This window comes from Siphateles boraxobius, unplaced genomic scaffold (assembly GCF_051911475.1).
Source record: "Siphateles boraxobius isolate OS27281-9 unplaced genomic scaffold, OSU_SipBor_1 6, whole genome shotgun sequence".
Classification (NCBI taxonomy): Eukaryota; Metazoa; Chordata; class Actinopteri; order Cypriniformes; family Leuciscidae; genus Siphateles; species Siphateles boraxobius.
In genome coordinates this window covers 20,932,314-21,381,741 of record NW_027509186.1, presented here as the reverse complement: position 1 = coordinate 21,381,741, position 449,428 = coordinate 20,932,314, and the positions used below count along the sequence as shown (strand labels likewise).

General features: G+C 38.4%; 7 protein-coding genes across 33 annotated transcripts; 3 read left to right on the top strand and 4 right to left on the bottom strand.

The window, feature by feature from the left end:
• Positions 1–17,619: 17,619 nt before the first annotated feature.
• Positions 17,620–286,838, bottom strand: msi2b (musashi RNA-binding protein 2b). Of its 19 annotated transcripts, none has more exons than XR_013195935.1 (16): positions 286,597–286,790; positions 286,285–286,325; positions 285,975–286,056; positions 284,551–284,635; positions 279,733–279,774; positions 212,559–212,651; positions 141,044–141,092; positions 90,432–90,514; positions 72,834–72,948; positions 64,425–64,499; positions 48,106–48,228; positions 32,411–32,590; positions 27,614–27,768; positions 24,441–24,507; positions 24,250–24,326; positions 21,349–21,395 (listed from the first exon to the last, which is right to left on the bottom strand). XR_013195935.1 is itself a non-coding variant. In XM_077208146.1 (15 exons), the coding sequence occupies exons 1-14, from the start codon at positions 286,656–286,658 to the stop codon at positions 24,285–24,287; spliced, it is 1,227 nt and encodes a 408-aa protein (XP_077064261.1). In that variant the 5' UTR covers positions 286,659–286,790; the 3' UTR covers positions 19,411–21,395; positions 24,250–24,284. The 19 variants fall into 19 exon arrangements, 15 of the variants coding, with proteins under 15 accessions (XP_077064273.1, XP_077064261.1, XP_077064265.1 ...); XR_013195936.1 differs by having other exon boundaries at positions 21,351–21,395; positions 48,163–48,228; XM_077208146.1 differs by lacking the exon at positions 24,441–24,507 and having other exon boundaries at positions 19,411–21,395.
• Positions 286,839–299,493: 12,655 nt separating this feature from the next.
• akap1b (A kinase (PRKA) anchor protein 1b) lies at positions 299,494–317,936 on the bottom strand. Of its 6 annotated transcripts, none has more exons than XM_077208103.1 (11): positions 317,767–317,936; positions 312,250–313,778; positions 309,926–310,059; positions 309,524–309,650; positions 309,312–309,439; positions 308,826–309,003; positions 308,595–308,745; positions 302,872–302,939; positions 302,711–302,784; positions 302,556–302,621; positions 299,494–302,156 (listed from the first exon to the last, which is right to left on the bottom strand). In XM_077208103.1, the coding sequence occupies exons 2-11, from the start codon at positions 313,751–313,753 to the stop codon at positions 302,094–302,096; spliced, it is 2,493 nt and encodes an 830-aa protein (XP_077064218.1). In that variant the 5' UTR covers positions 313,754–313,778; positions 317,767–317,936; the 3' UTR covers positions 299,494–302,093. The 6 variants fall into 6 exon arrangements, with proteins under 6 accessions (XP_077064218.1, XP_077064219.1, XP_077064221.1 ...); XM_077208104.1 differs by having other exon boundaries at positions 316,875–317,929; XM_077208106.1 differs by having other exon boundaries at positions 317,883–317,900.
• A 2,439-nt stretch (positions 317,937–320,375) lies between these two features.
• nf1a (neurofibromin 1a) lies at positions 320,376–420,604 on the bottom strand. Of its 3 annotated transcripts, XM_077208125.1 has the most exons (59): positions 420,299–420,604; positions 409,639–409,782; positions 403,325–403,408; positions 400,903–401,093; positions 400,550–400,656; positions 400,283–400,350; positions 400,083–400,158; positions 399,817–399,974; positions 399,460–399,633; positions 399,218–399,346; positions 397,732–397,806; positions 397,020–397,151; positions 396,812–396,940; positions 396,201–396,314; positions 391,190–391,269; positions 390,983–391,106; positions 390,394–390,640; positions 390,153–390,226; positions 389,951–390,034; positions 389,530–389,874; positions 387,531–387,670; positions 387,310–387,432; positions 386,982–387,065; positions 386,749–386,865; positions 386,384–386,565; positions 386,083–386,294; positions 385,336–385,497; positions 383,885–383,988; positions 383,592–383,727; positions 381,276–381,338; positions 376,863–377,021; positions 376,601–376,698; positions 376,001–376,147; positions 375,646–375,792; positions 374,898–375,008; positions 347,876–348,308; positions 347,361–347,701; positions 346,785–346,987; positions 346,387–346,580; positions 346,018–346,158; positions 344,294–344,573; positions 343,460–343,674; positions 342,523–342,584; positions 342,253–342,394; positions 340,863–340,964; positions 340,512–340,652; positions 340,082–340,208; positions 339,234–339,365; positions 339,004–339,139; positions 338,722–338,885; positions 338,503–338,625; positions 338,279–338,397; positions 336,510–336,610; positions 335,570–335,712; positions 334,158–334,204; positions 326,592–326,808; positions 326,076–326,153; positions 325,517–325,570; positions 320,376–323,019 (listed from the first exon to the last, which is right to left on the bottom strand). In XM_077208125.1, the coding sequence occupies exons 1-59, from the start codon at positions 420,356–420,358 to the stop codon at positions 322,877–322,879; spliced, it is 8,418 nt and encodes a 2,805-aa protein (XP_077064240.1). In that variant the 5' UTR covers positions 420,359–420,604; the 3' UTR covers positions 320,376–322,876. The 3 variants fall into 3 exon arrangements, with proteins under 3 accessions (XP_077064240.1, XP_077064241.1, XP_077064242.1); XM_077208126.1 differs by lacking the exon at positions 381,276–381,338 and having other exon boundaries at positions 420,299–420,597; XM_077208127.1 differs by lacking the exons at positions 325,517–325,570; positions 326,076–326,153.
• On the top strand, positions 345,249–354,104 carry evi2b (ecotropic viral integration site 2B). 2 transcript variants are annotated; one of them, XM_077208143.1, is made up of 4 exons: positions 345,249–345,453; positions 348,631–348,797; positions 349,818–351,577; positions 351,958–353,666. In XM_077208143.1, the coding sequence occupies exons 3-4, from the start codon at positions 351,558–351,560 to the stop codon at positions 353,525–353,527; spliced, it is 1,590 nt and encodes a 529-aa protein (XP_077064258.1). In that variant the 5' UTR covers positions 345,249–345,453; positions 348,631–348,797; positions 349,818–351,557; the 3' UTR covers positions 353,528–353,666. The 2 variants fall into 2 exon arrangements, with proteins under 2 accessions (XP_077064258.1, XP_077064259.1); XM_077208144.1 differs by lacking the exons at positions 345,249–345,453; positions 348,631–348,797 and having other exon boundaries at positions 351,527–351,577; positions 351,958–354,104.
• On the top strand, positions 357,149–360,312 carry omg (oligodendrocyte myelin glycoprotein). Its single transcript, XM_077208102.1, has 2 exons — positions 357,149–357,527; positions 358,725–360,312. The coding sequence occupies exons 1-2, from the start codon at positions 357,514–357,516 to the stop codon at positions 359,902–359,904; spliced, it is 1,194 nt and encodes a 397-aa protein (XP_077064217.1). The 5' UTR covers positions 357,149–357,513; the 3' UTR covers positions 359,905–360,312.
• On the top strand, positions 373,334–374,509 carry omgb (oligodendrocyte myelin glycoprotein b). The gene is made up of 4 exons (XM_077207405.1): positions 373,334–373,406; positions 373,575–373,788; positions 373,900–374,055; positions 374,260–374,509. Exons 1-4 carry the CDS (start codon positions 373,397–373,399, stop codon positions 374,396–374,398), a joined length of 519 nt encoding a protein of 172 aa, XP_077063520.1. The 5' UTR covers positions 373,334–373,396; the 3' UTR covers positions 374,399–374,509.
• A 3,123-nt stretch (positions 420,605–423,727) lies between the features above and the next one.
• LOC143716500 (galectin-9-like) lies at positions 423,728–434,589 on the bottom strand. Its single transcript, XM_077209058.1, has 7 exons — positions 434,554–434,589; positions 434,244–434,332; positions 433,929–434,133; positions 425,689–425,808; positions 425,467–425,555; positions 425,171–425,327; positions 423,728–423,874 (listed from the first exon to the last, which is right to left on the bottom strand). The coding sequence occupies exons 1-7, from the start codon at positions 434,587–434,589 to the stop codon at positions 423,728–423,730; spliced, it is 843 nt and encodes a 280-aa protein (XP_077065173.1).
• Positions 434,590–449,428: the final 14,839 nt, after the last annotated feature.

Sequence of the window (449,428 nt, the reverse complement as noted above, 5' to 3'; positions counted from 1 at the left end):
TATATGCAAATTACACACATTATAGGTTGCACTTCATTCACAATCTCAAATTGACCTTGCACTGCCAGCGCAAAGCAGGTAAACTGAATTTGGTTTCAAAAAGATGTTTATGTAAATTTTTTAGCAATCATGTCATCACTAATTGACCAAATGATCATATATCAACACGCAGTACAGATGAGCACAAGTTTTGTATCCAGTGCTTCCCAGACTGCATTCAGTACAGTTGTTACTTGATGATTTGCATAATTCCTTTAGTGAAACGCGCACTAAAACAAATAATGCAGATAAACAATGCTATTATTCATTCATAGGGAATACCTTGCTGGATGATCTCTCATGCTATGCAGTACATAACATCAGTATTGATTGAATGTTGTTTTTAAATAATCACATAATGACTTGGGTGTGATACAGAGAATTTGACAGTAAGTAATGATGTGGTACATTGATTCCTGGCACTACTGACCTGAACACAACCCGTGTGTTCCCAAAGTTAACATCTGCCAATTAATTGGAAATTGTCTTGATTACACAATTATTTCAAGCTATGTAGTTTTTTTCGTTACTGTTTAGTGATGTGATAACCCATGAGGATGAATAATTGTGTATGAAACATCATTTTTCTTCCCATAAGGGCATAGATATACACACTAGATGTCGCCTTGGCTACGGCAGTTTATTGGAACTAATGCGTCAATAGAGCCGCCATCATGGAACGGGAGCCCCTCGTCTTCAGTGCATCAGCGTCAATGTAGGAAAAGAAAAATAAAACGGAAATAAAATCACCATAAATCGTCATGAATGTGATTTTCTAGTTGTTTTGGTTGGTTCCAACTATCAGACACGCATTTATCACTGAGTCAGAGAATTTTTTTTAAATTTACAAAATTTCACATTCTTGATACAGAAGCTGCGAATGTAATCCCTTGCTGTCTGGTTTTTAGATTTTGTTCGTGTGAACATCCATACGCAGCACAAAAGTCCAGCATCATCCATGAATTCAGTGTTACCTAGCTACTTCCTATGACAAGACCCCTGTTCCAAGATGGCGGCTGTTTTGACGCATGCTTAGAAACCCAAGGCGACATCTAGTGTATATATCTATGCCATAAGGGGAGGAATTTATTTTCTCTTGTCAGGAAATTACATTCAGATGATTGCGAAGGGTCGAGGTTTGGCTGGTACATGCTGTAACTACAACATCTGGCTGCAAAAAACATTTGTATCCATTCAAAAGTAGCCATACTCTGGTGAAACGCAATTTTTGCAAGCAACATATAATTTGAAAATGACATTTATTGGCTCTAAAACTGTGCAAAGACATCAAATTACAAATCAAGTCCTTTGAGCAACTGCTATTGAAAAGAATGGGAAAATAATGCTAACGGATTGTGCTTACCGCTGATCTTATAATTGCTCATCTACAAAAGATTACTGTTATTTTATTCAAGAGATGCTGTGCAATTCTGAACGTCCTTTAGAAACATGCTGAGTTAATACAAAGTGTCACGAACACACCATTGACTGACATGAGAACTAAATGCATATGTAAATGACAAGTCTTCAGTCAGCGATTTTTCTCAACATCACACAGTCTAGGAAAGTCCAAAAATATCTCTCTTCTGTATCAAGCAGATCTAAATGTGTTTTAACTTACAAATGAAGTTTGCCAGCGCATCAGCATACTATTTCACAGGCGCTAATGAGAGCTGAAGAGAGGCTAGAGGGGCTTTGTGGGGTCTAACATGCCAACTGTGGAATATGCAAACTAACCCCGAGTCAGGAGCGCATCAGATTGGCCACGCACAGCAAATTTGCATGCGAGGCTCGAGCAACGCTGCTCTCGGGTTGCTGCGACGTCGCCCACCGTGCCACTGCAGTCCCCAAGAGTCAATGTAGCTTGATTACACTTCACACTCACCAAATTATAATGCAAATAACGTTCCAGCCATTAACCATGCAAACCGCTTGAAATGTGCACGTGTCCCTACGGTGTGTGATGTAAATTGCTATGTCACATTAAAAGTGACACCGGTAATTCTGCACATTGTGAAGTTATTGGGTGCCAGATCTTATGAGCCGTTGTGACAGCTATGCAGATGAGTGCATTTTGCCGTACAGAGTCAATTTGACACAGTCACAGGAGAGAGATTGCTTTTTTTAACCATAATGAAACCACACAAATTAAGAAATTACCTTTGAGCAAACCCATCCCTCCTCCCCATCTTACCGGAAACCCTACAATTTCCAGCGAGTCGGAGTAGCTTCAGAATTAGTCCGACTAAGAATTACTTTACATTCAGGTTCATTCGTTTTCTCATTTAACCAGAACCGAATGATTCGAATATGGCCAGCTGAGAGGGTTTATTAGAGGTTAGGAGAGATGATACATTTACTTCAATTAATTTGATGTATAGATTTTTATTGTTTTAGACCCAGCTATTCTAAAACTATTACAATCCATCAAATGAAAATATGAATGATTATACACAATACAATAAAATACAAAACAATTCATTTTTCCAGTAATTATTTCCATCACAGGAACAATTTCGCCACTAATCAAGTTAGTGTACTGTTACCAAGGAGACAACATTCATGTCAGTGAAGAGCTTGAGGCTGACAAATCAACGTCAATATCACTTTAAATATCAGGGTTTTTATTGTATTATATTTTTCCAATCAGGCTTTAATTTTGCAGCATGCATATACACTGTTGGACAAATTAAACCAGAGAGAGCTGGACATGAGCGTTTTAAAAGTTTTCCGCAAGAGCACATGAAACCCCTCCTGGGTGTTGAAGAATGCAAACAGGCTATGAAAGTAGATGTTAATGCAAAAAGCACAGTAACAAGTTGCGTTTTGACTTTGAACAAATCAAATCGTTTTCATAGTCCATATGTCTCGCTCACTCAACATGTTAGAAATCTTTTTTTGCTGACATATGGCTCTCACAGCTGATTCAGTGACATGCATAATGCCAGTCCTCTCTCTTTGGTGCTAAGACGCGGACGACTGTGCGACTCTAAAAAGTGTCAGGAGCGATTTGATTTCCCTCCATCTGTCTGAGTGCTAGTACACTAGGTGGGTAAGCACACTGTTCTCCCCTCCAACATCACACCTCGCCTGCAATCTGAGCTCATCGCGTGCTCCTGCTTTAAACACACATCATTCAGAAGAGGGCTCCTGAGAGGGCTGATTGGCTCCCAATTAGAGAGTTTTGTTAATGATAGGTAGTGTCAGATGCTAATGAGGCCCTGATTGGAGTATTGGGGGAGTGGAGATGATTGGGATGTCTAGCAGTTAGAAGTCAAATACTCATCAGCAAAGACAAGGGGCTGAACAGGTTTCTAATCCCGAAAAACTGTCAGGGCTCATTCAGAACGGGACGGTCTCCATCTCCCTGATCGCACTTGATGTTAATGCGTGATCACATCCGAACCCTCACGGCGCTCCTGACACCTTAAACGATTGCGGATATCCATTCTGTAAAAGCCGCAGGACTCTTTCGGTCATCGATCGCTTAGCTGAGAGCACCGAATGATGAGCCTGCCATTATGTTTTTCATCAACAACCCTCTCATAAAGTGTCATCTGCTAAAAATGCTGTTTCCCGTGTGGATATGAAGAGGCATAGTGGGTGGACAAACTCTAGTGAAAACGATACGATTTTGTCAACTTTGGCCTGCACATTTACAGTGACACTGCAATAAGATCATTTATCAAGCACTGTACACCTGCCAGCAATTAGAGGCCCGGCTGTTAATTACAGTTTGATCATGCATTGAAATTCAATCAGGAAAGGTCTAAATAATGGACCACAACCAGTATATAATACTGGTCATTATCACAAAATAAACCCTGACAGCGTGAACAGGTCTTGTATCTCCCTGAAAGAATAATGATACAGAATAATGATCAGCTGACAACTTACTGGAGCCTACATTATACTCCTTATTAAATACATGGAAATGAAATATTAAGCGATTGAGTTGAAATAACTCCATATGAGAATCGAAAAGAGCCATGTAGGAAACGATACCATTTAATCTTAATTATATTAAATGTAACGCAAAAGCACTGTTTGTCGCATTGTATATAAGATATATAACATGGTATCGTTTTTATAGTTTAATAGCGAGTACCTTACATTTCAGCAACAATATTGTGTCCATTATTGACACCATTTTTTAACCTTTCAAAGCAAACAGTCCCAAACGATGTTGCGTTCCTGAATGAATCGTGTCTTGGAACAAATCAGTTGAGTAATGACTTATTGATTCACCCATGGACAACTGCTGCATCCCAATTTGCATATACTACCTTTCCTAAATGGTAGGCCTATTTGAAATTAGAATGAGTGTCTCCCATATCGTAATATAATTAAATTAATATTCCAAAGGTACGTGGACTGTTCACCATTTCCAGTGGAAATTTGAAGTTCTGATACATGTACACTCCAATGGTTAGTTTACCCACAACCCACTGAGCGTTAGATGAGGATTCAAAGCTTGCCTTCTATTCTGCTACACACTCAAAAGTTTGTAGGCTACTTTTTCTTAGCAAAACAGTACATAGCCTACCCAGACAGCAGGTGACTGAGGAGACAGCCACAGTCGGTACTCGTCGGTATCCTACCTCACTTCACACTTCACCAAGGTAAGTCACACAGTGTGGTCGAAATGTTTTATTAATGAATGAATTTCTTATTGATTATATTGTGTACTCGTTAGCTTAAATTATTACCTTAAAGGAGTAGTTCACTTTTTAAAAAACTTTTGATGATAATTTACTCAGCCCCATGTCATCCAAGATGTCCATGTCTTTCTTTCTTCAGTCGAAAAGAAATTAAGGCTTTTGATGAAAACATTCTAAGATTTTTCGCCATATAATGGACTTCATGGGGTACCAAACGGTTCGAGGTCCAAATGACAGTTTCAGTGCAGCTTCAAATGGCTTTAAACGACACCAGACGATGAATAAGGGTCTTATCTTGCGAAACGATCGGTCATTTCAAAAATAAATAAAAAAGTTTAAGTTTTGTAAGCACAAATGCTCGCCTTGCTCTGTTCTGTGATGCACGTTCGTGACTCTCCTGTTCAGAGAAAAATTCAAAAACCTTAATTTCTTTTCGACTGAAGAAAGAAAGACATGGACATCTTGGATGACATGGGGGTGAGTAAATTATCAGCAAAAGTTTTTTAAAAAGTGAACTACTTAAAATTTTGTAGTTTTTATTGCTCCTTAGATCGGTATTGAATCATAATGTTAACTCTTATGTCATCAAAGGGCATGCTAACACGAAGACGATCCAGAGGATTGTAATTATATATAATAGACAAATTTTAACTGCTTTAATTTGTACTGTTGTTGTTAAAGTTTTAACTGCGCCAATGTAAGTGATAGGCTAGCGTTAGCTTAAACTAGCTAAGGCCTCCTGCAGACCATCACTTAATAAGGTTTCCTGTGGTTTCATTTGATTGGAGTATATTTTGAATTTGGGTCATATGGGGTTTCGAAGTATAAATGACGGTATCGTCTGCGTAGAGAAGAACTGAACAGTGTGAAAGAACTAAGGGAAGATCATTAATGAATAAGGTTTTATTTGTTAACATTAGTTATTATTAATTACCATGAACTAACCATGAACAATACATTTGTTACTGTATTTGTTAATGTTAGTTAATATAAATACAGTTGTTCATTGTTTGGTCATGTTACTTCACAGTGCATTAACTAATGTTAACAAATACAACATTTTATTTTAATAATGAATTAGTAAATGTTGAAATTAACATTAAAAAAATATGTAAATGATGTAGAAGTTCAGTTAATTTTTAGCTTGTCAACTAATGCTAACTACTTACCCTATTATCTTCTGCTCACCAAGACTGCGGTTATTTAATCAAAAATACAGTAATATAATTACATTCTATAGTAAAATGTAATTTATTCCTGTGATCAAAGCTATAAATTTCAGCATCATTACTCCAGTCTTCAGTGTCACATGATCCTCCAGAAATCATTCTAATATGATGATTTGATGCTCAAGAAACATTTTTGATTATTATCAATGTTGAAAACAGTTGTACTGCTTCATATTTTTGTGGAAACAACTATACCATTCAAACATTTGTGGTAAGATTAAAAAAGAGAGAAATTAATACTTTTATTCATCAAGGATGTCTTAAATCAATCGAAATTAACAGTCAATGACATTTATAATGTTACAAAAGATTTATATTTAGTAAATGCTTTAATAATCTTAATTATTAATAAATGCAAACATTGAACTTTCTATTTATCAAAGAAACAAAAATGTCAAGCAGCACAACCATTTTCAACATTGATAATAATAAGAAAGGTTACCTGAGCACCAAATCAGCATATTAGAATGATTTCTGAAGGATCATGTGATATCTGATTCTGATCAATTTAAATTAATATTTAAATAATTGATAAATGATTATTCACACATCGGCCTTGCTAGATAGTACTTTTACCTTTACTAAAATAACACCTACAGAAGTTCTAAAGGTTATTGATCAGCTTAGTGCTTATAGTAGTGCTGGACCTGATGGAATTGAGCCCAGATATATTAAACTTGCCTCTCATATTCTCATATTCAGCATTAGATAGTGGTGACCTTACAGGGGCGATCTTAATCTAGTTGATCATTATTTATTATTAGACAAGCTGCATGCAGTTGGTCTTTCTCGAAACTCTTTATTGTGGTTTAATTCTTATTTACATAACAGAAAACAATGTGTTGTTATTCAAGGGAAACAATCTGATTTATTTATTCAAGAAAGAGGTGTACCACAGGGCTCAACATTGGGTACTCTTCTTTTTTCTATTTTCATTAATGATCTTCCCTTAGTTCTTTCACACTGTTCACTTCTTCTCTACGCAGACGATACCGTCATTTATACTTCAAAACCCCATTTGACCCACATTCAAAATATATTCCAATCAGATTTTAATGCATTGCAAGATTGGCTCTATTCTAATAATTTATTACTTAAGCTAAATCTCATACCATGGTTTTTGGTACAAAGCATATATCTAAATTCAAATCTAATAATCTAACTTGTAATGACGGTAAATACCTGCACAGAGTAGACCAAATTAAATATCTGGGATTATGGCTGGATCCTTAAAGGGGTCATATAATGCCATTTTCATACAAGTTAATTTGATTCTTTAGGGTCTAAATGAAAAGTTTGTAATATACTTTAATTAAAAATTTTCGTTAGTATTGTAAGAAAACACTAATTTTACCTGGTCAAAAACAGCTCTGTTTTCAACACGCCATTTCAGTGCATATGCCTTTAAATGATAATGAGCTTCGCTCACTCCGCCCCTCTGTTCTGCGGGCGTTCATAATAGCGTTATGACCACACCGCACGTGGAGTGTTTCCTTGACAACAGTTGAGGATATAGGGAAAAACAATGGCAGCGGGAGTCTCTGAGGAGGACACAAGATGACGGCCCGAAGAAGTTCGACAATTAAGGCTCGAACATGACGTTTCTGAATGGTTGGTTATTATATTGTCACTTTGATCTATCTTTGTGTACTGGCAGGGTAGAGTAACTTAGTGAGATGTACGAACGCTATGTGTTTACTGATGTAAGTTATACTAGTTCATTATAAACGTGGGATTATGAATTATATTGAGAACGTCGTACATAGAAAACATGCCGTATGTACCCTGAGTGTAAACCTTAGCCGCATTCATCGTGAAGCGATTTGCAAAGATTAATATAAAGGTTAATAACATTTTACACTTACTTTTTCTGGAGGTTCAGCAGGGAGACATGAATAGTTAACGATTCTTTTTTCAGGAGCAGCTTCTTATCAAAATCAGCTTTATAAGTTACTTCCTTTGTTAATAAAGCAGTCTGGTGAGAAAAGATTTGCGAATCGCGCAAACATGAAAGCATTGACGTTGCTCGTGGGGAATATTCCCTTCGAAAACAAAACTCAGCCACTGTGTCTTCAGCGGTTCAGATTTAGGAACATCAAAATTACTGCTGTGTTCGTTATTACACCCAAGAACAGAACACCACAATCGCTTAGACGCCATTCTGCTCCAGCAATCAACAATGATGGACTATGATGACTGACAGCTCGCTCAGGGCAGGGATCTGTTGAAACGCTGCTGTCAATCAACAATCTTGGGCGGGGCGTCCGATTTAGTGACGTCACAAAATCGAACGGCTCAATTTGAGGCAGGGGAAAACATATTGAGATTGAGGAGTCACGTGCCGATGTGGGCGGGGTATGAGCCGGTCCGCCATGATGGTAGGAGACGCTATCGGTTGCCAGGGGCAACGCCATCAGAACTTCACAGAAGCGCGACTAAACATTCAAGAGCTCTTTCATTTTTGCGCATTTATTATTTTCGCGCATTTATTATTTCGGCGGGACAGAGACGGATCTACGAATACGAGAAAAAAAGGAAGAACGTAAAGAAATGCAAAAAGATAAGGCGAAAGAAAAGGGACCTTACAGGAACAAGCTCACACCAAGCGCAAAACAGCGGTATTTGGAGAAGCAGCATCAAGATATTTGTTCTTTTGCACTAAGAACAGTATTGTTATTTTATTATTATTACTTATATTGTCCATGAAACTTATGTTGTCCGAAAAAAATACATATATATTCAGTTCTCGATAAATATTGTTAAGCCATATCAAGTTGTTTCAAGCATTTATTTCAAGAAATAAAAAAGTAATGAACAAGGCACTCAAACAACACTTTTGCACATGTTCGTTAAGGCACAGCAAACAGTGTCAACTTATCAAAGGCATCAGCCAACCAAGCAATCCGGCGTCTCCTCGTCAGGTCAGAGTCTTGCTCTCCCTGATGCTGTGTCCATTTCGGTAACCTAAAAAACTGTATTCCATTCTTCCTATGTTTTCCAAATGTATCGTGTGAGGTACTGGATTAGTTTTTAACGCAGCATTGACTTCCAGGCATGGTAAAACAGTGTGGAATTGCGAGAACCTCCTCTACTACCGAGTTAACAACACACGTAAACAATCTTGTTTTGCCGCCGGAATCCTGCCAACATGGCGGAGAGGGTGAGAATCCCGCGAGATCCCGTGATATCGAGGGGAGGGGCTCTGTACCATGACGACAACTCCTCACTCTCAATAAGGAGATTAAAACAAAAACACTGGATAGATTTTTATCATTATATGATGGTTGTGTACAGGCACTGCCAACACACATTTCAGTACAATCAACTTGAAAAAGTGCATGTACCATGTTATGACCCCTTTAACACTTGATACACAACTTATATTACCCTTCTTTGATTATGCAGATGTAGTTTATCAGAATGCATCTAAAACTTAACTTTTGCCTCTATCTACCGCTTATAATAAATTGTGTAGATTTGTTATTGGATGCAAATTTTTTACGCACCATTGTATTATGTACGACTTACTCAAATGGACACAAATGGTCTCCACTCAATATTAAAAGGGATTTTCACTGGATGCAATTTATTTTAAAATGTGTATATTTTAATTACCCTAATTATTTGAGACAGATTTTGATATATTCTTCATCCTATCATTTAAGACATTCACATTATTTTTTTCTTACTCCTTTAGTTAATGTAAGGGGTATACAGTTAAAGACCCAGAACCAGATATGAAGAATGAAGACCCAGAGTCAGAATTATAAAAAATTTAAGAAAATATTTACTGAAGATAGTTTGCAGTTTCATCAGCAGAAGTCAAGCTTCAATACTCGCACAGGAGTTCGTAGGCCGCCCCGCTTACAGTTACAAAGATCACAGCAGTTATACCATTTCCAAGGTCTAAGCTACGTCATTGCTAACAGGTTGAATGATTCTCATTGGCTAAGAAACATTAAGAGCCTAAACAATTTAACACATGTGAGGAGATAGGGGTGCCTATCGCCATTCGTCAAGATAGTTGTCGTCCACTCATTAGATTTAGGTCTGTGGTGGCCTCGCAGGTTAGAGAAGGGCGCCGGGGTGTCTGGTCCGAACGTCCAGAACCTACATAGAATGTCATACGCACACACACACACACATAACAGACACTAGCAAATAACAGCTCCCATCAAGGCTGAAGAGAGTCTGAGCTCCTTATTATCAGTTAAGTATACCAAAACATAATGCTAAAACATTCACTCATTTGGGAGAAAAACAGATCACTGGCATTTACTCCGAAGGAAGGAAATATACTGGAAAGAATACATTTTAATACAACAATTAAAGTTCGATATAGTAACGCTCAATATAGCTTGACCATATGTCCAGCGAAGAATCATATGTGTCCACGCTGCCTTTAGGACCCTCTACTGATACCAGAGAAAGAGACAAACGGCCTTGTGGGTTACGTGGCCTTCGTGTCCTGCGTGTACTGCGTGCAATCTCAAAGTAAGATTGGAATGCACCTAAAAGAAACTGGTTACTTACATCACATGCATTTAAGACAATATAATTTCACAAGCACAAAGAATATAAAAATTATTATGTGATAATGAATATATTTGATTATTGATTTTTATAAAGGAAGTATATACATTTAAAAGGATATGATTATAGATGTATTTGAAGAGGCAAGGGATTTTGACCAACCCTTCATTAAGAATGTTTCTGGGAAGAAAGCATTTAGGTTTAAGGCTCCTGCAGATTGGAATAATTTACGCTTAAATGTATGATCTTTGACTTCATTTTATATGTTTAAAAATGGGTTGTTTCATTGTTTTGAAACATGTTGTAATTGCTTTAGATTATATATCTATGATTATATTTAATAATACTAGGCAAAAAAAGTAATTGTTGTAGTGGTGTGTTTGTTGTTTTGAATTAGGTGACGGTTGTTTTTGTTTTGTCTTGTGTATATTGTTTTGTGTTATTTAACTTTTGTGTATTAGGACCCCCTTGAAAAAACGAGATGATGCATCTCAAGGGGCTTATCCTAAAGAATTAAATTAGTTACATAATAGAAGAACTATCAATCAGGACTCAGGAGCTTATTAGTTGAAGGTTGATGTTTTTTGCTCATATTTTTTTTTCTCAACAGGAGCTGTAAGGAAAAAACAGTCTTCTACCAGTGGAGCAGATAGTGGAAAAGATTCTTGTGGCATCCGTTTATTTAACCTTTGATCCGTGATGGCAGCCGGAAGGAACGTTCAAGAGCCAAAGAGGCCTTAACTGAGGTAAATTTCAGATAGAAGAAAACCAGTATAACATCCGTCAGATTCTTTATTTAGTTCGACAATAACATGAATATCTAAAATCTTTCTTCTTGGTCTTTTTCTTTTCTTTTTCCGATGCCTTGTGGGAATTAAACGGCACATACAAAGAGGTTTGTAATACCATGGCTTTCCGACCTGTCCTGGGGTGCGTTTCCCAAAGCCAACTATGGTAGCAAGTTCCGTCGTTACCAATAGAGTTCAATGGAAATTGCGATCATAGTTGGTCAACGATGCTTTTGGGAAACACACCCCTGGTTGGTTCTTAATGTGTTTACGGTTCATTATATAAAATTATTTTGGTAACACTTTACAATAAGGTTCTTTGGTTAACATTAGTTAACTACCTTAGTTCACGTGAACTAAGAATGAACTGCACTTCTTCAGCATTTATTAGTCTTAGTTAATATTAATTTCAACATTTACTAAAATCAAAGGTTGTATTTGTTAACATTAGTTAATGCACTGTGAACTAACATGAACAAACAATGAACAGCTGTATTTTTATTAACTAACATTAACAAAAAGGAATACTGTGACAAATGTTTTGCTCATTGTTAGTTCATACATTTGTTAACTAACTAACCTTATTGTAAAGTGTAACCATTATTTTTTGTATGTTTTTCCCCCTTTTCTTTGCAGCTTTTCGCTGCCTCTTTGATCAATGCCACATTTTTTGGGATAAATAATAAATTCATGAGGCTTATATCACCAAACATCAATACCCATCAAAAACATTCTTTCTAATATACGTTGAGAAAGGTTCTGAGATTGTTTAACTATTTGTGTATCACTGTTTTAAAAGGGAAGTTCACTGAAAAATGAAAATTTCAGTTGAACAGTAAAGAAGATTTTTAGCAGAAACCGTGGTCTTTGGTGATTCATAATGCAATTCAATGTCTACTGTCACCTTGTAAAAAAAAAAAACTTATTACAGGCAAAACAAGACTGCCGTGAACGCATTCAGGACTGTTTGCAGAGGCTGTGGATTACAGGTAATAATGTTGTAAATAATGTTCCGTTTCTTGGACAGACCAATTGTTTTGCTTCCTACGACCTCAATGAATTGTCAGGAGCCACAGGTATTAATTTTGTTTTGCCTGTAATATGTTTTTTTGACTCTCAAACTGACTGTAGCCATTGACTTGCATTATACGAATCATCAAGGACCACGTTTTCAGCTAAAAATCTTCTTTAATGTTCAACTGGTAGTCGCGTAGCTGTCAGTGGAGGGACAGAAATCTCTCAGATTTCATTAAAATGATCTCTAACTAATTTGTGTTCAGAAGATGAATGAAAGTCTTACTGGTTTGGAATGACATGACAGTGAGTAGCCTAATTAATGACAGAATTAAAATTTTTGTGTGAACTATCCCTTTAACGGCAAGTACAGACTTCAGTGTTTTATATAAACTTTGAGTACTTGTGCAAAAAAATAAATATCAAAAGAAAACTGTTTGGCATATTTGTTTTAATATGCTAAATAAATAGACAATGGATCAAAAGATAAAGCCCTCGAATATGTCAAATTTACTGTTCAATTTTTTTTTTTATTGCATGTTTACTGTGAAGTAGTGGCTGTGAGTTAGAGCTAACACTAGATTATCAGGTGGTATTTTAGTGTAAAAAAGTACTTTCAACTTTTTATTGCCTAAGCATTTCGAGTTAAAAACAGAAAAATATCAGTGGCATAAGACCATAAGATATTAGATCATATAAATGAGAAGATTCTTGAAATTCTAGATATGTATACTACTTAAAAAGAGTATGTGGGTGTGCTGTCAACAAAATGAGCTGGCCCTGATCCAGAATGATTCTGGACCAGATCTGGCCCACACTTGGGCCAAATCGCCATAAAGGAATCCGGAGCTAGCCCAGTTCTGGTCCAGATGAGAAAAAAACGGATCCACAGGGGTGAACTTGATCTCACAAAGTACTTGCTACTGGATTAATATCTTTGTTGATTCTAGAAAAAGATTTTGATCAACCAATCAGATTTGAGTGACAAGTTAACAGTTTATGTCAACTTTTGGCTTACCACCATGGCTAGGCGCTTCTACATCAGTGTTATTTAGCTATCATTTCCCTCTGATTTTAGGTAATGGGTAGGATTAGGTTTAGGTGTAGGGTTAGGACTTTTTTTTGGGCAGGAATATTGTTCCAACATGTCTTTCTTGGCAAAATCCCAGTGACCATGTACAGGTCGGAGCTCTCCGAAAAGAGTTCTAAGAAAACGTGAACGCTTTTTACAAGTTGGAGTCTCAAAAAAAAAAAAAAAAAAAATAGTTCTTTCTTGTGTAGATATAAAATATCTAAAGATATAAAAGCAAAGTAAGTTACTAAAACACTTCTCTGGGAGGCTTTGGGAGTGAGCAAAGGGGAGCCTGTGATATTTTTCAGCCCGTATAAACACACCGGCAGACCTTAAAGGTAGGGCAGCTCTGTCTTAAATATACACTAGAGAACCCAGAACTCACCAAATGAGTTCTCTGGAGATCGCTCCCGACACCTGCAGTCATTTTTCAAACGCTTTAATTGGTGTACTTAAGTCAGCTGATACCTATGGCAGTGCTTTGTTGCTAGGCATCATGACACAAAGGTCTCCAGGTACAATTAACTCCATTGTGGCATCGCGATGTACACACAGTGTTTTTCGAAAGGACCTACTTGTGTATACGTAAATCGGGTGGGGGTAATATTAATTCACGAACGCCATCACTTGCACTTTAGGGTAATGACCGGGTTCTTTTCCATACTACCACTACAAGTAGCAAACACCTGCTCGCAAGAACATATACGACACAAAGAGATTCCCCCTTCCTTACTATGAGATACACGCACGCTTTCAGAGGACCTGTTTGACAGAACCGCGGGTTTCTTTCTGCGATTGAACAGGTAAGGATGCAGTGGTGCAGCTCTCCTGTCTAAGTGGTCTCCTGATAAGAGGGAAGCTGAGATTTCTCTCAGTATTTCTCTCCTGGCAAACAGTGAACACAATGAGTCATGACACTATCCAAGGGCTCTAGTGAAGTATGTGGGTGGACAGCTACAGTGATAGTGACTGTATGAAGAGAGCTTGCTCTTCCAGGGCGAGAGAGAGAGAGAGAGAGAGAGAGAGAGAGAGAGGAGGCAGGGTGGAAGATGGATTTCCACACATTTATAATAGCTGTCACACCTTACATTCAGCAAGGCAATTTCACATTTAAGAATGGGACAGCGACTCAAATTAAAAATGACATTAATTTCTGCCAGCCTGTACACATTGCATTTTTCATCCTGGTTGAAACACCTCTTGATTAGGCTCTGGAAAGACACAAACGTTCCACACAACAAAAGGACTGTCTGATTGGATTCTGTGTACAGTATGTCTTGGGAAAGATATTTGAAAGGGTTTTGTTTCTGGAATCATAACCCCCCCCCCCTCTCCCTCCCTCCCTAACATTCATATATTTGTTCCCTTAAATCTTTTTAAATCCTGCTTTCTAAAACATTTCTAATTAGGAATGCAAAGACAAAAACAGTCCAAATCGAGATGTAGCTATTCAAAACCAACTCGACGACCAAAACATTTAGCACTTTAATTTCATTGGCAAAGTGGCAAATCTTTTCAAAGACTATTTTCTAAGACTTAAAGGCACACTATGCAAGATTTACGTTTTTGTCAAACAGTGACCCCTAGAGTCGCTGTGGAGTGCTTGTATTTGACGTTACTGTCGTAAATACCACTCATGCAGAGCGGTCTCTTCACTCACTTTCTTCGTTTTCTTGGTCGACTCTGCCATTATTCACTTCTAAAATGCGTGCTAGTGTCTTCCATAGAGCCTGCTTCATATGTTGTTGACGTAAAGCAAGCCGTGATTCTCGCAAGATTTGGCACAAATCTGTTCACATCCCCCTCCCCTGCTTTGCTATCGGGATGAATCACCCTACTACGACTTCGTTTACCAACGAAATGACTTCGAAGCCGTTATATTAAGGTACAAACCTTGCATAGTGTGCCTTTAACCCCAAAGATATACTTACAAGTGCAACAGCAAGAACGGCAGGCCAGCTTCGGATTTGCAGGCTTCTGTTTGTCTCAGTTCTCGCCATTCTGAAAACGCTCCTTCTTCGGTCAGTCTGCCGAAAAAAGTCCAATAACTCCGAAGCTGTTCAGTTAAGCTAAAAAAAACTGCATAGTTCCCCTTTAAACGTGACTTCTTGAGCTTTATTTAAACTAATTATACCACACGTTGTCCTTTGTTGGCCTATGGCGTTACATAAAAGACTAAAAAAAGAATTTCCGGAAAAAAAAAAGCAGCAATTTTTACATCTCATTATTAATTTCAAAACATCTCATGAATATCAGTATGACAATCAATTAATTTAATTAAACAAATCTTTATATTTTTACCTCATGGGTTTATAAAGCAGATTTTACATTGGACATCAAGTGGAGAGCCAACACGGTACCAGAGTTTTTAAATAGTTTTTAATGTTAAAAAAAGTTCTTAAAATCAGAAGTGCACAGGCCCTACAATATGCAACATGACTAACATAAAAAGAGCAGAATTTCTAAACCGCCAATTTTGTATATTCATAAACAGCAGCAGAAATGTGATTTATAATCATTACAGTTGGACGGTTTGCTTTCTAAATGTCAACTGGATTTGGTTTCATGCTCTTCACAGTTATTAATTCACAACACATAACACAATGTGTTGTTTATCCTCTTGGCAAGTAAATGTGTATTTAACGTTTGGGTTGAATTATCTTGCATAGTTTTGTTTATGGTTATCAAGGATGAGGGCATGTCAAGCACCCTGTCTGTGTTGGCATCTGTCTAATCTAACGGCTTCTACCAAGTAAAAGATGAATTTGTGCCAAAAATACAGAAAATAGAGTTTGAATGGGCACAGACTTTGAAACCAACAACAAGACACTTGTCCCTTTTAAGCCTATTATGTTTTTTTCTATATACACAATAATTTAGCTGAATTGTATTATTTGTATTAAGTATTGTTTTTTTATGACCCTTTAAGAAAAGATTTGCAGGCTCCCCAGTGAAAAAATATTGCTTTTATGAAGTATTTCTACAATTCTATATCTATATATATATATATATATATATATATATATATACACACACAGTGTAAAAAGTGATCAGTTGACTTAACTTAAAAAAGTGAAGAAACCCATTGCCTTAAAACTATTAAGTAAATAAACTTCATGCGTAATCGAAAAAATTAAGTTATGTGAACTTGACTATTCCAATTTTTTTCAACTACACATGAAGTTTATTTACTCAATTTTAAGGCTACGGGTTTCCTTTAAGTCGCTTTTTACAGTGTGTGTGTGTGTGTATATATATCTTATGTGTGAGCCTATAACAAGTCATAATCCAATTTAAAGATGTAAACAAATGTGAGAATGAAAACAAACTTACACAAGAGCTTTTGGGCTCTGTATTCAACTTTGTGCATTTTAATCGTTGTGCATGTTCTGGCATACAATCTTTTGCAGGGATATTCATTTCCTTTGAAATCACAAATCAATTGCTTGAAAAAAGTTGAAAATAAAAACCATGAGTGAAATGGTTCAAAACTCTTTTATTTATTTTATTTTTTTAATCTTTTCCAGACAAACACATTGATTTCTGGACCACAGTAGAGGATGGAAACCTTTCACAAACATTTTTTATTATTATTATCATTATTATTTGAAAATACAAATATAAAATTATACTTTCCACATCTGAGATGTGAGAGACCCCCATCCACTTTAGTTTATTTTACAACAGGGCTTGAGCAAGCCATACAAGAAGACCTGAAAGATGCTTTCAGACGTCAGTCCGTTCAGTCAGTTCTCACGGTAAAAAGTCCGTTAACATTAAAAAATGGGCAAGTGTTAGGAATGGGCAAGGCAATCAGCGAGGCCTAAACCTCAGGAGAAAATGGGAGACAAGAGTTCCCAAAGGACGTGACAAAAATAAAACCCTCCACCTAATGACACCGTATTGACCGTACCATCCCCATTGAGCTACACGTCCTCGTCAGGTTTACGCGACACATTCTGCAGCTAAACTACTAGTGCTGCAGCTCTTACACAACACACAGCCAGTGAAACAAACAGTGTGAACTAGCGTCAGTTCGCCTACGATGATGATGATTCAACAATTTAACAAAGAGATATATACACTATACATATATATCTTGTATATGTATACAAGTATACTGTACATCAGACATTATTACAGTGTAGGACGTTTTGCTGCTTTATTAGTGGGATGATCGTTTTGGCCATTGCCTAGCACTTGCCGCAAAATTCAAGTTTAAATGGATACGGTAGTTCACTCCCAAAATCACTCGACACCTTCCAGGTCATTTTCTTTTTTCATTTTCTTTTTTTTTTTTAAACCAACAATTTTCCAATGATTTAACTAGTCTAGCAAGATGTGTAACATTCATCCGCTGTAAACTGCTGTCCATGGAAAACAAAATGGTGGCAACAGAGCCATGCTACCTTAAAGTCCAAGCTACGAGATCAAATTACGGGGAAAAAATAGGCTAAGCTAACCGACGCAAATGGAAAAGATTGCCAGCCTTCATTTTAATCAGCCTTCAATTCAGTCACACTCTTATTTGACAGCAGAAGGGAAATGTGCTTCATCTGCTGTTAAACATTTGCCTTCAGCTGTTTAATCGAGAATCATCCAAATCTATACGAGTATCAAGACCTAAATGGATGCTGGATACTCAACTTTTTAAGAGACATCCAACTAAGAACAACTTATGTTACAGTTTAAAAAGATGTCATCAGTAAGAAAATGCTGTGCATGATTCATCCCGACAGCACCTTTAAATTTAGCTCAAATGTATTGAATAACTTCAATTAGACACCTTTCATTAAAAGTTGTGCTATTTACTGATCATGACCCGCTAGAGTTACAAAAATCTCCTTTGCGAAGGTGCTACATTGGCTCATGTTTGATATCCCTGAGAAGAGATGTGATTCAGGAATACAGATTTAGTGTGACACTGGATTCACACTCAAGTCAAGCTAATAAGTATGACATCAGAACAATGACGCTGTCTGCTATCGAATGTAGATGTTGAATTAAAATGAAAAGCTGGCAATGCAATTAAAACGCACAAAACAATCATGTCATATGTTCCACATGACTCAAAACTAAAGTATGTATTCATCTAAGTAGACACGATAAAAAAAAATAAAAAAAAAAAAGTAGCGCCATATGCCACAGGGATATTTTTTGAAGAGTATAAACATCAAAACCTATTAGTTTGATCTATAATGATTAGGCTATATCATCATCATTACTTTATTTGAACTTACTAAAAAAACATTTATGAACTTCTCCATAATTATAGCTTGCATCCCCCTTAAAAAAGAATGAAAGTGAAAACGGTTTTGCATATCTAGCGTTAGCATTTAAGGTAGTATGGCACACACCCCTTTTAAAACATTCAAGGGTGGGGATCCAATTAATCGTACAGCAATTTCTTTCTCCTAGATTTCATCAGTGAGAGCTTTGGTTAGTTGAAACCATGTGAGACCAGCAAAACAGTGGAACAAAAAAAGGAGAACAAAAAAGAAAGGAAAAAGAAAAAGAAAGAAAAATTACTATGAAAAGAACGCTCAGCATTTTTTGTCTTTTGTCTTTAAATGATTATAAAGAGAAAGTTCTATCCTTACTGGTCCTACAATTGCTAATGAATACGTCTACATCTTAACATTAAATACATAACACCTACGACTACTCACTAAAGAGAGAGTGTGAGATATAGAGAAAGGGGAAAACGACAAAAGGAGAGTGATAGGGGAGGGGAAATGTGAAAAATACCAACCAAGAAGTGTATAGACCACTACACTGGCATCAAGACAGCACTCTTTTACAAGGTAAAGTCATATTCCTGTTTTTTTTCGTAATTTTTTTTCCTGTTTTTTTTTTACACACTACTAAAATACAATGATCAAAATAAGATTACTGAATGAGGTGACAGGGAATGAAGAGAAACAATTGATAAATACAGTACATAATATCTGTATTATTGTCATTGTTATATTTAGTATAATCATTAACATCCACAAAAATATTGATAAAAATCCATCCCTATTTAAATTGAAAAGAAGTTCGGGATAATTTTCTTTCTTTCTTTTTTTTGTACGACGTTTGTCTTTTTTTGAAACAGCTCAAACAGTTAGCACAAAGTTCTCCTTGTCTTTTTAAAATCATATGACTTTATCATGTCTTTCTTGAGACAGAATCCAGCATATTCCGCCTCGCCTGTTATTTTAGTGAAATGAACAAACAGAAAAACTAAAAACAAAAAAAGAAAAGCAAAACCCCCAAAAATAAATAAAGAAAAATAAAACATTTTCAACAAGATCGAAAAACAGCATACATCAGTCAATTCATATTTGCAAATATCATTCATATTTCTAAATGCCATTTGTGTCTCATCAAATCCAGTCCCCACATGTACAACAAATGTGTGTAGCAGCTACTGGTTTCAATCAGTTTCAGTGTTTCTGAGGAAATGAACTATTGCTACCAATAAACTCATCTGTCATCTCTGATATTCTAGAATAAAATCCCTGGAAAGAGATCATTTAAAAGTACAGTCTTCAAATCAACGCAAGCCAAGACTCGAGATTTGTAAGTGTTATCCTGTGCGGAAGGAAAGAAAGAAATGGCTTCCACAGCGGTCCTTCACATGACCCATGTTAGAGACTGTCAGTTGACATGTGCAAATAGAAAATGATAAATTCTCTCTCACAGTGCAATGATTTACTTAATTTCAAAACAACACTTTAATATCTGTTTCAATATCTGTCTCAGGCTAAAATAAATTAATTTGTAATCTCCTTTAAAGTAATTCTCACAGGACTGAGGTAATGGTATAAAAGAATTGGTTTTCCTAATCGTAGAGCAATTTCAAAACATTTTGAAATATTGCCTTTGTAATATTCGAATCGTTCGGCGTAAAAACCTCCACGCGCACGGGAAAAATAAGCCCCACACTAGAACACCAAATGAAACGTTAACATGAAATTGAAATGTCTCGACACGGTTTGAAATCATAACTCTGATGTGTGCTTTGGATTTTGTGGTGATTTCTGTATATTGTCTTTGTAAGCTGTGCACATCTTAACGTACTATCGAATCCGTATGCTGGTATGACACCTGCACAATTGTAAAGTATTTACAAAGCGAGCTAACAGTGTTGGATTGAGTTTCGTCCGTACTGGGGGAAATCACGGCCTTTGTGCTACAGATGGACCTCGGTTACTGCATTGAGCCTCGAAGATATTTTTGCACTGACATATTGCGTCTTGCGCCCGATACAACCTCTATGACACCGTCACAAAAATATGGTTCTCTCTCAGAAACAGTTTGATGCAGTGAACAGAATAATATTTACAGTTTCAGAATTCTTTTCTTTTTAAATTTCATTTCACAAAGTATTAAAAGGAAAGCTTTTTCTTCTTTTTTTCTTTTTTTTTTCTCATCGACAACAAAAATGACATTTATAAAAAAGGACTGTGAAAATATTGTAGTCCTCTTATTGCCCAAAATAGGTAATCATGGTTAACAAGACATCACAATAAACATAGAACAGAGCTACTAAGATTTTTTTTGAGTTACCCACTCATTGCGGTTTAGGCTTGAATTAAATGTCTGAGTCATCTCGATCCGTTTTCTTGTTCGAATGAAATGAAACCTGAAAACGCGATAGACGAGGATTGTGAAATGAAACTGCTATTGAAAAAAAAAAAAAGACATTAGTTTATGTTTACATAGTCGCTCTCATCAGAGAACTTTCAAGAACAATGAAGAACATCTAGAAACTCAAATAAACGTGTATACAATTAAAGATGACTAAAAGGAAAGACAAAGGAAAAGTTAAGGTCAGGGCTACACTAGGATAAAATATTCAAAAGCCAGGTTTTCAGTATAGTACAGCAGATTTGTTTTTTGTTTTTTTCTTCTTGCTGAGATGATTTTGACGTTTGGATTTGTTCTTCGTGTGGCGCCATCTCAGCTTTAGATTCCCGTTCAGCGCTGTAGTGCTTGAAGTTTAATGGCCTTTACCTGTACACAGAACCAATTAGAAACTCCGGCCAGTCTTCCCCGGGCCTCCTGATAAACTCTGCTGGAGCAAACAGACAAGTGTATCAGATTTCACACATATACTTCAGGTAAAATGGTGGGTGTGTGTAAAATGTGCTGCATCTGAGCCTTACTGGTGACAATCATTTTATGTCTGTGAATTGAACTCCATGAACCTTGTCACGGACACATTTGACAGCGGCATGTATGTTTCTCATCATAAAAGCAGATTTGTAGACGACTGTTCAAAAAATGTGGGGTCAATAAGATTACTTTTAATACTTTTATCCTGCAAGAACCCATTCAATTAAACAAAAGTGACAGTCAAGACATTTACGTTACAACAGATTTCTACTGAGCACAACTGTTTTCAACATTAAGCAGCTGTTTTCGTCATTTGAGCAGCAAATCAGCATATTAGAATGATTTCTGAACGATCATGTGACACTTAAGACTGGAGTAATGATGCTGAAAATTCAGCTTTGCCTTCACAGGAATAAATAGGGATGCACCAATATGAAATTTTTATCCGATACCGATAACATTTTATATATGAAAGCCGATAACTGATATATTGGCCGATAAATCTAAATCCAAATTTCTGTATAACTGTATAAAAAGCCTGATTACAAAAACAAGTCTCACCATTAAAAGCCATGTCCCAAGCACACAATTATAATGATGTTTTCATTATAATTTTATGTAGCCTATATGACAGACTTGCGCTGCACATGTTGCACTGAACTGTATTTACCTTTTTTGAAGTGATTCCAATCATATTTCAAGCAATTCATCATGGCATCAGCTGTAGGAAATAATCCATTATTTATCCGCTTTAATGTATCAGACAAATTTTTCTGATCGTACCGAGAACGATAAAATTAAAAACGAACATATTTCGGCCGATACCTATATGGTGGCCGATATATTGTGCATCCCTAGTGAAAATACATAACAATGAAAAAACAGTTCATTTAAAAAAAACATTTTTACTATTACTACATTTACAAATAAATATCAGCTTTGGTGAGATTTTAAAAACAAACAAAAAAATATTACTGGCCCCAAACATTTGAACAGTAGTGTACACTGTGTCTGTGTATAAATGTCTTTTCAATACCTGGTTTTATTATTTATTTAATATTAATGCTATTTATTTAATAGGTGAGTTGGGTTGGATAGTGAAACAAAAGCAGCCCACAAGTGTCAAGCATAGAATTAAAGTCCTTCAATACTATTTAAACTGCATGGACACATCTGCTAATTCTTGATTACTATTTTTCATGTTTTAGAATAATACTAAATCAAACTTTCAACTGGCAATGCACTAACATTTCGAACAATTCAAATACAATTCCACTTCAGGCAAACATTTTTTAGTTTTTTTCCCAATAAAACTGAGCTTTTAAAAATCACACATTGTCTTTGGAAGTGCAGTGTGTTTGATAAACTGATGCTTCTGATTGTACACAGTAAATCTAGTTTAAACATAAAGTGTGTATCGATTCAGTCCGGGAGAAAGTTTGCTGCTGACAGCTTTAAATTGAAGTAGAGATGTTATATCGTTCACTATCAGAATCACTCTACAGTCAGCATCTTTTCATTATAAGCTCGGGTCGTGTAGGCTCAGATACGGAACACATCAGCACTTTTATGCAAACACATCCTATCTACATGGAGTTCAGACACATATGTTAGTGTTTCAAGCATGCAGAAACTCTTCGGATGTCCATCCAACAAATGACAAGTTAAGAACCTGCTTGTCCGCTGCTGTTGCTTTCTCTGACTGCTGATGTGTACTTCAATCAAACGTTTGGAGAATCCATATACAGATGGAGCGATTCTACCTACTCATTAAATCAATCATCCGTTTTGCCTCGAGGACAAAATGAGAAGCTCTTTAGGAAGATTATGGGCAACAAACCGCAGTCCGCAGGCCTCTTATCCAGACGACAGGTCACAGGTAAATGCCACGGAGCCACAGAGTCTGGCGTAATCGCAACTGAAGCATCACCGTAGGAGATCGAAAAAAGTCTGGGTGCAAATATTAACTAAATATAGGGGAGGGATTCTGACCAAATAAATGTGCATCCACTTATCCACAGTCATCGTCGATTTAGCTTTATCTGGCATCTCAGCATATACTCAAAATCACCTTTAAGTCCTTAAGACCTAGCTATACAAGAGAAGTGATTACGGAAACAGGGCCTTATCCGAAAAACCTGATGAATTACATCAGATGGCACCTAAGTCAACAGATTCTCAGCAAAGAGTGCTCGCTTCCAGGTGCACACTAATCAAAGCCGCAACACCTGTGCATAATATCCAAATACAGCACTTAGAGGATACGAGTCGACGCGCGGCGCAAAAGAACTCTGGCAGTGAAAGAAAGCAACTGCGCAGTTTTGAGTAGATCCGCTCGCAGACATCATGCATGAAAGATCAGTCGAATGACAGACAGGCAGGCGGAGGATAAAGGAGGAACTAGTGACAAAGAGTAACGGGGAAAATGTGTAGCCTCCGCGCTTACGATGTTTGTGAAGCGGGAGACACTTTTAAAGGCTTTTAAAAGGCTTTAAAATGACGATTTAATAACATAGATGTTCAATGAGAGATAAGACTTTTGAAATCCAGATTGTTGCATATGAAGTTTAAATTCCCTTGTCTGGGACGTAAAAGCCCTTTAAAAGCCTTAAGGTGTTGATGAAATAAAAAAAATGAGAGCACTACACGGATTCAACGTAAACTCATCTGAGATCAAAAGGAGAGGGAATTAAAATGAATAGGCAGATGGAACAGGTAGATAGTATGGTGAATAGATGCATAATTATGATGCACAAGTAAAAAATAAATAAATATATATTTATATTTCATAAATGGTACGGGATATCTACCTCAAATGAGATGGCAACCAACCACCTGTTAGGTTTCAATGGTATCCATTTGTAAAAGCTGTCGCAATCAAAGGACCCTAAAAGTGTAGAGTTAGTAATGGTGTCAGTATGCATTCTGAGTGAAGTGATCACTCGTAAGTCATTTCAATCATTGCATGTGTTGCTAGCATGAATGAATGTTATCTATCAACCTTAAAGATCAGTCCACATCATTCCCTCAGTCTGATCTAGGTGAACAGCAGGAGAGTGCAGGAATAACTGTAACACATAGTAAATGTAATTGGTCATAACTTAATGCAGAATACACACCGTCGCCATAAAGATATTTTAACACCTGAGTGGTGGGTGCATCAAACCCTATTTGAAAGAACAAAATCCTGTCCACTGCCGTAGCTTGCAATAGGAATCAGTAATACTACAACGTTTTAGTCATGTGACATCCATCAGACTTTTAAAGGCTGCACGTCTGAAACGTAACGACGCAATAAATATTGATTGTTTTCGCAAGCTACAGTAGTGTGGAAGCAAGTTCAGCAAGAAAGTTGTTGTAAACATAAATGTAGTCGTAATTATACTAACAATAAACCAAATAATACAACCTTTTAAACAATGCTCTCTTTTAAAAAAATATATATATATTAATTTTTTTTTAATAAAAACTATAAAACTTACAGACTAACAGTAGACTAACAATTACAAACTATAATTATTCACATCATATACATTTTTGAGCAAATTGTTTGATGTCTGAATTAAGATATGGGCTGGTATTAAAGATATTTTAGGTTAATTTAGGCTAATATGTTGAGGATAAACTAGCAAAAAGTATTACATTTATTCCTGCTCTCCCCTTTTAAATATTTTTGTGCCAAACAATGAAGCAAAATGGAAAGAGATATGTACATTTCAAAGAACAAGAGAGAATGTAAAGTAAGAGAACATATTTGATTTTTTTTTAAACAAAGATCAAGTAATTGAATATAATCATTTACATTCATGCCAACAATAACAACATTAATGAATTCATCTGAAATCACAATTCATGCAGCAAGATACAAACGCTGTCAGAAATCACATATAAGCCTCAATCTGAGCAGCAAAACTGTGAACTTCACCAGTGTCAGGCGCCCGTCCAAACACTGGGGAACAAGAAGACTGGCGAGATGTATACATTTATAGAAAGAAATCTTTTCTAAAAAAAATCTTTTCTTTTCAGTTTGTGAGGATGCTACAGAGGCTAAGAGAAACAGCAGTTCATGTCAGGCAGCGCAAAGAAAAGAAAAGAAAAGAAAAACTCTTTCTGCCTCCAGAACACTGTCAATCACAAGCGAGATGTTCTGAGGGTTTGAGGCCAACCTAAATTTGACTCTATTTAGGTTAGAAAAACTCAATCTGAAAGTCAAGCGCAAGGTGACATTGTTATTCTGAAAATCCCGTTTGGATTTAATGAGTGCCCGGTCTGTTTGGCAAACTGTACTTAAGGGCGGGCAGGAGGGAGGGAGGGAGAGAGAGGGAGAGAGAGAGAGAGAGAGAGAGAGAGAGAGAGAGAGAGAGAGAGAGAGAGAGAGAGAGAGAGAGAGAGAGAGAGAAAACTTATTTCCTTTTCCTCCCAAACAAGATATTGGAGGGGCACTGAAAGCAGAATGAATCAGAGGTGTGTACAGATAGGCAATAAACAGTGTCCTCACATACAAAAGCTCTTATTCATTTCTCCAGCAGATCTGGACGGCGGTGGAAAAAAACGTCTGGAGCCGGTAATTCCCTCGGCAGCCTGTGATTTAGAGCGGCCTCCCTCATCAACCCCCCTGTGAGTCGGCTCCGGCTCCTTTTCTCTTACGCCCAAATCCTGCTCCATCTCTCCGCTCCGTTAAAGGTTAAAAACGAATGCACGGAAGGAATAATGAATGCCTATGGCTTCAAAGGGCAAGACAACATATTCTTATGACAGGGTTTCTCACAAGAGTTTATTATCGCCTTATTGATTTACATATGCACTTTGTGTGGGGGACCTTTCAAAGGCTGCCTCTGGTATGCCCATCATCTGCTGGAAAAATAAAAAAGCCATTGTGTGCAGGGAAACAAAATACCGGGTTGAAAATGAGAGAAGAACTAATTGTGAGATTTCTGTCCTCCGGGCTGGCACATGAACAAAAGCACACTGACACATCACACTGCTGCTGACAGCCGGTACAAGTTCACAGTTTGTTATCCTGAAGTTGACAGAAAGAGAGAGAGAGAGAGAGAGAGAGAGAGAGAGAGAGAGAGAGAGAGAGAGAGAGAGAGAGAGAGAGAGAGAGAGAGAGGAATGCTGGTGGGAATGCAGAAATGTTAGCAATGCTAAACCAACGCTATCTAACTTTAGCTATTTGCCAGGGCACCTGCTTTGCACTAATGAGACCGTGATTTCACATTTTTCAGCTTTGAAAAGAGAGATGTTTTTATAGCCTTGTTCCTGATAATTAGTATCAGTAAAACATGCACATCTATCACACCTTTGGACCCACCGCAACCTATTACATCTGAGGTGATTTATTAAGCACATAACTTCATGTATTTGCTTCTTTTGATTTCACATGCTTGCATATCACACATTCTTTTAGTCGTATTAGTTGTGATAGAAATATTCATTCCTTCAGAACAAATTCAATTTTGAAACTTTATTAGCTAATTAATTTATTAGCTCACTAACATTATGTAGGGAATTCATTAAAAATATGCACCACAGTTGTAGAAGGTATTTTAGTGCAAAATTCTTCATTCTTTCAGTACGAACACACCTCCTTTCTATGAACAGAATTTTATTTTGTGGGCATTTTATAATAGATGGAGAACATAATTGTAACCAGGTTTCTACATGTTACCGAGCCAATTTAGGTGCCTGGATCAAGTTAAGTTTATCAAATTGTGGTAGTCTGCTGCATTTGGGACTGTAAGACGGCGAATTGTGCCATGCAAATTGTGCTCAGCACATATTTTGCGGGGTATTTGGACTTTTACCCAATTAGGTGAACTCGAGGCTAAAACAAAGCTGACAGCTAGTGCAAATGCGGCATAATACAAATATAAATACGCTACTATGCTACAATTCAGCAATTCATTTTTAGTGAATTCCCTCTTGATGTTTAAATGTATCCAACTAGTTTATATGTCAATGCAACTTCATTCTTCTTCCGGTGAGCCAGTTGCTCGCTCTCCAAATGAACTTTCGATCTGGTCTTTTTTTTTAAAGCATGGCAAAGAAAATGCACTCTAAAAACTAAGATGGCAGCTGCTGGAGTCTAAAAGCGCTAACTCGGGCAGGGTGGAGTTAGCATTAGGTGGCAGAGAACAGAGAAACAGTGACGGTGGTGAGCAGGGTACTTACAGCAATGCTGTGTCCGAAGCCGGAGCCGGGCTGGGGACTAGCAGCGCTAATGTAGTTGCCCACGCCGGAGTCCTGGCTGGTGGGGCCGTACAGGTCAGCCACTGGCCCGGGGCTGCTGGCTCCAGGAAAGGCTCCAGGCCGGGGCGGGTTGGTGCCTGCCGGAGAAGTGGCCGTGCCAACAGTGATGTGAGCAGCGTTGCTAGTCAGGACTGCTGGTGTGTAGTTTGACTAACAAGCTTTAGCAAAAGCATGCACTATAAGCATATGTCATATGAAAGGAAGTCTTATGTGTGTATGTCTATACAGCCTGGGGTGTTTTAGGAATAGCGGCCTAATGTGTTCTCATCCAAAAGGTACGTCACAAACTCTGCACATAGACAGACACACACATCGCACAAAGCAAACTAGTCAGCCCTATTTGAAGCTAGCGACTGCTGCAATATATCTCATCATTCATGCAGATGAAAGAGCGTGCCGGACGCAAATATCGCCTGCATTCACATGGCATGCGTGCTACTCAAGTAGGTTTTAGGCAAGCATAGAGAGCTGGACTGCTGTGTGATGGAAATCTATCAGATTTTTTTCCCCTCTGAGGGCATCTGTGATGTTTAAAGATGTGAGTCGCTTCCTTGCAGGTTCCTTTCATTATCATAACCTCACCCCTCTCATACATTCCCTTTCCCCCAATCTCATATCAAGTGCTCTACGCCCATTCTCCTTCAAATTTGACTGCCGGTTCTCCAGTCCCTTTCTGAAAATTGCATGGGGGACTTTGCCACAACACCCCCTATCTAATCAACACCTGTCATTGAGAAAGTGGTCTCTTTTTATTTATTTATTTTTTAAATATATACAGCAGTGATTATCTGGCAGTTAGCGTCAGGGGGCTATCAGGCCTAGCAGCTGCCTGGAAACCAGGAAATTGCTGAGGGTGTCTTGTGTAAAAAGGATGAAGACTGAATCATGGACTTTCCTCTCCACTGCAAGTGCACCTCCACTTTTGCTAAAACTACAGGTTCAAAAACACAAATCTATCGGAAATTATGTGTCGTCATTTTTTTAATGTCAGATGCAGTTTCAACAAGAAACTGATAAAATGTCACCGACAAATATGAAAGAACAAACAACTGTTTATTCAACTGTCAAAAGGATTAATACAAAAAAAAGCAACATAGTTTCATGGTTGGTAAGAAATATTTAGGGTGGTCTGGCAGCAGAGTTATTAACATTAACTAAAACTACTGAAAATAGAGCTGAACAACTACTGAAAACAAGCTAAAATAAAATAAAATAAAGATGAAGCACTAAAATTACTAACTGGAAACAAATAAAAACTACACCTGAACAATTTAAGGCTGAAATAAATTTAAATAAAAAGCTTTTTTATCTAAATTAATGAAAAACAAAAATTAAAATAAACTGCTCATAAAAAAATAAAATATAATAATTCAAAATAATATATAAATAGTATATGAATAATACTGAAATAACACTGAATGGCAGACTCTGGAAGCAAAGTTTGTTTGCCGAAGTTAGAACCTCTAAACAAATTTGGAGCAGAAATACTGACAAATGTGTGAAAGGAGCAAGGAGGAGCTGGAAGGGGTTTTGGGGGGGAAATTGCAATTAGACTATAATTATATCAAGACCACTTGAGCCATGGTGGCTGTCATTCGCAGATGACCCCTCCATTTCATTGCTGTTGAGAGGCGAATTAAGGAAAATAAAAACAAATGCATGAATTAAATTAAATGAACGCGCTCAGAAACTTTGAGGCCCCTTGCTGTGCCACGGTCATTTTTCTCCTACGCACAGCCCTCTATGACACTTCCATTAATAAGCGAATATTAAATCAAGTTCCTCCACAGGCGGAGGCCTTCAGATCAGCGCCCATTGAAGAGAGAGTCTATTACTGCAGCAGCCTCCAAAAAACTCAGGAGGGTGAAAGATATCTGTATGAATGGAATATTAGCCCGGAGGGATCGGGTAGGAGAGCAAATATGTTAGATAGGGGGCAATATGCCGCCGTGGGTAAACTGAACGAGGCAGACTCACACAATCTGTCTGCTTTTCACATAAATGAGGACACAGACAACAGGAGAGGTGAGCGGCTCTACAGTCAGAGCTCTCACTTCTAAATGTCAGCGTATCAAAATAGCGTCAGCTACTTCTAGGGATGATGGGAAAGTGTGTATTATCCGCTACTTGATTTGAGTGGAAGGGAAGATGGCTGTCACTAGTGTACCACCTGTCTGCAACTAGACCACTGTAATTGTGAAATATGATGCACAATTACGCAAGGGAGAACAAAGTGACCAAATAACTACACCAGTCTCGGAAAAGACATGGGTGAAAAAAGTGCACCAATAATTTGAGTAAATCAGTATTTTTGTCTTGTTTTAAATTTAAATTAATAAAAGAATCTTTAAAAGAAACAATATTTACTTTAGAAGCAAAACTTATTTAAAAAAATAGGATTATTTTAATAATAAAAAAAAAATTTGATTAAATATAAGATTATTTTCAGAGAGAATATCCTGAATTTATTACGAATATATTAAGCATAAACCTTTTCAAGTAAGATTTATGCTTGACGATAATACTACTACTAGTAAACAATTGGCCACAAATACTTTTATTTAAATTATTATTATTGGAGAACAAAACAAAAATACTGATAAAGGTGATTTTGGTGATCAATATGTCAGGAATTCAGCAAAGTATCGAAGCCTCTTCAAACAGCAGGGAGTCAGAGAAACTACATAGATCACAGGTTCTCCTAAATGTTAACGCATCTTGAAATTGTTCTCGGAAAGATCTGGATCACAAATTCAGATCACCAAATCACAAATAAACCCTTCTAATATAAGAGGGGTGAAACCAGCACACTATGACTGGCTTCTGTATTCCCAATAGGCCTCCACTAATAAGACACAGTGATTCGCTGTCTTTTATAGCCATCAATGGGGATGTGCTCATTAACAGAACAAGAAATTGTTTTTGTAGCTTAATACTGCTGTGAAACCAATTAATACACATTAGCAACTATTATGGATTTATTTCAAAACCCCCCAGTATGTGCAATGTGTGAGTGCCTATCTAAAAGCATGCGATCATTAAAAGACCAACTTTCGTTTGAAGAAATGGAAAGCGTTGTTATAGGTCATAAGACATCTCAGAGGTTAAGTATATTGCTCACAAGGTTGAAAGAAATGCAGAACATTACAATCAACAACCGCCAATACGGTCAACATTCCTTGGGATTCCATAACTGGGATCTGAACCATAAACAGTCTGGTTGCTGGCGTTGAAGTCTAATCCACACATGCCTCAATGTCTGCAAGACAGTTTACTAGTCATTACCATGGCTCTTGACAGCACTTATTTTTATTTTTTATTTTTTGTCTTGTTTACTGCCAAGAGCTCAAGATCACCTTCCTTTGAACTACAGGCTACTGAATATAAAGTGGAGCACTACTGTTTTTAAGAGGACCGGACGTCAGTTCAGTGCACTACCATAAAGCATTACAAAATATGCCAAGAGTTTGGGAATAGCAAAACTCTTTCCCTTTAAATATGCTGGCAAAACAAGACAGGTTTTTTTTTCGACCATGCTACACACCCGTCTCATTTTCACTCATTAGTTTACATAATTCTACATACAGTGGCCAAAAAAAGTATTTGAACACTTAAGCCACATTTAAAATGTCAGAACTTTTTTTCATGAGAAAAAATAGCAAACCAAGTGTCCTCTGCAATCAAATTATCCTGCATATTTTTTTCTTGCTATATCTGTAATTTCTATGGATATATTCCAATAGCATTTGACAACCAGAATGGGACCAGAATTTAAAACCTCACAAACTTATTTTTTATGCGATATTTTGCTTAGAAAGTGTGCCAGTGTTATCCTTTACAGTAAATGACACTTGGTTTGGTATTTTGTATGCATTGCAATGACATTGGTTTATTTTAAAGTGTGACTTAAAGGGATAGTTTACACATAAATGAACATCTGTCGTCATTTACTCATCCTCGAGCAGCTCCAAACCTGCATGACATTTTCTTTGACAGAACACAAAACGAAGATCCATACAATAAAAAAGGATCTAAAATGACACCAAAAAACACTGATTTTGTGTTCTACAGAAGAAAGAAAGTCACACTGGTTTTGGAACGACATGATGGTGAATAAATGATGACAGAATTAACTATCTTTTCAAGTGTCTAAATACATTTCGGAGCCACTGTACTGTAAATGTCAACAAACAGAATAAAAAGTATGCAAATAAAGGGAGGCATTAACAATTTATGTGATAAAATATGTGATACTGTGTCCAAGTGCAGCAACTAAGCGATTAAATCAACTTCCAACAAATGGCTTGTCATTTTATTCTCAAGTACATGAAGTCGGATGTTTAGATATCATTTATCACATGCCAGCAGGCTGACAGTTGAGCGGCATGGAGCCAATGGGTGTGTAATACATATATACGTGCCTGAGTATGTACTGCACAAGATATGAACGCATTAATTGCACAGGGACTGTGACCGCAGCCAAATCCCGCTTTCCCGGATATATCTCCACAGTACATACGCATGTGTACGTGCTCATGTATATACACTCCCTCAAATCCACAGGCAAAATGACAATATTACGACACTTCAAGCAAACTGCAAGGATGCACAAATCCCTTCTCATCTGTCCACCCCTCTTTCGTTTTAATGAATGGTTGGGTGATGAATAAACGGCATGAATCAAATCAATCATTGAATGAAGGAGAGGCGGGTACACACCTGGGCTCTTATATTGATCCGGGCTGGCCAGGTGCTGGAGAGGGGAGTTGCAGGCTGATGTGGCATGCTCGCTTTGCAGCAGCTGAGCCGCCTGGGGCCCCAGGGAGCCATAGTCCGCAAAGGAGAAGGGGGGCCCCCGTTGGTCGCTTGGCGAGGAATAGAAACCGTAATCGGGGAAGCCTGGGAGATACAGTACAGGGGAGGAGGAGGAAGGGAGGAGGATGAGGGGTGGGACTCCATCATTGGGGGAAATAGGACTTTGCATAGTAATGTTATGAAGCAATGTTTACTATCTGACTTGCAAGTTGTGTTTGCTGCAGACGGAGGTACTGACACATAAGCATACGGAAGTCATGGTTTTAACAACTTTTGATTGGTGATTACATAAAAACTGACTGACCTTAATAGTTCTTCTGAGAAAGGAACGCTCTTTATTTGAAATGCTAATTTGCATTGCAGCATCCACAAAAACAAGCAGGAAAATAACACTGTCTTGTAACTAAACCACAAATCATGTGTCGCGTAAAGTCATCCTCTTTAAAAACATCAGATTTATGAATGTGAATAACTTTTCTTTAATATGTGAAAGTATATGCAAATCATTGTTAACAAAATCTAAGGGTATACTATTTGTTTTATTTGATTGTGCTCGAGTGCATGTGTGTGTCAATTTATTATGCAAACTATTACGAGTGAAAATACGCTTTTACATATTACATTGGAAAGTTTTTGGAGAGTCACATAAAAAATGTATGAATGTCATTGCATTAAATATCACAATATCAACTCAAACTGCATTCATTTTAACCTAAAAACAACTCAAATGTTTCCCAAAAGATATTGTGAGGTTTTAATTATAACGTTTAATAAAAACAAATATTTGGAAACATTCAAGTGAATAAAACAAAATTGTCCATATTGTCAAAAATTGTGTCCATATCATGCCACTTTGTATCTAATGATGCAATGGGAGATTTGAAAGTTTGACTTCAGTGTCAAAATATTATTACAATTTAAAATAATGGTTTTCTATTTCAATATACTTTCAAATATAATTAATTTCTGTGATGCAAAGCTGAATTTTCAGCATCATTATTTCAGTCTTCAGTGTCGCATGATCCTTAAGAAATCAATCTAATATGCTGATTTATTACCAATATTGGAAACAGTTTGCTGCTTAATATTTTTTTATAACCTGTGATACTTTTAATGATTATAAAAAATAAAAAAAAGATCAGCATTTATTTAAAATAGAAATCTTTTTTTTAACAATATACACTACCATTAAAAAGTTTGGGGTCAGTAATTGTTTTCTTTCTTTCCTTAAAGAAATTAATACTCTTACTAAGCTAGGATGTGTTAAATCAATAAAAAGTGATAGTAAAGATTTATGTTGCTAGAAAGATTTCTATGTTGAATAAATGCTATTCTTTTTAGCTTTTTATTCATCAATGAATCCTGGAAAAAAGTATCCTAGGTTCCAAACATTGTTTAAGCAGCACAACTGTTTCCAACATCGATAATAACTGAGCATTAAATCAACATAAAATGATTTCTGAAAGATTATGTGACACTGAAGACTGGAGTAATGATGATGTAAAATTCAGCTTTGCATCACATATATTTTAAAGTATATTAACATAGAAATTATTTTATTATTTACAGTGCCATTATTTTAAATTGTAATAATATTTCACAATATTATCGTTTTTTCTGTTGTTTTGATCAAATAAAAAGGCTTGATGAGCATAAGAGATTTCTTTCAAAAACAATAAAAATAGTCAAGTTTCCAAACATTACACACACACACACACCAACACACACACACCAACACACACACACAGACACACACACACACACACACACACACACACACACACACACACACACACACACACACACACACACACACACGTTTCTTGTTTACAAGATATGATACAAAAACAAACAACTATTAAATAATCAAACTCAAGGCTGTCACAATCTCCGTGTGAAAAACAGACAAATATGAGAAGATGTAAACTATTAGCAGAGTAGACCATCTGAAAATTGTCCACAGCGGATGGTGTGTAATTAAGCTGACCCCATCCTGCACTGCCTACTGTTGTTACAGACGTGGAGCTGTGAACTTGAGGGAAGGTGTTAAAGAGAGGAAACTCACAAAACTTCAGTGTACCTGTGCTAACTGTTTACAAATAGTCAATATAGCTCCTCTGCTAGGGTTTTATATCAAACAACCTATCAGCCCAGATAACGCCTCATTAGATCAGCCTTGGTGAGGCACTATATTCGATTCTTCTTCCTTTTCCTCTGCCTTAATTAGTTTCAGAGGATCCCAGATATACCCAGCAGAACAAATGAGGTCTATGCCAGCCTACTTTTAAGAAGAGTATAGGGAGTGATAAAGAAATATAAATAAAAGAAATGAGAAAACAAAAGGAACGTTGATTCTCTGACAGGCGGTAGCTGTGTTGCTGTGACCTTCTCCAATCACTCATTAATTATCCACATCTAGTCTGCTGACTGCTCACTTCAGCCCAAACCTTGAGTCTGCTCTAATGCCTGCGTTTTTGGTCGCCAAACACATTTATTAAAGACCCAGAGATTTGTTGGTATCGCTTATACTACATGGCCTATACTGAATGTGAATACCAGTGTTAATCTTGAACAAAGGGTTTTTAAATTTCATCAACATTAACAAAGAATGTTTGTCACACTGTGAATACGCTTTTTTTGTGTGTATCAACTCACTAAACCACTTATTATAATGCAATTTTTTGATCTTCACAACCAGGACTGTTTTCAAAAGTTGATTTTGTTAAATGTTGATACATTTTTAACTATTTCCCAGCAATATTTTGCAATATATCAAAAGAAAGAACAGAGCCTCTGCTTTAAAAAAACAAAAAACTGTTTTATTCTAGCTGAATATGAATTCTTTCATCATTAACACCTGAATGTGGGTAAATTTAATTAAAAAAAGCAACATTTTGAAACAAATATAGTCATGTTATCTCATTCCATAAACATATAAAGTAGAATGAGGTGCACCAAAGCAAAGTCCATAAAGATATGGCGTGGAAAAACTTGACTGGCTTGCAAAAAAACCCAAACCTGAACCTCTATTGAAGACATTTGAGAGGAATCAAATCCCTGCAACCCGAAGAGCGGAAGCTGTCAGGAAGGATTAACTCCCCATTAACGCCAATGGTTTTGAAATAAAATTTTCAACAAGCACATACAGGTGTGGAGTTTGCGGTCCACACATTTTTGGCTAAGTAATGTACCTTTCTCAGGCGTCTTTCCAAAGAAAAGACCAAATGAAATATGTGTTAAAAATTCCTGTTTTTCTATTCTGTTTCAGGGACTGCCAAAAGAGAACAGTGAAATTCACAGGCACAACTACTGAAAAAAATGCTTACGATCAGTAAACAGAAACGAGCATGAAAATCCCCATCCTGCCAGTACCTACACTCCCAAACGCGAATAAATCACATATGCATCCAGACGTTCAAGCTCTCTCCCGCTAACTGCGCAAAAGCGAAGGAAATGCCTGAGGTATGCTCAGAATCTTCAAGTGTTTCAGCTTCTCGGAGAGGAGGGGAAAGCCCACTCCAGCGCGCACATCTTTAATCATTTAAGGAAAGCAACCAAAAATGCACTTAGGCTGAATCCATTTTTGATAGGCCTCTCTAATAGATGGGCGTCCTTGAGGTTCAAAGGGAACCCTGGACGCGCCTCTTAATTAGACAAGCTGCCATTCCGTCCTGTTTCCCCTCATCCTCCTAATTAGATCTTTAACAACAAACAAATGAAGACCTTTTACAGGCGCGTGCAGCAAGGCCCGTCTCGTCCCGCCAAAAGGGCTGGGGGGGTTTGGGGTTTCAGAGACGTCCTTTTTGTCTAACACTCCCCGGCCCCAGCGTGTGCAACAATGGCTCAGTCCTGCCGCAATCTGCATAAATATTCCGCCTAATTTCCGTGGAGCGGGAACGGCGGGAAGCAAAATACGACATTACCGCACATACAACAAACACACCTGGTTTCTTTGTTAGCATTGACATAGAAAATTAGACCTGAAAAGCTGTTCGTTTTAATGCTGTGGCAGGAAAGGTCTTATCTAATAATGGCCTGCAGAAATTATGTTTATTATCCAGGTAGATCACGTCCAATGACAGTGCTATCTGAAGCAGAAACACGGAATAAAACGCAGTTAAAAACTGCCCATTTACTGTCTATAGAGAAAGCCATCTGGCGGAATAGGGCTGCTTGATTACCTTCGCCGGATAATTCTCTCTCTGAGCGCATGCAAATGATTCACTTTGACCAAGTGGAAGTGATGGAAGAAAAGAAAAAAAGAAAAAAGAAAAAGTGGAGCTAAATTAAACACTGCCTTTTTTAAACATCAAAAGTTGCCACAATAATGGCTCCTCTGTGATGTTCCACGGTATTGTGTGCTGCCAGTCAGACAGAGAATAGCACTCGGAATGTTTTATGCCTCTGTGAATAACTCCGGGATGAACGAGGACGTAGGGTGTGATTTTTGTGTGCGTCTATGTGTGTTCTTCCATTAATAGGCACTGTGAACGCCTTCCTTTAACTGCAGCCCCACAGTTAAACTAAACAGCAAGCTTAATATCTTCTCTTCTGGTTCCACAAAAACAAATACCGAACTGTGTTGTGTACCACGGGCCTCTCCCCTTCACTCAAAGAGAAATCTAATTACTCTATAATGGCAGGTTTGGGGGGAGTGTGTGCATCGTTGACAGGTGATAGATGTGTAAACTCACTTCCCCCGACTTGATGAATAGTGGTATAGAAATGTGAAGCGCTCGTTCACGGTGGGTGTACGACAGCACCTCGTCTATTCATCATTTCGCCTCTACGAGCCGCACGGAGGCCTGCAAACACACTCTGAGGTCGTGTCTGAACAGCTGGGAGTAGGTCATCCAGATGTGCCTTTGTGTGGGCAACATCTGTACTGAGCCCAGACCCCCCAGCAAGGGGAGGGAAGGGAGCGAGCTCAGAATGGATGCACTCTGGAAGGTTGTCAACCGCACCATTACGAAGCCCATCTGGGTGCTTCAGAGCTGTTGCTGAGATGAAAGCACTGGTTGCTTTTTACTCCCCCCCCCCCCCCCCCTACCATTGCAGCTTTGTGTTGTTATACATAATATCTGTCAGAGCAGCATCAAGAAACAGATACATAAACACATGAATACATAAATAAGAGGCCCTTTTATCAGCTGTTTAATGAACAGAGAGTGGCAATTTGTCACTGCTACAGGCACCAACACAGCACTGGATAGTCTTTTTTCTAGTGGCATTAAAGTAAGAGGCCGCATCGAGTGACAGCCAGTGCAAGATTAAGACACAAGCAAGATAATGAGTGGTCAATATGATGCTCCAGTTAAAAATAATATTTAACAGCTGTTTTATTAATTATATGATCTGTTTAACACTAACAATGAGGGAGTCATAAGCAAGGAATAAAAGTGTGACAGCAATAAAAGGTAAGGTGGCTCATTTACACATGCCGCTCGGTTCGTATCAAACTGAGACTTTCTGTCCTGAATTACTCCTTATTTGTCAAAATGGACAGTAACTGTGAATGCTAGCCCTCAGGATGGTACTACTGTGCCTCAGGCAGTCATTTTCCCTTGTACACGAACATCTACTTGCCTAACATGTTTTTCTGGGGTAAATCATGCATAGGCCTGCTTGTATTTATCTGTAAGGTTATGGTGAATGTGAAGTGCTAAAGCTCTAGATAGGCATAAGATACATTTCTGTTTGAAATGTTATTCACAGAAAAGCTGAAATCTGTCAACATCTTACGTCATCACATACAGTAAAATCAAGTATCATAAAAAATACACCAACACAAATCAAAACAAAATTACACCAATACCCCAAACAAAAACTAAACAAAAATGAAAAGCAAATAAAAAGCAAAGCAATAATATGAATGGTGAAACACGTCAAAAAAGCAACAAAATGCAAAACAAAAACAAAACAAAATCTAAAAGCAACAAAATACACAAAAAAAAAATTAAAAACAACAAACTATAAAAAAAACACTAAACAAAAAGCAAAATAAAAAGCAAAAAAAACCAAAAAATCCTCTATTCAGCAGTGTTCACCTGTTTGTTTTTGTCTGCCAGCATTGCTTTCTGCTTGATCTAGATCTCGAGAGTAAGTCAAATCAACATCATCTTTAACTAACTGACTCCTAACTTCCACATCAGACCACCTTCATTGAAGACTTTTGGTCAAAACAAACGATTCAAGGACATTCTTGAGATGAGCTCTGTGTTTCACGGAGACACTGAAATTCTGTTCATCCAGCAGAAAAGTCTTAGTAAAACTTAAATGTGTTTGCAATGCAATTTAACATTGTTGCTCCGCTACTGAAGAAGGTGAAGAAAACTCAGCGTGGATCAGTCTCAGTGCAGTCAGTACAGCTCACACCTGGCCTGTCAGCAGTCTATTACCACAATTAGCCTGCTGATGTTAGCGAAATACTGCCATTTACAGAGTCTTTTCATGGGGGGACGATGGAAAAGCTGACATTTCGCAATGTGACTTTCAAACACTTCTTTAAAAAAAGCTCAAGGACTGCGGCCTGCATTGGAAATAGCATTTCACACAATCATCTACTCCAGGCAGAAATGTCAGTCGCAGAGAGGGAATCCGTACACTCGAACAAAAACACAGACTGTCGTTCTATAAAAAGCACTGACCCTGCAATTCCATACTCAGAGACATTATGTTTTATCTCTCGGTCTCTCAACCTCTCTCCACTCGAATAAAGCCGGTAGCACTCTTCCTCTCAAACAAATCATCTCTGCTAGGTGTCAATAAACTTGTAAAATGTGCCTCCAAATTAGCTTTCGAAATTTCCGAACATCCACAATTAGCTACCTCATTTCCACCTATGTCATTTTTAAAGAATTACAAGTGCCCTTTGCCGCCTCCACAGACAATCACTCTCCATTCAGACATGGTCTTTTCTAGTCATATATTTGAGTAATTATCATTACAACATGTCCCTTTTAGCTAGAGAAGGCATGGCATAATTTATCTGCAGATAATGTTTCAACGTTAAGCCTTGAAAATAATGAAAAACCCTGTTTTGCGACTAGCGCTCACACCCCTAGCGCTCGCATAGGGGTGGACATAGGTAGAGTTGTTGGAACGCGGACAGCTAACCGCAAGATGGTGAAAACATACATCTATCTTCATCAGGAGCGTGACAGACAAGTATGAAGTGCGTTTCATATTTTCAGCATGGGCGGCTGGCACCGTAGAGACGGGCTGGCCTAGATTGCACCTGTGGACACCACAGCGAGCGAGGCAGACACAGCTGTAGTTCCAGGGCCTGTCTGTCAGGATACCACAGCTAATGGAGAGTGACACAGGTTTTCTGTGGCTCCCGCCTCTCTAACTCACACGCGAGTGCACACTTTCACCTCGCTGAAGAAAGAAGAACAGATGGAGGGAGGGAAAAAGGATGGAGAAACCTAAAAGAAGTTGGAGGGACAAGTCTCGCCCCAGGGACCCTGGTGGCCCAGGTGAGCCGAGGTGCGGAGGTTGTCAGGTCTCCAGTTCTAGGATGTGCTTTTGCGAGATGTGCAGTGTCAGATAACTTCTGTGAGTCATCTCTCTCCGTGTGCCAAAGAGCTAAGAGGAAGTGGGGCGGCGCTGCCAGAATGTCATTCGATAAACACCCGGTTCACTCTGACGCATGCTGCAGGAGGTCTCAATAAGTCAGATATTGTTTTACACACCTCCTCTGACAAGTATCTTCAAGCCGAGGGAATATAAATGAGAAAAAGTACTTGCGATCCAAAACACTAAATGTAAAAGCAGAAGATCCAAAGAGAGGAGACGGTAGACATAATGCATTATTTCCAAGTACAAGCTAACAGACATGTACTCAAATCTAGAGCTACGGTTTCTCTCAGGACCACTAGAGAGGCATGCAGTCAACTAACAGACACGTATAGGTCCAAGAAAATGAAGCAGAGAGAATTGGCAAAGATTGAGGGGGGAAAAAAAGCGCAAACAAAAAATAATACTTGAGGTGGGTGGAATAAAGAATGAAATATTGATGAGTGTTAAAGGATTAGTTCATCCAAAACGACAATTCTTCGTCATTTACCTGCCCTCATGCTGTTTCCAGACTGTTAATGGAGAATGGAGGGTTTAAGCTTTAAAAAGGATGGAAAAGCACCATAAAAGTATCAAAAATGTGGACCGTAAATGAACCTTTCTGTGAAATGGATCAACTAATTCATTGGAGGTTCAAAAACACAATTTGTTCACAAAACCAGGGTTACTTTTTATATTTATTTATTTATTTTTAATTTGTATAATTTATTTTAAATTGAAATAAAACTGAATTAAAATAAAATAGAAATATAAGATGAAAAAAAAACCCAAAGGAAAATTAGAAATGTTGGCTTCGCAACAAACAAATTTTAGTTTAAGAATGTTTTTATACAGCACATCATTGACGACAAGCCTAGTGGCACTAGTTTAAGGCATTAAAATGACTAAATGGCAATTTAAAAAAAAACTAAAACTGAAAAAAAAACCCACTAAAATGTATGTATTTTTTTAATGATAAAGATGATAAAAGAACATAAAATGTACTAAATATTAAACTAAAATGAAAATCAAAATATGAATTAAAAAATGTTTTACTATTAATAATAGTACATAAAAAATACTGCACAAAACTCACATTTCTACTAATCTCAGTACCTCTAATGAATGCACCAAGGGCTGATGTCAAGATTTTCAGTAAGCAGAAACTGAAATTTCAGTCTATGTTTTACATATGCATCACTTTTAAGTCGCCATACATTGTAATGGAAAAGAGTGAATTTCTCCTTTTCTCCTATTCATCTGTAAAAAGAGTTAGATTTTAAATAACACGAGGGTGAGTAATTAATCTGAGTGAGTCTATTTTTCTGAACTATCCCTTTAAGCACTGCAGGTTGCACTATATAAGAAGGATGGAATGAAAATAATACTGAAACCCAAGATAGAGAAATACATAAATAAGAAGACACAGGATGAAGGAGAAAGAACAAGGGAGAGGGGGAAGTACAGGAGCAGGGACAAACCTTCCGCTGGAGTGTGACCAGAGGAGACTGTGAAGAGAGGAAGGCAACTGGTGCAGTCTTTGACTTACACACACTGGCTTTCAAGCCCGACCAAACCAAACAAAAGAGAAACAACAGAAACATGACCATCGGCCCAGCGACCTACTACACACCAACAGGGTTGGTTTGAGGGTGTTTTTATGATCGTTGAAATGCAAACGTTAGCATGCCACTTTCAAGTGCTAGATGAACTCTGGGGTGCGGATACATGCTATTTCAGCAGTATGTACTGGCTTTAACAAACATGCTGTTATAAAATTAATTTTAAGTAAATGAATGGCATGTACTTTTAACCATCATAATCAGTTTAAAACGCTATGCCAATCTGAAAAGAAGCTCGTAATGAACATGTTCCAAGACTCTAAAATAATATCTGCTGATCAGTCCTTACTAACTGAAGCGAAATGCTCTATCGCTACCAACTATGAACTGTTGACACAGAGAGGCCAGGACAGCCCTGTCTATAAATAATGAATAACATTCGAATCACACACACCGTTTAGCCTAGCTAAAGTATGCGTCTCATTTATTTTATTACCTAACTGCCTTAAAGTAAATTAAGGTAACCTTATTTTATTATCTTATCTTATGATTAAAAATAATCATAAGATAGAAGCTGCTCTGGTTCTCAATCTTCTTCATTCAAAAGTTTGAGGTCAAGATGTTTTTTTGAAAGAAATTCGTATTTTCACACTTTGGAGAATGTGAAATGTTTCTATTTACAACGTGATTTGGCAGCGTTGAGCAATGTAGCCAATCACAGATTTTTTTTTTTTTTTTTGAACACGCAATGGCCAATCAGGGGTGTATAATTTAGTCAGAATCCACTTACCGGTGAAAAATGAAGGGTTTATGTTCAGTGCTGAGTGATGCTGAGTCGCAAAACCTCTCACTAAAAAAGTGTAGATACGATGTAAGCAAAAAATTCGTAGTGCAGTGCAGACGGCTTCATTGATTAGAACGGACGTTTGTGAGATTGCAATGACCTAACATGAGTGACAGTTCTTAATGATTATAAAGGTTTGTAAAATTATTATCTTTGAATGCTTTCTAGGCTTTATAATTAATTTAGAATTTGAATTAAAGTTTTGTTTTTCATGCTGCTATCATGGAAACTACCACGGAAATGACTACCACATATAAATGCGGGATTCACTTTCAATTTTTTTAAATTCTATTCTAATCATTTGTAAAAGTAATGACTTGTAAATAATCTTAAATGTCTCACTGCACAATGCTATTCTTGTAATGGTAGAGCCATTTCTTACTCATTACTTCTGCACTCTCACTAATTTTAGAAGCAGTGATTTGATTCTGGAACCGGCCTGTCTAGGTTGAGAAGAGAACCTCTGTTTTAAATATAATATTGCATCAAGCAGGTGGAGGAAGAGCAACAGCCCTCGGATGATTGACGGAGATTATGCAGCGATGAAGATGATCTGCAAGGGCCGCCTGCAACATCACCATTTTGCCAGAGAACTACGCAGAATAAAGTGCGACAGCTCGTCTGTCAGAGTGGAGCCTCTGACTTTCACCGTACCCTTGCCGGCAGGTTTGCGCAGGAGTTAACTGACTGACAGTCAGCACGCAAACACATCTCATCCTCCGCCTAGCAGCAAATGTATGCACAGCAGGGGTGTATAAATTGTGCTGCGCAATGGAGATCAGTCGGGTAATAGATGATGAGGTTCTCGGAAAAGGTCATCCTTAAATGTCAGTGCTCTGTCTCAATGGCTTTCTCACTTCTGTCACAACGCAACCATGGAGCGACTCCATCAGTCACAAAAGAGTGCAACTGTGCCATCAGCTGAAGACGCTAGCCATGGGGGGTGGGAGGGTGGTAAAATAACTACACTGGCCTAATAAACTTGGTCCAGTGGGCCACGTCCTTACCTAATCACATTCCTCTCCAAAACATACAGTACAACCCAAGCTTTCAATGTTTCAATGAAAATTAAGCTCACTGGTTCTGAATTTCACAATGCGAGCCTCATGTGTGACTTCTTCAAACTATGATCACCAACTGTTTAAAAGTCTGTAGATGCCATCAGCTGAGAGTTATTTCTCATGTAGCTCTCATTTTAAACTCAGAGCTCGCTCCAAACAAGCCTGGTATAATTCACACACATTAAACAGCAACGAGATGCAGAGAGCTGTGTTTTTTCAGGCTACAGTAAGTTGGTTTCTTTAGCCGAGTGCTAATCAGAATCAAACACGTCTGATTGGGTGGAGAGGCATGACTGATTGGCTCACGCTCTGTCGACTGCGCTCCTTCAAACTGTGCGCTGAGCCACTTTTACGCCTGTCTGCCAATTACACCGGGGTGGATAGCTGTCTGCCGTAGAGCAGGTGTCAATGGAGTAAACTCGAGTGTGTGCACGAGTCAAAATATGCAGAGAACGCATGCGCATCAGCAAAAAGGTGTGCACACACTATGTCAGTGCACTGTAAAATAATCTTCCAATAACTTTTATTTTGTCAGATAAACTCGGTTTTAAAGGTTGAATTAATTATTAAATGCAGTTAATGCACCAAAAAATTTTAGTACATTTTTACTGTATTTAGTATAAGCAACTTAATTCGAATATTAAACTTACCCTGTCAGGTTTGGTGGTGAGGCTGCAACTAACAGATTTCTAAACATGCTCAGTTTGAACACTGATGATACACTTGAATATATATATATATATATATATATATATATATATATATAATTATTATTATTATTATTATTATTTTTTTTTTTTTTTTTTTTTTTTACAGAGCATGGGAAGTAATTTGTAGGAGGAAAAAAAAAAAACAAGACCCGCAAATCCGTGGTCACAGTTTTGCAATTTAGTTTATAAACCGTACTCACAGATTCCTAAATTGTTCCCTCGGTTTATCAAATTGTGCCCAATGATTAATAAACTGTACCCATGAATTTCCAACTTGTGCACTCAGATTTGTAATCTGTTGTTCAATCTGTATCAACAAATTCATAATCCATGCCCACGCTCGCGCAATCCGTTTTTACAGTTTTGCAAACTGTTCTCACGGATTTGTGGCCCATCCCTCATTTTAGAAATCTGCTTCAACTATGGCAACACCTATCGATTAAATTAACTGCTTTTGCTGTAGGTTTACATAGTAATGTATTAAAATAATAATGGAGGGAATGCATTAACGTCACTTTCCCGCCGGAACACGCCCCCCTCAGCCGGACTGAGTGGCAGAAGAGCTGCTGCGTGACTGGATTTAATAGGGGAAATTGTGAAAACGCAAGTAAAACAAACGATTATCAGTTTAAACTAAAGATTGGACTCAATATAGTGTTCCTTACAACTTACTAGATCCAGTGATCCATGGATGTTGACATGCAGCCAGGAATCCTGTTTCCTGACATTTATATGTGCCTGATTTTGACACCGGGGAAATAGATACAGCAAATTTGCCTGTGAACGCTTTATATAAATACAATATAGGCAGGTCTAAATCCAGGTGATCACTTATATCAATGTTATATATATATACCATCATATCGTCTAGACTTAAAACTTGTATAGTTTTATGTCAGTGTTTATTTAAAAATGTCAAATTATACAGAATATACAGTGGTAAATATTTGATTGATGAGTTGTCACTGCAATATATAACAATATATAGAGAATGATTTTGCCACTAAATTCAGCATATTGACACAAAAATGATAACTGCAAATCCACGCTTCGCTGCCTGCAGTCAAGTTGTTTCTATGAATTGTAGCGATCTATTTGCTTCTCTGTTCTGTAGCTTTTGGCAGTCTGTAAAAATATACCTCAGATTTATTGTCAAATGTAGTTGTACAGTCAATCTCGTCAGTTTAAGCTCGTTCCCGTTTTAGATGTGTTTTTTGTGTTTTTCACGGCATTCACGCTGAAAACCAATGCTGCCGCTCAGTCTTTTTTCCACTCAGTGTGGCGTGGCCTCAATCACTCCAGCTGACGGTGACGTCACACGCATTCCCTCTATTCATGATTTTTCATGGGTCAAAAATGGTGGTGGACGAACACGGTCTCTCTCTCTCTCTCACACACACACACACACACACACACACACACACACACACACACCCCCCCCCCCCACACACACACACACCCCCCCCCCCCCCCACACACACACACACACACCCCACACACACACACACACACACACACACACACACACCCTACCCATGTGAACTACGAGCCCAGTACTGACAATAAATCCAAAATACATGCAAAGATACAGTTTATAATATTAACTTATCATATTTATGCATGAAATAAAAATAATCACCGCCAGGACAGGTTATAAAATAAAGCACTTAGAACTGTTTTATATATTACAATCTGTACATTTAAATGTACAAAGTCACAGAGTGAATGATTTCAAAAGTGAATATCAAAGTAACACATTACATAGAAAAAGTGCCAGGTCTATTATTTTGCATTTACACTTCAGGACTTAATGCACAGATCATCTGACAGAGTATCAGAATGATTTGTTCCATCCATTGCTGCGGTTGTCTATCGGATTCAATCGCGTATTTAAATATGGTTGTCAATCCAGAAACTTGTGTAGTTATCCACCCCGTCCCCACTATAGCCAAGAATTTAAGCATGCAGTTAAGACAGCTGTGTTCAATTTAATAATACACAATAAAACGATATACAAAAAGATTCATTAACAGAAGAGTTAACAAATCAGGAGCTTGTTCTGTTCTTGTGTCGGTAGACTACAGATTCCAAAAATGAGGGACGGAAAAATCCATGCAAAACTATGGGAACGGATTGCGAAAGCATGGGCACGGATTTTTAATTTGTGGGTATGGATTGAAAAAACAAAAAATACGGTTTACAAATCTAAATGCACGGTTTGGAAATTCATGGGTACGCTTTATTAATCCGTCAGTGTGATTTGTTAAACTGAGTGAACAATTTAAAAATGTGTAAGTACGGATTATAAACTGAGGGGAAAAATTGCAAAACTATGACCATGAATTTGCTTTTTTTTTTTTCTCCCACAGGTGACTTGCCGGGCTCTGTAGTTTTCGGTCAAAGCATGGGGACTTAACTTAATGCTCAGCTTAATGTAAAATGCTAGCTTATTGAACTTGGATCCACAAGTAAAAAACATTATTATTTTTGAGTTTAACTTCTTACATGTGACCCTAGATGACACAACCAGTCATATGGGTCATTTTTTTGAAATTGAGATTTATACATCACATGAAATCTGAATAAATAAGATTTCCATTGATGTATGGTTTGTTAGGATAGGACAATATTTGGCCGAGATACAACTATTTGAAAATCTGGAATCTGAGGGTGCAAAAAATTTAAACATTGAGAAAATTGCCTTTAAAATTGTCCATTTATGTTCGCGATTGTGCTGCATTCACTCACAAAAATAAATGTTTTATATATTTACGGTAGGACATTTACAAAATATCTTCATGGAACATGATCTTTACTTAATATCCTAATGAGTTTTGGCATAAAAGAAAAATTGATCATTTTGACCCATACAATGTATTGTTGGCTATTCCCACAAATATTCCCGTGCTACTTAAGACTGGTTTTGTGATCCAGGGTCACACATTAAGTTTGACCAACTCTAATTAAGTTGGTACAAAACATTTCCATAAATTGAGTATACTCAAAGTCAAGCTGGTTGCCTAACGTTTGAGTTTTCTCAATTTCTGATTTTTTACATTGTGAATGTGTGTAAATAAACTTTGCACCTGCTATGGAATCACTTTCTGATGGCCAATTAGCCAAGGCCATCATTTCCCATTGTTCCAAAGGCCAGACGTCAGAGCGAAGGCCGAGGGCTGTTCCTCCCTGCTGTTTATTTATTTAAGTATCCTTGCATCTTACAGACAAAGTCAGATTGATAGATTAAGCTATCCAGCCTCCGGATCAATAGTCACAGAGGAACGAAGAAGCGACTGGGAACTGTTTAATGTGCACACTGAGTTTTCTAGTCAAAGGCGAACAAAATTTGTCCGAATGACGGAAGAAGGCATTAACGACCAAGAGCACCAACGATTAAATGTGAAAACCCGACAAACCATGAGAAATGAAAAGGCTCCCACGTGTAAGTCTGTTTGTAATGGTGTTTTGTGGGGTGGGTGGGTGTGGAGGGGGGGTTAGCGAAACAAATACAGCAGCTACGGTAAAGTACAAATGGCAGCGCGAGCAGAAGCCGGCCCCTGCGCCCTGATCTGTTACCAGTTTCACCGACCATAATCCTGACATTAACTAAATTAAGAAAACGGGGGGAATAAATGGTCTCGGACCAATGGGTAGTGGGCCAACTTCTGCCAGCGCCATAAATCACATCTACAACAGGAAAGGAGGGGAAGAAAGCAGGAGCCTTGAGTCCTGTCGTTTCCTTCTAACTAAAGACTGTGTGTATTTGTGAGTGCACATGTGTGTGAGAGAGAGGACAGAGGCGGCTAGAGTTAAGAGCAGCATGAAGAGAGCAGCAGTCACACAGATCTACGGCCAGAGTGTTTACCTGGCCCTGTGCTCTGAGGGTATGCTGCGTAGCCGCCTCTTCCACGGGCCCCCCTACCTGAGCCACGCGCTGCCGCCACTGCTGCCGCCGCCGCTACGGGACCGTACGCTGTTGCCGGAAAGCCTGTGCGAGGGGTGGGGGTGGGGTTGAGGAAAGAGGATAGGGGATAGTGGAGGAGAAGGCAGAGGGATTGAGAAACAGGACAGAAAATGAGGAGGAATGATGAAATTAAAAGTGGGGAACAGGGTGGAAAGGGGAGTAGTGAAGGAATGAGAGGAATAGAGAGTAAACAAAGATGGAAAATGGTGTAAAATGAGTAATAGTGAAAGAATAAGAGGAGAGTGGATAGTGGAAGAGAAGGCAGAGGGAATGAGAGTACAAAAAGAAGGAAAGAGGACAGGAAATGAGGAGGAATAATGAAATTAGAGGTGAGGAACAGGGTGGAAAAAGGGAGTAGTGAAGGAATGAGTTGAATACAGTAAAAAAAGAGGGAAAATTTAGTAAAATGAGTAATAGTGAAAGAAAAAGAGGGGAGTGGATAGTGGAAGAGAAGGCAGAGGGAATGAGAGTACAAAAAGAAGGAAACATGACAGAAAATGAGGAGGAATGATGAAATTAGAGGCGAGAAACAGGGTGGAAAAAGGGAGTAGTGAAGGAATGAGAGGAATAGAGAGTAAACAAAGAGGGAAAATGGTGTGAAATGAGTAATAGTGAAAGAATAAGAGGAGAGTGGATAGTGGAGGAGAAGGCAGGGGAATGAGAGTATAAAAAGAAGGAAAGAGGACAGAAAATGAGGAGGAATAGTGAAAGAGGCGAGGAACAGGGTGGAAAAAGGGACTCGTGAGGGAATGAGAGGAATAGAGAGTAAAAAGGAGGGAATAGGGTGTAAAATAGTGAAAGAATAAGAGTGGAGAGGAAACAGGGTGGAAAAAGGGAAACGTAAAGGAACGAGAGGAGATGGGATTAAAAATGAGGAATAGTAATAGAATAAGAGGAAAGGAGAAAAACAAGGAACAGGGCAGAAAGTGAGGGAAGAGAGGAATGAGAAACAAAAAAATGTAAAAGGAGAGTTGAGAACAAAAATGGGGAACAGGGTGGAAAATGGGCATTAGTGAAGGAATGAAAAGAGAGGAGAGAAGAAAGGAAAGTAAAACAGGGAACAGGGTTAACAAAGTGTAATAGCGAAGGTATGAGAGGAGAAGATAAGAGTGGTAAACAGGAGTAGGTAAGGAACAAGAGGACAGCAGAAGAGGAAAGAGAAGGAACAGGGAGGAAAATGGGGAGTAGTGAAGGGAGGAGAGGGCAAAAAAGGAGAGGGAAAATGAGAGGAGAGGATAAATTAGAAAAAAAAGCAGGATCAAGCCACCTCACAACATTACCGACTCAAAGTTGCTACAGTGTCTGTGCAGGTTCTGCAGGCTACTGTAATACACCGTTTACTGTGGGCGTCTTCCAAATGCGGAGGAGACTGCAGTGGCCCTAATGCACTCTGGGTATTTCTGCATGGGTGACCACGCTGCTCCTTAGCTTATCTGTTTGGAGCACACTGCAGGAGGGCCATGGCCGAGCATCAGACTTTAGGATATGCTACTGAGCTTGTGTGGTCAAGTTACCGTGATAAACTAATTAGATTTCGGTTATAATACAAATTTAAAAGGACTAGAATGCTTTAATTGTGGAAACAGAACACTGCAGTACAGCGTTATTCAAGAACCTAACATTTGCCTGAAGAAAAGAAAAAAAAACTTTAGAACGAAATACAACAATAATGAAAATGAATCCTTTTATTTGTTGGAATGAATTCAATGTGGGACTGTAAGCTAAATATGTCAGATTATATTAACATCCTGTTGATATGTTTTGACATCAGTGGCATATGAAATGTCTAGTCAGTAACACTTTTATGCACTCAGAAATGTATTAAATGGTCTTGTAAATAATTTAAATAAAAACATGCTTAAGGTAAAGTGTAAAAAAAAATCATACAAAAATACTTAAATTTTTATAAAAATATGTGACTGATGAAAAGTATTTTTTAGGCCTAAAAAAGAAAAGAAAAAAAAGTGAGCCAACATTTTAAATTTCCATATAGTTTACCTTGGCCTAATTTCATAACATTTAGTCATTTAGCATCACAACACACACTAGACATTCATTCATCAAGCTAATGAGAATTTTCTACTCATGCAGCTTTATCTTCCATAACACCTCGTACAAATCACAAATTTACGGTCTTTAAAAAGCTGAAAAGAGACACGAGACCAGGGGCGAGTCAAAAACCACAGCTCGACTTCCATAAAGGCAGAGAGGAATGCAATCCGGCAAGAGCCAAAAAGATGATCCAGCGCAACACTATAGGGTTAACTCCAACCGTGACCGGCATCTGCAGCACAAAGGCGATATGGAAATGGCTCCACGCTCCCAACACTTTGTAGTCCACTTAAGTCACTTATCTCTGCGCTGCCGCTCATGTTTGGGCGGGAAAACGAGGGAGCGAGACAGAGACGGAGAGTCGTAAAGCCGAGCAAGCGAATCGTCCTCCGGTTTATGCCTTGAAACTCAATCAATCAGGAGTATAATTTGGTCTCCAGGCAGTGTGAACTGATGCTACAGCCACACCGGGCCCCTGATGCTGCACGGGCACCGTGATTTGTGAGCAGGGCTGGATGAAAGAGTCTTCATCTCCTTCCCGGTTTAGTGGCTCTTTATAGTGTTATTACGAGATTAGGCATCAGGGATTAATTGCTCGCTTCCAAGTGCCCTTTAATTCACTTTGAGTGTGTTACACAGGGGAAAGTAACAGGTATTGTATGGCATGGCGGCAAGGGAGAGGACGTGATGCATGTGTGAAAGTAAACCGACTAGGTGAATGCACTGCAAAGTCCAAGTTTCATGTCTACAAGACTTACAACTAACAACAATAGCTCTGTTCCAAAGCCTAGAGAGCTGCCTCATTGCTCAAATAGCAAGCTGCATTCTGAGGCAGCATTCTAATCATCATGGAAACTCATAAGTGACTGTTTTGGAACACTCTACATAGGCAAATATGTATCATCACTACGACACACTCTACGGCATTGGCCCTACCTTTTGTTCACACAAGGTATGTTCTGGGACTGATCCCAGCAATGCTACTAAGTCCCCTTCCCGTAATCGATCCTGGGATCAATCCTGGGATGTGTTTGCGGTCACATAGAAGGCACTTTAGCAAATCTAGGGCAATTTTTTGGATCAATGCTCTGTGTGAAAGGGCTACAATAGAGTCTGATGTTAGCATGTTGCTAAGCTAATGTCACGAATACCAGGTAAAACAGCTTGTTTTAATTTCCCTAAACTATTTTTTATCAATATTGAAACAAGTTATTTCTTAGAATTTGAGGAAAGAAGGCAACATTTTAAAGAGGTAGTTCACCCAAAACTGAAAATGATATCTTTTGTTCACCCTCATATCGTTGGGAAGCTGTATTTCTTCTGCAGATCACAAATTTTGAAGAATGCTTCAAGTATTTTGCCCCTACAATAAAAACCAGCGGGGTCCAAAAATAACATTTGAGCCCACTGACTATAGTGTATGGAAAAACAAAAAGCAAAACAACAAAACAACAAAACAAAACATGTGACACATTCTTTTGTATTCCACAGAGGAAAGTAAGTCATACAGCTTTGGAATGATGACAATTCTTTGGTAAACTGTTCCTTTAAGGCTCATAATGCCTTAAGCAAACAGCTCACTAGGTCTTCAAACTGAGCAAATGAGCACTTTGGCACTATTGTACACGGCGGTAACATGTCTTGTCTTCTTTATTTGTGTGTGCTTGGAAAAGAGAGCTAGAACGTGAGAGCATGAGTGTATGCCCATGTGTGCGTGTCAAAGAGACAGAGAACCACTCAGCTTGCTCAAATCTGCAGTGTTCAAACATCATAATTAAATATTATCATTTTAGTGAACAATGAAGGACATCCACTCAAACGCTTCGTCAAAGTCATTATTATAATATAAATATAATTATAGAGCAGCTCTCTAATTAAAACACACATCTTTGGCTGCAGCAGTCCGTTCATGATTGAAAGCCAATAGACAATAAGTGGGTGACACTGGCAGATGGTTGGGTTCACATAGAAGGATGGATGGTAATTAGCCCTGTCTCTTACGGGTTCCCTCCTATTCTTCAGCACAGACGCCCTCCAAACCCTCATATTAGTGGCCTTAATAACCTTTCATGTGCTGCTAATGCCTAATCAAATAGGAGTCTTTAGGACAAGATTAGCTGTAAAACTGAACAATGGGACCGAGTGCTTAACATCCAGATAAATTAAAGTAAAGCCTATATAGTAGCTAGTGTTAAATATTTCAGCCAACAATTCAATTTCTAGCGCATGTCGATTGATGATTCTTATTCAAATGAAACAGTTGCTTCCAGTTAAGAGCATCACCGTCGACTTTGACAATGTGTTTTCACAGCATTTCTGAAAAAATAAGCAGAAACCCTGAATATGCTGCATATATGAGACAACCTGACAATCAAAAAGCAAAAAGATTAAGACAGATGTGTATGTGTGAAAACATATCACTTATATACAGCGTTGGGGGTAACATGGTAGAATTGATGCACATTAATTTACTTATGTTGTCCACAGCCAACAACACTGCTTCAAAACGGAACAAAAAATAAACTTTATATTATATATATTAGCATTACTTTATATATAACGTTTTATATACAGGAGAGACTCAATAAATTAAAAATTACATCTCTTCATTCAGGAAACAAACATGTTAACATGTCGCTAAATTAACACAATACTCTAACAATTAATTTTAATCTAATTATTTATGATCAAAACTTTTCAGGTAATAATGATTAATGAGTTACTAAAAGTGAATTACTTAAAGCTCCAGTCGGCAAGTCTGGCAGATTGAGTGGACTTAGGCAAAATTTGTAATGTTTACAACTCTCATGCCCCTCCCCCACTATCATCAAATACCCTTCCACCGAGTTCGTGCTGGTCAGTGCCTGTGCACCAGATTTTCTGTGAACGCGCCCGTCTCATCAGCATCCATCAACACCATGAAGTATTTAGTTATTGTTGTTTTGTTATTTTGGAGTAGATTGTTACGAAATGGATTACCCACCAACTAAACGTAAATAAACACAATCGTCTGTCTGAAACGCTATTATTACTGTATGGTATATGCGGCAGACATGGTCATTGTACTTTGTTCTATTGCTTATATAACAGAGCTAACGTTAGTCAGATAGCACATACAATAACAGCAGCTTTACTACTGTTCTTACTCTCGTAAGAAAGATAGAGTAGCATTGATTCTTCCAAAAAGCCTAACTTTATCGCTTCATCTGGACATGTTCATCCACCTAACGTTACGTTCACATGGATTTCAGTGCAAACAAAGCTAAAGAACCTGCCCAACAAGTGCTAACGTTAGCTATCCATACCAACACATTTGGGCAAACATACTTAGATTACTAACATAACACTAAGAAATAAAATAACTGGTTGATAAAGCACAAATACCTGTCGAGAAGAAATGTTTCAAGCTCTGCATCCAGCTTGAACCCAATTAAATCACGTAAATCTCTCCACCTTTCAAATGCCGATCCGATGTTGATCATGGTTTTATTACGGGCACGATCGCTTTCTTTTTTTACTTATTTCTTTTCAGCAGGTGTTCTCTTTTCCTGTGTTGTTTTTGACCTCCTAACTCTTGAGGTTAACCGAGGAATTGGAATCTTTTTCGCCATCACTCTTCATTACTGCGTGAACTTCAGGCGTGTGCATGTGATTGTAACGTGCACGAAGGATGGTGTGTGCACGACCTGTGATTGACAGTCCGATCTCACACCCCCCAGCGCTGATTGGACCTGATGATCCAGGACGGGTGGATTTTTGCAAAACAAATAACACGCTCCAGGTGGAGTTAGAAGCTCGGGCTTTTTTCTAAAACCACTTTATTTATGTTGTTCTGTCGGATTATAGTGTCGATTTCACTGAATATGATCAAAAAATGTTGCCGGCGGCAGCTTTAAGTGGATAGTTTGCCCTAAACTAATTTTCTCCCCTTCATATTGTTTGGACTTTTTATGTTCCACACAAGAAAGCAAGTCATACTGGTTTAGAATGACATGAGTAAATGATGAGAGAAGTGTTTAATTTTTTAGGTGAACTACCCTTTTAAGCATAAAATTAAGTTAATTCCGCAACATCAAACTGAGAGTATTCTGCATCATCATCTGAAAGGCTGCATTTCATGTACTGTAAATATTAGTTTTAGTCCACCTTATCAGTCTCGTCAGAAAAGAACCGGCTCTTGACACGAGTAAAACATCTCTCAGACAATGGTAAACATGCACCCTGCTGTGTCCCGTCAATACCAGCGTTAATTGCGGAGCTGTTGAATTCTATTTTTTTTTTTTTTTTGAGCGGGTACCTCTCCACCCCATAATCATTTGTTTGATGTCAATATTATATGCGGATGCCTGTGTGCTAGAGATCTAGAAAGTTCTGGAAACAAATTACCTACTCAGAAAGCGCAAATTAAGAAGGTTAATTCACACATCTCGTCAGTGCTTGGTTTCTGAAGAGGGTCAGCGGGGCGAGAGAGGGGGACGTGGGGTGGAGGGGTGAGTGTTATCCCCCAGGAACAACTTGGCAGAATCAAATCAATTTCATGGCCTCTCTATTACCGAGGACATAACGCCAATATTTAGCTTTCCACTTTTACCCATTTTTCCAGCCTGTTTGCTCTGTCAGTGGCCGTGCTCGGCTGGGCCGGATTGGCCTGGAGTAGGGACAAGGACACATCTGTTCCACCCTGGAGCCCTGAAGGAGATGCTGTCCTCACTCGTCCCCCCTCTCTCTCTCTATCTCTCTCTCTTCCACGCTATTTCATCCTGCTGCCCCCGCACTTCTTTTTCTCTGCCTCCTGAAGTCTTCTCGGTACATTTTATGAATCTGCAATTTTTATTTTACGATCGCTAATGCCTGTTTGTTCTTGCCAGCAGTCCTCTGGAGACATTCCAGTTTGGACTGCGCACCGTTTGTTTTCTTTGCTGAATCTGTGAGTCATAGACATTAAATAATTAGACATGGTCGATCGTGATTTTAAGTCATAATGGCCATTAAATGAGATTAGTGGGGCTGCTAACATTAAAACAGAAATGGCAATACATCTGATGAATTTGATATTGAATGCATCAGAACATTATTTAAACCACTAATGAAACTGAATCAAAGAACAGGAACAGTGCCCTTGCTTTTGAACTACACTCAAAAAGCACTATTAGTTGACGTAGGCATTATAAAAGACATTCAAGAAAGAAATGAATTGTGCAAAAAAATGCGAGTGCTAAAAAGGAGGATAAAAGAAAAGAGCAATCTCGCCAACCATCTTTTCATCTGGCAAACGAGAGGTGAGTCATACTTCTCTAGTAGAAGCCCTTGACTTGTATTACTTTCAAAAGGGCCTTTCTGCAGAGCTTTCAAAGACTGCCGGGAGCTTGGGCAATGAGGCTTCCAAATGCACAAGCCTGAGTGGCGTTCGGCAGCAGAGAACTCCTCCGTATTACGCCCTCCTGCTCACATTTACCACTAATGAGGGTGCTGACGGCGAAGGAGACACGAGATATGTCGTCGCTCCGGAGTGTGTGGCTTCGGGAATTACAGGTGTGAGAATCGTGGGTCAACGCTGGCTGTAGGGGTTCAGTTGCTTGTGGCGTAAAGGTGTGAATTCAACAGTGATTATTTAGATGAGGCGAGCGTTTACCACATTCAGTTATGGTTACAGAACAAATAAACTTGTTTACTCCAGGACCATAAACAAATGATGATTTCAACACCATTTATGTTATAGACATGAATGATACCTTAAATCGTGTACTTTGTTTACGCTTTGCGTGTACATATTTGGGTTTTTTCACAGAGTGAAGAATAAAATAAGGTAAATATATATATATACGTATATCATTGACTAATAATGAAAGAGGGGCAGATCTACATCTAGGGACAAAAATATAATACTAGGCAGAATATTCACCCAGAATATTCTAGCAACTGCACAGCAAACACCCAGAACAGCCTAAAAAACTATAGGGGAACCAATTAGGTCAAATTGGGAATGCACTTTTGTAATGAAACACTCAACAGTAATTTATTTACGGTTTATTTAAGTTTTTTTAGACAATCGGAGAGATCATAACACATTGCTATGGGTTCCGTCTTGTTTTGGACTTAACTGAAAGATTGGCATTCTGGCACTCTGAAGCTTCATGCTTTCTAAAAAATAAATCAATTTTTTTCTTTTTGTTGCAATTATTCTGCTTAATTGTAAATATAATATAAGTTTATACCAGTAGTCCCATATTCATAATTGTGACCACACAGTCGGTTTACAATGTCTACCATTTTAACAAATGTTTAATTCAACCAAATTATAGAGAGTATCTTATTAGAATTATATACTATATGTACAGTATAATTACCGTAGTAATAGTTTGGAATTACTCCGTAGTGATATATGTCCCTTTTTTTCATGTGAGCCCCTGAGCACTCTCTGCATATCCCTGTATACATTGGATTGATTTTAATAACTTTAATGTACTTGCAGTGTGAACCATTCACTAGTATTGGATCGAGATTCGCGGTATTGGCAGATACTCAATATTCAATGACTCGGATCAGATCAGGGACACAAATAACTTGATCGGGAGTCAGGAAATCCCTATAAAAAAACTTTATACTCGGCACCCTGGCAACTATCTAAAACACCACCTAACAACCACACAGAAAACTCTTGAAACACCTAAAATATTTTAGCAATCCCTACAAACCACATAAACATCCTGCAACTTATTAGTAACCACCTAGAACACCATTTAAAGTAGGGCTGTGCAATTAATACCTTTTTAGTTTTGATTCCGATTTTGGCTTCCAACGATAATGAAAAAAAAAGACAATACTCAATATAAAAATGGTAATTGGCCAGCATTCAGTTCCTTAACGGTGATGCGCTTTCGCTCCTCCATAAAAGGCCAAACTTAATGTACAAATCAGTCGAATCATGTAACGTGACTTTCATACAGCGAATTCTATTGCTGGACTGTGTGCGAGATCCGAGAGGAACGGAACACGGACAACCAAAGTATACTTTGAGCTTTGGGTGCATGGCTACACTGACAAATTTACACAAAAAAATGTCAAAATACCATGTTTGGAGAATATTCACGTAAACAGTCGCTTATGTCCTAATTGAATGTGTATCAGTATATTGAACCCATGCATTAGGTCTTAAAGTGACAGCAGCCTAATAAACCTGCTGATGTCTGTGCAAAGTCCCTTTAAGACAAGTCATTTCACTTGGTGGCCATCTTTGAAACGGGCAAATATTTCAGTCACGCAAGCGCAGCTCCGATCTCTTTGAATGGGAAAACATCAAGTTTACCAAAGCTGTTCACCAAGCTTACAAATAAATTTCATATTTGAAATTAATGAAATCTGACAACAACTGTCTCATAAATGTGGTTTCTTGTGTTAAAATAGTGTCAAAAAGATAATTAGTTAATTTCAGGCCCGAATTTAATTATTCAATTTCTGTAGAAGGCCTAAGCTATTAACTGAATAGTGATATAGACTTGCATGAAAAACATAAATTACAGTTTATTTCATTTGTAATTTTTATTTTTGTCCTATTGTTAGTAATTAGCTTTTTAACTAAATTACTTTTGATCATATCGCCCACACATAATCGATTATAATATTGACCTAGATAACCATGATTATATTTTTGTCATAATCGAGCCGCCCTAATAGAAAGCACAAAAACACACAGAAGACCCTAGCAACCACCTAGCAACCACATAGAACACCTAAATCCACAGTGAGTATAATAAAATATAATACAAAACAATGTGATACAATTCAATAAAATACTACATGTTATAGAGAAAAGTAAGTTTACAAGAATTATGATTACCTTTATATCCACTCTTAAAAGTGTGAGAATGTACTATGGTCCACTCATGATCAGAGGTTAAATAAACAAGCAATGTTTTCATTGATCTAAGAAGCACATTAAGGGGAAAAACACCGGAATATATGAACGGCCACAGGGAGCATCACATACAAGCTGTGAAGCTGTGTCTGACTAATAGTGCATCTTATAGAGCAATTTCTGAAGGCAGAAGGCATGACCAGATTTCTCTAGTACATCCATCATCTCAGGCCTGTATAAAATAGGCCAGGAGGGCTTTCTGAATATCATCACAAAACAGCCACATGGCTGGGTACTATACATTACAAAAGATGTGACATTAGCAAAGGATGTATAACAAAAGCTAAGTGTATATCAACCTTACAAGCAAGGCTAGTTATTAAACATTTGCATACAACAGCCATTTCACCTGGTTTACATATGCTTAAACTCTGAGTGGGAAATTGGGGGATGGAGGGGTTGGAGGAAGACGTATGTAACTGTACCCAGGGGAAGAAGCTGTGCAAGGGGAGGCAGTTCAGAGAAGACGCCACTTTACACGCGGCAATAAAACCTACAACCACTCAAAAAGAGAGAAATTTTTCAAAGCGGTAATGAGCAGCAAAGAAAATACATTTCCATTCTGTTGCACAGAACAAATAAAGTAAAAGAACAGCCTGACACCGCTGCATAAATATTACTGATAAAGCTTTAGCTAAGAAAATGCAAGTCAATGCCTAAGAATACAACGGGAATGCAAAGGGCTAAGTCACCGCTTCTGAATGTCATATTGATATATGTCCAGTAATGTAACCAGCTCATTAGTTAAATACAGACATGTGTAATGCCATGTGCTCGGCAAACAGGATCTTAATTCAGGATCTAAAGTTCAACTCCAATCGAGAAAGCAAGATCAAAAGGGTGAACAATGCAAGAGCTGTGAACTTTGTCACTCTGCTGAAGATCACGGCATCAGGGATTTGAAAGATCCGGATCTGGTCGGTCTGCTAATGTCAGAACCTGCCTAGACATCAGTGAGACCTCATATGGCTAGAGCAAACCAGCCCACCTCCCCCACGGCTTCCTGGCCCCCTGGATTCAGGTCCAATCACTACCATCAGCATGAGCACATATAATGAGACTGAGGCACAGGGACAGGTCTCCTCCACTGGCCGCCTCCTTGATGAGGGCAATTACTGGCCAGACAAATACTATATCTCTGGTAGAGGGGCATAGGGATTATTCCAGGGGGGAAGGCAAAGTCACCCACTCATCAGACCAGATTCTTTAAGAAGCTTATATGAGGGCACTGGACTTCTTATTGATGAGCAAGTGAGATGGGGGAGATCTGTGGTTAGTACGACAGACAGAAGTGACAGGGGGCTAATGCTAATCTAATTGTATTGTAGTGTAGTGTCTATCCATACATTTTCTAGGCTGTGCTGCAAAGAATTCACATTTCTTTAGGGATATAGTGCTTGTAAGGCTGCATAGGTGCAGTGCTAAAGTTTCGCAAAAAATGATCTGGCCAGAGGAATGGGAGACAGTGAGAAGTGGCCCCAGCTGACATGTCAGAAAGTGGCTATTAGCTGAAGCTGACAGGCCAGGAAAAGCATCATCGCTGACAATTATTTTATTTTAAGTACTTTTTCATTCTATTATAAGTCAGTGGGATACTATCAAACTTTAATCTTTTTTTTTTTAAGATATAAAGTTTTTTAAAAATGTTTGAGAAAGCAAAGTTTGAACACTTCTAAGTATATTACGCACCAAGTATATTACAAATAATTTGCGCAAAATCAATGCGAAAATTCTACATGACAAAATAAAAAAATATAATACATAAAAAACACACAATACAATGTAACATAAAATTAAAAAATAATATGTATATATATATATATATATATATATAAAAAAGCTTAATATAATGTAACAATACTAACAAAATACAATAATGTGATAAAATAAAAATGTTGTATTTTGGTATAAATTTTATTATCTCTGTACAGCAAATTGGGCAACTATGGTTGTGTTAAATTGTGCTTTATAAATACAAATAAAAATAAAATAAAAAACACTAAAATAATATAACAGAATAAATAAATAAAAATACAATAAAATCATAGAAGCATTAAATAAATACATTATACAACTAAAACAAAATGAATATACAAAATAAAAAAAATAAAAAATTTTTTTACGTATGTTAAAGGAAAAATGCGCTTTGATGGACTGTGATTGTGCAGTGTCATGTGACATTTTGCAGAGCTTCCCTAAAGGCAAAAGGCGGCACTCCATTCAGAGTTCCATGTCTGATTTGTGGATCTGATACAAGCTGATAATTAAACCCGTACTGGTTAAACCGCCTCTGCAGTGCAGAGTGGGATATGACAGGGATTCAGCCTGACTGTGGGGAACAGCGGATGAGTCATCAGTGTGATTATAGCAGGCAGGGCGCATGAGACAGGCTGTCTAATCTATCGCTACGAGGCCACCTCCAAAATGACCTCTGCCACCATGAACGCAGTTTACTCCGTAAACACACACAACATCTGCCCGCCGCAGCCCACGTCAGTCAAGAATTAACCCTAAATGAAGCGGCGGGATGCGTTTATAAGAGCCATTTGTGTGTGGCGAGTGTGTGTCCGGCTCAGCGGTCCCCATTATGAGCATGTAACATGGTGAATGTGTTTGCCTCGTGCCTACTGAGTTAATAAGCAGCCTTTTCAATTAGAGCTAATTTGGGTAAAGAGCTGAATGGGGTAGCACAGCTGCAGGAGACTTCAATGTTGCCTATTCATCCACTTTCTCTCTTTCTCTTCTCCTTTTATGATCCTCTCCTTACAATGGGTCAGAGAGAAGAAATTGTGCCACTCTCCTAAAGTCTGTTGGTGCTGCCAAGCTCAGCAGGACTCATATCATACTTTCCCCTCAGCAAGTGCCGCTCGCTCCTTTCTGTCATCTCCCAATTTCCTCTTCTTCTCCGCCGTCTCCCTCGCCTTCCACACAAAGAGTGTCTGTGGTCAGCCAAAGCAGCATCTTTATTTATTTGTTTGCACTCCAATATCCTGCAAGCCTGGTCGTGTTATCTGTATGACGGGGCCGGCGGAGAATAGAGAAGGGCCCCATCCCTGACAGCCTCTGTGTTTGCATAACTGATTGGGCCCTAATCAAAAGTGAAGCATCAATTCCAGAACCTCTCTCTTCTTCCTCCTGAGGAGAACAGAGGCATAAATGGAGGAATGAGAGCTAAAGGATGGTATTTTAACACGTTGTTTGTTCCGACTGGGCCGAGAGGGGCGGCGACCTTGATGTTTGAACATCCTTCAGTTCTCATCAGTGCCAGCCGCTTCAAACGCCAGAAATCGCCACGGAACAGAGATGAGGAGAGATGATTCGCCGCTTGGAAAACCAAAAGCGGTTGATGCCTAGCGCGGGGCGAGATCAAACAGAAATAAACAAAACACAAAACGACAACAAAGTCGTACTTAACAATTATCTTTGATAAGACCACCTCTGCTTGCACTCCTCTGGATCAATGCAACCTTAATCTACAGATTTACGGCGAAATGAGAAGATCTTCTCTCACATTTTGGGGAAAGTCCGATGGATCCACAGGCTTGCAGGATAGACACTGAGCTTTGGATGAGCTTCTCGTGGATTTATAGCCTCTGAAACCCCCTTTTTAGTCTCATAAAATGAGAAGAACAACGTGTGTGCGTGTGTCCTGGTGAATGGGGAGATAACAGTGAAGGTGGCCTGATGCTGTCAGCTGTTTCTTATCTTATCTACCAGAGGATGTTAGTATGAAAATGACAATAGCAGCAACACTTGCTCAGGAGCACTGCCATAGCACCATTGGTTGTTTATACCTGTATGTCTTTGGGGCAAAGAAAACACTAAATCCACCCGTGATCAAAATTGTTCCTGGAGGGAGACTAGAAAGGTACATACGCTGTTTATCGATCATACGCACATACTGTAGCATTACAGGGCTTTATTTTTACCTGAGTGCCATTGATAAGCAATTTATGGTTCTTGTTTTCATTAAAAATCAACACAGCAACACGGTAACTTGCATACATGCACAGACTGAGAAAAATGTGCACCATCCCCTGTGACCTGTTACAAATCCAGTTACCTGCACGGATTACAAGAAGTGCCTTGAAAAAAATTACCTTTTCTCTTTTCAACAGTCAATTTTTAACCTTCAATGCAACCGAGCTTATAGCAAATCCCAAGTGCTACAAGCAGTCTGGAAAGAAAAGCTTTTTCACCCTATATGTTCAACACCAAGGTCATTGACAACATCTGAAATGGAAGAGTGAAGGGACCCTTTTGGAGTGGCACTGGGCAGATCATTTTACAAGAAAAGCTGGGGGATTAAATGAGCGGAGGAAAAAAAGCACCTTTTTGCACTAGAACTGCAGTTTAAGTCAAGCGGTTTGCAGCCTATTTTCCAGTGAGTCATATGCCAGCAAGACCTTCAGCTCTATATCCAGGGTCAATATCACTAAAAATATGCATTCGATACACTCGATTGCTTTTCAGCTAGTGTTATGAGGCTTTTGGCATGGGCGGACCGGCATGTGTTTATCCGTTCAGTTATTTTTAGCGTCAGGTGGGAGTTTAGCGTTTAGATATAGGCCTACACATATATTTGTAAGGGTGACTTAGTTAGACGTTTGCTAGACTCTAGAACTGTTGCTAACATGGCACTAGGCTAAGACTTCTCGCCGAAAAGTATGAGCCCACAATGATGTTTTAATCCCCCTAACCAGGCTTAGTCACAGCAGCTCTTCCTCAAGCGCTTGCCAATTTACACTTCCTCATTATCCATTACCCTAGCCCATCACCCCCCCACCCCCATTTATTTATCTAAGTCACCACTGGAATATTCTGTCTGCACTTGGCGGTTAGTTTGGGACGCCTGTACAGATTGTTTGACGTTAATTTGCGCTGGCATCAAAGGAAAAGGCAGCTAAAGGTTCTCAATGCAACAAACAGCTACCTTTACGCTTAACAACCAAGTCAACAGAAGAATTTCATCGCCAGTGAGGGCCTTTGAGGGACTGACAAACATGATAAATTAATGTACATAAATAAGGTTGCAACCCCTCTTGAAGATCCTCTGATTACACGGAGATGAGAGAGGACACATATACAGCTACATGTACAGCTGAGGATCAATTGTGCAAACAAAATGTCGCTTTGAAATCCGTCAAGAGCCATGGTCTTGTGTTTATGAAGAACATTCATTTGAAGTTCCTATAATTCTATAATTATTCATGATTATTACATTAATGCAAAGCATCAAACAGCAGACACGTCAACATGGACTAGTGCTTTCCCTGCTGAAATGGACAATAAATCTGCTTGGACCAGTCTAAAATTGTTTGCTTGTTTTTGGGCATTTACCAGTTGCTCACATTGGAAAACCAGTGTGACAAACTAATGGGTCCAGCCACTAAATCATGTCTGCCTAAAAGTAATACATAAATATAATACAATAAAATAAATGTCTGGCTTTTAAACCCCTTCCTGGGGTTCTACACAGACTCAAATCTACTTGGCTGTGAGACCAGATAGACCAGCTTAAACCAGCTAACCAGACTTGCTTATTATCAGTAGGGATTGAAAAAATAAACATGTGTATCAGAAATATATAAGGTGTAATTAAAAGGAGATTCACTGGGAATTAGCAGTATTAGCTACAAGGTGTCAAATTAAGTACACTCAGTAGTACCAGATAAACCACTGAGCAGAACATGATAAGATATAATATGCACGTTTCAGACCATCAGGTTTCCAAAGGCCGGTTCTGAGAAGTGGGATATGAAATAATAGAGCTGCTTTGCCATATCACATTTATTCCAGACAAAAAAGACCTGTCTTTGTCAGGATGGCCTAAAACCCTGCTGAGTCAAGATTTTGGCGATTTGCTGAATTGTATTGTATAGTTGAACGTATGAATTATCTGTGAAAGGAGCGAAAATGAAGGCCATCGGCTCCTTTGTAGCTCCCACAGATTTTAAAAGCATCACGTATGGCAGTGTTATATGTAAAGCTACAAGCATGCGGATATGGGGCTTCAGCGGGGGGCCAAATGAGGCAATATGTGTGTCTTTGTACGAGATGCATACTGTTTGAGTATGTGAATGTGTATTTAAGTGTAAAGTGCCACAGTAAAGTTTTTCAGAATTGGGGTGTAGCCAGAGGCAGGGATGGGTGCGCATTAATGTTTGTGAGTTTGCCGGTCAGCAGGGAGGCCATTACCAGACAGCAGCAGGAGAGAGAAGCAACATACAGAGCTTAACAAGATGGAACTTACCAGGGAATTGGTAGCTGTAGCTTGGGGCGAAACCAGTGTATCCACGGCCATACGTTGCTACAATGTTTGGATAACCTGTAGGGAGAGAAGAAAATCCAAGGATGTGATAAACCGCTCAGAACGCCCAGAGCTTCCCTATCACACCAATAAATCAGTATGCCATTTAAAATACACATACACACAAGCAGCAAGTGAAAACAGCTCCTCTTTCACCATATAACCGCAGCCCTCCCCGTAAGGCCGCAATGTAACAGATTAGCTGGCTTGCAAACTTCAGTTTGCAGTGATGAACAGCATAAACATCACAAGACACAATCTCGCTTCATTCCCTGGGGCTCATCCCTCTTTTTCCCCTTGCTGAAGGAACGGACATGTCTGCGGCTGTCATCTCGCTCTCCCTCCCTCCTTTTTTCTCACCTCTCCACTGTCATTGATCGATAACCCTTCTTTTATAGCCCGGGCTAATCGATCATGAAGGACACGACAGTGCAAGACAATGGCAGGCTGATAGTTGTGGCAGGACATCACGGATTAAAGTACCTACGTGCCGTGCAGCCTCAGCCTCCTGCGCGCTAATACTGACAGGATGGCACGAATATGATTGAGCGATTGCAGAAGTCATTCGAAAGTGGAGCGAAACGCTGCAAAAGCATGCTAAGGCCGCAATTTGTTTTTTTGGCCCACCTCTTGTCGTCTTTGCTGAGGCAGAACTTTTTAATGATGACGCTCGGGCGAGTGAGTTGGCTTCCCCTTGACTATTTTATTATCTGAAATACATCTTGTTTGAGAGTGAGGCGAAAACACGCCATCAGCAGCGTTTACAACACTGGAACGCATCCTGCTCGTGCTGTTAAGAAAAAGTGGGATGCGACCCAATGCACATGCTAAAGTTGTCTCGCTGCCAGCATTTACCGGCAGCCCGCCGTGTGTCCAGGCTAGAGCCCAAAGACCCATTGTTCTTATTCTGTCACAATGGCTTATTACAGTGTGAGCCTAGACACTAATTATCTGGCCGGCCGGTTTCCAACGCAATCGAACATATCAGCCATATTGTTGCAGCGAACGCCTGAGGGAGCAGGATGCTATAATCGCGTGAAAACAATATATATAGACTCTATTGTGCCGTCACCTTCTTTAGGACTCTACAGAAAGTTTGTTATTTGCCATCAGCCCCATTTCTTCCCTCCCAAACACACCTGAAAGATCTTGCTAATAGTTATTGGCTGCGCACAGAGCGAGCTTGCACCAAATGATTGCTAGTGGCTTATCCTTGGCTCTCGGCCACAAATGTGAGTTGGTGAAGAGAATAAATATACTCCACCGCAAGTTAGGCTAGACATAACACAAATCAATTCAGTTTGACATTGCAGAGGCAGACTGGTGGGAAGTAGTCTATGTGAAGCTATTGATCCTGTCAAAGTTTCTTTGGTGAGGGTCAGCGCTATAGTAGAGGCTTAAAAGAAATAACTTGCTTTTATGAAGTTTTCTGTCGTTATTGACTGCTTCTGAAAGGAGGCTTTTTGTGCCGTTTGCTGTAAATGCTATGTAAACCACAGAGTCAGTTTTAAAATCAAAGACTATTCTTGAGGAAAGTTCATCTCTGAAGGAATCAGAGCAAGGAGGAGGAATGGATAAAAGTATTAAATGCACTACTGCCGAAAGTACAGAGGAAAAATGTTGCAGAACCCATCTTCCTTAAAGGGACAGTTCACCCAAAAAATAAAATTTGGTCATCATTTACTCAAATTCATGCCATTCCAAACCTATATGAAGATAATCTGAACAATGACTCAGCCAAAATGTTTAAAAGATATTTAAAAAATAAGTTTCAACTATTTTTGTCCCTACAAAGAAAGTCAGTGTGGTCCAAAACAACACCGAAACCCACTGACAAGAACAGTTTTTTCTTTTGTGTTCTGCAGAACAAAGTCATAAAGGTTTGAATGACATTTATTGGGAGTAAATGATGACAGAATTGGCATTTTTGGGTGAAACATTGAAACTCAATGACAATTTTTCTGGATATGCCAATCTCCATCTTTTCTGCTTCATAAAAAAAAAAAACCTTCACCTAACAATCTTGCCTCTGAAATACATGCTTGTATGTTCTGCAGCAATTTGGCCATCTTTAACTTTGCTCCTTCCAAGTGCTGTATCATATGTTTACAAAGCCTTAATATCTGAACTCCTCCGTCTCTCTCGAGACTACAGTGGCTCTGTGTACTCTACTCTTACAGAGGAGCAAATGCCAGACGCCCAGACTAAATAAACATGACATAGGCTTTTCCTGTGACATTTAAAGAGATTACTTTAAATGTAGAGGGATGGGGTTCTGTTGACAGTAGGGGATTAACATACTGGTAGGGCCAACACCTATGGGAACACAACGCAGAAGAGAGAAATCAGCAGTGGTTCAAGGCCGTATGCAGAAAAGAAACTCAGGTGCAAATAATACATAGAAAAACAAACAGTTCACAGGAAATAAACCATATACTGTATATCCAACCAAATAATCCTCCTCAAGTTTTTCCCAAAGTTGAGCTTCATTTGAAGACCTGCATTACTTATCACAAATCAATTTTATAATTTCCCAAAGGTTTTCAATAGATTTAAGGTCAAGTGAATGAGGAGGTTACTTGATGACTTGAAAATGCTGAGCATGAACACTTTTATTACGTGCACCTTTGTTGCATTTGTGGTGTGTTTGGCATTATCATGATGGAAAAAAACACAATTGATCTCCAAATACATCGTCCATTCGTGACTACATTGTGTTCAGCAGGATTCCCAAGCATTGGTCAATTTTCAAGGTGCCAGCAACTGTGTAGATCCTTCCAACAGTTGCTGAAGACTTGCAACCCCAATACCATTATGTTTCCCATGCCGTGCTTAATGGTGCTATGCATGCATTTGGCATTAAAACACTCCAGTCTTCTCCTTGAAGACTGGAACATACCTGACACCATCCAATGCTAGGTTGTTACATTTTGACTTGATGCCACTTATCTTCCATACTCAATAATCCTAATGTTCTTTGGCAAATGCAATGTGTTTTTTGCAGTTGATAAAACTAATAAATGGATTCTTTACTGGTACACAACCTCTCAATCCAGTCTCTTGTAGCAACTGGCTTTCAGTTCAAAATTAAATTGGGGGTTCCTCAAATATTGCATGTCTATTTTGCTCATCAAGGCTGCATTTATTTGTTCAAAAATACAGTGAAACAGTGTAATATATAATTCTTCTATTTTAATATATTTTAAATTGTAATCTAAGTAAATAAGTGTAAAAATAGCCGTAAAGCAAATAGCCACATCTGCAACTCCAATCAAGAATAATGGTCTGCTGTGAAGAGTGAACAGTCTATGCACAAAAAAGCTCACAATAATGCTTTATTTGTGAGAATACCAGAAAAAAAAACTTTGAAAAAAAATGTTTTATGCCACTTTTAGCCCAGCTAAACAAAAAACAATATAGTAAGGTACCAATTTTTCCCAGACACATTCATCCACCACCTCGTCAAAACTATTTAGCTCAATTTTCAGACCTACTGTAAATGGCTCTCCACTGCGTTTAATGGCCGAGATGAGCCTCAGTGTCGAGCTGTGGGCTCAAGAAAGAGGCACACCATGAGACCAGCACCAGAAGCAACAGACCGCCATACCTTTGACGTTCATTAAGTGGCAAGACTGCATGTCGCAGTCATGGCCCCTCGCGGGAGACTGAGCCATACAAAATGCAAGGAGGAGAAAGACAAGTACCTGAGCCCGGGGAGAAGACTCATTAGGCCATGACGTCACCACGGTAGACACCTTCCTTCTCCCGGCAACGCTGTAAATAAAGACTGTCACTTAATCTGGCCTAGTGCCGTTGGCCTCGCCCTCTTATTTGCGTTATTAATATGCATGCTAATGTGCCCATTTTATGGCTCAACAGTTTCGATTCACTGTAAAATCAATTATCCATCTGGTAAAGCTGCACTTTGCGCTGGCTGAGATGTGTATTAATTTTAGCAAACATACATGAGGCCCAGCACAATAAAGATAAATAGCTCGATTAGGTGTGGTAAACACCGTTGCTCAGAGCGGGGCTCTAATGAGATTTAGGCACATAAGGAATTGAGGTTCCTTAAATAATGAGCCTTGTTGATTTTTGTATGCAAATTACCAATAGGAATGTTTTGCTGTCCTGCTTTCCAATTTCATTTAGATAAGACGGTGTTGCGATCGAGTGAGCACGACCCCCTTTAACCGGCTCTCTGCTCCCACTGTCTCAGACTTCCTCCCTTTCGGTTTGTTCAACACTGATCAGCTTTAAACCCTAATAAGCTCATGACACCCACTTGCGGCGTTATTTCATCAACCTCAACTCAAGTCAACTTGAGTTGACATCACGCTGTTGGCACTGTGAAGCCAAATGATATCATAGACTACTAAAATGCCTGGGGGCACCAGATGTTGGTGCAAGGTCTTGACGAGCTCTTGCATACTCCGAATAACTGATGAATTCACCCTCCTTTTAGGTCAGATTGTTGAAATCATAGGTTCATAACTCAACATTACTTACATTTTCCTCTTCATTTAGCACCATAACGCGGAGCCCTGCTCTGGTGAGGGTCGGTTAGGGATTTGGTGGAGCTGGAAGCGGATCTGGCTGAATATCAATAGCATATATCATGCGGCCCAGCGAGGATGCTTCATGAAGTCAAATTATGGGCAGGACGACCTCTCCTGCAGCTTCACCCATTAGCTGCCATTCGCATTCTGCACCAGGCATCAAACGATTTATTTGCTTCAGTTACTTTCAGCAGACGATCAATCTCACAGTAATTATGTCTTGTCAGTGGAGCTGGTTGGGGGGGGGAGATGGGTGTGTGTGAAGTTTGAGATGGGGGGGGGGTTGTTTGGGTGGTCTGATAGGTGGGTATTCTTGTCTGGTTCTACATTTCCTGTCCTCTTGACACACATCATATCTACAGAAAAACATCAAGACAAGCTCTTTCCGGTGTCGGGATGACGTCTCTGGTGTTTGACGGGTTCCAGTGCTTGTCTCTCTGATAGCACGCACGTGTCGTATCCATGAAGACTCTGAAGCGGGGCTCCCAGCAGAAATAGAGAGGAGTTTCAACTGCCATGGCAGTCGTAGAGCCGCAAGCAGAGCGTGGCGACGTTAACGCGAGCACCGTGCCAACATCGGAGCTCCGGTCCCAGTGCTCTCTTCGAGGAGCTCTTTCAATGGGCTGTTGCCTCTCCCTGTCTGCCTGTTCCAACATTATGAGTTGCCATTTGCTCTCTGAGTTTACAGTGATGCATTTGTTCCACGCCATCAAGCTCAGCATCTATGCTTATAGCCTGAACAGACACATTTACAAGTATCATTCTGAAGTGACCATTTGTCTCTGAGGTCAGCATGAGACAACATTTGCTTTAAAATCACACCCAGAGGATAACTAGATCTAGATTCACATGAACACCGAATTTCCTAACAGCAGAACTCAGTACTAAATGTGTTTTCACCAATAACATGTATAAATATATATATAATATTGTATAATAATGTAGAACCAATTCAGGCATGCACAAAAAGGTGTCCTTTAAAAAACCAGTTATACAAATATTTAAAAACGAATAGTAATTTAATACATAATATTCATATCGCTCTAACGATTTAATCAGTAAAATCTACATGAATTTCTCTCTAGCAAGGTAATAACGGCCCTGTTCTTGGAGCATATAAACTTACAGTTTCGCTATTAGTAGAGACGCTGCTGCCGAACACTGCTGAGAGACACACAAACTCAGGTAATTCAAATACGCTTAATCAATCTCTCTCTATATATAGCTGCATTATTAGACTGCTATCAGTGGCTCAAGTCTCCCTTTACTAGCTCTAAAATGACGTTTTGGAATTAGCAACAGAGGCTTGGGATGAGATGCGTAAGAAATTAGTCCTACATACAATAGCGTTTAAAGAACAAAAACCTAACAAATGTCAAGAAATAAACTTGAAATAAAGTTTTGAGGTGTGCTAACCGTAGTATAAGCGGAATAATTGACTCCCTGCTGTTGAATTATTAGAAAAATAATGCACACCACGAGGTGTAAACGCTACGCGTCGTGGCCACATTACCACCTCGGGTGTGTATTATTTTTCTAATAATTCAACGGCCAGATGTCAAGTATTCCATATATATATATATATATATATATATATATATATATATATTAGTGCTGTGCGTTAAACGCCTTATTAACGGCGTTAACGCAAACACATTTTAACGGCGTCAATTTTTTTATCGCGAGATTAACGCTCTTTTTGGCCTAGCAAACTTTGTATTTTTTTCACATGCTGTTGCAACAACTAGTAACGTTAGAAAAACGAAAACATCACACCGGATAGCTAGACCGGAAACAAAACAATAGGCACGCCGCACGTACTTGTTTGGGCTTGGTCGCCGGCCAAAGAGTAGTAGGCTAACGTTACGTTTTGAGTGGATGGCGCGAGCGCGAGACGCCGATCTAGAGACGTGCACTCTCAACGCAATAGAGTGCGGCGCGGGACTAGATTTGATGGCCGAGTGCGAAGGCGGGCACGAGCGGTAATGCACTCACTCTGTGTGCGGATACGGGAGAAAAAAACGATTCGCGGGACTCCCGCAAACTAGAAATATCTATGAATAAAACATAAAAACTAATACATTTTTATTCATATGTTGCAGAAAAGCAACACGAACAACTAAAACAAAATAGAAACGATTTACAGGCCAGAGTTTCTTTTTATAACATGTTTGCAGCGTTGAGGGATGTAGCCAATCACAGACATATGTGTTGTTTTCTTGAACGCAATGGCCAATCCGAAGCATTTAAAATAGACTCCCCTCACCGCTCAAAACAGACTTTTTGTTCAGTGCTGAATTCTGTATGCTGGCAAATCCTCAAATTATAACAAACAAAGTGTATATATTATGAAAGATGCATTGTGCTGTCAGCTTCACTGATAATAACAGATGTGTGAGATTGCGATGAACTGATGTCAGCTTTTTAGGAATTATTAAGGGAGCGCATTTTGCGCGCATTCAGTCATGCCAAACCATGCACTCAGTAGCCTGCTTGCTTTTATGTTATAACAGTGGTTTGTGTGTTAATGCTTTAATAACAAATAATTTATCAGGAGCATTTATGCTGATGTGTATGGTGGCGACACGTAGGCGAAAGTATTTGGAGGTAGCCTACAAAAAAAGAGTCTATTTGCGGGCGGGAGCGGGACAAACATTTTGCGGGCGGGAGAAAGTAACATAGAAGGTAGTTGAGAACGTCAGTTATAACGACCCACGTATTAAAAAAATGGACGGGTTTAAATCGGGCTCGGGCTCATAATTACAGTTTATGTGTCGGGCCGGGCTCGGACACAATGCGCACGGGCTCGTGTTGGGCTTGATTTTTTGGGCCCGATCTAAGCTCTACAATGGATGACTTCAGACAGAAGCACATGGATACCACAGCTAAGAACAAACTTACTGCCGATCCACTTTTCCATGTTGATAAGAGCATTAAAATTAGAAAAAATAATGAGACAAATAGAAATCAAGGGACATTTAGAATAGATAAAAATGTGCGATTAATCGCGAGTTAACTATGGCATTAATGCGATTAATCGCGATTAAATATTTTAATCGTTTGACAGCACTAATATATATATATATATATATATATATATAGTTATATATATATATATATATATATATATATAGTCAATATAAATTTTCATTTTTTATTTTTAATAATATTTTAGAAATAAAATATTTTTCAGGATAGCTTTTTGTGTTATGTAGTTTGAGTTGGTCATTTTACCCTACCTTTATAAAAAAAGCATTGTGAACTTGTTGATGAATAAATAAAAGTTTTCTGCAGTACACATGGTTAGAGAAACAAGAAACAATTATAAGGTATTGTAAAAGTCAACATGAAATAAAATTTGACCCCCTATTTACTTTTGTAAAAGACGTTCCTGGTTGTTTCTTGCATGATTCATTAGTGAGCATTATTCAAAGAATAAAAAGTTTGTCTTTTTATGAAAATGTAGTAACTTCTTATCCTCTAGTACCCTCTTATTTTCAACCCTTCCTCTTTAATCACCAGTCATATAAAGACCGTAAATATGCCAGTCCATATGTACAGCAATTCCCACCTTCAATCCAATCAAATTCCGATGGATAAAACAAAATAAAAATTCTTTACGGCTGCTTATCCACTTTCTCCAAAGAACACATCAAATTAAACAAGTAAAATGGGCTAAATGCAGTTTCATGCTGATTTCAAATCAGCATCCCAGTTAATAATCAGATTACAGCAGTGATTGACAGTGTTAATGTATGAATAATTGTAAGCAGGAAATTGAGATGACACTTACTCAGCATGCCCATTCCCAGCATAAAGGCGTCCATGGTGTAGGGCAGACCTCTAGCTCTCCCCCGCGTCCCTGGAGGAAACATCACTTCCTTTGGCTGGGCCTTCTTACATTCTACCTGTGGATGGAGCACAAAAGATGTTGTCTCAGTTGTCTAGCTACTAATAAGACCATTTATTGTATCAAGGAACTGTCCAACTCTTACAAATGTCCAGCCCACAGGACATCAGAAAAATGTTGTTCATATTTGGCTTGTGTCACCTTGCAGAAATAAACTATGAGAGCTCTCATAAGGATAATACATCACTTGTTAGAAAAATGAACGGGAATAAAACAAACACTCTGTGAAATCATGGTGTTTATGTATCTCAGTTGGTAATGTACTGCCTTAATGTCACTGTGGTTTTTTGAGAGAGCGCTTTTTGATGTTTGTGTGTTTGCGAAAGCATGCCGTGTTCTGTCTTTGAGAAAAAAAAAGTTTTCTAAAAAAAAAAAAAGTATATATATTTTAAGTTTTATTTTTTTAATTCCTCATCATTCCCCTAGCGTCTTGCCACTCCAATCTGGTCCTCATCATTGAACAGTTTCTACCCGGGGCACTTCCCCTGATCACCCCCCCGCACCCCCAACCAGCTCCCTGACGCCTTCTACTGATCATTTTCCTGCTGTGCTGACTGACATTTCACACTCCTCCACAATGCACGGTTAAGAGTCTGCTCATGACAGAACACACAGAGTGTGCGTCAAGAGTGACAGACCAACTACAAACACCAGCATCAAAATTAAGTACATCTCCGGAATGAAGGATCCGTGGGTTTGTGGTAGTGACACGGTAAGAAATACCAACCCTAAAATTGTGCACGGCATCGTGCACACGATGTGTCAACAAAACCTCAACCACCTGAGAGATGCAACCGTGCTTTCTTTAAGACCAAGGAAAGCACAGATGACCGGCAGGGTATGTAGTGTTTGACAGACTGATTACTGGTGCATGTATACACACTCCACCGTGCACACAGCGTGTAAAGTATAGTGGTAAATGCACACGAAAGGCTTACAGGAGCTTCAGTTCAACTGACAAAAAGCAAACGTTCATGTTTAAAGTATGAGATTTAAACTGCGTGTGTGTGAATGTCAGGGAAGAGAATGACACAGGGGTTTTCAAACTGCCGACCCCCAAAGGGACTGCATATACTTTCGTAAATTAAAATAAATTGAAATAAAAAAAGCCCATTGAAAATGTTTAATTAAGTTGAAGTTGAAGTACTAAAACTACTAAAAATAAAACTGAAATAAACAAAAAGTACAAAAAATTACAGAAGCACAAAAAAAAAATACTGAAACTAAAATTACAATTGAAAATAAAAAAGCTAATAAAAGCTTATTGAAATATTAATATTTACTATAATCTTATGTAAATAATACCGAAATTACACGGTTTCTCTCAGAGTATAAATGGATCTGTAAGCATGTAAATATATAGCAGCCTTTATACTTTTAAGGGGGTCCCCTTGAAATCAAATTTGGGGGTCATTGACATCAAAGAGTACGTTGTATGACAGTACATAGACATTGATGTTAACTGCGAGGGAAAATAACCTTGAATTTCATCAACGAAAGATAAGGGAAATCCAGATATCTGTTAAAGATAATGCTTCCATTCTTTCAAATGACCTTACATGTCAACCAAAGCACTAAAAGGAAGCTTTATTTTCACGCTTTGAGCGGGCTAACAAACTTCAGACACTGCAGCGCAATGTCTCTTTTCCAAAAAATGAACACATAAAACCAACAAGCACTGGTAATCAGTATTCAAGTCCTCAGGACTTCTCCAAATACAACATGCCTTCATTAGGCACTGGCACTAAAGAGAGAGCGAGTGTGTGTGAGTGTGATGCGTGTAATTATGTCAGTGTGTGGTTTCAGTGATGAGGCCTGCAATCTCTGTGTGTTGCTAATAGGCGAGGAAAGCCTGGCTTCCGATCTGACTGTCATCAATGGGCATTTAAGAGCCATGACTACGGCTCCACATTATTACTTAACTAATTACCCTCGTCAGTCGAGGTAGGCCAATGATGAGCTCCCTTCCCTCGTTAATGAAACTACGAAGGCCCGTGGCTAATGACCTGAGAGCACGGGGCAGCAACGTTATCCCTCCTGCACAGAGGAAGAAAAGGCCAGAGGAGGAAAGAACTGTTGATAGATGAACGTTTGCACTTTAGGACCAAATCGGAGCATTGACTTTGAAACAAAGCCCAAATGTGTAACTCGCTACATAATGCGGGCTTATTTGTGTGTTATATCTAGACTTAATGAACTTCTAAGTGTAACTAAATAAAACAAAATGTGACAGGAAATCAACAAGGTCAAAGTTGTGGTGTAGTGGTGCTAATGTTGGGGAAAAGGTGTTTGAATCTGCCATTTCCTGTGCCTATTCCTTCTTTCAACTCTCTTCTCAACTCTAAAAAGTTAAATAAATGAAACATTAAGATACATTTCAGATTAATTGATTAAAAATATATTTAAAAGGCCATAAAACAAAACAAAAAACTTAATCACTTTCATTAGTGTAAAAGAATATAAGAATATTCAACAGATCATCTGCAAAAGTTTAATAAAAGTTTCAAAGGTAATTTATATACATATTTAAATGCATATGAACTTCTGATTTGATGACACTGAAATGTGCTTAAGAAAATACAGTTTTATGTCAATTTGTGTTCTTAGTATTTTGTAGTATTATAGTACTCTCTTCAAAACAGCAATAAGACACTAGTGGATATGTTATATTGTGAATATTGCAAGTTTTAGGCAAAAAATCATAATAAAGCTTGTATTTTTTAATTATATCATGTTTCGAATTATTTATATAATGGCATATTAATGAAGGCTAAGTGTTACTGAACATTTTATTTGTCCATTTAGTCTTGCCACCTGTCTAATAACCGGACTGCCACTCGGAGCCCAACAGGGACACACAAGGTGTAGGTGTGTGTGTGTGTGTGTGTGTGTGTGTGTGTGTGTGTGTGTGTGTGTGTGTGTGTGTGTGTGTGTGTGTGTGTGTGTGTGTGTGTGTGTGTGTGTGTGTGTGTGAATGCAATCAAAATCCCATAACATCTCTCATCTACCGTTCACCCCAGAGAGCAGGTTAAGTGGAAGTCCAGGGTGGAAAGGATGACAGCAGAGATGAGAACAGGGTGCGTCCACTCGCCTCGCTAATTGTCGGGAAATCATGAGCGGGAACACTGTACCGGTGGGCTGGAGCAAATGTGGCCATTAGTCTCCATGTCCCTGGCAGAGCCAGTGTGAGCGGGCGAGAGGTGTAAGACAGGATCGATCAGCTCCAGAGAACACACACGCCGCTTATTAGCTGGCTGGTTAGGGATAGATTAGATCCAATCTGCTAATCTGCTGCCCTGACCTTGTGACAAGAAATGTCACTCACATTAAAACTTCAGCCACCTGTTTTGACTTTGAAAAGGGAGTTGTTTCACAAAGGTTAATTTCTCAGAGACCACAGGCATGATAAGGCCATCTTTCATGACTGTATATCAGAAGCATTGCACGCACATTTTGGCTTTTTGAGCAAAGCCAAATACATCTTTCAAAACAAAACTATACTTGCATTACTGATTGCATTCTTATAGGGGAAAAAAAGTTTTTTTGTGAAAAATATATTAAGAAGCATTTTTATTAAATCTATTATATATTACATAATATACCAAAAAAATACTAAGTTGTTTTAAAAAGTTTAAAATAAAAAATAACAATATATATAACAAAAAAACACGTAATTCTTGTGGGGAAAAAATGTTTTGTGTTTTGTTAAAAAAAATGCATTAGGTTTCTTATCAATAGAAAATAAAAGAAAAGAAAAAATTCATGATGTTCCAGATTAAAGGCCATTGCACACCGAGGCAGAAATTTTCGTATGCATTTTTTCGTATTCGTGATTCGGTGGCTCTGAATTGTCAAAACTCCATTCAAACTGCTTGCTACGGATGCGAAAAACGCAGAATCAAACCCGATCCGATTTTTTTTATGACGGATGAAAGTTTCGTAGACAGTGTGCAAGCGTGATTGACATAACGTGAGGTCGAATTTTTTTTTTAACGTGCAGAAATTTCGCATGCGAATTTCGGACTCTGTGTGCACTGGCCTTAACTCTTGAAAATTCACTTCCTCTGATATTTAAATGAATCAGAAATATCAATCATATTCCAATAATAGACTAGAATGTGTGGGAAACAAAGACAATCAATAATCTGAAAAATCACTTTGAAAAATCCATTGTGAAAAGAAAACCTCAAGAGTATCTGCAGATTTGCTTCTCTTTCAGCTAGAGTGAGAGAAAAAAAGCATTCTCCTCTGACAAGGAGGATAAAGAAGGATGAATCAGAACGCTGATTCATTCACTCTAACTGCAAAACACCAGGCGGCCCGCCTCACTCCCGTGAGTTCGGGATCACATAATGCCTGATATGAAAGGCACTTAGCCAAACTCGACAAATAAATATGCATTTTAAACAGGCAGGAACCCAAGAAACAGGGCCACCTTTATGAGCCCTGGTGTGCTGAGATTGTCACAATGATAGAGTTAGAATTCCATGCGCTTACTGTATATCCGAGGTGGGCTGCCTGAGGAATCAGTCTTATTTCCGCCATCCGTACCGCTGTAGATTGTTCATAAAGCCACAGAGAGGCAAATCGACTGGATCATTTTTTTTTGCAATAACAACTTTTTTTATATATATATTTTAAAGACTATAATGTTCAATAATATTGTGCATATGTTCTTGTTTTTATGTTTGCTGGCCCTGTAAGGATGGGAATGTGTGATTTTTGCAGCATACGGCATGCACAGGGGAAGCAAACTCATATTTAAATTTAATGTGGAAGCAACTGTTTTCAAGTATGTAGATTTATACGCATCCAAAAACTCAAGCTGTCTTTTACAGGCCCACACTACACTACGTGTGTGTGTCTGTGGTCTCCCATCAAATATAGCATATTTAAATGTTATCACAGCTCTGCCAGTGAACTCCTGTTACATCACTGCACAAGAGGTCATGTCATACGCTGCTGCATCTTGTTTGTACAGTTCCCAGAGATAAAACAGACATGAGAGGAAAGGGGGAGAGAAAAAAAGAAAACAACCCCCTGCTCTTTTGCCTAGAGGCATCAGAATTCTCGGCTTAACACCGAGGCATAATTCATCGCAACTTGAATTAAATTACATTGGAGACTTGGGGCTCCCGTACATTATTGATACACTTACAGCTATTCCATCTGACACAGAAATCTATATTCACCAACAAAAAAGAAAGGCTGTCAGAGGCTATTTATGCCTCCCAAACAGAATGTCTGTTTCAACAGTGTCTTACAGTGGGAACTCTGGTAAGCACATACAGATACAATAAAAATAACTAAAAAAAAAAATCAACAGACTGAAACAACTTCACATTTAATCATGACTTTGCTATGGTGTAATTTAAACAGTAAAACATCCTTACACACAGGCTCGTTCTTCATCTTTATCACACGTTTACCTTCTCATTGATATCAATGTGTTCGCACTTCCTATTTTGCCCTACCTAGATGTAAATATTTGACAAGGTCAGTTAAGCAGTGGTGCATTCCAAAAAATAGTGTGTATTTATTTCAAATTACCACTTAAAAGTTTGGGTTTAGTAAAATTTTATGTTTTTGAAAAAAGACTTTTATTCTCACTAAGGTTGTGTTTATTTGATTAAAAAAATGTAAAAAAAAAAATAATATTGTGAAATATTATTACAATTTAAAATAACGGTTTTCTAATTTAATAAATGTAAAATGTAATCTATTCCTGTGATGGCAAAGCCGAATTTTAAGCATCATTACTCCAGTCTTCAGTGATCATTCTAATATGCTGATGTGGTGCTCAAGAAACATTTATTATTATTATCAATGTTGAAAACAGTTGCTTAATATTTTTGTGGAAACTGATATACAAATTTGGGATTATTATTATTATTTTAATTTTTTTTAATTACCTCAACTTTTTGTACTGTAGTGAATACATGTCTAATGGCAATCAATCAATCAACCAATTGGGGGGGGTTGGGGGGGTGGATGGGGGGTTGGGGGGATGAAAGCTTCTGGATTTTTGATTTTGTGTTTACAAAAATGCCTATAACAACACATATGTATTGTCACTTATTTTTTGACATTTATTACATATTATTTATATAGTCACTGTTTACACATTTTAAATAGGACCTATTATGCCCCTTTTTACAAGATGTAAAATAAGTCTCTGATGTCCCCAGAGTGTGAATGTGAAGTTTCAGCTCAAAATACCCCACAGACCAATTTTTTGGAGGCTGAGCAAAAACGCACCCTTTTTGTGTGTGCCTTTAAATGCTCAAGACGAGGGCGGAGCTTCAAGAGCTCATGTAACAACAAAACAGGACAATCTCACGCACTGAAAATGTCAGAAATTGTCAGAGTTTTATGAAGTTTATTGTACATCTCACAAAAGATGAAGCGTCCATTTTCACTTCAGAAAATCACTGTAAGAGCTGAATAAAACACCGTGCTCAAAGTCTTATCCATAAACTCTCTCTCTCCATAGTATTATCATCAAAATACACCGTGAATTATACAAAAACACTCGTTACAACCAACAGTAAACAAATATAATCACACCATATGTTTTTTTCCGGGGGTGCTTAATAAACTGGTAAACTTTACATCTGTAAATCAACTCTGATGAACTGTAATAAAGTGTACACTCTCCTTTTCATTACTGCCGTGACCAGTATCACTCCAGAGACTATTAGCTGTATCTCGAACAGTTGGTACTGATCCATCCTTGAGTAACAACTTTGTAGCAAAACCTGCTTTGTTTTGACCCTCGTTCACAAAGCAGTCTGGTGCAAAATGATTTGCGCAGACAAAAACAAATGTAGGTATATGGGGGGGGGGATTCCCTTCAGTAAAAGTAAAGTAATCCACTTCATCTTCAGTGGCTCTGATGTCGGGAGTACATGAAGACTATGTTCACTCTTACATCCAGCAACAAAACACCTCAATCTCTTACGAGACATTCTTGTCGCTACAGCTGCTCCAGCGTGGAGAAAATGGCAGACAGTGTACAACTCGCTCAGGCCGGAAACTAGTCCATCAGCAGTCGTGGACGGGGACTTAGCAATGTGACATCAAATTGCTCAGAAAATGAAACCGGCTTGTTCTATGAGACTGTTGAGGATTTATGGGGATTCAAAAAAAATATTTTTTTATAATTTTAGTGTGGTTGTGTACACACACTGCCAACATAAATGTACCCTTTAATGAGGAAACAAAAAGACAGAATTTATGTGGAATGACCCAGCTTTCTTTTTCTTATATATATTCTTATTATATATTTTATGCGCACGCACAGTTATTCACACTCTTTTTCCACCCTTCTATTTAAGTTGTGAATGTGCTGAATCTCCTCCTTTCTTTGTTGTGACATTTCCAGATCTCGGAGAGCTCTCCGGAAACAGCCTGCTCCATTACAACCGGCTGAATTACTGTAATCTTTTCAAATATCACAATCCCCTTCCATTAGCCCAACCTACTCTTAAGATACTGTGACAGGAGTGTGTAAATACATCTAGTCACCACACACAAAGCGAAAATAAACATCTATTAGATAAAAAGGGCTAAACAGATCTGGTTGATTAGAGAGGGACAAATAAACAGACATACTTTCAAATGTGCTAAGCTGCTATTTAGAAAAAAGAAAAAAGGAGCAAGTCCTATAAAGGGTTTTCACACATGCTTTGGTCAGTTTACTTAATTTCTTTACTTTTAAACTCATTAATAAAGACATTGCCCTATAATGCTTGCGTCTTGCAAAATATTTTGTTCAAAGAAATCTGCAATGACTTTCTTCTGTGGAACATAAAAAAAAATGTTGTGGCCCAACTGTGGGCGGTGCTTAGACTAGTTTCCCATATTAGTAATTTAACACTGGTCACTGGTCAAAGTAGACTGGTTTAATTTGAACCTGAAAAGTAAGACTGATCCCCTCTTGGCTAACTTAAGGACTGAACTCCATACAATGAAAGTCAATGAGGTACAAACAACATTGGTTTCCAATATATGTGACCCGTGCTGGGAAAATGAGTCGAAATGCGGACGGGCTAATTACGAGCTACAGGCAAAACAAGTGAAAAATGTCAATTTTTGTCGAATTTGAGGTTTTCCCAAAAATGATTTCGTTAAGCCCTCGTCTAGCGATCACAATGCTCCAAATAGCTATTAAACATCTATTTGTACGTTTTCTGAGAGGAGTACCTTTCCTTTGTCCATGAAAAATGCAGGAATTCTTGATGGCATGAGTCTGAACCAATGAAATGTGATTTTCAAACTCATGCTGATATAAGCGAAATGATCTTACTCGTGCTGACTGACAGAGACGAAGCGTGTGATCCCGATATACATACATACACAGAATTACAGTAGGCTAATTTAAATTATCTGTCTTGGTGAGAATTCACACAAACATTATCTGTTATGTCTTATGTGGACGTTTGGTACCTGTGAGGAAAAATATCTGATGTGTAATTACATCCGTGTAGTACAGTAGGTGTTACTAGGGTGTCTGTTTCATTAATTTTAATCAAACAATTGTGGTATCATGGAAAAAAAGGTTGAATATATATTTTTCCTTCAGATATTTGTTTTTAACTTGGTTTGAGCCAAATTTGGTGTTATTACCAGTTATTTTAAAGTATGGTTGCTAGGTGAATTTGTTTTGGAACCTTCAGAAAACTTTAACTCGATTTATCTCCAAATTAACTTTGCTTCCTCTGTTGACTTCAAATAGGTGTAGCTCAGTAATTTTTTTGTCTTATTCCAACAAGTCATGCATCATATTTTAAAGGATTTTTAATAGAGAATGTGAAAATAACATTAACTCATTTTAGAAAATTTGCTCTTTGCGACTCATTTTGCCGGCACGGGTCTCAAACACACACACACACACACACACACACACACACACACACACACACACACACACACACACACACACACACACACACACACACAGTATATATATATATATATATATATAGAAGAAAGAGGGGCTGCACAATATATCGTTTTAGCATCGATATCGCCGTGTGCGCATCTGCGATTTTCACATTGCAGGATGTGCGAGGTCAAGTATAGGGAATGTACTTGATCCGTACGGGCCAGCTGCCTCGCGGTTCGGAACGCATGTGATTCGCAGATTAATTGCAAAGTTTAACAATCATAGAGTGAGTTTATCATTTGCATTTGCAAGTCATGTCAGTTTAAACATCAAGTGCAAGAAGACTGGAACTCGCGCTGTGTTTTGTGTGCGCGCACAGCACGCGAAGTTCGTGAACACCAAATTCCCTTCCTTATCTATTTGTGCTTGAACGGATGTGCACGGACAATTAAGTCAAAATGCTCTCTACGAGTTCCCTAGTAAACGCAGTTGGTTATGAGTTGTAAACAGAGAAAGAAAATGAATGCTTGTCATTACTGCCATTGGATCGGCCTATGTGGATTCATCTTAAAATGACAGCATCCCAATATACCCACAGCTATTTGTGTCACCACAGATAATCTAGTGGTCGACCGATATATCGCCCGATATTTGGCATTTTTAAAATATTGGCATCGGCCGATTCGTTTTTCTGATTGGACCGATGTGTTGGAAGCGGGACTTTTATTTTGATGGCGGTCCAGACTTTTATTTTGACGGGCGGCAGTGAAAACACCAGCACCTGAGAAGAGAACGGCAGCGTCTGATCACACAGCGCACTCACATTCTCCGTCTTCACTAGTTTACGATCTCTGTAAGTCATATCTAATACATTGTTAGACAGAAATATATTTTTAAACAATTACTTTATTTGTGAAAAATAGTGTTATAGGATTGCAGATTCAAGAAGTTGCCATCTAAAGTAGAAGCATGTTTATTTTAAAGATTTGATTTCTAATTTATTAAATATTGATTCAAATACATATAAAGTATACATATATATATATAAAGTATACATATATATATATATATATACATATATATATATATATATATATATATATACATATATATATATATATATATATATATATATATATATATATATATATATATATATATATATATATATATACAAACTAGGGATGCACCGAATCCAGGATTCGGATTCGGCCGAATATTGGGCTTTTCGACTAGGGTCCGGTTACTGCCGAACCTTCAAATATTTTTCCACCGAACCGAACCCTAGGCTTGCACTAGGCGTGCAACGCTGGTCGACGTCACACAGTCGTTGATTACGGGAAGATGTTTACGTAGGTTCGAGTGCAGTAGAGCTGAGAATTTGAAAATGGAACTTGTGAGCAGGAAAAGTGTTTGTTTGGCAGTACTTTCAGTTAAAAGAAGGCGTTTCAAGTCGAGCTACATGTTCTATTTGCAATGGCGATTTGTCTCGGGGTGTCAAGGACTTTAATTCATTAATGTTTAATTCATTAATGTGTTTACTGAGTTAATGGACTGAGGATGGGAGTGGGATTCGGTATTCGGATTCGGCAGAATCTTAACCAGTGGATTTGGATTCGGTGCATCCCTAATATAAACATCAACTTTATATCGGCCACCCTGCACTCTAAGATATCGGTATCGGCCATCAAAAAAAAAAAAAACAGTATCGGTCGACCACTACAAACAACAATAAAGGAAAATCACTTTTGTAGCTTAAGCAAAGATAAACTATTAATTATAAGAATCATATTTAACCCTCTACTGCACGCATTATTATGCAATCATGGGAAAAAGTTTTACAGTGTTTTTTTATATATAAAATAGACTCAAATTAACATTTCTTTTTTTTTTTTTTTTGGGGGGGGGGGGGGGGGGGTACTTTTGGGTGCGTCGCCATATGGCAACATTGTGCGACAATGGAACAGCCTTATGCGTTTTCTCCCAAAATGACATGAAATTCATAGATGATTACAGACCTGTCTTTTAGAAATGAAATTGTTTTTATTATTTAAAATGTTTTCAAGAGCTTTGTGTACAAAATATGAAACTAATTTTAAAGGAATTATTTCAACAACATTTACAAAACATCTGACGCAAACTCATAAGAACTGTTCAAGTGAAACTACTCGATGTGAAATGCCTTAAAGCAGTTGTTCTCTCTGTTAAAGGTGGGGTATGTGATTTACTTTTTTGACCATTTTTTCAAAATCACTTGAAATCCTATTCCTAACCCACTTACAGCCACTGAGTTAGAAGCACTGACATGAAAATTAAAAAATGTAATCATCTGTGGAACGAGCAGGACTCGAAAAACTCGAAAAAACCCGAAAAACAGCCAATCATTTCCAAGACCACCTAGAATCATTGGACAGTAAGTGCGTCAATCAAACGGTCGTACCATACCCCCTCCCCCATGCCCCTCTTCGAGTGGGTGGAGTCAGGGCCAGCGTTGGAGGAAAGAAGGTAGGACCTTTTGAGTTGTGTATTTTCAAAATCTGCCGGCCGTTTTGCAAATCACATACCCCACCTTTTAAGCAGAGGTGCACCTTGCACTTAGAGCAAACCCCTCTGACGATGCCCTTGCAGCCAGGATTCTTGCACCTTCCTTTTGGTGCACCCATCTCGGGCCAGTGATCAAAGCGGTCAAGACGGATATATATTTTACTTTTATACTTTACTTTTACTTTACTTTATAAATATATAAAAATATATATAAATATATGAGTAGAATACAACCATCTAACTATATCAGTGCATCCATACATTGTCATTCTTACAAAGCTACTCTGCATTAGAATGGGCACAATATTGTTCCATTACCGCACAATGTTGCCATATGGCAACATACCTATTTTATTAAATAAAAAGGTAATATAAGTATCAAAACAATGTGACAATGATTGAAATTAGATTAGAACTTACCCCAGATGCTTGATGTATTTTTTTATTCCGAAGAAATATGAAAAAAATTAGGAAAATCTTCACATATACACAAGCACTTTTTCAGCAGCTGGAGTCATCAAAAGTGTGTGAAAAGAATGACGTTGCAAGGGTGTGTGTAGTGTCGTGATGTCATCAAAGCATATCATTGGTTACCACCAGGTTCTACCATGAATTTAAGATTAATCAGAGCTCATATTTATTTTCAAATTTCAAGAAATGTCCAAAGAAAGGGTATGTTGCCATATGGCAACACCGTGCAGTAGAGGGTTAATTTATACAGTGAAGACTATGTAGTGTTACTTTACATTTGATTATTCAATGTCTGTACCTGAATACAGTTAATTTACCTGAAAAACACAAAGCACTGCTTATTTCATCTGTGTCTTTGTTCTATTGTATTCATCTATGCTTGTAATTTGTTTATTATTTTCAATGCAGATGCACTACACTACAAAATCACCCCAATCATCCTAGAATGATTAAATCTTTACTAATACAGCTATTCAAATCATCAGGTGAAATTGTTTTCATATCGCAATATATATAGCAGAAAAACAAAATATCGCAATGCCATTGTTTTCCAATATCGTGCAGCCCTAGAAGAAAGTAAGGTTTAGAATGATACAATGGTGAGTAAATGACAGAATTAAAAAAATATCTTATAAATCGAAATATTTGTTACTATTTTCACCTCAGTATTTGCAGCTGTATGCAAAAACACTCCAGCTAAGCTAAAAATTATTTGTGCTTTGAGCCACATACTGTATATATTTTTAAATTCATCATTTCTCAGCAAATCCGAATTCAAATATTTAACCAGACTCAGTTTCGGTGTGCGCCTGCTAAATGAAGCAGGCATGAAAGCACACTAACTCTGCACTGTCATCGCTGTTTGCACCACATCTTGAAGATAGATTCAGAGAGCCACTAGCCGCAAGTCTGCAAGCCCCCCCCCCCCAAAAAGGGCGGGGAAAATAGGAGTCATTCTCTCCCTTCTAGAACTGACACTTTTCCCCTCTTCTCTCCTCACAGCGGTAGATTATCTTCCAATGATAGCGCAGGCCGGGGCATCAGCGCGGCAAGGCAGACTAAATTGGCCTGCCGACACACTCTGCACTTATCATACATGCTAATGGCCCGGCTCGCTGTGGGCAGGCAGCAATCCTGGCTGGGCGGCCGGGGCACACTGAGACAGAAGGGCGGGAGCGGAAACCAAAATGAGAGCGACAACCTCCACACTGCCTGCAGGAGGCAAGGGCACCGCCAAGGAGGACATGAGCACAGAATTCACATCATTCTGCTGCAGGCACGCATGGGTATGGTGGGGCATTGCTCTTTACGCGTTAGGGGCGAGGAGGGTATTGACCAAGTACTTGATCGCTTAATAACAGCTGGATAAAGGAAAGGATGTGTTCCTGAATATGATGTGACGAGAGATAACTTATGCAGTCTATACTGTTCCAAGGTTGGAGAGGTGATGATTTCCGAGAGAGAGAGAGAGAGAGAGAGAGAGAGAGAGAGAGAGAGAGAGAGAGAGAGAGAGAGAGAGAGAGAGACGCAGCGACAGAGAATCAAAAAAAGAGAGGGAGAGACCATGTGCAGTCATATGTCCATGAGAACTCCCAGAGAGAGGGTTTACATGGGGTCAGGATACAGTCACTTCTTCCATGGCTTCAAACAGCCACCAGTCTATAAATAACACTTCCTGGTACCTAAAATTAGCCTGCTATTGAATTCTCGCTCACTTAGCTGTGGGTCAAAGTGGTCCAACAGCCCACTTGATGATTAGTGAGACTAAGTATTTATTTTTAGTTTTAGTGTTTTCATTGGGACAGCTTTAATTAGCACACTGTACTTAAACTGTTAGCATTTTGCATATTAGGGTCATTCCCACTATGCACTTTCATATCCCTATTGTTAAAATATTATTTTTTCAAATCTATAAAAACATGTATATAATATCTATCGCTCTCTCTCTCTCTCTCTCTCTCTCTCTCTGTATATATATATATATATATATATATATACACACACACACACACACACACACACACACACACACACACACACACACACACACACACACACACACACACACACACACACACACACACACACACACACACACATATATATATATATATATATATATATATACACATATAGCCTACATATATATATACATTCATACATACATACATACATATATATATATAAAAGTTTGGAATAATTAAATTCTATGTATACATATACTTTTGACCAGTAATATACAGGTGCTGGTCATATAATTGAATATATATATATTCATTTTCCAGCAGGATTTGCACCTGCCCACACTGCCAAAAGAACCAAAACCTGGTTCAATGACCATGGTATTCCTGTGTAATTACTGTGTGATTACCATAATCATCAAAATTATAACAAATAAAGTCTTGAAATATCTCACTTTGCATGTAATGAGTCAATATAATATATTAGTTTCACCTGTTAAGTTGAATTCTTGAAATGAATCAACTTTTTGATGAAATTCTAATTATATGACCAGCACCTGTACTGTATATGATGATATTATAAAATATATATATGAATATCAAAACATAAAAAATATCCTGTTAGGATAATATGTACATAATATGAACTCACATTTCATACAGATAGAACTCAGATTAATTTTAATAACAGCATAAAAAAATATTATGGCAAAAAAATTCTAATATAAAATAATTATATAAAAATGGTACAAATGCATATCAAAATAAACAATTTAGTATGAATTATTAAAATATATGATTTCCATCTATAAAATATGCATATAACAAATTCATATTAATTATTTTTTATCACAATATAACAATTCAGTGATGTTTGAAGTTGAAAAGGTAAAACATAACAGGAATGACACAAAAAAATCCTCTTACTGCAGTGGAAACTATGTTCAGGAAACTATGCTCTATAGCCGTCCAGGTGATTTCAACCACTTATCCATTTCACACAGTATTCCTCATGACACACAGCACTGGGCCAGATAAAAGTCCCTGGAATGCCTGATAAAATACAAAATGTTCGGAATGGAACTTAAAAAAAAAAAAGCTCCCACACAGACGTAACAGGATATTATGGCTCTGAATGTGCTGTTCGAATTCAAAAGGGATGGAAAATAGTCAAAACAACCATTAGGGTCGGTCTATTAGTAGTGACCCCCTTCCATATCTGTGCAATCTGGAACTAATCGTGCTGTGCTATCGTTTAATTGTTTTCATTAATAAAATAATGAAGACATAAAATGTGTTTGCTCCCTAAATCATTTACCTCTAAAGTGGACTTACATTTCAAATTAATCTCTAAAGAGAGTTCACTTCAAGGTAATCTCCATCCATGGGATCTAACCTGCCTGCTGGATGCAGCGTTCCTGTCTCCAAGCCTGTGGATCAAGGAAATGTCTTCTGAATGTTTCATTCATGGCTATATTTCCAGGCCAGATATCAAATGAGCTGATCAGGAAGCCTGACGTCTGTAGAGACGTTCACCGGTCCAGCTTTCCAGATCCTGGAACCATTTAGGGTCATTTATGGATATCCAGGGCCCTGGCAGCTCGAGAGTGGCCTTACTGGGTCAACAGAGCCTCTCTATAAACAGCTACTGAGCCTGGCTTGTTCTCTGCTCCACAGCCTGGGGTCGAGGGTCACAGATGGTGCCTCTGAAGATGGCGGCTCACCAAGCAGGCATTCGACGTACAAAGCTGGCATTTCCACAAGCAGAGGGAGATCATTACGGCCGCTGTACAAAATATTCATGATAATAACAATATTACCATGGTCGAATTAGCAAGTCAAATATGCACACAGGCCTGCTAGCAGACGAGGCTTCAGAGACCACTTTGATCTTGTTGGCAAAAGCAACTTGATGATGGCAATTGAAATCAGTAAGAAGAGCAAAAGGAAGGATGCGTTCTGCCCAACACGTCATACCCTTTTTCTTGTTTTGTTTTTTTAAGGCTTTCGTTCCCAACGTATCATCTGAGAAATGATCTGAACTGAGAGACCATGACAAAGCTGTCATTTTAAGTAAATGTTTTCCATTCGCCACGTTTACCTTTTTCTTAAACATTCCTGACTGATATTAGCTATGCAAGTAATTCTCCAATGGCCCAATTTAAGCCAGCCAGTCGATCAACAGCGAGGTTCCTGCTATGAGACGCTGGGGGAAACGTGTAAAAAAAAAAGAGAAGAAATTCAGGCTTTTTTCTAGATGCTTGTTGAATAATGAGAACATCTGATGCAATATCATATAAAAATCAATGAAGAGACAGGGGAGAGGCTGGTCACACTGAGTTGTCATGTTTAGAATAAAATACTGGGATAACATTATGTCATCAGCAGGGTTTGAGAAGCTACTTTAAACTAAGTTTAAACAGTAGACAGCTATTTTGCAAAACACTCTCAAACAGGGGCACATCAATAAACGTGAGCATCAACATGTACCAATAAACACCCTATTTGAAAACAAAAACGTAACCAGTGTAGCCTGGTTCTTATAAGTCTGTTCTTTAAATTAATATTTTTTGAACACTACCATTCTTTCAAGAAAAGCAAAAGGGAAAAACAACTGAAATGTACCTAAATAAATCATAATCAAATGGCTTTCTAATCAGAATCAAATTGATTCGAGAATCAATACTGCATAAATGAAATCTCAAAAATGCAGGGAAAAATGTAGAAACCTGAATCAGTGAACCAGTTTCATATGAATCAACTGAATGAATGAAAAAAAAAACAGCTGAGCTACTGTCATGCTGAAGAATCAATGTAGTTAAATTTAGCTGGTTAACTCCCCAACACTGGTCACCTATGCCACAAATCTACTTCAGCTCGATCTCATGGAACTCCAAGAGGCTCTGTGGTTCTCTGTGATTTGTAAGTTTAAGTAATTGAACTTTACTGACAGCACTGACCTTCATTAAAACTCCTGCTAACTGGCTGTCATGTAGAATGACACTGGGGTTTGTCCTCATTTGGTGATTCGTCGCGAGTACTGCAAGCTGCATCTGTGGCTCGCCTGCAGATGCCTCAAGGTCAGGAACCGTGTCCCTCTGCTGTCTTTCATTCTCAAAAGCTTGGCAAGACACGGGGAAATCTAATACGAACCGTAGCAGCTAACAGAAAATCATGGGACAGGGCATCAGGTGCCAACATGGAAGCACCACCCAGGCTTTGATTTTTTAAATCTTCTTTCAATCTTTTGCACCACACACTTTTAACAAGCCCCCAGAGTGACTGCCAGATCCTTTCCCAGTCTTCCCTGGCTGAGGGAATTGTGACGGTGGGGAAGAGACAGGCCTTTACTCCAAGCCTGGCAGACAGGGATCCAAGACACAATTTCATGGTTTGTGGCTGGTGCACCCCAGTGACTTCTCATCCCCTTGAAAGCAGGTTGGTCGGGGATAGGGATGACATCCCCCCCACCCCCCACCCCCCATGTGCGCACGCACCCAGCAGCCCTGTCACCCTTACTGTACGCTACCCATTATAAGCACCCATTCTGCTTCTAAGATCAAATATTAATCCTGGCCCCCGAATTGAAAAATTGCAAAGAGGTTGAAACCAACTCACCATTTTATTATTGATTTCGTGAAAATGAATCTCGCAGACCTTTTCCACCACATCCTCGTTCTCGAAAGTTACAAAGCCGAATCCTGTAAAGAAGGAGAGGATGGGAGAAGGGGAAGAGAGAAAACAGGGGAAGAAAGGAGGGAAAAAAACAGCTCATGATTGAAGTGAACCAACACAGAAGCAGTTAAATGAACAGGAAAAAAGCAACAAATATCTGTTGATTGCTATTATTGTATGGAGCAGGCATAAATGAGCCATTGAATCATGCAGCAATCTTCGTTTTATCTGGTCCTAATGCCATGCAAATTATGTATCTAGTACAGAGCAGGAACTCTTTTGCTGTTAAAATGATGAAGTCCTGGGCACTATTAAAATAGCTCTGAGTCTGCTCCTCAGAGATGGAGGAAGCTCAAAGCTGTTTTAATGGGATTTGTAGAGCTAGCCGGCATGTGAATTCCATTACCAAATATTTGATGTTTCTTTGCGAGTTTTTCAATACGTGACGCACTATTTTTCCTCATTCCTAAGTGAGTGCCTCTACCGAGGATCCATTTTCACCTCACAAAGCATAACAGAGCCACACAATCCATAAGGAATGGGGAACATCCTGTGATTAACACCAACAACAACAAAAAAATGCTCAAACCCATCAAACTCGACCTGATCAACATTTAATACAGAAATTAAGAGATGCTCATAATGTGCATGTAGGGCTGAAACGATCGTTCGAGTTACTCGATTACAAAAATTCCTTGAGGCAAAAACTCTGCCTCGAAGCCTCGTTAAATACCTATGACGCGCACTACACTCGTGGCGCAGGGATTTGATTGTTTCACACGGACCATTTATTCAAACGGACCTGTTCAGGAAGCATATATTTTGAATTTAGTTGGCGCGATGGCGGAAAAAAAATATGTAAATAAACGGCAGAAATTGTCTTAAGTGTGGGATCATTACACACTTAATTCACTTAATACACTTAACTCGCTGAAACAAGGTAACGTAGTCTAAGCCTATTGATGTTCGCTGATTTTAATCCCATACTGTATTTGTAGCGATGTCGTGATGCGGTTTGACTAGATATGATTTTTAGCTTTGATGACATTTTTAAGTAGTAAACGTAACTATCACGTTCAATTGCAAGAGAGTATAGCCTAAAAAAAGAACCAGTCAGACCAATTGCAGCAATGCATCACATATGCTTAAACTTTTATGTAGCCACGCAACAATAATTTCAGCATGCATTCACTGTACACACCGGGACGTGATGGAGGAAGTCTTTGCGAGACCTTGTTTGTATTTCACATCTGCCAAATAGTTACAGACAACAACAAAAAATTAAAGTCCCCAGCCTGTTGGTTTTTAATAAAGATTCGGAGTACTCATTTTTCAGTTAAAACGCACGGAACAAAAAGTGCGTCAGCTTTTACTGCGTGTTCAACAACAAGTCACGTTACAGCTCTTCTTCAGCGTTAAACTACCAGAATACACAAATATGCTTAGATGCCTAGTGGTTATATTATAACATTTTAAAGGAAAATACACATATGAGATAGCTTTATAACTTGCATACTATATAACTTATAGAATATAACTTATAACAGCTTTAACTGAAATAGACACAAGTTTAATATAATTATTCTGTTAATAAAACACACACACAAAAAAATATCCGATTACTCGATAAATCGATCGATTAAGTGCTAGATTAATCAATTACAAAAAGAATCGATAGCTGCAGCCCTATGTGCATGGAAGTCATTCTATGTATGAATCACATTCTTTATATAATTTTGAATAGCTTGGGATATGATAATTGCAACCAGATGGCAGAGACTTTTATTTCTTCATAACAAAAAAAAAAGTGTTGTTAGGGAGAAAAGATTATCTATAAAAAACATTTTTGTGAATAATTACAACAAATATTTTGAAGTTGTGGGAGCTACGCCTCCTCACACAAACAAACTCTCACACTTAAGTGTGCTGTGATCTACAAGCCTTCAAGTAACAGCAACAAGAAAAGCCAAGATAGAGCACTTGCCCTGCTGCTTTTAGACAAGGCGTTTGGCTTTAAGAAACTGAGAGATAAGTCCCAGGGTCAACAGGTCAAAGGGGTTGACAGCAAACCCAAAACAGGAAGCCGTGGAACCCCTCTCAACACCGGCCGTGATAAGAGCAGATGAAGAGGCGGGAGGGATGATAAGAGGTCTTAGGATAAACAAGCCGGTGGCCTCTGGTCCAGCGCCGCGTGACCTCTCAGTTATTATACGAACAGTTTGTTTTGTTTGGGGAAGAAAACACCAGCTGAATTATCTGCTCCCTGACTCCATGACAGTAGAATCCACTCCTCGCCCTGCTGGGGTAAGCATAGAGGTGGATTGCATGCAGTTTAAAATCGACAGAACGCCGTAGCTGTGCTGACTGATGGAATATTAGCTACACTACAGCCGCATGAGGGCTTTGTATTGGGGCAAGAGATAATTAAGGGCAATTATTGTATGTACAGACTGTAGGGGTGATCTACGGTCATTGCCGCATTGTCATATTCTTCAAAGTTGGATGACGGCCAGTACCCCCTCATCGACCCTTCAGCCCGGACTTAGGCGGCCTCGAGGGTTGACATCATTGACAGGAAGTGAGTTATAGAAGCAGCCGCCCCATGGGAGGATGCTGGAACATGATTCACAGCCAATTACCCAGTGACCTCTTCTCTCGCAATGGCTTCCTGTACAAGCCTATTAGAGCTTCCTGTGACTGATCAGACCTGATGATTCGATGCAGGCTGGACCAGGTCCTCCCATTGCTCCGTTGCCCTGTCTAGTTTGCTCCACCTTTCCTAGCAAGGATCTAGGGGGGTGAATAAGGATGTTGTAGTGTAAAAAAGTTCCTTTTTTCTTTACTTAATTCATGTCATTAAATACTCCCAAGAGATAGATAGATAGATAGATAGATAGATAGATAGATAGATAGATAGATAGATAGATAGATAGATAGATAGATAGATAGATAGATAGATAGATAGATAGATAGATAGATAGATAGATAGATAGGTGACATTTGCAGTGCTTTCTTTCGTGGCCAGACGCTGCATGCAAAGCACAGACTAACTCTTTAAAGAGCACCAATGCACATGGAAGAAACATCCCTGGTGATTTCAGCCCAGAGACATTTACATGTGTCTGCAGGCCCCAGGCTGATGGGGCTGCCTTTGAAATCATGAGAGGCAGTTAGTTTTCCATCTCGGGCCTCTGCGCCCTTATCAGCCGCACAGCGACCAGTTCTGACAACCAACAAATCAGCTGTCAGGAGCAATTTCTCAGCAGCCGGGAGGGAGCTGGCACGCATTGGGTGGTTCGGGGAGGCCGTCGGCTGCGGAGGGGAGGGGCGGGGGGTACAGTACCTGCACCCCAGCAGGAAGCATCTGAAACTGACATTCCCTTGCCAATTGACAGATCTACTATCAATCCCATAATTCACACTGACCAAAAGTGTACAAATACGTAAAGGTGAGTCTAAGGATATATTTAAAGGAACTTACAGAAAAAATCTAGTTATAATATCGGGTTATGTAGGTTAAATGACAGGACTGGTTCCATTTGATTCCATTTTATATAATTTCATATATATATATATATATATATATATATATATATATATATATATATATATATATATGTCAACAGAACTTCTGCAGTTGTAACAATACGTTCACCATTTATTTATACTGGGCCCACAAAGGTTATGGAACCTAGCAAAAACAATTTCCTATTTTACAGAAAAGTCCCATTTCTTAATTATTTTAACTGAAATTAAATGTGAATTTAATTTTCAAATTTTCATGGATTATTAAAACAAAGGAAGGATTTAGGAAGGTACACCTCAAACAAATATACAAATAAAGATCATTTTAGATGTTGAATTACTATTTGGAGCATTGAGGTCACTAGACGAGGGCTTAATGAACACATTTTTGTGAAACTTTGTGACTTTTCAGAGTTTTCAGATCAGCAAAGAACCAACACTGCCAAACACAATCTCTAAATGCATCAAGTATTGCAGGAAAGATCAGGCAACGATCCCTCAGGCTGTCTTTGTCAGAGTTCAGGGTGCTATCGGCAGGGTGAGCTCTCGACCGGGCATTGGAAATGGCAGCAAATCAAAAACCTTCAGTGCTCCTAATGACAAGACCAGCACCGCTAACAGGATCTCTTAATGAAAGAGTGCCAATATCGTGGGCCCTTCTCCACATCCCCTGCAAAGTCAGGCGAAGGAGAGGACGGGAACAATGCAAAACAACAGCTGCCTCGGCTCTGGCGGAGGAGACGTCGCATTTTTCCGCCTCAAACACCCCGAGGCATTATCTCGCTCAGTTAGTGACTTAACCACTCTGAACAGGCCATTTCCTTACATTGGAAACCACTTCTGCCTTACAGCCCACCTACACCAACACAACGCTCCTACAACACGACACGCACATCTGTTTTGAAGCGGTACGCTTGAGGGAAAAAAAAAAACATTTTTTTTTCCCCCGCTTAACTTGTCTTGAGATCCCTCAATGACAACACATGGATTTCCAATCTCGGGGAGGATAATAAGTGTTAGTGGCTATTACGGAGGCGTCTGGCTGCCATCTCACACTTATTAGCCAGAGCGAAGCAGGCTGGGTCTCAACAGACACCCAGACATTCACAGCCTCTTACAAAACAAAGAGCCACTGCCACGCTGAATGCCAGTCCCCCTCGGAGCCCAGCACAAATAAAATTAAAATGCTAAATCAATGAGCCTTCCTCTGACCTTTGCTTAAAAAGCTGAGGGTGCCTGGAGCAGTTCGATGTATTTAAAGGGAAGAAGTACACAACCGAATCAGATATTATTACGGCCACCTCGTATCCTTTCCAGAGACCAGAGATGGTAAATAGATTGTGTGGTGCATATTAAATGGCGGGGGGAAATGGCATGCCTATGGAACATCTCATGAATGCACGGACACGCTCGCAAGCGCGCGCACGCAAAATGGCCCGGATGGAGAATCACATGAATCTGTGATTCATACAATTGTATGCGAGATCAGATACTGAATAATATATGACCACAAGATGAGCTCAGGAGGGGGGATGCTAAAACAAGCACAACAGTCACAAAAAGGACAAAAAGTCCAGTATGATACAAAAGTTTGGAACCTCAAAACCTTCATTTGCACTGTACTGAACTGAACAGTGCCACTTACACGGATGCAAATTCCATTCCTTTCTGTATAATTTCCAGATTTTATTCCCCAAAAAATTTTTACCTGTTAAATTTCCATTATTTATTCCATTATTCCATTATAAGTGAAATCTCCAGGCGAAAAAAAAGTGTTTAGAGCTGAGAAATATCCATATATATCCACGGTTATATAAATGTCAATGACTTTACCAGGCAACTTTTAAGATTTCCTGACATTTCAAGGTCTTTCATGATAATGGGAACCCTGTATTGGTTTAGTTTTAGTCTTAGGTACCCCATGTCGATACCAAACCAGAAATGTGTTTCTTTAAAAACGTGTAATACTACTACATACATCTCATTCAATTTAAAATAATTAGAATGGCAACAATATAAATGTTATTGGTCATTATTGTACAGATTAATTAAAAAAAAAAATCAATCATTACTGAGGCTGAAAAACAGGCTCAAGTGGATTCTTTCCAGTGCCATCTACACACACTGACAATGTTACCAATAAATAAATAAAAAGTAAAAATAAAATCAATTTCAGCTACATTTAGGTCCCTCACAGCAGTAAGAGAGGAAAGTTATGACACAGCTGCACAGCATGCTTTCTGCACCTCACCCTGTAATAAACGCTAAGCTGCTTTTTAAACACTGTTTGCTGATTCTGAGGCATAAAGACCAGGCCAGTGACATAAGCACCTCGGTCTGTAGCGGGTGCTGCCACAGTGGGGAAGTGACAGGGCAACAATCCGCTACATAAATTATCTTATGTCTGGGGGTGTGAGTCGGCAAGCATATGTCTCTTTGTACGTGTCAGGGAGAGAATGCACAAAAAAGCTTTTTTTGGGGGTGCCTGTGCTTTCAAACACTTTGCCCTGGAAGCAAAAAAAGAAAAACAATTGTGATGCATCCAGACAACGAGTTACAGCAATAAAATCAAAGCCAGTGTCAATTAATTTCTCTCCACTCTGATAAATGGGGCCCTTTTCTCATCTATTAATAATGAGAGCAGAAAGCACCACAAGAACATCTGTCAATGAGTTTCATTTTTTCTCCCGGCAGACAGTTGGCTGTCTCCGGCGCTCACATGTGCTGGGAGGAGCTCAATTCTTTCGGCCTGAAGACACCCATGGGGAGTGGAGAGAATGATCCTTAGGAGTCAATAAATAGATTGGCATGCATCGATGGGAGTTTGCGGCCTTATTTACACATCCGCTTAATCAAAAAGAAGACGGGCAGGGAGAAAAGTAGCCTCTCGGTAAGCTCTCTGGAACTTGGAACTCTTGTAAACTAAATGAGACTAGACAGCGTAATCGATTGTAGCTCCAGCCACCCCACTACATTATAATGACTTGGGAGAGAGGTATTGCTCTTGGAGAAACCGAAGGGAGAACCTAAAAAAGAATTTGGGGTGGGAGGGGAGAGAAGTGTATAAAACAAAAACTTCTTGAAGCTGAGCGCCATCACTGACACTTTATTAATCTTTTACTCCAGCAGTGGTAAATAGATCTCAAGGGTGTGGAGATAAACTAAGCTACAATGCTAGAAAACTAGCGGGGCACATTAATGCACCTGCCATTGGCATGTTAAGGAACAAGTTATATTAGCACGAGTAAATAAACACGCGGCGTTTAATGTGTAGTCTATAACAGTGATTCAGGGCTAGGTGTACGCCGGGGGAACTTGAGCAGGTGCAAAGATTTAGATTTTCCTTTGTTAGATAAAAAAAAAAACATTTAATATATATATATTTTCATTATCGAAAGTCTCGCGATAATTATGCGATATATTTTTTTTATGCTTCCCGTCGAAGTGTGCCGCACAAGTCCTGAAAAGTAAAGCCAAAGCGTCTCGATAGCCCCCTGGTGACTGATCCTAGTATAGGTCATAAACCCCGCCTCCCCGTGTTATTCAACAGGAGGTGAGACCAACTAAACAAATAAATTACACATCAAATATATTTTTTCCAAAAGAAGTTTCTGTCATTTGCTGTCGTTTTTATCACACTGATGTAAGTTCAAGTGTCTGTTGTAAAATACATTTATTTTTAGTTAGTTATGTGATGCTATAAAAACGGTGCTGTGACGTCATGATTGACAGGTTCTCTGAGCGAAGTAGTCACTGAATTTTAACAAGCCTCTTGTTGTACTGCAATCAACAGACATCAAAATTGGAGCAGAACGGAGAAACGGAGAAGACATAAGCAACTTAAAAAAAAGTGCAGGGACTGGGAGCATGTATTCGACGAGACTGAGGGCGGGGCATTGATTTTGCGGCTTTACTTCTTGCTCACTACTGTGCAGGTCTGGTCCCGAGATCGCAACTCCCCAGATTCAAGTCCCAAGATGTCAGCGCCATATCGGGAAACTGGCGGCTTCACTTCTCACCAATGGAAGAGAGCGAAGGGGAGCCTTCCGACATGCAGACAGAGTACTGAAGGAAAATGAAAATTGAGCGGAAGTACGTAGGAGGGCGGAGCCAAGTTAGCGTGGAGCCTCCGCGGGAACATAAATCAGTGAAGAAATAGACAGAGTCAACAAAACAAAGCGAAAGAAAAGAAAGGAACCTAAAGAGATCTAAAAAGGGAACAAAAGTAAGAAAATGAGTGTTGCTCAAGGAGAAGACGAAATAACAGAGATTGAAGAGGAAACTTTAGTTCCAGATGAAACTGGACAAGTGTAAATGCATCTGGTTGTTGAAACCACATATGTAAATTTTAGGGTGTACTCACACTAGCCAGTTTGAACCGTGCCCGAGTGCATTTGACCACCAAAAATATACTGTACAACCAGTAAAACATGTCCTGTTCTGTAGTAGACATGGTTATTATTTATTCATGTTGTACCAGTCCAATATGACTGTCTGTTGAAAATAAACCTTGTGTTGTAAGAATTTGTTTTAATTGTTATGAATCTATTTTGATGTGTTTTCCCATAACTTTTGTAAATGTACATATGTTTAAAAATATCGTTTATAAATATATATATACACTCACCTAAAGGATTATTAGGAACACCTGTTAAATTTCTCATTAATGCAGTTATCTAATCAACCAATCACATGGCAGTTGATTCAATGCATCTAGGGGTGTGGTCCTGGTCAAGACAATCTCCTGAACTCCAAACTGAATGTCAGAATGGAAAAGAAAGGTGATTTAAGCAATTTTGAGCGTGGCATGGTTGTTGGTGCCAGACGGGCCGGTCTGAGTATTTCACAATCTGCTCAGTTACTGGGATTTTCACGCACAACCATTTCTAGGGTTTACAAAGAATGGTGTGAAAAGGGAAAAACATCCAGTATGCGGCAGTCCTGTGGGCGAAAAAGCCTTGTTGATACTAGAGGTCAGAGGAGAATGGGCCGACTGATTCAAGCTGATAGAAGAGCAACTTTGACTGAAATAACCACTAGTTACAACCGAGGTATGCAGCAAAGCATTAGTGAAGCCACAACACGCACAACCTTGAGGCGGATGGGCTACAACAGCAGAAGACCCCACCGGGTACCACTCATCTCCACTACAAATAGGAAAAAGAGGCTACAATTTGCAAGAGCTCACCAAAATTGGACAGTTGAAGACTGGAAAGATGTTGCCTGGTCTGATGAGTCTCGATTTCTGTTGAGACATTCAGATGGTAGAGTCAGAATTTGGCGTAAACAGAATGAGAACATGGATCCATCATGCCTTGTTACCACTGTGCAGGCTGGTGGTGGTGGCGTAATGGTGTGGGGGATGTTTTCTTGGCACACTTTAGGCCCCTTAGTGCCAATCGGGCATCGTTTAAATGCCACGGCCTACCTGAGCATTGTTTCTGACCATATCCATCCCTTTATGGCCACAATGTACCCATACTCTGATGGCTACTTCCAGCAGGATAATGCACTATGTCACAAAGCTTGAATCATTTCAAATTGGTTTCTTGAACATGACAATGAGTTCACTGTACTAAATGGCCCCCACAGTCACCAGATCTCAACCCAATAGAGCATCTTTGGGATGTGGTGGAACGGGAGCTTTGTGCCCTGGATGTGCATCCCACAAATCTCCATCAATATGGGCCAACTATCCTATCAATATGGGCCAACATTTCTAAAGAATGCTTTCAGCACCTTGTTGAATCAATGCCACGTAGAATCAAGGCAGTTGTGTATACACACACACACACACACACACACACACACACACACACACACACACACATATATATATATATATATATATATATACATACATACATACATACATATATAAATAAAAAGTTTTTTATTTGAAATCATTTTAGAATAAAATTTATGTATATTAATATAAAAAAATAATAATAATAATAATATTGAATCAATAATAATAATAATAATATATATTTTTTAAATGTATATCATATATGAACATATACAGTTTTGTTTTTATAAAATAAAATAGGTCTTGGCAGTTTGTGTGGATGAAATTGTAGGGCATCATATGGCCCAAAATGTATTTGGACATTTAAGCAAAAAATTTAACTGTGAATATCTTTTTATTTTTAAATAAAGACGGCTGATAAATGATAAAACAATAGATATACTGTTCAAAGTAAAGGAACACATTACTGATTAGGTGTCAGTGAACTACTTGAGACTTCCTGATGGGGCTGTTGAGTACATAGACAAAACGGTTGGAAAACACAGATGTAAAAGAAGGGTTTGCAATCACATCTAGGGAAAGTGTGTGAAAGATCTGAGGTGGGAAAGATCCCCATCTTATGATGGGGTGCCCTATCTTTGGGAGGGGAAAAAAACCATTAAGGTCACTGCCGTACCCTCGCAAGTGGCACTGAAGATTAATTTCAACATTAGGCCCTCCAAAAGCCACCTAACTAAAATACCAGCCACTTCAGAAGCAGCCATTCCTCCCTAATGGCTAATGATCTGAGTCCTTCCTCCCTCATTACAGAAGACGGATGAACGGAGAGGTGCGATATGTGCACAGTCAGCAGGGTACATCTGCAGGAATTGTGGAGCACAGATAGAGGGAGAGAGACAGACTTTTTCATCAAGCCAAACCTTTTATTCAATTATTTCTATTAAATCAATGGAGTAAAATCATATCACAAGTTGAAAGTAAACGATAACCTACCAAATTATCCTAAGTTAGAACTAAACTTTTCATGTGTGAGTACCTTTTTGACCCCTGTATCTTCTAAAGAAGCACTGATAATCAGCAGTCCTTTATCTGCGCAAATGTTTCATAACCAACACATTTTGTAGGAAAAGACTGAAAACTTGTCGGACAGACAGACAGGCAGATAGATAGACAGACAGATAGATAGACAGACAAGGGTTTAACAGCTGATTCAGCTTTATCAACTTAATAAAAGCTGCTCTGCTCTCTATGTAATTGAAGATGAAAACATCATAATAAATGTCTACGGATGATAAGATCAAAAGGTAAATAAAAGGATGGGTAAAAAAAAAGGTACATACCTCGTACGGTCGCTTCTTTACAATTACAAGCAAAGTAAGGATTAAAGGATGTAAGATTTTAACAATGTTATAACTTATTGTGAATATTACTTGAAAAATCTGTCTGAACTCCAAAGACCTCCTACACCATCTGGTCTTTCACTCGACTCTGCATGATTATCTGAATCATTACAATTCAACATATTGCTATCTTTGATACATTTTTCTGTGACTAATATAAATTAAGCCAACTGTAATTTCAGTGCTAGTTACATTTTATCGTCAACACGCCAAACGGCATAACAAAACAGGGGGAGTAAAAAAAAGCAAAAACAAATATCTCTAAAAACTAAAGCAAAAAATCTACTCCCTCACAAATGATTGAGCCATCTTTTCGCAATCATCTCCTAACATTTATCCCATTCTCATCTTTAACTATGCGAATTAGGCTTTCATTGTGTTTGTGGCGGTTCGACTGGCTCTGACAGGGCCGGTAATGAAGAGCCATATGGGACGCCGCTTTGAGCTCGATGCTTTCTGACAGTTCTTTCTTTCATAATCCATAAACTGCACGCAGTCTGCTGCCTTTTTCACAGGCGCTGGAGCAACAAGTCCAATTTCACCCCTCTCCCCTGCAAACAGGCTAATGTGATTACACTTGCATCAAAACAATTTGAGCCTTAATTACAGCAGACACATCAAGGCGAGGGCCATGATAGGAATTTCTCAAAGGAAGCAATTGGCATGACGAATTAAGGAGAGAGAGATGATATAAAAAAATAAAAAATAAATTGATAATGCGGTGTTCACTAGTGCAAATGCCAGTGGCGGAGCCGGACCCCGGTGTTCACCCTTCAAAGTGAAATAAAATGGATCCATCTCACCGGAAAACGATTGCATCAGGGTGCCTAATTATACACTCTACAACAGGTGGTCTTTATGACGGTATTGAGCGCTATTGAGGTTTCTCTCTGGGTTATAGTGTGAGCCAAAGAGATTCGGTAACATTGTTAATCCGATGGTTTAAATCATGATTGATACGAAACAAAAGAATGCACGTGTCTGTTCTCAGGTGTGAGAGGTCACAGGTTAGGACGTGGATGTGTAGGAGTCGAGCGAGAAAGAGCTCTTCCTCTATCTGCCGTTGAATAATGCATTCAGCACATTTCACCTTATCTATCTCCTCCCTCACACGGGCCTCCGGATCTCAATCATTTTGACTAATTAGCTGTTCCAAACTCTCCTCCAAACAAGCACCAACTCCGTAACAATTAAACCGATGGATCTCATTACTGCACTCCTCTATTGGGTATTTAGAATCATGGCACTAAAAGTCATTGTCCTTGAGCCGGGCACCTGAGTGAACGCTGCATCAGGATATTACATGGAGAGAAGAGATACAGGAGTGAAGGTGAAAGAGAGAACGGAGTGAAGCTGATGAGCAATAAAGGTTGTTGACTGCTCTAAAGAGATATGCTGTTGATGGTTAAATTGTCCCTGACACAAAATGGCACCTTGACACAACCAAAAAATAAATAAACCTACTGATGTTGGTTGTATATGCAGACTAGGAATGTGTCGGTAATTAGTTGTCTTCTAGACGGCCAGCAGATACTTAGTCAACCCTTGTGACCCATCTCTACTTCACTATCACGGTTAAATTAGAATAGCAATATGCACATGGTTCCAGGTTGCATTATGATGGTACTGGACATCATATACACAATATTTCTCCTTATTTGCATATGTGTGTCAATGTGAACACATCAGCATCTGTGAGGATGTGAGTTCGGTGAGGCTCTGCTGACTTCTGCATCCCCTGCTTTGTATGCGTATGTGTGTACAGGAGTCTATTTTGTCCAAGCCAGTGTATGTAGGTCACCTAGCAGCACTGGGCCATCAATTTCACTGTCCTACTTAAAAAGACACAGACTGGAGAAACTGGGATTTTTTCACTATTAGACTACATACCAACTGCTTTTCAACCTGCATCTGTGCTGGCTGATTTAGGAAAGACTCTCCACAACAGCAAACAAAATCCGAATTCAGAACACAATAAAAAATGGAAATGAAACAATAATAGTCTGCTCAAACACACACACACACACACACACACACACACACACACACACACACACACACACACACACACACACACACACACACAAACCATGAATAGTTGAGATAAGAGAGGCCACGCATTCACAAATCCAATTTAGAGCATTGGCACAACGAAAAGCACAAGAAAAAAAAAGGCAGGCTCTGATGTTATCGACAGGGAACCCTTAAAAATTAGTTTTTCCTGGTTCTGGTTAGTTGAAAGTTCTATTTCAATAGATTACAAAGCTTGTGAGCTTACATCTGGCCGAACTGATACAGTCCAGTTCTTAGGAAAAGGAACATTAAAGAACTGTCGAAAAAACGCTCTGAAAGACTTCTCCGCTGTCAACAAACTGAGCCGCGAGGAGGACTCCGCTACAGCAGTGTAAAATTTAAATCTTTTCTCTGGGGTCATGCCTTCATGCTTTATCCTTCAGTTTAACAAAACAAGTAATAATAACATTTCTTTCCACAGAGAGTAAAATACAGCTGTCGTAAAATAAATGATAATTGAAGGTCAAATTAGTTTGCATCTATTAGCCATCAAATCATTTGGGAATGCTAGGGTTATAACTCACACCAGTGACCTTGGACTTTTTTAAATATTTGAGAAGAAAATCATTTTGAGAAATCATACATGACATTAACTGCATTATAATAAGTGGAAATATTCACACTTGGCTGAAATAGTATGACAGATTAAAGGCAAGCGTGTTTTTCAGAGGAGAAGAGTGAGCGAGGGAGAGAGAGAGCTCTCTAACAGCACCTTTAGGAAATAAATAACACTGATAGTATGTAATTAGGCCACTCGCTACGACACTGGCCAGACTGTTTATGTTTACACACATATGGTACGATCAGAAAGATGGACTATAAAGCCATTCCTCATCAACAACACTTCTGTTGCAAGAGCCGACAGCTTCACTAAGTCATAATGCCACCTCCGCCGTCTCACAGGGCTTCAGCAGCTCATGTTTTTTTGGGGGATATTCATATCTCGCTTATATGCGGAGCTGCTACAGTTTATCAGAGTGTTGTAAACTCACCAACAGCCTGGAGGAATAACAGACGTTTGACACGGTTACGGTCCAAATCTCAAGCGTCAACGATGGGAGGTGCATAATTTATTAACCGTAAAGTTGGACTCTCCCAAGAATCTCTTAAAATAGAGGGAAGACGTGGCCTTGTTTAAAGCACTACGGAGAGACCAATTCTTTGTTAGTTGCTTTAAATGTTAGCATCTCAATTGCTTAAAAAAATTTCACAAGCACAATGAAGCACTTAATCGGTTCACAGAGGAAAAACTTTAAAGCATAGACCAACAAAAAAAAATGTATCAATGATTTACTCAATTTCATGTGGATTACTGTTTTTTCAGTGGAAAACAAAGAGATTATTTCTATAAAACTTTTCTATAAAATACTACAAAAAGTCCATATGACATTCTATATGTCATACTTATGAAGTTATACAGCAAATTTGTGAAGAACAGAACAAAAACTTTTTTTAGTGATAAATGTTGTTAATAATAATAATAATATTAAAATGTTACATCCAGCTGTTGCACATTCGTTGACTTTTGAAAAACAAGTTCATTTTATTTCAAGTTAGTGGTTTTTGATGAACAAAAGTTTTATTCTCCTATAACAAAAATATTTGTCTGAACCCATGAAAATGCAGATCCTATTTTTAATCCACTTTTTAAAACTCGTTTAATTACGTCAAAGGGATGTAAAAAAATAAGATGTTAATTTCTGACTTTTATTCGTATTTACTGTTTAAAGGGTTAAAAATATTTAAGAAAATAAAAAATTATTTTGTTTACACAGATGAAAATGTAGATCTTGTAAATCAGGAAAAATCTTGTAACGTGTTAAAAATATGAAACGCAACAAACGTCTGTTTTTTTCTTCCATTTTCGCAGGATTCTTTAATTAATGGAAATTTCAAAAGAACAGCCTTTATTTCGGATAGAAATCTTCGCAACATTATAAATGTCTTCGCTGTCACTTTTGATCATCCTTGCTGAAATAAAGTAATTAGAAAATAATTACTGACCTCATTAAATGCATGCATATGGGTTTTGAACGACACAAGGGTGAGCTATTTTGGATTTAAAAGCAAAGGATTCCACAACAAACCAGGGAGTGATGTGGAGCTGAAGGAGGTCAGGTAGGGTGTGCTGCATTTACACGTTGCACATGTGGACCGTTCTGCCGACAGCCTCCTGAGCACATTTGAAATTTCATTAAGTGCAACATAATTGCTTGTATAATCAAATGTGAAAATGTATATTATAGAGCCATTCCAGCACATGGGCTCTATTTTAATCACCATGCCTGGGACGGCGCCAAGGTGAATTAGCAGAAATTAAAAGCTCTGCTGTGTGGCGTGTCTCCTGCTTCTCGCAGGCCGTCTTTGTGTCTCATTCAGACGCTTGGCGCAACTGCTGTCTTTTTGAGGATTTCTTCCCTTAGATACCACCAAATTCATGTCCATCAAAAATTTAACAGTGCTTATGTAGGAGCAGCCGCCAAAGGGCAATTTCAGACGTCAATCATTAAATGCATACAGCAGAGATGCTTTTCAGGACTGTTCTGAGAGAGATTACAGCACAACAGAGACGGAATGACGATGAACATAGGACAAATACAGTACCTGATAGGGATGTTACAGTATTGGATGCCTTGTTTGGTATTGTCCTTCCATGTCAGTGTTCAGATATCGAGTTGCCAGGACGCAGTCAATAAATCTTACATCGGATGATCGTGTGCATGTGTTTTTATGGTCTTTTTATGCCCAGTAGTGTATTGCGTGTTGTTGAACAATAAAAAAAATGGGTTAAGTTAAAATGGGAAAGAAAAGCATTTTTTTATTTATTTTTTTGCAAAACACTTTTATGAATCCAACTGTCATGGAGTTAAATTATGAGCAGGGGTGTAACGGTACATGTATTCGTCCTGAACCGTACGGTACGGATGTCACAGTTCGGTGCATGCAGTCGTACGACGAATACATTCAGTCACAGGCGATCCACACTCCAATCCAGAAGTGCGGCAATGCAACGATGTTTGCTACCAGTAAAAGGAGAAAAAGAAGAAGGAGAAGAAGAAGAGAAGATCGATTGATATGTTTACATCTCTCAAACAGTGTTTCACCTGTGGAAAGATCTCAATAAAACAGCTTGGGAATAATATCTCGCGTATCATTACATTTACCTCAGGCATTTAGAGTCGAAAGCATGTTAGTTTGCTAGAGAAATGAACTCTAGAGAGAAGCACTATAATGTCTTGATTATTTAATGTACGTGTAAATAAATTTGTCGTGAAAACAAGTTATGACAGCCCCTGTGTAAATGATTATATTTAAAAAATGAATTGGAGTAGAAAATTAACTTTATGATTAGTCACTTTATGACTTTATGAATAATTTGGACTTCTAATTGTAACCTTTAATATTATAGTAATATGTTATTAAGGGCTCCCCTTATAGTTTACAGCATTAGCTAAAACAGTTTTAAAAAATGTGTGTTTAATTTTCTCCCTCCTGCTGTACCGAACCGGTACCAAACCGTGACTTCAATACCGAGGTACGCACCGAACCATCATGTTTGTGTACCGTTACACCCCTAATTTTAAGTGTATAATTTCAACCTATTAATGCAAATAAAATTATTATTATATTATTATCTTTTTATCAGTACTTTTTTTGTTTTATGTGTAAAAATGTGTAAAACATCTTGCATGTGTAGGGTTCATGACCACCAATGTCATCATGCATTCCCTTGTCAAAACCCCTGCACTCCGGTGTTGTAGTTGAGAGTAACCCTTTGCTTCATTTGGAATTCCGATATGCTTTGAGGTCAGCACAGAGAAATTCAGAAGATCTAAAACGAATGGAGTTAATCCTCCACCCCAGGGCATTTAAAAAATAAGAAAACTCAGAGGCTGAGAGAGTGTATTTGTCCTGGAGACACTATCTCAGTGAAGAAACGCCAAGGGATAAGCTCAAGTCAATCAAATTTCTGCAATGTCATGCCTCATTACTTGTTGATATTGATTTGTTGGCTTCAACATAAGCAGCATTACCATTAGTCCGCTTCAAAAAGAGAATAAATGGGCCAAACTGAGTTAAAACCACATTAAATGTGCATCGCAATTGATTTTCTGGCATTGAGCAATAGGCAAAAATGGAAACCGTAAATAACAGTAAACACCAAAATACAGTTAAAAATAAACTATGTTTTATAAATAATGGCTGTTACTGTATGTCCGTCCCAAAACGTTCAGTATTCTGAGCTGGTCTGAACTAAAGGAACCTAAGTGCTTTGTGTGTTTTTTATTCCTCCAGACCATTTTTCGGCCTGAGGCATTTTATCCCTCTTTAATTGCCCTTTGAGATAGGCCTGATCAATCCGATGGCCTGGATTCCAGCAGCGTGCTACTATTAGCTGGGCTTTGAAGATGCGCTCTGAAGGGGGCCTCACATTCATCATTTAATTCATCTAAAGGTTATTCAGATAGACTGGACAGTGGATGGCATCCAAGAACTGACTTTTATTTTGTTGTTGTTGCTGGAGATGATTTTCGTTGTGCCAATGCTCAGGGCTTATTAAAGAGCCAATGAGATGGGCCTAAGATACCTGAGGAGTTAGCCGTAGCATTAATGCTAGTGTCTGCGAACAGAAGCAGATGTTATCGCAGGACTGAGGTACTTTCCAGAGGTCAGAACCCAGATCCCAGGAAGGAAAAACTCTGGCATTTCTCTTTCCCTCATGCAAACACACACACAAATCACCATGCAGATAAACAACCTAAAAACATAAAATATTGAGCTGCTTGTTCATCTTTGTCACAATCTCCATCAGATACCTGTCATGCATTCTGAAGAGCACTCAGTGAAATTGGCCCACAATCACTCTTCATCCAACAGAGCTAAATGCTTTACTGAAAAGAGGGAAATATGCTTTCATATTAGACAAAGTGAATGTCCACGGTCAATATCCATAATAAACTGCCAATGACCTAAATATATAACAACAGATTGTAGCCTTTATGACCACAGTAACCACAGATAAAATTGAGGATGTCTCTTCAGTTAGATCAATTTATCTATGGCTTCTATAAAACAAACTCTGGTATGTCGTGAAAAATATCAGCTTAAGCATGAACACTTTGCACACAATATTTCAGTGCAAAAACCTGCATCTAATCACTGTCAAGCTCAGTGCTATTAATATTGCAGATTGCAGAAGTGTAGCCTACACAAGGCAGCACTCAAAACTGACTTGCAATATGCTAATTGCACAGTGCAAAAAGTGTTCAGCACTAATTTTGTGGCTATGTTTGTGCCTTTACTTCATTTACATTATTTTAGGGAACTGAGCAATAAAACGTATGAATACAAAAACATGCCATTATCAGCATACACAATTCACTCTTGCTAAATTCTTCGCAAACTGAATCTATATAACTGCCAAATTAAATAAACTAATAGAAAATATAATTAATAAAGAATCTACAGTAATACATTTTAAATTAAAATTAAGCTGATTACCTCTATATATACCTATATACAGTGTGTGTAACTGAAATTATATTTTAGAAATAATACATATATAAATAATTTATAAAATAAAAGAACGCTGTTGACAACCACCACCGACTAAGACCGGTATAAAAAGTATAAAACAAACACTGTAAAGTGCTCTATAATCATACTTAGTTCATTTAAAAAACAACTTCACATGGCAGATTTACCAACATGTTTAAGACAGCAAGAGGATTGATCGAGAATCCTGACCAATAGAGAGAAAGAGAGCAAAAGAAATAGATACAAAGCCCAGAATCATAGAGAGCGAGAGAGAACAACAAGAACAAAGCCTCGGAGAGGTGGGGGCATGCTTCACATTTTGATGGCATGCAAGTGGACACGCATTAGCAGCATCTCTGGGTATTTGTAAGGGCATAAGAGCCTCTCCACACAGCCCATGGGAAGCTCTCACAGCAGAGCTCTGCCCTCTCCACTTCCACCCCACGTTCCCTTCACAGTATATCCTGAAGGGGGTCTGGAGAGAGCAGGGAGCAAATTACTCCTTCATTAAGAGATAGCCCTCCCTGTTATCATGTCCTTGTAATCCTTCGCCATGAAGCTGCTTTTAACAAGGTTTAATGTAGCTGAAAGCTGATGCTAAATAATCTATCGCAGATACCATGGCGCTGGCTGAAATAGAGGATCCAGTGGACATAATCCTGAGGGTCGTGCTCTAATGCAGTGTGGCTGAAGGAGAAATTGGCCGTCTGGCTGTACACAGCCGGGGCGGGCGGGCTAATGATGCATCAGCGTCCATCATAACATGTCTACGCTTTCATACTTTTGCCCTTCCTCTCCATCTCTCTCTCTCTTTCCATCTCTGTCTCCATTTCTGAGGCTACACTCTGGAAAAGGCATGAGGTCACTGGAGGAATTAATGAGCATATGCTTGCTCGAAATGCACTTGTTATGAGTCAATGAATGTATAAACGAGTACACAAAGAAATATTACTCTAATATGTCATGAATTAAAGCAAAAAATAAATAAAAAAGTATCATACATTTCTTAGCCCTTAGGTGAAAGGAACACATAAATAAATAAATAAATCTGCAGTACAGAAAAGAATGTGCTTCAATCATCTGTGGTAATTAAATGAATGTATGAACTAGTAAACGAATGCATATTTCACTCATTTGTTGCACATTAGTTAAAACAAACAAATGAACAAGCACATGAATAAATGTATATTTCACTCATTTGTTATGGTCTATGAATAAAGTTGTGCATATGTGCATGTGTTATTTGAATAAATCAATTAAAGACTGAAAACACGTGGACAAACAAATGTGTTTCATCCTTTTGCAATCAGTGAATGAATGAGCAAATAAACTGCAACTAAAGGTCTCATAGCTTCAATCCAGCGTCTAGACTGATCTAATTCACAAAGCTGAAGTATTGCTCATCCTCTCTGCGCTATCAGATGCTGGACAATAAGGCAGATCTCATTGGCATGTGGCCTGCCAATCCTCTCTTTGTTTTTCTGGCCCCACAGCCCAGACTGATAAAGAAATAAGGCGTTCCTGAAAGATATTCCTCTGTCTGTCTGTCCCTCTGCCTCTCCCTCTCTCTCTCTCTCTCTCTCTCTCTCTCTCTCTCTCTCTCTCTCTCTCGCATGCGTGAAGGGATCGCTCACAGGAAAATGTCACTGGCTGTCATTTTTATAATTTGATTTATACCTTGTCAGAAATCTACTTACGCCTCACAAGCTGGCGGAGTCAAGAAACCGTCCAAGAGCTGCTGGAGGTTAAACAGATCATTGTACATATTCTCCATACAATTTCCTTTAATACCCCTTTAGAAGTACAAGCAGGAAGGAATTGGAATTTTAATATTGGTCATCCTCCCACCAAACATATTCGTAAAAGTACATACAGTGGAGTCCAAGTATCCACACTGACCATTTTTCTTTTTTTCAAAGAGGTCAGTGTGGATGATTGGAATATATACATATATCTATTTCATGTTGCTATACATACTTCATGGATTTGTGGTTTCTTAAGTGGGTGTTTGGTATAAAAGGTGTAAAAAAAAAAGCTGTCAAATGATGTTAGGATGATCTCAATATTTCTTTCTATACAATTTCACATGTTCCCCCTCATTTTGTGTTGCCAAGATTTTTTATTTATTTATGAAGAAGCAGCAGCTCACCATGATCTCTTCCTGTGAGCATCTCTCTCTCTCTCTCTCTCTCTCTCTCTCTCTCTCTCTCTCTCTATCTCTCTCTCTCTCTCTCTGAGCACTTTGATTACTAAAGTACTCTAGAGCTACTCTTTTCAGCTGCTGTCTCACATGATCATATCTGTTCACATTCCCATTAAAGTGTGTGGGCCTCCTTTAATTCTGCTTATCATTCATTAACTGACATCTCAAATGCTGATAGCATATGAGCATCAATAATCCCTACTGATAGTAGCTAAAAGTGATCTTGTGTAACGTTTAGTGGCTAGGTTTACCATGACTATGAGAATAATCATGTTAACTGTGGAGGGGGAAACGTGAATCAATGATCCAGCACTGATTAGAAAAAAGAGGAACAAAAGATCATGTCAAAATACGAGGCCCTTCATTAACAAATATCATTTTTATCAAAATTATGAAATCAGCCAAAAAGACAACTATTGAAAATATTCAAATCAAGAACGTCAGAATCAGAATGTGTAGTTTGTGCATAAAAAATGTCAATCGAATCCAACACCCGTTGAGTGATGTTCACTAACCCGGCGAAGTTTTTTTAATTGGACTGGCGTTTATACTCTTTAGCATGCAGTGTGAAGTATTTCACTCAGTTCTCTGATCAGTCATCTATTACATCAAATCAATTTCAGCGAGTGAAGAACAAATGAATACTTGTGTGTGTGTGTTATATATTACGCACGTTATTGTCTCTGACAGACAGCATGTTGAAGCCGCTCAGGCCACCATTTTCACCCTCTTCTCGAAAAGACTCGTTCAAAACATTCGGTAGTGTGGGTTATCCAGGAAATGTGTGCAGTCCCTGAATCTCTGCTTCTCGTAAATACTACAGTGGATCGTGCATGTTATTTTTTGACAGACATAGATGTTGTGTTATTCAAATGTGGATTTTAAAACAGATGGATCTAAAGGTAATAATTTATTTCTTAAGCCAGCAATTATTCAGTGAAGACATTGATGCCCATGAGTGTGTTTATGTCAATATTTTTAGTTTTAATAGTCCAAAATACAGCCAGGCTATGTTTTTGACGGACGTGATAACGTGTGTGAGAGGTGAACCATGTTTGATTTTTGGGTAATTATAAAACATACTAGAAATGTTCGAAATGCTTTTTGCGTAGTTCATTACAGCTATTTTACAGAATGAAGTTTATTTTTGTGGCTTAAATAAATTACATGCTACTCAGAGACTTGTTTGCCTAGTCAAAAATGTTACATTCGGCTGTCGCAAGTACATTTACTTTTGAAAATCAAGTTCCCACCAGGAAAGGAGTGGTTTTGACACAAAATTATGTTTTTATTTTCTCTTATAACCTGTTGTAAATAGTGACAAATTACATTTTTAAACTCGATACTCTTAACCTTTTTAAAATATTTTCAGGCTTATATATATATATATATATATATATATATATATATATATATATATATATATATATATATACACATATACATATAGATAGTCAAAATCTTTACATTTTCTAAATCTATATATATCTATACATCTATATATATACATCTCTCTCTCTATATATATATATATATATATGTATATATATATATATATATATATATATATATATATATATATATATATATAGCCTGAGCATTGAAATCAGCTCGTCTTGGAAATTATTTTTTTAGATGCAACTCTCCAATTAAAACTGAATCAAATCATGAGGTGCCTAAAGAGTCCCATTCCTAATTCTGACAGAGAAGTGACTCCACACGATTATTCTGATTTACAATCTCAAAGCTTCCCCACATGACAAGAAACCTGGACACAACTGTTCCAGCAAACAGCATAGCAGGATGGAAACACAACATTTATTCTTCCTAATATATCTCAGACAAGACTCTCCTCCTTAATCCTGAAGTACCCTAATCGACTACAAAGTCAAAGCGCATTGCCTGGATTTTCAAGAACAAAGCTGAAACAGGTAGTCTGTCCAGAGGAGCTCAGTGTGGTGAAGTGGGAAACCAAGTGACCAGTTTTTTGGCCTGTTACTAATTTTACACAATAATCATGTGTGTATGCATTTTTTATGCCTATTAGAATATCACACCATTAGCTTAAGAAGATGCTAACATAAAACTTTATTGAAATCAATTGCAAGTTGCAGCCTATTTTCCAAAATGCTAATTTAAAAGAGTTCACTTCAGCTAGGACACTATGCATCACTCGATTAGTGAAACGATCAATATTAGCCAGTCGGACACAGCATCTAAGTCATGAGATGTCAAATGTAAACAATGCTGGTAGTTATGGAGGCAAAACAATACCATTTCTCTTCCTTTCGGTAATCGTGATTGTTCCTCTCCATCACCCTCCACCACCCGCAGCTCTCTCCCTCTGATTGTTTCAGGATTGTTTTAGAGCTAAAGGAGCTCTTATCTGCATGCCTGTTAACGAGGCCCTTCATTAGCAGCGGTTGCTGCCTTTCCGCATGCCTTTGTCGTCATGGTAACCACAAACCATTGTCACTCAGCGCATGGACATCTTCATCAGCGTAAGAGCGCATGTCTTAAAGCCAACGTGTTCAAAAACATCTCAGAGCAGGAACACAGTGCTGCATTCTGGGATGTTCTCTTACTCAGGCTTTTCTAACACAAGCACATGAAAGAACAAATAAACAGCATCCCCCCCCCCCTCCCCCCTAATAAGCGTGTTTATTACACACAACACCATTCATTTTGGTTTCCACATATCTCCGAGATTTCCAATACATGTCAGACATGTGGCGTCCTGGCTGGCCTCGCCTAGCTAATAACGGTTGGTGTGCTTTGAATATGGGCTATCCATTCAAGTGTCATTACTGCCTTAAACCAGCATCAAAAAAGCTGAATGTGTTTATCTTATTCATTCTCAGACTGAATTCTCACCTCAGAAGCTCACCTCCCATTAATCTTCCTCAAAGCGGCAGCAGCAGGCTGTTTCTCCGGCCACTCGGTGCGGATGCCAGGGGTATCTCGGAGCATAATACTATATTCTTCTCTTTATTGAAAGTGACACTTCACGAATAAAGGCCTGGTGAACACCATAAAGACTATTTCATATACAGATATGGTGATTATTTACCTGCTAATCGAGATTATTTACCTGCTTTATGCTTAAGCCTGTCGCTGGTGCGAAATGTTCCTGCCGCTGAGGAAATTACCCACTGGGGCTTTCTGTGTGACTTTAAGGGAAAACTGAGAAGTGCTCAACTCTATGTGTGTGTTAGAGCTGCAGTTTTGGATCAGACACACTCAAAGACGCACAAACACACATTTTCCACATAGCTCAGAAAAAAAGATCATATAAGAAGAAATATTTGATCTAAAAATATAAACTCTAGCATTATTTTCTCACCCTCATGTTCTGTATATATAAAACACTCTATACATTACAATATATTAATACATAAAAAGTGGTTTTATATGCATATGTTGAAATAATAATGTTTTTTTACATATTTGTATATAATTTAAACTATAATTCATATATATATATATATGTGTATATATATATATATATATATATATATATATAAAATAAGAATAATACAGGCCGTTTCTATAACATGACAGTTCATAGTTCAAAAGAACAAACTATTTGCTCTACTCTAAGTGTCCTGAAGTAATATAATAGCTTTTATCAATATTTAAATCAATTTATTTATTTTATCAATATATTAAATATTACATGAATACGGAAAATACTAGCTAAACTCAATTTAACGAGTTAAACAAATGTATCGATTTGATCTATAAAGAAATTACACTTTGAATAAATTCAGTTTGTGAACGAATCCATCCAAATGTGAGGATAACTCAATTGAAATCATCAACAAATCAGTCTAATTTGTGAAAGTAAAAAATTCAATGGTTCTGGAGTCAACCGCTCACTGAAGGAGATTTTTTGTTCTGTTTGTCACACAAAGCTTTTGTAAAATTGGAATATAGTGCATTTCACAGAAGAAATAACAACTTACAGGTTTGGAATGACATGAGGTTGAGAAATATTGATAAAATTAAATGTTTTTGGCTGAACCATAACTTTTGGTAAATAAAGGGAAGTTTCGCAAACAAGAAAAACGAAACAGGCCGCAATAAGGCCCCGCCACTGGCTTTGTCAATGATAATAAACACACAGGAAAAGGAATCGCACTGCTCGGAACAATACTATACACTCCTTTCCATCTCCGTACCACGGCGAGGTTGCGGGCCCCCATTACGGCCGTGCAAAATAATGCAACCGCCAAAAGTAAATACTCTTAACAGGCCATGTCAGAGCACGCAAATAAAAGGTGTGTGTGTCTATACGTACGTGTTTGTATGTGTGTGGTGATCAGCGCACATTACTCTGGGGCCTTTGTGCTTCAGACCGCTCCTGATAAGCTTTTCCATTGGCATTGTTCTGCAGAGATAAAGCCTACTGAAATGAAATCTAAAGGCTGAAAGAGCCCATTTTCCTCTCTCTCCTTCTCTTATTCATTCTCTCACTCTCTATCTCTCTCTGTGTGAGCTTATCTGTCAGAAAAGCTGAAGAAAATGGACAAGCTGTGAGAAAAGTCCAGGTCGACCACCTCCCTCTCTTGCTCAGCCTTTTTCAAGCTGACCACCGCCAGACGCTCCTGTATCTCCGGCACACATGACTCAAAGCCCTCGCCTCGCCATAATCCCACCAAACTACCCGCCGAATGGCTCGACGTGGCCGGCGCAGAACCAATTATGCCCCCACAGACTGAAGGACCAGCGTGTAGCAGTCTGCAGCTGTCAAATGCGCAATAAAATAGCATCAGGCATTTCCCAGATACCCTCACCCCCGAGTCTGGCACCTCTCAAACAGAATTTAGCAAAAACTCTCTCAACTGCTCATTTCTAGCTGTGACAGTGCAGACTCAATCTCTCATTCTCTCTCATATTGTGTTGCTTCCCTCTGGCGAGTGCCACCCGGGAGAGTTGTTCTCATTAACCTTGTGCACCTGTACTAGGCAGCTTTTAAAAGCAGAAAAATACCCTGCCCGAGTCAGTCAGATTCATTTTGTGAGCCTGTGTTGCTTACTGCTTGATTTGAGTCTGATGAAAGTCTTTTTTTCTTCTTCTCTGCTGGTCTCCTGTTTAACCTAAAGGTACGTTTGAGCTAATTTCTCCCCTTAGTATTGACATTTTCAGCACATTTCCAAAGGCCTCTTTCAACAGGTCCTCCCTCTCCCTGCGCTGTTATGAAGATGGCTGTTTAAACATGGCGACTTGCTGAGTTGCCTTCAGGCAAATGTGATGCGATTACGCAAACCCCTCCACACGAACACATACATACTGTTTGAAGTGGTCCCAGGACATACACAGACTAGTGACAAGTGCATAGACTGGAAAGAGAGAAAGAAAATAATGGGTATAATAAATATACTGTTTTTGAACAATCTGATTTGAGCGTTACACTATTAAGACGGTATGTCAAGTTGGAAATAGTCCATAAATGCATCCAATCAGAGTGAGGTTAACCTGAAATCAGACTAATTAAACAGGGATTCAGGCAACCCACCAACCAACCGACTTTGAAAATATGTAGCAGTCTATTCACTTTCTCTCTCTCTCACTCACACACACACACACAGTCAAATCTGTCGACCACTTAATAAGACAGACCACATCTCCAAGGAACGCTGCGGACAGGAGCATCACTCCCACTTGACGGACATCCCGACAGGAAGAAATAACCGGAGAGGCTATTAATTGCCCTTTCTATGCCACCCAGCAGAGCATGGACCTCTGATACGTCTGCAGACACTGAAATGTCTTTCTCTCTCATGACCCCTACGAAGATTCATGGAAAAGGTTCAGCCCGCGGCTATACTTAGACGCCTCGCAGAAAAGAAAACACATATCAATAGCCCAACAAGTACGGGTGGCCATTGTTTCCTAGCAGACAGACATCATCAAGGGAATTGCTTCCTGTTTCAAGCTTAGGGTCAAAATGGATTGCTTTAAGGTCATTTAGCAGCAAAAAAGAAAATATTATTTTGCTTTATTATAGTATATAGTGAATATAGCGTTTATGAGTGTATGAGTATAATCACTATAAATTATAACATTTGTAGTAACTAAATAGTGGCAAACATGTCTTATCCACTCAGAATGTCTTATCCGTTGTTAATTTAACTAAAAAGAAAAAAATAATTACTTCCCAATTAGTTAGGGGTACAACATTAAAATAGTCTAAAAGCGGACTCAATAAATATTTTGGAATTTTCCATAGGATCTCAACGTTGAACAGGAGTGTGGTATGGAATAAATAATGCATAAAATGACTAAATAATGTATAGTGTTTACTACACAAAGGGGAGCAACGGCAAACTGTTTGTTGGTTGCATCAATTTGTTCCCTTTCATTTGTGTAATTGTAATTAAAACAGAGTGTCTGAGCAGCGGGTATGCGGCAGCATAGACCGGCAACACGGGGCCCTTCCATCTTCCTTCTCTTATCAATTAGTGGAACAATAATATCGTTCCCTCGTCGCAAGAGCCATTAGCATTTTGATTGAACATCTCAAACACAAAGTGCCGAGGCTGTGGAACGCCAGAGGACTGTCTTGTGCCGCGCTTTTTCCCGGCTTTCTCCGTCGGGACCTGTCACTTTCATCTGACAAAAGCCATGGAGAAAAGGGGTGGGGGGTGCGGGTACTGGGGGAAACAGAGTGACGAGACACAGAGGGAGAGATGGTGTGGGATGGAGGGAGACAGGTACAACACATCTGAGGAGGGAAAGAGAGGGTTGGGAGGTTAAAGTGGAAATGTGTGTGTGTGAGAGAAAGAGGTGGGCTTTTTTTTGCCTTAGTTGGTCTCTCGGTTTTGGGAGATTGCAGTGGTGCACTAGGAACTCACAACAGCCTCTTTAAACAGAGATGTCCTCCAGAACAAGCCAGCACGTTCTTCTGCACACACACACACACACACACACACACACACATTCGGGAATCACAAGAGAAAGCCTCCACTCAACAGAGAATTCCCATAAACCACTCACATTTGTTCAATATAATTTTGGATGCACGGTATTAGTGCTGCATAAAAAAGTATGAAAAAGTTTAAATGTAACATTAACATCCATAAACATTTCACATTCTTCACAGATTCAAACAAATTTGAATCTTGAAACATGTCAAATTTTAGATTGGAGCTTTATCATCAAAAAATGGTATTTTAAAACACCACATATGATACTGTCCATAATTTATAATCATCAGCCATAACATTATCTGCAATCTCTACAAGTTCTCGATTCTCAACCTTATGCACCGCTAGAAAATCTTTTACAATCTCTTTCAATCAGTGTATATTAATGTAATTTTCACTAGGTTTCACGTTGGCTCTTTAGACATGAGTTGACGTGAACAACATCATGTCGGGCACACTAACCATCTATTCATCAGTGTGGTTTCACACCATGCTTTTTCTTAAAAGGTTTACATAAATGACTTCGGACAGAACATGTTTTCTGTACACAAACCTCAGATAATCTCAGAGAATTCCACCACTGAAAGGAAAGCAGATGCAGTCTGCAGTCACTTTCTGTCATACTCGATTTGAATGAACAGCTAACACTAACTATTATACTTTGCTGTGTAACCCATCTCACAACCCTTACCACATATTGTTGAGGGAGAGGTGTGCTATTACTTCTCTAAGAAAATTGGCTTATTTTTGTCTGGCGGACAATAAAAACTGCTGAATAAATAAAATAGATTTTTATTGAAGGAGCGGAGCAATATCTAGAGACCAAAAAATTATAAATAGAATAAAATCATTAAGCAACTACCCAAAAAACCCTAGCAACCATCCAGAATCACATACATTAACTGTACACAAGTTTGGGCTAAAATTTTCTTTTTAGTAAGAAATTAATACTTGTACTTGTTGTACTGTTTTACTGTATTTTTGACTAAATAAATGCAGCCTTGTTGAACATATAAAAGAGAAAATCTTACCGACCCAAAACGTATGAACCACCGAGCCCTCAGAATGCTTCAGCACCCTGAGCACTGTAGCATCAAGCTTTACATCACAATCACAATTTCAGTAGAGATTTACAAAGGAAATCATTTGGGCGAATAGAGAGTTTAAATCGAACAAGGTTGGGTTTAAACCTACATCGCATGTAACCCACGTGAGCACTAAGGCTCAATATGACTGGAGCATGTGCACCAATCTCTAAGCCAAGGCACAAGGCACAATTCTGAACATCAGCACATCAATCCAAACCAAGCTTTTCACAGAGTTCACAGGCAGAAATCGAGATCTTTTGCTGCATGGTTATGTGCGGTCTGTCCGTGAAGGGAGAATGACTACGTAGGTGCTGAGCTTTGTTCCTTTATTCTTTCTATTGTCAGTGTAAAGTCATCTACTACACACATAGAGAGATAGTGAGGACAAAAAGATCGATGTGGAGAAGTGGTGAGTATGAACTGCCACAGCAGAATCCATACTGCGCAGTCACACTAAGCGTCAATGGATCATATTGGAAGTAAGCATCCAGGGAAGAGTCAATATACACACACACACACACACACACACACACACACACACACACACACACACACAACCACAAGCTCATTAGCCACACAAAAAAATCATGATAGCACACAGTCCGAGGGAAGCTTCCTCCGGTGGATACAATAACCAGCCCTTTATTTCCACAGGGGAATTGAGGGCCATGCCAAGTGAGAGATGGGATTAAAAAAGAAAGCATAAAAGCAAATGAAAGAGGATGATATTAGAACAGCCATGTGAGGACACCTGTGGCGCCATTAGCAGGTGGAGTTAGCCGAGGGGGGTTGGGCTTAATAATGCATGAACCAATCAGGTTGTCGTAAAGTCATTATTTGCATGGCGGTTGTGGCGGAAGGTCACGTGCCCTTAAAAGCAGCTGGTTATTACCACTGTTTTATTATTTATCAAAACCATTTTCACATCCAAGAGACCAGCCCGCCTCTGCAGCTGCTCCCCGACCCCCCATGCGCCGCCAGCCGGAGACCCCCCGCCAATCACGCTGCCTGCCAATCAGCTAAGGCAATCACAAACATGCCAGCCAATCACCAGGGGAATGGGCTGTTTTTGCTCTGCAAACGCCTGGAACGAAAGGTCAGAGGTGTCAATCAGGGGGATATTCTGGGGAGATTGAGAAGTTTATTGCAGGTTAGTAAAAGTATAAGTGCTTAGACTGAAAGGCTCATGGGGGATAACATGGTGTGGCTACTAAAAAAATATTCCCCACTTTCTGTCATTTTCATAAACACTGTTGCTTCACTTGTTTGCGCTAATGGAAACAATTTAGCCCGTAGTCGAGAACACCCACATAATCTTAATTTCTCTGATGACTTCTCAACATGGAGGCTCGGAAAGCAACCATTTTCAGTGGCGCCATTTGTCGACGTAGGGCGCATCGCAGATCCTACTTGTATACGCATCTGAGTTGCGTTCCTCAGTTAATGATAATTAATGATAATTGCACATTATACTTGACAGTCCCTGCATGTGAAAGACCCTCTGAGGCGTTACAGGGACATTTCATTGTCTAATGTTTGTATCTTTTCTGCTATCTGGGTAGTCTTCTTTTTGGGGGTTTTCGCCCATGTAATTTCTATATTCATACATTTCTCTGTTGTGTTCAGTCCTTTTGTTTTATTATGCAAAAGTTAATGGCTTAACATTGCTCATGAAACACTGTATATCATATAGTTCTATTGTAAGATCATAATTTGTTTTATTTAAAAAAAGAACTGAGGCACAAGTCAAAATAATTAGTCCTAATCAACATTGTACCACATATACTGTCAACACAGCTTCAATATCTCCATAATACAGAATGTTACCTTATTTTTTTAAGAAATAATCTGTACAAAAACAGCCCACAAGTGTATTACTATAATAACCAAGGTTTTTTGAGGGGTGGATTGACACAAACACAATGTCTTAACATTTAAATAGATTACATTTCTAAGTGATCTGACTAATGATAATTTGTATGATACAATGAGCAAACAAAATTCCATACACTTACACTGAGGCCCTGTTTACTGTAGTGCATTTTCGTTTTAAAATGCATTACATTTGCTACGGTTACGCTTGGCATCTACACTACTCCAGAGTTTTCGACCCTCGAAAACTGAGAATTTTGGAAAATGCTGCAAACCCCGTTTTAGGTTGAAAACTCCTGGGTTGCGTTTCAGTGAAAACGGACCAAAATGGAGCCTTTTGAAAACGAAGGCATGGCTTCCGGTGTGGTGAAGTGCTGAGTCCCAGCTTAGGAACCCAGAAGTATGACTGATCTAAAGCTGTTCTCATGATTCTTAATGTAATGAATCAAACTTGAAATGTAATAATCTTTTATTTTTATCCTGATTATATAGTTTAAGTGAAAGAAACTGCATTTTGAGGTATGTTTAGTGACATTATTAATTGTATAAAAGGCATATACATTTTTTAAAATTACAACCATGTCGTGTCATAATTAATTCTTAAACAGAATTATGCTTGTATCATATTTGTTATCAAAGTTTTTTTTATAAACAAATATCGTAGATGGTGAAAAAAACGATATCTTTAATCATTTCGGATAGCTGTGTGCTATGCTAATATCTCAGCTAACTAAACAAACACTAAGAATGCGAAATTTTTAATATCAAAATCTATAGCTTCGGTTATATACTAGTATATGAAACATATAAGTTAAAAGACATTAATGGCCATTATAACGTAGTTCAAACTAATTATATTAAAAAGTGATATATGATTTGTAACCAGGCACTAAAGTTATTACCCATAAAACGTGCTTTGAACCAATCGGATTGCTTGGGTCCTAAGCATGGGTGTGAAGTAACGAATTACAAATACTCACGTTACTGTAATTAAGTAGTTTTTTTCAGAAATTGTACTTTTTTGAGTAGTTTAAAAATTGTGTAATTTTCTGTTTATGGTCGTTACTCATTACATGCTTGTTTTAATTTTATTTTATTTTTATCCATCAACGTGATTGGATCGAGTAATCGGCCTCGTGACTGTCATCAAATCAAATTAATCATAGAAAACTTTAACCGCCTATTCCTGCTGTTACTCGTGACTGCTGTGGAAGTGCATTCTTCACGCATCAATTCAATCCAGATATCAGCGTCTTCCTCTAATATGCTAAGGTACATTTCACATTCTGCTTAATATGATATTTATATAGGCTGGCCTGTCTACAGGGCCTTTACATTTGGTCTGAGGTTGGGGGTATAGCACGACGAGTTCATAATGCGGTGAATTCCTGCTCCCATTTACTTCACAATCACATTATAAAAGAGACACGCGTCACGATCTGTGCCGCGTCTCGCACTCGCCATGCTGCCAGATTCAGAATCAGTGCACTCTATGAACCATGGCGTTAACTTGAACTGCATTTCTGTCAGTGCGTGACTACAGGTCGTTAATAAACAACGATTTTGGATTGATCCATTATACAATCCGTCTTCATTTGGCAAGTGCACAAGTTTTAGCTTGTGGGGTAAAACGCCCCCTACGCTGAGGGGTAAAACGCCCCCCAGGGGGCATAGTTTATCTCTATCATAATTACTATAATAACATATTTTTGTCTATCAAATCCTTTGTTTTACACTAAATGCAGTATAACTAGGTGGTAAAATCAAAATATTTGAACAAAACATGAAAAAATTACCTCAAGTGAGCATAGCTAGCTTGCTTGCTAGCACAGTTAGTTAACTGGAAGGTAGTTAAACTTGGCTATTTTGGACATTCCTGAAATAAATATTAACATATATACATGTTGATACATTACTTGCCTTTTACTTTTAGAGATTAAAAACTTTTTCCTGTTAATTTTGCTGTTGATCTGAAGCAAACTGGTTGGTTAAGAAATGGGGCATTTTACCCCACCTTGGGGGGCGTTTTACCCCACCGCTGGGGCAAAACGCCCCTTTGTACAAAAATATTTTCAGTCAAAATACTAATTAATTATGAAGGCTGAGCAATTTTAATATTTGGTGAATAACTCCTGCCATAGTCACTCAAAACCGGGATGGCAATTCTAGTCACATCTATGTTTTGTTTCACTGTAATGTCACATTTTCCTTAAGGGGGGCGTTTTCCCCCACTCTACCCCTATGTCCCGACCTCTGAAACGCGAGAGTCTAGAGTCGCCGCCTGCAGTGCAGCGCGATTGACTTGCCTTGTGCAACACATTTTGAGAGACAGAGAAGACGCGGCATTGGCAGAATCACTCACGCTGTTTGTGAAATTGCGTCTCGCAGAAAGTTTTAAAATGACTGATTTGATCTTATAATCTGTTAGGTTACATTCACTCATATGCCTACATGCTAGATTGAATGAATGTTTGCGGGAATTTCCCGCATTATAAACACAAGACCTGCGGGAATGATTAAAATGATGCGCAATACCCGCACCGAAATTCGAGCCCAGATATTGATATTTTATGTGCAACAATAGCATGCTCAGGCCCAGTAGCTTTTCACCTAATTTTAAATGCTTTTTCCCCCCAAATAATATGATTTAAATGGTGATGAGTGTACTGATTTGATGCATTTTAAAAAGATGGATGAGAGATATTCTTCAATCTTTCTGACAAAGAACAAAATATAATGTGAATTACAGTATGTGCAATTTTTTTAATTTATAAATTGTAGTGCACAGTGTTTATTATAAGGGGTAGAATCTGCAGCTCAGTACTCACTACTCATGAGTACTTCTAAATAAGCTACTTTTTTACTCTTGCTCAAGTAGTTTTTTGGACAAGTACTTTTTACTCTACTCACACTACATTTTTTGGAATGTAATGGTAATTTTACTTGAGTATGTTTTTTCAGTACTCTTTCCACCACTGGTCCTAAGCTGGGACTCATCACTTCGCTGGGACTCATCTCTTCACCACATCGGAACACGACAATAACAGACCAGAGCTGTCTCTCTCAACGGCTCTGTAACAGACCAGCCTCGACGACCGTATAAACAATAACATGGAGACGGAATTGCAAGGTTTACTCACTTTGTTGTCCTTTTTAGCAGCCATTGTGTAGTAAACTCTGCATTTTATAATACTGCAGCTGCCTGCGCAAGAGGCAAGCTATGATTAGAGCAATCTGCAACTACTATGTGCATGGTCATGTGACATGCGTTTTTTGGTCGTGTAGGGTGAACGGAGATCTTTTCTGAAACACCATTATGGACAAGGATGGTTTTCATTTTAAAAAGCTGTGTTAAAACGAAAACGTACACTAGTGCAAACAGGGCCTGAAGGAAGAACCAGAATTACGCCACATGTGCCACTGAAAGCTTAGCCTCAAAAGCTGAAACATATCTCCTCAACCATGACTAAAAAGGTGTTTAGCTTACAGGCTGCAATCTACACACATCTAATTTCCAATCAAACTAAGGGTGGCACTTCACAGCAATTGTGATAATTTCTTACAACAGGTCATTCAAATAATTCATTAAATGATTCCTTTCATGCACGTTGTTTTGAAAATTGCTATTTTCGCTTCTAAGCTGATGAATTGCCCAAACACAGTGAGTTCTGCACAACGTAAGGCAAGTTATATTGCACACAGTTAAGTTATTGATCCTAAATGAGAAAGAACCACTTGAGCAGGTTAACAATACAGCAACTATTAATCCACTAATGCCACCTGGTGATTTATGAGGGCTTTTAACAAAAGGGAAGAAGAAAGCAAGACACCATTTTTATGATAAGAAACACAAAATACATGAAATAAAACATAACTATATGTCTTGCACAGGCGGGCCCTGCATAATATTGCTGACATTATCCGAGTGATGCATATAAAACAATAGCACACACACACTCACTAAAACACTCTCCAGTGTTAGAGATGTCGTGTTTCCTGTTTCTCCTTTCCGAGCACGCTTGCCAATCCCCCTGCAGTGCTTAACCTCTGGAAAAGAATGTGTTCAGGACTCTATGAATGCTGATATGGTGCGCTGTGTGTTCGCCATACGCCGGACTCGTACTGGGGTGGCTGTTTCTGAGAGCTGTGTTTGAAGAGGTCATAAATTGAGGAGCCAGCAGCATTAAAAGGTCAGCGGTTGCGTAATTCTATACACAATGACATATAACTCAGAGCCAGCCGCTGTCGTGTCCAACGTGGAATCTAATTCCAGAGAGTCGTGGCAGGCTGTTTGCCACTGGCGTATTTTCTTTATATAAAAAATATTATAGGGATGTGCAAAGCTAGATGTCAGAACAATTAAGTCACCTAGTAGGGCTTCTAAGGTATAGTTCATGCAAAAATGTAACTTCTGTCATCATTTACTCACCCTCATGTTGTTCCAAACCTCTTTGACCGGGAAACATTTTTTTTTTGTTTTCTCGGCCCCACTTTATATTAAGTGGCTTTAAGTGCTATGTACTTACATTGCAAATAATAATTTGATACAATGGACTTATTGTGTACATACATGTTTTTACATTGTACTTATATTTTAAAAATACCTGCATGTAATTACAGCTGTAATTAATGTATGTAATTACATTTGTAATTACACTGTTGACCCTTCCGACCCATACCACCACACCTGACCCTATCCTTACCCGTATCATACCTCAATAGCAGCACAAGTGTTTTACAATACAACATGAAGACAATAAGTACATTGTACTTATTTTTCAATGTAAGTACATAATACCTAAAGCCACTTAATATAAAGTGGGACCGTTTTTTTCAATTGCACAATGAATGTCAAAGAGGGTCCAGTGTTTTTTTTGGAAAGCAATACTGAAAATGATTGAATTTTCATATTTTTGCTGAACGAATTCTTTAAGGAAGCCTTGTATAATTAGCCAGATTTGGGATCATGTCTGATCATTTAATTGGTTGCTCACATAGAATGAGTTAGTCTCGAAGTGAATTTTTAAAAGCTGAGCTGTTAACACGCCATGCTAAATGTAACATGTAGGAACCAAGATGCTGTAAAAAACAGACCAAAGATGACTGTCTGAATGTATAGACTAACAGTACAAAAAATAGTGCAGGCTAAATTCAAAAATGTGCCGAAAATGCAGTCAACAAATAGCATTTTATGGCACTAAACTATAAAGTCCTTACTCAAAAACTGAGGGCGCCAGATTTTGCATAATAACAGGAACATTGCTCACAGCAGGCAAATTGAAGTCCATGGATAAATAAAGGCTGACAGTCTTGAAAGTTACTGTTGAATGTGGTGAATCCACAAGCGGTGCATTGATGGCTGTGACAGAGGTGATTTAAAAGGGATGAATCGGAAGATGCAACTTCTCTGAGAGAGTTTCCACTAAAGTCCTATTGGACACATTGTAGCTTTTACCGCATAAGAATACATAGATCAATTTATAAAGGAAAATGAAACCAAATGACAAATATGAAAACCTGTATCTTAGGCTAATTGTATGGCTTTTTTTGTATGCTAAATAGAATTATGTATTTATTTATTTCATGCTTTTTACAAGTTGACAATTACTAATCAACGATCAGTAGCTGAATAACTAGCTATCCATCCTGACTATTCTCTAATCGGTAGCTGGTTTTAAATAATCCAATATATCTCTGCACATCTTGGATAAATCTAAGTGATAAGAGCGATGGAGGAAAAATGGAAATGCTACATTTTCTGTTTCTCTCATTTTATAGATGACTGTAAATTTCTCTAGAGAAAGCTAGCAGATCGCTGCTTCTCAATGAGTTATGTTCTTCCTTATATAAGAGCCTGAAATAATCTTGACTGATATTCAGCTCTCAAATTGATATGATATTAGGCACAGCATAATAATACCCATGTACAAATTGAAGAATCGCCTTCCAAAGGGACTTCTGGCATGATGTCTTTGCTCATAATGGAGGTGCTGAAGGTTAGAATACCTCTCATTCAAAAAGTCACTCCTTCATTCTTTCTTTTTTTTCTTTCTGTTTAATCTCTTTCTCTCAAACAAGGCTCCGTGAATTTGGCGCCATGAATGCTGCCACATCGGTCCACTCTGTCAGCGGTGTGCCTGCTTATGCAGACATTCTCTCGGCTTCCAGGGAGTCCGACACTGGGCTGCTAAAGGTCAACTCATGAACTTCAGCCGCTTCAAAGGGCCTTTCTTCATCCCCTTTGAACCCCCCAGCACACCTGCAGCAAACCCTGTGCCAGTCACAATACCACGGAGGCTTTATCAACCTTTCAGCATTTTCAGAAGAGAAAGTCTATCGGAGGACAAATGACCTGAAATAGTTTGTCTGTGAGTTGTGACTGACAATGGTGAGAATGGAACCAGTTCAGGTTGGTCAAGGAGTTTCCATTGCGTATATTTTCTAGAATAAAACCACTTCGCTGCACTGATAACATACAACGTTGGGTGTTTCTTCAACTATGAACACTTTTGGCAGTTTTCAAACTCAGTTTATGTAGCATGTCTATTTTGTCAAGAATGTTTCAACAATACTCTCATATTAAGTATTTTGTTGCAAACATTCTGTAGTGAAAATGACGGATGGAAACGTAATAATTTTTGTAATAAAATGGCAGACTCTCTGTCTTGCTAAGGCGAATTTCATAGCTATTTATGTATCCTACACTTTTTGAATAATATGACAATTACTTTAGTGAAAAATATATATATACTCCACAAAATATTTATCCACTTTTATAATCCATTTACTGTTGTGGTTGTCTTGGTAAATAAAATGTTATTGGTTGTTATGTAAATGATGTTCTCAATTTTTGAAAATTGTTACACAATAAATCTAGAAATAGTTTGTTCATTTCATTTGTTCATGTTTTAAAAATAAAAATATTATAAATAAAAAATAAATTAATGAAAACAATTTGTATTTTTAAAAAGTTTTATAATGTTAAAGTTGGGTACACATAAAAAAAGTTGCCAAAATAAATGATGAAGGCACAGTCAAACGGTTTCATTGTGATCTTCAAATAAAAAATATTATTTATTTTTTTATTTAAAGTTAGTCTGTTAGCAGATCATTAAAGTACCTACAACTGAAGAAACACCCTATTACATCTTCCTAATGCATCTCTGAAGCTTCAGGCCTCCGTCATTCCCTTGAAAACTGAACATATAATTTCCTCCTCAAGGTGATTAGAGCAGCTCCAATTAAACATGGTGCTGAGAAAATGTGTATGATTAACTATGATATTTCGATGACATTCTGCGCTAAACACTAATATCGCGCAAAGATATCTACAAGGAGAAAGGATATTAATCGCTAATGGAAGAGATTGGTGCTGCCCCTTTTTGAAATCACGCCAGCAGGAAAGGTGAAGGTATATCTAATTAGGTTTACTCAGGGATCTCTGATGGGAAGCTGTGCCGTACGTGAAGCCGGTGGAAATTGCTGCCATTACGTCGCAAAAGGCCAAAGCAAACTCAGCTAACCTTTGTGGGCTTTAAAGGACCTTCTGCGGATCAACAGTACTTACATTGTTTACACACTCGGCGCTACATTATTGCCACACTTCCGAAGCACAGTCAGCAGAAAGCAGACGCGATCGGGAGAGATTAAGTACAGCTGATTCACAGGATGTCCCTGATCGGTTTAGAGAACGTCCTTCTATAGTGCCTTCCACAAACAGCAAACACAGTAGTTCTGTCCAATCAAACCATATTGATTGGAGCAGAAAACACAGATTCAGGGCGACAATGGGGATAAATCAGTGGTATGAAAGTGTATAATATGTATCATTCCTCACTAAGCTTCTAAAAGAGAGAATGAAGAGATTCAGACTGCAGCATAATGTAAAGGTGTAAATAAACCTGGCAAATAAACCGTTTATCTGATAAAATAACGTAGTTTAAGGTGTTTACATTTATTCAGCATAACTGATGCAAGATTGTGCATGTAAACACTTTAAACTCTCAAATGATACTAGATGCTTTTAAGTCTGTCAAGATTATGCGGAACGCTTGACAACCATCTTCTCACCACCTGTTAAAACGTTTCACCATGATGTGGCGAATCAAGCCCTGACTGTTCCGAGGCAACCAGAGACTGAAGGGTGTTGTGTTCTCTGTCTGTCAGACTGACTGAATATATAAATGGAGAACTATATACTTCCTAGTCTTCTACCAATCACCATCCAGCTGATCTGAGCCTGCCAGCCCTCTTCAGGCTCAATCAGGGATGCAGCTAATAATCACTCAGACGTTCAAGTAAACAGAGAAGTAACTGCACTTAAGACTTTGCATCTGAATATTGGAGTTAAGCATCCTCAACTGCTGTGTGCAAATGGACCGTGATTGATGAGTTCTTCAGGGTTTGTATCTTTTTGTCATCCTGAAAAATTGAAAAAGTGGACAAATAAATGAGGGCTGGTGTCATGATCGTGCAAATGTTCCTAATGTTGTAACTAACTATACCTAAAGAAAGGTTCTGGATTAACTTCAGCATATATATATATATATATATATATATATATATATATATGTGACCCGTCACAGAAACCAGGGACACAAGTCGGCAGCACAACTTTCGAGCAAAATGAGAAAGAAGAGTTTTTTTTCAAAATTGGTGATTTTCAATTTTTTGGAGAATCTGTTAATTGAAATCACGAAGAAGCCTCTCCATGTTTGAGATAGCAGTATTGGTATATTTAAAAGCTTACATTTTGAGGTTGAAATCGGCTTGTTTTCGGAGATTCTAGCATGCAGTAGGGGCGTGGCGTGTCATTGTCTGTGTGTATTTCCATACTGAATAACCCGGCGCTTTTGCCCCCGCCCTCCAAGTCAACCACATGGCTACTTATTATGCTGTGCTCTGGCCAGCTCTCTCTGATATCAAAATTCAATGAAGATGGATGCCGCAAAGATTGTCGCAGACGAGATGAACCGTCTGGCAGTTACACCGAAAATGTTTTCGCCGCACTTCGTGGGCTCGGGAAACTGAACCGGAGGTATGGGCGCAGCGCGCGCGCCCTCAGTGCTTCAATACGGCGGCTCGGCTCGCTGACAGCGGTGGCTGGCTGTTTCATATGTGACGGAGAATCGAAATAGAGGATGCAGTTAAGACCTTTGCTGCTGCGATGAAGGCCTGCCGTGCGCGTTTCTGAAATGTAAGTTAAGCTTCATTTGCTCTTTAGTCGTTATTTAAGATGCTGAACCTGCTGATGATATAATGTGCTTGCGGACATTTCATTTGTGTGTGTATACGCACATAAGAAAGTGGTGTAAAGAGATTTGCAACAGTAATTTGAGGAGGTGAAATGTGATTATTTGGAAAATTGCAGAAATGACTGCTTAAAGAAAAATGCCAGCAGGCATTTGCCTCCTACATAAACTTTAATATTGTTGACATTTTGGGCACACGAGCGTTGCGCACTATTTGCGCTATATGTAGGCCTATGGCTTATTGGTCTTTGTTTGTTGTTGTTGGTTTTGCGTTATATGTATATGGCATATTGGTCTTTGTGTGTTGTTGCTGGTTTTGCGTTATACTGTATGTATATGGCATATTGGCCTTTGTGTGTTGTTGCTGGTTTTGCGTTATATGCAGGCTATATGGCATATTGGTCTTTGTGTGTTGTTGCTGGTTTTGCGTTATATGTATATGGCATATTGGTCTTTATGTGTTGTTGCTGGTTTCGCGTTATATGCAGGCTATATGGCATTATTGGTCTTTGTGTGTTGTTGCTGGTACGTTGCAAATAGAGGGGCAGCACAATTGTTTTTCGCCTAGTGCGGCAGAAGTGCACTCATTCGAAGTGTAAAAAAAGCTGTAAAGCACATGGAGGAGCTTTACAGGGGGTATGGCTTATCTAAATGAGATGTAAATGAGCCCTATTGTCACCCCCAGCAGCAGAGACAGGTGAGAACTGCACAATCTTTAGAGCTCGTTTTCTCCTCTTTGAGCTTTTTTAAGTGCCTACTTTAAAATGGCCACAACTTCTCCAAATATTATCAGATTTCCACATGTTACACATCGTTGGAAAGCTTGGATATTACACTCTCAGAATCTATGAATAACTCAAAATGCCCCAGAACCGACTTGTGTCCCTAGTTTCCGTGACTGGTCACATATATATATATATATATATATATATATATATATTATACACACACACACACACACACACAGATCGGGCATAACAATATGACCACCTTGCCAGTATTGTGTTGGTCCCCCTTTTGCTGCCAAAACAGCCCTGACCCGTCGAGGCATGGACTCCACTGGACCCCTGAAAGTGTGATGTGTTATCTGGCACAAAGATGTTAGCAGTAGATCCTTTAAGTCCTGTAAGTTGCGAGGTGGGACGTCCATGGATCGGACTTGTTTGTTCAGCACATCCCACAGATGCTCGATTGGATTGAGATCTGGGGAATTTGGAGGCCAAGTCAACACCTCAAACTCATTGTTGTGCTCCTCAAAACATTCCTGGACCATTTTTGCTTTGTGGTAGGGCGCATTATCCTGCTGAAAGAGGCCACAGCCACCAGGGAATACCGAGCAAAATGAGAAATGAAAGGGTGTACATGATCTGAAACCATGCTTAGGTAGGTGGTACGTGTCAAAGTAACATCCACATAGATGGCAGGACCCAAGGTTTCCCAGCAGAACATTGCCCAAAGCATCACACTTCCTCCTCCGGCTTGCCTAGTTCCCATAGTCCGTCCTGGTGCCATGTGTTCCCCAGGTAAGTGATGCACACGCACACGGCCATCCACGTGATGGAAAAGAAAACGTGATTCATCAGACCAGGCCACCTTCTTCCATTACTCCATGGTCCAGTTCTGATGCTCTGATGCTCACGATGCACTGTGCATTCTGACACCTTTTTATCAAAACCAGCATTAACTTCTTGAGCAATTTGAACTACAGTAGCTCGTCTGTTGGATCGGACCACACGGGCCAGCCTTCGTTCCCCACGTGCACCAATGACCTTGTCTCCGGCTCACCACTGTTCCTTCCTTGGACCACTTTTGATAGATACTGACCACTGCAGACTTGGAACACCCCACAAGAACTGCAGTTTTGGAGATGCTCTGACCTCGTCGTTTAGCCAACACAATTTGGCCCTTGTCAAACTCGCTCAAATCCTTATGCTTGCCCATTTTTCTTGCTTCTAACACCAACTTTGAGGACAAAATGTTCACTTGCTGCCTAATATATCCCACCCACTGCCTTGATTAAGAGGCAGTTTCTTATTTATACAGTATATAAGAAACCAACCTGCAAAGCTACCTAAAAAACTATGCTCAAGTGTACCTGGACAAACGCTGTTTTAAACGCAAAGGGTGATCTCACCAAATATTGATTTGATTTTGTTAAAAAGTGAATTGATAAATAAAATCTATTTATTATTTTTTTTAAAGCATCCTGACTTTACAGCATTTTTACACAAGTGCCTAAAACTTTTCACAGTACTTTAGCTTTGCTGGAACGTTTCTTCAAGCGTTTTGGAGACGTTGCTGCAGTTCTTCTGGATTTAGGCCGTGTGTCCACCAAAGCGTTTTTTCCCGCAGCTGGCGTAAAATTCCAATTGTTTTCAATGGGAGCGCCGCGTTTTTCAAACGCCATGAGTGTAACGAGGCGCTGAGTGTTTATTTAACGCTCAAGCGCTGAGCGCCCGGCGTTCTTTACTGGTCGGCGAGAGTTGAAAAATGTTCAACTTTGGGTAAAACGCTGCGCTCATCACTGTCACTTTTTACACAGCCGTCCAATCATAGTTGAGGAGGGGCGGGGCAAAAACCACACCGACCAACTGTCACAACATTCTTTATGTAAAACGACGTCAACCAGCAGAGCTAACCGAACAAAATGGATGAAAAATAATTTTTTAGTATGAAACAAATTATCTGCAAAATCAGTTACAAGTAAACTGTGCTGCGGATATTCTGTATCATAGCAACGAATCGTCTCAACTGAAAAAACGCTGCGCTGCCAAAACGCTCAAGCACCTACAGCTAGGCGTTTTCAGCAGAGTGTCTAGCATTTTCAGCCGGCTAAAAACGCTTTGGTGGACACACGGCCTTAGTCTGTCTCATTTCTGTTTCTTCATGTAATCCCACACAGACTCAATGATAGTGAGATCAGATCTCCGTGTGGAGCACCGGCTGTTGTCAGACTCCTTGTGCATACAGAAATCTCATTGGGTTATTACAATTAATGGCAAAAGGAATGTCTGAAAATGTAAATGGATATTTCCCACTGACACACTACAGCAAAATATAGAAATAACTGGCTTAAAATAATTTTTTGGGTGAAAACACCAACATGCCTAAGACTTTTGCACAGCAGTCTATATAGGCACCTCAACTAATACCATATGCCTGCTATTGTATTTTAACTCTCAATCGACTGTTTCAACAACCTCAACTGCTGTCTGCTCGACAGAAAAACAACTCAGCATATGAGCCTGAGCAGGATTCTGCTGTAAATGTGTGTTTTGTGGTATTTATTAAAAATGAGAGATGTTAGCAGATCATTAAGCTATAAAAATTGCTTCAAAACTGCGGATGAAAAGTGTCATGAGTTCATCTGACTAAACGCACACTCTGTATAGTGTTCGGGAACGACTTGTAGGGTGTGTTCAGGAACAAGACGTAAAATCAACCAAGCTGTATTTCCACCGGGAACACAGATCAAAGGGAAAAGGCAAAAAATGCTGCACTTCACTCTGGGAGCGATTTGACTAACCTTGATCGTGAAGTTTTTATCATTTCATATTGATCTTGTAAAAACACACTCTGTCTTCTTATCTGCAGAACACAGCACTCTTTCAGCTGATTTCATCATATCATTTATTATTATCTGAAGATGAAATATTAACAAAAGCAGAAATCCACTTGGTGGGATGTGAAAGATGTCGAATTGTGTCTTTTTTGGGTACTTGCACATGCAAAAACACAGATACGCCAACATAAAAAAACATATCTCTGAACGCATGCAAGCAGACAAGATAGAAAACTGGCATGATCCCATGCGCAAACTCTCTATTATGTACAAGAACAAACAATGATATAACGCACAGTGCTTCGGTCAGCTATGTAGAAAGACAAACATTTGATTTTGGAGGGACACATCTGTTTGCACAGCCTATTAAATGACAATGAGGGGCATCGTTAGCTGGCAACAACAGTAATGAACCTCTCTCGAAATGCCACGCCAGCAATATTCCACGCCAGAAAAAGCCATCCACAACTGAAGAGCTTCCACTTATTTTTTTTTTTTTGTCCCTTTAAAACTCTTTTATTCTGACAGGTCTGGGAAAGTAACCCGTTATACAAATTCAGACAATTTGAGCAATTGTTCACATGCTCCTTGTGCTTAGAGCAGAGTAGGAATTTGTGCAAATATTTGAGTATTTGGAAGTGACAGCAGCGATCAATCATGAAAACACAATAAATGTGTAATTAAAAAAACCAAACATGAAATTTGTAACTACATAGTTATTTATGGAGACATTTTGGGTGGTAAAACAAATTGGTCTCATTTGGGTCTGATTGGTATTGCAGCTCTACATGGACACTGCAGACTGTCAATGCAGCAAAAACACCATGAAAGTACATATGATTGGTGTACTATTATTATATACGTATTACATATCATGTACTATGTATATATAAATTATCAATGAGTGTATGTATACAATTTGAGTCATTATTCATTGCTAATCTTCCCCTCTACTCAAACTGCAATTGTGATTAAAACAATATGACTGTATATCATCACTGGTCTCATTGACGCAAAAACCACTTGATGGCTTCTGAAGACTCCAGACCTTTTCTAAATACCTATACTTTCGGTCTTGGCTCCTTGAGAGTGTGTGCACGCAACAGGAAGTAAGTGTGCAAGACTGCCCCAGGTCTTAAAAAGGGCAAAACTTAATGCTATTGACACACACTAAACCCACACTATCTCGAACGACGCTTCAGAGCGGTACTGAACATTTGGGCATCAAATAAAGGAAACACGTCATGCAAGTAGACAAGTGGTCAAGTGTGGTTATGTGGACAGGACCTCTGAACACAGCACATGGGTATGTTTATAATGTTTCTTTGCACTTTAGGGCATCTGTGGTCACAGCGAACATGTATGGATAAAGAAAAAATAAAAATAAAAAAATAAAAAAGATAAAATGAAATAAATCAAGCAAGCTCATTTTGTGTTCCACAAACAATTATAGAGGACCAGCACAGACTTGGAACAATGTACACAACACAGGAGGATAAAAACAGAAATTTGCTATTTAATCATGATGGCCCAAGAAGTTCATCTGAGGCATGTGTACATTGACCATCACCCTCTATCCCACTCATCTGATTTATCTGTCGAGCTCTCCAAAAGGTTGAAATGACCATAATGCACATGCCCAGTATTTAGATGAGCTTCCTGGATGACAAAGGAAGTGTCTCTACAGTCAGACTGATGAATGTTCAGCGCTGCGATTATCAGAGCAGAATTGTGCTAAGGTGTGTAAAATCAGGCTCCGGCAAGCTAGCGCAGCACAGACTTTGTTTCTCATTTTGTGAAGCACAGATGTAGCGTATTCACTTGAGACTTGTTCAGCGAGAGAAGAAAAAAGCAGCAGAAAGGGAGAGAGAGAGACAGACAGGCAGAGAGAGAAGAGATAAAAGATGAGGAGACTAAAATATGCCCTGATGGAGTGTGAGTGTGTATATGGGGCCAAAAGCCTTTCCAGACACCGCAAAAAAAAAGGACAGACTTTATTGGCATTTCTGCTGCCATTCAGTTCGATCTCCACCACAATCATTCTCACTCTCTCTCTTTGAATGCAAGACCTTGGCTGTTGTCCTTCCATTCTGGCACGGCTAACACCCTTTCACGAGAGAAGGAGAGCAGAGAGGGGGATAAATAGAGAGTGTCTTTTAGCTGCCGCATGTTCGTCACCTCTGAGCTGAAGGACAGTGTTGAATAGTCTTGCAGGGGGGTGTGAAGACAGACAGACTGCGGAGGATTAGAGACGGTCTGTCTCTACTTCTGTCCCTCTGACATCCACTAGCATCTCTCTCTCGTAGGCATACAGTCAAGATGATGACAGTAATACATCATAGTGTGAGATTGTCTTGTGCTGCAATGGAGGGAACAGGAAGTGATGTGATTTTCTTATTTGTGTTTAACACATTGGTCCTTTCCTCCAACGCCATCACTCCATGTTGCAATTGTTTTTTAGGCGTGTTTAAAGGGGGCAGTTTTCCATTTGTTGATCAAGAGTCAAAGTAGAGAGAGAACAGGGAATGAAGGGGAATAGGGGGTGAAATTGAAACACAACACCACTGAAACTCGAACTCTAGTGTTCCACATGAGCACATTGATATAACAATATATCTTCGAGGCTCAATAATTAATTCATTATTAATAATAATAATAATGAATGGTTATCTTCTCAAAACAGACCAAATAAATACATAAATAAACTTGTCACTTAAATTGTTATTAAATACAAACAATCCTAAATCAAATAAATAAATAATTATAAAAATTACACCAGAAAATGTTGTATTAAACTTGTCATTTAAATCGTTATGTTGAACTGTTATAAAAATGTTTATTAAATTTGTCAATTAAATTCTAATTTAATTTAACTGTGATTATGATTGTATATATATATGTATATGCTTTGTCAATTAAAGCTACAGTCCATAGTTTTTTTCTCTTTGTCGCCACCTCTGTTCGAAATCTGCAATTTCAGTTAATCGTGGAATTATAAACTTTACGTGGGTTGTGCCTCGGCACGGCACAGGATGAATCCAATATTTTGTGCAGAATATGCAGCTGTCAGTCACCACGAGGTGTGGATACTGTCATTCAGAATCACAGATTCTACTTTTTGGAAGTATGATCAACAAAAGAATTTTCGCTGGAAAATGTCCTCTGAACAAGTAAGTAACATCCACTTTTGTTCTGACCAACTAAGGGGAAAAAAGCATTGCAGGTAAATCGCGCTTATTAAATCTAACGATCGCTTATCATATCACGTCAAAATACTTTGTACTCAAATTGTTAAATGTTAACAACATCAGCATTGCGTGACTACATTTAATACCCTTCCTTCCGATATTTATCCATGTTTTCGCATGGGCCTGGTTGTAGTCTCTTTTGTTCTGTAGACACTTCAAAGTCCAAAGTCTCTTGGATTTTACAACGGGTGAATCTCCAGTTGTCACTGGTGATTGTCGTTTGAACCTTTTTGGATCCATCATCAAATTAATAAGTTTAATTATATCAAGTGCTGTGAGAAAAGGCTAAAAATCTCCACCTCCAACATCCTCACACGCAATATAGCCTACAAGCCGAGACTCTTCTTTATGTGTACAGATGTGACGTAATGATGCAAAGACATGCTCGGATTTCCGCACTGGAATTAAAAACATTATTACAAGCTTACCGTTTTGAATCGAGCTAAGGCAAGCAGATAGTTTTGAACACTGGCCGGTTATGTACTTGCTCAAAATTTTATTTTGGAAAAATTTTAAACACAAAAAAGTTACGGACTGGAGCTTTAAACTTTTTTATTAAATTGAATGGCTATTAAATAAAAAGGCAAAATCTTAAATAAATATTGAAATATGAAATACAAAAATGCAAAATTTTGAAAAAGATACATAACTTTTTTTAAAACATATAAAATTGAAACATACAAAAAAAAACAATCAAGGGACTGTGATCTCTATATATCAGTTTCAGCCATTGAAACCCATGACTCAATGTAGCTGGAGAATGTGTGCAAACAACCAGGCCACAGCACTGACCATTTACTGCATTTCCATTTGCCCTTTATCTTTACAAACAGAGGTTTCTTTTAGGAGAAAAAAAAAATCATTTAAAATATTAATCTTCAAAAACTATTTTAAATGTCTCTCTCTGCCTTCCCATTACCGTCCAGTTGACCACTTAATTTTGGTGGAAGCTCCAGCCACGTAAAGTAATTGCTGTGAGGCTATTAAAACCGGTGACCCCCATGGCACCTCGTTTAGCAGAAGATACCAAAGAAAAAAATTAACAAGGGGGACATGGATAAACAAAAAGACAATCACACGTATTCCGACCGGCAAGTAAACAAAAGCGAAACACATCTGCAAGTGGCTATTGTTGCTGCGCTATTGTGAGGAATCTCTTTGAAAAGCATGCAAGATCTTTAATGGAAATGGATGGTTGTTGACGACAATGTTTGGCATTTAGTGTTTACCAGCGGTGTGTTTAATGGCAGCAGGTCTCATTTCCGACCTCGCTGCTCTTTGCTACATCCGCAAGGGTTTGAGAATAATAGTGTTTCTTTCTCACTAGGGGCTGAAGCTTGCGCTAAACAGACGCTCTCCACCTTCACTCCGACCTGCCTGTTCTCTCGAACACAGTTTGGCTCCTCTCTGCCCCCTTCGTTCCTATAGATACGCCCACTATGCCCTATGGGAGTATTTACAAGAGCATGTACGAGCACCCAGACTGGGGCATCAGGGGACAGGCGAAACACAGAAACACAAGAAAGTGTGGATCAAAGTTCACAGAGTGTATTTTGTTAGATGCTCTAATCTCCACTTAAAAAAAGAAAACACGTCTTTTTCGGATTGGAGGCCAACTTGACATTTAGAAATGCTTTGTTTGCGTGAAACGGACGATTTGTGATCACCTGTAAACTGTTTTTGACTCGAGGTTGTGAAGTAGTTTAAAAAAATCGTAGCCGCTAATCGTGCAAAAAGGAAGATCGATCACTGTGACTTATAAGGCTGTTCTGATGATGTCATAGAAAGTGATCCACGGGTTTGGGGGGAGGTGGGGGTTTTGTGTGAGTGAATGAGGGAAAAAAAACGAAAGGTGATGCACACCTTACAAAAACAGACACGCACAAGCTCACCTTTAAAATATGACCGATATGGATTAAAAAGCAAATCTCGGGTTGAAAGATTAATACCGTCCACTTGATGTCCACAACCTGCCCATCTGGGAGCGCTGAAAGCCACTTATACAGCATAAAAGACACAGCGCTGCTCCTCGGCCTCTTCATTCAGCCCACACAAAGGCCACTCAAGGCTAAGAATCTCACTCGTGGCTTTCAGGAGGATACTATACCTGTGAACACTGCAGCATGAAGCTGCTAGCTATTTCTTGCATGGATCTCTGTGTCTGCTTCCTTTTTCTCTTTTCGCCTGCTCTCTCTCTCTCTCTCTCTCTCTCTCTCTCTCTCTCTCAGGCTGTCAGTTAAAGCTGCGCTCACCTTTATAATGTCCTCATGAGAGGCATTGCTGCTAAAGCCACACAGTAAGACTGGGATAAGACCTGGATAAAGCCGACGCAACACTCTGACCAAAGACCACCTCTCCTCTCATTTCTGTTCTCCTCGGCTCATTTCTTCTTTCTATACATTTCTTCTTTCCTTTTGTTCTCCTTTCTCTCTCTCTCCTCATATCTCCTTTTTCACTCTTCTCTCCTCCATTAATTTCTCATTCTCTCTCCCTTCATATCTCACTCGCTCTCCACATTTCTCTTTTCTCCCCGCCTCATTTCTCCTTTCTTTACATTTTTCTTCTCTACTTCCCTTTGTTTCTCCTTTTCTTTCCTTATTTCTCAATACCCAATTTCTCCTTCACACTCTCTTTTGATCCTCTCATCCCCTTATTTCTTCTTCACGTTCCCCAATTCTCTTCTCTCCTCCCTTAATTTCTCATTCCCTCTCCCCATTTCTCTTCTCTCTTCGCTTTGTTTCTACTTCATCCTTTCCATCTCTTCTCTTAACCCTTATTTCTCCTTCTTTCTTTCTCATTCCCTCTCCCAATTTCTCTTCTCTCCTCCCCTTATTTCTACTTCATGCTTCCCATTTCTTTTCTCCAACCCTTATTTCTCATTCTCTCTTCAATTCCCATTCCCTCTCCCAATTTCTCTTCTCTCCTCCCCGATTTCTCCTTTATGCTTCCAATTTCAGTTGTGTCCCCTTATTTCTCCTTGTTTCTCATTCTCTCTCCCAATTTCTCTCCTCTCCTCCCCGATTTCTCCTTTATGCTTCCAATTTCAGTTGTGTCCTCTTATTTCTCCTTGTTTCTCATTCTCTCTCCCTATTTCTCTCATCTCCTCCCAATTTCTCCTTTATGCTTCCAATTTCAGTTGTCTCCTCTTATTTCTCCTTGTTTCTCATTCTCTCTCCCTATTTATCTTATCTCCTCCCAATTTCTCCTTTATGCTTCCAATTTCACTTCTGTCTGACTCATATTTCTCTTCTATCCCCTTATTTTTCTACTTTTCACCTAATTTATCATTCACCCTCGACATTTTCCTTATCTACTCCCCTAATTTCTCCTTCAAGTTTCCCCTAATTTCTCCTCTTCTTCCCTGATCATTTCTCACACCTTCACCTCCTCTTCTTTCTCATTTCTATTTTCATTGTCTAATTTTTCTTGTCTCATTTCTTCTCCCTATCCTCATTTCCCTTAGCATCGTATCTTCTCTTCTCCTCTCACTTTCCCTCTCTGACTTCACCCTATTTCCTCATTTTCTCTTATCTTCACATTTCTCATCTCCTTTAAGCGAACAAGTAAATGTGTTTGATGGAGTAATCATACCTATATGCAAAGACAAAACATCCCCCCAAATCCCTTTAGAGTTCCTTAGTACTAAGCTCATTCTTTCTCAGAAAAAAAGTCTCACAAATAAAGTAACAGAAACCTTGCTCAGGTGAGCAATAACCTCAAGTCCAGTACACCATAAGTTTGAAGGTATTGTTCATTTCTCACAAGCCTGCAGGCGTGAGTGAACATAACCGAGAAACACTCCACCCTGCGCATCCAATGGTAAATGTCGGACTAATCAAATAGATTCGATGGATTGGCTACAGTGGAAATCGCTGCTCTTTTATTGGACCATATTAGCCTTGACCTTCAGGGCTCAAATGAAACGTCCTTGAAGATATAATGCTATAATGTAACACGCAGCACAGGGGCTCCTCTACTCATACAGAAAACTCACGCTTCAATGTCTTCAGAGCACAACTGTGAACTAACAGTCTAACTGAAGGACATTCATAATAACATTACACACACACATGCGAAAGCACAGATACACACAGACAGAAAACAAATGGGCACTTACCTCTATGTCTATTTGTAGTTTTATCAAACATAAGCATAGCATCTTCTACCTGTAAGAGAACAGAGAAGAAAATATTAGCAATGTCAAATGTGCCAGTGCTTTCTTTGAAATTCACACTTGAATAATAAAAAGACATGTAACAATACCGGACCCATTCAATTTGGTAATTTTAATATTGCTTACTTGAATAATTACTTTTCACAAGTATCAACAGACTATAACAAGTTCCTTTAAAGGGGTAGAAGTATTACAGTCCAGTTTAATGGACAGCAGATTCTGACAAAATGAACACTGAAGAATTTTCTCCTAATAACAAAAATGTATATTTTATATATGTACTTCTTTATACTAATACTATTAGCTGAAAGACCAGTTTCAACCAGTCAAAGCTGGACTGCTAGGACTCCAGGCTTGGTAAGCTGGTTTTAGCACTTGCTGGGTTAGCAAAGCTGGGAAGCAATTAGACTAACTTAAACCAGTTAAGACCATCAAACGATTTTAGGTTGATTCAAGTGTTTTTTTTTTTCAGCAGGGAAATAAAGAACTGTGCATGTTAATTTTTGCTTTGCTGTCTAAATGGGTATCAATGATCCTAAATTTCTGTGGCATTTGAGGTATTCAACAACACGTCATGCACCACTACTTAAATAGATAACCACTGGAGCCTAAAAGCATTTACACACGCACACAGATCTGAAAGCTGCTCATGGTCATGTTCTGTGAGGAATGATATCCCTCCACGGACCCAAGGGTACCATCCTGTCTGACCCTGACAGAGGCCTGCTCATCCTTGAGGAAAACCCTGTCTGCAAGGGCACACTTCAGAGTGCATCCAGCCATAGCTCTCAAATCACACACACACACCCCACAATACGCCTGAACCTGCTCGTTTCTGCTCCTTTCACATTACAGACATGCACACATATTTTAATAAATGCAAAAAAAAGGGCATGCCATGCCAGACGTACCCACGCACACTCCACTATTCCTTGCAGAGGTCTCTGAGATTAGCCCTAAAGTACAGGCGGTTGGAAAAACACCTTCCCTCCACAAAAGGAGCCATCAGTCACTCAGCCCCATAGAGAACAATAGAGCTGCGAGCTTTAGAGTTCTTCATCACCCTCAATCACTTCCAATAAAGATCACACTGACTGGTGCTCTCATACAGGCTGAGGGAAATCTGTTATCCTATGCTATCACTCACTACATATTTATGTTCCTCTAAAAACTGTGCTTCATGTTCAGAGGAACACGTTTCATAAATGCCCACCAGAAGCATGGGGTTATTTGAAAGCAAGTATCTTCTTAAGGATTTACCCTCATCTGCAATGAAAATAAATAAATTATAATAAATAACTGAATCAAAATGTACAATAACTGCTGATTAAAGGTAAAGGAAACCCTGTATTTTCCATACTTTTGGAAATATTTGATATATATATTTGTACTTGATATTTGCATTTGCTCTGAAATGTTTTTTTTTTCAATCAGAGCAATCATAATACAAATGTACACAGCATGTATTTTCAAAAATGTTCCACAATATTTAAGTAAAAAATAAAAAGACTAAAATGTAGTTAATAAATGAGGAACGTTTTCCCACTCAGTTTTTCAGTAAATGAAAAATGATATATTATTAAATAATTACTTTGTTATTTAATTACATTTTTGATTATTATTATTATATTATGATAAAACATACCGTTTATTCTTATAAAAAGTCTTTAGAAACCAAATAGTTGGTTTCTTGATAATACTGGTTTTCTATTGTGTAGTATTTATAAATAATACATAGCATCTAACGTAAATTTTGACGTGAATGTAGATGGATTTTTCTGAGAAACTACTAGCATTAACAGTGAGATTCTAAGAACCGTGTAATATAGTAATGTGGGAATATAAACCATCAAGCCTGCCTTTCACGATCACAGTGATGTATGCTGGCTCTGTAATTATGTTGTCCCTGCTGATGGACGCAAGTTCATAGGCCTGTAGCAGGAGCATTTAGTTTTGTCCAGAAAGAGGAGAGACCCTTGACTACAGCTGCACTAAGGCATGATGGGAGGAGGCAGCTCTATACTCAGGCTCATATGTAACTGTCTCTCCCCATAACCAGCCTAAAGATCTCTCTCGCCATCCTCCATCTTTTCCTTAGTCTTTGGCACATGAAGTCTGAGACTATTAGTGATATATACAAGTAATCGGAAAAGTTGCGTCTGTCTATCTATCTATCTATCTATATCTATAATAAGTTCTATCTATCTATAAAATACTGATAATAAGACTAGTTTAAATTAAAGTTTAATATATGATTATATATAGGCTTACATTTTTAGGCTCAAAATGTATATTTCTCAAAAGCACTTCCGTTATACTTGATGACCTCATGCACAACTTCACACTTCCAGTCCTGCTTTGCTGCCTTGAAACCACCCTGACCCATTCAGCCTTTCAATAAGGGGATGTGTATTCAAGGATAGATTCAGCCTGCCAGCGGCCATCAGATTGTGGGATAAGAAGCTCTTGAGGGCACACAATATACAGACACGGCACAAAGGTGAGCGTGGTCCCACACCCAGTCTATGCCTAATCGTAGGTCCGCTCTCTCCTCCTCCTGTGAAAGAAAAGCCTGAGGGATAATAGCTGTCTCTTCTGTTTGTAAGGGGGCCGGGCGGCCCCCACAGATAACAGTCCTGCTTTTATATTCGCTGAGAGAAATGAGGTAAAAAAGGGCCGACTAGATTCATGGAAAAGAACAGAAAGCTCTTCTTAGAGTGCGTCCTATCTAGTAACGCAGCAGGGGAGAGGAAAGGGCATTTCAAGCCCTCTTAGAGGGATGGCAGAAGGTTCCAGAGAGTCTGTGAGGCTAATAACGCTTGCATATGCGACGGTGGCACATTTAAAATGGCCTTGACCTTTACTTGTTAGCTCTTGTGCCTATGCCCGAGACTCAGAGGGGCCGCGGGGGTGGCGGGACCCCAGGCTAGCTGTGCGCCGATCGATGCGAAACAAGTGGCCTTACAGCGCTCTGATGTGGTGGGGAATTAATTAGCCAACCACAGCGACTGGAAGGACGCTGCAGCACACGGTGCAGGATGGCAAATTGTGCAAATTCTCACCAGGCCCAAGGGGATGGTGCCATTAAAAGCCCCCCTGGCACACCCTAGGTGGTCGAGATACTTTGCCATTAAACAGCATTACTGATAATTGACTGAACAAGTGGCCTTTTTACTGGCCGTCCTTAGCTTGGGCAGTAGCTAATATGTGCTGTGCACCCGGCACAATGAGTAAATGCCACGCTAATGCCTGTTTTATGACAGGCATGGAAGGGGCAGGTCCTGTCTGAGTGTCGATAAAACTGCGTTTAAATGTAGTTTGCCAAAGCCAACTGTAGCTTGCCTTGAGATTTATGCTTCTTATTAGCAGGGGCCGTACATTCAGCCCTCTGAGACACAGCGCTTTATGGGCTTTTATAGCGGGACTGTTATGAAAAAAAGCACACGGCTGTTGTGACCTCATATTGCCAGAGAACACAACATGCATTGGAGTTAACCAGGGGCCAAACAGTAACAGACCTCAAAACAACAGGCAAAAACATGCTTCCAATTGAAGTAAATCATTTCTGCATCAATAGCGTCACCCATAAAAAATAAAAAATAAAGAAAAAAGAATGTTTTCAAATGCACTCACCCTGTTTGCCATTGGTAGGGTAAAGATATACGTTTGACTTTGTTTGCTGGGGGAATCAATCTAGAAATGGCTCATTTTTACATGCATATATAAACAAATAAAAGTTCAATATTTCAAAAAGGCAAAAAAAACAAAATGTTTTCACAAATTAAGAAAAATTAAATTAAAAAATGGCTCCTATCAAGAAGCTAAATGGCTAGCTCACTGCTATAAACCTGGTGCAGTTAAGATTGGTGGGTTCCTGTATGGCAGCTGTGCAAAACGGCTTGACAACATGTTTTCATTTAAGTAAGAAATATAATTGGAAAGTCTGTGGGGACATTTTTTTATTAACTGTGGAAGGTATCAGCGGGAGGACAGGGGGGAATACAAGCCGGCGGAAGCGCAGTTAGACAGTGGGAGATTGTGTTTACATGTAGGCGAGGGATGGAGAGAACGCAATCCAACACTTGGTTAAATTCACTCAGCCGCCAGGGAGTGGAATCTACCACCTGCCATATCACCGTTCACTAAATCTCAGGCAGTAAGGAAAGAAAACAGACTCCACCTTTCTCCTCATGTCAAACAAACGTGTGCGTATCTGTCACACCATGGCAGAAATCTCCAAAACACATGCTGCAAAAAAATTGTAATCAGACACATTGAATTATTTATCAGGGGACAAAAGCTTCAGTGGGTTTTCTGACTCAAAGCATTTACAGAAAACAGAGAGGATTGGAAATACAAACTGACAATTTCACACAGTTTCACACAGAATTTCCAGTAGAGCCTTTAATGGCATTCTATCAACGCATTTTAAATGGAAATTGCATTCAACAAATAAAATTTATATCTATCGATCTATCTATATATCTATATATCTATCTATATATTTATATATATATTGCCAGCAGCCATATCACCCTGTAGCCAGACTGGTTGGCCACTGAAGCTAAGCAGGGCTGAGCCTGGTTAGTACCTGGATGGGAGACTTTCTTGGAAAAACCAGATTGCTGCTGGAAGAGGTGTTAGTGAGGCCAGCAGGGGGCGCTCACCCAAGGGTCTGTGTGGGTCCCTATGCCACAGTGTAGTGATGGGGACACTATACTGTCAAAGAGCACCGTCCTACGGATGAGACGATAAAACGCGGTCCTGACTCTCTGTGGTCATTAAAAATCCAAATCTGTCCAAATTTGCCCAGTGGCCTCTGTCCATCATGACCTCCTAATCATCCCCATATATATATATATATATATATATATATATATATATATATATATACTAATTGGCTTCATCACTCGGTCTCCTCTCCACCAGTAAACTGGTGTGTAGTGGGCGTTATGACGCACTATGGCTGCCGTCGCATCATCCAGGTGGATGCTGCACATTGGTGGTGGTTGAGGAGATTCCCCCTTTAAAGCGCTTTGAGTGCCAAGAAAAGCGCTACAGTATATAAATGTAATGAATATATATATATATATATATATATATATATATATATATATATATACACATAATACCACACGAGTAGCTGTGCGATATCGCTCTATATCAGCACGGTTGTGATCTGGCTGTGGCCGTGAGGCCGCAGGAAGTTGCCATTGGAAGTTATTGCAAACAGTCGCTGGTGTTTTAAAGTGAGTTTTGAGTAAAAGCATAGGATTAATTGTATAAATTGTCTTGTGTAGCTTGATGCTAATTGTTACTCTACTGCTACTGCTGCACAGGTGCAGTTATATTTCATGGTGTATTTTCTCAAAAGAATTTCACAAAAGTTCATAAGAAAAGTTTTGTTTTGTTTTCTAGAAAGACTATTTATAATAGGTGGATAAATGTATATTAGGATCAAATCTATGTGAATGGGAAAGCCATAATGCCAGAATAAAGGCTAATAGCCTCTGAATAAAAACAAAAGAATAATAATACAAGAATAATGAAGATTAGGTCTCATACCCAGCAGAGGTGTGAAAGATTTGTCGAGTGAGAACAATAGAAATATGAATTGGGCAGTTTCCCACATCAGACAGACTCCAAGGGAGCTTATAGGGGAAAATATTTTTTTTTTTATGAGCCTTTTTTTTTTGCCTTCTCTAAAAACACACACAACATGGTCTCAGAAAATATTTAATAAATTTCATATTTTTAGAGATAACATCTTCAGATTTAAAATTAAGCTTATGGACTTATGACTTCAGCTTCATTGTGTTTCTATGTTGCTACACCACAACCATATAATGTTTTTATACATTTAAAAATATAATCTTAATATTTTTATTTTAGTTTTTATGTTTGAGTTTATACTGTATACAGTCTTGATCTGTTAACTCCCAAGTGTTGGCTTTCTAAATATTTATTGGTTGCGTTTCTATTCAGAATGACTTTTTATGAACCCTTTTATTTTGGATATGCCATTTATGCCACACTTGCCAAAAAAGGGGGGGTAGGGGGGAATACAGAGAAAGGGGTTAAAAACCCTATTTTATGTGGAACTACTTCCTTCCGCCACAGATTCAAATGAAGTTGACAGTTTAACAGTTGAGCCCAAGCCCCTATTACTAATTCTAAAACGTCACTTGTGAACTAACTTGATTGAAGCTTATTGTATCATGTAGAGTATAATGAGAGCGAGATCGAATAAGCGAGTGTATTACCTGTAGCTGATTTTATTCTGGTCAATCATATTCATAATCACAAAATCAGTTTGAATGTCCACTGAGGAAAGTGATATCTGTCTTTGCCCTTTTAACAGTTAAGGGGATTTCCCATGGCAGGAAAGTCAATGCATTTGTAAGTTGCGTCTTATTGTTTACAACCTTGTTTCGCCCTATCAATATAAAAGTCTTTGCTGCTGACTCACTTATAAAGACAGTCTTTGCTACCATATGATGGTGTAATAATGTCACTTTCACTGAAGTTGAAATCACAATCACATACGGGCCCTTTCTCAATAACAAATATTCTACGGTATTTACTGTACATAAAATATTATTTATCGAAAAATAATTTTTAAATAAACAATATTTGCCATTATAAAAGTATAAGAAGTTTGTACAATAGGAAATAGACAAGCAAACAGTTCAGTCAAAATACAAAAGCATTACTAGTTATAGTAGCCTACAGGATTTCAGTTAAATAAACATTTAAAGTTATAAAAACTTAAGTTTGCCTTTAGCCAAATCGATTTGCTCTGGAATACGTAAGAGATTAATAAGACCAAAGATTGCCCGCTTGGTATACCCAAAAATAATTATACCTCATATTTAAACAGTATAAGTGCCAGCGGCCAATACCTGAAGGACTGGCCGAGATAATGCTGTTCTCAGCGGGTACATAAGTGCTCAAAAGCCGCTGGCGGCCTGGAGCTCACATCTCAGAAAACGTCTAAACAAATTATCAAATAGCCGCTATGTTTATAAAAGAGTCGCATATATGAGGTCTAAATAACTACATTCTCCGCAAAAAAAACTCTTAAAACTTCCTTCCATGACACAACAACAGTAAAATTAGTAAAATTATGGTGGTTGTTTGTATGCCATGACACTCGCTGTAAGAGAAATGCTGCAAGCGGAGTGACACAAACAGTGAAACGGCTCCCGTGGTGATACTGGTAGAATATTGTATGGCTGGAAAAGGGTCTCAGCCAATCAGACTCGATAACCAAAACAGACTGTTTTACACACACACACACACACACACACACACACACACACATACATATATATATATATATATATATATATATTCAGCCACTGACTGTCTTTTAAGAAATGAGAATTCCATTAGAGACATCCTGTCTTAAACAGTGTTTCCAACAACTATTTAACATTTTGAGATTCAGCGACAAACAAAAACAACCTGCTATATTGACAAATTATCTGGCCAAAAGCGGTAAACCAGATGAAAGAGTCCAAGTAAACATGTCTCTGCAGATTCAGGACACACAGGTGGATCAATAGCACATTTGTTACATGAGAGAGAAGTCTGAATGCATCTCAGCGCCTGATCATACACATGCACGTGTGTTTACGCGAATGTGATCGAGCAAACAACCCTGGCGATCAAAAATAAACAGTGGCGGACGAGGAAATGGATATTCAAAGGCAGGTCTCATTTAGCACCACGGCTGGGTGGAAGGGGAGACATTTATTTGCATAACGGAATTGGAAGTGACAGTCAGCATCGGCTGCAGAATCTACTCCCTCATCTACCGCAGACATCCTCCAGCTCACGACTCCCCGGTTTTTTTCCCCCTTCTCATTTGTTATTGCACTTTTCTTTATCTGGAAAAATCAATGCTTAAGAAGCCAGGCTCTCTTTTCCGCTCAAGGACGATGGATCGGGTTTCGGCAACGCTAATTTTGAGGAGTCACTTTCTTTTCATTCGTAATTTTGCACTGATCTGGCCGGTAACTGAGTGGAGAGCAATCGCTCGTGGCCGTGTCGTGAGCGCATGCTTCATTCGCTTTTAGCACTGGTGATTAAATGCGCTGCTCTGGGCTACACTCATGCTGGCAGAAAAACAATGCAATTAATGTACGCTGGATCAAAACAACACAATAAAAAGAAAGGATGGACTTAAAAATAAAGCTCTCCTGGTGTTCAGTGTAAAAAAAGAAAGAAAAGAAGACACTCAATGCTGTCTGAGGAAATTCTTTTCTGCGATCAGATCATATTTCACATTTTCCCCCCTGAAAATAAAGATTACCACAACCTTTTAAAACGCCAACAATCTGTCCTCGCTTGACAAAGTCACTTAGATTCTGAAAACATTTGGCCATCCAACCACCAAAAGCCATTTAAGAATGAAGTCGCTGCAAGTGCTGCCTCTAAGGAGACATTTTCCCATTTTCCCAAGGAATGGGCATTTGTGGTTAAGGTTCACCAATCCATAATTGATAAGAATAGCTGCTCTGATATATCAAAAGCATTAAACACAGGTCTAAACCTGATTACTTTCTGATGTCAAATGTCTACACCTGCAGCTCTGATAACTCATTTCAGTTCCACGTGACAAAACGCTGGTGTGAAAGGGGAACATATATATTTGACAAACAACAGGTCCTTTATGAGGTGGGGGATCACCACACTGTTTTTGCTGGGTGGATAAGCAGTGATTTCAGTTCCAGTCGTGCAGGCGCTCGCCACCCATGCGGCAAATCTGTTTTCAGTGACTCTCTGCGCTGCGGACATCTACTTAAAAGGCAAAAGACCAGCACAAAGAGACGGAAAAACCACCACCTGCGGCTCAGGACGGAGCTCCAGATATCCTCCCCAAAATCCACGGCCCGGACATCACTCATCGCGGCAGATTACTCCATGCCGTTATCGACTCATCGTCGCTTCGCCGTTGTCACACTGAAGAGGCGTGATGTAAATGTATGTAAATCCACGCTCTTAACTGACAGTCTAAAGATGAGGAACAGATGAGATTAGGTGCAGAGGATCGCTTTCCACAGGAAGCCCCCCCGATAAGCTCATTATGCCCTTAAAAGGTTTAATTATCAGAGCCATTGCGTATGAACATTGCGTACAGAGCTTTGGATTGAAATCCTGTGTAAATCCTGGCATCTAGCAGTATCTGTCAGCGAGAACCAGAAAGAATCTCAATTTATTTACTAGACACTAATTATTGCGTGAAAGAAAAAGCTGCCCGATTTTGTCTAACGACGTTCTGACCTTGAGAAGCATTGTGATGAATTCTTAGAAGCACATTATTCTTGTCAAATCTACAACACATCTGATATACTGCAAATCAATAAATGACTCGCTCATTTACTTAAAGGCAAAGTGTGTCATTTCTGCATGATCAAACAGAACTGCAAAAAATAATTACTGGTTTCAAACAGACACTCCCCCATCCGTCATCCATTTTTGAAAATGGAGAGCAGATAACATTTAAATAGTAAAAAAATATATATATTTACCTTTTTTGTAGTACAGACCAGGGGTGCCCAATCCTGTTTCTGGAGATCTACTGTACCTTCCTGCAAAGTTCAGCTCCAACCCTGATCAAGCACAACTGAACCAGCTTATTAAGATCTTCGGGAGCACACACTAATTACAGACAGGTGTGATGGACCAGGGTTGGATCTGAACTTTGCAGGTCCAGGAACAGGATTGGGATACACTGGTATAGACAGACAGATAGTTAAAATTTTAGATACATGTAGTTATCGACCAAAATTGGGAAAATATCATGATAAAAACCTTGTACTTAGCTGTATCGCCAACCCCCTAGGGCAGGGATGGGCAACTTCGGTCCTGGAGGGCCACTGTCCTGCAGAGTTTAGCTCCAACCCTGACAAAAACTCTTTTCTAATAATCCTAAAAACATTGATTAGCTTGTTCAGGTGCGTTTAATTAGGGTTGGAGCTAAACTCTGCAGGACAGTGGCCCTCCAGGACTGAAGTTGCCCATCCCTGCCCTAGGTGGTAATGATTCAAGACAGTCTCACCTCAGCGAGAACCTCTGCATAGGATATTTTACGTCTAGACTCCGTATCACAGAGCATCAGTTGATTCAGTGGAATTGCAAGTTGTCAAACATGACTCACTGTCTCTTCTGGTGAAGCACTGCATGTAATCTGGAAACATGACCCTATAGCCAAGAAAACACTGAAGCAGACCTTCTTTTTATTAACATCTTCAGGGGCAGCGACCAAACATTAGACATGACAGCCCACGAACTCTCTGAAACAAGTATCAGATTTTCGCTTTCAAATACTAGAGAATAATCCAACCTTCTCAAGATGTTGTAAAGTAAGAGACCTTCTTTAAGTGATCCGCTGCCTTATTTATGGATTAAAAGAAGCTCCAGTGTAAATAAATAGTCTAAAGAGAACGTTGCTTGTGCCAGTATCATTTATTTCCTGCAGACATGGAAATGCGCAAGTAATGCGAGATTTGGAGTGTGCAAACACTGTCAATGTGTGGTGCACTTGAGAAGGTGACAACAGGGGGCTTGGCACAGATTGCTGGCTCCTGTATGAGTGCTCAGGGAAACAAAGCTTCTATTGGATATCAACTACCTCTTAACACAACTGCACCGACAGCGCTGAAGTGTTACAATAAACCAAAAAGCTACGAAAATACAATGGACCACACATTCATTCTTTCTGTTCCTGCCGCATGAGAGCTTTCTGCTATAAGTGAGCCACAGTCTGCCACTACGGCCTGTATCCAGACAGAATGAGACTAAGCGTGGAGCCAGAAAGCCCCTGGTCAGAGACAGGGTGGCATTAGGAGAACCTGGCCTGGAGAAGGGGGCAGCAGCTGATGTTACAGCCAGTCATTACTCCACTCGGCTCGAGGCATGACACTGGAACGGCACAAGTGGGCCAACTAAGATTTATCCACACTGTCAGGACAGTGTGGTGTTGACCAGAGGGCCTGCTGATGAATCCCACCCTCCATTTCTGTTTGCAAGCTGTTCAGAACCAACAGGTCACAATGGCATTTTATTTATGGCGCTTTAACATGCCAAGCTGATCCGCTCTCTTCCCTGCTTTAGCATGGCAAATTGCTCTTCCATCAGGACGTATTGTGCCTGGGAGCGAGGTGCAAGTTATGTATCTCTAGTAGCACCAACAAATAGAGTTGTCTCTTCAACCTAAAATGGGGGTTTGGAAAATGAAAAATATAGGAAACCTAATGGAGCAGGATATCACATGGAGGATTTTTATATATATATTTATATAAATTTATATACCACATATTGCGGTTCATTCTGCAATATGCGATTTTGAATCAGTATGGTTTTAAGTATGTACTGCAGTATTTTGAATTATTATTATTTTTCTGTTACCTGTAGATATATATATATATATATATATATATATATATATATATATATATATATATATATATATATATATATATATATATATATTCTTTTTCTGTTACCTGTAGGTAGATATATATATATATATATATATACAGGTAACAGAAAAAGAATAATAATTCAAAATACTGCAGAACATACTTAAAACCATACTGATTCAAAATCGCATATTGCAGAATGAACTCGCTTTCAAATTATGAATGTGAATTTGAATTGAATTGGCAATACTCCATTGGAAGTTGAACTGTAGAGATAAGAATAAGAATTTACTTAATATACATTTTTAAAAAAATCAAAAGGTCAAGCATTCTGAGAAATGTAGCCAATTTATTAAATATGACAAAATATAACTAAAACTATTTTTTTCTTTCAAACAAGGCTTTTTCAAGGCTCAACAAAAAACAGAGTTACCCGAACTTTAATTTTAATATTTTCAAATTTCAAAAAGCAATTCTGCATCCAAACTTAGATTCAGTTCAAATTCTGGAACTTAATAGAATTAAAAGGCATTCAATTAAATTCTGATAACACGATCTGAATGCCATGTCAAAGAATGAGAGAATAAAATGATAAAATTGCAATAAACACTGAAATCCAACTAGAATAACAATACACTAAAAATACACCTTTTTTTCAGAATAGTGCACTGATACTTCAGATCAGAAGTATTCCATAGCACATTCAGAGCTTCTTCTAAGACACGAAATGTGAAGCAATACACATGAAAGAGAAACTGATCACACCATAAGGCCTTAAATTACAAAAATAGATATGGCGATAGAACAAATTGATTTTGTCAACAATGTTTACCTTGTCTATCTATCTATCTGAACAACTAGTTTGGAATGAAAAGTTAGAAAAAACTATCTTGCCGATTTCTTAAATATATACTGATGGTTCTGGTTATTTAGCATTCCTTTCAATCTAACTGCCACAGTACGTTCTCCATCTGGTGTTTTTGGTGTACATAAGTATTATAATGATTTGAATCATTTGGAAATTCAGTAATTAAGCCAGTTAATTAGTATGTAAATAAGGTTTCAGAAACAATGGCAGGCCTTCCGTTCAAATCCACAAATTTAAGAGCAAATCCATGTCAGCTTTCATTATGGCAGGTGTGAGTGGCAGGTCACGGAGTGTGTGTGAGGGAAATGACAGCAGGACAAAGGTTGTTTCGTTCCAAAATGAAATGGGAGTGGAATAATGCCGGGCACCTCAGCGTGGCAAAGCCCCAGCAAACCTCCAGGCCAGCGGCCGCGGAGCTAGCTTAACCTTTCTCCCTAACTCTCTCCCTCTCTCTATCTCTCACCCGCTTACTCACTTCCTCCCCCAGCCCCCGCCCCCTCATGCCTATCCACTCGGATCGATGGGCGCACTGCAGAAGTAGTGGACTGGGAGTGCGAAAATTCAGCTCGTTCTCAGAGAGAAGCAGTGTAATTTTCGCCGTGATGAAAAAAGCAATAACATTTTTGCTCGTCCTTTACAGCTAGCGATAGACGAGGTGTGGGCTCAAACAGCTGAGAACTCACCTTCCCTGACAGTCGGAGGGACCAAAGTCACCTATGCACCCCAGAACGGTAAAGAGAAAGAGAGAAAGAGAGAGAGTGAGAGAGAGACAAGATATTCAAGTGAAAATGAAATCTGTCAGGAGCAAGCGACTGACTGGCGGGTCTGATGAACATTAGCAGGAACAGGAAGGATGCAAAAAGACAAGTGAAACTCCTGGATTTTTAATAAACAAAATATCAATCTTACGCAAAGGCTGGCGGGTTGGATGCGCTCCCTGTTACAGTATATTAGGAGCAGATGTATGTGCCTGATATAGAGAGCATTATGGGTTATATCCCAGCATTCATTTCATTACAGTTCCCGACAGTGCTTTACCCCCCGTAGCTCTTTATTTAGCTCAGCAGTTAAAGCCTTTTTAACTGCAGATTCAATATGACGACATTCACCACACGTAGGGGGAGAGCAGAACAATGGCGAATCTAAAAATGTTATACTCCGCAATATTGTTACATCTGCGGATCTCTGATCACGACGCCTCCTGCCCCGTCCCGTCACTTTTATTTGAGAATGAAACACCAGAGCACAATTTGAATTCAGTTGTACATCTTTCCATTTATTAATGCTTGGATTAACATGACTGGGGGTTTTGTCAAGGTAGTCTTTACTAGAGCCCAGGGAGCAGTTCTGTGTGACAGTAATAGTCTTCAGTTAATATACTTGAGTGATGCAGATTTCTCAGTGTTGGAAAGCAGAACAAAGGGAGTTTATTTGAAGCGTGAACACAAAGGTAGAATTGCAAAGTGGAGGGTGTAAACGGGAGGGTAGGAGCCACTTGAGATGAAAGCCATGTTATTTGACAGCGCTGGAAGTGAATTAAAAAACAAAGGCAGTGGTGGGAGAATCCTCCCGACTTTTTGACAGGAGAAAGATGAGCCACTTTTACTTTCCTCCCATCCTGGCTTTCAGTTTCTCACACTGGAAAAACACTATTTGCTCTTGATATCATCTGTCCGTCCACAGGCACTCTTGATTTCTTACTCCCTCCCTCGATATTGATTTCACCAGACTGTACGTTGCTTAAGTTCTTCTCTGGAAACCTTAAAAGAAGCTATTTTTAAGGGTTTGAAAGAAAATATAATAGTATGAAGGAGATCAATTGACTCCACAAGTCAATGCGTTTTATTTCTAATTATTTTAATTGCAACAATTTGCATCAAGAAAAGAAAAAATCCTGGATCCATTTGTCTGATTTTAGGGAAGTCTGAATAAAAATGTTAGTTAAAAATGTTTAATCAACAGTATTGAAAAAAAAATTAGATCGCATTTTAAAGTTGCCTGAAATTAATTAATTTAACACGGTGCAATGTTAACTAAATGTAAAAAAACAAAGAAAGTAATGCCTTCAATCAGCAGGATGCATTTAATTGCACTTATTTTTGTTACAAAAAAAGTTCTAGTTCAAATAAATGCTGTTCATTTGGAACTTTTTACTCAAAGACTAAAGCAGTGCAACTGTTTCAACATTGCTCATAAGAAGAAATGTTTCTTGAGAATAAAATCAACGTTATGAATGATCACTGAAGGATCATGTGGCACTGATGGCTGCAAATATTCATATTTGCCGTAACATCAATAAATTACATTTTATTATATATATTACCATTCAAAAGTAATTTAAACTTGAGTAATTTCACTGTATTACTGTTCCAAAAAATCTTACTGACCCCAAACTTTTGGAGAGAAAAAAAAGACAAAACAAAAAGTAAAAAACATAGCTGAAATAAAAAACATTATTCCAGAAATAAGGCCTACTTGAATAAATGCCATTGTGCTAAAGGGCCAACATTTTCAGGTTTACTGTTGGCAGAGAGCTGTCATCCTCTTGGAATACTTCAAGATGTTCTAGAGCGCTGTATTTTTCACCAAACACTCTGAAAACACTGTATTGAAGTAGAACGAAGCATCTGTGGAGTTTCAGTCTGCTGCTTTGTTGGCTCTCATGAACATGCATGTGCAACACAGTGCTGAGGAGGAGGGTAGGAGAGCAGCCAGGCTCAAGAACGAGTTCAAAAGCTTAAAACGGGCCACTCGCTCTTCTGAGGGCCCCTGTAGCACAGCAGAAAGGCCTCCTGAGAAAAAAACCGTGCTGAGAGTGCACAATCAAAGGCCCAAACTCAGAGCTCCAGTGAATGGAACTGTATAACAAAATGGCATTTTAACAGATTCAGGTAATGTTCCTCAGAATGTGATATCAAGCCTTCAGGTGAATTATTCAGAGTGGCTATTCAATTAGAATTATTATCGGACCCAAAATGGCCTCTGAGAACGAGACAACAAAAGGATGGGAAACGGAAAACCAAGATAATGAGAAGGTCACAGCCATACGGTGAATACTAGAGTGAATGTTTAAGGCAGATAATGCCAAGCTCACATGAACCAGCTAATATTTGGTGCATAGCTCTCCATTCAGAGTAAAACCCTGTCAGTGTGATAGATTGAAAGAAGTCGTGCCACTCTCTGCCATTTCCTTTCTCTCGCTTCCAACATTGTGGGCAGCGGCAAGGTGCAAACTGACAAATCTCAGTGGGTTTTACAGCCTCCTGAGCTGCGGTTGCCAAGAAGTCACATCTTTCCATTCATCCAGGCCCAAGAAGAGAGAAGACACTCACATTGAAGATTTCTCAAAGAATGCATCCATCCTTAGAAGACCAAAAAAAAAAAATTATGTCATTATTAACTCAGCTTACTATGACTTGCTTTCTTTAATTGAACAGAAAAGGAGGAATTCTGAAGAATGTGGTTTTTAATGCAGTGCCTTGCCTAAAGCTTTCAAGCTTCAAAAAGGAGGCAAAAGCAAAATAAAAGTATTAAAGTGGTTCATATGTCTTGTGCACTATATTCAAAGTATTTTGAAACCATGGAATGCTTTGAGAAGTGTTGATCAGACTGAAATTTAAGTCATAATACACTTTTTGTCAAACAAAGCTATCATGTGGTTTCAGAAGACAAATAAAAGTGCACAAATGCACAATCACTTTTTTGATATTTGTATGGTGCTTTTTTCAATCTCCAGTCTTTAGAATTATTGTAGTAATCGCTAGCGTGCCATAAATGTGGTGCATAGACATTAGGTTGAAAATAACCTAGAATATTCTTTTAACATTTAATGTATCACACATTTCACTTATTTTTTTCCCTCTTTGTATGAGGGGCCACCAGGTAAAAGAAAACAACATCTCTTATTCAGATGAGGCCTTTTAAGAACCACTTCACTTTAGTTAACTATTTCCAGTTAACTAAAATCTCTGGAAACAGTTGTCTTTTGGGGCATTGGGCAAGTAACAATTATTCTAATTGTTTGAATTTGTATTGACTTTGGATAAGGGAGAAAAAAAAAGCAAATACTTGAAGCAAATACTTGAAGCCTCAAGCCTGAAAGAACAAATGAAAGACTAAGAGAAACAGAGAAAGAGAGAGAGAGTGGGGTGGGAGGACAAATGTGTACCTCAGCTGTTCTGGTGGGTTTTCCATTATGTTTCTGAAATGGACTGAGCAGGCAAAAGAGCTTCTTTACAGACAGCGCGCAGAGGCAGAAATGACTTATAATGAAGGAACGCATCAGAATGGGATTCCTCAGCCATACTTCTCTGTTCACACCAAAAAAGGACTCAGAAGGAAGTTGCATAAGAACATAAGGTTACAAGGTATTGTTGTGCATGACCCAAGGAAAAAAAAGAGGAGTCCAGAAAGAGCACAAAACTCATTCAATACCTTAGCAATCAGGTTCCTATACTTCATCACAACTGTCAGTATATCTCGTATTGACAACATTTTAACGTAGCGCTTGCCTCCTTCCTTCATCTTTCTCTCTGCCTCTTATTATTTTCAGGAATCAAGCCGAATCAGTTTTAGCAACTTAGAATTGAATTATGCATTCGTTAGTTCATGCATATGCATGGGTTCCCGAAGTTCATGAATATCTATTACGTTGCCATTTACATTTCTTCCATTTTCCTAATACATAAAAATCTTACACTAATGAACAAATGGAAGGACTACAGCTTGTAGACAGAGAGCTAGCGATGTGCTAAATAAAAGAAAGGCGTACAGGCTTTCTAATTAGAGCTCGGAAACCATGCGGTGCGATTTTAGACAGTGATTCATTTACAAACTTCAATGAAAAGCGGTGAGATTACATGAGAACTCATGTTTCTAGATGGATTCTCAAGAGAATCTAAATGCTACCCTCAGGGAAAACCAGATGGCGAAAGAAAGAAAGAAAGAAAGAAAGAAAGAAAGAAAGAAAGAAAGAAAGAAAGAAAGAAAGAAAGAAAGAAAGCAAGAAAGAAAGAAAGAAAGCAAGAAAGAAAGAAAGAAAGAAAGAAAGCAAGAAAGAAAGAAAGAAAGAAAGAAAGAAAGAAAGCAAGAAAGAAAGAAAGAAAGCAAGAAAGCAAGAAAGCAAGAAAGAAAGAAAGAAAGAAAGAAAGAAAGAAAAGAAAGAAAGCTGATTGACATCCAATAGGAAAACATCGCTAACATCAAATGAAAACTAACATGGTACGAATTTATTGTGTGACATTGTTTGAGCCAGAAAAACACATTGCTCAGTAATTAATTACACCCAACACTGTATATTTTAATTTATCTAAGTACACAGTAAATACTACAGAAAAAACGTAATTTCTACATAGGTTCAGTTAGTATATTAGTACTCAATTAAATCTTGCAGATATTAAAGCTTAAATATCAATGCTATAAAATTAAGAAAAAAACTACCCAACTTTTCTGATACTGGTGTTCCCATCATGCACTGGGGCAATAATAATTATTAAGGTTGAATTTTCACTGTTTTCCAGCTGTATTTACACTGTTTTTTCATTGCTTTTGTTGTGGTTTAATAACTTGCCATTTTGTGACATCTGAAAGTTCATTTTCTACTCAAAAATTATTCATCAAATGTTACCGTCATTGTGTACCAAGTATTTAGGTCCGTTCATGTGGGTAAAAACACCTGAACGGACCTAAATACATAATATATTATGTTGATATGGTGTCTACACAATATCTATTGTATTATTTACTTAGATGTTTCTAAGTAAAGCATACACTTTAAAGGCATGATTTAATTTTGAGTTATATTGTTTGAGTAAAAAGTATTGCAAAGTAAACTTCAACTAAGTAGAAATTACTCAAACTTTTACTGGCAAAGTTAAAGCTACTTATTTTCTTTGTTAACTTTGTTAAGTAGTTTACTTTATTCCATATGTGCAAATTACTTAAAATCTGTGTGCAAAAAATTTAAATGACAATTTAAACTGTAATTAATTACTGAAAAGTAAAGGGATTACTCTGTAATCTAATTACAGTTACTTCTGGCAATTGCATTAAATACTGTAGAAACAGAATTCTAAACAGTATGAAACAATAGCGGATTTAACATCAAAATGTAATGCTGAAGTGTATGTAGGGGTGTGACGATAACCGCATCACCACAATATCGCGTGAATGAGATGCCTACCGCGGTGTAAGGTCATCACCGCACTTTTTTTTTTCTGCTGAAAGTTTTCTGTACCTCTTGACCTTCGTTACGTTGGGCGACGTTCCTCCCGTTACTTTATTTTAATGCAATACATGTTTATTCCAAGCTCGCTGTATCTTTTTTTATGGGCAGGTGCGATGCTCAATTCCCAAATGAATCACTCTTTTGAGTCGATTCTGTTTAAAGACTTAAAACAAGTTGGCTGATCTGTCTAAACCGTTTCGCGAATCAGTTTGAATGATCTGTTCAGTTTCCTGCATGCACTGAATCACTGAAGCGCTTTCAATTCACACTTGACTCGGAGTCGTAACAGGAAGATTTAAAAAACATCAAGAGCGTTGGATTAAGTAGCCGTGGACTTACAGTCTAGTGAAAGCAAATCTGCAAATGCATCATATTGTTGCCAACGATGAAGATCTTTATTAGTTGAACATCTTCGTAAGCTGTCTGTGAATGAATGATTCCACAGGACGAGACAATAGATTTCATTTCATTGATTCAGGTAATACATTTTACAACCAAACAGATTATTACGCGACGATAGCGCTACTACAAATATAACATTATCCATTTTTTTGACATTTGCATTAATTTATAGGCTACATTAAATAAGCTTGTCCACAGTTTATGAAATGAACCCCACCCGTGGTAATGTGTGTGTATATTGCGCAGTGGCGTGCGAACTCGACTTGAAAAATACCTTTGCCTGCCTTAGACACTGTCAGTTAACCAGTTTAAACATGCTTGTAGAAATATAAATTTGATTACATTTTGAAGAACAGACGGAAGAAGATCTATCGATTTGCATTTGATCGTTGTTTGTGTTCAGATGTTCAGTAGCGATCATGAGCGAGAGCACACGTGAAGTTAACTCTTTCTTCTCTGTGTCAATGGTTCCCTTTACATGCCTTTGAATGCAAAACTCTGCAGAGTCACTTTATTTCGACATTGTCTAATAATCCAAATGTAGTTGTAGTTTTCCTTGTGGTTTGTTGTGGTTTTCCTGTCACGAAACCTGAAGACCGAAAAATAAAGCAGCAGGACTTGACGATTCACTTTAGCGGCCCAACCGCCGAATACTTGTTCAGACTATTGCCCTTTTATTTTGCACTTTTTAAAAAAGGTTGATTATGTTTAGCCTAATTAATAGTTAATTATTTTATTTACAATTTAATATAAATGTTAATTTGCTGTTAATAATAAAGAAAACTGCTTTATAATGATTAAAATGTTGTTTAAGTTTACCATAATTCATTATTCATTATTAATATTTACAATTTAATACAAATGTTAATTTGTTTATTTGTTAATAAAGAATACTGCTTTATAATTATTCATTTCCATTGTCATTTACAAGCTACATGCCTTCTTGATCGCGTCTGCAGTGTGTGACACGGCGCGGGTGAAATTTTTTTTGGGGGGGTGGGGGGGGAGTCGGTTAACCGCCAAACCGCGAGATTTGTTGCTTCTTCACCGCGGTAAGAAAAAATCCCATACCGTCACAGCCCTAAGTGTATGTTTTCAATGTAACCTTCTCCCTTCATACACTTTGGTCAGTTCAAATTCAGGAAAGTCAGGTCAATTATGCAATTGTATCCGGTTTATTTGAAAGAATCAAAAGTGCAGTTTCGTGTCTGTCCTTGTATTTTTTAACTGGTTGAGGATGATATTGGATTTTGAAAGTAATTATTAATAAATAATTCAATACTTAATTCAATACTTTAAGACAGAGTAATTAGTACAGTAATCTAATTACACTGCTGAAGATGCAATTAATAGCTAGTAATTAATTAATGAATTAAATTAAATTTAAAAAAATAAATAATTTTAAACTAACTAACCCAACACTGAAAATGTATATAATCCAATACATATTTTAAAAACCATTCCCACTTATATAGCTTCAATGTAGTAATCTGCTTTTTGTTATTAGCCTATAGTGTAGCTAACTACTTTTTGAAAAGAGCAGCTTGACTGTTGTTGAACTGTTTTAAATCACGAGTAGCTTGTAACTTGGTGAACTACAGTTTTAAAGTAGCTTCTCCATCACGGGTACCCTGGCAACCTTTCCGTGCCATGCAAAACGGCCTAAAAAGTGGAGTGGTTGATCGCCAAACAATATGTGTGAAAAATAAAGGATCCAGTTTGCAGGATCCGGACATCTCATCAGCAGTTATCACAGGCTATTCACCACCGGATCAGCGCACAAACGCGCACACACACACACACACACAAACAAACACACACACACACACACACACACACACACACACAAACACAAACACAAACACAAACACAAACACAAACACACACACACACACACACACACACACACACACACACACACACACACACACACACACACACAAACACACACACACACACACACACACACACACACACACACACACACAGAGGAGAAAAAGTGAGATGGGGGATGTTGCCCACAGGCGTTTGTGCTGTGGCAGTGAGCATCCGTTTAGCAGGAAGTCCGCATACAGCTGACAAACAGCGTGTTCAATCCCCTCCTACCTCACACACGGTGGGTGACCGTGTTTTTACAAGCAAGAACACACAAAAAACATGTATTTACGTATTAAATAAAAAAACCTCAATGATAAACTAAACATGCTGATACAAAACTTTCCCAGAGGATAGTGGAGACCGGGGCTAGTTGTCACACTTTTTTTACACCAGTGAATATTTTTCAGGGTAGGTTCGTTTTGAATTTATGTATAGCCTTGGCTACAAAGAGCTATTGAATATATTTCAATAATTTAATAACACGTGCATGTTCACGGTTCTCTGATGTCAGTTAATGGTCACATGACATGTAGGAAAACAAATAATATATTTAATCTTTTTAAGTACATGTTTTGATTGCTGTATTTTTATCATTTATTTAATTATTTTAATTTGACATTTTTATGATTTTTCATTTTTAGCTTTATAAACTTACAAAGCCCGGAAGTTCCCTCAAGAACTCTATTGGTAAATCCGGAAATAAAATATATAAAAATATAAAAAACTAAACATTTCATTAAAAAAAGCAAAAATGTATAAGATCGTATAAAAGTAGCGTACAAAAAAATAAAACCATGGTTAACTAATGTAACATTTCAAACAAACGACAACTTACACCATTTTTGAAAAGTACTCCATCGCCATGAACAGTTTAATGCTTTTGTTCAAATCTATCTTCATTGTATAGTTTACTCTTGCCTGATTTTATGCAGTGTGTTTTTTGTTTATTAATACCCATTACAAAAATATATAATTTTAGTTTGGAGAAAATAAAAATCACAAAACCGCCATTTAAGATTGAACTAGATGTTTGAAACCAACATACAGTGCAAATCTGCGAGATACATGACACGTATTGGACTTTAAGCTGAAACCCTTGTTGTTGAGATCCAGCTAGTTTCTGTAATAACTAGCCTCCATCTCCTCTACAAAACCCGCCCTGATTGAGTCACCTGAGCAAAATCAGTTTTCCCAACAGGCGTCATGTATCTCCCAGAACAAACCGTATCGAATACGTCTGCACAATGGCGAGAAAATTGAACAGAGATGATAAAAATGTTGCGAGTTTGTTTCTGAAGCTCCTGGAGTCGGTGTGCGCTGATAGCGCCACCATTCAGGTATTCAAGCAGGTTTGCATAGGGAACATGGCTGTTATTGTGTGCAAGCATTTTATCCCTTATTTGCTGATAATGACAAATGGCTCTCTCTCCCTCCCTCTCTCTCTGTCAGTCTCATGTGGTGGTAGCCGGCTCTTTGGGTCTGCGCAGATAAGCGGGTGATTCATCATGAGGCTGAAGGCTGCACACGGCGCCTTATCAGCCCCTCGCAAGGATCCAGCCTCACCGCACATGCTCTCTGTTTGGAAAGTGACCTGCTGCCTCCCGGCCCCAAATTACCATGACAACATTAGAATTATCCAAGCAAAAATGACAAGAGACGAATTAATATATTTTGCGCACGCTTAGACCACCCGGCATCCCCGCCGCCACGATCCAGTGCCAAACTCCCTCCGACTCTATATACATTTCCATTATTGTGGGGAAAATAATGGCTGACTAAAGGCGACCTGAAAGGGAGGGCCTTTAATGAATGCACACGAGCGGTCTGGCTTCTCCTAAAAAAACAACAAAACAATTCTAAAGAAAAGCGCGCCACTGCGTCCCTCCTCGACGAATATTGCAGGTTGTGCTTTAGTAATATCATATTTAATTCAATCAAGCAATAAATGCGTGTGTGTTTTTCGCCACTGATATAAGTGGGACGGCACTGTGAGAGTGTAATTGAGTCAAAAATAAATAAAGAGACAGTAATGACAAGATGGCGAGCTGTTCAGCAGGGCCGTGATTGAGTCAACGGAGCGAGGCAATAATAGCGCTTTCCTCTCCCTTTTCTCTCGCTATTGTCAGGATGAGAATATCATTGCAGAAAATTGCCTCGTAGGGAAAAATATATGAAACGCTTAACAAATGGACTGGCAGCCCGTCCTCTTCCTGACATTTTTTTTTGTGTTTTGGGGTGGGGGGGGGGTGTTTAGAAAAGAAAAATCAAAAAGTCAAGGGGAAAAAGACTGGAAGGGAAAGCAAATCGCAAACTCACTAACGATCTTGCAGTTATGACGTTATTTAAGGTGAAAGCGAAACAATGAGCTGGCTGCATCTCACACCGTCTCCCTCTCTCTCTCTCTCTCTCTCTCTCTCTCTCTCTCTCTCTCTCTCTCTCTGTAACAACAAATGCAGGCTTGATGTGTTAGTAGAGGGTGAGTGTAGGAGGATGTGAGTGGTCTTCTGAGGGGTGCTCCACACACACACACACACACACACACACAAACACGCATTTTCTTTCAAGTCCTCTATCTTTTGAGCACAAATCTACTCCCCTGCACTCTAACAACTTTGGTAAAGGACGAGCATGACTGTACAGTTTTTGACCAGAAACAACAGCTGATGGGGTATCAGGATGAAGCATCATTTCCACAAGTGTCAGAGAGTGTGTCTCACAGCACACGGGCGAAAGTCTTTAGTTTCATGTTTATCATTATATATATGTATTTTTTTTTTGTATAAATTTTACTTCATTGGTGTCTATTTATGCTGTTTAACACATATTTTAGTTTAAGTATTTTCCACATTTTTGTCCACTTCTCACTTATTTTGTAAAGAATTGCAGATTTCAAACTGGAACACAAGGCTCTTAAAGCATTGGCAGTATGAGTACCCAAGAGTCACATGACTGGATTGTAGCCTTGTTATCTGCCAAGCCTTTCTTTTGTTTTCCGTCATCAATTTCTCCGAGCTTTATTGCAGTAAATATGCTACACGTTCCCAAATAAACCATCTGTGACGGGATCAATTCCTCGAACCAGGCCCTCTTCTGCCTTACAGACACTTCACCAACTTGACAATAAGAGTCTTGCAAACCCTTCCTGCTTGTTAGAAAGCTGAAATCAAGCTCTTTTTATCGATTCAAATCAAGCCAAATATTCATTACGGGACTGTAATATGAGTGATTTGAAACCAATGAGCAGCCAGGGAGGCTTTTAAAGTGATTAGTTTGTCTCATTCAACAGTCAAAACAATATCCAGAGCAGACAAACAAAGTATACCAAGCTATTATTGAGCATGTCTATACGGCTCTCAGTCCGAAATTAACTCTGACGTACAGTACAAGGAGCTTGGCTTTCATGCGGAGTCTCTCTCATCAGGCCATTGTTGCATAAAATATTGTTTTAATTGGACGCTTCCAATTGAGGGGCCCGCAAGTTTTTGAATCATCAATTTTCCATTCAATATGGAGCCCGAACGAAACAGCTCTATGCCGATAGACGGCCTTGAATTTTCAAAAGTTTCCCCTGCAAGGTATTTGTAACATTAATTAACAAGCCTATTAACAAGACGAGCGCAAACCGCTAAGCGGTTGTGGCCCATTTGCATTGATTGCTGCGCACATACAAAAGGCTGGTCTTAATACGACTGAACTAACAGTCGTATTAAGTCACTGTATTAATTGCAAAGCAAGACCAGAGGCTGAAAGGAAAGTGTACACATGTAAGATATATATATTCATTATTTATTATACAATACTATATGTGTATGTATGTATGCATGTATGTATGTATATACACACACACACACACATATATCTTTATTACATATTTTATTACTTTTTATAATGAAAAAAAAACATTAACAATAAGATTAATAGTATTTTATTACAACTATAAGTTATCATATATATATAAGCTTAAGTAATTTTGTTCACCTGTAAGCCATACAGAAGCCTGTCAGACTCACTGCTCCAGAATTAGACAGACCTGACTTTTAAGAGTGAGCGGCTTTTAATCTTGCTTCAAAAACAGCTGAGGGCCAAAGCGAACAGCATTAAGTGCTATTTCCCATTCTGTGTGTGTGCAAAGAGGCCGCAAGTCCCGGGTCAGTATTCAAACAGATGTGTGCTGTGGGAGCTGTGCCATTAAAACTACTCACAGATCAGCTGCGACTTCCCACCCAGAACATGAAGCTTTTCTGTTCTTCTTCATCATCACAAACACAGAGATTTAAAGAGATAATGGTGGTGATTATTTACTCGCCCTCATGTCGCACTAAACTTGTATGACTTTCAAAAAGCACAGAAAGAGCAGCACAAAAACATTCTTCAAAATGACTTTTTCACACATTCCTAAAGGATTGGAACTACATGAGGGTGAATAAATGAAGGCATAATTTTCATTTCTGACTAAATACATCTTTAAACATGCTAGATTAGCATTTAGCATAATAGTCTTCATCTCGTGACGCTCCTTTAAATGACTGTCTGTTACAAACAACTCATTCACGTGCGACTGAATTGATTTGACTGAAAAACCTCAAACCTGTACAGCTATACAGAATAACCCTAAAAATGATTCTCCTCAGCTAGAATAAAATCGTCTGCTCATCTCAATGGATTAGCCTAGTTATCATGCTACGGAAACATCCTAATGAAGTCGTTTCAATAAAAAGAATTGGGTCCTTTTTAGCGGCACACCTGGTTGTAGCCTGAAAGGATATGCAAGCGTTTTTCAGGGAGCTGTTTACTCTGTGTCTAAGAAACCCATATGGAGACAGAAAAGCTGAGAGGAGCAACAAGCACCACCGGGCTCCCTGCTGAATTGAGCTTTTGAGAGATTGCGTTTGGCAGTCCTGCCCGCTATCAGTTGGCAGGCAGTGGAGCATTTTCCGGATCATCTGTTGATCATTTAATTACAGTATGTTTTAAAGGGGAAGGGGGACCAGGGCATCGTAGGAAGCAAAATTAGGATGTAAAAGGAGGAAAAGCAGTCAGGAAAGGGCGTCACTTAAAATGTAAGCTCTTTATATTTGTACTGTAGAGATAAGAACAACTGAAGGGCCATTGGGGTTCAAGGGGGTAAAACGTGTCACAGCTCTTTTGATGGAAACGGAATTGTGTTGACCATTTTCTTAAGGAAGCTAGCTCGCTAGTCTCCGGGTCTAATCTTAAAGCACTCGTCTCCATTATCCCATGAGAACTGTTATCCATCCACCTGCACTGTATCTCATTCATCTACACACAACAGGAGCGCACACACAAACACAGAGCTGACAATCACACAGACAGACCCTCATAGCCGAGAACACAAACCCATCACTCAAACTACGTTGAGATAGATGCCAGACCGTTTACCGCTAAATACAAAAAGCCTTTATACGACATGATAGAAGACTGCAAGACAGTCGAACAGTTCACTAAAAAAAGAGAAAGAAACTTATGTCATTATTTATAACCCTGATATTATTTTAAAATTTCTCCACACACTTGGGGTTGAAATGGTCAAGCTCTAAAATGACAAAACATGCACTATTAAAGCGGTCCAGATTGAGTCTGATTTGTAAACAGATAATTCGGATTGGTTTTGTGAACTGAATAAACTGATCCATTGTAAAAGATCTGATTCAAAAGAATGATTTGTTCATGACATCAGCTACTTCTCTAATGAGTGTGCCGTTATCAGCGAATTTTCAGTGAATAAGGACCAGTGTTGTTATTGTTAACCAAACTAAAAGTATTTAAAAAATGTCAGTAATTGAAATAAGACTGAAATTAAATAGAATATAAATATTACATTGGAAACTTAAACTGAGAAAATGTGAAATGTTGCCTTGGCGGCTAAATGAAATAAACAAGTTTGAGTTTAACTACTAAAATTACTAAAACATTTATATGTCAATTTAATAATGTATTAACAGAAATAAACAACTACTAATTACAAAAGCACATAACATTTCTAAAACTTAAACTAAAATTTCAATAAAAACTAAATTAAAAAAAAACCTATTTATAAATACTATAATAGTATATAAACAATAGTAAAATAACACTGATAATGACTTCATTTTCAACATTTATAATACTTTTAAGGTTATTGTCTGTCATTTCAGGCCTTGACAGGCTCTGTCTTCATTCACTTATATTAAAATGGCAGGATATTTATTAAAAAGATAATCTCATTTTGCTTTCCAGTGAAAAATGTTTAAAATGGCATGAGGATGCAAATAATGACAAAATGACAAAACTATCCCTTGAAGAGAAACAAACAAAATCTTGACACAAAAGGTGGGTGCACTTCACTCAAAGGTAATAAGCAGATGAAAAAGAAGACACATGGTCTACCTAAATGTATGAATACATGTTTTTTTGAGGTAATTAAATCATAATAGATTTAATTACACTCATCAATCAATTATACAACAACATTATGTTCAATTTCCCATAACTAACACATTAAAAATGACAGATAGCTCAAATCAGAATATACTGTCATTGAAACAGCATGTAAAGGTTAATGCACTTCAGCTAAGAGCTCCACAATCGGAACTAAGCCTCAGTTACAGGGAGTGTGTGGCTTTTATGGAGGAATTTGAATGAAAACTGAATAAAAAGAGACAAAATTACAGAGTGCTGCCGAGGTGACCTTGAGTGCCCGTCCTTTCGTTCAGAAGCATAACAGCATCCTACAACTCCAGGTTTTCTTCTCCGCCAACTCTTTCGGTTTTGTTTTGAGCTCATTACTTCACTACGACATGCGAGTCCAATCAAAAGACACTCTCATTAAAAAAGCGAAATGGTTCAAAAGTAGCTGTCTAGCAATTACGCCGCTTGTCTGAAACGACTGGACTGCAGAGCTTCAAATGTCAATTATGTTAGGCAACACCGGCATATCAGTCGAGCTTCAGCAGGAAAAACGATAATGTTCTTAGAAAAGCCTATTTGTTTTCAAATTGTGTTTAGACGTAAGCCATGGCCCACTTTTCACTCAACAAACATGTCTGTCTTTTATGCAATAAACAAAAACAAAAAAAATCACAATGATGTTTCTTTTTTATGTTGTCTTCAATGTATGTTGATTTCAAAACAGGAAGACGTTAAACTCGTCACTCGTCTTTCCTACGTTTAACAGGCTAAAAAAATCCTTCCTTTCCACACTCAATGAAAAAAACGTAGCTTAAGGCGCACTAGGCTTGCCAATGCTGAGTCATGCTTATTGTTGTGTCTAGCGTTAGCGGCACCAGCGCCACCACCACCACCCTGCGGCAACATAGGAAGAGTGCCACGCTCGCAGCGGGCACCACCAACCCGGCCAAGGTCAATACTGCCTGTTACCACATGCACGTCCCACACCGCATAGAGGTTTGACTGTTCGTTCCAGCGCTGAGTGAACGCTTGCACATTTCACTTATGTCACTCAGCCCGAGTGCTACAAATATTAGCGCGTTTCTATAAAAGCAATGACAGCGTGTCACATGGAGAGATGGATGGATGACTGTGGATGGATTGTCTGCAGTGCTCTCGGCAGCAAAGGGGGAAAAATTGGTTTGAGGCACAAACTCTTGAAAGAGGGTCAGATAGAGATGGAGGGGGGAGGGGGGTTCTTTAGAGTAACCTTCACACTACATAACAGAATTTCCCTCAACACACACTCACCTTTCTCAGATGTTCAACACATGCATTTATGGAGCCCTGCCAGCACGTCTAAACTCAAGCCAGAGTTGCGAGAGGGAGGGAGAGGGAGAGAGTGAGAGAGAGAGAGAGAGAGAGAGAGAGAGAGAGAGAGAGAGAGAGAGAGAGAGAGAGAGAGAGAGCTTTCACGGGTTTATTCACAAGGAAAAAGTACATATTTATTAAACCTGAGTGAATTACATTCACACAGTGCTCATTTTTATCTTTCCTTTTAGTTATTTTAACAAGTCCTTTAAATACATTCATTAATTTCCGTCTATTTTACTAGCCAAAGTAGACCAATTTTTATTTTGATAAAAGTAACATTTTATCTGAAAACTTAATTTTTTTTCCAGACTATATCCATCTCTAAAAATAATATCTGAGATGAATCACAGAATTATGAACTATAATTTGAATTTGAAAATATATGACAAACAAATACAAAAGATTCTTAACTTCAAATCCATGAACAGCAAATCAAATGATGAACTGAATTAAAAATAATGATTCGGTATAAACCTACTGATGTATAGTCAGTTAATAATATTCAATTTATTATATTAAATTATATTCAATTTACTATATATCTTTTTTCCATCTTCTGTATCTATCATCCATCCATCCACCCATCTATCTATAATATATTTTGCTGCTTTGCTACATTAAGACTTTTTTATTAATTAAGTTATTATAAGGATTGGTAAGCATACATTATAGATGGATAACCTCAGAGCTCATGGTACTGTAGGTCTGTCTTAAAAGGCTAGAAGATTTTGTGGTCTATTCCTGTTTTTCCTCCCCTCTGTAATACTTTATCTCATCATCATTATGGATTGTGAACAACAACCAAAAACATTCTTGAATGAACATTTCCGTCACTAATTTTCGTTGAGATTAACAGCGTTCACACTGTGTTTCTCTTTCAGCAGAACACAACTTCAGTCAGATAATAAACAGCCTACATGAAGCAGCTTTCGCCTTTGGCTACTGTATCCCCACTGCTCCTTTAATAATCCAGCACATGCTTCCATGTTAGAATGGAGGGATTCCATAAATGAATAAATTAATATCAAATAAGCATTGTTTTGGGTTTAAATGGAGTCTAGTGGAGCAGAAGAGGGGCAGAAAGGGCTTGCTTGCGGATCAAATGATCACAATATCCATTTCGGCGCAGGCTTTGTCTTTGCTGAATTTGGATATTAATGAATGCAGAGGTTTAGCAGTGTTGGCGATGGCAGATTTCATGGAAGTGCAAATGATCCGCTCTGACATACACTGAATGCAGCTTTGATCTGCGATTTGACTAGCGCCCCACGCAATGAAAGGACCAAGGGGAGCGAGGAAGAAAAAGAGCGTGCAAGAGAGTGAGAAAGAGAGGGGGGAAAACCCTCAGAGCACAGAGGAGCACTCATCTAACAAGGCCTCTCTCTGATCCTTCTGCTTGCCCGGCCCCTCTCGCTCGCTCTCTCTCTCTTTCTACGTCTTTCTAGCAGCTTCACGTTTCACATGGTCTCCTTCGCTCTCGTGTCCCCCCTCCCCTTCTAATAACCCAGGAATGCTTCATTTGAATGAAATACAGTCATTTATCTACTGGCACCAGAGATCATAAAATCAAATAGTGGGAAGTCATAACGGCAGTGGCTCGTTTTATGTCACGTAATACCCCCATGAGTGTAAAGGGGCCATTCAGAATACGCCGCCATCAAACTCTCCTAATGTTGTTTTGACTCGTACTGAATTGTTATTGTAAGTCCCATCAGTGGTATTAGACACCCGGATCACGTCCCATGCCGCGGGCGCTGTTTCTTGGCACAATCTTGCTACACAATTCTTATTGGGCCCCCTAAAGGCACTTCAAGTCGAGTCCCCTCATAGCTCAGGAGAAGCGAGTGTTGGTCATTTTCCTGTGCTTTTCTCCGCTGTCATAGGCAGGATGGAGTGCAGGGTGCGTCAGGCCATGACTCAGTGTGTAAACAATACTAATGCTTACACACTGATGGGCTCTTTATCTCTATTACAGGCACGAATTTCACCGAGAACGGAATTGATTGCGTCTGAGAGAGCTGTTATGGCAGGCCAAACATGGAGGTCTTATGAGCTCGCACTGACTCCGATGAAGAAAATCACCTATATGTCCAAATAATGGGGTCTCTGAGCCAGAAAGCCATGGAAATCAATTAGCAGACGTATATTGGATATGACTTGAAGTTTGTCAGAAGAGTGAGAATTACTGGCTTAAGGTAAATGTTATGAATAATGTGTTTATGTTCAGGCCAAGCAGAGTGTATGAAGGGGTTTTAATAAATAAAGTAACAACTTCTTTCTAACGCCAGTACATTTATGTGCTTATGTTTGTGTTTGTGTTCAGCTTGTGTTTAGCCTTTTACAAAATGTAATTTGGCCACTCTGCGCACCTTAACTAATAAACAAAGGTTTAAGCTATGCTTTCCAGCCAGTCAACAGCATATTTGTATGAAGGTACATATTAAAGGGATTGTTTACCCAAAAATCAATATTCTCTGTCTCAAGTTGCTCTAAACCTGTCTGACTTGCTTTGCTCTGTGTTTTGAAAAAGTTTTGAAAGTGAAACATTTTTTAAGTGAATGGAGGCCAATGTTGTTGGGACTCCAATGTTCTTCAAGATAATTTATTTTATGTTTTATAGAAGAAAGTAAGTCATACAGGTTTGGAATGACTTGAGGGTGAGTAAATGAATATTCAGTGAACTAGGTTTCAGATGGTTTCCAATACAGCACCCTAATGTCAAGATCAATGGTCTAGAAATTCAAGTTAGCTTACAACAGACAAATAAGCATTGTAGTCTTTACATATGTATTGTTTGACTATTAAAAATGTCAAACGCTTGGAAAACTTTCAATAAATCATGAATAATTATAATTAATGGGAGATGTGGTTAACTTAAATCATGCTCATAAACATCAATATTCTTCAGTCATCTTATTACTGAGATGTAGTATCAGAATTAATAATCATTGCACTGCATATTAAAACTTGGAAGTGTCATCAACAAATAGCTTATAAGGCAATATCAAGTTTCTAATTGCTACACAATTTTATGAAATCAGTTTTTACTTAAATCACATTATGAGCTATTATCTGTTTTAGATATAAAAGCTTGTTTGTCTCGTGGGAAATGACAGACTCTTGACAAAAGCTGTAGAGCACTTATACAAATGTTTTTAAAAACAAGATTCATGGCATGAATCATAAAATCTTTGAAAGGCTACAGTTTATGTTTCATATTTTTGTCAGCCATTCTTAACTCTTCTTTCGACAAATGAAAGGAAAAAGACAACAAATTATTGGGGATATAGACTAGAAATGTGATCAAAACTGTCACGCATGTCAGACAGCATCACGGCTCCAGTGTGTCAAGATGTGTCGACCACTGAGCCAGTCGATCTGAAAACGTGAAGAGGCTCCATAGCCTTGTGGGATAGTCTCGAAAAAACCGGGACATAGCAACTATTATATCAGACTGGCACATGTAGGCTGTCCACATTTAGACATTTTGACTTTGCCGCCTACTTTTTGCGAGATAATCAATGGCCATGACTCAATATGTGCCGCCCACTTTCAAAAAGGGGGTTAAAATGCCCTAAAAATGTCTTCGAGACAAATGCACAGATTTCAATTTTATATATAACCAGCAACATTTCAAATGTATATTTCATTTTTAATGGGGCTTTAGATTTAGGGAAGGACTCAGAAACAGCCTGTTAGGGACACGGCATGATTATGCAGAGTTATGATCCGCCATCCAGCTGTATCCAATGATGTTCTGAACATGGTTAACCACCAATGATTTGGCTAGCATGACCAGATTACCAAACAGGAGGAAGATGAATTAATGATCAGGGATCCAGCTGTGAAAAATATTGTATCGTTTCGTATAGCTATCGGTGGCTTTTATTGATCGCTTGTAAACACAGCAGCTGGCACTGCATGAAGTATTCATACTTCAATTCTGACAGCTTTTAATAATTTCTAAATATTTCAGCCCCAACAATGGCGCATACAGAAACGCTCCAACAAATCAACAGCCAGCAAAAATAAACAAGACTTATGGCTTTGCCTTGCACACACACACACACACTCACTCAGTCGCCTCCAGAGCGCCACTGAGAGAACTGACAAATGGCCGCTGTGTCACTGAGTGAGAAATCCCGCAGTCACAGACAGCCTCTCATTTATCTGGGAGTGTGTGAGAGAGCATGTGTGTGTGTGTGTGTGTGTGTGTGTGTGTGTGTGTGTGTGTGTGTGTGTGTGTTTGTGTTTGTGTTTGTGTGTGTGTGTGTGTGTGTGTGTGTGTGTGTGTGTGTGTGTGTGTGTGTGTGTGTGTGTGTGTGTGTGTGTGTTTGTGTGTGTGTTTGTGTTTGTGTGTGTGTGTGTGTGTGTGTGTGACTCATATAGCCAGGCCAGGACAGGGCCAGTCATTTAGACAGACATCCTCAGGGGCAGATTGTGTGTGTGTGAGACATTGTCTTGCTAAATGCAAACTCTGGCATAGGGCAGTCATGTGCCTCCTCGTCCTCACGGAAGTCAAATTACCCAAGACATTTGATCAATGCAAGAGTTGGCTAATAATGGAGAAGAACTTTAAAAGATACAATAGTAAATGTCTAGCATCATTTATATCGTTTTCATGGAAACTGGTAACAGTTGAAATTGCTGCAACTTACCTGCAATGAACAAGGAGGTAAAGCAACACTTTCTTCATTTTGCTATAATGTAATATGTGGTGCAAATCGTGCATTAATACAAATAAAAAATAAAGTTATATATAAGCAATAGAGAATTCACAGTAGTTTACAATGGCATCTGAAAATTAAAACTTTTTCAGTTCGTTTTTTGTTAAAGAAAAACGTGCAAAAAAAATACCCTTTTAAGTATAAAATCAACATTGCAGTACGGATTGCAAAATAAAAATGGGTTGCAATTTGGTGAAGCACCACATGTACAAAGGAATGAAACTTGCCCTGTGTCAATCTCAAGGCCTTTTGCGATCGAAAGCTCCAGAGCAAATGAAGATGATTGAAGAGCTCTTAATACAACAGTGATTTTGACAAAGGCACGGTCACCCTTTCTCGAGACGGTGTGTAAACACACTTGCATTCACACTCACAGAGTTTTAAGTCTCTTCCTGTGTGCTCTGGTAACCCCGGAGACCACCACACCATCTCTGGCCAGGGCACTCGGAGATCGAGACGCAACCTAGGGATTCTTACATTTGCATAAATTTCCAATTACATTTTATAGTTTCAACAAACCTGGCTAATCACTCGTTTCAATCCATTTAATTACAGCTCAGCGATGGCTGGCTAATGTCATTAAATGCAAAAGCTTATTGTTCCTTATCATGCCATATTAAGGAAATTACACTGAAGTCATTTTTCACCAGGATGTGTGTTGACAACATGTAATTCACCTCCTCTACACACACGGTGTCCCTTTTAAGGCTTGACACGTTTACCACGGCATTTACAGAGGACCGTGTGTGAAAAAAACTAAATCAAGACAGTCAAATATGAGAGCAGGGACGCTCGGGGTGACATTGTTATTTTGCATAATTGCAATAAAATATATGTATCTCTCTGCCTGATTGAATTGCATCTAACTCAACAGCAGCAGGCATAAACAATGCTGTCATCTGTCAAGCAGCGAGTTCCTCGTTTTCTTCCCTTTTATTGAGCTTCTCGCACGACTCCAAACTTGCATGATGAAAATAATTACGGGTTGTGTTACCTGTGGGCTAAACGCACACGCGCGTTCGCACCACAGTGTGCGCCGATCGTACCCTGCCTGTCGTTCAATCAACATTAAGTTAGCAGCATCGAGAGCACTCCATCTCATTCATCAGTGTCTCCCTACACCAGTCAATCTCTCGTAGACTAGACGCGCACAGACACATGGTCAACAGAGACAGGGCTTTCATCATAGCACTCTCTAGAGGAAACTGTAAAGGCAGAAAGGTTGGACAACAAAGACAAGGACCGAAGACAAACACAACAATATGAACTTTGACCTACAGGTGAGGCCCAAGAAAAACCCCTCGCTGCATTTACTCACTGCAATCGGCTGCTTTCCACCCTTTCCGCTTTCCAAGTATACAAGAATCAATGGCTTTGTCAATTTCGTCGCATATTACTTTTTTTAGCATCTTGTCATGAATATTAAAAAGCGTTTAAAATATGTTAAAACGCTAGATCATTTGGAATGGGAAAACAAGTATGTAAACAACATTCTGGAAGACAGCCTTCCAGAAATGGTGAAAGTAAATCAAGAGCCATATCTTCACTATACTAGGATCTGTAAATGTAAACAAGGCCTACTTATAATTTAAATAATAATCCTTCATCTTAGTGGGCTATTCGTAAAATACAGTATCTCCAATAGAAATATGCAATTAGCAAAAACCTACAAAGCTAAATTATCATTTTCTGAATGCATTTATTTTTATGTACCGTTATATGTTTTAAATTATTGATTTGTTAAGGATTACATAATGTTTGTTGATGGTTGGACTTATTTTAAAGTATACTACAAATTTTTTTTTCCATCAAATGTCCATAGTGTAATTTATCATGGCTGTTGTTAGTTAATTAGCTGAAAATAATAGTGTATTTGTGAAGTTGTCGAATATCAAGTATATTTAATGTTGCTGAATCCCACAAGTGCTACATGTACATCCTAATCATTTAACAAACATGTATTCGTTATTTCAATGAGCTCATTGTTTCTGCCTTAAATGAATACATCATTAGCTAACTGCGTGATTTGTATATGTACATTTCTGAAATGCTTGGACACAGTCACCTCTGATAACAGATCACTCTAAATTGTAATGTAGACATGCATTTCCTGTAAAACTGCTTTGAAGCTATATGTATTGTGAAAATAAATAAATGTGAATTGAATTGAATCCAACAATAATGCTTGAGAATATGTTGTACTGTAAAATCACAACACAAATATGTTACTGTATAGGCCTGATAAACACGAGAAAACCAATTAACAACATCACAATTCTGAAGTAAACACAGTACAGTGATAATGATTTTTTCCTGCTAGTCTAAAAACACGCCAGAAATCCTTAGAGATCCCGCATCAATCTGCAAATCTGTCAAACCGGTGGTCATATCACCCAAAGATGACAGCCTTTCCCTGAGGTAAGGAAAATGATACAGGGCTACATCTGAAGTGGAAAATAAAAATAAGGCAAAAAAGAAAAAGAGTCAAGTTCTCCCTTTTTTGCTAGAGTGCTCCTTCAACACAACCTGAGGCACCGGAGCGCCAAGCTGGCTGCAGAGTCGCTACAGGCATCTGGGTTTTCAGTCGTGTTTGCCAGCTTTCAAACCCTGCCAGACTGAAATCGAAAATGTCAGGCGCGGAGACTTCATGTAATTTGCAGCCATCTCACTGGCCTATTTATCCCTGTATTACCAAATTAAATCAAATATGAGCTGTGATGAATAACCGCCATGAAGCCATTGAGGAATGGAGAATGAAAGAAAAGAGGAATGAGGGGGAGACAGAGGAAGTCGGAACACTGTGGCTTTTTACAGAAGACAGGGGCTGATTCGTTTGCGCTCATCCCGGCTGCCATTTTGCAAGAGTACATTAGTCCATTCCTCAAAAGCGACCGATCCGCTCGGCGAGGAGCAGCTGCAGTGATTCGCCCTGCGTCTCCTGGGGGGGGTTCTTATTCTCAATTAAGCCCTTTGCTGATACAGAAGAGGCCCAGATATTCTCCTCTCCATCTATCACGGTTTCACTGAGAAGCATGAGTGGCTGCCAGTTTTGGCTTCGGGTCCCCAGTGTGTGTACAGCTGGATAAACCGCAGATCCACTCCAGCCAAATCTAACATCACAGATATCAGGCGTCAGTTTCTGTATAATAGCATGTTTTCTTGTTCTAAAGCCATGATAATGATATGTATTATAAACGGATAGTTCCAGTCCTGCATGCTGATTGGTCAATAAGAAAATCTACAAAAAAAAAGCCAGTTACCTGAGCTAAATCCACTGTTACACAGCGCTTCTGGTGACCTTATTGCTTTAAAAAATATTTTCTTCCCATTTTCTGATATGGTGAGGGAGACGTTCCATGTTTCCTTTGGGAAGTAAGTTTGAGTAATGCATTAAGAACTTCGACACACTCTCGGCTGCCGTTTCTGACTTTTTTTAAAGCGTCACGGCCTGCGGTGCTCTAGTTAAAGATTTTAAATGATTCGTAAAAGATATAAAAATCATTCTGCCGCTGTAATAGTTCCTTAAAACTCAAACGGGGCTCGTTAGAAGCAGTGGAATCATACCAAGACGGAGATGTTATAATGAGGTCATTTAGACTAGCACACAGCGACATCCCTAATATGCAGTACAAAAAAAAGCATACAAAAACTTCCGGAGGCTTATTTGACTTGGATCAAAGATGATAAGTTATTTAATTCCTCAAGTAAATATGCTAAATCATAAGATAAAGATTATTATCTTCCTTTAATGTTTTACATTAGATGATAAATCTAATTTCATCTAAAACGATGAAATATGTAATTTCATCGTTGAGCATTACTAGCTTGGGTTGTGTCTTACATGCATTTTATTATTTGCAATGAATTTTTATTTTTAATCTTATCTGCTTTCAGTTCACATTCTGATGTTGGTATTTCTGAGGGAGCGATAGAGAGCTAACTCAGAATTCATCCCCACCTCCTGAGTCAGGAATGTGGGCATCCTGAAGTTTCACATAGACTCTGTAGAATGTGTTAATGAAGGAATAAGGGAGCCAACAGTGAATAAAGCTGTGGATTTCAGTTGTCCAGTTTCCAATGATGCTGCAACTCCACTTTTTAAAGCTACCTGTATAGGAAAATCATCTCATGCAGTCCTAATAGTGTTTTATCTCTAAGGACTTTCAAGTAACATTTGAACTAATGTTATTAAACTGAACACATTCATTTTAATAATTAATCGGATATGAATCGGATACGTGCATTTGCGCCTGCCATGTAAGTGGACAGATTGGATATCCCCGTCAATGCGAGTTGTACGTCATTGAAAAAGCCACGGTGGCGAAAGACGTCAACTCAGGTGGACACTAACCACGAACACGTGACTCTTTTCAATGGCGGAATGGAGGAAGAAGTCTCAACTCAATGTTTTACTGATCTTTAAAGATGGTGAGGAAAACAAAAGCTTGTTTTATAATTTATGATTCACCGTTTTTACTTCCTTTGGTTGTTTCGCCAAGTGTATAGAGTAAGTACAGATAGCGGATATGGGTCACATTTAAAAGATGAAAACTAGTCTTTGGGCAAAGCTAATTTGGCATCAAGACCTCCAGTATAAATGTGGCCTTAGTGTGAGACTGAACCAAAAAGAACACATTAACATCTAAAATACTTCCCAGTGCTAGACTAACCTCTCCCTACACATTTAAAATATCACAAGTTGTTGTGATCTGGAGTATGGGTGAGAAAATAATCCCAAATAGCAACTTGTCCTAAAAATAAGCTGGCAACACTTTACAAAATGTGACACCTCAAAAAGCCTGTGATTTATACTTTTCGTCCATTATGAGAAGTGCAGCATTTGATATCCTCCATTTCACGTGGGAAGACTCAGTCGTTTAGAGTAAATACTTCAAAAGCAGTGGCAGCTGTGCCAACGCTCTCGCACTCAGGCCAATTACCGCCTGTCACTATGGTTACCCCCTCCAGCACCTCAGCGCGTGACAGTTCCGGAAGAGGGCTTAGGCACAGATGAAAGGGCCCGAGTGCGCGCAGTAGCCGCGGCCAACTGGGCCGAGCGAGCCCATTGCGCTACGCCGTTTCAAATTAGAGACAATGGAGCCAAACCCTTTTGGAGATCAAAGCCACAATCCACCTCTGGATTAAGTTTAATTCGCCCATAATGGGAGGAGCTCTCTGCTCCCGGGTGTCTGTGCTGGAGAGTTGCGGATCTGTTCTGATTTACAACATTAATGGTATTAAGTCAGGTCTCAATGTCAAATGCTCTATTTTCAGTATTTTTCAGTAGGCATTACAGTAACAGAACCCTCTTAGCAGCCTTTCTTTATTAGAACTCTCAGCATACTAAGGTATGTCAATGAAATTTCAACACCATGTCATACTCATAACCAGTTGAAAATGCTGCATGGTTTTGACATTATTTGACCAATGAATTTCCATGATTTTTCCAGATGTTAATTTCTGAAAAATATAAGTAATTATAACAATCAATATAATTAATAAATATAGAGCTGTTAATTGTGTAAACACACACACCTTTTTTGTCATTGTCAACATGATTCTTTATTAAAACATAATAATAAACTTGATTTATTTATAATAATAATATAAATGACATCCCTATTTGTCAACAATAATATTTACAGTTTACTAATACATTACTTTTATTTAATTCAATAATTTATTTATAATAATAAATAGCATGCATATTTGTGTGGCAGCACATTGGCTAGCTCCGCCCACTGTGAAATCTTATTGGTCTATAATCCAGCTCCTCAAAACTGGTCATGAAGCATTAAAAACCTTTGGGCTCTTATTGTGTCACATCATGCAGCATCTGGTTAAGAAATAGTGTTAAGTCATTTAAACATGATGTGGTATCAACTTTTGCTCCAGAACAGCTATAACTCTGACTACAAACCTGTCCTTTCCCTTTAAAAGAGAGACAAAAAGATCTGCGCCTCTTTTCCCAGAAACTGTTTTGCCTGTCTTTTCAAGCTGGCTGCATTTGAAATATAATTGAAACCTAATCTCCACAGAGCTGAAGTATAAACTTACTTTGAGGGGGCAGAGAAAGCAGGAAGTGGACTAATCCCCTTCCTCTCCAGGAAAAGGTCAAGCAGTTCTCTAATATGCAGGACGCTGTCCTGTCCCTCAGAGCATCTCCACCGAAGGCTGAAAGCACTCGATTTATTCCATCATACTATGTCCCCATAGCTTACAGAGACCGCACAGGTCTCCACTGCCATGCCCGATTTAGCCCCCCTGCTAAATAAGTACCTGTGCCCCACAGCTATCATTAGAAGGAGACGTATTTCCCCAACAAACCGCTGTTGACGTGGGAGTTGGAGGGTGCGGACAGCTTTGAGCAAGCGTGATTTAGCTTGTACGCTGGCGGGTATAAACCTTGCCCGAAGAGTGAGCGAGTGAGCCAGGAGAAAGACGACTGCTAGCTGAATGAACTTGACAGAAGCGCTTTGTAAAAAAAACATGTCTGCCAAATCAAACATATTGACTTTGCTCAAGGGTCCGATAAATTTAAACCGTGGTTTGATTTTTCTCTTTTCTGCTCCTATAGCGACAGACACAGATGATGGGAACGCTCTCTCTGGACGTTTCTTGTAGTTTCTTACTGTGGAATATTCTGCTGGCAAATGCAGAACAAAACACATCCTCCAAACCTATAACCGTGATTACCTTTCTCTCTATTGTGCACCTGATGGCGTGAGTTTGAGCGACGTGGACATAAAGGCTCTAAACAATGGAGTCATTTGTGGAGATTAACTGGGCATTCATGGCTTCCCCAGAACATAAGTAACAGGGACGGCGTGGACAGCAATTAGCAGCGAGCAGGCTAAAGCCGAGGAGAGTGATAATCCTTCATCTTGCTCAATCTTAGCGAATGAACGGACTGGACTGTATTGTGGATTCATATGCACTATAAAATGGGAAGAAAAAAAAACTAAATATAATGAGAATATAGAAAATTGATCTGTAAACATAAGCCGCTTCACCGCCGTGCCGAACGGTTCCTAGAATGGTAAGGAATGGTTCCAATTGTGTTTCCACTTGAGCCTGGTACGGCACGGCATGATTACAAAACGCTCTCGGCCCGGAATTCTGATAGAATCTGTGAAGTGACGTTACCACTCAGGATTGGTCACTTGTCTGGCTACCAGTTTCTCTGTAGCTGGTTAAGCACACTATTTGAGTGAAGTAAACAAAGCAATAATAAAATTAAAAGCAATAGCTGATCATTCTCCATAATGCGGTCGCTATTTACATCTTATATGATCAGTAAACTGTTGCGTTACCAAGGCAACGACGGACGCATTCGTATTACATTCCAAAGTGCCAGCGCCATCAGCCCCACAGTGGAAAATGAAACCATAACCATACCAGCTGGCCCGGATCAGTAGGAATGGAACGGTTATGCAATGAGAACCATTCTGCCCGACAGTGGAAAAGCAGCTATAGGTGTTTCTTCCTAAGTAATGTTACTATTTTTAACAGAAACTACAACGAATCTAAATAATTCTAATCACTTTTAGAAGCATGAAATATTATAAAATTAAAAACCAGTACACCATTAAAAATGCAAATGCCACTAGATAGCAAAAACACTAAACTGTGCAGGGAATTTTAAGGCAATTAAAAAAAAAGTGTAAATGCTAACAGTTAGTGTATTAACTTTAGAAGACATGAAATGCAAAAAGAAAAACTGAAACTAGAAAAAGTTGGAAAAAAATTTAATAAATAGAATAGAAATAAAAACTTAATTCAACACTACAATAGTCCTGTTCCAAAATTTCAAAGAAAGGATGCGTGTACCTCCGCAATAAAACGTTAGAACTAACAACTACTGAAAAGTACAGAACAGTTTAAAAATATTGATGATATTTCTCAAATATTATTCTTGTAATCTTTCCACTTTCAATTCATGCAGTCACTGCCTCAGACAAATTAGTTTCTTTCTGTATTGTTAATTAATAGGTAACCTTTGCTGACTTAAGCTAATGTAAACTGAACAGTTTAAGGGTTAGTTGAGATTTACGCATTTGCACGACCCTTGGTTGCAGCATCTAAACAGGGCCCACACAGTCTTCCTGCGCTCCCACGGGCCCTGATCTTCTTTCTGGCTGGTGGGTCTGGCCCAGGTGGCCCCGACTTGGGGGCCCCTCGAGTCACCGAGCTCTGCCCTCTGGCTGTTTATATAACCCCCAACCCTCCAGATGCAAGCCTCTCTGCTGGAAAGAGATGGAGAATATTTGTCAGGATACGTGGAGCGAAGCACAATGATATCAGCGTGGCACTGGTATAACCTTCTCCCCAACAGATGGTGTCATGATTAGAACAGGGTCCTCTCACCTCAGGGACCCTCTGCTGAGCATTGTGCCTGTGGGCAAAGCCGGGGTCTGGCAGACCCCTACGCAGACCCCCTTGATGCTGCCGTCCAGCCAGTCAGAAAGAGGCACCATGCTGGCACTCACGGGTGCCCACCCAGGATGGCGTAAAGAGCACGGGCAGCGCTTGTAAACACAAACGAGGGAATTTGTGAAAAAGTAAGCCACTGGAAATGTGACAAGAGGGTAACAGCCAGGGGGGATTGGTGAGCTGAGGGTGTGTGTGTGTGTGTGTGTGTGTGTGTGTGTGTGTGTGTGTGTGTGTCTGTGTGTGTCTGTGTGTGTGTGTGTGTGTGTGTGTGTGTGTGTGTGTGTGTGTGTGTGTGTGTGTGTGTGTGTGTGTGTGTGTGTGTGTGTGTGTGTGTGTGTGTGTGTGTGTGTGTGTGTGTGTGTGTGTGTGTGTATGTATGTATGTATGTATGTATTGAGGAAATATACAGTGTAAGATGCACAATTGCAAAAAATAATAATACTGTCCTTTTTAACTAGAAAATCTAAATTTGTCAGTACATACCCTGAATGTTGGATTGATACAATCTTTTTTGAAAGTTGAAAAAAAGTTGAAAGTCTTGAGGTTTCAAGGTTTTTATGGCTTACAGAGAGAACGATAGAAAGAATTATTGATAGATTGAATGACAGATACTCAGCATGATAGAAAGAAAGAATAAGACAGTCGGATTTACAGACAGAACGATAAATTGACAACTACCGACAGAACAATGCAGAATGATAGACAGAACGATAGAATGTTATATAGAACAATAGATAGGTAGATGGGATGTGGCCAATCGAATTTAAATTCCTCCCTAATGAACTGAAAGAGCCCAATCAAAATTTTGCACAACCGTGGTATGCATTTGAGGGCATCTGGCGTAGGGTGGCGAAGGAGGAGGAGGGGCAGTAAGAAGAAATGGCAGTTGAGACATGTGACATGAATGCAGCATGGGCCTTGTTAGGAACGTAGGGCAACATCTTGCACTCTCCATCCAAGCTCGAAGGATTTAATAGACTAGAAGCCTGGCTGAGTTTTAATTAGCCTCGTGAACAATGTGAGATTATGCACCCAGTTGTCCAGGGATTTCTGATAATAAAACAGAGATGATTGAAAAATAAATAAAGGCCCTAAAACTTTGAAACAGTTTGTACCGGCAGTCTGCCAAACCACACAAGCCTGCACTTGCTCGCTCGCTCTCTCTCTCCAGCTCCCACTCCTCATTCCCCCTGTTTCTCTCTCTCCCAAACCATCCCACAGTAAAATCCAATTACTCAACGCTAACTCTTATGAATGCTCCACAACTTTCTGATGAATAAATTATAAGCAGGGAGGCAGTGAAAGAGCACCCGAAAGATAAATATAAAGGAGTTTAATCATTCAAACTTAAGGTGCCTTGAAGGACTTTCTCCAGATAGTCGTTCGATTTCTTTGCGCATGCATATAGCTACTTGTTTTATCGGAGATGCTAAAACCACATCAATGCACCTGAAGGAAACGCACAAAAACAGAGGAAAGTGTCAAGATACAAGGGTATGCAAGGGTATGACATATCCTGGGGGGGGTTATCTGCTCATTCATAAATGGTTGTAAAAAGCAAGTGCCCTCAGCATGGCTGTATCTACAAGTCCATCAGTGGATGTGACAGTCCCAGGCGGCCCCTTTACACTCTCACTCCTCCTGTAAATAACAAAACTCTAAGCAGGTTCACGAGACGAGAAGCATCTTTCATGCCAGGCGGTTCAGACGGGGACAGAAAATTACCCGCTGTGCTCTGCGACTGATATTTAACCCAAGACTCGAGCTGCTGTTTCGGAGATGTGTCACACTCAGCCAAAATCTCCATGTAGGCATACAGCTTAAAAACTTGAGCATCGTCCTTCAGGGAAATGAAGAGGAAAGCAAATGCAGCTGCATCTTCAAAAGGTCCTGCTTGTCCCCTGACTCATATTTTCTCATCCCACTGTGAAAGGAAGTGCGCTCCTTCTCCGATCTGATCTGTCTGGACCTGCCCTGTGGAAACACAACTCGCTACTTGGTAGTCGAACATGAAGACTGAACTAACAAAAGAACCAGAAATATCAAGTCAACACAAAACAGATTTGATCAATTCAAAGTAACTGAAGGAACACAGTTTATCTTGGATGCATCCAGAATGCACGGCATAACAAATAAAACTGTTGTGTGATTGATGAACAGCTTATGATAAGAATATTTTAAATGAAAGACAAATCATCCATGTCTGCAGTGACTGTTAAAAAATAGATCAGATGGTTCTTGTAATAAATTACACATGCTGCTGATAACTTACTATGATCAAAGGCATCTGCAGGACATATCAGACAAATGATACCTCAATAGTTACATAGCAAAAAAAAAAAATTCTTTTTTATTGAAAAATACTGTAATAATGCTACAGTAAAAACATGTTACCTTGTTAACTAAGTTTCCTTACCATATACAGTGAAAAACTGTAAATAGTTTAACAAGTAATTTTACTGTAAAATACAACCAAATGTATGTCTTTTGCCAGTAAAACTACGGAATATTTTATAATTTGGACATATAAAAGGAAATTCCCATTAAACATCATACAACATTTTCTATAAATAATATAGTTTCTTCTTATTTTTATTATCAGTAATGTAAATAAGTGTTTTATTACATTTTATGTTATTTAGTCCCATGTGTTAATGGTGTTTTGTCTTTGTATATGACCCTGAGCACCGTCTATATACAAGTATTGTGCCACTTGTATTATTATGGTGGTTATTTTAAAGTAAAAAGGCAGATTTTGGTAGTTAAAGTAGATATATTAACATTATATCACTCAATGAAATGTACAGGAATCCTGTAAAACTAGAAACACTTGTCACAGTATTTTTTACAGTGAATTTCTGGCAAATAAAACAGCCAGTTTTTGTTTTTTCATAAATTTAAAGGGATATTATTTTACAGTGGACCCTTGCAAATGCCTAGCAAAACCTTGACACCAGTGTTGTTATTAATAACTAATACTAAAATATAAATATTAGACGAAAAACTCAAACTTAAAAACAGTAATGAACATTTGAAATATTTCTATATAAACTACAATTATTTGAACTAAAATAAAAAAATAAAGCTGTTTTAATAAATATTTTATAATTATATGAATATAAAAACTACAAAAATATGTAAATACTAAAATTAAACACAAAACACTCCGCTGCACCCACCCATAACACGCTTACAAAGCGCCCATAACACACTAATAACATTAATAATGCATTTGATTACCCCAAAACTAGCAATGCTCTGGCACAGTGGTACCCATTTAGAAACTCCTAACAACCATAAATAAACATTAGCATTAGCAATGAGTTGCAAGTTTTGCACAGGTAAGCACCACTCATGTTTTCCTAAAAAAACAAACAAATTAGTTACAAGTAATATTTTGAAAAGCAAAAACACCATATTTAATACCTAAAACATCCAAATTAGACATATATATTTTTAGACACTAGAAGCAGGCTTACATGCTATTTTTGCAAAAGACAATAGGGCCGAACATGTAACCATGATGCACTCCAAAACTGCTGACAAAGGTAAAGCGAATGTCAGCCTTGTTGTGAGATGGAGGAGACTCTCAAATTTGATGCGGCCTGTGGTGCTAAATAAAAACCTGCAGACTATAGCTGCCTCAGATGTGCTTGTGTATGCGTCGATATCACAGCGAGCGACATGGCCACACCACTCCCATTCATTTTCTCTAACATACTTTTCATGTACTAACACCCTCGAGCAGACGCACTACACAAGTTTCTCCTAAATCACCCTCCGCCTTGCCAGAGGTGATTTATACCTCTGGAGACTATGATTTAAAACACATGGGACCGAAAGCGTGTGCCTCAGTTAGCATATAGCCGGCGAGAGTACATACTGGTAAGCGTTGTCACTGCATGTGTGGGTAAAGCTCATTAGCGGCTAGCGCCGTTGACCCATATGTGCAACAGCGGTGTAGCTTCCTAGTGCTTCCGGTGTTGCTCGTGCTGTGAAGCAACTGCTTCATCTCTCTCTCTCTATGTGTCAGAGGCTAGGCCAAGCTTCACGTGACTCACAGGCAGGGACAGCTAATTGCATTAAGACCCTGTGCAGCTGCATCCCAGGCCCAGGTGCTCCTGGGTCCACAGGGAAAAGGGAGAGCCGCATCCGCCTGGGCAGTCAGGAAGATGCAGACGAGCACAGCAGATTCATATAAAAGCACTGCTCAGGGAGAATTTTGCTGCTACTTACACAAATTGAAAACAGTTGCTTATCTAAAGGGCGGATATCCAGCAGATACATGAGAACCTTTGTAATTACACCATTCAAGATAGTAGTAATATACATTATTATTATTATTAATACTAATATTTAATTTTATTATAGGACCAATATTTTATTTATTAATAAAAATATTTATTTATTTTGTATATGTACATTATTTGTTGTACAGACCTGTAAATTGATTTATATTTTTAAAACATTGTATTTTTTGTGAAGTCCACAAAAATACTGTACAACAGTAAAGAAAATGTAAAATGAATCATTAGCTAGATGTGCAAAATATCTCCATGCACAACAAATTCGGAGAATTTTTTGGTATGAAAAGTGACCTGGATATGAGATTCACCCAAACAACATACTCCCGTACACACAAACGCACACATTCTCCCAATGTCCCCATCACAAGCCTCTTAAATAAACCTGTTTAGCTTCTATTTCCCAGTGCTCTGTAAATGCACAGTAGATGATTCAATACATTTCTATTAGCATTTTTAAAGTGAATTAGCACTCAGTAAATTGCTGTGACCCTCAATAGAAATTAAATTGCTTCAGTCTATCAGACCATCAGTGTGATTACATTTGGTGGCTGTGGAATCTTTTCAGCTTTAAACACAATTATGGTATTGTTTGTTGGCTTAATGTCTGTGAAATGGCCAAAATGCAGATTGCCGCGTATGGCATCTTAAAGGTCAAAGAAAGCTCTGTGAGACGGGAATAAATAAGGAATACAGTCGAAATACAGAGCTTTGCGTTAACTCATTTTACGACTGCAAGTCTTAATGCGATCAGTAAATCAAACGGTGCTAATGGCGGGAATATAAACGTACTTACTTTCTTATTGACTCTAACGACAATGCATTAACACAAATGAGGGGTGTTCAGAATCATTAAACGACACTTAATGCTTGAATCAAGATATTTGTCCGAACCCATATTGCCTGCTTAAGCTCTAAATCCCTGTAGGCCTATAAGACCGCTTGGCGACGTGAGGAGAACTCTCCTGGTTCGAGAGCGACGTTCAGTGCCCACCCAGTGTTTTTGGCCTTGCCCTCCACGGTCTTTTCTTTTGAGAGGCCAATCGACTCTTTCTCGCCCTATACAATCTGTCTATTTTCCCTGTCGTTCATCAACCTTTTCTTTGCTCTTTAGTCTGTTCCAGTAATGGCTTTGAACAAGGCTACTTGAAACTGTGCCAGATTTCGAAAAGTGAAAGCGCGAGAGAGAGACAAAAGAGGGAGGAGGGTGCAGAGAGAGAGAGAGAGAGAGAGAGAGAGAGAGAGAGAGAGAGAGAGAGAGAGAGAGAGAGAGAGAGAGAGAGAGAGAGAGAGAGAGAGAGAGAGAGAGAGAGAGAGAGAGAGAGAGAGAGAGAGAGAGAGAGAGAGAGAGATGACTTTTTGATTATTTTTCTAAATGACACTTCAGCCCTCCACCCCGGCTGTGTAATTGTGATTACTGTGCCTCTATTTTTGGGCGGTAGTGCTGCAAGCCAGTAACAGTAAATAGCTGATGCTCTCCTCTTGCTTTAAGAGGACACGGGTGCAGGGGGCTGAGCAAGGTGAAACGCCAACCGTCCCCCGCGCCTCGGCTCCAGACCCGTTAATGCACCGTCCCCTATCCGAAGAGACGCCAAATTTGCTGATCTAAGGTCAGATAGAACAGCCAATTTAGGCTCTAGATAACTATGCGGCTAAACTGTTCTCGTAAGCCGTTGGTGGCCGTGTGTGTGTGTGTGTGTGTTTCTCTGTAATTTCCAATGTAAACAGGCAGAAGTAACTGCAACAATCCGATCTTTCATATTGCAGCTAATCTAGTTTGCCGTGGAGTTAGCTAAGCACCGAGGAATGACTGATCAAATTAAGAAAACGAGAGGCATAAGATAGTCCCTCGTTCTGTTCTTCCTGGAGGGTGTAATGGGCTCTTGGCAGACATTTAAATGTTCTCTTACACTCGTCACTGTTGTTTAGAGCATGAAGGTCAGCCTCGCTGCCGAGGGCTGAGGTTACTATGGCGATGAAGTTAAGGGGACAGGTCTGTTGAAGGAGGGTGCTAACAAAGCCAGACGTGTGACCCCTCAGCATTCAAGGTCATTCCTGGGAAGAAGAAAAAAAAACACGCTCCCCTCTGAATACAAAGTCATGCATTCACAAATGAGACTGTTTTGTAATGTCTTTTCTGTTTTCCCCCCAGAGACCAGAGGTGGTCACAGAGCAAACTAGCCGCGGGGTGTCTTCAGTCTGAGCCGGTGGCCACATGCCTTTAATGCTTTAAAGCTTAAACGCTCACCTTTAAGAAGTTCCGCCTCCATAAGTTACCACAGCAACGCTTCCAACCAACCACTTAATTACACGTTGTAAATTGTGGCCAATGCTAGAAGTATTTCACTCCTGTCTGTGACACTAATGCTGCAATAAAGTGCCACTAAGTGTTGCTTTGAAGGAGTAAGAAAAAAGTGTTTTGCCTGTAACTCCAATCCATATGCTCAGTTACTGGTTACTGTTTCCCTACGGGGCTGGTCCAGGCAGAAGCTGCAACAAAAGGTCAAACTAAATGACATGGACCACATTAGATGCATATTCTTCTTAAGGTACAAGAGTGTAAAACAGTAGTGTACTGTAATATTATTGGCAGCAAAAAAACAATCATATTAGTTTAAATATTTAATAAATGTACATGAAAGAAACTGGAATGGATTTTTTTTTTTACTTTATACAGTACAATAATGCACTACATTTCAAAAGTTTGGGGTCGGTTATGTTTTTTTTAAGGCGAGACACGGCAGGCAAAAAACATCGTTTTTTTGTTTTTTTTCACTGCTCAATTTTGAGATTTTGGGCTATTTGTCTTCAATAACATGTCTTCTTTCAGACTTGTACAACACATTGTCTGTTTGCGTGTGTAGATTTAGCCTAAATTCATCAAAAGTTGGGGCTCTACATCATCACGCTGATCTGCGATCGCTGTCTGCACCCTATCATCACATATTCCGTTAGAAAGCTCACTCTCTCCTTTGCAATGCTGTCGGATCTAAATATGGTAATTTCCTGTTTATCAGCAACCAATCATGGAAGTAAAATGTGTGATTTAACTTGAAATGCGCAATCTTATTGGCTGATGCCAATTTCTGACAACGTGATCCGTTCAGTATCGTCACGTGACGCGCTCTGACATTATATACATACATCACATAAATACTATATTTTACACAGTATAACAATTACATTACAGAACACATTTCAGTTTTTATATAATATAGTTACTATATAATACTAAACAAATCTGTAATTGTGGGATCCTAAAGTGGTTGTGAGTCCCTCAGGCAGATTCATATTCACCTGTGTGATGGACTGTTGATGTGTTGTTTTGATGTTTTGATGTGTTGTTTTGGATGTTATGATCATTGATGGATGAAGCAATGATGAGTTTTGGATGTTAAACAGTGTGATACATGGATTTTACTTGGACCTAAAGCATATTTTGATAAATAGATATAATAAATATAATAAATATCAATAAAAAAATTAGTGGAATTTTGCCATACAAATCTTTAAAGGGGGTTTTCTCAAAATGAGTTTTTCCCGAACTCCTAGTGACGATTTTCCACTTCTGTAGCATCTACATACGCCAAACTTTACAGTCGTATTCCTAACTATATTGTGAAGGTTTTTCCAGAGGGATTTGTTGATATATCATTCTTGGCCTGATTTATATGACATTTTTTGCCTAAAAATAGGGCGGAAATCAATTTAAGGCTATTGGCAGTATTTTCCGATTTACAGGGTAACAAAAGGAGATATTCATAATCCCCTCTGGTAATGTCTTTTCATTGAATATATCAGCAAAATGCAAAACTAATTGAGCCTTTTCCAAAAAAAAATGTTTAATGGTCAGATTCGTCACTTCAAAATATATGCAAATTAGCGCATATTTAATTAGATATAGCCTTATTAGCATATTTAAACATAAAATTACAGAAAAATTGCAATGCATTATTTTCTCCTATTCATGCGAGTAATCAACTGGTAAAGTTTCATGGTGATATCTGTAATTTTAAATTTTTACCCTATTCACCTCTAGTGTCTCGCCTTAAGAAATTAATTATTTTATTGAGAAAGGACGCATTAAATTGATAAAAAAATGACAGACTTTTACATTGTTACAAAATATTTTAATTTCAAATAAATGCTGTTCGTTTGAACTTTCCACAAAAATAATAGGATGCAACATAAAAATAAAAAATAAAACATAATAAAAACCTAATAATAAGAAATATTCCATGAGCAGCAAATTAGCATATTACAATGATTTCTGATGGATCATGAGACACTGAAGACTGGAATAATGACACTGAAAATTCAGCTTTGCCAGCACAGGAATCCTTACATTTTAAAATATATTTAAATATATATTTTTAAATTACATTTAAATATATGAATGTCTTAAAATATGTTATTTTAAATTTCACAATATTTCGTCTTTTACTGTATTTTGATCAAATACATACTGGTGAGAATAAGAGACTTCCTTCAAAAACTAAAAATCTTACCGACTTCAAATCTGGACCTTTGAAGGCTAGTGTAATTAAATAACAATAGGAAGAAGAATTATATTTCAAGGTCAAATCATTTTTTTCAGCTTCATTTTCATTTACATCAAATATAGCGTTGACCCTGAGTGAGGTCAAATGAGGCCTTAGGTCAAAGAAAAGGCATCAGATGATGACCCGTCTCAGAAACACACAGTGAAAGAGAGGTAGAGTGAGGATCACAGAACAAGTAAGGGAAACTATGATTCTTCTGCTGTTGCGATCCCTGTATTACCACCCACCGCTGTTGTAAGTGTCACTCTGGATTGGGTGCACTGGAGTAGATTAATGGTCTTATCACCCCATTTGACAAAATAACACTTCACATGACAGTCAACCCTCCAGCAGAGTGTTTTTTTTTTTGGATTTTTTTTTTGGATTTTCTTTAAATCATAGTCTGTACCTGTGCGTGATTAGTTCTCACATCCTGAGTGTGATGAGGTGTGAAAGAGTGGCGGAGTTCCGATTCCACAGTTCACCCCCCTAGTCACGATCACTCCTGAATCATGCCAGTTCTGCGCCGTTACATTCACAGGAAGATACTCGATTTGCTGCTGTGCTTTGAGGTGGTGACATTGTATGAACTGACAGGTTTGTCTGTTCCTAAAGTACCACTTTCTAAGAGATGTCTGTTCTACATAACGCAAGAATAAACATTCCAACAAAAATATATGCTGCTTTAAAGGCTGTATTAGTGTGAAAATCTCAAATAAAGAGTAATGATGTTAATGTGAATAACTGTCAATTAATCTTTTAATGTCAACATGAAATGTCATTTACAGCCCGTTCATTGGGAATTAATTGGATCATGAAAAAAGCCTGAAAAAATGTCAGCTGATTTAAAGGGAGTGGTTGAAAAATACATGGGTTAAGAATATGGCAATTATATTTTGCAAAAATGTGGCAATACATTTAAAAAAAAAAACTCATAATATGACCAGCAATGATTATTAAGAAAGTACACTATCATTCAAATCGGTAAGATTTTTTTTTTCATGTTTTTGAAAGAAGTCTCTTATGCTCAAAAAGGCTGCATTTATTAGATCAAAATAGTACAAATATTATTTTTGGGAAATATTATTACAATTTAAAATAACTTTTCTATTTTAATATATTTAAGATGTCATTTATTCCTGTAATGGCAAAGCTGACTTTTCAGTATACAGTCTTCAATGTCACATGAACCTTCAGTAATTATTCTAACATGATATTTTGGTGCTCTAAAAACTCCTTATCTATTAGTGTTGAAAACATTTGAGCTGTATAATATTTTGTGGAAACCGTGATGCAGTTTTTTGTCTGGATTTTTTTTTATATAGAAACGTTTTGTAACATTATACATGTCTTTACTGTCACTTTTGCTCAATTTAATGCATCCTTGCCGAATAAAAAAAAAATATATATATATAAAATAAATAAAAATCTTACTGACCACAAACTTTAACAATGTAGACACGCTTCTGAGTTAAATCTAGATCGATAAATCCAGGCAATCTGCCACCCAGGAAGGACACATCTGGGTATATGATGCGTAAAATGCCAATGACGTTTTTGTAAATGACATAAAATAAGGACTGCTGCCTGCATGCCAGCTGGCAGAACCTTGCAGAGTGTGTAAGGAATCAGGAGGAGATGAGAAAGAGAGAGAGAGAGATAAAGATAGAGAGGAGGAAATATTGTGAGGATGTAAGTGTGTGAAGGTCAAGTCATTCTTGCTGACTCAGAAAGCTTAACAGAGGTCAGGGCATCTTCAGATGACTGATACACACTGTTCTCTCCTCCTCTCCCTTACAACACTGATGCTAATTATATCAACTACATCATTCATCTGCTCCAGAGATACACTTACCTCAGAGACCTTCAGGACCATGAAAACATTTCTGCGGATACAAATGAATGAATAACAGAGCATAACCAAGCATGACTCACTGAAATGGCAATACAAACTACATTTTGACATGTTCTGAAGAAAATGTGAGCTATGCATAAATGTACAAAACTCTTGTGGTGCTTGTGTTTTCTGGGTGGCTGTTAGGGCATTGCTATGTGGTTTCTAATTATTTGAATGGAATAATAAATATAATAAAATAAAAATTTATATTTAAGAAATATTTGCATGTATATACTGTTATATATATATATATATATATATATATAAACACATATACACATACACACAATTTAAATTATAAATACAAATATTTTATATATGACATATTTAGCTTAAATATATACATGCATGTGAGTGTATTTATATATACAAAATAATTTTACACAAACATATATTATGTAAACAAACTTTTATTTTGGATGCGATTAATCGTTGCCGAGCACTAAATAATATAATATAATATAATATAATAAATATAATATAATATAATATAATATAATATAATATAATATAATATAATATAATATAATATAATATAATATAATATAATATAATATAATAATATTCCACATAGTGAGAGTAGAATAAACAGAAAATGTAAATATATGAGAAAAAAACTTTATATATTACAATATTTTACCCTATGATAATCTGGTCAGTCTGATTGATATGTTAGGTATATAAAAATAAAATGATCATAAATTGCTTAGAAAAGTAATAGCATCACTTCAAAACTAACTGCACGATCACAAATGGTGTAGTTTAACATTTAGCAACAGGAGTTTGCTCAAATCCATAACACTATGTATGAGCAATATCGCCGCTTGCGTAGCCGATCGCCACTAAAAATCTGTGTTTATAGGTTAGATAAAACGGCTTCGGAGCTGAAGTCATTTAGCGAAGTCAATGCTCGGTTGTTCTTAAAGGCGGCTCTAACTCATGTTATCATCGCAGTGTAAGATGAGGATTAGTGTGGTCCACTTCTCCTCTAACAGGTTTTCTCAATATAAAGCATTCAGATGGAAACAGGCTGCAAAGAAAGGGGTGATGTGTGAGGGAGTGAGATGTTTGACAGAATCTAATAAAGCCAGCCAGCAGAACTGTTCAACTCTACAGCTGCAGCTACAGTAATTACAAAACACTGCACCTGACAATCTGACTCTCCTTCCCTCTCTCACTCTTTCTGCAGAGCTGCCGTAAAATCCACAGTGAAGAGAAAATGCCACAGAGGTCAAGGTGTGTAATGAAGCATTCTGATAGTGTGAATGGTTATTAAGTGCTGGGAGAACACACTCAGTTTCCCCAGTTTGGCCTCTACAGGGGGGAAAGCCCACTTCTACAGCAGAGGCATGAAAGTGTGCAAACTGAAGGTCATTCGGTGGCTCAGGAACAAGCCTCTGGAAATTGAGTTTGATGTAGTTGTTAACTGACTGTTGGTAGAGGCTGGCAAAGTTGTTGATAAACTTTTTTAATGTAGTCATTCCTTTGAAAGATGTTTAGGATTGTTAACTGAGTGATGGCACAAAAAAAAAAGTTGAAGTATTATTTTTCTTATCAAATCATTACCAGCCTCTTACTATCAAACGTCAGTAAATCAAGGTGAACATCTTATTTTACGTTTTTACGTTAATATATATATTTATATTGCATTTAAAATAGTCCATCAACTATTTGACCAGCCTCTACCAGCAGTAAATTATTGTAAATATATGTGTTGCTTAAAAACATTAAATTAAAAAAAATAGTCTGTCAGTAACTTTACCAGCCTCTGCCAACAGTCAGTTAACAATCATGAACTTCTGCTCTCTCTATATATATATATATATATATATATATATATATATATATTTATATATAAACTCAGTCCATCATCAACAAGTCAGGTAACAATCCGATCCACTTTAGAATGTGCACACATAATGCACGTGTTTGTTTATTTTCAACGTGGATGTTTACGATGCTTCAATTAGTTAGCTACGGCCTGCCTCATCGATGGCAACATTCCCAACCAGATGTGTATTCGTTCAAATACGCACCGATAGCGCAAATGCACGAGCGAACGAGTCCGATCCAATCGTCGCACTTCACAGCAATTTGTCACATGCTCCAAGAGCTCTTTCCAAGTTGCGTTCATGAATTAAAAGACTCCTGAGTGAATGTCACATGTGTAGAAGGGGGAGCAGATGCGACAGATGGGCTCCAAGAGCCTCTCTCTCTCTCAGCCTGCTCTCAAAATCCACAGTAAAATATTGAGCCATTAGGGCCTTTTGTCAGAGTGAATCAGGTGTGATGGGGTGGGGTTTGGGGGGTGGGGTTTGGGGGGGTCGACTCATGAACTCAGAGGCACAAAGGCACAACTGCCAAAAATCCTGCTCGTTCACATACAAACACACAGACGGCAGCTGTACGAAAAAAAAACTCCGATACAAGTCACTCACTCCCTCCCTCCCTGACTTATTCTCACTCTCTCGTGCTTTTCTCTCTCTCGCTTGCTCAAATCCTTCACTCCAAACAAGCTATGCTTTTACACGGTGCATTGTGTTTAATGTTCCAAACACCAAATCTGAGAGGCTTGAACGCCGTCTCTGAAATCTCTCCCATGGCATGCATAAATTCCCACTAAATTAGAATATAAAAGACGTGCAGACTGAAATCTATTTGCCACAGAGCATGTATATGTATTTTGTGCTTCTGAAAGGTCACATTCAGGCTTGGTGCATTCCAGCAACATGCAATTATTCACTCCCTAACAGGATAGAAGCCGTAGTTTTATTGTTTAGTCGGCCAATGTTTTGGTTTAAATTTTTGTAAGCCTGTGTCTTGTTTTATTTTCTGCCGTATTTAACAATGTTATTTTGGGAAAAGGTTCAGTGTATAAATACGGTCAAAGGACTGTATGTCATGCAAATGCAGCAAATAATAATACAGTGATTTGCAAAAATAAATGTCAAATCCAAGTTTGGAATAAAAATAACAGAAACAGAGGATTAGTAAAAATGATGCACGCATGTGAATGTACCCAAGCATGCATTGTTATGCTCACAGTAGCACCATTTCATTATCAACATGCCTTGCGTTATCAAGATGACTAAGACAAAGATTTCAAACTAAACTGTTCTCGTAGCACCCCAGAATGCTAGAAAACATCTAAACGGTTTTAAAAAGCAAACAATCGAAGTAAATTGCAGCATACAGGCTTTAAAAGAAAGTTGCATTGTTCTCTTCTTTCTAAACAAAGTTTAGGAGCATAAAACTGAAAAGAGATGGATAGAGCATGTGGGTGAGGAAGAGAAAGATGAAGGAAGATATGAAATGAAAGGTCATGGGGGAAGCAGGATAGCGGCAGAGAGCAAGCTTGTTATCCGATTCAGGGGTAGAGAGGGCTTGGCTGAGCAAAGCTCAAGGGAGCAAGGTCAGTCCTCCAGTAAAAGGAAGAAAATGAAAGTCAGAAAGTTCTGCTGTAGCTGTAAAAAGCACATTATTTGATGCGTGTCAAATTTAGACCAGGTCAAAAATACCAATTTAAACTCTGTCCTATGCAAATATTCACTGATCCTGCTGTCTGAGGAAACAAATATTTTTTTTTACAATTATCAAAAACAAACTTTGACATCAGACTCGTCTACTTTCAAGTAGAAATGTAAGGATGAACATAAATTCACATTTATATTTATTAAATGTAAGGATGAATAAAACAACAATTTTGTCTAATACAGATAAAGCAATTATTATTTTAATTAAATGTTTCATAGAATTATGTGCAATTTTTTACTATTTTAAATATACTTAAATTTAAAGGAACTAATCTTAGTTTTTAGAATTTATGTTATAAGTGAATCGGGGTATCAGCATTATGTACAGTATGAAAAATGGATAATAATTTCAAGATTTGTTAAATATCACATTTAACAGTGTTGTTAATTTGTTAGCGCTTTAAAAGATGAACTAAGTATGTTTTTCATCTTAATTAAAAGAAAATATATATATTTACACTATTAAATATTTAATGCTAACAGATATGGATAAACGATAAAAATATCTTATATCAGCCAATAACCAACATAGCACTGATATATCGTTCCTCTGGAATTGATAACCATATTTAGTGACATTTATGACTCAAATCATCCTTGAACCTATGATGCATATCACAATATACCAATCCAATCTGTAAAGCTGCTTTAAATCGATGTGTATTGTGACAAGAGCTACACAAGTAAACAAATACATAACAAAGACGGTGACTTATATGACACCAGAAAGTCTTATCACACTTTAATCAAATCCAAACAGAAGGGAACAGCTTTGATGGGACAATAACAAATGGACCTAAAACATTTAGATGATACACAGCTCATATTTTCATCTCTGAGTGTTGAGAATGTAAGAAAGCGCTGAAAAGCGTTATTGTCACTCTCGTTTATAACTGAACTGTGTGTCAAAGTAACCATATTTAGCACTCTAAAACAGGACTGACAACTGTATTCTGTGTGAATGCAGCTATTAATGTAAAAGGAATAAGAAAAAAGGAACAGAAATGACAAAGAAACTAGAGAAACATCACCAATGTGTTTGGCATATTGCAATTTACTCTTGTCATGTAGAAAGGGGGACTTTGGTTCACAAAGCTGGTAAAATCCCCTTCATTCACACTCATTCTGTGGTGATTGCCATCCGTCTGTTTCTTCATAAACAAAAGGATTGGCAGTCTGTGCCAACCATAGGACGACTAGCACCCTGCGAGAAGCACCCATCAGTACTGGCGGATTGGGAAAGAAAGCGGCCCGCATTACATTATGGTCTAAAATCTGACTCATTCCTGATACAAAATAATTAGCAGAGATGACACCTCCGCCCTGAGAGCAAGACTTCGAGCCAACAGGGTGCAGGAGATTGCGAAAGACTTAAAAGAGCTCCCTTTGACACCCATGGTGGTGCGGTCAGCGTGTTTGGACCACTGCGACAGATCAAACAGAAAAGGAGGTGGGGAAAAAGTAATTTTTTTGTCTACTTTCTTCTTGCAGTTGCGCTTTCTATTTATCATAGCGGAACACGGCATGCATCTCTGCTTGATTCTCTGCAGTGTGTGATAATTTTAATTAAGTCTGGACCCCAAAACTGAAATCAGTTGGCCTTTCTTCTCCTGACGAGTCACGCTGTGAATGATTTAGTCTTCGTTTGGGTGCCCTTAACGTTGGCACTTCAAACAGACATGTGCCATGCAGTTTGCTAGCCTTTTTTTCTATGCTAGTTGTGTTTACTGCTCTACAATTCATTTTATTTTTGGCCTTTTTCCTGTTTCAATGACACTAAAGAAATGGTGGTTGAAATGAGATCAAAAAGAGTCACAAGCCAGTCAAACTTAACCACTACACCTCAGTTCCGACATTAAATTAGCAATTCAGCCCCCAGAGACCCTGAAAAGCATGTTTTGATGGTACTCGCAATATGTGGCCACTCAGAGGAAGTGCCAGAAGGCCAGACCTTCAGGACAATTTGAAAACACTCTGGGGTCTTGACAGCATTTCGTCAGAAACGCAGATTGAACATCTGTGCGTGTGGCTGCTGTTTGGACGCCGGGGAAGCAGTGTGTTGTCATTAAGGCGGGTGACAGGGGCACCAGGCCCAGACCCCTTCCTCGCCAGCCCCCGGCCCACCCTCCCACCAGCTGTTTGGAAGGATGGATGACAACCACCTGCTGTGGTGGGAAATTAGAGCGCTTGTACTCGTCTTCTTTTTAATCATCTGAAATATTTACTCCCTCATTGTGAAGTTCGGCTCCCGAGGCAACGGCACCAGCAGGCCAGTCGACTCCTCATCGACGTCAGGATAAAACTGACAAGCTGCCTTTTCAAAAGAGTCCCTGTGACATTTCAAACCGTCACTTCCCCCCACGGCGCTGATAAAGACTGTCGAGAGGACTTGAAATACACAGCAAAACTTATTCGCAGACAGTGAAAACAATTACAAAATCTATCTCTCCTTTAATCCATTTCAAGGTGACATTTAATGCCAAGTTATTCTTGTTGTAAACCTTCAGGGGACGAAAAATCAGTCAGCAAAATATAATTCATTTTAATGGATTGCGAGTGTTTTTATTTTCATAAGTCAAATCTAAAAAGGATCACTGCCTGGGAAGGAAGCCAGCGTAAGGAAGGAGGGCAGCGGGTGCTCAGGCTCCGTGCTGGAGTGGCTTGCCTAAGGAAGTATAATTTCCTGAAGTCTAGTATATATATATCTGTCATTGCAAATGTATTTGTCATTAAAATATGGAAGGGTTTGCCCAAACTCGCTCTGGCACATGTGGTATATCTATCCAATTAGAACCTGACAAAACGCTTTATTTATGATTCAGAGGTGTAAAGATTTACTCATTGCAGAAGGTAAATTTGCTTGTTTAACTAAATATACAAAACATGCTCATTACTTTGATGCACAAAAGCTCGAAATATCTCCATTCTTTCACTCCCGTTCACCCCGTCTCAGACGCATCTTCATGCATTTGGTGAGGGACTACTTAACCTTGGCCTCTCGCTACACTACTCCACGGGATCCATCTCAAGCGACAATAAACCCACAACCCCCCATGGTGCAAATACAACCTTACTGTGCTCTCCAGTGACGTATTATGCCTGACCCGGGCCCATGGAGTGGGGCGGCAAGAGAGTTTGTTAAAAAACAAAAACAACTAAAGCAGCCAGGTAATCCATTGGCATTTTGAGTTAATTAGCACTGCAGCCTGGAGAGTCCTTCAAAGCTTCCTTGCTTGCTCGCTTGAAACAGCGCAAACAGTCATGAGGAGCTCGATAACGCGCACACATGCACGTGCAATGTGTGCCAGCATGTGCCGAATATATTTATCAATCCAATCTGCTTCATCCATTTATCCTTCTCGCCTCCCCCGCCTCTATCTCCGCATCTACAGAGGCAACACAGACCACCCCACAGTTGTTGACACTCATCTGAGAGGACATGCCCTTTAAGAAAGGCTGAGTCTCTGAGCAAATTCTGTCTAATTATATGCGGATGAGGCCTTTTCTTCCATCTTATGTCTCTCTTTTCCTATCTCTCCCTCACACCACTTGGCACCGGTCCACTAGAGCCCCTACGCAGCTCTAGCGTACGTTATACAGCCATTCTTCGCCGTGTAAGCCTGATAATTGTATATGATGCCCAATACCTTTGAGGCTTCATTAAAACTTTGCATCAAGCTGCAGGGAGAAAAAAACAAAACAAGCTGTACCTTCTAGTAAGCATAAGGTGGAAGGAGAGAGGGGGACCGAAAGAAGGCCATTTAAAGCTTTCAAAGCATTCTGAGTGGGAGAGGTAGTTATCCCAATGGGACATTGTTTTATGTGCTTTTTTTTATGTTACTTGTGCACGACGTGTAACAGCGTGTTAGCGTTCAGATGGCCCTGCGCCAAATAAGCACCCATGCTGTCAGCCCAATCAGATTTTGGAGGGACGCTGAGGAGAGACAACTCTAGTTATAATTTCTCTCTCATCGCTGCTTCTTTCTCTCGAGCTCACACTGACTGTTTTCATGCTGAGCATTTAAATGTTCCCGTTTCTTCGCATCCGCCTCTTTGAGCTGATGAGAGAACTACGAGCGTATCAATCTTCTCCGCCGAAGAGAAATTAAAAAAATAATCACCAAAAAGCTCCTCTCAAAGTTCACACCGGACCACAGTCTGAATTACGCTGCGATAATCCTGTTTTCCAACTGTCACGTTTGAGAGTGAAAGGAAGCTGTCACTCAAAACCTGCTTTTGCTTCTATGCTCCTGGACAGCTTTGTGGAATATCAGCCCGGTGCAGACTTCCTGTGAGCTCACAGCGCAACGGGACACAGAGGTGCCTCTCTCACTAAGAGCCGGCCTGGCAGGTGGAGGCTTATTTGAGGCCACATCTTGGAAGCTTGAAGATCACAGAAGCCCCCCTGAGTCAAAAGTTATTACCACTCCAAGGCTATCTCCACAGGTGAACGGGTGGTGCCAGTAGGGGGATTGGAAATGTCATGGTCTCTATAGAAATGGGTCCCTTTTTTCCCGGTTAAATCCTAATAGAGCACCGAGCTGATTTAATTGGTGCACTCTATGCCTAGGGAGTGGTGGAAAAGATCGCAATCATCCGGTGCGGCTTCAGGCACAGTGGAAGCGGCCCAAGCTGATCTGATAGTGCCACTCAATGCAGAAAGTTGAGCTGAAGCCAAAGCAGATCTTTTGACCCAAAAAAAAACAACACACCTTCATATTGTGGACAATCTCAGAGAAGCATTTTACCTGAAACGTTTTACCTCTTCATTCGGCTTCTGTCTTTCTCTTCAACCTAAAATAGCCCCTCAGTTTTTGAGGCTTGCTATCTCTCAAGAGATTTGCTCATGTTAGAAGGGCCTGAAAATCCTCCTCAATCACGGTCAATCTTTTTGAAAAAAACGGCTGGTCCTTTTAAAACAAATGTGACCAGCCCCGGAGGCCTATCCATCCCAGTGACTTAGTTCAATGACAATCAAGGCAATCTATGCTTAAAAAGAGACCATGTTTGAAGATTTACTTGGATAACACGAGCACAGTTGGAAAACAGGTTAAAATCAATCACAAAAAAGAGGATAAAGTAAGGCAACACATGAGCAGACAAAGACATTGTATGCATATGTGCAAGTTTATATGGATGACTGACTTACTAAATTCCAAAATGTTCTTATAATTAAAAATTATAATCAAAACTAAAAGGACAATGTGTTAATGGTATACCCCTATTTGTGAACCTCAAGCTTAAATGCATCTCAACCAAAACCCAAACACTAATTAAATGTAGCTTAAATATGTTATCCCCAACATAAAGCTTCATCATATCTCAAATTAGCACTTAAAAGTTAACAAACCATCTGTTACAGATAATCTAAATACATAAAGCACATAAAACACATTTTTGTTTTCAGAGTCGAAGATAAAGCAAGCCCATATGATGCAACGTTGCGTCGCCACAGCTCTGACGACATCTACAAGACCTTGATTCAAGCTTTCGTGCCCTCTAAATCATCTTAGAGCACAGGGACTTTGACGAGGAAAAAGCAATTAACAGAGAGTGATTAGAGTGATTAAGTTAGCCAAATGTGGTCAAGCTCTTTCCATTGGACGACATGATTTAAAGACCTCCAGGTAAATAATGCTATGAAAGACAAAAACTAGCCTTCTGATTGGCTTAAGCACAAGGGCCTTCTGGTGCATACAAGGCAGCTAAACTAAGGCCAATCCATCACCGCAAGTTTATAAATGATGTACTCTGGGGAGGTCCTGAACAACAAGATGTACTGCTGAACTACAGACTTAAGGAGACGAGAAAGAAAAGACTGGAATCAAAATGGAAATCATTGCCAAGTAGCAGTTTAACTTCCAATTCTCCAGTGGGCGTTTTAAAATCATCCCCCCTTGACTCCTGGAAACACAGCCAATACTTAGAGCAAACAAAGGTCAGGGAGAGTGTTGAATCATTTGTCTCATTTTTCTTTCAAACAGTCCTGCTAAGCTAGATCTCGCCGCCTGCACTTTAGAGCCCGTAACCGTGAGCGAGTAGCTGGGTTGAAAGCTGCTGAGCCGCTTCGACAACTGAGGGGGAATCTTCTGGGTACCCTGAGTTTTATTTTTCCTTCAGCAAAATGTTTTAAAGATCATTTACACACCAACTGCTACAAGACAGGTCCCTAGCGCATTCTGCCATGAAAAAGAAATATTAAGCTTTCATTACAAATACTTACCACGGCACAATCTCAGAGAAGCATTCATGCACAATTAGAACACCCAAAACGTTGGGGATGTTGAGAAAGAAGACAAGGACTATCGGGGCAAAGTTTGACTGGTTAGCAGGCAGATGCTGTAAATACATCATTCTGCTGAAAAAATGCTTCCAAGTCAATATTAACCCTCTGAGGTTGACTATCACGCAGGCTTTTTTTCTTATCAGTGCAAAAGAAACTCAAAATACTCTGTTGATTTTGATCTTACATATTAAGTGTTGTACATCATTAGATCCTGATAAGTGTCAATTTTTTTTGTGGATACTCACAATAAAAACAAAGTGTTGTGCTTTTCGCCAAATAAAGAAAAACAAACATGATGCGCGTTCTGCCTTCTCTCTGTCAGTTAAGTCCATTCTGAAACGCGTCCGAAAATTAACTGTAATTCCGCGAATACTTGTCATACAGGCACGAGTGTTTTTCCATAATGAAGCTTGAACTCTCTTCTTTTAAATGAATTAATTTGTATAAAAAAACAAATATTCTCAGTTTATGTAATCTGTATGAAAAGAGAGAGATGTCAGTCTTTTTCTTTCCAGCTCATTATACCTGATTACGGTTAATGTGCCACGCCCACGGAGAGCGCGCGGTATTCAAACGCAAATGATCTAAGGCAAGCCATTCAAATATGCCAACGCCCACCAGCTGGAATATAAAACACATCGTGTTTAGTAAGTATCTTACTACAGCTGTGTACTAGAGCTGCACGATAATCACAAAAATTCCTATAGCATTTAAGCAAGCTCGGGTAACCCCACTGCTTAAAAAACCAACATTAAACACATCACTTCTAGAGAATTACAGACCTGTCTCTCTCCTACCTTCATTGCAAAAACACTTGAACGAGTAGCTTTCAACCAAGTATCATCTTTCCTGTCTCTGAATAACCAGCTGGATGTTAACCAATCTGGCTTCAAGAAAGGGCATTCGACCGAGACCGCATTACTTTCAGTCACAGAAGCCCTGCGGATCGCCAAAGCTGCTTCCAAATCATCAGTTCTCATTCTCCTAGACCTGTCTGCTGCCTTCGACACTGTGAATCATCAGATCCTTCTGTCCACCCTCTCATCACTGGGCATCACTGGATCTTCCCTCCACTGGTTTGAGTCCTATCTCACAGGTAGGTCATTCAGGGTCGCATGGAGAGGCGAGGTATCCAAAGCACATCGACTGACCACAGGGGTTCCCCAGGGGTCAGTCCTTGGACCCCTCCTCTTCTCCATTTACACCACATCACTGGGACCCATCATACAGGCACATGGTTTCTCTTACCATTGCTATGCTGATGACACCCAGCTCTACCTCTCATTTCAACCAGACGATCCCACAGTAGCTGCACGTATCTCTAGCTGTCTGGCGGACATCTCGGCATGGATGAAGGAACATCACCTGCAGCTCAATCTGGCAAAGACTGAGCTTCTCGTTCTCCCTGCCAATCCGTCTTTACAGCACGACTTCACTATCCAGTTAGACTCATCCTCAATCACCCCATCAAGGTCAGTCAGAAATCTTGGAGTAATCTTTGATGACCAGCTAACCTTCACAGACCACATTTCGAAGACAGCTCGATCATGCAGGTTTGCAATGCACAACATCAGGAAGATCAGGCCTTTCCTAACTGAGCATGCAACACAACTTCTTGTCCAGGCCCTGGTTATTTCTAGGCTTGATTACTGCAATGCTCTTCTAGCTGGTCTTCCATCATGTGCAACTAAACCCTTACAAATGATCCAGAATGCTGCTGCTCGTCTTGTCTTCAACGAGCCCAAAAGGGCCCACGTCACTCCGCTGTTCATCTCCCTGCATTGGCTACCACTCACTGCTCGAATCAAGTTCAAGGCGTTGACACTTGCTTACAGATTGTCCACCGGCTCAGCTCCCTCCTACTTTCACTCGCTCCTACGGGTCTACATCCCTGCCAGAAGCCTACGATCGGCCAAGGAGCGACGGCTCGTGGTGCCTTCACAGCGAGGCACAAAATCACTGTCCAGAACATTCTCATTCACGGTTCCATGCTGGTGGAATGACCTACCCACCCTCGTCCGGAATGCAGAATCCCGGACAGCATTCAAAAGACAACTGAAAACTCATCTCTTCCGTGAGCACTTAACATAGAGAGGAAAAAAAAAAGGAAAAAAAAAAAAAAAAAGGAAACAAAAACATTTTTCTTGAAATCTTCGCTTGTCTGGTTTATGCTACTCTGAGCAATGTTTGAACTTTGTATTCTGAGCACTTCTTGCGTTGTTTTTGCCTCTCCATGATGACTCGCTTGGTTTAATCCTCAAATGTAAGTCGCTTTGGATAAAAGCGTCTGCTAAATGACTAAATGTAAATGTAAATCATAATTGCCGATTATTCCCTTGAAATTGTAATTGCGATTATTAATTACGATTATAACAATTTACATTGAATATATATAGGCGTATTATAATACGTTTAAACAAAAATTGTTAACACACACACACACACACACACACACACAGTACTGTCCCCCTTTACTTAACATACACATAAATTGTAAGAATGACTAATAGTAAAGACTACTAATAGATAAACATTAGGACTATGCTAAAGCAATAGCAGTCCCAAACTAGTTTTTGTTAATACAATGTTGATATGAGCCACCACAGTCATTTAAAAATATAAAAAATAACACAAAGTGAAAATAAAGTGGCTTTTTGGTGTTATGGAAACGACAGTTACCATGGTGAATACACAATACTAACAAGAAATGATAATGGGACGGCTCCTGAATGAAAATCATACCTGCATGCAAATCCTTCTCAGCTAACACATGATTTATTGGTATTTTACTTTTATTTCGTGACTTACTAATTTACATTGTAACGACGTTGCATGCTCGTAGTTTGTTTTGCATTTTATACAGTGAAGCGATACACCGCGCGCGCCGCCGCATTTGCGCATGCAATGGAAGAGTGCGCGCTACGAGCACAGTATAACGGGACAGGACAGTAAAGTCCGTTAGTCTGAGGAGAAAGTCTTTTTATTTCAGCGCACACTTACGTCACTGCCTCGTATGTCATATTTTGCTGGGTTTTCTGAAGTAGTCGGGATTCGCCTCTCATAACATAATTATGCTCTAAACACATTTTAGATTTTCTTTTGTAATCGCGGCTTTGAACGATTACGTAATCGTGGCATCCGTAATCGTAATCGCGATTACAAATTCGATTAATTGTGCAGCCCTACTGTGTACACAGCGTATCCCTACGCTGTGAATAATAATACTATCTAATAACCCTGGAATATGTACCAGAAGTGCTGGTAGTTTCATTTTGAGAGCAACGGATCCAGCTGATGTAGTAAGTCATTTATTCTTAAGTGCTTTGTTCTAATCGCGATATTGAATAATGTCTGACTGTAAACCGCAAAAAGACTGTTTAAATATGAATTGCGTATCTGTGTGCAGGCTAAATGATGAATGAACGGCACAGGCGCGCGCGCTTTGTTTACAATAGTTATACAGAGCGTATCTGTGCTGTTCATTCACTCTCGCACCTACATTAGTAAACATGTACATGAACACATCCAAACTATATTGCTATAGCCTACTAAGATGAGTAAAAATAGACTGAAATATGTTGAAATAAAATCTCTGTATAAGCAACAAACTGCAAATTCACATGTATACGCTAATATATCATACACAATGTTACAGACTAAATATGAATGTTTAGACAAGATTTTGTGATTAGTTTTGGATAGATTATAAAGTTTTGACTGTAAAAAAAAGACTACTGTCACATTAAATCGGTACGCTTTTTTTCACAAATTTCTGCTCATAGTTAAATATACTATAGTATGATTTTTTTGTCAAAAATAAAGTAGATATATTGAATTATCAACTAAGATGTTATTATAGTGTTTGTTCCAATATTCAAACTAATTAATCCTTTCCCTTTTTAATACGCATGATAAAATGTATACTTTTTACAAAGAAATACACTTGAAATATTGTTAAAATTGTAATTGTTGTTGTAATTGTAACCTATTTGTAATTGGTTACAATTTTCTAATTGTAAAATATGTATATATAGATCATTTCTTTTGTCCTTGCATTCTTTGGGACCCTGTGACACACCGGTGTGAAAGGCTAATTAATATGCAGCTCATTATGTATGTGGCACATTATCCGGCCTTTGTCTTCTCAGGTGTGAACACGCCTCCACGCATATTGCCTTTCCAAACAAAAGGTGTCTTATAAAATTTAAATCAATGTATTGTTTTGTGTGAATGATTAGGCAGGATGATTTTCAGATAATTTTGAAGCAAAAATTCTAGGCAACAACACTCATTAGTCAAAAGTCTTGTGGACACATATTTAGTATGTGTTTTGTGGCCTTATTTCACGCACTTTAAGTTTTAGTTTTTTCAATAACCACGCATAAACATTATTCTCTACAAAATACAAACATGCTCACATATTACGGTAGCCCCGTTTGTGCTATATAGAGTGAATTTACACCTTTGCCATTAACATGTTTATAAATAACTGAAAAAAGCACAAATGTCAGAGCATGTCAGAACACCTCAAGGACCTCAGAGGGTTAAAGAAAATGAGTGCCACTTAACAATAGGAATAAGGAATCAATCATCTATCTATTCATTAAAAAAGTACTACATCTTTAATAAACGCATTCTATACAAATATTATCATTATATCATTAAATACACAATTATGTATATTAAATATTATATTTATATATAAATATATATATTTTATATTATAATTTATTATATATTTTATAATATATAATATATATAATATATTATATATTTATATATTATAAAAAAAAAAATATATATATATATATATAAACAGACAATTTAAGAATAAATTAATTATTGTTCTTAATTATTATTTTTAAAATTTCACCAAATCCTTCATAATAAAAGTGAACGTATTCTTGAAAAATAAATAAATTTACAAGCAACAGAAACTTTCTTAATATTATAATAGATGTTTTTCCAGTAATTAGACTTTTGGAGACTAAAAGTTTTACATTATCTGCTGACTGATGTCACAGCTCAGGGAAGTCGCTACTTGCGTGTCAGTCGATCAACCTCCATTATGATGATTGGAAATGCTAACGCACAGCTCTCTCCAAGTATTATAGACTTCCTTTGAAGAGGGAGAACACACTTTGGACATTTTGGATGAGTGTCCAGCCAAGATAAACAATGGAGGGAAAAAAAGGAATTAAAGAAGGATAGAGATCAATCTTAAGGCGCGTCAGAGCATACAGTGGCGGAAAGAGAGTGAGGTCTGGGCCGGCGACCTCAGCCCTGCCCAAAATCAATTGTGTTTTCAATCTTCACAAGAAGATTTGGTTTCACTGGTTAACACAAGCTCTGTGAAAGCCATTTTGAGACCTTGTTAAAGACTCGGTAGCAAAACAAATACAGGTGTGGGCTCGGATTGCTTAGGATGAGAGGAGGGAGGGAGACAGTAAGACGAGAGCAGAGGAAGGGAGGAGTCTAGAGAAAGCGTATCATCTTAAAACTAATCCCAACCAAGTTCAAAAGCTGCTTTTTTCCTTACCTTCCCTTTTCATCCCTCACTAGCTTCTCATTTGTTTTCTCCCTTCACTCCAGAGGGCACTGGAGAGCGGGGAGCCCATGATTGACTATTTCAGCCGCCCTTAAGAATTTCTACCTTTTGTTAGTGACTTCCCACTTGTGCAAGGCCACTGATGTGTGGAGAACATTTAAGAGCTACGGGCTCCATAGAAGTCCGTGGGGATTTACTGCTAACCCTCACAGTGAATAGAGGACACTTCCCTGGCTACTCTTATGGAGGAAGGCAGTCCAAAGGGCCTTTTGATTAGAAATAACACATCTCTGCCCAGACAATGAAGTTCCTGCTAAGACATTAAAAGAAAATAAACCATGAAATGCTCACGAAGCTGAAGCTGCACAATCTGAAAATACTCCAAACTAAATTTAGGAAGTGGAAATTCACAGAACACAACAGTTACATATAGAATAAGCAACGGTGTGATGTTAAATCTTATCCCTGTTTTCAAACAGTCCATAGAGGCTTTTGCTAATCTTTATTATTTGCTTAAGCACAGTAACTTTCACCAATCCAATTTAGCTATATAGGGATTTTAACCACTGAGATTGTCTTAAAGCAGCTTCACAAAGCGCTAGGCATGAAATGTTCAAGCTGAAGGACTATGGCGAGAAAACTACACCCTAAAGAATCGTAAAGGAACTAACCTTGGGAGGAAGATGGTGTATCTTTAAGGCAACTTTGGATGGCCGCCATTACTCTCACTACTGATAGGCTGTCATGTTCTCACAGTCTCACAGTGTACACAAGGAAAATGTGTCTGAAATAAACTCTTCACACCAAATCTACAAACACCTCTCGTTAAACAAGCTTATCAAATCAGACTTTAAGGGTTCAGTGATGCAGTGAGGCTTGCAAATAGAGCAGTGCACTGTTTTTATTACCCGAGCCTGAGGTAAATCGAATGCCGTTATTAAATGTTAGCGGTTCACCAGGTATGCTAAATTAACTAACAGTGAGTGCTCGGGAAGCAGTCATTATAGGCAGCCCACTGTCCTCACTGAATATTGAAGCTGAGAGAAAGAGAAAACTCTGATATTTCATTACGCAACATGATAATACACAATTTTTAGTTTGAGTTCTCACTTTTAAAGACAATATGAAACCAAAATTGACCTTATTCACTTTCTAAATAAATGTCCCTAGTCATCTTCAAATAAAAATTCTCTGCTTGTGAAACAAAATGTCCTTTCTGCTGATGTAAGAGATGAGAGAGAGAGAGAGAGAGAGAGAGAGAGAGAGAGAGAGTAAGGGAGGTTGGTAATTAAGTAAATATGAGTTGTTTCAACTTAGCAGAATAAGTGTACTTTGTTTGGAGATCTACTCCAAGCCGATTACAATAAACCTATGACTAAGCATTAGCCATCCCATGTAATTAGGGCACATGAAGGTTTATGAAGGGAGCGAGGCAGTCTTTTACATTCACATAACGACGAATGTGCAAAATATGGGTGAGATTTTAAATCAAACCATGCCAAGAGTCTGTTGTCTTAACACATAAAATGTCTCGGAGGAAACAACTGAAATTATTTAGGCATGCCTTCCTCTGAAAGTAAAAAAAGGCAACATGCCGCATTAGCACAAAATGACTGTATGCTAATGAAAAGTGGATCTAGCTCAAAGAGCCTTTGTGAAAAGGCTTTTAAAATCTTAATTCTGCAGTGTTGTGCAATAAATGCCCCTTAGTGCCGCTTAAATGTGTGTGTGCACGATTGTGTAAGCTGTCAGAGCACAGGAAAAAGTGCTCAGGAAGAATACAGCTTCTAAGGAGACAGATCTTGTGACCCTGCTGCCCCATGCCACCTGCTCTCCTCCCAGGATCCTCATTCTCTCACTACCTACTGCTCGCCAGGAGACACTGTTAATTGGCCTGCACACACGCCCCTATGCACACACACAAACCTCCGGGTATCAGCTCAACTGACACCACAGTGTGGCAAAACCTCCAGGTGGGCGGACTTGCAGAGTCATCAAGAGTTTGCAGCAAATGAGCATCCAACCTTCTAGCAAGTCACTTTGAAGGCTTATTTCGCCTTTACTCACAAGTGTGTATCCAACGGATGGTCAATTTGTAATTTTCTTGTCTTCGGAGACAGACACTTCATTAGACTGTGCATTTGATTCGCAACTTATAAACAACGAGACACTGAGCGCTGAGGTCTTTAGCGTTATTGGATCACGCTGCCCATTCAAAATAACGATCTACAGCTTTACGTAAGGATGCAGACAAGTATGCCTCAATAAACCGGGCTGTGGTAAGACTAATATAGACTTGTGACCTAAGAAGCTACAAATCCTCCGTCGTTCCTTTAATCACAATGATTTAGCGGTTGTCTACTGCCAGCGCTGGCATTGCTGAAAACACCCCCAGGGCAAGACATACAGCGCAGGGCAAGTAAAACATCTGCATAATTGAGCCCTTCAATCAAGTCAAGTGTGTGTTAGGTCCACTCAGACACAGCTGATTACAAACAAATGGAGCTAGATATTTATACGGAGCCTGAAATAGAAAGAAACCGTGAACTTACTCAAAGTCATATCAATCCAGCAAATAGAAAAGTTCACCTGGGCCACACAAAGATATGGGTTATCTATCAATCATCTGCATGCGTAAGGTAGACATCAGGCTTGGAAAAACATGTCAAAGTAGGACTGGGTAAAAACATTTATTTTTCAATTGCTTATATGAATGATCCTGATACTGATTCATAAAAGCCCAACATCGATCTTTTACTCTATGCCTATTCTCAGTTTATACATTAAAATGACAAATTACTCTTATGAGCCAGTTATTTTCAGTGATTCAAAACAAAAAATATTGTAGCTTGATCCCCAAAAGACTATTATGATTTGTTTCTTTTAAGTGAATCAAAACCACACTGGATGAACGCTGTAGCTTGATTTCCTTAACATATGACTTATCTTATGATTAAGTTCTTTAAGTGATTCAAAAACATACAGCACAAAAATTATAGATTGATTCCTAAAACAAATAGCTCTTAACTGATTCTTTTAAATTCAAAAAGACAAATTGCCGGTTTGAATCAGTTTGAAACACTTCCTTGTATACATAGCATTAGAAGAGGGAGGTTTTATTTCCATATTTAATGAATATGTTAGCAAAATAGACATTATAATTGAATAAAATCAAATTGATTCAAAAATGGAATTGAACCAAATACATTCGAAAACTTGTGAATCAGAATCAAATTGGGCAATCTGTATCCCTACTCAACCCTAGTCAGGTCCAAGCACATCATTTGGTTGAATAAATGTTAAGACCAACTCAGCAATGTTCAATGCTGAGTTTTCAGGTAAGTCAACCAACTGGTAGCTTGCTACTCTAGTTGTCCTTGCACATTAATCTGAGATAGGAAAAGTATTTTAACATTAAAATGATTATACAGCAGCTTTAAGCAAAAGGTGTTGGCTACTTCAGCCAGTGGCGAATACTGGTCTTTCATCTCCAAATGGCCACATCTCAAACAGACTGTTTGAAAGTCTTCACATGAAAGAGTTCGTTGAGGGATAGCATTTCTCATCATACACAAACATCTCTCCATGAAATTAGCCAAAGGGAAAAAGAAAAATGAGATCTTACCTTGCCAAACTGTTCAAAATACTGCTTCACATCTTCAACTACTGTGTTAGCTGATAATCCGCCTACAAATATTTTCTTTGTTCTTGTGACCATCTGGAAGAGAAGAGAAGAGAAGAAGACAAGAGATTAGGCCCATGTGAAAGCACTTCAGAGGACTTCAAACGCACAGGAGACAAAGAGGACGCTGGAAAAGAGGGAATTGGGAGATGACCGGTTGTGGGTTTTGTGTCCCACAGGGAGATTGAAGTGGAGGTACTGTGTGATTTGTTGAGTTGTGAGAGTATGCTTGGGGAACAGGTAACACCTAGCTTGCAATACCCGACGCTGCTTTCTATACCTGCCCTTTCTCTCTCAGCATTTCAGACTTGACACTTTTTGGTTTCACACTAACAGAAACACCTGAGCTGTGAATGGTGTTTTTCTTGTGTTGCAAATACCCAATACACAATACCCCAGTCCATTTAAGAAAAACTGGAACAGGAAAGTTTCAGAGGACAGTTCTCAGGAAAACCATGCAGAGCGAGCTGCTCGTATAGACCTTCAAAGACACTCTAATTGAGTTACAAACAAAAGGTGTCAGAAAGTTGGAAGTCTCTGAGCAAGGCAGGATCTCAAACCGGTGAGAACAGACAGTAGTAGAGGTCGCATTCGTGCAACAAGGCCCATTTTTCAAAACACAATTAACTCTCCCTGCTGGAGAGATACATGGAGCTCTGAGACCCGACTTCTCTTCATGCAGCAACGTTAATTGTGCTGAGAGCTGGTGCACTGAGATCAAATAGCCCACCTATCATATAGGGCAATGATAACGGCTAACAAAAGAGCTCCTCAGGCAATGTTAAGCCCTTTTTGAAGTTAACAAAGAGAAGAAACTTGTCAAATTCCTGCTTATGTTAGACCTGTGTGGATTTCTATTAAATGTGTGCTTATTGTCAGAGCTATGATGCAGCAGGTGATCCCAATGTTTTATGGCGCTCATGTGGGAGAGACAGATTCAAATCTGACCTACATTGTGCACACAAAAAAACAGTGCAGTGGTTGGAAGATGTGGTTTTGATCTGGAAGACAATTATTGTGAAGATGGTTGGGAACTATTGTAACTATGTAAATCGTGATTGACTTCAATTGACTTCAATTCAATTGTTGAATGTGGAAAAAAAATTGCATTTTCAAATTGAAATTTTCAAATTGAAATTCAAATAAATGTATATAATTTACAATAAATTTAAGCAATAAGCGTCAATTTTATCTAGAAATGGAAAACTTATCAAGACAAAGTTGGATGGATGGATGGTTGGATTGATGCATACAGATAGATATACATAGAGAGGGATGGATGGATGAATCTTAAACCACTACTACCTTGCTTTATAGACCAATGAACTCATTCCTACTCTTTCTGCCCATAATTTCCTGTCCCTTTCTTTTGTCTCGGTCTATAAAAATGGCCAAAAAAGGGGTCTTATTGACAATGAGAGAAAATAAGCTTCATTTGAGCATTCTAGCAAACCACTGGTGTTTCCCAGAGCGGAGTAGACAGTGAAAGAATTAAGCAACCCTGAGCATTTACTTCGACTTCATTCACATCCATCATACACAATCTTGGCAACAGGCACACTCAGCCCTCATCTCAGCTGGCTGTTTCCCAAACCTTCTCCAAAGCACTTTCGCTCTCATCTGCACCCCACCATGGTTAATCTGTCTGTCTTTTCCCCTGTCGTTTTGTGCAGGCCCGAGCTGCCCAACGTGTCAGTGGAGAGTTAAGTTTTTAGTGGCATCTTTATGTCCTCTGACAGCACCAGCTCCTGGCTGATGGGATTCCTCAGGCCCTGGAACAACGCAATTAATCTGTCCATTTCTCTCCATGGTGACAAGAGAAAACAGCAGGCCTTTGCTCTGTCCGTGTTACCTCTCTCGGGATGCGACGAGCAGATATGCCTCGCGAACACGGTGTGCTGCTGACGCCGCTAACTCGGCTAACCCATTAGCATTCAAAGTGCCAGCTTGGATGCAATAATGACTAAGACGATGACAGGAAGCATGATTCTTTTGCAAAATAGAGTGGTTTTGTGACCCTGAAGGCCTGAAAGAAATAATCATTAAAAACAGACAACAAGCTACCAAACGTACAATTTGATTAGCCTCCACTTAGATAAGAAAAGCAGATAGCTTGCCAGACAACCCTTTATTATGGGACTTATCCTTCCTGAGCATCTCCGGTTTGTCCTTGTTTCTCTCTGCCATTTTTGACATGCCAGCTTCCCAAAAACACAGTTCTGTTTTTAAGACACATTAGCTATGGCTCGTCCTGAATCATCCTGAATCGCGTGTTCCAGCGAGAGGAACGATCCCCCAACTTCGCTTGCTGCTGAGGGATTCGCAGTTTTAACTTTCACACCTCCTTCTGCAGCCTCTCATTATCTGTACAAATTTGAAATCACTCTTTGTCAGGCATTGTGGGGGAGCCTTTAACATAGCTGAAATGGGAAAAGATGTTTCAAACAAATTAGAAGGGTGAAAAAAAACATTATGAGGTGCAACTAAGTATATTCTAAGGAAAAGACAGAAATCTGTGGACCTTGCGAAGGGACAGGGAAACGTCTGGCGAAGTGATGACATATCGGGGGAAACTTGCTATCGTAAGACCTTAAAATTCAGCCGTGAAAATCTATGAATATGAAAGAGCACGTCTCGCAGGAGAGCTGAGATATAAGAATGCAGCGGCACTAGGTGTGATAGAGTATAAGCAGTGTGTTTAGAGATACTGTATGTATAAATGTATGCAGAGCAGAGCAGAATGTTTGTAGATGCAAGTCGTGCTGCAGGTTTCTACCAGTGCTCAAACAAGTGCAGGCGATAAGAGGTGATGACTACACGAGCCTCCTTTAGATTTGTGCAGGTTAATGCCTTATAGTGCTCACAGTATGATCAGAAATGTCGGTTTCTACGAGACGTGGAATAAAATACGAACCATTAATAGGCCTGTTTAAGGGGTAATGAATTGATAAATTTGACATTTGACATATAAGAGGCCATTGTACGATAAAAACACTCTGTACGTTTTAGAACTCAAAACTTCCTTGTTAGTCCAAAAACAGCTTTTATTGAAATCCAATTGAAATTGTCACATTATTACGTTATAGGGCGACAAAAGAATGCCTCTGCAGAAGATGACCAACGCCTACTTCTACATCATTGCCTCTTTAGCCCCGCCCACCGATTCAAACATGTTATGTAGTAGTAAATATGAGACAGATGCAAACACAGGATTACTCCAGCAATAAAACAATAGAGATGCCTCTGAGGATTACAAGACATTTGAAGACCCAAGTTGTGGAAAAACACAGTCTTTGCTAGGCTGGGTATTGACACAAATTTCACGATACAATCCCATTTGGATTCACAAACTTGTGATTCGATATTGATTATTTTGATATATATATCAGGTACAGAAATCTAATCTCAGTACAGTAACCAGGTCTCAACTAATGCTGTAAACTATACATAGGAGTCGGTACTACATTAATATAATATTGACGGTTAAAATTAACTGATTGTATACAAACACTTAAATTACACTCAAGCAAGCTTAAATGATGGCTGTCAACGTGACGGATTTATTCAAACATTTATTATATATTGAAGAACATTCAAAATTATTATTAATGTGTAAAATGTGCATATATTTATGTGCGATCTGTCACGGCACATTTAACTTTTTTAAACACATTTAACAATAATTTTGTTTTTATTTTTTGTAGTAAAATGGACAGAATTTGATAAAGCACAAAAACTTATAGTTATTTATTAGATGGGAAGCGTGCTACAATGTTCCGTTGATTCATCAACTGAAAACAGGATAGACTAATAGATTCTTGGAATTTAAGAATCGATACTGGTTAGTAAAAATGAGAATCGATTAAAATTATGGAATCGATATTTTTTAGGTCTACTCTTTGCAATTTCTATCCTTGTGGTCCTAACATAAAGAAAAGAGTGGATGAACTTTATTTTTAAGTTCCAGTCAGATCATGTCAGTAAGACACTGTTCAGGTTCACTTCATTTTACTGCGAGTTCATTTTTAAACAAGACACAGTTGCAGGCTTTTCAGAGAGACTGAAAATAACAGATGATGCGGTGCCAAATACATTGGATCCGACAGTAATGTTGCAACACACAAGCGTGAGTACCAGTGTTTTTACTATGTGTCACTATTGCTTTGTCTGATACAGATCATTTGATACTTACAAACTATTTTTACTGTAGCACCGCAGTCAAAAAGAATAGGTGTGATTGGCTGTTCTTTCCTTTGCTTCTGTACGTATGGGGTTAAAGCGGGAGATTCCCGGATGCGGAAGAAATCACGTACAGAATGCAGCTTTTAGTAATTGTTTAGATCTAATAAAATCCTCAGTGAGCGACATTTTCTGTTTTGTCATCAGTAGGACATTACACTTTTCATTTTATTTAAAACACAACACAAATGAATATGCAAATGACAATGTATAAGTTTTTCACTTTATCGAAAAGGATGAACTATGAATAGCCTATAACAACAACAGTGTGACAAACAAGGGCACATTCATTCATAACACTGTCAATCATCCTGTCAATTATAACTGTGATAACTCCAAGTCCTGAAACTTTATTTGCCACAACCAAAGACTGACAAAGCATAAGTAATACGGCAAATGTTTTAACTATGTAATGAGATATTTTTCAACATCGGAAGTTTTCAAAACAATTCCACACATGTAATGACAGGGACATTTGGAAATTATTTTAATATGCAAAACTGTTACCCAATCATAGCAGTGGGCATTTACTTCTAAGTCTTAATTGCGGTACGCCTATCAAAACTGAGTGTTCGAATGCAGGGTCAAAAATGAAAAGGAAAATAGCTCATGACACCTTTAACACAATTAAGAGATTAATTATAGCACAAATTAATTTTATTGATTATTTTACATATTTAATTTGATTAAATATTTACAGCCGAATAAATCAAAAAATGCTTACTGAATATGTAATAATAAAAAGAACAACTTACACCTTGCCATGGGAACGTCAACAAATTTTTTTTAGGTTAAAATTACCACAGCAATAAAAAATAAAAGTAAAAGTAATTTTCAAGGACAACGAGGCAGAATTTGATGATACTTAAAAGACCAAGACTATCAGGAAGGCTTCAATTTGGATTCGAAATCAGAAAGATACAATTTTATGTGCTTCACAAAGAGTGGAATTGGGAGGCAAAGTAGAATTTTTCTAATGCTTTATAATATATAAGAAAGAATTTTTTCTTCCAGAAGAAGAGTCTCTCGCTCTCTGCTGAAGATGAGAGGTATTAGTGACAGCAAAGTTCACCATTTATCTGCGGCGAAATAAAATGGATCGAGACGTATCCTGCAGCCTAAATTGGAGGAATGTGATAGGAGTGACAATTTAATATTGCATCTACTCTCCTTTGGGCACAAATGGATCTAATTAAGATCTTTCATTAGATGCGGCACAGCCAAACCCTCCCTGAAAACATGGATCCTTATCGGAGCGCAGGACAATCGCAGGGATGCAGACATACCAAATCAAGTTATATTCCAACAGAGGAGGGGGACGAGTGGGAGAGCGCTGTTTGACAGATGACTTGATGAGACGTGGAGTTCAACAAAGAACAGAGACAGAGGGATGGGGGATAGATGATCAAGCTCCTCAAAACACCTGTTTCCTGAGGAGAGTTCCCCTTCCCAGCATTATCTTCTCTCGAACCGAGGGGTCTGCGTTTTCTATTTGTTTACTCTAGGTCTCTGATGAACTGTGTAGTGGCCTCTTGCTGTTGATTGCGGTTGACTAACATTGGTCCTCACTCACAACAAGCCTATAAGCCTCAGCCAAACGATGCTCTTGTGTTATGACGAGTCTTTTTTTAATCAGTCCTCTTCGCCTAGCTGGATGTCCCCTGATTAGAGTGAGATAATGAGACCCCCCTCCTCATCCTCCTCCTCCTTCCCAGGCATCTTCATCATCTCAAATCACATATTCATCACTGATTGCAGTCTCTTTGTCCTTCCACCGAATCACACGCTGGATGCGAAACCGGTCAAAAACAGTGAGAACAAGGCGGGTCGCGTTAAATGTGAGACGTCGACACTTCCTTGACTGACAGAATCCAGTGCACTTGCCACATTCTATTCTGCTGCATCTAAATTTAGGCCGCCAAGCTCCAATTTGTACACAATTTTGCAGTGTGGAATTTTAATGTCAACATTCAAATGTACTGGGCCAAACAGCTCCTGCCTCCGCGCCTGTAACCCTGATTGACAGGCGAGGCAGCGGCTTGACCAAGAGCTGAGAATAACTGATTAGTAATGTCGGCAAAAACTGTGGATGCAAAGCCCCCCCTTCCCTGCCCCAAAACCCATAAGACAAGATTTATTTGATGCTGTTTTCAAACACTCATGTGCATCAAGGGCATATATAAGAGATTTATCTACTGTATATTTCTATATAAGTCGTTCAAAAACGCATACAGGACACAAAACTATTTTAAAATTAGTGGTACTTGCTACTGTGAAAATCCCTAATACTACTGTGCATATGTGGGATTTGATATTTGAACAAACTTCTAACCTTAAAGATAACTTTTTTTTTATCAAATAGAAAAATTCTGTCTTTGTTTATATTACTTCATGTCGTTCCAAAACTGTGACTTACTAACACAAAAGAAGATATTTTGAGGGGGAAAAAAACAAAACAATAGATTTTGTTTTTCAATATTCTTTTGTGCTCAGTTTCACACACATCTCCTCACAAATTATATCTCAAATCATTAGGTATGCATTAATCGAATTTTAGGAAATATCAAGTAGCCAGTAATTATTTTTATGTTGTAGCCAGTAACTAATAAACCGCAGATATTAAAATTTTACAATTTTGTCTAAATAATAAATGTAATAAAACACTAAAAACAAAAAGCAGTCGTTTTAAATGCTACAAGTGAATTTTGACATACATTTTTCATACTGTACATTATGTTGTGAAATTCATCTTTAAATTAGCTAAAGATTACAAATAACAATGTAATTAAATTTAGATTGTATTTAGATAAATAACAGTGAGTGTTAGATGATGACAAAGGTAATATAAATAGGTAAATGAGTACACACTTTTAAATATCAGATATCAACGAATAAATAAAATAAAAGTTTAAAATTGTATATAATTTGCATCCCTACAAATCATGTTGCATGTAAAAAAAATGCAAAAAAAAATACCATTTAAAAACTTTGACAAAGACATACTGTACACATAGCTACGCTCTGTACACTCTTGAGTCAAGCACAAGAGACAAAAGAACAAGATATTTTTGAATAATGAAATCACATCATTATAAGTATATAAAAGAAAGTGCAGGTCTCTGGACAGCTACGAAGTGAAGTTTGTCTCCAGGGTAAAACTGGTCCAATCCAATCTCTACTGTATATTTATAGAGCCCTAATTGATAACCACAATGCCATTATACTGAGTAGATGAGTGGTGTAAAGATGCTTATTGCAAATGGCAGGTGACAGCCCAAAGCGGGGTTCCTTCAAGCTTACATCAAGCAGTCTCCACACTGACAGCAGGTTGGCTGCCAAAGACCCAACGAAGAGGCCTTTTGCTGACCCCCGAGGGCACGTAAATGAGTCTCTGGCTCTCTGAATGGAACATCCCTCCCAAGCCACTTAGTGGAGCCCAAGGCAGTTCAAGCACAAGTATCAGACAAGGGATGAATGGGATTAAGACCAGCAGGTTAGTGACTTGTCATTCTGTTTGGGGCAATTTAGGATCTGCAGGCCAAAATTATGATCACTAATATTTATGTAAATTAATTAGCTTAAGATTAATATACCACTGTCATTATAAAACCACATGAAGCACACTCTGAAAACCTGAAGACTAAGGGGACTGTAAAGTTTATAAAAAATAAAAAAAGAGTTCAAGCCAAGCCAATCCAAACCTCAAGGTTGTAAAGGTTGTGCTGACTCTGAAAGTCTTTGACTATCTACGAAGGTGGCATGAAAATACCTTGGTGAAATCCTCCTATTCTAAACTGCTGAGCTGACACACTAAAGAGCTCTTTATTTTTGAACTCCATAAGACTGTGGGGGAAACTACTGCCGCTTATGATTGCTATAAGCATTCAGTAAATTCAATATTGATTTTAGCATCCAAATTGGTAATTCACAGGGTCTTTCATGAATCATCACAGCAATTTGAGCACTTGAGTGTCAAATGAGGTACTGTAGCTTTAAGAGTGACCAGTCGGAGCACTCTAAATCCTCAGCCACTGATGTCACAATGCTACAAAATACCCAGGTCATCTGACTGCAGCCTTGCCAAAGCTGGCTCATGTGAAATGTGGGAACGCTGGTGACCAGGTCAGAAGCACATATAACGGTCTCATGAAACACAATTAATATTAATCAATATCTATACTACTACCCTTCTAATGAAGATTAAGACCCGTGAAAGCATGCTACACCCACTGGGAAAACCCAACAACTAATCCCAGGGAAAAAAAATCAAAGGTCATTCAGGGTCACTCATCAATGTGCCCATATTGAAAAATTTATTCAAAAGTGCTTATCTGTACAAAAAAAAATATATATATATATATTTATATAGGGTGCGATTTGCTGGGGGGGATGCATGGGATTTCCCCCTTTCTGGTCATTGTATCCCTGCCTCTGCTTAATTATTTTTTTAATATAAATAAAATAAATGTATCCCCCCCTAAAAGTGATCAGTGCTACTACACTAGTGGCGAGACGGATCACAAAACGTATCATGGATCCGTGGTTTGATTTCAGTCAATTTTATTTTAAAATAAGCTACTTTGGCTGGCTCTGATATAGCTGCCGCAACCTCTCTGTAATCACCACTCTGCAGACTCGCTCAATGTCCCGCCCACGGCGCTATCTGATTGGTTACACCTCACGAGTAATAGCCTATCAACACTTTCAGGTCGATGTTAAAGGGGCATTCGGTAAATTGGAAATAGGAAGTCTCGTGAGAAGTGAGAACGAGCGAGAAACACAAACTGCTTTATGGCAATTCGACATAAATACACACGCCGCCCTCAATGTGTGTGATGTATTACCCACCTCGGTAGACATAGCTCCACACGATAAAGTTGGCCGGCTCCGATAATAACAAATGCACATGAGCAGCGGAAGAAAGGGGGAGGAGGGTGCCGCAAGTGAGTTTTTTTTTTTGCGACATTGTTGTGAAATATACGCCTCACAGCTGTAGGGGGAGCTCGCTGAGAAAACATGCGACAACAAAAGTGAAAATCAGCGAAGAAATAGCCAGAGTTGCCGAATGCCCCATTAAGTCATTGTAAAGACCCGTTTACGTGCGTCTAGAGGTCCTGCAGCGCGAATGAGGCGTTTAGCTTGGCGCAGTTGAGGCGAATTCGCCTCAATCACGTGAAGCGAATTGACTAACACAGATAATGCATCTGTCTTTTCTATCATTTCACTGTAGCTCAGCATCGCGATGTAATGTTAACGTTATTACTTTAACAGCAGCAGTAAAACTTACTGGGAGGGGGATTTAATTCTTGCATGTTTTTTCATTGTGCATGATCACAGATCATATGTGTGGGGAAAGATAAGCTATTAGAGTAAAAATATTGCATTAGGCTACTTCATGAGTTAATAAGAAAAAAGATTTAAAAAAATCCTGCAAATGCAGTGATGAAGTTCATGTTCTCATGATTTATTTTTATGAATAAAAATGTTTCAAAACATCCCCCCCCCCCTCTGTTTTTTTTCACAAATCGCACCCTATATATATATATATATATATATATATATATCTTATAATGTTCCAAAGATGCACTTATTTTACAATAACATTATGAAATACACAATATATATTACATTTTAAATAACTTTTTCTAGTGTAATACATTTCATTTTCAGCATCATTACTCCAGTCTTCAGTGTCACATGCTCCTTCAGAAACCATTCTATTATGCTGATTTGCTGTTCAAGAAATATTTCTTAATATTAATGTTCAAAACCGTTATGCTGCTTAATATTTTTGTGAAAACAGTGATATTTTTTTTGTAATCTTTGATGAATAGAAAATTCAAAAGAACAATTACTTTAAATAAAAAAATCTTTTGCTTACATTATAAATGTCTTTACTGTCACTTTTCGAGCAATTGAATGTATCCTCGCTGAATAAAAGTATTAATTTAAAAGTTTTTTTTTAATCATGCATCAAATATTTGAACGGAAGTGTATACTGAAATGATATTTCTAAAAAGCCTCTTTTTTCAGCAGGCCAGTATATAAATCTTGAGCTTGAGTACCATCTTTCACACAACGATGGCAAAATAAACTGTTTTTGGTGCTATCCTCCGCCAGTGTGCTTTTGTGATTTCAAACTACACTAACACCAATATTCCTCAATGACAAAATGTAGCAATACCCCCTTCATGGTTTTATCTTAATGATCTGATGTGCTTTACACTCAAACCCAGAGTCGATAGATTATTGTACAGTTATGAAGATAGATCGCGGCCGCTCATAGCTCCTTATAGGACCCAGGAGATGGCTAGGCTGATACACCTCCTGGTCTCCGTTCAAACGAACTCGCGCTGAATATCAATGAGCTTTCAGCCTTGATAAACAGTCTGCAGAACGGAAAAATATTTTCACATTAAGGACGGAGGGGTGAAAGAAGAAATGAGAGAAAAAAATTGAGTGCTTGCCCCTCAAAGCGATTCTGAAAAATTAATATGCTAATTATGTGCTTGCTTGGGGCAAAATCTTTGAAACTTTAGCAGGGGAGTTATAAGCACTTAACAAATTACTTACACCATTACGCTGGAAGCTGTATACATTTTTAAAGCGACTGTACGTTTTCCTTTCCTTTCAGTTTTCACAATAGATCTGGATTTTTTTTCCCCCAGACTATCTCTCCCAAGCTGCCATTTAGGAGTATAAAACGATATCAGACTTTTATGTCCTTTTCTGAAATATTAAGTATAGTGCAAGCTGAGGAATTTATCAGCATTCCACATCGTTTGGAGGCAGGCCTTTAGCAATCCTTTCTACTTCTGAAATGTCTGAACTCGTAGTGAAATAATCTCCACAAGGCAAGGCAGAGCTTCACATCAGTTTAATCTGTTCAGGAGAAATAGAAGAGTTAACAAACGCCATCAGCATCCATCCTGCGGGCCTAAAGTGAACTTTTAATTCACAGAAGCCACTTCCCACTTCTATGTGCTTTCTGGCATTGCTGAATGTGATCGTGTTTGCATTTTCTTTGCGTGTGTTCAGGTATCATGTCTAAGTTGTCAGCGCAAATGCAGACCAAACAAGGCACGGGACTATCTGAAGTCAAGATCGACTTCAGTGTTTTCCAGCACTTTGATGTGGGAAATCGTATTTATGACCTTTACTATCCAGATCACCCGTGATATTTGTTTAGAACAACTCAAAGTGACGGTACACCTCAAATTAAGTCTGTCTTCATTTACTCACCCTTGTATGCTTGCAAACCTGCGTGGATTTATTTTTATATTTAGAGCACAATGGAGAAATATAAATGCAAGTCATTCACAGAAAATTTCCCTCCACTAGTTCTCAAATATGGTGTGCAAAGATGTAAAAAGTCAGGAAATGTATATACCTGTATATTTATATATGCATGTGTATTTTCAAATTCTGTCTGGGAAAATGTGTATGAAAATATCAATACTCTGTTATCTTTTTAATGTGCTCAAACACAGAGGCTGGAGCTATTATCATGAGCACATACACACATAGATAAAATTGGTTTGAAAGAAAACAATCTTGTTCCCCGATAAACGAGTGAATTGCACATAAAGTGTCTGTTTGGCAGGTTCTGGGTAATTAGGGCCCAGCTGGTCAGCGGAAGTCGTGGACTGACTAAAAAAAAAAAAAAAAAAGTGGTGGAAAGGCCAGACAACAGACATCAAGCCCTGTTCTTCCTCTCCCACTACAGTCTCTTGAATGGCATACTGAACACAGCCTTAGAGTCGAATCGTGGCCCAAATAACAACCTCCGGAGCTCCATCTGAGGCATGGAACATAAGCCAGCTCTGACTAGCAACATATATACTAAATAGATATGTTTTACTCCTTATTCCAAGATGTCATCTTCTTGCGAGAAGATCATTCAAATGGGGATCTGACATGAGGGTATTCATATGCATCATCATGGAGACACAACCAATGAGTGCTTGTTCGTGGACGCCTCTAAGCTGTGTTTCCACTCTACAAACATCATGGCAGTCTTCCAAAATCGCTCAAATTCCAGAGCTAATGTAAACTCTTAAGCTCCAACAACTAATGTTCTGACACCCTCGGAGCTGTCAGGAAAATCTGATGGCAGACTCAAGTCAAGATGTCTCTGCAGCCCTTTAGTAGGAGGGCATGTCATATTCACCACCTCCATGAAGTACCAGCATACATACTAGCAAAAACACTGCCAATCTCAATAGGGTGTATAACAGCTGTTGTTAATATTAAACATACAATATTGACAAGAAAAGGAGAAACACCATACTAATATTAGTGTATGTATTTGCGTTTGTTCGTTTACATGATTCATTTAAATTATGAATTACTTGCCAAAAGATGTTTTTTTAATAATATCTATACAAATATACCATAATTCACTTTTTAAATACAGGATTTTGCTCAACAGAATGAACATCAAAATAAAAGAAATAGAAAATCATGACATTTCACTACAACAAACTATTGGAAATTGTACAACTTAAAGGTGCAATGTGTAATATTTCTGAGGATCTATTGACAGAATTGCAATATAAGATCCATAAATGTTTTCAGTGGTGTATAAAGACCTTGCATAATGAACCGTTATGTTTTTATTACCTTAGAATGAGACATTTATATCTCATAACCGCGGGCTCCCCCTTCTAATGAGGTTGACATATTGTGTCGTCATGTTTCTACCGTAGCCGACAGCGAACAAACAGCATTACAGAGCGCGTTTCGTCACTACCTTGAAAAAGAAGTTTTCAGTGGTGTATAAAGACCTTACTTAATGAATCGTTATATTTGTATTACCTTAGAATGAGCAGTTTCTATCTACATACACCGCGGGTTCCCCTTACATTGAAATGCGCCGAAATGTTTCTACAGTAGTGCGTTTCGTTACTATGTTGCTAAGGAAGCAAGCTTAGTTCAGCGAATAAAACACTGACACATTGATGAACAAATAACTATAATATTCGCAATAACATAGTTTTACTGAATAATTAAGTAAACATAATTTCTTAATTTATCCTCGTAAAGAAACCTCACTGCTGAACTGGCTACTCTCTGCGGTCTCAGACAATGACATTTTTTCGTAACTTTTGTTGGTTGTGATTCGTAACCTCACCACTAGATGCTGCTAAAAATCACACACTGCTCCTTTAAAAGGCCTTTTTTTTAAAATAAATTATTAAAATAGTAAAATTAAAAATATATTTTATTTTTTAATTAATAAACAAATATATTTAAATAATTTAGCATTTTAAGATTTTTTTTGTTTTGTTTTTGTACTCATACTGGAGATATATTCCTTCTATAATTACTGCATCTCAAAAAAATTAAGCTGTGCTTAGTGGCCATTTTGTTGTGACAACAATAGATTAACAATTTACTGTTCCTGTTCTTGTTTTCCTGTGGAGACCTCAAGCGGTCAAAATGACCAAAACCTACATTCCTAACGGTCTACAACCCTAGACGAAATATTGAACAATTATACTCCACTTAAGTCAATAAACAAGCAGTAATCACCAAGCTTCAAAAATATCAGTATGCACCACAAAAAAAAACAAATCCATTCCATAAAACAAAACTAGTTTTCTATTGTCCTCAGCTGTGTAGTAGGTCAGAGGTATACAGACTATCATCCTAGCATCCAGAATCACTGTGCCTTAAGGCAGTGGCACAGCAGCGGATGCAGCATGAGATTGATTGCTCCGGATGAAAGTAAAAGGGATAAGGTGCAGTCAGAGTGGGCGAGATGGCTCCAGGAGAGGGCACTTTCACTTTAATAGGACGATTGATTGATTGATAGTGTCGGGCTCTCCTCTGCCACCTCCTTCAGTGAGTTTTCCACAGCGTGTCGATGAACTGGTCCACGCCTGCCACACTGCACTCAGTTGAGATTTTAGCGTTATATAATCCCTATTGATGTACCAGCATTAACCATCCACATACAATGCGTATAAGGCTCGGGCTAGATTAAGGAAGTTACTGGGCATGGCAGGGATTATTGACCCAGTGCAAGACGAAGCGTCGCCATATCCCGCTGGTGGCGAAAATCACTCTTTTCTTATCACTCACTTCTACAGAGTTCATTTGTCACCGCCGATGAGCATTTGGATTTGAGTGGAAAATCTAGGCCAAAAAAAAGTATTAATATTACTTCCAAACTGCTGGCCAGTCAGAGTGGAAACTATAGTGATAATCACATGTTAAAATCAAAGTGACGTTATTTCTTGAGCGAATAAAGATTGCTGGGGGCTTGCAGATGAGTTTCACCAAAACAGCCTTTCCTCTCTGTGTTACTAGGCAGCAAGAGGATAACTGAACCTCAAGTGAGGGATTAACTTGCAATTAGAACGATGGCTCTTATGAGTGACTCTGCCTTGGGAAGGAGGCCATATTGCTGTCAAGCAACATGCTACACAGCTGCTGCTGCAGTTCTAAGGGCAGTGACATTTTTAAAATCTGTAATAAGTAGTCTTAACCCTTAAATGCATGAATGTTTCGCCAATTATTAACACGGATGGATCGCCACCTGTCGCGATAATATAAAACTCTCTCCTGATATAAAAATATTAAAATCATATTTTGTTACCTCTTGGAGCTAGTAAGGGTTCAGTTTGCTCAGATGTTTTATACCATCATCACTGTCCTCGTCAAGTGCTCATTTCCCAATACCTTCAGCATCTGGCTCATATTTGCTATCTCAAATATATCTTCAAAACTATAATTTTCAGCATCTTCAAAATCATTATTTTGATCGCCAAGCTTCTTCATCAGATCCACCATCAATTGACTGTGACACTAATATTTGATTGCGTTCAGTACATGCTCTGCTGTAAATCGCAGAGCCATTTCAAGTTTTGCCGATGGTACATTTGTGGTACATTCCTATTCTTTTGTTTTCTGCCTGCTGTAACTATGAGTGAAACATTACTTTATCATTGTGTATCAGATATTGCCACCTTGTGGAATAAAGGTGGATTGCACTTATTCAATCATCAAAGATTCAATTATTGTTATGCAGAAAAAATAAATACAATGTTACACACATTAGGTCATTAGAGACCCTATAGGCATAACATTTTTACAAACAAAAAATGAATTGGGAAAACAGGCTTTCTTATATATATATATATATATATATAGTATATAATGAAATGATTTAAGAATAATAATAAGGTTAATGTCTAACTTTAAAAAATGAATGAGGAGGAGGGTAGTGACCCGAGTTATGCAGAACAGCTAAACAGTGCACAACAGAATTAAACCGAATCAGCTGAAAATCATGATTTTGATCTAAAACAAAACATTGCGGGAAACTTCAAAATGGCCAGAGATGTCTGTCTCGGTGTGTATGTGGGATAAATTTAAGATGCATAACTTTTACAAGAAAGTTTTACCATGCAAACTATAGCTGTTGCTCAGAAAATTTAGCTTTGCCTTCACAGAAAATTTAGCTTTGCCATTACAGAAATACATTTTAGCAAACAGTTATTTTTCAATTGTAATATTATTACAATAAATATATAACAATATTACTGTAATATTACCGGTAGAACAGAGTACCAGGTATATTCAGTACCCGTTGACAGACGCTGCTTTCAAACGCTCTCATTCGATCTCTAGGCATCAAAGGTTTCTATTTACAGGGTGTTTTTACAAGCATAATCACAGCCAATCACAATCATATATGTTGGGCTATGAGATGTGCTAGTCAGTTATTTAGTAAGAATCCGCTAAACGTCGCTGGAAACGCACAAGGTTTTGTTTTGTTCAACGTTGAGCTGCAGGCTTGCGAATCCTTTCATAATCACCAACAAAGTGTAAACACAATGTAAATAAGAAATTCATTGTACAAATAAAACAGCTTTTTTATTATAATGGTAGTTTTCGTGAGAGTGCAGAACTCCGTGAGCTTGCACTTTGGAGATTAACAGCCTTATTGATTATTAAGAGAGGGTTCAGTTCTTGCGATCTGTTTATTACCCATTCAGAATCTGAATACAAGTTTAGTTTTTAATCTTGCTAAGTACACTGCAGAGTTTTTGGACTGACAACCGTATTTAAATGCGTGATGATTGACAGTGATAAACAACGGACGGAACAAAACTAGACAACATTTTTTAAAGCATTAATTTAATGTTTTTTTATTTCCAGTATTTGTACCGACAACTGAACTTTTGTTATCGTGACAACCCTATCCATCACCATCTAAACAACACTGCCATGTGCATGTGACTATACATAACATTTCCGTCCACAGCAGCGGCTTCCGTCACTGTGGGGGAAAAAAGATCTCGGTGACACTGTGTCTGGACAGCCATGTTTTTCCAAAGGGCTTAAGTAGCACTGATCAATGGTCGCCCTCTCTGAGTGATTAGTTTAATCCCACCTGTGGTGTTCAAGGACTAAAGCCATCAGAGAAGCATTTTCACTCAAGCTGACCAAAAAAGCTTCCACATATGTTCGACCCGGGTGGTTATTTTCAGAAAGCTTCTCACACAATGTGCACGACTTAAAACAAAGCCATGGGCTCAATAACAGCAATAACCTTGAGTTGTACACATAATTACGTTTACATCAAAGGTATTTAGCAGACACTCTTATCCAGGGCAACTCACAAAAATGTGCTTGAATTTCACATGCAAGACTGTTACGATCAACAGATGGCAAGAATTACATTTTTCTTTACCTAAGTGTTAGGAAAAGAAGTGCTTCCTGTACAGATACAAAACAAGTGCTGACTAGTACAAGTAAAGCTAATACAGATACAGATACAGATACAGAATGGCTATTTACAACTGCATAGTAAGTAAAGAGGTGCTTTTAACAAATCTTTGTACTTAACATGTCCATGTTTTAGCTTATCAACACTAAAAAGTCGGTTTCAACTCCAGTGATGCGACAGGTTGGATGGGTTTTAAGAGAAATTCTAGGGTGGGCTGAAATACGCTAGCAGGACTGCTGCAGAGCCTAAAGCACATGTTCATACATACACACACACACACACATACACAGAGAGAGAGAGAGCCCTGTTCATCCATGTGTGACCTGCCTCTGCACTGATGCAGGGGCTGGCTGTGGTGGGAGTGTTTTTCTCAGTAAAAAAAAAAACGCCTCTCTGAGTGCGGTGCTGCTTTTCAGAGCCGAGTCCTCACCTCTCTGAAACACTCCATTACTCTCAGCCAGCCCCGCTCGCACACAGCGACACTCCAGAGCCCCTCGTCTCTGTGACCCCTGGCCCAGATAGAGCCACTCTGTTGGGCTGTGACATGAGAGGGAACCCACCCCCTCTTTCTCTCCCAACCGCCGTCCTCACCTGCTGAAGTGACGCCATGAGTAAATGAGCTCTCGTACACAAACACAGTCTGTGCTTCACGTTTTACATACAGACTTTTGCTGACAAAACATGTGCCGTGCTGACTAACTAAATGAGAATGTTATGCCTCCATTCTAAAATACACCCTTCAATGCTCCATCAAGGCAATGTGGGTTTGGTAAATAGTTGGTTACAACTAAAGCCATAAACTCTACACAAGCCTGCAAACGGGAACACTTGGACAATTTACCATGCATTCTTGCATTACTTTAACAAACCTCAAGTAATTAAAGGATGAAAAAAGTGTTTGCACAACCTGTTTGAAAAGTCATGCAAAAAGGACAGGAATTTAATAATACCTCACCAATTCAGGGCCAATATCAAAATTAGGGTAAATACCAATATTATTATAACTATTATTATATATTTAACAAACAGGTTGATAAACGATGTATTTGCCTATATTATAATTCAATCTACATTTTGTAACGCGATTCAAATGTCATCAAACATCATTTGCAATTGAAAAAAGCTTTTATTTTAAATACAATTTTCTTAATATTTCTTTTTACATATAACAATCTTACTTTTCTCACTATCATTCAACAAATATATGGCTGCTATGATGCATTGAAACGGGGGGGGGAAATTAAACCAGCCCATGGCTAACTTTCTTTTAAAAATATTGTAAAATATGACAAAAAGAATTGTTATAACTAAGACCAATATCAAAATTATAAGCTACATATTGTGCATCCCTATACTAGCTAGCTATGAACGAGTCAACATTTGAATGTTACGCAACTTGATCAGCTGGTTTCTCTTCAGACAGTCTGTTCAGCCATAGCAATGACCATAGAAGAACGGTTTATAATAAAGCTCACTACTGAGCTTTGCTTAGCTAGCAGTGTTCGAGTATGTTTTGGGCCAGCAGCTGGAAAACTGAGTAAACCCCATAATCCTTCTTATATCTACCTCCTCAATCAATTAAAATGCTTTATGTGCACATTTGGAGCTCTTCAGAGGTGATCAATACACCTTTAAAGGCATTACAAACATGAAATGCGTCGTATCCCTTTCGCAGCATTTTGATTTGGAGGTTCTGAGAGTTAAAATCCATTCTGTTCAAACTCCCTCACTTCCCCAGAGAGGTGAAAATGCGACATGCCTCTAATTTAACATCTGTCACACAATGATATCAGCAGGGAGAGAAAGAGAAAGAAAGAGAGAGAGAGAGAGAGAGAGAGAGAGAGAGAGAGAGAGAGATATGAATAAATGACTTTGAGAGTTTTTTTAACTCAAACAGGCTGGCTGCTCTAATTAATAAAGACTCGCACAACACAACACGACGGAGCCCGTGATCAGTTTACACAGTAAACAGGCCAGTGGTTCTGCCTTAGCCAGATAAGGCTTGTTCAAACCGATTTCAAGTGCAGTTCTGAGTGGAGCCGCCATCGGACGCACTTTCTCTCTCATTGCCTCTCCTTCGCTCTAATAGGAGCCATTAACGTGGGGCAAAACCCTTCCCTCACGCACTCGGATAACTGTTCTGTATAATTGAAGCCATGAAATGGCTCTCCATAACTGGGATTTAAATGGCACGGGTGCAATATTTGGATGAACGATTTGCCGAAGGTTCCCGCTGCTTTCTCAAGCCTCGCTGCCCCTGCGCCATATTTCAATTCCGCTTCAAGCATTCTCATGGAGCAACGTCGACCGTCTGCCATGGAACACGTGAAGATGTTCTGCAGGAACTGGCTCTGATAAACGTGGCGTTCTCTCGCTGGAGGAAGTGCGGTGGATTCCACCCACCCTCCTCCTCCTCCTACTCCCTGCGCCCGACTGCCAAAGGCGCAACGGCATCATACTTGAAACACACACACAGATACAAAAGTGTTGCATAAAAAAGCAGCTCTGCCGCCGCATACATCGGGTTCTACTTGAAAAGCCCTCTCTCCTTTATCCGGGAGAGCAGCTCCTCTTTTGTTCTGCATAAATGCCAATTACCTAATTCTCTCTAGCATGCAAATCAGATGAAATGAGGGCACGGCAGATTGCCCGTGGAGCACGGCACCGTGCCGTTTCCACAGTGACAGGAAGGGTACCTTTTGGGACACTTCTCTACTTAACACTTTAATCAAGCTCCATTTAGAGGCAAAAATGTAATAGATTTTTTTTTTACTGTCACTCTTACTCTCTCTAGCTCTCTTCAAAGCTTGTGAATAATAACAATCACTTAGCCTCCAGACCGGGTATACTTCAAACGTTGCCAATAGCTTACACTCTGCCATCCCCAAATTTGAGTGCGCTAAATTTTCGCTAACCAAATAGAATTTGCCAGTTCATATTACTGTAATTTCATCACCTTTTCACACAACTGGAAATAACCGGTAATTTCCATTGCCATCCGCTAGTGCCTGTTCTATTAGGCAAACCCAGCAGAGTAAATGGCAAGCGAGCCTTCTACGAACCATTTTCATGTGGATGTACTTCTGTGTGCCAACAGACATGACAAGGGCACAAAGTGTGACATGAGACGAGTACAGTATGACAATTATGATGACTGACATTTTAAAAGTCTTTTTGCAATAATATGGCATATGCATTCCACTGAGAGGAAAAGGAAAGTCAGAGACAAGGGAAATGTAAATGCAAAACATTGTCAGTATTAAGGCCTGATTGGACCAGTGACAAAGCAACCTGAAGGCATTCATTTTCAATAAGTTTGAACAGCATGGATGGCAAACTTTATGCAAATGTTAAGCGACACCAACTGACAACTACCAGTGGTACTGTAGACATTGATCAGCTATATGATAGACTTTTCCACTTCAAGCTTATGCATTTAGCAATATCTAGAGAGCATGATGGCCAAAGGCCCATATAATTACAACATGTAAGGTATAATGTACAGCCAGCCAGTTGTTATCGCAGAATAAACCCAGACAGGGTGATCAGGATCTTGCATCAGCCTGAAGGGGTTTATTCTGCGATGACAACCATCTGGCTGTACATTATCCTGATTATTACACAGCTACTTGCCACATAAGTAAATAATTAGACACGAAATATGGACTTGAGTTGAAATAGGTCTTAAAGCTTTCACGAAGAAAGCAGTTGCTAGCAAGCGGCAAGTTCAAACTAGACGGACATTTAATACCTAGTTCAGACTACACGACTTTAAACATCAGCAGATCGCTGTGCTGTTCAGACTACATGGCTTGCTGTCTGTAATCTTGAGCCTTGAAGTCGTTGTGACGTTCACACTACACAAAATGATCTGCAATAGGGGGCCATACACACACGAACTGACAACAACTCTGTCACCCAACGACTCTATCTGGTCACCAAACCACATTTTGTCACGTAAACATATGCCAGAAGTGGAACTGGTGCGAAACAACACACAAAAAAGGAGTTGTATATTTGAAATTGGACTTCGGGAAGAAAATAGGGCTGCAAGCTGTTTGCGCCATGATCTGTTCTGAAAAACCCTGAAACCAAAGAATATGGGTCAAAGAATGGATAAGCACACGCAGGCAGCAGGGATTGTCTGTGCAACAGAAAAAGATGGAGGTGAGTAAAACATGTTTAGAATGAAAAAGCAGCAGCCTGTTCGTGTTGTGGTTTGGCATGTTGCTGCTGCTTTTTTTCCTTGAGGGGACCTCAACCCATGCATTGCTCTCTCAATGGCTGTAGCTCGTCACGACACTTGACAACACTGGATGTTAAATCGGCCGACAGCTCCAGATTTTTAACATAGCGAGGCGTCAGCGAGCGTCTTTAATGCGCTGACCAGAATAAAGTATTCCACAGAGCCGTATAATAATACAATTTAATGACTGCGAATTAAAAATAAAAAAAATTCAGAAATTCATTGTTATTTTACACAATATTATTATTTTACACAATATTAAATAGCAATAGACTGATGTTAACAGTTAATTTTGAGATACTGTATAATTATACCCACTTGGCCGGATAACAGATGTATTATAGTGTACAACAACTGTTCCCAATTTCCGTAATAATAGTATTCGTTTTAGTTGATTTGATTAAATTGTACTATTATATATCGGTATCATATAGGCCATCATCCAACCTGCTCTATTGATATCGCCCTTGAAAAACTCATATCGACTGCCACATATTGAAAACTGATCTGAAGAGTAATAGCTCGGTGGAGTAAGTCTTATAAAGAGTAGAGTAGATGAGTATACTTTAAAGACTAATGTTGAGTGATGACTAAATTAATTCAAACTGCCATTGCTGCAAAAACGGGGTAGTGGACAGAAGTGCACTACAAGCACGCTGTTTTAGCTGTCTTACATCTCCTACAATGCATTTGATCTGCTTAAACATATCAAATCTGAGGGTTCCAGCTAAATAAAGCTCCTCCAGCGAACACTTCTTGACTGTCCAAAGACAGAACTGGATCTTCTCCTCTGCCACATCCTCATCTATATGGATACCCCAGCTCATATCGAACAGATCCACAGTAGGCGCAGACTCAAATCCAACCCTGGCCTATCATAAACAGCTCTGTCAATACAAGCCCTTGGAACTTTCTCTCTCCTGCCTTGGACCTGAAGCCTTGGCTCCGTGAATAACAATGAAGGAGTGCTGATCCGAGCGGGGATGCGGTCTCCACGTTTTGAGGGCTCCTCTGACATGCATTACACTTCACGGAGATCTCGGCCCTCCCTCACGGCCACCAGCAAACAGCCGTGTCACAGCCGTCCACTCCGGAGAACGACCTCGCTAATGAGGGGCGAAGGGCATCCGGTTCACCTCTACAGGCCACCGCTCGGCCTCGTGAATACTAATCACAGCAACAAAGTGAAGGTTAGACACGGAGATGTTACAGAGTTTGTGGGCGGCGAGCGGAAGGAAGGAAGGAAAAGAAAGAAAACAGCTCGGCAAATGGAGCGTGAAGCGTTCGCGGAATAAAGCACTCCCATGTAGGAGTCAATGGAAAAACACTCTTCTTTTCCAACATACGGCAGTCTTTTGTTATCTTAAAATGTTATTGACACCTCACTTAAGTGGCATCTGGTGGATAAAACGCACAAGCATATTTTGACGAAATAGTCAAATACAACTGCTGGCATTCAGCGAGGATTTTTGGATAAAAGAGAGGGAGGACTGTCATAGTAAGACAGAAAGTGAAAGCTACAGCAGAATTGATATAATGGATTGCTGAAATACTGTACATGTGTGTCGCCATAGAGTTTCCAACAGCTTTTACGCCAATTAAAGGTGACGTGACTCCTTGCTTTCAAGACATTATTGAAAGCTTTCTGTGCAGTGTTGGTAGTGCAAAGCATTTTTCCGACTAATCGCAGCTGGCATGCAGCGGATAGACCATGTGTTCTTTCTGCTTACAACGCTGCGTTGTGCAGGTGCTTTCAGGCATCATACAAGGTGAATTTACATGCCATTTTGTGTAAATGCATACAAACACAAACCTTGACTTCTCAACAGAATGTTCTATGGCCGCTAGAGGAATTTTCTATGTGAATGATTTATTGTGAAAGAAAAAGAGCAATTAATATTCAGCCAAAGAGTTACTGTTTACGCCCCCTATTTGCTCCAACCTCAAAAAGTCATCCATCAGCAGTACACTTCACATGGAGAGGAGCGGACAGGGAGCAGCTTTTTACCACACCGAGAAGACAGAGATAGAGAAAGAGAGCTGGGGAAAAAGAGGGAGAACAGGATTATAGAAGCATACATAGTCTTCTGCAACACTGGACATTAGGTCAGGTGTCTAGTCTACTTAGTTAAAGGTTAGCCTACAAAAAATCTGATCCGTTTAGCATTTAGCATCGTCGTTTCCTATATTTTCTGACATTTTAAACCACTTTGACTTAATGGTACGTGTATACCAACGTTAATACAGAGGGAAAGCACCAAACAGTACAAATCTGTCTTTAGACTGAGAAGAGAAAAGAAAAGAAAGCAAAACTGTTTTGTTTTCTCTAGGCTAAAAAGTACCAGCACCACATGCTACTTGGCACTACAGCATTTCCTGTGCTTAAATGCTTGCATTGGTGGAGAAGTTACACATTATCAGATGTCCAGTTATTCATTTATCAAAAACAAGTAAACATGTAACTACGGATATTCGGACAACAAACAACACTTGTCAAATGACATCTGATAAGAGTTTGGCTAATTTATGCAGCTCCTGACGGTAATTATATACATAATCTGGACTGTAAAAACAATTTTTAAAAATTTTTTTAAAATATTTTATGCACTTTTATATAGTTCATGTTTACCAGGGCTTGATGCTTCTTTAGAGGGCTCTTCAAAGGGTGAAATGAAATGAAAAGGATGATATCATCTTGAAATTGTACATCCACTGATTTCATTTGTTGTTTGGAAAAGTTTGGACTGTCGAATTCATTACTCTGTGCCGCATGCAGTGGCCATATAGGCTGCATTTGTTATTACTGAGGAGAGAAAGTTTTCCTGTATGCGGAGCGTCTCAGGTCGTCAGGTTAGAAAAGACTTCTCTTCCTCTTTTCATGCTCCACTGCGTTCTACCATGCCAATTGATTTTCCTGTCTCTATACTTGTTCATCCCACTTAAAGCGCTTGTTACCTATGGTGAATCTGTTGTGGCAAATTGTATCCTACAGTATCTCTCACCTGAAAGACACAGTTCCTGGAGGCAGAGAAAAACCCTTCAATAGACCTACATTATTCTAAGGGCCCTTCAATCTTACAGTTAAAAAATCTTTACTTGTGTCAGAGGCAATAAAAGACAAGCATAAATATTAAGGATTCAGTTTCAGCCAGACTAGTCGGTGAATTGCCTGAACAACTAGTCGATGAATATATCTTTAGCGCTGTATAATTAAGAATCTTTAAGTTTACCTGAAATAAAATGTATTTGTACGTTCCAAAACAGACTGAATGTAGCGGAATGGCACAAAATACAAAAACAAATAAAAGATAAATGAATAAATAATAAAGGCATTATGTAATTGAATACAAAAATAATATATATGCATTACATAAACAAATATTTATAAATATATATATATATATATATATATATACACACACACACACCTATACACATACATACATGCATACACACATATATTATGAGCATCACATATACTGTAGGCTACTTGAGTATGTACTAGGCGAAACGGCGCTGTTTAATCTCACACAGACTAGATTTACAGTATATAGCAGTTTTTTGCGCTTTATATTAATAGACACAGTCATATAGCAATTAGATTTATTCCACAGCTATATATTAGATTTATTCATCCATCTTAGCAACACGGAAATAATATTTCCTTAAGTTATAAATGAAACTTTATCCGCAGGGAGGGATGGTGTTCGCAAATATGGGAAAACATGTTCAACGTATTTCCTCCTTTTGCAGCCACTCTTCGTCCACATTTCTTGCAAACTGGAAATCCATCTTCAAGGACAACCCCACGTTCATTTTTCGTATACCCAAAGTATTATCACACTGCAGATTTTAACTTTTTTTCGGCAGGGGATAGAGATTAGAATTCGCTTCTGTCTCAGACATTTTCTCCACTGCACATGTATGGGTAAAGTCAAGTGGAAAGAAGTTGCATATGCGCAGGTGAGATCTGTTTTTTTTTTTTTAACCGTGGATAAGCAAATGTTCACGATATAATAATCGTGTAGGGGTGGCCGGTATGACCAAATTTCTGTTTCACGGTATGACTAACTTTATTTCAGGGTAATTATATATTTCACGATATAGTTATTTATGTAGTTATTCTCGAAAAAGCGACAAAAATGGCTTTGTATAATAAATAAACCCAAAAACTTTAGAAATGAAATGTATTTCACCTTGTTTGATTTTGATTTTTCTTTTCTTTTGTAAATTATTTATTTGGTAAACTATTTTGATAGCTAAATATAGTAAACAAAACACACTCATCAACTTTTAGATGAACTGCCCCCAACTGACTGATATTACATACTCGTAGGTGCAATTCAAAGTTAAATAAAGTGTTGCTGAATTATTGCTTTACTTCATGATCATCAATTAGTTTATAATATCTGAATATTTTATATTAAACTATTCTATATTCATAATAAATTAGTTACTTTCTTCTAATTGTGTAGGATATTAGTAATACTAATTATGTTTACATGTGTACATTTTTGCGATGTCTGCTTATTATACTTCGTTTTTAACGGGCTTGTTTTGCTCTTTTTGTGATATCTGGCAACCCGTCACCTGGAGCTTTAATCAAGAGAAGTTCAGAAGTGTCAAGTTCATCAAGTTCAGAAGTGACTAGAAGGAGAGCAGCAGTATGAAAACCGAACAGGAGCAACTGTTAGTGTTGACTAAATAGTTTAAATTATACACACCTTGTAACTGCGTCATTAGTTTAATAGCCTGGTGAACACACCGCGCTCCCTCTCAGTGTGTGTGTACGCGCGCTTCTTATGCATCAGTAAAATGCGATCGGTTCATTTGAGAGTCAAGTTGTAATCACGTATTGAATCAAAGGAAGATTTTATCAGCTGGTTCAGTGGCCAATTGTTTGGAGTTCGAATATTTAGCATATTTAGTAATTTTGCCTCAGATACAGGATTATACATTCGCTTTAAAGGGACAATGTGTAGTTTTTTAGGTATTTTATTATCTAAAATCAATATTTTTAGTCATAAATATGTCCTTAATGGTGTACAAATACCTCTGCCAATTATCTGACTTATCCTCGTAAACGAAGAATTTATTATCTTTATATAAATGTGACGGGTAGGTCCACGAAGGCTTCCATGTAGGCTAGTTCCGCCATCTTGAAAAACTATAATAGCAGAGAGGGTCAAAAAGTACTAGGCCAACGCGTTTCCACAAAGCGTTTTCATTCAGAGCCAGCGTCACGTAACTGAAAGCAGCAGAAATGGAGGAGCGGAACAGTGAGAAGCGCTTGTCACTGCCACGGCAACTTTAAAAGGCTGCATTGCACTGTTATTTCTAATTTTGTAATTCATACTGTAACATTCGTTTGTTCGTTGTGTCAAGTTGCAGTTTGTTTGAAATAACAAACCTGTTCACCCGAAGGAAAACTCGACGAAGTGCTATTAGAAGACATATCATAGCTTTTTGGAACATAACAGCTACCGTAGATGCAACACGCATTTGAAAAAGCGAGGCACTGGAGAGCACAATTCGTTCATTTGAATGCAAAATACAATTTCACCGCTATATGGGAGAAATTCCTATACAATGTCCCTTTAACAAGCGGTTTGTTCATTACCACAACAACCGCTTGCGTGTCATGCTGAATGCGATTTTCGTGTTTAAAAAGTAAATATATAGAAGAGACAGAAAGATGCAGATAACTATACATTATTTAAGGTTATTTCAATTCGTTACGATATTGATATATTAACTGATGTTGTCAAGTAAGCTTCATGCTTTCCCCGTTGCGAACGTGCACTCCTCTAACTGTAGCGTACAGGTGTTGCACTGCTAGTTGACTGCTGCTCATTTTTCCCCGAAAATATCATGTTAACAACAGCCCTTTTGAAAACGTAATTCCTTTGTGGATCCTCTTGATCTGCTTTCTCCATGTTTCTTTGACAAATCTCAGTGTCTCAGTCTCACGCACGCTGCACTTGAGTTAACCACGCCCGCTTACGATAACGATATATACCGTCCTAACGATATATACCGTCATACCACCCTGCCCTATAATTGTGCATGTCAATATCGTGATAAATCGCCATACCGGTATACCGTTACAACCCTAATATATATATATATATATATATATATATATATATATATATATATATACACACAGGTCCTTCTCAAAAAATTAGCATATTGTGATAAAGTTCATTATTTTCCATAATGTAATGATAAAAATTAAACTTTCATATATTTTATATTCATTGCACACCAACTGAAATATTTCAGGTCTTTTATTGTTTTAATACTGATGATTTTGGCATACAGCTCATGAAAACTCAAAATTCCTATCTCAAAAAATTATATATCATGAAAAGGGTCTCTAAACGAGCTATTAACCTAATCATCTGAATCAACTAATTAACTCTAAACACCTGCAAAAGATTCCTGAGTCTTTTAAAAACTCCCAACTCACTTTCATTACTCAAAACCGCAATCATGGGTAAGACTGCCGACCTGACTGCTGTCCAGAAGGCCATCATTGACACCCTCAAGCAAGAGGGTAAGACACAGAAAGAAATTTCTGAACAAATAGGCTGTTCCCAGAGTGCTGTATCAAGGCACCTCAGTGGGAAGTCTGTGGGAAGGAAAAAGTGTGGCAAAAAACGCTGCACAACGAGAAGAGGTGACCGGACCCTGAGGAAGATTGTGGAGAAGGACCGATTCCAGACCTTGGGGGACCTGCGGAAGCAGTGGACTGAGTCTGGAGTAGAAACATCCAGAGCCACCGTTCACAGGCGTGTGCAGGAAATGGGCTACAGGTGCCGCATTCCCCAGGTCAAGCCACTTTTGAACCAGAAACAGCGGCAGAAGCGCCCGACCTGGGCTACAGAGAAGCAGCACTGGACTGTTGCTCAGTGGTCCAAAGTACTTTTTTCGGATGAAAGCAAATTTTGCATGTCATTCGGAAATCAAGGAGCCAGAGTCTGGAGGAAGACTGGGGAGAAGGAAATGCAAAAATGCCTGAAGTCCAGTGTCAAGTACCCACAGTCAGTGATGGTCTGGGGTGCCATGTCAGCTGCTGGTGTTGGTCCACTGTGTTTTATCAAGGGCAGGGTCAATGCAGCTAGCTAACAGGAGATTTTGGAGCACTTCATGCTATCATCTGCTGAAAAGCTTTATGGAGATGAAGATTTCATTTTTCAGCACGACCTGGCACCTGCTCACAGTGCCAAAACCACTGGTAAATGGTTTACTGACCATGGTATTACTGTGCTCAATTGGCCTGCCAACTCTCCTGACCTGAACCCCATAGAGAATCTGTGGGATATTGTGAAGAGAAAGTTGAGAGACGCAAGATCCAACACTCTGTATGAGCTTAAGGCCGCTATCGAAGCATCCTGGGCCTCCATAACACCTCAGCAGTGCCACAGGCTGATTGCCTCCATGCCACGGCGCATTGAAGCAGTCATTTCTGCAAAAGGATTCCCGACCAAGTATTGAGTGCATAACTGAACATAATTATTTGAAGGTTGACTTTTTTTTGTATTAAAAACACTTCTTTTATTGGTTGGATGAAATATGCTAATTTTTTTAGATAGGAATTTTGGGTTTTCATGAGCTGTATGCCAAAATCATCAGTATTAAAACAATAAAAGACCTGAAATATTTCAGTTGGTGTGCAATGAATATAATATATATGAAAGTTAAATTTTTATCATTACATTATGGAAAATAATGAACTTTATCACAATATGTTAATTTTTTGAGAAGGACCTGTATATATTTAGTTATATATATATATATATATATATATATATATATATATATATATATATATATATATATATATATAGTTAGATAGATATATATAGTTAGATATATATAGTTAGATATATATAGTTATATATATATATATATATATATATATAGTTATAGTTATAGTTATATATATATAGTTATATAGTTATAAAATTGTTTTATACACACATACATTTAAATAGTTAGACAACTAGTAGACCACTGTATGCCATCCCTAGAAATTAGGAGTCGATTTATGCATACAATAAACATGCATAATGCTATAAACATTTTTAGAACAGCTAAAAATTTTCCAAAAGAGTCCAAATGGACAACCACGTATTTTCTCATTGAGTTATCTCTAGGGAAAACTCTATCTCTCTATCTCTCTATCTCCCTCTCTCCCTCTCTCCCCCTCCCTTCTCAGCAGTTGTCTTCCTTGGCAGGATGTCAGCCTGTTTCTGGCTCTGCTGGGGATCTAAACGAAAGGCTTACTAAAGCTCAGCCACATTCTACCGCGTGTTTACCACCGCTTACCACGCAGCAGCACAGAAACGCACCGAAAGGCCGCACTCACTGTGCGAAGGGCCAAGCTGACACCGTCGCTTCTCGACTACGGCATCTGATGTCAGCCGGCGCTCGAACGAGGGGCTAAGTTTAGAAAAACACAGCAGAGGAAGACAGCAGAGGACACATGATTCCATGCACATTGTCAGAGAACCCCAGAGTGAAAAGGCCATTCTCTAAAATGTCAAGCTTTGGTAATAGGGGAAGAAACATCAGCCTGGGAGGCAGCGGTGTGATGCTAGCTCGTTTTTCCTGATGGGCTGCTCTGCCGTTCTGCCCGGCTCAGCAGAACGGAAGACAATGCAGTTGTAAAGTAATATGTTCGAGAGCTCGGGGTGGACCTGAAGGGCACGGCCAGGTTCTGCTGAAACACAGCCTGTAAATGCATCATTAGTGCTCCCCTAAGAGTGCCTCTCAGGTGGAGGAGTACTGTTTGTCTTTGCGCTAGTCGGCGATTAAAGGCGAAACAGAATCTCTCGCTCGTTTTCTGTCCATGCTCCAGCAGAGCGAAGGGAGGGGTGCGACGGTTGGCTCATCTCCCGGCCCTAAATGTTGTAGAAAGCCTTTAAAAGCTCATCAAAAACAACATCCACACAATCACGCAGGAGCGGGAAGCTCGCTTAAAGCGCCGTTGTATTTGTCAAGCTGTTCGCTGAAACATTGTCATTATCTATCGTGTTTAAGGAGCCAACATAAAAACACATCAATGTAAACCCCTCCCCACTCCACATATGGATTCATTGGCTGGATTTTTCTCAGCTGTGGCCTGACATCCGAGATGGTGCCTGACCTGTCTGGTCACCTGCACCTGGGCTGAACTGAAGTGACCCGTCCTGTCTAGACCTGAGGGAGGCGGCGAAATCGCCATGTTCAGCAATTGCTGCAGGTGCAAAAGGAAAGAGCAAGACCAAGTCTCCCACACTCCTATTAATACGTTTTCTAACCTCTCCTCAGCAGTCCGGCTGATCACCTGTCACAGAGAGGGTGAAAATGGAAATAAAAATGGAGGAGGGGAGGTCTAGTAGGAGACAAAAGCTTTAGATAAATTACATAGAGTTTAAGGAATGCTTATAATTGAAAGAAGGCCAAAACAAAGAAGAAGACAGACTAAAACAGAGCGAGAGACAAAGAAAGGTGGATGAGGAGCAGGAGGAGGAGGAGGAGGATGAAGTAGCCGGGCAGAGCTCCACCTGCACTTCAGCTCAGAATGGCCCTATGGGAAGACCTCCCTCACTCCTTATATAGACAAATCTGCCACTCTCCTTCAGACCCACTGCTGCCCTGTGGGCCGTGACAGGTTTATTTTCAGAAGACTGCAGAGCCACAGCTAGCTGCTGTCCAAAGTCAAAGCGGAGTTTCCATTGTCACAACTGATGGCTAGTTACCTCAAATTTAGCGAATCTGTCTGTGTATTAAACGTCATCATGTAACTCATCCCACATTGTTTGTGCTACGGACATGAAACTTAAATTATGTGGCTTTTTGATCACTTTGCCTGACAACTGGACTGTTTTTACACACCGGACAATAAAATAGGTGTGGGGGGGGGGACTAATTTCCATCGACCACACAAAACACCATAGCAACCACATAGCAATGCCCTAACAAATCACCCACAACACCTTAGCATTGGGGTGCCATGATTTCAACAGGCAAAAATATGTGATAGACCAATCAATAAAATGTTTTATGATAAAAAAGAACTACCTATGATAAAATACTGTATAAAAAATATGTCTAAGATAAAATTGTCTAAATACAATAAAAACAATACATTTTCTAAAATGTTTTAAAAGCTACAATAAATTTAAGCATCCCAAAAATATAAAGGTATAATATGAAAAATAGGTATTCATTATGACTTACTAAAGATAACATTTAACAGTGCTCTAAAATGATTATCGGTTTTAAAGTTTAACTTTAATCTTTTAAGGTTAATTTAAACCAATATATTGAGAATCCCAAACCTTGACTAACAACATGACAAGTACAAGATACTGCTTCTATCCACAGCAAGAATCCAGAGTAGAGCTCCACAATAAAAGTAACTGTGAGAATATGAAGTGCATAATTGTTGACTTTCCACAATAAAGACTGCTTGTTAAAGCACAATAATCCAGGGTGTAGCCAAGGTGCATGTGTGCTGAATCAGCAGATATGGGGGAAGGTGGGCAGAAATGCTGATTAGTGGGAAAGCCATATGTTCCATTGACAGGTTCCATCACGACAGAAAGCACGGCACCCCTTTGAGAGGGCACGGCCTCCCCTCCAAGGTGCCACCCAGCTACCTGGCATCTTTCACAGAGTGGTAAAGACAACCCAGAGGATTCTGACAGCACAGGACGGATAGTGTTACCTATAGCTAAAGAGAGGAGGGGGTGAGACAGAAGACATGGTGAAAACAACAGAGAGAGAGAGAGAGAGAGAGAGAGAGAGAAGGGAGGGGTAACCGAGTACACGTCAAATGAACCGGAGCGCAGCGGAAACGACAGCAAAAACAAGCAGCATGTCGGCTGGATTAAACCCGTCAGATGGAACACAGATGCAAGCCTGGACACAAAAGCCTGATCACCAGACACAAGTTTAAACAAAAGGACTTCTTACCACCTCGTCATCTCACAGGATGGCACAATCATTAACGCGCTAGAGCTTTTCACGTACAAACAAGCACAGCAACAAAGTCACCATGCGGTGGCAAAGTCTCAAAGTGAGGATGGGGGCCAGAGAGCAGCTACCAGCCAGACCTGGATGCCATCCCGGACCCCCCAATCTCAAATAAGATCACTAATAACAAAGAGGTCGAAACCTGAGCAGGTAAACGGAGAGCCAAGGGCTGTAAGGTCATCAGCAGGTATCAAACTCACTGATAAAAGAAGGAAAAGTTCATTTTTCAGCACTGTCCTTTACCACCCCCCAACCTGAGGCGCTTCTGACAGCGTTTATTAGCCTCGAAAGAAAAATGATGAGAAGGGCAAAAGGGTTGGCCAAAGGAGGGGGATCTGAAATACCTCATTTCACTCCGCGCTTGAGTCCAACTAGGATTTATCTACCAGGACCTAAGACCAAATGAGCCAATAAGAGAACTAGACAGTGGGGTGGGGCAGATGGAGGGTAAAAGAGAGAGACATAGAGAGAAGAAAAGATTAGTCAGGGACTGAGAAGCGTGCATAATTCATATGGTCATTACTAGAGATGATTTTTGCACATCTTAAGAGAGATCAGAGTCATAATCTAAAACGGGCCCTGATGGAGACCTTACGAGGCAAGTATCAGAGGAGCACTCTGGAGATTCGAGACTATGCCTCTTCTGTCGGAGCACGTCCCATCCTAATGACATTCCGGTCCTTCCCATAAGCCTTCACCACCGCGCTGCTTCCTCCCTAAGGGGGGACCGTTAAGGCCTCCGCATCCAAGCAGCAGCAACAGAGCAGGCGATTTTCCTAAAATAATAATTAACTGGGCAATTTAGCGGAGGGAAGAGAAAAAAACTCCCAGCCCCCACGCTCAATTATTCCTGGTCTCTTAGCACTTTTCCCCCATTCAGTCCCAGAATAGCACGGCATCCATATTTCAAGGTGGCAAAGCAGTGGAAATGATTACGTCAGAGTCCAGCAGGTCTATTTTCTCAGCTCCTGCTGCCTACGACAAGCCCACGAAAAACTTGGCAGCTGGCTTTGAAAAGCACAGCCTTCATCAATAGACGTGTTCAACGGCTTTGAGGACTTTGATTAGATTTGGGTTGATATGACACCCGATTCGTATTAAGCCCATGGGCTCACATTAGACATTCTGCGTGTAGCATTTCTGAGCAAACACAATGATGCCTTTCATTTATCCGAATCAACATTTCCTGCTGTAGGTAATGGATAAACCCATAAGAATTCTCAAGTTGACTTCGCTGCCCCTGGAAATGATCTATCTAAGAAACATCTGATATGTTGTTACCCTTGGCAATCATATCGTAAACAGGAGGGTAAATAACACCCTCTCGGCACAAGGAATTCTCGACACTGTTCTCTGATAGAGACACTAACGCCTAAAATAACCTAGTTTCCCCTTCCCGCAGTCATCATTATTGGAGCCACTGCAGAGCCGGGAATGTACACCATTATGCACTGACAGCCTTTACACTCGCTAAAGGAGAGGCAACAGCACAACAAACACCAATATGTCCTATCTGCTCGACAAAGATGTCAAAGACAGAGGTGCCATAAAGACGCAATGTATAAAATCCTTCGGGTTGGAAAGAATGCATGCATTAAGCACTGTATCTACACATGAAAAAATAAATGTGGTTGTATTTAAGGATGCACAATATAACTGCACCACATCAATTGATGCACCACATGGTTGACATTAGACATTTAATCAGAAGACACAGAATATTTATTTGTGCATGCTCATGAGTCATTTCCACTATTTTTACATTTAGATTAAGTGAGCGTTAGATGACGGCATAAGGTGAAGTTAATATTTTAAAACATTAATAATTGAAAAACAAAGGTAACGTAAAATTTAACAAATCTTTAAATTAATATCTTTTTTTTTAATACTGCATTTATAATTTTGTAATGCCTAAATTCACTTTATTAATTTTAAATTTTAAATGACAAATTTTAATTTGTGCGTGCGTGCGTGCGTGCGTGCGTGCTTGCGTGCGTGCGACATATTACACACACTTGGGCAAAAAGAAAAAAATGAAAAAAATATTTAGTGGTCTTTTAATGGTATTAAGGATTTTAATCACAAAGCACGGGTCAAGCACGGTAAATTAGCAAGATTTGCACAAATACTGTAGATAAAGTAACTTAGCTGTAACCTAGTTGTCTTTGAAATTTGGGCAGGAGCATCGTCTTGTTGATCATCTGATCATTGCTCTTTAAATAACTTTTCACTTGTGGAAAGTAAGGCATTATGCAATATTCTCCTGTACTTCAAAGCATTAAATGACTTTTCATATAGAAATATCTCACCTACTAGCAGCTAAAAAGACTCCCCACACAACAATACCTCTTCCTCCATGCTTCACTGTGGTAGAGATGCATTTATTATTATATTTCTCAACAGCCTTACGAAGATACCGCTCTGGAGCATCACCATGCAACTCGTGTTTCATTGTGATTCATCACCCAACACACACCTTCCCATATTCTGCCGAAAAAAGGAATGCACAGATAGCATTTTATTCTCTTTTTTTTTTTGGCTGATACCGATACCAATTTTAACAAACAACTATTGGCTGATACTTGCTCACTGATTTGAAATGTTTCAAATTAGCAAAGTTCAAAAACGCATGCATTAAGGTACAGTATACTATTCCTGCATCATCAAATAATTTTCATTGAACATGGATTGGATCCATTTAACATTCAGCAGGCCAACATAAGGCAAAAAGATAGATTAAAAAAATACAAATAAGACAAGAGACAAACATATCAAATATTATTTGTTAACAACATTAACTCATTTTTGACTTATTATTATGGAATATTACATTTTTCTTTTAATAAACTCATTAAATAATTACAGTGCTGTTGTGACTTCATTTATCAAGTAAAGGTTTTGCTACTTCAGAAAAAAATGGACTGCTTTTTCCCCACTAAAGTGAAGTCTGACAAACTACACGGCTCAATGCTAAGGAATTTTTCGATCACAAATAAATAAATACAACAGAACAAAGATACAAATTAAATAATGATTTTCAGGTAGGCCTATAGATGCTTTTCTGTCGGTTTCAGATACAGAAATTGAATAAAGAAATCATGTGTATGTGTAAAATAACACTGCATATCCCTCACTCTATAAATTAAATATAATAATAATCCTTAGTTAAAAAAAGGTTGTTCAGTCAAAAGTTGTTTTGGTGCATCACTAGATATATTTCTATAGAATGTCATATCCTATGTTTCATTAAACGCATTCATCTAGCAATCGGAAAAAATCCTTCATCTTAGAAATCCATTTTTTGGATGCAAGCTGTGGTTGCACCTCAGAGAAAAAAGAACTTGGCCTGGAAAGAGGCAACCAAGTACGAAGGTTACTCCGATTCGATCCCTTGCTTATTAGCGCTGCTCGCTGCTCAGTACATGGTAATGGAATCCAGGGGATTCATTGACTGGATGCACTGTGTTTAAGGTCTGCAAATTACCTTGGGCTCCAGTTACCACCGGCTGGCACTGAGCTTGCTGAAGCTCAAGGTTTAGTCCAGCATAAAGGGACACACACAGCACCGCACAGCAGAAAAGCCAGTGTTCTCGCAATCTGGGTCAAACACATAGATCATAATGCAAGAGTGTTGTTTTTCGCCTAGGAAAATATATGACAAGCTGCGTTGTGCAACGCTTAACCATGTGTTTATTTGTCATGTTCTTTGTTTGTCTCCGTTTTTTCCAGCTAATTAATCTGAAGGGACTACACTTGCTCATGCACTGTGATGAGGAATCGCAATCTCCACAGAGATTTGCTGTGAACAACCGTATAAGCTGGACGACCAATGACGGCATGCATTAGACTTTAAAAATACACATTCTTATATTTAATAATACAAGTGACAATTGGCCCATTTTGATTGATCTGAGATGAGAGATACAACCAGCTTCAAAGCTTGCGAGCTAATCACAAGTAAGATCACAGGTGGTTCAGGTTGTCTATCCCAGCACCCATCTCATCCTACTGACATATCCCAGAACCCACCTGGAGACGTGGCCTGGACCAAACAGACCCACAACGGCCTCAGATGAGCTTTAATCTTCCCCCCGGCACCACAGCGATCCCGAGACAGAGAACAGCTCTGCCTATGGCTCCTTTGAAGCACGGAGCTCCATTAGCTTTCATGGCTAACCCAGAAGCCCTATATGAGGCCTTCCTTTTTGAACAGACACCACATGCAAGAGAAGAGAACAAGATGAAAATAAATAAATAAAAGGAGCGTTGAACGAGGAGGTTGTCTCCCCTGTCTGAGAGCTGCTCCATCTCGGAGAACTTCAAGGGCGTGATTTAGGCTTTGATGAGGAGCGTTGTGACGGCTGACAGAGCTGAAAACACAGCATTGCTTACTAAAACAACGGCAAAAACAAACGCAAGCTGTCTGTGAAGCGTCTAACGCGCTGCACCTGTGGATGGCTCGCTCGCCCGCCTTCATATTCTCTCTCAACAGCTGCTGCTGGATCAGGACTACGCCTGCTGCTCCTCAACATCGCTGACAGGATAGCCCTAGCGGAAGCTGTTTGCTGCTTTTAACATCACCTCGGCAATTACAGTCGCTGAGAGTGCGTAGCGGGGAGCCTAACCTAAGGGAAGCTCAGTTATCACCATTCGAAATTCTACCGGCATTACTCAGCGGTTGAGCTACTGTCACAGATGGATCTGGCACGCTACACTCATGCAAGTCAATAATAAGATTATATGTCTACTTTATCATAAGTCAAAATGAAATCATAATTGACTTTCCCATTCACTTTTTTGCGCATTCTTGGTCTTGTATTGAAATATTCATCAGTGAACAATATTACAAAGATAGAAAAGACGATCATTATAACAGGTAAGGGAAACGCTTCTGAAAATACTTTTTTTTTTGGTTCACAAAAAGCCCTTTAATTTTTCAAATAACGTATCATATATACACCACTTTTCACAATCCAATAACTGGATTAATTGGCCAACAACCATTACGCATAAAACATTTCAATTATTTTATTTCAGATTTTTGACAACATGCCTGATGAAGGTTGTGAGACCGAAACGTTGCTAATAAAATTGATACTCATTTGCAAGTACTGATAGTGTGCGGGATTTCCTTGTTTTTTGTCGATTTTTTGACCTACTTATTTGGGCTTTTTTCCCCCACGTACCTATCACTTGCAGGTGTGCGATGGTGATTGCTAGCTAATTTATAGATTTTTGACAACAAAAAAACTAAATGATCATTAGACCACATTAAGAACATAATATGTGGTATAAGTTTTCCAATAATGAAATAATAATTAATATCTTAACTATTGTGGTTAATCTAAATTGCAGCATTTTCATCATTGGTTTGTACTATGTAATTGTTAAGCTACACATTTTAAATTTTATTTATATATATATATATATATATATATAAACCAAACAGATCAAACCAAACCAAAATATATATACATATGTGTGTGTGTGTGTGTGTGCGTGCGTGCATGTGTAATAATAATAATAATAATAATAATAATAATAATAATAATAATAATAATAATATATATTATTATTATAATATATACTAAAATAGATCATTTATATTTATATATATATACATATAAAATATCTACACAACAAAAATCATACCAACCAGAATCAACATAATCCCAGAAAGGAGAATTTGTTGTTCACCGTTTGAAAGCCCCACACTTTATAAATCACAGGAGAGGGCAAACCCATCATCGGTTTAGATGGAGCAATGTAAAACAGAGTTCATAACTGCCTGCGAAGGGCCAAAGAGGTCACCTGGAGTCTCCTCCCTGCTGAAGCCAACTCAAACATGATCCCCATTTTAATCTTACTAAGACACTAAAATAGCTGCCAGGCAGGCACAGACTAGATCAGATGCTAAGCAGGCACAGGACATATTGATGCTTCAATATGGATAAACGTCACAGGTCATTCTGCAGTGCCTTGTGGACATTGATTTGAGACAGAGATGTGCAATTGAGGGCTATAGAACTAACAGGAATAGCTTTGTTAAAATACTGGCTGAATCTCCTCTGTCCTAGAATTGTGCATCAACAAGGGGTGGAGCAATAAATTGTGTCACAATATATCGCAATACAAAAATGCACCAATATGTATAATGGATAGTGACAATAAAGTTTTCAGAGTTTTAGTGTCAGTACTAAATTAAACTACTATATATAATGGTGAATATAATGTATAACAATGCAATGGGGGAATATTTGTGGGTCCTGATAATGCCAAATGTCTTATGTTACACAGCAAAAAGTGGTCTACATCAAAGACTACAGAATAACACAAGACACGTCACTCGTATTGTTTTGAATGAAGAAAAGTGCAACGCTCAATATGGCGAAATAAGTCCCGCCTTCTAAATAAGAGCTATTTGCCGATTGGTAAAGTCATCGCGTCACTGCAGCTGCCATTGTCCTGTGCATTGGGTTACCAGTACCAAGTCCAAGCTTATTAATTTAAACCAGCAATGTAATATCAAATTTAGCATTTTAATTAACAGTACATTTTTTGTTAACCTAGTATCAGTATCGTGATATGTATCGAATAGTGACATGAGGGTACACCCCTAGCATTAACCAATATAATGTGGTCTGACAGACATAATTGCTACTGGGAAAAGTGGAAAGCTCTAGGTTATGATGTAAGAAAGTAACCACTTTGTATGAGTTAGCCTAAACTCCTAGATTCCTTCTGCCTGCTCTCACCCCATTCGCTCTCTCCTGGGTTTTAATGTGACTACAGCAAAGCTGTGTTCAATTACTCCTATAGTAGACTACTGGCTTACAGGCACAGAGGAGGTTAACCAGCCAGCACAACAGCAAAGGCAGCCACTAAGTTCTCTGCAGGCCTCTGGGCGGCTTCGTTTCACCTGCTGGTCACAGCACTACACACATTCTCACAACAACAGCTCATCAACCTATAAACCTTCATGAATGTTACAGTTAGAGGTCATCAGCCTTACCTAAGGTCAAAATGAAATAGGCGTGTAACGGATTGTAGCTGATCTGTGATCTGTATGGACCGGGCACCACAGATGACATGCAAGTGATTTGCAGACTAATTCCAAAATTTAACCATCATAGAGGGAGAGTTTATAATTTGCACTTTTTTCTAAGTCTTGCCAATTTTAACATTCAGCTCGCAAACCAGAACCGAGCCCTTAGTTGAGAAAGAAATCGTATGTGTATCATATTGGATCAGTGCATTCGGTCTTAAAGTGACAGCAGGCTTTAAATATCTGCTGGTGTCTATCTCTGTATTGTTAATCAAACGACAAAACACTGCTTTAACAAAGGTTAATCTAGATTAAAGTATACAGTGAACACTATGCAGTGTTTTTACACTTAATTATTACATTTCTGTACCTGAATTCTACTGTTAGACCTTACTTTATTTGTCATTTTTTTCTATTGTATTTATCTATTCTTGTAATCTGTGTATTTGTTCTTGTTTTATTACTGACTGCTCACTTGTCTTTAATAATTTTTGAACTTTATTAGCTTGGCTAGTAGTTTTTGCTGTGGTATTGAAGTACTTAAAAGTGTTATTTAAGTAATAAATGGAAAGCAAAGTTATGTTTCTAATCCCCATCAAATGCAAAGAACTACCCTACCGTTCAAAAGTCTGGGATTGGTAAGATTTATTCATGTTTTTTCAAGAAGTCTCTTATCCTCAACAAGGCTGTATTTATTTAATTGAATATACAGTAATATTGTTAAGTATTATTATAATTTTTAATAATATTCAAATTCATAAAGTAGTTGATTCCTGTGATGGCAAACCTAGACTTCAGTGTCACATGATACTTCAGAAATCATTCTAATAAGCTCAAGAAATATTTCTTCTTATTTTTATTATTTAAACTGATACAAACAGGATTTATTTGAAATATAATTTATTTGTAACAATCTAAAAGTCTTTACTGTCACTTTTGATCAATTTAATGCACCCTTGCAGAAAAGTTAGAGTTAATTAATTTAAAGTAAATATCCTACTGACCCTAAACTTTTGAATGGTAGTGTATATTCAGCATAAATGCAAATATTTAAATAAAGAAAGAAAATATGGTGGATTTTAATTACCTAACAACTTCACAATCTCCCTTTGCATATTCACCAATGTTCACACTTTATCTCTCTTGAATGACAAAGATGCAGTTAATCTATTGAGAGCAGTAAATAGTAAATGGAGTTTGTTTTCTGGAGGAGGAAATCGAGAAATAGGCCAATCACTCAGGCAGCATCAGTGGACAGCTCTAACTGGCTGAAAAGAGCCATTTAAGGGAATGTCAATCAAACCTGAAAGTATATTTGGCAGACAGGAAAATTAAGGTAGCTCTGTGGGGAAGCTCCGCAATCTTTGGCAGCGGTTTGTCAGAATGCACCGAAACCGTGATTGGGGGAGGAGTCGCATCGTCAGACGCGAGACACTGACAGACAACTTTACAGTTAGTTGTAACATTCGCATAGCAAATCCTGTGACTTAAGTTGATGCTATGACAGTTTAAATAACACTGACATTTTCTGAATAAATTGTGAACCGTCACCACGCTCCCTCTCTCTCTCTCTCACCTTTAGCTGTCGAACGAATGGGTAAAATTTGTTTGATTAGCCTTTTGTTAGCTTCTTTTGCCATCGAAACTCAGACAAAGTAATAGGCGAAAGGGGAAACATAATGCAACTGATAAACATAGGTTGTAAATCTTCCCACAGCTGTTTTTGAAGTAGCACCGCTGTTGTGAAATCACGGGAAAGGCTGTCTATTTGTTATTATGCAGAACTAAATGAACTGACAGAGAAAATCGAAAAGCATTCCAACCTAATGATAATGGACTGGTGGAATACGACCGCCCTACAATCTCTCATTTTACTACTCCACATTAGCATTTTACTTAGTGTGAAAAATGCCTGTGCACTGCTGAGGAGAATAAATTTGAAGAGCACCATGAACAACTCACTGATTAGCCACAAACCCAGTCCAAGACAAGGACAAATTAAATAATGTCCTGCTTAAAAAATGCTAAATAAAACAATCATAAAATGAACAGCCTGATTAAAACAGTCCATTCGCTATCCTCTACTTTTAAGTCGAAGACTGCGTTGAGAATCCTTTTAAAGAGGTCAACTATTTCTGGAACCATTGTCTGGAAATAAAGGCCAAAATAGGCAATTTTTCTGCCAAAAAGTGAGGTTCTGCCAAAAGTGAGGTTCGTGGGTTGGACGACTGGATAATCTACTCTAGTTTGGGGCTGGAAAGCCTTGTGTCCCTCAGGATATGTGGTTAAACCGAAGAGCCACAGGAACAGAATGGCAGGAACAGTCCTACAGAAAATCTAGCCTTAGCTGGTAGCTGGTTTCTAGCTGTTCCAGACCATCTTGGACCAGCAAAGTGGTCAAGTCAGTTTTTGGAACATGGTAGTTGGTTAACCATCTACTGACCAGCTTGGACTACTACAATGACCAACTTTAACTAGCTTATGGCCAGCTTGGATAAGCGACCATGTTTCAAAACACAGCTACTAGTTTTTCAACTACGGATTTTCCAGCAGAGAGGAAGTACGGCTCACTGAAGACCTGGTCTCCACTGCTGTAACTATTGGAGATCTGTAATCAACATCAGGGGATAGAAAGAGAGAGAAAGAGTGCTGGGGATAGAGGGAGAGTGAGAACAAGTGAGTGAGATTAAAGGTGCGCGGGGGGTACTCCACTTTCACTCTCAGTGATCAGTGGCGGCTACTTTTAGCACTGACTCCTCCTCATCTGTGGCACTGCCCTTGATTCCACTAACAACATGTGAGAGAGAACGAGAGACCGAAAGATCAGCCAGAAGCACGGGGGGGAGCCTTCCACTCAGCACCTCATCCAAAGGAAGTGGAAAAGAGAAGCTATCAAGCACCCACTAAAATGTAAAAAATGAGAGACAGAAAATAGCGGAGAATAATCCAAATCAAGGAAGAGTAAACAGACGAATAAGGAACTTGGTTGACACAAAAATGACACTAGCTCAGATTAAAGGGGAGGTTCAGGATTTTGGACATCGGACCTCATTTCCAAGTTAGCCTGGGTGTTATTTATCAGTGGAGACAGTTTTCAAAAATTTTCATCCAGTCCTTCCATTTGCATAGTTCACCGGTGCTAGGCTAGCGGGAGTCAACCGTATCTGCTAGCCTGCCATTAAAAACAGTTTTACCCACACTACAGTACACCAAAAGCAAACGGCAGACTATCGATGTAAATGTATGTTGAGAGAATAATGTTAGAAATCAAAAAACTCTTGCATCTCAATTAGTTTCTCAGCAGCGGCGGAATTTTACTTTGCTCCGGTTAGTAGTACTGCGCCGAAAAGAAAACACAGAACAGAAGCGCACTACAGTCGGGACGTCTAGCTAGCTAGTAGTAGCCTTGAACAACGATATTGAAACATGAAACAACGTGGTGATATACTCTGCTTCTGTAGTGATGAGTGTCAGCGGCAAGTAAATACACTTGCATGATTGTCATGTGGACCGGTTCTCTCGGTTGCTTAGGTAAATATCACTCCGCCACTGCTGTAGGCTGTGCTAATAAATACAGGGAACAGACATTTACACCAAGTCCGGCGTTATAATTTATTTGGTTTTGGTGTACTGTGGAGTGGGTAAAACTGTTTTTAATGGCAGGCTAGCAGATACCGTTGACTCGCGCTAGCCTAGCACCGGCGAACTATGCAACTGGATGAACATTTTTGAAAACTGTCTCCACTTATAAATAACACCCAGGCTAACTTGGAAATGAGTTCCGATGTCCAAAATCTTGAACCACCCCTTTAACACGGTAGTAAAGTGCTTCAGTTTACTGGTGATCATTTTTAGCTTCAGTGTATGCAGCTCAAACAGCAATGCATGGCGTTAATAACTATGATTGAGACGGTCATATTAGATAACATTATAACGACAACACTGTTATATTAAAGGGCCACTATTTTGGATTTTTGAAAATGACCTTTCATGTAGTGTGTAACATAGCCCTAAGTGAATGAACATCCTGCAAAGTTTTAACCCTCTGAGGTCGACTATCGCGGTGTCTCGCTTTTTTTCTTATCAGTGCAAAAGAAACTCAAAATACTCTGTTTATTTTGATCTAACATATTAAGTGTTGTACATCATTAGATCCTGATAAGTGTCTATTTTTTTGTGGATACTCACAATAAAAAAAGTGTTGTGCTTTTCGCGAAATAAAGAAAAACAAACATGATGCGCGTTCTGCCTTCTCTCTGTCAGTTAAGTCCATTCTGAAACGCGTCCGAAAATTAACTGTAATTCCGTGAATACTTGTCATACAGGCACGAGTGTTTTTCCATAATGAAGCTTGAACTCTCTTCTTTTAAATGAATTAATTTGTATAAAAAAACTAATATTCTCAGTTTATGTAATCTGTATGAAAAGAGAGAAATGTCCGTCTTTTTCTTTCCAGCTCATTATACCTAATTACGCGTTAATGTGCCACGCCCACGGAGAGCGCGCGGTATTCAAACGCAAATGATCTAAGGCAATGATCAAACATGCCAACGCCCACCAGCTGGAATATAAAACACATCGTGTTTAGTAAGTATCTTACTACAGGTGTGTACAAAGAGTATCCATACGCTGTGAGGAATAATATTATCTAATAACCCTGGAAAATGTACCAGAAGTGCTTGTAGTTTCATTTCGATAAGCAACGGATCCAGCTGATGTAGTAAGTCATTTATTCTTAAGTGCTTTGTTCTAATCGCGATATTGAATAGTGTCTGACTGTAAACCGCAAAAAGACTGTTTAAATATGAATTGCGTGTCTGTATGTAGGCTAAATGATGAATGAACAGCACAGGCGCTCGCGCTTTGTTTACTACAGTTATACAGCGCGTGTCTGTACCGTTCATTCACTCTCGCACCTACATTAGTAAACGTTATGTTTACATGAACACATCCAAACTATATTGCTATAGCCTACTAAGATGAGTAAAAATAGACTGAAATATGTTGAAATAAAATCTCTGTATAAGCAACAAACTGCAAATTCACATGTATATGCTAATATATCATACACAATATGTTACAGACTAAATATGAATGTTTAGACAAGATTTTGTGATTAGTTTTGGATCGATTATAAAGTTCTGACTGTAAAAAAAGACTACTGTCACATTAAATAGGTACGCTTTTTTTCACCAATTTCTGCTCATAGTTAAATATACTATAGTATGATGTTTTGTCAAAAATAAAGTAGGTATATTGAGTTATCAACTAAGATGTTATTATAGTGTTTGTTCCAATATTCAAACTAATGAATCCTTACCTTTTTTAATACGTATGATAAAATGTATACTTTTTACAAAGAAATACACTTGAAATATTGTTAAAATTGTAATTGTTGTTGTAATTGTAACCTATTTGTAATTGGTTACAATTTCTAATTGTAAAATATTTATATATAGTTAATTTCTTTTGTCCTTGCATTCTTTGGGACCCTGTGACACACCGGTGTGAAAGGCTAATTAATATGCAGCTCATTATGTATGTGGCACATTATCCGGCCTTTGTCTTCTTAGGTGTGAACACGCCTCCACGCATATTGCCTTTCCAAACAAAAGGTGTCTTTTAAAATTTAAATCAATGTATTGTTTTGTGTAAATGATTAGGCAGGATGATTTTCAGATCATTTTGAAGCAAAAATTCTAGGCAACAACACTCATTAGTTAAAAGTCTTGTGGACACATATTTAGTATGTGGTTTTTTTTTTGGCCTGATTTCAGACACTTTAAGTTTTAGTTTTTTCAACAACCACGCATAAACATTATTCTCTGAAAAATACAGACATGTACATACATGTTGCTCACATATTACGGTAGCCCCGTTTGTGCTATATAGGGTGAATTTACACCTTTGCCATTAACATGTTTATAAATAACTGAAAAAAGCACAAATGTCAGAGCATGTCAGAACACCTCAAGGACCCCAAAAACCCCTTAGACCTCAGAGGGTTAAATCTGAAAGTGCACTGTATATAAAGTTATTGTCTTTCAAAAGTAAGAGTCTTTCAAACGAGTCATAAGCCGTTTCGTTGTGACGTCAAGACGGAACATTAGCATATTGCCCGCATAGACACCAGGGAAAACTTGAACCTCAAACCTGCAGCCGATTCCTGTGGATACTGGATAGCATCATGTCGAGAAGACGCTGTGCTCTACAATGTTAAGGTAAATCCCGTTTCTTTTCACTGCCCAAGGACAAGCATGTGAAGAATCAGTGGTTAAAGGTCATCTTTACCACGATACCACAGCAGTATATTCCTAAACATTTGCGGTGTTCCCTTTATTTTACTTACGACTGCTTTTAAAATCTCAGAGTTCAATACAGGATTGGCAAACCGCTTGCTCTTGAAATATGGTGTTCAAAATACTTAGTTTTATATTGTGTAGGTCTCCTGCTAACTGGTTAACTCACATAATGACTGTCTTACTGAGATACTTCTGCTAATCAGTTGTGGGCCACTATTACCTACATTAAAACTGTGTCTATTAATGCAGATTGTCTGTCGTTCTCACTACTTTGAGGAAAGATTAAGCATGGAGCAAGATTTGTTTTACCGGCATTTATGATACATCAATCATTCACATTAGAGCTCGGCTAACATTACATACAGACAACAACACAATATTAGGAAACTTTAAAACACTTTGTGAATTCTTTGAGTTAAGTTGCCGTGTTGGTTGAAGTTCACTTGTGCATTTGCATCATATTGCGCGGATATAAGTTGCAATATTATGTTAATATTGCATAAATATCTGATTAATCTCATAGGATGAGTTTGGTTGAGTCAATTAACCCGCTAACAAAGCGCTTCAGTTAAGGTGTTTATTCAGCTCTTCAGCTTCAGCGCATGCAGCTCAAACAGCAATGCACAACCTTAATAACTATGATTGGGACTGTCATATATACATAACATTATAGAGAGAACACTATTGTAATAAAACATTGTGAATTCTTTGGGTTTAGTTGCCGTGTTGTTACGGCAAGAGCGCATCCACAAAAAGAGTAACACGTCCTGACTAGCACGTAACTTAGTATGCACTTGTACATTTGCCTCATTTTGTGCAGATATAAATTGTGTTTTTGTATAAATTTCTGATTAATCTTATATAGGATGCGTTTCTGAGTTAATTGTTCATTCAGCGCACGCAGCTCAAACAGCATTGCTATTTGAAAAAGTAAAATTAATATTTGACTTTTCTTTTCAAAAATATTGATGCATTATTAATAACTAGAACCTTTATTTTTCTCTTATTATTTTTATTAACAATATGGTTTAATTAAAATAATTTTTTATTTTTGTCTGTGCGTTGGCTATTCCATTTTTGTTTAACCATGTTATTATTTAGCCATATTTTTATTTATTTGTAAATGTTTTTTTTTTGATAAAGTTTAGAAATGTAAAATTAATTTTAAAACTTACACTGGTTCAAACTAAGCTACTGTACTGTATATGTTAGATTTACGTTGAAGTGTTTGGGACGTGGCTTTTAGTGGTAATTGTAATCAGACTCTCAAATTATATAAAAATTTGGATTTAGATTTATCAGCCAATATATCAGTTATCAACTTTTATATATAAAGAATTATTGATATCGGCCAAAATGTTAATATCGGTGCATCCCAAACTTTTATATTTTAATTTATTTTGATTTAATTTATTCAACAGCCATTACTCCTGTCTTCAGTGCCACAATTATTTTAAACCGAATTATTTTTTTTACTGCAAATGTCTTTACTGTCACTTTTGATCAATTAATACATCCTTGCTGAACATACTGACCCCAAACTTTTGAATGATTTATTATATAGTAGTCAACATTTGAAGTGGATCAAAACCTTTCATTAAAGTTATACATGAATTTTGAACAATACCTGTTCTTGTCTTAAGACAACTATGATTAACTTTTTTGATCCACTTCAACTGTTGACTACTGTATTATATACTGTATTATATTATATTATCTCTGTGTACAAGCTTTAGATGTTGCAGCTAAAAATGGTTGACGGAGAATTAATAAATAGGGGTGAAACGAAAAAGAAGAAGAAATAAGAAACAGCCCAGTTCACGGGTCTCCGTGCACCCCACAACATTTAGCAATCATCTCCGCTAAACCCTCACACATCCCTTCAGCCTCTGGGATAAGAACTAGGAGTAGGACCACAATAAGAATGTGGGATTTACAGCCGTACCTGAAGCCCCTGGACATAGATTTCAGGAATCACTGGAGATTGGGCAAAGAGTGCCTTTAAAAAAAAGGGAGTGAGATGAAAGATTCCGCATTTCAAGGGTGAGATAGCAACCAGTATCCACCAGTGAAAATGGTCTGCCAACATTTTAAGATCATCACCCCTCACCAGTTGCTAGCACACACTCTCTGGGTCAAAAGTAGTCCAGCCCTTAACCCTGGCGTAGAGAAAGGGAACAGCTCTCAGAGGGTGACAGTGGCAGTAATGACTGGTTGTGGACAAAAGACTACATCAGGAAGAGTGTTGCTTCACAACAAGGGTCTTCTTAAAATAGATTGCTGAGCCAAGAAGGACAGTTTGGGCTCTTCGAGGGCTGGGGATTGTCAGCCACAAATTTTATAATGCAAGTGGGCGATTAATACCAAACTTTTTAATAATAATTTTTACATCGGACAATCATTTTCACTCCTACTCAAGCGTTTACATCAGTTACACGCTTATGTCGCAATTCATGCATCAATTAATTGTGAGGACACATTTATTGCACACATAAACACAGTCAAACAAATATATTCACCCATGCGAAATAAACAGCGTCCCTAGAAAAAATAAAAATAAATACATTTTTCATTGATATCCTAAAATTTGTCCTAATAAAAGTTGTTTGCCCTTTTTTGGTGCCATAAGTCCCAGTCAGCCTCCATTTATAAACACAACAGGAAAATACACCACATTTATTTCGTTTATCACACCCCTATAATCTCTTGCAACCGTCCCTCAAATGCCAGTAACCCTGGATGCGACAAAACCGCAAGTGGGCCAAATTAACGTCGAGATCGCTTATAAAGCGGTGGTCTTTCCATGTTAATTACTTTAGTATAATTTCTCAGCTCCCATATTCATAAGCCTGGCTCTTTTGATAGACACGGCAGTATTAAAAGCCCAGTATGTAAGACTATGAGCCACACAGCAGCGTATATAATGAGCCATAAATCAAGTATCATTTACTGTCTATCGCGGGCTATTAATCTTTGCTGTGTTACTCAACGGTGCAACTCTGAGGACAGCTGCCTCTCTGAGCTATGCGCTCATAAACACAACATCAACCGTTCAATATCTTTTATGGTTATGGATGCACACAGTCGACTCGCTCAAACCTTGTCAAAGGTGCCAATCATAAGTTCAGGTGTCGCGTCTACTTTTCCCTTTCTTTTTTTTATCTTATATATGTTCCCCAAGTAAACTTCCCCTTTATGTACTGTCCTCAGAGAGAGGCTGTGATCTCTGGTTTCGCACTATGATGAATGGTAAAAGCATGTTCAAATAAAAGCTTGTGTGAGGGAAGGGACGGGACTTTCAGAGTGGTTTTCACGGCAGGCAGCTAAGAGCTGGGATTTGGGAAGACGTGCGGCATGTGCTGTGGAACAGCATGAGAACTGATGCTGTAAAAACACACAGAAAAAGACAGACGCGGGGTTAGATGGGAATTTCCTGTTTGATAAAATTGTTTAAAAAAAATGCACAAGCATTCGTTTAAAGACGAGGATTCGAGGTAGCTTTATTGTTGGAAAAAAAATCTAAACTCTCAAATGCTTTCAGGCCAAATTCCAGAATATGAATTTACTCTGAAACTGTACATTCATAGTGGCTTTTCAAGCTTTGATCAAACACAAAGCAATGGTTGCTGGAAGAGATGAGAGTTCCTAAACTTTCAGGTTCAGTCAGGAGTTCTCAGTAGGGTGTCTACTTCAATAGAACAAGCACAACTGTACTTGGTTGTTTTCCAATTTAGGCCTGAATCAGGATAGCGAGCTGTTGTTTGTTTGCTTGGAATTTGGGCTGTAAAGAGATTTCAAACTACATCCAATAAAAAAGCACGTAGAGTAAACCACATTTTTGCTCAAACTCACAAATCTCTGGGGGGAAAAAATGTACAAGAGTAATATTTTCAAATAGCACTGGGTAGTATAGTACTGAATATAATGTGAAAAGGTAGAGATTCTGCTGTGCCGTTTTTAACTGCGGTACATCTGTGATGCAACTTAATCTGACACCAAGAAATGATAGATTCATTGATTATAATGGGAGCAATTTAATTTTGACGCTCTATGTTAAGAAACACACAAACAGTTACTTTCAGTTCATCTTAATTTGCAGCACTATGGCTTCAACCGTGGCATTGAGTCATGTCTAATGCATTACTGCTGTGTGAATGTTTTCAACTCAATTCATACATAATGTGAAGCTGTTTTTGCACTAATACCAGACATATTTATTTGTTAAGAATGATATCTTTTATGGTACGTATATGGCTGATGAAGGTCATGAGACTGAATCGTTTTTCCAAGTATTGATAGTGTGCAGGATTTCCTTTTGTTTTTTAAGAATGATATTTCTACCAAAAATAACTGCATTAGGATATATACTGTGATATAAGATTTTGGTCACGCAGTCCAGTTCACCCCTAAGCGAGTATAAAAAGCAGGCCGTATTTGGCCTGGCCATGTCCACGTTTGGAGGACGCATCAAACGGCCCTGACTCCCCAAGGTCGAAGCAAGAACATCGAAACCTCGACCGAGGCAGCTGTGGAAACAATGACTGTGCTGCTGTCGCCAATCAACAAACAAGTGTTCCCCGAGCGGCCCATCTCCCCCACTGCTCACAGCCATTAAGAGAGGGCCAGCAAGCCCAAATCTACTGCGGGGCAGAGGGGCCACAGCTGTGGGGAGCATCAGCACAGCAGGGTACTCGAAGAACGGAGAGAGAAACACGGATGAAGACACAAATCGATTCACTAGGTTGATAATACTGCACAAAATAAAAGTATGAGCATGAATATTGAAGTCCTAGATGGTTAGTCCAACATCCTGAGTCCTGTTCTACCAAAATGGTGCTGGTGCTCAGTCAGAAAGTGTCCTATGAAAAATGATGACATATTTGACTACTACATACAAAAAATACAAAAAAACCATGATGCATCATGGTCTGGTACTAAATACTCTATTTGAGAAAACATTTTAATATACAAAATTTTTTTGATTCTTCATTTTAAATAAAGCCGATAACATTCATACAAAATAATTTAATTATTTTTCTAAATAAAAAACCAATAGAGAAAATTTTGGGGAAGAGTTGCTAGAGCAGATTTCCTGCAAAAAATAAAAGTAATTTAATTCAGCATTTTTAGATCATTACACATTTGCTTTGATTTAAAGTATTCGGGTTTTTTTTAAATACAATAATTTATACAATCTGGAAAAAGTTGCTGGAGTAGATTAGCAAGAAAAAAAATCAATTAAATCAACTAAATGCACATAACATTGTGTGAGTACTGTGCAGGCAGCTATTATACCACGGTATAAATTATATTATTATGCTTCTGCTATTACCTGACGTTAGTGGTTTCTGATTTGTGACCAGCAGATTTAAGGTCCCAGCCAAAAAAGCGTGTTTACTTGGCAGTATGCACTCAATTTCCATTGAATGCAAAGCATTTTGCAAACCTCTTGCTGCATCTAACACAAGGAACTGTCAAAACTGACCATTTAAGGAAGCAAAACCCCAACTCCTCGCTTCCATATAACCATCTAATCTCCATCTACTGTTGCCAAACATGTCAAAGCTTGAAGGTAACCGCCCATTAGTAATAATTATTCACCTATGGCCCTGATCAGATTGCCCCAGTCTATACTTGTATCAGCTGCCCTCAACTCAACAGCGAAGCCGCAGTTAAGCGTGTGCAAGAAGAATGGATGTATGAATAACTGCTCTCAAGCTGACTTTTACATCCAAGCTCTATGGTCAGTGGGAACATTATATCTATATTCTCTTGCACTAGCCCACTCTTCAACAGACATTTATCCTCATAACTTTCCCATTACACACAATGCATTGACCGTCCACCGAGGACTTCCCGGTATGGGTGTCATATCTCAGCATTACTAGGAGCTAAAACGGCTCTTACCATCGCTTTAGAATGATGATGTGATTCCTTTAATGAAGTTATTATTTAAGAAGCCACTCTGACTTGGGCCAAGCGTACAAGCGTCGTTCCTTCACACATTTAACACTATTACACGAATCCTGTGCATTCAGACATTGTGATTTCAGAACTTGGCTGATATTCTCTAGATCCAGCTCTGATTGTTAACTGACTTGATGTGGCACTTATCTGCTCCAAGGGTCTTCCCATTAGGGGATTATACCTGCAGTCGAATGCAGTAACATAGCAACCAGGGTCACATGACCCATGTGCACTGCAGGGAGTTGATATTGTACACCTCCAGGCCCAGAGAACTGGCAAAGAAGTGAGCAGGACCCTCTATCGCTTTCAGTCCTTCTCCCAAATTATATTATTAACTGCTTTTTCATTTCAGCATTTCAGGCTTATGGATGGAGATGTGTTTCCACCAAAGGGCAAAAAAAAAGATTGTTCTGGCACTTGTGAACTCAGGCTAAAACATACATCCAAGCAACCATTGGTTTTAAAAAGTTAAAACTAAAACTAGACATCATTCTGTCCAATTAATTACTAACTGTCAAACACAGATGTTAAGAAAGATATTTAAAGAACAATACAATTTCTGTGTTGACATACTTCCTATTGAAACAAAAAACTAAGATGGGACATATCAAAGGAATAGCCCTTCAGTTTAAAGTGCAGCCTGACAAAATCATTAATTGATACTTGCTATATGGAAGAAAATGTCAATACACAACAAAGAGTAAGAGAGTTAGATAGAGAGTAGAGGTCGACTGATTGATCGCTTATTATACATATTTTGTTATTTTGATTTAATAATCAAGTTCTAAAATATAAGCAAATAGAGTGTAAGAAATTATATACAATATACATACAAGTCTAATTTCAATGCTATGGCCTTTGTGTAGAGATATGAAGATGGCCATGTGGCAGTCATTAAGCAGACTGTTTGGGTTTATATGAAATGGTAACACTTTACAGAAAGACTCTATCTGTAACATTTACTAAAGTTAATAAATGTATTTACCATTAGATACAGAGTTATCGTTATCGGTAAAATCTACCTCTAAAAGAGAGAGAGAGAGAGAGACAGAGAGACAGACAGACAGACAGACAGACAGACAGACAGACAGACAGACAGACAGACAGACAGACACAGATAGATAGATAGATAGATAGATAGATAGATAGATAGATAGATAGATAGATAGATAGATAGATAGATAGATAGATAGATAGACAGATAGACAGATAGACAGATAGACAGATAGACAGATAGATAGATAGATAGATAGTACAAGGCACAGAGCTGTCAGAAACCAACAGGGTCAAGGATCTCTGAGATCCAAGGAGTGCTGTATAGGTACTGTAACTCCCCGCAAAACATAGACATTCCCATTGGACTCTCACGCCTGCCTGTGATTGATAATTAAAATTTTATGTTGCGATGTATGTGCAGAGGCTCCATTTCATTCATAATTGATTGCCAATTATACCGTCGATTACCAACAGGCCCCAAGTTTCACTCTGAACTCCTCTAACCGAGGAGGTTAAAGACCCGAAGCCTAGAACACGAGCTCCAGACATAATACGTCAATACCAGAGGAACTGCCACCCAAGAGCAGCCATCATATTCAGCGAGACGCAACCTTTAACGACGGAGGCCTATGGGCAATTAATGTGCTGTTCATTTTACTAATAACTAGCTTAATTATTCATCACAGACACTAGCCACAGATAAATGATTGTGATTTATTGTATCAATACATCAGGGTCTTTGAGTAATTAGTGCTGCTGGAAAGCACAACACTTGGCCCTGTGCGCCACAGTGCTAAATTTCAGCTATGATGTCCATACTATTAAAAACAAATATGCCCTTCACAAGTGTTCATTCAGAACATCTGATTAAAAAAAAAATGGTTAGTCACTAATATGGTCTTTTATTACAAAATTTATCAGGTTCAATACACAATTTGTATGTGTTGTGTTTGGGACCGTAAGTGAGAAAGAGAGACCTATCAATATCTTAGAGCTAGCAGTCTCAGAACAGAACACATCAGCCAGGACAGGGCCAAAAATAAAAGCCTACACCATTCGCAACTCCAACAGAGACACTCCTAATGGGCCTTCGTAAGTTCACCAGAGGAGAGGGCCTACAGGAGATTTATTTTAAAAACCGAGAGGAAAATGTGATGCCAGTTGGGCTGAGAATTCCAAATAAAAAATCTGCTGCTGAATAAGGGATTGTTTGAGCTCCGCTAGTTTCAAATAAAATAGCTTGTCATATTCGAAACCATGTGGGGCAAAAAAAACTAGGTGTTCAATAAGATTATTGTCGTAATCAGGTGCATCGTTCTTTCATTCAAAAATACAATTCTGTCATCATTTACACACCCTTAAGTCTATTGATTAAAAAATATTTTATATATTAATAAGGCCTAATATTTAAAATAAATAATTATATGGGGGTGAGGGACAGCCTCATATTAATTGTAAATATAATGTACTTTATAATACACTAGCATTCAAAAGTTTGCGGAAAGTAAGATTTGCTTACACTTTTGTTCAGCAAGGACACATTAACTGTCAAAGGTGACAGTAAAGACATTTATAATGTTACAAATTATTTCTTTTTCATATAAATGCTGTTTTTTAGCTTACTATTCAAAGAATCATGAAAAAAAAATTATCCTAGTTTCCACAAACAATAAGCAGGATAAAATTATTTTTTTAACAATAGATAATAAAAAATAGTTCTTGAGCAACAAATCAGCATACTAAAATGATTTCTGAAGGATTGTGTAACACTGAACCCTGGAATAATAACTGCTGAAAATGTATTCAACTTTGCCATCACAGGAATAAATAAAGTTTTAAATTAAAATATCTATTTAAATAGAAAACTGTTATTTTTAACTGTTACAATATTTCACTTTATATAGGCAGCTTTGACATTATGTTAGATGATTCCTTTTTTTTGTTCCATGCAAAAAAGCAAGTCATACAGGTTTTGAAAAACATGATGGTGAGCAAATTATGACAGATTTTCATTTTTGGGTGAACAATCCCTTGAAACAATTGCAGCCATGCGCAGTATGATATGAAATAGGTCAGCTGAGACACCTGTGAATTAGAGCACAGCACACTGACTGAGTCTTGAAAATGTAGGAGTTTGTTTTGGCGTAGATGTAGCGCCAGGGGAATAAAGCAGGTCAGTAGTCTCAAGCGCAATGTCCCTCCTGTTGTTTCAGCTGTATCAGCATTGGAAAGACGTCCCTAGCAAGTTTCCATCTCCCTGCGTACTTCAGAGAGACCCAGCATCGGCCTTTACCCTCTCTCTGTCTACATCAAAAGCCTAGCGTGCATCTGCCGAAGCTAACAGCTGTTGCTAACCAGTCGTGCTCAAGGCTAATTTCGTTTGATGCTTCGATTCGTGCAGTGCCTTATGGGCAACGCTAAGTGTATTTGTGTCTTTGGTCAATATGAATAGAAGATGGCACTTGTTTTGTTCTTAGATGTATCTGGTGTGCCATCTGCTTTTAAAGATCAAATGAAATCCCACAGCAGTAGCGTGAAAAATCAAGGTAAGTGGTTTCTCAGGGACGTGCGTACACGGGATAAGCTAAATCCTGAAGTAGGGGATTGCGTCTGCATATGCAGCCCAGCCTTTTGCAAGTTCACTGTTACATAACTGCACCATAACTACAGTCAAATAAACAAGTAAAAATGTTAAACCTGGGAATGCAAGATTAAAGGTTAGTTCAACTGTATATACAGCGAATGTTGACTAAAAGGACAAATGAGACGAATTGGAATCCAATTAGTTACAAAAAGTCTCTGACTTTGTCTTTTTTTTTTTAAAGACCTGATGTAATTGGACTCACTGATGAGATTTGCAAAAGGAAAAATGCATAAAGGCCTGGCCAACAGTCTGTGTTCCTAAACAGAAGTGAACTAAATAAAGCAACAATACAGAGTTAAAATAAACGCAAATAAATAAATCACACAATGGAAAATCAGTGCCAACAATAGCCCTTGTGAGGGGGGGATGTTGTCTTTTTGCAAATGGATTTGTTGTGGATAGCAAGCCTGCGACACGCATAACACACACTCTCTTACTTTCTGTCTTTCACTCCCTCTCTCTCTTTCTCTCTCTCTCTGCCAGTAATCTCTCTCTCTCTGTGCGAGAAAAACAGCCTCTAAATTTAGCATCAGATTTATCATGCGGTAGCAAAGGCTCCAGCTAACCAGAGAGGGCGGGGAGAATGCAACTGAAGGAGGCGTCGCCTCTGAAGGAGGGTGTCCATCACTTGTCACATTCAGAGCCAATAAAAAACGCCTGGAACTGACAGCCATGCACATGGGACAAACCACAGACATCCGGATGAGCATATTTATATCTTTATGGGTATATTTAGAGAACAAAACTGAAGGATCTCAGTTAGGTCCTGTACTGCAGTGGTTCTCAACTAGTGGGGTGCAACACAAAAATGGGTAGCCAACAATTGCTAAATGAAAATAATAAAACTTGACTAACTATATATTTATCCATAGTTCAGATAACATAAATAAAAAATAAATCAAGTTTTAAAAGGACGGAGGAAACGGATAGGTGTGCATCTATATATACAATACAAATGAGTCAAAATCTGCTAAGGGGCAATAATAATGAAACAACAGTTTTTTAAAAAGTGAGTTTTCACTATTAATTAACAGGATCTGCGTTGTCATGGGTTTAAATAAAAGATTTTTGTTATAAAAGCTAATCAAAAACATCAAAATCACTACTTTCTTGGTAATAAATTTACTTAATTTTCAATATTAAACAAATTTGACAAATACAGCCGAATGTAACATTTTTGACAACCCAAACATGTCAGTCTCTTAGTAATTTAAGCCACAAAAAATAAACTTCATGCCATAAAATAAGTGTAATGAACTACGCAAAAAGCATTTTGAACATATCCAGTATTTTTTATAATTACCCAAAAATCAAACATGGTTCACCTCTTACGCACGTTACCACGTCCGTCAAAAACTTAGCCTGGCTGTCGTTTCGACTATTAGAACGAAAACATTGACGACATACACTCACTTCACTGAATAATCGATGGCTTAAGAAATAAATTATTACCTTTAGATCCATCTGTTTTCAAATCCACATTTGAATAACACAACATCGATGTCTGTCAAAAAATAACGTGCACAATACACTGTAGTATTTACGAGAAGCAGAGATTCAGGGAGTGCATAAATTTCCTGGAAAACCCACACTACCGGATGTTTTGAACGAGTCTTTTCGAGAAGAGGGTGAAAATGGTGGCCTGAGCGGCTTCAACATGCTGTCTGTCAGAGACAATAACGTGCGTAATACAGAACACACACACACAAGTATTCATTTGTTCTTCACTTGCTGAAATTGAATCGGACGGATCAGGGAACTGAGTGAAATACTTCACACTGCATGCTAAAGAGTATAAAAGAGTATGATTTTAATATTTTCCTTTTTTTTTTATTCGTGACTGATTTTTCCCCAAATTTTGGCAATAGATAAACTATTAAATGGGTGATCTTGAGACGAGTCCCTGTAGGCATTTAATTCGACTCATATGCTAATGTAATATATATTATAAAATAAAATTTAATTTAAATACTGTGTTCTCGGTTGTTTAAAAGATTACGGCAATTATCAAAGTTTGATATTAAATGTCGTTTAAATTTTCCAATAAAATATAATAACTTTTTACACAATTTGCTACATTTAATTACCCCTTAGCAGATTTTGACTCATACATACATAACACAAATCAACGTGGACTCGTTGCCAGACATGACAAAAACCATCAACAAAATTACACAAGGTAAAAGGAAATATGACCCAGACTACATTAAACACAGGTTCACTTGAAAGTAGATCAGACCACAATCTGTTTGGTGGTGAATTACTGGCTTGTGCATGAAACCACTGAAAATCAACAGACATTTAGAAACCAAATTAGTACATTTTTCATTACATTCAGCCAATGTAATGTTAATAATTTTGCAATTTGTAGGGCCTATGCAGTTTGTGGTAACATCAATACTTTTCAATTATATATATATATAAAAATATAAAAGACATTACTTTTGTGTATACAAATTTGGTTCACTGAGAACCACTGCTCAAATGGTTCGAATTTGGTCAACATTCCTGTAAATTACAGTGGTTTGTGCACTGTATCTGTGTGGGACAAAAAAGGGATGGAGAGAGATGAAAAAGACATAGAAAGAGAAAGCAAACCCAGCGTTCATGAGTGGAAGGTAAAAAAGGTGCCCTTGCAGTGGGATACTAAAAACAATGAGGGAAAAAAGGGGAAGAAATGAAGAGAAGAGAAAAGGAAACATATCAGCCACCTGGTCAGATAAGTGGCCGAGCTGTGTGGAGGAGAGGAGCTGAGCACTGCAGTGAACTGAAGGACAATCATTGAACAAGGACATACACACGGCAGGTTAGAGGAGCTTCAACGAGTCCAAAAGCACTGTGCTGATTGCACAGACCGCTCATTTCACAAACACCCAGAGAGTAGTGGACGGTGAAAGAGGCGAGCACAGCTTCCAGAGTCAGGAATGTTGATATCCGACAAGTCAAAGCAGTAACAATGCAGAGAAATAAATGTGTCTGACTGCAGTCTGTGCATCAAGGTCAAAAGCATGCAGTATATGCTTTATATACATAAATATACACTATATACAGGACCACATTTGTAATCAGTATCAAACAATTAGGTCTATGTAAAATGTTTGGTGTCAACTTGATTGAATAAATAAATAAACAAAATATATAACTTTTAAAATTATTCATTTTTGTTGTAGCTTTAGCCAAGAGAGAATTTCAAGCAAAATGGACATATTAACTGAAATATACATAAATTAACTGATAAAAAAATCTAATTAAAATCGAATCAAGTGCTTGTGAATCAGAATAAAACCAAAATCAAGAAATCTGTACTGATATCGTACCCATATGGACGATAATAAAAATGTAATTGTGGAAGCTAGTTTTAGAGTTATTATTAAAGTTAGCTTTTGATTTCAACAAAAGTAAAAGGTGGACTTTTTTTTTTAACTTAACTCAAATTTCTCAAGTGTCAATCTCAGAATAAAGAGTGTACTTTCATAGTGTATTATAATGTTGTGATGCCTAAATGTACTTGAGACTGCAACATTGATTTGACAATGACAAAAACTATTGATTTAAGACTTCTAATACGGGCTTGTCTATATTGGTCAATATTTGCATATCAGATTCAGTGCATCCCTACAGAAAACAAAATTAACAGGCTGTTAAAACGATTACATACCAGTTGCAACGCTACAAATCTCCTACCCTCCATGCAGCAGGCAGGTTGGTATGAGGTCTCAGACAGGGAAAGACAGCGAGAGCCGGGTGGAGTGTGTGGGCCGATAGCCTCAGCGCTACATCAGTACTGTGCATAGGACACGGCAGGTAACCGCAGCATCAAAGAGAAGCACGCTGCAGCGTCGACTGGGCGGATTTGGAAGCTTGTCTGCTCCTACAAGGGCTCTGGCAGACTTGGCAGTCTTCCACTCTGGGAGAAACCCTAAATGAAAGCTCTGGGATGCTCCGTACTGAGTTTGTCACAGTGTAATAACCTGTCTGCGCTGTTGACATGCTTCCAGGCCTGACAGCACAAGGCAAAGTCAAAGCTGGTCTGAAGTATTACTGTATTGTCTTATTTTTTATGACTTCTATTAAACTTGAATAAAACCAAGGGATGAGATAGCAAATGTAATGAAGACTGCAAAGTGAGTTATCTGAGCTTTAAAATCTAATGATTTTTATACACATAAAATGTATAAAACAGGTGAGGAATGACAAAACAAATCAAAACACCCTCTTTACACCTGATATTAATATCCATCTTGGTTGACTGATCATGAGTAGTCAGAACTAAATACATATGTAAATGAGGTGCAAAACCTATATATATATATATATATATATATATATATATATATATATATATATATATATATATATATATATATATATATATATTCGTCTGAAAAAGAAAATTGGTGCAAAAAATTATAGTTTTATTTACTAATATACTTTTTTTTTCTTTTAATAAATTTAAATTACTTAATGAATAATTTCATAAATAAATTAAATCCATTTATTATATATTCTGTTCTTTAATTCCATTACTATACCACAACTCTGCAGGGCAAAATAAAAGTCTCACTTCCAACCCTGAACAGGCCAAACAGAAAAGCTTATTGGCAAATTATATTTATCAAATGCCAAATATCAGCAGAATTATGAATCAACCATTAATGTCATCCTTTGAATTGGCTCTATCACTCTCTTTCCTCTCTACCTATAGCTGGTGTGTGGTGAGCGCACTGGCGTTGTTGTTCTTCATCCAAGTGGATGCTACACACTGGTAATGGTCGAGGAGAGATCCCCTGACATGATTGTAAAGTCCTTTGGGTGTACAGTAGTACAAAGCACTATATAAATGCCTCATTCATTCATTCATTCATTCAATGTGCATGGAACATCTTCTGTATTTTTGACTTACTGTACACTGACACACAAAATCTAAACACAAGTGGTCACTGAAGACTCGTGTTAAAACCAGGTATAAAAAAGGCTTGAAACATGACCAACCAATCAGAAATCAAGTGAGTGTAAACAGTTTAAAATATCTGCAAGACCAAGTTAAGCACTGACGTTAAAAAAGGGTCCACAATACATTTGGTTTAGCTCCAGTGTATTTACCTGGGAGGCAGAGCATGACACCTTTGTGTTATTGCTACTCTTTCTACTCAGTTAATGTCACATAGTAAATGGGCATTAAGCCACAGTCTACAACAGCAGCTACACAGAAAATGAACTTTTTAGTTAACTTTCGTAGAAGAAAGACAAAGTGATTTGCTATTGATTAGGGCCATGTGTGAAAGGCCTGTGTGTATCAGTTTACTTCTGAATAGGCAGTGAGCCTGAACTAATGAGGAAAGAAGAACACAACAGCCAGCACAAATATTTGCTGCCACTTTCCATGAATAGGATACAAAATAGGGCCTTAAACTCTTAAAACTAAAGTATGACTGATGAATGATGTGAACTGAAGTATGAAATGAATGTTTGTTTTTGTTTTTTCAACAAATGGCCAGTAAAAGGTCCTTGCACTTCAGAATGTGAATCGTAAAAAGTGGGACATATATTATTAACTTTTTTAGTTTTTAAAATTAAATTTATCTGATGTGTGTCTAACAGTGGCGGCTTGTCAATAGAGGGCTGGGGCGCCGACCCCATCAAAATTCCAGAAATACACATGTATACAAAAATGAAATAAAAAATAGTTTACTCATACGATGTGCAGGCTGGTAGTAAGAGCCTTAGAATTTAATAAAAACTGGCTTTAATCGGTTAACTATTTACTAATGGGTTAACTATTCTATGTTTTTCAATATGTTTCATGCGGTTTCATGGGCGAGGGACGCTGGACAAATGGATGTCTATCTGAGTCCTTAAATTTTTGGGCAGCATGTGACCTGAAGCTGGTCTCTAATTGTTTTCTTAAAGATTCTCCTCCGGACGCAGGTCGCTGCGTCCCTGGCGAATCAGAATTGGATACATGTTATTTTATCCAATCTGATTGGTTCTTGTCACCTTTCATTCAACTCTACGCTCTTGGCCACTACTGCGAGTGCGCAGGCGACTCCGCCAAAACCTTGCTAGGCTGATCACTTGCGTAGAGATAATGGCAGCAGTTAAACCAAATTCTGTAATTGATTTACAAAAAAAAAACTTTCACAAGGCGTTCGCTGGAAGAAAAAAAAAGGATAAAGGATCTCCGACCGGACCAATCCGATTTACAAATCCAGCAGCAGGCCAGTGACAGAGGACGGAGCTACACCCGGAGCTTCACCCGCACTTGTTATGAGAAACGGAGGTGGCTGGCTGGATGTGATGTTAGCAATGCCCATTTTTGCTTTCCCTGCATTTTATTTCAAAGTGTCGGAACTGAACTTTTGTGGACAATAACGGGGGTAAGAGACCTTAATAATCTCTCTGAAATTTATTTGTATTTATTTTACATACACACACCCCCACCCTCCCTAAATATTTATCACCAGCCGCCATTGGTGTCAAATAAAAACATTTTATTTTTCCCTGTAAAAAAACAACAACAAAAACAATGGGACAACAATGCGTACCCTATTCATGGAATGTTGCTGTGGAAGTTGGTACGGAAATTCACCTCCGTCATGTCTGACGTAAAAAATGTAACCACAGACACCATTCGAATCAAATTTGCATGTGCTGAATGCGTCTTGACCCCTGTCTCAGTCTATTCTCTGTTGTTTTGGCTCAACAAGAGGCGTGTTGCCATACCGTCTAGAACAGGATTCAATTAGATCCCTCACATCCTGCTAATCAAAACAAATCAAAGGAAGAGCACCAAAGCGCCATGTTCTCCGAGCCATGCTAATTGAGAGATGTGTCTTTTTGAAAAGGGAAGTTGGGGGTGGGTGGGGGGGTTTGGGGGGTATTCTTGGGAAAGATTTCAGTGAGTGGTGAGATCTTAAAGGGGTTTTGTCAATGGCCATGTCCAGGAGAGCTTGTTTCCTTCCCTTTCCTGCATGCCTGTTCTCCTCATTAGTGTCACTCAACGGCAGTTAGTGCTGGGCCGGCCACAGTGGTACTGAGCTCTCCTCTATAAACATGTGAACGCACCAGACTTGCTCACAGTCACCAGGCTAGAAGGGGAGGAGATGAGGCCCTCAGATTCCTCAGAGAGAACAAAAAAAGTACAGGCGAAACTAGCGTATTCAATATTATCAGGTGACCAAGGCAGAGTATTTAAGGCTGGTCTAGAGTCAATTCCCCTTGCCCAAACCCAAAGTTAATTCAGAAATAATAATTTAAAACAAAGTAAGGATCATGTGACACTGAAGATACTGGAGTAATGACTGCTAAAACATCACCTTTGCCATCATAAATTGCTAATTATATTCAAATATATAGCAGTTAGGGTTGGGCGATATGGCAAAAAATATCATATCATGATTTTTTTTCATGTTGGTTTTTAAGACTATTTTGCAAGTCACTGAGCATTAAAGCCAAAATGATTTTAAAAAGTTAAAAATAAAAATAAAAAAAGAATGACAAAGTACGGGTGGGCCAAATGGAGAAAAAAAAACATTATTTTATCTTTGTTATTAAAAAAAATAAGATTCATTTAAAATGAAAATTATAAATAATAGGACAAATGTAAAAGAAGATACAAATATAAATAAACTCAATATTTTAAACAACAACAGGTGCATTAACTGTACCAAACTAAATGTGCGTTGTAGCCTGATACTAAAAATCTCTCTTCAAAGGCAGATCATGGTGACATTTTGCACACCCCTAAAAGCAGTTATTTTAAATTGTAATAATATTTAACAATATTACTGTGTTTACTGTATTTTTTAAATAAACGCATGTTGAAAATAAAAGACTTTTCTCAAAGTCGCTCTATCAAAATAAACGAAAAGTATGTGTTTGTAAAAATCCATTGAAAAAAATTTGGATTCACTATAATGTCACTCCTTCGCAATGTAGATGGTGTAAGTCCAACAGTGCAACAACAATACGCTCTCAGTGCAATCAACAATGTAGAGTAGACACTGTAAAATAAAAAGCATAAAAAACTTGGGGGGGGCACCTGCAGAAAATTCAAAAGAGAAAGAGGGCTGCTTTGGCAAGCTGTCAACATAGAACTATGGCTGCGGAAATGAAAGGACGATCAACAGAACACGCGAAGACTGATTGAGCCGTGCGTTAGCCGGGCTTTTTAATTGGCGGCAGGGTTGTTTGGAGTCAGTGGCCTATCGGTGCCAGTCTTCTCTCCCCAAGAGCGAGAAAACATTTGCTGAGATGAGGTTTCGCCACTTCACATGGCACCACCTATTGGACTTCATTAAAAATTTGGCCAGAAGTTTTCACACTTAGTCGTGTGCCTCTCCCCGAGAGCCCACACCACAGGACCCGACAGCTTCGCTGTTTCGCAGTACACTAGGTGCAAATATTTTTACACATTCAAAAACTGACAAAGAGAGCGAGAGGGAGGGAATGAGAGTGAGAGGAAAAACAGCACCATGCAATGTAGGATGGAAAGGAAATTAAAATAATACAAGGGTAAACTCAATTTCAGCTCCAACACGCGCTCTCTCGCTCTTCTGTCAGTCCCGTGCTAGGCAGTTTGTGAGAAACGAGAGAACTGGGGATGTAGCTTTTGCTCAGCCATTGTTTTGACAGCACTTATGGGCGGTAAATGCCAGGACATTTCCACTCAGGTTGGTTGGGAGTTGTGTTGCTAGAGCTGAAGGATTGCATTATGTTGTGTGCTGGGCCTTTTAACTTGGCTGTAATTCAAGAATAGCTCCCATTTTGGTAGATAATGTGTCTGATTATAGCCACTGGCTTGGCAAAGATTGGTGAGACTCTTGAGAAATCAAATTTAAGGACCCAAAGGTGGCTGCTCTGATCTTTGAATGCAAACTCATTTAGCAGTGTCTAACAGTGTTTTGAACTAGTGTCAGCAAAAATTACACATTCTTTTTTTAAAGGCAGAAAAACCAGAGGCTGGCAGCCAGAGGCAGGGAACGAAAGCCCAGGGGGCAGAAAATGGTGACGTCCACACTCAAGATTTGGACCTGCATACACACAGACGTTCAAACTAGTTCTCCTAACCTCCTAGCTGTCCCAAAAGACTTAAGTCAGGCAATACTTTAGACAGAATAGAAATGAAGTAGGGTAACATGGGCAAAGATGCCCCCCTTAAGAGCAATGTGCATTTACTTTTAATTTGTAACACATACGTTTAGCATGTGCAGGATGATGACGCATCAGCCAATGTGTTTTTACAGGAGCTAGTAGAAACATTTGCTAATTTAGTTGTTATAGAACAAAATGTAAAATTATTAAAAGAGGCCATCTTACCCCACTACTAGGGTAAGAAGCCCCCCTGGCTAAACTTGTACAGAATGCATAAATGACTTTTTATACAAATTCATATGTACACAATATAGAATATTTAAGTGTCGTTAATGTAAAATACTAAATCAATATTCATAAACCACTATAAAATGTTATTTTTTACAATTTAGGCCTAGTTGAATAATTGAATAACTGATGATCAGCAGAATCCCAGCAAGAGAGATTTATCTGAAAGGTAAAATTATTCTGTGACTTTTACAGGAATAGTTTGATTATTTAATCATTGATTTACATATTTATTTAGCTACTTCTTTACTAATTTATTTAATTACTTTGTTTTATAATCGCTGGAAATGAGAATCTTTTCTATCATTATCCAAGCAAAGATGGAGTTGGTGATGTTACAGTAGATTAATTGGTTATCGGCCAGCATTGTCCAACCTAGTTATTGTAATTAATAAAATCCACAATTGGTCGACCTCTATAGATTTCAAATAAAAAAAAATATATATATATTTCAAAATATTAACTTGACCGTATAATTGAAGTATTTTAAATACGAAGTAATTTGAAAAGCTAGGCCTATAGTATCCCCAACACTGTCATCTAGTTATATTCAGTAATGTGACAGAATTTTTCCTCTAAACTGTGAACCTACTGAAGGACATAAACAGCTTTGAAATCAATTATTCGGAAAGCTAATTCTTCATTCACAAGTGTCTTGAAGATTAATACGAGTCCACTAAATTAGCAACTGGAGATGGAGCGGCCTCCAAACATGATCAATGAGAAAGGACAAGAATCAGCAGCAAACAAATGGCCCATCACATACAGATGATCGTCCATCGCATTAATGCACCTAGAGGCTTGTTAAAACCGCACTACAGCTGGTGAAGCATCAGTAACTTGATTGGAAGGCTTATGCAGACTTAAGGTTGATGAAAATAACAGTTTTCTCGGAGGGCGATATCAGACCTGCGAAAATCCATTCGCTTCCAAAAGTGGCCTCAATCCCAATATCAATTAAAATCTTGTCAGGACATGCAGAGCCATGTTGGGGAAAAGAAGTGTGAAACAACAAGCCCAATCACAAACAGGGCGAAAAAGCAATCTCGCCCTCCGCCTGTGGTAAACTTCTGCGCTGTTTAACACAATCAGTGCAAAAACAAATCCCCACTTCCTTTTAGTGCTTTTGTCGGGGATTAAAAAAAGGAGGTCTGAGCTTTTGTTTCCTCAGTTTTCTACTTGAATCTTCATGTTTATCTACTGCTGGTTTGTTCTTAAATCTAAGTGTAGAGTCGGATGAATCTGAATCGCATTAACTACTGGCAACTTCCAATGGCGCAATAATGCCTATCCCATTGACAGGACATGGTTGGAAATAATAATGTATTTGCATTAAAGGTATTATTTGCCAATGTGCCTGGCTCTGAGCAATCATCCACAGGGCTGCAGTCTAACTGCTAGTGGAGCCTGGCCGTATTAATACTCCTATTCATACCGTGTCTAACCCGAGCCAAGAAACGGCATTAGGCCCGGGGCCCTGCGGCCTGCATTTGGACCGGCCTCGCTGGCATGCGTATGTGTGCAAGAGCGAGAAAAAGAGTGCACCTTTTCTCCTCCAATGAGCTCTGGATGAAGCAAAAAAGTTCTTTATATCAATTAGCCAGGCAAGTGTGCAATGGACACCTGTCACCCCACGAGCCCTCCTCCCCGGCCTACTCTGATCAAGGACTGTCTGCCATCCTGCTCTGCATTCGTTCGAAAAGAATACACCTAGGCTGATCTCAGATCGGTGCACCTTTCCTCTTGGGTAAAAAATGCTGGTGGCCCGTAGCGGAGCCAGGGGGGCCGTCCCAGCTCTGCCTGAGAGGCCAAGCAACGGCTGCACGGCAGACACAAAATCTGGGGCACAGACCATCTGGCTGACAGGGCAGTCTGAAGCGAAGAGGCTGTCGGAAGTTCGTTGCCAACATGGCTTGCAGAAGCAGGACATTAGATACCATAAAAACACACACACATATTCGGCTGTAAAAAAAAAAATTTCTTGTTGAGACAAGATTCAAACGAGGGATTTAATGCTCTGAATTCCACAGCTGAGGGCAAAATTCTCCTCTAGTTTTTTTTTTTTTCTTCCTTTTTTATAAAAGATTCCTCTCTAATGATTTTACATGCAAGCAGCAATGCTAAAAAAAGGCAAGTTAATCACCACCCCACCTCAAGCCCCCAAAAATGAAAAAGAAAATACTCAACCTTCACGCTCAACAAGGCAGCGATAATTCAATATTTTCTCAGTGATAGTTCTACGGGTTCATACCCGGCCACGCTAATTAAAAAAAATCTGAATTCCTCACATTTGAAACAACAATTAAACAGTCTCTCCTTGTACTATGACACAGAGAAGTTGTAGTTAGCCTAGAAAATAACACCAGCCAGACTGCAACGGACCATAACGTAACATCACAGCTTCAACTCGAACTCAGCTTTGCTCTTATCGAAGGCCAAATTCAGCAAAATTACACTATTAACAAATACACTGCAGACTGGCAAATGTAAAGTGGCTCGGCATTAGAGAGCAAAAGCAAACAGCTCTTACCTTGGGTTGAGCGCGTCTTGGAAAGGCAACTTTAGGATCAATCTAAATGAGACAAAAAAGGAGAGAAGGAAATATGAGAAAACTGAGCTCATGATGCTGTTACGTGAAGAGGAAAATTAGAAAATATTAGAAAAAGACAGCAATGTGCTGCGACTACTCGATAACCTTCATGGAAATTATAGCATTAATCATGATGCAATGCTTCATGTCTTGTGTGTAATCTCGCCTAGTTATTACATGCTGGTTGCATGAGGCCTGTGTATGACAAAATGGAATAAAAACCTCACACAGGTTAGTGCATAATTACTCGATTACAGCATAAATAAACAGTCGGCTTTATATAACACCGGAGATAATTCAAAGACTCGCTGAAGAAGTGCGCTGGCCTCGGGGGAGGTCAGGCCCACATGACGGGAGCTGTTTTAGCGAGAGCTGTAGATTTGCGGAGAATCAAGACAGGGCATTAGATCAATACGTCCACAACCTTCTTCCCCCCTGAGGGATTATCATTATTATGGGTGACTCTCTCGGCCGCTGTACCGCACTGCACGAGGGGTTACAGCTCTGCCTAGAATGCATTTTGCCATGTGATAGGACATCATTAGGTTTATTGGTTAGATAAGCTGTGTTATTTGATTTTATTATATTACAAACGAAATGCAGTTTCGCACACATCGTGATCAAGAGCATTTGTAATTTACATAAACCGCTAGGGGTTCTGAACCAGCGGAACGATTCATCCTGGATATTAATAATAACAGATTCCCCCGGAGGATAAATTAACAACATAAATACGCCAATTGCAATCAAGACATTTTTTCTCCTATCGATCTTTGAATCATTACACATTTTACATACTGCAAAATATGGATGATTCTAATGCAAAAAAGACATTTTATAAGATCCTGATAAACTGGTATTATTTATTTCCACTAACTGACTTTTTAGGCTTCATTTATATTAGCGAACATCACTTATTCACATTCCAAATATAAAAATATAGAGAGATTTTACATAGCAAAATAAGTGAGATCCAGGCCGACCTGCTGTTGAGCAAGATGTTGGCTTTGGTCATTTAAACATTCATAGACTACAACAACAGTCCCTCTTTTTAGCACATAGGCCAAAAGCTTGGGTAGTCAGGGAACTAGAAGGATAGGACGGTAGATAATCATGCATGCGAGAACAAAAACAGTTCAAAGACTTGCTTCTGCACTCTCATTAAATGGAAAAATAACTCGAGGGAAAAAGATCCATTAGTGCTATATTGCTCTTGAATATACCGCACGTCTGAATGCTTTGTCACTTTTTATAAATGATAAGAAAAAGAAAAGCTGAATTGTGTTGAAAATGTGGCATCCCGCAAAAAGAAAAAAAGAATTGTAATAAACATGTTTTGGTGAAATATGAAGGAGAGGGTCTCCTGGTAAATTATTTTGACCTGAACAGAATTGCAATATGTACTGCAAAAAAAATTAAAATTAAAAAATAAAAAACCTTTCTGGTGGGAAATGATGCTGTTGTGTTATACTTAATTCATCCAGAAAAGTGTTTAATCTAAAACAGATTGCTTTTAGAGAAACCGACAGCAGTATCTCAGTTGTCAATACACAATGCAATTCTCACCCCAGGCCTTCAGATTTACAGATTACACAGCTTTTAATCAAATGTGAAACAAGTGTCAAGAATATCCCTGTTCGTGTTTTCTTTGGTCCATTTACACTCTTCAAAAGTGACAAAAAAGATTGGACAGAAAACTGCAAAAAAAAAAAAAAATAGACAAAAAAATTCTTTCCGGCCTGAAGGATGATACTACAGTTACTTTAAAAAAAATAATAAAAAAGTCTAAATGAGCTATATATATATATATATATATATATATATATATATACACACACACACATGCAAGTAAAACATTTTAAAGCTGTATATATATATATATACACTTTAAGTACTCAAACATTGTCAAAAGCTTTAAAAAAAAAAACTGAATTTCCATTCAGGTATGATATATTTATTTGTCATTTGGGTGTAATTTTATTTATTTATTAAAAACATATGCAAAAAAAACAAACATGCAAAAATATTCAATGGGACAAGCCTAGGCCGAGAAAAGCAGTTGTTGATGACTTTAAAAAATATCAAGGCATGACCTTTTAAGCAGTAATACTTAAAAACAGTAGTATATTATAGATATCAAAAACATGATATTTCAACTGCGAGGGCAATTTGAATTTGTTCTTAAACCTCCACCAGTGCAACTTCCTCACAGCTCCTGGTCTCCAGTTGGAGCTGAAGCCTCAGAAGTCATGACACGACCGCCCCAACCCTGACGATGACATCATTACCCACAGCTCAGTAATCCCTGCTTTAGCACCAGCCGCTACTGTGTCCACATGATCTCAATCGCTGCTAACACTAGCTTTCTTTTTTTCTTCCCTCAGCCATTCAAGAGCACGAAACGTCAAACCTTGACCCACTTTTCACAAAGAATACTAGACTTACTAGTGTGTGTGATTATGTAATCTAAACAGCCCATTTTTGATGTCCGGATTACATGTTTTTGGACTAGTGCAACACTAACATATAAAATGTAATATTATTTTATTAACAAGATAGAATTGTTCTGCCTCCTAAAGGCATTTCAGCTTACATCAGTCAAGGTCAAACGGGCAGAGAGTGAGATCATGAACAGCACACCTGTATTTCTAAACATGTTTAGGGCACGGAACCAAGAGAGGTGGTGAGTACAGATTCTATGTGTTAAATTATGATTGAAAATTAACATTTGCTGGATTTAAGTAAACGATCAACATTAATATATCTGCGGCTTTAGGTGGGTAATAAACCGTTTAACAGCTTAATCTGCTATTGACCAAATTAGCCACCTGATCTAATCTAATCAGCACAACTTGAAACTCATAACCTCAGTTTAGTTTTTACATCTTTATGCACACATTATTCTTAAACCAATGATAAAAATGTTTTCAATAAAATCAGAGGATTTTTTTCCTCTTTTTTATCTTCATTTTACATTACATTTGAATATTTAAAAAAAAAACATTTACACCAAAGTTTTCCTACTCAACTATTGGAACAGAAAACAATTCTAATACCCATCTAATCACAGAATTACACATTTTTTTTAAATGGAAGGCACTGGGAATGCCAATATGTAGTGTTCTGGGAGAAAAGTATTAGCCACAAAATTCCTGAGGCAAGTTATGAACCTCTGTGAACACCTTTAAATACAGTCCGTCTCTTGACATGAACTTGCAGCAACATGGCATCCATTAAAATAAGCCAGTGAAGGCGGTATTTGTCCACACCCTAGCTATCCCAAATAAAAGGCTCTTTCACTCTGGACTCCTACAGGTAACTAGCAGCTGCATCTACAAACAGGAAAGATAGTGACTTTATTATCTACTGATAGAGCGTCTTATTCTGGGGTTCAGTGTCACACGCAAAACTAAACGCTTTTCTGCTTGTATTTAGGTAATCAAACAGTTAAGGCTGAATAAGGTAAACCTATTTCTTGCTGACAGAAATATACACATGACTCAGTTTGCATGGCCAATGTAAAATAATGTAAATAATATAATACAAATACACACATATATATATATATATATATATATATATATATATATATATATATATATTTTACTTCAACTTCTAAATACTGTCCAATGCTATATAATGAATATAAAATACTAATATATAATAACCCTAACCTCTACAGGTAAAAAGACACTTCAAAATCATTTTTTAAAAATTAGAATCTTTATTTAAAAAAAAAAAAATTACAAAAAAAAAATATTACTACATATTCTAAAATTTAGGTTTATTTCAGGTTTTCATGTTTCAAGCACCTTTTAATGTCGAAACAGCAAACTCTGGGCATGAATAAAACAAATAAAACAAGTCCATTCTGTTCTATTATTGAGCGCTTCAAGAACTTTTAAATCTATAACATTTACAAAAACATGTTATCTTAGAAATATACAGTGCGTCAAGGACAAGAGTACAGCAGTGGACATAAAAATGAAAAAACCTGTCAAAAAACAACTGAAAGATAAACAATAAAAATGTAAAAAATACAAATTTTTAAATTCAATAATTAACACATTATGAAATAAGTGGAATTTATAATAATTAAATGTATAATAATGGAAAAGGTGCACCATTGCACACACTAACATACACCACAAATGACAAAATATCCACATAACTCTAGAAATACTTTTAAAGTAAAAAAAATAAAATAAACAATAAAATGAAATTATTTTACTATGTAAATATTGTCACATGCACATAAACATTTCTAGTGAGCAAGGTTTAGAATGAACTCATGCATGCAAACTTGCATCAAAATGCATCCTTGCCCTGAGCAACTTCCGGAGATCTTTCTGGAAAATTCAGTCATGAAGAAGAGTGCAAAACACTACGTCACTACATATCTTACGTCACAATAGACACGGATCACGGCTGGTGTCACAATCTAGCTACACAGCAGGTAATTAGTCCCGTCATGCCCACAAACCTTAATGGGGTTTAACCCCTTGTTCCCCATTCCTGATCTGGCAAGCAAGGGGTTAAATCCCGTTGAGGCATGTGAGGAAGACATGACTAATTATCCGACTACTTATTTATGTCAAGTGCCCTGCTGTTGTGTGTGTGGTACAATGACAAATGCTGCGGAGTGCCTCGACCCGGGAAGAGATATGATTACGTGTCTTTTCACCACTGAATGTCACAGACACAAGCATGTTTAAGCAGCACGTCACAAAAAATAAATGCAAATAGAAGAGAACATACCGTCTTTGAGTCTAATTCGTGGTGAGGTTGAGCTAGGACCTTATCTACACTGGCCGCATCAGCAAACGTAATGAAGCCAAATCCCCTGGAAAACAAAACAAACAAAAGCACAGACATACATTAGGAGCTGACAGCGATGGGTTACACGTGTTTGACTGCTAAGCTTGTTAACACATCCATTTGATTCTATTATTGAACGGTTCAAGAACTTCTGCATCTATGACATTTACAATAACATGTTACCTTAGAAATATACAGTGCGTCAAGGACAAGAGTACAGCATTGCACATAAAAATAAAAATAAAACTGTCATCATTTTCTAACCTTCATGTCATTCCAAACCTGTATGAGGAACTCTTTCATTCCTATGAGGAACACAAAAGCATGTGTGGAATGACAGCTTCAGTCACCATTCACTATTACATGTATGGAAAAAAAAGATGCCAATGAAAGTGAATGGTGGCTGAAACTGTCAGTCCCCAACAATTCCTTTGTTTCACAGAACAATGACAGAATTTCCATGTGAAATATCCCTTTAATATGCTCATCCTATTATATTATTTAACAAGAAATTGGTTGACGAAACACTTCAGATAAACGTTTGCCATAACGTGTCAGTCAGGGACACATACGGACTTTTCACACCACAGTTTAATCTTGGGTTACCGCATTTTTCGAATCGTTTCAAACTTTTAATTTTAAAGGTGGTTAGTAGGCTAACATCGGTTTTGAAAATCTGCTACATCCAAATTATTTAGCAATAGACAACCAATCATAAACCGCTTTGGCGCTTACATCATTGAATGTTCACCATTCGCATTGTACATTCGCAGAAACTTAACTTTAATTCCGATGTTTGAGGAAAGCAATTATTTTTTTACTGTAGCGATGAAGAGAATGGATTTTTTTCAGTACGATTCTAACTAGATGGAATCTACGTGGCGACATTTCCACATGTCAAAACAGGTAGCGAGCTGTAAGTGTCCAATAAACGTTTTTATCCTCATGAATATGCAAATGTAACGCCAGCGTACAGTATCAAATCACACAATCTAACACAGCGCAGGATTAATTACTAACCCAGGGTAAAGTATAAGCAGTGAAACACGTAACAAAATAACCCAGGGTTAAGAACGACAAGTGTGAAAAAGCCATTAACGTGCCAATGTCAAATCAAAACACATGCGACCGCATTAACCGCTCGTTTATTAAAGCCAGTTGCTGCTTTAACATGAAGAGTCCCAAATCAATGTCAAACTGTACGTTATCCTATCCAGAAACACACCGATCCAGTCTTTTCAAAAGCGCATAGCAGCCGAATAACAGCGCACGGGCAAAATCGAGAGTTCATTTCTCGGAATAAAAACCTCAAAGTGACAGGGATTTTAAAAACACAACACTGTTGTTCGTTTTTTGTTTTTTACCTGGAGCGTTTTGTCGTGGGGTCTCTCATCACCATACATTCTCTGATTTCTCCAAATTTACTAAAATAGTCTCTAAGGCTGTCTGTGGAACAAAACAGAAAGAAAAGAGCACATATAAGCAATGCAGTCGTGCGTTACACACCAGTTTGTAAATTAAACGCCCCCCTGGATGTCTAACAGGGGTCGAATAGAGGACTTCAAATGACGGCACATATCCCGCACAGCGCGCGCCACGCTGGATACAATGAAAGAAACACAACACACAGCCCGACAAACGCGCGCAAATGACAGCGAACCATCGGTCTCTTACCTGGTGAAGTTTGCCAGCTGAGGCCACCGATAAACATTTTACTGTAAGGGGAAAACACAGCAGAAGTGAGTCCAGATGTCAGATCGGCCATTTTGACGTGTAACGTTAGCTAGCGACAAAAAAGCAGAGCTAAACGAAGGCAAAGCAGAGCGGTGTGTGTTTACTGAGCCCCGGCGGGCTGTGCTCACTAATATACATCAAACAAAGGTGTAGTAGTTGCGTGCACCCGGAAGAGCCTTTTTAAAACATGCTCACCGGAGAAAAACACACAAGAAAAAAAGTCAAGTGCTGTCAGAATTGGTTCTGGCTTACCCCGGGTCGTGTTGCGAATCGTTAGTGCTTCCAGATGTGGCTTGGCTCCCGTCTCCCTCCATGGCTAACCCAACTATGGCCAGTAACTAACACACACACTGTCAGAGCTAAGAGAATATTACTGAGCCGGGAATGCGAGCGTCACACGTGGGATCAGCTCTGCCTGGCTCCCTCCCCCTCCCGTCACCCACACGGGGCGGAGCGCAGAAGGGGCTCGTCACCTCACCCATTCCATTGACGTCATTAGCATCACCCCGCCCACCCGGGCTCAGAGCATGGGGATCAGATCAAATCACATCACTTTTATTGTCACATCACCGTATTCACACAAGCGTAGCGGCAGCTGAAAGTCTACCGAATGAGAAGTGAATGTAAACCATGCTAAATAAAGTCTATCTGATGATACACATCTGAATATGTGTATAAAATAATATTCTAGTTCCAGAGTATAGGATTATCAAAGGTCAGTGATATTTTTCTTTTAGTTGGCCTATTTTTTATTATTATTATAATGCATCAAACAATAAACAGATTAAACAATTAAAGTTTCACAAACAAAGTATGAAAAGACAAAAAGATAACACTATAAACACACACAAAGGAAAACATCATGCATCAGTGACATCACCAGAAAAATTATCATAATATTTCAAGAATCTGTCACTTTTCTTGTTTATAATCAACCTAAGAGATTTAAGAAATGCGTCAATTTCAATTAAGAAATGTGGAAAAATATAGGCTGCGAGTTGGAGAATTTTTGCTTACAAATAAAAAAATATATTTAAAAAATAAACAATGCAATTCCTTGGAGTATTGTTGTACCTTCATAGTAACAGATTATATATTTTAACTGACAGGATTTGGAAGAATCAAGATGCTTGGCCTAATTTTTTTTTATTGCACCCTATAGGGCAGAGGAACATTGCATCACAGATAATATTAATAAGCACTGATTAATTTGAAATACCTTTTCCCCATAGAGAATTCATAACTTACCTTCAATTTGTTTTGAGTTGCTCGAACATGTCCAAAAAGCAAGTAGGGCGTAATTTAATTTCCTGACATACTTGTTTGATGAAATCAGTGGTGAACGTAATTTTTTCCCCAAATCTACAGGGATTATAATGGGCAGTGACGGTCTGAAATATGAAAAAACTGTCATCTTCTTTGCAACTAATTATTGGAATGAGAATTCAAATTTTTAAACATGCCAAAAATAAATGGCCATTTATATGGTTCCTTGAAGAGCCTTTAACATTCTTTCCATTTCACAAAAGGTTCTTTATACTAGAAAAAGATTCTTTAGATTATTACAATGTTCTGCACAGTATAAGAAAAAAAAATATTTTAAGAACTGTTCACCGAAAGGTACTGGGGAACCAAAAATTCTACGGCAACCCCCTTTTCTTTATTTTTTTTAAAGTGTATCATGCACTCATCATATAATATTACACACAAATACTGTAAAAAATGTAATAAACATACAATACAAATGGAGTAGATCAAATCTCTCAGAAATAAATACCTCGCTGGCCAAAGAAAACAGGCCTTAAACGTAAGCACATCATAAATCATAAGCACATCATAATATTTGTAGTCACATTCTAAAGCACGCATTCAAATATTATCTATGATTATTGCTTCCCACTGCATGTGTATACTCATATATAGTGATTATACAGAATACACCTCCTTTGGCGACATCCATCTGCCATGTTGAGATTTTAAACTCGAAATATATGAGCTATCACACACTGCCTGAGGGTCTGTGGGCCCCTTGACTTCTGCAAAATGCAGTTTTACACATCAATTAATGGTCTTTAAAACGCACAAAAAGGTTAAGGGATCTTGTGCTTATTATCCATGGAGAGGGCGAAGAGAGTCCGAAAAAAAAGGAAAGAGAGATAGGGGCTCAATTAAGGCTGCCTGCTCAGTGGATTTTCAGTCATGCTACAGTGATTGCTGTTTATTTCCTGCAGCCTTGTTTGAGAGAGGCTCCATGGCCCAAAGACAACTCATCATTCTTCCTTTTTCCTTTTTTCTTGTTCTCTATACCTATACCAATTCATATTTCCTCTTCTCACCTCTCCTGCTAAAGATAGCTTCTGAACAACAGTCAGAACTCTTGAAGTAAAGAGCCCATAAAGCCAGTGTCCAGAGGAGGGATGTCGAGATGCTCTTGACTGACAGGTGAACCCGCTGTCTCACCTCACTGCCTAGCGGGCTGCTTGTTGGTAAACTGACACACGGGTACCTGTGGGGCACAACCCAGAAAACGAAACATCTCTTTCCCCTCTCAGTTTATTCTCTCTCGAGCTTTGAGCAAGACAAGAGTCAAGACCACCGAAAAAAAACACCAACAACGTGTCAAAGATGCTCATTGTTTTCAATCTTTATGGACATTATAAGTATTAAAGTATTAATATAAAGTATTAATTAAAGTATCCTCCAGAACTTAGCCTGAAATGTCATTTTTGTTAAGTTCAAATGTGCATCACCACTGCTGTTCCATTTCATTGTAATTCAATACGTAATTAAATTTCTGATATAGGCTTTGGCAGAACGTTTTACAGGGTATTTAAGATAATCGAAATGACATAATTTCATAATAGGATTTGATAAGCATAATGGTGGGCAAAACAGTTTATTCAGCACAGTTGCCTTTCATTGAGGAAAAAAGTACAAAATAACAATTAAACTGACCACCTGAAAGGGCACGTTGCCATTACAATAAAGAGCCATGTGCCATGTCAGATCTTTTTTTTTTTAAATCATGATTTGGCATAATTGAACAGGAAATTACTGTTCGGAGCAAGGTTTTAAATATCTACACAAGTGTTTCATAGCATATAAGTCTTAAAAACCATTTAGGGGTATTGTTATTATGAGGCCAAACATTTACTGGTTCATTAAAGAACACTGAGAACCTCATTAGACCTTTTATTAGCTTCTCATTTACTTGTTAGAAATGCATTATGAACTGCAGAATTAGCTCAAAACATTTTTGACACCTTTATTTGTCTGATCTATTCATGTACATTTCGGCGTGTAGATCAGCCATAAAATCCTCTACATTATAAATACACCGCTCCCTTGAGTCAATTTCATACGCTTATGAATATTACCATTCACCATATGCATATTCATGTTGCTTGTGACATAAACAGAGACACGGTTGTCGGGTTTGATGAAATGAAATCGAAATGTAACTTTAAAAGAAACACACATCAAGAGGATATTTAAATATACACATTTGCATTCGGCGGTTTTGAAGGCACGCTTTATTAATGCCGCAACCCTCGCCATTATTAAGTTTAATCTAATGTCTCTGGAAATCCATTAAGTCTTCAAAAACTGTGGAGAAAGACGTCTGAACGGAAGACCCTTATTAAAGACTAGACTAAGTGCACAAAACAGATCTGTCCAATTAGAGCCTGTGCATTTAGCAATTAGAGAGAAAAATGTAATGTGCCAAACATTGCCTAAAATGGCCAATTTGACAATGGAGTTAGAAAATATCTGCTCAGATCTTTAAATGGATAATTAGAGAGATAATACTTCATGTTTAAGAAACGCTTTTAATGGAGGTTGAAATAATAAAGAATGGAGTCTCATGATGTTGTCGATTTTCAAAGCAGTGTTCCGGAAATGATCGTAAAAGTTCTTCAGTTTGATAGATATTCTTTCCACACCAGGCCCTGGATGATCACTATTCAAAACTGAACAGATTTTACATATCATCTTTCACTGAAAAAAACCTGTTTTGTCATTTAGAAGGGTACAAATGTACCCACTATCCAAAATAGCAACCCTTTCTTGCCATTGTGAAGAGGTTTAAGGGTTACACTTTATTTTAAGGTGATGTACATTGTACTTACTCAAATGAACTACATGCACTTACTGTAGTTACCGATAGGGTAAGGGTTTGGTTCAGGGTTAGTTACTTGTAATTATGCATAATTTACTGTTATTACTATAGTAAGTATATGTAATCAGGTCATCTTAAAATAAAGTGTTATCGAATAACGTACAATCAAATGTATTGTTGTTTCTAATTGGCTGGTCCACCAGCCTTCCTTCCTGTTTTAATTGGTAGATGTTACACATTCCTGATTATTCTGATCTCGTTTTTTTCCTAACTTAAAAACTTTTTAAGTACATTTTAAATGTTAACTTTGCATTTAAAGCGTTTATTTTCACTTATTTCCCCCCTGATAAAGGCCTAAGTGCTAAAACTGTTCTGAGATCAGTAATGATAATAGTTTACCTCTTAGTGCGTCATGTTATAGTCTGTGCTGATTTAAGAACAGTTTCTTATTATAAATCACATGTTTCTAGTACACTGTAAAAAATGCTCCCTTGAATAAATTAATTAACTTGGATGTTCAAGTAATTTCAACATAAATGGCATTAAACTGACTTATAGAATGAGTTGAATCTTGTATAACATAGAAAAAAGTTGAAAATTGCTTAATGTTGTCATACCTTATTGATCATATAAGGTTTTACAGTGTCCATAAGAATAATTGGGAAAAATAATGAATTAAAACACCGTTTAGTCTTTTCAGTATTCAAGCAAATCAAATCTGGCTGAAAAGATTAAAGAATCAATGCAGAAATGATCAGTCCTGTTACTGACCTGCAGTATGTGAATTACCAATATATCAATAGTCCTGTCACATAATCACTTAATAACCTTTGAGCACTTCCACAATATGATGTCCATTATCCTGTCACATGGAATGCTGTCTCTTATCACATCCAAACATCCATTTCTGTTTTATTTCCCAGCACAGATTGTTCCACACACAACATTTGGCTGTTGCTTTATTTACAGAAATGTTGCTTCGACAAATCTGTCATTTTTCATGAGCCCAATATAGCATTTGAGCTATTGAGCCCCTGTCGGTATTATGAGATGCCCACAGCTAATGTTCTGACAGCATCATTTATGCCACATGCGATTGACTATATTCAAATTCAAATCGGGATCTTTCCTCCTTTATCCACACCTGTACACATCAAGCTAAAAAGGCCACTCAGAAAAGATGTTAGCGCTCATTCTAATGATCTGCCATCAAAGTTATTGGCACACGCTACAAAGCAGACGCTCATTCATCAGCCGCTTGAGAAGCTTCGCACAAACAGAGGCAGTGCTGTACGTGTGAGTTCACATCAACGCTGAGCATGAGCAGATGGTGTCAGTGTAAGCAGAGCTGCTGAGGGCCTTTTACACGCTTTTATGTGAACCTTCACTTGCTTAACTCAATGTCTCAAAGTGGCTGTCCTTTCGTCGCACGTTTCTGTTGAGGATGCCAGAACTATCGAGAGCAAATATACCAATTCCCTCCGCTTCACATAGCTAGTTCAACATTCACACGGCAAGCGTAAACTTAGAGACCAAGCTAAAAAAATTTATTAGATGCTTTTTCTCGGCATTATTTTCAATTGTCTAAACATACACTTAGAATGAATTGCAATAAGTAAAAAAGAAAAAGAAAAAGAAAAAAAACAACAACAATGCTAGACCTTTTCAGAATTAACATTGTTGAGTATTTTTGCAACATGTGTAGCCATGTTTTAAAAAATGTAAATTGTTGTATCAATCATTCTCAGAAAAAAAGGTACAAAAGCTGTCACTGGGGTGGTACCATTTAAAAAAGTACACATAAAGAGTAGGCTACTTATTAGTAACCTCAAATGTACATATTTGTACCAAAAGTGAATATATTAGCACATAAATGGTATTAGAACCTTTTTTTAAGTGTAGGCCTACCTCCCCAGTGACAGCGTTCGTATCATTTTTAAAAACCCTGCAAACTTCTGTCAGTCAAATGCTTTGCTTGAAAAGTGTCCATTATTTCTAATTTAAAAAATACTTGGTTTGATATTTCTCTATGTAAAGCATTGACCTTCAAGTTTTGGGGTGTCTTTTATACTTTTTACAGCCAATATGTCCGTCTAAAATTCACAGATATCAATGCTCATTGTGTTTTACAATCAATTTGTTCCTTTGACTGTATTAATGAAAGGATAAATCAGCCTTAAGCCTTGCTGGCCAGGTAGCCTATCAGATTACTTTGAAACGCTTCAGAATCGCCCTTGCGGTGGAAGTGGAACTCTTGATTATTGCGTCTGGAAAGGTTGAGATTTCGGTTATGCTTGTGGATATATAAGACAGAAACAGAACATTTCGGTCTCTTAATGGACGGTAATAAAGAAAAGTGTAGTAGCCTATGGTGGCCATAGAATGGACTTCAGCCTCTTCCCGTTCATTACGGGAAATGAGAAGGGAGGCGAGATACAAAATATGTGTAATTTAGCCGTGCCTGGGCAGAACAATTGAATGAGAAATGTGTTGATGTTAAACGGCCCCTCAGGAGACAATAACATTCATTTAATTCCAGCACTGCCGTACAGTGTAACATTGGAATGACAGAAGATCTCTGAATATCCATTGTGTTCGCACACGGTTTTTGCAGATTTAAGGGCCTCGGCTGTCTGGCGGCAGAAAGCGAGACAAGGGTGACCTCGGATAATTACCACTGTCCAGTGATGAGCTAAAAAGCGCAGCCTTTCAAAACGCCTGAATAAAGGTTGTGTGTGCTTGAGTGCCTTCATTAGATTCATCTCGGCTTGTGCGAGCGAACGCATTACCACTAGTTGACGGAGATCAGACAGACAAAAAGCTCATTTAAGTGCCCTGTAATGGAGATGGTCCTGACACTCCAGAAGTTGATGATCTCAATGAGCAGCAATATATATATATATATATATATATATATATATATATATATATATATATATATATATATATATATATATATATATATATATATATATATATATATATATATATATATATATATATTCAGTAGGCTATGATCTGAAATATCAAACTTCAGCTCCATCTAGTGCTCATATTACCACATCGCATCAGCACCTGACACGTGAATCACTGCATCAGATAAAACGTTTCATATTATTTAAAATAAATGCAGAATACTCATAGATTTAAGATGCAGAATGAATATTAATACATTTGTTTTTCTATTCCCAGGATCTATGCCATGTAGTCAGAGGGATGAGTCAGACATTTATTACCATCAAACAACACATTATAGTGTGAACATAGTCGAATTGTACACTGTAAAATCCAACAGTGATTCTAACTAAGACTTTTTAGTTAATTTTACTTAATGTCTTAACTTAATTGTAAAAATCTACTAATCTGTACTATTCACATAGCCTACTATGCTTTGTTTACTCAGAAAACCCAAGTTAAGATTAATTGATTGGTTTGAGTGCGGTTTTTGAGGCGGGGAAACTCTTAATGGACTTTTCACTCATTTCCTCCACTTCTGCAGTTATTTTTCTCAGTTTCCATTCACTCATTTCTCAAAGTCATCTTGAATGTTGAATTGTCAATACAACTGAGAAATTTGAGAGAACATCACAAAAACTGACTTCATAAATTGATGTTGATTTTCCTCACCATTATGGCGATTAGTGATACCTTTGGTTTGGCACTTAGAACTTAATTTATTTGATTGTAATTATCTTCCCATTGATGCAGCGATGCAACAAGAAATCAGTTAGGCTATTTAGTTTCAAAATGAAGAGAAGTTACAGTATGAATGTATGTATGCATGCATGTATGTGTGTGTATGTATGTATGTATGTATGTATGAAATGTAACATAATTATATTTCATATCAGTTAATGATCTTTTATAATTTTGTTGCTAACACATGTCCTAAACACCTTGTGAAACCTTTAATTGGGTTTATATAATCCCTCTATATTTGTGACAATCTTGCAATTGATCATGCTTGAGTCACATAGACAACAACATTGAGCATGCAAAATACAACAATGGTAACAGTAATATTTTACTTAAAGTAAATTATCAAGTACTCTCTAAAGTTCTTTTTTAGTTACTAACAGTGTAAGTGTACTATACTTACTAAGCATTTGTCAGTACCACATACTATTCCTATTTCACTTTACTTGTTTTTTAAGGCAATCGGTTTGTGTGCTTTTTTAAAGTAAGTCTAACTAATTCGATTTTACAGTGTCAGCAATAGTACTGAAATAAGGTAAATTTTTTATATTATACGCATCATAACATATACTGTATACAGTATATGTTATGCATTTTTGCTTTTGCTTTTCAACCACAGTATGCATTTTTAAAACAATTTTAACAATATAATTATATATAATAATGTTGAATAATAATAGTCAGTTGAATTTAGGTTAAAATAAACACATTCACAGTTTAAAGTCAATGATGGGTAAGGATACACTTCCTTAAAATCATTTTGTGTTAATATAAGATAAACAGATTTTTGTTAATTTCAGTCTGCTTGACCTCTGGTAGCTGTGTTTTAAAACAAGGTAGCTGGTTTCTAGCTGGTTATCAGTTGGTCAACTATAGGAGCCTGTACCAAGAAGCTGGTTTAGGTGGCTAGCCACAAATGTTTCATTTTGTTTGCGCCAAGCCTGGGTTTTAGGCACCATGAAAGTGGCTCGGCTTTTAGCATTGACATTGTTCATTACAATAGTAACTAATATAGTAACTTTAATAGTTTAATAGTAAATGACCGCGGCATGATGAAGGCTCTACCAATTCAAAGGCTCTTTCAAACGCGGCCTCCAAATGCGCCCTTCATTTTCGGTGAAATGAAGGATACAACAGATGAACCCTTCGTGTAACCCAGAGTTCATTGCGGCCCGGAGATGACAGGATGGTATTGAGAGAAATGGCCAATTTACACTTTTAAATGCAAGTTTGGGTTTCAAATTACTCAAATATGTAATGATACAAATGTAAAAATAATTGAAAAAAAAGTTTAAAGCGGTTCAAATGTTGACGTCTTACTAAGATGCGATTATATGTAGTTTAGTGTATTCTTTATTATACAGAAATGGACAATGGTGAATATATTTAGACAGGCAGGCAATATGTTTTCAGGCAGTTGAATATAACTTTTAAAAAGTCCAGTACAAACGTTACTGGCGCCCGTCAACTGCAGCTGTCACAGTTGCAAGGCATCAAGAACAGTCCTCCGTAGGCAATACCGTCCCATTTAACAATGCTCAGTTCGACCTTCGTGCCCTTCAAAGGATACAGTCTTTAAATTGGGACACAGCCTGTTCCAGGTATCTCAAACCAAAATTTAACCAATCAGCTGTGAGAAAAGTGTACATGTCCGATGAAATAAAGTCACTCCCCCTGTTTCTACTCCAAATTATTAGTGTTGTAGTCAAGACCACCTAAACCGAAACCAAGTCGAGAGCAAGACCAGAGTGTGTCGAGACCAAGACAAGACCAATTGACTTTGTGTCTTTATGGAAATGTCTTATATTTAATCAATAAATACAATTAGAACAATAAGACACTATAGATGTGTTACCAATCAAATCATGAAAATTCATCTTTGTGTTGCAGAGGTGGCAGAGAAGTTGCATCTGAATTGGTACAATTACACCTGCATAAATAATGTTGAAATTATTATTTCAAAAATAACATTTTGAATATAGAAATGTGATGTGAAAATAAAATGATAGGTCTACTTTCAAGTATGAAACTGAAATGCGTAAAAAAACATTTAGGCAAAGTGAGTCACGGAGTAATTTATTCAACCCATTTGTTCAAAGCACCTGATTCATTTAGTAACCTTTTTTTTGTTGTTGCAAAAATGTGTCTAAAATTTAAATCACTTAATATTAACTTCATACTTAACTTCACGAATAATATAAAATCAATATCACATTTGAAATCATGCTCGTATATGTGAAAACAACTCTCTTGCTCTTGTGATATTGGATAATTCCTATGTTATAATACAAAAAAATCTGATACAAGTACTTTTTTGCAATCATATCTTGAATTTTGTGGGCATTTGTCTGAATTTTGGGCATTTGAATTTTTTGAGACAATCCTGCATTGATTTCGAACCAGTAATAAAAAAATAAAACAAAAAATAAAAATCACATAAGAAATAAGTTATTGATTCCATTTTAAGCAGTAAGATTTACATCAAATTACATGAATGAATTTTACAAATAAATCAGATAATGCACCGGCAATTTAGTAATATCCTCGCCGTTGTGGTCTTGAGATAAAATCCTGAGTCCTCTTAGTCTGAAGAAAAAAAAGAAAAAAAAGACCAGTCTCGAGTACTACAACACTATTAACCACTTACTTTAAATGAGTATGAATTTATAAAGATAATATAAATAAGCTTTAAAATCAATAGATAAAGCTAAAAAAATTACTACATGTGAGCTTAAATGTTTATTTTCTATCAATTATATAAACTTCACAAATTTTACTTGCACTTATATAGCAAGAGATTTTATCAAAGCTCTTTTCTTCTTGCAGTGAAAATTTGCTTAAATTCTTAATATTTTTCAATCTCATTATATTCTGCAGAAGAGAGAAGTGAATCGCAGTTTCACTCTTCCACTGATGTCACACCAAAACTCAGGATCAAAGTCTGGGTTGACAGAAAGTTGATGATCAGCATCATGGTAGCCTACCAACAAAGACTGATTGGATAGGTTTGCTTTTGTCAACTCTAAACCAATCCTGTAACCCTGAGTTTGTTCAGCTACCATCATGGTACCTGCTTCAGGTTTGAAGTGGAGTTGAACTAGGTAATTATCAGCTTAGACTAGCTAGGCAGAAACTACCACAACCACATGCACTATCTTAAACTAGACTTGTGTATCAGTTATGATTTCCTTCTAATGAGTTAGTTTATTGTTTTGATTAATGTACTTATTGCCTGAGATCCAGTATGGCGGTTTATATTGGGATGATGTGGAATCGTCTTTGACCCCACATAAATGAAAACGCTGACTATAATCATACACAACTTTCTTACTTGAGTAGAAAGTACAGATACTACGGGTCAAATATTACTCTGTTACAAGTAAAAGTTGTAAAAAACGATTTTACTTAAAAGTACAGAAGTACTCGTTTTTAAAAGTACGTAAGTATCAAAAGTAAATGTCAATGCATTGTTTTATTATTGCTGCATTGTTATGTAATACTGTATGCCTCTGAATCTATGCCTGCCTACCCTCCATCATATCAATATCACATTTATTTCTAGAACAGTTTCCATAGTAGGATTGAATAAGTGCACTCATAACGTCCCAATGGTTTCGGACACCCAAATGGCTGTGCCCCATTTACATTTTTTGGCTTTTAGTATGAATATATTAGCCTTACTGTTATCTATAAGCTAGTGTGCTCCAAAATTCACATTTAGAAGACCAAACCCAACGTTGAAAAGGAAAATCAGGTTGATGTCAGAATCCAACGTCAGATAGACATGGATCTCCAATGCTGTATTGTGGTTGAAAATGAAAATAGGGTTGTAGGGGATGTAGAAACCAACATCAGCCGAGTTCTGACGTCAACCCGACTTTTATCTCCAACCGAAATCCAACGTCAGCATTCGACGTCGGACCGACATTGGATTTTGGTTGTAAATGAAAGTTGGGTTGACGTCAGATCCCTCGACTGATCATATATGATGGTTTCTGTCTTGACTTTGAATCATTGAATGTGCAATTCAAAATCACAAAACACGAAAAGATCCAAAGTCTGACTGAAATGTACAGAAAGAGAAAACTGGAGAAAGTTTTCTAATGTCAGTCCATTAATTACACCAAAGTTGCCATTTTGGCACCTTATTGCCAGATTCATTACCTTGTTTCTCATTAGATCATTTATTGTGGCATCATCTGCCAATCAGTAAGTCATAAGTCATTTAATTAAGTATAAGTATACTCTGGGATTTCTAGAGTTTAAACCCCAAACAAGCCAGTTGGCTGCTGATGAGGCACGCGTTTCTATTTCTACAGGGATTGGTTTTTTGGGGCTTGCAGGAAGAGTTATGATTTGCCAAGACCTGAGATGTGGTGTCACCTACAGATCATACAACATTATTCATATAATGCTGCTAATGGAAACTTTCATGTCACTTTATAACCAAAGATTTAAACTCCTAAATCAACCAATAAATTAAATCAACAGCAACAAGGATTTGTGATTTTGTAGCACACAACAGCGCTAACCTGAAGCCTCTCAAAATGTCATATAGGCCTACACATACAATTAAAGTCCTTCTAATGGCTAAACCTTACCTATAGTGAACAGACTTGTAAAAGTTCATTTCAAAACCCCCTGAAATCATCAGGGATTTGCTAGGAGCATTTTATACACGATAAGAATGAAAATAAACAAATAAATAAATAGTAATAATAATTCTGAACAAAAGCTCAGGTACAAGTGTCACTTATTGTCCCTCTCAGCCGCAGCCGAGTGCAAAGGTGGCCCGCGGTACAAACTCTGATTTAAAAAAAGAAAAATTCTTCGAGCCAAAGACCTCCCTCTCTTGAAGTAATGAGTAGTTAAATAAAGGACTCTCTCCACTTTAAACGTGTAGCAAACAGAAGAGACGATTCGTCCATTAATGCTGCTGAAGGAAGGATAAAAGAGGTCTCATTCAGAAGCGTTTACATTGGCATGTCTGAGAGAATATCCTTGTTCTTGGAAATGTCATTGCTGGGATTACAGCTGAGCTGCCTGAAATACATGAACTCAGCTTTGGAGAGAAGCATGATCATAACATGGTATTTAACTCCCTCTACAGGTTAAGAAAAAGAATTACGGACTAGGCCTACTCCTAATGAAGTTCCCGTGATGCAAAGCTGAATTTTCAGCATTATTACTCAAGTCTTCAGTGTCACATGATCCTTCAGAAATCTTTTGAATACGCTGACTGACTCTAAACAGTTGGTTTGTTTGGTACAGTATATTACAAGCCAAGTCACACTGATTTCATAACTAAAATACAACATGTAAAATATAGGAAATATTTTTAATAACTTTATTCTCTTTTTTCAATAGATCTGTACAACCAAAGAATCAAACCTTGTAGTGAGTCTGGCAAAAACTGACCTGTACATGTCTATGCAGAATTTCTTACACTCATTTAAATAATCAAATGATTAATTATATAGCTAAGCAAACATTGCAAACCATTCCTACCAACAGAGAACAAATGAGCAGATTTTGGAAGGTGGTGAGACAGAAAAAAAAGTTCCCTTTTGCTTCCTACACTGGCTCCAAGTGTTTTTACAGTGAGACATCTTATATTTACACACACCTGGACAAGTCTAAAGTAGCGTGATTTTTCATTACACGAGAGCGGGTAGGAACATACAGGTGTACACATTTGAACTGGTGGTAGGAAGCCATGTCAGTAAATATATGAGCGTATGCAGAGGTTAACTGGACTTGATCAATACATAATCCGTAAAACAAAGACAGACCTAAAGACAAACCAATGAAATGTTTCAGCTCTGAGGTCGGTGTGGTTCCTTATTCATTCACCTGTAGTGCAGGCATATACCTAATGGGGCGCGCACGTTCACACAGGTAAAGTACTTTGAAATTATTGGACTATATCTCTCCTCGAACACAGAATGGTAATAAATGAAAAGCTCACACCGGAGATGAACGTAAGAGAGCACAGAAACGAGCTTGTGAAGGAAATATTGCAGAAAAACCTCGCAGCATAATGGAAAACCGTGCAAATACCCTCACAAACGTCTAAACCTGCTTTCTTTTAGTCGACGTTACTTTCCGATGCTGTCAGTTTACATTTACTTAGCGCTCACTACCGCCAAATTTAAGTGAGCAAGGGTGTATTATCGTTTCAAAATATAAGTGTAAAAAAAACTATTTCTGTTTTTGTCCAGATTTTTCTGGAGAAGCCAAATATATGCAGTGACATTTAATATTTCTGACACTGGAAATTTATCAAGGGCATAAGAAACTAACAACTGCAGTGCTAACAATCAAAACTAATCAAACAAACCATAACCAAGCTAAAAGCCTGGAAAGTTTCATCCAAGGACACCAATAGACATTCGGAAGTCCAACAACATTAGATTAGCAATAATTCAGCAGCAGAAAAAGGGGCGAGCCTTGGCCAAAAAGCCAGTCAATGACTAAAAGAGCATGATCAAATACAAAATACAAAAAAAAGGAAATATTAATCTCTGCGTCTTTATACTTTAACAAATTATAGTAATAAAGCAGACCTAATTTCATCCCATGTGAAACCAACATAAAAAAGAACAATGGATGAGGCTTAAAGCTTTACTCCAAGCCAGGTAGGTGTATTGACAGCTTCTCCAAGGAGCCAATTGTGTGGGTTGCTGGGATTGGACACTGTGTAGCATGTTATGTACAGAATGCATAGAGACATTAATGGCAATAGGTCTACTAGACATGACGTTATTGCGAGACTGATCTTGAGTGAGACGAAAGCAAGCAGCCCATCACACTGATAATGTGACGTGACTAGACGTGCTTTGGAGCAGAATTACATGCATACAAAAACACAGACCCATTGAATGCAATTCATCCACCTAGAAGGGAAGTGCCCTGCTGTCCTCACATCACGCAGTAGCGTTCTGGTTTGTGTAGTCATTCTTTTAGTGTCTCCACAGGTAAGAATTAGCCATACAGGCCCTTTTGCCATCTATTGCAGCACCATTCAAGCTCTAGTGTCCCTCTAGGGCTGAAGACTCAGTGTAGTCTTTCCTAAAAAAGGCCCAAAGGTCAGGAGGGCACAGACGTCTCCTGGATTAACAGACTCTGTAATCAGTGAAGTAAATGAAGTGATGCTTAGTGTCAGGCCTATTGACGCCGAAGGCAGTTGGACTCCTACAGATCCAGAGTGTGGGGAAGAGGGAGGTCATGAAATTGTCTGAGTATTACCCTCTTAAGGCCACACCGTTGTAAAGACAGACATAAAGGACATGGAGCTGTGGTTGTTTATTCCTTGTTGAACTGCATGGAGAACCACCTGGCTGGAAAGTGAAACTGGGACAAAGCCGTGATAACGTAAATGCAAACATGATGTCTTAAGTCTCAGGATTACATTAGCAGCAACAACACTGAGTCTTAACTGCACCATAGTTATCTTCACAAATGTACTTTTTTTTATCACTACAGATGTTTCATCCACGGCATGATAATCCACAGTCTGGTTTTTTTTGTGCTGGAAGGAGTCTGATCGGACGGAAAACATGATTAACCTTTATTTAGTTACAATATTTAAATTTACAGGAGCACAAAGTCAAGAAAACTTCAGTCCTTGTTGGTGGTTCAGTCATTGACGCTTAGCTCCCTCTTCGTTTTTGTTCTATTTCATACAGTACATTGATTTCTTACGCAAGGGGAGAGGAAGGAAAAAATGAAAATAGAAAAAGGCAGGATGGAGGGGACAGCAAAACAAAACAAGAAACTCCCAGAGCCAGTGATGCGCACTTGATGTAGGGGGTGGTGGTGGACACGGTGGGTGAGGAGGACAGAACCTGCTGATATTCATGAGTGATGATAATTAAGGGGCAGGTGGGCCAAGAGGTGAGTGAGGAGAGGAGAGCGAGGGATCTCTGGAGGATCAGAAACTGTCCACCCAGGTGCCATAACCTCGCTCTGCCAAAGTGCGGTTGAGCAGGACCAGCTACAAAAAAAAGGAACCAAGTATCATGTCATTCAGGCTACTCATTAATCGAAGACAAATACGAAGCATGAAAGACACCCCTTTAAAATGAGTGAGATTGCACATGAAAATTAAACTGAGACTGTACACAGTTTCTCGATGTTTCAAATTTTTGCACTTTTGCTATATGAAATCTATGGTTTAACTATTAAAAGGGTGACATTCTGCTCAACATCGTTTTGTGTTGCAAAAAATAAAAGACATACAGGTTTGAAATTATTTTGGAGTAAAACATTTTTTTTATATATATATAAAAGGCTTTAATAAAAAAAAACAGAGAACAAAAAGATATATAATTTTACCTCCTTTCCCATTAATAATAATTTTATTAAATAAATAAAAATGTTATGGTAATTTTACCTCCTCTCCCACCATGTTCCACATGTGTACTAAAGGAAGTCCTGTATTATTGTCGTAGTTGGTGACCTATGAGAAAATTGCCCATTAAATTATCTGTGGTTGTAAACAGCATCAACATAAATGTCATCCATTAATGAATGATTTGAATGACTCACTTGTGCCAGCAATGGAACCCCTCTTGTCATCTCCTCCAGCGCAGAATTTGCCTCTGCGGAGAACCGATCCTCTCCTAATGAAGATGTGAACAACAGTGAGATCCAGCTGGAACGAGCTGATGAAAAATTCAACTTCTAAGATTTAAAAGAACAAGGCACACCTGGAAGTGGGGCAATGTTGTCTAATAACACTTCTGTTCCTTGGAACGGCAATGTCACAAAGTCCGATCTGAAATGGAAAAGTTAGGTGGGTCCAAAGAAGACAACTATGATTTAAAACAACAAAATGCTGAAAAGATGGGAATAGCATCTAAAGGTGCTATATATATATATATATATATATATATATATATAGTAAAATTTGTCATGAATGTTTAGGCATAAGGTAAAATAATTAGCATGATGGCAATAGATGATATGATTGGTTGAAATTAAAGTTACTCATTAGTTATGATCAACCTCCCACCTTTAGATGAGTGTGGGGATCAATATTATATAAATCTATATTATATTAAAATACTAAATACACTACCATCCAAAAGGTAGCAAGTAAAAAAAAACTAAAAACTTTAATTCAGCAAGGATGCATTAAATTGATCAAAAGTGACAGTAAAACCATTTATAAATGTTATAAAAAATCCTATTTCAAATTAATTATGTACTTTTGAACTTTATATTAATCAGAGAATTCTGCAAAAATGCATCAGTTTCCACAATAATATTAAGCAGGACAACCGTTTTCAACATACGATTCCAACCTTGCTTATTATAATGATATCTGAAAGATCATGTGACACTGAAGACTGGAGTAATGATGCTGAAAATTCAGTTTTGCCATCACAGGAATAAATTAAAAATGTATTCAAATGAGTCATTTTAATTGTCATATTTCAAAATATTACTGCTTTACTTTATTTTTGATCAAATATATGCAGCCTTGAGGCATTAAAAAAAGAAGAAAACTTACTACTAAACGGTAGTGTTCTTGTATATAATACATATTAAGTTAAATTGATATGTAATTATTATTTCTGTATAACATTGTATAGTGAACATGAAAAATGCATGATATAGCTGTTTACTTTAAGAATAGGGCTGTCAACTTAATGCGGTAACGCATTAGATTCATTTAAAATCCTTAACACTTTAAAATAATTTTACGCAAATAAATTACTGAAGCATGTCTAATTGCATCATTAAAGAGGTGGTTTACTGCTTTTTTTCTTTGCATGATTGTTTATGGGGTGCAATATAACATGTCTTCGTGTTTTTTTTTTTAAAAGCCTAATTTTTCATAAATTTCACCTTTATTGTAAGCCGCTTTCTCCTCTGTCATTTGAACGACCGGTTGACTTCCTGATTCTGTGAAACTACTCCCTCAGAAACAGGCAATGGGCTCAGATTGGTTAGTTGGGCCGGCGTGTTGTAATTGGCTAAAGTGCGTAGCGCACGTTGTCCGGAAACTTCACGCCCATTACCTTTACAGGCGAAAGCTGCTGCCATTTCAGTTTGAGCCAGAATCAGACCCAGAAAGAGGCAATGAAGAGAGTCAAGCAGAACCTCCCCACGGTTCTTACAAAGCGTTTCTGAATGGTACAGTTTTATATTATTATTATTCTATTCTATTCTACTATTATCAGGCTATAAGAATTTCGATATGCTGTTACTTGAAAATGCTACTGCTGCTTGTTAGCTTTTTAGATACGGTTTTCTCCAGATTAAACATTTAAAACTGAATAAATGACTGAGTAATACCGTTTTAAAAGTTATTGTTTTATCGACATAATGAACAACCGTTTATCTATTCACAAAACTTAGTTTACTCAGTGTATCGTTTTCTTTAGGTGTAAGTTACATGTGGCAACTGTGTTAAAATGCCAACAGACTGAGTAGACTGATAACAACAGCTGAAGTTTGCTGTTGCGATTACATATAATTTTTTTGAACTTTATACACGTTTGTCTTATACACCAAAAAATAGCATCGAACTAACTGGCTACTATAAACAAACAGCGTTGGCATTGGTTTACGTTCTTGATCAAATTGAAAAATTACGTCATAAAGTAGCCTACATGGAAAATACATTTACAAAATTAGTACATAATTTCAATTTCAGGTCCAAAATGTTTGTAAGCGTTTGTCATAGACAGACGAAATAGCATAACTAAGTGGCTACTAAAGTCAGCGCTGGCATTTGTTTACGTCCTTGATAACAACTAAAACATTACGTCTGAAATTATACATGCAAATACATTTAAAATTATTAAGTCTTACTTACAGGTTGTGGCCCAAAATCAGCTGCCTCTGGTTTTAAAGTTGGAACTGCTTTATGTTTTAGTAACAGTTTCTTGTTGAATCCGGCATTGAATTCGTGGGGATTCTGGAAGCTGTCTTCCGTAAAATGCGCAGCACAGAGAGCTAAATTACGATTGTAATTTTCCGGAAGATAATCAAACATAAATTGTAGCCATCGTTGACTAACTACAGCGTCTGTAGGAAGCCGAACACAGAAGACCTGAAAGCTGGGTGAAAATAACACACTTTCGACGGCATGGCTACTGCTCTCCACTATAACTCTTCCTCTTCGATAAAGCCGCAGAAATATGGCCATGCCCCCTTTTTTGCATATTCCGTAGGGAGGGTTGATGTAAATTGATGGGTTAGTTACGTATACAACCCGGGAAGTATCTCGTTGTAGTCCCATTCGAGTCGTTTTTGTAGGCATTAAACTTCCTGATTTTTAACCCTCTGGGGTCCTTCATTTCAGAGTCACACTCAGGACCTTCGGGTCCAAATGGGCCGGAAGGGTGGGATTCATATTTATTAAAAGAAAATCATAATTTTTTTTTTACTTGTTTTTTATAATATTTTTTGAGAATTTTATGATTTATAATTAATATTTATGCAATAAATATGACCCATTTCCTCCCAGTTTGCCCCCCATTGAATATAATAGAAAATTATTTTTTAAAAAAATATTTTTTTTTAAAGCTGTATTTCATTTTAGAGTCAAGCCTAGACCTCATGAAAGCAATTTTTGAAATGAGATGGATGCCATCTGGTTGACAAACTGAGCATTTTCAAAACGCAAAACATAGGTAATCTGAATTTATTGGTTTGTTTATGTATAAAAGTGTGTTTGTGTGTGTGTGTGTATGTGTCTGTTTTGCACTCTTGATATTTTATAGATTCACCCCTTCACTGTTGTGTACTTTTTTTCTGGATCGTGGCTGATTTGTAGATTGTACGCACAAAAAAACTCGGTATTTTCACATTTTTGCCAATTTGCCAATTATTTCCTATCCGGGTCCATTTGGACCCGAAGGTCCTGAGTGTGACAATTTTTTTTACAACCACTTAGATTATTCAAATCCTGTCCCCAATTTTTTTTGATGTTCATATACCAAGTACCAAAAAAAGTCACCAAATTTCAGACCATTCCGATGAAGCTATGATTTAAAAAAAATATATATTTAAATGCGTCGGGTCCATTTGGACCGAAGGACTTAAAAGACGATATCTCTGCTTACGTTGAACTTTCAGCGCAGCAACTTTGCAGATACTGTTCATGCACCAACAGCAACATTACACACTATTTCAAATGAAAAAAGTGAAATCACAATCAACCACCCCTTTAATGTAATTTATGTCACGCAGTTAGATGATCTTCAAAGTTCAGGAGTTTATCACGCTGAGCATCTACAAAGGCGCAAACACCTGTAACCATAAATATGTATACGTAGATCCAGATTCGACCCCTACAGAAATGTCTGCACGCCTGCCATCTTGCAACGTTCAGCATGCCGTCACTCACATAAGAATCAATGATGACAACATTGCTCAGCTTCTGGTTGTAAAAACCACAGATTTAAATTCCTGAAGAAATGGGATAACTTTTTACAGGTGAGTGTGTTGGTGGGTGTTTTCATACAGGTTTTTAAACTATGGTAAATGTTTAATGTCGTGTTAGCTGACGCCTTTGCCTTATATTGTGTTAGTTTAGCATAATCATCTGATGAAGTCTATTGCAGATTTAGATTTTCATACATGCGTCTAACTACAATTGCAGACGCAGACAACTTGCTCTCGAATGTTTACGGACTGGCTTTGACAGTTCCAATATGGCAGACGGCTTACGTATGGTGGGCCACTGAAACATCTATGTGGTATCTATCATCCTCATCCTCATTTATATAGCGCTTTTAACAATGTAGATTGTTTCAAAGCAGCTTTACAGAGATAAACATATAATTTAAGGTAACAGAGATTGGTTTGGTTTTATAGTGGCTCTTGAAAAATGTTTTTTCCAGCTAAAGTTAGTTTTGATTGATTCAAGTCCGTCTAAATGATCATTTGTTATTAAATTAGGGGCCGCTAAGACGACACCTTTTCTCTCTAAACAGACTTTAAACGTGAACCTGTGATAGACGCTGATGGCGTTCACATGCGCATTAAGAATTGATTCTATAGTTATGTGCGTTTGAATATATGTGCGCAGGTTTGTAATTCCTTACAAAGCATGCCTAAACAAACTACTTGTCTATAAATTGATGCAGAATTTTTATTTTATCTTATCACTTTGGGTAGGTACGCGAACCGAAAAATTCCACAACGCTTTATCTGTAGAGTATGTATATGTATTTTTATTTTATCTTATCACTTTGGGTAGGTACGTGAACCGAAAAATTCCACAACGCTTTATCTATAGAGTATGATCTATGTATATTTTTCTATGCCTGTAACCCCGATAGGTGGAAATGTCTATTCTAATCCTTTAACCTGATTTCACTTCTCTGTTTGCAAAAAGATAATAAAAAAAAGGCAGCTAATCTCCAGAGTAAGATTTCAGTCGAATGATCCAGTAAGCAAATTCTTTCAAACAATCAGTCCAAAACAGTGCTAATGTAAAGAAGGCCAGGCTGATTACATCAGAGATGGCACAGAGAATAGAGACTCACATTGCATTATAAGTGAATTATTCATTCCAGTGTGTGTTTCCCTCACGCATCGTGCTGTGTGAAATACAGACTGAACGTCAAAACATCCCACTGCTGTATGGCCAGATGATATGGAAACTACGTTCCTTGGCTGGAAAAAGCAAACAAGTGTCTTGCTAGTGAAGTTTTGATGGATGAGGATTGCAATCAAGGTCAAGACGTACAGGAGTCGTACAGTAAGCACTCGGGAGTCCGTTATATTGATGCGAAAATAAATAATGTATGTGCACTCTCCGATACACTGATCACACATTGTAGGCTATTTATGCAGACACATTTCACTATATTCAGTACATTGTTTCCACACACATTCAGGATAACGTTTTGATTTGTCTTGTGTTTAGTCATTCTGAATGGATCCGTGTACTGTAGTAGGTACATGCAGTCAGGTCAAGGCGGTTGGTTTAGGGCTTTTTTTGTGGTCCTGTTCAGTATAGTAACTTGTTGCAACTTGACTTGTCTAAAATGTAAACGCTCTTTGCTGTCGCACTGTTGAATTCTGGAAAAAAAACAAAGTAAAATGTTCTTATGTAAACGCTTTGGCTTTGGTGTGCATACATTTATGAATTATATGGATTCCTTATATCATTTGGTGTACTTTTTTGGAAAGACAACTAAATTTACCTTAAAAACAGCTTGCAGACAATACAGTTTTGTGAGAATCACCCTTCAATCTAATAGTTTACTTTGCTGGATATAGCAAATAACGACGAAATAGTGCATGTATAAATGGTGTGTGCTTAATTTCATAAGCGTGCAATAAAATCACACAAGGGTGCAATTAAATTGACAGCCCTATTTAAGAACTTTATAGTACATTGATGAGAGGGAGAGGTGAAAAAAAAAAGGAAAAAAAAAAAGGGGGGGGGGGGGGGGTAGTATTAAACCTGATCTGTCGAAGGGTGTCAATTTTGACTCTGTCGTAGCCTCCATAATCAACATATCGGATTTCCACTTCGGTTGAATCTTTGTAGAAGGAGATGACCTGCGCTCGCCACCAGGCTCCATCGACAGCTGGGGCCGCACAAATCACTCCAACTGGAAAAGGGATGAGAGAGAAAATGAGTAATTCTCTGCAGAATGAGGAAAGTGAAAAGAGAGAAGGGGGAGCCATTTACCTTCAACAGGTGATGGCAATGGGGGAGTGCCGGGCTGTGAATAGCACAGAAACATCTGCTGGTCCAGACTGCGCAGCGCGTGGTACGTAGGGTGAGTGTGTTGCTGGACAAACAGGTGACCGGCTGATACAATGTTCACCACGATCACCTCCACTGTCACCCCACTGGGCAACAGAAGCTGTACCAGGCAGATCCATTGAAGCACTATGTTAGTATGTCAAAATCCAGGAATTATCTGATGTTTTTTTGTTGTTTGGTTGCAGTTCAATTTTATTCAAGTAACATGACCAGATTGCGAACAAAACCTTCATAAATCCAGTCTTATAGGAATGGTCCTATTGAATTTAATGTGATAATTTCCACAACAACAAAAAATCCTATGTACAATTTACACAGAAAGTGTTGCTGAATGGCAGTCAGAATGCTGCCTTAAAACGAAGCTGCCTATGTAGCCTGCAGGAGTGGGGGGGAAGGAGCCAAACTTACCCAGGAAGTCATGGGCAGAGAGGGCAGCGTTAGTGGTGGGGGCGGTGGGGCGTACAAGTTGGTCAGGTCCAAGTCTTTAAACTTCTTCCCAATCAAGGCCAGCGCCTTGTCTACTTGCTGCTGGCTTCCTAAGAAGCAAACCAGAACAAAAACAATTCAAAGAGGCCATGGCTGAACTGGAAAAATATGGCCCTTCGGAGAGACTGACTTACCCTCTATATGGCAGATCTGAAACTCTTGAGTGTAAGGCAGGGTGGAAATGTAGATCTTAGCACCAGAGCTCTGCTTCAAGAAGCTCACATATCTCCCTTGTTTGCCGATTAGCCGTCCCACTAGATGCTACAAAATCAGAGAAGAACCACAAATATCAAGACAGGTTTTAATGAATTCATACAAAATGATCAACTAGTTAAGTTAATTAGCTTTCATTAACGTGTGCTACGCATTCAGGATGTGGTGTTGACAAAAGTTGCTCTGTGCTTTGACATTTTGATAAAGGGCTGTAAGACAACAAGCAATGAGTTTGTCTTCATTCTAAAATTGTTTCAGAAAAAACTTTTGATTGATGGAAGTAGAATAATGTGAATCAGAATCAGGGTTTAAAGGAAACACACCTTTGGCACCTCAATCTCCCACACAATAAGCTCTGAGCTCTGTGATTGACAGGTCTGGCTGCCACTCGGCTGGCCGTCTCCCACCCCCAAGGTGGAACAGCTGTCCACTGAATCCATGCTATTCACATCTGAACCTGTTATGAACCCACCCCCCCAAAAAAAAATGTCAGTCAGATGTGTCAAAGTATAAACATACAGAATCATTGCATTGATTTCAGCAAATGTTTGAAAAATGTAAAAGGTTTTAGTCAATTTATTATTTTCAAAAAACATTTGCAAAACCTTAAGATTCACATTACACACATACACACACATATACATAAAAAGGTAAGACAATTAATAAAATACATTCAAATAAATAAAAAATGCTCTGCCAACTGAATAAGCCAATCAATATTACCGGCAACTAATCCTGGGTTGGTCTGCATATCGTAGAAATATTAGGCTATAGTATCGCATGTGTATATAAAAGGTAAAATGTAGAAAATAAATATTTAAATAAATGCATAAAATAACAAAACTTCCATCTTAAAGAAATCAATAATCACCTGCAACTAATCTGGAAATAGTAAAAGCGACTGTTAGCATAGTTCGAAAAATCTGGCATCCATTCCACACATTCTCCCGACAACATACTGATACCCAAATCAATGACTTTCAGGCGGTCTAAACAGACCATTCTTTAACAGACTGTACACAAATGCCTGCTTGGCCAGGTCATCACTGTTTGCCAAGTAACCATGGGGTAACAATAACAAACACAACAGATGACAAGGACCATTAACAAACAAAACAACCAGCCTCTTCCCTCAGGACAAAAACCATACCACTATTGTTCTTGATTGATACCATTAAAGCAGTAAAGCAGTAAGCTTATGACACTTTGCCTACTACTTGAAGTTGACAGCATCAACAATTGATCATTTACTCTGCTTTAACTAATGGGAAAGAAGCATCAAGGCTCCGTTACATTTTCTCCTTTCATTCAAGAGAGGACGGGCTGAGACACTAGGTGCTGCCAGTCTTCACACCAATCTCAGGTCACAATATAGCAGGAGAAGGATCACCAGCAGCAGCTGGTGTGGCAGCAACACCTCACAATGGTTCAGGCAAATCCCTCACACACCCCACACAAGTGATTCCTGTCATCAAATCAACAGAAAAATACTCACTCTGCATTCAAATACAAAAATGTGCAAAATGGTCAGTATACTGTATAGCCACGTTCTGGTAAAAACATCTGTTGAATAACTAATAACAGAAAAACTACTGGCCATTTCCAACACATGCTCTGAAGTTAAAAAAGCAAGACACCGCTGATATCCATGTAAGGAAGTTGCTGTAGCAGGGAGTGGTAAAAACAGCTGTGCACATGCAGTTGTGTTCATGTAACATACACTGTTTGGGAATTTGAGCATCTGAGGTTTCTAGAGAGTCTATTCACAGTTTGAGAGGTACCCTTGACTCAGGCTTTTTTGCACTACTACATCTGGCCAAATGTCAAGGAGGAGGATTGATGCTGGTTGGATTTAAACAAAAACAAAGCCAATTTAAAACCGTGAGCACGTCAGTAAATGATTTCAATCCTTTGTGCCTTCCTTTTGATAAATTCAAAACCTTGCTTTGTGGAAAGTTAGATTCGCACCAGCAAAAACATTTGACACTACACAACATGAGCCATGGAGAACAAGCAAACACAGATTGCTTTGCATTAATGCACGATAAGTGTACCACATCCCAAATTATTAAGTGAAGCATAATCAAACATCTCCCAAGATGGTTCATATGAAGTCCGCAATACTGAGAGATTCTTTGAGACCACTGAAATTAAAGGAATTCAATATTGTGAATTTAATTTCAGTTTCACTAAAGGGACAGTTCACCCGAAAATAAAAATTGTCATCTTTTACTCATCTTTCCAACAGGTTTGATTTTTTTATCATGCGAAACACAAATTAGATGATATTTTGAAGAACGTTTCGACTGTTTTATTCATAAAATTATAAAGTCAATGAGATCAAAACAACAAAGGACCCCACTGACTTTGAATAGACAAATACATTTTTTCCAAATATCTTGTGTTCCTCAGAAAAAAAAACTGAAGAATGTTGATTGACCTTACGTTGGTTATTTAAATAATTTTGTGATTATGTAAACTTGAGAAGTGTGTATTATCATCTGACGCACCTACGATAGATTCGGGTAGGTGAGCTACTGTATTATTTGGCTCCCACAGGAAAGTGAAAAAGGTTCGGATTGACTTGAGACGGGAGAGTAAATGACAGAATTTTCATTCTTTTAAATTCTTAAGAACTTTAACTCACCTCCTGATTGGTCAGCTTCTAGCTCGCTAGTGGCACCATTCCTGAGGCCTGTTCCATTCAACCGTGCTGCTTCGCAAACCGTAGCAACATTTTCTGCAGTAAGCGGGGACTCCTGAGGAGCAATTAGAACAAGACTCTCCTGCAGTCCATCTCCATGACCCTCTGAGGCCCTACAAGTCCCTGAAATGTGAATGAGGTCCTCCTTGCTTTCAGAAACTGTTGAGGACAATCCCGTGCTATGGAGGTCCTCACTGCTGACGCCATCCTCGGATTGGCATGTGCTACATCCCGAGTCTTCAACCAGAGCTTCCTCTGCCTGCAGCTTAGCCAGAACTGGTGTTGACTCCAACTGTTCCCCATACGGCACAGTCAACAAGCTTTTTTCCTTCTCATTCTCTGGCATCTTCCAAAGCGAAGGTGCCAGACAACCATTGACAATCTCTTCCACTATCTGTCCCGCCCGAGACTCTTCCCTTTCCGTACTTTCAAGAGGTACACACGACTCTACTGCCTTACCATTTACAGCTGGTGTGCTGCTGTCAGCAGCTTCAGAGCCCTTGCTGTACCGGGACTCACAGCTGCTGACCGCCATGACCTCCTGGGTGGCTGCCGAGATGACCTCAGATATCAGCCCCGCCGCGAGGCGCTGGAGCTCCTGCATGTCTGGACTGGTCTCGACCGGCAGGCCTAGGTCTCCGTTTTCATGGTGCTGGGCCTCAGTTGATCTTTCTGAGAGGGGTGTACTGGTGGAGTTGGGGAATGAGGCCAGAGTCAGAGGTGTTTTTGGGCTGCAGGCAGTGGAGGCCAGCTCATCTTTTGAAATGTCAGCTGGCAGATTCTGAGTGCATGTTGGTGCTATGGTTTCAGTGGCCACCTCTCCCTCAGGTTCAGGTCGCTCTGCTTTGGCTAGCTCTGCGGGACGCTGCCTAATTAGAGGTTGGTTTTCGACCTGTTTCTTGATTGAAGCAACACTTGCTAGATCTGTTGGAAACTGACTAGGTTTGCTGTCAGTGGCGGCCTCTGGTCCTTTGTGATTAGGGCTCTCCTCCACTGTTTTTGTTGGGGTTGAAGATGACACAGGAGTCGCCTGCCTAGTGGTCTCTGGGTGGCTTTGTGGGGGCAATGATTTTGCACTGCTCTGAGGAGCGCTTAGCTGTCCACTTGCCAAGACAGCTGGAGGGGCGACAAGAACCTCTCCTGCAGTGGCTTTTAGCATTGGCGTGTGAATCTCCGCTACAACTTGCTCCTCAACAGGCCTGTGCTCTTTGGCCTTGACTTTGTCACGGCTGGTTCTACGGTGTGTGCTGCTGGCTGCGGGGCAGCTCTTGTCGACCATCCCATTGCTGCCCTCGCCAGAAGAGCTCCGCAAGCCCATAACTGACCCCTCCTCACTGTCCCGGCTGGTGATTCGCTCTTTCTTGCGGGAGATGTACCACCACCAGCCTATGAGCGCTAGCACTCCAGGAAGCGTATATGGAACAAAGGACCGGAACCTCAGTGGCATCTCCTCTAGACCCTAGCAGCTACACCTGCAGATCAAAAAAGATAAAAATAAATAAATAAAAAATTAGTCAAATTGTGTCAAAGCAAGGCATAACAACAAATTAGAGTGCTCTGACATGTTGCACTATAATGGACATTCAAATCCTATTAGCAAAGCTAAAAAATATATATATATACATTTTTAAACGAGTAAAAAAAAAAAATGCATTTTATACTATTTACATCTGTTACTTTAACATAAAAGTACAGTTTATTAAAAACTACAAATCAAAATTTAGTACCACTACTGAAGTTGTATCTGGCCTATTGGTAATCTTGTTATACATTCTAGTACAATTTATTTTCTTTAATTTTAATGTTAAATGAAAAAAACAAAACAATTTTAGATATATCCCCAAAATGTAACAGTCTAATAAAGACAACAAAACCAATATTTTAATATTAGCACAGTCAAAGCTAGTTCTTAAGGATCACAATTAGGCCAAGTTATTTATTTTGCAATAACCAAAAGACTGTACATTATCCCACTAACGACACAGCTAGTTAAATATTTAAATTAATAAACGAACATGAAATATTAATATGAGCTTATTAATTTTATTGATAGGTCCTATAATTTTTTTATTTTATTTTACAAGAAGAGTGATATAAGACATTAAGCTAGCATCAAATAATTTCTAGCTGGAAAGCCAGTTGCAAACATTTGACCAATCAGAAAGCATCCAGGAAAGATGTGTAATAAAAAGTTTTATTTCTGGCTTAGGATGTGTTGCCATTGGGAAGTAGTAAAAGAATGGGTGACTCATCCTCATCTTGGAAAATTGCACCCTAGTCAACATTCATTCCTCTGTCTTGTTCAGAAGTCTGTGTAACATTTAGAAAACAACTAGCTCGCGGTTACGCAAGATACATGGGCATTAAACATCTTCCATTGAACTATACATTTATTCTGCATCCTTCCAAGACAAATACAGAGATCCAATCATAATGTAAGCAAGTAATCAACAGGAATCTTAAAAAAAACATCTCAACTTTACTAACATTCAATGCATTTCATATTGCATTGTTTGCTGCACTTTTGGTCAGGCTGCTTTACAGAAGAGAGGGGAGACTTCTGGGCAGCCATGCAGAAACTTCAGGGACAATATCACATGGCTGACATTCAACCTCAGAGGCTGCTGGGAGCTACGTGCCATGTCTACCTCACTTCTTGAATGGGAGGAGCATCCTTTGAGTTAAAAAAGGACATTCGTGCATGCCTTTCCATCATGGGAGCAGTATATCCTAGTCTCAAGAGGAGAAGGAACACATCATAAACTCCTCCCATTCACTCCTGCACATAACCAAAGATAAAGGAGTTTCTATTTCTCTTCAGCTTTCAGACAGTCTTTCAAAAGATAGCCTGCCAACTGCCTCTCTGACTATCAATGAATAAGGGCTACAGCATGTAGCATGTGAACAAAATACACTGCAAGAAATCAAAGTTAGTTTTGAAATATGCAAAAATGTTTTGAAAAACAGTAATCACAAGTACAAAGCCATTTCTTGAACATGGGGGGGGGGTTATGGTCTTTCTCCTTTAAATTAAAGGATTTAAAGGAATTTAAGGGGGAAGGAGGGAGAGTAGTGTAAAAGAAAAGGAATTTATTGTAATCAATTAGAAATATTTGCAATTTGGCCATTTCTAGTTATTAAGGGGGACCTGATTACAGCCCTGTTTAAATACCATGGTAATAGCATCTTAAATCATATATATATATATATATATATATATATATATAACTAGTTTATAAATCACAACAAACCGAAATTTGGTCCCAAACGGGTATGCCCATACTGAGCAACAGTATTAATCGAGCTAAATAAACTTACAATGCTGTCACCCATTCTGTTGTATTGTTCAACCCATTTCATACACCATGTTCAATTCTTACGTTTATTTTATATTTGCTGTAAAAGAAAGTTTTTTTTATAAAGTAGTCTTAGCCTACATTTAGACATCACATATTTGTGATAAATCTGCAAACCGCTTAAATGAAAATTGCTCGTATAGCATTTAACTTGATCTTCTGAAATTGAGAAACATTTAATTAATAAAACATGAAAACAACTGTACCCTACATATTTTAAGTGCCACATAAACAGCTACCAATTCACCAAACAATTTCTATATTTTAGATAGACTATTATTAGTAATAACATGCATGACCCACTCTCCATTCTCTACTGAATGAAACTGTAATATTGAGAGCTGGTCTGGTCATACAATCGCAATTTTAATACTATACTGTTTGTTAGTGCTATCAGTCTCGAGAGCACGTTTCAAGTAGCAGCGTAAAACGAATAGAGCAGCATGCTGTACTTTCTGCACAGTAAATGACAAACTGATACAGGAAGACTGTGTTCACCTTCAGCATGAGGTTAAATAAACGCTCGCCGTGATATCATGGCCTTGCGCGCGTGCGCCAGCAGACCATAGAAAAAGACCCGAGCGCGTGCTGCACGGTGGCTGTTCGACCTTGGGGAGGTGTAGAGATAACGGAGAGGGCACCGTAGCCAGTCATTCGCGCAACATGTTACATACGAACCCATTGATCGCAAGTAAGCGGCTTACTAGAGCTGCAGCATTCAGAATACAAAAGCGAACCTCCGAACCCTCCAGCGCGTGCGGTGTTCGTTACGCGCACCGGCCACTGGCAGAGAATTACAAAGGAGCGACACAAAAGTGACGTGCGCGTTTCACCGCACTGACAATGCAGAGAAAGTCAATAATATAACACGACACAATTGTGCATAAAAGCGCATGTATTGGCTGAGACAAATATAACCCATTAAATCAAATGTCTGCGAGGTTGTAACGTTAATGAATGCTGCGTGTGTTAGCAGACAAGCTAACTGTTCGTGGCTGCTGCTATAAGGACTAAAGGGCGAAATTTGTCAAATAAAAGCAGAAGCTTTAACGGTTTATGACAACAATGAAACATACACATAACCGAGGTGATTAAATAAAGGAGAACCCGAATAACCAGTCAGCGAGGTGATGTTGACCTACAGTAACGTACGCGTGGTAGGCCGCTGAATGAATTACAACCCCATACAGCCATTCAATCTAAAGTACTGACCGCTTCAAGTATCTTGACTTTAAAACGATTTCACCGGGGTAAGTTAACCCTTCACCGAGTCCTCCTTCAGAGAGGGACTGAATTATCCATGAGTTCACAGAAACCGCTCGTCCATGTGTCTCGGTACATAATTCAACTGAGTGAAGGTGCGAGGTGACTTTAACGCGCAAAAGACGAGAGAACAAAGCAGGAGAGCGTGTTTTCCGCTGTCATTCTTCAGAATAACCACACCAAATTTCAACAGCTCAAAGTAACATTATGAATGGGACCTCACAAATATCCAACTTACAACACCCAGATTATCATGGTTTCTAGCTGGTAGGAACAGGAACAAATCAGAAACCAGATTGTCAACCTAGCCTAAAATGGTCAATATAGTTTGTGGAACATCTAACCTTGGTCCTGGTCAAGCAGCTACTTACTAACTTTAAAATACAGTTAATTTGTATTCCAAAACATAACTTCACTGGTCATACCAGCTGAAGGTGGTCAAGCTGATCTTTGTGACATGGTACCTGGTTTACTAGATAATTATGACGTTTAATAATTGCTTAATTAGGCGAAATTGACGTGCAGGACTTAACCCATGCATTAGGGTTGAACAGATTTGGCGACAGTTAGCCGCAGTTGCTAAAGCGTTTTGGATAGCTGATAGCACTGGCGCAATGTCAAACACACACTGTCGAGTCAATGAAGCTGGAAATCATTTGTCAAATCATGAAATCATGATTGAAGATGGTTAAAATCAGTCTGTATGATTCGCATAACTTAGCACACCAGACAGCAGGACTAATCAGGAGAGGCGGCTAAAATGGGCTCCCTCTTTGCGGTATAAGCTTTACCTATCAAGATATGAAGTAACGTAGAACCCGAACAGGCGATTTATACTCACTGTGTTTATGCGTCCCTCGCACCGCCACCGTATATTATTAATTTTACGTATTCAAGGCCCAGCACAATTCCAACGTGTCCCCCCTTTTCGTGTGTGTATGTGTGTGTCTCTCCTACCCACGTGTTGACCGTCCTAACGCACACTCTAAAAACAGAGACGCATCAGCTGATAAAATCTCGCGATAAGTCCGCTCTCCCTTGTAAATGCATTGAAATGTCGCGAGATTACAGTGGTCTCGGACTTCGCGAGGATACTGGGGACCTTCGTTTGGTTTTTATAATTTATGGTGAATAAGACGTGAACGTGACAGACAGACCGACTCACAATAGATTAAAGTAATTGTAACTCAAAATATGTTTTCAGTTAAAGTCAAACTTGAAGTAAAAGAGCAGCACATATTTTTTGTTTTACTGTTAGCTGCTGAACTTTGAACTTTGCCCCAGCATGTCTGGTAGCCTACACTTCAGTATGGCCCTGTCCCAAATGGCGCACTTCATGTGGACTTAAGGACTCGTGTGCTGCGTCCCAATTCGCATACTATCCGTCCTAAATAGTATTCGAAAATAGAATTAATACGTCCCAAATGGTAGTATGTTGAAATAAGTGTTCCAAAGAGACCCGGATTGTCTACTATATCCGGTCAGAATCCGAAGTGCAGATGGATGCACACTCATAGACTGTAAAAGTGCACACTCTAACGGCTGATATTGCCCACACCCCATCGCGCGTTGGACGAGGATTCGGTTAGAACTACAAACACGAGTGAAGAGTGTTAAAAAAAAAAAACTACAGACATGGAGGACGCGCGAGTCACGGCGGTTATGTAGAGGTTTTGTAAAGGGGTTTGAGTGATTAATTGTCAGTATCTGACGAAAATGTATTTATTCAATGTTGTCTACATTATATTGCATCTGCAGCAGCATTGTGAACTTTTGTAGAGATACGTTTAGCCATTAACTTTTAAATGCATCATTACATTCAAATTGCAAACACATGAGGAGAGTGAAAGTCTCCGCATGAAAGACCCGCGACTGGCAGGTGAACGTGCAACAACATTTCTCTCCGAAACGGTAAGAAATTATATTAGATTGAATGGAGGATTTTAACTGTGACGAGATGATTGACAGGGCAGTTTACGGTGACAGGATGCACGCGATAAAGCTTTCCGTTAAAGATGACGACGCAGTATGGCCCAAAGCTTGCCTACAATTTTGCTACACACTCAAAAGTATATACTTTTTCTTCACAAAAAGAGTACATACTTTTAGGGCGTAGTATAAGTAGGCGAATTAGGACGCAGCAGTGGACTTAAATTGCGCGTGCTCGCTGAGTCTACGAGTCCGTCGGCCGTCACATTTATCATTTATCAACGCTCTGAAGTGTGCTCAGCAACGCTCCCTTTGTGTACCCTTGAAGCGGTCTTCCGCGAAGCCCGCATGGATGCAGGGCACATGATGTCTATGGCAGGGCAGGCTCCACAGATTTTAACTAAGTTACCCAGGAAACCTTGCGAAAGGCCAATCAGACAACGAATGGGAGGAGATTTCGCTCACGGACAATTGTTAATGGCTGAGAAGAAAATATTTAAAGGGTTAGTTCACCCAAAAATGAAAATTGTCATTAATGACTCACCCTCATGTCGCTCCAAGCCCGTAAGACCTCTGTTCATCTTCAGAACACAGTTTAAGATATTTTAGATTTAGTCCGAGAGCTTTCTGTCCCTCCATTGAAAATGTATGAACGGTATACTGTACTTGTCCAGAAAGGAAATAAAGACATCATCAAAGTAGTCCATGTGACATCAGTGGGTTAGTTAGAATGTTTTGAAGCATCGGAAATACATTTTGGTCCAAAAATAATAAAACCTACGACTTTATTCAGCATTTACATTAATTGAAAGACTATGGAGTTGCCTATTTAAGAAATCCTGAAAAAAGCAAAAGGGTGATTAAAACTGTGACAAACTTAAATGAAATGCTAAACTTTAAAACACAGTACCTAAAATAAATGTATTTTAAAATATATTAAAAATCATGTGAAAAACAATTAGCCATGTTACTTGTCAGTTGCCCTAATGCATTTGTAAATTATCTATACAGATTATTTCAGAATTGCTTATTAACAGATTCCAAAGTCAAAAGTTTTGTGTCCTCCCAAATGTTTTTGAGCCACCAAATTGTGTCTTAGGTATTTGCATTTATTTGGACTAACAAAATTGTTTTTTAACTGTTATTTTGAATAAAATGAAGCAACATGTTTTTGGTTGTGTTATACTTTTGTTTTTCCATATATTTAGAATATATATATTACAAAACCAAACCGTTAGCTCCTTTAGCGTTAGAAATAAGAGATAGAGATTGTAGAACTGTAATAATTTCAGATGGAGTTAATGAGTTTAAGCCACAGAGTATTTTCTGCATTTAGATTTCATTACATTGCCCAAAAAGTGAGGTTATAGTTAAGATTTAATACATTTTTCAATACAAAACCACCAAAAAATTTGGTGATCACACAGATCTCAGGTTTCCAATACGATACAAATCTGATGCAGGTATATATTTTTGGCATGTAATTTTTTTACTAAGATTTCACATTGAACAGCACAGTAACAGGGTTGAGGGAAACTTTTATTACGAACACTGGTATAATTCAATTGCCATGTTATACATGTACAGCAACTAACCGCTTTACAAAAAAGCAAGTAATACAATATCACATATATTTACACTTGTATTTATATACCTTCCAATTTTACACAAACATATTTACAGGTGACAGATACATTGTTTACAGATGACCAATGCAATTAAAAATCTGGCAAATGCATCAAACACACATCATGAATTATATAAAATAAAACACTTTTTAAGTCTGTTTATGATGAGTTTAATTACATATGCAATTTAAAAGGCTTAGGGGCATGCCGTGTGTCGAACCGCTGCCATGGCAGTCAAGACTGTGCCTTCATTATTGAAGTATCAGATTAGGTCAGTTTTAGATTGGTAGTAGCAATGCAACATTTAAGATTCAAGAGAAAGGAGTTATATTCTTGTTATTCAGAGTAATGGATGCAAAAAAAGGCAAATCTTACACTTTGAACAGTCAATTGGGTAATTTATGTTCCTTCATATTCTCAATTTGCATAAAAAAGAAAAGTGTAAATTTGACATGGATTGATGGGAAATTCACCATTACAACAGGAATAAACATTTCAAGTTTCATTTTTGATCATAACAAAACACTGATCTGAAATCTACTTAGTGCCCTAAAATAACCAAAAGTCAGGATGAATGCAAATTTTGGGATCTGCAGGAGTACAGCTGTAAAACAAACAAAAAAGTAAAAATAAATCTACAAATAAAATTGAAAAAATGACATTGATTTGGTCCCAGTTTTAAGTGTGAATCATCTGGTACTCATGTATTCCAAAACAATCTTTTCAAAAACATCAAATTAAAATTATGCATAAATACATTGTCCTCAAACGTTTGGCAGGTACCCTTCTTTAGTAATACAAGTTTCCCTTTAATAAGCATTTCAAAGAGCAAACACATGTACTTTGAGTTAGTCACTAGGTACACTACCGTTTCCTCCTTGTAGATTTACAGATCGACATAATAATGCCTGAAAAATGCAGAAAACAAATATTGCACACAAAAATCGGCCACTTCAATTTTAACGGCCATGTTACATAAATTGTGAGGCCCTGCAAACTGCTTCTTAATTCAAACTCAAATGGCACAATTGTTTAACTTTGCAATTCACTGGTTAGGTGCCAAGTGAGAAATTGATTAAATTAAATGCCAAAAACAAATATCGTTACAAAGCTAGTGAGAATTGTATGGAAGAAATCATTATTTTAAGGCATACAACATAGACAAGACAGACGTAAAAACGTACAAAATGGAGTTCACAACAGTTTCTCCTCACAATATTGCAAACTAGTCTTTGGTGCAATGTTACTATGTCAGCATGTGGTGGGATTGGGATTTCTGTGCCGTATGTGAGCTGTCAGTGAGACGGGAACAGGGGAAGGTAAAAGTGTGCACGGATGTTTCCTGATCACACACTTAAATCATGTGCAATTTGTACACACATAGTGTTCAACCAATAAAAAAAAAAAGAACATATTGCACCACAGTGAGACGATGATTATTAATGCCAATTTGTCGTGTTTGATTTGTCCATTTTGGGAAAAATACTACATACGGATACATACACATCTGTTGCTCTGCTAGAATCGTTTTCGACAACTGATGATATAACGATCGCAACGTAAACCTTCATGTGATCTCAGAAAGGATTATCTACATTTACAGAATAAATATTTAGATGCCGCAATATGATATTCTCATATTTCATGGTCACATGGTACTGTTTACACCGTAGTGACATATGAACAATATGGTAAATGTTAAAGCCGCGACATGTTTTCATAATTAGTACCTGTTTTCCCTTCCTTAGCAAGGTCTTGCCTATTTTACAAACTATACACAGCTGAAAACCCTGACAAAGGCACACAATGGATAAAATAAGAACCCAAAATATGTGATCGTTATTATCGTCCATAGTATAGTACACATATAATCTTTCTGTGTATACACCTGGATCACGATCCAGATTTCAAGCCTGTGGATATCAGGACAAGTCAGGCCGCATGTCCATCTCATGGCGGGTCCGGGACTAAATGGAAAAGGGCCGAATGTCAAGCCAAGATAATGAGCCTGCGAGTCTCCACACGGTTGGTCAACTGTTTGCTGTAGTGGTTAATCAGATCAGTTTCTCATGTATGCGTTTCTTTCAGACATCGATGAGGACATGATCTCAGGTTTGTGCAAAACGAAGAGTGGACGCCTCAATTTAGCATTTCAATGTGGTCAGTCCCAAGACATTTTTGATGTTGAGTGCAACACGGAGAGTTCAGTGCATCCTCCGAACCAAGTTCATTTAGGCAAGTATGTGACAAGCTTCAACTGGTATAAAAAAACAACAACAAACACTCAAGCGGTTCTTCAATGCAAGAACCTTGTTAAACTGGACGAGGGAAAGCGAAAAGGATTCGTGGAGAAGAAGGCTGGCTGCGGAGTAGGTAGAAATGCTTCAAATCTTCTCAGACGATCTTTTTGATGCTTGGCCGTTTGAAGCTGCCTGCACTGCGCTGCTTCTGTACCTGGCTGGCTGACCCGTGTCGCATTCGCCCACTGGTGGAGAGACTCGAGGTGGGAGAAATCTCAACGTTCTCCTTGTCGATGCCTGCAGGAGAGAGATGTTATGTAGCATTACTAAATCGCAACCGGTAGCCTATCTAAAACCTCAAATTGAATCAATTACCTTCACAATCATTTTTTCATTTTAATCTTAATGCATCAAATGTAAATTAAATATTTTAAAACAATAACTAAAGCGTCAGATTTTACAGTCTGGCTGTAAATGCACATACTGATCAGTAGGTGTCTCAGTGCACAACATTATCACACTGAGGAGAAAGTCTCATGTAGGGATTGTGTGTGAGCGTTCATGATACAAGTGTGAGACATAAGTGTGCTTTTAAAATGTGCCTGTTGTTCTTGTGTACATTATTAGAAGGTCAATATCAGCATTACTATTCTAATAGGTTAAAATTCCCCAACTATAATACAATAAAATAAACTATAAAAGGCTTTCACACTGTTTAAAACTGGGTAAATGTCTTTAACATTTCACACCTTAAAGGTTGTTAACAGAGCTTTTAACCTTGGGTTATGGTGACTTGCTCGGTGCTAAATCTGAATTGTGGTGCCAAAAGTATATAAAGAAACCAAGCGGTTCTGTAATAGACAGCAAACCATAAACTGCCTTAAATATCAAATTCTTAAGGATATGATTGGATCATTATTGCAGTGATTACTATGTTTCTAGCAAGTTATATGTTTGGCAACAATTCTTCTAACCCTAATTGATGGAGTGTGCAGCTTTTCATTTCTTAACCCCTTATTTGTCATCCAAATGGTTGTAATTCAAGAATTCGGAATATAGTCCTAAATTTATTGGCAGATTATTGTAGAAGTGAAATAAATTATGAAAGTGAAAAAGAAAGAGATCTTATATAAAAAAATATATATTTTACAAGACATGTTTTACTCTAAAATCAAGAAAATCTTTAATTTTAGGTTGTCTCGAAAAATGAGCTTTCATAAAAATTTGTTCGGGCGCAGTACCAAACGTTTCCACTAGATGACAACCAAGCTCCATTACTGACCATATAAGGGCGCCTCCATAAATGGTTTGAGTGATCTGAACCATATATTTCCATAATTTTCATACAATTTATGAAGTGGACATCCTAAATATTGTGATGTTATGTTATTTGTGCATCAATTTTTGGTCAAGATCTTGTAGGCCCCGTTCACACTGCAGGCAAAAGTGGCCCAAATCGGATTTTTTTGGGGTCAAGTGACCAGGTCAGACTTCTTCAGAGGTAGTGTGAACACTCAAACCTAGCCCAGATCTGATTTTTTCAAATCAGATTTAGACCAAATACATATGTGGTCCTGAATCAGACCCAGATCTGATTTTTTTCAATGCGGCCGCAGTGTGAACAATCAAGGCGGATTTGATGCGACTTTTACGTCAATCTACGTCGACATTTGTCACAATTATGCGCCGGCGAAGCCCTAGACACAACAGACACAGACAGTAGCCTAACATTAAAAACTTGACTAGATATGGAGAACAGCGATGAAGCAATTCAATGAGAGCGAGGTGTTATATCTAAGTAGTATATGGGGAGATACTTCAATTCAAGCTAGAAGGACCTACCGTAACCGCTCCGTTTTTGAAAAAATTGCACACGAAATGGAAGAACGGGGACACAGGAGAACAGCGTCTCAGTGAAACTATTCACGTCATATTCCCACCACTCCTGGCTTCGTCTACGCATCCACACAGATCTCTGTAGTGAATTTGCAACCATTAACCCGCAAAAGTTTCCATTACACAAACATTATGAAATAAATGCGAATATGCTTACTTCCTCCATAACCTCCCGAACTTAATTCCATCGCGTGCTGCGTCTGATGTTATTGTTCTTTTGCGCATGCCGGTTAGTTTGAAACCTCAAACAGTTCACACTGCAATCAGATATAGGTCACATTTTAAAAGGTAATGTGAACAGCCAATCAAAAAATCGGATCTGAGCAAAAAATCAGAATTGAGCATTAGGACTTGCGGTGTGAACGGGGCCGTAATGACAAATTGACTCCATCAATTAGGGTTAGAGGAACTGTTGCAAAAAATATAACATGCTAGAAACAATCACTGCAATAATGATCCAATCATAGACTCTTAAGCATTTGCCCATTTAAATCCAAACAGCGACTTTTTCTGGCCAAGCAGTGTATTCATATGTAGAATATAAAATAAGAATGATACATTTAAAAAAATTTTTTAAACATATATTAATTATAATTCTTTTTTTTAAAGTAACCAAGCACTAACTAAGGGTTAAAAATGGTACACTGGCCTAACAATTTCAAGTGTGAAAAGCCTTTAACGATGACTTTAAAACGGCAAATGTTCTGTCCTCAGCTGTGTATGTGAGTGTTTGTTTAATACCAGGCCCTTGTGATCTCTCTTCACAGTTCCTGTTAAAGTAGCCCCTCTTGCTTTGATCTGACAGTAGCATCTACTACTGACTCCAGCAGCAGTTTTACAATTCAAACACTCAACGAATGGCAACTGCTTTTTTCACACAGCGGAGGTCGATGAGTACCTGGGAGGACGAGGTGAGGTGGGAATACAGCCGACTTAGAGCAAGGCAGACAGGCTTCACACAGAGAGAGTAGAAAAGAAAAAAAAAAAGACATGAGTGACACATTCACAACTCAAAAGAGGAGAGGAAGGACAGATGAATGGAAGAGACAGGAAATCAAAATAAAAAAAATGGCAGCTTACAGATATATATATATATATATATACGACTACATTTTACGGCTGAACAGTGAAGCTAAGCAGCAGTTGATATTAGCTCAAAATGCAGATTAAATTGATATCAAAAGGAGAAATTAGTGTGAAGGAATGTGATTTAGACATTCACTTAAGTGCTTGCTGGATCATCTAATGACTACTGTTACATATATGTGCATATAGAAATACCTCTCCAGTATGAATATATACTCTTTAACGGCCGATTTAACCTGAATAGTATCAGACTGCCACCACTAAAAAAAAAGTAAAGACAAGAAATAGGCACTTAAATAAGTTACCACAGTTCGCAAACTATAGAACTGGACATTAATTGCCCAACACAGCTCTATAGTTTAGGTTTGTACCAGCTGTTTTCGGTGGCACCTCCTCTGTGGTTCGTGGATGGGAGAGAGTTGGGGACCGTCTATAAACTATAGGGCCCTCTGAACCGACAGCACATTCCCAATGAAAAAGAGACAGAATGCAGTGAGGTTAATGAAGATACAAACGCAAAGCAAAGGTGTCAAATGCACACACAACCACTGTCAAAGCCCTGCACGGTCTAGTCTTGCACATCTAGCGAAACCAGAGAAACTGTCAACTGGCGATGCTTTTAGATATGAAAGACAGAAAAGCGCTGACCACTGCGATCGCAAACAGCAGCGTGACAGCTGTTACGGTGTTATTTTTTAATGCTAGGGAATGTTGCAGTGACATTAAATGTGTTAGCGCGTTAGCGTTACTTAAGCCTCACTAATCACGTTAATGTGAGCAGGTGTGAGTAACACACGATGTGTGAAGGTAAGTGAGCAACCACTGGCTAATCTACGTGTGTGTATTAGCGAATGAGTGTGCGTGCAATGCAGGAAGTGAGCACTGACCTGGTGAGTGCTGTGAGGTGGCGAGGGACGTCATGGAGTTGGACAGGTTGAGGTTGGCCGTGATGCTGAGCTGACTTTGGACGGTGGGCGGATACGGAGAGGTGGGCGTGCGCAGTGACTCCTCCCCTCCTTCTTCCTCAATGCCAGGAAGATAGGTGTCAATCAAAGCATCTAGGAATTTAACCACGAGCTCGGCATAGTCTGGAATTTGGGTTTGCTGTTGGAGAGTAAAAGCAGGTGTTTGATTAATAATCATTTAGCATTATCATATTTGGTACTAAGCAGGGCTTGACATTAACACCCGCCAAATGCGGGTGGATTTCAGCAATGGCGTGTAACAGGCCACTCCTACTATGCCTTAAAAAGGCACCTGAAATAATAAACTAAGTTCAATTTATCTTGTCGAAAATATCAACTATTTTGATACATTTCGATACTGAATATCTGAAACGCTTCCAATACTCATTTTCCACAGAATAGATACACAATACCAGCTGAGCTTTCTCGCCCTATCATCTCTCCGACAGTGAGCTGACACACAAACCCGCCTCCCCTCACTCACTCGTTTCATTTGCTCCGGATGAATATTGTTGCTGTAACAGGGCTTGAATTTTGGCGTGGGACTGCGTATATTGCGCATAATTTTTCCCACATTCTCATTCCCACAAATTTTGTGCTCGCATCCAAAGTCCACGCTCATAAAGCCAGTTCTCGGTACTAAATTGAGTTCCTTTTCGCTGCTTTCATTTTATGCTTAGTAAAAAATACACACAAAATGATGAGAAAATCCTGTCTTGGCCAGTCTTCTAGTTAAGTTTTAAGTGAACGTAAACATGCATGTTTAACAGCATAATGGATCCATGTGTCAGGTCTTAAAGTGACAGCAGCCTAATATACCTGTTGCCAAATTATGAGATATTAAATATATCTGTATGGCTGTTTTCCCCCATGATATTGATGTCAAAATTGTGGCCAGTGAAAACACTGAGTGGCTAGTAAGCTAGTAACGGAAAACCACTAGCCACAGTGGCTGGTGATCAAAAAAGTGAATGTCAAGTCCTGGTCCTTAGATATGGCACATGTAAATCTAAGGGACATTTTTCACCCATTTCATCACTAATCATACGTTTGATTACTCAGAAACATAATGGTATAGTTCACAATAAATTTGAGTAATAGCGGCAAACTGCAACGACTGGAACAACCGAGATCATTAGGAACCCTGTGGCAGAAACAAGCAGTAATGATTCAGCCCCTTATTGGGGGTCAACAACATTCAAGAAATTTTACGGTAAGGGTTCAACAATAAGGATGTCAGGGCCAGTGTGGGATATTTTTAGGCCAGTTGACGGAAGTAACTTGCACTTTTGGGTCAGTGCTTATGTTCATACATTCCAACAATCAGGTTCCAACATCAGTCTTACTGTGTTGACCTGTTTTATTTTCTGCAATGCATTACATTATTTTCAAGCAAAAGTGCATTTATGAAATTATAGCTGTCAAGCAAAGTCTTAGTTGCATAATTCCAGGTATGACAGCATATTAAAAACCACATTTTTGGTATAGAAAACTTAAATTTAATAAAAAATTAATCTATATTTCTAGTACATCAAAATATGCTGCTAGAAATTTATAACAAATAATATTAATAACATAGAATAATTTCTGTATAAGTTTTGTGGTGAAGTCAGTTAAAATATTGGCAGGGCAAATAAAGCTATAACAAATAATGATAATGATCATGCAATTAAAAAAGACTTAAAATAGACTTAAAGGGATAGTTCACCCAAAAATGAAAATTCTGTCAGTATTTACTCACCCTCATGTTGTTCCAACCCCGTAAGACTTTCGTTCATCTTCGGAACACGAATTAAGATATTTGATTAAATCTGAGAGCAGGATCAATCCATACTAGTCCATAGGCTTCTAAGGGATTGACACTTGCCAGCCCCGAAAAGTTATTAAAGACATTGTTAAAATAGTCCAAGTGACTACAGTGACTCAATCTTAAGTTTATAAAGCGACGAGAATACTTTTTCTGCACAAAAACAAACAAAAATAATGACTTTATTTCAACTATTCAATTCCTTCTCTGTGGGCCTCGAGTCAGTTCACATAGTTTAACAGTGTAGTGCTTCTGTGTTGTACGCAAGGGGGTAATCCATCAGCCGGAAGTTGAAGCCTCGCGGGAGCCGCCATTGTAGCAGAACTTCACCTGCTGTTAGCATTCCATTGACTCCCATTCATTTTGGCGTCACTTTGACAGCGAATAACTTTACATCTGAGGCGTCCAAAGACTTCATTTGTCCATTATATATTTCTAAATAAACACGACAATGTATAAAAGGCTCCATTACTTTGTATCTTACGTTATGGCCCCGTAGAAGCCGTTTTTGTTAAAAACAGGCTAACGACTGCGTCATAACCACGCGACTTTTTGTCGCACAATAGATACATTACCGTATAGACAGGTGGAGAAGCTCGCAGGCAATCGGGGGGACGTCCCGTCAAGGGAGAAGCCCATAGATAATGAGTCCATAAAAGCAACGGGACAAAATATTTCAACAATGTTTTTGGGGAATTGGAAATAATTCGGTATGTGGCAAGTGAATACATATGAAGTGATTAACGTTGGCAATTTTCACGCACAGCTACTAGAAGATTTACGTCTGTCAGTCAGGTTGCTCACGTCATCAAGCTTAGTTTGAGTCGGTTTGAGTCTGCGCGTCAGGAACGGAAGTGCTAAAAAAAAAATCGCTAAAAATGGGCTTCAACTGTCTCAACTGAGTTCCAATGAGATGGCTCTGTCCACTTCTTATACTGTCTATGGTTGTACGTCACACGTAGGCTCACTATTGGCCGACGCTGGTCATGTGTGTGATGCATGTGACGTACAATGCTAAGATGAACGAAAGTCTTATGGGGTTGGAACAACATGAGGTTGAGTAATTACTGACAGAATTTAAATTTTTGGGTGAACTATCCCTTTAACTAATAAAAATACTTAATTTATAAACAAAAATAATTAAAATAATAAATATTATATGACGTTAGTGAAAATATTGGCATGGCAAGTAAAAATAAACTACTGTCTGACAGGGCTAGAACAAAAAAAAAAATGTAAAGGGTCGTGAAACCCCCCTCTTTCAGCTCAAGTCTACCTCACAATCTTTTTGAAAAATGCTACTTAAATGGGCGTGGATGGCTGTGAGAAGAAGGGAGAGGAATGAGTGTGACAGGGAAGGAGAGGAAGAGGGGGGCGAGCAACTTTCATCTGTCAGTGGCCCATGCCGACTCTCACTCAAAATCAGGGGTAAAAAAACGTGAGGAAACACAAGATTTTTATTTTAAAAGTCCAAAAAAAATAATTCACTAACCATCTGTTTGTTCTTTTAAAAGTAACTGAATGCCCTTTTACACATATTAGATTAACTCTTGACGCTGCGTTCACATGGGTGTGATTAGAACGTCCAGTGCATCACGTGATCAGCTGCTAAAATCAAATGTGCTTTTGCACTTTGACTGGCGCTGAGCCAAAAACGGACGTGCTCAGCGCTTTACATATAACAACTATTCAGTGTTTTCAGCCAAATACTCTTTCTTTTAGGGTTCAGACATTTAAATACACAAGTACTAGCAAAACAATAAATTTATTGTTTGTAAAAATACACACTGATGTCTATGGAAGCAGCAATAACAATCCTTTCAAATATAAATTGACGACGTGTTTTATTCATATTAGATACACATTGCGTAAGTAACAATAAAGTTTACTCTAATTCTTCTCCAACTTCACCGGTCACTTACTTTCATGTATTTTGGCAGAAGTGGATGTATTAACGTGTTGTAAATCCAACAGATCCGATTCTCCGAACTGCGGCGCCCGTCTCGCATTATAGATCAGCTATCACTATCATTATAAAGGTTTTTAAATGACAATACACATCTCGAGCATCTCGAGAAAGATGCTTGCTACAAACAGTTTCGATGTGTCGGTATGATAGCCAACCAAACGACCGTAGTCAAGCCCTGGCAGCATCGCGAGGAAAACTGTGCAACGAACACACCCCAGGGCTCTCAAGTTTTATCAAAAGTTTGGAGTGAGATCTGTTAGGGGAGGAGCCGCCACCCAAATATTTGCAGCAGCGACCCCTCGGCCCCACCAAATTCGCTTCAATTGTGTGTGTACATTTACCTCATGAATGCTGTTTTGTGTTGTAAGTGTTTGTTGCACATTTTGATGCCCGGGGTAGGGGGTCTGGCCTTGGCTCAAGGCCAGACATTTTCAGTCATGATGGATGATAGCGTTCCATCTAGAGCCAAACTGTTCACTATCTCTGCATCTCTCTATGGAGAACACTGTCTCTGCATCTGCATGCGAGTGGGGAAGAACTAAAACCATTTTGGCAATTGAAGACAGCCTTCCAAATCTGCTCAAACCGGTCACCTTTAAAGGGGTCATCTGATGCCCTTTTTCCACAAGTTGGTATGATTCTTTGGGGTCTTTGTGTAAAGTTGGCAACATACTTGGGTTAAAATTCCTCAATGGTTGTGTAAAACAACACCCTTTTTACCTCCTCAAATGTTCACAGTGACCTGTTTCGGTGCATGTCTCTTTAAATGATAATGAGCAACTGCTCACCTTCTTTTTGAGGATTAAAAAAAGTAAATGGATTTTTTTAATTGTATGGTGGTTGTGTCCACACACTGCAAAGACACATTTATATGCAAACACCAAATAAAAGTGAATTTTGCATTCGATGACCCCTTTAAAAGCAGTTGGAGAGTTTTTGACCGCATCAAAAATAATTAAGCACGAATTTGGCTATATTCCTCAACATCAGCTCTCACTGTCTTTGATCACAGTCAAGAGATTTCATCCAGGAATCGTAAAATCAAAATGCTAAAAAAAAATGAAGGGGTTCCTACTGCAAACCGCATTCATGAGATCTTGCTCTTCCAACTTCCACTCTGTGTGTGTGCGTGTTGCCTAGTAACAAACGAGCTTGCAGCAGGAACACATAATTTACCCAGAAACAACTAATTTCTGATTGGCTTGTAGCTGGCATTTAACTCTGCATAACTCGGCAGAGAACTTCCCTCCGTTTGCCTGCGTCTCGTCCATTAATTGTATAACGGGACAAGTTATCCCTTACTCCTCAGCGTGAGAAATACAAGGTGTATCATGTAAGCGTGTGAACTGGTTGAAATGCATGGTATCATGAACATGGTGTCATGAATAATTAAGAAACAGTGCCTTTTCTCATAGGATAAGAAAACTCAAGTCTTATGAATAATTATGCGAGACAGACGCATCATCGAAGTACTATAGTGCACCGCCACGTCACAACCTGTGATGTGGACACGGTGTAGATTGTAAACCCGAAAGTCGAAAATAGCAAATAACATTGTCTTCAATGATGTTCAACACGCATACCTCTGTTTCTCAACTCCAGAATTCAGCACTACATGGCAATGCTTAGAGGTTGGAATAATGGCAGGATACACAATTTCTCCACTGGCTTTTACCATGGCAATGGAAGTAATCTTTAGGGCATCAAAATGGGTAGTAGGAGGAGAGCGCTTGGCTTCTGGGATGCGACTACCACCAATCAGAGCATACATGGATGACATGACAACCATGACTACAAAAGTAGCCTGCACTAATCGGTTATTGGGCAAGTTAACCGATAACATTGAATGGGCACGAATGCAATTTAAGCCCTCTAAATCAAGGCGCATCTCGATAATTAAAGGCAAGGTGGTAGATAAAACATTCTTCATTAATGGTGAGGCAATACCAACAGTTTCTGAGAAGCCTGTGAAGAGTCTTGGGAGATGGTACGATGGGGATCTAAAGGACACAGTTCGAGTGGGAGAAGTTAAACGACAAGCAGTGGAAGGGTTGAAGAGCATAAACAGCTGCGCTTTACCAGGGAAACTAAAACTCTGGTGCTTTCAGTTTGGTCTACTGCCGAGGTTGCTGTGGCCACTGACTGTGTACGAGGTTTCTTTGACAACAGTGGATAAGCTGGAAGCGTTAATAAGTTCATATATCAGGAAATGGTTGGGAGTTCCACGCTGCCTTCAACTGATAGAGTTAACAGTGCCATGGGAGGATGCTGTAGATGAGGCATATGAGAGGAAGAAACTGCGGTATGCTCAGCTGGCCACTGAAGCAGAACAGCGAGGATGGAGAGTCCGGGTTTATCCAGTGGAAGTGGGTTGTCGAGGATTTGTGGCACACTCCACAACCCGGTTCCTCAGAGACGTCGGATTCAGTGGCCAAGAGTGACGTCGCACAGTAAAGAACTTATCTGAAACAGCAGAAAGGAGCAGCAACTGGCTGTGTTTGAGACGGAAAGATTCTGGCTGGCTGTGTACAGGTCGCCATGCTACGGTTTCGAGAAATTCTTAAATTTGATGAGTCTTTTGGTTTATCTGTATAGTTTGCATAGTAATTACAGTTATTACGTTCCTGTGTATTTTGCGTGAATGAGGATTGGTGTTTGGACAGATATTGTGTTTTGCGGTAGTATGCCATACGGAACCGTTGCCACTGACCGCTTTAACGTCCGCAGTGGGGTTCGACAGCCTTAGTCAAACGGGTAGGCGCGTATGGTCGGGTTGTGGAGAGGTTTGTGAGAGATTGTGGTTAGGTCAAAGGAGCAGCCTCAGCAGCAGGAGAGATGTAAAGGTCAGTAAGCTGGGCTGAGTTGAGTGGGGGACGGAGGGGGGTGACTCTGGGACGCCAGAGTCACTGTCAAGCCCTCTTGAGGTGTCGTGGGCTATTCGACTAAACACTGAGGACGGAAGGTGCCCACTTGAAGACCCTAAAGATGTCCCCTACTCTGCTCAATCCAGACGGTTGTCATGAGGGGACCGCACTGTGGTTGCAGCCGTTGAATATTAACACCAGACAGAAGGAGATTCACATCACTATTTGGAAAGAAGCGTAAATGGATGGAGAAGTATAGGTTACTGTAAAGCTACGTCTTAGTTGGTGCTTATCTTGGCGAAAGCCGAGTATAAATCAGCATGAAGTTTTAACATCTACTCTCATGTAATGGAAATCATAATCTTAAAATCTCAGAAAATTTAGTTAGGCTTTCATGACCCTTTAATGAAAAGAATTCATACTTTTCCAGCACAAAAATGTGTTCCAAAAAAAAAATCTAATTTACATAAAAGAATGTTAAAGTAATTAATATAATAATTTAAATATTGCATAACATTACAGTGAAAATATTGGCAGGGCAAGTAAAAACCTGCATTACGACAAGGCTATAGGATATAAATCATTATTGCTGAGCCATGAAAGTGGGAAAACACTTCCTTCAGCGAGGGATACATAAGCAATACATCCCTGTCATTTATGCCTTCTTAAACCGCACAGTAGAACTGTGGGAGAGTAACAAGCCGGAGACACCGGATGGGCATGGGAAATGTTTGGGAAAGCCAATTCAGTCAATAAATCTAGGAAGCTGCAGAGAGACCGCAGCACACAATTTCTTCACTGCACTCCATTTGAAAATGAAAAGCATTTATGGGAGCAGTTAATCATACCTTAGAGAATGGCCCGGCAAACCTCCAAAGGCCGTTGAAACCGAAACCTGTGAGAAGAGAGAGATGACAGCAGAGACAGATGACAGAGCAAAAGAGTGATGGAGGGTCAAGGGGGAAAAAAAGGGAATTAGTCAGACATCTGAAGATAAGTAACACTAAACAGGACGTTATTTTATATGAAAAAACCCTCTAAACTAGAGTTGTCAATCGATATTAATTTTGTTTGGTAATTACGTACATGCATAATTAATCAATTCAATAATAACTAAGGCCTCGTTTACACTGCAGGTCTTGATGCCCAATTCTGATTTGTTGCCTATATCCGATTTTTTGACCATCTTTTTACACGTTCTTTCAATTGTGACCCATTTCCGATTCATGCGTTTACACTTGACATACTATCTGAGACATCGCGCATGCTTAAAGGTTTTTTTTGCACAGATGGATGAACAATGTTTGATGCTAGCTCTGCGATATATGCGAAGATCGCCAAACATCAGCATGATTTTGAAGTGGATGAGGATGAAAAGGGCCATCATTGCAGCCTGCGCATGTGCTTCAGTTATTGTGTGCGAGAGAGATCTCAGGACTGGTGGGAACATACAACACAATCTCATTAAAGTGAGTATCAATACCATTTTATTCCTCGTGCCATTTATACGCTAAAAATAGTTTTTGCGTGCATGATACGCACTGTAAACCCCTTGCGTAGGATTAGGGGTGTGTGGAGTGTGTGCGTATTACACGGCATAAACTGCGTATCTTATGCACGCTAAAACTGCGTATCATAAGCATGCAAAATCTATTTTGGCGTAAATGGCACGAGAAATAAAATTCGTGCTATAGGTACGCACTTTTATGAGATCGTGGCGGGCTTTAAAGAGGAGCAGTGGGTCAATGGCATAATGAGCAAGCCAACCTTTGATATGTCGTGGCGGGCTTTAAAGAGGAGCAGTGGGTCAATGGCATAATGAGCAAGCCAACCTTTGATATGTAAGGGTGTCCAAATTCCTCTCCTACGACGACACGACGTTTCGCGGATGCGCGGCGGGGTTTCTCTCGTCATTAAACCGCGGAGACATATAGCCTAATGCCTCAGAAAATCCGATCTGCCTCTTTACATGACAGTCGCATTGGCACATATCTGATTTATTTCCACATATGAACGAGCCCTGAAACTGATCTCGAAATATCCGAATGCATGCATTTTTTTCCTGTTTACACGGTCATAGAACACATCCGATCTGTGTCACATGAGCAAAAAATCAGAATTGGGTCACATTTCACTGACAGTGTAAACGAGGCCTAACAGCATTAAGTTGAAAGCCTTTAAACTTTAAACACTTCCTTTTTAGATAATTAAGAAATCTGAAATTAAATAAATGACTGGAGAGATTGGCACTAGGCATTACTCTGCAAGCAGGACGGCTGGTATTGAGGGGGAGACTCCTCATGATAGACCACATTTTGAATGATGCCGTGGACAGGGTTCAGGAGGTTGGGGTCCTGGCACATGGACAGGACGGTGCTTAACTTGGAGTCCAGCAGGTTGTGACTATGATAAAAATGACACAGGTCAAACTTCAGCCTTGAAGAGCATAAGAGGATCTTTTAAAAAACAAAAAAAATCTTACCAGCCCCAAACTGAACGATAATGTATCGTACAAGTATCGTAACGGCCAAGTAATTTATGAAGAAATAAATTGAGAGAATATATAAACAAATATTTATTTTACAATAGTAGGTTTTCCATAAATAAATAATTTTGTTTTAATTTATAGCATTTTATATTTAATTATATAATTTTTTTTTTGGTAACACTTTACAGTAAGGTTTCATTAGTTAACATTAGTTAACTACATTAGTTCACATGGACTAAGCTTGAGCAATACTTCGACAGCATTTAATACAGTATTAAAATCAAGTTGTATTTGTTAACATTAGTTAACGCACTGTGAATTAACAATGAACAAACATGAACTGCTGTATTTTTATTAACTAATGTTAACAAAGATGAATAAACACTAACAAATGTTTTGCTCATTGTTCATGTTAGTTAATACAGTAGTGTTACCCATTTTTTAAACACAAAATTATACTATTAAAACATTCCATCCTGTTGTACAAAAAATAAATAGATAAATAAATAGTGTTTTCACCTTGGCTCAAGGTAAACAGAGCTGCATAACGCATGCTTCTTTCTATTCTCTAGAAGTTTCTTAATCTAGAACTTTCAATCGCATTCCATTCTCTGAAGAACATCACGGTCAACATTTAACCCTGAATCCTGTGAAATATCTTTATCGTTGGATCTTGAGTGATGTGTTGGTATATAATATGTCAGACACTCACACTACAGGAAAGACCTTGGGGAAGACCACACTGGCCTCCGCCAAATACTCGTACAGGATCCGCTGATGAAACTCATCCGTAGTGTATTTCACCAGTGTGGCCTGTAATAAAAGAAAAACATATATTTAGCTATACTATAGTACATAAAGTATTATAAACATCATATACATGAATATCAGATGATGTCACCAACGTCTCCTCACTGACGTCACTCAATTCTAAAACTTGTCTTCCGCCATCTTGAGTACCTGATTCGGCAAGATCGATACGTCAGTCGCAAAGGAAGTAGAGCTTATTCTCTGGCCGAGCCTGAACTTGCGGGCCGATATTTCCCGTCACTATCCCCGGGCCGGGCCCTTGATCTAGAGATGTGCACTCCCAATGCAAAAGAGTGCGGCGCGGGACTAGATTTGATGGCGAGTGCGAGCGGCAATGCACTCTCTGTGTGTGTGCGCGTTGCAGGGAGAATAAACGATTCGCGGGACTGCCGCAAACTAGAAATATCTATGTATAAAACATATAAAAACTAATACATTTTTGCAGAAAAGCAACAAGAACTAAAACAAAATACAAACGACTTACAGGCCAGAGTTTCCTTTTAAAACACGTTTGCAGCGTTGAGCGATGTAGCCAATCACAGACATACGTGTTGATTTCTTCAACGCGAAGGCCAATCAGAAACATTTAAGATAGACTCCCTCACTGCTCAAAACCTCTATGCTCAAAACTGACTTTTTGTTCAAAGCTCTTTATGCTGACAAGTCCTCTAATTGTAACAAACAAAGTGTATATATTATGAAAGATTCATTGTGCAGTCAGCTTAATTGATATTAACAGAGATGTGAGATCGCGATTAACTGATGTCAGCTTTTTAGGAATTATTAAGGGAGCGCACTTTGCGCGCATTCAGTCAAAATCCTTCAATCATATCATGCCCAACCATGCACGCAGCTGCTTGCTTTTATGTTATAACAGTGGTTTGTGTGTGCAAACTCTCTGTGCAGTGTTCATGTTTTCTGTGGTGAGTGGATGATAATGAGTTTACGCTATCTTAGGGCTGTGCGATATCACGATTTATGATCGTGGATTAAAATATATATATTTTTGATATATCCACCATCTGCTTTTGAAGAAATGTCCTAGTATAGTGCATTCTATCAGTTGCAGTTCTGGCGCCTCCGTCTCAGCATAGGCTACAACGCGACGTATATTCACATCAAATGTTAACGCAAAGGAACGGGACAATGCAGTTCACATAAGTTCATTATTTGCATGTGCTAACAAGTCATTCACGTGTTGATGCGCGGTTCTAACGAGCGCTTTTCTGAGCGCGTACACCCGAAGCGCACGCGCACTAAGCCTGTCTAACAACAGCAACAGGTTACTGAACGAAGTTATTTTTCTAGTCTTATTGCGCGAATACTGTCAAATACACACAGGGTTTACATAAACAAAGTTGGTTTTGTATAAAGTGAAACAAACAGAGAAAATCTGCTTCCTAGCAAATGCCGTCAGTATTGTAGACAGTACCCGGCAGGTACTCAAGATGGCGGCAGTCAACTGGAAAAAGAGCGGATGACGTAAGAGGTCATGTGACTGATATTCATGTATAGCTGGAAAAAGAAAATGAATCATCTATATTTAACTTTCTTTTGCTACACAAAGAATATGCAAAAAACATTCTATATACAATTCCATATTTAATTCCACCTGCAAGAGGATTTAAATCACAAGATCAAGTACAAAGGAAAGTGGTATGGAGCACACACCAGTACAGTGAGGAGCAGCGTCTGGATCTTCGGGTCTGTGAGAACGTTCTCGTCCAGAAGGACGTTGGACTCGGACACGGACACTTTGCGTAAATGGGAGTTGGCTATTCGTTGGGTTTCTGGAACGTAGAAGAGATGTTAGCGATTCGATCGCTCTCATTTGTCATGCTTGCATATCAGCACAGGCCATCACACATTTGATTGGCAAATGCAGAAAAACTCACCGATCTCATAGTCGTTTTCAGACACCCGTCTCATTTTTGGAGGAGTGGTGATGCCCGACTCAATATCTGGTCTCTTCGGGGCTTTTGAGTCCGATATTAGGTGATCGAAGCTCTTTCTAGTGCCTAGAATAAACAAAAAAACACATGTATGAAGCTAAAGTAAAGCTGCAGCCAGTTCAAAGGCCAGTTTGAAAGAATGAAGCCACAGACCGGTCATACCCAGTAGTTTCTTTGAGTTGGCCTGCGATGGCTGGCCCATGTCCACGCTCATAGATTTGCGTGGGCGAAGGCTGGTCTGCCCCATGGCAGAATACGGAGGTGCAAGGCTGCGTTCTGACACTTTCGGAGAAGCCCAGGGCTGGTTTTCACGCAGTAGCCTGACACTAAAGAGAGTGTGAGAATCATCAAAACTAAGTAATTTAAAAAATATCAATACAGTATGGTTGGAAAGGCCCTTGTATAGTAGAAAGAAACCGGGAATATTTGATGAAAAGTTCTCACCTGCATTCAGGTTCCGTTTCGAACACTGTGTATGTGTCCATTGGAAAGTTCTCCATGGTAACTTCTGAAAGAAGCAATGACTTCCTGTGCTTTAGACTGCAGCGGCTCCTCACCTCCTCAGATACTGTGAGCAAAGCTGAAACACAAAATTCCACTTTAGATATTTTTATCAGAATATAAATACAAAATACAGGTTGTTAATGGTTAAGGTTGTGTTGGCTTTAAATTACCTGCCAGATAGGCCACACTCTGCGTGTTCACTTCAAACTTGTCACAGCTGCGGTGTTTTCCCACCAGGCCCAGGAGCGTATGAAGGATACGGACCGTCCTCGCCACCGTGGTGGAAGAAGGATGTCTGTATCCTACAAGAAAAAAAGACAAAGATGACGAGCCAGAGAGACGGAAGACATTTTACTGATTAACATCTAATACTCGATGTGATCAATCGCTAAAACCCCAGAATACATTAATTGGTCTGTTGATACATATTAGTTCATCAACATAGAATAGTTAATATAGTTAAATATGGATCTTGAACCTGATGTTTTATTATTATTAATCCACTGGAAACACTGGCCCAGAATAGTTGAGTTAGATATTTAAGTCAAATAATGAGATATATAATATTAATAATAATAAATAAAATATGAATGTTGAATCAGATTTATTATTTTTATTATTGCAATCCTGAGAAACCCTTGCAACAGAGGACCAGTTCAGCTTATCAAGCCAACGTATTTTTTACTTTAAACTGCGGGGCTTCCAGTGCCATCAGTTTCAGTTATTTTAGCAGTAGAAAAACAGCCTATTTATGGTGCTTGATACTGCAAACAATATGCATTTCTCATATTATGTTAATTTATTATCGTAATCGTAAACACACAAATTTGTGGAGGATATAATTTTATCATTTACTGCACATTGCTATTCTTTTAGTTAATTACATATAATAATAATGTAATTATTATTAATTAATATTACTATTATTAATGGCTAATGAATCTGATATCTCATGCATTCACAGAAAATAGCTTCCGCATAGCAAAATAAGTTGGATAGGTGATCTTTTAATCAATACCTTTGAGTAAATGCCCCACTAATGCAAAGTTAAAGTTGGAGGCAAAGTTGAGTCCCACAAAATGGTCCATTTGTTTACAGTGCCATTCCAGTGGCTTCCGGATCTCCATAAAGACCTCCTCAGGACTCTATAAAGAGGTGAAAACATTTTTTTTAATGAAAATAACTGCTTAGAATTCTAACACTGCAATACATTCTACCTTGATTTTCTGAGAGGCTGCTACAGAGCCAATGGGTGGAGCTTGACGTTCTAGCCACACCCTAAACCTACTTAGGTCAAGCTCCATTTTATCCAGAGATGGAAAGCAGAATGTTATTAGGCCCTGCAGTGAGCACCAAACATCACATTTATGTGAAAAACAATAATAATACTAAGAATATCAACATGTTTTAAGTCTGTGGTTGTCTAAATATGGATTTCAGTCGGGCACCTTATCATTAAACACCCGGAGGCTGTCCAGTGTGTGAAGGTTCTGCTCTAGTAGGGCGGTACCGGCGGAGTACAGATTCACTTCATCCAACTGAAGTACAGCCACAGCCACCCAGAACAGAGCTTTATGCATGGGAGAATCCTGCAGATCATTAGACAAGCACACACAAAGCTAATAATGAGCGAAGTGTGTCATTTCTGGGTCACCAAACGGAATTGCAAAAATATTTTTAAACAGGTACACATGCACACATTGAGAGAAGTAGATTAAAACATTGCTACAGTCGTGTTATTAGTCTATTATAACTGCTGATGTTTTAATAATTTAATCCAGCACACAACGTGACTGCACCTGATCAAGGAGAGGCTGTAGCTTGGTGAGTGCGATGACGGTGGCCTCGATGAGAACTTGGCTGTTGTAATTATCCGGCCCCTTTAAGCAGCTCTCCAGCCCCTGTGCAGGAACAGCATTAATCAGACAGAGCGCTGGACCGCGACGCCAGCAAATCGTCAGAGCGAATGACACTACAGCAGTTAGAGTAGCACACTGCATTTCTGCACAGACCTGAATCACACACTGCATATACATAATTTCCATGCAAAATATAGTCACTATACTACAAAAGATGCCCACTATTTTGATGTATTTAACAAGATTTGGGGGAAAGGTCAAGAATTGCCTTTCAAGCTTATAACTTTTGTAGCACCAAAGTGGTAGTTTCGTAGCTGTCAATGGAGGAACACAAATCTCTCAGATTTCATCAAAAATATTTTCATTTGTGTTCCGAAGATGAACGAAACTCTTATGGGTTTGGAACGACATGACATGAGGGCAAATAATGACAGAATTTTCATTTGTTACAGAGAAATGTAAGTAGTCCAACCAGTTTGATGTGTTGTGACAGCATGAACATTACATACAATCCAGTTAATTAATAAATTGTGTTTATTTTCTGTTATGTCATTTTTCCTTAACCGATTAGACATTCAAGGAAATTAATAACTAATGATATTTACAACGGAAATTAAGCAATGCTCAACTTGCTTAAACTGGACAATGACTTCCTTCTAGAGCTGCTGTACAGCCAAAACAATCTTTGTTGCATTCATTTCTTATCACTGTAAATCTGCTTTGAAACAATCTGTATTGTGAAAAGCGCTATATAAATAAAGGTCACCTAACTTGACATTTCTTTAAACTGTTTAAAACTGTATAAATTCCCACAAAATTCAAAATAGATTAAAATTTTGTCCAAACAAAATTTCGAACGCATTGTTTACAGACTTTATAAAAGTAAATGGATCTTAATTTATTGACTTCATAATAAATAAATACACTACTATTACTTTTTTTTGGTCCGATTTTTACATTTTTTGAAAGAAGGCTGTTAGGCTCCTCAAGGATGCATTTATATGATAACATGGATATCGGCAATTTATGAAAAATTTATTTGAATTTGAGCCAATATTAATTCTACTTCTATTCATTTAAATACAATATCTGCATCCTGTTGACCACCTTAAAATAAAAAAAATTATTGGATGCTTATTCAGCTCTAAATGCACAGCTGTGCACTTCTATAGGCCTATTCAAAAAATGGAGCCATTAGAGAAGACAACTTTATAATCAACATATATTAGCATTGTTATTTTACAAAAACAAGCAAATGCAAGCAAATTAAAATCATATCTAAAATTAGGGCGTTTGAGAGAAAGAAGCAGTTGAGAGAAAGAGAGCTTACCCGATCAATGCTGAGAAGAGGACTGGCTTTACTGAGAATACGAATGATCTGTTTGAGCTGCCCGTGTGTCACACGTTTACTGATGCAACCGAACACCACCAGCGCCCGCGGCTGAAGAGATGGGTTATACTGGAATGCAAACCTATCCAAAAAAACAAAATGTAAATTATAAGTCAACGTAACAGATTTAGTTATTTTAATGTGATTGCATTATGATTCTCAGTTGCAATTGCTATAAAACTCCCATGAAATGCAATGTTTACAGCGTACTTTTGTGCCAATTCAGTCCACTGATCAAGCCACTTGCATCCGGGAATGTCCCTCATACAGGCCTGGGGAAAAACAACTATTGTTTAAATCACATTTACATAAAAGACTTCAAGAGATAAGTATTTATAAAACTCATAACTTTCCCCTTTGAATGGATTTTTCTTGACAATATTATAATTTTCACGGATCTACTCATCCTGTCTCGGTAGTACGCAGTGATTTCATCTTTTTTGATCCCCAGAAATTGAGAAAGAAAATCCATTTAATAGACAGCAGTAGCAATACTATTGATACTGGCCTTCATTCATAGTATTTAGTGTACCATATTTATGTTGTTTCTACATTTATTTGGAGGTTCAATGTCAAAATATGCATTAAAACATAAAATACATATGGTAAGTCTACATGCATTAAATGTTATTAATATTTTAAATATGTTTGAAATGCCATATATACAACTATTTTGATATTCCTTTATATTTAATAAATTAGGTTTGCCATAACATGAATGACATTACATTTAAAAAATATATTAAAATAAAAAGTTATTTTAAATTATAATAATTTGCGCTGCCAATCAAATAAAAAACAACTAATTAATCACACACTGTGATTAAATTGGACCCCTCATTAAGATTTTTTATATATTTTATATTGCATTATTTATTTTTTACACCTTGTAAATATTTGTTTAATGGCAATTTTTCACAAAGTACTATGCATGAAGGTCAGTATTACAGATACCAACACTGCTACTGATGACTCTATAAAGTGGATTTATTTCTCAATTTCTGTGGATTAAGTGTTGATCCATTTACACAAATCACACAATATATCCTTTAAATGGATCAACATAGTGCTGGACATCGGCAGTTAAACAAAACAAAAAAGTGGTCAGACAGCTCACTTCTATAATTCACAATGTTGGGTAACTGACCTCCATGATCTCCAAAAGAGCCTCTGTAACCGTTTCCAGGGATGACAGAGCAAAGGTCTCTCTCTCGTAGGAGCCGGGGGAAAAAGAACGGTCTCTGTAGCTAGAGCGGAAGGCTATGACCGCAGCAGATTTGACCTTACTGATGCCGAACAGCAGGTAGAACTTGGGCAGGGAGAACTCAGTCAGACTCAGACGCAGAACCTGTTTAGTCTCTTCTGCAGAAGCAAAAAATCAGACAAATCAGTCTGGTTATCAACATTTTTTTTGTGCTCAACAGAAGAAAGAAACTCATACAGGTTTGGAACAACTTGAGAGTAAGTAAATGATGACAGAATTTTTATTTTTGGGGGAACTATACCTTTAAGTTTTCAGAGTTTTCAAATTAAACAACAAAATAAACAACAAATGAAAAAAATTTTATGTACAGATATTATGTACAATGATGTTCATTAATTCAGGTTTAATTACTCATTTCATACCCATAAACTGAGAAAATGTTTTCTTTAATAGAGATATTTGTACAGACCTTCATTCATAGCACTTATGCCATTAAACAAATATTTAAAATATACTATACTACAATTTTAAAATATATAGCACATTTTTTAAGTGCAATTAAGTTGTTTTTAATCGATTGACAGCACTAATTATTACAATTTAAATGAACTTTTTATTTGAATATATTTTAACACGTAATTCATTAATGTGATGGCAAGTGTAATTTATTAAATATAAAGAAATATAAAAATCAAATGATAATTTTATACAAACATTGAATATTAATAACATTTAATGCGTTTTAACAATATCCATTTTCTGTGATTCATCGCTCACCACTGAAGTTAAGCTGTGAGCAGGTGCAGAGCGAGTGGATGATGTTAATAACGAGGCCGTGCGTGGACGCTCTGAGGGACAGCGGGCCGGTGGCCACCAGCAGGGTGACGACGTGGAACAGGTAGGGCAGATGAGCGGCCACGTCCAGAGAATTGTTGAAAGAGAGCATGAGCATGTAACGGGCCAGTATGGCGATGTCGTCCCACATCAGGTGCTGCTCAAGGGTGGGGGTGGGAGACAGGCACGTCTTATCGATGATCTTACACATTCGGCCAATCACCTGAGAGATGAATTTATAATTACATTTGTTTGTTACATTACAATTTTGGACTTGACTTTTTATTTTATTACTAATAAACAATATAAGAAAAAGGGCTTTAATTAGTCACTGATGAAAATTAAAACTAATACGTCTAATTGAACACTAAATCAAACAAATATCATTGAAGTGGTTGAAGAGCATTCAAAACAATCAAAATAGTGATTCTTAGCAAAAGGCATAATTTCTCTTTACAAACAAACTTCAAATCGGAAAGTAATCCAATACCAAATAGAATCCAGACAATGTGCCTTTTATTTTCACTCTGTGACATGCACCTAAACATCATTTGCTCTCTCAATTAGATTATACTTCTTATTGAGGTCCCTAACTTAACCTCAGAGTCCCACTGCTATGCGAGTCTCAGAAAAGCAGACGCAACAATTGGACAAAGCATGTCCTTGTGCTGCTCGCTGTGACAGCAGTGGCTGGCACATGCTAACCAAACAATATTTGGCTTTTCAGCATAGCTGAGCATTTGGGAAAACAGCTAAATATGTCCAACTAGTTAAAAATAGCATAAGATATCTGGTTAAGGTTCCTGCGTGAATCAAGAACCATAAAGATCAAGCCACTTAAGTTATTGAAGCCGCAAATGTTGCTCTCCTTTTGACCAAGTGTTTGACAATGACGTCCATTCAGGGTAATGATGACTAACAGTTGCCCATATAATAGGAGCGACTGCCCCGCTGGCTAACTATTGTCTGTGCGTACACTAACAAATTGGGCATTTGTGCACAAACACTAAGGATAATAGATGTTGGGTAGAAGAGCTAGTCAGCCTGGATAAGACCACAAGAGGAATGATTCAGGAACACAAGAGCCAGAAACACTTAAAGCGGTAAGTCGAAATCTGTGTAAAAATGTTAATGGGCTAAAAAAAAAAAAAAAAAGATTTTTACAGACATGATAACAAGAAATAAAACTGGTTTGATTGATAATTGAATATTGTATGATATTAAATAGGAGTATACATTTTGACTGTAATAAACTGAAATTATAAAAAAAATGCATATTATATATATATTTTTAATAATTTCAGTATATATATACAAATCATATTATAGTTATCAAATCCTATACTGTATATAAATGCAAAATTGAAGAAACTTGGAAAAAATTGCAATGCAACAATAATCTGTGCTTGCAAAATTACTGCATATTCTATTACTACAGTATAAAGGAAAAAACAAAATGGCTTACATTTTGGTTTTGGCTCCGTTGTATTTTCCATGTTTTAAATCATTTATTGCAGTTCAGCAATACAGCTTTTAATATTTCAGTATCTAACTTGAGTGTTCCATTACTAGGTTATCTTAGGAACAACATCATATTAAACAATATATTAAAAACAAATTCATAGGGAATTACAGTATAAAATGTTAGCTGAGCAGTAAGCGTTTACCTTGCTGGACACCAATTTGACATTTCCTGAAGCCAGGGCTACAGCTGTGTCAGCCATCACTTCAGCCTTGATGGATCCCAAACCCCCAGTAGCACTTGTCTTTATGAAGCTATCCAACACCACATCCAGCAGGTCTGTGATCTATACATGGAATATGGTGCAATCTGTAACTGCTGACTAACAGAGTTTCGTGGAATTATTGTAGAAATATACAGAGGTGTTAAGGTTTGAAGTCATGTATCATTGTAATGCCTGTTGTAGCAGTTAGCAGATGAAAATATTTGAAACCTTTTGGATGGAATAAGCTTGCAAAATCAAATTCAATTACATTTTATGTAATACTGTTTTATGAGGGTTTGAAGGGCCTACCTGACCCAGGCTGCCCCATATCTTTGCCTGTATGGAGGGGTACATCTGCTTCTCATTGATGGTCATTGTGATAAGCTTGTCCAGGATAGCCGTGACGCGTTGTCGTTTGGCATCGTCATTGTGTTTACAAAACCGCACCAAATTACGGAGCCAAGGAGTCATATACTCCAGACACAGATGCTTTAGCTCAATACCTAAACAAAACATGATACTTTTTTTTTCATAATTCTTTGACGAATAGAAAGAACAGCATTTATTTGAAATCTTTAAAATGAAGTCTTTACTGTCTCTTTTGAACAATTTAATGCATTCTTTACAATTTTTTTTTACCATAGTATATACTTTGTGTGTGCGTGCGTTTGTAAAATGATGGGTGTTTTTTTGCATGTGACACTGACTTGACTTGCTGAAGCCAGAGATGCACTCTTCCAGGAACTCCAGAGTGAGGTGGGGTTCGTTAGCTGCTAGCGTTTTGCTAATGGACACAATAAAAAGGGTGTTGTTGGCTGGGATGCACAAGCCAGACGTTTCTAGGAGTTGGCCCTCAATCTTTAAGTTGAAGGTGCAGGTTAAGGCACAAAGTAGATTGTATGCAGCTGACCTGTTAAAGGAGTTAACAGCAAGTCATTTTCAGAATTACTAATTTACTTCATGTTACATGTTACATTACAACATGTTAGTTTCCATATTTGAGGAAATTAATGTGAAATTTCTTTTGTACATGACAGGTTTATGATTCTAACTGTGGGGCGGCATGTTCAAGACCGGCCCCAGTTGAACTGAAGACACAAAGCACCAGTATTAGCCTTTCTAATCAGTTCACAAAAACAAAGACAGAAGCCTGTAAATAAAAGACTCATTGTCACAACAACAACAGCTTGATGCATTGGACTATTCACCCAAAACTCAAACTCAAGTTGTTAGGCTGAAAACAGCCTGAGCATGGCCAAAGACTCAAGATTAATGTTTCTCACCTCAGACTGGGGTCAGAGCTTCCCAGGTTGAGGAGGGCGATGTTGAGGAGGGTGCCAGGAACATCTTTAGGCCTGATCTTGGTGTGTTGGGGAATTGAGTCCGGTTGAGAAAGCTCCCAACGTGTCCGGATGTGGATTATGGACTGAACAATGGCTTCGCACTCCTGGTGCATGAACGTAAGGGGAGTGCCCTGGTTAGCGATTGTCAGAGTGAACTGGTTCTCATCCACCAGGCATATCTCCTCAATCTCTGAAGCGTAGTATATGTCGTTCAGGAAAACTGGCTGTCCTAGGACACGCGTGCGTTCCGCTGAGGTCACTTGTACAGCTGTTGATCCCACCTAGGTAGAATGGGCAATGAAATATCAGTATCATATCTGTTATCAGCCAATATTAGAAATTTTACTTTAATTATTAATTTTATGTTAAGGAAGATAGAAACTGAATAATGTAGGAAATATTGGTACCTAAACGAACTCAAAATAACATCTGGGTTGAGTTTTACAAATTTTTACCTTGATCGACACTTTTGTGTCCTTATGCGCCAGTTTCAGGGCATTATGGAACACTTTGAGGTCCTCTTCCAACGCCAGGGTAGCAGCGGGCAGCTTCTGCTGCTCAGGTTCGATGTGTTCGGCTAGACGTGCAGGCGAATCGATAAACAGCAGCTTCTTGCTCCCCTTGAGACCAGTCAGTAATCGCTCGTGGTATTTGGTGTACTCTCGCACCCAGGTATTGCAATTGTAGATGTACACTGCAGCCACATTCTCATAGGCAAAGTTTGGAAAGACCACAAACCACTTTGATAAGAAGTCCGTCTTGAAGCGGTTACTGGGGCCCACATGGGTGAGGTCTACTACGATCTCGTAGTGCTTGGCGTAGTATGGTTTGAGGGTCAGCAGGACATGGTAGATCAGAAGATCACCATTAATTTGTCCAGTTTTGAACCTGAGAAAAATAACAATTTTAGTTCAGATTTGAATTTTAATGGGTTTTTGGATCTAAAGTCAATGGACTGCACATCTTTGAGAAGCGTACTTTGGAAAGAATGTCCAAAAGTGCACAAAAAAACTATAATAAAGGAGCAATAATTGAATTTTCAAGTATATATATAAAAAAACAATACACATTAACTTTTACTTCAAACATTAAAAACACTTCAAACGAGCAGTCTGTTCCAATTCCCTTAAAAGGCAAACGTCTGACAGCTTACACAGAATGGAAACCTGCAATCCAAATATAACACTGTTTTCTACTGTTACAACCACAGGTAAAGAGCATCTCAGCTGAAACGCACATAAATATCATCATCAACCGGGGGACAGGAAGTGATTGTGTTCTGCATTGCGATATATCAAGCCTCGTTACTTCAGGTCGTTGTTCTTCATCTTCCAGCGCTCCGGATAAGTCAACAAGAAAGGTTCTATATCCACTTTAGTAAGTACTTCACCAATTATCTCTAAAGCTAATGTGTAATTGAGAGTACGGAAAACTGAAGAGAGGAAAACGAACTACTCAGTCTTTGTTAATCTTTTTATTATACAGTTAAAGTGGCGAAACAGTCCTAAATAAATTGATTATGACAAAAGGAGCACTTAAAATCCATATACACTGATTAAAATGACAATGTTAAATTATCTACACTAGCATTCAAAAGTTTGGGGTCAAATTAGATGAATGTTTTTGAAAGAAGTCTTTTATACCCACTATTTATTTTTTGCCCTTAATATTTTTTCCTAAAATGTTTTGTATATTTTCCAGCATTTATTTGACATATTATATTATAAAATATTAACATTATAAAATGTCTTTACTGTCACTTACACTCATTTTAATGCATTCTTGCTGAATAAATAAATACATTTCTTTCAAAAAATACAATTATTTTTACAGACCACAATTTTTTTAATGGTAATGTACAATGAATGGTAGTGTACAATTTTTTCCATTAGCCCAGGTTTCATGTTCAGTTTGGACAGACACATTTTTTGTTGAAAAGTTAAATTAAAGGGTAGTTCATCCAAAAATTGTCATCATTTACTCACCTTCAAGTTGTTCCAAACCTGTATGAGTTTATTTTTTCTGTTGAACACAAAAGATATTTTAAAGAATTTTGGTAACCAGACAGTTGATGGACCCCATTGACTTCAATAGTATATTTTTCCTACTATAGAAGTCAATGGCTGGCTACAGTCAACAGTTTGATTACCAACATTTTTTAAATATATCTTCTCATACAGTATAATAACTCACACAGGTTTGAAACAAGTAAATGATGACAAAATTACTCTATTATAAGGTGTCCTTGTTACGGTGTAATTATACATTTAAGTAAGGAGTAATAATAATGAACTACATGTACTATAGGGTTAGGAATAGCGGTTGGTTTAGGGTTAGTTGCATGTAATTATGCATAATTTATATCCTACTGAATAATGGTACTTGTTTGTTACATAGATCTCAACATACATTGACAATGCAGGTCACAGAACATCCCATGTCCTCTACTATCCAAGAGCAAGACCACCTCAACATTTCACTTGTAACAACTAGTTTGCCTGCAACTGGTGCCTCAGAGATCAGCTGCTTTATTGACGCCCAGTTAGCATTTATAGTGACTGCCACTGCTGGTGGCATCATCCTGATCCTTCTAACCTCCACCATAGTCTTGGCATGTACCGTCTCCAGGCTAAAACGTCGTCACCGGACCCCTCGTCCATCCCGAAGCAATGCCGACCTGGTGAGTGGAACAGGCTATTGGGGTACCGAGAGAAGAGAAGGAGGAATTGTGGGCCCATGCGAAACCAGTGTTCTACTGGAGGACGTAAAGACGGATGGTGAGGAGGAAGAGGTCCAAGATGGCGCAGCAGGGCCAAGCCAGTACATCAACACTTCTAACGCACCCACTGACTCGGAGAGCGTCCCGACAGCCATGCAGAGCTCAACCTCTAGGGATTCCTGCATAGATCCCATTAGTTTAGAAAACATGCCTCTGATGGTGTAAAGTATAAGAGCTTTTTTTGTACGCTGGGCTATGACAGGCAAATTTTTACATTTTATTTCTCTTTTGTTTTTAAATAAATGGCTTTAATAGTTTAGCTACTGCAGTAAAAAAATAAAATAAAAATGCAGTTACAAGTCGTCTCATAGCCTTTTTGAGAATTGTTTAACTACAACTAACTAACTACAATTATCTGCTTATCCTGTTAAAAAGGACATTCTTATATTAAAATTATGACTTTTTACAGATGAAATAAAATTTTGGTGTATTATTGTATATATTGTGAAATTGTATTTGACCTCAGCTTTGTGTTACACTTTGGCCCTTTTTAAAAATATGACCACCAGCCACAGCAGCATCTACTGTAGATAAAACCCAAATAGGTAAACTCTATACACCACTGTGTATAAATAGCAGAACAAGTCAATTGTAGGGTTTAATTTCTATGCCATTGCAGTCACCAAAGTGCAAAAATAATTACTTTTTGAAACATGTATCTGCCATTGGTCAGTCAAACAGTTTGGATCAATCAACCTATGAATAAATGACTTGCAGGTGACTGTACCTGTAAAGCAGGGACTGTAGAAATCACACACTTCAGCTTTAAATTAAGCAAAGCAATACCTTTAAATATTCCAGATCCTATAGTGAGCATTCCTTACGTTTATCTCAGAACTCTAACATATCAATAAAATTCAATGCTAATGATACAAATTTCTTGTTCAGTTTCTTATTTACAATGATTTTTAAATTTGTGTTGCTTGCTGAGCAAAACGCACTGTAACAATGATACTGCTAAGTTAGTTGCCAATATGTTGGTAAGTCTTATTGGTGGTTGAAAGGTGGGTGGTTCAGTGAAAGGAACTTTCCAAGATAAAAAAAGAGGCATGAGATCATTTCCTTTTAGACAACTTCTGCTCTACACAAAAGTTATTTTATAGATATTTGTGAAGATAATTAATAGCCGTTACTTTTAGAAAAAGGACAGCAATGCTCCAAAACATACTTCAAAAAAGCCTATTATGAGAGTTTAAGTAGAAAAAGTTGCTTCGTACTGTCATACTGCCATCACAGATTTTTTCCTCAGGCAAAAAAAACCTCTGCTATTAGCAAAAACAAATGCAGCCATTTCACAGCTTCATTTCCTGTGAAGTGACGGTTCCGTATTCATCAGAATGTACTTCACTCTTTAACTAATGCTTCAGAGGATGCCTCGGTAAGATCATATTCTGCTGTTTTGTCTAGCATAAACCAATGATTATATTACTTGACATTGCACAACAAAGTTTGTTTGTTTGTTTATTTTACATTTAAAGTATCTACATGATACCACAAAATAATAAGTAGAAAACTAGTTTTCCAGTCTTGACTTTTAGCTAAATAAAAATTCTACTTTTTTCATTTTCAGTTTGTGGTTAAAGTATTCACTTACAATTTGTTTGTGATACACGACATTAGGATTTGTCTGTTTTAGAAGTTATTTTTAAAAAATAAATAAAAGTTTTAATCTGAGCATATTGCTTGTGGCTTATAAGAATTCAGGAGATAAAATGGTCTGCTGAGTCTTATTGTGCAAAAATGTCTCTCTTTGGCAAGGTTTTCTAAGAACGCCATGAGGACTACTCTTTGCACACTTGTCTTCCTCTTCTCTCTACCATGGAGCCTAAATGGCCATTTAACAACCAGCCATAAGAATATTGAGGTAACAAACACAACAGACAATGCATCAGGGCAGATTAACTACACTACTGATTCTGGTACAGGCAACGTGGTTTCACTTTCAAGAAGTGCTCAGACGCAGCACCAAACGAGTCATTCAGAGCAACAAGGCATCTGGCTGAGGACACCCAACGGTGACGCCGAGACATCAAATCAGAGTAAAAGCATGAACATACGTGATGGCGAATACAACTTGACTACTACGCTAGCACAACCTGAAAGGCAAATAATACAGGAAGAGGTAACAACTCCACAAAAGGAAATACGAAAACCGACAGAAGGCTCCCGCAGACCGCATTCTACATCTCTTTTGCAAATAGAGAATGATAAAGAATTGAACGTCTTGACTAAACCACCCAATGCCACTAAGGCAGATGTTTTGCCAAAGGAAACAATGAGCATAGGACCTATGGAGACACTGAAAGCCACTCAGGAAACACTTTCTACTTCTGATTTCACTGCAAATAAAACAGTCACGAAGGGCAGAAACAACAATACAAATGGAGACCTTCATACAAACCAGCCCACAATGGAGACTACAGACCAACCAAGACCAATGACTCATGCCCACACTTCTGAAATAACTTCAACAGATTTCAACAAGACTGTAAGCACCAATGGTTTGGAAACCACAGAGAGCAAAGTCGTCACAGACAGGTGGAAAAGCACGCAAGGTCCTGAGCTTAAGACTTCATCCATGATTAAGCCAACAAAGACAATGGAGATCACTAAAAAAACCACCACAAAGCGAATTTACCCTCCATCAAAGGATTTCCAGCAAGCGAACCCAGGTCCTGTTGTGGCGGCTGTGATCGGCACCACTTTTGTCTTGATGTTCATAGCAATCATCTTTATCTTGTTAAAGAAGCACAAAATGCAGAGAAAGCAGCTTGAAAATCCTGAATGGGCCGGACCCTCGCCGTTTCTGGATGGCGACGTTCAACCAAACCTGCCAAATATGGATGAGTCCGAGACCATCAGCAGACAAGGCTTTAACCAGGTGTCCATTTCCAGATACCTCCCCCAACAGCTCTCCAAACACCTGACACTCGGACGGAACACGAGTGAGGAAGTTCTCATGGGGGACATCCTGCAAGGAAGCACATTTGGCAGACAAAATCCAGATGAGGTTCAAGCCCCCAACAGGAACCCAACAGTTGCTCAGGACTCAACTGAGGAGGAGGAAAATGAAATCCAGGAAGGTCAAGCATCCGTGGATTCTTTGGACACCAAAACATTTGCGTCAAGAAGTGCACAAGAACCTGTGGTGGAGAGCAAAATATCAAAGCAGACTGGTGACCCCACTCCATCTCTATCTTCTGGCACGGACACTATAATTAAACCTCCAACTTTAGTGTCTATAGATCTTGATTCTCTTCCAGAAGAGGCAGCTCCTTTGCAAACATCAGATGGAGGGATTGTTCTACCTGCTCCACCACTGCCCTAATCGTATTTAACATAAAACCTTCTCTGCTTCTGCCGCTAAAAACCAACATACTCATATCTGCTTTCTAAAAGTCAAAATATGCGAAGACCATTTCTTGCAAGGGATTTACAGCCTACTGTGCTTGTTCAAAACTCTTAAAGGAACACTTAACCCATTTGCATTAAGCTTTGTATAGTTAGAAACCCAGTCATATTTTTGAATGGTCGTGCATTATTCCCTCATTTTCCCCTGAGATGGGAGTAATACGGATTTCAGTGTTGCAGTTCCTGCTTATAATGATGTAAAAATCGTCATTTTGCGTCATTCTAAGCAGGAAGTCCCATATCTTTGTAGAGGGGTTGAGACTACGAACACTCGTTCCTCATTTTCCAGGGGGTGCGACCCACTCACGCTACAGACCTATTACAGATCAGTGGGTGGGACTTCACTTGCAGAAACTTAAAGCAATATCCACCATCTTGTTTGGAAGCTAAGCTAGCAGGCGCTGTGGAGCCAGATGTGAAGTTACGACAATGGTGGAAGGTACTCAATATGATATGGAAGAAGAGGATTTCGAAAATCTGATGCTTGAAGACCTGTCTGCCGCGGACGAGGAGCCCGGACTGGCTTGAGCTGGGGCGGACTGGTGGTGCCTGTGCTCTCACTGTGCGTCTACGGACACAGAGATAGAGTCTGTCTGCTGCAAAGGATTTCAACGATGCCAATTTCTCCTGGACGAAATCTGTGTCTGTTGGCGCACAGTGAGAACACAGGCACCACCAGTCCGCTCCAGCTCGAGCCAGTCCGGGCTCCTCGTCCGCGACAGGCAGGTCTTCTGAGAGAGTAATTCACTAATGAGTTCGCCAATAACTAGAATTTTGTGTGAAATGATTATCAAGTTCTGTTGGTAGCTAGCCTTGTAGACGGAAGAGTGATTTCTCTGATAGGTGGATACCTCATAGGCGGTGTTCTGGATTAGTGGGAGTGGCTTGCGGAGCTGTGCAATGTGGTGCACTGTGGGAGTTGTTGTCATCCATACAAATGCACCTTAAAATTACTTAGTCTTTCCTCGGTCAAGGCGATACCAAATTCGAAATTTATGTTACATTTCGACTACATATATGACCCACTTTCAATAAAGATTAATATTCCCATGGGTGTAATGCTCCTTTAAAGAGAAATTGCTCACCAGGTGCTGTTTTCTTTCCTGTATCGAAACAAAGTTAGACATATTAAAGACATATTAAAGAGATTGTGTTATTTTATTATCCATTACGTTTTACGCTAAACACGATTTCCTACTTCAAGACAGGAAATTGATTATAAAATTATTATAATTTTATTATAATACATTATACATTATAGTACATTATAAAAGTATATATCTGCCTAAGGTTAGTCAAAGTAATCCAAAGTCAAAGCATTTGGTTGCTTTGAAGATAATAACTAAATGCCACAAACTCCAATTCTGATTTCATAAGGTCATTGTCATTTTAGCACTTTGAAAAGCAACAATCTTCTAACCAATAACAAAAAGTCTAATGATAAGTTAAATTCGGCTTGTTTTGGGGTTTCAAGACTTGGTTAAGGCTGTACAAGTTCTCAGATAAAACGCTTTGTGTTCATGAGAATGCATGGCTCGCTTGTACAAAAACCACAGCAAGTACAATCTTTGTGCCTACATGCACTGTTAAACACGTGTAAACTAAAGAGGGAATGTAGCCACAATCTGGATCCAGTGTTCGAATGAACTACTGCATTGGTACAGCCACTGGGTACATGTCTGATCTTTTGACCATGATAAACTGTCAGAAGAACATTACAACAGCAGGAGCTAACTCAACCCACTCTCACTCACTCAAAATAAAAAGTTTTGCAACAACACGGTCATGTGTCTTTCTTTAATCCAGCTGTAAAAAAAAAATAAAAAAAATTGTCAGTATTCAAAATATTTAAATAACCAACTTTATTAAAAGGAGAAAGAACTTTATTGTAACATTATTTCACAGTTCATCTAATCTCTAACACTAATTAGCCTAATCATGAATAATTAGCATCAGAGAATACAAGTGCCTGCTACAATCAATTTCTTTAATTATAAGAGTACAAATATTTTTGAGGCTACATGAGGCAAACAAAGTTGATTTAATCACACAAATAAAATATGAAGATTAGGACCAGGTATACAATGGACACTCACTGGACGTTTATAGAATTAAAAATTCACAAACTCCACTAGAAAGATGCTGTCTAAACACTGTCAGACTATATTAAAATGGTATTCTGTCTGCACCAAGAGCCAAATGAAGCAATTCAAGAATCTTTTACTGAAAACCATGAAAATCATTCCACAACCGGTTATCGGTTTCCAACACAAACAAACTCTGCCTAGGGATGAGAACTACTGAAGTACTACTATTGAGCAAGGTAGGAAATTAGTACAAGTAGCATACTGTGTGTCTTCTGCAGAGCACTGAATGCAGGGCATGTGCACCACCTGCAGCAGAAGTGAGAGAGGAAATATCACAGCAGATATAAATTGGGAAACAGACCACAAGACCACAATTTATTTGCAAACACTCTTCATCCGGTGGATAATATTATATCCAATGTGGACAGCATACCATTGTAACGCCATAGTACTCTTTGTGAGGGTTAAGATAAAAAAAGGTCTTCAAATATTTTTGTTCAATAGCTCAAAACCTCACTCTGCTGCTATGCAGGTGTTCACGCATTTGCTATGCTGTTTCGCTTAGCAAATTCACATTATTCACATCAATGTGAACAAGTGTTCACATTCAGAATGGGATGGCAGCACAGATCATCATTATCCATCCATCCATTTTTATATTAAAAAAATTAGTTAAAAGAATCAAAACATTAATACATGCTGCCAAACAAATGATGTAAACCTCTGTACCTAACCTAACTAAACTAAACTAGAAGGGGTACATTAACAAGCTCTAATAGAGTAAAATTTAAATCATAACTTATGTGGCCTAAAAGTAGTTATATATACACTGAGAGTAATCTCACGAACCTATACAGAAATCCCTTAGGAATTAAATAATAAAAGAACTCAATATAGAGAGCATAAAAAAACAGCTGTCACCTAAAGGAGGACAAGCCCGTAGAGGTACATTAAACCACATCAGCCTGTCTTCTGCATTTAGCTGCGTCACACAGAGTAATTCAGCACTTTACAGTAATATCGCAATAGAGCAGGGGCTATTTATCAAAGCAGCTGTGTGAGTAATAGGATATCTAAACATGGTACATACAAAGACCATGCCATCATAGTGTGTCAGAGTTTGTGTGAGAGAGAGAGAGAGAGAGAGAGAGAGAGAGAGAGAGAGAGAGAGAGAGAGAGAGAGAGAGAGAGAGAGAGAGAGAGAGAGAGAGAGAGAGAGAGAGAGAGAGAGAGAGAGAGAGAGAGAGAGAGAGAGAGAATTAGGAAGATGATTTGGTGGCGTGTGCAGATCCGGAATATAAAACACTAAAGTCAGCACCCCCCAACCCCCACCACACATCATCACCAGTATGGGTAGACTCAGTGCTGCATTTTGCCCCTCCCCCTCCCCACCATCCGATGATTCTTCAACCTTCCTCCCTTGGTCCCTCCTTTCTCTCTCTACCTCCTCTGACAGCAAGCCCTGAAACAAGTTCTGTAAGCAGGCAGCCAGCAACAGCGGAGGCTATCCAAGGGTGCAAATACACTGCATGACCATGCCTGGAAGTGCAGAAAGGCAAGGAAACGGCTAAGAGAGGCTCTATAACAAAGTAACTCACGGTTGCCAATGAGAGAAAAAAGGAAGGGGGAGGGTAGAATAGGGGGAGCGAGCACAAAAACGGATATGAATGAGAGACAGTGAAGACGAAACGTGGAACCTGCTGTCATATAAGACTGGGAAAACAAAACACCAAGCAATCCAAATCGCCTTCTATAGCTCTAGAAAAGGGAGAACAGGAAGAAAGGTCAGAACGGACAACGACATGTACACAAAGTAATGGAAAGAATCAGGTAAGTGATATATGACATGAAAGGCAAGCATTAGGAGCGTTTAACACAAGCAATTCAGTTTAACGTACATGATCAATCGCAAAGTGCACAGTGAAGCTTGGTCAGAGCGAGACTGCAGTAGAGCATTGTTATTCAAAAAACAGGGACACCTCTATTAGAGTACTAGATACTTTTTCCCGTAACAATTTCTAGCATGTACACAATATATTTTTATTAAGGGTAACATTAAGTCTTTAGAAAGTGGCAAACAATCAACTTGGTCTTATTGATTTACTGAGGTAATGCAAATGATTTGGGCTTTAATATCACTACAATTTTCTGAATGCTGATGTGGCAACCCAAAACGTGCAACTTCCTAGAACCGAGGATGGCATGACTATGTGCACACGTGCAGAGGTACTGTGAAACGATGTCCCTAAATGCCCCACAAATGAGGGGATGAGGGGGATTTGAAGATACAGGCACTGCTACCAAGGCTAAATGCTAATATCTCACTGCTGCAGCATGGCAGGGTAGCTCCTGGCAGAGGCTCAAACTATTAGCACAGAGAAAGAGAACTGAGCGGCTCTGTAAGAGTTGTAACAGTGAAACCTGTTGTCAACAGTGCAATGGATAGAGAATGCTCAATAAATAAAATTGTCTTTGTGGCATGATGTTCGTATTTTGTTAATGTGTTATACCGGGTGAATCAGGATTGTTGGAGTTATTTTACAAGGAAAGTGACACATTAAGCAGTGATTCTTTGAAAAGTGAAAAGCTTATTTTCCAAAAATAAGGTGCAATGGGTATGTCTTGCAATAGTGGGGGGCAAGTGTGGACATATCCTCCCAAAGAGTTCAAATGATTGCTCCACACCTCTGCAAATCTGTAAAGGACAGAGCTATAAAATTGTAAAAAGATGTTGAAGACAGAGTGACAAAAGAAGAAAATGTGTGTGGATGTATGGAACTAAGGTTCTCACCATTAGGAATTTTAATTTGGTCAGTAAAGAATAAACAATGATAAGCTGCAACATGGTACATTATCATATTTGTAGTTCCAACTTCTAATGGGATACCCCACTAGGGACGAGGACTCCACCTTTCCACTAATATCTATAATAAAACTTTGGTGTATTTAGTTAGCTTGCATACTATAAATTTAACTTAAAAGCAAAACCTAAGGAACAACTTTTGTGGCAATTTTGTCTTTTTACAGGACAGCCCACATCACACTTGCCTCCATGCTGGCTAACCTATTGCTCGTCCTCCTGTTCGGGGTGCGTGTGCTGGCCATTTGCCCACCAATGTGCAGTTGTAGCAGAGGCCATAGAGTGGTGGACTGCTCTGCCCGAGAGTTGGGTATACTTCCTGACAGCCTGCAGCACAACATTCATTTCCTCAACTTGTCTCATAACCGGCTCCAAGATCTCGATGGGCTCCTCAATCATTTTGACCACTTAAGGACTTTGGACATCTCCTATAACCATCTCCACCACCTTCCGTTAAGTCTGCCAAGAGCTCTTTGGGATTTACGTGCATCTGGAAACTACATCCGTCAATTGGAGAAGAATGATACGGCCTACCACTGGAACCTTCAGAATCTAGACTTGTCACACAACTTGCTGGAACGTGTGGTCTTAATTAACAATACGTTGTCCAACCTCCAAGCTCTCAATTTTAGTCACAACAAATTCTGGACTGTTCCGACAAATATGCCCTACAATTTGGAGATTGTGGACCTCTCTCGCAACTACTTGCGCCAGATCCTACCTGGCACACTGGATCGCCTTCCCAGACTGTCGAGATTCTACCTGCATGCTAATCGTTTTACCTCATTAAGTGAAGGTGTCTTCAATAGACTGGATGGACTGCAGCTCCTCACACTTGGAGACAATCCTTGGGCTTGTGAGGACGAGGAAAATATAAACCATTTGCTGACTTGGATGCAACAAACCCCTGCGAAAGTCTTGGGCTGCCCCTGCTACACCAGGCCCAGATGTGGAGAGGTACACCTGGCCACTAGGAGAACCTGGCACTCAGCCGTATTCACAGAGCTGCCACTGGGTGCCGACGCTCGTTATCCTATCCACCGAGCTCCAATACAGGCAGTTACTTCTGGTTCCCTGTCCAAGTCAGCCCAGTTGAATGTAGCTCACAATCCAAGCCCTGTTAATACCTCTGGGGCAGACGTACAAGTGCTGATCATGGGTGGGGGATTTCTCACTTCGACTCCACATAGCCTGTCCACACATTCAAGCACAACAATCCGAACACGTAGCACCAAAAAGGTCCTTCCAGGCAGATCTTGCAGCACAAGGCATCAAATCCACATATGCAGCTTTGAAACCACCATTTTGAGCCTTTTATGTACAGTTGTCATCTCAAGTGCTTTGTGATTCCGCATAAAAATCTCTTGAACTAGACCTGCTGACTTGAATGCAAAACGAGAGACTCCCTTAGGTTTACATTTTCACATTGTTCTGGCTACATTGTTCAGGCATTCTTCAACGTATGCAATCTCTGCCTGCTTCCAATAAACTTACAACCTTCTACATAATGTGACTGAGTACTGTATGGTTACACATATTGAAATCTAGACTATAAAAGTACACTACAAGTAGCAGTTTCTTGATGTGGAAAATTTATTGCTCTTTCCAGTGTTATGCTTGAGCATTGAAAGATATTTGTGCATTTCATTGTTTATATTATGTATCAAACTACAACACTGTGTAAAGTTGATGTGTTCTATGAGTACAGACATGCTGCCTTTAACTGTTGAAATAAAAATAAAATCAGAAAACCCATAGCGCCTTACTGCAATTACATAAAATAGTCAACAGGCCATGCAGCAGGACTGGAAAAAGACAAATGCGTAAACACACAGCAAAGCAGAGCTGACAGTCTATGTCAAGAGAGGGTTAAACTAAATTGAGATTACACACACACACATATATATATATATATATATATATATATATATATATATATATATATATATATATATATATATATTTGTATATATATATATATTAATTTGGGGTGCAACGGTTCAAATGACTCACGCTTTAGTTTGTATTACCGTTTTAGGGTCACGATTTCGGTACGGTTCGGTATGTGCTATGTTCAGGGAAAAAGAATAAAAATGAAGACAATAAGATCAAATAATCTAACTACAAGCACAAATAAATACAATAGAGCAAAGATACAAATACAATAAACAATGCTTTTCAGGTTTTTCAGGTAAGTCTAACATTTCAGGTACAGGAATTGTAAAATAGCATTGCATATTTGACTGTATATATTAAAGATTAATCCTTATTAAAGTTCCAAAAGCTATTCAATCTAGAGCAGTGAGAGCTTTTCTTGTCTTTTGTTTTTTGATTAACATTAAAAGCACAGACAGCAGGAATAATAGCTTGCTGTCACTAAGATATATTGCACGGATCCAGTAAACTGATACTGTACACATGCCTCGACTGTTTCATTCACTTAAGACGTGTCTGCTAGCCTAGGATTAGGGCTGCACGATTAAATATGAAATTAACATGAAATTGCGGTGAAATCTAGTTGGCTTATCGCAAATTTGCGATAGTGAAATTTTGAAGGCTGCGATTGTTTTTTATGCGCAGCTTGTCATTGATGTACGGCTCTGTAAACGCTGCTCCATCTGAAAGTGTTTTGAGTTTGAGTCACTTATAACGTATATTTGAAAAAGCAACACACGTCAATCATCTTTCCAAACATGCAAAGCATTTATGAACCTCTTTGTCCAACAAAAGACAACATTTAATAACATGCTTTTACTCCAAACTCACTACATAATAACAGCAAGAGCATCCTTCTGTGAGATGATATGGCTTCTTACACAGAATAAGGCAGTCATGTGTTTATTAGTCATTTTTAATCAAAGCATTTCAATCTTCTTTTTATTCAGCTACAGCAATAGTATGATGCCCATTGGGATTTCCTGGAATGACATGCATCATCTACTTCTGCGGGCCATATTTGGCGAGTCTGTGTGAGAGCTCCTCACCCTATCTCCAAGGGATCGCTCAGCCACCCTGCGGAGAAAACTTATTTCGGCCGCCTGTATCCGGGATCTTGTTCTTTCGGTCATGACCCACAGCTCATGACCATAGGTGAGAGTAGGAACGTAGATTGACCGGTAAATCGAGAGCTTCGCTTTGCAGGTCAGCTCCTTCACCACGACAGACCGGTACATCGACCGCATTAGTGCAGAAGCTGCACCGATCCGTCTGTCAATATAGCAAATAAATAATTATTGATAGGCCTACTTATTAAAAGGGCTTTGTGTTTCATTTATTAGGCTAGTCTACTGTCAATAATAGGAAAAAAAAAAGAATAAACGAATTAATTAAAATGAATTGAATTAATAAATAATAAAATTGACGCACATGCTTTTCTGTCTCATTATTGCACTCTCACTCTCTCTCTCTCTCTTGCATTAATAACTACATAAAGCCGGGGACACACTTACTCTAAGGCCAGTTATGAATGTAATTTGATAATTTAGTCAATAAACTTAGTGTGATAGCGTAGAGCTACGTCACACGTAGGCTCACTATTGACCGACGCTGCTCATGTGTGTGATGCGTGTGATGTATATCAACAGAAGAACTGCGCTATATCACTAGTGAACTGACTCGAGGCCCACAGAGAAGGAAATAAATAGTTGAAAAAGTCATTTTTTTTAAATTATTTTTTTTGCGTACAAAAAGTATTCTCTTCGCTTGATAAACTTAAGATTGAGTCACTGTAGTCACTTGGACTATTTTAACGTTATCTTTAATAACTTTTCAGGGCTGGCAAGTTTCAATCCCTGAAGAAGCCTATGGAAGAGTGATCCAGCTCTCAGATTTCATCAAAAATATCTTAATTCGTGTTCCGAAGATGAACGAAGGTCTTACGGGGTTGGAACAACATGAGGGTGAGTAAATACTGACAGAATTTTCATTTTTGGGTGAACTATCCCTTTAAGACCAGCTACAGTCGATGGAAACAGTCAGTCTTCGAATGTTTCAGCAAGTCATTAAGTGTGTGTCCCCAGCATTACTGTGCGTTCACACCGGACGCGATCAGCGCGTCAAATTCGCGTCTACCGTGTCTAGTTTCACGCTTGACCACTTTGTGTTAATTTGAGCGTCAAGAGTGAAACTGACGCGCGTAAAAACAAAAGTTTGAAGCAAAATTGACGCGGTACTTCCGCCTCTCCCACGCCCAGTTCAATGACCTGCTGTCCTGGATCACCCTCGCCCTCAACCACCTAATATGTAATTTATTTTTGTTTTGATGATAAATGGAGCCAGCCTAGGCTACTACAAAAGTGATTAAACTGTCATGTGTTTTTTTTCCCTCACACAACACTGTCCAGACACAAACTATGTTCTTGCACTAAAGTATGGTTCTCTTTACATTAGAATAATAATAACGTTTCATATAATCTAGATTAGATTTGGAATAAATAGCATACAAAATTAATTTCTCATATATTAAAATCAAGTTTTTATGTGGTAAAATATTTACTTCACCACGTGACAGCAGCAAGCTGGCTCCTGATTGGTTAACGCGGCGGCGAATTTGACGCAGAAGTTCCAATTTTTCAACTCAGGCGGCAGACGCGAATTCGCGTCAAACGCGTGAATGCACAAAAAGCACTAAATAAATAATTTGCGCGTAACGCGCCATACGCTCAATTCACGCTATTCGCGCCATTCACGTGAACTTGACGCACGAATGAGGCGAATTCGCGTCTACCGCGCCGCGCTCTACGCCTCATTCGCGCCGCAAGGAATTTTTTACCCGCGTAACACGTCTTTGCATTGACTTGACATTGAAATCATTCGCGCTAGACACTCTATTCGCGTCCGGTGTGAACGCACCATTAGTCTGCTGTCAGTAGCTCAATCCTCCGTTACTAACTCTAAAATGACGTTTTGGAATTAGCAACATAGTCATGGGATTAGATGCGTAAGAAATGGGTTTGTCAAGAACTTGACAAACATCATCTGAAAATAATGCACACCCGAGGTGTAATTTTTCTAATAATTCAACGGCCTGAAGTCAATTATTCTGCTTATACTACAGTTACCACACCTCGAAACATTGTTCAGATGATGCTACGTCAAAGAGGCACGTGTACTGATGTAAACAAGCCCAACACGCATGAGAAGCGCATGGCGGAACGAGTGAAGGAGATGTGCTGAATGGAAATGCACATTCACTCTCCAACAGCATGTGGTGCTTATGGAACAGTAGAAATGCAGAGGTTACCCCGGTAACCCTGTAAACAAAGCAGCTGCACTACTACAGTATTTAAATGTTTCAAACAGCAATTAAAATTATTGTATTTTCTATTAGGGAAGGGCGATACCACTTATTTTATTTTCGATACAATACCGATACTTTCAAGGCCAGTATCGCCGATACAATACCTCTAAACTCAACTTTTAAATTTTAACATTTCTTAAATTATTGAATTACTACGAGTAAAATGGGTAATGATAAACACTTAACATTATACTGTATTTGAAAGGCACTTTAACATTCCATTCGCCTTAATTGGAATTTATTAGATTATATTCTTATTTACTCAGGGTTAAAATGTCTAATTGTAGTGGTAACTAGGGATGGCGAAAACTAAACATTTTCTTGACCGACCACCGAGCCTCATTAGCCGGTTAAAACCGGTTAACCGATTAGTTTGAAATATGCTACGCTATTTGAAATAACAGCCATTTCGAGCCGCGCCTGCAATTTCGCAACTCTGTCGCATCTCTCTCTGCCTCCCGCTCACACACACTGCCCCGGGGCCGCCCTTCCACTCACGTCACTTTTTTTAAATCCCCTAAAGCGCGAAACATTAATCCCGCAAAGTACGCGGCGCCGAGGAGCTTGTTTCTAATCAGAGGACAAATGGCTCCTTAGTTTCGAAATGGTTGGGTACAAGGTGATCGCGTTGAAAATAAAGGTTTTTTAGTCTGGCGTTAGAAGCTCACTTGAAACATTGACGCGGCTCATTTAAGACAATCACAGCTCCGAGGAGACGCCGCTTTAGTTTGAAGTAACGTTAGTGCTAACAATAATAAATAAAGATGATGATCATCATCATCACCTTATCTGTAACCACTGAAATGTAGATGTAATGTATTTCCAAATCTAAGCCCATCTTATGCGGAATGTTGCCTAATAGACTGTAACACGATAAAACCAATGCATAAAACAGGCACCTTCAGAATGCGTAAAAGACGCAGCGAGCAAGGCAGGTCTAACTCACTGCCTTCTAATAACGGACAGAACAAGTTGCGTTTTCAGGTGATACATCATAGATGATGTAGGCCTACTGTATTTAAGCACTGTATCACACAAGTTGCAACTTACATCTTTGTCATTGTTTTCGGTGAAATGGTCCCACACACTATTTTTCTTTGCACGCTTCATCCTGTCGTCTGCCCTTGCTCTAACCTCGACTGTTTTAGCCTGTAGCCTTTACTTTTCGCAAACCAAACCCTGTGACCTTGCGCCAAATTTTTTTATTGGTTAATTAAAGTACAAACAGGCGAGTTATGAAGAATTGAGGGTGAGGGATTTGTTCACTTCACACAAAAATATATTGGAATGAGATGGCTAACTGTAGTAGCGTTTAGTCCACTGTCTATAATAGCCTAATTTAGAGATCACTTTTTTTTTTAACCGACTACCGACAACTTTGATCGGTTAACGTTGATATGGTCAACCATCGGTCAAACGGTCATTGATTAGCATCCCTAGTGGTAACCATGGAAATCTAAAAAATATTACAGGCCTAATTGAACTATGGTCACTGTAATGACATGTTGTTGCACCCATAAAAAGCTTTTTATTCTGAGAGTGTATGATTTATATTAAAATTAGTTACAGAATAGAACAGCAGTATAAACTTTTAACATTCAATTCAATTGCGCTAACTATGTAGGCTACAATTTCAATTTGTTTATTGTGAAATAACTCAAAAGTATGATGTTTTCCTGTCTTCTGTTAAGCATTGTTCTGGGCTGCGTTTCCCAAAAGCATCAATGGTTTCTCATGATAGTTTTGGGAAACAGCCCTGTTTGAATGCATTGTCAGAATGCATTGAACGCTCTTCTGTGACTGATTGGTTCTGACTTGCAGCATTTGCGTGGGTTCAGATGAGCAGGAAAATAGTTCTACTACACAATTATTCACTAACATAGGTTTCATTGCACACTATGAAAAATCTAGAAACACATGTATGATAATATAAAGAATTCAAATTAAGAATAAACACTTTAGTTAGCACTTTTCACCTTGAACATTCAGAATGGTTAAGGATGGGTGTATATGTAATTATCAAGAGGTGTATGTGTCATATATATATAACAATGTTCATCGAATTCAATGCATGTTGTGCGCATTAAAATTTCTTGTCAAATAAACGGAATCACTGGTAAAAAGTAAAAAAAAAAAAAACTGTAGTATCGATATTTTTATTTGAGTATCGATACTTTCGATACTCTATGTCAGTATCAATTAGGGCTGGGACGGTTACCGCATTACCGCAATACCGCGGTCACGTGACTCCGACAGCGGGTCTGAGCTAGTCACCGTCATCACCGCAAAAAAACAAAAACAAAAAAACATTGGTCTGCTCATGTGCACGTTGTGTCTAATGACATGGATTCATTGATTCTAATGACATTGTGTCTTGCATAAGGTTTTCTAAACAAAACTTATCAAAAGATGGAGCAAATCTGATCTTTTGCGAGTTGGGGAGCCATGACAACATTCCATTTGTATTAGAGATGCGCGGATGGGTTATTATTATTTCATCCGCAATCGCATCACAAAACTCATCATCTGTCCGCACCAACGTTTATGATCAATTTTCGAAACCGCATCCGCGAGGCTAGAAAGCTCTTGGCTGCTCTAGAAAGGAGACTGTTCCAATGCAGCAAAGATATTTAAAGGCTGAAGTCCCTAGTATAGCCTATTGGCTATGTTGTATCCCAAGAATATCATTAGTAAACTCATTCTCTCACATTCTCTGGCGCATTTTTCGGGTATTTAAGCGTATTTTTTTCTTTGTATCTAAAGCGGTTTACCGCTACACCGCGGAAATATCTTGCTTTTCAACCGCGGTTAGAAAAATCCATACCGCCCCACCCCTAGTATCAATATAACGATACTTTATATCGATACGCCTATCCCTATTCACTATCGTGTTCATCACAGCACCAAATGCTTAAAGGTACAAATGTAAGATTTTTGTAATAAAATATCCAAAAAGCACTGGCAAAATGTGATATATTTCCTGCAGTTGTGAAATATCCCAAAAGTTCCCAAGGATTTTTAATTTCAGAGAAATTCCAATTTTTAATAATGGCTCGTCACTGGTCATTGACGTAATATCCGCGTTATCCCTGGTTTTCGCTCGTACTGCCATAGTAACCATGGCGACAGACGTGGACAACTGCGGTATGTCTAGAGCAGAGTTTCCGCTAGAAAAAAAATACAAATGAATTTCAGATAGATGTTTGAGGTCTCTTACCCCAGTTATTGTCCACAAAACTTCAGTGCCGACACGTTTCTTATGACAAGCGCGGGTGAAGCTCCGGGTGAAGCTCGTCCTCTGTCACTGGCTGCTGCCGGATTTGTAAATCGGGTTGGTCCGGTCCGAGATGCTTTCTCTTTTTTTTTCTTCCAGCGAACGCCTTGTGAAAGTTTTTTTTTGTAAATCAATGACGGGTTAAATTTGGTTTAACTGCTGCCATTATCTCTACGAAAGTGATCAACCTAGCAAGGTTTTGTCGAAGTCGCCTGCGCACTCGCAGTAGTGGCCCAAGAGCGTAAAGTTGAATGACAGGTGACGAGAACCAATCAGAATGGATAAAATAACATGTATCAAATTCTGATTCGCCAGGGACGCAGCGACCAGGGACGGCGGCAACCCAGCGCCCTCTATTGACGAGCCGCCACTAGCCTAACTTTCAACTAGATGGGAAAAAAATATTTTATTTAATTTTAGGGGATTATTAGGCAATTTTAATCGGACAATTTGACCGGAGAGATTTAATTTTGTCGGACATTTCATTTTTTTCCCGGCCAATGTCCGGTAATTACCGGACAACGGAAACCCTGGTCTAGTGCAACGCTCACGCTGTTGTTGTTTCGTTCAAACAATATGGACCATGGCAAGCAGACTTTGGGACAAAAGGAGAACTAAAACGAGGATCAATATCAGCGTGGCGTTTTCGAGATGCCAAGAGCTCCACGTCCGCGACTAACTTCGACTTGACAGAGCCGCTCTTGCACCTGTGCGAGTAGTAATTCTGTACTTGTGGGTAAATTCGGTAGAATGAAATGTCCTTAATCCTTTAAATCCGTGGGTCTTGCGTGTGGCGCGGATATGTGTCTCTTATTTGCAATTGTGCCCTGCTTCAAACCACAGTAATGCTAAAAACATCAAAGTATTCACTCATCCATAAACATTATTAGATCCATCAGCATGACGACAAGTTCCATAATTTCGTTTATGCGTCATCAATCTACACCTTTGTTATTGTAAGAGGTTAGCGACCCCTAGCGGCGAAAAAACAACAACATATTGTAGCTTTAAAGACTTAAAGATTTAAGGATATTTATTTTCAAACTTAAACATTTTTATATTTTAATCTGAATTACAACATGCCCTAGATATTGATTGAATGTTCTGATTATTTATTGTTCAGTCTCACTTTACAATAAGGCTTTATTAGTTAACATTAGTTAATTCATTAGTTAACATAAACTGACAATGAAAAATACTTCTAAAGCATTTATTAATCTTAGTTAATTTAATTTCAACATTTAATAACACTTTATTAAAAAAAAGTAACTGTATTTAATGAATATGAGCTAACATTAACTAACAGTTGTATTTTTTTAACTAACTGAAGTGACTAGTGACGTGGGATCGCCCTCCCGTGGGCTCACCACCTGCAGGAGGGACCGTAAGGGGGCGGTGCATAGTGGATCGGGTGGCAGTCGAAGGTGAGGGGCCCCGACTACCCGATCTCTGGACATGGAAACTAGCTTCGGTGACGTGGAATGTTACCTCGCTGGCAGGGAAGGACCCTGAGATTGTGCGGGAGGTTGAGAGGTACCAACTAGAGATAGTAAGGCTTCACCTTTATTTAAATTTATTTATCTATAATTTATTTATCTATATATCTATATCTACCTATCTATATAGATAGATAAATAAATTGCTGAAGCTTTTATCACTTAACATTCAATCAGAACATTCAATCAATATCTAGGGCATGTTGTAATTCAGATTAAAATATAAAAATGTTTAACTTTGAAAATAATTATCCCTAAATCTTTAAGTCTTTAAAGCTACAATATGTTTTTTTTTTTTCGCCACTAGTGGTCGCTAACCTTACACACACACACACACACACACACACACACACACACACACACACACACACACACACACACACACACACACACACACACACACACACACACACACACACACACACACACACACACACACACACACACACACTTCGTCAGGTCCCATGATGCCTCTCTGTGCTGTATGGGAACCCATCAAACTTGGCCAGCCATTTTACACTCCTGCACAGGAAAACTGATCAAATAAATACCAGCACTCCATACAGAGGGGTTTCCTTCTGCTTACAGCAAACACAGGGGAGATTGCACAAAGCTGGTGCCCAAAACAGCCGGCACCAGCACTCTTTGAAAATACAGCCAAGCTTGCTTTAAAAAGTCAATAATGTCCTTGATGCATTTGGTGACACAAGTTTAAATGTTTTCTCAAAGTTTTCACAAGTTTAAATGTCTTCAAGCGCAAGACTTGAAAGAGAATTCAAAATTTGTCATATAGACAGTAGAGCATAAGCACTCAATTTGAACAAAGCTTATGGGAAGCCAGAATGCATATCCATCAACCTAACTCTGTCTATTTTATTTATTTTCAACAAACCATATTATAGATGCATATGCATCGTCAGATATGAGATGAACCGTGGTGCAAGTGCATGCCGAACCGTCGGTGGAGAACAGTACAGTTTGTTTTTTTACCAAGAAGAGTTACACCTAGGGATGTCAATTGTCACAAATTCCCATGATCGATCGGTGTTTAAGTTAAAGATCAATTCATCGATTAATTGTTAGCCTTAATACTGCAATATGCGTCTACTGCAGTGCCGTATGCCCAACAGCATGACAGGGTCTGCAAATGCTGCTCAAAACTATATGTTCCTCACCAAATGAATGAGAATGGTTTTAAATCTAAATATAGGGCTAGTAGGATTGTAAAATCTTTCGATGTGATTGATCATTTAATTAAATTAATTATTGAATTATCAAAAATGACTAATACAATGCGTCACCAACGGTGTCTCAGATGCGTGCTTGTCAGAATGTGTGGCTGTCGTGGACGCGCTCTTCCTGGAACAACGCGCTGAAAACAGCAACTAAAGCCAACGAATTCACAATGATTTAATAAATGGTGTTCTCATGTTTTGTAATATGACAGTCCCAATCATCGTTATTATTAGCCGTGCATTGCTGTTTTTGCTGCATGTGCTGAACTGGAGCACTTTGCTAGCGCGTTATTTAACTCAAAGAAATGCATCCTATGTGAGATTAATAAATGAAAGACAAAATAAACATATTACAAATTATATCTGCACAAAATTATGAGAATGCATAAGTGAATTTGAACTAAGTTACGTGCCACTCAGAAAGACTCATGTTGTGGACGCGCTCTTCCTGGAGCAACGCGACACAGCAACTAAACCAAAATAATTCAGTGTTTTATTACAATATTGTTCTCTTTATAATACTATGTAATATGACAGTCCCAATAGTTATTATTAGTCGTGTATTGCCGTTTGAGCTGCACTCGCTGAAGCTGAAGAGGATCACCGTACACTTTACTACATACATTTTTAACCAAATGCATCCTATATAAGATTAATCCGATATAGATAGGCCTACACAAAATAAACACAATATTACAACTTACATGTGCACAAAACAAAAGGCTGCGAATGCATACGCAAACTTGTTGTCATGATGGTGTAAAATGGTCCCGAACATAACTCCGGCACGCTCGCTTTACAAGTTTTGCGGTTGAGCAGCACGCGCGTCCATGAACCTGCTTAATCGATGATCGATACATTTTATCGATTAAATGTATTATCGACAATTAATCGATCGTCGATTAATCGTTAACATCCGTAGTAACACCCCTAATATATTTATAACAGGCACTATGGGAACTATCCGTGACATTAATGTGTGCGCTGATCGGCAGAACGCACGCGAAACACCATCACCCGCAATTTTTAAAAAGGCTTTGTAAACATACAGATTATAGCCATTTACTCCACAAACTAACTCTACGAACCTGGAAACCAGGCGACCAAGCGAAACATGATTATGCATTTCTGCTCAGCTAAGAACACGGGACATCAACAACACAGTAGGGATTGTACATTAGTACCTTGACAAAAAATGCTATCTCGATATTTTCTGGGATTTTCTCAATAACGATTATTTCTCAATAACGTTAAATTCCTATGCCGCGCACTAGACGCGCGGCGCAGAGATTTGATTTTTTCACACGGACCTGTTCAGGAAGCATATATTTTGAATTTAGTTGGCGCGATGGCGGAGAATAAATATGTAAATAAACGGCAGAAATTGTCTAAAGTGTGGGGTCATTACACACTTAATTCACTTAATACACTTAACTCGCTGAAACAAGGTAACGTAGTCTAAGCCTATTGATGTTCGCTGATTGGTTTGACTAGATATGATTTTTAGCTTTGATGACATTTTTAAGTAGTAAACGTAACTATCACGTTCAATTGCAAGAGTATAGCCTAAAAAAAGAACCCCTTCTCACACACACACACACACACACACACACACACACACACACGCCAGTCAGACCAATTGCAGCAATGCATCACATATGCTTAAACTTTTATGTAGCCACGCAACAATAATTTCAGCATGCATTCACTGTACACACCGGGACGTGATGGAGGAACAACTATTGTATTGCAGTTTTTGCGAGACCTTGTTTGTATTTCAAGTCTGCCAAATACAGACAACAACGAAAAATTAAAGTCCCCAGCCTGTTGGTTTTTAATAAAGATTCGGAGTACTCGTTTTTCAGTTAAAACGCACAGAACAAAAAGTGCGTCAGCTTTTACTGCGTGTTCAACAACAAGTCACGTTACAGCTCTTCTTCAGCGTTAAACTACCAGAATACACAAATATGCTTAGAGTGGTTATATTATAACATCTTAAAGGAAAATTCACATATGAGATAGCATTATACCTTGCATACTATATAACTTATAGTATATAACTTATAACAGCTTTAACTGAAATAGACAAGTTTAATATAACTATTCTGTTAATAAAACACACAAAAAATATCCGATTACTCGATTAATCGATCGATTAAGTGCTAGATTAATCAATTACAAAAAGAATCGATAGCTGCAGCCCTAATTATAATGTTACTATTATTATACTTGATCTGTAGATAAAGGTCTATGGTTTTGCATAAAACAACTTTATCTTGCTGGACTTAATCATGTTACTTTCTACCGGGTGTCTGTTAGTTTACAACACTAGAGTAGAGTCAGAGCACTATAATTGTTCTTCACGTGCACAGTAACTGAAATTTAAAACTGTTAAAAGAAAAGGCTAAATAAACTATTGCATAGATAGATACTGTATAATACACTATGCATCAATATGTCTTTCGCTTGTGCTTTGAACTTTTCAATGCGGACTCGAAGAGCTGCGCGCTGTGACTCCATGTTGCTTCAAGCGCATCATTCTGCACTCGGCATAAGCGCTTTGTGCCGCACTGTATAGCAGCCTTTCATATCATAATACATTGACGCATTGAAAGATAATTAATAGCCTTTCCTGTTCTGTTCCATCTATCATATGTTGCATCCTCATTAAACAGCTGTGTCTCAATTGTATAGTAGCCTATAGTAGCTATATATAAAATAATTTATCTTTTTGATTTTGTTATCTTGTTTTTCATGAATGTATTTTACAACAATACAAAGAGCAATGTGTAACGTTTTACCAGATTTAGTGTTACACTTATTGTCTCTTATTTGTTTTTATCACTAAATGTTCAGATTTTATACAATTATTGTGGACTAAATTTTACTGCTGAATTATCCACTAATCTAGTTTATAATAGCATTTTTGTCATAGATTATGATCGTATAGTTTTTGGATTTGTTTTTCTTTATAATGAAGTTGTCCGTATTAAGTAGATTGTGTTTAACACACAAAAGAGTGATTATCAGTTCGACACAAGGAGAGTTATATAAATTCTACTTGATTAAAAAACAAAAATTGGTCTCTGATCGGATCGATTCTGAGAAAAGTGGTATCGGTGCATCCCTACTGTATATTGAATCACTTAAAGGGACAGTTCAAAGAAAAACAACAATTCTGTCATTTACTCACCCTTATTTAATTTCAAACCTGTATGACTATTTCTTCTATGATCCAAAAGGAAGATATTCTGAAAAAAGTCTCATTGTTTTTTGTCTATAGAATGAAAATCAATGGAGTCCAGCGTTGATTGGACAACAATGTTTTTCAAAATATCCTCTTTTGTTTTCTACAGAAGAAAGTCGTCCAAGAAGTAGTTTAGGTGAACTATCCCTTTAAGTGGAAAAGTTTGACTTAACACACCTCTGCCTCTTGCATAGGTGTTGGTTGTTGGTTTAAGAGCTCAAAAAAAAAAGAGGCATAATTTCACTCTGGCATTCACACCAACATCCTTCATGAGAAGGACAATCATCCATGACAAAAGGTAAATGTGACTATTTTATATAAATAAGTTCTATTTTGGTAAGGTGATGGTTCCAAATCCAGTAATATTGGCTAAATTTGGATGTGTCTTAATTATTAAATACTACCATTTAGAATAAAAAATCTAATCAATTATACATTTATTTTGTTGTTTTCCACATTTTAATAGTGAGAGAGCTGAATATGGCTTCCAAAATTCAAATTCTACTACTGGTAGTGGCTGTTATGATTACAAGCTATGATCTTACCAATGCCACAGACACAACCAACGGCCCAAACACCGGCACAACCAACGGCCCAAACAGCGGCACAACCAGCGGCACAACCAGCGGCCCAACCAACAGCACAACCAACGGCCCAAACAGCACAACCAACGGCACAACCTACGGCCCAAACAGCACAACCAACAGCCCAAACAGCACAAACAACAGCCCAAACAGCACAAACAACGGCACAACTAACGGCACAACTAACGGCACAACTAACGGCACAACCAACGGCCCAACCAACGGCCCAACCAACAGCACAACCAACGGCTCAAACAGCACAACCAACGGCACAACTAACGGCACAACCTACGGCCCAAACAGCACAACCAACAGCCCAAACAGCACAAACAACAGCCCAAACAGCACAAACAACGGCACAACTAACGGCACAACCAACGGCACAACTAACGGCACAACCAACGGCCCAACCAACGGCCCAAACAGCACAACCAACGGCACAACTAACGGCACAAACAACGGCCCAATCAATGTCCCAACCAACCGCCCAAACAGCACAACCAACGGCCCAAACAGCACAACCAACGGCCCAAACAGCACAACCAACGGCCCAAACAACGGCGCAACCAACGCCACAAAACCCAGCACTAATATTGCGGCATTTCTTTCACCTATGGGGAGTGTGGGACTGCCTGGACTTCTAATCTACATTGTCACCTACACTGCAGTTCTTAAACTCTTCCACCAGTGTTTGTCAAACAGCTAAAACCAAGATGTTTTGCAGATAATTACTGCTCTGAAAAATACTTGCACACTATAAAAAAAATCTAGAATCACATGTATGACTATATAAAGAATTAAAATAAAAAATAAACAATTCAGTTGGCACTTTTAAAAATTACCTTGAACATTCATGGTTAAGGATGGGTGTATATGTAATTATTAAGAGGTATATGTATGTGTCATATATAACAATGTATATAATGTCGTATAATGACATACTACAGAGTGACACGTTAATAAACAAATAATGAAAGTTGCTTTTCTGCTATTCTGTGTACTTATGTAAAGCTTATTAAAGACTGTTTGATTCTTCAAATATGCACATATGACTTGTGTAATCCTTAAAGAAAGAGAACAAACATGACAAACAGGATAAAGGAGAATACAGAAGGAGTGAAATGCCCAACTGAAAAGTTACAACATAATTAGCAACAGGCCAAGTATTACACCAAAAGATCATAATTCAAAAATAAAGCTCTTACCTGCGGGCAATGTAGTAAAATACAGGATTGCCATTTTTAGATGTTCCAGCTTGGTAAAAGATGTTGAGGGTCTTTAAAGCTTTAAATTCCTCCTTCTCATGGACTTGATGCCTGAAAAACAAGAAATTTTTTTTTTTTTTTTTTTTTTTTTTTAATAAATTAGGGCCGCTAACAACTATGTATTTATATACTGTATTTTCTATGTATTTATTTTTTAGACACAACAGAATATAGGATGCAGCGGGCCAAAAAACAAATCGCATCACTGTAGAAGTCAGATTTTATCTAACAAAAACAAACTGTGAAAGTTGATTATGAGGAGAGATAAAACTGAAACTCACAAGAAAAATCATTTATGTAAATTGTACAAATGTACAGACCAGTATTTTCTACTTCGCAAACAACTAACTTGAGTTGACCGACATTTACCACCAATTTAACAAATTCGAAAAAGTAATAAATTATAAATTATATTTTGATAAGTAAAATTACATCTGATCTACAGCCTTTAGTAAATTGATATATTATTTATTTATAAATAAACAATATATGGAAAAATAAGAACAAATATATAGAGATAAATAGATACTATAATTTCCAGACAGAGAAAATGTCAGAATCACAACAGCAAAAACATGCTGTTTACTGGAAAGCTCAGTTTATATGACAATCTTTACTCTGGTTATAACTCTGCATAAAAACTGAAGAGAAAAAAACACTAGCTTTGGGCGAAAGCAAGAGCAGTCACCTTGTCATAAACTCCTCAAACTTTGAGCTGGTGAGGTTGAGGCTGGACCAGTGTGTATCAGCTACTGGTTTATGTTCAGGGGGACCCAGGTACGCCAGGAGGGTGGCCATCTTGTCAAATGGTCTACGACCCACTGCCTTGTGGTCCCTATGGTTTAAAGTTTGATTACAACATTTGTCTTATTAAGATATTACATATTTTTCCATATTCAAAACTCTTTTACATTTACTGTGGAAACAGAACAAAGATTGTATCTAGATGGGTTAGTTACTAAAAAAAACCGGATGAAGCAGACAGTCCCTTGTGTACCTTGTAACTGACATGACCTTCTTTGTATATCTAGAAGCTATGTTACCTGTTGCTGGAAAGGTATTGGCCAATTCTTTCCTGGTTGTTCCATAACAGACGGTGCAGGGCGAGCACGTTACCGTCACTGATAAAAGACAAACTGTGGTTCACAGAGTCACTCGGCGGAGAATCAGATGCAATATCCAAGAAGAACCTGTCAAAACAAAAATTTGGCATTTTGAAGCCCAAGGGTCAAGAAGTTTTTGAGAAGCAAATGGGTTTAAAACATTGTGTTTCAAGACCAAATAAAATCACAAATGGAGTTATGGCTTTAGTACGTATCTCTACGTTTTAAGGCCACATATATGTTTGCATACCCCTAAACTTGGCAAAAGTTACTTTTAGCAAATATACATATTTAAAATGTAAAGTTTTTCTGTTCCAGGTTAAAGAATAAAAAGTATTAATGAACATCTAGCACAAATATAGTCCAATTAAGTGCTCTCTGAAAATACAGTTACAACACATGCCTCTAACTATCTACTAAAAGTAGCATATTACTATGACAATTAGTGTTAATTATAGTGTTCAGAAGGGCTTTTTTAAACCATAAAGAGATAAAGAAAAAAAGGGTAGTAACGATACATATTGTGAGAAACAATCAAACCTTCTGGCTGCATCAAAGTTGCTTTTCACAAAATCATTAAAGGGCCGCATATGCTCTTCTTTTGTAAAGAGGACATGATTAGCAATGCTCTGGAGAATCTGGAGAAAAAAAGAAAAAAATACTGTGGCTGAAATATATGTAGAAATAACATTTTGCTATTAACTGGGTGTGGTATAAATCAACATTTAATCTAGCCAGTTAGTCATCAGATGATAAAAATTAAAGATCTGTATGAATCTAGTATAACTTTACTCACACTTACCTTAGACATGAGTTTGAGGCCACGCTCAATCCGAGGTGGGGGTTTCTTGTCTAGGATGCCCGCCTCATATGGTGATACGATAGCCGGGTTAATGAAGCGCAAGAACATGGCACTTCCTACTGCACCAATACTGTTCTGAGGAAACCGCTGGCTGACCACCTGCACAAACGGATGGAGGAAAGAAAGAGGAAACACAGTTAAGTGCAGGAAGGATGAATTATAGGTAAATGACAGGCACAAGTCAAATTCTTTTTGATATGTGGTTGATCATTTAATACATCATGATAATTTTCATTTAAAAACAACAAAACAAAGAAAAGATAACTAATCTTTTCAATAGGTTTACAATTCAGGAAAGAATATAGTGAAGAACAAAATGTGTGAAAGAAGGGGAAAATAATATATAAATGTGTTTTATGTCAGGTAGAACAGGCTCTATAAGAAAGAAAACAGTGTCATGAGACTTGACACTATATAGTGTCTGTACAGTACAAACTAATAATCAGACGTAAGACTTGGACATACACAGTACTAATAAACATTACCACAATCACATTAACACACTGTAAACAATCCCTTACGAACCAAAAAAAAAATGTTTGCAGAACAATGCGTGACAGAGGATACACACCCTTACAATACTCAATTGAGTACAATATTTGTCTGCAGTTCCACCGCACCCATAATACAAATCCTTTGTAGAGGACCGAATTATTACTACTAGGGCTGGGTATAGTTAAAAAATGTTTGATATCGATACAGATACCTCGACTTTGATTACAGTTCCTGAACGATACTTTTTGTGATACCAATTTTATGAAATCTGTTTTAACAAGACTCAAAGACTCATATAGGCCACTGGGGGGCAGAATATGCCGCGAGTTGTGCCCAAGTGCACGCAAAGCTTGCCGCAAAGCACTGGCAAAAGTAACCTAATGATATTATGAACGTGTCGGGAAAAAATAGCAAGACGACATTTTAATTGTTTATTAATAAACTAGTGTTTTCTGAGTCAGTGTTTGCTGCAAAGATGAAGTTGATGTTGCCGACTCGTCACGTATAGAGAGAAATGCATCTTACATTTGGATGACATAATCAGAGAGTATTTGTTTTCAATACAAATTGGTTAGTTTAAAAGTAGACATTTCAAGCTTTCTATATGCCAATTTCTCAGGTCTGTGAGGCAAGTAGCCTGTTGAGTTTCAGTTCATTTATGTGACGTGACTGTCATGTGCTTCATCAGATATGCCGTGTTGCTTGTCTGGGCAGCAACTATTTTTTTCATCACGCGCTGTTGGCATCGAGCCTGGTGAAATGTAGCCAGACTTTTGATCTTTTCCAGATCTTTTCCATCTATGGGGGTTGGGAAGCTTACAAACTACAGCCTCAGATGAGAAAGGTCTCTGGGAGTAACCTGTACAAACTAGTGTTTTTCCTTGATGCCACGCCACAGCCAATCATGCTGCATGCTTATTGGCTCACCGACATTGACGAGATTAACCCCTTAGGTATCGAAATTTGGTACCAAACGACAAGACATGAAACTCGATGGTAGCGATGCAATTCGGTGTCTAAAAAGTATCGAACTCCATACCCAGCCCTAATTAATACTAATTATACTGAGACTTAAAATAGGCTACGAAGGGTCTCAACTTATGATAATATAAGTCAATCACTGATCAGAAAAAACCTCTCATGTGTATCATTTTAAGAAAATAAACAAAATGACAATTATTGAATATGTTTACATGCACCAATTTTACACCTGGTAATTTTAAAATATCATGTAAACACATTTTCCTTGTGCTTTTTAAAGCTTCACTGTGTAGGATTTTCTCCCATCTAGCGGTGAAATTGTATATGACTACGAACTGAATATTACTTTCTAGCCCCTCCCATTCCCGAGGCCATTTTAACTCATACGGTGGCCAATTTTCTTCAATTCTGCCGGCAGTCGTGAGTAATCTCCCCCTTGCATTCGTCATGGTGCCATTGAGTGTAAAACGCGAAAGGCGAAGCTTGAATTTCCAGGTATGTCCCTCTTTGGCTAATGTATTTTCAAGATGGATGCGCAACATGGCTTCCACCATTCAAGCGACTCGCTCGTATGTATTCTAAATGGCAGATTCTACGCTTACGAGGAAACTTGATAGTTGGTAGAAGTAATTACACATTAATGAACACATTTTAAAAAAAGAACAAAATGTTTTTTGCTAAGAATCAACTTAAATTACACAGTGTAGCTTTAAAAAAAAAATATTTTTATGGTATTCAGTGTTTTATTGTTCTTTACTGTAATAAGCATATTATTGAGCAATAAAAAAAAAACATTAAAATGCAACATGCTTTTAACATCATGGTCATGTGGTGACGGTCCCAGCAAATGCCAAAGAGAAAGGAAATAAGAAAATACAAACAGACAGAAAATTAAAAGGTGGGAATAATTAGACATTTTACACCATTACATACATTATTATACATGCATAGGCACCAATGGTTTCTCAAAGTGAAAACATGCACAACGATTGACTTGAAGACGAGCCATAGAGCACATGACAAAAGCCAGAATAGCGCCAACATGTTCATCAGATCGTAATTAACGCATGCAAATCACTTAACACCTTCATTATAAGTTTTCCAAGAAAGACAAGACTCTTCTAGAAGCCAAAATACAGATTCGTAATGTTTTCTAATTTAAAGTATTAGGGATGCTCCGATTGATCGGACGCCGATCATGATCGGCCGATATTGGCTAAAAATAGATTGATCGGCGAACCCCAAAAGCGGCGATCAAAAAAGCCGATCACGTGACGTAAATTACTCGCGCGACTTTTTTCCACATGCATGCGTGGCGCATGGGCACACAACAGCAGAGTGGAGCTTGGCCGTGGCAACATGAGTTCTCCTTCACCGGAACGAATAGGGAGTCTCCTAACGGATTGAAGCGCGCTTCCGAGTGAAGACCGTGCACCGCGCGAGCCACAACAGAACGCGGTATCTGCGCCACTGATCGCTGCGGCAACGAGCACTTTGATCACTTGATAAAAAAACAAAACATTTCAGTGCTAGATCGCCTCTTATTTAACAAATGAACAAAATGTATGCTCTGAGTTAACTGGAGAAGTTTTTATTTATTTGCATTGGTACATTCGTGCCACGAGATGTTTCAAAAGTGGTGGTGGTATTATTATTTTTTTTGATCTGATGTAGTTGGTTCCTCAACTACATCAGATTCAGATTATTTTATTTAATGCCATGTCCGCATTCAAAGCTATTTTCATGGCAAAAATTCAATTATAAAAATACAAATATCATATAAATACAATAAAACAAAACAAGAAGTCATTTTATACAATATATATTTTTAAATGAACATATGATAAAAAATCCAAACCTTTTCAGGCATAATCTCATTAAATATGCCCTTTAATGAAGTAACTTCATAAAAGAGCATTCTGCTCAACTACATCAGACGTTCATAATAATAACAGAAATAAACTTAGTTTTGTCCTTTTATCAGTAGCCAGTTTTGGTGTAACAAGTTGTACATTTTGTTGCCAATTAGTAAATGTAGTGGGTGTATTAAGAGGCTACAATTTCCTAATATGCCTAAGTGTAACTTGATCCCCTCCCATTAGGCTGATCTGATGTGTGTTGGTCTGCCTGATCCCTCTTTGTTGGGAATAATTTAATGTTACTCTGCCTTATTTGGGAATGCTGGCCTACAGTAGCCTTAAGACATCTCATTTTCTAAATACAATTAAATAAACACATTTCTACAAATGGTGCAAACTCTGCTAGATAATAGATAAAAGATTCCCATTCCCCTGCCATTCTGTGATCGGCAGTGATCGGCAGATCATGATTTTGGTGATCGGTAATCGGACCCAAAAATGTTGATCGGAGCATCTCTAAAAGTATGTACGCTCTGAGAAGGTAGACCAAGTCAGTACCAGGCTCCAGGACTGCATATATGTGGATATTACAGTCTTCATGTTAGAATAAACCTTAAACCCTCACAAAGAAACAGTCTTCTGCTTTACCGCAAGACATAGAAAAGCTGAACTGATCCCACCTACCCGCCATCACTGACCCAGTCCACAACGGTTGAAATAAAAAAAAAATAATAACAAAAAAAAAGATTGGTCCAAAGCAGTACAATTGTTTTGTTAATCTCTGCTTTTTCCCCACTATGTTGAGTTGAAAATGGACGTGTCTTCGTAAGAAAACCATGTTTACACAGGTGTTTCTGAACATGTTCTGGCGAAAAACAACTCAAAACCATGAAAAAAAAAAAATCAAAATATATAAAATAATATTTTGAAAAGCAACACGTTGCATTTATGGTATATATAAACTCAAACTAATAATAAATGGCAGCTAAAGAAAAAATTTAAATGCTAAAACACTTACGGATTTTTTGTTTTCCTTTTTTTCTTTAACAGTGGCTTTATTCAGAAGGGAGTGGCAAGTAGCCTACAGGGCAGAGATGAGCACAGAGAGGTCACAGCAGCTACACAACTGTACTCAGCACAGCCACAGTGCATACAGACACAATGAAGGAGCAGACAACACAACCACTGCCTTCCTAACAGCTGATCTACCAACACTTTCATTCATGTTCATTTCAGGGATTAAGAAACACCGGCTGTTGCTTTCCAAGCAGAACGTAAAGCAAATGCTGCAAAGATACTACAGCGGAGAAGGGAGAGCGAGCTTTCGACCCAAGCAAACAAAGTATGAATACATAAAGAGCGTGAAGATATTAGCAGAAAATGGAAGACAAGAATAGGTGTCAAGTGGGATATAAGGATATAAGTGGACCGTGCAGAAGATAAAAGGAAGTGTGTAGCAGGACTGATGGATGTAGCTCATTTGGTAGGGCAAGTTATCGATATTTTCATTCTGTTTATCCCAGAAAGGAAAGACTGTATGTTTTAAATGTATGTATCTACTAAACGGAAACCTTTAGGAGCTCACTAGCATAGAGATGACCTCCAAGCCATCTAGATGCCACAAAACTATCATTTTGATTGAATGGGGACTTACTGAGCCAAACATCACAACCCGATCCTCGTGATTACAAACAAGACAAGGAAGGCCATGAAAGGAAACGTCAAGAAACGAAAAGAAACTACATGTAATTAGGAAAGAGGAAAAGATAAGGTGTTTTCAATGTCATTCAATGCTTTCTTTTCTGTTTAAAAAAAAAGTGTATGGATCACCGTCCACAAGCTTTCCTTTGCCCTTGACAGAGTATGAGATGTGGCACTTTCAAAGGAAAACTTGGTACTTTCATTTTAGTAAAAATAAGTTACACTACCAGCTAGATAAACACCTTCCTCAATTTTCATAATGGAAAACAACCCAATAATTATTTTTTTTTTTTACACAAGTAGAAGCAACTTAAAATGTGGGCTGGATACATTGTTAACAGTATATCAATGTAGAAATGTTAACTTCAATGCCAAAGTCATTTGTGTGAAGTGTGATATATCTATACTGTTTATTGCAGCTGGGAGAATTGTGATTTGTTCCTGCTCATGAAATTTAAACTATCACAATACATCTGCAAGTAATGTTAAAATATGTTTGCTTACTAAAATGAATATGTACTGTCTGTTGCTGCATGTAGAACAGAGCAAATGATTCAGGAGACCTTTTATTCAGGAGATCCATTTGAAATCATACTCTGATACATTAAACTTTAATGCAGATACTTGAAGTAGAATCATCCACCATAAAATGTAATTTAGTTTAAAGTCAGTATTAAGAATAGGTCATAATGATTTAACTTTGATTACCACGGTCCCACACTTCTTTAAAACATGTAAAAAAAACTGGTAACACTTTATTTCGATAGTCCACTTTAGACATTCTACTAACTATAAGTAACTTTGCAGCTACATGTCAACTAACTGTCAGAGTATTAGTAGACTGTCTGCTTAAGCCTGTTTTATGCTTCTGCGTCGAATCAACGGCGTACCCCCGCAGACCCCTCTGCGTCGCCGCGAACCCCTCCGCCGTAGCTCGACGTGCACCTCCAAAAAATTGTAACTAGGCGTCGAGGCGACGCATACCACAAGGGCTGTGATTGGTCAGATGCACCGCGATGCAACTCAACCTGACGCAGAACCATAAAACGGCCACGACGCCGTAGGAGTTACGGCGTAGCTACGCTGTGGAGTTGACGCAGAAGCATAATGAGGCCTTTAACATTTACTAACACTTTATTTTGTTGGTATTCCAACAAATATTATACTGACTATAAGTAACTTAGCAACTACAAGTCAACTTGTTCTCCTAACCCAAACCCTAACACCTCACCCCAACCTAACAGTCTACTGACAGTCTACAGTCTACTAATACTCAAATGACAGTTAGTTGAAAAGTTTCTTATAGTTAGTAGAATGTCTAAAATGAAATAAATAAATAAAAATAAAGTGTAACCAAAAAAGTTACCAACCCCAAACTTTTTGAATGGCAGTGTATCTGAGGAAAACAATTTAATAAAACAAAAAAACTGTTGATATATTCGTTCACAGGCAGGCAGAGGTGAGCAATAGTGCAAGAGAGGATAAGAGCAGTTTCTGTTGTTAGAAGTGACTGGAAGACTGATCAGTGGATGCCCAAGCATGAAAGACAGCCTCAATGCAGTCATTCAGAGGATGCAGTGACAGTGGTAAAAAAAAGAAAGAAAAGCAGACTGGCATTAGTAAGTGAGCATACCTGACACAGACAGTGGCACACACTACGCAGCTGTGGAGGAAACTCGCTTGAGGAGTTGATGATGGCCAGAAAGAAGCGGTCTGTGATTTGCAGCAGGTTCTTCTGGTTCTCCTCTAGGTTCTCCACTGGTTCGAGCCTAAAGAGAAGACAGAATAGTTAAATTCGGAAGAATGATGATGATAAAAAAAAACTGTACTTTGAAGAGTTCTTAAATGTACAGCATGAGGAACTTCATCAAAAGCATGACCTGAATAAACAGCGCCAACAATATGAGTTTAACTAGGTAAACATGCCTGGTGGGGTCCACTTCAAAACTGATCTGCTGCCACTCTGGAGTGGTGATGATTCCTTTCAACAGCGGTTCCAGAAGCTTCTGTAGATATGCAGCTCCATACACCTGCAAACAGGGTGCTAGACTTTAAGTGCATATACACTATTGTTCAAAAGTTTGGGGCCATTAAGATTTTTTTGTTGCTATTACGCATCTTCTAAAATGGTACAGAATCTCCCGATCAAAGCACAGGCGAAGAAGTTATCAGCGATAAGAAGATATCAGCGATAAAGACCGCAATATCATATGTAAGCATGTGCATATGCTGACAAAGAGAAAATGTAAAATAACGTTGTTAATGGACTAAATCTTCTCCATCTAAGTTTTGATCACCGTTCTGAATCCGATCCAGACGTAGTCTTTAACAAAAATTCATTTTTCTCAACTTCTTTGCTCAAAATGTTTTTTATGAAACTTACCCACATTCAAGTGTTGATAAACAAATAATGCATGAAGCTAGAATAAAACAGGTTTTATTGTTTATTGATTTATTGCTATTTTGTTCAAAAGCAAGAGTCCTGTTCTTTCTTTTTTTATTTATTGCATATTCAGATATTCATACAACAATGTATTCTGGGGGCCATGAAACTTTTGTGAAAATGACCAAAATTATTGGCAGTGGCTGGCAACTTTTCAAAACCACTGTCGGGGAAAGAGTTAATACAAATCTAGCTGTTCATAGTTTGTTCATGTTAGTTCACAGTGAATTAACTAAATGCTAACAAATACAACATTTGATTTTAACAATGTATTAGAAAATGTTGAAATTAAAAGCAATTAAGATTAAAGTAGAAGTATTGTTAATTCATAGTTCATGTTAGCCAAAGAAACCTGATTGTGAAGTATTACCAATTTGCATTAAATGATTTAATTGATTAAAAGTGACATTTATAATGTTACAAAAGATTTCTATTTCAAGTAAATGCTGAAGTTTCAATTTATCAAACAATCCTAAAAAAAAATGCAGCATGGTTTCCACAAAAATATTAAGCAGCACAACTGTTGCACAAATGCTGTTTTCGGCATTGATGATGATAAGAAATGTTTCTTGAGCACCAAATCAAAATATTAGAATGATTTCTGAAGGATCACGTGACACTGAAGACTGATGCTGCAAATTCAGCTTTCCATCACAGGAATAAATTACATTTACAATTACAAAACCGTTATTTTAAATTGCAATTAATATTTAAAAATATTACATTTGACTATATTTTTGATCGAGAAAATGCTGCATTAGTGAGCACAAGAAAATTTCAATTACATTAAAAAAACCTTCCTGAACCCAAGCATTTGAACGATAGTACAAATCACCATATCAATGCAAATAAATATTAGAGTCTCTCTTTGGAATATTTCTGCAAAGACATTGAAGACTGAAAATGTTCTATGACTGCCACTGTTTCACGTTACCTTAAAGCAAAAGGTCATAATCTTGCTGGCTAGGCTGTTTCCTCTGAAGAGGGTCTGCATAGAGTCGGCCAGCTCCACCTCTTTTGAGAACATATTCCATAGCAGCTGATACAGCAGATGGCGAGAGTCGAACAATGTTACCAACACCCTGGCCAGCTCATCCTGAAAACCATCAGAACACTGAGCACAACAGCTCTCCGATGACCAACAATACACCCAATGTATTACTCTTTGTGAGAAAAACAGTGTTAAAGGGATAGTTAAAAAGCTATTTGACTTTTATCTTTTACAAAACAAAAGAAGATATTCTGAAGATAACTGGGAACCAAACAACAATGGACCACATTGAATCCGAGTGTATGGACAAAAAAAAATCTCTCAAAATATCTTCTTTTATTGTCCACAGAAGAAAGAAAGTCAAACATCTTTGGAATGACATGAGGGTGAGTAAATGATTTTTTGGTGAACTATAATTGTTTGGCCATTTCATAATAGCATGACAAAATACAAAACTACTTCAAAAACAAGTCACACCGAATTTTTTCATTATCGTGTAAATTGTTTTTAAAATACTTTTGAATTAATTGTTCAGCATCTAAACCTAGCTGAGTAAGGAAAAAAAGGTGATCAAAATATTATATTTCTAACTCGACATGATACAAGTTTTTTAATAGGCCTGAACTCAATTTAAATGTTCTTATTTTGTCACAACTGTAAAAGTTAAACAGAGTTGTTAATATCTCTCACCCATTGAGAGCAAGGGACCACATTGGCCAGTGCCATGGCTATTGGCAGTTCGCCCTGATCTCCCATCATGGTGACCAGCTCAACAAGTCTCTCAAAGCGGTCTGCAAGCACCGTCTCTGCGAGTGTGTCGAACTCCGTCCCTTGCTGAAGGATCTTAGTGAGCACCTCCATGAACGTAGCCCGTGTCTGTAGGTCCTTATGGTACCCTAGACCTGTTCAGAGATATCGGAATCCCTTTTTACTTCACTCATAATGACTCACCAATTACAGTAATAATCAATGATAATGTAAGTATTCTCACCAATGGAGTGCATGAGGCCGCTGTCCACATTGGCGTTGAGCAGGTTAGACATGGCCAGCACCGTGCAGTGCCGCAAAGATGCCAGTCGTCTAGACATGCCACGTTTCCGCCCTGCCACCTGCTGGCCGTCTTCCTCGACCTCGCTGCAGTCATTCAACAGGTTCATGAACAGTGTGAAGTACCTAAAGGAGGAAGAGAAGACATGACTGCCCTGAAAACCTTAAAGACCTTAAACCTTAAAGAGGCCAGATTAACCCACCAAAAAAAAAACACCTAACTTATTTTTCAAATTTTTTACATTGTTGCAGCACCATAATAGGTCCTCTTTAAGGGACAAAACAAAAGAGTTGAATGAATGATCCTACTTGAGGAAGAGCTGAGATTTGGCCTCCATGAGCTCAACGCCATCACCCTCCTCAGGCTGCAGGGGAAGACCAGCTAACAGTGAAACTACTGCCTCCATACTCGCTTGGTCCAGATCCCTGTACGACATGTTTGAATAAACACAGAATGAGAAAAGAAAATGCAATTGGCAAAACCACAGGTTTTAAGAAACTAAACATTTAATAAACGCTATGAAACTGCAAAGGCGATATACCGGGTCAGACATTTGATGTCATCGTCCGCTGCTTGATTGGAGGTTCCCATCACCCAGTCTGTTAGGTACTCCACCATTTTATTTCTGATAAAAGCAGCAAAGTTAGACATTCCATAACCTCATGATTCACAATCGAAATGATCACAACAAATCAAGATGACAACAATGTTTTTTTTTTATGTGACAAAACAGAGATAGTGAGAAAATGCATTTTAGAGATGGATGAAAATAAAACTTATTACAAACACAAACTGAAAAGAATACTTCTGTTAAGCAAGGATGACTGACATCACAAATACTGTTTTTGAACAGTATAGTGTAAATTTACCTGAATTTCATCTCTTGGCAGAAGGAGAGGTCGTCCCTGCGTTCCATCATCACCTCCACTAGCTGACACAGCTTGGTTTTGATCTGAATGGCATGGACAACATTCCCTAAAATGCGCACATACCTAAGAACGGCAGAAAAATGAGAGAGAGAGAGAGAGAGAGAGAGAGAATTAAGAAAAATCTTCAAATGCTCTTTTCATATGAAGGGGTAAAGTCTTACCTAACCAGGTTGAGCATCATGGTCTCAATGCTGGCTTGACCGAGATGCTCTGAGCTTCCTTCAGTGTGACTGTCAAGCAAGTTCTTCATGATGGCGATGGTCTGCTCTACAAATAGTGTGTTCATGTCTGTAATGGGAACCTGGAAAAGAAAAAAATTAAAATTGAAATCACATTTGTTTTAAATCACGTTCTGACGTAAATGTTGGGATTCACAAAAATGTTCATATTTTCAAAATGTTAGTTGGTACGACGGAAATTTACACCTGCTCCCTACCACGTGTAAAGGTGTGTAAAACAGTTGAAAGTTCTGAGTGCGTTCTAATTTAGGCGAACTGATAACATTTGATGCACTACGTATCAAAAAAAAATTCACAAGTTGATTTACTCTGTTTTTTGGTTGTTTTTTTAAACTGTTCAACCTTGGGTAATAGGCAGCACTTGTCACTGTCACTTTTTACCCAGCCGTCCAATCACAGTGGAGAAGGGGCGGGACAAATACTTCACCGACCTATCATCCTACTTGTAAAACGACTGAACAACAATGGAAAAGTTAATCTTGCTGTTTACTGCATTTTTATATTTAGTAATATTCTTCAAAATGAGATACTAGTAACACATTACTGCCATGGATATTCTGTATCATAGCAACCAAAATATCTCAGCAGGAAAAACGCTACACTTGCAAAGCGCTTTCAAGTCAAGTCATCCTCATTTATATAGCGCTTTTAACAATGTAGATTGTTTCAAGTGCCAACAGCTGTCTATTTTCAGAAGAGCACCAGGCATTTTTTAGCTGGCTAAAAATGCTTTGGTGGACACACGATAATTGAATATTTATAGCTAGGCATATGGCCAATTAGTCTCTTTAGCATTTATTCAACATACTGGAGCCAAACCTGAGAAAGAAGTTCAGAAGATTCCACAGCGTTCCTAAACACGCAATTTGCGTAGTTGCAACTCATGGGAGGGGATTATGCTAATTATTAATGAGCATGCACGCACGCCCTATTTACAAATGTTTGGAATTCATTAATATACACACGTTTAACTACCGAATCTGTGTTATACGAAGCGTTTGTGAATCCGGAAGAGAGTTTTAGTAAAGGTCCGCTCGTATATTTACGAAATTTTTATGAACGAGTCCCATTGTTTTAAAGCAGCTTTACAGAAAAGTTTTCTACATTACAATTTAGAGTAATCTGTGATCAGAGGTGACTGTCCAAGTAATGTCCATGTGGCAGAATGGACAGATAATACAAATCATTTTTGTATTTTGTCAGTTTGTTAACATGTATTCATTTAGGCAGAAACAATGAGCTCATTAAAGCAATTATAGTTGTGATTTTAATGATTACAATATATAGAAAATTTGGCATAGATTTCTTGTGTTTGTTGATTCAGAGATGATGCTGATAATATTAAATCAAATGAAAAGTAACAAACATTTACCGGTTCAATGCATGTCAGAACATTCTAGATTAAATAGATCAGAGTGCTGAGTGGACATTATTTAAAAAGACTGCATAGTATAGATTGATTTGACAACAAGGTTTCCTGCCATCTTGTGTCCAAAACTATGCATGACCGCTTTTTATGGAAGGCATTTGAATGCTGGTTAAGTTTAGTAATGTGTTGTATGTATTGTTAGAATAGCCAGTTTACTGTATTACAAATATTTAACATTAATTTAGAAGAATTTTTGTGATGTGAAATTTTCACGACAATTAGTGATTTTGTTGTACTGATTTTACATTTATTTAATGTTTTTAGTAAATATGATCAAATCAAAGAATATAGTCAGTAAAATCAGTATCAAACAAAATAAATAAATTTTGCATAAAATTATTTAATATTACATTTATTATTTCATTGATAAATCTTTCTTCTTTTTTTATTTTCATATTAACAATTTCTTTTTAAGACTGATCTTTATATTCTGAGTATGTTCTAACATGATATCTAATCCTAGTGTTGCATGTCATAGCTAGAATCTCTTACCGGACCCTGTGTGTCAAAAAAACGTCCGATGCTGTTGCGTAGCTTGTTGAAGAGCATGGGGTAGAGAGCTGGACTGAGCTCCAGTCCAACAAGGTCTTTGACGTTGGTGCGAATCTGCATGCCCACCTTCTCATGTGTACAGACCATCAGAGCCAGCAGACGCTCCAAAAACCTGTTAAGAGACGTCTCGCTGTTCACCTCACAAGAGGCCATGGAGATCATGGAGCCCTTGCGTTCGGTCAGGGGGCCCATGGGAGGGCTGTAGGTCCCTAGGCTAGGGGTGCTACGCTGCTGGAGACAAACCCCTCCAAGGGCACACAAGAAACCCGTCATGTTGATCCACTCCTGAGGACAGAGAGAAAACAGTTAGCGGGGGGGTGGGGAAACCATATAACTGACTGATCAGTCTAGTTTTAACTACCTGTCCATCTTCCACTTTGTTTTTCGGGTGGTTGAGTATATGTTTAGTAGCCTGCTCCCATTTTGCGTGCGTGTCTTCCCATGCCTAATATTGAAAAAGATCTAATTTGAGTCAACTAAAGATAAGAGAGAAGTTGAGAAAGAGCTACAATAAAAATACAAATTTGAAACATGCATATGTAGACACACAATGATATCCTCACCTCTATGTTTCCAGCTGTTGGGTGCTTTATCCTTCTTAAAAGTGCCATCACTCTCTTTTGAAGTGTGTTGCGTCCTGAATGCACAAATGAACAGATTAAGGGCTGTTTTATTTTGCAATGAGACCAAGAAGCACCTCAGTGGTACTCAACCTTAGCTGAATTTTGGTGGAAAGATTATAGTGTCCCACAAGTTTAAAGCTGGCAGTCTGATTCCATGTTACAAAGAAGGTTAACCACTAACCTGTAGCCATCATATTGCTGACGGAGGCGAGCTCTATGAAGGTGTTGTAGTTGGGCAGGACCGTGTGCATGGGCAGCTCGTCCACACTGCAGCGGATGTCCGCCTCCTCACAGAGATGCCGGAAGCAGGACATGGCCACCAGCACAGCCTCTGCGTCAGGGCTCCACAGAAAGGTGTAGAGACACACCTCCAGCTTGGTCTGAGCCTGTTTGCTGATGGGGATGAGACTGCCCTGTGTGGCACACTCCTGCAGACCAACAGAGCAAATAATGAGCTTATTTCATCTAGGTGCACAATTTTCACAGAATTCAGAATGAATATTAATTTTCAGATAGATTTGGTATAAAATTTTGATTTAAAAACATTATTGATGCAGATTTACTGGTTATATTCAGAGAATTTTAAATTACAAAAATAAATGACTGCCCAAAAAGTCTGCTTCTACAAAAGGAGACTTTCTATAAAATATTGTTCAAACATCACATTTAATGCGTAAAGACTTAACTAATAATTAACTAAACTAAAGAGCACAGGTTAAAAATCAAGAACCTGATATCAGTTAAGATTCTCTCAGATGAAAACGGTTTACCTTGTTCTTTAATAGAAACTTGTTCCTGCATATGAGAATCTCCCTGAGCCACTTTAGTATCTCTGTACTGTTGATCATCTGGTGTCCAATCAGCTTCTTACAGATCAGAAATAAGACCTGAGAGCTGAGAGGAGAATAAGGAGAATATAAGATAATCTTTCCACTCGCCAACTTAACAACTTTAACCAACCTTAACAACATGCCCACCTGATGTCCCAGAAGGTCTCAATGGGTGTGTCAGGGTTCCACAGCTCAATGGTTTCTGGCTGATGTAAGACCAGCAATGCCTGGGGGAGAATAAGCAAATCACTTGTTTTAATAAAAATTCACAATTATAAGGGTTCAGGGTAGCAGTGTTATTATTTAGTATCATTTATTTTAATTGTAATTTTAGTTAAAGTTTTAGTCATTTTTAATAGTTTTATATGTATGTATGCATATATATATATATATATATATATATATATATATATATATATATATATATATATATATATATATATATAATAAAGTAATACTAATGTAATAATGTAATCCTAAATGTAATAAAGTTGTATTAACGTACTGTCATTTTAAGGAGGCAAGCGTTTAAGTTGGGTTTAACGTCCACCGCCTCCTTCCCTGAACTTGAACTTTGTAACGGTTACGTTTAATCACAAAATTTTGTATGGTGGAGAAAATGCTGTATTACTGTTACTACAAATAAAGCTCTCTCTGATTATGCTTTATTAACCGCTTGACAAAATAGTGTTGTGTGATCTACCTTTTTGGGTACAAACATGGATTCAAACCGTGTTGAGCTATATAACAATGATTAGTTTTATGTCGATAAAGCAGAGGTGTCAAAAGTATTCACATTCGTTACTCAAGTAGAAGTATAGATACTAGGGTTTAAAAAGACTTCTGTAGAAGTTGAAGTATCAACTCAAGCTTTTTACTCAAGTAAAAGTGTAAAAGTGACTGGTTCCAAAACTACTTAAAGTATAAAAGTAAAAGTAATGCAAGGAAAAAAATACCATTAAGGACAAAAGCTTAGGCCGGTCCACAGGGGCCTATAGTGCATTACCACACCTCCTCAAAAAACATTTTTCTAAAGGCCATGACTATAACGTTATATTAAAATGTTAATGTTGAAAAATCTGGGATGCATTACCTGTTTCAGCCACATATATGCCCATAGAAATGAATTTCAGTCCAATTTCCATTTTAGTAAAATGCAAATACATTAAAGAACCATATGTGTGTGCTACTGAGCATTAACATGTGTTTATGATGACTAGTGGCCTATAAGTATTGTAATGGTGCAAAAAGTCAAACTTCAGAGGCATGTTATCATCGAAATGGTATATGTTTAACTTCTCTTTAAGGGCGTAGGTTTGATTTTGAGATTGGTGGGGACTGGGGACATCCACAGAAGCGGAGGAATCAGGAAATTAATAGGATAATGTATTAAGGTTTTTAGACTATACTGACCTTAACAATACGTTAATTCATTAATTCTGTAATGTTACAGGCAACTAATAAAGACAAGGAGGCAGTTTAACAGAGACTTAACTTTACTCCGTTCATAGTGCAATGCAATAGTGCAATACTGTCTTGTTCCTTGCTTTTTGAAGAAGCCAAACGCGTCTGCATCTTTCATTAAAAAGATTTAGATACCCAAAAACGAAAATCATTTACTGTAGGCTACTCACTCTCAAGTTGTTTCACAGTTTCTTTCTTCTGCTGAACACAAAAGAAGATATTTTGAAAAATGTTGATAACCAAACAGTTGATTGTAGCCATTGACTTCCATTGTAGGAAAAACAAATACCATGGAAGTCAATGGCTACCATCAACTGTTTGGTTATCGACATTCTTCAAAATATCTTCTTTTGTGTTCAGCGGAAGAAAGAATCTGGTTTGAAACAACTTGAGAGTGAGTAAATGATGACAGATTTTTCATTTTTAAATAAGTGAACTATCCCTTTAACAGAAATTAACTGTTGGCATATGTTTTGCATCAATACTGTCAAGTTTGTCCTGTTGGACACCACGACACACAGCAATACTGTCCTGTGTCCCTTGTGACCATTGCTCTGAGACATGTTTTCAGCGTCCTAAGTGCACTGAAACTTCTTTCAGTCCAGCTGATGAGACTGGGATGACAAGGTTTCAACTTGATCAAACAGGCCTCTCATTTCAACAGACCAAGCAATGTTATTTTCCATGTTTTATGGGGACTTTCCATAGACAATGATTTTTATACTGTACAAACTGTGTATTCTACCCCCCTACACTAACCCTATCACAGATAACTCTATGCATTTTCAAAAAACATCACGTCTGATTTATAAGCCGTTTTCAAAAAAAAAAACCCGACAAGAATTCAGGATATTGCCATCTTTATGGGGATATATTGATCCTATAATGTAGGGTTACACACACACTCTCTCTCTCACACACACACACACACACACACACACTCTCGATCATGTTTGCCACTTATCCCGCGATTGTCTTACAGTACTATATTGTAAAAATGGCTGTCGCCAAATCAATATTTGACGCGATGTGCCCTGTATTCTTGAGCAGAAAACACAAAGCCAATCAGTTTAGCGATATTCAGGAGGCGGGACTCAGATCTATTAAACGTTTGTGTAATTGGCCTTTTTTTTTGAACGATAACAAGCCGAAATGAAAACAAGCCGAAATGAAATAGGAGTAACGAGGCTATTTTTAAAATGTAAGGAGTAGAAAGTACAGATGATTGCGTAAAAATTTAAGGAGTAGAAGTAAAAAGTCGGCTGAAAAATAAATACTCAAGTAAAGTATAGATACCCAAAATTTCTACTTAAGTAATGTAACAAAGTATTTGTACTTCGTTACTTGACACCTCTGCAATAAAGGTATCCAAACAGTTGCTCACCTGTCTAATAAAACATGGTATATTAAAGTCTTTGGTGTTTCCATGGTTTCTACGGAAGTAAAACTGGAAGTCATGGGTAGCGAGGACATGACGACCATAAAATTGGCAAAATTACTTTACAGGTTCACACAGGCAACGGCGTTCTGACTTTTTACCAGTAAGAGACAATTCACACATAAGCTCCAAAAAATACCGGTAAATTCTGTGATGTCAGTCATTGGAAGTGATCTATAAACACCGCGCCGTGTCTTCATCTGCCCGCATGAGCAGAAGCACTTTAATTTCACTATCTGACAACATTTTTTGACGTGAAAGGCATAAGGGGATGATCAAACAGAACGCGTTATTGCTCTTAAAAACACAAGACGCACATAATAGTATCCAACTGCAGAGCCACAGCGCTGATGAATGGAAAAGAAGGCTAGGTCTCGAGTACGAGACGCTGAAAAGCTGCGAGATGTGGCGCAACGGTCAAAGATTATTATCTAGCGTATATTTAATTAGAATAACTATTCAAAAGCTTACTGTAAACAGCGATGAGTAATCACGTCATCTGCATAAGAACTTTATGATTGGCCCAAAGCAGACTTCATACGTGCTCATACCGGTAATCTTCATTCCACGTCCACACAGAAAACATTACCGGTAATTTATAAAATTTTCAGTGATAAACCTACACTTACAATAACTGTTCTGTTAATAACCCTCTGTCGATCTGACTATTTGCGGGTGGGGATGAAAAAATGTGGAAATATAATCTGCAGTTTTCACAAAAGCCCTGGAGCTGTCAAAAGTCGTACTTTTGGTGACAAATAAATGGAAATTTCTCGGTCCAGCTAACATAGAGAATGAGTAAGCATTGTTGATTTATATAAACTACTGACACTGTAACAATACCAAGCGGCAACCTCCCTGTCACTCTCTTGAAACGGAAGTGAATTAAACTGCAATTCATCGCCTGGCCGCTTGAGGCTGGCAGCAAAAGTGAGTCAAATCTGTATCTCCCCCATGTTGAAATGCCCAACTTTACCGCAGAAAAAAATATGTTTACAATCTGGTGTCCTAATTTGTTTTGGTCTATACAGCTAATTTTGCCCTTCATGACAACTGTAAGGGGGGGTGAATTTTTTTTAGAACTCGTTTAAATTATATTCAGCCTTAAAATGCTGCATAATCAAGGGAGTGGCCACTTGAGTGACAGGTGGATTACCGCTGCTGTCACTAGCCGTTTGTCTGCTCTCTATTAGCCATCATGTCACCTCAGCTGATTCCAGCTGCTGAACTTGTCATCTCTGCCATGTTTGTACTTTTTTCGGGATTATTTCATACATTTTATTACACGCCGCCCTTATACCTTCGCCCACACCGTTGGATTCTGTCGTTGTCGAGTATGGAAAGAACAACCAGCGCTGTTTTTCAGTTGTTTTCCTCTGTGAGCATGCACTCATGGATGTCTGACAATATCGTTGCTTTTTGGAGTTCAGATTTAAAAACGTCTAAGATCTAACGTTAGAGGCCACACTCTGCTGTACTGTTGATCTTACGGAGCAGATAGACTATAATATGCTTATTTAACTTTTTAGTGTTCAATAAAAAGTACCATCAGATGAAATCCTGCAGGTGTCGGTGCTTTCTCTTCGTCCCTTAAATGAGCGAGGATTTCTAGTGCATTACTTGAACTTCTTAGGTAAAATCTATCAGAATTGAAAACGGACTGAATAAAGCTCTCTACGCACTTGACGTGCGATGCCGCGCTGACTGACATGTATGCGCATGAATCACTGTCATACTCACACACACGCTCAGAGCAAATATTGTAAGTTACTGCATGAGAATAATAATGCATCACAATACACATAGGCTCACGGTTAGTTATGCCTTTTAACTATTATAGTATTTCAAAGGGCAAAAACATGAACTTTAACTATTTGCTTTAGGTCTACTTCTTCAAGTCAGCTGTCACTTTAGCACGAGGCCAGTAGCACATTAGCTCCTTAGCCTGAGCTGCGCAAACTCGATCACGTCGAGCTAGGCGGGCGTAGTTTCAGCATCCAGGCACCTCAACTCCACCCACGTCCCGCCTTTTTGCCCATTTTCGTTTATCCGGGAGTGACGCACTTCCAAGATGGCGACGAGCGACTCCGCCCACTTTAGGCTTCAAAAAACGCTCTTCAGAAACCTACGGGTGATGTCATCGACACTACGTCCATATTTTTTTACAGTCTATGAACAATACTAGTACATTGCATAGTAGTGAGGGACACTATACATAAAAGATGGAAAGAGGTACAAAGAAACAAACAGTCATACCTCCATGGCTTCCTGGGAATGCTCGGCACTGTGTGTGAGAGGAACCAGCTGGACCAGACCTTTGATGAGCTCAGCTGTGCTGTTCTGGATCTCTTGACCAGGTTTCCCTGGGTTCTGATGGTGTGAAAATGCAATTAGTGAAGTCAAATTTGATCAGAATCATCCTTAAACAACAACTCTGTGCTAAGTTTACATGTAGACACACTATTTTATCCAAAAATCATAATTCACATCAAATCATGTTAAGGAAAGAGTGTGAAAAACGAGAAAGATTTTTCTACGAAAAAGTTATCTTAAAATAATAATAAATAAAAATAAAAATAAATCCACATGTAAAAACTAATCTGGATAATCCAGGATTTAAACCAATCAGAAAACATTTAGCCTAGAAAACACACACACTGTTTGATAAGACCTTCTTATGAGAATTAAAGGAGCAACAGGTCTAAGGTGACGTGCTTAGCTGTTCTGACATTAAAATACTTTCTCCAATCCAAGAGTAATATGCAGAGACATCTGTAAGCAAATTACCTATAATACAAAGGGTGACTCATAATAATATTAACAAAATCTAACTGATTATTTAATCCATAATACTGCCCTGTACTCACATGCAGCATTAGTTTGGGGTCAGCGTGAATGAGTTTGACCAGCGCCAGCAGCAGTGAACGCGAATCAAGGTCTGTGGACTTCTCTTTGAACTTTAAACTAGTTGTCATTTTCTCTTTAAATGTCAGACTCTGCAAGAAAAATACGTGCTATTTATACATAATGAACTGTTTGGATGATAATGTCTCTCAGTGTATAGAATTGTCTTACTGGTGTCATCCTCAGGGGTGGATGGGCACTGAGACTCTGAATCACTCGGCCCAGTGTGTCTGCAAACATGGTGCGCAGTTCTCCTGAGTAGCAGTAGATGGCGTCAATCTTCGGCCACCAGTCCAGATGAGACTGGCAGGAACATGAAACATTAATCATCAATGAATAGCAAAATTAAAGCAATTAAAGCACACTTCTGTAGTGAGACGATGCTGTTCTCACTGAATGTGATTTCATTGTGAAAGTTTTAATAAGGCATTATTACTGATGGTTCCCCTAACACTATTGGAGGGCTGCAAAAAAAAGTATACTTTGGTTTTTACACATAAGTGAGGGTCTGCATACAGTAAATGCATACTACGTACTGCAAATTTCGTTACCAGAATAGTATGTGCGTACTGCATACCTGCTACATGATTTTTATACTTTGAAAGGCTATGTGTTTGACTGTACGAATTAGCTAGCATACGTGTAATATATATATATATATATATATATATATACACACACACACATATATATATATATATATATATATATATATATATATATATATATATATATATATTACTCCTTTATAATAATTTACATAATAACAAACAGTAAACTTTTACTCATGCTGTTGGAAATTGTAAACTCTCATTACAAATGAATGACTTAGAGCACCGCAAATCATGGTCAATGTGAACGGCCATTAATAAATCATACTTACATTGGTGATAATTTTGTGCAGTGAGTTGACCAGGACGAAATGGAAGGTAGGAGGAGAAGTTGAGGCCAGACATACCTAGTAAAGAAATTAATTTATCCAAAAATATCTCTGTGAAAATATTACAACATAGATGTGGCAATGATTTTACAACAAACCATCGAGAAAATCATGCACCTTGAGTCTAGCTGTTACCGAACTCTGTAATTTTAATGGCACCGAATGAATGTCGGTACTACCGAGTACTGATTCTCATTAAATCAATTTAATTGATTTAATCAATCAATTAAATCAAGCGGTGCCAAATTGCGGTACCCGAGAATGCATCTGGGCGCAAGAGTAAGTCTATTTAAATACGAATTCTGCATGTTCTGCGTCTCTGTGTGAATGAGTGGCGCAGAGGCACAGTTTCATTTACCCCATACACACTGAAGCACGCGAGACGCTCGCTGTGTTTTTCAGCCTCTGCAGTCTCACTATGAGAGAACATGAATGCATTTCCAGAGCCACTCTCACAGTCACAGAAGTTCATCAGCATTAGTTTAATTTGAGAAAAATTATCGTTATAACATTAACACAAGGAAACTGAAAGGTCATCACCACAACCCGTCAAAATAAAAGTTTGGTTTAACTTGATATATTAGGGTTGTACAGTAGAATTTAGATATCTCAATTTAATTATAATACAAACACTAATAATAATAAATTATCAAATTAATTTAAGGAATAATCATACTTTTTCTTCTGTTGTAATTTTAATAGTATAAAGCTCAGTTGTGCCGCATGTTGTTTGACAAAAAAGTTTAATTTCATATAAAAGATAAATTAAATTAATGTTTTATGTCTTCATTGGATTACTAGAAAATTCACAACACAGAATTTGTGAAAAACAAAACATTTAATAGAAATGATTTTTTTTTTATAACTAAAATGGTTGTTTTTATTAATATTCAAGCATCACCGACAATGGCAGAAAGCGACCAAGGCAGCTCTGGCATAGTGTCAATAACACTTTTTTCGTTTCTTTACAGTTACAGTAAACCTGGCATGATGTGGCATCTGAACGCAAGAAAACATGATAGCGTTTATAGCGTTTCGCCTGCACGCTCTGAGGTGCAAGTCATTGATAATATAGGAAAAAAAGAGCCACAGTGGCTTCCCCAAATGCAGCAACTTCTATTTTTATTTTAGATATTTTGCGCCAATTGTGTTCTCTTGAACACCAGGGATGGAAATGATGCTTTATCCCCAAATGTTTTATGTGATCTTCCAATTTTGTGCATAAGTTAAATTCACAACTTTGAATAGAAACATAGCTATAGAAATTTGACATTTTCAGCTTAATAATTTTTAGGTTTAAAATAAATGTTGATTAGCTTAATAAGGTGTGATAGTAATAATATTAAATCTTGGGTTAGTGTTTGTCTCTTATTTGCTAGAATTACCTTGAAACATGCTGGATGCTATAACATTCAGTAACTGAGCTTACCTTAAAATGCTGGTTGTTACGAGGATTGACACGATAACATGACACAAAGCAGTCGATCATCAAATCCACATCAGCGCTCTGGCAGCCCGCACCCCTCGAAAACGGTTTAGTGGGGTTAAAAAGAAGACCCTGAGAGAAAAGAGAGAGCAAAGTTACACACAACAACCAATACAGAAATGAACTTTTAATTTCCTTCAGACTTCAATTGCTCTGTGCTTCACTAATAAAGTGGACCTTCTTACCTTAAGGTCCATGACGATGGACTGAACTAGGAGAAATATTACGGAATTGTCCTCCCAGTTGATGTAGGTGCAGGCTTTACAAAGTTTGACACATGCAACGGCTGCACTCTCAGTCAACAGTCTGCTGCCACTGTGTTGTCCCAGAGCCTTCCGTAGACTTTCAACAAATGATTTCTGTCGAAGACAACAAAACAGCTAGATTTGCCTGCAAAGCATTTGTATACACAAACTATTTGTCTGTCATTGGTTACATTGCTCAACTGGTACATACAAGACTTTGGGAACAAAAGGAGTAGACTCAAATGATAAAACACTGAGTAGGAATAGCAGTCTGTAATTCACTGTGTGAACACTGACCTTGTTAGCTTTCTCCTCCCCCCCTACTTCTTTGGTGATGCTCTGAGTGATCTCTGGACAGAGGATGAGGAGGATGATCTGTAACGGCCACACAGCAGCCTTTCTCTTTGCGCTCTCTGCAAAACTGTCTACCAGGTCGAACAGTCTTTCTGCACAGTCTGCATACATAGAAACTGAGAGTTTAACCTCTGTCACAACTAAACATGGACTTCATCAAACAATCTAGAAAAAAAGTCAGTTAGGATATGAATTATTGTGCCACTTACCGGCCATGTCAGCCTGGGGTCTCTGGTAAAGCATAGTGAACTCATCAGGATAGTGTTCCACCCAGTTCCAGAAGGCCTGACACAAACATTTCAGATATATTCACTATTATTAAATTGCATATAAAGAGAAATATTAAATAAAATATATATGTGTATATATAGGTGTTTTAAACTATTGTACTGTTTACAAAAGCACATACCTTTTCCAAACTGCCAATTACTGCAAGCTGGGCGGGCTTTTTCAAAGATTTGAATTTAAGCACGGTTTCTAAAGGGAATATACAGGAAGTTATCAAGCAATACAAGACTATATATTTATTGAAATCACTGCCTTTGTGGTTTAATACTTGCACTGTGCCATATTGTGATTTTAATTTTAACTGCGCAGCCCTAAATTACCCATAAAATTAGTCATCAATAATACATTTTCAGAATACTGAGGCAGAACAAAATATAGCATGTTTTACCTTGTAGAAGTCTCTTTAACTTGGAGCAGTCTACATTGATGTATTGGATAAGCTCAATGTCATGGACATCCACTGTGTCCTCTGTACAAACTGTGAGCTCCTGCAACCTATGTGAAGACATTGGTACATTAACGTTAATAATTTATGATGACTTTAACTGGTCAATTTGTAGCTAACTATGCAAAAACCAGCCCAACATTCATACAAATCACAAAGACTTATATTGGCCTTATAATAGGCTTACAATGTTTGCTGTTTTATTAGTCATTATACAGGTATTTTTGGGGCTGATTCACACATTGAAAGCTGTCCTAGAACAAAGCCCTGTGGATCCCCCATTGTGTTAGAGGTACCTGGTGGAGATACGACTGAAGACAGCATTGAAGTTGTTGCAGCTGAGAGAGAAGAGCACGGCAGAGGCGGAGCTGCGCAGCTGAGCGGCGTGCTGCTGGCCCTCACGGTACGAGTGCAGGAAGTGACAGATTTCAGGCAGCAACTGTTTTACCAACATGGCCTCATCCAGCCTCAGGCAGTCCTTGGGTTGCTGATGATGCACACAAACACACAGTATAGCGTTTTATTTATATTCTCTTTTTTACTGTGTGCATCTACTGTGTTTTAAATACTAATTCTTATTATGTACATCTTACTTATTTTACTGCTGTGGTGTCTGCTGTTTTAGTAAAACACAAACAAGCATAAAAATGGGGTTGTCCGTAGATGGCTAAAATTTGTGAAAATGATAAGAATGGCTTATAAAAGTAGTAAGCAATCTGAAAACAGGACTAAAACTACAGCAAGATGAAAGCACTTCAGGATCAGCAGCAAGCAGGAAAGGGGGAAGAGAACAAAAATGAAATCCAATAACAAAGCACCCAACTAACACATTAGTGGATCAATGCACTGCATGGATTCTGGGTCAAGCTGAACACCCTAAATGTGTGACAATAATGGCAGAGGGGAAGTACTGTACTTTCGGGTCAAAAAATCATGTCTGCCAAAACAAGTTAATGGAAAAAAAAATTATAGTTGTCTTGAAGGTTCTTAAATTTTAGTAAAAGGATTGAATCCTGAACAGCAGTAAACTGTATTTTCTCTAAGTATACATCCCCATCTCAATGACAAAAGGAAATGACAAAAAGAATTTTGTAAAAACAAAACCAAACACACAGGACAGAGAACAGCTGTGTAGCATCTGGTTAAGCGAAAATTCATAATCTATACAGGAAAGTCCAGACGATCTCAAGACAAGGAAACACCTGCAAATGTAATAATCTCCTGACAGGGCCGGGTTCAGAGCTCTCTGTCTGGGAGTAAAATATTTAATTGTTTTACCAGAACTCTGTTTCTAAGACTAAAAGTACATGAACAATCAAAAAAAATTCTGGCCAGTTCCTATCTTTTGAGACCAAAACAACATTTCTGTCCCTATAGACCTTATGCGCCAGAGAAACAAGGGCGCAGCCATCTTTAGAATATTGTCTTTGAACTTCCGTTTTTGTGGTCGCTCTGTATATTTCTATGGCATTACTGTCCAGGAGTAATTAGCTTTTGAAGTGGATTTACTTAATGTAAAGTTAACAAAAGTAATCATGAGGATTGTAATGTTTAAAGCAAATGTCTTAACAGATGTCAAAAGACCAGGAAGATTTTAAAACGAGCCGTTCAGTCATAAATACGCAGGATCGCTGTGAAAATACAGACCGGAAGACAAAAGACAACGAGCGCAGTGCTGAAAAGGGGCGGGGATACATAAGGTCTATAATGTCCACATAAAATCATCTAAATACACGTTACAGCCGTTTTACACTACAGTTCAGAAATTTGGGGTTGGTAAGATTCTAAAAATGTTTTTGAAAAAAGTCTCTTATGATAATGGTCTACATTTATTTAATCTAAAATACAACAAAATAGCAACACTGAAATATTATAACAATTTAATATATTTAAAAATGTAATTTATTGCTGTGATCTTTCAGAAAGGATTATCCTTCGGAAATCATTCTAATATGCTGATTATTCTGATAATTCTTATTATTATAAATGTTGAAAACAGTTGTTTTTGAGAAAACCATGATACTTTTTTTTTCAGGATTCTTTGATGAATACAGAATTCAAGAGAACAGCATTTAGCCTATTTGAAATAGACATTTTTTGTAAGATTATATATGTTGTCACTTTAGATCATTTTAATGCGTCCTTGATTAGTAAAAGTATTTTAAAAATTCTTACTGAGCCCAAACAACTGTTGTAGTGCATCTAGTTTTGATTATACCATGGCATGGTGAAAACTTTATTCTGGCTAGCTGACAGTTGAGATTCCAAGATGTTCATTTTCTATAACCATGCGGCAATGAAGCAGTTCCTGTTTCACCACATTCAGTTTATTTTGTAGAGCTATACAGAGATAGTAAAAGAAAAATACAGATATTGGGCAAGAAAAGCAGATAAAAAGGATGTTACATTATATATATATATATATTTTTTTTTTTTTAATCTATTTATTAATCATAATTTCTTTCTTTTTTTACCGAAAAATTAATTTCAATATCTATAAAAATCTATTACAAAATCTATGGACGTCTTTAAGGTGATACAGGTCAGAGCATGGACAAGCAATAGAACAATTTTGATTGTAAAGCAATTTTGCGTGTCGTTCAGAAATAATGTTGAAACCAAAGAGTGGGACAATGCTGTTAAAAGGCAGGACATAGGATAGACAAAACAAGCCAAAGGTCGAACAAAGTTGACTCTGGAATTGGACGAGATACTCACTCCTGCCAGACACTTCTCCAGTGTGTCCAGGATAATCAGCTGGGAGAGGTAGAGGTTTTTTTCGGCAGCTTCGCCAAAGATCCGCTATGAATGAGAAACAGAGAAAATGTGATATTAGCTCTGTTCCAAAATCTAGAGAGATACCTCTCTGGCTACATAGGCATCATCCAAACCCAGATGATACCTTGCAAGTGAGTGAATTATAATGCTCTACTTTTACGGAAGATGGTGATTTCAGTTGAGTTTGAAGTTAGCATCTTTCTAAGCTAACAGTGTGATATTCTAACACACATAAAAACAACACAAAAATATTATGTAAAATAGTTCATTTTTAACTTTTATCAGATTTAACTTATTTTCAGTACTGAATGAAATAATATTATATTACATTTATTACATATCTCTTGCTTTATCTTCCATCTTGGATTTATTTTTGCAATGCCAAGGCAGTACACATTTAACAGAGGCCCTGTTTACACCTAGTATTATGATGCGTTTTGGTCGACTGGATCACAAGTAGACGTGGCAGTCAAATACCCGTTTACACCTGGTGTTTTAATCAGTCTCTTTTGTCCACTTTCAACCACTTCTGTCTCGATTTCTTAAAGAGGAGGGTAAATGTATGGTTTATATGGATCTCTCTAAATAAGCTTGCGCAATTTACATATGAACACGCCCAGAGATAACGGCAAAACACAGAGAGCATCTGACAGCCGCACAACCACCCCGAACGTGGTTAGTGAGTGTTAAAAATCAGGAATGGTGAAAGAACATAATTCGTAATTGATACTTTTTCCTCTTAAAACCAAACCTGGGTATTCAGCCAACAAGGTTAATCCCTTGGCTTTCATGCTTCACATAATGTTTACGTGTTAGGTCGATAGGTGTAAAGTAGGCGGTCTTTTGTGGCTATTCGAACATGCATTTTCAACTACCTCTGAAAGTGGCCAAACTCAAAACGTTTTACACCCTGTTTACACCTGTATTTAGCATCGACCACTTGTGATTCGATCTCAATACCAGGTGTAAACAGGGCCAGAGTGACTGGAACTTCATAAAACATTTATCAAATTGGTGAAACTTGACTGTTATAGATGTGGACTTTAAGGGTGATACAAAATATCAAGGCAATATATCGGTATCCTTCCCCGGTCGATACAAGAATTGATACGCTGCCGCAAAATTTAGATATTTGAATTAATAAAATAAGGTGCTCTAAATAGATTTCCTTGTCACCAGCGTTGCTACTTCATGGCTACTCGAGGTGGCGCTCAACACATGAATGAGGGAAACATGAACATAAGTTACCTAGCCTAAGAAAAAGAGTTTTTTAACGGGATGGCGGACAGCAATGCGAGTAAAATAATAGATGCCCCAGCCACGTGTAAGTCCAAAGTCTGGACGCACTTCGGCTTTCATACCATTGATCGGACAAACGTGTAAATAGACATCTTTCACCGAGCGCTTAGACATATTCACACGGGAGTTCTTGAAAGCAGGCTTATATCAGCGGATTTGCCTATCAGTGGACATATTAGGGATCCGCTGATAGACGCCTGCTTTCAAACGCTCCTGTGTGTACCAGTGTAGCAATCAGTGAAGACATCAAAGATGTCTATTTTACAACAAGTTTGGAAATGATGATCATTGTAGCCAATCACAGACATATATGTTGAGCGTGTCAACACAATGGCCAATCAGAGGTGTTTAGGAATTCGCTCAACAGCGCTCAAAATTATTGGGGGAAATGCTGGTATCGTCACATTTTTTACATTTTAAAATACCCAAAGTTGGTAAACACCGAGATGTTCACAGGTTTAAATAAAAGAGGTTGGTACATTTTTAAATGTACCAGGTTTAGATAAACCAAGTTGATAAGCAGATAAATGTGTCAGTTTACACACAAAGAAAAGTTTAAAGTCCCTGTTAAGTCAAAATTAAGTATGTGTTCTGAGTTTGTCACACCACAGAAAAATGTGTTATTAGCCACCCAGACAAATTTGAATGATAAAAAAGCCGGCACGTTGAAAAAATGAGCAGTAGTCTCTGCTCTCAAACACTGGGGGCGTGTCCGCTGGCTGCGCTGAAACCACGCCCACTCGCGTGAAAGCTGCCGTCGAGTTACTGTGGACTACCTACTATAATTATAACGTAAGCACACAAGGAAACTCACACTCATTGGTGGCCACGCACTGCCAATGATGGCACCAGTTGTCGGTGCAACGGGAAGATGAAGGCCGAGGTGGGAGATAGTCGGTTCGGCCCCATTCACCAGTAACAGCGGATTATCAGTGAATCCCAGTTGTCTCCGACGAAAGATTATAAAACTATCCTGTGTAAAATGATCACTACAGAGGCGGGTTTTGGCGGTGATCCTCAGCTCTCCATCAAGGTGGCTCTTCACAAAATGAATCCACCTCTTCTTGATGTGATCGTTTTTTCGGAAATTTAAATAAGGACACCGATCTGTTTTGTACGTGATCGCATCCAGGTAGTACGCATTTCCGTGACGAAGCATTGCTAGCTAGCAAACTGTAGTAACTAATAGTACTACTGACAGCAACTCGCGATTGAGCGGCAAACTGATGTGAATGTGCTCTATTTATATTTTTAGGGGAGGGGCCAGCCTCAGTGGCTCCAGTGCATCAAGTAGGGACGTGTCCAGGAGCTCAGGGGCTCCAGTGCGTCATCGAGACCCCGTTTTAGCCCCGCCCCAAAAATCCGGAACACAGCAATGGTGAAAAACTGTTTAACGGTCTAACTCCACAATTCAGTACTTCACAGTTCACAGTCTGTGTGATATGTTTTAGCAATACATTTCTTACATTTATAATGCGTTTAGATTTTTTTTTTGAATTGCCTTTACAGGGACTTTAAGCTTTTAAAAAGTATATGCATAAAATGTTTCATTTACTTAAAATGTTAAAATTTAATTTAAAGACAAAAACTTTTAGTGCTGTTTTCTAACAGTTTTGACGTGAATAAACAGAGAAAATATGTACTTAACCTTTTCAAAGGCGTTAAAGCTACACTGTGTGATTTTTACCCCCATCTAGCGCTGAAAGGCTATATGACCATCCAGTGAATATTAGTTTCTGTTCCTCTCAATTCCGAGATTAACATGCCTTCCAGTTCGACCTTGTCCATGAGTGTTCCTTCAAGTGATGAGGTTTTTTTTAGAAAACTATTATAATTTGCAGTAATTTAATTCGTCAGGTAACTTATAGGTTATGACATCTATGTAAAATGAATAATAGTTTTATGTTTTCGTTATTTTTTTACCATTTCATTGCTAACATCAGTTATAGGGTTCCCAGACGAATGCAAGCTAATCTTAGTAAAGTAACTTTTATCAGTGCTATCGTTATTCTGTATTTTTGTACGACATCACTAGTGTAAGGCAAAGTGTACATTGTAGGCTCTATCATTTTGTCCGTGAGCAGAGATCAGTTGATGTGACGGAGGTGCAAGCAATCCCCCTCTTGACATCCGACACGGTGCCATCGAGTGTTAAAACGCGAAAGGCGAAGCTTGAATTGACGAGTATGTCCCTCTTTGGCTAATGTACTTTCAAGATGGAAGGGCAACATGGCGACCGACATTAGAACCCCTTACCCGTATGTATTTTCAATGGCATATTATACACTCACGAGAATACTTTATTACTTGAACGATGTAAATATACATTAATGAGCACATATATTTTTGAAAGAACTAAGTGTTTTTAGCTAAGAATAAACTAAAAAAGTTACACAGTGTAGCTTTAAGACAGATATCGTGATGTAGCATTTTATAGGATTGTCTAGCAATATATTGATTATCGCAGAATTGCTGTAACACGATATTATCGGTATCGTGAGCCGTGTATAGGGTTGCCACCCGTCCCTTAAAATACGGAATCGTTACGTATTTAAAGGTAAAATGATACGGGACATATATTGATGATTTTACATAGACCCACACATAGCTGAATAAACAAATAAGGATTTTGCAGTATGGATAATACTAATAGTAATTATAATGATATAAATTTCACAAGAAGTAGATTGATTGCATGTTAGCATCTTTGTTTCTATAGTGATGAGTCTAAAAAAAATACGACTTAAAGCATTATGCTGTGACAGAAAAATCCGTGCTTTTAAAGGTATAGGCCTATTTTTTGTGTGTGTGGTTTTTTTTTTTTACTTTAAAATCTCTTAATATAATATTCCCTCATTGTCAAAGCTTGGTAGACAGTAAGGGTGCTCCGATTGATCGATCGCCGATCATAATCGGCCAATAATTGCTTTGGGATGTGTGATCGGCGGTCTCTATAAAGGCCGATCCAGAAAAGCCGATCAGATGACTCGAAACTCGCGACACAATTTTTTACGCGTTGGTAAAAATGCCTTCACCGGTCTGGTGTGTGAAAAAGACAATTCATTAACAATCTGCAATGTGTGTACCATGCCGCTGGCCCCTTGTCAAACTGTGCAGTCTCTCTGGTAAACCCGTAAATAAATGCATCGATCCGCAGGTTTTGTTTGAGTTCTTAAATGGTCTAGTGGTAGATCTTTTGCCAAGCGTGTCAGAGGTTGCGGGTTCTAATCCGCACTCGTATAGTTTTCTTTCTCTCATCAAAACTGAATATGTTCATCAGTGCTTACAGTCTATATCAAGCAGGTACACGTTTGTGTGCCTTTTATTTTGTGATTTCACCGGAATGAATAGTCTCCACAACGGCGACAGATTGAAGCGCGTGTCCGAGTGAAGCCTGCGCGAGCCACAAGAGAACACTGTATCCATGACACTGATAGCCGCAGCAACGAGCGCTCAACTCGAGTTCAAAAACAGCACATTTTAGCGCTAGATCTCTTAATTAATAGCGAACTAAATTAATGCTCTGCTAGTTAACTGGAGATGTTTTATTTATTTGTATTAGGTACATCCCTACCTCAAGTTGTGGGACACGACTTCAATGGATCTAAACAAATCAATCTAACCATAGATGTGACCAGTAGTGGTGGCTTTCTTAATCTATTTAAAATAATTTTGCAAGGGTTCCTGCAAAAAAAAAAATTTTTACCAAAAAATGCATGCTTAAGAAGTAAGCTTAGGAGAGATATGAATCTAACAATCTCTCTTTCTCTACCTCACTCTCCCTCTCTAAATGCCCACAAAATCTGACTGAGCATCCCAGAAAAAAAGCAAAGTTATAAATAGATACAGATATGGAAGTTGTTAGTTATTTGTATTTTTGTTGCTGTGCACTTTACCACCTGTGGTCCTTTAAGTGTATTAGTAAAACTGATTGCTGACTGACTCAAAACAATATTTTGACTAGGCTATAGCCTTTTTTGTTGCAGTTTTTAGTTTAAAGTAGTCTAAAGCTAAATTTAAAGACTCAGATGTTCTGTCTTTTATTTTTTTATTTTATATTCTACAGGAAAGTTGTATTTGTCAAGCCCTAAGGTGTTCCCAATAACCAAGCACAGGCTGCTAAGTTCTGGACATATTGCTTGCAAATAAATACACAGTTGTCAATTCATGATACGTTGTCTTCTCTTAATTGTAATACTTAATGTACATTGTTGTTAAATATAGTTTAATAAATAATGCTAGATGATAAATAGAAGGCTTCCAATAGACCCTGTATCGGGTGATACAGCTTCCAGTATTCGGGGATCGGTGATCGGCCCCAAAAATCCTGCTCGGAGCACCCCTAGTAGACAGGTAACTATTATATTTGTTAATGTTATTAAAAAGATTCATTAATACATTATAATTAATGTTATTTATTAATTTATTATTAAATATGAATCATATATATGCATAATAAATGATGATCCTATCTGTAATACACAATTTATGTAAATTAAACATTATTTAAATAAAAATGAAACAAATAATTACATAATAATTTCAAAATCAAATTCAAAAACAATTTAAGTAGTAAATACATTTAAAAAAAATTAAAATATCCCATCCATGCAGAATTGTCAAAAACATGATTACTGGTTCAGTAATCCCTAACATATACTGAAAAGTTTTTTTTTAAATAAATAAAATAATCAAATGTAAAATAATAATATAAAATGTGTTATGTTGCAAGCTCACATACTTGATCTCATGTTTTCTCGTGGTTTATTGTTGTGCTGTCAAGTTGTCAAGTTGAAATAATCAGTTCCATGCCCTTGAAACATTTTAATCTATTTCATTTAATTAATTAATTATTTATCTCGTGTATAGGTGTCCCTTATTTTGCCTCACTGAAGGTGGCAACCCTAATCGTGTATCGTATTGTACACTGTGATACCCAACCCTAGTGGACTTACCATGTTGTTCACATTTTTGAGGATGTTGGTCAAGCCGTTGATGACGAGGGCAAATTTGTACTTGGAGATGTTGATCAAACATTCTTTGTTGTGCTCTGTGCTCACTTTGGTGTGGGTGCTCTGCTGTCCTGTTTTAATAGGGAGCTGTGAACGAGAGACAGACAGAAAAAGAAAGCGATTAAAACCAACAAACTTTCAAAAGCATCCAAAAAATGCTATCATAGCCTTGACTAACGGTCAACTGCTTATAGGTTTTTCAATGTGTGATCCTGATATCTAGACCAGAGAGCAGGGCAGTAGAAAATGCTGATTTATACATTAGCACAGAAATGACTGGGGTTGACAAGATTTTTTTAAATGTCTTTGAAAGAATTCTCTTATGCTCACAAAGACTGGATTGATGTGCTCAAAAATCTATTAAAACAGTTATAGTAATTTTATTACAATTTAAAATAATTACAAATTTGAAAATGCAATTTATTTATTTATTACTTTAGTGTCACATGATGCTTAAGAAATCATTAGGCTATACTACGCTGATTTGCTGCTCAAGAAACATTTATTATTATTACCAGTGCTGCTTAATACTTTTGTGGAAACTGTATGTTTCTTTGATTACTGGAATATTTGGTTTCTGTATCTTTGATGAATGGAAAGTTCAAATTCATTTATTGAAATTAGACATGTGCCGGTATTCGGTAATGCGATAAATCGCGGTAATGAATATGCACGATATTGTTATCGCGGGGACTTCGAAATACCGTGAAAAATAATAGATCCGAATTTAGATTTTTAGAACGCGCATCAGCTTATTTTCCATCAACCGCTTAAAAAACAATGCGTATATGCTGCGCAAAACACATGTGCACTTTGATGTAAACAATCCCCACATCACATGTATAAGCACTGTGTGCATGCAGTGCGCACTCTAGTCTAATGTAAACAATCCTCACATGGAGAAGAAGCACGGCGGAAGGAGGAACGCTGCTGACTATTTATCCCCCGCATGGCTGCCAACTCTCACGCATTCAGCAGCTTGAGACTCACGCAATTGACACTTTCACACGGTCTCGCGCCAGACATCCATTTTCTCACGCAGAGAAAAATCGCGGAGCAAAGAGGACACTGACACCGACAGACTAGACAGAGCAGGTTACTTTTGATATGAAAAAAATATCAGCTCTCAGGTTTTATAACGAAATTCAGACAATAAATACTGTTTTGGTGCTTGTAAATGTGACGTGACAGATCGCGCGCCTCAGATCAAGTAAACCGATCATCTTTTACTTTTTATTAAAGATACAGTACAACCCACCGAAAGGTACGTACTTTCGATCAATCAGTATTTTCAACCACGGAAAGAGGTCAATAACACTGCAGGAGAACAATTATGTCACAGAACGTTACATTTACCTCAGGAAAGCCATTTAATGTTAGTTGACTATAAGAAAATAGCTATAGAGAGGAGTATTTTGCTAAATATGTGCACTATATTATTTTAATATATGTTTACTTGTCATTATATAATTGTTATTATAATGAAAATTACGGCATATTACATTTTTATATTTATATTATTATTATATTTATATTGTATGCATTATATTTAATTTCTCTCTGTATGTTTACAGCATTATGTGAGATATATTTTTTCTTGAGAAACATTTAAATGCAGGCTATCTACTGTAGCCTACCTAATATTTATCCAAATGAGTCAATATTGAATCAAGATTGAAATTAAATCCAAGAATTTAATTGAAATCATGAAAATTGTGTTAAGCAATAATACAAACAGTAGCCTCAGTAACCATGTAAACATTATAACATGTTGTCACTAAAAAATAAAATTAATGTTTTGACAATCACAATTACACATTGTGATGCAAGTTTTTTTTTAGATACCCCCAATCCGTCTGTTTCTCTTGTGCAATTAAAATATCGTGATAATACCGTATACCGTGATAAAAGCTCGATCAATTAATCGCAGCATGAAAATTTGATACCGGCACATGCCTAATTGAAATAGATTTTTTTAACATGATAAAGGTTTTAGTCACTTTTGATCAATTTAATGGGTACTTGCCGAATAAAAGCATTGATTTCTTATTAAAAAAATCATATTTTTTCAAAATCTACAAATACAAATGACTATCTATTAAAGTCACTGAAAAAAACAACAACAATCAAAAGCACAAATATAACCACTGTATTTACAGTCTTATCAAAGGAAGCTAGAGCTAGATGATGGAGGGTCTGTTTAACAGGTGTGAATGTCGGGTTCCTGTGGCCCAGGCTTTCAAAGGCACTGTTATGGCTTTATTGGGAGCACTGGGTGGAGAACAGCTTGTAACATGTGGGACGCACAGACTGCAGAGCGAGAGGTCGCACAGTCTTAAATTTGACACACCCACCCCTGAGAGAACTTCCAAACCCTTAAAGCGCCAACCCACCCATTCTGAGTCTAAATTCCCAAACTTTAGGTGTTAAAACAAAGCGCCTCCAGCTCTCCAGACTTCCGTCCTGTGCCGCACACCTGCAGGCCAGCACATCTGCTCTTGTTCTCTCCAACACACACAAGCAGTTAAAGTCTGTGCAGTGGGAGGTTTGAAAGCACACATGGTCTGGCCGTCTTAATGAAGCGTATGTGGAGTGAGGGGGTGGGGGCCTCTCCCCCCTCTAAGCATTCCCTGATGAGGAATTGGTCTTCACTGTTTCCGAGTACTATGGCTCTTCTCTGGATCAAAAGAACTTTGACTGTGCTAGAAGTTATACAGCTCGCGAACATCTCACAAACGCCAACTAACTGCTCTGATATATTGATCTGTGGTGTTTTCTTGGCAAAACAAGTTTGAACCAGGTTTGCAACTTGTCCTGGCCCTGCCTGTCCTCTTCTCACCATCATTTCAAATCTTTCCAGTACATTGTATCCAATGATGAGATGAAAAGGAAAGAAAAAGTTCCCATTAAAATCCATCTGCACACAATTTTTGCGCACAAAAAAGTATTCTCGACGTTTCATAAAATTAAGGTTGGACCACTGTAGTCACATGGACAATTTTAACCATGTCTTCTTCACTACCTTTCTGGGTCTTGAAAGTGGTAATAATGCTGCAGTCTATGGGTGGTCAGAAAGCTCTCGGATTTAATCAAAAATATCTTCATTTATGTTTTGAAGATGAACGAAGGTCTTGCGTGTTTGGAATGTCATGAGGTTGAGTAATTAATGACAGAATTTTTTTTTTTTTGAGTGAACTAAACCTTTAAGCAGAAATACCACTGTTTTCAACATTGATAATAATGAGAAATGTTTCGTGAACATCCAATTAGCATATTAGAATGATATCTGAAGGGTCATGTGACACTGAAGACTGGAGTAATAATGCTGAAAATCCAGCTTTGCATCACAGGAAAAAATTACATTTTAAAATTTATTCAAATATAAAACTGTTTTTATTTTAATTTTAATCATATTTCATAATATTACTGTTTTACTATATTTTTGATAAAATAGGCCTACATGAAGGCTGGGTAAGCAGCATATAAGACTTTTTCCAAAAATTGTCTTTCTAACCCCTAAATAGGGGTGGAACGGTACATGTATACGTATTGAACCGAATCGGTACGGGCGTCACTTTTCGGTGCATGAATTAACACGGAGAATACGCGGTATAAAAATAAATAAAACTCGCGTGCAAATTAATTAATGTAATGCGGAACTACTGTTAGATACGCGGGTCCTTTAGGGACACCTAATCTGTTGCCCTGCTAAGTTTGTTTCCTTTAGCCTGCCTCCGCAGCGCAAGCCTCCGCTGACCGCGCGCGCGCCTTCCCAAATGGACGAGGCATTTATACTTCACGCTCGCCGGTATACTATTCTTTGAAACGACAGTGTTCGACTCGGTGTAATTGTCCTCTAAACCATCAGGAATCAGCGTGAGAAGGAAGGTACACTCGTGAATGTTTATTTTAGTACTTTAGTACTCTACTAACACTTTAGGACACCCAAACCACACTACTAAAGAATTGTGCAAAGCAGTAAACCAGACTATTCCTTGTGACATTAGAAAAAAAATGGATATGAGAACGTAACCTATAACTAAATTAACGTTATCTTACATATTTTCTAAACATTTTTATTTAGTTTTGTGAACCTTTTTATAAAACATGGCCATTTATTTTTATTTAAAGGGCTTATGTCTGCTATTGTTGGCTCATTTTGTTAATGTAAGCAACTAATTTAGACGCAAGAACTGGGTGTAAAAAATAATAAAATAAAAATAATTGCCTTCTGCATTTTTGTTTTGCTTTTCCCTCCATTGTACCGAACTCGTACTGAACCGTGATGTCTGAACCGAGGTATGAACCGAACCGTGACTTCTGTGTACCGTTCCACCCCTACCCCAAACAGCAATAAAATAAATTCATCACCAACAAAACCCACAGCAAATAAACAGTAGATATACACACCACCAACAGTGCCAACTTAACTAGTACATATTTAGCAGACTAACCGAGAATAGTCTGTTTTCTTAAGCAACACACAAATGTGTCAAAGTAGTCCAAGCAAGATTAAACCTTTTTCAAATCTGATATTTCAACAAATCGTAGCTGTTAATCTGCTTTAGGTAAGCAGGCCTAGGCCTATATTTGTGGTGCAAGGCAGCAAGGAACTATTGGTTGCACTGTTTTAAGTGGTTTGACAAATGCAATGGCCAGCGGGACAGGCGGCATGTCAGAAAAACTCTGAGAAACCCTGAAGTTCCCTCCTTCTTTCCGGCCCACTACTGTGTGGCCCTAAGAGAAAAGCGCGTGGCTGGAAATGAAAGTCTCAAGACCGGAGAAGAACCCAGCGCACACACTGTCTGTACACGCATAAAATACACGCACTCTTCACAGCACGCATAGCCCAGCCCTATTGACATCCATTTTAATAAAGGATGCTGATGGACAGTGAACACTTTGTTTCCCAGGAATGGTTTAAAATTCCAGAAAAGTCAGGGTCAGGGTCGCTTCCCTTATGTGCACTTTGGCAGAGCAGGACGTGCTCATGTGTGCTATGGAGAGTGGACGGTATATGAACAGAAAACACAAAGACAATTAAAAATATTATCAGATAAATCGACTTTAAGATTACAGTTTAATGAAACTTTCATGGGCCACTATTCAAGAAAAATATGACTTTTCACCCGTCACTAGTGGTCGACCGATATGGGTTTTTTGATGGCCGATGCCGATATCTTAGAGAGCAGGGTGGCCAATGGCCGATATAAAGCCGATTTATATTTATATATCACATATATATATATGCACACACACACTTTATATTTATATAAATCAATATTTAATAAATTAGATAAATTTAATAAATATTTAAAAATATTGAAAATAAACATGCTTAGGCCCCATACTAGATGGCAACTTCTTGAATCTGCAATCCTATTACAGTATTTTTCACAAATAAAGTAATTATTTAAAAATATATGAATATGTGGATAAAAGGGAAGTAAACACTGTAACAGAACACTCAGTAATCTGGTAGTTTCATGCGCACTGATAATATTTTTTTTTAACTTTGACTTTCGACAAGGTAACGTTAATTTTACGTACAGCACACAGTGAAAACGACATGAATATGACACAGTGGGCAACTAGATATAGCACAGCATATTTTAAAATTAAAGATTTAAAGTTTTTCGATCGCGTCTCCTGTGAAGCTGATCTTCTGTTCGCACTCACTCACTTCGCACGGACCGTCACTCGCAAGAACACGTTTATGCAGACTACAAATGCACACTTCACAAGATATGACAGCTGGATTCGATTCAATCTGCAAGCTTTGTGAAATTAAATGTTTATTAGATATTCAGAGATTTGTTTAAATGATGTAGATGCGCATTTGCTGAATGTTGACGGTCAATGAGAAAGTATTTTAGCCTGATTGTTTTCCTTTTCAGCTACAAATAATATAAAAGCAAATGCATTACTTTTTCGCATACCATTTACTTTCTTTGATTACCAGTTCGGTAGCCACCGGTTCTGTCTAACAAAGTATTAGATATGACTGACAGAGAGACGGAGAGTGTGAGTGAGCGCTGTGTGATCAGATTCAAGCGCTGCCGTTCTCTTCTCAGGTGCTGGTGTTCTCAGCGCCGCCCGTCAAAATAAAAGTCTGCAGCGCCGTCAAAATAATTTCAAACACAGGGTTCCAACGCTTCCACATCGGCCAATCAGAAAAACTTATCGGCTGATGCCGATATTTTAAAAAAGCCAAATATCGGCCGATATATCGGCCGTGGCGATATATCGGTCGACCACTACCCGTCACATCAGTTGAAAAGGTCTTCTTGGCTTATCTTTTCAAAACTGCAGGAAAATTTGCACCTATGTTTTATCATTTAGTCTTTTTCATGGATATTGCTACAATATGACCAAATCTACTTGAATGTTAAAAGGATAGTTCACCCAAATGTAAAAATATTCTCATTTATCACCCTCATGTCGTTCCAAACCTGTATGACTTACTTTCTTCTGCAAAACACAAACAAAAGAACACATTCTTAAGAACAATGGGATGGGATCAAAACAGTATTGGACCTCATTGTCTTTCATTCCTTATTTCATTCAAGTCATACAGGTTTGGAACAAAATGAAGGTTAGGTGAGTACATGATGACAAATCTTTATACCTTTAAAGTCCCCATGAAATCAAAATTGATTTTTTTTTTTAATTTTAGTATGAATATGTTAGCCTTACTGTTATCAATAAGCTAGTGTGCTCCAAAACAATGACAAAATTTGCATTTAGAAGATAGAAGCATTTAAAACTTAGTCTCTCACTTCTGCCAATATGGATCAATGATTTTGTCAACATCACTCTGCAGCTTTTCATCAGATTTTCTGTCCAATCATATACTCTCTAGAATCTAAAGCATCCCGCCCCCTACACAATAAATAGACGCTGAAGCTGTGGCTAAAATCAGTCAACTGTTCAAACTTTTACTATTTTCTACATGGTGAATGGCACATAGAAAATTCCACATTTCTATACAGGGGATCGGGAATGATTTATAAAGAGTAAATATGTGCCCCCGCCTGTGAACCCCCGGCTAAAGTTGCAGAATCTAATTATGAGTAAAGAGCGTCAAAGTAGTCATAGCCATAAAAATAGGTCATGTGTGTTTATTGCTGTAAATGATAAATTATACCAAGGGTTTTGAGATGCAATACTCACATTTTCATTTATAACATAGGCCTAAATACTAAAATTAATGATTTTATTGACACTACGTTATACTTTTGTGCAAAAAAAAACAAAAAACGGATGTGGGCTTTCTATACATTTCAACCGTCTCTGGGTTTATTTTTCGGCGCAACAACACCTGCTGATTCTTGCATCATTCAGTTCAGGAACTTCTTTTCTTCAGGAACTTCTTAAAAATAAGCTTTTTTTTTAAATTGGAATCTCTCAAAAACATGATTTTCTGAGGCCGAAATTCAGCAAATCTTTGGCATAGCCTTACTCAGTCAATATTAAAGGTATCAAGGTTATATTTTCACAGAATGTTCTTTACATTATGTAGGATGATTTTATGTAGAAAACGGTGAATAAAAAAAAAAAAAAGACTTTAGCTGGGTTTTCACAGGCAGGGTCACATATGCTTTCCATTGGGGAGAATGAAGTCTGGTTTGACGTTAGTGTCACACAAACAGTCTGCTCCGGTCCAGAGACATGATAGCAGAGTGGATCTAATGCGCAAGTCGCCGCATACCAGAAAACATATCGGATCCATTTGAATTCTGCACAGAATGCTGTATTTTAAAGTGATATGGGTGATATTAGGAGGAGAGACGGTTAGAGATAAGGAGGAAACTAAGGCTTTACTGAACTCAATGGCTTCTGGACGAGCGGTGATATAAATGAAACTCTAATGGCTATTTTAAAAAAGGGGAGGGGCTGTTTGATATGTCACGTCCTGTCTGTCTGTTTCAGTAGAATTTACGTCAACACATTGAATAATGCTGCACATTTCTCAAGGCACTTTAGTGGACCTTTACATATTTTATGAGAAAAACAAATTTACAGAAACTACCCAACAAAATCACATTAAAACTTTCTCTTAAATTAAATTATCATCCAAGAAAAAATATATCCAAACAAGTGTCATCTTCATTCAGGTAAAAGCTTTTCAAAAAATCTATGTAGAACACAATGCCACATCAACCTCTCATTCCTGACTCAGAGCTTTCCCCAGAGAGAGGACAGATTAGTTTTCCATGACCATGCAATGGCATCTGTGAGGTCATTGTTTCAAGGTGCTCTTTGCATTCATACAGCTGCTGACAAGGCAATAACCACCAGTGAGAACTTGCCTATTGCAAGCAAGAAAAGGCCACACATCACTGATGATCAGTTTAAACAATCGATCCTTGTGTTATCTGGTAGTTTCCATTCAGGAATCCTGCAATTTATAATCTGGTTGTAATTGCAATTGTGTTGACCATTCAAATCATGAGAACATCCAGAGGAGCGCATTACGCTTCCACCAAACAAGTGCCTTAAGCTCTCTAATTTAAAATGAACTACACTGGCTTAGCTATAAAACAGGCTAAACTCCTTTTTACACTTTCATTAAACTGTTATGAGCCCCTAATCTGCAGCATGAGAAGCCAAACCCTGTGAAAAGCCTTTAAACTTGAGAATAACAAGAACACCCTTGGGGGGGGGGGGTCTACTTTCAAAAAGAGTACTTATGGAAATAATGTACTTTAAATGATACTTACGTGCAAAGTGAATGCAATGTTTTTGGACAATAAAATGATTGTTATTTGCATTTAATTAGATATATGTTATTGGCATTTGATTAAAAATTACTTACATTGTCGTTGAAATACAAACAAATTTTTTTGATAAACTAAAATTTAACGTTATATCTACTGTATGTCATGACTCACGCATTTAAATACATTTGTATTAGGCCTACACATTAGTAATGATGACATTGCAATTTAGTATATTTAAAATACATTTACTTTAAATGTATAATTGAATAACACTAGTTAGAATTGAGTACTTTACATGTATTTAAGTGTGTTGGTCAACACATCAAACTAAGTGTGCTTTAAAGCGTGACAAAAGATTATTAAAACTAAGATTTCAAATATACTTTAATTGTACATGATTAGATGTGCACTCTAAGTGTGTTAAAGGGGCATTCGGCAACTCTGGCTATTTCTTCGCTGATTTTCACTTTTGTTGTCGCATGTTTTCTCAGCGAGCTCCCCCTACAGCTGTGAGGCGTATATTTCACAACAATGTCGTAAAAATAAACTCACTTGCGGCACCCTCCTCCCCCTTTCTTCCGCTGCTCATGTGCATTTGTTATTATCGGAGCCGGCCAACTTTATTGTGTGGAGCTATGTCTACCGAGGTGGGTAATACATCATACACATTGAGGGCGGCGTGTGTGTTTATGTCGAATTGCCGTAAAGCAGTTTGTGTTTCTCGCTTCTCAGGAGACTTCCTATTTCGAATATACCGGGACGTTAATCCTCATGTTGCAAGGTTGGTTTTCCGCCTAGGAACGTTGGGGGGAGCGAGGAAAGTGACCATTCTCACCAAAACAGGTTATTAAACCATCCAAATGATTTCTAAACGGTTTTATTAAGCTGAAATAGTTTCCGAATGCCCCTTTAAGAAGTGAAATCATGAAAGTGTACTCTTTTTAAGAATTTTTAATGGCCTTTTATCTCATTAATATAATATTGACTTCAAGTAATAATAAAAAATTTGCTTTTAAGAAATGTACTTGGAGCAAAGTCAGAGGAATGCATGCGCTGACATTTAATAAAGGCATTTTTATTATGTTTTTTTATTTCTTTTAATTATCCCAATAGTAGAAAAAAGTATTTTGTCTAGAAGACTGATTTGACTGGAGCCTTCAACTCATGCCAGTAGTGTGCATCATTATAAAGGCTTTGTTTTTAAAAACTGCTGTTCATTTCATTAGTTGTCCAACTTTTTTATTAGCATAAAAGAGAAAGAAAAAAAGTGCACCTTTAAGGTTCTATGTAGCAGAGAATCCACAGACAGACAATCATATTAAATCCATCATATATTACTTATGCTCAAGTACCTGTCAAAAACCCTGTGCTGTCATTGCCACTTCAGGCTGATAAAATGCGTTCAACACCGTGTTAAAGTTTCTGACAACTTTCAAAAACAAAGCATTGTTAAAATGACATGATTATTTTGTTCAAGTTTGATTTAACATGTTTGTGTGAACAGGACTGTGGGTTCCTGTAAGGCTGCTCTATGCAATCTCATCTCTCTGTATGTCAACAAGCACGGAGGGAGTCTGATTCCTTTTGTTTATATTTAGCCAGTGCGCGCGAGCGACTAATTCAGCTCCACTCAGCTGAACATTCATCAAATCAATCACGACCCTACTACCCAATATTTGGCTTTTGCTGCCAAATGCAACACATCAGGCCTGAATCAAGACATTCACGTATTGTATTTGGCCAGTGCAAGCCCAAAACTTCCAACCTCACATCTTGAACACAAACAACGCGTATACATACATAAGCACCAAGCATTTCATCGTTTGCATGCTCGCTTTTTGGCCTCGAAATGTCAAATCCCCCAACAATGTTTTCTTTACCTGTTCGTCGAATCTATTAATGATGGCCTGAACCCATTCCACGGGCTTGTGCGCCGCCATGCTCAGGCGGATGCGCGCGCCGCTATGTCTCCTATCAATCACTTTTGCGATCCCGATTCCTGCTCCCGAATCGCCCCGGGTGCACCAAATACCCCCTAAACCGCTCCGCAAAATAATCAAGGAGGAGAATAAAGGAGGAGGTGGAGGGAGGAGGGGGGTTTGGTTTAGTTTTTCACTTCAAGCATACTCCACCACGCCGCCATGACACACCACCGGAAGTTTGAATCCTCATCTCTCTCCCTGGTTTCAGTCTGGGTGGCTGCGCATGCGCAGAAATGCTACTGAAGAACTGGACCATTACAAGAGGAATGAGCATGTTGTGATGTGGTTTTACTCGTGATCTATCTATCTATCTATCTATCTATCTATCTATCTATCTATCTATCTATCTATCTATCTATCTATCTATCTATCTATCTATCTATCTATCTATCTATCTGTCTGTCTATCTATCTATCTATCTATCTATCTATCTATCTATCTATCTATCTATCTATCTATCTATCTACGTCTGTCTGTCTATATATATCTTCTTTCTGTCTGTCTGTCTATCTATCATTGTCTGTCTGTCTGTCTGTCTGTATGTCTACAGTAACTTACCAACTAATAGAGTTTGGCATTTCTGGTAAATGAAGTAAACATTTTTTTTTTCTTTTTCGTTTTTTCTTTTCCTAAATGTGAAGTTATGTATGATACTCACTAAAAGAAAGTATAGGCTACCTACTTTTGTGCTGTGTTCATTATTCAAACATAACAAAGAGGGTATTCTGATTCAATCACATAAAATAAAAATTCATGTGTGTTTTTCTTGACATAATAAACCAAAGCCTTTTCATATTCATTATTAATAATTACAATGATAAACCATCTTGGAGGAGTTTCGACATTTTAAAACTTTTAAACATGTACGTGGTTTTAAAAACAATGATCAATGCTATAGGCCTATGTAAATTAATTTTCAAGAATCAGAATAGGCTACTTTTTCATTTAGGCAAAAAAGAGACAGACCATTAAATGAAATAACAGAAAATCTATTTTATTTCAATATTCCTTAATTATTCTGAACGATGCCTGCAACTTTGTATTGCTATAGCACTTCTCGTTTTATAGCCTCTTTACGTAAGATGAATCTCTTGTTCTATTTCTTTGGTATCATTTTTGGGGAGTACTCATGACTTTACTCACATGAGTAAAGTACATTTGAGAGGCAAATATTGTACTCTTTACTCCACTACATTTCTATCCATAACCGTGAGTACCCGTTACTACTTCTAAAAAAAAAAACAAGGAAAAAAGAAAAATCTCAGAAACCCTTAATTTGTTGTTTCCCTCTTAAACGTGATTAGATTGTGCAGGCACCACTGATTGAAACAGCCTATCAGCAATCACCTTCAGCTTTCCGCCAAAGTCAACTCCGTGGACGAAACAGGTTCAAATGTGGGTGCAAAAAATCCATTAAAACTCTAACAGAGGTTTGTCAGAGCGTTGCCATTGTGCTATTGCCTTGTGGGCAAGTGAGAAATGTTAAATAAAGCAACATGGTAAAAAGATGAAAATGACCTGATTTTACTTTCAATTCCTTTTACATTCTCCAAGGTATTTAAGTTAACATTTTTCATAACTCCATGTAGGACGTTTCTGTACATAAATGTAAGCACTGTGGCAGTAGTAATGCAATTGTTAGAAAATGTACTCTTGATACTCAAGTACTTTTAAAAACAAGTTCAGTACTTTTACTTAAGTAGACATCTGACTGTAGTACTTTTACTTGTACTTGAGTAAAATTTAGCAAGGGGTATATGTACTTTTACTCAAGTAATGCAGCTGTGTACTCTGTCCGCCACTGGATAAAAGAGTCAGTTAAATTAATTTTAAAAAGTTCAACTGTGTAAATGAAAGCCAGAAAATAACTGTCGTAAATAGCCTGGAAATGTATTGTTTTTTTAAATGAGGAATGAAGGCGTTAATGAGAAATGTAAGCAGACCTCTGCTGCCACCTTGAGATCAACAGAGAGCAGTAGACATAGTTAGGCTATATAATCACCAGAGGGCATATATTGAAATGATTTTTGAACAATATGAATTTTGAACAATATATTTTTTTTTTAAGACTCAGATCCCACAAGACCCCATGTGTTATGTAGTGCAAATTGCTTGATCAAATTCATTTTTAGGAATAACATGATTTTTATATAATTTTCTATTCTATTTGCTTAATGTCCCCTGCACCCCAAACACTTTCTATTGGCTGAAAAGAACTTTTAATTGGAACTCTTTTCTGATAATAAATCCCTTATTCCCTTCCTTATGAAATTAATTATCAATTTGTTCACTTGCTCTTAAAAATCACACCATGAACTTTTTTTTGTGGTTATTTTAGTTATTTATTGAATTACATAGAAGTGAATATAATCATTACACAACATGCCAGCCAAGCAAATTTTTATTTTATTTTAACCCAACAACATTAGAGGAAGCGATGTTAAAGTAGCTGTAAGCAATTTCAGCCATTCTGCTCAATGTATGGATGGATGGATAAAATGTATTTTATGCAGTACCTTTTCCATTTTTCGACTGATTTTTTTCTTACAGTATACTATACTCATATACTGGATTAATACTATAGAGTATAGTAGCATGTTATTCTTGCGATTTTTTAGGACACTTATTTCAGTGAAATCAGTCTGGGAGTTTAGACATCTGCATCTGAAAAAAATCGCTTATACTGCACATGTAAATTTCACAAGAATTAAAGGTCACATTGACCCTCTGAAATGAATGCTAAAAGTAGAATGAGTAGATCTCTACTTTTAAATGTAGATATAATTAGCAGAGTGCAAAAGTGATTGGTATGTAGTTAGAATGTAAATGTATATGCAGTGCTGAGTAACTGATTACATGTAATCTGGATTACATAATTAGATCCCAAAAATTAAGTAGGCTACTTGTAATTATATTCTATTTTAAATTCTCGTAATCAGACTACAGCAAAAATGTTTTATTGATTACATGTTATTCTCACAATGGCAGAAAATTATTCATAATTTATTTGATTGTCCCTAATACACTTTTATTATCTATTTATTATTTATTATCTTGAAGTACACCCTTTGATTTTAAGTTAATAAATTAATAAAAAAATAAGTCAATAATAATAATAATAAATAATAGAAATGAGTTCATGGTTCTCTGATGTTGATTAATGGTCATATGACATGCAGGTAAACAAATAAAATATTTCATCTTTTTTAGTGTTTTGTGAAAGTAATGGACTTTTGTAAATAATCTACAAGCACTATATATTTAAAGCATATGATAACTCATTAGGGGAAGTTGTAAATATGCACTTCCAATAAACCTGGATCCTTGTTAGGTTTTCACAAAAAACAGTTGTATGTCTCCATAAAATTCAAAGACATCAATGTCCTCCAGTTTAGTAAAGCGATGCTTGTAAGTGTGTGCTTGCTGGCCATTCACAAACACAGTGAACTGCTCTTTATTGCAGGAGATGGTGACCTGTAATACACATACAAAACTGACAGTAAGATGTTGTATTTTGTACTTTTGTCACTTATACTTTAAACTCTAAAAGGGATAGCTCACCTAAAAATCTGAATTCTGTCATCATTTACTCACTCAAAATGTGTGTGTGTGTGTGTGTGTGTGTGTGTGTGTGTGTGTGTGTGTGTGTGTGTGTGTGTGTGTGTGTGTGTGTGTGTGCGTTGAATTTCTCACTTTGATAATTTAATTTACCCATTAAAGTTTGACAATAAATGCCAGTATGAAATAAAATAATTTAATATGATGTAATAGGGGAATAATGTAGGCCTATACATATATGACTTACAGAGCTCATGTCAAGTATTTTGCCTGAAATAATTTGTTTTCTTTATATTACTTAAAAAGACTTTTAAGGACCATAGATTCCAAGCCTAGATTCCAACTAGCAAAGCGAATCGCCCACATGACTGGACGTAAAGTGAGGCTTCGTTTGTCGTTGATCACGTGGTGATTGCGGTGTGTGCTCGATACGTGCCTCAAAGCTTCAGTGTCAGAAACATCACTACCTCCAGGGAATCACCCGTTTAAAAACCCCCCGCTTTTTCGCAGATTTCGTCATGAGTCATTTTGTACCCACCACTTTTTGAAACATTGAGGCACGGATGTACCTATTACAAATAAATAAAACTTCTCCTGTTAACTAGCAGAGCATTAATTTAATTAGCTATTAAATAAGAGATCTAGCGTTAAAATGTCTTGTTTTTGAACTCGAGTTGAGCGCTCGTTGCCGCGGCTATCAGTGTCATGGATACAGTGTTCTCTTGTGGCTCGCGCAGGCTTCACTCGGACACGCGCTTCAATCTATCACCGTTGCGGAGACTCTATTCATTCCGGTGAAATCACAAAATAAACTGCACACAAACGTGTACCTGCTTGATATAGACTGTAAGCACTGAATGTATTCAGTTTTGATGAGAGAGAAAGAAAATACACGGGTGCGGATTAGAACCCGTAACCTCTGATTAGAACCCGTAACCTCTGACACGCTTGGCAAAAGATCAACCACTAGACCATTTAAGAAATCGAACAGAATCTGCGGATCGATGGATTTATTTACTGGTTGAGCAGAAAGGCTGCACTGTTTGCCAAGTTTGTACCCAGCACTTTTGAAAATGCACTTCCGAATGCGTCTCTGTCCCCAGCACATTTCAAACCAGACTGATGCCCGTGTAAGAGTGACAGACACTTCAGATTTGAATCAAAAATGTGTCAATGCATTTGAATAGGAAACAGTTCTATAAGAATCCCTACCTGAAAGAGTTGATCTTTTTTAAAAGGCACAGCTCCACACTTTTCCTCTGCTCCCCACGTCCCATTCTCAAAGGTATTGCGGACAACCACATTCTCCTCAAAAAGGGATTTGTGGTGAAGTGCAATCCCATATCTGTGACGGAGATTGAACACTACCCTAATGAAGAATGGAACAGAAGAATGGATATGTTGTCGTAAACATAAACTGTAGGCTATGTTTACATACATTTTTTATGTAAATGTGTTTATACATGTTTATGTATTGTATTCTCTTGAAACAAAGGATTTTATGTCACATTTTAGAGTCAAGGTTGGGAAGTCCATAAATGACAATGTCTTTGCCAGGCTGTAGTCCACCATTGATCACAGCTTTGTATGGGACCACCTGATGGCAAGAAAAATTATAAAAGGGTAAAAGGACTTTTATAAAAACAGTTTAATATAGGAAAATAAAGGGGCCAACAATAAAAATGACAGGCCAGTAGTGGTATATAGTGGTAGCATATTGTTGTTCTCACCACAGGATTCTGGTAGGCAATGAAATCCAATTCCACCATTTGATCCACTGTGATTGTGTCCACCTTAGTGAAGGGAATACGGTGTATATAGTCCATGAAGTGTTTCCCGTTGACACTTATCTATGGAGAACCATTGTATAATAAGCAAAATGGCAGTTAGGTGTTGGACTAGATAAGGCTTCTCTTGCACAAAGTTAACCTTTTTGTTAGCAAAAGACTTAGGCTAATTACTTTGAATAAGATTTTTTTTCTCAAAAAAAACAAAAAAAACATTTAGTACGGTTCTCTGAATAATTAGTTTCGTGTTCACACCAGATTCAAAATTCTGTTCAAACTGCATTCTGGAATGTGTAAAAAATAGTACAATTTCTATTTGCACAATAACAGTCAATCAATTAAAACTGATGTGTGATTCTCAGTGAAACAAACATCTTTGATGATTGAGTCATCACATGTGAAATGATCCATTCAGTTGTCATACCTACATGTTTATTCCATAAATATCTCATATTTATGGTGTCTACTATAGGCAAATGAGCTGCAAAAGTAAATACATTTACAATCTTAACCAGTCAACAAATTAAGTTTCCATAAACATGGAGCTTGCCGGAATGTCATTTCGGCACATAAACCTGCTCGTTTGCAGGCAGTTGCCAACTGGAAATTATGTCACATAAAATTGTATTAAAGTGATGCTTTTAAAAACATATTTCTGACAATAAATGAAAGATTTTTGAAATGGCATGTCTATTTTGTCTCGGCGGAGTTGAGATGAGAACAATCGGAACACGGCCGTATTCTTGTTCAGCTGCTTAATCCATAGACTGTAAAAAGTCTCGTTGTCAGTCGACCATGATCGCCCACCGCTCGCGCATGCGCATCTAGGTGACACGGATAAATGTACGCAGCATCTGCAGTTGCACGGGATGTGGAAGCGGGCAAAACAGGGGCGTCACTAGGATTTTCATTTTAGGGGGGCTAAGCCCCCAATGAGGATATGATTTTTTTTTTAAATAATAAAAAAAAAGTTTACACTTTAGTCTAGGATCTAATGCTCACGATTAATTTCATTACCATGCAAAGGCAGGGTTTTATAATCACTTTGGTCCCAAATGTGAGGTAGGGCAGATACCTACCTTGTTCAGATACCGGCAGAGGTGGGAGTAAGTCACACATGTGCAAGTCACAAGCAAGTCTCAAGTCTTAACCTTTGAGTCTCAAGCAAGTCCAAGTAAATTTTTTATAAAGTCAAGTCAAGTCAAGTCAAGTCACTGCCTTATGTCAAGCAAGTCAAGTCAAGTCGTAGCTTGGGTCACAAGTCACTGGCAAGTCATACAAACGTTTGACGATTTCACTTAATTTATATATTAAAATAAGTTAAAACTACAGAAGTTGTGGACTATGGTTTTATTTGCAACTTTATTTTTTTTAATATATGCATTTCCACATATAGCTGAGTGGTTACTGCAAATCTAAATGTAACTGAAATTAGGCCAACATTAAAGCATGAAAAAATAAATATGCCTCAAACATTGAAGAAGACCATTAAAAGGTATTAAACAATTCACAAAGTATAATTTAACATTCACATTCTAATATTTACTTCAGTAGAAGAAATAGAAACCCTGCCTTACTTTTATGAACAGTAACGTTAATAGTAATTCCTATGCGACCAAAGGCTTCAAACTGGCATCCCCTTAATACAAGTTATATATTTTAAATTATGAAGTTAAAACCGCCAATAGGTGGCGCCAAATTACCGTATTAATGTACGAGTCATAGAAGCATTCATTTAACTTATGTTCAAAACGGCAGATTCGTTCTGGAACTAAGCAACTAGGTCACTGAATCACAAATACGCATAACTTTCTGTGGCTTGTTTGGAACTATTGTCATTGGAGAAATCGAGCAAAAACAGAAAATATTTGGAATATTAGGCTATGTCTAAATGTCACATCACAAAATTCACTCTTTGTTTACTGAATTTTTTTATAAAATCATTATCACATTTGCAATCGCGTCAATATCCTGGAAATATTTTTTTAATATAAAATGTTATAATTATGAAAATAACTCATACTAGGGCATTTTTTTCCACCACATTTTGAATTTTGGGTGCAATATTAATTCTGCTGGCATTTTGATAACATCTAATAGATGTAACCCCTGATAACATCTAACCCTGCTTTAAGAGAAACATAAAACACGACAAAACATTAACAGTTTTCTATGTTGTTTTTTTGTCATTGGAAAGAACGACATATTTGGCTTTAAAGCATGATTTAAAAAGAAATGTGACAAATGTTATACAAAACATATGACATCATTAATTATCATTTGAATATTGACAACATTAAGCTACATTTGAAAACATAATTGTGTATAAAGCATGCTGTTTTGACCAATATTCTCGATTTAAAGATAGTCAAATTAACTATAACAAACAGCTTAAACAAGCCATAGATTACTTTTAGACGTGGTGAATGAAGTTCGACTGTTCGAGGTTGTGATGGTCGTCCGATGTCCCTTGCCAGTTATTATGCGTACAGCAAATCTTCTTGTACGAATATAGTCAATTTCTAGTGTTTATATCCAAAAAGAAACGATGCTGGGAGATGTTTTTGTATTTAGCGCGCTCACCGCGATGTATGTTTTTCTGGGCTTGTGCAGTGTCGCGCAATCGCGCAGAATCTGATGACTGGCGTCAATGGTTCCGTTGCTTTCATTTTGTTCATCAATTGATGTTGTGATGATAAATGTATATCAAGTCATTATCGAGTCATACAGTTCAAGTCAAGTCATTGGATCTCAAGTCAAAGTCAAGTCGAGTCATTTTCTTAATTTAGTCAAGCAAGTCTCAAGTCCTTACATTTGCGACTCGAGTCTGACTCGAGTCAAGTCATGTGACTCGAGTCCCCCATCTCTGGTATACCGGATCTGATACCGGATCAGATCCCGGTATCCGGCAGATACCGGATTATGTTCAGGGTTCCCCGAGAAAATTTTGATTTCTCTGATCTACATATGTGCATTTTAAGATGTTTTGAAGGCCAAAAAATGGATAACAGCTTTAAAACCATGTCAGTGCATGGGCAGCTGATTATTTTTCTCTCCTCATCAGCATCACACTCTTTTTCTCTTTGTTTTTATCTTGCCCTGTCTCTTCCCCTCCTAAAGCTGAGCTTTCACTGATATAGGCTTTTCATTTTTGTCTGTCAGTGAAGAAAGTAAACATAGGGTCAACTGATAGGTTGCATTCACAATATGTAGGCTACACAATCATTATTGATCTTATGCCTAATACAGGGCCGTAGACAGGGCTTTATAATCAAAGAGGTGCTAAATTTGAGATTGGTAGGGGTTACAATTTTTTATTTCTCTGATATGTGCATTTCAAGACGTTTTTAAGACCAAAAAAAAGGATAAGAAATAGCTTTAAAACCATGTCAGTGGGCAGTATTTGTCAATACCTGCTCTCTCCTCATCTCCATCACTCTTTCTTTTTTTCTCAGTCTCTTCATCCCTTTCTCTTCCCCTCCTAAAGCTCAAGCTTTTTTAATTTACTAAAGGCTACAGTTTGTATTATATTCTCAATATGTACACATTCATTATTAATCTTGTGCCTAACATGATGAAAACAGCTTTAATGTTTCTTGTCCCCTCACAATGACAGTAAACTAATTATTAGCCTACATTACACGTTACATTTGTCAGGGTATACAAATTCATTGTTTCCTTCTCGTCGCGTGTTTTTGTTGTTGTATGCATGCACGTGCGCTGTGGGTGTGATTGTGTGTCATTGCCTAATCCACTCCAGCTGATCATCGTCTCATTCACCAGCTGCAGCCCATCTCACCACTCTATATATACTTACCGTTGTCTCATCCCTTTTGTCAGATCGTTGTTTGATGTCTTCCCTGTCGGTGTTACGTTGCTGTCTGCCTTCCTGTTCGTGTCCTGTGATCATCGTTGCCGTGTTTGGAGTTTCGTCTTTCACCGTCTTCACGTTGGACTACTTCACCTTCATTCACCGCACCATCTCATCCGGTTCTGGTCCTGGCCATTGAAGTCCCTGCGCCATCATTCCACGCCCGTTGTCTTGTGACTTGTGTTTATTCGGATCAATAAATTGTCGACTTGCATTTGCTTCCTGTCTTCCATCCTGATAGCATGACAACATTGGCCTATTTTCAGTTCAAAATGGCGAAAATAGACAAAACTATATTAGTTTTTGCCTGATTATTTTTTGTCATTTGTTTAACATTTATGACCTAAAAAAATGTCAAATATAAAATGTTAAGTTTAGCTACTTACATCCTATGTCGCACTTGACCGTACGCGTCGAGTCGCACTGTTAAAATTCGCGCTCTGCAGCGTCTGTGAACATAAACCCCTCCTACTTTGATTTGATTGGTCATCTTAAATATTCTGACATTGACGAGCATTGACAGACCAATGAGGCTCAGATGAACAACACACACACAAACACACACACACACCTCTGTTTCTGACGTGCTCTCTGCTCGGCGCCGGTGCGGATTGAAGATGAAGAACGCGCTGAATCTGATTATAACAAGACTGAAGCGAACACGAACTTGTGTAGTCTACATTAATCACACATTTTTAGGGGGGCTAGGCAGAAGTTGAAGCCCACCTAAAAGGGCCTAGCGACGCCCCTGGGGCAAAAGTTCCAGAAATGTACAAAAAGTGCCCTGGCCTTGAATGACAAGGTAAGAGAAATAAGACTAAATCAAAATTAAATAACCAAGACTAGGTTGACCATATGATTTTTCTCAGGAGATGTTTTGAGCATTTTACTTCAGACACCGGATTATCAGGTAACTGCCAAGAGAACTGCTAGCTGGCTACTCAAAATTAACTAGCAATATATTCATTCAGCATGTTTGTATTTGATCTGTGTGAATTACAGAAATATAAGACTTGCTTAGACCTACATTTAGCTACCAAACAACCTTTCCACAAGGATAGATTGATTTTATTTTTGTGACTTGTGCATATCTTGATGAGAAATGACGCAGAGTAGGTTGTGTGTGTGTGCGCGTGTGTGTGTTGTAGTAGTAAAGAGAGAGAATGGGAGAAGGAGGTTTGTGAGGTGGACCTGGTCACCACAGACCCAAATCTTCTAAGCTTTGCTGTCATATGCTGCACTGTCTCTTTATGTGGCACATTGTGTTTGGCACATTGTATGGGTCACTATATCATATCAAGGTAATACAATGTGTAATCAAGTGATGACTGATTAACAGTGGCATAATGGAAATGCTAAATGTCATAATACCTTGTGTTGATAATACAACAATGCAAAGTATATGCTCTTAACCTTTCAGTTTTTCACATATCATGTAATACTCAATTTCTCCATTTCTTTTTACAAAACTCTCCAGAAAGTGCCATTTAAAGGTGCAATGTGTACAATTTTTGAGTATCTATTAACAGAAATGCAATATGACATCCATAACTATGTGTTCAGTGGTGTAGAAAGAACTTACTTAATAATCCGTAATGTTTTTATTACCTTAGAATGAGGCATTTATATCTACATAGGCGCGGGAATCCCCTTCTATGAAGGTCGACATATTGTGACGTCATGTTTCTACCGTAGCCGACAGCGAACAAACAGCATTACAGAGCGCGTTTCGTCACTACCTTGAAAGAGAAGCCGCAGAAAGCTAGAAGCTAGCCATAAACACCGTGAGTAGGGACTTTTCCCTTGTCAGTGGTGTAAAATATGTAGTTGGATTGTTTCATGTAACTTAATTCTTCTCCCTTGCTGTGTTATGGCTTTGCTATGTGGGGATAAATGTGCTGGTTACGTTCGTGAGACAGCTGATTAGTATTCTTGTCATTGACCGTAAAACAGTTACAGGAATCACCAACCCGTCGATCTTGGAAGCATTTTAAGTCGATCGAGATTCCAAAATCAGAGAAAAAAGCCTATTGTGTGTAGTAAATGGTGTCTAGGGGATGCGGAGGCGCACGCGCTGTTACAATCACGTTATTTTTGCCGCACGCACCTTTGGGCTCATGCGGACGCGTCCAGTATAAACAAGGCTTAACGCTTTAACCAGCTAAGCCACAGTAACAGCTCATATTAGCCAGCTAAACTTTTACTACCCTGTTAGAAAAAATATATAGTTGCATCGTTTCATGTGGTTCTTCTCCCTCGCTGTATTATGGGTTTGCTATGTGGGGAGAAATGTGCTGGTTACGTTCGTGAGACAATCAACTAATTACTATTATTATATTACGTATTAAGACCCTTGATCCTCCCCTGACTATGGCTTTGTAAACTTTATCCATGATGTGGTTTATAATGGACTGTGGTACAGAAACTTGGTTTACTCTGGCTATTCTCTGCCGTCTCAGACGACGATGTTTGTCCCGTTTTAGCCACCGTTGCTTCTTCGAAAGGGGGGGTGAGCGGTGGGCTGAGCCCTTAGTGTAAACTCGCAACCGAACCGCTAGATGTCGCTAAAAGTCACACACTAAACCTTTAATGGTTTATTAATAAACAAACAAACAAAAAAAACAGGGCTGATGAATGCTTGATTCTGATTGGTTAAGAACGTTCTAAGGTGTGCAATTATCTTCAGGGTAACGCAGGGCTAAGGTAGTTCCAGGCAGGTTTGACCGCATTACAGTTCCATATCACTGCGCGAAGTTAACTGTAATAACGGAAAATAGGATACAATTCATGAAAAACATGCAGCCCCATGCGCTTGATCTGCAATTTTCGATGTCTAACTTCACAATCAATGGACACATGCAGTTTAATTTTAATAAATAAAGTATATAGTCCTATCTATAATCAATAGAAAATTAAACTGAATATATAAATAAATTGATAGTCCTACTGCACAGGTTTTCGTAATTATTCCAGATAATATAACAAATAAATAATTATTGATAGGCCTACTTGTTAAAAGGGCTTTGTGTTGTATTTATTAGGTCGGCTGTCAATAATAGAAACAAAAAGAATGAATGAATTAATGAATTAAAACGAATTGAATGAATAATAAATTATAATTTTGACGCACATGTTTTTCTGTCTCATTATTGCAACTCTCTCTCTCTCTCTCTCTCTCTGTCTCTGTACTGCATTAATAACTGCATAAAGCCGGGGACACACTTAAGGCCAGTTATGAATGTAATTTGATACTTATGACTGATCATGCCTAACGCGTGTTCAGCACGTTCAGTCTGTGTTCACAGTCGGTGCTTAAGACCTGCTACATCGATGGAAACAGCAAGTCGTTAAGTGCGTGGCCCCATCATTAGTCTGCTGTCAGTGGCTCAAACCTCCATTTCTAACTCTAAAATTACGTTTTGGAATTAGCAACGGAGAGCATGGGATTAGATGCGTAAGAAAGTAGTCCTACATACAAGAGCGTTTTAATGACAAAAACTTGACAAACGTCTTGAAATGCATTATCTGAACAATGTTTGGAGGTGTGGTAACTGTAGTATAAGCGGAATAATTGAAGTTTATCATCATAAAAAAAGAGTGTGTGATGGAGGGTTATATAAAACAACAATATTAAATTGCATAGGCTATAGGAGAGACTATCACTTTTAAAGCTAAACGTTCAATTTTTGTATAGCTCAATTTCTATAGGCCTACACTTAAACGTTTCTCTAATATATATCAACAACACCCCACCACCCCATATAATCTGTCTTTTCTAAAACAGACATAAACAGGGACATCTACCATATTTGTAGAGATATTACCTTGAGCCATGTTTCACTTAAACAAATAATCTAAATTTGATTCAGTTAGAAGTAGGCTAGGCCTATATTAACTTGATATTAACTCCGTCAACCGTCTCACAGTGCCTCGCGTCGTGACCGCATTACCACATCGGGTGTGCATTATTTTTCTAATAACTCAACGACCTGTCGTCAATTATCCCTTACACACACACACACACACACATATATATATATAAAACATTTCCAGGGTTGACTGCCATGGTAAAACACATTTAAACATTTTGACTGGTATGATTTAGATGATTATCAAAAACATTCGGTTGGCAAATTAACTGCCACAATAACTAGGTTTTGAAGCATGAAATTAATGTTTTGAGTTACTACAATTTGAAAACATGCAATAGAGTTGTGATGTCCCACAAAACAGTCTCATCCAAAAGCCAATGCAATTGAGAAACTTGCATGATCAAGTGGTTAACCCAAGATGTCATACAGACTATGTATACCTTGTATGTCTCCTTGGTGACAAGGATCTGGAGGATGAATGGTTGGTCATGGAGTAAGAAAGAGTCTGACTTGCGTTCTTCTGAATTCCAGCTACAGTTCTGGAAAGTGTTCAACACTACAGTTGCAACGCCATCATAGCGTGGGTTAAAGTGAAGAGCAACATCAGCATTGGAATGAGAACCACACTGAAGGTTCACATGAAATCTGCACAACACAGAATGAAAACTGTATACAAAACTAGCGATGCCACTATAATATTCCTGTAAATATAATAAAAACATCAAGATTAACTTGTCCTTTAAAATATGATTTACCTGCCAGCCTTTGGCAAAATCCTTCCAAGTACGACAATGCTCTTCCCTTCCTGCAAGCCCCCCAGGAGTGAACCAGTGAATGGGATTTTCTGTGTTGGAGATGTACATACAGCAAGAATAGTTATGCATTTTTGTTTTGAAGACTAATAAAAGTTATTAATTTGACAAGATGGCCCTCAACGTTGCTGCATACCTCAATCTCTAAAATAGCTATTTCTGAGTCAAAAGTGTTACAAAGTAATCCCTATGCCAATTCTTTGTGTGTATATGAATCATTTTAGAGTCATTTTATATTAAAAATGTCACTTACTGGGTTGCAAAAAAGCTGTTGCTGAGAAACTGCCATTCTGCCAATTCTTACTTTTCTTCAGTCTCAAAGCGAATCTTCGGCTGGGTACCAAGACTGGAGCACCAAGGATGATCAAGCATGATGGTGAGTAGCCTAAATATAGCTGTGATTTTAAGCCTGCCCATAAATTATATATAGGTTTTACATACAGACAGCTAAAATGCAAATTAGAAAAAACTGTTAAATGTCGCTGTTGATTTAGCAGCACAGTACTGTAAAAACCTATAGTACAATGCTGCATTTCTATATTACAGTAAAATACGTCATTTACATTGCATTCTGGGTAATTTTGTTTGCGGATAACACTAGTCCAGAGATAACCAAATAGCATACAGGTAATAAATTAAATTTGATTGTTGTTGGTTTAACAGTGATAATGACATGATTGATAATGTGACAAGAAAAGCAAGAGAGTCACAAAAAGGACATTGGTGGATATTTAAGTGATACAGTGGAATATTTGTGTTTCTGGATAGATAGACCTGGAAAGTCCCAGGCAGCTAAAATGCAAACCAGGATAAAGGGATAACACTCCAGAGACAATCAAGTAGGCTAGGTAATGCATTCAATTTGAGTGGTGTTGGTGTAACATTGCTAATAAAGAACATGACTGATAATATGACCAAGGAAAATTTTATGTGGAATATTTGTTTATGGATAGATAGACCAACCTGGAAATTACCTGAAATATTGTCAGCCAAACAGCTAAAATGCAACCATGGTAAGAGCAGAAGAAATTTAGTCCAGAGAAAAATTGTGGTAACTTAAATTACCATATACCCCAGAGTCATGAAAATAAGATTCAGTATATAAAAACTCTGATTCGATTGCTCTGTAAAGGACTAAATGTTGCCATCTCAATAAACAATTTGGGAATCTTCAATTAGTTTTGGTTCTCAGAGCATTTGCAAAATAGAGCCTTGAAGGGTTTGCATATGACAATTAAAAATGTTGCCCTAACATCTAAATTCCAGGATCAAGTCTGTAACAAAGCTGCAACATTACATCAATAATCAGTCTAAATCAGTGAGATTTATTTCTTCATTAATGTGTTATATTGTCTGGAACATTCATCTATCTCTGTACCACAAACAGAAAAACTGTCTAGATCTTACATTTCCAAAAGAGTTAAACACAGTTTAGAGGAGACAGCTCTGTTTCTTCACCATTTTGCCATTCTTTCTGGCAGCAAACTCAGTATTGAGATCTTAATTTTGCACATTTCATTACACCTAGAGCAGTGTTGCACTAATTTCAGTCATTGCTGTCTAACCAAAACTTCTCTTTAACATTCTGCAAACGCTGTTATGAACAATAAAACTAATATAGGCTAACCACAATAGAACCATTAGAAAATGTATCATTAAGTTGTCACATAAAAACCTCCCTAGAAACATTCTGGGAATGTTTGTCACACCACAGAAGAGGAGACTCAGAGAATACAGTTCAAAAGGTTTTATTGCCAGGAATTCAGAACCAGCAACAGGTAAGACATTTAACTTGAATGGAATTCTTGCGCAGGTGTTTTGCTGGTTGAGCGAGCCACAGAAGAATCCTATGTAATAAACACAGTCCAAGAAAGTGAAAAGTCGGGTGGCTGCAATTTGTCATAGAAAAGGTAAGCTTGCAGGTGTGTGTGATTAGAATTCCGGTGATTGAGATCGTGTGGGCAGAGTGATGATGGGATCTGGTGTTGGCCGGTTTTGTGGCAGTATGTTAAAAAATTACACAGATATCAAATGACATCTGGCCCAGTTGTGGCACACATCTCCCACATTCTTCTGAGTCTGACCCATATCCACCTTATTCTGCTATAAACAATGCGCGCCGCCATGACGACGACTACGGTTGCCTGCTTCCGGTTCGTACTGTATTAGCAGTGAGAGAATGAGTTCGGCTCTACATGTGCTGTTGTTGGTTGTTTTAACAATTCAAAGAAGATAAAAAAACCTTTTAGAAACTGGGTGCTTTGAGCATAAGATAAAAAGGAGAGAATGCCTATGTCCGGTTCGTATCAGCTACATTCAATACCAGAGAGTAGACGTTTTTGGTTAAAACTGAAGCATCCAACGAAAAAGGTGTACGTTACCAGTAGGGATGGGCATTTCAAGCAAAAATTATATTCGAAGATCGCTGGGCATTATTCAATTATTATTCGAAAATCGCACCCCTCCATCACATCACGCACATATATGCATGTATAGGCTAGGCTACACACCAGAGTGAGCAAAGCGGAGCAGTGTGACGCTTAAAGTTAAAAAACAACAACAACTAAACATAGGCTACGTTTTATATTTAAGTTTCACAGTATAATTTTTTTATTTTATTTATTTCATCTATATTGATTATATGAAAAGGGTACCGCATAAGATGTGTCAGATATGATCATAAGATGCCCAATATCGGAAAACATTTGGAATGGCTCAGACATGATTTTGACCACTTATTAAGTTTTGTTTTGTAGAAAGCCTTTCTTTAAAGTGAATTTCGTTTAGTATAAATTGTATCTTTGTTTTTATCAATGTTTTATCAACAAATTGCTTGGAATAATAAATAAGAAGCAAAAATAGTAGATAGCCTATACAGGACACAGAGGCGCCAGCGCGTGGACTGGAGCGCGTATTATTAATCAACGAAACTCTGCGTATAAGTTACTTGCCTCACATACCTGAGAAGTATGTCTATAGAAAGCTTGAAATGTGTACTTTTAAACAAAATAATTAAAAATAACCAGAAATGGGCTGCTCTCTGCTTATGTAGCCTATAGGCTAATTCGTATGAAGTGTGCATTTCTCTCTAGGCGTGTTCACTACTGCGAAAATGGCGAGTCAGCATCATCAAATTTATCTTTGCAGTCGACACTTACAGAAAACACTAGTTATTAATAAACAATTCAAATGTTTAATGCATAATCATTACTTTCGCCGTTTTTTTGTGGCAAGCTTATGCGTGCGTTGAGATGCAGAATAGGCAATAGGCTTATATTACGAAAACGCTCATTATGATTTAGCATTCTCTCCCATATAGTATACATAACTTCCAACCCAACTTCAGTCGTGCACGGGCAGGGGCAGCCCTACTTATTTCACATATTTTCTAACCAGCACATCACTGCGGCGTTCTGAGCAAGCGGCGCTTAATCTTCATAAAGCTTCGAACCGGAAAAGGACAACCGGCTTCCGGTTCAAACCCGCTATGAATCATGGGTAAATTCGCTAACCAGGAAAAAGGTGGATACAGTGGCGGATTAAGACTCTTTGGTGCCCCAACCATAGTTGGCCCAGATGAGGCCCGGATATGTATTCTATGCTAATTAAAATTAACATTCCTTTTTGCTGCTGCTTTGCATACCTTAACAAAAAACAAAAATTATACTTCAAGTTAATTTTATTAAGTATATTTATTTATTAAGTAAAGTTCAAGTATATTTTTAATTATACTTTATGTAGTAAGTATATATTACCAATGTATAGAAGTATAGGCCCAGTGGCGGATCTAGAGATTTTTTTCCTGGGGTGGCATGAGGTTTCAGGAGGGGGGCCATAGACATTATTCATAATTTAAAATGCTACAGTTTTCATTGAATGTGTTTTGTTCTCTACACTACATTACACGGAGTGGTAGTCGAATCAGAGAAATAGCTGAGTTTTTGGATGGTGTGGGTCTTAATTTGTGAATTGTTGACCCTTTCTCTGTGCAATCACTATCGACAGTCTGTGTAGTCTATACTTAAATCTATACTTACTTTGTGAAAAAGCAATTCTTGGGGGGTTTGGGGGTATGCTCCCCAGGAGATTAAAAAAAGACCCCTCAAATGATGTCTTCTAATGAGTTTTGAGGAAATATAGACAGTACAACTAAAGACTTTGAAAAGATTTAGAAAAGACTTTATAAGATTATCAGCTCACATCTAAATACTTGGGTTCACAGTTTTTAGTCTCAGACTAAAGAGTTGCGATAATATCAAACATGTTTGATATGAAAGACTAGAGAAAGACTGGCATAAATCGGGTCACCGACTGCAGATTATCACCTCACATTTAACGATCGAGACGACGGGAGCACGCCGAGACTCCAGTAAGATTCCTAAAGACTGCCAGTCTTTAGTCTGGGACTGTGAAAATCCTTTGGTACGCCCGGCATAGTCAGACACACACACACACAGTTCTATCGTGCCCGCGCCTCTCTCTCTTTCACACCATAGACTGTAAAAAAATATGGACGTAGTGTCCGTGACGTCACCCGTAGGTTTCTGAAGAGTGCTTTTGAAGCCTAAAGTAGGCGGGGCCAACCGTCGCCATCTTGGCATCGCGTCAGCTCTCGTCACTCCCGGATAAAAGAAAATGGGCAAAGAGGCGGAGCGTGGGTGGAGCTGAGGTACTAATGCTATGCTACTGGCCTCGTGCTAAAGTGACAGCTGAATGTAGAAGTAAAGCCAATAGTTAAAGTTCATGTTTTTGCCCTTCAAAATACTATAATAATTAAAAGACGTAACTAAAAGTGAGACTATGTGTATCGGGATGCATTATTATTCTGCTAGTTAAAAATGTATTATCATGCAGTAACTTACAATATTGCTCTGAGCTTGTGCGTGTGACAGTGATTCATGCGCATACATGTCAGTCAGTGCGGCATCGCACGTCAAGTTCATCAAGAGCTTTATTCAGTTCAGTTGATTTTAAAATCTGATTTTGGCCGCTTCTCAATTTCTAAAATTAACCAAAAATTAACCAAAACTGGGTTAAACCAAAAATATTACCTCAGAAGTTCAAGTAAATGCACTAGAAATCCGCGCTCATTCAAGGGTGTGTATCTATTGCATGGACGGAGAGAAAGCACTGACACCTGCAGGATTTTCTCACGGTACTTTTTATTTAACACTTAAAAGTTTGAGAGCAACGGTACCGCATAACGAGTGTAGCCTGTACAGTATACTCCAAAAAGCAACGAAATTGTCAGACATCCATTAGTGCATGCGAGGAAAACAACTGGAAATACAACGCTGGTTGTTCTCTCCATACTCGACACCGACGGAATCCAACGGCGTGGGCAAAGGTATAATGCGTGTATTAAATTGTATGAAATAATCCCGAAAAAAGCACAAACACTGCAGAGATGGCAAGTAAAGCAGCTGAGGGTGACGTTAACAGAGACAAGCTTCGGCTAGCAGTTATAGCAGCCTCAATCCACCAGTCACGCAAGTGGCCACGCCCTTAATTATGCAGAACTTTAAGGCTTAATATAATTTAAACGGATGAGGTGTAAAAAAATTCACCCCCCTCACAGTTGTCATGAAGGGCAAAATTAGCTATATAGACCAAAACCACTTTTTGCTCCAGGCTGTACACATATTTTTTTCTGCTGTAAAGTTGGGGATTTTAACATGGGGGAGATACAGATTTGACTCACTTTTGCAGCCTGCCTCAAGCGGTCAGTCGATGAATTGCAGTTTAATTCACTTCCGTGTTGGTTTCAAGAGAGAGACGGGGAGGAATTGCCGCTTGTTTCACACACACACAGTTCGATCGCGCCCGCGCCTTTCTCTCTCTCTCACACACACACACACACACACACACACACACACACACACACACACACACACACACACACACACACACACACACACACACACACACACACACACACACACACACACACAGTTCGATCGCGCCCACGCCTCTCTCTCTCTCTCTCTCTCTCTCTCACACACACACACACACACAAAGTTCGATCGCGCACGCGCGTACCGTTTCGGTTAAATACGAATACATGTACCGTTCCCCTATTTGAAAGTAGTGGGCTACTTTTACTTGTTGTGATTGAGTAGAATTTCAGTCATGTAGGGCTAACTTAACTGCAAAATGCATGGTCAACCAGAGAGAAAACGGTCACGTTGTTGATAACAGGTGTCCATGTGAGTCAAATGTGCAGTGCTTGTGCATCACCAGCTTATGACACCGCTTAGATATCTCAGTTTAATTTGGCATGTCGACCATTTTTCAAAATTGGATATTTATAGATTCTGGGAAAGTGGATGCATGCCAATTTTGTGACAGGTGACAGCAGTAGTTTAAACACACACAAAGAGCTAGACTAACTTTAGAACCTTATCTGACCTGACGATCATAGAAAAATTCGATGACAACAAAGTATTGCGGACGTAAGTAACCTAATAATGTGGTTGTTGCAGGGTTAACTGTGTCTGTCAAATTTACCTCTAAACTCACTGCTTATCAGCCTCTCTTCTCCGAGGGACTGTCCAGGCTGCCCTGCTGGCGTGACTGGTGAAGTTTTGCGGGGGTCGCTGCGTTGCTGGTGATGGGTGAAACCATTGTGAGGGGGAGGGGATTCTAAATCGGCAATTTCTGTTTGAGAGGAGTTTGGTGCGAGCCTTCAACGTGTAGGCTATGAACATAAATGTTGTATGTTAAGGGTGGTATTGGGTTTGTCCAGTAGGGGGCGATGGCGCATTGTGTTTGTGGGCTGTTGCACTGTTAAAAGCAGAGAAGAACGCGCAGTGTGGGGAACTTGTGGGTGTATTGCTAGCTACAGAGATGAGTCCTAATAAAACGAGACCATCCTGAAGTTGCCGTTGTCTCTGAGTTTTTCCTCGGTATCTACGATACAACATATGGCGACGAGGATGAAAGTCAGAACTTTGGAGCAGCTGTTTCCTGAGGGCATATAAAAAAGCAGGACGCCAACGGGGTGAGCTGATGAAAGTTAATAGCTATCACCTGAAGTACTGACTGAACTGAAGTGAACTATGGCTGGCATGCTGGGATCCGTGACACCATTTGATAATAAGTCAAAATCATGGGAAGAGTATTGTGAAATATTGAATCATTTTTTCGTGGCAAATGATGTTGAAGAACCAGAGAAAAAACGAGCCATATTGTTGAGCTGTGTGGGAGCTCAGACGTACACACTAATGAGGAATTTACTGAGTCCTGAGAGACCGGAATCAAAAAGTTATGAGGATCTGGTGAGTTTGCTGAAAAATCACTTTAATCCGAAGCCTAGTGAAATAGTTCAAAGGTGGAAGTTTAATTCACGTAACAGACGATTTGACGAAAGCATAGTAGAATATGTGGCCGAATTGAGGAAGCTGGCACAAGATTGTAATTTTGGAGACACGCTTACAGTTATGCTGAGAGACAGATTAGTGTGTGGTGTTAATGATGACAGCATACAACGGAGATTACTGGCTGAGGATGGACTGACGTTTGAGACGGCTCTAAGGAAAGCTCAAGCTATTGAAGCTGCTAATAAGGATATGGCTGGTTTGCATAAAGATAAAGGACATCGAATGGGTACCACTGTTTTCAAAATGGACACAGGAGAAAAAAGTAAATTGAGTGTTACAGGAATGTGCTATCGATGTGGTGGAAGTAACCATGGACCAAAAGACTGTAGATTTGCCAACGAAAAGTGTTATAATTGTGGTAAAATTGGACATGTGAAAAGAGTATGTAGAATGAAACCACAAGAAACCGGTGTTGATAAAGACAGGAAATTTTGGAAATGGGGGAGAGGAAATCAATCAAAGAGGGCAAATTATCTTCAAGAAGAGGAGGAAGATCCATCTGAAGAAGTGTTCACCATGTATAGTTTAGAGACCCCACAGCCCCATGTACCCCCTATTACACAGACACTGATTGTACATGAATGCCCTGTGAAGTTTGAGATTGACACTGGATGTAGTGTGACTGTCTTATCACAGATGGAGTATGGAAAAATGGAAGCTAAAAAGAACTTGGCTGAACTCAAAACAAGCTCTCTCAGTCTAAAAACATACACAGGACAGCCAGTGCACGTTCTAGGTACCACCAAGGTTAAAGTCAACCACAAAGGGCTTATCAAAGAACTCACAGCAGTAGTGGTGGCAGGAGCTGGGCCTAATTTATTAGGACGATCATGGCTTATAGACCTGGAACTCAGCTGGGAAAGAGTGAGTAAAATTAAAGACACCTCAGAGTTGTTGCAAGACATCTTAAGGAAACATGAAACCGTTTTCAAAGACGAACTTGGAACATTAAAAGGAGCCACTGCTAAGATTCATGTACCAAGGGATGCAAAGCCTCATTTTTTTAAATCAAGGTCACTGCCTTTTGCTATGAGAGAGAAAGTTGAAGCCGAACTTGATCGCCTGATTAAAGACCATATTATAGAGCCTGTGAAATTTTCAGAGTGGGCAGCACCTGTTGTGCCTGTTTTAAAATCAGATGGGTCAGTAAGGCTTTGTGGAGACTACAGAGTAACCATTAACAGAGAGTCATCACTGGAGCAGTATCCTATTCCTCGAATGGAGGACATGTTTGCAGTTTTAGCTGGAGGTAAAAAGTACAGCAAGTTAGATATGAGTCATGCATATCAACAGATTGTGTTAGATGAGACGTCCAGGCCGTATGTGACTGTGAATACCCACAAAGGATTGTTCACGTACACCAGATTACCTTTCGGCGTTAGTTCCAGTCCAGCAATCTTCCAGAGGACCATGGAAGGGGTCCTGAAAGATATTCCACAGGTCACTGTATATCTGGACGATATCTTGCTGACAGGACGAGATGATCAGGAGCATTTGAGGACACTGGATCAAGTGTTGCAGCGTTTGGAGGAGTATGGTTTGAGGTTGAAAAGGGGAAAGTGTAAATTCTTGGAAAAGGAAGTCATTTTCCTGGGACACAAAGTGGATGCCACTGGTATTCATCCAGTTCCTGAAAAAGTCCAAGCAGTTCAAGAGGCACCAAGACCGACGTCAGTAACAGAGCTGAAAGCATATTTGGGACTGTTGAATTTCTATAACAGGTTTCTGCCAAACCTTTCAACACTGCTTGTTCCATTGCACAGGCTTTTAAAGAAGGATGTCCCCTGGTGTTGGAAAGAGGAAGAAGAGGAAATTTTTCAAAAATCCAAAGAGTTACTGCAGTCTAACCGTGTGTTAATCCACTATGATGAGAAGAAACAATTAGTGCTTTCTTGTGATGCCTCTGCGTACGGTGTGGGAGCCTTGTTGGCACATCGTATGGCAGATGGAACGGAGAGACCCATTGGGTTTGTATCACGAACACTTACAGTAGCAGAAAAAAACTACTCACAGCTGGAGAAGGAGGGTTTAGCTGTAGTGTTCGGGGTAAAGAAATTCCATAAATATCTGTATGGCCGTAAATTTGTGATATGTACAGACCATAAACCTTTACTAAGTTTGCTGAATGAACTGAAAGCTGTGCCGCAGATGGTCTCTCAAAGAATTATGAGATGGGCAGTGATGTACGAGTATGTCATTTCTTATAGAGCGGGCAAGGACAATGGAAATGCAGATGCCCTCAGTCGTCTTCCTGTTCCAGAGATTCCAGAGAAAGAATCGAAGGAGGATTATGTCTTGATGTTGGACAGTGTTGTAAGTCCTTTGACGACATCAGAGCAAATCAAGCCCTGGACAACTCGAGATCCTGTCCTCTCTAGAGTGCGTGAGTATGTGCTTAAAGGTTGGCCTGATCACAGTAATACAAATGAATTTGCACCTTATAAACAGAGACAACAACAGCTCAGTGTTCAAGACGGGTGTGTGCTGTGGGGAGCCCGCATCATCATTCCAGAGCAAGGACGTTCGGGGTTACTGGAACAGCTACATCAGTCTCACCCAGGTATGTCAAGGATGAAAGGCCTGGCCAGGAGTTACCTGTGGTGGCCAAATTTAGATGTTGACATTGAGGCCCGAGTGAAAGATTGTACTGTGTGTCAAGAACACCGAAAAGCCCCTGTGGGTGCACCACTTCATCCGTGGGAGTGGCCACGACAGCCATGGAGAAGAGTGCATATGGACTATGCTGGTCCATTCCTGGGAAAGATGTTTTTAATCTTAGTTGATGCCCATTCTAAGTGGATTGAGGCATATCCCGTAAATTCAGCAACAACAGCGAATACTCTTGAGTGCCTCAGAAAGAGTTTCAGTACCCATGGCATTCCTGAAATGATGGTGTCTGATAACGCTCAGTGTTTTGTAAGTGAAGTGAGCAAAGAATTTATGTCTAGAAATGGCATAACGCATGTTACTTCTGCCCCGTATCATCCATCATCTAATGGTCTTGCTGAGCGGGCAGTCCACACTTTTAAGGACCTTATGAAAAAAAGTTCTGGGAACACTATGGAGACCAAGTTGCATAGAGCATTGTTTAGTTATCATATTACACCCCAGTCTACAACGGGATTATCACCTGCAGAAATGATGATGGGGAGGAAATTGCGATGCACCCTAGACAAAATGCACCCTGACTTCACCAGCAAAATTGAATTGAAACAACAAGTTCAAAAAGAGCAACATGACCAACATGCAAAATCTCGCTATTTTGAAGTAGGAGATACGGTGTACACTAGGAACTTTGGGTATGGACCAAAATGGGTGCAGGGAGTAATTCAGGAAATCACAGGACCTGTATCCTATAAAGTGGCAATAGGAAGTGCCCAAATAGTGCGACGTCATGTGGATCAATTATTCAGTCGACAACAAAAAGAGATCCTGACTAAAGACTTTCAAATGGCCTTGGGGGAACCTTATGATTCTGATGTGGTGTCAATGGATGCTGATATTAAAATGCCTGAATCACTCAGTACGTCGACAACACCTGAATCTTCAGATAACTGGGAGCCTGAGAGTTTGAAATCTGGATGTCAAAGAAATCAATTGCCAGATTCACCCAGTGCTCAAAGAATGCCTGAATTGACTCAAACTGCAGATAGAAATGAGCTTGAGAGTGCATCCTCTGGATGTGTACGACGTTCAGTAGGAGAGAGGAAACCACCAGCATATTTTAAAGACTTTGTGACATAAGAAATAGTGGCATCAAGAAGAACCTATTGAATTATGAATTGTGTGATGTAAAAAAAAAAAAAAAAAAAAAAAAAAAAGGAAAAAAAATCACTGTAAAATTGTCCTAGAATATGTGTTTTGGGAAAGGATTGCCTCTGAGTTAAGTGGAGGGCAAATGTTGTATGTTAAGGGTGGTATTGGGTTTGTCCAGTAGGGGGCGATGGCGCAGTGTGTTTGTGGGCTGTTGCACTGTTAAAAGCAGAGAAGAACGCGCAGTGTGGGGAACTTGTGTGTGTATTGCTAGCTACAGAGATGAGTCCCTAATAAAACGAGACCATCCTGAAGTTGCCGTTGTCTCTGAGTTTTTCCTCGGTATCTACGATACAACAATAAATAATACTTAAAAAATATTATCTGATTTATAAATGGGGTGGCAACAGGGGTGGCAAGACTGTATCCCAGGGGTGGCAGCTGCCACCCCGTAGATCCGCCCCTGTATAGGCCTACTTGTAAGTGTACTTGCCCACACTGGCCATTGGCCTATATTTTAGTCTATAAAAGTATATATTAATATCTATATTAATGTAGCAGATTGGGGATTTTCCACCATTACTCCCCCTGGTGGAGAACGGGAATAATTTCCCCATGGATTCAGCTGTGTTCAATACCGGCTGGTTAATCATTATCATCATTGCACTTTTAATAAAAGCAAGGTGCACAGGTAGCTGAGCTTGTGTTCAGCCATTCCTAATTGTCCATTTTATGCCCTTCCCGGATGGAGTCGTGTAGTTTGGGTTACTTGTTTCTCCAATCTCTGGTATGTGGATGAGTGTAAAGTGGCATGTGATTTATTTTTGTGTAATATTTGTGTGTAACCTAAAGCCTGTTGAGAGCATGTTGCAGCATTCAGTGGTTTTAGATACGTTGTTCTGTCGCAGTGAGTATGATCTCTTTTTGGGGATTCTCTTCTGCTTTAAATGTGCTTAAACTTCACTGCTGTGTGTGTGTGTATAGGTTGGGGTCGTGTCTAACAGCGTGCTTCCAGCTCGGAGCTCTGTGATCAGCAGGACACACGGACCCAGACTACGCTGCTGTTTTGTCTTTATTGTGACTGTATTGCTGCTTTTGTCCTCTGTATTAATATTTTGTGTGTTGTGAGTATTTTTCTAGGGAACCTGCAATTTAAGTAGCCTGGTTCTACCCGACTCTCGTACATTTCATTTGTACAGAGAGTCTGGCACCGCTCCATTGACAAGCGTTAACTTCCTTGTAGGCGGGTATTCTATTGAAGTCTAAAACTATTGGTTCTGCCCAGAGTCACTCTATCTGCCATAACCAATCGCTAACGTTTGGTCGTGACATATGTCTTTTCCCGAACACCGTGGGAGGATGGCCATAAACACAAAACTAAGCAAAGATTGTTCTTGCTCCGGCTTTAACTTCTTGATATTCGGCAGCGTTGCCACAACGGACCGAATGGCTTCGCTCGCATCTTTCTTATTTTGAACTACAACTCAAAATAACACACTAGTCGACATCAACGTCATCGTTCTCAGCCACTCCCTCTGTTCGCTGATTGGCCCGGTAAAAAATTGATCGGAGAAAACCAAAGTCTACAGCGCAATCCCAGACGTAGTACTGAAGGAAAATGAAATTGAGCGGAAGTGCGTAGGAGGGCGGAGCCAGGCTACAATTTAAGTGCTGTGGTTTTCTTTCTGAGACATGTGTGAAAGGCTATCTGGCCCACCCGCTTTTGGGGTGTAGTGTTCAACACACTGGAGTGTGGATTTGTTTCATTGCCTTTGTACTGAGGGTCACTGCGTGTGGGTGCAGTCTAATGAGTGATTACTTACAAGGTCGGTCAGGGATCCCTTTTCCTGTTAGTGTCTTTGATTAACCCAGTATTTATTTATTTTGTTTTATTTATTTAAAAATACCTTTTTCTGTATTAACATCTGTGAGTAATTAAGAGGTAAATGTCGGAAAGGTATATATTAGTAAATGTCGGAAAGGTATTTATTAGTGAATGTGTTGTTTCTCAATGTGAAAAAGATTTTTGTAATAAATTGCTTTTAATTGTCAGAACTGTCTCAGTCCTCCTTGGTAAGAACGAACCTGTGTTGTCTTACATATCCTTGGGTGAAATTCCTGAGGTGGCGTAGTTGGCTACCATGTAAACCGTATTAGCGTTTTATTAATGTGAACTTCCAGGTTGCTTATCTCAGTTGGCACCTCTCTCTCCTTGCTCGTTAGCCCCCCCCCCCCCCCCCCTCGCCACATAAGTATACTTTAAGTGTAACAGTAGTAAACTTTGTGTACTGTTTTTTCTGTACTGCAACTTTACTACAAGTAAACTTAGCCTATACTCATTACTAGTCAAATACTTGTAGCACATTTTTTTAATTTATGAAAGTTTGAAACATACTCAGTCAACTAGTTTAATAGTTTTATACTGCACAAAGCTTTTCTTTCAGTAAACATAAAATCATAATTTATTTATTATTTTTGCACTTTAAGTATACCGTTCCTATTTAGGAATACATTTTTTATACTTGAAAAACCTGTACTTAACTCTTGTAGTGGAAATTTTAATAGTGATTGATCCCAAACAGGTATCATAAGAGAAAGAACCTATTCAATGTATAAAAGTATATGTGTGTACGTGCTTGTGCGTGACGTTTCAGGAACATATGGGACAGGACCTCTGACCTTAGGGACGGTCAGTTTTGGCCAGTTTATTTCAGTACCAGTTTGTGTCTTTAAGTAGAAACTGAACAGCAGTAAGGACCTTATCTGAGTGGGTGAAAGGTACAGCGGGTGAGGAGGAACCTTGAAAACAGTATAAAGGCTGTCTCATATCTTCCTGTTGTGTGTCACTCTCTTGCACAGCGTAACTTCTGTGTACTAGACTGAACCTATTCTTGCAAGAATAAATACTTTTCTTTTTATTAATTTGACTCTGAGTGTCTCTTACGCAGTGATGATGTTTAACAGAATTTTTGCCACAACACTCTCTTCATTTCATTTTTGTTTTGTTCTAGCTACGATGATCAAAACATAGATGGAGTCGATCGAGTCAATCAACACCCCTTACATTTCATTCTGTAATGTTAGGCAGTTTTTAACTGCTGTTTAATGTTTGATGATCGCGTTGTTTTACATTTTTGTTTTTCCTGATTTTCTTATAACATTTTTCAATTCTCCTGTTGTAAACATATTTCCCTGTCCCTATCATCCTGTTGTCACGGCTGGTACAATGCAAACAGGGGCGAGGACTCAAGTGCAGGAGAATGATCTTCAATTACCAAAGAACAAAACCCACGAGGGCTAAAACATACTAATGAATACGAAACGTGCTGGAGGATCACGGGGAACGGGAAACATCAGACAACGTACCGACACAGAATGCAAACAAGAGGGGACTTAAAAAGGGAAACCAATCAGGAGGGAACAGGTGGATGAACCTTAAACAATAATCAGATAACAAGGGGGAGGGATCAGACAATGACACGAGCACATGGCCCAAAATAACAAAACACCCATGTTCAGCACAAGACAGGATAGGCATGTGACATTACCCTCTCCCTACGGAGCGGCTACCAGACGCTCCATAAGACCAAGGCGAGACGGGAGGGACAGACCAGGCTGGACAGACCTGGGCGGGACGGGAGGGACAGACCTGGGCTGGGCGGGACGGGAGGGACAGACGATTTCGGGGGGCCAGGGCGGCTCGCCGAGTTCGGGAGGCCAGGGTGGAGCAGACTGTGCAGACAGCCAGGGCAGAAATGTCAGTCCATCGGGCGGCCAGAGCGGAGACGACAGTCCATCCGACGGCCAGGGCGGAGACGACAGTCCATCCGACGGCCAGGGCGGAGACGACAGTCCATCCGACGGCCAGGGCGGAGACGACAGTCCATCCGATGGCCAGGGCAGAGACGACAGTCCATCCGAAGGCCAGGGCGGAGACTTTCCCTCGGGTGGCCAGGGCGGAGACTTTCCCTCGGGCGGCCAGGGCGGAGTAGACGA

What these genes read in the sequence shown, in the direction of transcription:
- akap1b (XM_077208103.1), bottom strand. Translation starts at nt 313,753, where the DNA reads ATGCCACTGAGGTTCCGGTCCTTTGTTCCATATACGCTTCCTGGAGTG. An exon ending in GGGAGATTGAGGTGCCAAAG is followed by an intron (nt 309,651 to 309,925) that starts GTGTGTTTCCTT and finishes CTGATTTTGTAG; the next exon opens with CATCTAGTGGGACGGCTAAT. An exon ending in CAACATTGCCCCACTTCCAG is followed by an intron (nt 302,785 to 302,871) that starts GTGTGCCTTGTT and finishes CATCTTCATTAG; the next exon opens with GAGAGGATCGGTTCTCCGCA.
- evi2b (XM_077208144.1), top strand. Translation starts at nt 351,558, where the DNA reads ATGCTTCAGAGGATGCCTCG. An exon ending in ATGCTTCAGAGGATGCCTCG is followed by an intron (nt 351,578 to 351,957) that starts GTAAGATCATAT and finishes CTCTTTGGCAAG; the next exon opens with GTTTTCTAAGAACGCCATGA.
- omgb (XM_077207405.1), top strand. An exon ending in AGCACAACCAACGGCACAAC is followed by an intron (nt 373,789 to 373,899) that starts CTACGGCCCAAA and finishes TAACGGCACAAC; the next exon opens with CAACGGCCCAACCAACGGCC. An exon ending in AGCACAAACAACGGCACAAC is followed by an intron (nt 374,056 to 374,259) that starts TAACGGCACAAC and finishes CAACGGCGCAAC; the next exon opens with CAACGCCACAAAACCCAGCA.
- LOC143716500 (XM_077209058.1), bottom strand. Translation starts at nt 434,589, where the DNA reads ATGGCAGTTTCTCAGCAACAGCTTTTTTGCAACCCA. An exon ending in TTGCCTACCAGAATCCTGTG is followed by an intron (nt 425,556 to 425,688) that starts GTGAGAACAACA and finishes TCTTGCCATCAG; the next exon opens with GTGGTCCCATACAAAGCTGT. An exon ending in CCCAACCTTGACTCTAAAAT is followed by an intron (nt 425,328 to 425,466) that starts GTGACATAAAAT and finishes ATTCTTCATTAG; the next exon opens with GGTAGTGTTCAATCTCCGTC.
- msi2b (XM_077208146.1), bottom strand. Translation starts at nt 286,658, where the DNA reads ATGGAGGGAGACGGGAGCCAAGCCACATCTGGAAGCACTAACGATTCG. An exon ending in CAAGACGCGCTCAACCCAAG is followed by an intron (nt 212,652 to 279,732) that starts GTAAGAGCTGTT and finishes CTTCTCTTCCAG; the next exon opens with ATGGTCACAAGAACAAAGAA. An exon ending in GGATCAATATAAGAGCCCAG is followed by an intron (nt 27,769 to 32,410) that starts GTGTGTACCCGC and finishes CTTCTCCGGCAG; the next exon opens with GCACCAACCCGCCCCGGCCT.
- nf1a (XM_077208125.1), bottom strand. Translation starts at nt 420,358, where the DNA reads ATGGCGGCGCACAAGCCCGTGGAATGGGTTCAGGCCATCATTAATAGA. An exon ending in TTTTTGACACACAGGGTCCG is followed by an intron (nt 387,671 to 389,529) that starts GTAAGAGATTCT and finishes TTTCTTTTCCAG; the next exon opens with GTTCCCATTACAGACATGAA. An exon ending in TGTGCCACTGTCTGTGTCAG is followed by an intron (nt 381,339 to 383,591) that starts GTATGCTCACTT and finishes TCTGCCCTGTAG; the next exon opens with GCTACTTGCCACTCCCTTCT.